This window comes from Chiloscyllium plagiosum, unplaced genomic scaffold (genome assembly GCF_037043375.1).
Source record: "Chiloscyllium plagiosum isolate Xiang-an unplaced genomic scaffold, Cpla_swu_hap1 HiC_scaffold_5, whole genome shotgun sequence".
Classification (NCBI taxonomy): Eukaryota; Metazoa; Chordata; class Chondrichthyes; order Orectolobiformes; family Hemiscylliidae; genus Chiloscyllium; species Chiloscyllium plagiosum.
The window spans coordinates 58,307,154-58,752,686 of NW_028270143.1; the positions used below are offsets into that span (position 1 = coordinate 58,307,154).

At 41.2% G+C, this 445,533-nt stretch overlaps 1 protein-coding gene and 1 long non-coding RNA gene across 12 annotated transcripts; one reads left to right on the forward strand and one right to left on the reverse strand.

The window, feature by feature from the left end:
• The first annotated feature begins 26,545 nt into the window (after window positions 1-26,545).
• LOC148149940 (uncharacterized) lies at window positions 26,546-91,783 on the forward strand. The gene is made up of 3 exons (XR_015757198.1): window positions 26,546-26,682; window positions 26,849-26,880; window positions 91,647-91,783. It is a non-coding gene; the product is annotated as an uncharacterized LOC148149940 (long non-coding RNA).
• cobl (cordon-bleu WH2 repeat protein) lies at window positions 26,654-400,692 on the reverse strand. 11 transcript variants are annotated; one of them, XM_043690114.2, is made up of 16 exons: window positions 400,396-400,692; window positions 399,995-400,120; window positions 281,424-281,618; window positions 247,626-247,836; window positions 246,868-247,096; window positions 237,075-237,169; window positions 201,572-201,760; window positions 151,429-151,540; window positions 146,985-147,200; window positions 78,778-79,135; window positions 74,368-74,456; window positions 68,551-70,559; window positions 68,313-68,432; window positions 44,876-45,091; window positions 38,858-38,949; window positions 26,654-29,963 (listed from the first exon to the last, which is right to left on the reverse strand). In XM_043690114.2, exons 2-16 carry the CDS (start codon window positions 400,021-400,023, stop codon window positions 29,855-29,857), a joined length of 4,269 nt encoding a protein of 1,422 aa, XP_043546049.2. In that variant the 5' UTR covers window positions 400,024-400,120; window positions 400,396-400,692; the 3' UTR covers window positions 26,654-29,854. The 11 variants fall into 11 exon arrangements, with proteins under 11 accessions (XP_043546049.2, XP_043546050.2, XP_043546051.2 ...); XM_043690115.2 differs by lacking the exon at window positions 400,396-400,692 and having other exon boundaries at window positions 68,551-70,556; window positions 399,995-400,357; XM_043690116.2 differs by lacking the exon at window positions 400,396-400,692 and having other exon boundaries at window positions 281,424-281,615; window positions 399,995-400,356.
• Window positions 400,693-445,533: the final 44,841 nt, after the last annotated feature.

Below are 445,533 nucleotides of genomic sequence, written 5' to 3' on the forward strand. Positions count from 1 at the left end.
CAGAACGAAATAATTTAAACTTTGTTTTAAAATGTTATAATGACGAATTTGGAACTTGGTGTTTCAAAGACAATTAACTTATGTACTAATAAAGTTTATGTTATGAACAGAGGACCGGGTGACAACAACCAGAAATGAGAAATGTTCTTGTTGAAAAATTATTATTGTGTAAGTTCTTTTTAAAACTACTTTGTGGACAAAAATTAAACTGTATCATGAAAGCAGCTCCATTTATTCTTTAAATCCCATTCCTTAAAGTAAAATGGGTGCCTTATTTGGAGAATCTTGAGGGGCATAGATATGATGAATAGCAAGGGTCCTTTCCTGAGGTTGGGGGAATTCAAAACTAGAGGGCACAGTGTTAAGGTGAGAGGAGAAAGTTTTAAAAAGAACTTGCGGGGCAACGCTTTGTAAGCAGAGAGTGATTCATGTGTGGAATGAACTGCCAAAGGAAGCGGTAGGTGCAGGTACAGTTACAACATTTAAATGACGTTTGGATAAGTACATGAATACAAAAGGTTTTGAGGACCATGGGCAAATGCAGGCAAGTGGGGCCAGTTTAGTTTGGCCTAGGCTACTTGGACCGAAGGATCTCTTTCCATGCTGTATGATTCTGTGATGTCTGATGTAAGAAAAATAATTTGAAGCACACAAGCAGCAATTCTTAAAGTTTATTAGAAGTGCCAAAAATCTTAATTATTTCTCAGTAATATTGTTATTTAACCCATTCTAGCCCCATGGAAATAAATATCAATAATTTAATTCTATACATTTATTACCAAATGTAAAAAGTTAAAAATCACACATTACCAGGTTATAGTCCAACACGTTTATTTGGAAGCACTAGCTTTTGGAGTGCTGCTCCTTCATCAGGTGGTTGTGGATAATAAGATTGTAAGACACTTATTCTCTACAACCACCCGCTGAAGGAGCAGCGCTCCGAAAGCTACTGCTTCCAAATAAACCTGTTGGTCTACAACCTGGTGTTGTGTGATTTTTAATTTTGTACATCTCAATCCAACACTGGCGTCTCCAAATCATGACCAATGTAAAATACTCATAAAGGATTTCACCCATTTCCAGCATCTGGCCAATTTCTTTTATTTCTTTACTACAGTTCTCCAGAGAAGTCAGCACACAATGAGAGAGAAGACTTATTTAGTGGACTCCCCTCATTGTCTCTTTTTCCACACCAAATAGACAGCTAGCTTCTGAATTCCTTTGAGAAGATCTTTGAAAAAATTGCATTGTGGGAGTTCAGTAGGATGCCTAATACCAACTTCAGATCTGTACTATCGATCTGCTGTGGTGGCCTATAGACTACACCAAGTAATGTAACTGAATGTGTTTTATTCCTCATCTCTAGTCAAACAAGATTCTATCTATGACACCTCTGAGACATTCTCTCTCCAATATTCTGTAATGTTTTCTTTAATCAATATTGCCTCCTTTGTTTTCTTATCTTTCTTGAACATCTTGTATTCAGCAATATTTAATACCCAGTCCTGCTGTTCCTTGATCCTCACCATAACATCATATTTCCATGTTGCAATCTGTGTATTCAATTCTTCCATTTTATTTACCACTCACTATATATGGACTGTGACTCCATGACTTTATTATTTATCCTTTTAAGTTGAATCCACCAAATAGCTTACTATTTCTTGTTCTTTTACTATCTACCTCTCCCAATATTTTTTGCAGATTGGCATTCTTCTCTAGTGTTACCTCCTGGTTCTGACACTTCTGTCAAAATTGTTTTTCTCTCCCCAATAACATAAGCAAATCTTCCTGAAAGGAACCTTTTCACCTGTGCATGTCCCATCTCCCCCCAAGACTGATCCCAATGTCCCAAGAGTCTTAAGCCCTTCAGCCTCTCCCGTCAGCACTATTGTAAAGTTAGATTCAAGGTGGTGGTGGCAGCAGGTAGAGAATGTTCAGGCTTCTGAGTCCATCCACTCCGAACACCAGGCTGGCTACATCCTTTTCTTTATTTCTCCATTATTGTTTTATATCAAACTTTATCTTTCTGCAGCTATGGTGGATGAAGGGAACAAAAGATGAACTTTGTCTTAGTTACTTATTTATGATATTTTCTGTAATTAAAGTATCTCCAGATATGGCGATTTAAATAATTTTCACTGTATTTTTCTAAATACAAATGACGATAAATTACTGTTATCTCTCGCGCAACACATTGATAGAGTCATAGAGATGTACAGCATGGAAACAGACCCTTCGGTCCAATTCGTGCATGCTGACCAGATATCCTAAATTAATTCAGTCCAATTTGTCAGCACTTGGCTGTATCCCTCTGAACCCCTCCTATTCATATACTCATCCAGATGCCTTTTTAAAGTTGTAATTGTACCAGCTTCCTCGAGCAGCTCATTCCATACACACACATCCTCTGCATGAAACATTTGCCCCTTAGGTCCCTTTTAAATCTTTCCTTCTCACCTTAAACCTATGTCCTCTAGTTTTGGAATCCCCTATTCTGGGGAGAAGACCTTGGCTATTCACCCTTTCTGTGACCCTCATGACTTTATAAACTTATATAAGATTATCCCTCAGCCTTTAATGTTCCAGGGAAACTAGCCCCAGCCTATTCAGCTTCTCCCTCTAGGTCAAACCTTCCAATCCTGGCAACATCCTTGTAAATCTTTTCTGACCCCTTTCAAGTTTCACAACATCTTTTGGGTGTGTCCAGCCATGATTTTGTCTGCATTATCCTCCCATTTCTCCATTCACCTACATGTAGTAGCCGAAGTTGTATAGAAGTTGCTACTTTGGAGGTGTTGCTTGCTAATTTCCTACATAGATCCCTAAATTCTAACAGCAAGGCATTTTAGATTCTTCCTATGTCATCAGTATTAACCTTGGCCACAACTGCTAGTTGTTCAGTCTTCCCCAGAAGGATGCACTGCAGCCATCCAATGACAAGCTTGACACTGCTACTGTCCTGGATTTGTGCGAGTGGCCACAGAAACACTTAACAGTTCTGCCAACTGTTGCATTTCCTATCACTGTTGCTCCACTGGTCTTCTTTACACCTCCAATGTCATACTGCTGAGGCTACCATGAACTTGGCACTGAGTGCACTATTGAGATTGACCATTCATTTGTATTCAGAATGGAATACTGGTTGGAGAGTGAGATGCATTCAGGGAACTGTTGCACTATCTGCCTATTTCTTCTTAACTAGTGGTTACTGATTCCTCCTTCTCGGCGCACTCATAAGCAGCAGGGTAACCACACCTATAAATGTGCTATCCATAAATTTCTCAATTGAATGGACGTACTGTAGTGATGCCAGATGCTGCTAAAGTTATGGAGCTTGACCTGCTACAATTGATGACATTCCCTGCACTTATGATTATCCAACTCTTAGAAAATATCCTGAAGTTCCCACATGAACCAGGATGTCTCCTTCTGGAGTTGAAACTTTCTGTCGTCATTCCTCTATATATTTGGTAATAAAACTTACTATTTAAAAATATAAGAGCTCACCATTTGTTTACTTTTTTTCCTATGTCACCTAAATAGATGGAGGCTAATTAAATGCTCTGTTTAACCCTAATTACAAAAAATCAATATTTAATTTTCCAGATCCTTCATCTAACTTCTTCGATGAAAAGGAAAAATGTAGTAGAGTGAACAATCAACTCATCATCTTCCTATGATGAGTTTGATTTTTATTTTCTTTCTCTAACTTGAGTGATTCTATTCAGCTCTCACATGACACACTTAACACTTCGCATTCATTCCAGTCTGCCTCAACGATTGTGACTTCCTCCTGGTCTACTTCACAGCCTCTCACAGTTTTACTTTCCATGCTTTACAGTGATTCTGACTGCTGTACACACATCCTGGTCAGCTTCATAGTAATTCTGATTCATATGCCACACTCCTGGGCAAGCTGCATCAAAACAGATATAACATTTACATATACCTGCCAATATGAAAAATGGTCCAGGTGTGTCCTGCCCACAATAAGCAGATCAAATCCAACCTGGTCAGTTAAAACCCCCGTTGATCATTGAGGTTAAAGGGCTTAAGACTCTTGGGACATCGGATTCTTGGCCATCAGCAAATTGTTTGAAGGTGTCAAATGCTGTTAAGTGTCACTTTGCGTTGCTACAATGTAAATATTGATGCATAGGTTAGGATGTGCTTGGATCACTCACCCCGCTCCCTAAATCTGTCCAGATCTATAAGGCCAAAGTCAGGAGTGTGATGCAAGAATCCCCACTTACTTACATGAATATGAGTCCAACATCATTCAAGAGGCTGACCACCATCCAAAGGACAAAACAACGTGCTTAGCCAGCACCTTGTACACTAGCTCAAACATTCAGTCCTCTCACCACGAGGACAAAGTGACAGAACAGTGTACACATATAAGACGACCTGGAGCGGCTCAATGTCTTCTTGTCAACATCTTCCAAGCTTGCAATCTTTACCACCTAAGAGGACAAAGATAGCAGCCAATCCAAATCATCACCTACAAGTTCTCCTACCATCCCAATTTGAAACAATATTGCTGTTCCTTCCAAAGAACTGGGAACTGCCTCCTGGACAGCACTGCAGTGAATAAACTGCAACAGTTGAAGAAAATCTCATCTTCACCTTCTCTAAGGCAATTAGTATATACAACAATGCTGCCCTCGTCAGTTACGCATCATTCCATGAAAGAATAATAGAAATGATGACAGCTTGCATGATATGATCTCAAATAGACTATTTAAAGGGCCAAATGCCTGGATGTTGTGCATGTACTGCTGCCTGTGGACTCAGATTATGGATTCAGTTTCTGAGTCAGAATTGTACTGAACATTGCACAGTCAAGAGAAAGTTTTCGCACATAATCATAAAGTACAGAAGGGGTCCTCAGCTCATTGAATCTGCATTGACATAAGCTACTCAGAATGTACACTTTGCAGCACTTGGCCCATAGCCTTTAATGTTATGACATTTCAAGTGCTCATCCAAGTCCTTTTTAAAGGTTGTGGGGTTTCCTGCCTCAACCACCCTCTCACAACCTTCTGGGTTAAAAACAAATGTCCTCAAATCCCCTCTAAACCTCCAGCCTTTCACGTTAAAATTATCCCCTGTTGTTATTGACCTTTCAATGAAGAACAACAGTTGCTTTCTATCCACCCTTTCCATGCCCCTCATAATTTTATACATCTCAGTCAGGTTCCCTGCTTTCTCTGCTGTAAAGAAAATAACTCAAGCTTATCCAGACTCTCTTCATAAGTAAACCGCTCCATCCCAAGCAAATCCTGGTGAATCTCCTCTGTACCTCCTCCAGTACAATTGCATCTTTCCTATAGTGCAGTGACAAAAACTATGCACAGTACTCAGCTTGGCCTCACCAAAGTTTTATACAGCTCCAATTTCACTTCCTTACTCTTGATAATCTGTGCCATGACTCATAATGACAAGTGTCCTGTATGTCTTCTTAACTACCTTATTAGCCAGTCCTGCTGATTCGGCAATTTCTGGACAACATCTATTCTTCTGAGCTTCTTTGTCCTGCCATTCAATGAGTACCCCCTTGTCTTGTTACTTCTTCCAAAAGGCATCCCCTCACATTTATCTGTTAAATTCTGTCTTCCAGTGATTTACCCATCTGACCAATACGTTTATATCCTCCTGTAACTTAAGACCTTCCTCCTCACTGTCAACCACCTGACCGTCTTTGTGTTATCCACGAATTTAATTATTCCCATCACCCACCTCATAATTTTCTTCTTTATTTTATAAATGAGACCCAAAGCTGATCCCTGTGATATGCAATACAAACCAGCCTCCAATCATACAAGCAGCCTTTTTTTTCAACACCCTCTGTCTCCTGCCACTAATTTGTCAAGTTACCCCAAATCCATTTTTTTTCTTCTTTAATAGTCTCCCTCTACCTCTGACCTTATACATGAAAGAGGTGATAATTGATGAAGCAGTTGAAGATAGTTTGGCCAGGATCACTATGCGAAGAAACTCCAAATACCACACAAAACAAAGCAGTCTACCTGTTTGGCACTTCATTCACAGCCTTCACACAATGGCAGCACTGTGTTCTACATGCATGATGCATTTCAGTAACACAAAAAAGCTGCTTTGAAGCAATGATGTCCTGGGACTAAGATGATCAACTTAAAACAACTACATTATCTTTCATTGTGCTAGGTATGACACCAACCAGTGGCTAAATACTGGAAAGGCTATTGCGCCCAACAACAGAGTTTATTTTCCATAATTCATGTTGAATCCAGTTTTGCTCAGGAGCCTTGATGTCACTGTCAATTAAATACTGCCATGGTGTCATTGGCAATCACTCTAACGACCTTTGGAGTTAATAGTCTTAACCAGGTTCAAGGAGGAGAAAGTGAGGTCTGCAGATGCTGGAGATCAGAGATGGAAATGTGTTGCTGGAAAAGCACAGCAGGTCAGGCAGCATCTAGGGAACAGGAGAATCGACGTTTCGGGCATTAGCCCTTCTTCAGGAATGAGGAAAGTTGGTCCAGCAGGCTAAGATAAAAGATAGGGAGGAGGGACTTGGGGGAGGGGCGTCGGAAATGTGATAGGTGGAAAGAGGTCAAGGTGAGGGTGATAGGTCAGACTGGGGTGGGGGCGGAGAGGTCGGGAAGAAGATTGCAGGTTAGGAAGGCAGTGCTGAATTTGATGGATTTGACTGAGACAGGCTGGGGGGAGGGGAAATGAGGAAACTGGTGAAATCCGAGTTCATCCCTTGTGGTTGGAGGGTTCCTAGCCGGAAGATGAGGCGTTCTTCCTCCAACCGTCGTTTCGCTGTGGTCTGACGATGGAGGAGTCCAAAGACCTGCATATCCTTGGTGGAGTGTGAGGGGGAATTGAAATGTTGAGCTACAGGGTGGTTGGGTTGGTCGGTCTGGGTGTCCCAGAGGTGTTCTCTGAAACGCTCCGCAAGTAGGCGGCCTGTCTCCCCAATATAGAGGAGGCCACATCGGGTGCAAAGAATGCAATAGATGATATGTGTGGAGGTACAGGTGAATCTGTGGCGGATATGGAAGTTTCCTTTGGGGCCTTGGAGGGAGGTGAGGGGGGAGGTGTGGGCACAAGTCTTGCACCTCCTGTGGTTGCAGGGGAAGGTGCCGGGAGTGGAGGTTCAAACCAAAGTTGTAATGAAATCAGGAGCTGATTGGCCCTAGTGGAACATAAATTGAGTATCAGCGCGCAGGTTATTGCTGAGCAAGTGCTGCTAGATAGTACTGTTAGAACTGTCAACAACATCTTCCATCGCTTTCCTAACGATCAATAGTAGACTGATGAGGCAGTAATTGCCCAGATTATAATTATAATTATTCTACTATTGCAGACAAGATGCAGCTGGGACATTTTCCACATTGTCAGGCAAATCTTACTATCATGCTGCACTGGAACAGTTTGTTGAGAGGCATAATTCAAGAGTCACAGGGATGTACACCACGGAAACAGGCGCTTTGGTCCAACCCGTCCATGGTGACCAGATATCCTAAATTAATCTAGTTCCATTTGCCAACATTTGGCCCATATCCTTCTAAACACTTCCTATTTATGTATCCATCCACATGCTTTTAAATGTTATAATTGTACCAGCCTCCACCACTTCATCTGACAGTTTATTCCATATACGTGCCATCCTCTGTGTGAAGAAGTTGCCCCTTAGGTCCCTTTTAAGTCTTTCCTCTCTCACCTTAAACCTATGCCTGTAGTTTTAGACTCCCCTACCCTGGAGAAAATACCTTGACCATTCATCCTATCCATGCACCTCCTGATTTTATAAATTTCGATAACGTCACCAACTCAGTCTACAATGCTCCAGGGAAAATAGTTCCAACCTATTCAACCTTTCCCTATAGCTCAAATCCTCCAATCCTGGTAACATCCATATAAATCTTTTCTGAACTCTTTCAAGTTTCACAACATTCTTCCCCTAGCAGGGAGACCAGAATTGAATGCAGTGTTCTAAAAGTGGCCTAACCAATGTCCTGTACAGCTGCAACATGATCTCCCAACTTCTATACTCAAAGCACTGACCAGTAAAGACAAGCATGCCAAATGCCTTTTTCACTAATCTATGTATCTACAACTCCCATTTTCAAGGAACTATAAACCTGCACTCCAAAGTCTATTTGTTTGGCAACACTCCCAGGACCTTACCATTAAGTGTATAAGTCCTGTTCTGATTTGCTCTATGAATATGTAACACCTCAATTTATCTAGACCAACTTTCATCTGTCACTCCTTGGCCCATCGGCCCATATGATCAAGGTCCCATTGTACTCAGATGTAACCTTCTTCACTGTCCATTACATCACCAATTTTGGTGTCATCTGCAAACTTACTAACAATACCTCCTATTTTCACATCCAAATTATTTATATAAATGACAAAAAGCAGTGGACCCAGCACCGATCTTTGCAACACACCACAGGTCACAGACCCACAAGTTTTCAGTATTACTACCGGAATGTTATCCAGGCCCATTGTCTTTGCACAATCTAGTGCCTTTAGCTATTTATTGATGTAATGTTAAACCAAGGAACTCATTATTGACTTTTGGCAGGATGTTACTCATGCCTCCCCACGCACCCACCCACACATGCACGCACACACACACAGATAACACACGCATAAAAGCGCAGAGGTAGAACGAGTGCAAGTGTCAAGCTCCTGGGAATGGTCATCCACAACAAGCTTTCTTGGACTCTTCATGTGGACGCACTGGTTACAAAGGCCCAACAATGTCTCTTCTGGCTCAGACAGCTGAGGAAATTTAGCGTGACGGCGAATACCCTTGCCAACTTTTATAGGTGCGCCATCGAGAGCATTCTGTCTGGATGTATCACTACCTGCTATGGCAACTGTACCATTCAAGATCAAAGACAATTACAGAGAGTGGTGAACTCGGCCCGGACAATCACAAAGGCCAACTTCCTATCTATAGAATCCATCTACCAGGCCCGCTTCAAGGAAAGGCCACCAGTATTCTCAAAGATCCATCCCACCCTGGCAATGCTTATCTTCAATCTCTACCATCAGGGATAGGTCTGAACACATGCCCCAGTCGGTTTTGTAACAGTTTCTACCCTACTGTTGTTAGAATACTGAATGGACTCACAAACTCTGAACATTTGCTTGTACCTGTGTTTTTGTTTTTGCTGCTGTTTACCTATTATTTACTTATCTATACTACTTAACTATGTAATCTGCCTGTATTGCTCGCAAGAAAAAGCTTTTCACTGTGCCTCGATACACGTGACAATAAATTCAATTCAATTCAAATGAACTGAATTACCTGAAGACTGGATCTGTGATGGTGGGTACCTCAGAAGATGGTTGAGGTGGATTAACTGCTTCACACTTAAGGTTTCAGGCCAAAGATAGTTGCAATGGCTTCAGCCATGTCTTTTGCAATGATATGCTGGGCTCCCCATCATTGAGGATGGGAATATTTATAGATTGACCTCCCCTAGCGAACTACTTAATTGTCTTTCACCATTCAAAATTGGATGGAGCAGGATTGCAGAGTTTCAATATCGTGTATCAATTCTGGGATCGCTTTGCTCTATTTCATGCTACTTCTGCTGTTTGGTGTGCAAGTAGTCCTGTTTTGTACCTCCACCGGGTTGACACTTCATTTTTAGGTATATTTTGTGCTGTTCCTGGTATGCTCTCCTGAACTCTTTATTGAACCATGGTTGATCCTTGGCTTGGTGGTAATGGTAGAACGGGGAATATGCTGGGCCATGAAATTATAGATTATGGTTGAATAAAATTCTGCTGATGCTGAGCCCCACAGCATTTCCTGGCTGTCAAATTGAAAGCTGTTAGATTTGTTCAAAATCAATCCCATTTACCATGGTGGAGTGACTCAATGCTGTAGAAGGTATCCTCAATGTCAAGATTGGGCTGTCTCGTGACTAAGATTTTGATTTGATGACTTTTACCAATACTTTCATGGACATTTGCATTGGTGACAGGTTGGTGACGACAAGTATATTGGTTCCCTCACCTACTGCAGATCCAGTCTGGCAGCAACATCTTTTGGATTCCACTAAATGATTATTTAGCAGGTGATATCAAGTTGATGGACCTTGGTGATGGACTTTGAAGCCCCTACTCAGAATATATTACTTGTCCTTGCCACCTTCCATGCTTCTGTTTAGTGGCATTTAACATGGAATAAAACTATTTCATCAGCTGAGGAGGGGAAAGTAATATAGTAATCAGCAAGAGGTTTCTGAGTCTACATTTGACCTGGTGTCCTTAGATATCATGGGATTTGAGACCTTCTACAGCAACTCCCATCTGACTGTACATGACTGCACTGCCATCTTAGAATAGAATCACAAATCTTACAGTACAGAAGGAGGCTATTCGACCCACCATAATTGTATTGGCTCCTGAAAAAGCTACCCAGCTCATCCCATTCTCTATCCCTATCTCTATTACCCTGTAAATTCATCTCTTTCAAATAAATAACCAGCTCTATTTCAATATTGATGGAATCTGCTTCCATCACTCTCCCAGGCAGTGTATTTCAAATCCTAACAACTGGAGTAACAGAGTCATAGAGATGTAAACCTCGAAAACAGACCCTTCAGTCCAACTCCTCCATGCCAATCAGATATCCTAGATTAATCTGACCCCATTTGCCTGCACATGGCCAATATCCATCCAAACCCATTCATATACCCATTCAGATGCCCTTTAAATGTTGCAATTGTACTAGTCTCCACTATTTCCTCTGGCAGTCCATTCCATACATGCACCACTCTTTGCATGAAAATGTTGCTCCTTAGGTCTCTTTTAAATCTTTCCCCTCTCACTGTAAACCCATTTCCTTTAGTTCTGAACTCCCCACCCCAGGGAAAAGACATTGTCTATTTATCCTATCCATGCCCCTCATGATTTTATAAATCTCTTTCAGGTTACCCCTCAGCATCTGATACTCCAGGGAAAACAGGCCCAGCTTATTCAGCCTCTCCCTGTAGCTAACACCTTCCAACCCTGGCAACATACTTGTAATGCTTTCTGAACCTTTTCAAGTTTAACAACATCCTTCCCCGAGGAGGGAGACCAGAACTGCACACAATATTCCAAAAGTGGCCTAACCAATGTCCTGTATAGCCACAAAATGACCTCCCAACTTCTATACTTAATCAAGTTAGTGAGACATAATTTCCCATGCACAGAGCCATGTTGACTATCTCTAATCAGTCCTTGCCTTTCTAAATACATCTAAATCCTGTCCCTCAGGATTCCCTCAACAACTTACCCACCACTGATGTCAGGTTCACCGGTCTATAGTTCCCTGATTTTTCCTGACCACCTTTCTTAATTAGTGACACCACATTAGCCAACCTACAGTCTTCCAGCACTTCATCTGTAACTATTTATGACCCAAACATCTCAGCAAGGGGCCCAGTAATCACTTCCTTAGCTTCCCTCGGAGTTCTAGGATACACCTGATCTGGTCCTGGGGATTTACCCACCTTTATATATTTTGAGACATCCAGTACCTCCTCCTCTGTAATATGGACATTTTTAAGGATGTCACCATCTATTTCCCCACATTCTATATCTTCTCTACAGTAGACACTAATGCAAAATACCTGTTTAGTATCTCTAGCATCTCCTGTGATTCCATACATAGGCTGCCTTGCTGATATTTGAGGGATCCTATTCTCTCCCAAGTTACCCTTTTGTCCTTAATGTATTTATAAAATCCCTTTGGATTCTCTTTAACCCTATTTGCCTTCTCTAGGTAGGGAAATTCCTCTTCATTTCATTCCTAGCTCTCTTGCTGCCAACTTTCAAATTGTGACCCCTAATTACTAACTAGTTTAACTAGTGGAAATAGGATATCCTTTTTTAAACCCTGTCAAAATATTGCAAGGAGAATAAGCCTAATTTCTTGAATTTGAACTTTGAAATTCATCCAGGTGTTTGCCCATTTGGCCAACATATCACTGTTTTTCTAAAGTTGCTCAGCATCATCATCACAATTCACCATTGTCCCTAGCTTGGTATCATCTGCAAATTTAGAGATTTTGCCCTCAACATCTATCTCCAAATCATTTATATAAATCAGAAAGAAAAAGGGTCCCAACACTGATCCCTAGAGGACACCATTTTCAATGCCCATCTAAGAAATGCCCATCTATAGTAACACTGTTTCCTATCTTTTAGTCAACTTCTAATCCATGTTGCCTAGGACCCATCAATCCCAAACATTTCTAATTTGCAAACCAACCTACCATGTGGCACTGTATCAAATGCTTTCTGAAAGTCTAAATATACAACATCCACAGCACTCTCCTTATCCATTGTCTGTGCCACCTTGTCAAGGAACTCAATTAAATGTGACAGGCATGATATGCCCTTGACAAAGCCATGTTGGCCTTCCAGTAGTAACTTATTTTTCTTAGATGTATATCTTATCTGTATTATGGCCTCCATCAGTTTTCCCACTATTGATGTCAAACTGACAAGTCAGTAGTTTCATGGGCTATCCTTTGCCCCTTTCTTGAACAACTATGTCACACTTGTAATCCTTCACTCCCCTGGAATTATTCCTGTGTTCATAGAAGCCTGTAAAATCATGCTCAGCAGTCTAGGATAAAATCCATCCTGAGCTGAAAAATGTGTTGCTGGACAAGCGCAGCAGGTCAGGCTGAAGAAGGGCTTATGCCCGAAATGTCGATTCCCCTGCTCCTTGGATGCTGTCTGACCTGCTGCGCTTTTCCAGCAACACATTTTTCACTCTGATCTTCAGCATCTGCAGTCCTCACTTTCTCATGAAATCCATCCTGACTTGGCGACTTCTCTATTTGGGATGCTGACAGTCTTATTTTTCGATCACTATACTCTTCAATTGCTCAATACCCACATTTTCAATGAGGTCATTGCCACTATTTACTAATTGGGTAAAGACAGAAGCAAGTTATCGATTTAGTACCTCTACCATATCCTTTGCTTCAGTGAGCAACTTCCTCTGCTTGTTTCTTATGGGCTCCACTCAGTACTTGCCTCATTTTTTTCAAATTATTGTTTTAGGAACAGTTTACTGCTCGACTTAGTGCAGCCTACCATCCTTTCCTCATGCATCCTTTTAACTTATTCCAGTCTTAGTCTCTCTCCTGCATTTGAGATACACTTCCTGAATTCTATTACTATTACTATTCCGGTATCTATCATATCACTCCTTTCTCTTCTTTATTTTCTAATCAATATCCTTAGTCATCTCGTACTATATTTTTGGATACCCTGTATTTATTTCTCATGGGTATTTACCTCACTTTGCATTCTAATCACATCTCTTTTGAATGACTCCCATTTTTCATCCATTGTTTTATCCACCAAAACGCATTTCAGATCAACCTGCTCCAGTTCAACTATTTGACCCCTAAAATCTGCCCTTTTCCAGTCTGGGACGTTAATCTTTAACTGATTTTTCTCCTTTCAAACTTAATATTGAAACTTATATTTTGATGGATATTTCCAAAATGGTCCCTCATTCTGATGTTCTTCACTTGATCTGCTTCATTTCCAAGGACCAGATCCAGCACAGCTTCCTCCCTGGAAGCATTGAAAATGTACTATTCCAGAAAGTTCTGCTTCATGCATTGAAGGAACTTCTCTCCTTTTGTGCCCCATACTTTGCCTTTTCCCAGTCTATCCCAGGGTAATTGAAATCACAAACTATCACAACCCTACTTGTCCTGCTGGTTTCCATAATCTGCCTGCAAATGCTCTCTTCTACTTCCTCCCCACTATTTGGAAGTCTATAATACATACGCAACAAAGGCAATGCTCTCTTCTTCACCTCCAACCGTGTAGATTCTCATTCAGGAACTGCATTATTATCTTTGACCAAGACTGCTATGCCTCCTTTTTTTTTAACCACCCTATTTCTACTAAAAAAAAACCCTTATAACCTGAGATGTTAAATATCCAGTCCTGTTCTGGCTTAAGCCATGTTCCTGTCAATAACCCTCTGGAGCAATTTCAACTTCCAGATTCCCAATTTTATTCATGATACTCTGCAAATGTACATGCATGCAATTTAACCCAGCCCTTATCTGTTACTGTCCTTTGAGAAATGATCATTTCTTTGTTCATTGTCAAACTCAAGCCTTTACTCACCTTCTTATCCACATTCCCCATCTTCTTTCTTCTGTCTTCACTGGCACTTTCAAAACTAGGAGAAAGTGAGGACTGCAGATGCTGGAGAGTCAGAGTTGAAAAGTGTGGTGCTGGAAAAAGCACAGCAGGTCAGGCAGCATCCGAGGAGCAGGAGAATCAATGTTTTGGGCACAAGCTCTTCATCAGTCATCACAACTAGGTCCATCAATCAACACCCCAATGCCTTACAAGTTTACATCCATCTCCACTAGACTATTTACTGTCTATGCCAGAAAAGTATTTCTACGGAGTGGATCTGTTTTGCCATTTGGGTGGGATATGTAGAGAGATGTTGAGGATTGTATCAGAGACATTGTAAGAAATGATTCTGTGATTATGTCAGGAGGTTGCTTGCCTCACCTGTGGGCCAGCCATCACAACCTCCCATGATTTTGCAGGATTGACATTAATGGTAGGTGGTCTATCCAGTTGCATTCCTTTCCTTCCACATTGAAATAGTTATGCACAGCTAACTAACTTGCCAGTCCATTCAGAATCAGAGAATTCCTACAGTCTGGAAACAAGCCCTTCAGCCCAAGTCCACATCGACCCTCCGAAGAGTAACCCATTCCCTTACTACTTTACATTTACCGCAGACTAATGCTCCTAACCTACACATCCCTATGTGCAATTCACCTAACCTGCACATCTTTGGATTATGGGAGGAAACCCACACAGAAATGGGGAGAATGTGCAAGCTCCACACAATCAGTCGCCCGAGGCTGGAATCGAACGTGGGTCCCTGGTGCTGTGAGGCAACAGTGCTAACCACTGAGCCACTGTGCCGCCCCATACCAAAGGCATTTAAGAGTCAAGCACATCGCTATGGGTCTGGAATCACATGTCGACCAGACCAGGGAATAATTGCAGCTTCTTTAGAAGGGAATTAGCGAATCCATTTTTTTTATAATAATAGTTTTGTGCTCATAGTTTAACTCCAGCTTTATTGATCAAATTCAAATTCCTAATTTTGCTGTATTGGGAAAGAGGTCATGTAAATAATCTGCATTGCTTTCAATAGGAGATGAAAATGGAAGATGTGTAATGATTGACTGATACTCACGTCGTTTTATTTTGTCGATGACAGAACTATGAAAAGCCAATTATAGTGGTTGTCAAGATTATTATTCATGTTGAGTTTTGACTTCCAGGGCTTCACATTTTGAGCAATAATCTGCATGCATGACAACATTTCCTCAGAAAACCTCATTCTTCTCAGGATGTAACATCATAACAGATATAGTCATGCAGTAGTTCAATATTTGAACTTTGGTGGTCTGGTTATAGAGTTTGTTGGGCGATCACCAAGTGATTCACAATCCTCAAATCAGAACTACATAGGTGCTGGTGGCACAAAGCTGTGGAGATCTTGCAATTGATGGAGGCTATCTCTCTGTTCTGCTCAACTGTTCATAGCTGCTGAACACCAGGTGTTTTTTTAAAGTGCTACAGCAGTAAAATTGCAAGATGCAATTGCAGAGAGACTGGAAGAGTTGAACCACGACAGCAATGGATTATTGTCATTGATAATTACACAAATTATGACCATGGAAAGAATGACTACCTGGTTGTTTTTAAGCATGGCACTCCAATGAGTCTTTGCGGACCATGACCACAGTCTTTCATGTATCTGTTGCCATAATCAGAATGACATATTTCTTATCAGTGACCTTATTATATGTCAGTCAGCTTCATTAAGCTGCTCCCCTGTTGAGCCATCATAGTGATGAGAGAGAGGTGAGTGAAGATGCTGAAAGAGGCATGGAAATGGAATCTCCACGCAAAAGGGGACAATTGAAGGAATGTACAATGGTAGGCAACAAGGCCTATTAAATTACTTAATTAGGAAAGAAATTAAATTTAAATTTCCTGATAGCAGGTTGAAGTGCAGAGATAAAGTCAACAGCATGTTTGCAATGTGTTGAGTGTTACAACTATTTGTGCCTTGTAGACTTAAAGATTTCAATGAACCTGTTCAGACATGTTCTGACATTGGAACATGTGGGACTTAATACCCAGCCTTATTGACCCAAAAGGAGAGATCATACTTATAATGAACTTGTGTGCAATGAAATCTCATCAATATGAAATAATTTTTAGTAAAGTCCTACTTTCAAGATAAGGCCAATGGTGCACAGGAATCTCATGGCAAAAGTTTTCCAATTTTTAAAAATTCATTTGTGGGACATGACCATTGCTGGCTGGCCAGCATTTTTAAATTTCTTGTCCCTTGTTGCCTTTGAGATGGTAGCGGTGAGCTGCCTTAGAGTCATCGAGATGTACAGCATCATCCCTCTTGAATCTCTGCAGTCCGTACACTGCAGGTTTACCCATAATGCCCAGGGAGGGAATTTCAGGATTTTGACCCAGTGACACTGAAAAACAATGATATATTTTTACACCAGGATGGTGAAAAACTATTGTTTAAAGGGGGAATGCAATAGCTGGCTCTGTGCAGTTGTTTTATTTGTTTAACTCGAGGGCACAAGGAAGTAGAGCAGGAGTATGACTTTCATGACACTTGGGACTGGCAAGGGTCAGTCACCACCTCAAGAGTGGTGAGAAGGGATTGCAATAGGTACTTGCAGCCCTTCTTTACTGCTGTCGTGCCTTGCATTTCTCCATTATTCCTCTCTTTCTCTAATTGGCTTAAGTACGAACATATTTCCACAGAGAATTGCCCCACCTAGCATGCTGCTCCGAAAATATATGGTATAAACTAATTTATCAAAAGTCCTTTTCAACTGTGAACTGGTAAAAACACCTAAAAATGTCAAAAGACTATTCAAAGGTTTCTAGGAAATTTCCCAACACTACTTTAAATTGCTTAGTAAGATGGAGTTTATCTAAATTAGCAAAATTTTGAAATGTGCAATTTGTTCAGGAAAATGTAGAAAGCCAACATGAAAAACATATAATTTTAAGGTGAGGGATGCAAGGAAAGTGAAACCTGGAGTTCATGCGCAAATCTTTGAACTTGTCAGGACAAGTCAATCTAATTGTTGAAAATGGTACACTTGATTTTTAGCATTATCAAACAAATAATGCTATGATGTTATATCCGTCTAGAGCAACTTCTGCTTCTCAATCCCGAACTTTATTCATGATGTTCTGCACATTTGCATGCATGCAATTCAACCCAGCCATATCTCTTACTGTCCATTGGGAAATGACCATTTCTTTGTTCACTGTCAAACCCAAGCCTTTACTTACCTTCTTATCCACATGCCCCATCTTCTTTCTTTTGCTTTCACTGGCACTTTCAAAACTAGGACAAAGTGAGGACTGCAGATCCTGGAGATTCAGGAGAGTTGAAAAGTGTGGCACTGGAAAAAGCACATAGGTCAGGCAGTATCCAAGGAGCAGGAGAGTTGACTTTTCAGGCATAAGCCCTTCATCAATCATCAAAACTAGACCTATCAGTCACAACCCCATGGCTTACAAGTTTAAATCCATCCCCTTTCTATGGAGTTAGATTAAAATGGCGATTAGAATTAATCACCAACATAAAAGGTGACACAGTGTCAGAGTATGGCTGAAAATAAGGAATATGACATTAATTGATGACACATATCGCCATATTTAGGACCACACGTATTGCCATCCTTCATTCAAAGCTGACATTTCTCCCATGTGCCCCAGTTTTCACATTCTAATTGCGAGGGACTGTCCTCAAGCATTATGTGTAGTGGCCTCCCACTGATGGTATTTCTTCCCATTGTCTAATCAAGGAGACTTTTATTTAAAGGCACGTGTAAGTGTTTTGAGATAGATGCAATTCAATTGGTCACACTACTAGGCTTTAAGCAAAACACTTTATTCTTACACCTCAGTTTAAAGCACCATCAACAACAAAAAATTGTTCAAGCAGAATAGTCAGCTTTCCGTCAAGGAGAGTTCAGGAGAACTGTTCTCGTCTTGTCTTGGAGTGATAGAGCTGCCAACATACCTGGTTCCCTGACATCTCACTTTACCATTGTCCGGCAGGAGATAGCCCCACATCCAAATCCCCACTATGATTGTGAACATAACTTTTGCAACAACTCCAGACACAGCCCCAAAACTGAAATTCCTGAGCCACGCAGCTTTCTGACTTTCCTGTCAGCCATTGCCCAAATACCACAGGACAGACAGAAATTGCTGCACGATCCACTCTTCTACCACTGCAGAGACAGTTCCCTTCCCTTGCCCTTAGCTGCTTTTGGCAGACACAGCCACTCTCCTTCCCCTTAGTTGCATTTGCTCCACTGTGCCCCTCTGGATACAGACATTTTCCTGTCCCTAAGCAATTTTAACTCCACCTTGCCCTGTAATGACAGGAACCCTCCTTCTTCTGAGCCATTTTCATTTAATTCTGCCCTGTGGACAAAGGGACTCTCCTCTCCTTAGATGTGCAAATTGTACTTGGAGATTTTATACCACTACTCGATGCAAGTCATTTAATGCTATATTGTTACGATATGTGCATTTAAGAGGGATTTGTTCTGTCCTGTTTCTCTTGAAGAAGGGTGTTGTAGACCTGTTGCCTAGGTGAGTGCTCCAAGAAAACTTTTTTTTCAAGGTAGACAAAAGAAGCATGTGTGTGGAGTCAGGCTCACACAGACCCAGGATTTTAGTTTTGCTTTCAGTTGTTGAAATTTACATTTTGGAGTGAAGCTGCTTGACAAAGCCCTTTCTCTGATGCTAGACTCATTCTTTATTTTTCTCTTTCTCCTGGACTGAAGACAGCACATCAGCAAATCTGTTTTGCTGAATTTGCGTTTGCCAAAGGGTATGTATACGATTTGCTGCAATTTTGAACAGTTAACGAGTAGTAGTTCAGTAATATATTGTTTTGCTAAATATTTTGATAGAGTTAAAGTCGTGTCAATTTTTTGTTGTTGGTGGTGCTTTAAACTGAGGTGTAAGAATAAAGTGTTTTGCTTAAAGTTGAGTAGTGTGACCAATTGAATTGCATCTATCTCAAAACACTTACACGTGCCTTTAAATAAAAGTCTCCTTGATATATTTTGAGGGGATTTGGTCTGGTCAAGAACAAACTGTGGCTGTTATCAGGATTAAAGTCTTGAATTCCAGGTTGGGTTTAGAATTATTGAACTCAACAACAGTGAGTAGTCTCTTTTCAAATCTTGCATTTGGTTGGGTTAAATAGGGTGTGCCTTGTGTAGTAATGGCTCTTTCAGAGGCTAAGCATTTCCTGGGTGTGGAAGATGTCAGTTCAGGTGGTTTACAGAAGTTGAGTAAGGCAAAGCTTTAGGAATTGGCAGACAAGCTGAGTTGAGATTGTCTGGGCCCATGCGGAAAGGGGAGGTGATTGCAACAATAGTTCAGCATTTATAATTGCCAGGAAATATTTAAAATGAATCAGCTTGAATTAGAGGAGAAAGAAAAAGAAAGAGAGGCAAAAGCAAAACAGCGATAATTGCAGTGGACCAAAGAGCAAAGGAATTAAAATACGTTGAATCTGAAAAAGAAGTGAAACAGTTTGAATCATGATTGAAAGCAGAAGAAAGAGAAAAAAAAGAGAACTTATGAACTTTGGAAGTTGAAATGAAAATGTTAATCCAACATGAAATGGTAGAGATAAAGGTAAACATTGGGAGTAGTGACAACCACAGTGCTGAAGAGCAAACCCATTGTAGTCAAAAGCCTGGTGGGGATCTGTTTAAATATATCCAAACTTTACGTAGGTTCGTCAAGAAGGACATTGAAACTGTTTTCATTTCATTTGTAAAAGTGTCTAAACAAATGAAAAGGCCTGCGGCCATATGGGTATTGTTGATTTCAACAAAACTGGTTGGTATAGATTTTGAGGTGTTTATATCACTATCAGATGAGGTATCTAGGGAGAATGATAAAGTGAAAAAAGCCATTTTAAATGTTTATGAACGAATGCCAGAAGCCTACAGATAATGTTTCAGGAGTCTAAGGCATGAACTGGTCAACATAGAGTTTGAAAGAATCAAACAAAGCAACTTTGGTAGATGGATAAGGGCATTGAAAATAGATTAGACATATGATGCTCTTTGAGACTTATTTTGGAGGAAATTAAAAATTCACTTCCTGAAGTAGTGAAAACTATGGAAGAGCAGAGCGTTAAAACTACAAGATTAGCAGCTGAAATGGCAGATTGTATAAATTGGTTCAAGTTTGGCTTCTGACACCAATTTCAATATGAGGGATAGAAATTGAGGAATAGAGAAATCCTCAGATGGGAAGGGAAAAGAAGCTCTCATTGAAGATGGTAATTTACCACAAGTAAAAAGAAACCTATGCGGGGTGGGGGAGAGGGGGCTGGAGTTGTAAAACACCTCAGGTGTTTCTCTAGGACACATGAAGTCACAGTGTTGGCGGTTTTAAAAAAAAAGCACTGGAAGACAGATTTCGGAAAACAGGATAAACCAGCAGGTTTTTGAAAACTGGTAAAAGAAAGCACGAAGAAATGGACAGCCTGGTCAGGGATTGGTTGAAAGTGCCAGATCTCTTCAATGAATTTGATTGTGTGGATAAAATTTACCTCTGTGTACCAGGAGGAGCAGGTAAAGAAATTGAGAGTTTAAAAGATACAGGAGCAAATCAATCTTTTGTTGGTGAGAAATGAGACATGCAGTCCATAAGAATGATTTCCAGAAAAGGTGGTAATATGCGGAATTTATGGTGTGAAGAATAGTTTTCCGTTATACAAAGTGAGACTGGAGAATCTGGTGAAAAATGGTGAATTGGTGATTGGAGTAATAGAAGAATTCTTGGTTCCAGTAATATAGTTTATCCTCAGTAATGAAAAAGCTGAATCACAAGTGGGAGTAATGCTTACTATAGTTGGAAGACCAGTGGAAAATCAAGCAACAGTGGTGTTACTGGGTGTATATCTTGGGACTTTTCCCAACTGTGTGGTCACAAGGTTACAAAGACAAAGGTTGACATAGGAGGAGCAATCAGAGAGTAAAGATAAGAAAGTTGAAGTTCAATTATCAGAAACTATGTTTGATCAAATGATTGAGAACAGACGAGAACAGGCGGAGGACAAAGTGGATATTTGAGTTCAGAAATGTTGGCTGAACTACAACAGAAAGGTGAAAAAACTGTATCAAAAAGAATACACAGAAGAATCGGACTGTATTGCAGAATGTTACTATCTCGAAAATGAAGTCTTGATGAGGAAATAGAGATCATGTTGTCAAGCGGATGAAAAATGGGCAGAATTACATCAAGTCGTACTACTGGTGGGTTTTAGAAAGGGGATTTTGAGGGTAACATATGAGGTACCAGCAGGAGGTCATTTGGGAGTAAGGACAACTCAAAACAAAACACAAAAACATTTTTATTGGCTTGGACTGCATAAAAATGTGGTTGAAATTTGCCAGATTATATCACATGTAATAGGAAAACCTCAAGCAGTGATAAACCAGCACCTTAATACTCATTCTGAAGAGACAATTGATTGTGTAGAACCACTCCCTGAAACAAAAGTTGGACATCAGTATTTGTTGACCGTAATGGGTATGTCTACTAGATTTCCAGAAGCCATTCCAATACACAGTATCACAGCTAAAAGGGTTGTGGAAGTTACTCAATTTTTCTTTAATAGATATGGACTACTCACAGAGATACAATCGGGTCCAGGATCAAATTTTACATCAAAGTTAATCAAGGAAATATGGATAGCTCAGGAATATTACATTCAAATCTATTGCATATCATCCAGAATTTCAGGAAGCATTAGAACCATGGCATCAAACTTTAAAGACCAAGTTGAGGGCCAAGAGTCAAGACTATCCAGAGGATTGGGAAAAAGAAATTCCATTTGTACGTTTTGCTGAATTCAGTCCATTTGAATTAGTTTTTGAGCATGAGGTGAGAGGATACTGAAATTAATTAAGGAGAAATTGGTAAGTCAGAGTTCAGAGACTACATATTTGGACTATGTGTCAAATTTTAGGAAGATGCTAGACTACATTTAAAAGTTGTACAGTATGTGATATAACAGGAAACAGACAAGATATCATAAAGTCATAGAGATGTACAGCACGGAAACAGACCCTTCGGTCCAACCTGTCCACCCAATCTAGTCCCACCTGCCAGCACCTGGCCCATATCCCTCCAAACCATTCCTATTCATATACCCATCCAAATGTCTTTTAAATGTTGCAATTGTACCAGCCTCCACCACATCCTCTGGCAGCTCATTCCATACATGTACCACCCTCTGTGTGAAAAAGTTGCCTCTTAGGTCTCTTTTATATTTTTCCCCTCTCACCCTAAACCTATGCCCTCTAGTTCTGGACTCCCCAATTCCATGAAAATACTTTTGTCTATTTATCCTATCCATGCCCCTCATAATTTTGTAAACGTCTATACAGTCACCCCTCAGCCTCCGACGCTCTAGAGAAAACAGCCCCAGCCTATTCAGCCTCTCCCTATAGCTCAAATCCTCCAACCCTGGCAACATCCTTGTAAATCTTTTCTGAACCCTTTCAAGTTTCACAACATCTTTCTGATAGAATTGCACGCAAGATTCCAACAGTGGCCTAACCAATGTCCTGTACAGCTGCAACTTGACCTGTACTCAATACTCAATACTCCTGTACTCAATACTCTGACCAATAAAGGAAAACATATCAAACGCCTTCTTCACTATCCTATCTACCTGCGACTCCACTTTCAAGGAGCTATGAACCTGTGCTCCAAGGTCTCTTTGTTCAGCAACACTCCCTAGGATCTGACCATTAAGTGTATAAGCCCTTCTAAGATTTGCTTTCCCAAAATTCAGTACCTCACATTTATCTGAATTAAACTCCATCTGCCACTTCTCAGCCCATTAGCTGATCTGGTCCAGATCATGTTATAATCTGAGGTAACCCTCTTCGCTGTCCATTACACCTCCAATTTTGGTGTCATCTGCAAACTTACTAACTGTACCTCTTATGCTCACATCCAAATCATCTATGTAAATGACAAAAAGTAGAGGACCCAGCACCAATCCTTGTGGCACTCCACTGATCACAGGCCTCCAGTCTGAAAAACAACCCTCCACCACCACCCTCTGTCTTCTACCTTTGAGCCAGTTCTGTTTCCAAATTGCTAGTTCTCCCTGTTCCATGAGATCTAACCTTGCTAACCAGTCTCCCATGGGAACCTTGTCAAACGCCTTACTGAAGTCCATATGGATCACATCTACTGCTCTGCCCTCATCAATCTTCTTTGTTACTTCTTCAAAAAACTCAATCAAGTTTGTGAGACATGATTTCCCACACACAAAGCCACGTTGATTATCCCGAATCAGTCCTTGTCTTTCCAAATACATGTTCATCCTGTCCGTCAGGATTCTCTCCAACAACTTGCCCACCACTGAGGTCAGGCTCACCGGTCTATAGTTCCCTGGTTTGTCTTTACTGCCCTTCTTAAACAGTGGCACCATGTTTGCCAATCAAAAATGCATAACTTTGCTAGTGGAGATAAAGTGTTAGTGTTGCTATCAGTGGTAGGTGAACTTTACAGGCAGGTTTTAGTGGGCCTTATCAAATCAAAAGGAAATTGAATGACGTGAATTATTTGATATGAATGCCAGCTGGAAGGAAACCTCACTGAGTGTGTCAAAGTGACCATGCTCAAACGTCAATTGATAGGGAAGAAAAACAAAAGAATGTATTGTTAGTTACAACATGGAATGAAGAACCATATCCAGATGATTCTGAACTTGACATTCCTCAAGTTAAGTTGGACACTAACAGAAATCTCAAAAATTAGAATAAATTATTGAGTTACCTTCCAGAAGAAAATCAAAATGACCTGAAAGTGTTCACACAATTAGTTGGACACACATGTGGCAATAAGCTGGGAAGTACTAAACTGACTATCCATGATGTAAATATATGAAATGCTGTTCCAATTAAGCAACATCCGTATAGCCTTAACTCTCTAAAAAGAGATTGAAAGCATGCTCAGAGACAAAGCTGAAGTGAGTTTCAGCAAATGAAGCTCACCCATAGTAATAGTGCCAATACCAGATGAATGGAACAGAATCCCTGTAGTATGGGGATTTGGCCTAATATGTCCACACTAACCCTCCAAAAAGCATCACATCTAATTAACCGCGCACTCCCATCCCATGACTAAGCCACTTAATCTACACATCCCCTGGATATTATGGAACAATTTAGCCAATCCACCCAATCTGCACATCTTTGGACTGTGGGAGGAAGCCAAAGCATCTGGAGGAAACCCATGCAGACACAGGGAGAATGTGCAAATTCCACACAGTCACCTGAGTCTGGAAACAAATCAGATTCCTGGCGCTGTGAGGCAGCAGTGCTAGCCACTGAGCCGCTGTGCTGCCTCAACAATACTGTGTGAACTATCGTAAAGTCAATGCAGTTCCAAAATCCAAATCATATCCTATTCATTGTTTGGAAGACTACATTGAAAAGTTGGGACAAGCAACTTATATTTCTAAGACAGACTTACTCAGAGGATACCGGCACATACCTTTAGCTGAAACAGCAAAGGAAATTTCGGCTGTCATGACACTGAATGGACTTTACCAGTTTAAAGTCATGTCATTTGGTGTGAAGAATGTGTCAGCCACATTTCAAAGAAATTAACAATAAAGTAATTTCGGGATTACCCAATTGTGTAGTGTACATTGACGATCTGGTGGTTTTTAGTCATACATAGAAGGAACAATGAACATCGAGCAAAATAGTTCAATCGACTTCAGGAAGCAGGCTTGGTGATAAACCTGGCTAACAGTGAGTTCACAAAAGCCCAAATCAAGTTCCTAGGCTTTAACATTGGACATGGTCAGTTGGTCCCATGGAATGCAAAAGCAAAGGTTATAGAACATAGAACAATACAGTGCAGAACAGGCCCTTCGGCCCTTGATGTTGTGCCGACCTGTGAACTATTCTCAGCTCGTCCCCCTACTCTATTCCAGCATCATTCATGTGCTTATCCAAGGATTGTTTAAATCTCCCTAATGTGGTTGAGTTGACTACATTGGCAGGTAGGGCATTCCATGCCCATACCAATCTCTGAGTAAAGAACCTAACTTATTGGGGAAATTCCCATACTACCAACTAAGAGGGAAGTACTACAATTCCTGGGAGTAAGTTTTTTTTATTGAAAATATGTATCGAGTTTCAGCAATGTGATTGCTCCACTGACAGATCTATTGGAGAAGTGCAGAAAATTTCAATGTATGGCAGAAATGTCAGAAGGCATTTGACAGCTTTAAAGTGTTAACAAAAACTAATTTCAAAGGTCTTCAAGGTGATGCAAGTGATATGGGTGTCAGTACTGTATTCCACAAGATGATGAGCAGACATAAGGTCCAATTGGGTATTTCTCCTTAAAACTGAATATTCATCAAAAGATATATCCCATCATTAAGAAAGAGGTCATGAGTTTGGTGATGGTGTTGCAACATTTCAGTATTTGTTGCTCATAATGTATCTGAGACAATTGTGTACATGGATCATAACCCCTTAACACTCTGGAAAAAAAAGGATAAAAATATCAGATTGTTCAGATGGAGTTTATTTTTACAGTCATTCAATTTGATAAGTATACATGGCAGGACAAGAGAACATAGTTGCTGACATGTTTTTGTGACTATGACGAAGGAAAACAGAAGTGTTTGTTGGCAAGAAAAAGACAAAATGGACTTCAGTATTGCTTAGGTTTGCATATATATATATAAAAAAAATCTAACATACTAATAAATGATACTAAACTCTTTGAAAATGAAGCCATCTTTGTATATTGATTTTTTTAAGGGGAAAGTATGATGAAATGTGCCTTTAAGAAGGAACTGTACTTGTTTCTCCTGAAGGTATGTAATTCTGGTGCAGAGTTGTCTGCTCCATGGAAAGCTGAGTAATGAGCTTAGTGTTTTTTTTAAAATGTAGTCAAAAGAAGCATGAATGTGTGGAGTCAAGCTCACACAAACCCAGTGTTTTAATTTTGCTTTCAATTGTCGAAATTGGAGTTTTGGAGTGAAGTTGCTAGATGCAGCGTTCTCTCTGATGATTGACTCATTCTTTTGTTTTTTTCTTCTCTTTCTCCTAGACTGAAGACAGCACATCAACAAATCTGTTTGCTGATTTGCCTTTGACAAGAGTGTGTTTATGGTTTGTTGCAATATTGGAACAATTGCAATATTGTGCCAGTTTTTTTGGTTTGTTTGAACTGCAGTGTAATAACAAAGTGTATTTTGCTTAAAACCTAGTAATGTGACCAATTGAATTGCATCTGGTATGCAGCGTCTCACACTTGCCTTTAAATAAGATAAAAGTTATGGGTCTAGGTTATCTCCTCGATAGATTTTTTTCAAAGGGTTTGGTCTGTACCCTAACAATATTGCAATAAGGACAAAGCAGCTGGTACCTAATCCTACACACCTCTCTTATGCAGTCATGTGTCTGAAGGAGTTGATTTGTCGATTAAGGAAATGGAAGCAAGCACTGGATTATGGTGAGGTGTAATTTTTTTGAAGAGTTGCAAACACATTCTCAATAGCTATCGCTAATAATGTTCACCTGTCTTTTAAGATCAAGTGCTTATCCTGCCAGCAATTATTTAATGTTTGACTCATATCCAATTCAAATCACCCACTCACCACTCTTCTCATCTCTTCCAGGACTGGAAGATTCTACCCTTGGACTTTCACAAGTAAGTTCGAAGCATTTGCAAAATATGATGTTTAAGTGGAGAGTTATGTGTATGGACAAACTGACACAACAATACTGAAAGCCATTCAGCTGAGAAGAGTGAAAGGAATATGACAGTGATAGTGATCGAGAACAGTGTGGCAAAGGAAACAGTTAACATTCTCTGCAGCCACAACCAGTAGATCGAAGGTTGTGTTGTTTGATCATTGTCATAGCTGAAGAGATTTCCTTGCAGCTGCAGATGGGGATGGGGAAAATTCAGTTCTTGTGGTCCACATAGGTAGGAATCAATTACGTCACAAAACTAGAAATGATGTTCTGCTGAGATAGTTTGAAGAGTTAGAGTTCAAATTATATTGCAGAATTTCAAAATATAATCTCTGACTTGTTATCTGAACTATTATCATAGCACGGAGTCACTGGATTAGAAGTTGTATACGTGTTACTCAAAGGGTGGCATGGGAAGTACTGGTTTTTATTCATAGGACACAGCCAACAATACTGCTGACTTGTCTACAATTGCTGCTGGCGTAATACTTTTTCTCATTCTTGTATTTAAATTCATCCATTTCCTCTTCATGTCCAAATTTTTGTAACATTGTAGAATTCTACAGTATTCCAGGAATTCTACATTCTTCCATTTCTGGCATCTTGTACATCACAATTTTCTTTATTCCACCTTTGCCTGATGTGCCTTCAGTTGCCTGGTCGTAATTTTAGAATTTCCTCATTAAACTTATACACCTACCTTTTCTCCTTTAATATTATCTTTAAACCTATTTATTCTAATATCTTAGGTGGCTCAATATCAAGTTTTATCAGGCAATCCTGCTGTGAAGAGCCTTGTGAAGTCACTACGTCACAGGCACTTTTCAACCATAATCATCATTGAGTATCAATGTCTGATTATCTGGGAAAAAGAGAATGGTTGTGAACAATGTGCAATCTGTTAACTTCCACACCTGACTTTTATATGGAAAGAGGTAGGTGATGAAAGAAGATATTTGGGTTTAGGATGATATTTTCAGCAACTCCTGAAACAATGTCTGGGTTTGATTTGCCTCTAGCAACTGTGTCCAAAGAATGAAATAAAGAAAACGTACACTCAATATGGCAGGCTTGTGAACCTGCTTAGCTATGTCTGTAACCTACTGCTTTCACTGTTAAAAATACAGATTTAGAACAGAGAACAGTTCAGCACAATACAGGCCCTTCAGCCCATGATGTGCCAAGTATTTATCTAAATCTAAGATCTACGTAACCGACACAGCCCTCAATTTACTGCTGTCCATGTGCCTGTCCAGCAGTACTTAAATGTCCCTCATATTTCTGACTCTGTTCAACCGCTGGCAGTGCATTCCACACACCCACCTCTCTCTGCATAAAGAATCTACCTCTGACATCTCCCCCATAACTTCCTCCAATCACCTTAAAATTATGACCCCTCGTGACAGCCATTTCTGCCCTGGAGAAAAGTCTTTGGCAATCTACTCTAACTATGCCTCTCATTACGGTGTACTCCTCCAGCAAGTCACCTCTCTTCCTTCTTCTCTCCAGTGTGAAAAATCCAAGCTCACTCAATCTCTCTTCATAAGACAAGCCCTCCAATCCAGGCAGCATCCTGGTAAATCTCCTCTGTATCCTCTCTAAAGCATCTACATCCTTCCTATAATGAGGCAAGCAGAACTGGACACAATATTCCAAGTGTAGTCTAACCAGGGTTTTATACAACTGCAGCAAAACCTTGGGGCTCTTAAACTCAATCCCCCATTAATGAAAACCAATATGCCAAATGCCTTGTTAACAACCCTATCAACTTGGGTGGCAACTTTGAGGAATTTGTTATGTCATCTTATTTACAAGTATTGATGGTCTGCCACCACATGTTCTTTTACTTTCATTGAGATTTTAGCAATTGACTGGATGCTGATGGAGAAGTAAAAGAAATATTTGATCATGAATCAGCAGATTACTGTAGTAAAAGGTTTTCCTTCTACTGATGCCTCATATGTCTCAAGGATTAACACTTTTGAACTAGCATCGCACTTGGGACAGTAATACTGCTACATAACACAATAGAGGATGTATCTACTGTTAACTTATGAGTGTTAATGTATGGCTAAGATTTTATTTTGTGTATTTAAAATTTTCAATGTCTTACTGCAACAAAAGCATATGTAATAAAACAAAAATTCTGTACTGTCATTTAAGACAATGGTCTTGTTACTAATCATACAAATTTTAGCTATGGCACAAATTACATTTAGTAATAATTATGTAAACATTAAATAGAATCAGTTACATCTTTTCCTCTTCAGAGACAGTTAAGTCATATCTATTATTTCTTAGGTTACCAGCAAGTAATCATATATACCATTCATAGAAAATAGCTCAAATGTAAACTTATAGGACAAGTTTTCAATCTCATTTTGTCAAAAGAAAAAAAATTCAGTGAGCCTAGATAAATACAAATTAAGATTACAACATATAATCTAAATTAACAAATGCAAGTTATAGTTTACATTAGATACTTGGTAAGTACTGGCAATGCAAATACTTTAATTAAATTCCAATGAAATTTGAATTCAATGAAAAGACTGCAATTGCAAAAGCTAAAAGAGAACATAGTTTTTGGCAGAATTAGCACAGATTGATGCCCAGAACTACCATTCAATAATATTTTATCAGCTTATGTTTTGAGATCACTGCAATTGGTGAAAATTTATTGCAGAATATTCACTATGTATGAATTAAGCAAGAGGTCCAGGTACTTACAATGGAAGTATCCATAATATAATCAATATATTGGTAAAGATCAAGTAGATGTTTAGCTTTATTGAGTTCTACTTAAAATAGATCATTTGCACAAAAAATTACATAATGCAGAACTGTGATCTATCGCTACATATTTGTTTCTATCACTTCTTCTGTATTCTTGAAAGTATTCTGAATGACATTTTAAGGCCATTGAGCGATTACTTCCAACATTGTTGTTCATTAGGAAATGTATGGGCTTGAGCAGCTTGATTTTTGTACAGAACGTGTCCTTCCACTGATTTGCACTGTATTTCTTGGGATGGAGACCTAAATGGAAATAAGCTTTAAGTAACATTCCAGTAAAACAATATTTTTGTGAATATGCACAACAGGTATGCTCATTGAAATAATAATTTATATTTTTATGATGTATTTAGTGTAAACAATGTTTCACAAACAGGCCTAAGGAAAATAAATGTCGAGCAAGGACATAAGATGAAGAAATTTTCATAAACTTTGGTTGAAAAGAGATGAGTCTTGACAAGGTTTTCAAAGATGCTGGGGCAAAGGAGAATGATCAAAACACTGAGCTGAGTTTTATAATCCTTTGGCTAACTGTAATTTTTGTCCAGTTTCATAGAGGATTTCTCTCCATGCAGCCGAGCAAGACTTTTCATGCTATTGTCCCAAGCTCACCTTATTAACTACCTACCCTGAACATATAGTGCCCCCTTGTCCGATTCTAGCCAAATTCTACCACATGCCGCATCCTGAAGAGTATGCCATTGCCCAGATATCTTTAAGTACCTGGTATTCTTTAAAAGGCCATTGCATACCAAGGCAATACTGTCAGTCTGAAGCTACCCTGCATGGTTTATGACATTTATCTGAACATGGCAGACAAGAGGAAATTGGTGACCCACATTATGGACAAAGACCTAGAGGTCCTGGTGGGTGGGTGTTGCAGAGGACAGACATTCTCTTCCTCCAGGATTGGTAGATGAGGTCATGACAGCAGAACTTGCCAGCTGGTCTGAGGTTGCCCATCCAAGTCAGTGAGGTCTCAGCTGTCTGGAGAAATGCCCAGCAGTGTCGGAGGAAGGCAAATGACCTTCTGTGTTCCACCAGGTTAAGTGCCACCATCTGCTCTCTGATACCTCACCTTTAATAAATCTCTGCTACTACACCCAGCTCCCAATAAGGGTCATATTCTATCACTCTCACTACTGCATGCACCATCTTCTCTCACTCACATTCAACCATTCAATGTACCCCACACTATTAACTCTGCAGTATCTCTTTACTGCCTAGTCAATTGATCGGGATACCTCACCAATTTTCTTTCACCTGAACCAGAATTAAAAGCTGCGCTATCCTTCGTCATCACCCTTTCTCTCAATCCAGCAGAAAACACAACAGGGCAAAAAGAGCCAAGACAAGACATGGGCTGGGTGAAATTCGGCTCCTCACTCCTTATAAGGACACGATTCTGATCCTGACTTTTCCAAGCAGCTGACTGACTGTAACCAGGCCCATAGTTCAGGGCACTGGATATTTAACAAACTGATATCAATATTTTGAAATAGGCAGCAAAAGATTGTCAAAGATTTGCAAGCACTTTAATGTAAATCTGCAGTTTAGCACAAATATCAATTTCTACCTTTCACTTCTGGATCCCTTCCTCATTCGGAAGCCAACCCCTTACTGGTGAAGAACCAAGCTCTATTTTGTTTGTTTAAAACAAAAACAGCTCTTCCTTATCATTTAAAAAAAAAATCCACCATCAAATTATCCAAATAATTATTTATCAAAGAATGAATAACAAGCACTACCAATCATGGGAATCATAAAAAATCAAACAGTTCTTACATGTGATGACACACCTCTACAGCAGGTGGGACCTTGAATCTAGAACTCCTGGCTCAAAGGTAAGGACACTATTATTGCACCATGGTAGGACTCTGGGAGCACTGAGGATCAGAAGAACCTTGATGGGCATGTCACTAGTCCCTTAAAATATCAGAACAGATGGATGAAGTAGCTAAGAAGGCATATAGTAAACTTGCCTTTAATAGCCAAGGCATAGAGTTTAAGAGCAAGGAGGATATGGGTCCGAACTATATGAAACATTGATTAGCTACACTAGAGTACTGCATGCAGTTCTGAAATCTACATTATAGGAGGTATGAGATTGCACTGGAGAGGGTACAGAGAAGATTTACCAGGATGTTGCCTGAGCTGGAGAGTTTTAATTCTGAAGAGATATTGGATAGATTGGGATTGTTTACATTAGACCACAGGAGGTTGAGAGGGGACATGAATGAAATGTATAAAATTATGAGGGGCATAAATAGAAGAGACAGGAAGAAACTCTTCCCCCTTACGGAGGGATTAATGATCAGGGGGAATAGATTTAAGAGGAAGAGGCAGAAAGTTTAGAGGATATGTATGTAAAAACATTTTGCTCCTCTGCTGGAGATCATTCTGGATTTCAGAATCCAGCAGCGCAATCCTAGGAAAGACAAGTGAACTTCCATGACATGAACAGTTATTAAAAGGGTTTACATCAGAAAAGCCAGACCTTTGAGAGTGATGAATTGTAATCTCTTGCAGCAGATACATAATCTCAATAAGATGTGGTGAGCCACAATATCAAGAGCATTAGAGTAATGGGGATAGTTTCTGAGAAAACTGTGAAATCTGTCTTGACCACATTACTATTTGATGTGTTGTCTGGGGTTTTTGACCAGTTTGCTTCTTACCCATATTTACCTCATGTGAATTCTAGCTGTTTTTGTACAAGTTATTTATATATTGCAGATTGTATGAGCATCCTGACTTTGTACAGAAATGCAAATTTGTTCACAACTGTGGAATATTATGGCTCTTCTCTTACTAAGTACCTGGGATCTCAAATGTTGCACCAAACAAATTGCTGCTCCTGAGCCAGATTACAACATAAATTTGGCTGGTTCAGATTATCACAGTTTAATAAATTAGTTGTTAACTAACTTCCAGGTGAGAAAGACTCAGCTGAGTAAACAATTCCCAGTCAAAAAAGTGATTCTGTTGTATATTAATTGGAATTGTTGGAGATATTCTTTGGAGGAGTTTTTGAATGTAATTAGTCTTTATTAAGTACTAGAAAATATTAAAGTACAGAAGGAACACTTATGTTCCGAATGCAAGTCTGTTGCCAGCAGGGCCTTGTTTTAAGAAATTATTCCAGAAGATAGAAGCCCTGCATATTGGTCTAGCATCTACTATCAGAAGAACTCCACTCCAAAATAGAGGTTAAAAGTAATTATGACCTATTTTCAGCTCAGTTTTCATCATCTTGCCTTGCCCTTCAAGCTTTTTGATCAATGAAAGGCACTGGTGCACGTCCTTACGGTCAATTTTTTTGTGTCCACATGTATTTGGAAATTAAGGTCAGAAGGCCAGGAATGTCTCAACTTTTCTCATTTAAATTTGTCATACAAATCATATGTGGACACACCATGGTAGTGTTTGATAATCAACCATTAGGACTGATCAGAGATAGTGGAGGGAACTTGTGCCTGGAGTCGGAGGAGGTAGAGAGGTCCTTAATGAATACTTAGCTTCAGTATTCACTACTGAGAGAGACCTTGTCATTTGTGAGGACAACGTGGAGTAGGTTGATATGCTCGATCAAGTTAATGTTAAGAAGGAGGATGTGCTGAAAATTTTGAAAAACATAAGGATAGGTATGGGCCAGACAGGATATACCAAAAGTTACTACAGGAAGCAAGGGAAGAGACTACTACACCTTTGGCAATGATCCTTGTGTCCTCACTGTCCACTGGGAGTAGTGCCAGATGATTGGAGGGTAGCAAATATTCTTCCCTTGTTCAAGAAAGGGATAGGGATAATCCTGGGAATTATAGACTAGTCAGTCTTACGTTTTCATGGGCAAATTATTGGAAAGGATTTGAGAGACGGGATTTATGATTACTTGGAAAACCATAATTTGATTAGAGATAATCAGCGTGACTTTGTGAGGAGCAGGTCATGTCTCACAAGCCATATTGAATTCTTTGAGGATGTGACAAAACACACTAATGAAGGTAGAGCAGTGGAGGTGGCATACATGGATTTTAGAAAGGTTTAGAAAGATTTAGATAAGGTTTCCCAAAGGAGGCTCATTCAGAAAATAAGGAGGCATGGGATACAGAGAAATTCGGCTGTCTGGATATAAAATTGGTTGGTCCATAGAAGACAGAGTGTGGTAGTAGATGGAAACTACTCAGCCTGGAGTTTGGTGACCAGTGGTGTTCCATAGGGACCTCTGCTCTTTGTGATTTTTATAAATGACTTGGATGAGAAAGTGGAAGGGTGGGTTAGTAAGTTTGCTGATGACATCAAGGTCAGTGGAATGGTGGATAGTGTGAAGGGCTGTTGTAGGTTTCAACAGGACATTGACAAGGCAGAGCTGAGCTGAGAAGTGGCAGATGGATTTCAACCTGGAAAAGTGTGAAGTGATTCATTTTGAAAGATTGAATTTGAATGGAGAATACAGGGTTAAAGGCAGGATTCTTGGCAATATGGAGGAACAGAGGGGTCCATGTTCATAGGTCCCTCAAAGTTGCCACCCAGGTTGATAGGGTTGTTAAGAAGGCATATGGTGTGTTGGCTTTCATTAACAGGGGATCGAGTTTAAGAGCCGCAGGGTTATGCTGCAGCTCCACAGAGCCCTGGTTCGACAAAACTTGGAATATTGTGTTCATTTCTGGTCGCCTCATTATAGGAAGGATGTGGAAGCTTTAGAGAGGGTGCACAGACGAATTGCCAGGATACCACCTGGACTTGAGGGCATGTCTTATGAAGATAGGTTGAGGAAGCTAAGGCTTTTCTCATTGGAGCGAAGAAGGGTGAGAGGTGAATTGACAGAGGTGTACAAGATGATGAGCAGCATAAATACAGTGATTAGTCAGCGAGCTTTTCCAAGAGCAGAAAATGCCTATCACAAGAGGGTATAATTTTAAGGTGATAGGAGGAAGGTTTAGGGAACATGTCAGAGATCGGTTCTTCACACAGAAAGTGATGGGTGTGTGGAATGCACTGCCAGCGGTGTTAGTAGAGGGACATTAGTTAGGGACATTTAAGCGACTTTTGGATAGGCACATGGATGATAGTAAAATGAAGGGTATGTAGGTTAGTTTGATCTAAGAGTAGGATAAAAGGGTGGCACAACATCAAGGGCTGAAGGGTCTGTACTGTGTTATACTGTTCTATGTTTAACATCTGATCTTTTAATGTAAGGTCAGATGTTAATTTTCAGATTGTTCTGCATCATTCACAACTCTTCAGATACTGAGGTAGTCCATATGTGCATGTGGCAAGACCTGAACAACATTCAGCATTAGACTTTCCATTCTCCACCATCTATTTTAAAACTGTAAAATTGATCCTCAGCCTTTTGTCATTCATACATTTTGTTGAGTTATCCCATATAAATTATCAATGTAGCACTAAATGGGTATTGCAGCTGAACCCCTTCTTAGAATTTCTTACAACACTTTAGTTCAAAATTATATTTCACCAAGAGGGAGAGTCTCTATAGCTAAGGTGCTTTTTTAAAATCACTCTTTTGATTGTTTCAGTTTCCCAAGGTAAAGGACAACATTTCCCTCTCTTGCCCCCCAAGAAAAATTATAAACACTCCCATTGTTAATTGCTCTATTGTTAATTTTTTCAATGTTTTGTTTGCCTGGGGAATTTTTACACTTATACTGAACTCTAATACTTCAAAATTGGCCTCTTGCCTTGGTTGGATGCCTAGCAAATTCAGCTGTCCAGCTTTACTTCTTAATTCCTCTATTTAATTTTTACAAGATGCTTTTTATGAAGCCTACTTTGACGATTGGCATTTTCAAAATAGAATTGCTAATGCAAAGTGACACTTCACTAATTCTGCCTGATTTCCAATCCTGTATACTTAAAAGTGCCAAAAGCCTAACTTCCAATTTTTAATTCTGCTTCAAGCTCATGTTCCAAGATAATGTTTTCAAATTCACTGCTCCCACCCACGAAAAATCATTCACATGCATAATAAATTTGCCCTAATAATGTCAATAAAAGATGGCAAGATCTGCTTTCAACTGAAGACAACTCAATTTTAATGAAAAGACCTTAATAAGAAATAATAAAATCTAGATGCATCAATATACACATTTATTTAACATCCAGAAGTGTTCCCATTACATTTAGTGATATTTTGGATAATGAAGAAGCATTCCCGCTTAAGCTAATCTTCCTGCAGAAAATAAGCTTTAATATCAATTCATCTATGCTCATAAGCATTTAGAACATAGAACAGTATAGCACAGGAATGGGCCCTTTGGCCCATGATGTTGTGCTGAACATGAGGCCAAATTAAACTAATCCTTTCTGCCTGCCCTTGGTCCATATCCCTCCATTCCTTGCATATTCATGTGCTATCTAAACTTCTCTTAAACGCACCTATTGTATCTGCCTCCACCGCCACTCCGAGCAGCGTGTTCCACACTCCTACTAACTCGTGTGTAAAAAACTTGCTCCTCACATCTCCTTTGAACTTTGTCCCTCTCACCTTAAATGCGTGCCCCTAATTTTAGACATTTCAACTCTGGGAAAATGATTCTGACCATCAAACCTCTCTATGCCACTCATAATTTTATTGGCTTTTATCAAGTCTTCCCTCAGACTCTATTACTCCAGAGAAAACAACCTGAGTTTTTCTAGCCTCTCCTTATTGTTCATACCGTCGAATCCAAGTAACGTCCTGGTAAATCTCTTTGCACCTTCTCCGAAGCCTCCACATCCTTCCTGTAATGTGGCGACCAGAACTGAACGCAGTACTAAGTGTGGCCTAACCAAAGTCTTCTAAAACTGCAACATGACATCCTGACTCTTGTACTCAGTTCCCCAACCAATAAAGGCAAACACGCCATACATTTTCTTTACCACCCTATCTACTTGTGTGGCCACTTTCAGGGAGCTATGGACTTGAACCTCAAGATCCCTCTGTACATCAGTTCTGTTCAGGGTTCGGCCAATAATTGTGTAATTTTCCTTAACATTTGATCTCCCAAAGTATAGCACCTCACACTGACACGGATTAAAATCCTTCTGCCATTTCTCTGTCCATATCTGCAACTGATCTATATCCCGCTGTATTTTGTGATAAGTATTTCATCCAAGTCATTTATATATATCACATACAGCAGAGGTCACAGTATGGATTCCTGTGGAACACCACTAATCATGTACCTCCGGGCTGAAAATCAATCTTCCACTACTACCCTCTGCCTTACATGGCCAAGCCAATTCTGAATCCACGCTGCCAAGTCACTGTGGATGCCATACATTTTAATCTTCCAGATGAGCCTACCATGAGGGACTTTGTTGAAAGCCTTACTAAAATTCAATTGACAACATCTATCTACCCTCATTTATCATCTTTGTCACCTCCTCAAAAAATTTACTACTAACAAAGCCAAAACAATTTTCAAAATTCTTTTTCTTGTCGTCAGTGAATGTACTCTTATTTCTTGATCTCCAGTTTTTCTTCTAAATCTCAAGCCTCTAGCCTTGCTGTAGCTTTACAAGTCTCATCATGAGACCCTTTTCTGTGTATGTCGACTTATGTAACAGGAATGGTTGTCCACTATTTCTTTCCAGTTTTGTGTTCTTGTTGGTTTCATTAACTTGCCTTCTGATTTGTTCAAGGCCACTAAGGCTTCCAATCACAATGGCATGTGCTCCTGGTGATGTTCCTGGTTTGTATTATATTTCTCATCTTTGTTTTACTGTGCTTTTTATCTCTTTCTGGACAGCTATCATTTGACTTTTCTCTTCTATGATTATGAGTTCTTTCAATGTGATCTTTTTCTGGGAGTAAGTTTGCTCTTGAACACACTGTTTGAATTTACACTTTTTTTTGCCTTCAACATTCCTGATACATTGTAACCTCCCTGTACATTCAATCATCCTGTACATTCATTCAGCTTTTATACTTTTCAGTGGTCTTCTCTGCTGCACTTATAATAGTCATTTTTTTTTCTATTGACTAGCTTCGTCTGGCAAATATTTGTCATTGGTATTGATTTTTGGAAGTTGTCCAATATAGTCTCATATTGACCATCAGAACTGTTCTATCCATCATCAGGCAAACTGTAGATTCTGGCACAAAAACAGAACTTGGTTAAGGAGATCTGTAGATCTGGCAGCACCTATGGAGAGAAAACGGAGTTAACGTTTTCAGTTTTGAGGAAGGGTTACTGAACTCGAAACGTTAACTCTGCTTTCTCTCACAGGTGCTGCCAGATCTCCAGAGCTGCTTGAACAATTTCTGTTTCAGGTCCTCAGCATCTGTAGCTCTTTGTTTTACTGTAGATAATGGCAGTTCAGTCATTGCTGTGCAACTGTTGAGTATGATAAGTACCTGGCTCCTTACCATTTTCGATAACTCATCTGAATTTGCAAATTTCAAGGCCATATCAATCATTCTTGGTGTATCCGAACAGTCTGATTCCCTGAGTGAATACTTATTTTCCCATCTTTACCAATAACCTTCCCTAGACCTCTCCATTATTTACATCCCTTTCTTAAAATGAACCATATCCACTACCATATATCTTAAAGTTCACCAAATTCTTTCTGAGATTTCAGCTTTAATGAAAGCTTTGCTGCTAGCATGCAGCATATTCAAATTCTCTTAAAAACCACAACTTTTAGTAGCCCCTTCACAGGGGCTTCACAGCTGGATCACTTATTACTGATACAACATTAAGGTTTCTACCAAAATCTAACTGATGTGGACCATGTCCTCCCACCATTTGCAACAAATTCTTACCATGTACAGCCCCAGTACTGCAAGTGATAACTTACAGATTGGCTGATCTGCCAAAATTTTTATGAAACATTTCAACTACTATTACATGATTCCATTTGCATATCCCATTTGTAAAAAGACATTCTATTTTGTTTATATCTGCAAACATATTTCTGAATTCATTATTGGCAAACCTCCCTTTATGCTCAGTGAGAGAATTTGGTGGCAGTCCATGTCTTGTCCATACCCATTATAAATTATTTTTGACTGTAAAAATTTGATTGTAATGCAAAATGTAAAATGCAAATATTTTTCTTTCTTGATCTCATACTTTTAAATGCATGTCCATTACCTTCCTGAAATCCATTAGTAAAGGCAGACTTACAGTAGGCTGTGATGGTGCCCTTCGACATTTCTTACAAACATCACTTTTCTCTTTATGAGTTTATTGCACTCCTTGTCCTTTATTCCTGTAGCCTTTGTGAGAAGATTTACATTTTTAGAAAATAGAAGACCAAATTGCTGGTGTTATTTTAACACAATTGACTTTTTGCCTTCTAAATTTCCACCTCCTAATGTCAATACTGTTCTTTAATTTTAGAGGAGAGTAATGTTTTAGTAAGGGAATACAAGTGTTCAAAGTGTGTAAATTGCAAATCCACAATTTTTACAAAGACATTAGCTTTGTTGTTTTTCCATATCCTGTTTCACCTATAAGCAAGACTCCAGGAAGGTGTGTTGCCAGGGTCAAGGGATGTCTCTTAGCGGGCATAGGACATTTTGAAAGGGGAGGGCGAGCAGTTCAAGGTCGTGTTCTATATTGGTACAAGCAATAAAAATAGGAAAAGAGATGAGATCCTGCGAACGGAATTTAGGAAGTGAGGTACGAAGTTGAAAAGAATGGCATCTCAGCTTGTAATCTTGGATTATTCCCTGTGCCACATGCTAATGAGGCCAGAAATAGGAAGATAATATAGATGAATGTGTGGCTAAAAAGCTGGTGTAGGGCTTCAGATATCTGGAACTTGGCATCATTTATAAAATAAGACGGGCCACTACAAGAAAGATAGGTTGCACCAATAGTGGAGGCACACCAATATCCTTGCGGGGGGGTTTGGTAGTGCCACACAGGAAGGTTTAAACTAATGTCTTGGGTAGAAGCCATATAGGCGGAACTCAGGAATAAGAAAGATGCTATCACTATGATTGGTTACAGTATAGGCCTTCTAACAGCCAGCAGGAGATAGAGAGTCAGATATGTAGGCTGATTATGGAAAAATATGACAGGGTAATTGTAGTTAGCGATTTTTACTTCTCTAATATTAACTGGGACTCTCAGTGCCAGGATCATGGATGAAGCTTAGAATTTGTTAGGTGCGTCCAGAGAGGTTTTTTGAAACAATATGTAGAAAGTCCAACTTGGGAAGGGGCCCTACTAGACCTTGTACTAGGGAAAGACCCTAGCCATGTGACTGAAGTTTCAATGGGGGAGCATTTTGGGACCAGTGATAATTCTGTAATTTTCAAGAGATTTATGGATGAGGATAAGACAGGTCCTCTGGTGAAAGTTCTAAACTGGGGGAAGGCTAATTACAACAGAATTAGGCTGGACCTGGAGAAATTAGATTTGGAATGGTTGTTTGAGGGTAAATCCACATCTGACATGTGGGAGTTTTTTAAAGGCCAGTTGATTACAGTTCAGCACCAGCATGTTCCTGTGAGGAAGATAAGGATGGCAAGATTCAGGAACCCTGGATGACAAAAAATGTTGCATGTTTAGTCAAAATGAGAAAAGAAGCATATGCAAGATTTAGGAAACGGAAATCAGGCAAGGCTCTTGAGGAATGTAAAGAAAGTAATAAAGAACTTAAAAAAGGAATTAGGAGTGGATAAAAGGGCCATGAAATGTTCTTGGCAAGCAAAATTAAGGAAATATATATATTGAAAGGAAGAAGATAGTTACGGAAAGACTAGGTCCAATTAAGGACAAAGGAGGGAACTTATGTGTGTTGCCAGTTGGAATGTTGGGTGGAGAAACGTCAGATGGAAGTTAGTCTGGACAAGTGTGAGGTGATGCATTTTGTGAGGTCAAAGTATCAGAGGAAACTACTTTGCATCAATATTGACCAAGGAGAAGGACATGGATGAGAGTAAATTTAGGGACGGGTATATTGATATAATAGGGCATGCCAATATGAAGAAGGAAGAGGTGTAAGGTGTCTTGAAAAACAGTGATGCAGATAAGTCACCAGGACTTGATGGGATCTATCCCAGGATACCAAGGGATGGAAGGTAAGAGATTGCTGGGGCCTTGACAGAGAACGTTGTAACCTCTTTAGCCACAGGCTATGTTCCAGAAGACTAGAAAATAGTCAACATTGTTCCTTTGTTTAAGAAGAGCAATAGGGGTCATCCAGCAAATTACAGGCCGATGAGCCTTACATTAATGATAGGAAAATTAGTGGAGAGGATTCTTAGGGACAGGATTTATTTGCATTTGGATGAGAAAATGGATCTATTAGGGATGGTCAGCATGGCTTTGTATAGGGGAGATTATGTCTCCAAAATTTGACTGAGCTTTGCAAGGAAATGACGCAGATGATTGACGTGAGTAGGGAAGTGGATGTAGTGTGCATGGACTTTATTAAACCATTTGATAAGGTCCCTCATGATAGGCTGGTCCAGAATATTAAGTCACGTGGGATCCATGGTGAATTGGTAAGTTGGATAAAAAATTGGCTTGATCAAAGAACACACAGGATAGATGTGGAGGGCTTTTTTTTCTGACAGGAGGTCCATGAACAATAGTGTTCTACAACGATCAATGCTGGGACCTCTGTTGTTTGTAATACATATGTACCTATAAATGATTGGCATAAAAATGTAGGTGGTCTGATTAGTAAGTTTGCAGATGACATGGAAATTGGTGGAGTTGTGAATTGTGAGGAAGGTTGCCAAAAGATACAGCAGGATACAAATCAGTTGGAAAGTTGGGTGGAGAAAGGCCAGATAGAGTTTAATCTGGACAAATGCGAGGTGACACGTTTTGCAGGGTCAAAGTATCAGAGGAAACTATCTAGTAAATAGCAGGACCTTTCAGTGCTTTGAGATAAAGAGGGATCTGGGGGGGATGCAAGTACATAGCTCCCTGACAGTGGCAACATAAGTGGATAGGGTGGGAAAGGAGGCATACACATGCTTGACTTTATCAGTTGGGGCAGTGAATATAAAAGCTGTCAAATCATGTCACAGCTGAATAAAACTTTAGTTAGGCCACATTTGGAGTCTTCTGTGCAGTTTTGGTTACCACACAAAGGAAGGAGGTGGAGGCTTTGTAGAGGGTGCAAAGCAAGTTATCAGGATGTTGCCTGGATTGGAGTATAATAGCTATAAAGAGACATTGAACAAACTTGAATTGTTTTCATTGGAGCGTTATAGGCTGAAGGGTGACCTTATAGAACGATGTCAAATTTATGAGAAGCATGGTTAAGTTGGATAGTCGAGAGTCCCACAGACAGTGACTCCACACCTGTCCTGAGCACAGCAGCCCCACCTCGTCCTGAGCACAGCAACCCCACCCCGTCCTGAGCACAGTGACTCCACCACTGTCCCAAGCACAGTGACCTTACCCTTGACACGAGCTCATTGGGTCTACCCCCACTGCAACCCCGGCCCCACACAGAGTCCAGCGGCCCCACTCCCTGTTTGAGGCACAGCAAGCCCCTAAAACTCTAAGCTCTGCCAGTTGGTCAAATTCAATTACAGCACTTTTTAAAAAATACTCCAGAAATATCCTGCATGATATGACAATTGCATTCCAAGAATGCTACAGCAAAGGGAAGATGGCTCATTTCATCCTAACTTTGGAATTGGAAACCAGGAATGAAAATTCTGCTGAACACTTCACCTCAGCATTCAGCAGCAAATATTATCAATTGTTCTCCAGCAATATACAGCTCAAAAGCTTTATATGTTCATTTGTGAGCATTGCAGACTTCAATTATATCCTAACACCTCCAAAGAACAATGAAAAACAATGAATATCAGTAGTGCAGTTGCCTTTTTAAATGTTGAAACAATGATCCAAAATGAACACATTCAGTATTTTTGCTATTGTTGCACAGTATAAATAATACAGTTGATCACATTTGAACAAAGGGAAAAGTAGCTATGCATCTTGATGTGCCAGCTTAAAAAAAACACAGGGAGAATGTAACTATGTTTAACCTGGCTATGAAATCCCTTGAGTCATGGTCATGAGGATTTAAACCTAATACTGAATGCCATTTGCCTAAAATCTTGTGAGGGTTTACGGGATCAGTAGGTCACATGTGTCATACCAACTGATGGATGAAAGCATGGCTTTCAGCATATCACATTACCTACTTGCACATGTGAGCAAAATGCTGCATAGAGGTTTTCCCATAGTATCCTGTCCCTGGTCAGGGTCCTATCAGCCTCAGAACAAGCAAGCTGACTTGTCAAAAGTTTGCACCCTGTGCTGCTTGTTCTAGGGCACTTCCACAAGCTCATGTGAAAACCTGTATTCTTGCATACACTCAAGATACATGCAGCAAATGCTAAATTAAGTTCCTTTTCGGCCCCAAGTAACTTGCAATTCATGGAGTAACTAAAAAAAGTTGCTGGAAAAGCTCACCAGTTTGGCAGCATCTGTGAAGAGAAATCAAAGTTACTGTTTCAGGTCCAGTGACCCTTCCTCAGAACTCAGATCTTTCATGGAATGACTACTGTTACTGGTCCCACTCCCTGGCTGGGTTTTTACATTGGGAAGAATTGGTCAGAGCAAGGAGAAAACTTGTTAGGCTGGATATACTTTATTTTCATTGCATTTTCATTGCTCTTAGGGAAAATACAAAACAGTATTTCAAGTAACCTTGGATAATGAATTACAAAATAACCCCCAGATTATTTTTCTATTTAAGAATTTAGCTCTGCACATTTTTCCTTGAATGACCAAAAGTTAGGAATAAATAGGCTATTGTCTGCAGCTCTGAGTTGGCCAATGGGAATTAGCTGAAAGGAAAATTAGGCATGCCAAGTCTTGTTGATATTCCCAAGCTATTTACTCCTTTCTTGGGACCCACCTAACCATCAGACTGTAAGCAGTTAACCATAAGCATAAAACTTTAATTGGTGGGATAAGACAGAACAAGTTATGAACTTATAATCTAACATAAACTAAAGTTCCAATAAGCATCAGAACAGATTCTGAATGGTAATCATATCAAAAAATGCCCACTGACTTTTCTTTCCTAAGTCTGGTTGCTTGCTGATGTTTCCATGGTAGCCTCCTGCCTAGACCTTGACACAATGCAGGGGAAGTTAAGTTATGCACCCCCCCACCACCCCAAAAAAAAATGCCAAAGGATCTGAGAATGTGCCACAAGGGTAACAGCAAATACCATCAAGATTAACATTAAAACATAATTGAACATCTATTAGTAGCTTTTCATTATTTTTTTCTGTTCCTTTAAACTTTTAATGCTGTTTTTATTGATTAATAGTGAGTATTTTTTATTCATTTATGGAACTTGGGCATCACTGGCTGGTCAACATTGATAGCCCATCCTTATTTGACCTTGAAAAGGCAGTGGTGAGCTGCCTTCTTGAATCGCTGCAGTCCACTTGGTATGGGTTGATCCACAATGCTGGTAGGAAGGGAATTTTGACCCAACAACTGTGAAGGAATGGTGGCATACTTCCAACTCAGGATGGCGAGTGGCGTGGAGAGAGATTTGCAGGTGGTGGTGTTCCCAAGTACCTGCTGCCTTTGTCCTTCTCGGTGGAAGTGGTCATGGGTTTGGAAGGTGCTGTCTAAGAATCTTTGGTGAATTTCTACAGTGCATCTTGTAAATAGTACAAGTTTAATGATTTTTAAATTTCTTTCAAAGACTTAATTTTATTGCTATTTCATAATTCCAAGTGGAATTATTTCTTCTCATTAATTTAAATGTTTAATGTTTTTTAAATGATTTTGAGGGAAAGATTGTAAACCAGGGCTTAGAACAGGAGTGTCATGTCTGATCAGTAGAGAGTCAGGGGGCGGTCAGGTGTCCAAGAAGAGTTAGTTGGAAGGTGTCAATGATGACTTGGGTGGGAGATAGTTCAATAGTTATCCGGCAGTCACTGTAGGTTTTAGTTACACTAAATTTTCTAATGTAACTATTGAGCTACACCAATCAGAACGAACTGAAGCCTAACTTGGAGGCTGGGACTTTTTTGGAGGTTTCCAAACACGAGATAATTGTCCATCAGAAGTTTAAACATCCTTTGCAATTCTTATGGAGCCAGGTGCATGAGGTTTCAATGCACAACTTGTATCTCCAACAACTATCCTCCTAGTGGAAGATTCTGGCTTGTATGACTGTGAAAAAACTCATACCTTTCTTAAGCGAGCTGCACCAGTGCCAGATTGAATTGCTTCTAATAATGCAGTTCGTGCCTCTTCTAAATTCATAACAGATTTGGTGTTGAACTTCTCAGTTTTTGGAAAATCTGGAGGAGGAGCAGAAGGAGGAGCACAAGATGCAGTTGCTGGTTGTCTTGTTTGAGAATATTCCCTTATGTCCTGTAACTCTTTTGATACTGTAGAAGTTGTCTGTCAAAATATTAAATAATTGTTGATATGAAAAGTGAGTAGCAACTTACATAGTAATTACCAATGAACAAAACAGAAAGTTGCAGCAATCTATAGCAAGTAATCTGTGAATAAAATTGGTGTATTTCAAAAAGTTATACCTGACATCAAAAACCCAATCATTTAAACCTTTTCAATATGACGTATATTAATTTTAAAGTGTGGTGTGAATTTTTGAGCATTTCTATATTAAGTAAGTTATTTTGAAACTTCGGTACACACTTACTGAAAGTCAATGCTGCAAAAATGTTATTGTTTTGCTCAGTACAACATAACATTTGCAAGACAAAGTCTTTCAGAGGTGGGTGTGACAAATAGAAATGTGGTTCTATTGTATTTGGCAAAGAACCACATATGTCCTAGAAACCACTACAGGTTATTAATTTGCTTATGTACCAAATTGAATTTGTGGCCATTATAAATAGGGCATCTGAGCATCTTACACTTAGAAATATGGCTCTACTGCTCAATGTGTAATGATGCCAGCATACCTGGACTTGTGTAACATCAGATCTCTCATGATCTGAGCTGAACAATGTGTTTTTTGTATGTGCCCATGTGTTCTTCTTACTTTTTGGGGGTGGATTAAGCCACCTGGGTATGTAAATTATAGATACAAATGATAAAGCAGTTTTATTTCAGACAGCAAATGATCACACAGAGCAGTCAAAGCAAATTCTACTTACTTCACAAAGCCTTACTTCATTCCTCAAACTGCAGGAAAACATTAACTTCAGCTCTGACCTTTTGCAAGGAGACCTTTGGATTGACCTTTCTCTCTAATTAACTGTTAGTTTAATTTTCAACTCCAGCACATGAGCTCTGATTCATAGTCCTTTGTTCAGAAACTAACTGCTCCTCAAACATGGATTTGTGTGCTTTGATAGTTCATGGGTTCTGTAGTCACGCCACATAATGGTGCTGAGCATCAGAGGCTCTAACTCCACAAACATCTATATTCCTGTGATGTCAGAATCAAGCAAATCAATATAAAAGACAAAAGATCAAAGAAGTGCTTAGCCAGAAGCTTTGAGTGGATGATCCACATTGGCTTCTTCTAGAGTTCAATACCATCACAGATACCAGTCCTCACCCAATTTTATTCACTTCACATGATATCAAGAAATCAGTGAAGCCATTGATACAATAAGAAGGGTTGTGACAACTTCCTGTTGTAATATGGAAGACATTTGTCCTGGAACTCACCATGTCCTTAGCCTAGCTTCTCCAGTACAGCTAATTGGTGTCCATTTACGACCCATCTTCTAAAAGTTGGAAAAATCCAATCTGGCCAGTTAGCATCACATCAGTGCACTCTCAATCATTGGCATTGTGTTGGAAGGTATAATTGACAATGTTTTTGCAGCACTTACTCAGCAACAACCTGCTCACTGGTGCTTAGTTTGGGTATTGCAAGGATTTCTCCCAGTTTCAGATTTGATTATATATGAACAAATGAGCTGAGCTGAGAGATATCAAGGAAGCATTTAACCAATGGTGGCACGAATTGACTCTCATTAAATTTGCCAGTGGAAACTGGAGAAACACTGCATTGGTTGGATTTCTTTCCAGGACAAAGAAACATGGCTGTGATTGTTTGAGGGAAATCATCACAGCCCCAAGACATATGAATTAAATATTTCCTTATTCTGGACAAACCAATTATGTGGTTTTCCGTTCACTCTTTATTGAATGTTTGGTTTCTGATCAATAGTAGGTAAGCATTCCGATGTTCTGGATAGTGTTCCATACTTAAACCTGACACCACACTGTGCTATTCATGGATCTAAGCATTCCAAAGATCTGGATTATGTCCTCATTCATAAAATGAGATAAACTCTATTAATCTGTTCTCATGCTTCATAATTTAAAATCCTTTGCTACCCAAAATCACTTATTGTCTAATATTTTCCAAATGTAGTTTCAATGGTGATCTCATTAGCTTAGAATAACTTCTGATCAAACTCCCTTCGATTTGTCTGTTGACACATCACAATTGGAGACTTACGAATGATCAAAAACCGCACCTGCATTTCACTTTTCTCTTCCTCAACATTACTATTAGAAACATTTGTGTATACATTAGCTAGTTAGCATTCTATTAAACATGATTTTATATCTTAACACATTTCTCATTCAAATATTCCTGACTCCATCTGCTTAACTGATTCATATAACTTTGAATATTGTTTATTTTCTTTGTACTTCACATTCAGTCACATTATTTGCTATAATTTCTGCCAAGTTATTTATAGTGTGAACAAGGGAATCAAAGCAAAGCATTGCAAAATTTCATTATTCACTGCAAACACTTTTTTTACATTTATAATTCTTGCGGTTCCTATCATCAAAAGATATTTTCAAACCTGTACAGTAATTTTTCATTCATTCCACAAGCCATAATCTCAAGACAGATTCTCACATATATAACATTATCATTCATGCCACACAAGTGCTAGGCTATGACTGACTCTAATGTTACAATCTGGCTTTGTTAAGTAGACAAAGTGTGAAATTCAGAGGAACAGAATAAAGCCACAGGATTCTACAGTTTTTAACAAGCAAAACTAAACTTTATGACTCAATGTTAGAATAGTAATACAATCTACAATATATGAACAACTTAAGTTCTCACACATCAATTTAACGTATGATTTATTTGGATAATAGTCTGTAGTTGTGATAGCCATCAGATCACATCAAAAACCAAACACAATCAAGAAGAAACCCATGGATTTCTCAGTAACTTCACTTTTGCAGATCTGATCTTGAAGCTTCCTCTCAAAAGCTGATTCAATATGAACTGCTTCAACGAATGCTATTATACTTATCAATCACCCTCCTTTCCTGGGTCTACACTCCTCTGGACTCTGAGACTACAGTTCAGTTACTCATTCATAAGCATAACTCTAGTTCGTCACTGATAGCTGGTTCACTGTTTCCCTCTGGATTTTTCCTTGAGCTTCAATTGTGCATAGTTGCATGAAGCAAATACTGCTTGCAAATTTTTCAATCTTACTCTCAGCAGCATTGAAATATTAAGGTATTCAGGCTTCTTGCCGCCACTCATGGTTTCAATGAACATAGAGTCATCGGCCTTCCCACTTTCTTAGCTCCCCAAGACTTCTTCTTTGTTCTGACTCCATCATTTAATTGTCTATTAATTCTTATAACAACCTCCTACAATTGAACAACAGAGTCAACCGGCTGCTGTTGAATCTTCACTGAGGACAGCAAACAAAATTTGTGTTATTCAGTTGCCTTCCCCCACCGACACCTTCACCCCCACCTTCATCTATCCATTGCACCCTCAGCTATCTTCCCCCCAGCCCCACCCACCCCCTCCCATTTATCACTCAGCCCCCTTGGCCCACAAGACTGATTCCTGATGAAGGGCTTATGCCCGAAAAGTCAATTCTCCTTCTCCCCAGATGCTGCCTGACTGGCTGTGCTTTTCTAGCACCATGCTCTCAACTGTGATATCCAGCATCTGCAGTCCTCACTTTTTCCCAGTGGTACAGCTAATTCCAGTGCTTCTAACATGAAATCTATATTTTTCTCTCACTCTCATACACACACTGGCTTTGTCCACTACTTGTAATCTTTAATCTGCTGTTCTGTGATTCCCAAATTATTCTGGATGACCTATTTTAAAACTTGGAATAAGCTTTCTCCATACTGCTCCACAGAACTGCGTATTCTAACATTTTAGAACAGTCAAATGGAGCATCCTTGGAACTGAGTACATCTTGAAAGTTACATTCTCATATAATGCTGAAAATAGATTTCACCACAAGGATCAATCAGAAAAGCTATTGTGAGAATTTCTTTGTATCTTGCTCAAGGAACAGAACAGCCTGCTTGGAAGCAGCCATATATCTTATTTAGTTAGACTTTCCAAAGACTTAAACTCATCAGGCCACTATTGTTAACAGACTTGTTAAACTCAGCATTTAGGCTGGCAGTTAACAGACTCAGCAATTAACATACTTAATTGGCAGACAGAAACTTGGTGCAAATATGACACCTCAAAGAATTAAAGAATACCTTAGAATGAGGATAAGATGTGTTGGTACAGGTAAAATCTCAAACATCTTGAGGCTTTATCTTGGAGTTGTTGTCAAAGGACTTTTAAAAATAGAAAATATATGAAGGCTAACATAAAGAAAAGTGATGGACTGATGTTTGAGCCATTGAATTCATGAGCTAGGGTGCAGAAGATGGGATTTTCACAGACTTGAAAAGAATTGAAGAATTGAACATGATTTAATTATACGTTGAAGAATACTGAAAGGTAAAATAAGTCGAACATGTATTTTACTGGATGAGTAAACCTGGAAACCACACAAAAATTCCAGAAAACACAACTTAAATTCTGAATATACTAGCATGAAAACTTTAATTCAGTTTAAAATATCTTCATTAATAAAGTGGCCATAAGTTTGTCAAAAATCCCCACTCGTTCATCTTTGCTCTTCAGCAATGGAAACCTACCAACCCCATTCTAGTGTGACTCAAGTCTCACAACAATATGTTGACTGACACTTTACAGTAATGAAAGAAACAATTCATTTTAAATGGATAGAAACTATTGTGGAGCTCAAAGACCTAAAAGACCCCATTCCTAATATGTATTTTGAGTAGGAGACATCATGCATTTATAAATTTCCTCATTATAGTCTTATGTTAACAATTTCTTCTGCACCACTATAAGCTTACATTTTGCAAATCAACCTGTATGGACATGTGTAATTACAATTACCCTGAATGCAATTAACAATTTAATCTGTTCTGATTTAAGAAATACATTTCCTACTGACTGTTTTGCATATATCTGGCCTTCTTGCTGTGTTGTATTTTTCAATTTTATAACTATCTTTTGTTTAATAAGACCATAACGCCATAAGACATAAGACACAGGAGTGGAAGTAAGGCCATTCAGCTCATCGAGTCCACTCCGCCATTTAATCATGGCTGATGGGCATTTAAACTCAACTTACACACACTCTCTCCATAGCCCTTAATTCCTTGCGAGGTCAAGAATTTATGAATCTCTGCCTTGAAGACATTTAATGTCCCAGTATCCACTGCGTTCCATGGCAATTAATTCCACAGGCCCACCACTCTTTGGCTGAAGAAATGTCTCCCCATTTCTGTTCTAAATTAACCCCCTCTAACTCTCAGGCTGTGCCCACAAGTCCTAGTCTCCTCACCCAACAGAAACAAATTCCCAGCACCCATGCATTATCTTGGAAGTTTCTACTAGATCTCCCCTCAACCTTCTAAACTCTAATTAATACAATCCCAGGATTCTCAGCCGTTCATCGTATGTTAGGCAAATAAGCTTTATTCAATGCCACATCCTATTTTGTGTAACACACTTGGGCAGCAAATTAAGCAAGATAATTTCTTTCATGTAACAACACTTACTTTTGCAACATCTTCTCACATGCAAGACACAGTAACTTTGAAGTCCTGACACGAGTTAGTTGAAGACTAATCACTACTATGAGATGACATTATATTTATGTTTTAACATTTATATTCTGGTTTATAAATGTTTCTAAATATTTCAATGAAAAAGGTGAAATATATCATTGTTTTTAAGCTTATTTCAGAGTTGCTGAATCTATTGTTTGTACATCTGTTGTTGTTCCCTATCATTACCCTGCCACATTTGAGCAAAGTTTTAGCAGTGACGTATTTTGAAACATGATATGTATTTCAGTACAGCACTAGATTCTTTCAATTCCATCTCGTACAGCAGGAAAGAGAATGTGCTCTGAAAACAAGTTCTTTTCTGGGTCGATCATATTTTGACAAAAATTACATTCTCATGTCTTTAAATCTTAAACTAGTTTTTATCTCAAAGCATTTTTTTCCTTTACTCTTATGACAGTAGATGAAACACATTCAAACTGTCAGCAAAATGACTTAACATTCAGAATGTTGAAAATATTTCCACGTAATTTTCGTCAGGTATTTTTCTCTTGTTGAGATACTACTAATTAGGCAGTGCTGGGAAATTAAGGCTGAATTTCACCATTTTGAATTAAGTGTTTTATTGAGTGAGGTCTATGGCACCAGGCCACTGTGGTTTATGAATCTTACACTCTTCAGCTCATTAATTATAAACTACAGCACCTTTCTCATAGAGATAGTGTTTTCACCATTGTTACTAGTGTCAAGTGCAATCATCTTCTTTGTGCTACTGCACACTCATTGGCCCCAAGTAACCAACAAAGACTCAAGTTTACAGCTTTCTCAATTGCATGTACCATGTCCACTTTTCAAACTATCAAATACTCCTGCCCTCTGTACTTACTACTCACCCAATGGAGATACCTTACCACTTCTCCTGCCCATTGTACTTCATAATCACTGTAAAGGGATACCTCACATGTCTCCTGCTCTGGCATCAATACCAGCTTCCCTTCCATCTACATGCATCATACTCAATACCTCCCTTTGTCCCATTGCAGGAAAAATTGGTTCACAACTAGGTCAAGAGGACCAAGATCAGTGTTGGAGTGGATGGCATAAGGTTCTTCACTCTATATTAGAATATTCTTGAATTGGTTGGAAAAGAGTACGGCCATTTAGTTAGGGAGCGGGATACCTCAATGTCCAAATAACTTAATTGTGCTATGTTGCACTCCATCAACACCAGAGGGTGGACGCTAGGAAATTGTTTCCGTTAGGTGAGGAGACTAGGACCCGTGGACACAGCCTTAGAATTAGAGGGGGTAAATTCAGAACAGAAATGCGGAGACATTTCTTCAGCCAGAGAGTGGTGGGCCTGTGGAATTCATTGCCACAGAGTGCAGTGGAGGCTGGGACGCTAAATGTTTTCAAGGCAAAAATTGATAAATTCTTGATGTCACAAGGAATTAAGGGCTACGGAGAGAATGTGGGTAAGTGGAGTTGAAATGCTCATCAGCCATGATTGAATGGCGGAGTGGACTCAATGGGCCGAATGGCCTTACTTCCGCTCCTATGTCTTATGGTCTTAATTCAACCTGAACCTGCACAAGCTGTTCTCCCTCTTACATATTTAATTCCTTCTCCTCTCTAGTACAGGTGAACAGAACGCAGCTGAGGGGGATGAACTTGTCTCTGGGCAGGTCACTGTCAATGGGGCAGAGCCTTCTAGGCCCAACCACGACCCCTGGACAACTACCCAAGTCTTCCACCATCTCAGCTGAGATTGTCAGGACTACATTTAGATGTGATGGGAGGAAAGTAAGAAAATAAACTTATTTTGAGCACGTAAGTGGCATGGATGACAGACAATTGTAAATAAACTTGCACTCTTAAAATAACTGTTAAAGTGTCTAACAAAAATGTTAGAGATGAGCTGCCTCTTCAGATATTCTAAAAATGAAATAAGATGTAAGAACCAACTATTGCTTATCTCTCTCAAACAGCCAACTGTTGACTGATGATAGATTCAGACCAGGGAATCCTTGAATTATGCAAATTAGGTCTGCAGCTAAGATTTTGTGCTTTAATGTGAACAACACTGAGCTAAATGCAATGTGCCAGAGTTGTGCTAGGTTCTAGCCTGCAAACATCATTCTACACTCACACCCACCTTGTAATTGAGAGTGATGACTCCACGCATTTCTGCAGGGAAAGGTTCATTTATTTACCAGCTTTTTCAAGGGAGCATACCACTGTTCAAAGCTCCATTCTCCCTCATAATGCAAGGGATTGCCAAGATGGATGCAGAACATACTCTCACATGTTAAACATTGTCTTATCATATGCTCAAACATGTCAAGACGGTTTAGCAGTCTACAAGCGCTCTCAAAGATTCAAAGTCTCCCCAACAATGGAAGGGTCAAAAGGGGAGGTCTCAGGATTCCTGTCAACTTATTGAATAGCATGAATGATCACAGTGCAGAACATATGCATGGTGTATGCTGACTGAAGTCTTAAAGGCCACCTAATCTTAACATCGCATCTGTCAGTGCTCTGTCTCACTGACTTCTGTTTTTTCCCAAAGAGTCAGTAGGACATGTAATGTACAGGTATTTTAAAGTGGGATCACCTAGGAAGATATTAATAGTACAATCAAGTGGATAACAAAACATTTACTCAGTAACAGAAAATGTTAGGGACTGTTACAAAAACAAGGTTCTTATTTACTTAGCACTAAGCATGGGCTGCTTGCCATATAATCAACAGAATGTTAAACAATTAGTGGAAATTCAAATCCAGCTAATTCATCCTGGCAGGTTTCAATCCAGTTCTATATGGCTTCTCGCACACAATGAAGCATTGCTCTGTCATGCTGTCTTGGATGTTCCTCCTGGTCAGTGACCTGATCCTCATTCTCAACATTGTCCTCAGTAGATTGCTATCAATCTCTCATTTCCTTTGCATCCAGAACATCTCCCCTTTGTCAGCTCCAGCTGTGAAGGGCACACTATACCTCAAATGATGTGGCATATTCTTATTTTTGCTGTAACTCGTTGGAGTGGTCTCGGAACGGAAACATCCTCAAGGAGGCCTGTTCCACAATGGTCCAGGTTAGGTATGAGAAGCATTGTAGCTTTGTTCTGTATTAGTGTGAAGGTTTCATAAAGGTGGCATGAGAAGCATTGTAACTTGTTCTATGTTAGTGTGAAGGTTTCTTAAAGGTAGCATGAGAAGCATTGTATCTTTGTTTTATATTAGTGCGAAGGTTTCATAAAGGAGTCATTAGCCATGTTTGCAGCAAATAGATATTGTCTAATAGTAGCTATCTCTGTCTGGCGCAAAGACCTGGGAAAACGCTGGGAACCTGAGAGTATTTAAGAGTCATAGCAGCTTCAAGGATATGTAGCACAAACGCCAAGCTGCATTCTCTTTATAAGTTGAAGATAACACTTCTGCTTCTATATTCAAACCCCCTTGTTTCAGCAGAGTACAATGCTTCCAGCTGGACCTACCTGCTCTGTCTGTTCTTCTTTTCTTCTCTTTTCTTCCTCTTAGTGCTTCGTGATTTGGAAACGCCGGTGTTGAAACTGAGGTGTACAAAGTTAAAAATCACACAACACCAGGATATAGCCCAACAGGTTTATTTGGAAGCACTAGCTTTCAGAGTGCTGCTCCTTTATCAGGTGGTTGTGGAGAGTGAGATGGAGAGTAATCTCACTCTCCACAATCACCTGATGAAGGAGCAGCGCTCCAAAAGCTAGTGCTTCCAAATAAACCTGTTGGACTATAACCTGGTGTTATGTGATTTTTAACTTAGTGCTTTATTTTCTTCTTCCCATTGATGATTCCCAGACCCTGGTGAAGATTCCCAACCTTAGGCTTGCAACAATTCCTGATATTTGATGATGATTCCTGGCCTCCAGTGAGCAACAATTCCTGGCCATCCAGCAATGACTCCAGCCTCCGGCAATGACTCCTGGCCGGGCACAGTGGCCTCCAGGCTTGCTGTGGTGACCGCCCAGCTTGGCGCAGTGGCCTCCTCGCATGGCGATCTAACAGCCTGGCATAACAGCCTCCTAGCATGGCGTGGTGATCTCTTGGCCGATGGCAGTCTGATGGTGTGTCGTTGTCTGCCCAGTGTGTTGGTCTGAAACAATCTCTCAACTGCATGATCCTCAAGGTGATGCCTGGCTTGGTCTTGAGGCTGGTGCAGACTGGAAGCTACTTGCTAGCCGTGGTCTGTTATTCAGAACTTTGATCTCTGCAATGCTGGACATTTTATTTCTCTATTGTCGAAAAACCTTGTAACTAAAGAAGCTGTACCTAGGTACCTTGTACCTGTCGGTGCTGTAGATGGCGATGTATTAACCTTTCGCTATACTCATTGACACTAAAGACTAATTCTCAACTCTAATTCTAAATTCTAGTAACAGTCAAATTCAAGTGCTTATTTAATTGCTTGTTTTAACCACATGTTAGTATTTAGTGACACATAATCATAGAAGCACACAATTTCTTCTGCAGTTCAACATCATCAAGCCTCTTAAATAAAAAAATCTAAAACTGGACGATCTCAGTTCATTACACATTGGATTCAAATAGTCAATATTTTGCCCACTGCCTTAGCATCTCCAAATCTCCTTCAAGTGCTTTTGAAAATTTCTTTAAACTCATAAACCCCCTAGTTTTGTCATCTGCAAACTTGGATATATTACATTTAATACTAGATCCAAATTATTGATATGGATTATGAATAGCTGGAGCCCAAGCACTGATTCTTGTGGCTCCACTTGTCACAGCCTTTCAACCTGAAAACATTTGTATATTTTTTCTGATTCATTTTTTCTTGGCTGTTCACCAGTTCTCAATTCATGCCAGTATATTCCTCTCCAATATTTTGTGCTTTGGTTTTGCTTAATAATCTCTGAAGGATGACCTGATAGGGTTTATAAAATCATGAGGGGCATGAGTAGGGTAAATAGACAAGGTCTTCTCCCTGGGGTAGGGGAGTCCAGAATTTGATGACAGAGGTTAAGGGTGAGAGGAGAAAGGTTTAAAAGGTACCCAAAGGGCAAACTTTTCACACCAAATGTGGTGTGTGTATGGAATGAGCTGCCAGTGGAAGTGGTGGAGGTTGGTTCTATTACAACATTTTAAAAGTATCTGAATGGGTATATGAATAGGAAGGGTTGAGAGGGATATGGGCCAAGTGCTGGCAAATGGGACTAGATTAATTTAGGATATTTGGTGGGCATATAAAGATACATAAAGGGCTCAAGAGAGGCAAAAGTGAACATTTGGCCACTGGAAAATGACACTAGATGAGTAATGGGGAACAAGATTTACTTTGCGTCAGTCTTTACAGTGGAAGAAACGAGTCATATCTCAAAAATTCAAATGAGTCGGAGAGGTGGAAATTGGGCAGAGCTGAATATGGTGATCATCACTAAGGAGAGGGTGCTAGAAAAACTGAAAGGTTTGAAGGTAGATAAACCACCTGGAACAGATGGATTACACCCCAGAGTTTAGATTCCCTACTATTTTTATGGAAACAGGCCCTTCAGCCCAACAAGTCCACACCAACCCTCTGAAGAGTAACCCACACAGACCAATTCCTCTAGCCTATAATTACCCTGACTAATGCACCTAACACTATGGACTATTTAGCATGACCAATTCACCTGACCTGTACATCTTTGGATTGTGGGATGAAACTGGAGCAGCCAGAGGAAACAGACACAGGGAGAACGTGCAAACTCCACACAGTCACCCAAGGTGGGAATCGAACCCGGGTCCCTGGCGCTGTGAGGCAGCAGTGTTAACCACTGAGCCACTGAGCCACCCCTTCTGCAGGACATAGCTAGGAGATAGCTGAAGAGATAGTGGAGGTGTTGGTGGTGATCTTCCAGGAGTCACTAGAGTCAAGGAAAGTCTCAGAGAACTGGAAAATCGTTAATGCAATACCCCTGTTTAAAAAGGGAGTGAGGCAAAGGACAGGAAATTACAGCCGATTAGCCTGACCTCGGTTGTTGGCAAGATTTTGGAGTCCATTGTGAAGGATAAGATTTCTTAATACTTGGAAGTGTATGATAAAATAAGGCAAAGTTAGCATGGTTTCATCAAGGGGAGGTCATGCATGACTAATCTGTTAAATTCTTAGAGGAGATAACGAGCAGGTTAGACCAAGGAGAGCCAATGGATGCTAGCTACTTGGACTTCCAAAAGTCTTTGACAAAGTGCCACACAGGAGGCTGCTGAGTAAGATAAGGGGCCACGGTGTTAGAGGCAAGGTACTAGCATGGACAGAAGATTGGCTCTTTGGCAAAAAGCAGAGGGTGGGGATAAAAGGGTCCTTCTCAGGATGGCAGTCAGTGACTAGTGGTGTTCTGCAAAGGTCAGTGTTGGGACAACTTTTTATTTTATACATTAATGATCTGGATGAAGGAACTAAGGGCATTTTTACTAAGTCTGCAGATGATACAAAGATAGGTGGAGGGACAGGTAGTATTGAGGAGGTGGGGAGACTGCAGAAGGATATAGAGAGGCGAGTAGAGTGGGCAAAAAAGTGGCAGATGAAATACAACGTGGGAAGATGTGAGCTCATGCACTTTGGTAGGAAGAATAGAGGCATAGACTATTTCCAAATGGAGAGAAAATTCAGAAATCTGATATGCAAAGGGACTTGGGAGTCCTAGTCCAGGTTTCTCTCAAGGTCAATGTATAGGTTGAGTAGGTAGTGAAGAAGGCGAATACAACATTGGCATTTATTTTGAGAGGACTTGAACATAAAAGCAGGGATACACTTCTGAGGCTTTATAAGGCTCTCAACAAACCACATTTAGCGTATTGTAAGCAATGTTGGGCCACATACTACAGGAAGCATGCACTGGCTCTGGAGCAGGCCCGAGGAGGTTCACAAAAATGATCCAATGAATGAAAGGTTTAACATATGAGGATCATTTGAGAACTCTGGGTCAATATGCAATGGAATTTAGAAGGATGAAGGGGGGGGGAATCTAATTGAAACTTACAGAATACTGAACAGCCTAGATAGAGTGGATGTTGGGAAGATGTTTCCAGATGTAGGTTTGCTCGCTGAGCTGGAAGATTCATTTCCAGACGTTTCATCACACTACTAAGTAACATCTTCAGTGGACCTCATGTGAAGCGTGGTACATGATTCCTGCTTTCTATTTATATGTTTGGGTTTCTTTGGATTGGTGATGTTATTTCCCTTGGTGATGTCATTTCCTGTGGTTTTTTTTCCTCAGGGGTGGTAGATGGGGTCTAACTCAATGCGTTTGTTGATAGAGTTCTGGTTGGAATGCCATGCTTCTAGGAATTCTTGTGTGTCTCTGTTTGGCTTGTCCTAAAATGGACGTATTGTCCCAGTCGAAGTGGTGTCCTTCCTTACCTGAATATATGGATACTAGTGAGAGAGGGTCAAGTTGTTTTGTGGCTCGTTGATGTTCATGTATCCTGGTGGCTAGTTTTTTGCCTGTTTATCCAATGTAGTGTTTGCTACCGTTCTCGCACGGTATTTTGTAAATGACATTAGTTTTGCTTGGTGTTTATATAAGGTCTTTCAAGTTCATTAGTTGCTGTTTTAGTGTGTTGCTGGGTTTGTGGACAGGAAATGACATCACCACAGTGAATGACATCACCATAGGAAATGACATCACCAACCCAAAGAAACCCAAACATATAAATAGAAAGCAGGAAACATGTACAGTGTGTCACCTGAGGCCTACTGAAGATGTTACCTAGTAGGGCGACGAAACGTCTGGAAATGAACCTTGCAGCTCAGTGAGCAAACCTACATCCAGAACCTCAACCTGAGCTACAAATCTTCTCAAAACTTGCAAAGATGTTTCCATTAGTAAGAAAGAGTGGGACCCGAGGGCACAGCTTTAGAGTAAGAAGGGAAGACTCTTTACAACAGAGATAAGGAGAAACTTTTTCAGCCAGAGTGGTGAATCTATGGAATTCATTGGCACAGAAGGCTGTGGAGGCAACATCATATTTATGACAGAGATAATTAGGTTCTTGTTTGTCAAGTGGATTGAAGATTACAGGGAGAAAGTGGTAGAAAGTGGTTGAGAAATTTATCAGCCGTGACTGAAGGTGAAGCAGACTTAACGAGTGGAATGGCCTAATTTCTGCTCCTATGTCTTAAAATCTTATGATTTTATTTATTTGTTTGGCTAGTTACATCCTCTAAAAATTTCAACTCGTTTTGTCATGAATTATTTTCTTTTCATAAATCTATATAGGAGGTAAAATACTGCACATATTCATTTTAGATACTTTTTAGTAATTTCTTACATTAGCAGAGCTATTGTCTTATTTAAATCAAAATATATTAATGCCTCCAATATGTATTGCATGTTGTAATTTCAAGGTGACAACTACAATATCATAGTTCTAACAAGTCACAATTATTCTTATCAATATTTGCCAGTTCTAATGTGTATATTCAAAAGTACAGACTACGGCACAATTTTGAGAAGATTTCCAGGAAACTACAAGCTGTATTTGAGCATTGGATTCCCTTAGATGGATGTTAACTGTAGTTGAAAACAGTTTAATCGCAATTCTGGATTAAGGTTTGTGGCGTTACTGTGGGATAAATGCAACAATTGTAATTATATTAGTATGTAACAGAGTTTCTAATGTTAATTTTGAATACAACTTTTCTAGGAAAGTAGTTAGTTGTTTTCCACTCTGCTCAGCCCAACCTTCTTAATAATTTAAAGACATTATGTAAAAGATGAGAATCATCTTAGATCATCTTAGTTAATTTCAACAGCTTTATAGTTTATAGCAAGTCTGCTGGGTAAAATAATAGTCACAGATCAAGGATTAGTAATTGTTGTTACTTTAAAGAAAATGTGAAATAAAGATAGCTGATTTGGCCATTTGGTAATTTCTGTGCAAAACATGATAAAATTCAGATTCCATTATCACTGTTTGCGATTGTTATTTAATTATAGCGATAGTGAGATTGATGAAAATTGTGTGAGGCTTGGCTGTTGGTAAACAATACCTTTGATTGAACATGATCTGAGTGCTGAGTGCCCAATTAAATTTTGCCTGTTCTGGTTAATGTATCCCCTAAGGTTGAAGTACGCATCTAATGTTTTTATAACCCCTTCATATACAGCAATTTCTTCATTAATCCTCTGTCTGACAGAATTCATTTGCAAAACTACCTATGACCTTGACAAGCAGACTGATTGGTTTCTTGCTAGATTTTTCTGTTAGTGCCAATGCAGGTCAGTATCTCTTAAATCTACAATGCCAATTCAGTGGCTTTGTAGCCTGATTCAGGCCTGCTATGTGCCTGAAGCACATTGGTAAAGTCAAGATTTTCTCCATTGCTTCCCTTCACTCTAGCCGCACTCCACATGGTAATTTCTTCTCTGTTATTGCCATTTCTTCCAGTGTCCTCTCGCTTGCCACCTTTTCATGAACTGAACTTTCACTTAATGTCTTTGTGCCTGTTGCCATCATCTGTTATCACCAGTTGTGATAGTTGTTTCATTACTTTCGCCTCATCGTAGTCCTAAACGGCTTACCTTGCATCTTTAAGTTATGATCATTGGTTCTGTAATCTACTGCTTATGTTTATAACATACTATATATTATATACATAAGACTAACACTCTACACTACAACTTTCCCAAGTCTCTGACTTTATTCATTATTTTGTTTATATTATTCTAAAGTATGAGCCCAATTTTCTGATCAGTAATAAGGAGAATTGAACCAACATGTGACATGAGTATACCTCATTTGATTTGTTAGAGGAAGTGTCATGCTAAATTTTGGGATCAAAGGCCAACCTGAACTGGGGTATTGCACACGGGAAAGACGTGATAACATGGAAAACCACTCGCTGCCAGGTATGAAAACTGCCCATTCAGTAGCAACATAGAAGGATTTTTCTGTAGAAGTGTTGCAGGAAGTAGACTCCAATTTGTACTGAGGTAATTTGTTCTTCTCCATTAAAGATGGAGCACAGGATTTGATGCTTCAATAGAGGGGAGGAAGCCAGAATAGGAACAATATATGAGGTTTCTCCAGCACTTTAACTGCAATTGAAGGTGCAGGTAAATATTTTCCCACAACTCAGTACTGCTAAAGGCCAGTTTGTCAATTTGAAAATGGTCTTTCTCGCAGACTTTGGTTGAGGTTGTATTATGAGGAGGACACAAAGACTCTGCAATGTGAAAGGCAGATTAGGTGAGTTTAGCAGATGGAGCATAATCTGGGAAATGTGAGATAATTCACTTTTTCAGAAGAATATAAAAGCAAAATATTAATTTAATCGAAACAGGCTACAGAATGTTAGAGTACAGAGACATCTAGGTGCCCTTGTACAGAAATCATAAAAATGAACAAGTAGGTATAACAAGTAAATAGAAAGGCAAATGAAATGTTGGCCTTTACTGCAATAGGAAAAGTTAGGAAGTCAAGTTACAACTGGAAATGGTACAAGGAATTGATAATACACATCTATAGTATTAGGTACAAATTTGGTCTCCTTATACAAAGACAAATATACTGCTCTACAGGCACTTCACAGAAGGTTCACTATGAAAGGTTAAACAGGTTGTTGAGGAGGGTTTGTCTACTCAGTATGGGTGGAAGTCAGTAACAGGAAAGGTGCAGTCATTTATTTCGTGTTTTCCATAGACACCCCATTAGCAGCAGAGAGATAGGAGAACAGATTGGATAGCAGATGTAACAGAGTTGTTATTATGGGTGACTTCAATTTCCCCAATATTGACTTGAACCTTCTTAGTGCAGATGGTCTGGATGAAGCTGATTTTGTCAGGTGTGTCCAGGAAGGATTCCTGACTCAATATGTAGATAGGCGGACTACAGGGGAGGCCATATTGGATTTGGTGCTAGACAACGAGCCAGGCCAGGTGTCAGATCTCTCGGTGGGAGAGCATTTCGGTGACAGTGACCACAACTGCCTCACCTTTACCATAGCCATGGAGAGGGATAGGAACAGACAGGATAAAAACAATGACTGCAGATGCTGGAAACCAGAGTCCAGATTAGAGTGGTGCTGGAAAAGCACAGCAGTTCAGGCAGCATTCGAGGAGCAGTAAAATTGACGTTTCGGGCAAAAACCCTTCATCAGGAATAAAGGCAGAGAGCCTGAAGGGTGGAGAGATAAATGAGAGGAGGGTGGGGGTGGGGAGAAAGTAGCATAGAGTACAATAGGTGATTGGGGGAGGGAATGAAGGTGATAGGTCAGGAGGGAAGGATGGAGTGCTTAGGTGGAAAAGAAGATAGGCAGGTAGGACAGGTCATGGGGACGGTGCTGAGCTGGAAGTTTGGAATTGGAGTGAGGTGGGGGAAGGGGAAATGAGGAAACTGTTGAAGTCCACATTGATGCCCTGGGGTTGAAGTGTTCCGAGGCGGAAGATGAGGCGTTCTTCCTCCAGGCGTCTGGTGGTGAGGGAGCGGCAGTGAAGGAGGCCCAGGACCTCCATGTCCTCGGCAGAGTGGGAGGGGGAGTTGAAATGTTGGGCCACATGGCGGTGTGGTTGATTGGTGCGGGTGTCCCAGAGATGTTCCCTAAAGCGCTCAGGTAGGAAGCGCCCAGTCTCCCCAATGTAGAGGAGACCGCATCAGGAGCAACGGATACAATAAGTGATATTGGTGGATGTGCAGTGCAGGTAAACCTTTAGGGCCTTGGATGGAGGTGAGGGAGGAGGTGTGGGCGCAGGTTTTGCAATTCATGCGGTGGCAGGGGAAGGTGCTAGGATGGGAGGGTAGGTTGTAGGGGGGCGTGGACCTGACCAGGTAGTCATGGAGGGAATGGTCTTTGCAGAAGGCGGAAAGGGGTGGGGAGGGAAATATATCCCTGGTGGTGGGGTCCGTTTGGAGGTGGCGAAAATGTCGGCAGATGATTTGGTTTATGCGAAGGTTGGTAGGGTGGAAGGTGAGCACCGGGGCGTTCTGTCCTTGTTACGGTTGGAGGGGTGGGGTCTGAGGGCAGAGGTGTGGGATATGGACGAGATGCGTTGGAGGCCATCTTTAACCACTTGGAAAGGGAAATTGCGGTCTCTAAAGAAGGAGGCCATCTGGTGTGTTCTGTGGTGGAACTAGTCCTCCTGGGAGCAGATACGGCGGAGGCGGAGGAATTGGGAATACGGGATGGCATTTTTGCAGGAGGTAGGGTGGGAAGAGGTGTAATCCAGGTAGCTGTAGGAGTTGGTGGGTTTGTAAAAAATGTTGGTGTCAAGTTGGTCGTCATTAATGTAAAAAATGTCGGTGTCAAGTCGGTCGTCATTAACAGTATGGGAAAGTATTTTATTGGGGAAGGGGAAATTATACTGCTGTTAGACAGGAGCTATGGAAAAAAATTAGGAACAATTGTTCTATGGGAAATGCACAACAGGAAGATGGAGGCTGTGTATGGAGCACTTGTCCTACTGAGACAGGAAGGAATGGTAAGGTGAAGGGGCCTTAGATGACAAGAGAAGAGGAGCTTCTTGTTCAGAGAAAGAAGGAAGCTTACTTAAGGTTGAGGAAGCAAGGATCTGGCACAGCTTCAAGGATTACAGGGTAGTTAGGAAAGAACTCAAAAATGGACTGAGGAGAGCTAAAAGGGGCATGAAAAAAGCCTTGGCGGGAAAGGCCTAAGGCATTCTACACTTGCGTGAGGAATAAGCGAATGATCAGACACAGGGTCGGACCGATCAGGGATAGTGGAGGGAACTGTTGCCTGGAGCCGGAAGAGGTAGGGGACGCCCTAAATGAGTTTTTTGCTTCAATATTCACGAGAGAGGGATCTCGTTGATAGTGAGAACACTGTAGACCAGGTTAATAGGCTTGAACAGATTGATATTATGAAAGGCTTGCACTCAGAAGGACTGACAATGGTAGCCTGGCAAACATCAAGAACACAGCTGCCCTGGAGTTTTATGCCAGTAGCTTATTTCCAGATCAAAACTGGAAACCTGTGTGCTATCTCTCAATCCTTAAGCAATCAATATCTCTCAATCCTTAAGCAATCAATTAACCTGGAATGCTATTGTTGCCAGTTTCTCCAGAGAACAGCTTTTAATATCCTTCTTTCATGATAAAGAGAATTATCTAGTTTAGGCAGTGCAGTTCTCCATCATCACTACTTTCCCTAGGTGCAAGGCACTATAGACTGCTTTGAGAACACCCTACCACCTGAAGAAGTCCTTGATCCATCAATTATTAAATTATATGTGCTCATTGATGCCAAGATAAGGAGCCTGCACCAAAATGCCTGAGAACTGCCATGGCTTTTACACGTTATAAAATTCACCAGTTCCTATATCCTTCCAAGGTCCTCAAACTAGATAGGAATGCCTGCTGGGAGACAAGAGTTACTTCCTCCAAACATGGTCATGATACCTTTACAAAACCCTCAGACCAACAGGGAAGAAGTTACAACATTGTTCACTTTCCAGGGCCACAATGGAACAGACAATATGACACCTTAAAATAAGAATTCAATACCTGGACCACTTCAGTTTTGCAATATTGCCCAGAAAGATATTACTGGCATACTGTGCCCTTCACAATCATAGAGGAGAAGAAATGGATGCTGACAAAATGGGGGAATTATAACAATCTTCTGATGAGGAAGATAAAGTTGAGGATCAGGACATTAGCCAAGAGGGCTGTCCAAGAAAGCAGGACAGAACAAAGCATCCACAAGGCCAGAGATGATCTAACTGAAACCTGCTTCTAGGATAAATGAACTGGATTTGAACTTCTGTTTAATGGTACAACATTCTTTTGATAAAATGGCAAGCAGGCCCAGAGTGGTGTAAAAAACATGCGGACCTTATTATTTTTGCAGTCTTTGACCTTTTATAGTGCCAAATAAATGTCTTATTATCCTTCTGATTCAACGCGTGACATATTACTTTCCTACTGATACTACTTCCAATTATCTCCCTTTGGAACGCCTACTGACCATTGGGGATTAAAACAGAAGTCAGTGAGACAGTAGATTAATATTGCACATTGCTAAGATTAGATAACTATCAAATACTTGTCAGGATATCATACCAAAGTGTTGTGCCCCAAAATCTCTCATGATAGAAAGCAAGTTGGGCAGAATCCTGAAGAATCTTCTTTTGACCCCCTCCATCACAGGTCAGTCTTTAATCTTTCAAAATGCACATGAACTGCTATACTGTCCTGAAGTTCTTAGACATTTAAGCTGAAAGAGGTAGTGGTTTGTGTAGCTTTTCTTGGCAGACCATTGCATTATATAGTAGAGTGGGCATGTGAGCTCCCATTGTATACCTCCAAGCTTTGAATGGCAGTATGTTTCCTTGAAAAGCTGACATACAGAATTAACCTTTCTTTGCAGAAGTATGTGGAATCGTCACTGAATCCATAAGTGTGAAATTAAATGTGCCGACCATGGTCTAACATATTCCCTGCATAATTTTAGCCTGCATCTGGACAGAAGATTCTCAGCAAACCAAAGGCTTCAAGGGACACCCGCATACACTCTCCAAACCAACAGGACTACGACAGAACGTTTTTAGCCTTCGTGCTGTTTACATTGAAATGCATTGCCTTGGTTCAACATCATGGTTCAAAGTTCCCTGAGGTCATACGCAGTCAAGGAACTGGTTGCTAGTGAGAAATGAGCAATGCTTGGCAATTACAATTCTTTCATCCTTGGAATGGTCTGAACAGGCTGCTCATCTCTCACATGGATTTAACTTAACCAGCATAATAGTGAAAATTACATAACCACAGACATTTTAACAGTGCAAATATGTTGACAAAAATGAAAGATTATTGACAATTAAGTTGCACCCATGCCACCTATGTGCCCTCAGCATGTTTTCTTCTTATCAGCTGCCATTAGTGGGTGACAAGGTGGCACAGTGGTTAACACTGCTGCCTCACAGCGCCAGAGACCTGGGTTCAATTCCCGCCTCAGGCGACTGACTGTGTGGAGTTTGCACATTCTCCCCATGTCTGCGTGGGTTTCCGCCGGGTGCTCCGGTTTCCTCCCACAGTCCAAAAATGTGCAGGTTAGGTGAATTGGCCATACTAAATTGCCTGCAGTGTTAGGTGAAGGAGTAAATGTAGGGGAATGGGTCTGGGTGGATTGCGCTTCGGCAGGTCGATGTGGACTTGTTGGGCCGAAGGGCCTATTTCCACACTGTAAGTAATCTAATCTAATCTAATCTAATCTATATTATATCTAAGTGCAATTGTGATGTCCGCAGCTGGAGTGGAGAAAGCCTACTGTGTCTTGGTGCTAAACAAAAAAAACCAAGAACCACAAAATCAGAAACAAAACCAGAAATTGCTGCAAAAAATAGCAGATCTGGCAGAATCTGTGCAGAGATGGCAGAGTTAACATTTCGAGTCCAGTGACTCTTCTTCAGAACTGGCAATTTTGCCAGTCCTAACTATTCAATTCAAGGACAGTTAGGATTCAGCACTAAATGTCCACATCCTATTAAATAATTTAAAAATTTAAGTTTCACCTTTCATCCCTCCTCAGTAAAAATGTCCCAGTAGCAAAGACGAGCATGGAATGCCAGCTGGGTATTTTCACCACTCTAACCCACATCTATATCTAGTTTCAAAAAAATCTAAAAATTCAGTCCAGTGTTTGTATTCATAAATCTTCATCTGACTTTTTCCTTTTTATATTTTCGTAGGTCTTATGTGCATTTTCAGCAACTTTTGTTTTCATTTCTTGGTAAACTTTATTTTTTAGGACAGTCCTTCCAAACACTCCTGATCTATCGATATTTTTACATAAATAGAGTTTGTCAGTGTTGGTTCTGTGGAGGACTCACAGCTCTGAGTCAAACGATTGTGGTTAAATACCACTCTAGACTGAAGTGCATTAGTAAACATTGCTGTGATATTGGGGGTCTGAGAAATACTGCACTGCAGAAGGTTCTGACTTTCAGCTGTGATATTTGAGGCCTCCTGTAGCCTCTCAGGTGGACATAAAATAAACATTACAAGTGGGAGAAGCAGAGCCACAAGCAGAAGCTATAATCATCAAATGAGAATTTTGGTTGCATGCTCAACTAAATTTGCCTGCCACCTTTCTTAATGCTTATTGGTGCGAGCTCTACAAGTGTGGCTTCTAATTGATGGAGACCATTGTTGATTTCTGACATCATTCAGCTGATTTCCTCTTGCCAGTGAGAAGGATTTCTGCTTCTGCAGGAGCCTCGCAGCACACTGCTTAACAGTTGGTAAGTGGGTGGCATTCCAATTGCCAGACAGCAGCAAAAGATGATTTTTCTAAACTGATAGTAAGTGAAATGTGAGGGTCAGGACTTAAGACATAGAGAGTATATAGGGAAATGCTGATTCTATATGAAAGCCAGGAAAGTTGAAGGTCTGAACATTCAAGCAATTTGAATAAAACTGTGACTGGGACATATAATGCAAAACTGAATAAAAATACATCTCATCACCACAGCTAAGGAGAAGGGAAGCATGCGAAACCTGATCAAGTAAAGAGGGTCATCATAACTGAGAATGTAGCAAACTTTAATGATACCTGACTGTAAACTGGATTTATTTACATTTGCTTGTTTGAAATTTTTATTTCAATTAGAATGGATAAAATATTGCTAGACCTATTAAAGTCACCCCAGCTTTCAGTAACAGTCATTGCTTTGTAACTGTGCAGTAGCAGTTCAATATTGTCCATACCAGACCTCAACCCAAAAAATAAAACAATCTGATTCCTTCCACCAATGTCAATGTGAAACAATTTCCTAACTAGGGTCAGCAAAGAGCTAATTATTTTGGTGCAAAAAAGGAAGTACTCTCTGTACTTTTATCTGGTATTCTTACTTCATAAAGATAACTTGCCTCCAATGGAGTATTTTCAGATGGAAGCAGCATCTCTTTCTGATATTTAAATTTCATTCCTGATGGATAAAGCACAATTTCCATTTGGCAAAAAATGTAATTGTATTTTGTTTAAAAAAAAAAGCCGTCTGTAGCTTCTCCCAAGAGATAGGAGGATTTTGGCTTAAAAATAATCCATCTGTACTAGATATAGATTTGTTTTAGCATTTTCAGACTTCTGGAGCTTCATGTAGGCCTTTCAAATTCCACTACAAAATAAAGAAGGGCAACTATACTAGATACAGGTAAGTACAATACTGAAGAGTATGTTCTAATTAATAGAGGTTTATAAAATCATGACGGGCATGGATAGGACAAATAGACAAGGTCTTTTCCCTGGGGTGGGGGAGTCTAGAACGAGAGGGCATAGGTTTAGGGTGAGATATAAAAGGGATTTAAGGGGCAACTTTTTCACACAGAGAGTGGAATGGAATGAGCTGCCAGAGGAAGTGATGAAGACCGGTACAATTACAACATTTAAAAGGCATCTGAATGGGGATATGAATAGGAAGGGTTTCAAGAGACATGGGCCAAGTGCTGGCAAATAGGACTAGATTAGGTTAGGATATCTGGTAGGCATGGATGAGTTGGACTGAAGCTTTCCGTGATGTACATCTCTATGATTCTAAGAGAATCATTTTTACATTCTGCAATAAAATGTTAAATAGTTGAAATGTCAACTTTCAATTTTAACTGCAGTAATTAAACAAGTTTTATTGTAATTCAATAATTTAAAAATAAAATGCTAATGTTTGCAACAAATGCTTAAACATTCAACTGTAAGAAAAGCCAATAAAGTTGTCGCAGTAAGAACAATATACATCACTGACACTCTTCCTACCTTTTTCAGTTTTGTAATTCCACTGTGTGCTCTAATTGATGCCAAAAGTGCAGAGTGTTCATTCTCTGGTGCAATAAGTGAATCTTTTTTAAGGTTACTGTTTATCACTGTATCAGAAATCTGGCAAAAATAAGGCACAGAAATAGCACATTTGTCAGAAATGACATTTTGAAACAGCTGGAATTCTCATGAAAAAAAATCTTTGAATCAGAACTAAACAACCAAATGATATTTCTACCTTTCTAAGCCGTTCTTTGTTTTGCCCTGATTGGATAGCTTCCATTAGAGAACTGTGTAAGCACTCATCTTTCTGTACAGGCTTCTGAACGATGGGTTTGAATTTCTTGACAGGCCCAAACATGTTGGTACTGGGTTTGATATTGAAACCATTTGTGTGAAAGGAAGGTGAAGGTTCTGACTGCATCACAAATACTGTTTCAGTTCCTGAAGAGGCGACAGTAGATATTGCAGGCAAATCCGAGGCGCATGAATCACCTTGTTTTATAGCAGTATCATGACTTTTAATAGAATCTGAAAATAAAGTTGAAATTGGATTGATTGCAAAGGTCACAGATGCTCTAAATGACTGATTAATTGGAACAGTGGAAGTCACGACTTCTTTCACAAAAGGTGAATGCACTTCACTTTGTGGAATCTGTTTATTTGCAGTGGGACATTGCTGGTCAGCAGAAAAGGCATTCTTTATGAGTAACTGGGAAGATTGTGATTGTGATGTAACTTTGTTGAGGGAGTCTGTTTGATTTGACACATCTTTAATAATTGAATTCTGATATGGAACAGCTTTAGCTTCCTTATGTTCTGTCATTTTTTCAACATTTTCTGCGTTGGAATGGAGTGCAAACCCTGTCTTCTGTTGGTTTTCCATGAAACCTTTTTTTAAGAGATTCACAGAAGACTTCTCCTCAGCAGGTCTAAACTTATGTTTATCCTCAGATTTACTGTCAAGTCCACTGTTACTCTGAACATTAGATTCATTTCCAGCTCCAGTTTTTGTTAACTGCATGCCTGTGTAGCGGCAAATTGCTGAGGCAACATACTGACTTGATGTTCTTCTGCAGGGCTTGATAAAATTACTCTCTGCTCTAGGATGGGTACTTTCCAGTACACTTGCCATTTTTTGATTCAATGGCATAACTGACAAAAATGGTTTTTCTTCATTGGAATGCAAGCAGGTTTTAAGTGACTTTTTACTGGCAGCTGTACTCTGTGCAGTAACTGCGTTAGATTTGGGGGATATATTTGTCAACTTTTTTGCTGTCTCTTGCAGTTGAAAATTACCAGCTGTGCAGCCAGTTGCATTTATTGCCATAGTTGTACTTGGGTTAGCACAATACAGATTATCCTTATCCAAACATTTTGCATTCCAGAACATTTTTGCTTGTTCTAAACGTGATTCCTTGTCACTGGCTGCTGTTGTAGTATTTTTGTCTTTTTTTTCTCTGATTTCAACAAGTATTAAATTGCCTTGATCATCAATCTTCATTGCGTTTGTGGCTAATGACAAGCTTACTCTTCCCTTGGGATTTACAATTGGCTGTGGCGGAATAACTGTGAATGTTCTCATACCTGCTTTTGGAATACATTCATTGGTAAATTTATTGGCAGTATTTAACCACCTGGCTGATGTATGCTTGTGTTCTGGAGCATAATTTGCTGGTGAACAATCCTGACCCTGAATCAGATGTTCTGCATGGATTTTCTTCGTTATTTCAGCTTCTAAGGTTATTGGGTCAACCAACACTGGTGGAATGTTGTGCACATCTTTCTTACCATTTCCTCCAACCTGCATATCATACTTCAGTTCAGTTGCAGGCACAATCATTTTAAATTTATTTTCTCCTGATATTATCTCATCATGGATGTCATTCATCTTTTCCTGTGAACTTTCCATTGTTTTTTTAATGGGCTCTTGTCTGATGTCTGGACAACTGAGAAAATTTACAGGATAGAATGTGTCAAATGAAACATCAGGTAATGACTGTTCTTGAATACTGATTACTGAAGTTTCAGTCATTGTTTCTGAGTGTGTTTGCTGATTTCTATCTGTATCGTGAACTTTTACTTCTGTAGATTCCAGTACTTCTTCCTGTAATATTTTCTCTTCAATTTCCTCCTGGCAAGTCCATGATATTTCATCAATGATTGTCACTGGGACAGATTCTTGTTCATCAGTGATTACGTTAGACAAAGTGGAAGATTTTTTTATAGCCGATTCTTGCACAGCTGCTAAATAAATAACCAAAGGTTGCTTGTGAGTCTCAAAAGATGTTCCTGTCTTATCACACACTTATCACCTATGTATCATCACTAGTTGTGAACTTCTCCCCGTTCAATAAATAGTGTTATTGCTGCATTTTTATCATTTCAGTGATTTTAAACCTCTATTATTAACAAGTACTTTGACATCACTGACACTTTGGTCAGTGAGCGAATCATGTTTAAAAAGTTAATCTAGGGATTTACAGTATGGGTTGAGACATATAGAACTAGCCATGAGATACTTTAAACTCATATTCAATCTGAGGCTTATCACTGTCAAACCTTGCATGATGTTCAATAAAATCTGAAGTCAAATTACAAACATAAAAGCAGGCCTGCAATTACCAAAAATATTACATAAGTGATGCTGTAAATATGAAATAGAAACCTAAAATGCTGGAAATAATCAACACATCAATATGTGGAGAGAGTAAAACAGAGTAACTGCTCAAATTTAGTGTTTGTGCACAGAATGTTGGTAAGGCAACTGCAGGGGTGATAGACTTCCAGTTCCCACTAGCAAGAAAGCCCGTCGGATCAAGCACCAATTAGGTACTTAACTGCTGTCTGGAAAGCTTTGCATCCGATCAAGATCATCAGCACTGAAGTCCGACCCAAACTGAGGTTGCCAGTCAATCAGACGTTGGCAGCACTGGTGAATTGAACAGCATCACTGGAATCCCTCCCTGCTGCATAGCTCTGGAGAGCTGTGCCCATGACCTTTTTTTTGGAAGGGATGGATCCCACGATGGGATCTTTGGTAATTCTTCCTGTAATATTTTTGCTTCAGTTTCTTCCTCGCAAGTCTATAACACTCTAAGGAAAATGGTGTGTCGGAGGCAATGGCAGGGGGTATGCTTTCAGCTGCCACCATCTTGCCACCCATATCTTATTCTGACTGCTCCCAGAATGGGACAAATGGAGACTAACCCCTAGCTCCAGAAGACAAATCACATTGTTTTCCATGTTGGGAAAGAAATTTTCTCACCTCCCAGATGGTAGGTAATTGGGAAGGTGGTTAGTTTAGGCCATTAACTGGCCACTAATTGATCAATTAGAATACTCATGCAGAACGAGTCGAGAAGGTTACCAATGGACCTTCTCACAAAAACTTTACTTGCTGAAATGGTGGGAATGGGGTGAGAATCTCCCAGAGACCCACATACTCAGTTATTTGCCCGTCCTGCATCATTCCTTGCCACGCCAGGGCAGAGAAAATTTATGTCCAATATTTCATCTGGTGAAAGGTTATTGACCCACATGTTAACTCTGTTTCTCTTCACAGATACTGCCTGACTTTTTTTGTATTTCCAGCATTTATTTCTTTTACTTCTAGCATGCATTATTTGTGCATCCAGTGAAAGTTAATCTCATTTATTAATGTGCACTGGCGTTCCTATATTTTGATAAGGTCCACAAGCAGTACTGTTTCCTCAATGGAGGATCTTTAACTTGAAAAGCTCACCAATAATTGCTGTAAGTGCAAGATCATAGCTTTATACTAGTCAAATTCTAGGCAATAATAATTCATTACTGTGCCATTTTAAATACATTGTTGAAATAATCATTTATTTTTTACATGAAATTTATTTAATTATTTTCAAAGCATGTTAAATTTTGGGCAAATTAAGTATGTTGCCTTCAACTGACTTGGTCAGTCCTACTACCCAACAGCTCTGTCAATAAGAGTTATGGACTCATACAGTGTGGAAACAGTCCAAACAGTCCACGGCAATCTAATCCCAATATAAACGAGTCCCACCTGCCTGTGCTTTGCCCATATCCCTCCAAACATTTCTTATTCATGAACTAATCTGAATGTCTTTTAAAATAATTAAAAATGAATCAAAATAACAATCTTCGACTACTGAAATGTAGTAACAGGAAGGAACCTGGAAGTAAATCTAAAAATAAGTCTGAATCTCAGGAGCAGCGACAAGATCCATGCTATTCTCAGTCCAACGTTTTAGAATTTTAGAGTTACAAAGAATGAGAGGTAGTCTCACTGGAATATATATCTGAAGGGGCTTGACATTGAGGACTGGACCTCTGTGTAGGAAGGAGTGCCAAGGTCCTTTAAAATGGCAGATGGAATTTGAACCTCAAAGGCTCTCCACCAAATCCAGTATGTACCATTTTCATGGGTGGGGAAAGCAAGGTGCACTGCGAAGTGTACAGGTGCAGCTTATGAATCAACTAGCTAATTTAAGTTTGGTGCACAGGACAAACAGGCCCAATTTTCACTCCAGGAATAACTTCAACCCATGGTGTATGTCCTGTGACTTCATGGTGATGACGTAACTGTTTGCTCAAGGTAGATGTAGAACTATTAGTTGTCACATTACTGAAATCTCTTGGCTTTTACATTTTGAAAACAACTGTTAGTCTATACAGTATATCTGAGTGTGACAAAATAGTTTAGGAATGACAAAAAAAATGTTTCTTAACATAACTCAAGGGCAGCTAGGGACAGGCCATAAATGCTGGCCAGCCAGCGATCCCCCCCATCCAACAAATGAGTTTTAAAAATTAAAGCTATGGTTATCGCATTATAGTTATTTGACTGCTTCCAGAACCTATCATTATTGGGAAGAATAGCTGTAAATTTACATCTTAACAACTTCAAGAGATAGCTATCTTTGATGTGGTGTTACAAATATGTTTGGGGTCATGGATACAATTGTTTTTAAGAAGTAATTCAACTCTTGGAGGGATTTAAAGGCATTTTATCGCTACAAGTTGCTTTTGTTGAGAACTCTGCAACAGATTCGTAAAGCTTTAATATCTTTCATGATAGCATGGCTCCTAAGATATGCCTCTGGTGCAAACTGGGTACACTGCCATGGAGGGTGTAAGGACAAAGTATGGTGGGTGTGGACATAATTCGGCATACATTAGCAATAAGTTGGCATAGCAACAACAAGGGACCATGGGGGTGAGTGGGCATGTATTCATTCAAAAGAATGTGAATCTTTGGAACTATCCACCCTATAAGCTTGTGATGATAATCCAATGTTGAACACATTTAAGTCTGAAACAGAGTTTTGGTCTCTCAAAGCATCAAAAGAGATGTAAAATGGACAAGAAAGTGGAATTGATAACCCATGATAATAAAAAATGATGAATTAAGCTTGGTGAGTTATATGGTCTACTCTTATTCCATTTTCTAATGCTCTTCAGTTCCAAAGGCCCAGTTCTTTGTCAATGTGGTCACTCCTCATGTGTGATCCAAAATAATATTGGCAGCCTACTACATTATAGGAGATATGATACCATGCTGTCAGTCCTTTTGGATTTGATGTCAAAAATCTCACAGTTTACACTTACACTTTCCTACAGGACTCAGGCAGAATAAGATATATGGCTGATGATACAACCCTTGCCCTCAGCGCTCTAGGGAAGGATAATTGATTCAAAATCTTGTGTTTTTCACACTTCCTTCATCACTGACATTACAGAATTTCTTATGCAGCTAAAACAGTTGATTGAAAACAAACAGGAAGGGTGTTTCTGTGACTTAGAATACCAATACTATGCTCCACAGTGTTGCTGCAACTAAAATGAAATCTTTAATCTTGAAGATGCAAGCAAATAAAAGTTGCACCAAGTGCATGATCAACAAAACATTAATTACAAATGTAATGCATCAATGTAACAGTATAATTTAAAATATAAGTCCAAATATATATAGTAGAGATTTCAATGGAGAGTATTACTTGAAGAACTCTTTTTTTGGTTATTATTTCATTTAAAAGCTCAACAGAATTGTTCTTACCGGCTAATTCTGCATCTAATCCTGCTAAGGTTAGATATGCCTGGTCTGTAATGGAGATCTTAGCTTCTTCATTCCAGTTAGGTCCAGAGCTTGTATGAATTTCAAAATGAAGTTACACAGGTAAGAATTAGAAACACAAATGGAACTTTATTAAGTGTACAATTTGCTCCATCAGAGCAGTCTGCTTTTTAATGGTGGCTGTAACATAGTCGGCCACTCATATGGCCAGTTGACAGACTGTTTGCCTTTTTTTTTTAAACCTCATCATTATAATTCCTTTCGGCCTTGCAACTATTTGTCATTTAATTTATCTTGGGGGGTTATGGCAGTCAATTTGCATGCAAAGGGAGTTCTATATCCAGCCAGAAGACTCCATGGGAAGCTCAAAGAAGCCAAGACTTATGGTCATATTATCTTACCCATCAACTCTTCTTCTTTCAAGCTGTGTATTTCTAGCATTGTCTGCTTTTATTTTATGAAAAAAATGCTTATTCAAATACATTGTCCTAATTCTAATATTTGCAAGTCTTCCTTAAATCCAGTCCCAGTTCTTTCATAGCCCTTCATTCTTTTAAGTCTAGTTGTGGAAATGTTTTGCCCGATAAAAATGAGAAGGGCAGTAGATAGTACAGAAGGTTACCTCAGAGTTCAACAGGTATTTGATCAGATAAGCCATTGGGCCAATGAGTGGCAGGTGGAGTTTACCCAATAAAAACTGGAGGTGTAATGGACAGAGAAGAAGGTTACCTCAGAGTACAACGGGATCTTGATCAGATGGGCCAATGGGCCGAGGAGTGACAGATGTGATTAGATAAATGTGAGGTGCTGTAGTTTGGAAAGGCAAATCAGGGCAGAACTTATACACTTAATGGTAAAGTCCTGGAAAGTGTTGCTGAAGAAAGAGACCATGGAGTGCAGATTCATAGTTCCTTGAAAGTGGAGTCACAGGTAAATAGGATAGTGAAGAAAGTGTTTGGTATGCTTTCCTTTATTGGTCAGAGCATCAAGTAAAGGAGTTAGGAGGTCATGCGGCTGGAAAGGACATTGGTTAGCGTACTTTTGGAATATGGTGTGCAGTTCTAGTCTCCCTCCTCTTGGAAAGATGTTGCGAAACTTGAAAGGATTCACAAAAGATTTAGAAGGATATTGCCAGGGTTGGAGGGTTTGAGCTGAATAGGCTGGGAGTGTTTTTCCTGGAGAGTCGGAGGCTGACGGGTGACCTTGCAGACATTTATAAAATCAAGAGGGACATGAAAACAGTATATATACAAGGTCTTTTCCTTGTGTAAGGGAGTCCAGAACAAGAGGGCATAGGTTTAGGATAAAAGGGGAAAAAATTTAAAAGGGACCTAAACAGCAAGTGTTTCATGCAAAGGGTGGTGCATGCATGGAATGAACTGCCAGGGCAAGTGGTGGATTGGTACAATTACAACATTTAAAAGGTACCTGAATGGGTATATGAATAGGAAGAGTTCAGTGGGATATGGACCAAGTGCTAGCAAATGGGACTAGATTAGTTAAGGATATCTGGTCAGCATGGACGAGTTGGACTGAAAGGTCTGTTTCCATGCTGTACATCTCTATGACTCTATCTCATAAATAACATTAAACAGAATAACAAAATCTGTAAACGTGATAAGAGATTCCTACCAACTGTATCTAAATAGTCACTGAACAAGTAACTCACACAGACTTGTAATTTAAATACACATTTGATAAAAGTTACTGAAATCTACAAATTAAAATTAAAAACAGCGACATTTAACTAGTGAGAATAACACAAAATCTCAGAGATTATTAGCAACAGATATTACCACTGCAAAATTGCCTTTCATGCTTTAAATTCTTTGTGTCAAGAATTGACTGCAAAATATAAGCAAAATAATAGTGATTCTTCCTTGATGAAATGTCTAATTGCTAAAAAAGATGTATTTTGTCAAGATGTTTTGCCTTGCAGTCATCAGGAATATTCACAACATATACCAATAAAGAGAGAATGGCCAGAATGCTGATTGGTTGGCACATGGATTCTGATTGATAAAGGTGTTGTCATGGAGAACTTTATAGCTAATGATGTTTGACAGTTAACTCTGAAGCTTGATCTTAGACCATGCAGGTTGAATCTGGTTGCCTTGAGAAGTTGACTGGTCAAATGGCTGTCAGCTATTTCACTGATCAACTACAACCACAGTGCATGCACATGTTCTTTCTATTTGCAAAGAACAAGCCCCTGTGTATTAATAAATATAGCTTTCAATACACACAAATTTGCCAGATAATGCATCCAACTGACAATCTTAAATTTTTTGTCAGTGGAAATTTTCACACATTCCAGATTGTCAGTAAATGTCCAAATGTAGAATCACATTTTGCAAGCACAGGCTAACAGTCAGTACCTTGCTTTCTACAAACAAAGACATATGCTGTTTGATATGATCCATCAAACTTGAGGTCAAATGACCTACGTTCTTGGTGTCATGCCAGCACTGAATTTCTTACACAATATCACTCAAATATTGCAACAAACAAGGTACTGACCATAATCATACACAAATCTAGACTAAGCCTGGCAGTTAACAGTCAATCATCATTAACTGCAGCATTCACCATGGCAACACACCTCTATCAAAAAGAAACCATCATTCTTACCTCAAATCATATAAATGTTGATTTTCCCTATTACTGGTATATTTTTTAAATTGTCCTTAGAATATTTTAACCTTCATAGGATATGGGTGTTGTTGGTTAGGTCAACATTTATACGACCATCCCTAGTTAGAGTCATAGAGTAATATACCATGGAAACAGACCCTTCAGTCTGACTTGTCCACACCGACCAAACATTCCAATCTGACCTAGTCCCATACGCCAGCATTTGGCCCATATCCCTCTAAATTCTTCCTGTTCATATACCCATCCAGATGTCTTTTAAATGTTGTAATTGTATCCGCTCCCCTGGAAGCTCGTTCCATACACACATCACCTTTTGCATGAAAAAGTTACCTCTCAGATTCTTTTTAATTCTTTCCCCTCTCACCCTAAACCTATGCCCTCTAGTTTGGGTTTCCCACCCAAAATGACCTTGGTCATTCACCTTATTCATGCCTCTCATGATTTTTTATTCTTAAACTCTCCTGATTTGTGCCTTGTAGATGGTGGACAGGTTCTGGCGGAGCCAGGAGCATTACTTGCTGCAAGATTTCTAGCTTCTGACCTGCCTTTGCAGCCATATAAAACAAAAATCTTGGGAAAAAAGTCTTTCTTCAACTTAAGTTTATAGGACTTCTTGGTTTGCGTATATTTAAAAAAACTTGGATTTATAGCAGCTTTCATCACCACTAGATATTTCAAGTTCTTAATGGCTAATTAAGTACTTAAAAAATATAGCTGTTATGTAATGTAGGAAACCCAAGAACTAAACAGCCAATTCCCACAAACAATATGATAATGGACAGATAATCTGCTTGTGTAAATATTGGCTAAGTTAGCAAGAATAATTATCCAATCTTTTTCAAAATAGTGCCATTAGAAGTTCTCTATCCACCTGAGAGAACTGCTTTGGTTTACTGCACTTCCTGCAGAACAGTATTGAACTTCTGTGTCTGCCTTGAGTTTTGAGGTCAAGCCAGAAGTGAAACTTTCACCTACAACTTTGTGACTTGAAAATAAAAATGCTATCAACCGAGGACAGTAGACACTAGTTAGATATGTTTCAGGAGATACTTTTTATTTTTCAAATAAAAGACAAAGAAAAACCAAGTTAATTTACTAGAGCAAAGTATTCAAATAGATAAATTCTGAAATTCTAATTCTAATTGTAAATACAATTAGAATTTGACAGGATATGTTTTGATTTGGTGGGTTAGTTTTTCAAAATTGGGTCTGTTGCATTCATTTTGAAAAGGCCCCTTATTTTATAGGGACAGACATGCATTGATTCCTATCTAACAATTTAAAATATTTACTATGGTTTTAATAAGTATAAAAAAAGTATTTAATTATCACATGTCCAAACTACAGATGCATTTGACTATTCAGTCTTTAAAAAGCACTTCCCTTGTTAATCTACAATTGCTTCAAATGCTGCATTATATTAATATTATACAAATATTACAAATAATAAATTACAATTGGTAAAATATTTGTGAGCCTAGGAATAGCTGTTGATGTATAACTGAGAATTTAACCAAGTGTAACAAAGAAATCCAATTAACATATGATTGTAATCATACATGAAATGGAAAGTAAGTTTTGTTCTCCTGATTTTAGTCAGTGAAATCTAGATTTAATCGATTACTAAATAAAGCTATTAGGAAATATTGTTGCTTGACTTGCAGGGTGTATTTATACTAGACCAAGTTGTATTACAGTATGTATTAGAGTTGTAGTTATTGACATCAAAATTCATACCTGATATTGTAGTTCCCAGCAGAATTTGATTCTTCTTCAGAAGACTGATCACGACACCATGTTGAATATTCTTCTGTGCCACTTACCTTACTTGAGGCACTTGGGATCTCATTAGTATCTATTTTGTTGTTCAAACTGAGGCTGCCAGTGAGAGAAACTGAGAAGGATACAGCAAATTGAGTGTTTACAGTCCCAGAGTCATCAGCATTCAATAGTTCATCCTCTGATGTTGGAGTGTGTTCTGAGAAACTTTGGTGGCAACTGTCACTACTCCTTACTGATGCGGTTTCTTCCCTATCTTCAGGTTCTATTTCCGTATCATCACCAACTGCACTATCTTGTTCTGATCCCAGTCCCGCTGATAGAGAATCCAGAACAGAAAATAAGGAAAACAAATCACATGATTAAAATAATTCAGTTAGAAAGTGCCATTTAATGTCCATATTTACCATAACTACCGAATTTACACTTCAATAGATTATTAATATGAATACAGGGCAAAAACACGTAATGCAGCATCAGTTTATTGATGATACAATGACAACATAATTATGGCATCTTCTGAGTAAATTACTGGTGTTTAGAGATACTGTGCAAACTAGTTCCAGAACGTATTACATTTATTTTATTTTGCAATATTGCCAAAATAAACATGAACATTTTGATATAAGATTACTTACAGTGTGGAAACAGGCCCTCTGGCCCAACAAGTCGCCACTGACCCACCGAAGCGCAACCCACCCAAACCCATTCCCCCACACTCTGCCCCTTCACCTAACACTATGGGCAATTTAGCATGGCCAATCCACCTGACCTGCACATTTTTTAGACTGTGGGAGAAAACCAGAGCACCCGGAGGAAACCCATGCAGACTCGGGGAGAATGTGCAAACTCCACACAGTCAGTCACCTGAGGCAGGAAATGAACCCAGGTCTCTGGCACTGTGAGGCAGCAGTGCTAACCACTGTGCCACCGTGCCGCCCATTAAAATAAATATCACATAGAAATGTAAATTTTAAATCTTAAAAGACATTCAATTATGGAAGGGCAAAATTTTGCTTCACTTACTGCATTGAAATAGGCAATAATTATTTAAGCAAGTTAATACGTGTGGTAATTTCATTATAATTTGCAGAGTGCAGAAAGTGGCTCAGTAATGCCAGAAACTGTTTTGGAACACAGAACATGGAACAATACAGCGCAGAACAGGCCCTTCGGCCCTCGATGTTGCGCCGACTTTTTAACTAATCTAAGCTAAGTTTTTTTTACTTACAGCATGGAAACAGGCCCTTCAGCCCAACAAGTCCACACCGACCCGCCGAAGCGCAACCCACCCAGACCCATTCTGCTACATTTATCCCTTCACCTAACACTACAGGCAATTTAGCATGGCCAATTCACCTAACCTGCACATTTTTGGATTGTGGGAGGAAACCGGAGCACCCAGAGGAAACCCACCCAGGCACGGGGAGAATGTGCAAACTCCACACAGAGAGTCGCCTGAGGTGGGAAATGAACCCTGGTCTCTGGTGCTGCGAGGCAGCAGTGCTAACCAATGTGCCACTGTGCCGCCCACCAGTTTTATACTTTAAAATTTAGTTAGGAGAAATAATTTACCAAAATATCCATTGTTTTGTCCCTATGTTATCAGTGCAAGTGTTTTGGTGCATTTTCTTTTAACTGATTAACAACAATCAAAACAACTTGCTAACAAATGCTAACATGTCCTTGATTGGATATTAGCTGGTGATTAGAGAAGAGCAGGAGAAGAAAGTTGTTGAATATTCAGCAAAACCTTGCTTAATGTGGGATCATAAATAATATAACAGTACAAATTATTTAGTAATTGATCACAGAAGTTTGTTTCTGTCTTATAAGAAATCACTTAAATGTATTCATCAATGAAGTGCAGCTGCCTACTTAGTGAAGCTGACCAACTAAAGTGGATAACATGAATACTTTTATATACCCAAATGTTTGAGACCAATAATTCAGACAAAAGGTCAAGGATTGAATTTATTAAGTAATATTTTCAAATTTAAATGTGTGCTAGATTTGGGCCCACACAGAATCTTATACATGGACTGTCTATCTTGGTGAGTCCACAGATTGGTCAGTTGCCCAAGCCTGACATTATAATATAGCTGGACCTGGCTATAGCATGGATGGTTGTGCCATGGCCAGGTCCAGTCTGGTGCAGTCAGACAGGTTGAGCTGTTTAGTTCTGAACCTTCTGATATAGCAAAATGAGATTAGCAGATTGTTTAGTCACACCTCCTTGGTTCAGTTGTGTCTTTTTGCGAATGCTGTGGCTTGGATTGTCCACAAAGGCGATGTTAGCATTTCAAGCATCTCTCATCAGCTGATAAACACAAGGGAATTTCCTACCTGTCGACTTTATGTGCTGATTGTGTGAAAGAATCTGGAGTAAATGGGCAGGGGACCAGGGAAGCCAATGGGATAGAGCATTGAACGTCTAAAGTCGACTTATTTGTGTCTGGTGTATGAAAACGTATTAAATTTTAAGCCAAAAATCATGGATCAACAGTTACATGAGGTTAACTTCTACACGTGTATAAAAACTAACAAAGCAGAAATATAGACTTTTTCAATAATGAGTGACAAAAATAGAAATTGCTGGCTAAGCTCAGGAGGTTTGGCAGTATCTGTGGAGAGAAATCATAATTAATGTTTCAGGTCAAGTTCTGAGGAAGGGTCACTCGACCCAAAACATTTCTCTCCACAGATGCTGCCAGACCCGCTGAATTTATTCAGCAATTTCTACTTGTGTTTCTGATTCACAGTATGCACAGTTCTTTCAGTTTTTACTTTTTCAATGATGTTGTATTAGAAATATCTGAGGAGAACTTGAACATGCTCAGAAGCTAAATATTCCAGGTTGCTTAATCTTTAGAAAGGATAAGCACCAATAATGATAGGAGATAGAATGCAAAATTGCAAAGCCCCTGAAAATAAGATATGGGAATCATGATGCTTGACAGAGCTTTATCTGTTTCATGAAGCTGGCGGTAAGCCAATGTTGAAAAGTGTGGTGCTGGAAAAGCGCAGCAGGCCAGGTAGCATCCGAGGAGCAGGAGAATCGACGTTTTGGACATAAGCCCTTCTTCAGGAATGAGGCCGGTGTGCCAAGCGGGCTGAGATAAAAGGTAGAGGGGGGGGAATTTGGGGGAGGAGCGCTGGGAATACGATAGGTGGAAGGAGGTGAGGGTGATAGGCTGGAGAGGCGGTGGGGCGGAGAGGTCGGGAAGAAGATTGCAGGTCAAGAGGGTGGTGCTGAATCCGGGGGTTGGGACTGAGATAAGGTAGGGGGAAGGGAATGAGGAAGCTGGAGAAATCTACATTCATCCCGTGTGGTTGGAGGGTTCCTAGGCGGAAGATGAGGCGCTCTTCCTCCAGGCGTCGTGTGGCCAGGGTCTGGTGATGGAGGAGGCCAAGGACCTGCATGTCCTTGGTGGAGTGGGAGGGGGAGTTAAAGTGTTCAGCCACGGGGCGGTTGGATTGGTTGGTGCGGGTGTCCCAGAGGTGTTCCCTGAAACGTTCCGCAAGTAGGTGGCCTATATCCCCAATGTAGAGGAGACCACATCGGGTGCAGCGGATACTGTAAATGATGTGTGTGGAGGTGCAGGTGAATTTGCAACAGATATGGAAGAGTCCATTGGGGCCTTGGAGGGAGATGAGGGGGGAGGTGCGGGGAGTGGAGGTTGGGTTGGTGGGAGGTGTGGACCTGACGAGGGAGTCGCAGAGGGAGTGGTCTCTCCGGAATGCTGATAGGGGTGGGGAGGGAAATATATCCCTGGTGGTGGGGTCTGTTTGGAGGTGGCGGAAATGATGGAGGATGATATGATGTATCCGGAGGTTGGTGGGATGGAAGGTGAGGACTAGTGGGGTTCTGTCCTGGTGGCGACTGGAAGGGCGGGGTTCAAGGGCGGAGGTGCGGGAAGTGGAGGAGATGCAGTGGAGAGCATTGTCAACCACGTCTGAGGGGAAATTGCGGTCTTTGAAGAAGGAGGCCATTTGGGCTGTTCGGGTATTGCAATTGGTCCTCCTTTGAGCAGATGCGGCGGAGGTGAAGGAATTGGGAATATGGGATGGCGTTTTTACAGGGGGCAATGTTGCTGTGCTTGCTAATTATAATAGTTATGATGTATACTGCATTGAATGCATTGTTGAATGACTGTACACTTTAGAAGGGAATCCAAGATGTATTGCGTTCTGGCTGCACAAGGGCAAGAACTGGTTAGGAAAGACTGAAGACTGGAAAGAACCTACAAAAGCCATGCACAAACCTCAGAACATCTTTCACATTTCTTAAAAGTTGTGCAGAAAGCCTTGATGTAGGGTATAAAGGAGGGAGGTCCCGTTTTCTAAGGGGAGCAGAAGGCTCTCCAGTCACATACTGAGAAAGCAGTGGGAGTAGATATCTGTTGTGATTGGTGCCAACAGTCTAGGATCTGGATATAATGCATGAAAAATTTTAATGACCTCACATAAGTGATCAATGTCAGTGGATACATCTTCATATGTCATACACCCGTCAGCTGCACAATTGGCGTCACACATCATTCCATTGGCGAAGTGAATAGTTTCAAACACAAGGAACACGTCAGAGAAATAGTCAGAAATTCTATTTCAGGAACGGCAGGTAATGGCAAAACCATAAGTATATTGATTAAACCAGACGAAAGAAATAATAATCAGGTATATAAAGCACAATGCTGAGGGACAGGTTAGAATGTATGGCCTGAATAAGAGTTTTATATATAAATGGAGTGTAAGGAACAAGTTAAATGAGTTACAGGAAAAAAATCAAATTGGAAGTTGTGATATCGCAGCCATTACTGAGTAATTGTGATATTGCAGCCTTACTGATTTAAAAGAAAATTACATCAATGGATTGGGAACTGAACACACCAGCTTATAAACTTTACAGAAAAGAGAAGGGGTGGAGTAGCCTTACTGATTTGAAACAAAATTACATCAATGATGAGAAAGGACATAATGAAGGCAAAACATCCAAACAAGACCTTATAGGTGGGACTGAGGTACTGTAAAGGGTATAAACAGGCCACCTTCCCCTGCAACTGCAGGAGGTGCAAGACTTGCGCCCACACCTCCCCCCTCACTTCCCTCCAAGGCCCCAAAGGAAACTTCCATATCCGCCACAAATTCACCTGCACCTCCACACACATCATCTGTTGCATCCGCTGCACCCGATGTGGCCTCCTCTATATTGGGGAGACAGACCACCTACTTGCTGAGCGTTTCAGAGAACACCTCTGGGACACCCGGACCAACCAACCAACCCAACCACCCTATGGCTCAACACTTCAATTCCCCCTCCCACTCCACCAAGGATATGCAGGTCTTTGGACTCCTCTATCGCCAGACCACAACAACACGACGGTTGGAGGAAGAGCGCCTCATCTTCCGCCTAGGAACCCTCCAACCACAAGGGACGAACTCGGATTTCACCAGTTTCCTCATTTCCCCTCCCCCTACCTTGTCTCAGTCAAATCCCTCGAACTCAGCACCACCTTCCTAACTTGCAATCTTCTTCCTGACCTCTCTGCCCCCACCCCACTCTGACCTATCACCCTCACCTTGACCTCTTTCCACCTATCGCATTTCCAACGCCCCTCCCCCAAGTCCCTCCTCCCTACCTTTTATCTTAGCCTGCTGGACACACTTTCCTCATTCCTGAAGAAGGGCTTATGCCCGAAACGTCGATTCTCCTGTTTCCTGGATGCTGCCTGACCTGCTGCGCTGTTCCAGCAACACATTTTCAGCTCAGTATAAACTGTAACACCTGGTAGCAGCTCTGAAGTGTTAGATTGCCTAATTTATACTATGTGAACCAAAGGCAGACTAGTATTAGTGGGAGATTATAACTTTAACACAGTTTGGGAGGGGCAGATGTGCACCTGTCAAAAAGATGGTGAATTTCTAGACTGTGTCTAGGATGATTTCCCAGAGCAATGTGTCCTAGGTGAAACAAGGTGGCAAGCAATACTGGATTTAGTATTGAGGAATGAACCACATTTAATGCGTAACCCAAAAAAGTGTGAACATTTATCAAAAAGTGATCATACATGATCAGTTCAATGCGGTGATGAGTTCAATGTAGCAGTTTGAAGCAAGAAGCACAAATCAGCTGTTAGAATTTTAGATTTAACCATGACAAACTTTAATGAGCCAAGATAGAAACCACCCACAATAAACTGGAAAAATCTGCTAATGAGTAAAACAACTGAAGAACAATGGAAAATGTTTAAAGAAATATTTGACACAATAAAGAACCAGTATATTGCCAAGAGAGAAAAAAGCCATGCACAACTGAAGAAATAAGGGACAGCATAAAACTAAAAGAAAGAGTTTACAAAAATGCAAAAAGTAGCTGAGATCCTGTTAAGTAGGAAAGATACAAAGACCAGCAAACCAGTTTATGTGAGCTACTAACAGGGATTATAAAAGGAAAATTGTCAGGGTCATCATAAGGAGAAACTTTATAGTTACATAAAGGGCAAGTGAGTGGTCAGGAACAACTGAAACAGAGGATATTGTCAGAGACTGTGGGGAATGTTGAATAGCATTACATGAGCTTTCATGAATATTTTTTGGATCAATTTAAAGGTCTGTCCACCTGAACCTCCAAACATCCTTGGACACAATAGCAGAAATGTTGAATAATTATTTTGCCTCAGTATTTACACTAGGAAAGGAGAACAACTTGCTGGATGTCCCAAGGAAATTAACAGTGGATTGGGGAAAAGGAATGACTAAAACTAATGTAAGTGAAGCATTGATAATGAGAGAATTAATGAACTAGAGTGACAAATGTTCAGGTGGTTTCCATCTGAGGGTGTTAAAGGAAATAGTGGAGCACACTGTAGGTGCCTTAATGATTATCTTTCAGAGTTCCCTCGGTACAGGAGTCATCCATCTAGGTTGGAAAATTGCACATGTCACTCTGCCCTTTAAGAAGAGTGAAAAAGGAAAACCAGGGAATACAGTCCAGTTAGCCTGGCATTTGTGTAGGGGAAATTGTTGGAGTCTATAATCAGGGATGGGTTAAGTGAATATCTCAAATTTTAAGCTAATCAGTGACAGCCAACATAGATTCATGACAGGTGGGCATGCCTGACAAGCCGCACTGAATTTCTTGAAGAGGTGACTGAAATAGCAGACAGGGGAATGTACATGGATGTTGATTATATAAACTTCTAGAAGGTATTTGATATAGTTTGACATAAGAGGCTGTCAACTAAGGGAGAAACCCATGGAACTGAGGACAAATTACTGACATGGCTGGTAAACTGAGTGACTAGCTGGCAACAGAATTTAGGGATAATGGATAGGTATTCAAATTGCCTGAATGTAACCAGTGGTGTCCCACAAGAATCTGGATGAGGCCATAAATTATTCACATTATTTATTAATGAGTGAGATAATGACATAGAAAATCTTACATCCAGTTGTTTGATAACACAAAGTTACGCAGTGTGAAAACAATGCAGATGATAACATACAATTAAGAAGAAATATTGATAGACTAAGTGAATGGGCAAAACTATAGTAGATGGAGTTCAATGTAGTCATGTGTGAGGTTATCCATTATGATCCAAGAAAGGATAGATTAGGATACTTTCTGAATGCTATTAAGCTAAATATAGAGAATGTCCAAGGATATTTGGAGGTTCAGGTGCACAGACCTTTAAATTGGTGCACAAAATAATCATGAAAGCTCATGTAATGCTGGTTTATATATTTGGAGTACTGGAAATGATGAAGAAGCTATACTGGAGTTATACAAAACCCTGGTTAGAGTTGAGAGTGCTTTGCTGGAAAAGGACAGCAGGTCAGGCAGTATCTGAGGAGCAGGAAAATCGATGTTTCACGCTGGAGCCCTTCATCAGGAATTGTGCTTTTCCAACAACACACTCTCAACTCTGATCTCCAGCATCTGCAGACCTCACTGTCTTCTAGTTGATTAAAACCCTGGTGAGACCCTACTTGGAATACTGTGAGCAGATCTTGGCTCCACACTAAATGGAAGGATATACTGGCATTGGAGGGAGTACAATGTAGGATAACAAGGATAATACCTCGACTTAAAGGTTGAGTTCTGCAGAGAGATTATACAAATTGGACCTGTTTTCTCTAGAATTTAGAAAGTTAAGGGATGATCTGATCGAAGACTTCAAGACATTAACAGGAAAAGACAGGGTGGTGAAATATAAATGATTCCCAAGCGTTGAAGATTCTAGAACTGCAGCGTGGTCTAAAAATTAGGTCCAGTCTGTTCAGGAGAGGTGTCAGGGTGTACTTTGACACAGAAAGAGTGGTACAGGCTTGAAACTCTCTTCCACAAACAGCAGTTGATGTTAGATCAGTTGTTAATTTTAAATCGGAGATAAGATAAAATCTTGTTAAGCAAAGGTATTGAGGGACAAGGGGCAATAAATACAATAACAGGCTCAAGAGGCTGAATAGCTTATGGTGGTCCAATCTTCATTCACAATACTTCCTTCACTTGTTTGTATGCAATAGATGTTAATCATGACTGAACCTGAGATCACAGCCTCATCTCAAACTCACACAAATCACATTGCTGTAAGCTGCACACCAACGTAATGCACTATCATGTATTCAAATTAGGCAGGTACATCTATTAAGCACATTGTATCACAGTAATGCTTCTCTGTATCTTGCAGAACAAGATAACATAATAAACTACATCCGGTGCTAATTGGCAGTGATAGGCATAGCTGTATGCGCTCATTGATATGGAGGTGACAATGTTGGCAGTTGTTACAGCTGCAATTATTGAAGCAGTGCTGAGTGACAGGCCTGAAATCATCAAGGATGACATTTCTGCATAATCCACCATTTTACAATCTACTTAACATTACATCACAATAATACATACGTTTTGCTTTCCCATCCTTGCCTAACTCCAACCCTGACTTTATGCTTTCAGATAATAAGGAAGAGCTGGTTAGTGAGCAAGTTTTACAGAAGGTTCTGGCTTTAGATGCACAACAGACTGATGAGTGAAAAAAAATCATCACTTGATCTCACTCACCACTACCACCTCAGATACTGACACAGCAAATAATTCCAGGGTAACAGAAAGTACATGGTGGGTCACCAGGGAAGGAGAAAGGATCAGTCATTGGTCAGCTCCCTACGGATATGCTACTGGAGCAGCGCTAGCTTCATAAACTAGAAAACTATTGACCTCTTTCAGGATTATAGCATTCGTCCTCCCACCACTGCCCCTCTTGCTGTTTGCTGTCAGTCAACCAGCATTCGAGACAGCTGCGTCCATGCTGAAGTGTGTAAAAGATACTGAGAAGAATTCAAGAGGACATTAATCGACTGATGGAATGTGCAGACAGGTGATAGATGAAATTTATTGTGAGAAAATGTAAAGTGATACACTTGATTTGAGAGTTTTCCAGGATGGCAAAAGACTGCTATGATTGAAACTAAACTCAAATCTCTGAACCATTAATCTCAGTCTTTGGTTTTTGAATTCAGTAACACTGATACAATGCTATTGATTCCCTGGTTTAAGCTGAACTTAAGTCAGTAAACAATCCCTTAATACTCGCCACAGCACTCATTGTAGACTTTTGTAACACGAACTAGTGAGAGAAAACCACAAAGAGAATCATAGCAGGAATCAGAAAAAAAAACTCGCAGCAACTAACCTGCAAGTTTTTAATGTTCTGTTTAACTATTGTTGATTTGCGACCTCATTCTTACTACTGGAACTGTGTGACATTCTGACAGAATGTAGCTTGAGTGCTGAGCCGCAAAATTACAAAACTAGCATCAAATCAGAAACAATAATAGAAAAACTCAGCAGGTCTGGCAGCATCTGTGAAGAGAAATCAAAGGTAATGTTTCTGGTCCAGTGACTCTTCCTCAGTTCTGAGGAAGAGTCACAGGACCTGAAACATTAACTTTGATTTCTCTCCACGGATGCTGCCAGACCTTATATGCTTTTCTAGCATCTTCTGTTATTGTTTCTGACTTACAGAATCCACAGTTCTTTCATTTTTTTTATTTAGCATCAAATCAACACTGCACACTGAATGATGTCATGATTGTTTCACAATACATATTTTTGAGTTGCTCTGGGAATTGTGCTGCCATGTCTTGGGGCAGGGAGGAAGCAATTCCACTGCTCTTAACCCAAAAGCAGTTTCTCCCCAAAGCTATTTCTCACCACCCTGGAGCTGCTGGATTTCCCATAGTTTGGGTTACACATGTAAAATGGATTAAATATGAGGCGCCCAGTCTCATAATAATATATTCCTGAAAGGCACATTTCCCAGGAGTGGATTGGCTATACATCCCGTGTCCTGTCACTCAAAATCAGAAGTGAATATATTACTGTCAGACTGGAGTGAGTTTTAACATTTTAAATTTTTTACAATGGACTCAACCTCAGCCCATGTTACTTAAATACACCAACAAAATTTTTGCAGCTGGGAAAATTAACCACTTCAAGTAGTGCTAAATGTTTCCAGAACTATCTGGAAGTTACCATTACCCCAACAACTTCTCATTGCTGTCCTTTCAGCTCCTCCTTTCCTCCAAACTAGAGCCTCAAACATTGTTTACTAATGAAATAGCAATTGGCTTGTACTTCTAAAATGTACTTACTTCTGGATTCATTTTCCTACAATGCAATTTCCTCTATACTGGGGACAGAAATTCAGACTGGGTGGTCACTTTGCTGGATACTTCAGTTCACAAGTATAACTGTGAGTTTCTAGACACTAACCACTTTAATTCCTTATTCCATTCCCAATCTAAACTCCGAGTTCACGGCATTCTTTACTTTTCAAAGGAAACTCAATGTAGCTTAAGGGATAGCATTTCAGCTTTCATTTAGGCACTTCACAGGCCTCCAAATTCAGCAGCCAGTTTGGCATTATCAGAATGTAATCTCTGTCTCTATGTCTTATAGTTTTCCTTTAGCATGGAAATTGATGAAAATAATTCTGCACTCCTCATTTACATCTCCTTTCGATTCAACTGTTGTTTCTTTACTTGTCCCTTTAACCTTTACTTTTGTCTTGCGCTTTTCTTACTTAATCAATCCAGCCTTGACTCCCTCATAGACTTTTCCTTTTGCTTTTCCACTCTTCTCCCTCATCCTGCCTTTGGACTTGCTTAAAATATCTGCAACATATGGCAGTTGCGATGAAGATCAAACCATAGCTAATTTGCTCATATAGTTTTTAAAAGGAAATTTGACATCCAGTCTAGCCTACCTGTGAGATCCAAAGCAATTTTGTTGACTCAACTGCGCTCTGAAATGGTCTAGCAAATCACTCAGTTTAAGGGTCATTTAACAATGCTGGCCTTTCCAGTGATGCCATATCTCAGGAAAGAATTTTTTAAAATCCATAACTCCCAAAATGGGCAGAAATATAGCATATAGAGCTGAATAATGATTCAGTGGTGCAATGTGCTCCTGCAAGGACTAATACATAGTGAGAATATACTACAAATGAAAAGTGCAAATGAACCAAAAAACTCTGATGTCCACTTACTCAAATCCTTAAAGTAGTACTGCAAGTTAATAAAACAGTTATTGTTGTGTATTTCAGTCTCAATCACTATCAATCTTGTGGTTGGTGTAGTTTGCTACCATCATGCTCTTAACTGAATCTAAGACGCTGATTAGTTTAGAATGGTAGAAGAAAACTACGAGAGTCCTATTGAAAAGAGGCTCTTGTCGAAAACAGGATGTGGTTTATAGATAGGTCAAGAAAAAGAAGGAAGCATATGTCAGCTGTAGGCAGCAGGGATTGAGTGAATCCCGGGAAGAGTACAAGGGCAGTAGGAGCATATAAGAGGGAAATCAGTAGGGCAAAAAAAGGACATGAGATAGTTTTGCAAATAGGTTTAAGGAGAATTGAAGGAGTTTCTACCAATACATTAAGAATAAAAGAGTAACTAGGGAAAGAATAGAGCCCCCTAATGATCAGCAAGGCCGCCTATGTGTGGAACCACAGGAGATGGGTGAGATACTAAACAAGAATTTTGCATCAATGTTTATTGTTGGGAAGTGTCTGGAAGTTAGGGGAAATAAATAGCGATATTGTAAAAAGTATCTATTACAGAGGAGGAGGGCTAGAGATCATAAAACACATAATGGTGGATAAATCACTGGGATCGGATCAGGTATACCCAGAACTTTGTGGGAAGCTATGGAAGTGATTACTGGGCCTTTGCTGAGATACTTGTATCATCGATAGTCATAAGTGAGGTGCTAGTAGACTGGAGGTTGGCTAACAGGGTACCATTATTTCAGAAAGGTGGTAAGGAAAAGCCAGGGAACTCTGGACAGGTGAGCCTGACTAGGCAAACGTGAGGACTGCAGATGCTGGAAACCAGAGTTTAGATCAGAGTGGTGCTGAAAAAGCAGAGCAGGTCAGGCAGCATCCGAGGAGCAGGAAAATCGACGTTTCGGGCAAAAGCCCTTCATTAGGACATCAGTGATAAGCAAGTTGTTGGAGGGGATTCAGAGGGACAGGATTTACATGTACAGGTAGTTCTCCTCTAACACTGTAGTTACGTTCCAGCAAAACCTTGCTTAATGGAAAATCGCTTAATAGGAATAATGGGGCCTATGGGAAAAGTGAGGTTGGGACAAACCAGTATAAAATATCATCACAATCGCTCAAAACTCACTCAAAAGTCTAACACAAAGTATGGCACAGCCTGAATGAAGGTTGAAGTCATAATTATTAACAAAACAAAAGTAAATTTAACACAGTACCTTTAAAATTTTAAGAAAGGGGCTCTCTGTACAATACCTTTCACAGAAAACTACTCAATCAGCAGCTGACAACAGTGTATGCGCAGAATGGCGCAAAGACCAGCGCTGGAAAGCATGTGTGGACACTGGTGCAAGTATAGCACGCCGTGAAGATTTCGGCGCACACATTGGCGCATGTGCAGAATGAAGCGTGCGAACCAATCCTCACTGGAATCGCACTATTGCCAGCAGAGGTAAGCGTTCTCCAAAATACTGTTCCCTAATTCTTCAGTGACATTGCATTGCTGAAATGTGCGTTATTCCAGAACTACCTGTATTTGAAAAGGCAACGACTGATTAGGGATAGATAACATGGCTTTGTGTGTGGGAAATCATATCTTACTGACTTAATTGTGTTTTTTGAAGAAGTGATGAAGAGGATTGATGAAGGCAGTGCAGTGGATGCTGTCTATATTGACTTTGGTAAGACATTTGACAAGAAGCCGCATGGTAGACTGGTTAACAAGGTTAGATCACATGAAGTACAGAGAAAAAGAGCCAGTTGGGTACAAAATTGACCAGAAGTTAGAAGACAAAGGGTGGTGGTGTAGGCTTGCTTTTCGGACTGGAGGCTTGTGACCAGTGACGTGTCACAGGGATCGGTGCTGGGTGAACTGTTTCTTGTCATTTATGTAAATGATTTGGAAGTGAACATAGGAGGTACAGTTAGTAAGTTTGTAGATGACACCAAAACTGGTTGTGCAATGGACAGTGAAGAAGGTTGTCACATAGTACAATGGAACTTGATCAGATGGGCTGGTAGGCTGAGGAGTGACAGATGGAGTTTAATATAGATAAATGTGAGGTGCTACATTTTGGTAGAGCAAATCAAAACAGTTTTTAAACATTTAATGGTATGTTCTTGGGGAGTGGGACCAAACAAAGAGACCTTGGAGTGCAGGTTCATAGTTCCTTAAAAGTGAAGTCGCAGGTAGACAGAGTAGTCAAGAAGGCACTTGGTACATTTGCCTTTATTGGTCAGTGCATTGAATATAGCAATTGGGAGATCATGGTGCAGCTGAACAGGACACTGATGAGGCTATTTCGGAATATTGCATTCAGTTCAGGTTTCCTTGCTTTAGGAAAGATGTTGTTAAAATTGAAAGGGTTCAAGAAAAGATTTACATGGATGTTGCCAGGGCTGGAGAGTTTGAGCTATTCAGAAAGGCTGAATGGGCTGGGGCTATTTTCCCTGGAGCATCAGAGGCTGAAAGGTGACCTTATAGATATTTATAAGATCGTAAGGGGTATGGATTATGTAAACAGACAAAGTCTTTACCCTGGGGGATAGGGGAATCCAAATCTAGAGGGCATAGGTTTAAAGTGAGAGGGGAAAAATTTAAAAGGGACCGAAGGGCAACTTTTTCTCGCAGAAGGTGATGCATGTGTGAAATGCCAGAAGAAGTGGCGGAGGCTGGTACAATTACAATGTTTAAAAGGCACCTGGATGGGTATATTAATGGAAAGAGTTGACGGAGATATGGCCCAATGCTGGCAATTGGGACTAGATTAATTTAGGATATCTGGTGGGCATGGACAAGTTGGACTGAAGGGCTTGTTTCCATGTTATAAATCTCTATGTCTCTAAATCATTAATGAATATACCTACAGACACTCTTGGATATTGAACTCTTCATAAAATCTTGCTTTTTCAAGAATTGTAATTGTTCTCAGAGTAAAGTAATTGTCAAAGCTTGTGGAATCAACTAAAATATCATTAGCTCTGCATCTTAGTGAATGCTAAAGTATGTTCATTTGTTCAGCTTGTGACTTAGTGTCTTTCTTGGAAGCTGTTCTGTATCCAAGGACGGTTTTTGCCAAAATGTTTAATCCTGTGTTCAACTTGGCCCATCTCTGAAAATAATTCTGCAGACTGATATTATTCATCTTGCCATTTCTTTCTAATGTGATTTCTGCCTTGCTTAAACGATTTAAATTCTGCAATTCTCAATGCTGCTTTAATCTTTCTGCTAAATAGATTTACACTGCTTTACTATAACAATGTTGTTAGATTTTCCTTGCCTTAAAGGCATTTAATCGCAGTAATGTAGCAATTATGTAGACGAACAGGGTTTCTCTCATGTTTTAACAGTTAAAATGGAGATTTCCCACCATATATGACAAAAACGAAGGCTTCTCACCTATTCACATAAAATGCAAGATTCTTAAACTGTTGAAGGGAAAATGAGCAATTCCTGCCATTCATGGCCTAATACCAATCCTTTTCCAAATAAAGGCTGGACTGAAGCTTTAATGCTGCTTTTCTACTTGAATCATGCTTTAAATTAGACATCATCCACCCTTATTGTGGCCTCAAATGTTTTAGAAATGTAGAAACCTGGAAGATAGGAACAGGAGGCCATTCAGCCCTTCAAGCCTGCTCCAACATTCATCACAAACATGGCTCACCACTCTTTAGGTGAAGAAATGTTCCCTGATTTCCGTCCTAAATGGTCTGCTCTGAATCCTCAGACAGTGACCCTGGTTCTGGACACACACACCATCAGGAACATTCTCGCTCCATCTATCCTGTCTATTCCTGTTAGAATTATACAAGTCTCTGTGAGATCCCCCTTCATCCATCTGAACTCCAGCTAAAACAATTCTAACCTAGTCAATCTCTCCTCAAACTTCAGTCCTGCCATCCCCAGAATCAGCCTGGTAAACCTTCACTGCACTCCTTTGAGAGCAAGAGTATCCTTCCTAAGAAAAGGAGACTAAAATTGCACACAATATTCTAGATATAGCCTCACTAAGGCCCTGTATAACTGCAACAACACATCCCTGGCCCATTCTTGAAATCTCTTGCAATGAAGACCAACATACCATTTGCCTTCTTTATCACTGCTGCATCTGCATGCTTACCTTTTATGGATAACGAAAATGAGTATAACATGACCTTATGGTTTAAGAATTACTTTGATAGACAATTTGTAGCTGCAGCAGCTGAACTGTCAAAAGACAAATTCCTGGAAAGATCAACAAAGAAGAAACAACACTTCAGACCTGGCAAGATTAGAAGCAAATACGAGTTAAAAGTTAGTCAAGACCAGTAGACCAGTAGTGTGCCACAAGGATCAGCGCTGCGTCATTTATGTAAATGACTTGGATGTAGACATTGGAAGTATGGTTAGTAATTTTGCAGATGACACCAAATTTGGTGGTGTTGTGGACAGAGAAGAATGTTATTCATAGTAAATCGCGACCTTGATGAGGTTGACCAATGGGCTGAGGAGTGGACATTAGACTTTAATTCAGATAAATGTGAGGTGCTGCATTTTGGAAAAGTAAATCAGGGCAGGACTTACAAACTTAATGATAATGTCCTGGGAAAGTTGTAAATAAAGAGACCTTGGAGTGCAGGTTCATAGTTACTTGAAAGTAGAGTGCCAGGTAGACAGGATAGTGAAGAAGGCATGTGGTATTAGATTAGATTAGATTACTTACAGTGTGGAAACAGGCCCTTCGGCCCAACAAGTCCACATCAGCCCGTCGAAGCGCAACCCACCCACACCCATTCCTCTACATTTACCCCATCATCTAACACTACGGGCAATTTAGCATGGCCAATTCACCTAACCTGCACATTTTTGGACTATGGGAGGAAACCGGAGCACCCGGAGGAAACCCACGCAGACATGGGGAGAATGTGCAAACTCCACACAGACAGTCGCCTGAGGCAGGAATTGAACCCGGGATTCTGGCGCTGTGGGGCAGCAGTGCTAACCAATGTGCCACCGTGCCGCCCATATTTGCCTTCATTGGTCGGTACATTGAATATCGGAGTTGGGAGTCATGTTGCGGTGTACAGGAAATTGGTTAAGCCACTTTTGGAATAATAAATTCAGTTCTAATCACCTTGCTATAGGAAGGATGTTGTGAAACTTGAATGGGTTCAGAAAAGATTTGCAAGGACGTTGCCAGAGTGTGAGGATTTGAGCTAAAGGGAGGACCAGAATATGCTGGGGCTCTTTGCCCGGAACATCAGAGGCTCAGTTATAGAAGGACTTATAGATATTTTTACAGCATGAGGGGCATCGATAGGGTGAATAGATAGGATAGCTAAGGTCTTTTCCCTGGGGTGGGGGAATCCAAAACTAGGTTTGTTGAGCATAGGTTTAAGGTGAGAGGGGAAAGATTTAAAAGGACCTCAGGGGCAACTTTTTAATGCAGAAGGTGATGCATCTATGAAATGAACTGCCAGCAGAAGTGATGGAAGCTGGTATAATTACAATATTTAAAAGGCATCTAGATGGATACACAAATTTACCAAGGTTTAGAGGTATATCGGCCAAATGCTGGGAAATGGGATTAGGTGAATTTAGGATATCTAGTTGACATGGATGAGTTGGACCCAAGGATCTGATTCCATGCTGTACAACCTCTGAGTATGACCTGAAAGATTCCATGAGAAAAGAAAGATTTGTAGGAGTAGTCTCAATCAGAGATTCAGACGGTGAATAAACAGGCATTGGAGCTCCATGAATAATGTTAAAAATCCTTGTTGAAAAGGAGAAAGTTTTAAATTAATGGCACAGAATGAGTTGAGAAGGCTAGAAGCCATAAAGAAGTATTTACTGCTCACAACAAGTATTGTCACTGTAGTGAACGGATTCTAGGAGGCATGGCTACAATTGGGAAGTGGCCCTTAGAAGTAATTTAAACCGATGTAACAGCACCATAAAGTCACAAAGGTAGAATTAGGGTGACAATGGGTAAACTTTAATACCTACAAGACAGCATCTAACAGAAAACTTACAAAGGAAATTAGAGATAGTATCCAATCCAAGGAAGAAGTGTGCAGATTGGCCTAGAAAAATAATAGGTCTGAGGCTTGGGAGCAGCTTAGAATTTAACGAAAAAGAACCAAGGGATTGATTAAGAAGGGGAAAATACAGTACGAAAATAAGCTTGCAGGGAACATAAAGACTTGACATTAATAGTTTCAATAGGTACGTGAAGAGAAAGAGATTGGTGAAGACAAATGTAGATCCCCTACAGACAGAAACAGGGAAATGTATAAGAAAAATGGCAGAGCAACTGAATACATACTTTGGTTCTGTCTTTATAAAAGAGGACACAAATCAGATACCAGATATGTTGGAGAATGCAAGATTTCATGAAAGGGAAGAACTGAGGGAAATCAATATTAGTCCAAAAATGCTGCTGGGAAAATTGATGGGATTGAAAGCGGATAAATCCCTAGAGCCTGGTAATCTATATCCCAGAGCACTTAAGATAGTGGCTCTATAAATAATGGATGCATTGGTCATTTTCCAGGATTCTGTAGACTCTGGAACAGTCCCTGCAGATTGGAGGGTATCTAATATCACTCCAATATTCAAAAGAGGAGGTGGAGAGAAAACAGGGAATTACAAATCAATGAGCCTAACATTGAGAGTGAGGAAAATTATCGAATCCATTATCACAGGCTTTATAGCAGAGCATTTAGAAAGCAGTGGCAGGATCAGACAGAGTCAGCATGGATTTATGAAGGGGAAATCATGTGAGACAAATCTGTTGGAATTCTAAGCAGATGTAACTAGTAGAGTTGACAAAGGGGACCCAGACGATGTAGTATATTTGGACTTTCAGAAAACATTTGACAAAGTACCGCATAAGAGATTATTATGCAAGGTTAAAGCGCATGGGATTGGAGGAAGTGTTTTGAGATGGATGGAAAACTGTTTGGCAAGAGGAAACAAAGCATAGGAAATGATGGGTCCTTTTCAAATTGCAGGCAGTAACTAGTGGGGTGCCACAGGGATAGGTGCTGGGACCCCAGCTATTCACAATATATATTAATGATTTGGATGAGGGAACAAAATGTAACATTTCAAAGATTGCAGATGATACCAAGTTAGGTGGAGGGCGAACTGTGACAAGAATGTAGAGATGTTTCAGCATGATCTGGACAGTTTGGGTGAGTGGGCAAATCAATGGCAGATTTAATATAATTTGGATAAATATGAGATTATTCACTTTGGAAGTAAAAACAAGAAGGTAGATTACTACCTGATTGACTCTAAATTGGGAGAGGGGAATGTTCAGTGATATCTAACTAGCCTTGTGCAGCGGCTGGTAAATTTCTGCACACAAGAACTTCTACCCATCCCCTGCACAAACACTATTTAATTTAAAGTACTTTCTAAAGTCCAACTTCTTCAGTTTATCAGAATTTCAGTACTACCATTGTTCAAGTCAATCTCATTCCAATGTTATTCAACCAATGGTGCAGAAATGTCACACTATTAAGCATGCAGCCTTGTGGGACAATCTCTCCTGCCCAAGTATCTTGCAGTTCCCGGGACAATCATTTTCCTTATTCATACAGGCATAAAGGTTTCACTAGCTGGGCTAGCATTTACTGGCTACCCATAATTACCCTTGGGAAGATGGTGGTGAACTACCTTCCTGAATTACTGTAGTCCATGATGTGGAGGTGCCAGTGTTGGACTGGGTTGGACAAAGTTAAAAATCAGCAGGAGAAAGTGAGGACTGCAGATGCTGGAGATCAGAGTCAAGAGTGTTGTGCTGGAAAAACACAGCAAGTCAGGCAGCATCTGGGGAGCAGCAGTATCGACGTTTCGGGCATAAGCCCCTCGTCAAGGATCAGGAAAGTTAAAAAACACAACATCGGGTTATAGTTAACGGGTTTATTTGGAAGTATTATCTTTCAGAGTGCTGCTCCTTCATCAGGTAACTAGTGGGGCAGGATGTCTTACGATCCTGCCCCACTAGTTAATTGATGAAGGAGGAGTGCTCTGAAAGCTAGTACTTCCAAATAAACTTGTTGGACTATAATCTGGTGTTGTGAGTTTTAACTATTGTAGTCCATTTAGTGTAGATACACCTACAATGCTGTTAGGAAGCAGTTTCTCGGACCTGGCCTCAACAACAATGAAGGAACGGAAATTAGATGTTGGCTGGCTTGGAGAGGAACAGGTGGAATGTTCCCATGTATCTGCTGCATCCTTTGAGAAACTACTGCTATTTCAACAGCCTCTATCATTTACAATAGTGTGCCAGTACTAGAGAGTTGCTGACCTTTGACTGGTTTTCAACTCTTGGAGGCAGAAGATTCCCCTTACAACTCCCAGAAACCCCACAACTAGGGATTCTTGAGTGTCAAAGGGATCAAGGGTTATGGGGAGAAAGTGGGAGAATGGGGTTGATAAACCGATCAGTCATGATTGAATGGCAGAGCAGACTTGATTGTCTGACTGGCCTAACGTCTGCTCCTATGTCTTATGGTCTAACTAACAGCAGAGTACCTGACTAGGATTTAATCCCAATGGGCGTCTCAGAACTGACCCTGGTGGAATTGCCACTGGCTCTCCAGACAATAGTCTGACCTATCACTCCCAATGACAGCATTCAATTCTGCCCAACATCAGCAAATTCTGTGCTTTTCGATTTTGGTTGTGAGTTGGACGCAACTATGGAACTTGTGAAGTTTTAAAATGGCAACTGACACATCAACACATAGTAATGACGTTTGTGTGTGCATGAGCGAGCAAAACATAACTTTTTCATTTTACAATAGTGCTGAGGCAAACCTCCCACCAAGTTTCATGATATAGACTGGACAGAGTAATAACATACACAGACACATATAATATTGCGATTTTTATCATTTGTAAATGAATATCATTTACAAAATACCATGCAAGGACTGTAACAAACATTATATCGGACAGACAGGCAGAAAACTAGCCACCAAAAGACATGATCCACTATCACTACTATCCTTACATACAGACGTAGAAAGACACCACTTCAACTAGGACAACACATCCATCCTAGGACAGGCTAAACAGAGACACACACGGGAATTCCTGGAGGCCTAGCATTCAAACCAGAACTCCATCAATAAACACATCAATTTGGAACTCATTTACTAATCTCTGAGAAAAAGAACCAGAAATGATATCACCCACCTGAACAGACTAAGACACATAAATAGAATGCGGGACACAACACTAACACTTCACTGGAGGCTCACTGATGATGTTATCGAGCATGGTGATGAAATGTCTGAAAACAAACCTGCCAGCTCAGCGAGCAAACTTACAACCTAAACATATAATATTCCCTCACTAAGGAAACATCTGTTATATTTAAATAAGTATAAATATTCAAATCTTATACTAGAAATTTCGTAAAACTGAAATAAATAAAGAATTGCTATAATACATAAGAATATTCTGCATTCTGCAAGTGGCATCTGCCCAGACTGTTCAAAGATTAATTAATTAATACTTCATAGATAATGAAATGTTCTTTTCTGAAATATTTATTTACACATCTTTTAAAAAATGAATTTACTTGTAATTTTATGACTTGGACTCTGTGTGAAATTGGCACTGCATGTATTAATAATGAGATGGCATCTCAGAAAAAGTATTGTAAAATATTCAATTCAGGACAAAGAGAGGAAATGTACAATTTACATACTGAGGGATATCAAGTGCTGCGTGAAAACAAACCTGTTGACTTTAAATGGGTAAAAGGAATAATATGAGGTGAAATAACTGGTAAACAAATTATTGCAGTCAATACAGAAACCTTCAAGGTAAAAACAATGACTGCAGATGCTGGAAACCAGATCTTCAAGGCAGAAAGGAATTACAAAAGACCTAAACATAAGTAGACCACAGAAGACTTACACCTAATGCAAAAAGCGACAGAGGTTAAAAATGTCAAAAATTTGTTAACTGACTACTTCTTTGTAAAGTGATTTCTTTATGGTTACAGTTGTAATATGTCTGATAAGAAAGGGATATCCTATAGATCAATCCTGCAATTTCTCTTGTTTTTGGATATTTTTATTCAACCTGTTCAGATATGCTATGACACATCTCTGCAGCAGGTATGACTGAAACCTCGACATCCTGGTTCAGGGTTAGGGATACCACGATTGCACCACAAAAGCCATTCCTCTTCCTTAACTTATTCAATTAATTATCAATAATCTGGCATTCAAGTAGGAATTAATGTGTGTCGGGAGCACAGTTGCACACCCATGATTTTAAGACGTAATCCTGAGGTGCCATTCCTCCTTGTCATGTATTAAAAAGAGTACATGAAGCTACTGTCCTAAGTTAAAATGAAGTAGAACTCTAAAGTTTGCAGATGAAAACCAGTTGTGAGACTGCAAATTTACCAGAGACTGATGTAATTTCAGCATTAATTAGAGTTATTTTTGGAGTGAAAAACAAATAACATCAACGACTAATAAAATGAACAAATAGTATCAGTAAAAATGAGAGCTTCTACAAGACTAATGATATCTGCAGGTAAAGTTATAAACAATTCAGTCTTGGACAATACAATGATCAGCTGGATACTCCTGAAGCATGACTATTTTTGAGTAACTGAATTGAAAAGGAACAAGGTGAACTTTTCATGAAACCTACATCATTTATTTGAAGGGAATGTGGTGGTGCAATGGTAAGGTCACTGTATTAATAATCCAGAGGTCCAAGCTAATGTTCAGTGGATAGGAGCTCAAATCCTACCACACAGAAGATGGAATTTAAATTCAATTGTTGAAACTGGGATTAAATATTCACATTGGTGATGGTTAATTGTCATAAAAACCCTATCTGATTTACTAATGCCCTTTAGGGAAGGGATTCTGCCATCTTCTCCTGGTTTAGTCTATATGCAACTCCAGAACCACAGCAGTGTGGTTAACTCTTAACTGTCCTCTGAAATGGTTTCTTAAGTCACTCAACTGTAGCAAACCACTGCAAAGGCAAAAAGGAACTAAACTAAATGCACCACCTGGCGTCAACCCTTGCATCAAAAATGACAACAGGTTACCCAGCCGTAAACTCCTCCTTATCAGCATTTGGGGACTTGTGTCAAGATTGGGAGAGCTGTTTTACAGACTTGTCAAGCATCAGTCTGACACAGTTATGCTCACTGAATCATAACTTAAAATTCACCAAAAACCCTAATGTTTTGGTCTTTAGACTGTCCGCGTATTGTCATTTGGTTAGGAACACTTGTATTGACGTACATGGAAATTATCTCAGAAATTTCAACATAAGATGGACGAATCTTCTGTTCCCAAGTCAATCATTCAAACTCAGTTTGAGAAAAGATATCAGGGAAGGTCTGTTGTACTTACCTAAATAATTATCCAGGAAATGTTGGACAGAAAGTTCCTAGTATAACTGCTAGGTAAATTCACAACTGAGACTCTTTGCCTCAATTAAATTCAATGCACCATTAAAAGCATACTGTCTGGGTACATAACAGCCTGGTATGGCAACTGCTCTGACCAGGACAGTAAGTGGGCGGCACGGTGGCACAGTGGTTATCACTGCTGCCTCACAGCGCCAGAGACCCGGGTTCAATTCCCGCCTCAGGCGACTGACTGTGTGGAATTTGCACATTCTCCCCGTGTCTGCGTGGGTTTCCTCTGGGTGCTCCGGTTTCCTCCCACAGTCCAAAAATGTGCAGGGTAGGTGAATTGACAATGCTAAATTGCCCGTAGTGTTAAGTGCAGGGGTAAATGTAGGGGAATGGGTCTGGGTGGGTGCGCTTCGGCGGGTTGGTGTGGACTTGTTGGGCCGAAGGGCCTGTAAACTACAGAAGACTGTGTGCACAGCCCAAACCATCATGGAAGCCAACCTTCCATTCGTGGACTCCATTTACATCTCTTGTTACCATGGAAAGGTTGCCAACATCATCAAAGACCCATCCCATCCCAGCCCACCCCAGTAATACTCTCCTACTACTGGTTCTGTCAGAGAGAAGATACAGAAGCTTGAACACAAGCACCAGCTGGTTCAAGAATAGCTTCTTTCAGTCATTATTCGACTAACGAATGGATTCTCTAACTTCAAATAATGCTGATCTTGCTAACGTTGATCTTGTCTCGTGCATGCCCTGTGCAATATAACTTGTATTTCTCACTCTGCTCAAGTTTTTGCACCATTTGATCTCTATGTCTTTGTTTACTATGATCTGTCTGTACGGCCTGCAAACAAATCTTTTCACTGTTCTTCGGTACACATGACAATAAATCAAAGTAAAATCGCACAGACTGAAAACACGTGAAGCCTCATCTGGACAACTACATTCCTGACACCACAGCGACACATGGAACTACTAATTTCCAAGCATCTGATCATCCTTTAGATCTAACTACCACCTCATTAACTCACCCACTCAAACTTACCAACTCACCCACGTGTCACTCTATAAATCGAAAACCTTATCTACTTGCCACCTGATGTGCCTGCCACCTAACTCACTTACCACCTCAACTCACCCAGCATACTGAAATAGCCACTTACACATCCAGCTACCCTTCATACAACCTACTCAATCACTCATTCATCCATTCTCCCATTCACATTACCCTATAACTAACATTCAAACTGGATCTGAAAACGTGCTATACTGCAGTTAGCATTAAAACAGAGGGTGTGTTCCATCAAATGCACCACTTCATATCCATGGAACTCTCTGAGGGATCCTGTGCTCTGCTTATCTGGTGAAAATGGGCTTGGATAGAATTATGAAATAGGATCAATGTGGGGGAAGTTCAAGGGATGCAGTAATCTGAAAATAATTGCAACCTCGCAGAAGATTTGAACTAATGTCAATAACTCAGCAGCTAGTGATATTGGGAATGACTGCAGAGATATGATTGGAAGAATAGAGATGGCAATGAGAGACAGAGTCTGTCACTTCCATTTTGCCTGCTTAAGCTCCTCCACTCACAGGATTGCTGCTCTCCCAGAGACAGAATCTATGATTTAAGGCGCAGTAAGGGCAAAAAAGAGAAAAACTGTGATTGGAGGAATTGGAGCTGATTCTGGATGCATGTCTGACCTATTCAGCAATATCAACATTCACAATGAAGTGGGGAGAAGACCCTGGAATAAGAAAGGAGAGAGGCAAAAGGGAGTGCAAAATCCAAAGAGGGTGATACTGTGAAGGTGTGTACTAGTACCAGGACCAGGTTAGAGATTTGCTGTGTATAATATAAACTGTGCTAAAATGAACAGATTTTGAATTGGTCTAGAAACTCAAAAACTAGGAATTCAAGAGATGTTGAGCTATCAGGAAGCATTTGCAGAACTATACCCAGCCACAATCTTACATAGCCTGGCATTTAAAACTCTACCATTACTATCAAGTTGGGTAATCAACATTCAAGAAGAGTGCAGGAGGGCATGCACCAGTTATCTATAAAAATTAGGTGTCAACCTGATGAAGTTACAACACTGGATTATTTACATGGCCAGCAGTGGAAGTAACAAGAGATATGCAAAGTTAAGCAATCCCACAAACAGTGGATCAGATCTAAGACATCAAGTAAGATAGATAGATAGAATCCATAATCTGTAAAAGCAGGCCATTCAGCCCATTGTGTCCATATTGACGCTCTGAAGAGCATCCTACCCACTACCCTATCTGTGAACCCTATATTTTCCATGACTAATCCACCTACCCTACACATCCCTGAAAACCATGGGTAATTTAGAACACCAAATTCACTGAACCTGCAGATCATTGGACTATGGGGGGAAACTGGAGCACCCAGAGGAAACCCATGCAGACACGGGGAGAATGTACAAACTCCATACAGCCAGTCGCCTGAGGCTGGAATTGAACCCGGGTTGCTGGCGCTGTGAGTCCACTGTGCAATCGTGCTGCCCAGTCGTGAATGGTGGTAGACAAGTCATGAATGGTGGCAAGTAGCTTCTAAAATATCCTGAATGATAAAGAATCCAAGAAGATAAGTGCAAAAGAAATGCTGAAATGTGTTAAAACATCATCAGCCCAAAGTGCCAAGTAATGATCCATCTCAGCCTACTCCTGAGGGCAGTAATATCACAGATACTATTTGATTACTGGGTTGACACAATGTGAAGAAATCAAGAAAGAGCTGAAGGTAATGGATACTGCAAACTTTATGGGCTTGAAAATCTTCTGGCAGTAGTACTGGAGATTTGTGCTCAAGATCTGAAAATGCCCTTAGCCAAGTTACTGCAGTACAGCTATAATACTGGTATCTACCTGGAATATGGAAATATTCCTATTGTGATTTGTCCCCAAAATATCAGCCAATTATTAACCCATCAGTTCGCTGTCAAAAATCAGCAAAGTGGCAGAAAGGAACTATCAACATTAACAAATCAACATTGGGAAATAAGGCAGAGCAGGTGACTGAGGTGTCAGTGGGGAAGCACTTTGGAGCCAGCGACCATAATTCTATTAATTTTAAAATAGTGATGGAAAAGGATAGACCAGATATAAAAGTTGAAGTTTTAAATTGGAGAAAGGCCAATTTTGACGGTATTAGACAAGAACTTTCAAAAACTGATTGGGGGCAGGTAAATGGATGGCTGGAAAATGGGAACCCTTCAAAAATGAGATAACGAGCATCCAGAGACAGTATATTCCTGTCAGGGTGAAAGGAAGGGCTGGTAAGTATAGAGAATGCTGAATGACAAAATAAATTGAGGGTTTAGTTAAGAAAATGAAGGAAGCATATGTCAGGTATAGACAGGATAGATCCGAGTGAATCCTTAGAAGAGGATAAAGGCAGGAGGAGGACACTGAAGAGGGAAATCAGGAGGGCAAAAAGGGGGCATGAGATAGCTATGGCAAATAGTGTTAAGGAGAATCCAAAGGGTTTTTACAAATACATTAAGGAAAAAAGGGTAACAAGGGACAGAATAGGGTCCCTCAAAGATCAGCACAGTGGCCTTTGTGTGAAGCCGCAGGAGATGGGGGAGATACTAAATGAGTATTTTGCATCAGTGTTTACTGGAGAAAAGAATATGAAAGATACAGAATGCAGGGAAATAGATGGTGACATCTTGAAAAATGTCCATATTACATAGGAAGAAGTGCTGGATGTCTTGAAATGCATAAAAGTGGATAAATCCCCAGGACCAGATCAGGTGTACCCTAGAACTCTGTGGGAAGCTAGGGAAGTGATTGCTGGGTCTCTTGCTGAGATATTTGTATCATTGATAGTCATAGGTGAGGTCAACTAGGAGAAAGTGAGGACTGCAGATGCTGGAGATCAGAGTTGAAAAATGTGTTGCTGCTTCTGCTCCTTGGATGCTGCCTGACCGGCTGCACTTTTCCAGCAACACATTTTTCAGCTCATAGGTGAGGTGCCTAACGTGGACGTTGGCTAATGTGGTGCCATTATTTAAGAAAGGTAGCAAGGACAAGCCAGGGAACTATAGACCAGTGAGCCTGACGTCGGCCATTTTATGCGTGGGAAATCATGTCTCACAAAGTTTTTTGAAGAAATAACAAAGAGAATTGATGAGAGCAGAGTGGTAGACATGATTTATATGGACTTCGGTAAGGTGTTCGACAAGATTCCCCATGGGAGACTGGTTAGCAAGGATAGATCTAATGGAATACAGAGAGAACTAGCCATATGCAGAACTGGCTCAAAGGTAGAAGACAGAGGGTGGTAGTGGAGGGTTGTTTTTCAGACTGGAGGCCTGTGACCAGTGGAGTGTCACAGAAATCGGTGCTGGCTTCACTATGTTTCAACGTTTATATGAATGATTTGGATGAAAGCATAAGAGGGAGAGTTAGTAAGTTTGCAGATGACACCAAACTTGGAGGTGTAGTGGACAGTGAAGAAGGTTACCTCAGATTACAACAGGATCTTGATCAGATGGGCCAATGGGCTGAGAAGTGGCAGATGGAGTTTAACTCAGATAAATGTGAGGTGCTGCATTTTGGGAAAGTAAATCTTAGCAGGTCTTATACACTTAATGGTCAGGTCCTAGGGAGTGTTGCTGAACAGAGATCTTGGAGTGCAGGTTTATAGTTCCTTGAAAGTAGAATTGCAAGTAGTTAGGATAGTGAAGAAGGCATTTGGTATGCTTTCCTTTATCGGTCAGAGTATTGAGTACAGGAATTGGGAAGTCATGTTGCGTCTGTACAGGACACAGGTTAGGCCACTTTTGGAATATTGTGTGCAATTCTGGTCTCCTTCCTATCGGAAGGATGTTTTGAAATTTGAAAGAGTTCAGAAAAGATTTATAAGAATGTTGCCAGGGTTGGATGATTTGAGCTATAGAGAGAGGTTGAATAGGCTAGGGCTGTTTTTCCTGGAGCGTCGGAGTCTAAGGGGTGACCTTATAGAGGTTTATAAAATCATGAGGGGAATGGATAGGATAAATAGACAAGGTCCTTTCCCTGGGGTGGGGGAGTTCAGAACTAGACAGCCTAGCTTTAGGGTGAGAGGGGAAAGATATAAAAGAGACCTAAGGGGCAACTTTTTCATCAGTGGGTGGTGCATGTGTGAAAATAGGCTGCCAGAGGAAATGGTGGAGACTAGTAGAATTGCAACATTTAAAAGGCATCTGGATGGGTACATGAAGAGGAAGGATTTGGAGGGATATGGGCCAAGTGCTGGCAAATGAGGCTAGATGAGGTTGGGATATATAATCAGCATGGACAAGTTGGACTGAAGCTGTTTCCATGCTGTACGTCTCTATGATTCTAACCCTTGAACGATCACAATGATCTTCCTTGTGCTAGTAGAACCGCAACAAGGGAAGAGCTTTCTTCTGATTATCACTGATGAGAACTGAATTGGAGGAACGGCTGGGAATTCTATATTGATGATCTCACCTCCTGACTCCCCAGAGCCATCTACAAAGCACAAGTCAGTAATGTGATCGAATATTCTCCACTTGACGAGGTAAGTGAAGCTCCAACAACTCACAAACCTTGATAGCATCTGGGACAAAGCAACTGCTTAACTGGCATCCCATCACCAAGCTATCCTTTCACTCCACCCTACCACCAATTATTAACAGCAGAAATGTTCACCCTAGTTCAGCGACTTATCAAGGCTCCTTGAACAGCATCTTTCAAGTCAGCAACCTTGGAGAACAAAAGTAGAAAATGCATGGAAATACTACAATCTCTCCCAAGCCACTCACCACCTTACACCACCTTCATTGTCACTGGATGAAAATCCTGGAACTCCCTCCCTAACAGAATGGTGGCTGTACCTACAGAAAATGAATGGCAGTGATTCATGGAGGCATTTCACCACCACCTTCTTAAAGGCAATCAGGCAAAGCCAACAAATGCCGACCTAACTAGTAACATCTACAACTTGTGACAGAGTTTCTAAAATAAATTTAATTAAATTATTACCAATAAAGGACTTCACCACAAGATGAATTTATCATAATTTTCATAACCATGTGAATGAGAGACCGAGCACAAAACAGTAGGATACGTGCTGCATGATAATTTTAAAGAAACTCGCCAACTTTAACTCACTTTAATTAATGACTAAAAATACGTGTAATGCAAAAATGCAGTGTTCCTGTGAAAAACACAGTAAGTACAGAATGCTCTCCCAGCAAATTTTTCAACAGAATGAGGAGCACTGCTAAATCACTCCTTTAATCCTGTTAATTCCTTGAATGTAACACAGTGTTAATTGTACAGATGTTCAATGACATATAACAAGTCATCAAATCCCATTGCAGACATTTCATTATTCTCAAAATGGTAGCAAATACCAACACAAGATAATGAACTTCAAAAGAGAGGCTAATGCTCTCATCTCCCAGATTACTGTTTATTTTAAAATTGATGTTTGGAATTAAAATTTAGTCACAGTGGATACCTATCCAGTGTGTGAATCTTGGGCATCCCTACACTGTCATCAAGGTATAAAATCATGAAATAAACCATTTGAAAGCAGACTAACCTTATTTAAGATTGTGCTAAGAAGCAGACTTTTTCAAAATATACTTGACATCAGCTGGCAACTAACTTGACCCATTATCCAACTCACAATTTGACAAATGAGTTGACATTACCAGATTCAAATAAGTCAGTTCATTATCTTCAAATGAATACGAGGTTTTCTAGCATGTAGTGAGTGAAATGAATAAAATAAAACAGGGTCTTATAATTTGTAAAGCATTATAACTTAGTTACGCCCTTTGAGTGCAATGACCAGCAGCTATGGTACGTTAGCAGTGGGCAGTCATGGAACTATCCACTCTAATAATGATAATTTGATTGATCTGCTGCAAGAAGTACTACAGAAGATGACAGCCATATCTGAGGTTTGGCATTGACTTGGCGACCATGCCACACAGTGCTGGTATTACCAACACAACTTGGTGACAGCATTTGCATGGACGTGGGAGTCATCTGCCTGGAGTTTGTGGAGGAAACAAAATACAATTAATGTCAAGCAGTATGAAATCCTGATTTGACGTTAAAGCTGCCATTGTGGAGTTCAATTCACCAGCTTCCACTATCTCTTAAACAAATATAGCTACACACGTACACCAAGAGGAAAGAACCTATAAGAGCTTTTTAAAGGACTACCAACTGCTTTAACTGTAACTATATGACTTAAAAACATTCTCAATGTCACATGTAATTTAATGTTAAAATGTTAAATCTGAAACCACTGTGTCAACCATTTACAGAGAGTTAAATGTCAGTTGAACATTAATGTACAACTCTGCACTTCCAAATGGTAAAAGTTTATATTTTAAACAGTCTTTAAAATAAATTTCCTTGCTGGCTTCTAACAAAGATGCACTCATTTTATTTCCCATCTTGGAACAGTGATTTAATCTTACTGGGTTAATCACTGCTTGATTTTAACCATTTAAATTTTATGCTTTATGTCATCAGTAAAGAATTTAAATGGAAAGTTTAATATATTCATAGGACAAAGACCTGATTGAAGGTGAAGAAATATTCTTTTGTAATAGGGCAAATTAAGTTGATTTTTCACTACACTCAAATATTTTGAAATAGAGAAAGGCAGCATATAAAAGGGTACTATGATAAACCAAACACTGGGTCAGATTAATTAGTTTATATAGAATAGCTAATAAAATCGAATGTAAAGTCGAGAAATGTATAATTTATTTAAAGTCACAATGCTCATTAATTATTAACCTTAGGAAAAGCAAAGATCTGAGCAGACTATCAATTGTTCTTTAAAACTCCTTTCGATGTTTAATATTTTTGCCAGTGACTTTGCAAACACAGACATGAATGGCACAAAAGTCAGATGCTTAATACCTTTTTTTGACTTATTTATTCATTTGGACAACCTTGACAAGGTCAACATTTGTTACCTTTTTCTATTACCCTTGAACTGAGTGGTTTGCTGAGACATTCCAGAGGCAGTTAACAATCAACCATAGGAAAAGAAAGCAGATTTCTTTCCCCAAAGGATATGTGTGAAGCAGATGGGTTTTTACATTCATCATGAATGTCTTAAAATCAGGCTTTAATTTGAGATTTTTTTACTAATGAATTTAAGTTCAACACGAATAGCCATGGTTGAATTTCGATGGGCTGCTTTGCTAATCCGTGACATTCCCATTATGCCAACACTTTCCTTCCAACTGATGGGAGAGATCTCAAAGGAGTTGCAGAAATGATTTGAGTGAGTACGAGCCAAAACAGCTCTTTAATGCAGACGAATTTGGCCTGGTCTGGAAGAAAATGCCAAATGGGACTTACGTTTCCAAATGGTTAAATACTTGGTGTTAACGGAGCAAAGGACAGGCTAGCACTCTTACTGTGCACCAATGTGGCTGGTTTTAAATTTATTAGTGGTGCTTTATAGTTGAGAAAACCTTTGAGCCTTTAATAGGAGAAAATAAGTTAAAAAATACACATCTTTGGAAGGCTAGCAACTGTGTCTGGGTTTCAGCAGTAGCACTGTTCATTCCAAAATTCCCTGGATGCAAGAAAGATTCCAGGGAATTGGAAAAATGCAAATATGACATGTTTCTTCAAAAAGGCAGGGGTCTAGAAAGTAGGAAACTACAGATCAGTTAGTATCTGGTGTGGGAAAATTGCTAGTCTCCATTATTAAAGAAGTAATAAGAGGACATCTGGAAAATCAAAATACAATCCATCAGATTAGCATGGTTTTATGAGGGGTAAATCACGTTTGACTAATTTGCTAGAGTTCTTCAAAGATGTAACAAACAATGCAAATAATGAGGATCCTGCAGGTGTAGTATACCTAGACTTCCAGATGTCATTTGAAAGGTGCCACAGAAAAGGGTAATACACAAGCGGCACGGTGGCACAGTGGTTAGCACTGCTGCCTCACAGCGCCAGAGACCTGGGTTCAATTCCCGACTCAGGCGACTGACTGTGTGGAGTTTGCACATTCTCCCCGTGTCTGCGTGGGTTTCCTCCAGGTGCTCCGGTTTCCTCCCACAGTCCAAAGATATGCGGGTCAGGTGAATTGGCCATGCTAAATTGCCCGTAGTGTTAGGTTAAAGGGGTAATTGTAGGGGTATGGGTGGGTTATGCTTCGGCCGGTCGGTGTGGACTTGTCGGGCCGAAGGGCCTGTTTCCACACTGTAAGTAATCTAATCTAATCTAAAGACAAGCTAAGATCACATGAGGTTAGAGAGAGAATTAGCCAGCCAACAGAAAGCAGAGAGAATATTTTTATTGTGGTTGGCAAGATATCACTAGTGAGCTGCCACACGGTTCGGTCCTTGAGCCGAAAAATCTATATTAATGACTTGGATGTGGGAAAAGAGAGGACTATAGGCAAATTTGCAAATGATGCTAAAATAGGTCGGAAAATAGTTGCAAGGAAGAAATAAAAAATTATAAATGGACATGGATTGTTTAGGTGAACAAACCAAAATCCGACAGATCAAGTTTAACATTGCATGGGTTTCCTCCGGGTTCTCAGATTTCCTCGCACAATTCAAAGATGGCAGATTAGGTGAATTGGCCAAGCTAAATTACCCATAGTGTTCAGGGATGTGTAGGTTAGGTGCATTAGTCAGGGAAAATGGAGAGTCATAGGGTAGGGTAATGGGTCTTGGTGGGATACTCTTTGGAGGGTCGGTGTGGATTTGTTGGGCTGAAGGGCCTGTTCCCACACCGTAGGAATTCTAATTGTTAATTGAGATTATCCACCTTGGTTGGAAGAACATAAAGGTAACTTATTCTCTGAAGGGAGAGAAACTACAGAGTACTTTGGTGGACAACATTTCCTCATGCATGAATTGCAGAAAACTAATATGCAGGTCCAGCAGATAATAAGGAAGGCAAATAGAATTTTTGCACTTATTGCGAAAGAAATAGAGTATAAAATGTAACTTTACAATGTATTAGTGAGATTGTACCTGGAGTACTGCATACAATTTGGGATCCCCCTAAATTTGAGGAGGCATATTAGAGACAATTCAGAGGAGATTCACTAGATTAATTTCAGGGATGAGGGATTTGTCTTATGAAGAGAGATTGAACAGTTTAGGTCTTTTCTCTCTGGAGGTTAGAAGAGAAGATCTACTGAAGTGTATAAGATTCTACAGAGGATTGACAAAGTAGACAGAAAGGATGTTTCCTCATTTTGGGTAATCGAACCTGAGAGGTCATAGGTCTAGGATAAGGGATAGCAGATTTAAAATAGGGATGTGGAGAAATTACATCTCTCAAAGGGCTAGTGTAGTGGGGATGCTGGAACATTGAGTAAATTTGAGGAGATGGACAGATTTTTAATTAACAGTGGGTATACTTGTTATGGAGAGAGGGCAGGAAAGTGGCATTGAGGCTGAGGAAGATTAGCTATGATTGGATTAAATGGTGGAACAGGCACGAGGAGCTGAATTGCCTACTCCAGATCCTAGTTTTTATGTTTGTTGAGAATTGCTTTTCATAGAATCTCTACAGTGTGGAAGCAGGCCATTTCACCCATTGAGTTCACACTGACCCTCTGAAGAGTATCTCACCCACTCACACCCCATCCCTGTAACCCTGCATTTCCCATGGTTAATCCATCTAGCCCACACCTCCCTGGACACTATGGGCAATTTAGCATGGGCAATCCACCTAACCTGTACATCTTTAGACTGCGGTGGAAACCGGAGCACCCGGAGGAAACCCATGCAGACAGTCACCTGAGGGTTGAATTGAACCCAGGTCTGAGTCATTACTTATTTGAGGAGAGTGAATTTCATCTTTAAGTAGACAAGTATATAAGTTGTTAAAACAAGTTGGAGAGGGGCATTTGGTTACTTTGTCACAGATGTGAACAAGAGAATTGATGGAATGGGATGTTACAATTAGCTTCAGAGGTTTAAACTGGTATCGACAGTGGTGCATTTGCTCCTACAAGTGACATCATATTGATGAATGCAGTATCGAATGTGCTGTAAGTGCCCACTGCAAATATGCATGAAAAGAAGTCGAGTGACTTTGGAGTTTAGCACTTCAGCTAATAACTCTCTTAACCATGCATGGATCAACAAGGATTCAGTAGCAGGAAGGAACCATCAAGGGTGCCATTTAAAGGTATCATTACTTCCTTTGGTCTAGTTGTTGATTGATATCTATTGCCAAGATTATACAAATCTACAGTGATTGGAAAGCTTGTTAAGTTGTTAAAAGTCTGCAGGGAGTGGTGTGCCATGAAGGATAATATATTCACATCAAGGCAGAGCAAGCTTGAACAGGCAAATGGCTTACTCCTGCTGCTATTTTCTGTGTTTCTGCATAAACCTGTTGCTTTCAGACACAAATGCAGGAGCAGACATTCCCCTTAATATCCGGACGGCAAAGGTCCTATCAACTTGGACCTACCATACATCACTTACTCTCCAAGCCACTGGGCAACATGGATCAATTCTCATACATTGGGAGTTATGTCTCAAAGAGGGCACACACTGACAATCAGGTTCACCATTTCCAATGTGCAAGCACAGTCTTTAGCAGTTTGAGGATCAGATTGTTTGATGACAAAGTTGTCAAAGTCATTGCTAAGTTCATGGCCTACAGGGCAGCAGAGTTACAAGCCTTTCTGCTGGAAATGTACAGCACACATACCAAATCACTAGCAATGCCTCCACCAAATTCTGCAAACATAATGCAGGATAGGGGCTCGATTATGAGTGTCCTCTCTCAGGCCAACATCCTCAGCACTGAAGTACTGTTTATAGTCAGGCAGTTACAATATGCAGGCCACATTCTCCACAAGTCTGACATAAGACTTCCAAAACAAACTACCTCATTCAAGCTTAACTACAGTAAGTAGTTACTTGTAAGACAGAAGAAATACTTTAATGATGTCCCTAAAATATTCATGAATAGATGCAATGTCCCTTGCTTGAATCTGGAGATGGAGAAAGTGAGGTCTGCAGATGCTGGAGATCAAAGTTGAAACTTTATTGCTGGAACAGCACAGCAGGTCAGGCAGCATCTAGGGAACAGGAGATTCGATGTTTCGGGCACAGGCCCTTCTTCAGGAATGAGCAGAGAGTGTTCAGCAGGAGAAGATAAAAGGTAGGGAGGAGGGACTTGGAGGAGGGGCGTTGGAAATGTGATAGGTGGAAAGAGGTCAAGGTGAGGGTGATAGGTCGGAGTAGGATGGAGGCGGAGAGGTCAAGAAGAAGACTGCAGGTCAGGAAGGCGGTGCCGGGCTGGAGGGATTCGGCTGAGACAAGGTGGGGGGAGGGGGGATGAAGAAACTGGTGAAGTCCAAGTTCATCCCCTGTGGTTGGAGGGTTCCCAGTCGGAAGATAAGACGCTCCTCCTCCGACCGTCGCGTTGTTGTGGTTTGGCGGTGGATGAGTCCAATGACCTGCATATCCTCGGTGGAGTGGGAGGGGGAGTTGAAATGCTGTGCTACAGGGTGGTTGGGTTGGTTCGTCCGGGTGGCCCAGAGGTGAATCGCTCTCTGAATCGCTCCGCAAGTAGGCGGCCTGTCTCCCCAATATAGAGGAGGCCACACCGGCTGCAGCGGATGCAGTAGATGATGTGGGTGGAGGTGCAGGTGAATCTGTGGCGGATATGGAAGTTTCCTTTGGGGCCTTGTGTGGCGGATATGGAAGTTTCCTTTGGGGCCCTCCAACCACAGGGGATGAACTTGGACTTCACCAGTTTCTTCATCCCCCCTCCCCCCACCTTGTCTCAGCCGAATCCCTCCAGCCCGGCACCGCCTTCCTGACCTGCAGTCTTCTTCTTGACCTCTCCGCCTCCATCCTACTCCGACCTATCACCCTCACCTTGACCTCTTTCCACCTATCACATTTCCAACGCCCCTCCTCCAAGTCCCTCCTCCCTACCTTTTATCTTCTCCTGCTGAACACTCTCTGCTCATTCCTGAAGAAGGGCCTGTGCCCGAAACGTCGAATCTCCTGTTCCCTAGATGCTGCCTGACCTGCTGTGCTGAATCTGGAGATGATTGAACCAACCACTTCAAGCAGCTCTGACAGGCCCAGGCAGAGGTCAAACAAAGAAAGGAAGGAGCATCCAAAGACCCAGGCATCCCGTCTATCCATATCACCAAATACCACTTGCCCTGTAGTGACTGCAGCAAGGTCAGCCAACTGGCCATTATAGAATATGAGTTTTCTGGTTGGGGCTGTTAATCTGACCCAATCAGGAAGCTCCGGCTGACACATAAAAAGGAAAGTGTCAGGGATATTGACTCTCTAGTGTTGTATTCTGCATACAGCTGTACTATAGTTAAGAACTGTTAATTTGGAAATAAAGGATACTGGCCTCTGTTGAGTTATTTCATGCCCCATTTGTGGAAGATCTTTGGTATCCAGCGTTGGACTGTTTAGTTACTGTTTAGAGCCGGATGAAGGAAGCCCACAAGCAGTATTTTCTTTGCATTTAAGCTTGGAACATAGAGGAATTCAGCAGCCGCTTTGTGAAGCTTGTTGCAAGATAAAAGATGAAATTGTTCTGCTAATTAGAAACTTGGGAGCAGTCTCAAGAGTCCTCTGGGAACTTAGAGATTGAACTATCAATTCATGAACTGTCATCATCAGAGAGACTTTAGGTTTGACTATAAGAAACCAGATTATGCAGAGTGAAGAATTGAAATCCTTTGCAAAGGAAACAGAGTTTTAATCCTTTTGGAGATGCCGGTGTTGGACTGGAGAGGACAAGGTTAAAAATCACACAACACCAGATTACAGTCCAACAGGTTTAATAGGAAGCACACTAGCTTTCGGAGTATCACTCCTTCATCAGTTGGTGCACGAGTGGAGCTCCAAAAGCTAGTGTGCTTCCAATTAAACCTGTTGGACTGTAACCTGGTGTTGTGAGAGTTTTAATGCAATTTGGTAACGCATAGTATCAATAATGTCTGGGTGGAACCTGTTTTGATTGCATTGACCATCTAACATGTAGTCCACAGACTACAGTTTGCCTGTTCCTCATAAGTGTCTCATAGTAAGTCTGGATGTCAGATTATAAATTGATTAGATTAGATTACTTACAGTGTGGAAACAGGCCCTTCAGACCAATAAGTCCACACCGACCATCCGAAGAGCAACCCACCCAGACCAATTCCCCTACATTTACCCCTTCACCTAACACTACGAGCAATTTAGCATGGCCAATTCACCTAACCTGCACAGTTTTGGACTATGGGAGGAAACCGGAGCACTCAGAGGAAACCCACACAGACACGGGGAGATTGTGCAAACTCCACACAGACACTTGCCTGAGGCAGGAATTGAACCCGGGTCTCTGGCGCTGTGAGGCTGCAGTGCTAACCAATGTGCTACCATGCCGCCCATTTGTATATCATATTTATAAAGTACAGTGAAGTCTGTTTTGTTTGTTAAAACTGTGGATTTGTGGACTTGTCTTAATTTTTTTTATTAGTCGTTCATTTTTGGGATGTGAATGTCATTGGCGAGACCAGGATTTATTGCCCATTGCTAATTGCCCACAGGACAATTCAAAGTCAGCCATGTTGTTGTGGAACCTGAGTGACACATAGGACAGACCATGTAAGGATGGCAGATTTCCTTCCCTAAAGGACATTTGTGAACCAGATGGATTTTTCCTGACAACTAACAATGATATAACGATCATCATTTCAAGGATGTCTCAGAGAGGGTGCACAATGTTCTCATGGGGGAGAGGGGCCAGCAGGACGTCATTGTCCACATTGGAACCAACGACATTTGAAGGGAAAAGGTTAAAATTCTGAAGGGAGATTACAGAGAGTTATGCAGAAATTTAAAAAGGAGGTCCTCAAGGGTAGTAATATCTGGATTATTCCCAGTGCCACGAGCTAGTGAGGGCAGCAATAGGAGAATAGAGCAGGTGAATGCAAGGTGGAGGAGCTGGTGTATGGGAGAAGGATTCATATTTTTGGATCATTGGAATCTCTTTTGGGGTAGAAGTGACCTTTACAAGAAGGACGGATTGCACCTAAATTGGAAGGGGAAATTTGCTAGAACTGCTTGGGAGGATTTAAACTAGTAAGGTGGGGGGGTGGGATCCAGGGAGATAGTGAGGAAAGAGAGCGGTCTGAGATGGGTAGAGCTGAGAACAGAAGTGAGTCAAACAGTCAGGGCAGGCAGGAACAAGGTAGGATTAATAAATTAAACTGCATTTATTTCAATGCAAGGGGCCTAACAGGGAAGGCAGATGAACTCAGGGCATGGTTAGGAACATGGGACTAGGATATCATAACAATTACGGAAACGTGGCTCAGGGATGGGCAGGACTGGCAGCTTAATGTTCCAGGATACAAATGCTACAGGAAGGATAGAAAGGGAGGCAAGAGAGGAGGGGGAGTGGCATTTTTGATAAGGGATAGCATTACAGCTGTGCTGAGGGAGGACATTCCCAGAAATACATCCAGGGAAGTTATTTGGGTGGAACTGAGAAATAAGAAAGGGATGATCACATTATTGGGATTGTATTATAGACCCCCCATAGTCAGAAGGAAATTGAGAAACAAACTTGTAAGGAGATCTTAGCTATCTGTAAGAATAATCGGATGGTTATGGTAGGGGATTTTAACTTTCCAAACATCGACTGGGACTGACATAGTGTTAAAGGTTTAGATGGGGAAGAATTTCTTAATTGTGTACAAGACAATTTTCTGATTCAGTATGTGGATGTACCTACGAGAGAAGGTGCAAAACTTGACCTACTCGTGGGAAATAAGGCAGGACAGGTGACTGAGGTGTCAATAGGGGAGCACTTTGGGGCCAGCGACTATAATTCTATTCATTTTAAAATAGTGATGGAAAAGGATAGACCAGATCTAAAAGTTGAAGTTCTAAATTCGAGAAAGGCCAATTTTGACAGTAATAGGCAAGAACTTTCGAAAGCTGATTGGAGGCAGATGTTTGCAGGTAAAAGGACGGCTGGAAAATGGGAAGCCTTCAGAAATGAGATAACAAGAATCCAGAGAAAGTATATTCCTGTCAGGGTGAAAGGGAAGGCTGGTAGGTATAGGGAATGCTAAATGACTAAAGAAATTGAGGGTTTGGTTAAGAAAAAGAAGGAAGCATATGTCAGGTATCGACAGGATAGATCGAGTGAATCCTTAGAAGAGTATAAAGGAAGTAGGAGTATACTTAAGAGGGAAATCAGGAGGGCAAAACGGAGACATGAGATAGCTTTGGCAAATAGAATTAAGGAGAATCAAAAGGGTTTTTACAAATATATTAAGGACAAAAGGCGACCTTTGTGTGGAGCCACAAAAAATGGGGGAGATACTAAATGAATATTTTGCATCAGTATTTACTGTGGAAAAGAATATGGAAGACATAGACTGTAGGGAAATAGATGGTGACATCTTGCAAAATGTCCAGATTACAGAGGAAGAAGCGTTGGATGTCTTGAAACGGTTAAAGGTGGATAAATCCCCAGGACCTGATCAGGTGTACCCGAGAACTCTGTGGGAAGCTCGAGAAGTGATTGCTGGGCCTCTTGCTGAGATATTTGTATCATCGATAGTCACAGGTGAGGTGCCGGAAGACTGGAGGTTGGCAAACGTGGTGCCACTGTTTAAGAAGGGCAGAAAAGACAAGCCAGAGAACTATAGACCGGTGAGCCTGACCTCGGTGGTGGGCAAGTTGTTGAAGGGAATCCTGAGGGACAGGATGTACATGTATTTGGAAAGGCAAGAGCTGATTCGGGATAGTCAACATGGCTTTGTGCGTAGGAAATCATGTCTCACAAACTTGATTGAGTTCTTTGAAGAAGTAACAAAGAAGATTGATGAGGGCAGAGCAGTAGATGTGATCTATATGGACTTCAGTAAGGCGTTTGACAAGGTTCCCATTGGAGACTGATTAGCAAGGTTAGATCTCATGGAATACATGGAGAACTAACCATTTGGATACAGAACTGGCTCAAAGGTAGAAGACAGAGGGTGGTGGTGGAGGGTTGTTTTTCAGACTGGAGGCCTGTCACCAGTGGAGTGCCACAAGGATTGGTGCTGGGCCCTCTACTTTTTGCCATTTACATAAATGATTTGGATGCGAGCATAAGAGGTACAGTTAGTATGTTTGCAGCTGACACCAAAATTGGAGGTATGGTGGACAGCGAAGAGAGTTACCTCAGATTACAACAGGATCTGGACCAGATGGGCCAATGGGCTGAGATGTGGCAGATGGAGTTTAATTCAGTTAAATGCGAGGTGCTGCATTTTGGGAAGCAAATCTTAGCAGGACTTATACACTTAATGGTAAGGTCCTAGGGAGTGTTGCTGAACAAAGAGACCTTGGAGTGCAGGTTCATGGCTCCTTGAAAGTGGAGTCGCAGGTAGATAGGATAGTGAAGAAGGCGTTTGGTATGCTTTCCTTTATTGGTCAGAGTATTGAGTACAGGAGTTGGGAGGTCATGTTGCGGCTGTACAGGACATTGGTTCGGCCACTGTTGGAATATTGCGTGCAATTCTGGTCTCCTTCCTATCGGAAAGATGTTGTGAAACTTGAAAGGGTTCAGAAAAGATTTACAAGGATGTTGTCAGGGTTGGAATATCTGAGCTATAGGGAGAGGCTGAACAGGCTGGGATTGTTTTCTCTGGAGTGTCGGAGGCTGAGGAGTGACCTTATAGAGGTTTACAAAATTATGAGGGGCATGGATAGGATAAAAAGGCAAAGTCTTTTCCCTGGAGTCGGGGAGTCCAGAACTAGAGGGCATAGGTTTAGGGTGAGAGGGGAAAGATATAAAAGAGACGTAAGGGGCAACTTTTTCACGCAGAGGGTGGTACGTGTATGGAATGAGCTGCCAGAGGATGTGATGGAGACTGGTACAATTGCAACATTTAAGAGGCATTTGGATGGGTATATGAATAGGAAGGGAGTTTGGAGGGATATGGGCCGGCTGCTGGTAGGTGGGACTAGATTGGGTTGGGATATCTGGTCGGCATGGACGGGTTGGACCGAAGGGTCTGTTTCCATGCTGTACATCTCTATGACTCTATTAAACTCTTAGTTTAAGATTTTTATTTTATTCAAATTTTACCATCTGCAGGATTGAAATCCTGGTCTCTGGAATATTACTTGGATCTCTGGATTAATAGTCTAATGATAATAAAACAAGACCATCAATTCTTCTTAATAAATGCTTGGAATCTCAAGCTTTGCCAACATCATATAAAAAATTGCTACTGATCCCTGATCAGATCGCAACATAATTTGGCATTCTAATCAAGGATGATAACACTACACACAATATTATCTTGCAAATAAAACATGCTCTAGTTGATTTATATACAGGAATACTACTGATGAAGGTTACAGACTAAATGTAAGAGTTCACCATTTAGCTGCAGCTCCAACTTTCAACAACACATTACATTGCACAGAATGCAACTCTTTAAATGGCACAAGTCCGGCCTTGTTTTCTGAGGCATGAAGTTAAATCCAAAAAATGCACCTACAACTAAATGCAAATTATTAAAAAAATGTGATTTTCCAGAAAGACAAACTGTCAGTTAATCCAGTTGCCCTTCAGAAATTTGTCAATTTGTCTCTAAATGCAAAGCACTGTTGCATTAAAACAATATTTCAATAAAAATGAACTGCTCAGCCAATTTCTTTGAGAAAAAAAGCCAATAAATTCTCTTCCAAATGTAACACTCCTTATGAGTTAAGGATTTCAATTAATGACTACTTCATTTCATATCACACTATTAACTGACCTATTACTTGCATGTCATCTTATCTCAGATCTGTTACATCAACATTTTATTAATGTTCTCTTTAAAACCCTTACATCTAACTTCAATTTGACCAGTTAGCTAACATGTTATGTTCTGATTTAATGTAAACTATTCCAAGCTATTAGTTTTGTTGCATTAATACAAAGATTGGAACTTTTAGAAAGTTTTTTTTCCTGATAGACAGATTGCAGCTTCAAGGATTACTGACATCATGACTAACTATCACACACTGCTTTCCAAAATTAGATAAAATTCATCGTATGTCAACTACACTGCAAACATATTCCTCTACTTCCACTGCTATTATAATAGCTACACAGACACAAAAGTTATCTAAGCAAGTTTTGATAATATTTGTAGCTCAGGTTAAGGTTCTGGATGTAAGTTTGCTCGTTCAGCTGGAAGGTTCATTTTCAGACACTTCATAACATACTGGGTAACATCATTAGTGAGCCTCCAGTGAAGTGCTGGTGTTATGTCCTGCTTTCTATTTGTGTGTTGAGGTTTCCTTAGGTTGGTGATGTCATTTTCTGTGTTGGTGATGTCATTTCCTGTTATTTTTCTCACAGGGTGGTCGATGGGGTCCAAATTGATGTGTTTGTTGATAGAGTTCCAGGTGAAATGCCATGCTTGTAGGAACTCTCATGTGTGTCTCTGTTTGGTTTGTCCCAGTCAAAGTAGTGTCCTTCCTCATCTATATGCAAGGATACTAGTGATAGTGGGTCATGTCTTTTTGTGGCTAGTTGACGTTTATGTATCCTGGTGGCTAAGTTTCTGCCTGTTTGTCCAATGTAGTGTTTGTTACATTTCTTGCAAGGTATTTTGCAAATGACATTCATTTTGCTTGTTGTCTGTACAGAGTCTTTTAAGTTCATTAGCTGCATCAGAACATTATTTCAACGAGCCATCACACACTGCAGCACAGAGGAACTATGAAGAGCAGAGAAAAATTACTTATACAGTGTATTCAAAAAGAACGGGTACCCAATGAACACAGTCCACCAAATTCTCAGCAACAAACCCAAACAAGGAAACAAAATGTGCCCAGAAACCCTGGGCACTCTCACCTACATCAAAGACATCTCGGAAAAGACTGCCAGACTACTCAGACCTTTGGGCATCATGGTAGCCCACAAACCCACCAACATACTAAAACAGCAGCTAATGAACTTAAAAGACCCGATACAGACAACAAGCAAACTAATTTACAAAATACCTTGCAAGAACTGTAATAAAAACTACATTGGACAAACAGGCATAAAACTAGCCACCAGGATACATGAACATCAACTAGACACAAAAAGCCATCACTAGTATACCTTACACACAGATGAGGAAGGACACCACTTTGACTGGGACAACACACCCATCTTAGGACAAGCCAAACAGAGACAAGCACAAGAATTCCTAGAATTATGACATACCAACTGGAACTCTTTCAACAAGCACCTTGATTGGACCCCATCAACACTCTCTGAGAAAAAGAACTGGAAATGATATCACCAACCAGGAAATGACATCGCCAACCCAAGGAAACCGAAACACATAAATAGAAAGCAGGACCTAAAAGCAGTGCTTCACCAGAGGCTCACTAATGCTGTTACCTAGTATGGTGACAGAACATTTGAAAATGAACCTTTCAGCTCAGCGAGCAAACTTACATCCACAAACATTATCTTCCGTAAACACATACCTACACAGAAATTAAAATTGAACATTTGATTTAAATCTTTCTCTCTTATCCAAACCAAAACTTTGTTTTGGATTTCTTCCAAAATTTGAATGATTATTAGTAGTTATCAATGCCCATTAGTTACAAATTAGTTTCAACTTTACAAATAGGCATACAAATAGTGAGCAGCTTGAAACATGGAAAACCTCCCAGTTGATAACTACATATCTATCAATGTCACCACAATCAGCACATTTGCAATGTGGGATGTAAGCAAATTGCAAACTAATGGACCAGAATAAAAGAGAATAACACTAGTACAAATATTTACAAAAAAAAACACATTAAAATATTCATGAAGCATCCAAATTTAAATTCAACTCTATCTTCATACCATGTTATTGAAAAGTATTTGCAACTCAATTACTGTGATATTAAAATAATAGGCATATAATGTTAAAATAGATAACTAATAGCAATTCATTACAAAGGAAAATATTAAGTACAGTACTGCATAACTTCAGGAACAATTTTACAAATTTGAATTCTTGGTGCATAGCTGTGGCTGTTCAAAGAATATTGAAAACTTGTGCATGAAGATGACTTAATCCTCAGGATTTTTCACCCATTAATAAATAAGAAGTACACACAGCCTGCTGAGTTCCTGCTCAAATTCCCTTTGCACTTCAAGCAGGTCAAGTTCCATACCAGGAATAATAATTTGTAAAATTTACCCTGCATATATTTAATGAACTGACCATATAAAGTATATAAAATGCAAGATATTGAGAGAAAAAACAAACATGCTAATTTACAAAAATTAAAAGTGTCCAACCTTTGGCATTAGTGTGACATGCATGTGTCCCTCAAATGCCGACAATATAGCCCTTGATGCCAGCCAATTCTGTTTGATTTTGTGTTTACACACCTGAAATTTCTTTACCTGCTTGAATTACATAACTCTTGAAATTTGAAAAAAGACAGTTTTTATCATCACTGCCTCATTGGTGCACAAATCCTGAACTGAATAACATGATTCTTAAGTATTAACTAAATCAAAGAGGAAATTTAAAAGACCATGGTTTTTAATTTTACTCCATAGTATTTGCCTATGCAGCCTACATGGCAAAAGATTGGACACCCCTGTATTAAACCATTTTAACACAGGATATTATTCATTCAGAATCCTTTCACTGAACAGGCTATACATAAAACAATAAATAGGTGATCACACTTCAAATTATAAGAATATATAAATAAGAAATCAGCCCGAAGTCTTTGTAGGTGAAACGAGGCCTTTCGAAAGGAAAGTATGGTCAAAGTTCAGATGGTGACAAGACAGAAGTCACTGCTGGAGGAGTTCAGAGGTAGAAGTAAAGGTTGTCAGAGACGATTGACCCGCATAGAAACAGGTGCACAACAGGTGACTAGAAAAGAATCAGAGGACAGTAAAAGTAGAGTTAAAACAAACATTTACAAGTAAATGAAAACAAAAGTTCCACGATTAACAGAAATTAGACCGCAAAATACATTACTAACGCATGTTTCCAATGAATGACATAAAAAAACTTTGGCTGCTAAATAGAATAGAATTCAGATGTCCTAAAACCTACTCCGGGAAGTAACCTCAAGTCTACCTAGCCCCAGACAAAATCTTCAGTTTTCAAGATTACCTCTGTGTTGTGTGATCCAGCATTTTAGGAGCAAAACTTATCTTAACTTGCTTGCCTTATCAATTGCTGACAGCCCATAAACAAAGGTTAAAAGTGAAAAAACTTTATGGCTTTATGGCTGCAGAAATCGATTATTCACCCTTTCCCTCAAACCAGTGGCATGGTTTAGCAATTTGGTGCTTTTCCAGGACAGAAGGATAAGTGAGCAAGAGTTAAGAAGGAGAAAGGAACACTTTTTTAAAAAACTGCTTACACACCAGCAAATAAAAGAAAATTCAAATTTATCTTCACTGAAGAACACAACTAAAACATTTCTGGTCTACACAGGGAATACACAAGGAAGAAGAAGAGGTTGATTCTGGTCTGAATTTTATCCACCAGCACACTACCTGACTCCAGTCTGGGGCAGGAAGGCTCGAAAACAACTTTGATGTTAGTTAATATTAATTAAGCCCTTTAAGTGGTCCTTAAGTAAGGAGTGATGAGAGGAGCCATGAAAGGAAACCTGACAGTAGGTTTCCAGGCAGTTGGTAGTCCATCAATCAAAGGCACTCAATTCCTGTCTGAAGGACCCAGCATTAAGAAGGGGGTTTGCCCACAGAAGTCACACCACCACCCGACACAGCAGTTTCTTTCGCAAGACCCCCACCCTACTGTTAACCTGATGGCTCCGAGTGATTCTCGGCCTCTGGTGAGTGCATAAGCAGCAGCAGCCACCACTGTTGGTGACACTGGCAGGCAAGGGAAAGATGCCAGCCTCTTATTAGTTGACAGCTCTTGGGTCTGATTTCTTAAATTCAATGGGAGGCCCAATGTTTATTTCTGGTGTGTCTTTCCCAGTGAAGGGTTATCACTGACTCTGCAAATCTATCAACATCATATTCTGCTCTCTGAATCATTTGTGAAATTGTTCTACTAGCAGTGTATGACTAAAAACTTCTAGGAGAAAGTGAGGACTGCAGAAGCTGGAGATCAGAGCTGAAAATGTGTTGCTGGAAAAGATTCTCCTGCTCCTTGGATGCGGTCTGACCTGCTGCGCTTTTCCAGCAACACATTTTCAGCTATGACTAAAAACTAACAAGTGTTATGAAGCAATTTTTACTGAAAAATTTGGTAAACTACAAATGTAACTAATAAATGAAAACTGTGCATACTTCCAACAGTAAATTGTATTGGTACAGAATATTTTTCCAGCGTGCACAGAAATTACTGCAATGAATTCATACAACAGAAAATGTTTTATTATACTATGATAAACATAGCATGTTCATCTTCCCCAAGGTGGCTCACTGGTTAGCACCTCTGCCTTACAATGCCAGGGATCTGGGTTCGATTCCAGCCTCGGGCAACTGACTGTGTGGAGTTTGCACATTCTCCCTGTGTCTGCGCAGATTTCCTCCAGGTGCTCCAGTTTTCTCCAACAGTCTAAAGATGTGCAGTTTAGGTGGATTGGCTATGCGAAATTTCCCATAGTGTCCAGGATGTGTAGATTAGATGGATTAGGCATGGGAAATGTAGGGTTTCTCTGGGTGGGATGCTCTTCGGAGAGTTGTTGTGGATTTATTGGGCCAAACGCCTGTTTCATACTGTAGGATTCTATTCTACATAGCACATCCATCACATCACTAGTTAAATAACTGTTCAAATCTTCATTCCAACAAATCATAATATTTCTGGCATCACAGTGTAAACTACACAAGGCATGTCAAAGCATGCGTTCTTTGAATTCACTTCAAAGTATAAAAACTGCTATACTTCATTTTAACTAATTGTATTCTATGAAGAGAAAATGAAATAGAAAACTTTTGCTTCCTGAAATTGATCTTCATCGAAATATTGTGTCCAAAATGTTCAAGAAGCTAAACGGTTAAAAAATCTTCTCAAACCCATCAGAAAAATGCATACTTCATTAATTAACACAAGACATCTAAAGCAGTTTGGTCAATTATGTGATGGTGCCTAAATTACCACCAAATACAGTTACCAAAATGAAAACCATACAGGTTCTTTGTCATCCCCACAATCCACCACTACTCCTATACTAAATCTGACCACATACCATTTCTGAGTCAGGGCAGAAAGTGTTGTCCATGTTATTCTGAAGCATGAGGGATTGCAGTTTCCACTACATTATATGAAATAAGTGCTCCACAATCTCTAACAGCAGTTTAAGAAAAGCTACCAATCTTTAATCAGCCAGTACTTGTTAGGAAAAGTGGTTTCCTGTGGACCATAGCCCATTTGAGCACGAGCTGCCATCCACAGTGTCAAGATGTAATGAATTCAAGAAAAAGGTAGTTCTGGCAGCCTGGCACTCTCTTGTGTACATTTGGATGGCCATCAAGAGAAATCACATGGTGCCCTCTGGTAGGTTCGAAGCTCACGATCAATGGACACAAAAAGATGTAATCAGAGTTCTACTTTCTGGACAATTTGTTTAGAGATTGTTTTAGTTTTCTTTGCTTAATTCCTGCTGCCTTCTTCTTTGATCAACATCATCTTTTCTGTTTTCATTAAGGTAGTTCTGTCTTAATCCTCAGCAACTTGATGAGCAAGTAATTTAAACAGTAAAATGTTTCAACATGTGGTTGAATTTATTCTGGATCCTAAAGTTAACAGTCTCTCCAATTGGTGGCAACAATGCATGCAAAGTGCCCAGGGGAGCAGAAAGTGGCCCTTAAATGGATCAATTAGCAGCCCAGTAGTGGCCAAGCAACTGCAGTGCCCACAACTGGCATCTGTCATAGTGATGGCGAGATGTCCAGGTATCTCCTACGCATTCAGAGAACCAGTCATCCAGATTTTCAGGTCAATTCCAATCAGCCCAGAAAAATTCTGCCCAAACTTCCATTAATTTGGGTATTCACACTACTAGTTTGTGCTTTTGAAGATTGTTTTTAGTCTTGAAACTGTTAGAAAACAATCACGGTACCTTTTGTCATATTGCTAAAATGTTGGGATTGTGCAACTTCCAGTAAAAATTGTTGTGAGCCACTGGTAAGAAAGTTTGAAGGTCCAGAGGACGAACAGATGGAAGTGCAATCAACACTTACACTTTATCTGACATTTGCAACCACCATGTCAAATATTGGTATTGTATGAATTTTAGAGAGGAACATTAAGGCAGAATCGTTATGTGGTGATACCCGAGGCATAAGTGGGCTGCATCAGATGAGATCACAAATGTCCATTTCCCAGAATACAATGTCACACATGATTTATGCTGCAGAGGATTTTACTTGAGTCATATAGTGGATAAAATTGATGGACATATACAATGAATTGCTTGATGCTCTGGCAGGACTTTCAGAGAGATCCTGTCAGTTCAATGACAGCTTGATCCAATTCTTTGCATTGTGCTTGAAGCCCATCTTTTCCAGAGTGGAAGTGACAGTGAACTTCATGAAATCTGTGCTGAAAATGTGTTGCTGGAAAACATCATCTATTGCATCCTCTGCACCCGATGTGGCCTCCTCTATATTGGAGAGACAGGCCGCCTACTTGCGGAGCGTTTCAGAGAACACCTCTGGGACACCCGGACCAACCAACCCAACCACCCTGTGGCTCAACACTTCAACTCCCCCTCCCACTCCACCAAGGATATGCAGGTCTTTGGACTCCTCTATCGCCAGACCACAACAACACGATGGTTGGAGGAAGAGAGCCTCATCTTCCGCCTAGGAACCCTCCAACCACAAGGGATGAACTCGGATTTCACCAGTTTAATTTCCCCTCCCCCCACCTTGTCTCAGTCAAATCCATCGAATTCAACACCGCCTTCCTAACCTGCAATCTTCTTCCTGACCTCTCCGCCCCCACCCCAGTCTGACCTATCACCCTCACCTTGACCTCTTTCCACCTATCACATGTCCGACGCCCCTCCCCCAAGTCCCTCCTCCCTACCTTTTATCTTAGCCTGCTGGACAAACTTTCCTCATTCCTGAAGAAGGGCTTATGCCCGAAACGTCGATTCTCCTGTTCCCTGGATGCTGCCTGATCTGCTGCGCTTTTCCAGCAACACATTTTCAGCTCTGATCTCCAGCATCTGCAGACCTCACTTTCTCCTCAACTTCATGAAATCACTTGGTGAACACAACCAAAATGCTCAGTCTGATGGTTGAGATCTCAGTTTCATTATAACACAAAAAGAAGCAACTAAACATCTGAATGTTGCAATTGAAGTTCAAACTGAAGTCACAAAGTCATTTGATGCCAGGCAAACACATCTTGCTTTACTCGGCAGTTCCAGAACCAGAGGAATCAGTGTCAGGATATTTTGTGAGGTTAGGGCAATTGGCAGAGGCATGTGACTTTGGTTTAACCCTTTTATGAAGTGCTGAGAGGCCATTTAGATGGTTGAATGAATGACGTAACCATGCAAAAGTGCCAATAAGCTGAAGTGTAACTGGACTTGAAACAGGCACTACTACTGGCTTTGTCATTAGAAAACCTGGCAAGTGGAGATATGAATTACAAGTTATGCCGATAGAAGTGGACACTCTCTTGAGGCTGACTGAGCTTGGGGTAACCACTTGGGCGAAGGCAATTGCATACTCAGGTCATACCCGAAACAGAGGTACTTAACGTCAGCCCACAGCAAAACCCTAAAACAAAACCAAACCTAAGGAAACAGTTAAAATTTTCTTCAGGGTCCATGCTGGCAAACCACTGTAGTTGCTGCCAGTGTAAGGACCCGAGGGAGCGAACCAGTTCCACTGGATCTAACTTCAGTATCCAGGGTAGTCACACCCTGTAAAGTGCACCTATATCTGGATTGCAACAGTTAAATTGCTTCGGAACATTCAGATCCGAACCAATCAAAATAAACATCTAGTTGAATGGTCATTTGGTTCTCATGGAGGTTAATACCAGTGTGACTGTATCAGTGATTGCAGATCCAGTCTTTAACAAAATTCACTCTGGACTTCAACCCTTAAGTTTGTGTAAGATCTTGGCTAGACTGACTACCTATACCAGAGAACCTTTACAGTTATGGGTACAATTTCTGGTCTCGTTTGAGAAGCAGCTGGTTCAGTTATCATTGATTGTAGTAAAAGGCTCAGGCCCAAAGTTGAGCTAACAAAATGAGAAAGATTCACCTTGATTGGCTCAACATTTTTCAATTAGAAAATGGTTGCCTGAGTGAAGTCCTAATTAAATATCTGGAGGCTTTTCAAGAAGGTCAAGAGGAAAGGCCACGTTATATGTTGACCAGGAAGTAATTCTACAAATCTGTGGGGCCTGTCTCGTGCCATTTGCCTTAAATGCAAAAGTAGAGGCAGAAATCAGGAGGTTGGAAGGAATCATCAAACCAGCCCAGTTTACAGAATGAGCAAAACTGCTTGGACCAACAGTAAAGCCTGACAATTTGGTTTGCCTTTGTAGGAATTTTAAACAAATGTTAAACCGCTTTTCACAGTTAGATAAATGCTCAATCCCTTGTATAGAGGAATTATTTGCAAAGCTGGTGGAAGGGGTTGGGGACTGTCCTTCATGAAACCAGACATGAAGGACACAGAGAACAGTTGCCTGCAACTGCGGTTAGATGCTACAAATGTATGCAACAATTAATATCCATAAGGATTTGTACCAACTTACGACTGCCATATGGAGTATTATCAGCCTGTGCAATTTTATCCAAGGTTGCCATTTATCTGGAAGACGTGCTGTCTCTAGTGCAAGATGGCGGCAGAGTAAGACCCTCCAGCTTGAGCTCCTCTGTTCTGCCTTTTTTTTCTTTTACTTTTACTATTTTCCTCCTTCCTGCTTTTTGTTCAACTGATGACTTCAACTCACCTGGAGGAGAATGGAGGAGCTGGCAAGCCCTGGAAGCGGATCCCAGAGCCACAGGGAAGCAGTCCCAGAGCGGAGGCCAGTGAGGGGAAGCGGTCCTGGAGCGGAGGCCAGCGAGGGAATGGAGTCCCAGAGTGGAGGCCAGCGAGGGGATGGAGTCCCAGAGCGGAGGCCAGTGAGGGGATGGAGTCCCAGAGCGGAGGCCAGTGAGGGGATGGAGTCCCAGAGCGGAGGCCAGCGAGGGGAAGCAGTCCCAGAGCGGAGGCCAGTGAGGGGATGGAGTCCCAGAGCGGAGGCCAGTGAGGGGATAGAGTCCCAGAGCGGAGGCCAGTGAGGGGATAGAGTCCCAGAGCGGAGGCCAGCGAGGGGAAGCAGTCCCAGAGCGGAGGCCAGCGAGGGGAAGCAGTCCCAGAGCGGAGGCCAGCGAGGGGAAGGAGTCCCAGAATGGAGGCCAGCGAGGGGAAGCGGTCCCAGAGCAGAGGCCAGCGAGGGGAAGCGGTCCCAGAGCAGAGGCCAGCGAGGGGAAGCGGTCCCAGAGCGGAGGCCAGTGAGGGGAAGCGGTCCCAGAGCGGAGGCCAGCGAGGTGAAGCAGTCCTGGACTGGAGGGAAGTGAGGGGAAGCAGGGACGGTTGTTGGACTGAGGTCTGACGATAGTAGTCAGACCATATAAGGAAACTAACTAGGAGAAAGTGAGATCTGCAGATGCTGGAGATCAGAGTCGAGAATGCGTTGCTGGAAAAGCACAGCAGGTCAGGCAGCATCCGAGGAGCAGGTGAATTGACGTTTCAGGCCAGAGTCTGATTCCTTATGAAGGACTCTGGCCCAAAACGACGATTCTCCTGCTCCTCGGATGCTGCCTGACCTGTTGTGTTTCTCCAGCAATACATTCTCAACACATATGGAAGTCCCTGAACTCAACTACTGCAATGTAATGTTTATGTGTAATTTGTTTATATGACTGTACAGGTAATCCTCCTCTAATGTGCATTTATTAAATGTGATTTGGCTATAATGCAATTAGTGAATTGTGGACCTTTTTTTTATAAAGCACTGTTACATGATTTCATCCCCAGCACTTACCTGAACTGCGAAACACAGCCTCAGGACCTTCTGTCTGCAAAATGTAAATTCAATGTGTTTAGCTAAAACAGGAATGCAATCAGCTGTGCAAGCCTTGAAACTTTGCTTGTAGTCCACATTTATTAGGAACTTTATTTCAAACAGGGGAAGAACGTTTGGGAGAACTGACTTCCATGTCGGCATCACATGGTCAGTTGATTCACGTGTTTTCTGGTGAAGAGCTTTGTGAAAAGTCCAGTACTGTAGTCAGTGATTTTAGCGTTGAAGTGTTAAATTTACTGTATTATTTCATTAAACTATATGATTGAAAGATGTACTTAAACTGTGCTATCATTTTTGTGTTAGGCTAACTACTAATTTTGATTTGGAGATGCCGGTGTTGGACTGGGGTGTACAAAGTTAAAAATCACACAACACCAGGTTATAGTCCAACAGGTTTAATTGGAAGCACTAGTTTTCGGACTGACGCTCCTTCATCAGGTAGTAGGAGCATTGCTCCGAAAGCTAGTGTGCTTCCAATTAAACCTGTTGGACTATAACGTGGTGTTGTGTGATTTTTAACTTTATTAATTTTGTTTTGATTTTTACTGATACTTCTGGCAGTTCGCCCCTAACCTTGTTTCTCCCAAAGGGCCCATTATTTATATTGCGTGATTTTCTTTAACACTGTTACACAGGAACGCAACTATCACGTTATAGGAGAACTACCCGTATTGACTATTCTTTTAACTGTGTCTCATTTCTGTTAAGTAATAAAATTACTTTTCACATTTATACCTCTTTTCATATCGCATATTTGTACCAAGGTACTTGTACCTAAGATGGTGCAATAAAAGGCGACATTGTAAAACTTTTTACTGTATTCCCGTACATCTGTACTTGAGTGCATATGACAATAAAGGATATTCTGTTCTATTCTAATAACAGGGAAGACCAAAAATGATCACTTCGAGAACTTGGACATTCTCCTTAGATGTTTCTACAAGGCGGGCATATACCTTGGAAGGGAAAGATGTGTGTTCTACGCACTCCAAGTGACCTACCTGGGCTACAGAGTCAACAAGACTGATTGGTGAAGGTGAACAAAGGTGCCCTGGCTCACACATCTGTACCAGAGATTAGGCCCTTTCTTGAATTGGTGAAGTATTATGGAAAATTCATAAGTAACTTGACCTCCAACCGGTACCGTTACATACAGCTGTCATTGTCTAAGGTCTGCTCTGATCCCAAGCGAGATCTGGTCCTGACATGCGATGCCTCCCCATACAGTATCAGAGTAGTGCTGGCTCACAGATGGCTCAATGGAGAGGAATGCCCAATAATGTATGTTTCCCGGACTATGGCCGATGCAAAGCGCAAATACGCTTAGATAGAGAAGGAAGATTTGGTGGTCATGCTGTGACAAAGTTCTACCAATATATTTGTAATAATTTGTAATAATAACAGAACAAGTCCCAGTTGGGCTACTCCAAGAGGACAAGGCTGTGATGCCAATTGCCTCTGGTTGAATTCAGCATTTGGCACTCATTCAAAGAGCATTCAATTACAAGTTGGAACACAATCTTGAAGGCCAGGTAGCAAATGCGGGTACATTGAGCCACCTCCTTTGCCAGATACACCACCAGTGGGGCCGCCACTTAAACAGTCTGTTCTGGTTCTAAATTTTATGACACCTTTTCAGACACTGCTGATAATATCAGACTGTGGACACAAAACAATCAATCCTGGCAAAACTAAAACAGCTGGTGGTGATGGGGGAAACAGAAGGACCATCACAACCAGAATCGAAATCTCTCTGGATCTGACAAGATCAGATCACTGTACAAGATGGCATTTTGTTATAGGGAGCAAGAGTGATTGAGCAGAGCCAAGATTGCTTCCAGATACTGGCAAAACTTTACCAGGGTCATCCAGTGGTTTCCGGGAGGAGGGGTGAAACAGCAGCAGGAATGCCATTGCTGGACTCAAGACTCCTCTAAGCAAGAGAGACAGTTTACTTTGGAGGATGAAGTTTGGTGCCAAAGCCATGAAAATGGCCCTGCACGGGTAAGAGGCATTGTCGACACAAGGTCAAGTCTTGTGAGATACAAGGTTTGGTTCGGTGAGGCAGTCCTGAACAAGCACATGGACCACATGAAAGCGACAAAACTCACAACTTGGGCAGCAGCCTCAGAACAGCCAGAAAGGCAGTCGGAACCTGTTAATTCTCCCACTTCATCTAACATTGAAGAAACCTCGGAGTCTGAGTTAGATACAATGGATGTCTCAGCCTCGACACCTTTAACACCTTAAGAAGAGGATGAATTTCTTCCGAGAACCACCGGGTGCAAGGTGGGCCACAGTCTAAGACACGCTGCCAGTATCTGACATTGATTCGGAGGAACTGGACTTTATACGAAAATGCCATGGGAGAGGCTACAGAAAAAAGAACGGGTCTACATCTCCAGACTTAGAAGGGGAAGGATGTAGCAGTTGTAATGAAGTCAGCCAGGTGGACCTCATAGAAGAAAGTGAGGACTGCAGATGCTGGAGATCAGAGCTGAAAATGTGTTTCTGGAAAAGCGCAGCAGGTCAGGCAGCATCCAAGGAGCAGGAGAATTGACATTTCGGGCATGAGCCCTTCTTCATAGAATATGAGTTCCCTGGTTGGGGCTGTTGACCTGGTCCAATCAGGGAGCTCTGCCTGACAGATATAAACAGGAGTGTCAGAGGTTCTGTTCACTCTGTGAGCTGGCTCTGATGAAGCCAGACCAGTGACAAATACTTTACACATGTAAATAACGGATGACTTGGTAACAAAATACTGGCCTCTGTGGCATTATTCCAGTGTGGATTGGTTAAACAATAAGGATTTGATATTACATTCAAAGGAACTTGAGTTGGATAACTACTCATAGACAATTTGGCTGGAAGGTGTATTTATTGGCTTTATCCTCACCTGTTCCTCCTCCTTGTTCTTATGCCCTTAAGATAATATTGACTATGAAAAATGCAGCAAACTACTTAGAATACAGACACCTGCTCTGCCAGGAGTAAACAGAGTGCAAGAGTTAGTGACAGTGGAGATTCTTTGGCAAATAGTTCTCAAACTGAAATTTACTTTAACACCTGAATTCCAATGAGAAATTTAAAACTGTGAAAGAAACTGAAATTAGCTGACAGAAATCCCTACTGTGGCAGTTATCTGTCAATGTGCTATGATTTTCTGAATAAAAACTTTATTACTGAGTGCAGGAATGTGAGTGTGCAATTGTAACATGGGTGTGGCTCAAAAACATGTACAAAGATATTAGCTGACATACAAGTATTTAAAGAAATACAGCATCATAACAGAGTGGAAGAGTTCTGAATTTGGTGACATTGGGTGCCAAGGTGTTGCTTTTTGACCTTAGTATTTATGTTTCCTGTAATGATTTAGTCAAGAATTTACAGTTTTTGTTGAGTATCTTAGTCCTTATTGCAAATTAATGTGTGGAAAAAGTAAATAAGTCAAATGAAAATGTGATATTCTACATTATTTATAATACGTATAAGATGTGGTAAATCAGGTAGTGTCTGGACTGTTGTATACTTTCTAGGAGTTCTTCAGAAGTGAGACTAGTCCAGTTAAATTAATCTTCATCTCAAACAGCAGTGTGAATTGAAAACACTCTGAAAAAAAAACAGTAGTAGTATCTGGACAACTGACTCCAGATTTTGATTACACCTCATAGTCTGGAACAGGATCAGAATGGGGGTTGGTGTGACACCACTGTGCAGATAGATAGCCCAAGTCAGATTGACAATGAGATTTTGCAGAAACCAATCTTATTTTATCAAACATCCGCAGTGTATTTCCTACCTGAGAATAAGGGTAAAGTCTGGTAGGAGCCAGAACGTGAACAATGCCAATTTGAAGCAGAAGGCTCTCATAAACAGGCAAGAGGAGTAAGAGTGCAAGCTATGGTGGTAATAGTAATAATTACCCACCTGTAACACAGTTAGTTAGTATCCAGTGTAAAAATAAAGCTCACATATCATATGGTGCCCACCTGGTTGCCAAGATGAAGGAAATTTGATGTGAGGTCAGAGTGACTGCCCTTTACACCGAGGCAGTAGTTGACAGACTGTGACATCAAGGAGCCCTAGAAAATTTGAAGTGAGTTGGGGAGAAACCCTCCACTGCTCAAAGTTATATCTTGGACAAAGAAAGCTGACTGCGGTTGTTGGAGACCAATCATTCCAGCCCAAGAAATTTATTAGGTAGTCTTGTAAGACTGGCAGTCTTCAGCTATTTTATCAATTACACCATTCCATCATTTTGCCGGAAGTGAGAATGGTTGCGGATGATTTCAGAGTGTTGTTTGGAATTCTCTATCCCAGAAGACTGTGAAAGTTCTGATTTGGTTATGTTTAAAGTAGAGATTGATAGATTTCTAATTATCAAGGTGCAAAAAGTTATAGAAATAGGGTGGGTATAAGGCACTGAAGTGCTTGATCAACTACGATCATTTTAAATGGCAGAGCAGATTCAAAGGGCTGGATGGCATACTTTTGTTCCGATGTTCCCATATTACTCTGTTCAGATACTGTAGCAGTTCATGTACAAATGAAATAAACTTTGGACAGCATTCAGGTTGGCTGATCAACCAGTAGCTAAACAGCTCCCCACAACATTCGATTGGAATATCATCATGGGAGTTACAATTGGCCAGATACTGAAGTATGGCAGATACTGAAGTGAAGTGTAGCCTGTAACCTGCTCTTTTAACCACAGTTTTCATGGCTCATCCAGTTTCTGGCCAATTGTAACCCATAGTGGGGCATTCATCAAAGGTAATATCTCTGAACGTCAAAGAGAGATAGTTGGATTCACTCTTGTCAGAGATAATCATTGTTTGGCAAATGTGTAGCATGCACGTTACTTGTTATTCATCAGCTCAAATATGGATCTTATACAGGTCTTGCTGCATTCAGACATGGACAGCCTCTGTTCAAATATACATGCCATATACATACATGTGGTCAAGGTAGCATTATTTGTGGAAATACATGGAGTACAAGAAACAAACTGAAAGAACAGAACAAGAAAATTGGACTCAGAGAGTACACAACAGCAACCATTCCTGAGACATAACTGCAAGATGGTTAGGACTGGGAAATAAATATACCAGATTGGTAAGATTAACAGCAAACATCGGGAAATTGACAGAGGGGAGAAAACCTTTGTGATTAAGAAATCACGCTACTAACAGGGTAACAAGAAAAAGTTAGTAAAGTTGAGTAGAATTTTGAAATAGAAAGGGATTTAAGATTGTTGTGACAGTTGTGTATAGAAGCGATGACAGCAGATGGATGGCAACTTGTGTATATATACCACTATTAGACAAGCATGTAGCAAAGACTAAGTGGTGTTATTCGAGGGTTAGGATAAGCAGGCAAACACACGTCACAATGGTAGTGAATTTCTTGTGTGCAGGATCATTTTTTGCAACAATATGTCCTAGACCTGACGAAGGGAAATGCCATATTTGATTTCATAAAGAGTAATGAGCTAGTTAATGGCCTATAATGCATGTCATTCAGGAGGCTGAAAGAACACAGCAAGCGAGGCAGCATCAGAAGGTGGAGGAGAATGCATGGCATGGCATGGTGGCTCAGTGGTAAGCACTGCTGCCTCATAAATCAGGGACGTGGGTTTGATTCTACCCTTGAGTAACCTTGTGAAATCTGCATGTTCTCCCCTGGTCTGCATGGGTTTCTGCCAGGTGGTCCAGATTTCTCCCACACTCTGGAGATGTGCAAGTTAGGTGAATTGACCATGTTAAATTTCCCATAGTGTCCAGGGATATGTACGTTTGGTGCATTAGCTATGGGAAATGCAGGGTTACAGGGATAGGTCTGGATGGGATGCTCAGCGGGTCGGTGCAGACTCATGGGGCTGAATAGCCTGTTTCCACACTGCAGGGATTCTATTCTATTTATCCAGTGTGATCATTATATGATTGAGTTGAACCCAATGTTAAAAAAGAAAACTGGATTCAGGGACTTTCATTCTAGATTTAGGTAAGAATGCCTTCAGTGCAACAAAGCAGAGACTGTCCACAGGAAACTAAGCATATCTGTTAATGTGTAAAATGATAAAATATCAGTGGGAGCCAGGAACCATTCTGAAAATAAATTAATATGACACAGAACCACGTTCTAGGTCTGAGGGATTAAAGCTCCGCTTGCAAAAAATAAGCTATTTATAACTGAAAAGACACAAATCTAAAAGGGAAAATATTCAAAAAGATGAACCATTTCACAACTCAGGGGAAATAGAAAACATATAAAGAAAAGCAGGACAAAATAGGTAAGAGTTTCAAAAAGGGCATACAAAAATAAAAACTGCAGGAGAAGTCACTTAACACAAAAAAAATGAGGGATAAGAGGATGATAGTCAAGTAAAATCTGAGTCTGCTACGAATAGATAATAACGATATTGTCAATGAAAGGAAGGAAATGACTCACATGTTAAATAATTATTTTGCATCAGTATTCACAGTTAAGGAAAAGATCTGCACACCAGACATCCGAAGGAAACTAACATTGACTCAAGGACAGAGGGTTATCAAAAGTCACAATCAGAACAACAAATGAAGAAAATAATAGCCCCAAGGAGTGGCAAATGCATTGAGCCAGATGATTTCTATCTCAGGATTTTAACGGAAGTCAGTAGGCACGTTTCAGATAACTATTTAAAAATTCTACAGTTCACTCTACTATTTAAGAACGGTGACAGAGGAAAATCAGGGAATTATAGCCCAGTTTACCATTCATCTGTTGTGAGGAAATTATGATAGTTGATAATTAAGGATAATGGGACATATCATCTTGAAAATTTTCAGTTGGTCAATACAGATTTGTAAAGGGTGGTTCATGTCTACATGGTGATTCATATTTTTGAAGAGGTGATTGAAATAATGCACAGCAGAATGTCTAAAGATATTATTTCCATGGACTTCCAGAGACCTTTGAAGTTGCTCAGAATATATGTTGAAGTAAAAGTTGAAATTTAACAAGAAGTTGGAAACTTATTGAGTTGCTGAGAAAATTGGCTGAGTAGAAAGAGAGATAGACACTAGGGATAAATGGAAGTTAGGAGAAAGTGAGGACTGCAGATGCTGCATATCAGAGCTGAAAAATGTGTTGCTGGAAAAGCGCAGCAGGTCAGGCAGCATTCAAGGAGCAGGAGAATCGATGTTTCGGGCATAAGCCCTTCTTCAGGAATGAGGAAGGAGTGCCAAGCAGGCTAAGATAAAAGATAGGGAGGAGGGACTTGGGGGAGGGGCGTTGGGAATGTGATAGATGGAAGGAGGTTAAGGTGAGGGTGATAGGCCGGAGAGGGGGTGGGGGTGGAGAAGTCGGGAAGAAGATTGCAGGTCAAGAAGGTGGTGCTGAGTCCGAGGGTTGGGACTGAAATAAGATGGGGGGATGGATATGAGGAAGCTGGAGAAATCTGCATTCATCCCTTGTGGTTGGAGGGTTCCTAGGTGGAACATGAGGCGCTCTTCCTCCAGGCGTCATGTTGCAATGGTCTGGCGATGGAGGAGGCCAAGGACCTGCATGTTCTTGGCGGAGTGGGAGAGGGAGTTTAAAGTGTTCCGCCACGGGGCGGTTGGTGCGGGTGTCCCAGAGGTGTTCTCTGAAACGTTCCGCAAGTAGGCAGCCTGTCTCCCCAATGTAGAGGAGGCCAGATCGGGTGCAGCGGATGCAGTAAACGATGTGTGTGTAGATGCAGGTGAATTTGTGACGGATATGGAAGGATCCCTTGTGGCCTTGGAGGGAAGTGAGGGGAGAGGTGTGGGCGCAAGTTTTGCATTTCTTGCGGTTGCAGAAGAAGGTGCCGGGAGTGGAGGTTGGGTTGGTGCGGGATGTGGACCTGACGAGGGAGTGGCGGAGGGAGTGGTCTTTCCAGAATGCTGATAGGGGAGGGGAGGGGAGGGAAATATATCCTTGGTGGTGGGGTCTGTTTGGAGGTGGCAGAAATGACGAAGGATTATATGATGTATCTGGAGGTTGGTAGGGTGGTAGGTGAGGACCAGTGGGGCTCTGTCCTGGTGGCAATTGGAGGGACGGGTTCAAGAGCGGAGGAACGGGAAGTGGAGGAGATGCAGTGGAGGGCATCATCAACCACGTCGGACAGGAAATTGCGGTCTTTGAAGAAGGAGGCCATCTGGATTATACGGTATTGGAATTGATCCTCCTGGGAGCAGATGCGGCGGAGGCGAAGGAATTGGGAATATGGGATGAAGTTTTTACAGGAGGGCAGGGTGGGAGGAGGTGTAATCTAGGTAGCTGTGGGAGTCAGTCGGTTTATAGTGAATGTCCGTGTTGAGTCGGTCGCCCGAGATAGAAATGGAGAGGTCTAGGAAGGGGAGGGAGGAGTCTGAGACGGTCCAGGTAAATTTGAGGTCGGGGTGGAAGGTGTTAGTAAAGTGGATGAACTGTTCAACCTCCTCATGGGAGCACGAGGTAGCGCCGATACAGTCATCGATGTAGCAGAGGAAAAGGTGGGGGGTGATGCCAGTGTAGCTGCGGAAGATGGACTGTTGCACATATCCGACGAAGAGGCAGGCATTGCTGGGGATCTCCCATCCACCGCCTCCAACCTCATAGTCCCACAACCCGGCACGCCCGTTTCTACCTCCTGCCCAAAATCCATAAACCTGACTGCCCCGGCTGACCCATTATCTCAGCCTGCTCCTGCCCCACCGAACTCATCTCTGCATATCTCGACACGGTCCTGTCCCCCTTAGTCCAAGAACTCCCCACCTACGTTCGGGACACCACCCACGCCCTCCACCTCCTCCATGATATTCGCTTCCCCAGCCCCCAACGCCTTATCTTCACCATGGACATCCAGTCCCTGTACACCTCCATTCCTCATCACGAAGGCCCAAAGCCCTCCGCTTCTTCTTTTCCCGCCGACCCAACCAGTACCCTTCCACTGACACCCTCCTTCGACTGACTGAACTGGTCCTCACTCTGAACAACTTCTCTTTCCAATCCTCCCACTTCCTCCAAACCAATGAAGTAGCCATGGGCACCCGCATGGGGCCCCAGCTATGCCTGCCTCTTCGTCGGATATGTGCAACAGTCCATCTTCCGCAGCTACACTGGCACCACCCCCCACCTTTTCCTCTGCTACATCGATGACTATATCGGCGCTACCTCGTGCGCCCATGAGGAGGTTGAACTGTTCATCCACTTTACTAACACCTTCCATCCCGACCTCAAATTTACCTGGACCGTCTCAGACTCCTCCCTCCCCTTCCTAGACCTCTCCATTTCTATCTCGGGCGACCGACTCAACATGGACATTTACTACAAACCGACCAACTCCCACAGCTACCTAGATTACACCTCCTCCCACCCTGCCACCCTGTAAAAACGGCATGCCATATTCCCAATTCCTTCGCCTCCGCTTCATCTGCTCCCAGGAGGATCAATTCCAATACTGAACAACCCAGATGGCCTCCTTCTTCAAAGACCGCAATTTCCTCTCCGACGTGGTTGACGATGCTCTCCACCGCATCTCCTCCACTTCCCACACCTCCGCCCTTGAACCCGCCCCTCCAATCGCCACCAGGACAGAGCCCCACTGGTCCTCACCTACCATCCCACCAACCTCCAGATACATCGTATCATCCTTCATCATTTCTGCCACCTTCAAACAGACCCCACCACCAAGGTTATATTTCCATCCCCTCCCCTATCAGCATTCCGGAAAGACCACTCCCTCCGTGACTCCCTTGTCAGGTCCACACCCCCCACCAATCCAACTTCCACTCCCGGCACCTTCTCCTGCAACCGCAAGAAATGCAAAACTTGCACCCATACCTCCCCCTCACTTCCCTCCAAGGCCCCAAGGGATCCTTCCATATCCATCACAAATTCACCTGCACCTCCACACACATCATTTACTGCATCCGCTGCACCCGATGTGGCCTCCTCTACATTGGGGAGACAGGCCGCCTACTTACGGAACATTTCAGAGAACACCTCTGGGACACCCGCACCAACCAACCCAACCGCTCCGTGGCGGAACACTTTAACTCCCCCTCCCACTCCGCCAAGGACATGCAGGTCCTAGGCCTCCTCCATCAGCAGACCATGGCAACACGACACCTGGAGAAAGATCGCCTCATCTTCCGCCTAGGAACCCTCCAACCACAAGGGATGAATGAAGATTTCTCCAGCTTCCTCATTTCCCCTCCCCCCCATCTTATCTCAGTCCCAACCCTCGGACTCAGCACCGCCTTCTTGACCTGCAATCTTCATCCCGACCTCTCCGCCCCCACCCCTTCTCCGGCCTATCACCCTCACCTTAACCTCCTTCCACCTATCGCATTCCTAATGCCCCTCCCTCAAGTCCCTCCTCCCTACCTTTTATCTTAGCCTGCATAAATGGAAGTTACACTATTTGGTAGGATGTGACCAGTGGGTGACTAATGCCCTCCCCTTTGGCATGTTTGGCAGTGAAGGCAATGTAATTGCGTGGGAAGTTGGCAGTTGCCACTGCCATAATTAATTCAAAATGTGAAGGCTCATTAATGTGAAGGCTCCCCCTTCAATCACAGCCTTTAAAGTAGTATTTAATTCCTGTTTTGGGACTGATCCCACTGCTGCTGGTAAGAGATCACGGAGTGGGGGGGTTGGGGGGATGTTGTCCTTACTGTCGGCCACATAGTATTTGATTGAAGTAGTAGACACCAGGAAAGGACAGCTGACAACCACCCCCTCCCTTGCTGCCGACATCCTTCGATCACATCCTTAATTCTGGAATCCTATCAGCTGCAGATTTTCTAGACCTCAGAAAGGTGTTATACTGGTAGCAGGCACTGCCTTTCTATTGGGACCGCTAAGTTTCTGGCCTCTGATTGGCAGATGGGACTTACATCCATGTTGGCTTTAATTATTCAGAAGGCCACTGCCAATGATTAGCAGTTAATATAGTGAGCCTTCCCCAAAAACAAAGGGTTTTTTCTGGCTCACAGGTGGAAAGGCAACACCCCCCTTTCGTTCATTAAAGCCACCCTTGATGACCTACAAGCAACTGTACTGGGCCTCAACCATTCGGTGCAATAATCACCAACTTAGATAATGGATTAGATACTCACTTTTTTCCAAATCTGCTGCACACTTTAAGATGAAGCAATGTCTCCCACTGGTACCATAAAGTGTCATGAATCCTTATGCATGGTCATGATAATATATGTGGTAGTTGCATTCTGAGTGACCATAAGGTAGATTTGGTGCCACTATCCTGATTTTAGGTTGGGATTGACAAGGCCTTCTCTGTCAAATATGATAAGGGGAAAAACACTTGGTATTCTAAGGAGGACAGCTTATGTCTGAAATAAGATTTAATTTACTGCATGGTAGCAATCTGGTACAAATTATATGAGCATACTAGATACTGTTATTAAGGTTATGAGAAGGTCTAATGTTAGGTTGATTTCCTCTGAGAGCTTTAGCTGTTCTGTACTCAAGATCATCATATTGGTTAGAGTTTATGCACTCATCTGCATTAACATTTTCAGAACCTAATCCAATACTGACACCACCAAAGTGGAAAGCATTTTAAACAGCATAGATGGAGACAAAAATCACAAAAAAAATGCTAGATGATGTGAAGACATAGAACTGTGGCAAATGTATTTCAGTACAAATAAATATGTGTGAGGACACCAACTGTGGATCTCGCAGGATAGAACCAGTTCCTTTATAAGTGGTGAAAAGCTAGAGACAGTGAAGGTCCAAACACAGGTGGGTACATAGACAATTAAAATGTCTTGAAAAGGTCAGGAAAATAATCATAAAAGCCAATGGAATGCTGGCCTTGATATCTTCTTAAGAATACAAATAAGTAGATACTATTCTTCAGATATATAAAGCACTAATCAAACCTCATCAGGAGTACTGTGAGCACCACAACTTATGAAGGAAATAGAGAGTTTGGATGCAGTGCAGTGTAGATTCACCAGAATCGTTCCTCAACTCTACGGTTTAGATTATTAGAAAGATTGTACGGACAAGGGTTGTATTTTCTGGATTTCAGAAGTTTATGAATTTGATCAAAGTGTTATGACTTTTAAGGACATTAAATAGAGGAATAGAGAGAAAGAAAAGTTCTATTGATTAAGGAGTCTACATCTTGCAGACATTACCTGAAAATTAGAGCTAGGAATATCAAGATATAAATTAGGAATATACTCCTATACTCAAAGGGTGATAGAAATTTGGAACTCCCTTCTGCAAATGATAATGGATGCCAAATCAGATGTTAATTTTAAAACTAAGATTGATAGTCTGTTGTTAAGCAAAGATATCAAAACAATATGGGGAAAAGGTGCGTACATGGAATTAGGTCACAAATTAGTTATTATCTCAATGAATGGCAGATCACTCTGGAGGAGCTAAATTGAATAATCCTGTATCCGAGTTCCTACATTCCAGTGCAAGTGGAAAATCGCAATTATTGTCCTGTAGTGCTTTTCAGTGTTACGTTGTGTAATGCAGCAGGGGGAACAGACCCAGTCCAAACTCATGTTATTTTTTGTCTTTTTGGCATTCAGAAAGAAATCTTCCCAATAAAGGATGGCCTCAACTCAGACTTTACTGAGGAAAGCACAATGGTCAAATTCATAGCATTATCAATGCAAGTAACCCTTTGCCTTCTTTTAAACATTATTAATCTAATGCATGAATCATGTAATATTTATGAGTTGAAACATTACAGCAAACAGGATCAAGAAAATACTTACCACACCATTTAGACTATAAAGTCATTAGACAAAGGAGCAGAATGAGGCCATTTGGCCCCTTGAATCTGATCTGCCATTTGATCTGATATGTTTCTCAACCACATTTTCCTGCTTTGCACCAAAACATTTGTTTCCCTTACCAATGAAGAACCTATCTATCTCTATGTTAAATACATTCAACAGCTTGGCCTCCACAATCCTCTGTGGCAGTGAGTTCCACAGAAACACCACCAAGACATTCCTCATCATCTTAGTACTAAAGGGTTGTCCCTTCACTCTGTTGCTTTGTCCTCAGGTCGTAGTCTCTCCTACTAGTGGAAACATCTTCTCCACATCCACTCTATCCAGACCTCTTAGTATTGTGTAAGTTTCAATAAGATCCCTTCTCATTGTTCTAAACTCCTTTGAGTATAGACCCAAAGTCCTCAACTGATCTTCAAGTGACAAGCCCAACATCCCTGAGATCATTCTTACCAACCTCCAACACCAGCACATCTTTCCTTCGATATGGGGCCCAAATCTGCTCACAATATTCTAAATACCATCTGATCAGAGTCTTAAACAGCCTCAGCAGTTCATTTATGTTCTTGTATTACAGTCCTCTTGAAATTTATGCTAACATTGAATTTGCCTTCATGACTGCCAACTTAACCTGCATGTTATCTTTAAAAGAATCCTGAGAAAGGAATTCTATGTCCCGTTGTGTTTCATATTTCCGAAAGCTTTCCCCATTTAGAAAATATTCCATACCTCTATTCTTCCTAAAAAATGCATAACCTCACACCTTCTCACATTCTAAATAATCTACCACCTCTTTGCTCACTCTTCCATCCTGTTCAGCCTCCCCACTTCCTCAACACTATCTGTTCCTCCATTTATCTTTGTGTCATCTGCAAACTTTGCAACAATTCCCTCAGTTCCTTTGTCCACATCATTAGTGCATAATGCGAATAGTTGTGGTTCCAACACAGACCCTGCAGAATTCCACTAGTCACTGGCTACCATTCTGCGAACAATCTCTTTATCCCCATTCTCGGTCTTCGGCCAGTCAGTCAATCCTCTATCCATGCCAGTACCCTGTCCTTGACATTATAGACTCTGAGCTGAAAATGTGTTGCTGGAACAGCGCAGCAGGTCAGGCAGCATCCAGGGAACAGGAGAATCGACGTTTCGGGCATAAGCCCTTCTTCAGGAATGAGGAAAGTGTGTCCAGCAGGCTAAGATAAAAGGTAGGGAGGAGGGACTTGGGGGAGGGGCGTTGGAAATGCGATAGGTGGAAAGAGATCAAGGTGAGGGTGATAGGTCAGACTGGGGTGGGGGCGGAGAGGTCAGGAAGAAGATTGCAGGTTAGGAAGGCGGTGCTGAGTTCGACAGATTATCCCCTCCAACCACAAGGGATGAACTCGGATTTCACCAGTTTCCTCATTTCCCCTCTCCCCACCTTGTCTCAGTCAAATCCATCGAACTCAGCACCGCCTTCCTAACCTGCAATCTTCTTCCTGACCTCTCTGCCCCCACCCCAGTCTGACCTATCACCCTCACCTTGACCTCTTTCCACCTATCGCATTTCCAACGCCTCTCCCCCAAGTCCCTCCTCCCTACCTTTTATCTTAGCCTGCTGAACACACTTTCCTCATTCCTGAAGAAGGGCTTATGCCCGAAACGTCGATTCTCCTGTTCCCTGGATGCTGCCGACCTGCTGCACTGTTCCAGCAACACATTTTCAGCTCTGATCTCCAGCATCTGCAGACCTCACTTTCTCATCATAGACTCTCACCTAATTTAGCAGCCTCATGTGTGACATATTGTCAAGTCCTTCTTGAAATCACAATAAATCACGTCCTTCGTCTAACTTGAATTCGAACTGATTTATCTGGCATGGCTTCCCCTGCATGAAGCCACGTTGAGTCAACTCTATTTTACCATGAGGAAGTGAGGACTTCAGATGCTGGAGATCAGAGCTGAAAAATGTGTTGCTGGAAAAGCGCAGCAGGTCAGACAGCATCCAAGGAGCAGGAGAATCGACGTTTTGGGCATAAGCCATGAAGAAGGGCTCATGCCCGAAACGTCGATTCTCCTGCTCCTTGGATGCTGCCTGACCTGCTGCGCTTTTCCAGCAACACATTTTTCAGCTCTATTTTACCATGCACTGCCAAGTACTCCACAATTTCATCCTTCATAATGGACTGTAAAATCTTATCAATGACTGAGGTCAGGTTAATTGGCCTATGGTTTCCTGTCGTCTGCCTCCCTCCCTTCTGAAATAGAGGTGTTATCTTAGCCATTTTCCAGGTCTCTGGGATGCTGCTTAATTCCAGTGATTCCTGAATGATCACAACCAATGCCTCTGCAATCTCCTTCAGAACTCTGGGATAAGTCCATCCAATCCAGTGATTTGATCACCTTCAGACCTTTTTGCTTTCTCAGCATCTTCTCCATAAGTGATGGTCATTACATTCACATTTGGCCCTGACTCTCTCGAACTTCTGGTGTGGTGCTGGTGTCTTTCGCTATGGAAACTGATGCAAAGTAGTTGGTCAGTTTCTCTACCTTTTTTTTGTTCCCCATTACTACTTCTCCAGCCTTATTTTCAAACAATCTAATGTCCACTTTTGCCTCTCTTATCTTTTAGATATCTAAAACAAAATCTTGCAATCTTCTTTTATATTATGAGATTGCTTATTCTCAGATTTCATCTTCTCCCCCATTATTATCTTTTTATTTGTCCTCTCCTGGTTTTTAAAGGTTTCCTAATTCTCTTGTTTCCCACTAATCTTCACCACAATGTATGCTTTTCTTTTGCTTTTACACGTGTACCTGACTTCCCTTGTTGGCCATAGTTGCCTCACCATTCTATTGTATGTTTCTTCTTCCTTGGAATAATTTTTGCTCTGCTTCCTGAATCACCCCCAGAAACATGTACCGTTGCTGTTCCACTGTCATCCCTGCTGGAATCCCCTTCCAATAAACTCCAGCCAGCTCCTCCCTCATGTCTTTGTATTTACCCTGACACAACTGCAATACTATTACATCTGATTCCAGCTTTTCCCTCACAAACTCCAGGGTGACTTCTATCTTATCACGGTCACTGTCCCTTAGCGGTTCCTTCACCTTCGGCTTTCTAAGTCTGTATCAATATACATCATAATGTTTTATAATTTTCTTTCTAATTCTTAATAATATTTCATCAAATGAACAAACAACCAAACTGTAAATGATATAAAAAACACAAGTTCCAAAGTTTGATATTTGTTGAAAGAAAGTTGGAAACGGCTGACGAAAATCAAGAAATACTCAATGTGAACAAACGATTGCCTTGTTAAGATTACAGAAGACAGAATATACTTTTCAGAGGACCTACATTCAGGCTTCGATTCACCATGTTCAGTAATTTCAGGCACCATGTTAGTGAAATCATACTCTGGTGACATTCCTGGCTGGTTGACAATCTCACTGTCTGCAGAAGGTGGGTATGGTGGGGGAGGAGGAATCGTTAACTGGGGTGGACTACGTAGTTTGTCTGACACTGGCGATGCACCTCTTGGAGGCTTAAATGGCACCTGACGTCCAGTAATACCTAGATAGGGGATCAAGTAGGGTAATAAGTATGTCTGGGACATAAAACTGAAAGCCATATTATCTGATAAGTACTTTAACACAAACAGATGAAAAGCTAAAACAGCAAAAATTAAAAATATCGCACATCTGAAGCTCTCAGCAACACTGAAAGTTAGCAATAATATAGGTATAGTATCATAACAATGATTTCATTGCAACTAAGTTATACTCAAGTCATGCTATGTACTATTGTTTCAAGAAAAATCCAGTCTGTCATGACTTTAGTTATTGATTAAATAGGAACTAGAAAGATATGTTAGCTACAGCCTTGAGTTTAATCCCTCATTTCAGTATGCTTTCATGATGAATTGCATAACTTGTCCCTCTTTGACTGTTTTGCTGGTAGCAACTTTCACTGTTCCAGTTAATCTCATAATAAACTTGAAAAAAAACACAATGTTGTGTTAGTTCCCCTGCAACCTTTTGAACTCAACATCAATTTAATAATTTCAGATCATAAACTCCACCTTCACTTTTTTACATTGTAACATCAATAATGATTCTGCGTTTTTCCATTTCTGAAACTATAGAATCATCCTCTGTTATTGTTTTGCTTGTTCTATGAAGATCACATTTGACCAGCACCATCATCCTGTACGTCAACTAATCCTTCCTGCCTTCCACCTTATCAAAAACATCTCCTTTTGTCCTTCCCTCATCTCTCCTCTTTTCCTGCCTTTACACTTCTTAAACATATAAAATATCTTAGGCAAATTCTGCAAGATCTGAAACCTTAACATTGAGCCGAATCTTACTTTTTTTGGCTAAGTGTCAGTTTTGTTGAGTTTCACCAAAGGTTTGTCTCCAAGAGGCCTTTTGAGATCTCATATTTCATATCTCCAAATGTGTCTCATTAACTACCTACTCTACACACTTCCAGGCCCATTATCCACTCACCATTCCCAGAACAACTTGCCACTCACCAGATACCTGTTTGAAAGACCAGCATCCCTTAAACCTGTGACATCTTTAAAGATGCCGTGCACCCAGACAAGTGTTGGCATTTTGTATTGCCCTGCACTGACAATGCAATGGCACAGCAGGCACAAAGCCACGGTAATCAAGGCACATAACCATCAGGGCTGACACTCCCTCACATTTTAAACTCCATTCTCTCATCCCATCCCAAATGAACCGAGGACTGGCCCCATGTACCTTTCAACACTATTATTTAGTTGCATTCACCAAACAATGTGTTTGCCACACTGACAGCTAGCACATGTTATAGCTTCTGTAAGGGAGTGAGTTCTACAACTGACTTAGTGACAGTAAAGGAACAGCAATGTACTTCCAAGTCAGGGTAATGTGTAGCTTGGAGAGGAAATCTGCAGATGGTGGTGATTCCATGCATCTGCTGCCTGGGTCCTTCGAGGTAATAGTGGCCATAGGTTCAGAAGGTGCTGAAGCCATGCTAATTACTCCGGTCGGGAATTAAGTTCTCACCGAAGAATTCCCAGCATCTTATCTGCCCCTGCAGACATAGTATTTATACAGCTGGTACAAGTCAATTTCTTGTCAATGGTAACCTCCATGATCTTGATATTGGATATTCATTGATAGTGATACCATTTAAAATGAAAGGATGATGGTTTGATCTAATCGTTGTCTGGCAGTTGTGGGGTGTGAATTTTAGTTGGCACTTATCAGCCCAAGCCTCGATGTTGTCCAGTTCTTGCAGCATATCTTCAACATCAGCTCCTTTATTAGGAGAACTACAGATGCTGGAGATTAAGAGTCGAGAGTGTAGTGCTGGAAAAGCACAGCAGGTCAGGCAGTATCCAAGGAACAGGAAAATCAACGTTGCAAGCAAAAGCCCTTCATCAGGAATGAGGCTCTGATGAAGGGCTTTTGCCCAAATCGTCAATTCGCCTGCTATTCGGATGCTGCCTGACCTGCTGTGCTTTTCCAGCACTACATTCTCAACCCATGTGGTCCTTTATTGCATAAGGAATCATGAATGTTGCTGAACATTACTAATATTTGCACAATGTTCAGCAACATTCATGATTCCTTATGCAATAAAGGACCACGTGGGTTGAGAGTGTAGTGCTGGAAAAGCACAGCAGGTCAGGCAGCATCCGAATAGCAGGCGAATTGACAATTTGGGCAAAAGCCCTTCATCAGAGCCTCATTCCTGATGAAGGGCTTTTGCTTGCAACATTGATTTTCCTGTTCCTTGGATGCTGCCTGACCTGCTGTGCTTTTCCAGCACTACACTCTCAACCCACATGGTCCTTTATTGCATAAGGAATCATGAATGTTGCTGAACATTGTGCAAATATTAGTAAACATTCCACTGCTGACCTTATGATGGAAGGAAGCAGCTGGATATTACTGGATCTTGGATATTGCCTTGAAGAATTCCTACAGTGATATTCTGAGATGGAGATGACGCCTCCTACAATTAAAACCATTTTCATTTGTGCTATGTATGGCTAATTGAATTATCCACCCTGATACCTCTTTATCTAAGAAGCAAGGAGCTAGGATTCCCTGATGCAACATTAAATCAAATCCTGCCATGATATGTCAACTCACCTCTGAAGTTCAGATCTTTTGTCCATGTTTGGACAAAGGTTGTAATTAGGTCTGGAGCTGAGTAGCTGGCAGAACTCGAACTGAGTGTCAGTGAGAAGGTTATTGCTGACTAAGAGCTGCTTGATGGTACTGTTGACAACCACTTCTATCATTTTGCTGATGATTGCAGTTCAACTTGTCTGGTTTTAAATGGCTAGAATGTATTTGTCCCACTTTTTGTGAACAGACAAACATGGGCAATTTTCCACATTGTCAGATTTATGCCAGAATTATAGCTGTACTGGAAGTTTGGCGAAGGATGTGGTTAGTTCTAGAGTATCAGTGACATAATGTTGTCGGGGTTTTCACACTAACCAGTACCCTCAGTCATTTCTTGATAACTGTAATACTGGGAGCCAGGAGTAGGTCAAGATGATCATCCACTCAGCACTTCTGGGTGAAGATATATGCAAATGTACCAGTCTTGTCTTTTACATTTATGTGCTTGGTTACCCCAATTTTGAGGAATAGTGATAGTTCTAGAGTTTCCTAATCCTGTTAAGTGTTGAATTGTCCACCGCCAACCAGGACTGAATGAGGCAGGACTGTGGAGGCACCAAGGTGGTAAGTAATAATCAGGTTGCGGGGGCTTCCTTCTACATTTTGCTGATGCCATGAGATTCATGGGATCAAGGGTCAATATAAGCACTCCAAAGGCAAATCCTCCATGACTGTAAATTATTGTACAATACATCTGGTGAGTTGCTTTGCTGGTGGGACATTCCAGGGATGTTGATAGTTGTGTGTAGGACAAAACCTCAGAATCATATCTTTAAGATAATTTCAGATAGTTGCTTCACTAACCTGCAGGACAGATCTCAAAATTTTAGCACAAGCCACATATGTTGAGAAAGAGAACTTTGCAGAGTCAATATGGAGTCTGCTGTGGAAATTTCCATTCCCTAGGTCAGTGCCAGGCAATCTCTTTCAGCATCAAATGGTCAACGTCAAGTGGTCAAGACGTTTCCTTCCTTGCTTTAGAACTTTTAGAAGCTTTTCACATAATTGTGTGACCTGTTGGGCCATTCAGAGTGTTGTGAATATAGGCCAGACCAGGTAAAGACGGGTGATTTCCTTTCACAAACTGGTATTTCTGTGCGTCAAAAATGACTGCATGCTCCTCTTTAGGCTAGCATTTTAATTGCAGACATTTAAAATGTTATTCAAATTTGTGCATCTATCATGGTGACATTCAAATCCTATGCCCCCAGAGCAATTATCCTGCAGTTTTGGATTTATAATTCAGTAATAACACTACAATGCCACTGTCTCCCATGTCAGTGACTTGATCACCAAATATGCAGCTTTTGTGAACCACATTCCAAAATTTCAGACACTGCAAAATAACTGGTTTATTATTCATGTTAATGGTTGATGTATTAGTTAAAAGTAGAGGTATGCACAATAAGTCACAAAGAATTTTACTTCAGTGAAAGGTCTTGGTTCTTTCAGAAATTAAAACAAGCTGACCAATTTCCTTTTTAGATCTTATGTGCTAATAATTCTCTATCTAATACCTTTGTCTTTCTGTCCCAGTAACTAGAGTTAAACCATGTACTGAAAAAAAGTGTTCAAAATCCAAACCGAATGAAGGAATCATTGCCACCTACCAAAAGTATTGCTCCTTTCAAATTCTGTTCCGTCTAATTTATTTGGTATACGAGATGGTGGGGCTGGAGCACGTCGTTTCTTCTGCATAGAATTTTGGGTTTCAGCACCAGGCTACACATAAAGAAAAAGTAACATTAGATATTCTTACGTGTGTTTGAGCCAGTTTTCAATTCATATATGCAATTTTATTCCTACTCTCAACTTGATAATATCAGTGAAGTTTTTTTATAAAAACAGAACAGGCTTGATATTTATAATTCACTGAGTAATAAATTTTATCTAGCAGTTATAATTTTTTTTCACCTGAAAAGATGTAGAGTGAAAATATAATGTAGTTATATAGCAGTTGTCTTAGCAGTTGTCTTAATCAAGTAGTAATCCCATCGCCCAGAGTAACACACCAGTGACAAGAATTTAATTCCCACTTTGGTAGCTGACAGAAGTAAAATTCAATTGACGAGAAAGTCTGGAATTAAGAAGTTATTTGCAAAAATGATGACTACGGCTTGTTGGAAAAATCTACCATCCTGACTTGATTATTTTAATTCAGACCTGCTGCAATTTAGTTGATTCTTAACTACCTTCTCAAAAGGCCTGGCAAGCCAATCAGTTTCATCAAACAGCTGCAGCATAGTTGAGTATGAACAAAAGAGGATGAACCACCCAGCTTGACAAAAGAACTACAATGAATAAAGTCACATTTTAACCAGCTGACCAACCAACATCTGGAGACTTGTGCCAAAATTTGGAACTGTCTCCTTGCTGAGCCAAACAATAGCCTGACATAAAGATACACTTTATAGCCAATGTCCCAGGTTCCACACCACCTTTCTTGGATGTATCTATTAGGGTGACAGATCAGTGGAATAGGACAGCAAGGGCTGCAGCAATTAAAAAGCAGCCTACAATCACCCTGTCCAAGCTAATTAAACATTAGCCTAGCCAGTGACACCCACATACCAAGACAGAACTAAGAGAAACATTCAAGATAGCTCAGCCACACCATAGGTGTTCGAGATGCACAATGAGCCCATAGCAAGTGGACTGCCTTGGTCCAAATATAAACAAAAGAGGTGAGTGACAATGTCTGCTCTTGACATCAAGACATTTAAGAACATATACATAAACATTCAAATAAGGAGTAGGAGTGAGTCATTTAGCCTTTCAAGCCTACTTTGCCATTCAATGAGATAATGGTTTATCAGACTCTAAACTCAAATCAGTATTGCTGCCTTCCTTGACTAATTTTAAACACTTTGTATGACAAGAATCTACCTCTGACTTAAAAATATTTGAAGGACTCTGCTTCCACCACCTTTTCAGAGCGTAAGCTATAAAGAGAGTTGTGAGAGAAAATAATTTGCCTAATTTCTGTTATAAATTAGTGACCATGATTTTTAAACAGTGACGAGTTCTGGATTCTCCCATGAAAAGAAACACTGCCTTTTACATCTACCCTGTCAAGATTTTTCAGGACTTTATATGTTTCAATCAATTGTCTCATGCTCTGTGATGGCAGGACTGATGTATGAAGAAACACTAGATTGGTTGGGCCTGTATTTACTGGAGTTTAAAAGAATGTGAGGTAATCTCATAGACATCTATAAAATTCTAACAGGACTAGACAGGTTAAATGCAGAAAGAACATTCCCAATAACCAGGGAATCCAGAAACAGAGCTCATTTATTAAAGATAGACAGTAGGCCATTTAAGAATGAGATGAGGAGGAATTTCTTCACCCGGAGTGGTGAGTTTGTAGAATTCTCTGTTACAGAAAGTGGTTGTGGTCAAAACAATGAGTATTCTCAGGAGAAGTCAGGGGTAAGGGGATCAAAGGATATAGGGAGAAAGTGGGAACGGGGTACTGAGTTGGATGATCAGCAATGATCATACTGAATGGCAGAGCAGGCTCTAACAGCTAATTGGCCTAATCCAGCTCCTATTTTTGATGTTTCCATGTTTCTTTTCAACACCAGTGAATAAACGCCTAATCTCTCCTCAGCGTATAATCTCTCCTCAGAAAGCAATCTGCTCATTATTAGTTTAGTAAGAAATGGAGCCTTGAGAATGCAGAGAAATAAACTTTCATGTTTAAAACCAGTCCTAATTACAGATGAGAAAGTTCTGGGTGTCTCAGGGAATATAAAGGTGGATAAATCTCCAGGACCTGATTTAAACTTGGGGGAAGTATGGGCAAAAATTGCAAGACTCCTTGCAGAAATATTTGCATAATCTATAACTACAGGTGAGCTGCCTGATGGCTGGAGGGTGGCTAAGGCCATACCTGTTTAAGAAAGGTTGTAAGGAGAAACCAGGGAACTATAGACCTGTATGCCATTCATTGGTTGTAGGTAAATTGTTGGATTTGATTATAAAAGATGATACTTATGTATGTTTAGAGGGGCAGAAATTGATTAGGGACAGTCAGCAATGGTTTTGTGTGAGGAAAATCATGTCTCGCGAACTTGATTGAGTTTTTTGAGCAAGTTACCGAAAGCATTGATGATGACAGAGAACAGCAGACATTGATTATTTGGATTTTAGTAAAACCTTGGACAAGGTTCTGCATGATAGACTAATTAATAAAGTAAGATCACATAGGATTCAAGGTGAGCTTACCAATTGAATACATAATTGGCTTTATGGCTGGAAACAGAGCAGTGGAGGTTTGCTTTTTGGACTGGAGGCCTGTCACCAGCGGTGTTCCACACAGATTGATTCCGGGTTTTCCGTTGTTTGTCATTTGAATAAATGATTTGGAGGAGAGGAAAAAAGGCATATTTAGTAGGTTTGTGGACGACATGAAAATTGGTGGCAAAGTAGACAGTGAAGGAGCTTTTCTAAGATTACAAAGGGATTTCAACCAATGGGTCAATGGGCTGAAAAATGGCAGGTAGAGATCAATCTGGATAAATGTGGGATATTGCATTTTGATACAACAAACAAGATTAGGGCTTATACAATTAATAGTAGGGCCTCAGGTAGTGTTGTAGAACAGAGAGACCTAAGAATACACGTACGTAATTTTTTAAAGTTTGCATCACATATAGACAGGGTTGTTAAAAATATGTTTGGCTTGCCTTCATTGTTCAGTCCTTTGAGTCTAAGAGTTGGGAAGTCATGTTGAGGTTGGGCAGGACAATCCTGTTGAAGGATTTATGCCCAAAACATCAACTCTCCTGCTCCTCGGATAATGCCTGGCCTGCTGTGCTTTTCCAGCACCACACTTTTTGACTCAGGAAATTGTTGAGGCCTCTTCTGGAATACTACGTCCAGTTCTGGTGGTCTAGTTATTGGAAGGCTATTATTAAGCTGGAGAGGGTTCAGGAAAGATTTACCAGAATGTTACCAGGTATGAAAGGTGTGAGTTATAAAGAAAGGCTGAATAGGCTAGAACGTTTTTCACTGGAATGAAGGAGATTGAGAGGCAACCTAATAGAAGTTTATAAAATAATGAGGTGTATAGGTAGAGTTAATGGTAGTTGTTTTTTCCCTAGGATGGGGGTTTTCAAGACAAGGGGGCAAATTTTTAAGGTGAGAGGAGAGATTTAAAAACGAAATGAGGGGAAACTTTTTTAATGCAGAGTGATTCACGTATGGAATGAACTTCCTGAGGAAGTGATGGATGTGGGTATGATTACTTCATTTAAAAGACCTTTAGATAGGTACACGAATAGGAAAGGTTTGGAGGGATATGGGCCAGGAGCAGGCAGGTGGGACTAGTTTAGTTTGGTATTATGTTTGGCATTGACTGATTGGACCAAAGGGTCTGCTTCCATTGTATGACTCGAGGTCTCTGAATGATGTCCAATGCAATTAAGTGACCTTGTAAAGGTCCCTTATTAAGACAATCAATGTAGTGAACGGAATGCCAGATTCAATCTCACCAACGCTTTGTCTAACTAAAGCATAAAATCTGTATTTTTGTACTAAATTTCACCTTGTGATAAACAATAACATTCTATTAGCTTTTGCTAATTACTTGCTGTACCTGCATAATAACTATTGCGATTCATTCAGGAGAGCTTCCAGATCCCTCTGCATTTCAGGGCTCTACAATCTCTCACCAATTAGATGCATACTTGCTTTTTAATTCTTTCCACCAAAATTGACAATTTCACATTTTCCCACATTAGGCTCCATTTGCCAGATTTTTGCCAACTCACTTAACTTGTCAATATCATTTTGTAAACTCATGCCCTCTTCACAACCTATTTCCCTACCTACCTTTAAGTCATAACAAACTTGGCAACTATTGTTTCCATCCCCTTGTCTAAGTAATTTGTATAAGTTGATGTCCCAGTACCAATCTGTGTGGCACAGCATTTATTGCATCTTTCTAACCTGTTAAAACCCACTTACATTTATTCTCTGCCACCCAATTTTCTATCCATACCATATGCTTCCTGCTTTTATTTTCCATGATAACTTGTCAGGGAGGCAATGGCCCAGTGGTATTATCATTGGATTGTTAATCCAGATACCAAGGTAACATTTGGTATTTGAATCTCACCACGGCAGATGGTGGAATTTGAATTCAATAAATATCTGGAGTTAAGGATCAAATGATAACCATGAATCTGTTGCCAATTACCTGGTCTGGCTTCCACATGACTCCAGACCCACAACAATGCGGCTGACTCTTAACTGCTCTCTGGGCAATTAGCATTAGGCAATAAACGCTGCCTAGCCCTCATCCTGTAAATGAATAAAGGAAATAAAAACTTTTGATGTGGAAGCTTATCAAATGCATTCTTCAGATCTAAGTACAGTACATCTCCTAGTTTTCCTTTATCTATAGCAAGCATTATCTTCTCAAAGATGATCGATAGACTGGTCAAACATAATTTTCCATTCGCAAAACTAAGCTGGCTTTGCCTGATTTATCTTGAATTTTCCAAATGTTCTGTTATAACTTATTTAATAATAGCTTCTCATTTTCCTCCATGTTAGATATTAAGTTGCCTGGTCTCTAGGTGCTTGTTTTCTTTCTTGCTCTCTTTTTTAATGCAACAGTTAGATTCACTATCTTCTAACATAATGAGATCATCCTCAATCAAGTGAGGTTTAGTAAATTAGAAACAATGCATCAAGAATCTCACTACCAACTTTCTTTAAGGCTCTAGGATGAAGTCCAACAAGACCTAGGCACGTGTCAGCCCACAACTCTTCTCTTCCTCAAATATCTGTAGAAGCCTTTTCACTCATTATTAATTCTTTGCAGTTTTTTATATTCTGTCCAGTCTTCTGACGTGCACCTGTCTTTGCACAATTATAGATACTTTTTCTGTTTGATACAATTTTTAAAAAGGTAAAAACAATGACTGTAGATGCTGGAAACCAGATTCTGGATCAATGGTGCTGGAAGAGCACAGCAATTCAGGCAGCATCGAGGAGCTTCAGCAAAATCGATGTTTCGGGCAAAAGCCCTTCATCAGGAATAAAGGCAGAGAGCCTGAAGCGTGGAGAGATAAGCTAGGGGAGGGTGGGGGTGGGGAGAAAGTAGCATAGAGAACAATAGGTGAGTGGGGGAGGAGATGAAGGTGATAGGTCAGGGAGGAGAGGGTGGAGTGGATAGGTGGAAAAGGAGCTAGGCAGGTCAGCTCCTTTTCCACCTATCCACTCCACCCTCTCCTCCCTGACCTATCACCTTCATCTCCTCCCCCACTCACCCATTGTACTCTATGCTACTCTCTCCCCACCCCCACCCTCCCCTAGCTTATCTCTCCACGCTTCAGGCTCTCTGCCTTTATTCCTGATGAAGGGCTTTTGCCCGAAACGTCAATTTTGCTGAAGCTCCTCGATGCTGCCTGAATTGCTGTGCTCTTCCAGCACCATTGATCCAGAACAATTTTTAAAAAGTCTATTTGTCCATGGTTTGGGGAACTGTCCCTTGGAAATGATCTCATTCATTGGGAAAAAAAATATATTCTGTATGTTATGAAATATCCTCTTAAATATCTGCCACAGCATCTGTATTGACTTTTTTTTAAATGCAATTTGGCAATTTATTTTAATGAGCTTTGCTTTCATGCCCTCACAATTAACTTTACTAAAATTTTAAAATACTTTCAGAGTCACTCATTTCCCCAAACTGAATGTAAATATCAATATTATGACTGTTGCTACACAGGGTACCTTCAGATAAGATCACTTCATTAAACCTATCTCATTGCACAATACCAGATCTCACATAGCCTGCTATCCAGTCAGCTCCAGAACTTGCTATTCTGAGAAGTTATCTTCTAAACAATAATAGACTCCTCATCTAGGCTACCTGTGCCTATATGACTTCTCCAACTGATTTGTAGAATAAAATCTCCTGTGATTATTTCTAAATGTCCTGTACACCTCAAAATTCAGGTTCCAATCCATTTCATGCTACAGCCATGTCTCTGTAATGGCTACCAGATCCAACTTCTTTATTTCTATTTGCACTTTCAGTCCATGCTTTTTGTGTTGAATGCTCTATGCATTCAGATATAGAGCCTTAATGTTATCCTTTTATTCTCTTGGTAAACATTAATCTTATCTGCTGGTTGACACTTACTCATACTCTCTATTTCTCCCTATCACGATACATTTATTATTTCTCATGTTAGTAACTTTCTTTTTAGAGTCAAAGAGTCATAGAGATGTACAGCATGGAAACAGACCTTTCGGTCCAACCATTCCACCGACCAGATATCCCAACCCAATCTAGTCCCACCTGCCAGCACCCAGCCCATATCCCTTCAAACCCTTCCTATTCATATACCCATCCAAATGCCTCTTAAATGTTGCAATTGTACCAGCCTCCACAACTTCCTTTGGCAGCTCATTCCATACACGTACCAACCACTGCGTGAAAAAGTTGCCCCTTAGGTCTCTTTAATATCTTTCCCCTCTCACCCTAAACCTATGCCCTCTAGTTCTGGACTCCCCCACCCCAGGGAAAAGACTTTGCCTATTTACCCTATCCGTGTCCCTCATAATTTTGTAAACCTCTATAAGGTCATCCCTCAGCCTCCAACGCTTCAGGGAAAACAGCCCCAGCCTGTTCAGCCTCTCCCTATAGCTCAAATCCTCCAACCCTGGCAACATCCTTATAAATCTTTTCTGAACCCTTTCAAGTTTCACAACATCTTTCCGATAGGAAGGAGACCAGAACTGCACGCAATATTCCAACAGTGGCCTAACCAATGTCCTGTACAACTGCAACATGACCTCCCAACTCCTGTACTCAAAACTCTGACCAATAAAGAAGATCATACCAAACGCCTTCTTCACTATCCTATCTACCTGCGACTCCACTTTCAATGAGATATGAACCTGCACTCCAAGGTCTCTTTGTTCAGCAACACTCTCTAGGATCTTCCCTTTAAGTGTATAAGTCCTGCTGAGATTTGCTTTCCCAAAATGCAGCACCTTGCATTTATCTGAATTAAACACCATCTGCGACTTCTCAGCCCATTGGCCCATCTAGTCCAGATCTTGTTGTAATCTGAGGTAACCCTCTTCGCAGTCCACTACACCTCCAATTTTGGTGTCATCTGTAAACTTACTAACTGTACCTCTTATGCTCGCATCCAAATCATTTATGTAAATGACAAAAAGTAGAGGACCCAGCACCAATCCTTGTGGCACTCCACTGGTCACAGACCTCCAATCTGAAAAACAACCCTCCATCACCACCACCACCCTATGTCTTCTACCTTTGAGCCAGTTCTGTATCCAAATGGCTAGTTCTCCCTGTATTCCGTGAGATCTAACCTTGCTGATCAGTCTCCCATGGGGAACCTTGTCGTATGCTTTACTGAAGTCCATATAGATTACATCTACCGCTCTGCCCTCATCAATCCTCTTTGTTCCTTCATCAACTTTGACTTTATCTGATTTGCCAGATTTCACCATGTTTGATGTCTTGCTCCTACGATTCAGTATAAAATGCTCTCTATTTCCCTAATTATCATAGAATCAGAGCTGAAAATGTGTTGCTGGAAAAGCACAGCAGGTCAGGCAGCATCCAAGGAACAGGAGAATCAACGTTTCGGGCATAAGCCCTTCTTCAGGATTGATTCCTGAAGAAGGGCTTATGCCCGAAACGTCGATTCACCTGTTCCTTGGATGCTGCCTGACCTGCTGCACTTTTCCAGCAACACATTTTCAGCTCTGATCTCCAGCATCTGCAGTCCTCACTTTCTCCTATCATAGAATCACCCCAATTTCCCACGCCAGGCCTATAGACTTGAATGTTATGACATTTCAAATGCTCATCCAAGACCTTTTTCAAGGTTGTGAGGTTTCCTGCCTCAACTACTCTCCCAGGTAGTACATTCCAAATGCCCACCACTCTCTGGGTAAAATGTTTTGCCTTAAATTCCCTCTAAAATTTCTTACCTTTTGCTTTTAAATTATACCACCTTGTTAACTACTCTTCAACTAAGAGAAACCACTACTTTCCATTTACCCTGGGTCCATGCCCCTCTTGATCTTATACATCTCTGTTAAGTCCCGCACCCAAATTTCTCTGCTGAAAAGAAAATCACCTGAGTTTATCCAACCTCTCCTTACAGCTGAAATGCTTTGTTCCAGGCAACACCCTGGTGAATTTCCTTTGCACTTCCTTTAGAACAAATACATCCTTCCTACAATGTGGTGATCAGACCTGCATACTGTACTGTCGTCTAAACAAAGTTCTGCACAGCACAACCACCTGATGAAGGAGCACACTCCAAAAGCTAGTGCTTCCAAATAAACCTATTGGACTATAACCTGGTGTTGTGTGATTTTTAACTTTGCACACCCCAGTCCAACACCAGCACCTCCAAATCATGATTGTACAGCTCCAACTTTGCTCTTATATTCTATGCTACAAGTGACAAAGGACAGTGTCAATATGCCTTCTTAAACTACCCCATTAACCTGCTCTGCCACTTTCAGAGGTCGGTGGATTAGCACTCCTTGATCCATTCATTGAGTACTCCTTTGTCTTGCTCCTTCTTCAGAAGTGCACCACCTCACATTCATCAAGGTTAAATTCCATTTGTCCATCTAACCAATCTGTTTACACTCTCTGTAACCTAACACTGTCCTTCTCACTATCAACCACCTGGTCAATCTTTGTGTCATCCACAAAATAACTTATTATCTCCCTCACATTTTCATCTATGTCATTTATCAATATCACAAACAATAAGGTACTCAGTACTGATCCCTGTGGAATGAGTCCTCACTTTCTCCTTGCCTCCAGTCTCACAAACAGGTTTAAACCACCACTCTCTGTCACTAAGCCAATTTTAGATCCAACTTGCCAGCTTATCAAGTTATCCTGGATCCCATACGCTTTTACCTTCTTTTATAAGTTTCCCATCTGGCACCTCGTCAAAGGCCTTGCTGAAATCCATGTAAATTACAACTGCCTCACACTCATCACTTGGTCACCTCCTTGAAAACTTCCATCAGAAAAATTCCATCACATGATCTCCCTCTGACAAAGCCTTGCTGACAATCCCTGATCAAATTTGGCTCTCTAAATGGAGATTAATTTTCTCCTTCACTGTTTTGTCTAATAGAGTCATAATCATAGAGTCATAGAGTTATACAGTTATACAGCATAGAAACAGACCTTTCACTCCAACTCGATTCTGCCAACCAGATATCCTGAACTGATCAGGTCCCATTTGCCAGCATTTGGTCGATTCTTCTAAACCTTTCCTGTTCATACACTTATCGAAATGTCTTTTAAATTTTGTAATTGCATGCACCTCCTCTGGCAGCTCATTCCATACATGTACTACCCTATGCATGAAAAAATTACCCCTCATGTACATTTTAAATCTTTCTCCTCTCACCTTAAACCTATGCCCTCTAGCTTTGGACTCCCCATGACCCTCGGAAAAATACAGTGGTTATTCAAACTATTCCCCCTCATGATTTTATAATCCTCTATAACGTCACCTCTCAGCTTCTAATGTTCCAGGGCAAAAAGCCTCAACCTATTCAGTCCTACCCTGTACCTCAAATCCTCCAATACCAGCAGCATCCTTGTAAATTTTTTCTGAACCCTTTCAAGTTTCATAACATCTTTCCTATAACAGGGAGTATATTATATGCATAATTCCAAATGTGGCCTGACCAGTGTCCTATACAGCTGCTACATAACATCCCAATTCCTATACTCAGTGCACTGACCAATGAAGACAAGCATGCCAAATACCTTCTTCACCACTGTGTCTACCTATGACTCGACTTTCAAGGGACTACACACCTGCACCCCTAAGTCTCATTGTTTGGCAACACTTCCCAGGGCTCTACCATTAACCGTGTAAGTCCTGCCCTGGTTTGGTTAACCAAAATGCAACACCTCATATTTATCTATGTTAAACTCCAGTTACCACTCCTCGGTCCACTGGCCGATCTGATCACGGTCCTGTTGTACTCTGAGATAATCTTCACTGTCCAATATACCACAATTTTGGTGTCACCTCCAAACGTTATAACCATACCGCCTATATTCACATCCAAATCATTTATATAAATGACAAAAAAAATTGGACCCAGCACTGATGTGGCACACCGCTAGTCACAAGTTTCAAGTCCAAAAGACAACTCTCTACCATCACCCTCTGTCTCCTACCTTCACGCCAAATTGCATCCAATTGGCTAGCTCCCTTTGGATTCCATGTGATCTAACCTTATTAACCAGACTACCATACAGAACCTTGATAAACGTCTTGCTGGAGTTCATATGGACAATGTCTACAACTCTGCCTTGCCTTCATCAATCTTCTTCGGCACCTACACAAAAATTCAAGTCAGTGAGACAGGATTTTCCATGCACAAAGCTATGTTGACTATCCCTCATCAGTCCTTGCCTTTCCAAATGCATGTAAATCTGGTCCCTCAGAATCCCCTCCAACAATTTAGATTAGATTAGATTACTTACAGTATGGAAACAGGCCCTTCGGCCCAACAAGTCCACACTGACCCTCTGAAGAGCAACCCACCCAGACCCATTCCCCTACATTTACCCTGCACCTAACACTACGGGCAATTTAGCAGGCCAATTCATCTAATTTGCACATTTTTGGACTGTGGGAGGAAACCGGAGCACCCAGAGGAAACCCACGCAGACATGGGGAGAATGTGCAAACTCCACACAGACAGTTACCTGAGGCGGGAATTGAACTGGGTCTCTGGCACTGTGAGGCAGCAGTGCTACCCACTGAGCCACCGTGCCGCCCTAATTTATCCAGCACTGACGTCAAGCTCACCAGTCTATAGATCCCTGGCTTTTGCTTACTTCCCTTCTTAAATAATGTCTTCCAGTCTTCCAGTACCTCAATTGTGGCTGTCGATGACACAAGTATCTCAGCAATGGGCCCAGCAATAGGTTCCCTAGGTTCCCTCAGAATTCTGGAATATACCTGATCAGATCCCTGGGATTATTGTTTCCCTACCATATAGCTAGCAAGAATACCAGCCCTCGCACAGTTCAGATAGAGGCCATTCCATCTGTACAGACCCCACCTTAGGAGAAAGTGAGGACTACAGATGCTGGAGACCAGAGTTGAAAAATACTGGAAAAACACAGCAGGCCAGGCAGCATCCAAGGAGCAGGAGAATTGACGTTTCAGGCATAAGACCTTCTTCAGGAATGAAGACCCCACTTTACCCAATACTGGTGCCAATGCCCATGAACCGAAATTCACTTCTCTCATTCCAGTCTTTGAGCCACAAACTCATCTATCAAATCTGATAAATCTGTCCTATGCCAATTTTCACATGCCTCAGTTAATAATGCAGAGATTATAACATTTCAGGTTCAGATTCTTAATTTGGCCCCTAGCTCTTCATACAAATTATGCAAAAACTTGCCCACTGGCATTGTGAACTGGAAGTCAAGCTGCACTATTCCTGGTATTGTCACAAAAGTTAAAGAGTGGATCAAATTATATAGAATTTTTCAATTCACATATCCTGTTGGACCCAAGTACGGATGGACCAACTTTCTGTACCTAACAATTTATAACAAATCAACAGATTTCAGATACGGAAAAGCAGTTATGAACTGCTGACATATAACTTTACTAGTTCAATTCTAACACTTGTAAGTATTATAACACTTCTCCCACAAACTTTCTGACAATCACAGACAGACAAAAACAAAATGGTGTTGTGGTGGAGGGAAACTCAAATAGCAGCTCAACGGCTCCTGTCCACAGGGTTCACTGAGATGATCTTTTTAGCTTGACAGGCCTTGCTGCTCCTCGATCTTTCTTCTCCAGGTTCTAACACTTGCTTGCATGAGGCACAGAGCAATTTTTGGAAAGGGGGGGTCACAAATTATAAGTCTCCAACTTATTGGTTAAAAACTACCTTACAGCAAATGCCAGGGGAAAATAAACTAGTTTTCTTCAGGTTTTAGGTATTTTTTACTGCAGACAGAAAGGCATTAACTCCCTTTCCAGAGTTCCAAAGATTTCTGGCTATACCATTCTCACCTACAAGTTGTTCAACTACATGGGATCCAATCATATAATTGCTGGCAGGCAGAAGGTCTTTGTTCAAAATTGGTCACCACTCAACAGACCAATCAGCTACTTGATGCCAGCTGAATTTCACTTTGTCCACACTCCTTGGTGCCATTTCATCTACAGTAACCTCCCACCTGCGTGAACAAACAGTACTGTAAATAGCATTTAAAATATATGTGGGTGACTTACTTTTAAAAAGTCCATTAACCCTTACCTTAATATTTATTTTTTAAAACAGTCCTTTTCCAATTTCTGTCCAAGATCAAAAATACCGAAAAACAGAAACACAGTCCTTAGGCTTTGTCTTGCGCATGCAATTGGTACAGTACCTAAATGAATACTGAACAGATGTCTGAACTCTAGCACTGCACAGTGAAAACAGCCATCTGGCCTCATGTTCTTTGTTGCAGGGAACAATATCAAATCACTTTACTACACTGTCCCCTCCTACCATTACATTCCTTTATACACCCTTTTCTTGAATGGCCTCCTGTACCACAGTGCCATGGGCAGTTAGCTCATTCACCTACAGTCCTCAATCTCACCCAGACAAGCTTAAAACACCTCAAACCTGTTGGATAATTGCAAAGGATGAAGTTCTATGGTCTTGCCCAATGCATCTCCTTACCTGTCCCAGTCACAGTCACACTTTTCTGCTCCTAAACACTGACCAAATCAGACAACCCAACTGTAACTATGTCCTTGTACAAAGAATTCAGTTGGCTTTCCCCTCCCTGACGTTTTTCAGTGTCAGTAGTTCAGCTTCCAGCTCATGAAGTCGAGATAAAGCTGCTCAAACTTAAATACTTGTTGCAGATGTATTTGTTCTGGACCAATCCAGTAAAGTCCCACATGTTGCAACTGTGACACATCACATGTCTTGCCATCTTTAATATGTTCTAAGAGGCTACTTAAGTATTGTCTTCATCTTTATGTTGAATTCTGTTTGCTGTATATGCCATGGAGGAGCCCATGCATAATTGAATCAGGAAGAATGCTCTCCACTGACTGGAGTGAAATCAAGCACCAAGGAAGATGGTTGTAATTGTTGCAGACTAATTATCTCAGCCTCAAAACATTGTTCCTGGAATCTATCAGGGTCATGCTCACAGTCTATACACTGACAACTGTTTCCTCAATGATCTGTCCTCCCTCATAAGGCCAGATGTTGGGATGCTTACTGATGGTCGCATACCATTCAGAACCATTCGGGACTCTGGGATACTGAAGTAGTCTTACACTGATGGGCAGTAAGACCTCATTAACCTTCAGATGTGGACTAATGAGTGGTTAGTAACATTCATGCCACAAAAGTGCCAGATGATGACCATCTTCTGCAAGACAGAATCAAACTCCACTTGATATTGAACAGCATTATCATCACTGAATTACCCATTATCACATTGGGGTTCAGCACAGAGCAAAAACATAGCAGGGGTAACCAAATAACTGCAGTTTCAGAAAGGGGCTGAGAATTCTGAGGCAAGTAACACACCACATACCTCTCCAAAGTTTGTCCAGTTTCCTAGTTTAAGTCAGGAGTATGGTGGAACACTCTTTAGTTACCTGAACGAGAGTGCATCAACAACAATCAAGAAGCTCAATGCCATGCAAAACAAAGCAGCCCAGATGATAGACACTTCAGTCACAACCTTAAACATTTACTCCCACTATCACAGGCAAACTATTGCAAGAGTGTGTACTATTTACATGATAAGCTGCAGCAGCCCATCAACCTCCATGATATCAACTTCTAAACCCAGGACCTTTACCAACCAGATAGACAAGGGCAGCAGAACCATGGGAGCTCCACCACCTACAAGGTTCCCTCTGATTTGGAGTTACATTGCCATCCCTTTTCAATCACACAATCAAAATTCTGAAAGTGCTTTCTCAACAGTACCTGCATGTACAAACACAAACTGGACTGCAGTGATTCAAGAAAGCAGCTTACCAACATTTTCTGAAGAACAATTATGGATGGACAACAAATACTGGCCTTGCCAGCAATGCTCACATCCCATGGACAATTGGAAAAAAATCTACTTTAATAACAACATCATGATTCTTAGTGAAAATACTTTGTTTTTGTCTATAATGTAATAACTTTTGACAGATCAAACTAAGGTCGGTACAGCACCACAGCACACAATAAGCATTTTGTTCCAAAAGAAGAGAGTTAATCAGACCTTCAATCAAAATTAATCCAAACCACCCATAAAGAGGTCACATCACATGGTACTGAACACCCTGAGAACTTGGACAGGCATTAAAAAAAATCATTAAAAAACTCAACTGTGGTTTATTGTCAAAGTGAAAGAGAATGATGTCATGCACAACAAATTTAACAAGTTGTTTTCAAGACAGTGGCCTGTATCAGCAGAGTGTAAGGCACCTACTTTCCAACCAGATGACTAAACATCTAAGTCTCTGGTCTGCAAGTTCCTGCTGACAATGCACTTCATCAGTCCTTGACCAAAGTGCTAAAAGAACATCTCAATGAGAGAGTGTCTGATAAAGGTTAAAACAAAATCATACTGTAGCTTGCCTCACTGTAAGTGCACCCCAAGTTTGAGTGCCATCCATGGCAGACTTGATAGTCTTCCAACTTTGGATAAAATTTTTTTAAAAATTGCACATGCTGTTTCTAAACTTTTTCGTTCTAAAAGAAATTTGAGTTTCATTCTTGTTGGATAGAGTTCAACTGTTTTGATCAGTTGTCTGTTAGATCAATTAGAGTAGCACTCTTTGTAAGTTCTAACAAGATTACAAAAATTGGTTCGTCGTGTAGACTTGAAAAAAACAAGTGATTTTTGTTTTATGAGCAAGCTATTTGCTTGCCAAAGAAGCAGGAAGCCAAAATCTAACAAAATAATACATCTTTCATTTGAACTTTTGTGTATCAAAACAATAGTCGTGGAAGTCATTTGTTATGGCTTACTGCTTCCTTTATGGGAAATTCAGTTCTTAACAATCTTATCTGAAGTAATTCCTCTACCAAACTTTAATACCACAATATCCATTGAGCAGTTCAATTGGAATGTCTCAATTATTTATGTTCATGCTTTCAAGCACTGCTCGTAAAATTAATCTTTATATTTTCAGCATTTTTGGTTAATTAAAAGTCGTCCTGAAACTGGAAAAATTTCATCCCCAAATGAATTTTCACAAAGCATAAGTCAATTACACTCTTCATAACATTACCGCATGACCTACTTCTGACAGTTCAGGATTAATAACTACAGAATAAAAAGAAATTCTTTATTGATCCCGTAATGAAAATAAAATGACCCACTTGTCTTTGTAAAGGAAATTCAATAGTGATTTGAATGTTATGGACAAATGTATTTAATGTGCTACGTTACAAAACATAATGATATTTGATTGATAATAGCAGGAATAGATGATGGAATCGACCCCAGCAGGGAACAGATATGGAAAGCTCAAGGCTGAGTTGATGAGCTTTTTGCAAAATATCCAGTAGCCACAGAGTGGAGTGATTAAGGCTGAAGTCTAATGATTTCAGTAGCAAATCTGATTATGACTAAAAAACCAGGAGGATCCTTTCTTCTCTACATCTGAGCATGAATGTCAAAAATCCATTAACGTTCTCTCACTCTACTACTATACTTTCAACAAGTCAGTGGGACCCAAGGAGAACAATCCTACAGTTATTATTCTGGTCTTCTATTGGATATCTGTCAGTCTCTCACCAAAGTTAGAACAGGTTAAGGAATTCTGCAGAATTTAGATCATAATAATTATCAAGCTCGAAGTATAGGCAAAATTATACACAGCAAGCAGAGGATATCCAATAATCTACGTGAGCTATCAAATCCAACAAAAGAATTGAAAGAAAATAAGAGGGGCAACAATGGAAAATGTAGAATTTAATCAAACGTCATCGCAAAAAATAACATTAAAACAATTAAAAGAAAGAAAGTGATAAAGCAGAGCATGGAACAATTAAAGACAGGTGAAAGCAATATTATAATGAACAATAAGGAAATTGCAGTCTTGTTAAATATATGCTTTGTATTCATTTTCATTGTGGAGGAAGAGGACAGAATTCCAACAATACAAGGGAACCAAAAAAGAAGCTCACACAAGAAACTTATTGGATTTAACAAAAATGCAGAGAAAAAGATATTGGGGAAAATATTTACACTGAGGTTCAAGAAATTGCAAGGGTTTCAGCCAGAAAAATTCTGAGAAATTGCAATACATTAGCAGTGAGTTAAACAAACTTTCTAAATTCAGAAGTGAAGCTTTGAATTGAAAGGTTATAATATCTCTCCACATCTATTATCAGGTTGAGTTTGACTGCGCAATTGGAAATGTATAAGTCTCTGGCAGCCAGACCTCACCTACTCCAACACTTTAGATGTGCTCTCCTACTGATGCCACCTTCACAATTAATTCAGCTGAAAGTACTGACCACCAGCAGAGGCAATGTTGAGATTGCCTGTCTTCTGATTGGGCCAGTAGTTCTTGGAGTGAGCTGTCACTCTTAATGGGATATAGTAGTAGGATCTCCTGTGGTTAACAAGATGTCATCGCAGGGTTCCCACTTGTGCAACCTCAGCACCATCAACAAAATTCAACTCTTCATTTCCATTCCTTCTACACTAATTCTCCTCTCATGATACTCATCATAATTAGTCACTTCAAACTCATTTTCAAGACCTGATTCTACCCTAGTGATCTCCAAATACCTAGAGTTGAAAACTTTCAAAGTGTCATATCCTCACTCCCAAGTCCACAATTATTGTCCACTCCCACCTTACCAGCCCCTTACTATGTTTTTAAACGCCATTATGTTTTCATATAGCTTAGATACTAATAGACTGGGGATGTGGTGGCCTGGTGGTATTATCCCTGGACCATTAATCCAAAGAGCCAGGTGGTGAAATTTGAATTTAAATCTGGAATGAAGAGTGTAATGACTACCACAATTCAATTGTCAGAAAAACCCATCTGGTTCACTAATGTTCTTAAGGGAAGGAAACTGCTACCCTTATCTGGCTTAGCCTTCATGTGACTGTAGACCCACAGCAACGGGACACCCACACCAACCAACCCCACCGTACCATGGCCTAACACTTCAATTCCCCCTCCCACTCCACCAAGGACATGGAGGTCCTGGCCCTCCTCCATCACCACTCCCTAACCACCCGACACCTGGAGGAAGAACACATCGTCTTCTGCCTCGGGTCTCTCCAACTCTACGACATCAACGGGGAATGCACCAGTTTCCTCATTTCCCCTCCCCCTACCTTATCCCAGTTCCAATCTTCCAACTCGGCACTGCCAATATGACCTGTCCTACCTGTCCATCTTCCTTCCCAACTATCCATTCCACCCTCCTCTCCGACCTATCACCATTACCCCCACCTCCATCTACCTTTCGCACTCTCAGCTACCTTCCCCCAGCCCCAGACCCCCTTCCCATTTATCTCTACCCCCTTGGCTCAGAGCCTCATTCCTGATGAAGGGCTTTTGCTCGAAATGTCAATTTTCCTGCTCCTCAGATGCTGCCTGACCTGCTGTGCTTTTCCAGCACCACACTCTCGACCCACAGCAATGTGGTTGACCCTTAACGGCCCGCTGAGCAATTAGGGATAGGCAACAAATGCGGGCCTAGCCAGCTACACCAACATCCCATGAAAGAGTTTTAAAAAGTACCTTTTCATTCCTGAACTGTGTTGGTCCCTTCTATTTTGAATATATCACAGTAAACACATTTCAAGTTCTCCATCTCAGTTATATTTCTCTCACCTGTTTTATTTACTTATAGTATTTTTCCTAATGCTCATTTATGGTTTTATTTGCTTTTGATCTTGGTCATTCCATTTTGATTTAGTTTTTATATGTTCCCATTTTAAAAATGTCTATTTCATTGGAACACTCATACTTAGTCTGGGCTGTTGTAGGTACTCTCTGTCATTTATGATCCACTGATTTTTCTTTCAATTCATCTTCATTTTAATCCTTTAACTTAATTGGTTATGATAGATTGGGGAACATTATTGAAAAGGTGGAAAAATAATAACAAACATTATAAAAAATGTATGGATGAATGGCAACAATCATTCATTTCTGTCTGATGCATACACAAAATGAGAAAGGTGGCTAAACCAAGGCTTACAAAAGAAATTAGATATCATATCAAATCCAAGGAAAGCATCTACAAATTAGCCAGAAAAAAAAGACCCGAGGTATTGGAGCAGTTTAAAGTGTCCTCGGCAAATGAGGACAAAGGGATTAATGAAAAAAGGGAAACTAGATTATGAGGATAAACTTGGGGGGGGGAACATAAAAACTAAGTTTCTAAAGTTAACTTTCCATTCTATAGAAATGGGAAATATAATGGGTGACAAAAATGGCTGACCAACTAAACACATACTAAACACATAGTGTATTCACAAATGAACACACAAATAACATATCAGAAATAGGTTTTGTGAGAGATCGGTACTAAGGAAATTAATATTAGTAGGCAAATACTGTTGAGGAAATTCATAGGATTTAATGCTAATAAAATCCCAGGCCCTGATAATCTACATCCTAGAGTATTTAAAGAAGTGGCCATAGAAATGCTGGCTTTTGGTCATCTTCCAAGGTTCTACAAACGCTGGCACAGTTCCTACATATTTGGGAGTAGTTAATATAACCCCTCAATTCAAGAAGGAAGGCACAAATAAAATGGCAATTATAGACCAGTCAGCCTGATGTCATTAATGGGAAAAATGTTAGAGTCCATGATATAAGGATTAATAGGAGAGCATTTAGAAAAGTGGCAAGAACAGGCAGAGTCAGCATGGATTTAGGAGAGGGAAATCATGCTCGACAAATCTGCTGGGATTCTTCAAGGATGCGACATATTGAATTAGTGAAGGGAGCCAGTGGATGTGGTTTATCTGCACTTTCAGAAGCCCTTCATAAAAGATTAAACATAAAATTAAAGCGAAGGGTTTGGAATTCGTGTATTGAGATGGACAGAAAACTGGCTAGCAGAGAGAAAACAAAGAATAGGAACAAACAGTTCATTTTCTGAATGGCAGGCACTGAATAATAGGAATACCACAAGGATTAGTGTGAGGAGACCACCTATTCACAATATATATGAAAGACTTAGATGAGGGAAGTGGGTATTGTATTTCCAAAATTGTGAATGACACAAAGCTGGGTGGGAGGATGAGCTGTGAGAAGAATGCAGAGATGCTTCAGTGTAATTTTACAAGTGGACTGAGTTAGCAAATGCATGGCAGATGTAGTATGAAGTTATGAAAACAAAAATGATATTATCTGTTTTCATAGCAAAAACAGAAAGGCAGGTTATGATCGATTTTAGATAATAGAGGAGAATGTGCAAAAGAACTGGGTGTTCTTGTACACCAAGCAGTGAAGATAAGCATGCTGGTACAGCAGGTGATCTAGCAAGCAAATGGTACGTTAGCCTTCTTAACAAGAGGATTTGAGTACAGGAGCCGGGATGGATTGCTGCAATAATTCAAGGCCTTGGTGAGACCACACCTGGGATACTATTGTGCAGTTTTGGTCTCCTTATTTGAGGAAGGATTTTCTTGCTATATCGGGAATGCAGTGAAGATTACCAAACTGATTTCGGGATGGCAGGAATGGCATATGCGGAGAGATTAAATTGATTAGGATTATATTCACAGGAGTTCAGAATAGCGGGGGGGGGGGGTAGAATCTCATAGAAACATATAAAATTCTAACAGGACTGGACAGGTAAATGCAGGAAGGATTTTCTCAATAGCAGGGGAAATACAGAACCGGGGTCACAGTCTAAGGATGAATTAGGATAAGGAACAGACTTCTTACGCAGTGGTGAAATTCGCTGATCCGGAAAACAGTCAAGGGGAAAACATTGTGTGAGTTCAAAATAGAGTTGGATGTAACATTTGGAGCTACAGGGATCAAAGGATATGAGGGAAAAGCAGAAACAGACTACTAAGTTGGACAAGAAGCCAATGATCATAATGACTTGTGGAGCAGGTTCAAAGGGCTGAATGGCCCACTCTTGCTCCTATTTTCTATGTTTTTATGCAACTTCTCAAGTGTTCTTTTTTTAAAGTGATGCCTTTCAATGCTTCTGCTAAATAAAATTCTGAGAGTTTATAATCAGTATGCTAAATTTTTCTTTACTGCTGTAATATGGGATTCAAAGATTGCTGAAGACTTTGAAAAACTGAGTCCTCATTGTGCCTTCCCATTGTCTACTTGAGCACTGGTATATTATTATGAAGGTAGTTTTTCTCTATATTCTGTTCAATCTTAATTTGTCTGTGAATTTCCTTTCCCTTCTCTTATATATCATAAGCTTTTAGGATAGCTGGTCATAATGCAGCAGGATTTCAGGATTTTCTTGAATTGTAGCGATCTTACTATACCTTATTGATTATAACACAATATTGCCTGGTCTCAGCAGAATCTGCAATCTTTTAATTGCACTTCTGAAAGTATTTTAAATTATTTGACTGTACAGTCTAATGTTTACTTATACTTCTGAAAATTCTGGGAGCTTTCTGGAGCAGTTGCTAGGTAAAGAGGGACCAGAAGCACTCAAGTTGGAAAATGTGATTATCCATTCCTATTTAGCGACTTAAAGAACTAAGATTTTTGTTATATTCTCACTCACAAATCTATTTTAATTTCATATTAGACTCTTCTAGATTTTTGTTCTCTTCTGTTTCCATGCAATTTTCTCAGACTTCATATCTTTAACAATATAGCCCTTATTCAATGGTTCTCAATTATTATTTGAATGACATATTCTCCAATTTCTAATTCTATTTATGCTTCCTCTCTGAAAATACTTATTGGCAGATACAGAAAAACAACCAATTAGATGTGGAGACTTGCTGATTACCATATACTGTCCTTCCCTGGCTGATGAATCAGTATTCCTCTAAGTTGAGCAACAATTGGAGGAAGCACCGATGATGGCAAGGACATAAAATGTACTGTATTTTGGGGGGGCATTTCAATGTGCACCACCAAGAGTGGCTCAGCAGCAACACTACTGATCGAGCTGGTTGGGTCCTGAAGGTCACAGCTGCTAGACTGGGTCTGGTGAGGGGACCAATAGAGGGAAAAACATACTTGACTTCAAACTTACCAATCTGCTGGTTGCAGATGCATCTGTCCATGACAGTATCAGTATGAGTGACCACCACATGGTCCTTGTGGAGACAAAGTACTGCCACCTTCACATTGAGAATACCCTCCCTCATGTTATGTGACATTATCACTGTGCTAAATGGGTCAGACTTCAAACAGATCTAACAACTCAAGACTGGGCATTCATGAGTCTATCAAAGCAGCAGAATTGGATTCCAGCAACCACATGCCCCAACATATCATCCACTCAACTATTACTATCGAGGCAAAGGATCAACCCTGGTTCAGTGAAGACTGCAAAGAGGTCATGTCAGGAGCAGCACCAGGCATACTTGAAAATTTCCCCATTATCAACATATTTTGTGTTATCATTGACCACATCTCAGCTGGACTCACCACATAAAGACAGTGGAGCAGGTCAGGGGCTCAGAATATTGCGACAAGCTCAACCTCCTGACTCCCCACAGCCCATCACCATCAACAAGGCACAAGTGAGGAGTGTGATGGAAAACCCTCCACTTGTCTGATAGTGCAACTCCAGTAACAATCAAGATGCTTGACATCATCCAGGGCAAAACAGCCTGCTGGATTGGCACCATATCTACAAGTATCCAATCCCTCCACCATTGACACTTAATAGCAGCTGTGTGTATTATGTACAAGACGGACTGCAGAAATTCACCAAAGATCCCTAGGCAGCACTTTCCAAACACACGACCACTTCCATTTAGAAGCATGTGGGCAACAGATACATTGGAGCATCACTACAGCAAGATCTCACCCCTCCCAAGCCACTCACTCTACTGTCTTGGAAATACATTGCAATTCCTTCACTGTCGCTGTGTCAAAGTCCTGGAATTCCCTCACTAAGGGAAAGTCAAATTACAGCATGTAGATTGAAGCGGTTCAAGGCAGCTGCTCACCACCACCTCTCAAGGGTATCTCGGAATGGGCAATAAAATGCTGGCCAGCCAGTGACATCCACGTCCCACGACTAAATTAAAACAAAAAACTGCACTCTTCTGACGTTCCTGCTTTTTCAAGTTTTTTTTGTATTTTAATTCAGATTTCAATCAATTGCAGGGTTTTGATTTGTCCTTGCACAACTGCCTGTTAAAAGTACAGTGTGTTTTTATTGTTCTGAAAAATTATTGGCAATGGATGCTAAATTCATTGCTTCAAAAACATTGATTATTCTACCAAGGACAAAATAGCGATTGTACTCTTTACTGAGGAAGTACGAATACAGCAGTTACTCTTGAATATAGACAAAGTTTGATAAAACAGGATTTCTGTGCCAATATTAATGATAATAATATGACTGATAATCACATCCTAAAAACATCCTCTCAATCACTGTGTTTATCTTATAACTGGTGAAGAAAATGGAATTAGTGTTATACTTGATTATGTTTGCGTGTTTAAATATATAAGCCAATTGGCTTTACAAGCCTGTTCGCAACTCACAGATTCAGAGGTCATGGACAGCCAAAGTAAAGTGTCTTGAAATTATGCTGCAACCCACAAATTACTCCAACAGACATGTTATTTAGATCACAAAGAAAGGATTTGGCACCTCTTACTTGGAGGTAGTTATATGGTTAGTTATCCAGCTGGAGAAATAAAATCACCAAGACATTTTATAGATGACAGCAGTTTTACATCAGAGAATAAGGAAGAGAAGGGGCTTTAAAAAGTTCAAGTTCCTCACGTAGCTACAAGAAAGAAAAGGTGAACTACTAAGAAACTCAAAGTTACAATGCAAACTACATATACTCTGATTTATTCATTCAGATTAATCAGCCTTTCATTAACATTATATATTAAGAATAAAGAAAAATAAAGACAAACAGGTAATAAAGTAGCTAATACCATAAACTTAACAAATCAGGACCAGAAATAAAACTAATAAATATTATAAATTTTTCTTGCATTATTTCCCTTATGCCAGTATTGTCATTAAAAGGATTCAAATCACCTTTTGATATTTCAACATTGCTTTGTTTCAGGGTAAGACAGGAAACTTCCCCTAAATATCCAAGTCATTTAAATTTCAAAAATAGCTGTGATTTCCTCTCTATACTGGATTCCATTATTACTTAACATTTCCAGAGGAAGTTTTGCTGTAACACCAAATATTTTCACATGAATTGAAACTCTTGGAATATAATGGCCAAAGGATGTTTGTTTTGGTGGAGGAATACACTTCCTCCGTTCTGCAGAGTACAATGTAATTATATCTGCTTTTCAGATGAAAAATAAAACTGGGGAAACATGTTACTGTATATACTGAAAAGTGACCCAGATGGGCACTGAATTTGTAATACTTTAGCAATGTTTGACAATTTTATAAATATTAATTAAAGAAAAGGTTTAGCAGAACCTGTAAAACATCTGCTGAAATTCTTAACAATGAATGAACTTCTCAGATGTTTATTTCATAAAGCAGAATAGTTTAAGGCAAATATGCATAATATCATCACATATTACTGAAAATCCAAGCTCTTTTGTTTTCCTTTCCTGAACCACACACACAAACACCAACAGACAACCCAATACACACACACGTAAGCACATTCACTCACTCACTCACTCACTCATTTACTGAAGATTGTATAGCATTGCTGGTCACCATTGGGAACATCCCCCTGACTGAGTGCAATTCATTCCCAAGCTTTTACAGAATGTGTGATAACAGTTTATTCAACAAGGGATGAGATAGTGGGTACTGGACTGGGGAGAAAGGTGATGGGGAAGACCTTTAGCCTTCATCTGAAATTCACACATGTGCACTTCCATCACATAGCAAACAGAAGTGAGCTTGTGAGCAGTGAGCAGTCCATTTTCCATAGTCTATTACTCTGGGATACTGAGCATCCCAGGTTGCCAAACACACATCAGGAATCAAACCCAAGATGCTCAGTGCTGCTCAGCTGATCACTGGATAAATTTGCACAGCCATTGACCTGTTAGAACCCATTGCTACATCTTTTATCTTCATTAATGTGGAATTAATGAACTAATCTGACTAAGACTCATTTTGAACTATTATACCACCAGCAGATTGTCAGGTTTTTGCAATCACAGCACAGACAGAAACAAAAATATTTAATGAAATTGAAGGAAAATAATCTTACATTTTCATAAAGTTTCAAAGGTTAGAGATCAAAACTTAATGGTTTAAAACAACTTTACATTAAGTAAAGTAGGCTGCAATTAAAAATACATTAATAATTAATTTGTGTTGATTGGGAAGATGTGCTGTTCAGAGATTCATATAAACATTCCAAGCAAGGCAACACTGAGAATTTACCAAGAAGCACCATATTTCAACATCAGTATTTTCTAATTAAAAGCCTCTCACTGAATCTTATTTTTTTTGGCCTAGTCAGAGTTGCATCAAGCTTTTCAATGATTTTCTCGCCCCTAGGCAGAGCAGGATTTCTCACTCAACTTGATTTTACTCAACTCACCACATGAATTTCTTAACATCACTTCTTGCCTGATTTCTATCCCGTATTACTATTTGACATTCCCAAACCAACTCACTACTTTCTCGATATTTACCAAAACACTGGCTTCTCTGTGCCTGTGCCATTTTCAAAGAGTCATTGTGCAGCTGGGCAAGCATTGACAATCTGATCTTGCTTCTCACCACCAGTGAAATGACACAGCAGGCAGAGAGTCTCGCTGCCCACATTAGTTATCCAACATGGCTGACACTCCCTTGCACATCAAGTCCCATTTCCTCATCTTAATCACCGTTTAACCACTAGCCCATAGCCACATCCCATCTGAACACTGTCTCTAAATCAGTACTACCCTGTCCTGAATATCCATCGTAGACCCATGGAGGGTCATTATCCAGTAGAGGAACATCACATACAGGCAAGCAACTCGACAAATACAAACACAAACATGAGCTTTTATTTACAGAATGCAAAAGGGGTTCAGAAACAATGCCACAGATGCTGATCATTGTCCTAGAGTGCCAACCTGATTTGGCTCTTACAACCCAAAAATGTAATAGTTAATGATTATCTCCAACACTCAACTGTCTTCTGTTGGAAGCAAATGTCAATAAGGTTCTATCTGTTTTGTAGAGCCCATTGCAACTAAGCTCTGCCACAGACAGCAGGTTCCTCCATGACAATATCCTTGTGCTCTTTTGGAGACTGCTCCCATTTTCCAAATTCCTTTCCATCTAACACATTGCTGTGTTGCCTGCTCCAATTGTGTCGAACACAGAATACCAGGATAACGAGTTAGGCTCTGCCTGCACTATAAGAGAGGCTCCCCCCCAAAACTGATCCAAACAACAGAAATGCATGTTCAACAGCTCTATCACCTGCTCCACCTTGGCCTAGATGAAGCATGGGAAGCATTAAAACTGCGTTCCAAATCAGTCAGGGGCTTGATTTGATTTGAATTGATTTGATTTGATTTATTATTGTCACATATTCTAGGATATACTGAAAAGTATTGTTTTGCGTGCAAACCAAACAAATCATACCTTGCATAAGTACATCAGTATAATAGAACAGAATGCAAAATATAGCTACAGGGAAGGTGCAGGGAAAGATCAACTTTAATATTTGAGAACTGTTCATAAGTCTGACAATAGCAGGGAAGACCCTGTTCTTAAATCTGTTGGTATGTGTTTTCACATTTTTGTATCTTCTGCCTGATGGAAGAGGGGGGAAGAGAGTATAACTGGGGTGGGAGATCTTTGATTATGTTGACTGCTTCCCTGAAGCAGCAGAGTCCAAGGTCTCAGAGTTTGGAGATGAGTTTGGTTAGAATTATGGTGGGGAAGACAGAGCTAAAGTCAATAAATTGGAGTCTGACATTTGTGTCGTTGTAATTCAGACTTCGCAGGGATGACTATAGGGCCAGGGAGACAGCGTCTGCAGTGGATTATTGTGACAGTAAGCAAATTGTAGTGGATCAAAGCAATCTGGGAAGCTGAATGATGTGTGCCATTATTAACCTCTTGAAGTACTTCATAACACTGGATGTCAGAGCCACCGGGCGGTAGTCATTAAGGCACATTCCCCATGGGGTCATGAGCCATAGTCGCAGTCAGCATCCCTTGTCCTCCAGTAACCAACCTTGTAAGGCACCTGCATCCTCAAATGCACCAGATAGGTGAGAATGTTCCAAGATGTAACTGCCAGGACAGTGTGCACACTCTCCAGAAAGAGGTACCAGTGATCACAGATCACCTGAACATGAATTAAATGGATGAAATATGCAGTGTTGGATACATCCCTCTCAGAGCCAAATATGTTGATGGCACTGTGTACCTGTGCGAACCAAGTTATATTCCTCAATCTTACTGTCTGTGCTATAACATTGACTTCACCTTTGGGGATCAAAATACAATGGTGACATCCTCCACAGATGGTATCAGTCACTGTCCTATAGGTGCATAACTGAACAATCCCACAGAAGTCACCTGTCACTCCCTGATAAGAACTGGTTGCAGAAAAATTCAGAATCCCCGCCATCTTTACAGCCACAGGGAAAGAACAGCCTCCCACTCCTGTAGCCCTCAGGCCCCACTCCAGCAAGGCTCCATCATCAAATCCCAGGACAAATGGAGTCTGCTTTGGCAAGGCACCTCACTCATGGGCAAGAATGGGAGTCAGGGCCAGAAAACTCTGAGCCTCCTGGAAACTCCATGCATCCTGAGGGGCTCTGTGACTATGACCTCTCAATGAATTGGGAGCTCCTCATCCTCTGTGGCAGTTTCCTACTGCTCCTGGGTTTGTCATTGCCTCTGGGCCTCCTGCATCTGCATTCTTCTTTTTAGATAGACAGCTATGGTGATCAACATGTCACCAGTGCCAGGCCCCACTACACTTGGTGGAATGGACCTAAACTGAACACAGAAGGAGAGAAGGAGTTTCTTGAATCTTAGAACTGTTACTGGCAACTTATCTTCCAGATAAAGGCTAAGTGCATGTTTCCACACAGTGAGGTATGCTGAATGTGGATAACAAGAGACAAGTCTGTATTGGATATCCACATTCCACTTTAACATACTTGCTGAAGATACCACACTGCTGAGTGACCACTACATGTCAGAGAATTTGGGCTGCCTGCAATACAACTCCAAATTCCCAACTGTAGACCCACAGAAAACGCTGATCTGAAACTGCATTCTGCACAGACAATCAGAACAACTGCATGACAGAGGAGGAATCAAACTTATGCGGTTCAGACTGGACCCTTGAAAGTCACACAAATAGTTTCCCTTCAGCCAACTACCTTTTGTACTGTCATTACTGATAGGTTCAACATAATTGAGATGACCAGGTACAAGAGGGTGTTGCTGGAAAAGCACAGCAGGTCAAGCAGCATCCGAGGAGCAGAAGAATCAACATTTCAGGCAAATGCCTTTCATCAGATGACCAGGTACAACAGGCTGGCACCATTGGTAAAAACAATGACTGCAGATGCTGGAAACCAGATTCTGGATTAGTGATGCTGGAAGAGCACAACAGTTCAGGCAGCATCCGAGGAGCAGTAAAATCGACGTTTCGGGCAAAAGCCCTTCATCAGGAATAAAGGCAGAGAGCCTGAAGCATGGAGAGATAAGCTAGAGGAGGGTGGGGGTGGGAAGAAAGTAGCATAGAGTATAATAGGTGAGTGGGGGAGGGGATGAAGGTGATAGGTTGGGGGGAGAAGGTGGAGTGGATAGGTGGAAAAGAAGATAGGCAGGTAGGACAAGTCATGGGGACAGTGCTGAGCTGGAAGTTTGGAACTAGGGTGAGGTGGGGGAAGGGGAAATGAGGAAACTGTTGAAATCCGCAATGATGCCCTTGGGTTGAAGTGTTCTTCCTCCAGGCGTCTGGTGGTGAGGGCACCATTGGTGAGGGCACTGGCTGGCACCATTGGCAAGTAGAAAATCTCCTTTGATCAGCATCTGGCCTTCAAGCATCCTCAATCTGAATCATATGAAATGGGCAATGCAATGCGTGTAAATCCAATATTGCGGCACTTGGCAAGTGGTTGCTTTGTATTTCTATTGGTAAAATGTCATAGCATTCAGCAAACATAAATTCCTGCCTTCAGCATCAAAATGATACATAGAACATAGAAGAATACAGCGCAGTACAGGCCCTTTGGCCCTCGATGTTGCGCCGATCCAAGCCCACCTAACCTATACTAACCCACTATCCTCCATATACCTATCCAATGCCCGCTTAAATGCCCATAAAGAGGGAGAGTCCACCACTGCTACTGGCAGGGCATTCCATGAACTTACGACTCGCTGAGTGAAGAACCTACCCCTAACTTCAGTCCTATATCTACCCCCCCTTAATTTAAAGCTATGCCCCCTTGTAATACCCGACTCCATATGCGGGAAAAGGTTCACACTGTCAACCCTATCTAACCCCCTAATCATCTTGTACACCTCAATCAAATCACCCCTAAACCTTCTTTTCTCTAATGAAAACAGCCCCAAGTGTCTCAGTCTTTCCTCATACGATCTTCCTTCCATACCAGGCAACATCCTGGTAAACCTCCTCTGCACCCGTTCCAGTGCCTCCACATCCTTCCTATAGTATGGCGACCAAAACTACACACAATATTCCAGATGCGGCCGCACCAGAGTCTTATACAACTGCATCATGACCTCAGGACTCCGGAACTCAATTCCTCTACCAATAAAAGCCAGTACGCCATATGCCTTCCTCACCGCACTATTTACCTGGGTGGCAACTTTCAGAGATCTGTGTACATGGACACCAAGATCCCTCTGCTCATCCACACTACCAAGTATCCGACCATTAGCCCAGTACCCCATCTTTTTGTTATTCTTCCCAAAGTGAATCACCTCACACTTAGCTACATTGAATTCCATTTGCCACCTTTCTGCCCAGCTCTGCAGCTTCTCTATATCCTGCTGTAACCTGCCACATCCTCCCTCACTGTCAACAACTCCTCCGACCTTCGTATCATCCGCAAACTTGCTCACCCACCCTTCTAACCCCTCTTCCAGGTCATTTATAAAAAAGACAAACAGCAATGGTCCCAAAACAGATCCTTGCGGAACACCGCTAGTGACGACGCTCCATGAAGAAACTCTGCCATCAACTACTACCCTCTGTCTTCTTCCATCCAGCCAATTCCTAATCCAAACCTCCAACTCACCCTCAATGCCATATCTCCGTATTTTCTGCAGTAGCCTACCATGGGGAACCTTATCAAACGCCTTACTAAAATCCATATATACCACATCTACCGCTTTCCCCTCATCAACCTCCTTCGTCACCTTTTCAAAGAATTCAATAAGGTTTGTGAGGCACGACCTGCCCTTCACAAAACCATGCTGACTATCCTTGATCACATTATTCCTATCCAGATGTGCATAAATCCTATCCCTTACAATTCTCTCTAAGACTTTGCCCACAACAGAAGTGAGACTCACCGGCCTATAGTTACTAGGGTTATCCCTACTCCCCTTTTTGAACAAGGGAACCACATTTGCTATCCTCCAGTCTTCTGGCACTACTCCTGTAGACAAAGAGGACATAAAAATCAAGGCCAATGGCTCTGCAATCTCCTCCCTTGCTTCCCAGAGAATCCTAGGATAAATGCCATCAGGCCCAGGGGACTTATCTATTTTCACCTTTTCCAGGATTTCCAACACCTCTTCTCTACATACCTCAAAGCCATCCATTCTACTTATTTGTGACTCAGTATTCACATCGACGACAATGCCCTGTTCCTGAGTAAATACTGAAGAAAAGTATTCATTCAGTGTCTCCCCAATCTCTTCCGCCTCCACACGCAACTTCCCACTACTATCCTTGACTGGACCTATTCCTACCCTAGTCATTCTTTTATTCCTAACATACCTATAGAAAGCCTTAGGGTTTTCCCTAATCCTACCGACTAAGGACCTTTCATGTCCCCTCCTTGCTGCTCTTAGCTCTCTCTTCAGGTCCTTCCTGGCTACCCTATAACTCTCAATCGCCCCAATTGAACCTTCACGTCTCATCTTGAGATAGGCCGCCCTCTTCCATTTAACAAAGGATTCCAATTCCTTATTAAACCACGGCTCCCTCGCACGACCCTTTCCTCCCTGCCTGACAGGTACATAATTATCAAGGACACTCAATAGTTGCTCCTTGAACAAGCTCCACATATCATTTACACTCTTGCCTTGGAGTCTACTTTTCCAAGCCACACATCCTAAGTCATGCCTCACCGCATCATAATTTCCCTGACCCCAATACTCACATCCTGAGTATTGTTCCAGCCATTTTCTAGAAGCATTTTGTATCCAGGGAAAGGAAAGTAATTGCTGGCAGCACAGATCACACAACACTATCAGAGCCAGGCCCAGCCTGCTTGCCAGGTACAACACCCCACATCACCCAACCTGAAGTGTGCAGCTACCTTGCCCTACTTCAACAATTCACTTTGATCCATCTTCCTGATGTGGATACCCACCATATTAAACTTTGTGTACAAATTAGATTAGATTACATTACAGTGTGGAAACAGGCCCTTCGGCCCAACAAGTCCACACCGACCCGCCGAAGCGCAACCCACCCAGACCCCTACATTTACCCCTTACCTAACACTACGGGCAATTTAGCATGGCCAATTTACCTGACTTGCACATCTTTGGACTGTGGGAGGAAACCGGAGGAAACCCACGCAGACACGGGGAGAACGTGCAAACTCCACACAGTCAGTCGCCTGAGGCGGGAATTGAACCCGGGTCTCTGGCGCTGTGAGGCAGCAGTGCTAAGCACTGTGCCACCGTGCCGTCCCAGCTCCCTGAACTCCAGTACTGCGCCTTGCTGATGCTCCTTCTGTTCTTTTACATGCTGTGTGCAGGCCAGACTAGTAGTCACAGTCAATAACCATCCTCCTATACCCAACCATGCTCTCTGATTCTGTTCAAAATTCCCTCCATCCCACTTAATATTTGACCCCTCACCCACTATCACCATCTTTATCCCCACTTCAACACATGACTCTGCTCTCCTGTCCTTGTCTTAACTCCCAGGCTTTCTCTCATTGATCCCGCTGTTTCAATATTCCCCATCCCCGTTATGACCATCCACTGAAATATTGACAGATAGATTTCCTGGACTGGAATCGCTCCTGACCTGTCTTCAACAATCAGTCCTGAGACATGACTGACCAGATTCCTGACTGCAGGTATCACAACGTCCTGCCTTCTCCTGACTGTTTGTACTCGCCCTACAGAACTGAGCATTGAATACTCCTGTACTGTACTGTGACAGATACCCTGACCTGCCTAGTGAAAATCTCTTTTTAATTACAATTATCTTGAATGTAAGCTATGAGTACAACAATTTTTCACTTGGAATCTAATGTAGCATCATCTTCAAGTTCCACACCTACAAAATCTGATCAAACTTCCTGTTTTCTTTTATAAGGTGAAGGGATCAATATTAATTCCTACTAAACCAAAAATGGAGAAATGAATAGCTGTGGTAGCTACAGTTTGACTCAAATTAGTTTTCTTGCTATGTTGAAATGGTTGTTTAAGCCAAAACATGGTTGGTTAAGCCATTTGTTTAAGCTTAAACAAATGGTTGTTTAAGCTGCCAGAGAGTGTGGACTATGTGGCTACATCTAAAGCAAGCAATTCCATCAAGAACCAAAGGTGCTGACATCTATAACCAGGAGGCAGATGTGGGTTGACAGAATGAATCCATAACAAAAAAAGTGAGGAAACAATATTGAGAAAAAAAATTACTTTGAGGGAATCGAAAAACTTAACTAGGCTTTCGTAAAGGCCTCTTGGATAGAGAGTTTTAATCTCTATGATGCGTGCATATTGCAATGCTTAAAGTACAGAGTCGACTCAGCCAGGAATACAATCTCAGTATGTTCAGATGGTAATTGGCTGTTCATGTTTATTGTTTTTAACTAACCAACAGAATATATTTTGCCTGAAAGGCAAGAAACAAGTCTGTCTGGAAGTTACTCAACTTCACTAGATATCAGATGTGAATTTTATATTATTTAGATGTGACGTGATCACAGTTTGTGCTGGTCTAATTCTCTTGATAGATGGCCATGATGTGGAGTTGCTCATGTTGGACTGGTGTGACCAAGACCAGAAGTACACCAGGTTATAATCCAACAGGTTTATTTGAAATCACAAACTTTCACAGTGCCGTACTTGGTCAGGTGAAATGAAAAGAAGCACAAAGGCACAGAATTTATAGGGAGAGAGATCAAAAGATCGTACAAATGGTGTGAGTGAAGTGTCGGCAAACTGCATAACAAGTCTCTGCAGGCGATCAGAAGTGTCAGATGGTATGAGCAAACTGTCAACAACTGAACAGCAATGAAGGGATGACCTCCGATATGATTAATTAAGGCAGAGAAATAATTACAAACATTTAAAAATAAGATGGAGGTGGAGTCAAATCAAAAGCATTGAAAAACATGATAGGTATACGTCACATGCTGAGGGTCGAACAAAGTAACAAGTAATCCAAAACTATACAAACTAATTAGAGAGGTCACAATAAGTTATCAAGTGATGCTGTCGAAAGAGACTTAGATTAGACTAGATTACTTACAGATTACTTACAGTGTGGAAACAGGCCCTTCGGCCCAACAAGTCCACACCGCCCCGCCGAAGCGCAACCCACCCATACTCCTACATTTACCCCTTACCTAACACTACGGGCAATTTAGCATGGCCAATTCACCTGACCTACACATTTTTGGACTGTGGGAGGAAACCGGAGCACCCGGAGGAAACCCACGCAGACACAGGGAGAACGTGCAAACTCCACACAGTCAGTCGCCTGAGGCGGGAATTGAACCCGAGTCTCTGGCGCTGTGAGGCAGCAGTGCTAACCACTGTGCCACCCATATGCAAACCATTTGTGTGATCTTTCAACCTCTCTGCCTGTAAATTCTATGACTGTGTGAATCTCTTCACTTCACCTGATGAAGGAGCAGCGCTCCAAAAGCTTGCGATTTCAATAAACCTGTTGGACTATAACCTGGTGTTCTGTGATCTCTGACCTTGATAGGTGGAAATTACACTCAAAACTGTGGTTACCGACGCAAGTCTCAAGCTACTTAAATGTTATTTCAAAATTAAGTGCATTTCTATTGATCATTCTGAGAAAATAACATATGTCATATTCTCCACTACCTACATCTGTTTCAGTTACATGGCAATATCCTACAAAAGAACATTTGCATAGGGATTATGTGATATGATTCGCTAATTCAGTTCCAGATACAGTTCTCATGGTGATCTTTATGAACCATGCTGACAATATTTCACAACAAAGCCATCTGCTTATCAATGAATATTAAACTTTTAAAATCAACAGTTGACTGGTCAAGCTATGAAGTAAACAACAAGCACCTTGTTTCAACAGAAAGAGAGAGGGCTGAATAAAGAAGCATAGTTTGCAAAACTAAAGCAAACACTTCAAACTTTACTCTTAAATAACAGTTTAGTCAGTTTAGTTTGGGCCCTTAAATATCACATAAATTCTCCCAATATTTGCAAGTAGCTATGATTGGAGATACTCGAGGACTTGCAGCACAATGGTAATGCCCTCCCTCTGAACCAGGAGGCTGAGGTTCAAGTACCGAGGAGAAAGTGAGAAGTGAAGATGCTAGAGATCAGAGTCAAAAGTGGGGTGCTGATGAAGAGCTTATGCATGAAACGTCGACTCTCCTGTTCCTTTCATGCTGCCTGACCAGCTGTGCTTTTCCAGCACCCCACTTTTGACTCTGATCTCTAGCATCTTCACTTCTCACTTTCTCCTCGGTACTTGAACCCCACGTTTTGACACTGAGGTTGAAGTCCCACCAGGTTCAAGGGTGAGTAATAATATTTCTGAACAGTTTGATTAGAAACTATCAACAAATTAGATCTCCTCTTGCAATGCAGTGGTAGTTTCTACTTCTGAGCCAGGAGACCTTGGTTTAAGACTCACCTCTTCCAGAGGTGTATAATAGTATCTCTGAACAGATTGATTGAGAACCAGCTTAATGGGAGATAGCTGAATCTGCCAAGAAAAGGAACAAATGATCGAAAATGCCATCTTCCTTGGTGTTTTTTGTCAGTACTGTGAAAGTATGAACCACATAATGGTCCTTTGACGAAACTATCTTTGCCCTTTTTGTAGCAGATATTGACTTAAAAAAAAGCTATGTTCAATTGAAAAATGCTGTGGAACCCACTGGTTTCGTCAGTATCATTGAATAAAAATGCTGTTTAGCAATGTACTCGTCTTAACAGGATGGTTGTTCGAAAACATAGAAAATAAGTGCAAGTATAGGCTATTCGATCCTTCAAGCCTGTTCCACCATTTAATAGGTCATGGCTGACCATCCAACTCCTGTTCCCACTTTTGTTCCATACCCTTTGATCCCCTTACCTGATAAACTATATATAACTCCTTCATGAAAACATTAATTGTTTTCGTTTCAACCACATTCTCTGGCAGAGACTTACACAGAGTCACAGAGATATACTGCATGGAAACAGACCCTTCGGTCCAACTCGTCCATGCTGACCAGGAATCCCAAACCCAATCTAGTCCCACCTGCCAGCACCCGGCCCAAATCCCTCCAAATACTTCCTATTCATATACCCATCCAGATTCATTTTAAATGTTATAATTGTACTAGCTTCCACGACTTCCTCTGGCAGCTCATTGTATACCGGTACAACCCTCTGCGTGAAAACATTTACCCTTAAGTCTCTTTTATTTCTTTCCGTCTCACCCTAAACCTATGCCCTCTACTTCTGGACTCCCCCAACCCAGGGAACAGACTTTGTCTATTTATCCTATCCATGCCCCTCACAAATTTAGAAACCTCCATGAGGTCACCCCTCAGTCTCCTACGCTCCAGGGAAAACAGGCCCAACCTATTCAACCTCTCCTCATAACTCAAATCCTCCAACCCTGGCAACATCCTTGTAAGTCTTTTCTGAACCTTTTCAAGTTTCACAACATCTTTCCAATAGGAAGGAGACCAAGAAGGAGACCAGAACCGCACGCAATATTCCAAAACTGGCCTAACTAATGTCCTGTACAGCTGCAACATGAGCTCCCAATGCCTATACTCAATACTCTGACCAATAAAGGAAAGCATACCAAATGCCTTCTTCACTATCCTAACTACCTGTGACTCCACTTTCAAAGAGTTATGAACCTGCACTCCAAGGTCTCTTTGTTCAGCAACACTCCCTCGGACCTTACCATTAAATGTATAACTCCTGCTAAGATTTGCTTTCCCAAAATGCAGCTCCTCACATTTATTTAAATTAAACTCCATCAGCCATTTCTCAGCCTTTTGGCCCATCTGATCAAGATCCCGTTGTAATCTGAGGTAACCTTCTTCGTTGTCCACTACACCTCCAATTTTGGTGTCATCTACAAACTTACTAACTATATCTCTCATGCTCACATCCAAACCATTTATATAAATAATGAAAAGAGTGGACCCAGCACCGATCCTTGTGGCATGCCACTGGTCACAGGCCTCCAATCTGAAAAACAACCCTCTACCACCACCCTCTATCTTCTACCTTTGAGCCAGTTCTGCATCCAAATGGCTAGTTCTCCATGTATTCCATGAGATTTAACCTTGCTAACCAATCTCTCATGGTGAACCTTGTCGAATGCCTTACTGAAGTCCATATAGATCATGTCCACCACTCAGCTCTCATCAATCCTCTTTGATACTTCTTCAAAAAACTCAATCAAGTTTGTGAGACATGATTTCCCACACACAAAGCCAATGACATCAATGTTGCATTTAATTATTGTAAAATGTGTCTAAATACTGTACTTGACTGGGAGGGGCAGAGTGTTCAATGGACAATGTTCTAGGAACCTCCCCCATAATGCATGGTAAAGAGCTCTGAATAAAGATCGAATTGTGCTGACACAGGAAAGAAGATTCCTCTTTGACATCTCTCTCACCTCAAGTTATAGCAATTTCATACTGAGTAAACAATCACTGCTTAACAATGTTTTAAATACAGATTTCTTTTTTATGTACTCTAGCAAAGTGCCCTCAAATTTGAAAACTTCCCCTTAAATTGGTAAAGAGGATGAGAATTCGCAAAGTGGCGAATGGATGGCTCACAGCTCCCCCTCCCAGAAAGTTAGCAGCCAATCTGCAGACCTAAGAAAAGCCTTACATATTGCCATAATGAGCTGATAGCGGTCTAAATCAGTTAGTAGACAGTGGGACTTCCACCTCTCAATGATAGAAGTTTGTTCTGAGCAACTCGCCAATCTATTTAGCTAACAGCTTTCAAGGTGCCGGCAGCACAAGAGCTCAATAATGGATGCTCTCGAGACTGCAAGCATACCCAGGACAAAAGCCCCAATGGATTCCAGACCTAGATAAGGAGTGACATTTGGCAGGATGGATTTGGTTACTACAGGAAGAAACAATACATGAGTGAGTTTTAAAGACTGGGCAGGAAAGAAGGGGTGCTACTACTTTCTGAATGGTGTGCTCTCAAGACACACAGGGAATCCTCTGATAATAGTGCCATCCTTTTATTCCATGATTTAAAAAGTGTTAATAAAAAATGCCGCTCAATTCTCCTTGCCTACCCATATCAATCACATTACTGTTTAAAGGTTGAAATTGTAACTGCCTCCACCACTTTCTTTGGCAACTTTTTCCATATATGCGCCATCTTCTGTGTGAAAATGTTACCTCTCAGGTCCTTTTTAAATCTTTCCCCTCGCACATTAAATCTGCATCCTGTAGCTTTTGACTCCCCCACTCTATGAAAAGGATCTTGCCTAGTCACGCTCTCCATGTCCCTTGTGATTTTGTAAGCATTCGACACTCCAGATAAAGAAGCCTCAGCCTATTTGGTTCTCCCTATAACTAAAATACCTGCACAGAGGCTGGGGCCCATCACCAAGTCACCTTTTATTTGCTAGTGCACAGTACACTGGTTGTGGCCAGCTAGCTCGGAGTCAGTTCTCAATAAAGAGATTCTAATCTCCTGGTTCTATTGGTCAGATTTGGCTTTTCTGTTGGCACAAAGTGACAACCCCAATCAAGAACATCGTAGTTAACGAGGTCAACCTGGCCCCAAATCACAACAAGCTCAAACCCTCCAGTTCCGGCAAAATCCTTGTAAATATTTCCTGCATCCTCTCAAGTTTAACAGCATTCTTCTGATAGAAGGGCAAAAAGAATTATATGCAATATTAAAAGTGGCCTCACCAATGTCCTGTCAAGCTGCAACATGACATCCCAACTCCTATACTCATGTTCTGGCCAATGAAGGCAAGCTTGCCAAATGCCTTATTGTTACGACACAGGGTAACCCATCTGCTAATTTCAACCAGCCACACAGAAAAAGTTCACCCAGTGCAGTAATAGATTGGGAGGTTTTGTCCGCGATTTGAACAGGTTTAGACAGATCCAGCCTGAGATTTGGGCAGATTTGAATAGATTTGGAGTACAAAAAAGCCCAGTTGATTTAAACACTTGTAGGTTAGTGTCCTCGATCTTTAATAAAATGTAGGTGAGACAATTTGTTTAATTTCAGTGACTTGCATTGGGTTAAATTAAAAGAAAGAGAGAGAGAAGAAAGAGGAAGAGAGAGGGGAAAAAGCGAGAGAGAGAAGGTTCTTAGCTGAGCAAAGAGAGAGAGAAGAAAGGATGAGACAGAAACAGAGAGAATTTGAACTTGAGAAGTTGTGATTCAGTCAACAAAATCAAATTTAACAGGATAGAGATTAAAAAGGGTACTGACATATACAAATATGTCAATACTCTGCCACATTTTGATGAGAAAAACATTGAAGCGTTCTTTATTACATATGAAAAGTTGGCTAGGTAAATGGAGTGGTCCAAGGATTTATGGGTAATGCTAGTTTAGACTAAACTGGTCAGCAGACCAAGTGAGGTATTTGCCATGCTTTTAGATGAGGAGTCAAGAGGTTATGAAGAGGTTAAACGGGCTAGATTAAGAGATTATGAATTAGTTCCAGAAGCATATAGACAGTGGTTCAGAAACATATAAACGGAACCAGGTCAGACGTACGTTGAGTTCGAAAGAATTAAGCATAGTCAATTTGATAGATGGGTGCATGCTTTAAAGGTAGACAGGATCTATGAGGCTCTAAGAGAGATGATTCTGCTGGAGGACTTTAAAAACTCACTTCTAGAGATCATAAGAATTCATGTAGAGGAATAGAAAGTTCAGCAGTGAGAAGGCCAGCAGAATTATGCTCACCACTCTGAAATTTCTCTTCATCTTAATCCTAGATAGTCTGCTCAGTATGCTTAGATAGTGACCCGAGTTCTGGACTCACCAGTCACAGGAAACATCCTTCCTGCACTTAATCTGTCTCATCCTGTTAGAATTTTATAGATTTCCATGAGATTCACACCCACACACCCTCAACAACTGCTTCTTCCCCAAAACCGCATCAATTCTTCTAACCTCCAGTGAATGTAGTGCTATCTGATTCAGTCTCTCTCCATAGATTGTTCCTGCCATCTGAGGAATCAGTGTCATAAACAGTCATTGCACTCTCTCCATAGCCAGAAAATCCTTCTCCAGTTAAGGAAACCAAAGCTGTGTACAATACTCTAGGTATGGTCTCACCAAGGCCCTGTATAATTGTAGCAAGACTCCCCTGCTGCCATACTCAGAACTTCTCCAATGGCAAACGACATACCATTTGCCTTTTGTACTGCCTCCTGCATTTGCATGCTTGCTTTCAGTGACTGAGTGTATAAGGACATCCAGGTTGTTGAACCAACTTGTTCCCCAATGTATCATCGTTCGGATAATTTCTTTCCTGTTTTTATTCCCAAAGTGCATACCCTCAAATTTATTCACATTACACTTCATCTGCCATGCATTTGTCCTTTCATTCAACTTGCCCAAATTATACTGAAGCATCTCTACATCCTTCTCTCAGCTCACCTTTCCTCCAGTTTTGTGTCATTTATAAATGTGGATGTATTACATTTAGTTCCCTCATATAAATTATTAATATGTCCTGTGAATAGCAGAAGTCCAAGCGCTAATCCTTGTGATACTCATATAGTCACTGGCTACTACTCAGAAAATATCCCATTTATTTCTATTTTTTGGTTCCTGTCTGCCAACCAGTTCTCTGTTCACCCAACCCCCAATTCTATCTGTTATAATTTTACATGCTAATCTTTTATTTGGCGCCTTTTCAAAAGTCTTCTGAAAGTCAAAGTAAACCACATCCACTGGCCCTCCTTTATCAACTCCATTAGTTACATCTTTTAAAAAATCCTTGATTAATTGAAAATTTTTAAGTGTTAATTTACCTCAGTCATGATTACACAATAAAGAACAGCACAGCACAAGAACAGGCCTTTTGCCCACCATACCTGTGCCTACCAAAATGCCATTCTAAACTAATCCCATCCGCCTGCCCATAGTTCGTATCCCTCTACTCCCTACATGATCATGACTACATGCCTTTTAAACGTAGCTATTGTATTTGCTTCTACCAACCAACTTGGTAGCACATTGTAAGCATCTACCACTCTCTATGTAAAAAGCTTGTTTCGCACATGTCTTATAAACTTCACATGTGTCAGCTTAAACATTATTCCCCCTAGTACTTGACATGTCCACCCTAGGAAAAATACTTCAATTATCCAACTTATCCATGCCTCTCATAATTTTATATACTTCTATCAAGTCACCCATCAGTCTTTGAAATTATAGTGAAAACAAACCATGTTTGGCCAACCTCTCCTGAAAGCTAATATACTTTAATCTAGGAGAAAGTGAGGACTGCAGATGCTGGAGACCAGAGTTGAAAAATGTGGTGCTAGAAAAACACAGCAAGCCAGGCAGCATCCGAGGAGCAGGAGAATCGCCGTTTCGGGCATAAGCCCTTCTTCTGGAATGAGGCTGGTGTGCCAAGCGGGCTGAGATAAAAGGTCGGGGGGAGGGAATTTGGGGACGAGCGCTGGGAATACGATAGGTGAAAGGAGGTGAGGGTGAGGAGGTGATAGGCTGGAGAAGTGGTGGGGGCGGAGAGGTCGGGATGAAGATTGCAGGTCAAGAGGGCGGAGCTGAATCCGGGGGTTGGGACTGAGATAAGGTGGGGGGAGGGGAAATGAGGAAGCTGGAGAAATCTACATTCATCCCGTGTGGTTGGAGGGTTCCTAGGTGGAAGATGAGGCGCTCTTCCACCAGGTGTCGTGTGCCCAGAGTCTGGCGATGGAGGAGGCCAAGGATCTGCATGTCCTTGGCAGAGTGGGAGGGGGAGTTAAAATGTTCAGCCACGAGGTGGTTGGGTTGGTTGGTGCGGGTGTCCCAGAGGTGTTCCCTGAAACGTTCCGCAAGTAGGCGGCCTGTCTCCCCAATGTAGAGGAGACCACATCGGGTGCAGCGGATACAGTAAATGATGTGTGTGGAGGTGCAGGTGAATTTAACGGATATGGAAGGATCCATTGGGGCCTTGGAGGGAGGTGAGGGGGAAGGTGTGAGCGCAAGTTTTGCACTTCTTGCGGTTGCAGGGGAAGGTGCCGGGAGTGGAGGTTGGGTTGGTGGGGGGTGTGGACCTGACGAGGGAGTCGCGGAGGGATTGGTCTCTCTGGAACGCTGATCGGGGTGGGGAGGGAAACATATCCCTGGTGGTGGGGTCTGTTTGGTGGTGGTGGAAATGATGGAGGATGATACGATGTATCCGGAGGTTGGTGGGGTGGAAGGTGAGGACCAGTGGGGTTCTGTCCTGGTGGCGATTGGAGGGGCGAGGTTCAAGGGCGGAGGAGCGGGAAGTGGAGGAGATGCGGTGGAGAACATCTTTGACCACGTCTGAGGGGAAATTGCGGTCTTTGAAGAAGGAGGCCATTCGGGTTGTTCGGTAGTGGAATTGGTCCTCCTGGGAGTAGATGCGGCGGAGGCGAAGGAATTGGGAATATGGGATGGCATTTTTACAGGGGGCAGGGTGGGAGGAGGTGTCATCTAGGTAGCTGTGGGAGTTGGTCGGTTTGTAGTAAATGTCTACGTTGAGTCGGTCGCCTGAGATAGAAATGGAGAGGTCTAGGAAGGGGAGGGAGGAGTCTGAGACGGTCCAGGTAAATATGAGATCGAGGTGGAAGGTGTTCGTAAAGTGGATGAACTGTTCAACCTCCTTGTGGGAGCACGAGGTAGCACCAATACAATCATCGATGTAGCGGAGGAAAAGGTGGGGTGTGGTGCCAGTGTAGCTACCACACTGTCCTGTCCCCCTTAGTCCAAGAACTCCCCACCTACGTTCGTGACACCACCCATGCCCTCCACCTCCTCCATGATTTTCGCTTCCCCAGCCCCCAATGTCTTATCTTCACCACGGACATCCAGTCCCTATACACTTCCATTCCCCATCACGAAGGTCTCCAACTCCTCTGCTTCTTCCTCTCCCACCGACCCAACCAGTACCCTTCCACTGACACCCTCTTTCGACTGACTGAACTGGTCGTCACTCTTAACAACTTCTCCCTCCAATCCTCCCACTACCTCCAAACCAAAGGAGTAGCCATGGGCACCCGCATGGGCCCCAGCTATGCCTGCCTCTTCGTCGGATATGTGGAACAGTCCATCTTCCGCAGCTACACTGGCACCACCCCCCACCTTTTCCTCTGCTACATCGATGATTCTATTGGTGCTACCTCGTGCTCTCACGAGGAGGTTGAACAGTTCATCCACTTTACTAATACCTTCCACCCTGACCTCAAATTTACCTGGACCATCTCAGACTCCTCCCTCCCCTTCCTTGACCTCTCCATTTCTATCTCGGGCGACCAACTCAACACAGATATTTACTACAAACCGACCGGCTCCCACAGCTACCTCGACTACACCACCTCCCACCCTGCCCCCCTGTAAAAACGCCGTCCCATATTCCCAATTCCTTCGCCGCCGCTGCAACTGCTCCCAGGAGGACCAATTCCACTACCGAACAAACCAAATGGCCTCCTTCTTCACAGAACGCGGAGGGAGTGGTCTCTCTGGAACGCTGATAGGGGATATATTTCCCTCCCCACCCCTATCAGCTTTCCAGAGAGACCACTCCCTCCGCGACTCCCTCGTCAGGTCCACACCCCCCACCAACCCAACCTCCACTCCCGGCACCTTCCCCTGCAACCGCAAGAAGTGCAAAACTTGCACCCACACCTCCCCCCTCATCTCCCTCCAAGGCCCCAATCGATCCTTCCATATCCGTCGCAAATTTACCTGCACCTCCACACACATCATTTACTGTATCCGCTGCACCCGATGTGGTCTCCTCGGGTGATAGGCCGCCTACTTGCGGAACGTTTCAGGGAACACCTCTGGGATACCCGCACCAACCAACCCAACCGCCTTGTGGCTAAACACTTTAACTCCCTCTCACACTCCGCTATGGACATGCAGGTCCTTGGCCTCCTCCATCGCCAGACCCTGGCCACATGACGCCTGGAGGAAGAGTGCCTCACCTTCCGCCAGGAACCCTCCAACCACACGGGATGAATGCAGATTTCTCCAGCTTCCTCATTTCCCCTCCCCCCACCTTATCTCAGTCCCAACCCCCGGATTCTCTTGACCTGCAATCTTCTTCCCGACCTCTCCGCCCCTACCGCCTCTCCGGCTTATCACCCTCACCCTCAATTCCTTCCACCTATCGTATTCCCAGCATCCGTCCCCCAAATTCTCTCCCCCCTACCTTTTATCTCAGCCCGCTTGGCACACCAGCCTCATTTCTGAAGAAGGGCTTATGCCCGAAACGTCGATTCTCCTGCTCCTCGGATGTTGCCTGGCCTGCTGTGTTTTTCCAGCACCACATTTTATACTTTAATCTAGGCAACATCTTAATAAACCTATTTCTCAACTTTTCTGAAAGCCTTCATATTACTTTTATAGAACGAGGACCAGAAATGCACGCATGACTCCAAGTGTGGTCTCACTAAAATTTTATATAGCTACAATATGACTTTCAAACTTTTATACTCAATACCCCGACCAATGAAGGCAATTATGCTATATGCCTTCTTTTCCAAATTATCCATTTGTGTTGCCACTTTCAGGGAGCTATGAATGTGGACCCCAAAATCTGTCTGCACTCTTCTGCACTTTCCACAACTCTACCAATTTTCAAATTATCTGCAAATCTACTGATCAGATAAGCTGCTTTTTCATCCAAATCAGAGGTCCCAGCACTGATCCTTGTGGAACATCAGTGGTCATAGACCTCCAGTCAGAAAAACACCCTTCTGCAAATTCTTTCTGCCTTCCATAATCAAGCCAATTTTGCATCCAACTTGCCATCTCACCATGGATACTGTGTGACTTAATCTTCTGGACCAGCCTGCCATGCGGAACCTTGTTTTCGTAAAGTCCATGTATACAACAACCACTGCCCTATCATAATCAATCATATCTGTTACTGACTCAAAAAACTGCACCAACTTTGTGAGACAAGACTACCTCTGCATAAAGCCATGCTGACTATCCCCAGAATGTCTATTCTTCTTCAACAATTTCCCCATACAGATGTTAGGCTAACTGGTATGTAATTCCCTGATTTTCCTCTTTTGCCCTTCTTAAAACGTGGAGTGATATGTACAATTTTCCAATCCAGAGGGACTACTCCTATATATAGGGACCTCTGAAAGATTAATCAGGGCATATACAATGTGCGCCTTTAACTATTTCCTTTAACATTCTTGATGGAAACTATGAGGTCCCATTTTTCGCTCTTTAATTCCAGTAATTTCATTATTCCTGTTGTTTTACTTCGGTTAATTTTGTTCAGTCCCTGTCCCTGATCCACTATTAATTTCCTCGGACTTCTGGCAAGCTATCCTCTTTTCCTACTTTAAATACTGAGACAAAGTAATTATTCAACATATCTGCTAGATCCCTATTGTCATTGACAATACGTCCACTTTCCAATAAAGACTGGTCCAACATTGCTTCTGACCACCCACTTTCCCTTTATGTAACTATAACATTTCTTCTGATTAATTTTGATGTCACTTGCAAGTTGCTTTCATCAGCCTTTTTAATAACTCTTACAAGCTACTTTGTGACCCTTTGCTTGTCTTTGTATCTTTCCCATTTAGGCAGGATCAGGGCTGTTTTTTTACATTCTTGCATGCCTTTTTCTTTTAGTTCTATGCTGTCCCATGTCTGTTTAGTTGGTCATGGTTGGTTTTTCAGTGAAATGGAGCTCTTCTCTCTCAGGGTATAAACTGGTTCGGTGGTATAATTTGTTTTATATTGTGTTAAATGTTTATTTAAACATCTTCCACCATCCTTCCGTTGTTTTATCCATTAGCAGATTTTCTCAGATTACTGTGGACAGTCTGTTTCATCTTATTAAAATTAATGTTACCTCGATCTAAAACTCTAGCAGCTGTTTACTTTCAAATGTGATAATAAACTCGATGACACTGTGGTTACTATTTGATAAATGCTCACAAACAATTAGGTTACAAAATAAATCTGGCTCATTACACTTTACTAAGTCCGATACTGCTTGTCCCCTTGTTGTATCTCAGACATAGTATTGGAGGAAACTATCCTTCCGTGAGAACTATCAAAAGTCTTCTGTAGTCCAAACTATATCCATAGGCATCCCCTTATCAACTCTACAAGTTATATTCTTGAAAAGTTCTGGTAGATTTGTGAAGCGTGGTCAGAAGTAAATCCATGTCAACCAAGCCCAATCCTATCACTGTTTTCAAAATGCTCAGCTATTAAATATTTTATAATGGATTCCAGCATTTTCCTATTCCTGATGTCTTTACTAACTGGTCTAAAATTCCCTATTTTCTCTCTACCTTCTTTTTAAATAGTGGATTACATTAGCACCTCTCCGATCCACAGGAGCTGTTCCAGAGTCTACAGAATCTTGAAAAGTAACCACCAATGCATCCACTATTTCCAGAATCACTTCCTGAAATACACTGAGATGTAGATGATCTGCTCCTGGGTGTTTACTGGCCTTTAATCCCATCAATTTTCCCAAATCCATTTCTCAACTAATACTGATTTCCTTGTTTTTAGTTTTTGTTTAACCATTTTCTAAAATGCTATTTTCTCTATGGGAGAAGTGCAAACAAAATTTAGTGCAAAAAGTCTAAACTTGACTTATTCATGACTGACATAATTTGTATTTTAACCCGAAGATGTAGGAGCAGAAATGGCCATTCAGCCCATCAGGTCTGTTCCACCATTCAATCATGGCAAATAAGTTTCTCAAACCCAATTTTCTGCCTTCTCCCCACAACCTTTGATCACCTTAAGAACCTACCTAATTCTGCCTTAAATACACACTCACTGACTTGGCCTCCATAGCTTTTTGCGGCAATGAGTTCCACAGATTAATCACCCTCTGGTTGAAGAAATCCCTCCTCATTTCAGCTCCGAAGTATCATCCCTTCAGTCTGAGGTTGTGCACTTGACTGCTCATCTCTCCTACTATTGGAATCATGTTCTCCATGTTCACTCTGTCCAGACCTTTCAGTATTCTGTGAGATTCAATCAGAACCCCCCCTTAGGCTTCTAAACTCTTCATATGACAATTCCTTCAACCCAAGGATCATTCTTGTAAACCTTCTCTGGATCCCTCCAACACCAGAACACGCTTCCTGAAACACAGGGTCCAAAACTGCTCACAATTGTGATGGACCAAATCAAACCTTCATTGCATTTCAAGGAGATAGCTTAGACTCTAACTTTTAATTAACGGCAAGTATAAGGCACGGTATTCCAGATGTGATTTCTTTGGCCAAAGTACTTGGCTTTAAACAAAATACAGTTTATTCTTACACCACAGTAACTACAAACAGAATAAAGAAGAATTGGCATAACTTTAACCTTATCGAGACACTTAACAAAATAATATCTCTTTTAACTGCTAATCATCAACTGTTCCAATATAGCAACATCCCACAAACACACCCTTGGTAAATGCAAATTCAGCAAAACAGATCTCCCTCACTTCCGATCTTCTCCAGTTCATAAGGAAAACCTGAAACAATGAATCTTGCAGCAGAGAGACAGTTCAAACTTTTGTAGCAGCTGTATCAATCAGTTTCAACTCCAAAACTCCCAACTTCAACAACTGAAAGTAAAACTAAAACCCTAGGTATTTGTGAGCCCGAATCTACCTATTCATGCTTCTTTTGTCTAATTTAAAAATAATTTTCCATGCAGCAGACATCTCATCATCAGATTTACAACATCCTTCTTTGAAAGAAACAGGATGGAACAGCTTCTTCTGAAAGGCACATCTCATCACACAATATTGCAAATGCAGTCTGATCTGAGACCTATACAGCCTCAGCAGTACATCTCTGCTCTTGTATTCGATCCCGTTTGAAATGACTGCTAATATTGCATTTGCCTTCCTAAGTGCCAAATGAACCTGCACATTTACTTTAATATAATCCTAAACTAGAAGTCCTAACTCCCTTTGCTCTTCAGGTTTCCAAAACCTTTCCCCATTAAGAAAACAGTCTATGCCTCTACTCTTCCTATCAAAGTAGATAACTTCATATTTTCCATACTGTATTCCATCTGTGACTTCTTGCCCACTCTCCTAGCCTGTTCCAATCCTGCTGCAGCCTCCCCACTTCCTCAATACTTCCTGCCCCTCCATCTATCTGTGTGTTACCTGCAAACCTCTCAACAATGCCTTCAATTTCTTCGTCCAATTGTTAATGGAGAATGTGAATAATTGTGGACTCAACACTGACCCCTGTGGAACTTCACTAGTCACCGGCTGCTAACCTGAAAAAAATCCTTTTATCCCTACCCTCTGCCTTCTGCCAATCAATCAGTCTTCTATCTGTGCCAATACCTAGCCCCTAACACCATAGGCTCTAACGTATTTAGCAACCTCCTGTGTGGCACCTTGTCAAAGGCCTTCAGGAAATTCAAATAGATCACATCCACTGGTTCTCCTGTCTAACTTGTTTGTTACTTCCTCAAAGAATGTGAGCAGCCCTATTTGATCAAGTACTTCCAAGTACTCCACAAGCTCATTCTTAATAATGTCTTGAACATAGAAATATTTAAACATTGAATAGTTATAGCACAGAAGAAAGTTACTTGGCAAGTTCTGTCTATGCCCTCTCCAACAAGCTCTAGCCAACAGCAACTTAGTTACTTCCAATCCCCAGTTTTTGCCCAACAACCCTGCAATATTTTTTCTTCAGATAATTATCTATTTTTCTTGAAAGTCATGATTAAATCTAACTCCATCATATTGATAAGCAGTACATTCCAGACCCTATCCACCTTCCTTTGATTGTTTTACAAACTAGCCAAGTAAACTTCTGTTCTTGAATTTTCCACTAATGGAAACAGGTTTCTCCCTCTGCTTACTGGCCAAGCCCCTCATGAGCACTTTTATCAAATCTGTTTTCAACCCTATCTTCTTAAATCTGCTTCTCTAATCAATATACATAACTGAAGTCCATCATCCTTTGAACCATTCTTGTAACCTTTTATGCAACACATGGAATGTCTTCAGGTCCTTTTAAACTCAGATCCCACAACTGGACACAATATTCTATTTAAGGCCTTTTTTTTAATCTAAGTTGGTCATTATTTCCCAGCATTTGTACTCAGTGTCTTTATATTAAAAAAACTCAAGATCCTGTGGACTTTCAACCAATTTCTCAACCTGTCTATTTTGCCACTTCTATGAATTGTGTAAATATAGCCTAAATCTCTCTGCTCATGCACATTTTTTAGAGTCACATCCTATACTTCACATTTTCTCCACTTGGTTTTTGAACCAAAATGTACCATGTATATACCTTGCCACATATCCATCCATTCCTCCAGCTTATGTCCTCTTGAACACTATTACTCTCCTCACAGTATAATCTGCAAAGTTTGAAATTGTGCCTTGCACACCCAAGTCTACATTATTCATATATGTCAAAAATAGCAGTCATCTTCATGCTGATCCCAGGTCTACTACTATCTGACTTGATCCAGTCAGAAAACTGCTCACCATTATTCTCTTATCTGTCATTCAGGCAACCTTGTGTTCATGCATCCGGCACTTTATGAAATACCATCTCGAGGTATATGTACACAACATCAGCTGCATTACATTTATCAACTCTCTTTGAATGTCTTTAAAAAACACAATAAGTTTGTTAATTGCAATTTGTCTTTAACAAATCCAGACAGGTTATCCATTTTTATCCAAGTAGTTCTCAACTTTACACCAGATTATCATTTTAAACTGACTGGCCTGGTGTTGCTGGGCTTACGCTTCGACTTATTTTGAATAAGAGTGTAACATTTGCAATTCCTCAGTCATTTGGAATCAGTCCTGTAAATCACTGTAATTTTTATTTTACAGTTGCCACTCGTGCCAACAATGCAACCATCAATAGAATTACTAAGAAAAGCTATGAACTAAGGAAGGAAATTAATTTCTACTGACGTTCTTCCTTAAAAATATTTATATTTGCCATAAAAATGATAGCTTAGACAATGGTGTGACGTCTTTACTTTTGACCTAAAATTTTACAGTATTTGCATGCCAAATTATGGTAACTACTCATTATAATTATTAGTCAGACTGACTGCAGTCTTATTTGTAGAAAATCCTATAATTTTTAATAACCTGTACTCTTTAGGATCAAAAAAATTTGCTCCCACATCTTCCTGACTCCAGATTGTCAGCAACGCACGTCAGGACTGGCAAAGATCTAGACACATAGGCATATGTGGGAATTGTCCAAGGAGTTTAAACTTCCAATGTGCAACGTCCACTCCGACTCCGCTCACCAGAATTGAGAGACTGAGCTGCAAATTTCTCCTCCAGTTTGTTATTAATGTCACTGCTGAACAGATGATCGAGAGCTTTATTTTGTCTCTCCCTTTTCTTAAATAACCTTCATTTTTTTTAACCTTCCCCTAATGACAATGGTTTGTTGCTTGGATATAATTCCATGGTTACCAGCTATCTTCGAATACCTCGCACAATCGGTCATTACTCGTGTGTGAACTTTTACAGTCTCCAACAACTGTCTGTTCAATCTCAAGAAGTGTCATGGCAGAGGCCATGATCTCACTAACATTTTACATAAGTTTCAGCTAAGGTCAGAAGTTGGATATCTCCTCTTTGTCCTAACTGTCCATTTGACTCCACCTACTTCAGGCATTCCAGCTCCATTTCTGTTCATATTTCTGTCCCATATTCATACATGTATCACTCATTCTCTCTTCCCTCATTTATTTTTAGCCTTTCACACTTTCCCTCATTTCAGTTTTGTTTCCATTCATCTGAACCAAACAAAGGAAAAGAAGGCTCCAGGTTTGTCATCAATTCCCAACCGAATGAGCAGAGATTTTATTTGAACTCACCATATGTTATATCAACATAATTAGTATAGGATATGAATGGAAAAACATGAAATTTTTGTTAGTATCATAGCAGTTGCACTGTCTTGTTACCTCTTGCACACTTGGATTGGCAATCTTTATGCTGCTGTGTTCTGGAGGAACAGTTGGTGGAGGCGGTGCTCTGCGTTTCTTTACATCTGTCATTTGAGCCATTCTCAATATGTTGTTAGTAGAGAGCGTTGGATTCAACATAGTTGATCGTGTGTTAACAGTTGGTGTGGATGGCGCTGTTGAATAACCCTGTAGTTGCAGGGAAAGATTTGATGAACAAACGTCTGCACAAAAATATATAACTAGATAAATTTTAATAATCACTTCACTCTTAAAAGGTCACACCAGCTATCTTTTCTTTTATTCTTTCACGGTATGTGGGCATCACTGGAAAAGCTAGCATTTGTTGCCATTCCTAACTGACCCTGAACTGAATGGTTTGTGAGGCTGTTACAGGGAGCAGTTAAGAGTCAATCACATTACTGTAGATATGCGTGCCAGATCAGATAAGGATGGCATATTTCCCCCTAAAAAGGCAAGTGAACACGAGTGATCATGATGGATTTCTCGGGCAAACAACAATGGTTATAACGACAGAGACTGTTTTTTAATTCCAGATTTTATGAACTGAATTTAAAATCCACAGCTGCCATAATGGGAATTGAACTGGTGTTTCAAGAAGATTAGCCTAGGCTGTTGTGATTTCTGTCAAGTAAGAGTAGTGCTGGAAAAGCACAGGAGGTCAGGCAGCATCCGAGGAGCAGGAAAATAGACATTTCAGGCAAAAGCCCTTCATCAGGAATGAGACTGGGTGCCTCGGGGATGGCTTTTCCAGCACTACTCTAATTTTGACTCTAATCTCCAGCATCTGCAGTACCCATTTTCGCCTGTTATGATTTCTGTGGCAGAGGATAATCATTTTGGGTTAAAAGTGATTTTAACTTAATTCATCAGAGAGCTATATTATCCTCATTTTAAAAAACATAGGTTTTCAGATGAAACTTCAGGTGACTTTTTATGAACAGACATAAATTATGAATATAATCCCTTGATTGAATGCACTTATATATTCTTGGAGGAGTTGTACTTCCATAAAAATACTGCTCATCCTAATCACAGGTGGAATGAAGGAGGACATGGACTCTGCTGAATAATAGAGTCATAGAAATGTACAGCATGGAAACAGACCCTTCGGTCCAACCCTGTTCAGTTGCTGTCGTGCATCCTGCAGGTCCTCCAGCAAGGCAATGAGGGAACAGAGGTTCACAATAGGGGCAGCAATCATGTAAGGTTGATGACATTGGCTTTTATGGCACACTGTTGTAGCTGTATCCAACTAAGCAAGTGGTAAACATTTCATTATGCTCCTGATTTGAGTCTTGTAGATGGTAAGGAAGCCAATTGTCACAGAGTATGTAGCTGCTCTTGTTACTAGCTATTGATATGATGCACCTATTCAGCATTAGGTTAATATTAGCCTCAAATAATTGGTCCTAGAAACATCTAATTTCTACAAGAAACTCTGGGGAATAGTAGACTACTCTTTAAATTAATATTTCCCATGTATTGTTTCATGTACAGTTACACACTTATTCAAATGTGTATAAGAGATAACCAAATGAAAACATATTGTATGAAAATTTCTGTAAAATATATTTGTGGTATGGCACTATCACATTGGGATGTTTGAAACATTTTTCCACAGAAATCAAATGGGAAAGTTGCAGATAAAATTTGTTTGCATGGAGTCCATAAACATGTTTCGTTTTTAAAGATATGTTGGTGCATTGGTGACATTTAAGAGGCTGCTGGATGGTTACATAAATAGGGAGAGAATAGAGGAATAAGGGTAGAAGGTTTGCTTTTCAGTTTAGTTAGGGTATGATGATTAGCACAGACTTGGAGGGTCGAAGGGTCTGTTCTTGTGCTGTACTTCTCTTTTGTTCTTTTTGGATAATAAGTTGTTAAACTAGCGGGTTTTGAGAAGATTTGTAGCTCAGATTGAGGTTTTGGACTTAGGTTTGCTCGCTGAGCTGAAAGATTCATTTCCAGACATTTCATTACCTTACTAGGTAACATCTTCAGTGCTTTCTACTTATATGTTTGGGTCTCTTTGGGTTGGTGATGTCATTTCCGGTGGTGATGTTATTTCCTGTGGTGAAGTCACTTCCTGTTCCTTTTCTCAGTGGGGTGGTAGATGACATCACCAACCCAAAGTAAACCAAACATATAAATAGAAAGCAGGAATTTTCAGCATTGCTTCGTATGAGGTCCACTGAAGATATTACCTAGTAAGGTAACGAAACATCTGGAAATGAACCTTTCAGCTCAGCGAGCAAACCTACGTCCAAAATGTTGTTAAACTTTTTGGTTCACTCACTTAATCTTATATCTGTCTTATTAGTGATTTTGCCTCGATTATTAGGCATGACCTAGTCTGAATAAGGCCATGCTGTCACTCTGTGGCCAACTCCTATTCATTTAAGTTCTTGCTGTAATCCAAGTAAATTCTAATGACTTTTTCACAACTGTCAGGCTTGTTCTTACCATGGGTGAATTTTACACTTTTCAAGATGGGGAGAAGATGGTTGGAGCAGGAGTATGAACCAGAAGTGTATCTTTCAACGAATCCCATACTTACCTCTTAAAGACACTAACCAAAATGTCTTGCATTTAAATTAATGGCCGGCCAACAAGAAACTAGTCAACTAGGTAAGTGAATGTTGGCAAGTGCACCTAATTAGGATATCCGGACAGGTCATCCAGGGAGAGAGGGAACGGGCTGTGAAATGGAAGTCAATCATAGCTGCCCATCTAAACACATTGGGCAAGGACTGGTGGTAGCAACACAGAAATGAATCATCTTGACCCAAATTTTGGACAAAGAATCTTGCAATGAACCACTGGAGTAGCAGCAATTAAGAGCTTGGTTTTAAATTTAGGTGACCATTCAGGGCATTTGCCAGGGAGGAAAGAACATCTGTCCCATTGCCCTTCTGAATAACAAGTATTTTGAAAAAGGTCAAATTCTCCTCTTTAACTCATTATGTCTTTCCACAGAGACCGTAAGGCCACTATATAGCAATCAAACTGTTGAAGGGTCCAGAACAAGGACAACCACACAGTTTGCTCATGATTCCCCATCAGAGCTCCTTCAGGCTGTCAGTGATTGGTGAATGATCCTAATGCCTGCTGACAGCAAAGCAGCCTAGACAGAGGGCAAAGACACAGTGAGTAGCTATGATGTTGTCGACAGGACATGGCTACAATCCTGTAAAAGGATTCCACGACTTCTTACAATTTGCCGGGCTGTACGTACAACCATTTTGCAGATGGATCTACATGGAAGAGTGTTATGTGTGTCAGATGTGACATCATCATGTTGCTTTCCCAGTGCCCAAAGCAGCAACCCATTAGTTAGCAAGGATCTTGAAACATAATAACTGACAACAAAAGATATGTTAGCCACACAACTGAAAGCATAATTTTTCCACAGTACATTCATTAAAATGTCTGTTTTAACTTACAGAACAAAAGAACACCTTAAAGATAACTAGGACAGGAGATGGTCAACCCAACTTGGCAACTTTCAGCCCTCTAGAAGGGTAACTGCTGGAATTAGTAGCAGATCAGAGGAATCACATCACAGGAGGGTGAGGTTGTAGGATAGACCTGGGATGGTCAGAGTCAAGGCTGCATTGCTCTCTCCTTCAAAGATATTGCTGAACTGGGTAGACAGAGGAAATTAGGGAAGATAGCAGGGATGTAGATTTGATGGGTTTGGTCCATCTATAAAAAAAGAGGTGTTAGTGTGTGTCTTCACAAAATGAGTCTGTCTGAAGTCATCTTAAAATGATGATGGTGCCTTTCATTCTCCTTGTATGTTTCATCCGCAGATAAAACAGTACAGGCTGCATCATTAGCCCCAAGGGATTAATGTTAACCTCCAAGGAGAAGGAAATCTCAGAGGATGCAGTATCACATCCTTGCTCCAAACCTACCACCAGCGCAGATACATGCACCTTGGTGAGTGTGTGCGAATCCAGTTGTTGGGGATTACACACTGTTGTAAGCACATTACAGTCACAGGACCAGTGTTGGAAACTAAGATAATGCAGGCCTCTCAGACTTGAAGAAATATTAGAAGTGACCTTTATGCTGAAGGCCAGGTGAAGAGTCTCCAAAGTCATCCACCAAATGGCAGATGCTGGACGTACAGTGCAAGGTGCATGGAGATGTGACAGAGACTCTATAGCAGTGTGCATAGTATCACGGACAGTGGAAGAATCCATGCAGTCCATTAGCAGTGCAATCAATCACCATACAAAATATACTGCATCCTCCAGTGAGATCTGGTGACTGACATTGGACAGCTCACTGGTGGTATACAGCATACGCTTTCTGACCTGCACTCTATCATTCTGTCTCTGATGTCTAGTGTCCAAAACCAGAGCAAGAGGTGTACAAAGAATCAGGCATCACATCCAGATGCTTGCTGCTTTCAATAAAGCAGAGAGGGCCAAATGATCAGTCCCACTGATCTTCAGTAGTTTCCAGGCCCTACCTTTCAGAGTGTAATCCCTTACCTTGTTAGCCTTGTCCAATTGCATTACGTCACACTTTTCCAAGCCGAACTCCATTTTTCATTGCTCTGCCCATCTAACCTATCCATTAATATCCTCCTGCAGTTTACAGCTCTCCCCCAAGATCTCCTCCCTTGCCTGCCGCAATGATTGGGATGCATCTTATCCAGGCCAGCAGATTTATCAACTTTCAGACTGATAATCATGCCAGTATTTCCTCTTTCTCTAACATTTCACAGTCCTCTACCCTGATGTCTATTGCTGCATCATCCGTTATAAAAGTGAAGACTAATCAATATTCATTCTAAACTGCATACAGTGATCAGCATAGCAATGCCATTCACAGTATTGCCTTACAGTTCAGGAACTCACTGCCAAACACAGATTTTGAAGGTTCGTGCTGGAGAGAAAAACATTAGCGAGAATGTTAAGACTGAGGCAAAGCATTCATTCAGGACCATGCCCATGTCTTCTAGTTTCACACACAGATAATTGCAATGGGTCCCCAACAGGTCCTACTATTTCCTAAGTTACTCTGTTGCTCTTTACATATTTAAAAAAAAAACTGCTGAGGCTTTCCTTTATTCCACCTGCCAATGCTTACTCATTGCTTTCTCCTCGCTTTCCTAATTTTATGTCTCGGCTGCCCCCCTGCACTTCTTCTACTCCACTAGGGATTCTGTTATATTGAGCATTTGGTATCTACCATAAACCTTGCTCTTTTTCTTAATCTTCATCTTTATGTTGCTTGACATCAAGGGTTCTCTGTGCTTGGTTTCATCCTTTGTCTTTATGGGAACATACTTAACCAGTACTCTTGCTGTTTCCTCCTCGAATGTCTCTCACTGTTCTGACATAGTTTTATCAACAAGTTGCTGCTCCCAGAAGAATTGGGCTAAATCATCTTTGATCTTGGCAAAATTCATCTTTCCCCAGTTTTGAATTTTTATTCCCAGCTTATCCTTATTGTTCTCCATAATTATCCTAAATGTAGTTGAGTTATAGTCACTATCTCCAATTTTACCCGACTGATACACCTTCCATCTACCTGAGCTCATTTGTGAATTTCTGCCCCTCCCTATTAGGATTTCGACATTAAGGTGAGAAAAGTTCTTCTGGATAGAATTTAAGTATTTTGTTCCTTCCATGCCTTGCACATTAGAACTACTCCAGTCAATATATAGGCAGTTAAAATCTCCTACTATTAGTGCATTATTATTCTTACACTACTCTGAAATTTGAATACATATTTCATCTTCTATCTCTCCCTGAATATTTGGAAACTCATAGAACACACCCAACTGCATGTCTGCTCCTTCATTTTTTTTCCCTAAGCATTTGGCTTCATTTATTGATCCTTCCAGGATATTATCCCACCTGACAGCTACAATTGATTCTTTGATCAATATTGTGACCACACTCTCCCTTTATATTTCCCTCTCCATCTTGTCTGAATATCCTATAACCAGGAATGTTGCACAGCCAATACTTTCCATCTTTCACCCAAGTCTGTCACAGCTATGATACCATGATCCCACATGTCTACGTCTTCAGCTCATCTATCTTCTTCCTCAACGTCCTTCCATTAAAATATATTCCATTTAGCCTTGCTCAACTTACTTCTTACTGATCTGCTTACATTTTCTCTGACTTCCAGCTTAGCCAGTCTGGAGCACAATCCTTTGTTGTATTCATGGTATTTTACCTAAAACGTCAACAGTAGTTGTTTGACTGTAGAAGTGGAACTTTTTCTCTCGAAGGGTAAATAATTGCCCAGCAATTGTATTGTACATTTCATTGTATACTTCTAAATATTATTATCTGTTTACAGTTCAGTCTAGTTCACAACACTCAGAACTCAGAATATTTATTACATCATACCTCCAAATCTACATTTTTATTCTCACCTCAACAGGCTCCTTGCATTGAAATATATACCATTAATCTCCTTTTTTCGTCTGTTCTCTAGCCTTTTTTTGTTTCAACCTCCCACATTTACCTACTAATTTTCTGTCTTCCAGCTTCTCTTCCTGTCCAGGTGTATCCCGCTATCCAAAAGTAGAATGTTCCTATGACGCCATTCGCAAGCCGAAATGGCATAAAGTGAAGAAGCAATTGCCATTCATTTATATGGGAAAAATGTTTGAGCGTTCCCAGACCCAAAAAAACCTACCAAATCATACCAAATAACACATAAAGATAAACTAACACTAACATACAGTAAAAGGCCGTCAGAGGTTGGGGTGGTGGGAGGTACAGGAGACTGGGGTGTAGGACAGAGAGGAAGAGGGTAATCTATTAACATCTCACGGTTGTCTGAAACATCTTGCTAACAGACGCACAAAATACATTGAGATAGAGCACAGATGCTCACAGGCACAGTTCAAAGCTATGGCAGCTTGGTGCTGGGATACTGAGTGTAGTTCCTGGGGAAGGCGCTTGGCGGTGCCATTCTTGCTGTGCACGCTTTTTCGTAAAAGCGAAAATCCTCTTTCAATTAGCGAGAACAGGTACTAAAGTAGGTCTTTCATAAAAGCGAATTGGTGTAAAGCGAACGTTCAAAAAGCGGGGGATACCTGTACCTGAATTTCTCTACAAGTTCTGACTGTGTTCTCCAGATGTTTCTGAGTTCTGAAGAGGGGTCACTAGGCCTGTAACAGACATCTACACAAAAATGTTGATAAATTGCACATGTATATCCTATGACATACAATGTGCAAATTATATTAAGATAATTTATTTTAGAGACTTATTTTGAACCAGTGGCATGTTTATGTGTATATGCACATAAGTATGCCCACTCCAGTCCCACACTGCACCTCCACATCACATGAAAACAGGATAGGTCTCAGCCAATTACTGCCCAATTAGTCTCACTTTAAACTTCAGCAAAGTGATGGCAGGGATCATCAAGTATGCTGTCAAACAACTGTTGCACAACAGTAACCTGCTCACTGACTACTCATTTTGAGTTCTGTTAGGGCCACTCAGCTTCTGACCTTATTGCAGCCTTGGTCTAAACATGGACAAGGAACAGATATGAAAAGGTTAGCAGAGAATGACAGCTCTTAACATTAAGATAACAGTTGATCAATTGTGTCCTCTGGGACCCCTAGTAATGGTGAAGTCGATGGGAATTAGGAGGAAACCTCTACCAACAGTGAGATTCTTTGCTGATGTCTGCACAATGATCAATGCATCAGACACTGAAGCAGTCCATGCATGCAGCAAGATCTGGACAGCATCAAGGTTTGGGCTGATGAATGGCATTACTTGTTCACATCAAACAGTTGCCAGGCAGTGACCACCACTGACAAGAGGGTATCTACGCATCACCTTTTTACATATGTATTATTGCTGAATCCACACTTTCAAAATCTCTGGAGTTACCATTACCCAAAAACTAAACTGGATCAGCCAAGTAAATATTCTGTCTATAACAGCAAGTCAGAAGTTGGGAATGCAAACACAAGTAACTCACCTCCTCACTCCCCAAAGTCTGTCACCATTTACAAGGTACAAATCAGGAGTGTGATGGAACACTCATCATTTGCCTGGATGAGTACAGCTCCAAAACCACTCAAGTAGCTTGACTCCTCTGGATACCAGTTGACAAAGCAAACCTCTTGATTGGCAGTACATCCATCATCTTAAGGTTTTACTCCCTCCGCCACCAAGACACAATAGAAGGAATATGTACCATCTACAAGATATGCTGAAATAATTCACCAAGGCTCTTTTGGTAGCTTCTACCAAACCCTTGCCCCCGATCATACAGAAAGGCAAGGTGAACAAATGCATGAGAATACCATCATCTGAAAATTCCTCTTCAAGCCACACACAATCCTGACTTATAACTATATCGCAATACCTTCACTGTCACTTTGTCAAAACCCTTCTTTATAGATATATTGGAATACCTACACAGCATTGGCTGCAGCAGTTCATGAGATGGTTTGCCACTGTCTTCTCTTGGGCTGAACAACAAATGCTGGCCTAACCAGTAACATGCATATCCTGTGAAATGACAAAAAAGTCCCTTTTTGTGCTTTTCTCCTTTAGATATTAGATATTCCACTGGGAGTGCTGAAGAAGAATGGTTATTCTCAGGAAATCAGGAGGTCCTTCAAAAAACATATTCAGAAGGCAGTGGAAGTGGATGCCACTGCCAGGATTCAAGCCTGGGGAATCTGGATATAATACACAGAAACATAGAAAATAGGAACAGGAGGAGTCATTCGGCTTTTCAAACCATTCAATAAAGTCATTATACACTCAGTACTCTGTTTCTACTTTTGCCTCATACTTATTCCTTTAGCCTCAAGAAATATTTCTAATACCTCGGTGAAAACATTCAATGTTTTGGCCTCAAGTGCTTTCTGCAGAAAAGAATTTGACAGACCCATCACTCTCTGGGCTAAGAAGTTTCTCCTAATTGCAATCCTAAACAGCCTACCAATATGATTAAACTGCGATCCCCTGGTTCTGGACTCCTAGGTCATTGGGAACATCCTTCTTGCATTTACCTTGTCTAGTCCTGTTAGAATTTTATAGGTTTCTGTGAGATACCCCCTTATTATTCAAAACTTCAGTGAATATAGTCCTAACTGACCTAGACTGTCTCCATGCATCAGTCCTGTCATCCAAGGAATCAGTCTAGTAAACCTTTGTTGCATTCACTACAATCTAATTGGTGATGGCAGTGGTGATGAAAGATGCATCACAATATGATTTCATACTCACAATTACTCAGGTACTCTGTCAATGCACAATTTAGAGGGCAGTATAGAACCAGCACCTATGTACAGGGCAACTTTGATTATCCGAACGCCGACTATCCAAATTTTGGATTATCCGAACAAGATTTCAAGGTCCCGATGCTTGGGTAAACTGTTATCTGAACATTCGATTATCCAAACATTCGACTATCTGAACAAAGTACTCCCCGTCCATGTCATTCAGATAATCGAGGTTGTTCTGTACACTGAGACACCAGGCATGAGCAGCCAGCAGCCAGAGCAGGTGGCAAGGATGGCACAGGTGTTAACTTGCAGGAAGGTAAAGGGCACTTTGAATTCTGGTGCAGAGGACTCAAGTAAGGATTTTGATGTCAGTAGCCAACAAAAAAATGCTGATCTGTACGCAGAATTAAATATTTTGTCTTTTTGGGAAGCTTGACAGAATGTCAAGCGGCAAGGCAGAGTCCAGCAGCACTTGATACACAGCATAGAAGTGGCACCTAACCTCACCAGTCCAACTATAACAGATCATCTGATAGCTGATGTCTCAGCTTCCATCGCAGCACAAGCATTTCCAACAGATGTCCCAAGTGTTGCAGTGAAGCTTTGACTAAAGGCAACATTAGGGCTGCCATCATGACCAAAGTACAAATGTCCTATGTCATGAACTCTCCAGCGGTTTTCTCAAACTGTTACTTACAGTTACGTTTCTTCTTGAATGGATGCATTTCGACCATAAGACCGTAAGTAAGGCCATTCGGCCCATCGAGTCCACTCCGCCATTCAATCATGGCTGATGGGCATTTCAACTCCACTTACCCGCATTCTCCCCGTAGCCCTTAATTCCTTGTGACATCAAGAATTTATCAATCTCTGCCTTGAAGACATTTAGCGTCCCAGCCTCCACTGCACTCTGCGGCAATGAATTCCACAGGCCCACCACTCTCTGGCTGAAGAAATGTCTCCGCATTTCTGTTCTGAATTTACCCCCTCTAATTCTAAGGCTGTGTCCAAGGGTCCTAGTCTCCTCGCCTAACGGAAACAATTTCCTAGCGTCCACCCTCTCCAAGCCATGTATTATCTTGTAAGTTTCTATTAGATCTCCCCTTAATCTTCTAAACTCCAATGAATACAATCCCAGGATCCTCAGCCGTTCCTCATATGTTAGACCTACCATTCCAGTGATCATCCGTGTGAATCTCCGCTGGACACGCTCCAGTGCCAGTATGTCCTTCCTGACGTGTGGGGACCAAACTGGAAACAGTACTCCAAAAGGGGCTTAACCAGAGCTTTATAAAGTCTCAGTAGCACAACTGTGCTTTTATATTCCAACCCTCTTGAGGTAATTGACAACATTGCATTCGCTTTCTTAATCATGGACTCAACCTGCATGTTTACCTTTAGAGAATCCTCAACTAGCACTCCCAGATCCCTCTGTACTTTGGCTTTACGAATTTTCTCACCGTTTAGAAAGTAGTCCATGCTTGTATTCTTTTTTCCAAAGTGCAAGACCTCGCATTTGCTCACATTGAATTCCATCAGCCATTTCCTGGACCACTCTTCCAAACTGTCTAGATCCTTCTGCAGCCTCCCCACTTCCTCAGTACTACCTGCCTGTCCACCTAACTTTGTATCATCAGCAAACTTCGCTAGAATGCCCCCAATCCCTTCATCCAGATCATTAATATATAATGTGAACAGCTGCGGCCCCAACACTGAACCCTGCGGGACACCACTTGTCACCGGCTGCCATTCCGAAAAAGAACTTTTTATCTCAACTCTCTGCCTTCTGTCAGACAGCCAATCCTCTATCCATACCAGTAGTTCACCTCAAACACCATGGGCCCTCACCTTGCTCAGCAGCCTCCCGTGTGGCACCTTATCAAAGGCCTTTTGGAAGTCTTGGTAGACCACATCCATTGGGTTTCCCCGGTCTAACCTACTTGTCACCTCTTCAAAGAACTCCAACAGGTTTGTCAGGCACGACCTCCCTTTACTAAATCCATGTTGACTTGTTCTAATCCGACCCTGCTCTTCCAAGAATTTAGAAACCTCATCCTTAATGATGGATTCTAGAATTTTACCAACAACCGAGGTTAGGCTAATTGGCCTATAATTTTCCATCTTTTGTCTTGATCCTTTCTTGAACAAGGGGGTTACAACAGCGATCTTCCAATCATCCGGGACTTTCCCTGACTCCAGTGACTTTTGAAAGATCTCAACCAACGCCTCCGCTATTTCCTCAGCCACCTCCCTCAGAACTCTAGGATGCAGCCCATCGGGGCCAGGAGATTTATCAATTTTAAGACCTTTTAGCTTTTCAAGCACTTTCTCTTTTGTAATGGCAACCATATTCAACTCATCCCCCTGACTCCCTTTAATTGTTGGGATATTACTCATGTCTTCACACAGTCATGTGAAGACTGATGCAAAGTACTTATTAAGTTCTCCTGCTATTTCCTTATCTCCTATCACTAGGCTTCCAGCATCAGTTTGAAGTGGCCCAATGTCTACTTTTGCCTGTCATTTGTTTCTTATGTATTGAAAGAAACTTTTACTATCATTTCTAATATTACTGGCTAGCCTACCTTCATATTTGATCCTCTCCTTCCTTATTTCTCTCTTTGTTATCCTCTGTTTGTTTTTGTAGCCTTCCCAATCTTCTGATTTCCCAGTGCTCTTGGCCACTTTATAGGATCTCTCTTTTTCTTTGATAGATTTCCTGACTTCCTTTGTCAGCCATGGCTGTCTAATCCCTCCCCGGATAATCTTTCTCTTCTTGGGGATGAACCTCTGTACAGTGTCCTCAATTTTACCCACAAACTCCTGCCTTTTTTGCTCTACTGTCTTCCCTGCTAGGCTCTGTTTCCAGTCTATTTTCGTCAGTTCCTCTCTCATGCCCTCGTAATTACCTTTATTTAACTGTAACACCATTACATCCGATTTAGGTCACTGTTTAAAGATGGCTTCATGACCTTGTTTTGAAAATTCCTTCAAAGCATTAACCCACATTCACACGTCTCGCTTCATAAAATAATGTAAGCTTCAAAACTGATAACATAATTTAAATAATTTTTATCTCATATACCAGAAAAGAATACTGGACAGAGGGAAGCCACTAAAGTAGAAAGGGCAGGAAAAACAGCAGATAAATACAAAACTGGCTGAAAGTGCATGATAAGGAGCAGGATATCAAATGCATGGAAGTAAAAATAAGGAAAGCCAGGAAATACAGCATAAATTCAGATTGTGAGCCTAATACTGATGATAGTCCAAAGATAAAATCAGAAATTTGTGCAAGGATGCCTTTTGCAGGATAAACGAACAGATTAAGCAGTAATAATTCAAATAAGAGCAAAGATCAATGAACATGAGGGCACCACAAAACGTAGGAGTCTTTATGATAGAGAAGCTCTAGTGTCTACCAATGAGTTACAAGTTAAATTGGTAAAGGAGGCAAAACAAAAGGAACTTGACATTTGAACAGTGTTTATTATATGTACAGAGGTGCCAGTTAAAGCCAGCAGTGTCCTACAGACAGAGATTTATGGCACAAATAAAGCTAAAACCAGACTTATGGCTTGTGGATTTGAAGAACAATTGAACTATCAGGAAGTGAAAGTAGACTCCCCAGCAGCATTACAAGTAATTTTGAGGATCTATTTGACACTTATAGTAAGACACTCATGGAAATGTAAGCCATTTGATGCCAAATGTCAAAACGATTAAATCTCCAAAGGATGAAAATTATGATGGCTAAGTAAGTGTGTCTACAGGCTAAATGATATATCCAGTATTGGGTATTGTTCAGATAGGTCTGTCCAACTAAATGTTGTTTGTACTCAGTTGAAAGGAGATTCACCACCATTTTATTGGAACTCAGAGTACAAAAACTTAAAAGGCATGTTGTTGATTTTCTGCGGGAAGATCTGAGTCATTTGAAAAACTTTTGAAAGACAAAATTATAAAGGAATTTAAAGTCAGGTTTAAAATATATTTGGTAGCCAGCAGACAGATTAAGTTGGGAATACCGCTGAATCAACAGTTTTACTTGAAGAATGTTCATCGGATCCCAACAAATCAGGTCAGATCTTCAGAAAAGGAAGATTCTGCTACCAGTGAATTGAGAAACTTAATTTGTTAATTAAATTTGTTATGCATATAAAGTCGGCTAAATATATGATGTGATCAATTAGAATTGAGCACCATATTAAAATATACCATCATTAGTGAAGTGCAGAAAGGAAAGACAATATTGAAGAAATTAAGTTTAGAATTGCGTGCACTCATATTTCCAGACCTGGGTGACCTAGAAGGAATGAAGTTAGTCACCTTACATGCTAGTCTTCCCAGTAGTATTTCAAGTACTGTGGGATTTACTATTTTTTAATGGGAATAAATGATAAATACCATTTAATGGTTAAAATCACTTTGGTATGGGAGAGGTGGCAAGAATGGCTATCAAACATTTTAGATTAGATTCTCTACAGTGTGGAAACAAGCCCTGCAGCCCAACCAGTCCACACCGACCCTCCGAAGAGAAACCCACCCAGACCCATTTCCCTCTGACTAATGCACATAACACTATGGGCAATTTAGCATGGCCAATTCACCTGACCTGCACATCTTTGGACTGTGGGAGGAAACCCACACAGATACAGGGAGAATGTGCAAACTCCACACAGACAGTCACCCAAAGCTAGAATCAAACCTGGGACCCAGATGCTGTGAGGCTGCAGTGCTGCAGAAAGGAAAGACAATATTGAAGAAATTAAGTTTAGAATTGCGTGCACTCATATTTCCAGACCTGGGTGACCTAGAAGGAATGAAGTTAGTCACCTTACATGCTAGTCTTCCCAGTAGTATTTCAAGTACTGTGGGATTTACTATTTTTTAATGGGAATAAATGATAAATACCATTTAATGGTTAAAATCACTTTGGTATGGGAGAGGTGGCAAGAATGGCTATCAAACATTTTAGATTAGATTCTCTACAGTGTGGAAACAAGCCCTGCAGCCCAACCAGTCCACACCGACCCTCCGAAGAGAAACCCACCCAGACCCATTTCCCTCTGACTAATGCACATAACACTATGGGCAATTTAGCATGGCCAATTCACCTGACCTGCACATCTTTGGACTGTGGGAGGAAACCCACACAGATACAGGGAGAATGTGCAAACTCCACACAGACAGTCACCCAAAGCTAGAATCAAACCTGGGACCCAGATGCTGTGAGGCTGCAGTGCTAACCACTGAGCCACTGTGCTGCCCATTTTAAAGGAACTCCTACATGTAAGGGGAATTGGGAAAATTGCGCATATAGAATCCCATGCCGATAATCATCTACTCTGAGACAATATCTGCTTCACAAATGTGTCATAGAAAAGAGGTTGAGAGTTGATCTGGTGAATACAAAAGAGATGTTCGGAAGAAAATTTCTCAACTAAAAAGGTGTTGATGTGAGTCATCATCTATTGGATTGCTTAGCATAATCAGTGCTTGTTCTGTTAAGATTGTGCCTTTTTTGTGCTTTTTAAAATTGTGTACTGAAATGAGAAAGAACTGGTTTAAAATCAACATTTAAAGGATTGTTGCATGTTTGTAAAAACATGTAACCTGCCACTTATTGGCAAGCACTGTTTTAACAACTGTTTGGACAAGCAGTAAAAGAAGTGGTTGCAGATGACTTAAAACTGAGGGGTACAAATGCAACTGGGTGGCAACAAGAACTTAACTGATCTATGGACTAGTGACTAGTTATCAATGATAAAAGGTTTTGCCAGCCAATAACCATTCTCAGGTAAGTATGAACTATGTGGGGTTAGGAATAAAATAGAGAGGAGTGTTTTGATCTCCATCAGCACAGGCACTGTTTCTCCATTCTCCGCAGTCAAAACTTATTTTAAAGTTACACAATAAGAGCAGAATGTTTCACAACAAGCACTCAACATACTATAATTCCAAGTATCAAGAGTGGTAACAAACTTTTTAAATTTTATTTCTGTGCACAAGAATTGTATTAATGAAAAACTACTAATGAAAACATAGACACTGGAAGAAATGCACACCTGTGTGAATAAAACCAATCTCACTGAAACAGAGAAAAAGCTCTGCATTAAAACACTGCAGAAAATTATGCATTGTGTAGGTCAGGAGTTACATGTAGGCCAGAACAGGTAAGAATGGCAGTTTCCTTCCCTGAAGAACATGAGTGAACCAGACAGGTTTTTCTGACAATCAGCAATGGTTTCATAGTCATCGTTAGATTCTTAATTCTAGATATTCTTATTGAACTCAAATTCCACCACCTGCCATGGCTGGATTTGAACCCGGATCCCCAGAACATTATCTGGGTCTCTGAATTAACAGTCCAGAGATTATAGCACCAGGTCATCGCCTCCCCTCTTCTGTAATATTGACACTTTTCAAGTTATCACTATTTATTTCCCCAAGTTCGTTAGCTTCCATAGCCTTCTCCACAGAAAATACTGAGACAAAATACTCGTTTGGTACCTCACCCATCTCCTGTGGTTCCACACACAGACAGCCTTGTAAGGGGCCCTATTTTTTTCCCTCATCACTCTTTCTTTCCTTAATGCATTTGTAGAATCTTTGGAGTCTCCGTATCCTATTTGCCAAAGATTCTCATGTCCCATATTTGCCCTCCTGATTTCCCTCTTAAGTATACTCTTACTGCCCTTGTACTCCTCCAGGGATTCACTCAATCTCAGTAATCTATACCTTCCATATACCTCTTCCGTTTTCTTGACCAAAGCCTCAATTTCCCAAGTCATCCAGCATTCCCTACACCTACCAGCCTTGAGCTTCGCACTAACAGCAACGTACTGTCTCTGAACTCTCCACATCTCATTTTTAAAGGCCGCCCACTTTCCAACTGTCTCTTTACCCACAAATAGTCACTCCCAAACAACTTTGAAAGTTCTTGTCAAAATTTGCCTCACTCCAATTTAGAACATTAACTTTTAAATCAAGTGTATCCTTTTCCATAACTAGTTTATAACAAATAGAATTATGATCATTGGCCCCAAACTGTTCCCCCATTGACACCTCAGTCACTTGCCCTGCCTTATTTCCCAAGAAAAGGTCAATTTTGCTCTTTCTCTAGCAGGTACATCCATGTACTGAATAAGAAAATTTTCTTGGACACATTTAATAAATTCCCCTCCATCAAAGCTATGGCAGTCCCTGTCTATGTTTGAAAAGTTAAAATCCCCCATCATTATAACCCTTATTATTCTTACAGATGTCTAAGGTCTCCTTATTCTTTTTAATTTCCGTTGACAATTGGGGGCCTATAGTACAATCCTAATAAGGTGATCATCCTCTTCCTATTTCTCAGTTCCACCCATATAATTTCACTGGACCTTCTCCCAGGAATATCCTAAGTATAGCCATATCGTTCTCCTTAACCAAAAATGCCACTTCTCCTCCTCTCTTACCCCACTCCCCACCCCACCCCCATCCTTTCTATAGCATCTATCATTGAAAAGTGTGATGCTGGAAAAGCACAGCCGGTCAGACAGCATCCAAGGAGTAGGAGAGTCGACGTTTTGAGCATGAGCTCTTCATCAGGAATCTGCCAGTCTGCTTCTCCCTGAGTCACGCTTCCCAACCATGCCCTGAGATCATCTGCCTTACATGTCAGGCCTCTTGCATTAAAATAAATGCAGTTCAATTTATCAGTCTTTCCTCCTTCTCTGCCTTGCTCTTGTCTGCCTTGACTATTCAACTTGCTCCTCTTCTCTACTGTACTAGCCTCAGACTTACTGTTTTCACACTGTGTATTTGGGTAACCCTCACCCCCCCCAACCCAACACCCAACCCAATCCCCCCCAACCACCTCCACACCTTACTGGTTTAAAGTCTCACAAGTAGCACTAGCAAATCTCCCCAACAGGATTTTGGTCCTCTTCCAATTCAGATGCAATTGTCCCTCTTATGCAGCTCACCTCCACCGCAGAAGGGATCTCAAAGATCCAAAATGTGAATCCCTGCTCACTGTACCAACTCCTCAGCCACACATTCATCTGTCCTATCCTCCTATTTCTGCTTTCATTAACATATAGCACCAGGAGGTGAGGTACTGGAAGACTGGAGGTTGGCTAATGTGGTGCCACTATTTAAGAAAGGCGGTAAAGAGAAGCCAGGGAAGGATAGACTGGTGAGCCTGATGTCAGTGGTGTGGAAAAGCAAGGACTGATCGGGGATAATCAACATGGCATTGTGCATGAGAATCCGTGTCTCACTAACTTGCTTGAACTTTCTGAAGGAGTGACAAGATTAATTAAGTCATAATGGTAGACATTATCTATATGAACTTCAGCAAGTAGTTCGACAAGGTTCTGTATGGTCAGCAAGGTCAGATCACATGGAATCCATGGGGAGCAATTTTTGCATGGATACAAAATTGGCTTGTAGGTAAGAAACAGAGGGTGGTGGTAGAGGGAAATATTTTGGAGTGGAGGCCTGTGTGTAATGATGTGCTGCAAGGGTCATCTGGGTCTCTGCTTTTCGTCATGACTTGGATATGAATAAACAAGATATCGTTAATAAGTTTGTGGATGACACCAATATTGGTGGTGTAGTGGACAGTAAAGAAGGTTATCTCAGAGTATAATGGGACATTGATCAGATGGGCCAATGGCCGAGGAATGGCAGATGGAGTTTAATTTAGATAATTGTGAGGTTTTACGTTTTGGTAAGGCAAACCAGGGGCTTAATCAGTTAATGTTAGGGCCAATATGTAACCTTTAGTCAATATTAAAATACACTACCTGGTCATTATGGCATTGCATTTTGTGGTAGTTTGTTGCAACAAAATTAGCTACCACATTTTCTAATTACAATAGCGATGGAATTCAAATTCTGATAAAGTTATTTAAATGTTGACTGGTGAAAGAAGTACTATGCAAATGCCATGTTATTCATGCTTTCATATCATTCAGAACTTTACATTCTTCCTAAACTGCATGAAGTACAAAGCACTGTTGAAGGAACACAAAGTATAGTTTTCTACAGTGTTTTAGTGTAGAGCTTTTGCTTTGTGTGGGATTGGTTTTATCCACAAAGGTGTGCAGTTCTTCCAGCATCTATATTTTCATTAGTAATTTTACATTAATACAATTCTTGTACACAGAAATAAAATTTAAAGTTTGTTTCCACTCTTGATACTTGGAATTACAGCTTGTTGAGTGCTTGTTGTGAAACATTCCACTCTTACTGCTCTTATTAAGTTTAAAATAAGGTTTGACTGCAGGGAAAGTGCCTGTGCTGATGGAGATCAAAACACTCCTCTCTATTGTGTTCCTAACTGCACACTGTTCACAATTATCTGAGAATGATTATTGGCTAGCAAAAGCCTTTCATCATTGATAACTAGTCCCTAGTCCATAGACCAATCAAGTTCTGATTACCACACAGTTGGATTTGTACCCCTCGGTTTTAAGTCATCTGCAACCACTTCAATTACTACTTGTTCAAACAGTAGTTTATACAGTGTTTGCCAATAAGTGGAAGGTTATTTGTTTTTACAAACATGCAACAATCTTCTAAATGCTGGTTTTAAAACAATTCTTTCTCATTTCAGTACACAATTTTAAAAAGCACAAAAAGGACACAACCTTAACAGAACAAACACTAATTTTGCTAAGCAATCCAAAAGATGATGACTTGCATATCGATATTGCTACACTTGAGGACCTCCTACCTAATTTCCTATATTTTCTCTGTAGAACCTCATCCCTTTCTCTTTCCAGGTCACTGGAACTAACGTGTACAATGACCTTACACTTGCCACTCTCCCCTTGAAAATATTCTGCACCTCTCCGAGACATCCCTCCTGGCACCAGGAGGAAGTGCGGTCTACAGACGCTGGAGAGTCAGAGTCGAAAAGTGTGGCAGTGGAAAAACAGAGCAGGTCAGGCAACATCCTCTTCGACCCTGGCACCAGAGCGCCATTCTGATATCTCACTGTTAGCCACAGAAACGTCTGTCTATGCTCCTGACTAGATAGTCCCCTATCACAACCAATCATTGGAAATGACAGACCCCTCATTACAGTTCAGCCAGTCTTGGTACCAGAAACCTGGCTGTCAATGCCCCTGAGAGGCCATCATCTCCAATATTATCCAAAACAATATATCGCTTTGAGATGGGAATAACCACAGGAGACTCCTGCACTACGTGCCTACCTCTCCTACTTTGCCTCGTGATAACCCATCGACCTAACCGTTTTTCTACCTTCATGAAACTGCCATCCATCACACTCTCTGGATCCTGTAAATTCCTCACTGCCTCTAAATGCCACTTCAACCAATTCGTGAGATCCAACATTCACATCCAAACACAGACATAATCATCCAGAACACTGAAATCTCCCTAATTTTTCACATCCTACAAGAACATATCACTGCACTAAAAGCATAAAATGAAAATACATGTTTCAAATCTTCCAAGTACCATTTACCTGTGTTTGGTCCATATCCCTCGAAACTTTTCCTATCAATTAATTGTCCAAATGTCTTTTAAAGGCCTCTACCACTTACACATGTATTCTATCTAACCTATTTCACCCCAAAGGAAGAATCAGTGTATTTTCTACTTTCCCTAAACAAGGGCACGTCAAAATAATGTTAGCTAACATTATACTCTAATTATAATCAATTTCCTCAGGTGCATTAGTTCAGGGAGATTGTATCTTCCAAATCTCGCATATTTCCTGCCTTACTTCACTCACAATTGTTGAATGCCTTCATCTGCAAATTTGACAATGATTTACTCACAAACATTCTGATGCCTACCACTAAGCCGAAAGTTGATTCAAAATTCTACAGTTTGAATAATCTCTTTTGGAACTCTTCTGCCTGCATCACACCCTATGACACTCAAATATCTTGATCAATTCCTGTCATGATGATATCCCAATGACCAGAGACCTCTGCATCGGCTATAACTCCAGTCAGTGAAGATTTCCTTTGTCCTGCGTTGACTTTCTTGGTTCCATACTCAGTCAAATGCAAATTTAACATCGACAGCAGCTGCTCTATTTTCCTCTAAATGTTTGCATTATTTAAAAATAAAAAAGGTGGCACCAACATGGTTAGTAATGTTTAGGCTCGTTGCATTCCAGGCCAGCAGAATGCTTTTCTCTATGTATTTTATGTCTTCTTCTTTTACTTTTCTCTGTTCATCTTCGAGGCCAGAACAGTGTCGGTGAGACGGTAGCTATAGCATTGGCAGTGTAGATCGGGACTCCTAGCAATGGTGGTGGTGCCCAGAGCCTGGATTCTTGGCCACATTAAGCCGAGTACCTGGACTCTTGATGGCAGCAGTGCCTGGAGCAGGGACTCCTGGCTGCAGTAGGCCTGGGGCCTGGACTCTTGGCAGTGTTGGTACCCAGAGCAGAGACTCTGGTGGCAGTAGGTTTGCAGCCTGGACTCTTGGTGGTGTCAGACAGTAGTAGAGTGCATTGGTGTCAGCATTAATGTTCCTGGAGCAGTCTGAAATGCCTTCCAGAGAACTTGCAGAAGTCCTGGAGCCATGTGTGAGGCCCAAGTTGAACAGAAGATGTACTCTTATTTAAGTTATGTATTTTTATTCTTTTTGTGGCTCAAAATGGCACCAGATTGTTGTGACAAAACACTTTTCACTATATCTTCAAGATTTATGTGATAAAAAAAAAAATAATTAATTAATCCATTCATTCATTCAATGTCGAAATTAAGATTGTAAGTCTACTTTTTCTGATGAAACACAATCTAAGCATTGGTGAGTAACTTACTTGTAAATTGTAAATTGGATAACGTCAGTAAAACGACTGGTAAGGTGGTAATTGTTTTACTCAAATTTATTCTGCTCTTTCATGGACAAGACATAGCTAGGTGAGGTTCCATCACATCAGATGAGTGTCAGTGTTACACCTGTACTAGAACAGCCTTGTTAAGAAGTGAGTTAATTCTGTCATAGCACAACAAACGTCCGTTTGAGAAGAGGATAAAATGTCCCAAAATGCTTGAAGCAGTTCCAACTTAAAAATATCCATACCCAGCCATACATAAACTAAAAAGAAGTTGCTAGAAATTTAATGGAGCTGCTTACCAGTATGAACAACAGAGCCCCAATGAATCTCGATGGCTGCTTTCAGGTAATTTGAACTTCATTATGATTCAAGGCTTCAGCATAATTCATTCTACTTTGTTTGTGAGTTTATTGACGATAGCTGGTAGCCTCTACAGATACATCTGTTATCACTTAAAATGGACTAATATTCAGATGTAGCTAGATATTTATCATAATAATTATCATTCTCTGACATCATTGTTCACCTTTCTGAAACAAAAGTAAACTTTGCCAGGACCAAATAAAGAGCTAAACTCCAAAAGAAATAAAAGCATCATGCCACTGATTTGGTAGCACCATGCAAAAGAACACAACATGCATCGTGCCATTGGCAACATGCAACTGCTAACTATAACAAAGGGAACGTCTATGAGACATACCCCTTTTTATTGAAGAAAGTAATAGCCTAATTTCAATTTTCTTTTAGTTCTGAAACAAATGAAATTTCTGCGAACTAGATAACCTCAAGTTGAGCTTCTAGCCCTGAGAGGCCTCTCCTGGGATGTCAATTACAGATAATATTTATAAAGGTACTAAAGCAGTTCCATTTAAAACAGAAGAAGGTACATACGGTACCATGACATCTGTTTCAAAACTTGTTCAAGATACTCCCTGAATAATCTGACTTGAAGTAACTGTACAGCAAGTTTGGTTACTTCGATTTTTAAGGCACCTTGAGATTGCAGGCTGGATATTTCATATTTTTGACAGGGCGGCATATATAATAAGATGGGTGCCAAGTCCATTACCAACTCACACTCAAGCTCACTCATAGATATTTTCTAATCAATCTGTTCAGAGATGTTATTATATATTCTGGAGGAGGTGAGACTTGAACCTGAGCCTCCTGGTAGGAACACAAAGTAGGGTGCTGAAATCGGCAATCCACCCACTGTACAGAAATAAACACTTAAGGGCCAATTGAGCTCCTTAAAAACTCATGCGATGTTACTACCATACCCACATCATCATACAGTTGGCATGGGCAGGCTGGCATGAGTTTTTAATAAGTGGAGCAAGGATGTGTGGTATTATCTTCAAAGCATCCCAATATACTTTGGAGGGACCCCACTTTCCCAGAAGACAGGACCCTCCATTCCTTCCTCCCCACATGGACTTTAAAGTCTATGTCTCCAGATTTTGCTCCCTTCCTCAAGAGCACCAAACACTCCTTGCCCAATGGCATCTCCATCTCTGGGTATGGGGATCCAAAGTGCCTTTGTCTCAAGAATTCCCACTGCTCACAGTGTCCATGGTTGAGTTCTGGTGCTGCTGGACTGCTGGAGCTGCCAGTCGATTAGAACTGGCCAGGAACTAAAGAGGGCATGACAACTGCCGCTGAAAGAGAGAAGTTCCACTCCCGAACAACTTATCCCATGTATAGCACGGACAGGCTTTTTCTCAGCCTGTCAGCTGGCTGCTGATTTTCCTTATGGTGGGGTGAGCTATTTACTCCCAACCAGCCTTGTAAATCTCTGCCATGTATCTCCTTTCCTATTTTCCTTTTGGTATTAAAAGTGATTGAATTATGGGTATTATTATTTACGTGGTATTATTATTTACTTTTCAAAACTACTAATGTTAATTCCTCCTCCAAAATACCCAATCTGAATGACAAATAGAGCTAATCAAGATAACAATGACACCTTCTGTAACTATAATCAAGGCCTCAAAGTCATGGGTAACCTCTATCGCACCATCCTTCTCTGGTAACTCCCTTGGAAGATAGAGAACTCTGACATCCATCCAATTGTGACTATCCTCACTTGGTGTCAGTCTTACTAATCTAAATCACAGAGCATCTCCAATGATAGCTCTGAATCATTATTACGGAATTTCATTAAGAACAATCCATTCGTGCTGACATGAAGTCAACTTCAAATGTACACTGATTTAATAGCTCCAAATGGTATCTGCTACACTTCTCCTAACTCCTCCATTAGCGTTGTGCTATGACTTTTTGTCTAATAACCAGTCTTGCTAAGTCAATTGTTAACTTTAGATCTGAGACTGATTTTTATTATATAATTGTATTAAGAGTTTTGGGGGAAAAGCAGGTACATGGACTTGTATGACAGATCAACTGGAGCTAAACTGATGACAATCAGGGACTTCAACTTTTTTTCTGAATACACACAAGTGTCATGACCTTTCTCTAGCACCTTGGGTTTGTATGAATTTAGTGATGTCCTGTAAAATTGGAAACACTGCCATTTTCGATCATGTGGCAGTGGACTTGGAGGTTGAGATTAAGGGCAACAGAATAGGTTCCTGGCATTGGCGAATGGATCCTTTTATTCTCAAAGACAGTAAGTTTGTTGAGTACTTTCTCCAATTCAGAACTTTAACTTTTAGATCTGGTCTATCCTTTTCCATCACTATTGTAAAACTAATAGAATTATGGTCACTGGCCCCGAAGTGCTCTCCCACTGACACCTCAGTCACCTGCCCTGCCTTATTTCCCAAGAGTAGGTCAAGGTTTGCACCTTCTCTAGTAGGTACATACACAAACTGAATCAGAAAGTTTCTTTGTACACACTTAACAAATTCCTCTTCATCCAAACCCTTAACACTACGGCAATCCCACTCTATGTTTCGAAAGTTAAAATCCCCTATTATAACCACCCTATTATAACTGAGATAACTGAGATCTTCTTACAAATTTGTTTCTCAATTTCCCTGACTAATAGGGCGGTCATAGAGTCATAGAGATGTACAGCATGGAAACAGACCTTTCGGTCCAACCCGTCAATGCCGACCAGATATCCCAACCCAATCTAGTCCCACCTGCCAGCAACCGGCCCATATCCCTCCAAACCCTTCCTATTCATATACCCATCCAAATGCCTCTTAAATGTTAAAATTGTACCAGCCTCCGCCACTTCCTCTGGCAGCTCATTCCATACACGTACCACCCTCTGTCCCTTAGGTTTCTTTATATCTTTCCCCTCTCACCCTAAACCTATGCCCTCTAGTTCTGGACTCCCCCACCCCAGGGAAAATACTTTGCCTATTTATTCTATCCATGCCACTCATAATTTTGTAAACCTCTATAAGGTCACTCCTCAGCCTCCGACGCTCCAGGGAAAACAGCCCCAGCCTGTTCAGCCTCTCCCAGTACCTCAGATCCTCCAACCCTGGCAACATCCTTGTAAATCTTTTCTGAACAATTTCAAGTTTCACAACATCATTCCGATAGGAAGGAGACCAGAATTGCACGCAATATTCCAACAGTGGCCTAACCAATGTCCTGAACAGCCGCAACATGACCTCTCAACTCCTGTACTCAATACCCTGACCAAGAAAGGAAAGCATACCAAACACCTTCTTCACTATCCTATCTACCTGCAACTCCACTTTCAAGGAGCTATGAACCTGCACTCTAAGGTCTCTTTGTTCAGCAACACTCTCTAGGACCTTACCATTAAGTGTATAAGTCCTGCTAAGATTTGCTTTCCCAAAATGCAGCACCTCGCATTGGCACTTCTCAGCACATTGGCCCATCTGGTCCAGATCCTGTTGTAATCTGAGGTAACCCTCTTCACTGTCCACTATACCTCCAATTTTGGTGTCATCTGCAAACTTACTAACTGTACCTCTTATGCTCGCATCCAAATCGTTTAGGTAAATGACAAAACGTAGAGGGCCCAGCACCGATCCTTGTGGCACTCCACTGATGACAGGCCTCCAGTCTGAAAAACAACCCTCCACCATCACTCTCTGTCTTCTACCTTTGAGCCAGTTCTGTATCCAAATGGCTAGTTCTACCTGTATTCCATGAGATCTAACCTTGCTAACCAGTCTCCCATAGGGAACCTTGTCGAATGCCTTACTGAAGTCCATATAGATCTCATCTATTGCTCTACCCTCATCAATCTTCTTTGTTACTTCTTCAAAAAACACAATCAAGTTTGTGAGACATAATTTCCCACGCACAAAGCCATGTTGACTATCCCAAATCAGTCCTTGCCTTTCCAAGTACACGTACATTCTGTCCCTCAGGATTCCCTCCAACAACTTGCCCACCACCAAGGTCAGGCTCACCGGTCTATCGTTCCCTTGTTTGTCTTTACCACCCTTCTTAACCAGTGACACCACGTTTGCCAACCTCCAATCTTCCGGCACCTCACCTGTGACTATTGATGATAGAAATATCTCAGCAAGAGGCCCAGCAATCACTTCTCTAGCTTCCCACAGAGTTCTCTTCCCACAGGGTCTATAACACAATCCCAATAATTCCTATAAGCATGGCATTCCAACCGGAACTATATCAATAAACACATTGAGTTCGACTCCATTTACCACCCCTGAGAAAAAGCATAGAAAATGACATCACCGCCGGAAATGACATCACCAACCCAAAGAAACACAAACATATAAATAGAAAGCAGGTATCATCAACAGTGCTTCGCCCTGAGGCCCAAAAACGAAACATTTGGAAATGAACCTTCCAGCTCAGAGAGCAAACCTACATCTAGAACCTCAACCTGAGCTACAAATCTTCTCAAACCTTGCTAAGACCTATTGGCATAATACGCTAAAAATGGCCCAAAAATGGGAAATGAATGCCATCTGATAGAGTGCCACCTGTGAACAGCTGTACTTCCTGCACAAATGCCTAAGGAAACAGGTACTACCTAAATGTCTTAAATAGAAACCTCCCCTTACACCCCACTAGCCAAACGAATAGCAGAGCAAAACAGCCACAGAATGCTTAGAGAAATGATTAATGATGCCCACAACAGACTCCGAAAATACAACTGGGAAATTTTGCACCAAAAATCTTTACTCACTCGTGCAACAGACCATGAATGAACTGACACAGTACAACAAGACATAGATATTAGACAGCAACAAACACAGAAAATGAAAAAACTAGACCTGCAGAAAAAAACTAGACAAACTTACACAAAGTAACAACACTGACAACACAGAAGCATGGATAAAAAACGTATCCGACTGACCCTTAACAGACACTGAAAAACCCGTCTTTGTAAGAGGATCAAAGTACAACTGCCAGGATGCGGACAAGAAAGATTTCTTAGCAGCATTAGAAACAACACTAAAAGACAACCAACTCATAGAAGAAACCCAGGAAAATATCAGACAGGTAGTCATGCCCAACATTAAGCAGAAAAAAGAAAGGAAATACAATAAATACACAAGAAAGGAAAGCATAGGAAAGACTAAAAGAAAACATTGTTATCCTCCCTGCAGACAAAGGACGCTTGACAGTCAAGTCATTCTAAATTGAAGAGATTACATTGAAAAAGCGAACACACTACTTACAGAAACCAACACTTACCAACAGGTAGCGATAGACCCGGCCCCACAACTAGAGAACCGAATCACAGCCCAACTCAAAAAACTTAAGAAATCCAGAGAAATAAATAACACCGACTTCCAAAAAATAAAACCAGACGGATCCAACACACCACGCTTCTACGGATTACCCAACATTCACAAACCAGGAGCCCCCTTCAGACCTTGCTACCTGGAACACCAACTTACAGACTGGCCAGGGAGCTACACCAAAGACTAAAACACTTAGTAGAAGACTCACGCCACTCCATCCACTCCACCCAAGAATTCCTGAAGACTATCAAAGACACTAAGATAGAAGATGATGAAATAATGGTCTCCTTTGATGTAACAGCCTTGTTAACATCAATCAACATTAACCTGGCCAAGGAAACACTGACTACACTATTAGAAGACCCAAAGACACAAACACCAAACACCACTAACTTCGTCAGCAAGGACAGTATCTTCAAGCTACTGGACCTATGCCTTATCACACACTTAATCTCCAACAACAAAACCTATAGACAAACCAAAGAAACACCAATGGGATCTCTGATATCAGGGTTCTTAGCAGAGGCAGTAATGCAGAGACTCAAACAAACAGCTCCGCCAACCATCCAACCCAAATTTTGGGTCCACTATGTGCATGACACCTTTGCCATCAATAAACGAAACAAGTTAGAGGAAACCTTCAAGACCGTCAATAATACCCTTCCTGGCATAAAATTCACTAAAGAGGAGGAAAACAACAACAAACTGCCATTCCTAGATGTCACAGTAGAGCGAATGGGGAACTTCAAACCAACGTCTACAGGAAAACAACACATACGGACCAAATATTAAACTACAGATGCAATCATCCCAACATCCACAAACGAAGCTACATCAGAACATTATTTCAATGAGCCAACATACACTGCACAGAGGAACTACATAGAGCAAAGGAAAATCACCTTTACCATGTATTCAAAAAGAATGGGTACTCAATGAACACAGTCCACCGATTTCTCAGCGACAAACCCAAACACATCCAGAAACCCTAGTCACTCTCCCCTACAAAGACATCTCGGAAATGACTGCCAGATTACTCAGACCCCTTGGCATCATGGTAGTCCACAAACCCACCAACACACTAAATAGCAGCTAATGAACTTGAAAGACCCTGTACAGACAACAAGTAAAACTAATGTCATTTACAAAATACCATGCAAGAACTGTAACAAACACTTCATTGGACAAACAGGCAGAAATCTAGCCACCAAGATACATGAACATCAACTAGCCACAAAACGACATGACCCTCTCTCACTAGTATCCTTACATACAGATGAGGAAGGACACCACTTCGACTGGGACAACACATCCATCTTAGGACAAGCCAAACAGAGACACGCATGAGAATTCTTCCAAGCATGACATTCCAACCGGAACTCCATCAACAAACACATCCAGTTTGCCCCGATCTACCATCCACTGAGAAAAAGAACAAGAAATGACATCACCACAGGAAAGGACATCACCACAGAAAATAACATCGGTAACCCAAAGAAACCCAAACATATAAGTAGAAAGCAGGAATTATCATTAGTGCTTCGCTGAAGGCCCATTGAAGGATGTTATCTAATAGGGTGACAAAAGGTCTGAAAATGAACCTTCCAGCTCAGCGAGCAAACCTACATTCAGAACCTCAACCTGAGCTACAAATCTTCTCAAAACCTGCTAATCTCAATAAGGTGATCATCCCTTTCTTATTTCTCATTTCCGTGCAAATAACATCCCTGGATGTATTTCCAGGAATATCCTCCCTCAGCACAGCTATAATGCTATCTCTGATCAAAAACGCCACTCCTCCTCCTCTCTTGCCTCCCTTTCTGTCCTTCCTGTAGCATTTGTATCCTGGAACATTAAGCTGCCAGTCCTGTACATCTCTGAGCCATGTTTCTGTAATTGCTATGATATCTCAGTCTCATGTTCCTACACATGCCCTGACTTAATCTGCCTTCCCTGTTCGGTCTACTGCATTGAAATAAATAGTTACATTTATCAGTCCTACCTTGTTCTCTGCATTGTCCCTGTCTGCCTTGACTGTTTGACTCACTTCTGTTCTCAACTGTACCAGTCTCATATTGACCTCTTTCCTCACTATCTCCCTGGGTCCCACCCCCCCAACTTACTAGTGTAAATCCTCCTGAACAGCTCTACCAAATCTCCCTGCCAGTATATTAGTCCCCTTCCAGTTTAGGTGCAATCCGTCCTTCTTGTACAGGTCACTTCTACCCCAAAAGAGATTCCAATGATCCAAAAATGTGAATCCTTCTCCCATACACCAGTTCCTCAGCCATATATTCATCTGCTCTATCCTCCTATTCCTGCCCTCACTAGCTCGTAGCACCGGAAGTAATCCAGATATTACTAAACTCGAGGACCTCTTTTTTAAATTCCTGCCTAACTCTCTGTAATCTCCCTTCAGAATCTCAACCCTTTCCCTTCCTATGTCATTGGTTCCAATGTGTACAATGACCTCCTGCTGGCCCCTCTCCCCCTTGAGAAAATTCTGCACCCTCTCAAGATATCTTTGATCTTGGCACCAGGGAAGCAACACACCATTCTGATTTTTCGTTGCTGGCCACAGAAACATCTGTCTGTGCCTCGGACTCGAGAGTCCCCAAACACAATCGATCACTTGGAATCTGACGTACCTCTCATTACATTAGACCCAGTCTCAATACCAGAAACTTGGCTGTTCATGCTACATTCTCCTGAGAATCCATCACCCCCTACTTTTTCCAATGGGGTTATTTGAAATGGGGATAGCCACGGAAGACTCCTGCACTACCTACCTACCTCTCTTACCTTTCCTGGAGTTAACCCATCTATGTGACTGTATCTGAGACTTTCCCCCCTTTCTATAACTGCCATCCATCACATCCCCTTGCTCTTGTAAATTCCTCAAGGCCTCTAACTGCCTCTGCAACTGATCCATTCAATCTGATATGATTCGCAACCAATGGCATTTGTTGCAGATATTATCCTCAGTAACCCATAAACTCTCCTTAAACTCCCACATCCGACAAGAAGAGCTATCACTCTACTAAGGACCATTTTTGCTTCTTTAAATCTACAGACCTAAAAAATAGCACTGTCTTATTCCTCTCCAAAACCCTGCTCCAGGTTAAATTACTAATTATGGCTTATATTATTAAGTTTAATCAAGAGACATAGCTCAATAAAACATATAGTCAAGAAAGAACCCACTCTACTCACTACTGCAGACTAATTTTAAGGCCACGCTTCAAATCCACTTATCTGCTTTTGTGCTGTGTCCTCTCCCAAACAGGTTCCTCCAAGATCAGTTGCGCATTTCACTGTTTTTTAGTTTTCCCAGACGCACTCCGATGTTCAGCGATACACGAATCCAACAGCAAAGGCAGTAACTGCTAACTCTGTCAATTAGCAATGTGGATTTCTTTCTCTCTCTCTCTCTTGCATTGACCTCACCATTGTTTCCTTTGTCTGCTCTTCTCCCTTTTAAAAGTGCTATTGTTTTGACTTTTTTTTCTCCAACACCTAAAATACCTCAAAAAGGAGCAGCTATTAAAGCCAGACATTTTCCCATCCTCCATCTTGGATTACCCAGAATCCTGTATTAATATAGTTGGCTCTTTCTTTGGGATATAAGATCAATTTTGCAAAGTTAAAGGCTATGTCTGTGAGAAATATGTCTTCAGGGAATATCTGATATCAAAGGTGAATTACGATTCCCCTTTAAATGGTCATGGGGGAGTGTTTTCTTACACTTAGGTATTTTTGTTACACCCACCTTTGATCAATTATTTCAGGCTAACTTTGTTCACTTCCTTGACAAGATTAGAAAAGACCTTCAAAGATGAGAGGCCCTTCCAATCTCTTGGTTAGGTCGAATAACCCTTATCAAAATGAATGTCCTTCCTCGTCTGTTATATCCCATGCAAATGCTGCCCCTGATGTTTCACAGGCAAACATTGCAAAGACTAACTGGTTGGATTAGTTATTTTATTTGACGCCACAGGCGGCCCCTCATTAAGTTTGCCAAATCACAGTTATCCCAAGTGTTGGGGGAGTAGACTTTCTAGATATTAAGAGATACCAACTAAGCTCCCTTCTGTCCTTCGTGAGCAACTGAGCTTGTGAGGACCCAAGATCAAAATGATTGGAGATCGAGGCCTCACAGGCAAAGTGCCCCCTTACTCGTCTGTAGTTTGTGGATAAGATGAGAAACATTATGGAATACTGTAGGAATCCATTATTAATACCGTCAAAGCATGGAGAGCAATGCGACAGAGTGAAGGCAGTTTAACTAAAACCTCCTTTCTTACCCCTATAGTTGGTACGCCAGGATTCCAGCCAGGGATAATGGATCCTGGATTCAAACTGTGGGCAACTAGGAGAATGTCCAGTTTGGAAGACTTGTTTGAGGTGGAGGTCATGATGTCCTTCGACCAAATGAGCCGCAAGTATGTATTGCCCAGCAGAGATCTTTTTTGTTACTTTCAGTTTAGGGACTTGCGCTTTTGACCAACCTATATAGGTCTGACACAAAGAGGAGAGTGCTTTATGCCAGAAGTACTCTCTCAGTTAATACTCTCTACCACTACTGGGGTGCAGAGCCTCGAATGACATTGAGCGACTATGTGAGGTCTGGAAGCAAGAGTTGGGAGTGAAAATCTCCTCAGAGACTTGGAAGGACATCTGTAACAGAACACACGCCATGCAGTTGAAGGTTCTTCATAGGGTTCATTTGGCCCCAGTTTTGCAAAATTCAAAAAGGGAGCATCTCTAATCTTCCCCCCAAGTGCAAATTAAGCATAGGTACCCCCTCATTGTTTGTGGTCATGCCACAAGCTTTGCAAGTACTGGAGCGCTGTGGCAGGAGTAACAGAGAGGTCTTGGGGACTAAAGTGAAGGTAGACCCAGTCTCTCTTCTCTTGTGCTTGCCGAATATTTCTTCCTCAGATGGGAAGAGCTATTTAACATTCTCACTTATTGTCTGAGGAAGAACATATTGATGAGCTGGATATCGGAGAACCCTCCGGGCCTGTTGGGATGGCGTAAGTTAATTGTGGAACACAAACCTTTGGATTTCCTCATAAATATAGTGCACCATAAAACATGACGTTTTTATAAGACATGACAGCCCTTTTTGAATTTCCTCGACGCAGACTTGTCTGCCATTTTAATTAGGGCATTTGTTTAGTGAGCCTTGTGCCCTGGGAGGAAGAATCCCAATTAGATATGGGTGTAATAACTAATGCTCCTGAAAGTTTGGACCTTCAATGTGGTTGCACTGCGTGGCGCTATTTATTTATTTATAGATTTGTGGTGAGTGTAGTTTTGATTTGTTTGTACAGTAGAGTAGTAGTTAGTTCACTGTAATAATTGTTATATTTATGTAATTTTACAATTTTGTAAAGAAAAACACTTTTCAATAAAAATAAATAAAAGTGATGGCGACTGAAAGACAGAGCAATCTTAAGGGAATATATAACTGTTTCCCTTCCTACATTCCCTGTTTCCTTTACAATAATGAAACTCCATTGCTTTGTCACAGATTCTATTCCACTTCTCTGTTAGATTGAAAGACATTCTACATAATCACATCCATCTTGGGCTGAATTTCCAACCTCATTTCCTCACTATCACATAAATTGCTTCTTTCCCTGTCCTCAACTCCGCCTTCTGTCAATCTCTGCTAAAACTTTCATTCCTTCATTTGTGATCTGCAGAGGCAACTCCTTCAGTATTCTACTGACCAGCTGACACATTTCATCATTTGTAAATTTCAGCTCATACAAAATTCTTCTACCCGTATGTTGTTCTTCTCATCCACCACTCTTGTTCATTCTGACATTCATAAGAACACAAGAAACTGCCATTGAGCCTTGTGTGCCATTCAATATCAACATGGCTCATATTCTGTCTCAACTCTGTTTTTCTGCCACACCCTCCAAGTCCCTTGATTCTGAGAGATCAAAAATCTATCAATCTCAGCCTAGAACATATTAACAATGTGGCATCCATAGCTCTCTTTGGAATAGATAGTTCCAATAATTCATAATCCTTTGTGTCGAGAAACTTCTTCTCATTTCAATCCTAAATAATCAATCTCCTAACTTGAAAATGGGTGCTTTATTGTAAGAATTTGTGTCTTGTCCTAGATTCCTATCCAGACAAAATAATCTCTCAGTATCTACCCTGTCAAGTCCCTTCAGCATCCACATATTTCAAATAGATCACCACCTCAACTTTCTAAATACAGAATATAGGCCTAACAGGCTCAACCCCTCAGTTTCTAGTTCTCCAAGTCTGCAAATTTAAGATTCTGAATCTCAAGGTTAAGTCCCTTCATGAACTTTCCACTTGCCATCTCTAAATTTATCATGCATTCCCCTCTCATTGTAGCGGAACATTCTGTTATGCTATTAGCCTATGCAATCAGCCATCTCAATTTGAGAAACCAGAAATCCATGCTCAAGCCACTTTAGCTTTGCAATTCATTAGTGTACTTCAAAAAAACCCACTAAAACCCAATTTCAAAAAAAAATTTGGTTACCCTTCCTATGAACAAATTAACAATATGGTAATGATATTTGTTCTTGTCTGGTTATGTCTCTGTGACTGTTTAAAACGGTTAGGTCTCATGGAATACAGGGAGAACTAACCATTTGGATACAGAACTGGCTCAGAGATAGAAGACAGAGGGTGGTGGTGGAGGATTGTTTTTCAGACTGAGGGCCTGTGACCAATAGTGTGCCATAAGGATCGGTGCTGGGTCCACTACTTTTCATCATTGGATGACAGCATAAGAGATATAGGTAATAAGTTTGCAGATGACACCAAAATTGGATGTGTAGTGAACAGTGAAGAACGTTACTTAGATTACAACAGGATCTTGACCAGATGGGCCAATAGGCTGAGGAGTAGCAGATGGAGTTTAATTTAGATAAATGTGAGGTGCTGCATTTTGGGAAAGCAAATCTTAGCAGGACTTCTCCTCCTACCTTTTATCTTAGCACTTTCCTCATTCCTGAAGAAGGGCTTATGCCCGAAACGTCGATTCTCCTGTTCCTTGGATGCTGCCTGACCTGCTGCGCTTTTCCAGCAACACATTTTCAGCTCGGATCTCCAGCATCTGCAGCCCTCACTTTCTCTCGAAGATTATACACTTAATGGTAAGGTCCGAGTGAGTGTTGCTGAACAAAGAGACCTTGGAGCGCAGGTTCATAGCTCCGTGAAAGTAGAGTCGCAGGTAAATCGGATAGTGAAGAAGGCATTTGGTATACTTTCCTTTATTGATCAGAGTATTGAGTACAGGAGTTGGGAGGTCATGTTGCAGCTGTACAGGACATTGGTTAGACCACTGTTGGAATATTGCATGCAATTCTGGTCTCCTTCCTATCAGAAAGATGTTGTGAAACTTGAAAGGGTTCAGAAACGATTTACAAGGATATTGCCAGGTTTGGAGGATTTGAGCTAATAGGGAGAGGATGAATAGGCTGGGGCTGTTTTCCCCTGGAGCGCCGGAGGCTGAGGGGTGACCTTATAGAGGTTTATAAAATCATGAGGGTCATGGATAGGATAAATAAACAAAGTCCTTTCCTTGGGATAGGAGAGTCCAGAACTAGAGGGCATAGGTTTAGGGTGAGAGGGGAAAGATATAAAAGAGACCTACGGGGCAACTTTTTCACGCAGAGGGCGGTATGTGCATGGAATGAGCTGCCAGAGCAAGTGGTGGAGGCTGGTACAATTGCAACATTTAAAAGGCATCTGGTTGGGTATATGAATAGGAAGGGATATGGGACAGATGCTGGCAGGCAGGACTAGATTGGGTTGGGACATCTGGTCAGCATGGACAAGTTTGGACCGAAGGGTCTGTTTCCGTGCTGTACATTTCTGTGACTCTATGACTGTATAAGTGTATTGACAGAAGACGGTCCTTCTCATTTCAATCTAAATTGGCACCTCTTAATTCTAAGACTATGTCTTCTTGTCCTCAACTCTCCAATGAGGGGAAAAGTTCTCTCAGAATTTACACTGTCAAGCCCCTTAATGATCCTAGATATTTCAATGAGATCATCTCTCATTCTTCTAAATTCCAATGAGTAGAGTGCCTCTGTTTAACCTTTGCTCGTAAGGCAAACCTTCCATACTGGGAAATAGCAACGTGAACTCTCTCCGAATGCCTTCAACAAAATATTTTCTTCAATAAGGTGACCAAAACTGCTCACAGTACTCCAATAGTAGTCTCACCAATATGTTGTAGAATTGTAGTAAGACATCCCTACTCTTATATTCCAACCCCCTTGAAAGATGACCAACACAGACCTGCTTCCACAAATGAGATTGATTGGATATGGGAGAAAAAACAAAGGATGCAGGTTGTGAAGAAAATAAATGTAGGATTACTCCTGGCATCCAATTGAAATTTGAAGTATCTATAACGATTAGATATGTAAGATTGCTTTTGGAACTCTCTTTAAGTGGATAAATTATAGCAGCAATTAGTGTTACTCTGAATAACCTATCATTATCCAATAGTCACCTTGAATACTTCTCAGTATGAATTGCTGTCATTGTATTCTGGTCACTTCAATGCTGACAAGGATCATTTTGTCTGATAAGTAGGAGAACAGTAGCATGGGTTTATTATTGAACAAAATCAAGAATGTATTTTAAATAAATGTTTTCAAGATAGGATAAACAGTTGAAGAACATTTTACAGAGAAACAGAATGGCAGAGTTTAAAAAAGTCATACTTACTTTTGTTTTCTTTTTGCCAATTTTGAAAAAGTCCAATAGCCCTTTTTCTTCCTTTTCATTCATGCCAGTGAGTATTGAAGCACTTTGACTCAACTCTGTAAAAATAAACGTCAATTAAATTCTGCTTTCTATAAATAGTTAAAATGTACTTATGGAGAGAAAAGTTTCCAATTGTCCAGTACCTTATTGCAGTTCTTATACATGCAGTTATGAATAATATTTCACATTCAATCGTCAAACAATGCACAGAAACATTTGAATCTATGCAGGCTTTGATAATTTAAAGTGACATGTTGTGTGAATTGGAAAACAGACTGTAAGCTTTGTTCTTATTTGAAATTTGCTTCTGTTTCAGAAACCCTCATCTAAAATCTATTATAAAAGAAAGAACCAACATTCTCACTAAAGGCTAAATTTACTTATTTAGTACTGGACAAGGAGGAGGCAGGACTGACTGAGAAAACAAGCAATGTCAATCTTTTTCATTCCCTCTGTAACATGGGAATTGAATATGCAGAGGGTCGTAACATTGAGATTCTTTATTCTACTGGCATCAGGTTATTATAAACATGAGAGGAAATTAAGGTTAAACAAGGTGTATTTACAGTATTTACTTGGAATGAAGTCTGTGGTTTATACTATCCATCTGCTCTTTCTTCCCATCAGCACATCTTCTCCTATGGACACCCATGTTTCCACAAAGGGTCCATTTGATTGCTCCAGCTACACTCCCTCACTGTGATCATTTGCTGCTGGAGGTCACCTCACTCGACATCCTCCCTCACCATCACCACCTGCTATTCTGTTACACACGACACAACTAATTTTAGGTGGGAAGCAGAAGGTGATGTTCAAATGGCGCTTTTGTCAATGGAAGCTTCTGTTCACTGGCATATGAAAGAGTTCGGTGCTGATTCCTTGTTGTTTATTATGTACATAATAATCTAGATAGGAATGTGGGAGGTATGATCAGTACATTTGCAGATGCCACGAAAATTGGTGGTATGGTAAATAGCGAGGAGGAAACCCTTAAACCACAGATTGATATGTATGGGTTGAACAGCAACTGGAATTTAGTCCTAAAAAATGTGAAGTAATCCATTTTAGGAGAACTATCAAGGCAAAGGAGTTCACATTGAATGGCAACATCCTAGGAAGTCCACAGGATCAGAGGGACCTTGCTGTGTATGGCATATGGGATACTTACCTTTATTTGTCAAGGCAGTGAATACAAGAGCAAGGTGGTAATGATGGAGCTGTATATAACATTATGTTGGCACAGCTGGAGTACCAAGTGTAGTTATGGTCACCACATTATAAAATGGATCTGATTACATGACAGGGTGCAGAGGAGATTCACCAGGATGTTGCCTGACCGACAGCAATTCAGCTATGAAGAGATAAGATGGTCTAAGATTGTTTTCCTTCAAGCACAGAAGGCTAAGGTGGGATCTGAGTAAGGTATACCAAACTCTAAGGGGCATAGACCAGGTAGTTAGGGAAAAAACTTTCCCCTTATTGGAGGGGTCAACAACCAGCAGCCTTGTTAATATAAAAAGCAGGAGGTTTAGAGGAGATTTGCGAAAACATTTTTCACACAGAGGGTGATGGGTATCTGGAACTTACTACCTAAAAGTGAAGTAGAGGTGGAATCTTCAAGGTATTTAAGAAATATTTAGATGAATGCTTGAAACGCCATAGCTTTCAAGGCTACATGCCAAGTGCTGGAAAATGGCATTAGAATGGATGGATGTTTGAACACTGGCACAGACACAATGGCGGAAGGGTCTCTTTCTGTGCTTTAAAAACTCTATGACCTTTCTCCTTGAAACATGCCATCCCAACAAATACATGAGACACACAGTGACTATTTGCTAAGCACTTACATGTTTACCAGGTTCAATAACACCATGATGGCTAGTATGTTTGAGTCCACAGTAGTGGTAGTGTTCTCTTCTTGTATCGCCTATCTGGATAAATGACAAGGGTTGAGGTGATATCCAGCCTAAGTTTAAGAAAACCTTCTCAGTCTCTTTGGGCTCCAGGAGCCACATTATCAGCTGAAGTTGTTGCTTCAGTTTCCACCTCCAACCCGCCAGGCCTGTGCAGTTTTCCAGGGTAACAGTAGGCCTCCCCACAACGGATCAACCGCTTAGACTCAAAACACAACAGTCACGCTCAGATTTCTTACCACCATACAACTCCACTCACACAAGAAATCACTCACCAACACTTCAGGTTGTACAATGCCCTGAGTAAGCGCTTGTTCTCCTGAACCAGAACCAACTCCTCTCTCTCAGGCTACCCTCTTGCTACCAATTCAACAACATAAGTGTGATCACCAGTGTCCAGAACTTTGGTGACTCCATCATGTTCAGGGTCCAACACATCCTGTATCTTATTTCGACCCCTGATATTCCAATTTTAGAATAATACCCTTGCATTGATTGGAAGGGCAGTCCTATCAAACTTGCAATTGCTCAATGCTTTTCTTCTTACTGCTTCCTTCTCTGTCCTCTTGTATACCAATATGAATGCCTGGATCAGCCAAATGTGATGCTTGGCTATTCACCTATTTTCCTCCTTCAGAAAATGTGGTGAGGTCAAGAAGATGTTCCACAGAATCTTATCCAAGGAGGGGTAGTGTGGAGGAGAGTCCATGAATGAGTTTGAGCTGCTATTATAAGCATAAATCAGCTCTTGAAAGCTCTCAGGCTACTTTTGTTTACTCTTAGAAGGTAAGGTGCGCAGACAGTCATGCAGAGCATGGTTGAATCATTCACACTATCTGTTACCCTCTGGATGATATGGTGATATGGGTGCTGTGGCTCTTAGAAAGGCCAAAGACTTTGTAAAGTTCCTGTAGGATCTAGTTCTTAAAGTTGCACCTCCAATCACTATGAATCTGACATGAACACCAAAATGGACAATTCAATCACTCACTAACCCTTTGGTTATAATTGAGGACTTTTTATCACTGGTGGGAATGGCCTATGTGATCTTGAATATCAAGCCAAAGATGAGTATATCATCCAAATATACAAGAAAGGACAGGAAACTAATTTATTCATCACACATATAAAGGTAGTGGGGCATTAAAGAACCCCAACAGCATTCTTGTGCATTTACAACGTCCCATGGTGCTTGATTGGAATGCCATTTCTTTAGTTTCTTGTTCAATGATGGGTAGCTTATAACCATGGGTTAAATTGAGACTGCATAAATATTTTGTACCTTTGAGAACTTGCAATTCTTCCTCAATCCTAGGTCAAGACTAAGTATAATTATGAGTCTCCACAGTGAGTGCCTGGTAATTGACACAGATCTTCAGTTTTCCATCTTTTGACTACAATGAGGAGGAGTATGGCTCTCGGATGATACCTCACTCCAAAGCTGTATGAGCTGATGAGGGAAGGTCCACCCTTCCTAAGTCCACCCCAAGGTTAATAAGTTCACCATCTTCCAACAACTTCTTAAAACTGGTTCACCCATCACTTCCACACCAAGGTTTTCCAGCTTGCAACCATTTACAAAATCACAATCCAATACAGCTTGCTCCTTCAACGCCCAAATACATACTGGCAGTGGTCACTTCTGGTGCTGCCATTCTCCCAGTACTGGACAGCTGCTGGGTTCTGACTGGCCAACAACTCTCTGAAATAAAAACAAAAAATGCTGGAGAAACTTAGCAGGTTTGCCAGCATCTGTAGAAAAGGAAATAAAGTTAACATTTCAAGACCAATATGATTCTCTTCAGAACTACCTAAGGTGGAAATTATTGTCTTTGAGGCACAGAAGATGCACTTCCATTATATTAAGATCAATTACGGCTAGAATACATTTGTTTCTTTGCCGTGGAAGGCAACCTATTAGAAAGAAGGCTGGGAATACACTGTCCTGTAAATTTCAGCCCTGTGTTCTGTTATTGACACACAATTGTGGTTCACCTAAGTGATTTGTCGGAGTATGGCCACTTAGCTCACAATAATAATCTCTCCCAAAACCAGTCATAAATGAGCCACCCCTCCTCACATCCTCCCTGTACCAAAATACACATGGAGAGCCTCCAGGGTCTCACCAAACACAGCAAGTGCTGATAAATGGCAGAAAGTGGTCTTTAATCAAGCACTTGATTAATATAATTAGCCACCAGGTAGACAGCCACGTTGCTGATGTTCCTGCCCTACGAATATACCATTGCAGTCAGGACACATCAGAATTCCCTCTTCAGTGCTTTCACTTCTATTTTACCTTACAGCTCATCTTTGTAGAGACCTAGTAAAAGTCAGTGCAGATTTTGCAGATATTCTTTGTTTTACCAGTAGGTACACTCCTTGAAGGCTTCGTTTCATCACCTTTCATCGTTAAAAATCCCAAGCTTCTCTATTGTTGCCTTATAGTTCACTTTACAGACAAGAGTCATTAACCTCTTGGCTCACTGGCACTTCCAACCTTTGAAGACTTCTGAATGTAAATGGAAGCAGTCTTGAAGTTGCAAACTGACAATGACTCTGCTCAACTTGAACATTATATCATCTTGCATGTACAAACTGTTCAACTGTACAGTTTAGCTTCCTATTTGTTTAGTACATTGTTGCTGCCCACTGAACTGTTACCATTTCTAGCTTTCTTCAACTTCAACCCTGGTAATTTCAATCATATTAAATGCATGTTGCCAATTTATGTCTCTCAATGTGCACAAAATTTATACCTATACCCCAAAAAAATTAATCTGCGATAGGCTTTTCCACAGATTCATTTTCAGTTGTCTAAGATTCCAATGCACTTCTCCATTCATTCACTTCATGATTTTAACCGGACTGTATCTAGCTCTAAATCTAGGTCATGAATATAAAGTAAAAACAGTAGACTTGTTGACACTGATCACTGGTATAGAATGATGTTCCTAGCACAGACACTACCTACCGCTTCTTTCTGATCAGGCAATCTGTCAATCCATTTTCAGAATCTCCACGGATTCCGAGCAAATGAATTTGTGTTGGAAATCCAGAATTATCACATTGCAAGAGTTCTGGCTCTCTAAAGGTTGAAGATTTATCACACAGGCCAGATCTCTGTTGAGGTTATTTGACCACAATCAACTCACTTACAGTAGACAATTTCAAGATGGCCTCTTCCTCGGGAGCTTCTTACTGAGCATCTGTATCCTTGGCTTCTCTGGATATTGGAATTTTATGACACACCTCCCCTGACTGCAAGGAGACGGCAGGGGTGTATTGTAAAATACAGTCTGGCTTTACCAATTCTTACCTGTTTTTTCTGACTTTCCAAAGGGTTAGTTGATGTGTTGAACAGCCCTTGGACCAACTGAGCCCCTTAAGTGGCCACTTAATGGTCACTTGACTATCTCATGTTACCCCCACTGCTATTTTAACCAAAACAGGAAGAGGTATTTGTAAAATGGTTAACCCAATGGCTTTACCAGATGAGCTAGTGTCAGGAAATGATCCTCACTTGTTGGCCTGTGATCAGAGAGGCTACCTGTCAGTGGTCCTGCAGAGTGCTGAAAAGTTGTAGCCCAGGTTGGAGGGGCCGTCAGGTAGTTGTTAACTGACCAGTTAAGGGACAAGCACAGGCAGTACAGAAAGTTGTGCCATGTGTCTTCCTACCACAAACTTATTAGCACCGAAGTGAAAGAGTATCCAATATCAGTCGCAATGACAGTCCACCTCATTTTCAAGACCTCCCACCTCTTTCTTTGCCTTCAGGGTCTGGAAAATTCCACCCATAATCACTGACATTTTGTTCTCTGTCTTGCATTAAAATATTCCATACAACAGAGGGGAGAGACAGATGACAGACAACCACCAAAGATCAAGAAATGCCACTGAGGATCCATGGCAACTGTCAGCTTTTGATAACCAACCATATGGTGTGGTGTCGAATTGTATTCAATACCATTTCTGTGAAGCACCTTGGGACATTTAACTACTTTGAACATTCCATATAAACAAAAGTTGTTGTTGTTGTTAATCAGGATACATTACAGAGAGGACTGAGATGGAGCACAAGACTGCAACAACAGAGGAGTTCAAGGATTTGTTTGTTTTAGGAGAAAGGTAATGACAGCAGTGTTGCAAGGCAATAGAGGCAATATCAGTGGAGACAGAGTCATTAAGATGTGAGATTAGGGTAAGGACAGTGGGGCATGTTAAATAAAGCTTGGATTACTATAGTTGGAAAAAGAAAGGAAACAGCAGAGGCAGCTGGACAAATGGCCTCAAACTTGATGACAAAGAAGTTCATGAGCTCCTTAATTGTTCAAGGTAGAAGAGACAGGGAAGGTAAGCTGCGAGCTGGAAAAGATCATTTTCAGCACAGTTTTGGTTTAGTGTCATACACCCTTAACAATAGTAAATTATTTTGCATTATCTTGCAAGATTACAAAATCATAAGAATTTAATGTGAGCATTGTATTAAAACTCTTGAGTTAATGTGAGTAAAACTAATGTAAGTTATCATTCCTTTTCACATCCAGTAACAGTCATCAAGTTTTTGATTTTCACAATGGGAGACTTATTCTAGATCTGTGTCATTACGATGAGTCAAAACCCCAAAGGGCTTATGGAGATATTGGGCTTTTAATTTCAGCATGAGTTTTTTTTTAATAAGAGGACAATCTTGCAGAGTGCAGTGTGGGCCCAAGAAATGTCATTCCTGAAGAAGGGCTTATGTCCGAAACGTCGATTCTCCTGTTCCTTTGATGCTACCTGACCTGCTGCGCTTTTCCAGCAACACATTTTTAAGCTCTGATCTCCAGCATCTGCAGTCCTCACTTTCTCCAAGAAATGTCACACCTGTACAGAGTCAGGGAAAACTTCAAACAGAAAGACTCCAAAGGAGGAGATAATGAGAGGCTGACTATTCACCCCTCTATCAGCAGGATGATATACAAAAAAAGGCATAATGACAACACAACTGTTGGTATGTGCATGTTTGAGACCTCTAGAATTTTTACTAATGTGCCGTGAAAGTAAAGATAGTAAAACAGCCATTAGCATCCCTACATTGCAGGTAAAGAAAGGGAAAAGAGTCTTCTTCAATTTGAGTTCCGCCAGTCATCATTTAAAGGAACCAGGAGAAAAGAATTTCAATGATGCGCAAAGACAAGAATCTCAGAATCAACTGTTCAATTATCAATGTCAACACTACTAATATCATCCAGTGTAACGGCCACAATATTCTACCGTCTATTCTTCACAAATGACTCAGACACGCTGATATCAATATTTTTAAGCTTTTCTTTCGGACTCACAGTTTATTCCTGATGTGTGGGTGTATTACGTTTATACTTCTTTAGCCTGGTTTATTTGGTTCCTTTTAAAACAAAGTTAAAAATCACACACCAGGTTACAGCCCAACAGGTTTATTTCAAAGCACTAGCTTCCAAATAAACCTGTTGGACTATAACTTGATGTTGTGTGATTTTTAACTTTGTTCACCCCGGTCCAACACCCCGGCACCTCCAAATCATGACTACCTTTTGAAACAAAAATTCATTTGGTCTTGAAGAAAGGTATCCACAAGGGAAAGAAAGCTTTTAAAATTTATTCTATTGTGACCAGCTGAGGAGACAGATGAATGAAGGAGGGCTGCCTGTTCATCACCTTCACCAGAAGCTTAGTGATTTTGGAGTATTCTGTCTGGAATTGTAACAATCTGCCACAGCAAAACAGCAAATGGAGAAACAGCTCCAAAAGTACATTATATTGTTTTAACTCAGAACTGAAGCCACAGGATGTGTTTGAGACTGCAAAAAAGGCACAGTATTAACAAAAAAAAATAAAAAATTGAATTTATTGAAATCATCAATTGTCTACTTAAGTGAGCTTTAAAGTCACAGATATCTACCATAATCATATAAAACTGCAAAAAAAATTAATCTTGAAAATACTGGCTGTATTTTATATCAACCTATAAGACAATAATTAAATAGAAAATATTCTGGATTACAGAAATTCAAGTTCTTTCTTTCTCAAGGTTCTTGTTTATGTCATAGTATAATTTAGTTATGCACTGGTGGGGCCAGGGGTAAAGTATTAAAAATCATCTACAACCTATTCAGAAATAGATATAATTTGAAATAAGACTGTAAATAATTGAATCCTCAAAAATGTATTTGCTGCATGAAATCTGTTTACATCAATGCAGATAAATGGTTCTTTTCCAAAACGCACATGGAATCTTTTAGGAGGTAATTTGAGAGCAGACTGCAATACAGTACTTAAACAATTGCTGCAAACTTTTGTGTGTGCACAGCTTAATGGGAATATTAAAGTAAACTACATTCAGTGAAAGCAACAGTTCATTTGAATTAAAGATGCAACTATGCTTCTAGTTTTTTTTTAATAAAAATAATCCAGTAGTGAAGAGCTTGTAAAGAGTTTCCAAACTGAATATCTTGGATAAGTGCTCAAAATTCAAAACTCTAGCTGAGTAGTTCTGGCATTGGCTTCTTTTTCCCTCATACATTAAATATGCAGACAAGCAAGTGAATTTTAAGAAACTGAATTGCAGAACTCTAACACACAAATTGTCTTTCACTTCTGAAGTATTTCCGCAAATAGCAAATGTCTTAATAATGCCGTGTCACGTGGCGCGTAGAGTCCAATTCTATAATATTGCATTATATCAGATGTTAGCTACACAATTTTTTTTAACATGCAGTCACAAATTTCTCCAATGGAACAAATCCTGTGGCTTAACAAAGTATATTGTGTCTTTCAAGATAGAAACACCCTGATTTTAATACAATAATAATTAATGTGATGTAAACAGTGATGTATAAATGTAACTTTTAATGTTAGTTGCTGTAAGTTGGATTTTTGGGTTTGAGCTAGTAATTGGTGGGTTTTTCTATGAGTTTGACGTTAATAATTAACTTGTAAGTATTTTTGTAAATATAGTGATTTTAAAAATGTATAGCGTTTGAAGCCTGGCTGTTGAGTGGATGGATTTTGTTGCCTAATGGACTTCTGTTTATTTCAGATTGCTTGTATTCCAACATGGGAAGTAAAAGGACCTCCAAGGATTGTTAAAGAATTCTGGAATCAATTTTATTTGAGTTTGAGAGAGACACCCTTGGCTGTGTGGGAGAAACTTTTAGTTTCACTTTTAAATTTGGGTAATTTTTTAATCTTATGAAGACCTTGGCTGCATAGGGCAGTGCTCTTGAGAAGAGGATATAGTGAGATAGGTCCTTAGAGTGAAGTGTTTGTTTTAGTTTCAGACCAGATTAAATATCTATAAATAATTATTTAAGCTGAATGCAGTGAATCTTAAGTGTATGATAGTTCCAGGAAGAAGCAATTGCAGTTCAAGCTTAAAAATTGAAGTCCCCAGTGACTTCAACCTACTGAAATGTTAGATACAGGGATACTGGTTTGAACAGAATACGAATGGTGTTTTGAGCACTGTACTGCACTAGGAATGTTGTTTTGAGACTGCACCGGTGGTGATTTGGGCACTATACAAAAGCTACTTTGTTTTTTTTTCAATTTATAAAGGAGTGTTTTGAGATTATTGCAATTATACTTCCACGGTGCATTTAAAATCTTTCAATGTGCATTGCAAGTATTTGATTATTATACTTTCTTTTAGTTCCTTTTATAATATACTTCCATGCTGTTCTTATTAAAGCAAAATCTGCAGCATTGTGTGCTTGTCTTTAATGAGAGACAACTTTGTTAAAATCAAAACAAAATCAAGATAGGTTCATGACTGGGATCTGACTTGGCCAGTAACAACATATGCTGTTTCTGGACAAACTCACCTCTGCTCGTATCCAGAGCATACAATTCCCGGGTTTCCAAATCATTTAACGATTTTGAAAGATCTACCTTTTCCCTTCTGATGTTTTCTCTCAGAAGTTCAAGGTGATCTGAACTGAAGTCACATTTCTCACATATAACTGGCAGCAGATCTTGCAAGGGTACAAATGGACTGACGCGTACCACAGTTTTTTGTGTCTTGTGGAAATTCACCACCAACCTCACAGTTTTCTGTAATTGTAAACAAATTAGATTAAGGATAACAACGTGTCCACCAGAATAGATAAATGTTTCATTTAACCACTGGTAATTTTGTAATTTTATTAGCTTTTGACATTCTATCATGAAGACATTTTCAAGAACTTTGCGCATAGAACACAATAAAGTACACATATATTCGTTGTACAATAAATTTAAACCATGTATCAAAATATGTTATCCACCAATCGGATAAATGAAGCAGCATTCATAAATTATAAAAATTCTCAAAATCTATTCAAGCTCATCCATCATCCTTCATTTCTAAGCCCCATCAAATGTGCACAAGTTATTGTTTCCTAACCTTTTGAACCTCCTTCGCCACATTGCTATGCAATTTTGTGAATATTTTGGTAAATAGAGATAAACATTAAAGTGTCTAGCGCAGCAAGTTAATTGAGCATCACATTTTGGGTGCACTGAATCATTCGAATAATGGCACAATTAATATAAAAGGGTTTGTGAAAATTACATACAACAATGCTTCTGATTTTTTACCTACTTCAGGCACTACAGGTGGGGGTCGTCTTGGCTTCTCCTCAATAACTTTCTGCTTTATGAGCACTTTGTCTATATCCAAAACTCCGACTGGAGTATTTGGCTTGAAGCCCAATGGTTTGCACGTCTCTCTGGATTGCAGTTCAAGAGTGTGATGAGTTGGATTTAAATGATATTGGCTGCACAGATCAATCAAGAGATCCATCACTGCTTTACTGTAGTGGAAAAAAATAAAATCAAAAATTATGAATGTATGCAGCCTTTCAAACTGACAAATCATCTGTGCTGAAGACTGTTAAATTAAAAACTAAAGTGTTCCTGAAACATTACATTAATAAATTTATAATTCACTTTTAATTGGTGATTTTATTTAATGTTTAATTTTTAATTGAATGGCACTTCAAACTTGCCATAGATGGCTTCTCAGGTTCCCTTGGTCACCCTTGGTCAATTTGCACATTTTATCTTTATGAGAACTGACTCAGATTAGATTACATTACATTACAGCGTGGAAACAGGCCCTTCGGCCCAACAAGTCCACCGAAGCGCAACCCACCCATACCTCTACATTTACCCCTTACCTAACACTACGGGCAATTTAGCATGGCCAATTCACCTGACCTGCACATCTTTGGACTGTGGAAGGAAACCGGAGCACCCGGAGGAAACCCACGCAGACACGGGGAGAACGTGCAAACTCCACACTGCCAGTCAGTCGCCTGAGGCAGGAATTGAACCCGGGTCTCAGGCGCTGTGAGGCAGCAGTGCTAACCACTGTGCCACCGTGCCGCCCATCTTGCTCTATATCTAAACTCTTGCTCTATATCTAAACTCAAGAAACATTAGAATACTTCTGTGATAAAAATTAAATAACTTGAAACAGAAGGTCCTGAAGAAACTCAGCAGATCTAGCAGCATTAATGGAGAAAGAACCAATGTTCACGTTTCAAATCCAGTATGAATCTTGTATATTCGACGCCATCATTGAATTTGTGTTCACCTGGGTCCTTTTGTTGGACTTTATTTAGTGACTCACATTAACCTGAACAACTGTAGAACTATTCCAAAAGAAGAGTCATATTGGACTTGAAAAGTTAACTTTGTTTCTCTCTCCACAGTTGCTGCCAGATATGCTGAGTTTCTGCAGCATTTTCTGTTTCCACTTCAGATCTCTAACATCCGTAGTACTTTGCTACTATTTGAATAGTTCTGTCATTTTTGCATGTATTTGTTTATTATCTTTATACATGTGATGAACTTTAGCTAGAATGACTTATTCCAAAGTGAAGTGAAATATATAGAGCAGCATGTATGATCAGAGTTGTTCAGTTCAATTGATGCAGTTTTGTTTCATTGTAACAACCTCAAAACAGTGAATGCGTAGGGTTGTCTAACTTGACGAAATCAGACAAGTTCTGAGGGCAGAAGCTCGTCTTTCTAAGGTTTCCTGATTTCCTCAGGGTTTTGTTGTCCAACGCCTTGTCCCTTTGTCCTCACTTCAGATTCTGCTTCAAGTCAAACCTGATTATTCACAACCCCTACTAAGCATGGAGTTCACCAGCCAAACTCAGCAATGACCTCCCCAGAGTTCAAGTGAATAGGGCTGTCACAGCATCTGATGCAAGTAGATGCGAAAATGTCAAATCATATTTTATTGTTGGTGGGATGCTAGTCTACACAACATATTTGAGACTTAAAATATATCTCAACAATCTACTTTCCTGGGAATTTAATTCTTCAAATGCAAACTTTAACTTAAAAATGCTTTTCAGTACAGCCCTCACCTTGAACCTTTCCATGAAAGGATCACAAAATTTAGAAGCATGACATTTTACAGTATCTTTCAACTGTTCACTCATTTTGAAATGGTTTCTAATTCAGTATATATGAAGCATAAAACCATAAATGCACAAAATACAATTCACAAACACAAACATTTCGAGAACTATAGAAGACAATTAAAACTATTTAGTTTGAATCAACTAGACCTCCTGGCCTATATCATTCAAGCTTCACAACTTGAGCATATAAAAGCCTTGGCTGGCACACCAATATAGGAGTCAATGAATCTTTTCGTAAACATAATTTTATTTATTAATGAAAATTAAGAACAGTGAATGAAAACTGGGATTGTATATTAGCAATTGTGTTTGTCAGTATGAGTACCATAGAGTTCCAAATGTGCATCCACAGCACCAATTTGAGTTGCAATGCCACCAGACACCAGTTCAATGAGGCTGTTAGTGTATAAAAGTTTGTGGCGTTGCAAAACTTGGCAAAATTATAAATATTGAGCACGATAATAGAAGACCTCAGTAGACTACAGCAATAGGAAGCTACACGGCACATGCAATTTAATAAAGGGAAAGTGCGAAGGTATTTACAATTTTAGAGAAACAAAATGGAGAGTCAGTATCATATACAGGGTGCTATCTTGAGGAGGTGTCCTGATGAAAGGACATCTGCCTTAAATGTAATGCTTTCATAGAACCTCCACAGTGTGGAAGCAGGCCATGTGGCTTATCAAGTCACTAACTCTCCAAAGACCATCCCATTCAAACCCAAATTCCTACCCTATCCCTTTAACTCTTCATTTCGCAAAGCTAATCCACCTAGGCTATACATCCCTGGAAACTATAGGCAATTTAGAATGGGCAATCCACCTAACCCAGGCATCTTTGGACTGTAGGAGGAAACTGGAGCACCCGGAGGAAACTCATGCAGACACGGGACAATGTGCAAACGCCATACAGACATTGCCTGTAGTTAGAATCAATAGTTCTATGAGGCAGCAGTGCTAACCACTGTGCTGTCCTCAAAATTCTCTCCTCAAGTGGTGCTGGACCTGCTGAGTATTTGCCACTTTTTAAAATTGCAAACTTCTAGCATCTGCATTATTATGCTTTTGGATTAATGTTCAAATCATTGCCATTTCTCATCTAGGAATATCTGCCTTGAAGAAATTTCACTCTTCTTTCCAACGGGACTTCCAATAGTCTCTTCTACCTTGTTCCTCTGCTTTCAATTTGCTTTACTGTTTATCAGATAGCTCAAGAAGACCACTTCAGCAATTGCCTTCAGCTTCAATTTATTCCAACTTGATGGATTCCAACTTAATCTCTACTCTTCTTGTAAGAATCACAGATACATCCAAGATACTCAGACCTCTTCAAAACACTGATCTTACTGCATTACAGATGCATTCTCAATGCATGTTGCACACATGAACAGTCACACTCTGCCCTTTAGGAAACATGAACTCTTTCTATCTCAAAGCTGTCCTGATCCATAATTCATCTTCTGCCTCATTAGGTGGGTCAAAAAAAATCTTTTCATTTCCTTTCAGATGCAAAAAATTGCAAGTTGCACTAACTCACAGGTACAACACCAATCTAGATCTTCTTTCCTTTCTCTTCTCTCTGAACTCATCATTTCCTCAAATCTCACCCTTTACCATTCACTGACAATATCTTGACCTTCCCCTGTCAAACTCTGAACATCCATCTTCAGCAACTATCTCAGATTCTTCCATTTACATGTCCCCCCAATCGTGACCCCGATCAAAACATACACAACATTCAATTTTGAGCTCAGCATGGAACTGAGCTGTTCTTCCATTGTACCTACCTTTGAGCCCACTTCTTTGATTAGGACCAACCAACTTAACAAATTCCTTCACATGTTTCTAATATTCTCTCCCCTCCCTCTAATCTCTTACCTTAACTACATATTTTCATTGAGAACTTGACATCAGCAATCTAAAATTCTCTGCTCCTCTTCTCTGCCATTCTAACCAATTTCTCTCTGAACTTGCTGAAGTCCACTGTGATAGATCCAACCTTAACGTCATCATCCAATGCATCAACACAAATATCACTAGTATTGTATGAATTTCTATCTACCAGCGGCCAAATGCCAACTATCAGCACTTTCTCCTACCTCCCTGTGAACCATGTCATCATTACTGACTATCAGGTCATTATGTCAAAGACTATCACTAACTTTACCATGTCTTCCCTCCATAACCTCTAACTTATAGCACCCCTCCAAACTCAAGAAGCACACTTCTATTCCCCTCCTAACATTAATAAAAAAAGCTTTTGCAGCTTGCTCCCACTTCATTGAACTTATTTCTTTCAGTCAATTCCATTTTTTCTTTCTTGTATACTCTTTATGTATCTTCATCCATGACTCTTCTGTTGTCCTGTGTCACTTCAATATTTTCAAGTTTCCTGGCTCCAACTATTTCCTCTTCACTATAGATCCCCAATCCTTTCAAACCCTATCTCCACTAGAACAGTCTCAGAGCTATCCATTTCTACCTTAAACCAAGGTACAATTTTCATTCTGAATTAGCTTTCCTTCAAACTCCACTCCTTATGCATTCCTGATGAAAGGTCATTGGCCTGAAATGTAACTCTAATTCCCTCTACAAATGTTGTCTGACCTGCTGAGTACTTTGTTGATTTCGTTTTTGTATAAGTGACTCAACTTGCTTCGACATTGCAAGTTTAGTACAGTAAAATATTACAAGGGACTTCAAGGGACCTTACCAAAGAAGATTTTCTACTAAACCACATAAGACATTTTTAGGACTGATCAGGTAGCTTTTAGGAAATATCTTAAATAATGTATAGAGTCCATTTCTTCATTACGTCGCAATTCCAGAGGTCCTTCAACCACAGTACCTACATCTCATGCAGAGTTGTTGCCTTCCTGAATGCTGTAGCTGTCTAATACATCTCTGAACACTGTGTATTAACACTACAAACTTTGATGGTGCTATAGAGTCTAATGTCTTAGCCATAGTGTTACAATATTGTCAAACAAATTAGGGAGAGTCTACATCTAAGAGCAATAACTTGCGTTACTTTATTCAGTATGATTAAATGGAAAGCTTCCCAAATCAATTGCAAATACATTCATCATATACTTTCAACCGTGCTCCACATTTAGGTTTTTTTTGTGGATAACAGTAGCCAATCAACTGTCACGTAAAGCTCAATTTTTCGTTCAACAAAATAACTCCTTTAGGCGCTTGTCATTCAACCTCTTGCAGAGCTCAAAAAGAAGTATTTTTGCAGACATTAAAAGAATTTCATGGGGCATGCTACGGAGAGGGTGCTTTTACAGCTTTTCATTTACAGAGGGAGGCATAAGTAATGACTGCTATTATCACAGTTCTAGGGAGGATCTATTGTACTTGGAAGAGGTATTAATGGCTGGGGTCGTCCAAATAATTATTTATGATTTCTACAAAAAGAATTCAGTGAGGAAACCTGACAGGTGAAAGAAAAACTATCATGTTGTTTGCTTGTCAAGTTTGAGGGGGGAAGTCGCTCTTTAATAGACATCACATGATATGTCAGCAGTCCAAACTTCACAAGAATGAAATGCAAAGATACAAACATGTATGCTCTGTAGCCTTCTCTATAGATTTCGATTCAAAGGAATGTTAGCATTTTCTATGAATCTTCTCAAAAACAAAGATAAAACTGTTTGCACAATGAGCACAGAACATCTACCTTAAAAGTAATTGCTTGCATTTATTTTCCTTAATCAAGTACAAAATTAGATTATTCACCTCATGGCAATTGCTATCTTCAAACTTTTCTTCGCAGCATTACAGTTGAAGCAATAATGAAAGATTTCCAAATTGTTGAATAATCAGTAATTAGATTTATCTGATCAAACAGACAGATAACTCAATCAATTTGTTTGGTAACTTAAGCATGTGGCAGTTTTCTATACTGCTGCCATATATATCTGTCTTCAAACCAAGTTCTTGTCTATTCAAATCCCCAGGTTTCCATCCATGGGTATAAAGGAAGTCGGTGAAAATGTAGCACATAACCCAAACTATAATTTTGCAATGTTTCTCAACGTATGGAAAGTTATTTTGGATTGGAAAATTATGCGTGTCACTCTGCTATTTTAGCAAAATAACCAAAGGAAACCAGGGAATTATAGATAAGGTGGCCAACTGTGATTGAAAAATTGTTAGAATTCCTAATTAAGGATTGGGTAAGCAAATACATTAAGTGGAATTTTCCTTCCCGTGACATTGTGAGAGTGACGAGACATAAAGTGACTAAACAAGGCAAGAATGAAAAAAATCTGAAACTCGACAATGAGAAAAACTCACATAATCTTACCCTTAAGCCTTAAATTGTGACTGAGATTTTGGATAAGATTTGTAGCTCAGGTTATGGATCAGGTTGTAAATTTGCTCTCTGATCTGGTAGAATTGTTCTCAGGCATTTTGCCACCAAGCCAGGTAGCACCATCAGTGAGTCTCCAGTGAAGCACTGGTGTTCTTCCCCACTTGCTATTTATCTGTCTTGGTTTGTTGTGGTAGGTGATAGTCCCAATTTGTTGTGGTAGGTGATATCATTTCCAATTCTGTTTCCGAGAAGTTAGTAAATGGGGTCCAAATCTATATGAAGGGATGATGAAAGGCTTTTGCCCAAAATGTTGATTTGCCTGCTCCTCGGATGCTGCCTGACCTGCTGTACTTTTCCAGCACTACTCTAATCTTGACTCCAAATCTATATGTTTGTTAATGAAGTTCGGGTTAGAATGCCTGGACTCATGGAATTCCTGTTCGTGTCTTTGTTTAGCCTGTCCCAGGATGGATGTATTGTCCCAGTCGACTAGTGTCCCCCTTTGTCTGTGTGTATGGATACCAGTGATAGTTGGTCATGTCTTTTGGTGGCTACTGGTGCTCACGTATCCTGGTGGCAAGTTTCCTGCCTGTCTGTCCAATGTTCCTGTCCTGGCAGGGTATTTTGTATATGATGTTCGTTCTGCTCTTTTTTAGTATGGGGTCCTTTAAATTCATTAGGACCTATTTCAAGGTGATGGCAGGTTTGTGGGCTACCATGATGCCTCGGGGCCACAACAAACTGCAGTACACAGGAACTATGAGAAGCTGAGGAAAAAGATCTATACAACGTATTCATGAATAATGGGGTTGCACAGTGGCTCAGTGGTTAGCACTGCTGCCTCACAGCGCCAGGGACCCAGGTTCGATTCCAGCCTCGGTTGACTGTCTGTGTAGAGTTTGCACATTCTACTCTTGTCTACATGGGTTTCCTCCGAGTGCTCCGGTTTCCTCCCACAATCCAAAGATGTGCAGGTTTTGTAAATTGGCCTTGCTAAATTGCCCATAGTGTTAAGGGATTAGGTGCATTAGTCAGGGGTAAATATCAAATAATAGGGTTGGGGAATGGCTCTATGTGGGATACTGTATGGAGGGTCCGTGTGGACTTATTGGGCCGATGGGCCTTTTTTCACACTGTAGGGATTCTATGATTCTAATGGGTACCCAATAAGCGCAGTCAATCGATTCCTGCACAACTGACCTAAATAAGAAGACAGAAAACACTCAGAGACTCTAGTTACCCTGCCATACATCAAAGACATCTTGGAGATGATGACCAGACTATTCTGGCCCTTAGGCATCATGATAGCCCATAAACGTACACCACATTGAAACAGCTCCTGATGAATTGTAAGGACCCCACACCAACAACAACAGAACAAACATCATATACAAAAGACTGCAACAAACATTACATTGGATGGACAGGCAGGAAGCTAGCCACCAGGATACATAAGGACAAACTAGCCACCAAAAGACATGACCAACTATCACTGGTATCCATACATACAGACGAGGAGAGCCACCAGTTCGACTGGGACAATACATCCATCCTGGGACAGGCTAAACAAAGACACGCATGGGAACTCCAAGAGGCCTGGCATTCAAACCAGAACTCCATTAACAAATATATAGATTTGCACCCCATTCACTAACTTCTCCGAAACAGAGCCGGAAATTATATCACCCATCACAACAAACTGAGACAGACAAATAGCAAGCAGGGCAGAACACCAATGCTTCACTGGAGGCTCACTGATGATGTTACCCAGTATGGTGACAAAATGCCTGAGAACAAATTGACTAGCTCAGCAATCGAATTTACAACATTAAATGGTGACTTCAGAATCTCACCCTTGAATATGCAACAAAAAAAGCAATGACACCAATACAGAGGGTAGTAGCGTTTCACTCAGTGCTAAAGTCAGGTTGCACTAAATAGGCAATATCACCCATACTAAAGCTGGATGCTTCCAGGAAGGCAAAGTCTTTAATTATGGTAAATGACTTATTTCCATGCATTTATATGTCATAAATACCCCAACTTGCCCTGGTCATATCACACTTTCACTTCACTTCACCTCTCCTTCATTAAAAAACCAAGAGATTAAAAAAGCCCAACAGGTAAAACAGCATGGGAACTTTTCGGCTGCAGCTCATTGAATGCTTGTCCCACAATCATGTAACTGTTTTCTCTGCACGACATCCCTGCATGCTTCGTGACCACTATTCTCAACACTTCATCCTCACAATGTGTCACAAAGCACCAGTCTCACAAACTCACATCTGCTCTTGAACCAACTCAGTTACTACTACAAGTCTTGAACACCCTATTCATTCTCACTCAAGTTACTGCATGCAACTCATGCATTTACACAGGATGCTTTTGAGCTGACATAGACAAAGCATCTTGGCATGCCTTGTTCACACTCACTAATTTTAGTACTGACTTGGATCCATCCAGTGAAATACCCAAGGTAATTTTCGAAGTCATGAACTTTCAAGGTAAAGTGGATATATTAATTGTGATGTGAACAGTCTCCTTTCCAGGTTACTGAACATCTTTGTCAAACTGGCATCATGTTCCTATGCCTGAGCCTGTCTCTACAACGTGATGAAGTCATTTATGGCAGAGAACAGGGCACAAATTCAGCCTGGGACGAAGCAGGCTGGCCTCTGCCAGTCCTCTGAGTATCAGAAACCTGGGGGCTTTTTCCTTGAAAAGCTACAGAGAGGTGTCAGTGATGTGCTCAACAATTGTGTCCCCAGGTTTAATTTAAATAGAGCATCTACTGAGGTGAAAGTCTCTACAAATCATGCAGGTTAGCATCCAGTTGATGTTTATTCCAAGGGATCTGTGTCTGCTTCCTTGGAGATGGAGCTGAGGCTCTCCAATACTAGCCTTTTCGCAGAGGTTTCTTAGGTACTAACTTTCTCTCATACCTATGTAATTGCTTTTATTTAAGTTCACATTTCACTTTTGGATTGAGGTTGTCAGACTATAATCCAAAGAGAAATTTTATTATAAACACTCTCACGTAGAACATTGGAATGGGTGAAGAGAGCAGAGAAATTAAAATGGCCAATATCATGTCAACAGTTCTCAACGAATAGATTGGGTGTAGGTAAGAGATCAAGGGGATGGGTCCAGATGGAGGGACAGTATGGAAGATGAGAAAAAGGATCCATAGAGAGTGAGGAGGAGACACCTGGGCATAGAGATAGAAAAAGATTGAACGTCATGTCCTGCCTAAAATTCATTGAGGTAGGGACACAAGAAATAAAGCAAAAAGCAAAATCCTTTGCTGAGCACAGAGCGATCAGCATCAGAATGTGGAAGGTCAGAAGGTACAGTAAACACACAAGAGGTGGGGTTAGAAGATGGGATGGAGTTAGAGGGAAGAGAACGGGAAGAAGGATCCAAAGACAAATCATTCCATGTCAGTTTTCAGAGCTTCTGGTCCTTAACACTTAAAAAGAGAAAAGATTTCTTGTCAAGGAATCAAATGAGAGCAAGAATGAAAGGGAACTGGGGACATGGAGAGCCTTGTGCAGCATGAGGGAGTGCTGATGAGAGAGAGGTCAAGATTGTGCACGTGCTGACGCATCACATTGACCATGGATCTCAGGATGTGATGAGAACAGCAATCTCAGGAGTATTGTATGCTATGCAGATACCTGTAATCATGGATAGATTTAAAACATGAAGGATGGAATTTCAGTCAGAATATGTATGGGCTATGTTGAGGCTTGAGGCAGTCACAGAAGAAAAACATTTTCTTGTGAAAAACAGTCTTGACAACCACTTTATCAAACTCTAGGAAGGAAACAAAAAGCATTGGAGATGCAAAAAGATTGCTTCTTCCTGGTCACTTCCTCTATGTAACTATGTGTGTAGAACAAGTGATGTTAGGTGTATCACCTGATCAAACCTGGAAATATCCTGGTACAATGAAACTTATCAACTTTACAGCCACTGACAGCGCAGTTCTTGCCCTGCACAAGGTCACAGGCCTACTTGTACAAGGCATCAGATTTCAGTGGACACCTCCTGTGTAAAATGGAGCTGATGCACACACTTTTCTGGGCTTAGGCTGAGATCAGGAAATGATCCCAAAATACCCTTGGTGAATTAGATCTCTTGCTTAGAGCACCTCCCCTTTTACTTCTTTCTCTAAACATTTTGCTCTTTTTTCTACTGCCTGTGTTCAGATTCCCTTTCATGACCAAAGGATATGGCAACCACAGCTGCTGTGAGTGGGAGAAAGTGATTTAACCAGAAACCCTGAGGTCGCAATCAAGGCCTTCTCCTAAAGTAGCACTATTCCCTGTTCAGTTACTTGCTTTAAACAACAGTGGGAAAATCATCGCATTTCCACAAAATCATCAGGCTCGTAGAAATTAATGAACAGTTAATTTGCAATTAGTTGATGATTTCTTTAAAAAGCACTGGCTAGGAGTTCTTCCTGTAGCTGAATGCATGTTCTGCTCTGAGTATTGAAGAAAACTGTTAGTTAAAGTGGCAAAGTTGAAAATGGCAGTGCTGAGGTTACATTTGCATTAAAGACTAATTGATATTATAATTATCTATTCTGCATACTTCAGAGCACACTCTTAATATCTGTGCCAACACCTCAGCAAAATAGTACCTATAATACCTCGAAAATGGATGTTTTAGTACTTCTGGGTGAAAATAAACTAAGCCTTAGCCTTGGAACAAAGGGCATCTGTTTTGTGATTTGACGAGTAAAATGTCTATTTCACCATTCCATAAGTTAAGAAAACTGTCCTTTAAATTTCAGACAAGGTGTACAAGCACAATGTAAGCATAATGTTAGAGTCCATGCAAACATTTAGCAAATGTTTTTAAAAACCACAGAAACATGCAATAAATGTGCTAAAAATGTGTATTGAGAAAATTAAAATAATTAACAACATGTAGTTTCCATGTAAGAGCACTCCAAACTGAAAAGGTTATAAATCTCAGCTCACAAAATATAATACTGCATTTTTATCTTAAATGATTTGAGTACTTTAGCCGCAATACAGACATTTCAGAACTTGTCAAAATATTTGCATCCATAAGATGTCAGATTGATGTATGTGAACAAAAAATTCAATAGCATTGCACAGCAACAGATTATCTGGCTGTGGGTTTTTTACACAATGGTTTAATTATGGCTTTGTTTCCATCCCATACAAAAGTGCTGAATAACAGTGCAATTAGTAAGAATAACTACAGTACCACAGAGGCCTATCTAATGATTAACGGTTGCATGCCATGTTGTTTCTGCATGAATGTGTGCATGAGATTGAGTGTTTCCTATTGAGCAGATGTGTAAAAGACTTCAGTTTTGGACTTCATTGCTGGGACATTTGATAGATTTTTCCAGAACTTTTCTCTTAATGCCCAGTGATGTGGCCAGGCCTCAATCGATGAATCACTTAGTGGTTGATAATCAGTTCACATTCAGTTACAGCACAGTTATGGTTTATGACAACTTGCTCACCAGGTATATTTATGGTTTCATTATTTGAAGTGTTTTAAAACTGTGTTGTGAGCACATTTGAGAAGACAGCTTAAAGAATTTATTTTATGAATGCAGTTTCAAGAAGTACTGAGAGAGAGAGAGAAATAGTTATGAACTCTCATTCTTTATCCCAAAAATTCTACCAGTCCAAAGGAAAAGAATGGTCAATCATTGACAAACAGATGGGTGAGTAACGTTGAGGTTGCATTTTGTAAGACAGAATTATCATTATAATTACTAGTTTATGCGTCACTATGCCATTTGCAGATTAGTGAAAAAGCTGGATCACAGCTTCTCAAACATCAAGCATTAGGTAATCTTGCCAGAAACAAGAGAACTAAATTAAAAAGGAGCTCCAGTTTGGAATTTTGAACTAACTTTTGCTCCAAGAACATAAATTGGCACAAGAAACATAAATCAAGGTTATTATTCTCTCAGTTAAATACATTTATAAAGATACAGTAATTAAAATCAAATGCCATTCATCAATGTGGAACACTCAAAGAATGAATCCTCTTCCCCATTCTAACCCCAACATGTTTACATGATCAGTTTGATAATTAAAACATAGTGGCTATTCTCAGAGGCTATTGCTAGATTTAATTTTCCCCAAATTTTGTGTGAAAATATTGCCTGCAAGCTCTCTCGCCTTTTATGGAACTGCTGCGCAGGGAACCTGTGGAAGCTGGAGAAATAGGAAGTGACAATGACGACCGCAATGTACATATATAAAAGTAGTCACCATTTCCTGGCATTCAAGTGCAATTTCTTAATATAAATGCTTGGCTTAAACCAAACAGTTGGATTGTGGCATTCTTTGCCATTGCTCTATTAACATCAACATGCCATGTTAACCTATTATTTTCTTCTTCTTAGGAGGTGCAGGTGCCACAAAAACCAGAGTTCCTTCCTTTCCTTTACCTCTCACCCAAATTCTCCCATTGTGCCATTTTTATTCTTTATACTAGTCATCAATTCAGTGACATCTAATTCAATGTTAATCAGTGCTGGGTTTAAAGCACAAATTGTGAACAGGATGGTGCAGTGAGTGTTAATGTGCCATTGACTAAGTTAATGGGGTGATGGCTTTGCTATTCATGAAGTTTGCTGAAGAGCTTTCTGGTAGTTTTAGGAATAGTTAGTTGTGATGTAAAAAGTATTTAGCAGATTATTAGAAATTTATTCCAAAAATATGAGGGAGTCTAGCACAATTATCATGTCAACTATACAAGTGTATCATATTAAAAACATATTTTAGCCTAACAGATCTGAAGTCTAGGTTAAAGATTGTTTCAATATTCAAGCGGCTCAATATCTTTTCAGATATTGTGTGAAATTTACTAAAGAATTAGTGGATTTACTGCTGTGTTGCGTACAGGAAATTGGGGATCACTGGGAAAAATATTAAAATGATTTCATGTGATACAAGCTTCACTGGCATTTGGTGCTTATCCCTAATTACATTTTAGAAGGTTTTGATGAGTCACCAGAAGAGTGTGACATGGCGATGTTACTGGACTAGTGATTCAGAGACTCAGGATATTGCTCTGTGGACATAAATTCAAATCCCAACATGTCAGCTGGACTTTAAATTAATTATTATTTAATCTGAAATTAAAATCTAGTCTCAGTGGTGTTCTTTGGTGAAAGGTCTGCTCAGAGCAAGTTAAACTGGTTGCCTTCTGATATTAGAGTGGTGCTGGAAAAGCACAGCAGGTCAGGCAGCATTCGAGGTGTAGGAAAATTGACGTTTTAGGCAGAAGCCCTTCATCAGGAATGAGGCTAGGAGCATCCAGGGTGGAGAGATAAATAGGAAGGGAGTGGGGCTGAGGAGAAGGTAGCTAAGAGTGCAACTTGTGGATGGAGGTGGGATGAAGGTGATAGGTCGGAGAGGAGGGTGGAGCGGATAGGTGGGAAGGAAGATTGGCAGGTAGAACAGGTCAAGAGGATGGTGCTGAGCTGGCAGGTTGGAGCTAGGACCTAGCATGTCAGTCAGTTGAATCAGAATTGAACAGCCTCTGAGAAGTGGCACTGAGATTATGCAAAAAGCTTTGCCAACATTATAATTGCATATAGCCTCATTTTAGCACTACTTGGCATGAACCTTTGAAAGATAAGGTGTATTCTTAACCTACGCAGATGCTGGAACTGTTGGGGAAGCAAGGTACAACACAGCAAAAGAACCCACTCTCAGACACAAAACTATGAGCCCTTAGTTCAGGAGGTACACAAGAGGAGTATTTTATTCAAAATAGGCAAGGAGGCCCTCCAGTTCTAAAGCTATATATATGTGGCATATGAAGATTAATTCACCGATTAACGTTTGGTTTAATCCAGACATTTACATTGAGAGATTGCACTCGAATGCCATGAAATGGTGACTTCTTTTATTTATGTACAATTATCAAATCACAGTTGTCATTGTCTTTTGTAAGGTTCATTCAATAAGCAATTATTATAAGCAAAGTTATTATTGTAATAAATGGCAAAACTAGTTCATGAATAAGCTACTATTCAAAGATCTTTCTGTTCCTGCCAGCTTCTTGAGATTTGTTTCCTCAATGGACACCTCAAGGTCTATACTGAAACAGCAACTTTATTTCAGAAGCTTTAGCGAGGCAACTTTCAGAGTACAGGCTCAATCACTTCCAAACTAAGCTTATCAAGCAACTAAAGTCATAAAATGTATTTCTTATCTCTCTTAAAACCTTTGTATGTCTGCTTTCCACCAAGCCATTTGATGCTTTGTCAACAGCATTTGGTTTTCAATGCTCATTAAGCTACTGTCTTAATTTCTAAGGAGTAAATTCCCTTGCTAATCCAAAAGGTCCAAAGAGCTCCATATTCCAATTCCACATCATCCTTCAATATAAATATGAATTCCTAATATTCCCCATTCTCCCCACCAAAATATGCTACTATAAATTGCATCACATCTCTGCATTAAATTTCATCTGGTGGGTATCTGCCCATGCCACCAACCTGTGTCCTTTCGACGTCTTTATTACTATTCTCATCGTAATACACCATACTTCAATGTCATCCACAGATTTTGAAATTGTCATACTGTATACCCAAGTTCATTAGTACATATATAAGTAAAGGCATGGTCCAGTACCAATCTCTGGGACTCGAGAACACATCTTTCTTCAGTACAAAAATAACCAGTCTCCACTTCACTCTGTTTCCTGTCATTCAGTTGACTGTTCATCTGTGCTGACACTTTCTTTTTTATTCCATGGACTTCAAACTTGGAATTAAGTTAGTTACGTGGCACTTCATCAAACACTTCTTGAGAGTCCACTCAGACTACATTCATGATATTACTGTCTTAATTAAATGTTACCTCATTAAAAAAACTCACATGAATTTATTTAAACACAATTTGCTTTAAAAAAATCCGTTAGCAATCCTTAATTAATCCACATTTGTTAAATCATCTATTAAGTTTGTCCCTAGATTACAATTTCTAACAATTTCCCATCACAAAGATGAAACTGCTCTATAGTAGCTGGGTTTATCCTTATGTTCATTTTTGAACACAGGTGTAAAAATTGGAGTGCTTCAGTTCTCTAGCACCACTCATGTATCAAAGAAGGATTAAAATAATTTCACTACTATCCCCACAATTTACACCCTTGCTTTGCTCAGCATGCTCACATGTACCCCATCTGTCCTAGTGACTTAGAGTGATAGAATCATAGAGATGTATAGCACGGAAACAAACCTTTGGTCAAACTCATCCATGCCGACCAGATATCCAAACCTGATCTAGTCCCATTTGCCAGCATTTGGCCCATATCCCTCCGAACCCTTCCTATTCATATATCCATCCAGATGCCTTTTAAATGTTATAGTTGTATCAGCCTCCATTATTTCCGATGGCAGCTCATTCCTACATACACAACCCTCTGCATGAAAAAGTTGCCTCTTAGGTCCCTTTTATACCTTTCCCCTCTCACCCTAAACCTATGCCCTCTCATTCAGGACTCCCTCAAACCAGGGAAAAGACCTTGTTTATTTACTCTAACCATGCCCCTTTATATTGTAAAATGCCTTGCACTGTTTGTTATTTCATTCAATTGAAATACCGTCAGCCTTTTTCGAGATGTTTATCACTTTTTAGCTCATCCAATATTTTAACCAACTTTTACATTAAGTTATATTATTCTTATTTGTATATCCATAGACGACATTGGATTCCTATTTCAATGCAATTCTCATATTCACTTTTAACCTTTCATATTTCCTTGTTCCTTTCCCCTGTTAGCTGTGTATATTTATCCTGGTTCTTACCAGTCAATCTAGCCTCTGCCATATTTCTGCTTTCTCTCTCAATCTATATATTGAATTATTCAAGCTAATACCTCACTAGAATAAGTCCATTGTTCTTTTTCAGTTCTGTCTGCCAATTTTTTATCTTAATTTACTCAGGACCGATCTGATCTCACTCCCCAGAAAAAGGCTCTCCTTCAATTAAGAACTTCTCTTCTCGATGGCTCCTTTTTCATTTCTATAAATAAGCTAACCTTTATGATACTATGATCACAGTACCGAATTTTGATCCCAATGACCCACTTCATTCCTATAAAGCAGCATCATTTCCATCCTCATCATGTTTGGAGCATACAGAGCAACACGTTTGTTAATACACTTCACAAGCTCTTCTCCCTTCTACTCTTTGCAGTATGACTACCTCAGTCTAAATGAGGTTAATTCAAGTCCCTCACTATCACTATTCTATGGTTCTGTTATCCCTTTGGGATTTCTCTGCAAATTTGCTCCTCCGAATATTTCCCTTTAGACAATGTTCGATAATGTACACCCATTAGAATAATAGTTCCTTTATTGTTTCTTGACTCTAATCAGGCTGGAAGAGTTGTAATAACTTTAACAAAGTAAATAGACTTTGTATTTGTAAACATTGGGACTGAACCCTGCTAAACTAAAAGAGGGGACTTAAGATACTGACGTTGTAATTGTGGTGGTAAAAGCCTGTACAAGGAGACACAGAGGTAAAAATGGATTGGGACTCCACAATTACACTTCATGACCAGAGGTGAAATGCCTCTAATTTCATCAAATTGACATCACGGTAAAAATAAGGATGAGCAAAAAAAAGAAGCCAAAATTGTTCAATGAACTGAGGCATTCAAAGAGCAGATTGAGATATTAGAAGAAAACTGTAATATGCATGTAGCTCAGAGAAGAACGAAAGTCAGCAGGAGGCTATCTGTGAATATAGAATCCCTCCAGTATGGAAGCAGGCCATTTGACCTATCAAGTCCACACTGACCTTTCAAAGATCCATCCACGCACCCCTCCCCTCCACCCCCCAATCCCTGAATTTCCCACGGCTAATACAACCTAGCCGACACATCTTTGAACTGTGGGAGAAAACTCACACAAACACAGGGAGAACTTTTGTGGAGTTTGCATACAGTCACCCAAAGGTGAATCAAACCCAAGTCCCTGGCACTCTGAGGCAATAATGCTAATCACTGAGCCACCATGCCACCCAGAATGACACAAGATAACCTTGTGTCATTCTGGGTGACAGAGGACCTGGCAAGAAAAAGAAGAGGCAAAATTGCAACTTGGTCAATTTCAGTTGAAACTGAGACACGAAAAGGAGCAGGAAATAGATGAATGACTCCAGATTTGAGTCAAATATTACACAAATAGCTTTTACTTGAATTTTTAAAGTTGGTTTGTAGCTTCTAAAAATTCGTATGGAGGTATTTAAAATTAATTTGAAGCTTAGCATCACTTAGCAGTTTACAAATTCGAGAAACTCTTAATTCTCTGCACAGTAGATTTTTCAGGTTGCAACACTACCATCAGGTGGTCAGAGGAATGCAATTACAGCATGACAAAGTGACTCACATGGATGAAACATTAAACTAGTAAGATACTTGGGCTCTTGTGGTACAGTGGAAGCAAAACTACCTCTGAACCAGAAAGTCCAGGTTCAAGTTCCACCACCTCTGAAAGTATGTTGCATCCTATCTAAACATGTTGATTAAAAAAGTAAGATGATAGGAAGTGACAACGAAAAGTCAGCGGATAGGAATTGTACGTGACAAGTAAAACCTTTAATATATTATCAGAGAGTTATAAGCAAAAGATTCTAACAATTACATGACTGAATATATAAAATAATCAGAATCAAGTTTAATCAAGTTTCACGAATGCAAATATCATGAATTACAGAACAGTAAAGAACAGAAGGAGGCTTTTTGGGAGCTTTAGAGTGGAGTAGGATACAGCAGTATTGGAGAGGGTGTGGTTAAGTTAAGATTATGAGTTTGCTCGTTGAACTGATAGGTTTGTTCTCAGACGTTTCGCCACCATGCTAGGTAACATCATGAGTGAGCCTCTGTTGAAGCGCTGGTGTTCTGTCCTGCTTTCTATTTATGTTCTTGGTCTGTACAGGTGGGTGACATAATTTCCGATTCTTTTTCTCAGAGGTTGGTAAATGGGGTCCAAATCAATGTGTTCATTGATGGAGTTCTGATTTGAGTGCTAGGCCTCTAGGAACACTAGCACTTTAACGGAGGCTCACTGATGATCTTAGCCTAGCATGGTGACAAAATGCCTGAGATAAAACATACCAGCTCAGCAAGGAAACTTAAAACCTGAGCCTGAACGTGAGCTACAAATCTTCTCAAAAGAAATCGGTGTAGTTAAGTATTACAAGTGTTATGAAGTTGAAGGCGTGTACTGTACCTTGAAGAGAGAGTGAAAGTTGAAAAGCTAGCAAGTACCTGTCATGTGACTGATTGCAGGCTCAAAGTTTACTGGACAATTTGAAGATGTAACATTTGAGCTGTAACGCAGATATTGAGTTGCTTTCACAACAATTCAAATTCAACCAGTTTAAATTATGCGCCAAGATACTAAAACCAATCAAATTTGAATTTTACTGTCTTGACAACATCAAACCAATGAGACAATCCAATGTTTTGGTTCTAAAAAGCAGGCGTTTTGGACAGTTAACCAGAGACAAAGAGCACCTACTACCATTGACCGACTGCCCGCAGAGCTTCTCTCTGAAAGGCACCTTTTTCATATGAAACATCTTTGCAGCAGAAGACCGAAGACGACCCAGGGGAATCTACAAACAGAGGAAGTTCGACACCCAAAGATGACAACTGTTTTGAAAATTGATTTGCTGTAAATTTAATAGGCGCTTTATCGGATCAGTATATTGTTATAGAGTGGGAGGTAAATACATATTTTTAAGAGAAATGAGGCTTACAGATGTAGATAGTTGTTGTTTAATGTTCTCTTTTAGAGTTAAAGAATAAAATTGTTATTTTTTTCTTTAAATAGTGGAATTTGGGTAGTTTTCTGTCGCTCATACTTGAACAAATTATGAGACGGGGATGACCTTTTCTGTGTGTTTGGTTTAATTAGCAGAAGGGTTTACCCCATGTCATAACACAAGAAACTGGCATATATGGATGTTCCTATCAGTCAAGTATCAGTTGAAAAATAAGGACCAAGGTGCAGTGTGATGTGGATCTAAAGACACTGTTTGTTCCTGTGGGGAACAGCATAACTGGAAGCCATGAAAATATGTTTGTCACAAAACCATCCAATTGGGAATACAGTACAAACGCCTTCATCCACAAGTAGGGAGAATGTGGAACTTGCAACCATACAGAGTGGTATACACATAAAGTGGAAGCTAGCCAAGCATATGAGGGAGAATGGAATAGACGGCTACACCGGTGGAGTTAGCTTAGAAGGCATTGAATGAGGCCTGATTGGAGAATGAGAAATGGCAGGAAGAAGAGTAATTAGATTGGAAAATTTGACTCTTTCCTTCTCCACAGGTGCTGCCAGACTTGCTGGGTGTCTCCAGCACTATCTTATTTTTAATTGCAGATCTTCAACATCGACAATATTTTGTTTTTAATTACCACATGAACTTATTATGTCAAAATGCCTGTATCTCTGTCATTCATCCTATGTAATCCTAAATTATGTGGGACTCAGAGCAGCGACAGCAAGTGTAGAGAGGTCCCAGATGCAGACTGGTAGTGGACCTGTGTGGACTTGGGATTAGCAGTATTGAAGTTAAGAACAACAGAGAGACCCAGAAGCGAACAGTGTGGGACTCAGGAACAGCTACAATAAGGTTAAAAGAGCAGCAAGAATAGAGAGGTTCAAGAGACAGACGAGCAGTGAACCTTTGTGGCACTCATGAGTGGCAAAAGGTAGGTTAAAAAATCAGCAATAATGGAGGGGTCCAAGAGGCAAACAGACAGGTAAGAGACTTGGGAGTGGCAACTATGAGGTTTAAAGGAGCAGTGAATGTGGAGAGATCCCAGAAGCAAACAGCACTTAGGTAACTGGTGAGCATTTCTCTCCTGTGATTGGAAAATGATTTACGTTAAATGTTAAGTTATATGTGCAGCTTACAATCTTTAGATACCTCATTAATCTTTTAAATCTTCAAAACTAAAACTCTTTGCTTGATAGAGTAAAGCAGCTCTGGTTGTTTGTCTGACAAAAAGATCAATATTTTTCTACACTTAAATAGGAATATGGGTAAAATAAAACCAGGGATCTATACTCCGGGTAAAATAAAACCAGGGATCTACATTCTGACATAACTGGAAAACCACGTGTGGGATTTGCACATCATATACCACATGGAAAATGCAAGATGCTCTGCAGGTATTATGTATAAATGACCATGTGTGCAGGAGATCTCTCTGGCTAAGGCAGCATCTACAGTGCATTTGTGAAGCCAAGAGGTTTATGGACAGCACGTTTCATATCGCAGTCAGCACACATCTTGAGGAAATGCACGTGGAAACAGAAGAGAGAGGCCAAAGTTAACATAGTTGAAACTTTATTGCTGGAACAGCACAGCAGGTCAGGCAGCATCCAGGGAACAGGAGATTCGACGTTTCGGGCACAGGCCCTTCTTCAGGAATGAGCAGAGAGTGTTCAGCAGGAGAAGATAAAAGGTAGGGAGGAGGGACTTGGAGGAGGGGCGTTGGAAATGTGATAGGTGGAAAGAGGTCAAGGTGAGGGTGATAGGTCGGAGTAGGATGGAGGCGGAGAGGTCAAGAAGAAGACTGCAGGTCAGGAAGGCGGTGCCGGGCTGGAGGGATTCGGCTGAGACAAGGTGGGGGGAGGGGGGATGAAGAAACTGGTGAAGTCCAAGTTCATCCCCTGTGGTTGGAGGGTTCCCAGTGGAGGGTTCCCCTGTGGTTGGAGGGCAAAGTTAACATAGGCTCTTTAGAGAATGAGTCTGGGGAAATAACAATGGGGAACCAGGAGTTGGCAGAGGCGTTGAATAAATACTTTATGTTATTCATCATGGTGAAAATACAAATAGCATTCCAAAATTACAAAATAATCAATGGTCAAAAGGAGGAGAGGAAATAAATACAATTACTAATTGCTAAGGAAACTAATAGTACTAAAGGTAGTCAGTCCATTGGACCTGATGGGATGCATCTTAGAATATTGAAAGAAACAGCTACAGAGATAGTGGATGCATTAATATTAATTTTGTCTTTTCAAATTAGTTTAAATCCACCCTCACAGCTTGTCTTAAAAGAACATCAGGTTGTATGAAGCTTTTGCCCGAAACGTCGATTTCGCTGCTCCTTGGATGCTGCCTGAACTGCTGTGCTCTTCCATCACCACTAATCCAGAATCTGGTTTCCAGCATCTACAGTCATTGTTTTTACCTCCTTAAACGAACATCAGTCCCAGTTCTGAAAATATTAAACTATACCTCCTTGAAAAGGTTTGGTCTGCACCAAACTGGCCCTAACATTCCAGGAAATTGAACTCCACCCTCCTGGATCATGATTCTAATCACTCATTGACATATTTTATCTGACTTTTCCTTTCCTCTCTAGTTCTGGAAGTAATTAGGAGATTTCTTTTACTTCCTTTTAAGTTCTAGAGACTCGGGCAGCAAAACCTAAATCATTTTCTTTTTTAAGTTATCGGTTGCTACAAGGACCATGAATTCTGGCTGGTGTTCATTCTTCTCATCATTTTGCATACCCTCTCAGAGATATCCTTTGCCCTAAGATAAGGGAGGTAAGATACTGGACCCGTATAGAAATACCATCGAGAACCTTATCAAATTCTCTGAGACAACTGCATTTCTACATCAGTGTTTTCCCCATTGTCCCATGCTGCTACATATGTGCTCTTGACTGTATTTCTGTGAGTTGCCTTTATTAATATTCAGAGCTGAAAGCCATTTTGGGAGTCTCACTCTCCTGCACTGCCCAGCTCTTCCTTCAGGGTGATCACTTATTTACTAGTCTCCTGAGTTCTCTATAGCTGCAGGGCAAACGAGATCTGAAATGTGCATGCCATAAATTCTCAGCCTTGTAAGCATCCTCCCAATGACTCTCGCCACTTTAGTTCAGAAACCCCTCAGGAATATCAAATATTGTTGGCTAGGAAATCCTCTGTTCAACAAAATTGCAGTCAACAAGTTTCAAATGCCCCATGATTTTTCTTAAAAGTCTATTTGCTTACATTATCACATATTGGTGGAATCTTCCCAGCCCCTGAACAACATTGGCAAGCCAGTTAAAAAAAAAATGAGATCAGTAGATATAAGAGTCTTGTGAATGATGAGAGTGGCAGAGAAACAAGATATCGACAGTTCCAAACATGAAAGTCATCGCAGGTATCTGGTGATACTAGTTTACTGCATGCAGCTCTGGGCCTTTATCTTGTACAGCAGTCCTCAACAATTCAGGGTATGCTCCATGGGAAACAACCACCCGCAACTCCCCAAACTCTGAGATTGGCATCAACTGTGTACCAGTGTCACTGCACCCTAATGGCACTTCTCCAACCCACTCACAGTTCAATGTCACATTTTAGAGTACACCGGCACCTTTCATTATAATCCTGTTGCCTGTACTAAGCATGAAGGGACAAACACCCATTTCAAAGGTTGGACCAGGGAGCACCACAGGGCTCATCATTTGGTCTCTCAGTGCTCAATTACTTTATGCCTACTTGGATGCTCACAATATCTCTGCTGTGCCTTATTTTGTCTGATTGTGTTTTGTCCCCTCAGCCAGAACTTAAAGGCTCATTATACAGGGGCTTGAACGTGGTCAATCAACCACTTGAGCAATCAGGGTAAGGGTCTCTATCACTATTGTCCAAGGAGTGGTCACAGTTAGTCTTGCAAGTCCAGTGCAAGCAGTCCAGGAAGTTGCAATAAGTCAGTCAGGAAGCTGCACAGATATCAGTCAGTGACCTGGTCAGTCATCAGTCTGGGCTGTTCATCCAAGTTGATCAGGGACTGGAAATGTACAGTCCTGGGGGTCAACTCACTGAAAGTCAGGGGGCATTACCCAAGGCCACTGCTGTGATTGGAAAATTATAGGGATTGGCAGTTGTATGATAAGCTACAAATGGGGCAATATTTCTGAAGCGGGGGGATAGCGGGGGTTGGGGAATCTCTCAACATATAAAGGGTAGGATGGGGAGAAAAACCCAAGGCCCAGAGGGTAATGCTGAAATATCCAGATCTGAGGGGGTAATGCTATTGAATCATAATTCAAAGTGATGAATGAAAACATATGGAAGTCATTTTTCATGGCTTTGACAGAAGAAAGGAACATGGAGGCACAGGGTAGCCTCTACATTACCAGGCTGACCGTGTGACTCACTGAGCCAAGGACAACATGCATTCCCTTCCATAATTATGCAAATCATAAACATGGACTGGAATTGGAAAGTGGCTACAGATGCCCATGGTGGGTTGAGTATTTATTTTCTGTCTAATGCACAGGCTCTACTTACAAAAAAATTGGGGCCCTTTAGGGCCACTTGCATTCATCAGGCATTTTCACAAAACAGGTTGAAATTAGCTGCAATCATTGTACCTGCATGTGAAACTCATGCAATATCTAACTGTGTGAGATACAAATCCTGGGTCACAATCAATATTGGCCACGTCAAATGTCACTGAAAGATTGAAGATCATCATATCTGCGAAGCATAGAAGACCTTAAAAGTGGAACCTGCATGGCACAGTTCACAAAGATAATCTGAGATATTGCACAAGGGCACAAAACTGATTTCCTCTTAAAGAGAGCAGTACTTACCAACTTGATCTTACATGCAATGCCGCCTCTTGAAAGTTGCAACAGGAAAATATACCATAATCATGCAACACTTACAATCTCTTACTGTATTTGCATGACACAGCTTGTTTGTGATACATTCATTGGGATGAGGTCCCTATGTCAAGGTCCATGTAGAATCATTCCATGATTCTCCTTGTCAAACTTCTCCATATCCTCCACGTGAATGCAAGAGTTTGCAAACCCATCAGGCCAGGTGTCTTACAAGGATACTTACTGGGAGACAAGGACTATTAGGAACTGGAGTAAGGTTACTGGGAGACAAGGACTGTTAAGAACTGGAGTAAGTTATTCAGCTCCCTTAAGTCTGTTCCCCTATTCAATGAGATCAGGGCTGATTTGTGGCTAACTTTGTACACATCCTTTAATACCTTTCCATTGCTAAAATGTATTTATCACAAACCTAAACTAATAACTGATGCAGCATCAACTGCCATTTGTGGAAGCGAGTTTCAACATATATTTACCATCCTTTGTGTGTCAAAATACACTCGCCTTTATTAGTCAGTGCACTGAGTATCACAGAATCATAGAATCCCTACAGTGGAGTTGGGAGGTCATGTTGCAGCTGTACAGGACATTGGTTAGGCTAATTTTGGAATACTGTGTTCAATTCTGGTCTCCTTCCTATAGGAAGGATGTTGTTGACTTGAAAGGGTTCAGAAAAGATTTACAATGATGTTGCCAGAGTTGGAGCACTTGAGCTATAGGGAGAGGCTGAATAGGCTGGAGCTATTTTCTCTGGAGCGGCGGAGGTTGAAGGGTGACCTTATAGGCGTTTTGTCCATTCACCTAGTGTATCAATATCTCTTTGTATTTTTATGCTATTATCTACACTGTCTACACGCCACCTAACTTCATGTCATCAGCAAATTTGGATATGCGACATGCAATGCCATTATCTAAGTCATTAATAAATAATGTAAAAAGTTAAAGGCCTAACACAGATCCTTGTAGAACACCACTGGCCACACCTTCTCAACCTGACCATTATCCCCATTTTCTCTCATCTGCCACTCAATCACTTTCCCAGCCATATCCATTATTTGCCATCAATTCCATGTGCTTCTACCTTGGTTAGCAGTCTCTTATGTGGGATTTTACCAAATGCTTAGAAACAACATCCACTAAAATGGGATGATGATAAGGATGGAAAACCTGCACAGCTTGGTTCTTAAGAGCAATACATATATGAATGTGAACTTACATTTGCAATGAAATATCAGCCAATGCCATGAGAGTGCAAATTTTTGGTTCTCTTCTACTATCTGTGCAGAAAACATGTTTGATAGTGCTGGGTGGGTGCACGGGTGGGCTTGAAAAATAGCAGCAGTGCCTGGAAGAGGGAAGGTACGAGAAGCAGAACATCATAGAGATGTAGTGCGTAGCTAATGAAATTAGCTGTGAAAACAGTGTGAGAAAACTCTCTCAGGTTCACAGATAGAAACCTGCCATGAAACTCACCAAAATTGACACTTAGCCGAATTCTGGTAAAATTCAGTTCATCATATCTTTGATTTGATTTATTATTGTCACATGTCCCAAGATACAGTGAAAAATATTGTTGTGCATGCTATCTAGTCAAATCATACATAAACCTATATAAATACATCAGGCTAACAGTATAAAATGCAGAATATAGTATTACAGCTAAAGTGCAGAGAAAGATCAACTCTAATATATGAGAGGTCCATTCATAAGTCTGGTAACAGCAGGGAAGAAGTTGATCTTCTGCTGGTGTTTTCAAAACTTTGTATCCTTCGCCTGATGGAAGAGGGTGGCAAATAATATTCTGGTATAACCGGGATGGAGGGGTCTTTGATTATGTTGGCTGCTTTCCTGAGGCAGTGGGAAGTGTCGATGGAGTCAGTGAGAGGAAGGCTGCTTTGCATGATGGACTGAGCTGCATTCACAACTCTCTGTAATTTCTTGTGCTCTTGGGGAGGACAGTTGTGATGCATCTAGATAGAATGCTTTTCTTATTAAGGGTCCAATACATATCAGAGTTTTACTTAATGTAATTCAAAAAAATCTTTAAGTTACTACCCTATTATCTAGTTAATTTTGATGTCACCCCCTATGTTTAATCCATCACTTGGATGATTTATACATTTGCTGCTGCCTTTTGATTAAAAAAATGCATAATTCTATTAACTAATAATTTGATTTAAAATATTTAACAAAACTTCCAGATCTGCACCAAATTCCCACTCACCATGTTCTCATTGCTATTTAATTAAACAGTTCTACCAAAGTCTGTGCAAAGACCTACATATCCTTTATAAATATCATTTTACAAGCATATAATCTGGGCTTTGATGTTATTAAAAGCTAAGACCCTAAGGCAACAGACTGAGGTCCAAGATGTTCTAACAATACAATACTGCAGCACAAGAATTGTGCCACTACAAGCCACGGTTGCTAGATTTCCTTCAGTTACAGAAAATGGACAAACATTTATCATACAATTTCCACAAATTTGAATGTGGTCAAGTATTTTCAGCAGAATCTGACCTCATATCTGTGGAATTTTCATAAATACTTTGGTAACATTGAAATAAGTAAAGAGAGAGAGTCAGAGACCTACATGAAAAGATGAGAACAAAAGATGATGTATGCCAAAAGTGAATTAAATTTTGATTCTTCACATGCAAATAACACTGACAGGTGGGACTAGATTGGGTTGGGATATCTGGTCAGTGTGGACATGCTAGACAGAAAGGTCTGTTTCCATGCTGTACATCTCTATGACTCTATGTCTCCATTCAGGGTGGAAGTCACACATTGTTTTGTCTTGCCTTCTTAACATCATGGTGATAGCAACTCAAGAGTCTGTAAAATTTAATTCTGAGAACACAAACATTAAAGTGCCACATAAAAACAAAGCATAAAACATAACTTCCATACTGAATAACTAGGGATAATTTATTTGGGAATACATCAGACTAAAGAACATCAGAGAACAATAAAATGCTTTAAAAGATGAATAGTCAAACTCTTTAACAATGATATTTAGCAGTTTCATGTGGTTATTTTGAACAAGTCAGTTGTATTTACCTCTCTATTCTTTCACATACTATGATATTTTACTAATGCATTACATTTTTTATGTTGCAAATTTGGTAGGGAGCACATTGAAGTATGAACTGTGGCTGAAACTTACATATCCGTGAACTGAGTTGAAAGTATCATAGAATGATTAAACAAAAACATTTTAAAGATTCAAAGAAAAATAAACTTGAAGTAGTAAATTTGGAATCTGAGAAGGTCCTTTTTGGGAACATTTTTACATATGCAAAGCTATATAAATATAGATCGTTTACAATGGACTAAGGGAGAAATAGTGGCAGTACATATGCACCTTGGTTCATTGAAACAGTAAATTCCCAGTACACAGCAACCACTGAACTTACTGTGCAGACTCCAGCCTACGAAATGCAACCTTCTTTCATCCTATCTTCCAGCTCTAGTCTGATACCCCATGGGGAAGTGCTTATTAACATCATCTTCAAACTCTCAAAGTGAGATGGTGTCTGCCAGGTGCCATGCTTTGAGTGTCCCAGGATGTCTCAGTGAGTTAAGGCTGGAGCCAGAGGTCTTCAGGCAGAAAGGATAAACGTTACTTTGAAAGGATGGCAGCAGGGGGTTTGGGATCACTTGATCTCAAGTTCTGATTTCTCTCCTACTTCTGTCACTTCTTTACAGCAGAGTTTATGTAGTCAGTATCTGACATGTTCCAGCTTGTGGGGGCACCTTATCCAATACGTCGTGACTCGTGGCAAGTTTCTCTACAGTAATGTTAAATTATCACTTTTCAATCAGACCTTTAATAGGTCCATATAATATTTTGTATGCTCTCATTGAGACTCAGAACAAGTATTAAGTTGTGAAAAGAAGATCTGTTTCAGAAACCAATTTAATTGACATGCGGATGCACTATCCAGACCAATGGAGATGATTTCACATGATCATCTTTGCAAATCTGAACAGATTGACTTCAGTCAGGATGTTACATTAGATCATTTGTCTTCCCACTTGCCTTTGATCAGCTGCTGAGATCCCAAAGTATAAATCTGAACATGCAGGTTCGAGGTGACCAAACCTCACTGTCATATAGAAGGATACTGACAATAACTGCATTGTAAATGAAAATCTTATCCTCTTGTAGAGAAGGTGTTATCATTCGATTTTTGAAAGGGTCCACTTGTACAGTTGATTCTGTGTTGGATCTCTATTTTAATGGTAACCTTTACAGAAAGGTAGCTGCTGTGACATGGAAAATGTCCAAGAACTTCTAAAAATTCTTGATCGACAATAAAAGCCGAAGATGTAGAATTTTGTAGGGATGGCCAGAGGAGAGTTTTGATCTTGTTGATGTTGTAGGAGAAACCAAAGCTTTACTATGTAGAGTTGAAAATTCAAGAATGATCTGAATGTTGCTTGTGGTTTGGTACGGGTGCTTAGTAGTCCCCAGTTGTCAGTCTTGGATGTGCTTGAGAAACACTTTAGTCTTGGATCTCAATCTGTTGAGTTTTGAAAAGTTTCTGTTGAGTCAATATTATCATGCAACAGTAGCAGGATGAGTATCTCTGGAAGGCTTTCCAAAGGACTTAATGGTTGATGAAGTCCAAGGCATTTGGCACACTGTAAAGTCATGCTGACCTCCTTGCACTGACACAATACACTTTTCTGGGATTTGTTAAGCTCATGGATGACTGGTGGTATGCCTTCACAGATGGGTAGGAAACAGTCCAGAAGGATTCATATGAGAAGTGAACAGAAGAGAACTGTCTCTATAATTACCACAAACTGACTTGTACAGCTGAGAGAGATCTATCTCATTGAAGCTTTCATTTTGCAGTCATCATGACAATTGCAAGAGTGACACATTTCAAACAGGATTGGTTAACAAGCTGACTCTGATTAGCTAAGGCACTGTTATACAGAAAACAATGGGAACAATAGGCTCCTCATGCTTCTGGGTAATTCAATAAAGGTATAAAGCTTAAACATTTTTTTTGTTTGCATAGGACTAGATTGTATTTTTCTTCTAGCAAACATATGGAAAATTTCAGACTGTTTGGCCAAAAATAGGGGGGTTTACTTTTATATCAGATCGACTATTACTCAAGTATACCCAGTGACATATTCCAATTGAGAATTTTGGACAGTTTTAAATCATTCTCATCAAAAGAGTTTAGTGCTGAAAGATCGAAACCCTAGAACCTGTGAGTATACTATTAAATCACAGACTTAAACTTGTCACAAAGCACTCTGACACTGGTATTATTGGATTTTGAGAGAGAAACTCAGGAAGAATGGTGTACCTAGAGAATGTGTTAAATGAGCATCTTGTTAATGAGAATCAATATTACTCCTCAAATCCTCATTAATCTTTCCTTCACATTTTTAAAATACCTGTTCCCTGGTTATTGGCCATTTCCTAAGTGAAACAGGGAGTCCTTATCTACTCCATCTAGGCACCATCATAATTTCTGGATTAGTGGTGCTGGAAGAGCACAGCAGTTCAGGCAGCATCCACCTTAATGAAGTTGGCATTGTTTTCCTTCAAGAAAAATGGAGATTTGATGGAAATTTTCAAAATCATGACAGGTCTGGACAGATTACAAAGGAAACTCAATTATCCGAATACCAATTATCCAAAAATCTGATAATCCAAAGGAGATCTCAAGGTCCCGATGGAAACATTACATCAAAGACATGTTTTCAACAGTGATCGCGTCTTTTGTTTACAGTGATTAAACAGGCACCATCTCCAAATGACTGTCTTCCCACACTTTCCCTGGAGTTCTAAAGAGGGGTGTACCTTAACCCCCCCCACCCTTCCCCACATAATCTCTCCAACATTGTCCTGTATAGGGCAAAGGTGGAACCTGTCAAAAAGTGTTAGTAAAAAATTGTATGTGTGGCGGCTGTGGTAAGGTGTGTGTGTGTTATTTGGAGACTTACCCCACAAAGGCAGCTGCAGTAGTATGGCTGTTGGGAGTCCAATCCAGGTGCCCCAGAGAGGGGGCGGATGTCTACGGGGTTGGGGTGCGGGTGGGGGGCGGTGCTGGATGGAGTTGGGGGCAGGGGGTGTTGCACAGGGTCGGGAGCAGACGGGATGTTGGGGGTGGGGGCAGTGTTGGACGGGGTTGGGAGGGGGTAGCATGGGGTTGGGGGCGGGTCAGTTGGACAGGGTTGGGGGCAAGGGGAAGTGTTGGACGGGGTTGTTGGGGGCGGGGGGACAGTGTTGCATGGAGTTGGGGATGAGGGAATGTTGGGAGCGGAGACGGTGTTGGACATGGTTGTGGTTGTGGGGGGTGTTGGGGGCGGTGTTGCACGGGAGCAGGGGCCGTGGTCGATGTTGGGGGCGGGGGGGGCAGTGTTGCATGGGAGTGGGAGGCAGGGGGCTGTGTTGCACGGGATTGGGAGCGAGGGGTGTTGGGGGCAGGGTTGTGGGCGGGAGCCCGTGTTGGGGACAGGGACGGTGTTGAACGGAGTTGGGGGCAGGGCTCGCATGCTGTGTGCTGCTGCAGTCTCCTAAACGGGGAGCAGACTTTAAAAGCTCCAAGTCCCAGAGGAAAGGCATTTGATCAATTAACCGAATGATCAATTATCCAAACGAAATAGTGCCCGCTCATCAAGTTCGGATAATCAAGGTTCCCCTGTAGATAGGGAGAAATTGTTCCTACTCATAAAGAAACAGAGAGCACAGGTGTGATGTGTTTTGCAAAAGAACTAAATCCTGTTGAGCAAAATATTTTTTCACACAACATGTGGTCCAGGTTTGGAAAACGCTGCGTGGAAGTGTGGTGGAGGTAGGATCAAGTGAGGCACTCACTTTGGCATTGCATGTTTCTAGTCAAATAATCAAAGTAGAGTTATGGAGAGAAGCATGGGGATAACACTAAGTCAAAATGTCCAAGCGAATGCAGGCATGATAGATCAAATGGCCTCCTCCTGTACCATAATAAATCTGTGATTCTATATTAAGGTGTAACCCATTCAGCATGTACAGGTCCTGCCTGCCCCAGAACAAGTCCCAATGTTCAGCAATCTAAATTCCCTTTGTCCTGTATCACTTTTCCAGCCACTCAAATATCTGCTTTATGTTTCTGTTTCTGTACTCATAGTGAGTGGCATTGCGTTATCCAGCCGTTCCTACCTTTTGAGGTTCTGCCCTATTTACTCCCTTTACAGTCCTCTGCAATTGTTCCATGACATTCTTTGGCCCAATATCAGGAAAGCAATACACCATCCAGGAATCATCCCTGTGGCTTGAAAAATACCTTTCTATTCACTGAAAATATTTTTTTTAAATCTCATCACTGAAATATTGTCTTGCCTATGTCCAAGATTAAAGAGAAAACAAAGAAAATAGGGTGAATTCACTTGCAGTTCCTTGTTGCATGCATAATTTCACAGTGTTAAAGAGAAAAGGGCATGAAGCTAGGTCATAGCAGCTGTATAAAAAGGAAAGTATACATTGGAACAAAGGAAGTTAAGAAGCCAGAAGAAGAAGTAGACAGTATGGCATTGAAGCCTGTAACACCACTCAGTGTGTGTAATAATATCTCTGAATAGGTCAATTAGAGAAACAGGTTAAATTTTAAAACTGCATAATTATGGCTGACCTTATGCCTCAAATTCACTGTCCATATCCCTTGACTCCAAGAGATTAAACATCTGTCTAACTCAGTTTTGAACATACACAGAGATGAAGCATCTACAACACTGCAATGATAAATGCATGAGACTCACAACACTATCTGTGAAAAACTTGTAACTCCCCTCAGTTCTAAGTGATTGTCCTCTAAGCCTGAGCGTGCCCTCATATTCTAGATTCCTCAACCAGTCAAAAGGACAAAACCTTGAAGCTCAACAACATCCAGGACAAACCAGCCGACTTTATTGGCATCCCTTCCATCACTTTCAAAATTCAGTCCTCTCACACTGACACAATATGGCTTCAACGTTTACCACCTACAAGTTGTGCTGTCATTATTCACCAAGGCTGCTTCAACTTCACCTTTTAAACTCGTGAACTCCACAACCCAAAAAGGTTTTTCATCACGAGTGGCAATAATGTGGTTTCTTGGCAACAAAGAGATCAGCCAGCTGGCAATCTGACAACAGCCTGAACTGCATTTTGACATATATATGACTTAGGAGCAAGTATCTTGTTTATATTCCTGTAGTAAAAATAATTGTATGAACTTACAGCACATGATGCAGGAAATAGACAAGAGTAAAAGAATGGATGTAACCACCTTGTAAGAAAATGCAGCTTTAAAGCTCTAGATATCACACATCTTGGTCTTTTCCCTGGGGTGGGGGGAGTTCAGAACTGGATGGCATAAGTTTAAGGTGAGAAGGGAAAGATTTAAAAGGGACCTAAGGTGCAGCTTTTTCACACAGAGGGTAGTGCATTATGGAATGAGCTGCCAAAGGAAGTGGTGGAGGCTGGCACAATTACAATATTTAAAAGGCACCTAGAAAGGTACATGAATAGAAAGAGTTTAGGGTGATATGGGCCAATTGCTGGCAAAGGGACTAGATTAATTTAGGATATCTTATCAGCATGGACGAGTTGGACCGAAGAGCCTGTTTCTGTGCTGTTCATTTCTATGTACCGATGATCTCTGACTGCAAAGACAACCCATTATCACTGAACTAATCTGAAGGCCTAATCAGAATCATCCATAGATTAAATAGTAAATTATAAATCACAAATGTTAGCTTGGTCGCAATGTCGCACTTCTGAATGCATGACTGGATGCTGCTCAGATTTTAGTACAAGCAAACAGTGAAATGACTTTTCATTTGGGTCATCATGACCCAAACTAAATACAATACAGGCAAGGCTTTGCTCTTCAGGTGAAGCATTCAACTCTCTCCTGCAATTATTTTGTTTGAGAAGAAGGCCAGTCACCATAGTTAGGATCATGATTAAAATTCTTGTTTAATACTGTTTAGCCATTTGCAGGAGGTCTTGTGGTGCAGTGATAGTGTGCCTAACTCCAGCTTAGAAGCTCTAAGTTCAAGTCCTACCTCAGGACTTGCTGGCCACAGTTGTGTAAAAACATAGCCAAGCAGGCTAATTACCAATCTGTAAATCTTTCCATTTAGGGTCAGTGTTAAGAGCAAGAGAGATTCCTGAACAGCCAAAGTATGGTTCCCAGCCCTGAATAGGTGGGAGATGTTAGTGGGAGGAAGGTCATCAGGCTACAAGACTAGCTGGCAAATCTAAAAAATTATGGTGGACACCAAGATAATCATCCAGCATTGTGGTAACCCCATATAATGTAGGAAAGGCTGAAAGGGGTTTAAAAAAACTATTTAATTCAACTTTTAATTTTTGTATACATTATTTAAAATGCCAGTTATTTGATTTCTTCATGTTTAGCCTAAAGAAAGAGTTCACTTCAATTATTACTCTACCTGTATTTTTCAGCTGAATATTCATCTGCTGCAGATTTCTGTTATTACTGTTTTTATTTTGTCCTTTAACTACTGCAAATAGTTTGTTCAAATTAGGTTAACAAAGCACATCGCAGACAATGAGCTTTGAATCTTAAAAACCATGTAAATTTATTTGTCAGAATTCCAATATGTTGCAGCACAAGTCGTACTGCACAAAGAGTAACTTACAACCCTCTCAAATTTTCCAAATAGTTCAAACCTCCAAACTGCTATAAACAATTTCCAACGTGTCTTTACCAATAATACATGTTGAACAGCCTTTGCGAAACAGAGAATTTATGCAATTTGAAGAATTGAAGCTCAAATGATTTAATGACCTACATTTATCCTTTAGCTAGCCAAACACTATACTCAGCAAAATGAAGATTTATTTCCACATGAATGCAAAAGCCGTGTTTTAATTATAATTTTATTTACAAAGTTTGCAACCCCAATGACTGAAGTGATTCTTGTCCATTACTTACCTCCCATTCACTTCAACCGTTTTTTCTGCACCATTTGGTAAGAAAACCAACAAGTCCACTGTTCCAGGCAAAACATTTTCTTTCATCTCTCCAGGATTCTGATCTTTGTGTTTAACTTTACAATTTTGAGTAGCAGTGAGGATCTTGCGTGGAGCTGGCTGAGGCGGTGGTAGTGGAGCATGACCTTTCATCCTGCTGAAAAAGCAATTAATTTATAAATCCAAATAATCAAAGGTACAATTAAATTCCAAAAGAGTAATATGTGTGTGTACTTTTGCTTGACAAGCAATGAACCAAGTCTGTACACAACAAACAGTTTTTCAACCACCTGATTGCCAGCAACAGTCAATGGCAGCATGCCATGCATATCAGCTTGTGATAGTTGGGCTGCTTTTCTTTGCCCAATCCTGTTGCAAATGGAACTTCAAAACATTTTACAACATTTGATATTTATTACCAATTATATGGATACTTTGCCTGAAACTAATACAAAATCCCAGTCTATGCAAGGAAGGTCCAAACTTCAAGCCCCTTTGGGATTCTGAACTGTGATTGTTTGCAGCCTGCACTGCTATAACCACTTTGCTCTGGCTCAAGAATCTTAGGAAAAGTTGAAGATGCCACTCAAGCAGCTCAAAGCTAGGCATCCATGATGTGCTGTAAGCCATTGATTGACCGCTACAGAATTACAGTACAACCTCGGTTATCCAAACATCAATTATCTGAATTTCAGATTATCCGAATAAGACCTCAAGGTCCCATAAAAATGTTATTAAATTTAAATGAAAGCACAGCAAGAGCAGGCAGCCTGGGCTGGCAGTGGGACCAGGAATAGGGTCACCACGGGACCCTGTTCCTGCTATTGCCACCACCATGGGAATCCTGGTCCTGCTATTGCCATCACCAAGGGACCCTGTTCCTACTATTGCCATCGCCAAGGGACCCTGTTCCTGCTATTGCCACTGCCACGGGAACCCTATTCCTACTATTGCCAGTGCCACGGGAACCCTGTTCCTTCTATTGCCATCGCCAAGGGACCCTGTTCCTGCTATTGCCATCGCCAAGGGACCCTGTTCCTTCTATTGCCACCACAGGACGTTGTTCTAGCTATTGCCACCACCACAGGAACCCTGTTCCTGCTATTGCCGCCACCACGGGACCCTGTTCCTGTTATTGCCACAACCACGGGAACCTTGTTCCTGTTATTGCCACAACCACAGGAACTCTGTTCCTGTTATTGCCACCACCACAGGAACTCTGTTCCTGTTATTGCCACAACCACGGGAACTCTGTTCCTGTTATTGCCACCACCGCGGGACCCTGTTCTTGTAATTGCCGCCACCATGGGATCCTGTTCCTGCTATTGCCACCACCAAGGGACTCTGTTTCTGCTATAGTCGCCGCCATGGGACCCTGTTCCTGATATTGCCACCACTACGGGACCCAATTCCTGTAATTGCCACCACCACGGGAACTCTGTTCCTGTTATTGCCACAACCATGGGAACTCTGTTCCTGTTATTGCCACCACCGCGGGACCCTGTTCTTGTAATTGCCGCCACCACGGGATCCTGTTCCTGCTGTTGCCATCGCGAAGGTACCCTGTTCCTGCTATTGCCATCGCCAATGGACCCTGTGCCTGCTATTGCCACCGCCACGGGAACCCTGTTCCTGCTATAGCCGCCGCCATGGGACCCTGTTCCTGTAATTGCCGCCACCACGGGAACTCTGTTCTAGCTATTGCCATCGCTAAGGTACCCTGTTCCTGCTATTGCCATCGCCAATGGACTCTGTGCCTGCTATTGCCACCGCCACGGGAACCCTGTTCCTGCTATTGCCATCGCCAAGGGACCCTGTTCCTGCTATTGCCATCGCCAAGGGACCCTGTTCCTGCTATTGCCGCCGCCACAGGAACCCTGTTCCTGCTATTGCCACAACCACGAGAACTCTGTTCCTGTTATTGCCACAACCACAGGATCCTGTTATTGCCACAACCACGGGAACTCTGTTCCTGTTATTGCCACAACCATGGGAACTCTATTCCTGTTATTGCCACCACCACGGGACCCTGTTCCTGATATTGTCACCGCTATGTGACCCTGTTCCTGCTATTGCCACCACCACGGGACCCTGTTCCTGCTACAGCCGCCAGCACGAGACTCTGTTCCTGTAATTGCTGCAACCACGGGACCCTGTTCCTACTATTGCCACCACGGGACCCTGTTCCTGCTATAGCCGCCGCCACGGGACCCTGTTCCTGCTATTGCCGCCACGGGACCCTGTTCCTGCTATTGCCTCCACCATGGGACCTAGTTCCTACTATTGTCACTACGGGACCCTGTTCCTACTATTGCCGCCACCACTGCGACCCAGTTCCTGCTATTGCCACCCTGGGACCCAGTTCCTGCTATTGTAGCCACCACGGGAACCCTGAGCAGTTATCCAAACCATCAGTTACCCAAACAAAATACTCCCCACCCATCTCATTCGGATGATCGAGGTTCTTCTGTATATTCAATCATGTCAAGACCTGGCATATACCTCACTCTACCATCACCATCAAGCTAGGGGATCAACCCTGGCTCAATGAAGATTGCAGGAATGGATGTCAGGAGCTGCACTGTGTATACTTAAAAACGAGTCACTAGCCTGGTCAATCTACAACACAGGATACTTGTATGCCATTCAGTAGAGGCAGCATGCAATTGTCAGAGTTAAATAACTCCATAACCAAAAGATCAGATCTAAGCTCTGTAGACTTGTTACAGCCAGTTGTAAATGATGGAAAATTCAACAATTAACAGGAGTGGACTCTACAATCTATATACTCTATTCTTAATGATGAGGGAACCCTGGCACATCAGTGCAAAAGACAAAGTGAAGTATCTGCAACTATTTTTAGCCAAAAGTGTCAAGTGGATGATTCATCCAAATGTCTTCCTGAGACTCCTGAGCTCCCCAATAGTCTTCAACAAATTCAATTCATTTCAAATGCCAGTGGTAGCACAGTGGTTAGCACTGCTGCCTCACAGCGCCAGAGACCTGGGTTCAATTCCCGCCTCAGGCGACTGACTGTGTGGAGTTTGCGCATTCTCCCCGTGTCTGCGTGGGTTTCCTCCGGGTGCTCCGGTTTCCTCCCACAGTCCAAAGATGTGCAGGTCAGGTGAATTGGCCATGCTAAATTGCCTGTAGTGTTAGGTAAGGGGTAAATGTAGGGGTATGGGTGGGTTGCGCTTCGGCGGGGCGGTGTGGACTTGTTGGGCCGAAGGGCCTGTTTCCACACTGTAAGTAATCTAATCTAATCAAATAACATCAAGAAATGGCTGATGTTTCTGGATACAGTAAAGGTTATGAGTCGTGACAACATCTTGGCTTCAGTATTGAAGCCTTGTACTTCAAAACCAGCCACAACCTCTAGCTAAGCTGTTGCAGTACAGCTACAAAATTGGCATGTAGCTAGCAAAAAGTGGAACATTTTCCACATAGATTGTGTCCACAAAAACAGGAAAAATTCAAACCAGCCAATTACTTTCCCTGTCTAATCACAATCATCAACAAACTGTCCTATCAGTAGAAATTTTGTTTTGAGGTAGGAACAGCTGAAAGAATGTGTTATTTGACTCATCAGGCCAAACAATGAGAAATATGGCCTATATGCCCAGCATCTCACCAACACTGAAATTTATTGACAATATTGCTCAATTGCATGATAGGCAGGATGTGTTTCTAGGCCACTGGCGGCATCCTATTAATGGAAAATACCACTTGAATAGACATTACATAGTAGAAGCGTGAAACAGCTTGCTAAAGCAGTTGTTCAACTTTTTTGTGATGCAATGCCTTTACAGGGTAATTTGAGTCAGACTGGAAAATTTTCAGATTTGAAAATTTGTGAGTTTGCATGACACACACATGATCTGATAATGATAGCCACTGCCCTGCAGGTTAGCTTTGATGCCCTTTATTTCCACACCAAGTTTGCAAATGGCAATGTGGCTGATAAGGACAATCCTACAGAGTGTAAATCTGTATGAATCCTAACGTGTATATCGCTGGGTGAAAGTAAGCTTGCAATAGATGGAAATGTAAAACCCATCTGCAATTTTTTTCAACTAAGACTTCAAGAAAAGACAACACCTGTTTTGAATGAACCCTCAAAAGGGGATCTGTGGTAGTTGACGATATCAAGTTAGCCAAGCTCTTCAATCAAACAGAATGAAAAAATCTTCCGAAGACAATTAAGGATAAAACAGGAAATATAAATTAGATCAAAAACAAAAAGTGCTAGTGAAACTCAATAGGTTTGGCAGGATCTGTAGAAACATAAACAGAGTTAACATTTCAAGTCCAGTGACCCTTCATCAGAACTCTGAGACATATCAGGGTCACTGGTGCAGAAGAACCATGAAAACACTGATTTACAAAATTTAACTGCTGTCTCAACATGTAGAAAATGGAATTATAACTTCTTCTGTACTTCTGTACGGTTCACATAATATCAATATTTGATGAAGGCTGTAAATATTTAATTTTACCATGTTGTTTTACCATGTAGAACTATGCCAAAAAAAACAGAGATTTTTGCATTATCATAATAGTTGAACATCAAGTCCCAGTTAAAGCAGCTGTACTAATTGCAAAGTTAATGTTAAAAATTCAATCGAAGAAACAGAATGTAATTCCTTAGAAAGAAATTTACTAATATATGGAGGACTTGAGACATCCTTCTGGTGCATATATTTGTTTGAACGGAATATTTCATTTTGCATGTATTATTTAAATAAAACAATGCCCAAAGAAAATGCAGCATTTTAAACATCAAGTGACTTGAGCATTTTTATGTAGTTCTGAATAATTTAAAATAGATGGCTTCATTTACTGACACCCAGGAGACTGTGCACTTGCAGCAAAATCTCTTAAATACATTTAATCAAAGAGAAATATATCTAAAATGAAATAGTACATTGCTTAAGACAAGTAGTCTTAAACAAAGTAGATTTTTATTTTTTTTTAAGTTGGCTTTAATTGTGCACTCGCAGTCTAATTGAAAATGAACATATGCAGTTGGCAGTCTGCACCAGAGCACTGTTGTCAGCATACATCAAAAATAGACATCTCCTTCCTCACAAATAGCACTGCAATTATTCTTCAACTGAGTGCAACTAACAATCCATTTCAAGGATGTTTTTTTTTTGCCTGTCACTAGGTGGTGGGCAAGAGTAGCTCTGAAATGTACATTGATGTTCCATATCCACTTGTGAGTTAATTGACCTACTATTTCTTAATTAGGTTATCTTACGTATTGTTTGTGTCTCTCCCATTTCTTACTTAAGTCACTATGCATCATTGTTTGTGTATGTTTTGGCACTGTAGCTGCTGATCCTGTCTACCACTCTAAAATAATTCCAAATTTTGCACCTTCACCTCTTTGGTTCTAGTGTAAAGGGCATCACAGAATGCCTGAAGGACATTATTCTGAGGCAGGACAAAAGCCAGAACATATGGTTCACACTGGAATCAATTACATAGGTAGGAAGGGGAATGTGATCGTACAATCAGAATTTCAGGAGCTAGGTAGAAAATAAGCAAAAATCTCAAAAAGTAGTAATCTCTGCATTACTCCCAGTATAATAAGTAAGTGAGTACAGAAATAGAATATTTCGGGCTGACGAGTATTAGGAAAGATGATGCAGGAGATTCATCGGACATGGAATTGACTCAGGGAGGAAGATGGCACCAGTATAAGCCAGACAGGTTACACCTGAACAGAGCAGAGGAAGATGGCACCAGTATAAGCCTGACAGGTTACACCTGAACAGAGCAGGGACTGAATTTCTTGCAGGGAATTTTACTAATGCTGTTGGGGAGGGTTAAAATCAACTCAGTAGAGTGTAGGAAGCAGGAGATGGTACTATCAGAAAGTAATAAGTGAACAAAAAATTCTGGGAGAAGCAACCTAGGATAGAGAATAGTAATTTCGTAGATGTAGTCAGAGAAAGGAAGAAAATAATGAAGTCTAAATAAGGGTTATGCCAAATGCATATGCTTGGTGTATAGTTAATAAAATTGCCAAACTACAGGCATGGTTTGCCAAACTGAAATATGATATACTGATAACGGAGACCATTTTGATATTGGGATGGAATACTCCTCACTTGCCTGGATGGGTGCAACTCCAACAACTCTCAAGAAGCTTGACACCATCCATGACAAATCCATGACAAAGCAGTCTGCTTGACTGGCAGTAGCATCCATTCCCTCCTCCACCGATACTCAGTAGCAGCAGTGTGTACAATCTACAAGATGCACTGCATAAATTCATCAAAGATCCTTAAACAAAACCTTCCAATCCCACAACCACTTCCATTGAGAAGGGCAACGGCATGAGGTACATCATGGGAATACGACCACCAGCATGTTCCCCACTAAGTCACTCACCATCATGAAGTGGAAATATATCACCGCTCCCTAACCATTGTTGGGTCAAAATCGTGGAATTTCTTCCCTAAGGGCATTGTGGGTCAACCTACACCATGTGGACTACAGTGATTTAAGAAGGCAACTCACCACCATCTTCTCAAGGGTAACTAAGTACAGGCAACAAATGCTGGCCAGCCAGCGATACTCACATCCCACAAATAAATTGACCATATAAAATAAATACAAGTTCAAGGAAGGGCAGGTCTGGATGTTGAATATTTATGGTGACATAGTGTTCAGAAGAAGTTGTGTTTTTCATTAAGGAAAGCATTGCAGTACTGGAGGAAGATAAAGTTTCAGATGGTCCAAGAAGAAAATTGATCTGGTCAGAACTAAGAAATAAGAAGGGTGAAATTATATTGTTTGATATAATTTACAGATCACCAACCAGTGGGAAAAACATAAAGGAACAAATCTGCAAGAAAATTACAGACAGGTTTAAACATCATAGAATAATTATAAAAATGGGACTTTACAACCTGCATGCAGACAGAATTAGTAATGAAGGGTCTATGTCCGAAACATTAACTCTCCTGCTCCTTGGATGCTGCCTGACCTGCAGTGCTTCTTCAGCGCCACACTTTTCGACTCTGACTCTCTAGCTTCTGCAATCCAGAGACTGCACTAGTGGTTGTGTAAGGGGCAGCAAGCATTCAAAAATTGTGTTAGAAGTATTTCCTACAAGAATATGAATCCAGTCCTACAAATATGTTTGGAGTGTAGGCTAGTTCCATCACAGTTGTGCTCCACCAGCCATTCTGAGTCAATCCAAAGGCTGCAGCATCACTAAAAGACACAACCTGACAACCTTTGTGGGGCATTATTGACATCCCTAGCTCCTCTAATTATGAGATCAGGTATGCAGCAAGGTTAGTGATGGAAGCTACTCTTCTATTCGTGCAGCAGGCTTTGGATATGTCCCCAGCAGCATCTCCTTAACATGGACGACGGCCATGTGCATCTCAGCTATAACCAAAGACAAGCCAGTAGGCTGCATCAAACTCTTCCAAGGCCACAAGGTGAACACTTCAGAAAAAATGGCTGACAATGGAAACACTGTATTACTCAGAGAGCTGAGTAGTTCACTGAAGTTTGCTTTATTTGTTAATGTTCACCTTGTAACATTGGAAGACATCATAAATATTAACACATGATGCCATCTGTGCAAGTTTTCATTCTTTAATGGTGAGACTGAAAAAAAAATCGATATGGTGATGGAAAAGATGCAATCAGCCTACAAGAGGCTATTCAGCCTTTCAAGCCTTTTCAGAATCAGTCTATATGCTGTATTTATATATGAAGGCACCTGGTAAATGTTTGAAATCATTTAAGAACTCATACAATGAACTGAATGGTTCAAATTTCTTTCTGTTCTTTAACCTGATGGGAAATTAAATCATGCTGTCTATAAAAATTCACTACATCCTCTGTACAGGTGAGAGGAGTTAACCAATACAATTTAATATACAATTCAAGCCCTCAAGGAGCAAAGCAAATTTGCTTCAATACAACAGAATCAAAATAGCATAGAGCTTCCAGGATATCAGCACACAGATACGCACAACCCAGCTTAAAACAATTATGCTCAGATGCATTCCAATAGGATTCACACCAAATGTGTACACATTTTGACACTGGATGGACAGGTTAATTTTGGATTTAAATTTCAAATTGTACTTGTGAATTATGTTCAGTTTACTTGCCCACTGAAAACTGATGAAGGATAGACAAACAAAAACCTGTTCCACTGAATTGAACAACCGGAACCTTGAGTTCATGTCACACTACAATTGACCCCATTGCATTACACACACACCCACACAGATGGATAGACACCTACACCTACACACTCACGCAGACCTCCTCTCATACACTCACACATACACTCCCACACACACCCTCTCATAGACTTATATCCCTTTATACTCACATACACACATGTTCTCACAGACACTCGTAACCACCGCCCCCCCCCCTGCCCACACACATACACGCACACACACATACATACACACATACGCATATACGTTTGTGGGATGAATTTGTACTTGCAGAATTACATTTTACTTTGCTCAAAAACTGCACAAATCCATGTAAGATTCGGTAAATCCGTTTTTTAGATTAGAATCAGTCTGACCGTTGTGGGACAGACAGCCTCACAGGGAAGCTCACACCTTCAATACATTATCTGGGCCAACATGACACCCATTGTTAAAGTTCACTTGAGAATGTGACCTTTTTAAAAAAGTTTTGCGATTTACATATGAAAGAACTGAAACCAACACAATCATTCTAAAAGATGAGAGACTTAACAAACAATCCAGGTCTTTTTCAATATATAATTTCATTTACATCACACTGGAAACTTTTGCTATAAATTCTGTGTCTTACGATCTTATATTCCACAACGACCTGATGAAGGAACAGCGCCCCGAAAGCTAGTGCTTCAAAATAAACCTGTTGGACGATAACCTGGACGTGGTGTGATTTTTAACTTTGTACACCCCAGACAATACCAGCATCTTCTAATCATGACTCTTGTCTCAGATCAACTTCCTAAGTAAAAGCATTTATAAATGTTTGTAAGTTTTGAAGTTCAGCAACAAATAAGAAAATAGCAATTTACTCGCTGCCTAGAATTCAAGCCACTCTTAAAATAAAACAAACTAAAACACAAATTGATCAGTCATTAAAATATTATTTTGGAGGTATTCAGGGAAAGGTTAAAGGGAGGAGATGTTTGGCAGAATCAGACAAGAAGTCTGGAAGGACCTATAGAGACACTGGGGACAACTCATGGCACTTTTTAAATTTTCACTGAGCAAATGGCAAGTTGTCAATTAGCCAACTGGCTGCTTATTAAGCACTTTATTAATGGCCCAACTCACCTCACTAATATTCAGCTTTCTATCTATCAAACACGCTGAACAAGCTAGATATTGAGAATTTTTGACGTGGAAGTCAGAGCGGGTACCTGCCGACTTTAGTTCACCGTTGGCTGTTTGGAGCCTCGATGTTGTTCGGCACTAAACAGTACCTCAGGGCATGATCCATGGACACCAGCCACAGGCACCCTTTATCCACAAACATATGACTTTTACAAAGCCCTCACAACCATCATGGCACCTCACTGATCCACTTACATGTTGTTCAGGAAGCACAGGCTTGCATTGTAAGATGCAAAGGCAATCACCATTGAGAGACTGCTGCAAGGACATTGTGCACAGACAGGCACTTAGATCACAGATTGGACCAAGCTGCATCTCAGTTAATTTGCTTTCTTCACTCACGTAGCGCTGCCATGGATATTCTGAGTCTCCCTACCCTGTCTTACAATGCCAATTAACACAATCACAAGCTTGCCTTGCTGGTCAGCAGTCCTCACAATTGCACCACGTGCTAGCAGTTTACATTGCAAACACACTTCAAGTGCAGCAAGCAAACAGCCATGTCTCAAAGTCTTCAGAGATTAGACCTCACTGAGGTCCACAAAGGCATCAACAGTCAGGGGGTCCCGGCACAGTAAGCCAAGGGCAGCCTTCCACACAAGTCCAAGGGATTGGTCATGGTCAAGCATCTGTGATTCTATAGGCTGGGGGATGTCCCATGGTTTCACAGTGACCAGTCAAGGAGATAGGACTAATAGGGTCAGGCATCACTAAGAGATCTCGGCACTGCTCATCCAGGGCTATCAAGTGGGTCAGGCAGAAAGCAAATTAACTGTCACTGAAGAGGTTATTGCTTTGCAAACGCCACTTGATTGCACTGTCGATGACACCTATCATTTTGCTAACACTCAAAAGTGGACTAATAGGGTAGCAACTGGCCAGGTTCTATGTGTCCTGCTTTTGTTAGGAGGACAAATCTAGGCAACTTTTCATGCTGTCAGGTAGATACCAGTGCTGTAACAGTATTGGAACAATTTGCCAAAGCGCATAATCATTTCTGGAGCACAAGTTTTCAGTACAATTGCCAGAATGTTGTCAGGAGGAAGTGAGGACTGCAAATGCTGGAGAGTCAGAGTCAAAAAGAGTTGCATTGGAAAAGCACAGCAGTTAAAACAGCGTCCAAGGAGCAGGAGAGTCAACGTTTCAGGCATAGGGAATGCGGAGGAGGGGTATGACAGATGAATAGGGGGGTGGGGGGAGTGTACACAACTATACCTCCGCCCAACCCCCTGTAAAAATGTGATCCCTTACTCCCAGTTCCTCCAGCTGTATCTGCCCCCAGGAGGAGCAATTCCATCCAGGACATCCCAGGTGTCTTCCTATTTCAGTGAACACAATTTCCTCTCCCACATAATCAACAATGCTCTCCTACGCATCTCCCCCATTTCCCACACCTCCGTCCTAGAAACCACCCCTCCATCCACTCCCAATAAGGATAGAACCCCCAATCCTCACCTTCCACCCCACTTTTCTCTGGATACAGCGCATTATCCTCCGCCAATTCTGCCACCGACAGTCAGACCCCACCACCAAGGATATATTTCCCTCCCTACCCTTATCTGCATTCCACAGAGACAATTCCCTCCATGACACCCTTGTTAGGTCCACACCTCCCACCAAACCACCCTCCACAACCAGCATCTTCCCTTGTCGTCTCAGGAGGTGTAAATCCTGCACCCTCTCCTCCTCCCTCACCTCCACCCAAAGCCCGAAAGGATCTTTTCACATCCAGCAGAGATTTTCTTGCAGATTCACCCACCTCATCTACTGCATCTGTTGATCTTGATATGGTTTCTTCTACATCTGGTACACAGGACACCAACTCGCAGAGCATTTCAGGGAACATCTCTGGGAACACACACCAAACAACCCTGTGGCTGACCACTTCAACTACCCCTCCCACTTCCCCAAGGACATACAAGTCCTGGGCCTCCTCCACTGGCAAATCAAAGCCACCTGCCAACTGGAGGGAAAATGTTGTCAGGGCCCATTTGCAGAATGTCATGCATTTGGCTATTTCCAGCTATCACATGGGTTGAATCAAATTAGTTGAAGGCTGGCAACTGTGATACTGGGGACCTCATGGAGGAGGCCAAGATGAATCATCCAATTGACATTTTTAGTTGAAGATGAATACTACTCATAGTAATAACTTTCTTACACCCATTGAGTCTGCACCAACCTATCTACATTATTCCCACTTTCCAGTAACTGACCTATAGCTTTGAATAAAAATCGAAAACACCGTGGATGCTAAAAAACAAAAACAGAAATTATAAATTATTGGAAAAGCTCAGCAGGTCTGGTAGCATCTGTGAAGAAAATAAGAGTTAATATTTCGGGTCTGCTGGCCCTTCCCCAGAATGTCATAACTTTGAATGTTATGTCAAGTGCTCATTCAAGTATTTTTTAAAGGTTGTGAGATTTCCTGCCTCTATTACCCAGGCAATGCTTCCAGATTCCCACCACTTGCTGGGTTAAAAAATGAGTTCGTCAACCTTGCTAAATCTCCTGCCTTTCGCTTGAAAATTACTCCCCTCCTGTTACTGACTAATCAATGAAGGGGAATAGTTGCTTCCTATCCATTCTGCCCAAACCCCTCAACATGTTTCCCCTCAGTCTTGTCTGCTCTTAAGAAAACAACCTACACTTATCTCACCTCTCTTTGTAGCTAAAATACTCTATCAGGCAACATCCCAATTAATCTCCTCTGAACTCCCTTCAATGCAATCTTATCCTTCCTATTGTACAGTGACCAGAAGTATGCACAGTATTCCAGCTCTGGCCTACCCAAAGTTTTGCATTTTCTACATAATCTCCCTGCATTTATAATCAATAGCAAGTAAGTAGCAAGTGTCCCATGTGCTGCCCTGAGTGATTTGTGGACAAGCATCCCAAAATCCTTCTATTACACTGAGTCTCCCAGTGTTCTGCCATTCATTGAGTACTCCCTTGTCTTGTTACTTCTTCCAAACATCACACTTTTCACTGTTCAATAAAATTTGCCACTGAACTGGCCATCTGATCAATCTATCCATATATTCTTGTGACATTAGACCATCTTCCTTATTATTAATCACCTGGCCAATTTTTCCATCATCCACAAACTTACTTATCATCCCCCACAATATTTGTACATATATCATTTATGTGTATCACAAAGAATAAGAGAGCCAGCACTGATATCTTCAATACACTAATTTCCTCTCAGGAAGGAAACTGCCATCTTTACTTGGACAGGCTTGCACGTGACTCCAGACCCACAGCATTGTGGTTGACTCTTAACTACCCTTTGGGATGGGCAATAAATGCTCGCGCAGCCAGCGACGCCCTCATCCCATGAATGAATAAATACAAAAAAGAATCACTGGACATTGGCTTCCAGTCGTACAAACAACCTTGTACCACCAACGTCAATCTTTCACCACAAAACCAATCTTGGATCCATCTTGCCAAGTACCTTGGATTCTATGTGCTTTCAGAAGAAAGTGAGGACTGCAGATACTGGAGTACCAGAGTTGAAAAATGTCGTGCTGGAAAAACACAGCAGGCCAGGCAGCATCCGTGGAGCAGGTGAATCGACCTATCGGGCAATTTTCCTGAAGAAGTGCTTATGCCCGAAACGTCGATTCTCCTGCTCCTCGGATGCTGCCTGGCCTGCTGTGTTTTTCCAGCATGACATTATTCTATGTGCTTTTACCTAGTTTGTTTGTCTCCCATGTGAGATCTTGTCAATAATGCCTTTTTATGTAACACCCATATAAACTATGCAAACTGCACTGCGCCAGGCCTTCCTCTCACAAAGCCATGCTGACCATCCCTGATGAAACTTTGCCTCTCCAAGTTGTGATTAATTCTTGCTTTTAGACTTTTCTCCAATAGCTTTCTGACTACCGATAAGAGATTCACTGGTTTATAATCCCTGGTTTAACTCTATCACCCTTCTTGAAAAGCAACATCAGCTGTCCTCCAGTCTCCTGATACGAGCCCTGCAGCCAGTAAGGAATTAAAATGTTGGGTCACAGCCCGTATAATTTCCTCCCTTGCCTCTCATAGCAAGCTGGAATACAACTCATCTGGACCTGGAGATTTGTCCATTCTTAAACCCACCAAAATCTCCTCACTCCCTATGTCATCCTGCTCAAGAATCTCACAGTGCTTCTTTCCGAATTCTGTACCTGAATCTCAAAACGTACTCCTACATCAATAACAAATTGGATCCAACAATGATCAACATTATTCACAATTCAGTTTTACGTATAAAGGTGAAATAAGGACTCTCTAACTGTGCTACATGGATAAAGAAGACAATGGGTTCAATTTTTGATTTGCAATAAATTAATTTAATCGGAGCAAAGACAAGAGCTCTACACTTGCCTTAAAGATTAGGTGGCTGTGCACTCAACTGTATGATTTACTTTGCAAATTCCAAATTCATTTCAGATAAACACTATTAGATTACATCCTTTGCAGAAGCAACATCAACCTTTGAAACAGGAAAGGAGATTTCAATAAATAGGTCAATTTAATCATGTCAGCGATGAGGCAGAAACAAATTATCAATAAAAATAAAATTCACGCTAATATACAAGACTACAGAAAAAAAAGGATAGTTGGCAAATAGTTGTGATGCAGAACACAAAAGATCTGTCAATCTTTTAAAACTTGTTCGTTGGATGTGGGTTTTACTCGCATTTATTGCCCATCCCTAATTACTTTTGAGAAGTTGGTGGTGAGTTGCCTTCTTGAACTGCTCAAGAACCTTGGGGTGCAGAAATACCCAACAACAGCTGTTTCATTACAGTTCTGGAATCTATATTATAGGAGGGAAATGATTGCATCAGAAAGGTTGCCGAGGAGATTTATCAGGACGATGCCTGGACTGGAGAGTTTTAGTTATGAAGCGAGATTGGATAAACTGAGGTTATTTTCTCTGGTGAAGACTAAAGGGGGATATGACTGAGATGTATAAAATAAGTTAAAAGAGGCACAGACAGGCTGGTCAGGAAGTAGCTTTCTCCTTGGTGAAGGGATTAACAACCAACGGGCATAGATTTAAGGGAAGGCATAGGAGATTTAAAGGCGGTGGGAGGAAAATGTTTTTCACCCAGAAGGTGGTAGGAATCTGGCACTCGCTGCCTACAAGGACATTAGAGGCTGAAACACTCATAGCATCTAGATATACACCTGTGGTGTTGTGTCAAGCCATACAATACTATGGGTCAAATGCTGGAAATAGGATTAGAATAATTCGGTGGTTGTATTTGGCCACCTTAGACTCAATGGACTTGAGGGCCTTTTCAGTGCTGTAGACCTCTATCATCTAAGGAAGTTGCAGGATTTTCACTCAGCAGTAGTAAAGAAATGAAAATATGGCTTAGAGGAGAAAAGGCAGTTGATGGTGTTCCTATATATTTGACAACCCCACTCTGTTGGTCGTAAAGATCAAAGGTTTTGAAGCTCCTGTGGAAGAAGTATTCGCAAGTAATTGCAGTGCATCTTATTAGTGTTTACCCTGCTAACACTGGGCATCAATGGTGAAGGGAGCAAATGTTAAACCAGATGGTGGAGTTTCAGTCGAGTAGGATTATGTCAAGCTTCTTGAGTGGCATTGCAGCCACATAAATCCAAGCAAGTGAGGAGTATTCTATTATACTCCTCATCTATGCCATGTAGATGGTGGACAGAAAGAGGGGAAAAGGTGAATTAAGCATTTCATGTATGACATTACAAAATAAGCACAGCTCTCTGTATTTAAGTTCATTTGAAATCTAGGTCACTGCGCTGATAATGGCACAGCATTGGCAGCTGGATTGTACAAGCTGCTTCTATTGTTCAAAGCAGCTCCAATTACAAAATTAGGTCACTGCCAAGAAATGCTTCCTCAAACATTTCTAATTTGTTCTCTATGTAGTCACTCATCGCCCTGAGCAAAGCAATATATCGAAATAATTTGAACATTTACTGTTCGCTGAATGTTTGCAACAAAGGCAAGGTAAAATGTATAAAGATAAACCGAGCAACAAAAACACATTTAGTACATCTAAGGATCTGTTTGAAAGTTACTACCATCATGCTTTATGTTGAATAATGTACTGTATTAACCATCAACAAATTCTACTTTAAAATACCTGTATTCTGACTCTTGACTTCTGACTCACTTTTGTTAGAATACAATGAACAATAAAAGCTTTTATATCCTAGTGTTAAGTTTATGCAAGACAAATTTTCTCCCCATCTCCTGATACTCATTTAGGGTTTTGGTTCGGTGCCGATTGTTCTCTCACACCTCACTGCAATGTCCCTCCTTCATTCAGGAGCCTGGGCAGTGACCGCAAGAAGGCGATTTGACAATGGGAGCTTCACAGTTAATCATGCTCTTACCTAATATTCAAATACAAACTTGCAAACCTTATCGCTATACAAATGACAGCAGCACAAGTCCTGATTGACTTCCTTCATCTCTGGCTCCATTTCCAGGGATAGGCAGTCTACTAATATTCATTATAAATCTATGACTACCATACTTAGGCCAGCTCCCACGTGTTACACCAGTTACACTACTTTACAAGCTGCTTCCAGGAAGGACTCCATTTCACTCTGTTTCTCCATCTCAGTCATATCTGCACTAATGATGTTATATAACGATACTTCAATATGTCTTGCTCTTATTTCAACCAAGAGTATTGTCTACAGCCATATCCAAACTATTTCCAACAATTCTGCCCTCACCCATTCCCTTCCCTCCCAGGGATCATCCTTTGCCATTTCTGACACCTCCAGCTTGATGGCATTTCTAAACACATCTTCCTCTCCTCTTCTCTGACAACAATCCAAAGAGACCATTCTCTCTGCAACACTCTGGGTCACTCATCCATGACCCTCAACACTTAATCCCACTTCCACAGCACTTTTCCATGCAATCACAGGAATGTATACTGCTTGCCCTTTTAAATCCTTCTTCCTCACTGCTCAAGGCCCTGAACATGACTTCCAAGTGAAACAGTGTCTTATTTATATTTCATTCAACATTATAATTTGTATTCACTGCTTACAACGCAGTCTACTCTGCAGGTGGAGACTAAATACAGACTGGCTAATTATTTTTTGGAACAGTATCACAGATAACAGAATTCTTACAGTACAGGATGAAACAGTTCAGTCCATTCAGACATCTAGCAAGATGGTGGCAAAGTAGGTTGCTTCAACCAGAGCATGTTCATCTGTCCATTTCATTTTCTTTTCTCTTTTTATTCTCTCTTTGTTATTTTTTCTTCTTTTCTTCTCATGGCCTCAGCGCGGACCTGGCAAGGCATCCTCTCGGCCCAATGAGGCGTCCTCCCAACACAGCATGGGAGTCTTTCAGCAACCCACGGCGGTCTCTTGGTGACCTAAAGCAATCTCTCAGCTCAGAGTGGGAGGTTCTCAGCTGTGCACAATGGTGTCTCAGTGCCCATGTGAGTATCGCAGCCCAGGATTTGAGGCAGCAGTGGTGATAGTGGTGCCCAGCAAATACCCGGCAATCGAAGACTGTAAGCAGGTCCTGCCCGGACCTGCTCTGGAGACAGCAGGAGATTGGAAGCGGTAGCTTCAGTGGCACTATCAGTGGCTATGGCACCATGGTTCATCATGGGAAGAGCAAGCAATGAGGGAGCAGTGGCAAGAACAGGCACTGAGATCTCCTGGAGATTGAGCTAAACTGAGGAGATTAAGGCCCCAGCAAGCACTCAAATACTGATGAACTTTTAGCTTTATTCCTTTTTTTTTGTTTGTACAAAGAAGAACTTTCATGTTAACTGTTACCTTATTTCTTTATCTTTCTACTTACTCTGTGAAGGTCTGTGATACTTAACTTTTTAGCTTTGTTTCTTTTACTATTTTGTACCTGAGTTTTTTGTATCTAGGTGCCTTTGTTCTTAAGGTGGAGGTGTGTGTGGCAACATTAGACACTTTTCACTGTACTCTTGTACTTCTGTACTTGAGTACATGTGATAATAAAATCTAAATCCAAATCTAAATTGTGTTTACAATGGCTCTGAGTGCTTTGACTTTGTGCCAAGTTCCTGCCTTTTCCCCATAACTCTGCATATTGTGTATATGTGAATAAACACCTTATGACCTCATGTATGCCTCAACTGAACTTCCACCATACTTAGAAGAATTTGTTCCTCACATTTGGTTCTTTTTCCAAAATACATTAAAATTGTGTGCCTTTGGTTCTCAATCCATTTACAAGTGGGAATAGTTTCTGTCCAGATCGCCTCAGGATTTTGAAAACTTCTATCAAATCTCCCCTCAGCATTCACTACCTTGAAGTAAAAAAAGTTTAAACTTCTCCAATCTATTATGATCGGTATAGTTTCTATCCATGGAACCATTATTGTAAACCTCTTACAATTTTTCAAATGCATTTATATCCTTCCAAAGTGTGACACCCAGAACTTTACAGAATACTCCAGCTGAGATCAAACCAGTGTTCTATATAGGTTCAGCATAACCTTCCTGTTTTTATTCCATGTCCTTATTAATGAAGCCTGGAATATTCTCTAGCTGTCCTGCTAGCTTAAATGACTTATGCACAGATACACTCAGTCCAAACATGCTTTTGAATACTAGCCTTTATTTTGCATCGTCTCTCCATGCTCTTTGTACCAAATTGAACTTCATCTTCCACCTATCTGTCAACATCACCAGCATGTCCATGTCCTTTTGAAGATCTACAACTGTCCTCTCCACATTTCATAGTTCCTACAAATTTTGAGACATCTGCAAACTTTGAAATTACTTCCCGGACACCAAAACCTAGATCACTTAGATATATCAGAAAAAGCAACAGTCTCAACACAGAACCATGGAGAATTCTATATTCAAACCTTCTTCCTTCCTCAAAAATGCCCATAAACCATTGCTGTCTGTTTCCCATCACTTATGCAATTTTGTATCCAGATTGCTCCTGTCCATTTTATTCTGTGCCAATAATTTTTCTCAGAAATCTGTTGTGTGCCTTTGTGTAAATTGCCTTGGCCTCATCAAGAGTCTCTGTCACATCCTCAAAAATACTCCAGCAAGTTAGTTCTGTGTGATTTTCCCATAATAAATCCATGCTCAGTCCTTCGAATTAACTCTCATTTTTCCATATTACTGCTAATTCTATCCTGAAGAATTATTTCTAGAGGTTACTCCACATCCAAAGTTAAACTGACTTGTCTATAATTGCTGGGCTTGTATGAAAAAAATCTTTTTCGAACAAGTGCGTAATGTTTGAAATTCTCCAATCCTCCAGCATCATGCCTGATTTCAGGGAAGACTGAAAGATTATTGCCAATGCTTCTGTAAATTCCACCCTTACAACCCTCAATAAGTTTCGATGCATCTCATCCCACTGTTGATGTGCTTATAGAGAGCTATGGAATTTTTTTTCTGCTTTTTTTTCTCTATTCATTCACAGGATGTGGGTGTCACTGGTTGGCCAGCATTTATTGCCTCTCACTAGATGCCCCTGAGAAGATGGTTGTGAGCTTCCTTCTTGAACGACTGCAGTCCACATGTTGTAGGTTGACCCACAATGCCCTTTACGAAGCGAATTCCAGAATTTTGACCCAGTGACAATGAAAGAACGGCGATATATTTCCAAGTCATGATGATGAGTGGCTTGCAGGGGAACTTACAGGTCGTCATGTTCCCATGTACCTTCTGCCCTTCTCCTTTTAGATGGAAGTGGTTGTGGGTTTGGAGTATGCTGTCTGATGATCTTTGGTGCATTTCTGCAGTGCATCTTGTAGATTGTGCACAATGCTGCTGTCTGTCCTGAAGGGACAGGGGCGTCCATTGACAGGGATGTGGTGCCAATCAAATGGGTTTCTTTGCCCTGGATGGTTTCAAGCATCTTGAGATTTTTTGGAGCTGCACCATTCGGGAAGTGGCGAATATTCCATCACAATCCTGATTTGCGCTTTTTAGCTGGGGGACATGTTTCAGACAGTCAGGTGGTGAGTTACTCACTGCAGTGTTCCAAGCCTCTGACCTGTTGTTGTAACCACTGCAATATGTGTAGCGGCTCCAGTTGAGTTTCTGGTCAATGGTAACCCCAAAAATGTTGATAAGAGAAGATTCAGTGATGATAATATCATTGAATTCAAGGGATGGTGGTTATATTGTCTTTTATTGGATATGGTTATAATCTAGCATTTGCCTGGTGTGAATGTTACTTTCCACATGTCAGCCCAAGCCTGGATATTATCCACATCTTACTGCATTTGAACATGATTTGCTTCATCATCTGATGAGTCGTGAATGCTGCTGAAAAGAGTGCAATAATTAGTAAACAACCCCACCTCTGACTTTATGATGAAGGGAAGGTCATTAATGAAGCAGCTGAAGATGGTTGGGCCTCGGACATTACCCTGAGGAACTCCTGCAGAGATGCCCTGGAGCTGAGATGACTGAGCTCCAACAACCACAATCATCTTCCTATGTGCCTGGTATGACTCCAGCCAGCAGAGATTTTGTTCGTCATATTCATTGATTCCAGTTTTGCAAGGGCTTCTTGAGCCACACTTGACCAAATGCAGCCTTGATGTCAAGAGCTGTCACTCTCACCTCACTTCTGGAATTCAGCTCTTTTGTCCATGTTTGAACCAAGGCTGTAATGATGGTGGGAGATCAGTGGCCCTGGTGGAAACTAAACTGGGCATCACCGAGCAGATTATTGGTGAGTAGGTGCTGCTTGATAGCGTTGTTGATGACGGCTTCCATCACTTTACTCAGTATTGAGAGTAGGCTGATGAAATAGTAATTGGCTAGGTTGGATTGTCCAACCTTTTGTGTATAAGACATAATTGAGCAATTTTCCACGTAGTCCATTGATGCCAATCTTGTAAGTGTACTGTAACAGCTTGCTTAGGGGAGAAACAAGGTCTGGAGCACAAGCCTTCAGTGCTATTGCCAGAATGTTGTCATAGCCTTTGCACTATCCAGTGCCTCCAATCATTTTATATCCTGTGCAGTAAATCAAATTGGTTGAAAACTGTTATCTGTGATGTTGGTTACCACTGGAAGCTGAAATGGATAATTCATTTGGCATTTCTAGCTGAAGATTGTGGTGAATGCTTTTGCTCTGATGTGATAGGCTCTTCCACCATTGAGGATGGGGATATTTATGGAGCCTTCTCCTCCAGTGAGTTGTCCAAAACCATTTGCAACTGAATATGGAAGAATTGCTGAGTTGTGGGATTGTTTAGCTCTGTCTATCACTGCTTATTCTGGTTGGTATGCAAGTGGTCCTGCTTGGTGGCTTCACAGGTTGACACTTCATTTTTTTAGTTATCCCTGGTGCTGCTCTGGCATACACTCCTCCACTCTCCATTAAACCAGGGTTGATCATCTGGTTTATGATAATGGTTGAGTGGGATATATGGCAAGGGAGACTCCCAGGGCAACTCTCTCCCGACTATATTCCACTGTGTCACCACCACTGCTGGGTCTGTTCTGCCAGATGGACAGGACATATCCAGGGATTGTGATAGTGGTGGCTGGAACATAGTCACATTCACAGAATCATACGTGACAATGTCATGCTCATACTTGACTAACCAGGTGGTCTGTGTGATTTAAATTCTTTGCTGAGACTTTGTGGCAGTTGATACAACTGAATAGTTTGCTAGGCCATTCCAAAGAACAGTCAGGAGTAAATCACATTGCTACACCTCCGGAGTCACATGTAGGCAGACCAGGTGATTTCTTTCCCTGAAGGACATTAGTGAACCAGATGGGATTTACTAACAATCAATAATGGTTTCACGGTCATTGGTAGATTCTTAATTCCAGATTTCTTTTATTGAATTCAAATTCCACCATCTGCCATAGTGAGATTCGAAAATTCGGATCTCCAGAACATCAGCTGAGTTTCTGGATTAATAGTCTGGCAATAATATCAGTAGGACATCACCTCCCCAAGTTGCGAGCCTCTTTTTGCAATAGTCCCTTTTTGCTTCTCTTATTTGCTTTTGCAGTTCACTTCTGAATCTTCTGAATTCAGTTGGATAGAGCTCTTATGGATAGTGGCATCAAGGGTTATGGGGATAAGACAGGAACAGGATACTGATTGAGGATGATCAGCCATGATCATAATGAATGGTGATGCTGACTCGAAGGGCAGAATGGCCTACTCCTGCACCTATTGTCTATTGTCTATTCTCAACCCTATTCACAACCTGACACGTGTCATAACCATATCTATTCTTCTTTAAATTACATTCTATCTGCTTTGTCAGGCAGAGAGTTCTAAATATGCTTTCTCCATTTTTCCCTTTTAAAGGCATATTCCTTGACTGTTCCCAAACCACTGTCTTTGAAAGTTCCCTATTGTTCAGCTCCTGTCTATCCACCCAACTCCGGTTTAGATTTCATTGCTTTCACCCCTACCCAACTCCGGTTCTGGTCTGTCCAGCCCTTTTCTATTTTGCCCCATTGAAGTCAATTCTCTGCACATAAATATTCTTGGAAGGATATGGGCTAAACGCAGACATGTGGGACTAGTTTGGTTTGGGAATATGATCGGTGTGGACTTATTGGACTGAAGGGTCTGTTTTCATGCTGTATGACTCTATGGATTGATCAATGTCATTCTGTACTATCATTATAAACTTTATGATACATTGATCACTATCTCCTGAGTTTTTCGCGAGTATCGTTTCATATTCTTGTCCCATTTCATTCCCAAGAACGATGTCAAGCAGTGCCTTTTTTGCTTGACAAGACATCACAATCTAGGGATGCTTGTCCCTCCCTGCCCTACACGATAATTATTCAATCAACATTTGTGCAATTGAGGTCTATCATTATAACTACACTCCTCCAATTCCTTGCAGATGTATTCCTTTGTATACTTATCAATAGTCGGTAACTTATAGATAACTGCACCCTTTTTGTTCCTCAGCTCTAGAAAAACTGATTGTCTTTGAACCATCTGAAACATTGTTCCATTACTGCTTTTCTGAACTGAAATCATCACTTCTCCTGCTTTTTTGAAACCGTTTTCTATCTTCTCTGAAAACCTTGTAACTAGGAATATTTACCATTCAGATCTGCCTTCCTTGAGCCAGGTCTTTATAATCACCACATAAAAATTCCCCAGTCTTATTAACTATATTCTGTGCATTCACATTAATGCAGAGTAACCCTCATTTAGATTTCATTGCTTTCACCCCGACTCTAACTCCATCTATTAACTAATATTGTTCTCTATTCTGGTACTATTTACCTCATTGGGTTTGTGCAATGTGGTGTTACTTTGTAATATTCCCTCCTGGTTCCCACACCCCTGCTGAGTTAGTTTAAACCATCCCCAAAAGCACTAGGAAAACACCTTGTAAGGAACTCAGTCTCAGCACTGGTCAGATGCATTCCCTTCAAGCCTGAACTGGTGCCATCATCCCCACACAACCAGTTCCAGCCACTCAGGAATAGACAATTTTTCTAGCTATGCATTTAATTGTTTTATCTCCCTGTTTCTGGATTCGCTTGGGAGTATTATTACTGAGAGTAACCTGGAGATTACTGCTTTTAAGATCCTGCTAACTAATTTTCTTTCGAAGCTCCCTCAATTCCAAATGCAGAAGAATGATATGTTATGGACTTCTTTCGATGGTAGTGACTTTGTGACTGGGCTCATACCCCAGACATCTGGATTAATAATCCAACTCTAACAATCTGCAAATTTGATTTTCTTATGTACATTAGAAAGCTGCCACTCATAAAAGTTAATGAAGTCAATCATGAAGACCCAGTTATTTTTGAAGTGTCCTTTTTAGTGAAAGAAGCATACCAGAAAGAACATAGAACATTACAGCGCAGTACAGGCCCTTCGGCCCTCAATGTTGTGCCGCCCTGTCATACTAATCTGAAGCCCATCCCACCTACGCTATTCCATGTACGTCCATATGCCTGTCCAATGACGACTTAAATACACTTAAACTTGGCGAATCTACTACTGTTGCAGGCAAAGCATTCCATACCCTTACTACTCTCTGAGTAAAGAAACTACCTCTGACATCTGTCTTATACCTATCTCCCATCTCTTTAAAGTTGTGTCCCCTCATGTTTGCCGTCCCCATTCTTGGAAAAAGGCTCTCCCTGTCCACCCTATCTAACCCTCTGATTTATCTTGTATGTCTCTATTAAGTCACCTCTCAACCTTTTCTTTAACGAGAACGGCCTCAAAGACCTCAGCCTTTCCTCGTAAGACATTCCTTCCATACCAGGCAACATCCTAGTAAATCTCCTCTACACACTTTCCAAAGCTTCCACATCCTTCTTATAATGCGGTGACCAGAATTGTACACAATACTCCAAGTGTGGCAGTACCAGAGTTTTGTACAGCTGCAGTATAACCTCCTGGTTCCGGAACTCAATCCCTCTATTAATAAAAGCTAAAACACTGTATGCCTTCTAACAACTCTGTCAACCTGAGTGGCAACTTTCAGGGATCTGTGTACATGGACACCGAGATCTCTCTGCTCATCTGCACTCCCAAGAATCTTACCATTAACCCAGTACTTTGCATTCTGATTACTCCGTCCAAAGTGTATCTCCTCACACTTGTCCACATTAAACTCCATTTGCCACCTCTCAGCCCAGCTCTGCATCCTATCTATGTCTCTGCAACCTACTACATCCGTCGTCACTATCCACAACTCCACCAACCTTAGTGTCATCTGCGAATTTACTAACCCACCCTTCTAAGCCCTCATCCAGGTCATTTATAAAAATGACGAACAGCAGTGGACCCAACACCGACCCTTGCGGTACGCCGCTAGTAACTGGACACCAAGATGAACATGTTCCATCAACTACAACCCTCTGTTTTCTTTCAGCAAGCCAATTATTGATCCAAACTGCTATGTCTCCCACAATCCCATTCCTCCGCATTTTGTAGAATAGCTTACTGTGGGGAACCTTTTTGAATGCCTTGCTGAAATCCATATACACCACATCAACCGGTTTACTCTCATCTACCTCTTTGGTCACTTTGTCAAAAAACTCAATAAGATTCGTCAGGCACAACCTACCCTTCACAAAACCGTGCTGACTGTCCCTGATCAGATTATTCTTTTCTAGATAGTTATAAATCCTATCTCTTATAACCTTTTCCAACACTTTACCAACAACTGAAGTGAGACTCATTGGTCTGTAATTATCAGGGTTGTCTCTACTACCCTTTTTGAACAAGGGAACCACATTTGCTATCCTCCAGTCCTCAGGCACTATTCCTGTAGACAATGATGATTTGAAGATCAATGCCAAAGGCTCGGCAATCTCTTCCCTTGCTTCCCAGAGGATCCTAGGATAGGTCCCATCCGGCCCAAGGGACTTGTCTATTTTCACACTCTGCAGTATTTCTAATACCTCTTCCTTGTGAACCTCAATCTCTTCTCGTCTAGATGCAAGTATCTCTGTATCTTTCTTGTCAACATTTTCATTTTCTATAGTGAACACTGTCGAAAAATATTTATTTAGTGCTTCCCCATCTCCTCTGACTCCACACTCAGCTTCCCACTATTATCCTTGATTGGCCCTAATTTAACTCTCATCATTCTTTTATTCCTGACATATCTATGGAAAGCCTTAGGGTTAACCCTGATCCTATCCACCAACAACTTCTCATGTATCCTCCTGGCTCTTCTGAGCTCTCTATTTAGGTCTTTCCTGACTTCCTTGTAACCCTCAAGCGCCCTGAGTTTTCACATTTTGTCCTAACATAAGTCTTCTTCTTCTTCTTCTTGACCAGGGATTCCACTTCCTTAGTAAACCACGGCTCTCGCATTCTATATCTTCCTCCCTGCCTGACAGGTACATACTTATCTAGGACACACAGGAGCTTTTCCTTGAATATGCTCCACATTTTTAATGTGCTCATCCCCTGCAGTTTCCTTCCCCATTCTACGCTTCCTAAATCTTTCCTAATTGCATCGTAATTTCCCTTCCCCCAGCTGTAACTCTTGCTCGGTGGAGTACACCTATCCCTTTCCATCACTAAAGTAAACCTGACAGAATTGTGATCGCTGTCTCCAAAGTGCTCACCTACTTCCAAATCTGACACCTGGCCAGGCTCATTACCCAGTACTAAATCTAAAGTGGCTTCGCCCCTTGTAGGCCTGTCTACATACTGAACAAAAAATGACCCATCTAAAGTACTCGTTCTGTAGTGATCCCAGTCAATATTTGGATAGGTGAAGTCCCTCATGACAACTACCCTGCCTCTCTCACTCCTATCGAAAATAATCTTTGCTATCCTTTCCTCTACATCTCTGGGACTATTCGGAGGCCTACAGAAAACTCCCAGCATGGTGACTTCTCCTTTCCTGTTTCTAACCTCAGCCATTACTACATCAGTTAACGAGTCCCCAAACATCCTTTCTACAACTGTAATATTGTCCCTGATCAACAATGCCACACCTCCCCCTCTTTTACCATCTTCTCTGTTCTTACTGAAACATCTGAATCCCAGACCCTGCAACAGCCATTCCTGCCCCTGCTCTATCCATATGTCCGTAATGGCCACAACATCGAAGTCCCAGGTACCAACCCATGCTGCCAGTTCACCCACTTTATTTTGGATGCTCTTCGCGTTGAAGTACACACACTTCAAATCAGGTTCCCGCTTGCAAGTGTCAGATACTTGATTTTGGAACTCTCTACTCTCATTTTCTTCTGTACCTGTCCTACAATTTTGGTTTCCATCCCCCTGCTGTATTAGTTTAAATCCCCCCTAATAGCTTTAGCGAATTTCCCACCCAGGATATTGGTACCCCTCTGGTTTAGATGAAGACCATCCTGCTTGTAAAGGTCCCACCTACCCTAGAAAGAGCTCCAATTATCCAAAAACCCGAAACCCTCCCTCCTGCACCATCCCTGTAGCAACGTGTTCAACTCCTTTCTCTCCCTATTCCTCACCTCACTAGCACGTGGCACGGGCAGCAAACCAGAGGAATCAACTCTGTTTAACCTAGCTCTAAGCTTCCATCCTAGCTCCCTGAATTTCTGCCTCAAGTCCCCATCTTTCTTCCGACCTATGTTGTTGGTGCCAATGTGGACCACGACTTGGGGCTGCTCTCCCTCCCCCCGAAGGATCCCAAAAACACGATCAGAGACATCACGGACCCTGGCACCCGGGAGGCAACACACCAACCGTGAGTCTCTCTCGTCTTCCTATCTGTCCCCCAACTATCGAGTCACCAATGACTACTGCTCTGCTCCTCTTCCCCCTTCCCTTCTGAGCAGCAGGTGCCCCACTGCTTTCCCATGGTAAGTCATTCCCCCCCCAACAGTATCCAAAATGGTATACTTATTGTTGAGGGGAATGGCCACAGGGGATCCCTGCACTGCCTGCCAGTTCCCTTTCTGTCCCCTAACTGTCACCCATCTGCCTTTTTCTTTTATCTGGGGAGTGACTACCTCTCTGTAAGTCCTGTCAATAACCCCTTCTGCCTCCCGAATGATCCGAAGTTCATTCAACTCCAGCTCCAGTTCCCTAATGCGGTTTTCAAGGAGCTAGTGCTGGGTGCACTTCCCACAGATGTAGTCAGCAGGGACACTAGTGGTGACCCTTACTTTCAACATTCTGCAGGAGGAACATTCCACTGCCCTAAACTCCATTCCCACTGTTCTAACTCCCGAAGTCTACTAAAAAAAAATTAGGAAATAAACTAGTTACCTTACATTGTCAATCTGGCTCCCACAACTTTTTTTTAGATTAGAGGAGGAGGATGGGTGGGAGACACTGGTAATGCAACCACGCAAATATAATTAAGTCATGACACCCAGTATGATTAGTACTGATGTGAACTTTGACCTCTAGCAGTTCACTCCACTCCATAGGAATGTCCTGCAGCTGTTCGGTGAGATCTTTGACTCTTACCCAGAGAGGCAATATATCATTCTGGAGTCACACTAATAGCCACAGGAATGTCTGTTTCAGTAAAGTATCCATTATCAATACTGTCCTTTCATTTTTCTTCCTCCCTCCTGTACAGCTGGGCTACCTGTGATGTCATGGCCTTGGCTCTTGCTGCACTCCAAGGATCCACTGCCCTCACTAATATCCAGAACAGAAAACTGATTAGTGAGTGGGATCTCTGGGGTCTCATTACCTGCAAGAATGACTTCAACCTTCGAGTCACTTGCCATTTCATTACACCATATTGCTTTCACTTCTTGGATTCCTGAAGTGTTCCACTGAAGCTCAATGCAAGCTGAAGGAACAGAATCTAATGTTCTATTTAGGCAATTTATCATCTTCCTTTCTCAATAGTGAGTTCAACAACTTCAGATCATGAACTCTGTCCTCCATTTGTTTACCTATTTTCCCCAGGGTCTGGTTTTCATGGTTTTGCTTTCAACACAACTGACCTAAAATTCTGCTATTAACCCCTACTATTAACATCTACACTTAATCTATTCTCAGTCCCTTATCTACACCTATTACTACTGTCTTTGATCGTAACTTTTCTTTGCCCTCTAACCTTTCCCTGACCTTCCCTTATGTTTCATTGCTTCACCCACACTTTTCAACATCATAAAATCCATTGCTTTTCCACCTCCTATCATTTTCATAGAAGCATCATGTTGAACTCGAAATGCTAACTCTGTTTCTCATTCCAAAAACGCTGCTAGACCTGCTGAGTTTCTCCAGCACTCAATGTTGTTATTCTTGGAATTTGCCATGAATCCATTCAGTTAAAACTGCCAGGCTTCCTGGGTAAAATGCCCTGACAGTGACTGAGATCGAAGGGCTCCTCAAGTCCATTTAATTGCAGTGAAGGTATGGATGGTGCCCAGCTGGAAAGCATGGCACCTGCTAGATTTTATGTGTCCCCACAATCTTAAAACCCAGTGTCATATGTAGATGAGCACAATAAAACAAAAACTGTATCAACTTTGCTCAAATATCCCTGTTCTGTTATCATCAAATTTGTCTAAAATGTGATTTTGGTTTTATAGTCAGGACATGAAAATGGTACTAATTTCAAAAAATATATACTAAACATTTTTTCTAAAGGCAAGTATCAAAACAAATCATCCAGTAGACTGAAACCGGTGTGATTACTATTTTAATCTCCACTGCCATTTCAAATCATCACCCAAATGGAAATGGCAGAGAACTCTGTTAAATGAACAGGTTTTGAATGAGTTTAAACCTTGCCCATAATTAAGGTTACATGATTTTGAATCAGCCTCATTATTTAATTTTAGTGGAAAGTGATAATCTAATACATGCACACAATGGAAGTACTGCAAATGCTTTGTACATATTATCACCTACCATCATTCAGTGACTGAGGAAGTAAAACATTTAGTGATCAAGAACAGACTCTGCTTTTCTTTTTAGCATTTTCCCAAGAAGCACAAAAGAAGGTTGAAGTACAAAATGTACAAATAATGCAAAGTAGAGATCACCTGGCCAACTGCATCTATTAAATAATGACAAGCAGAAATGCAATTATTCACAATGGCTGCCAATTATGCACTCAGCTGGGCGCCAATATATTAATGGATACCAGTATAAAATACAAAACCAATCTAAATTGGAAATCAAACAAACTACAAAATATTGGATCATCAACTTAGCTCCTCCCATTTCACTTAGCATTCCTAAATCACCAATGGAGAGATTTTCACTGTAACCATGCTGATTCAAAATAATTTAACTATTATATTCCATTTAAGCACCCAATAGAGGTTGGTGAGGGTGTGCATGTGCGTTTGTGCTTTTCTCAGTTATGTTATTAAATAGATGGAGGTCTGTAATATTTCCCTGTAGTAAAGATTGTTATGATCCCATATTCTAGTAATACTGGACAGGTCTGATTTCAGATTGAAAACTGATTTGACAGACCATGGGTTTTAATTTTTTTTTATTATGGAGGTCAGTCACTAAACGTACAGATTGTCCCCAATTTACAAACGTTCATACTTACGAACACGATCCCATACAGGGGTGGATTAACAATTAACTTTAAAGATCTGACATATGAACATTTCCTGTACTTAGAAATAGCTGTTTTATATTGCCCTATTCGTGTTCGAACTTGCATGCAGATGAACATGCAGACTTACAAATGCAGGGGAGAAGATGCCCTTATAACATCATCATTAGAATGTTAATCCAGAGACCCAGATAGTGTTCTGCACACCCGGGTTTGAATGACACTCAACCCTCAGTGAAAAGTCACCCCTATCTCCATGTTAAAGCTTCTTGTTCAGCTGGCACAGTTGAAATAGGTTCCTTTTTGGCAACCGCAACATGTTCACTCAGTGCTTTTTTTTCCAGTTAATATCTATCCCTGAGACCCTTAGAACTGCTAACTTAGCTCTCTTGTTACTTAACATTGGTTCCCGAAACTCAGTTCTTCAACAGCATTGTAGGATGTCTTCCACCTTGACAAGTCCACATTCTTCTGTCTGGAATTTTTTCTCACTGACATCTAAGAAACTCAGAACTTCGTCCTGGCTTTGACTGCTTAGAAACTGCTTCTAACTGCATCTTTAATGCTACACTCCTTTGCTTTCTGCATGAACCAACTTCCAACCCCCTCTCTTCTTCTCTCTTTAGAGATCAGAAAATTAATGTTAGCAAACATCTGGGCAATTATATCCTCAGGTACTTTTCTGCTCTTTCAGCTGAAATCACGTGACTTCTAGTATATAATGTTTGAAATTAATGTTCTAAATGACTTTCTGACCTGAAACCAAACCAAGTCAGACCTGAAAACTAATATTCTTTTTCCCTACACCTGAGAACCAAGGTTCTCAAATGTTAATATATTGTGAACCTTTATAACAAGATGAATCCACACTTGAAGCACTGCCCTTGAATTTTAAGTAAGATTGTCAAAGGATATGGAGTGAAGGTGAATAATAAGATTAAGGTGTAGATCAGTCGAATTCTCAAAGAATTTGATGGAATTCATTCAAGGATCTGAAAGTCTACTCTTTACCTACCCATTTTGTTTTCATTCCCTTGTGAACATGAATGTTTTCCTCAACAATATAATCAGCTCAGCATTTGAATACTTTGTTTTTTACATAAATATGACAGATTAATTACTAAGTGCAATCCTGACATCTACTGGAAAAAGGGAAAAACTGTCTCGTCCATGAATTGGAAATTGTTTTCTTTGGATTGTTAATCTAGGCCTCTGGGCTACAAGCCCAGCCAAAGTCACAACACAGTACAAACAAAAGAAGTTACACCCATTTGCATTTAATAAATGCATTAAATTATACAACAAAGAAAGACTTCATGCACTACACTGTACATGTCCAACTACTCCACCCAAATAGTCCCACACATCTAACCTTACTTCAAAAATCTCTCCTTTTCATGAATATACAAAATGGCCTCCACAAAGTTATCATGAAATGTATTTTTAACCATCCTATCAGGTAGCGCATTCCTGATCAAAAACAGTCACCATGTAAAAAAAATCATTTGCCAACTGGATTTTTTTTTGCCAATTTCTGTAGAGGGAGAAATAAAACACTCCACACCCCGCGGTAAACACCTCTCCCTGAAAACCTTGAGGGACAGCTGGGCCCAAACGTAACAGCAGAAGAGGGGCAGGCAATCAGCGATATGGCGAAACTTGCCAGGCCCAGGAGCAGACCCACAAGGAGATCCTCTGACCTGCCCTCCCGCCCTCCGCACCGGGTGCCCAAAGATCAGGAGCGTGGGGCTAAAGTGCAACCAAAAACATAAAAGAAGATCCTAAACAAAACAAAAATGGAGTGCAGACACCCCCATCCCATATATTAATGGTCTATGGACTCCACAGCACCTCTCCTGTTTTTTTTTGCACAGTACGATGGCTGTGGCCAGCCAGTTCAGAGTCAGTCCTCAACTGAGGAGATTCTTATCTTCTGGTTATATTTTTTTTCTTGGCTTTACAAGGTACTGAATCTCCTGTTTATGCTTTTTTGAAAATTTTTACCCACACACTAACGCCGAACAGCAGTAGTGCTTATGTTTCCCCAGCATTCATGTCGTGTGTGTAGGTATAGGACACAGTGAAGAATGAGGGCAGAAATCTTTATTCATACTCTAGCACGGGGAAGAAACACCCAAGTGGCCAGTGATAAGCAGTGCCCTCCTCATCGAGGGGCAATGCCCAAGTGACTCTCCTGGGTTTTTTTTTAATGGTTTACGCCCACACTACCGCCTAACTGCGGTAGTGCTTATATTTTCCCCAGCACCCATGTTATGTGTGTGCAGGTATAGGACACAGTGAAGAACAGCAGGTGTTTAAATCTTTATTTGTATTCCACTACCAGGAAGAAAGAAAGCACCCCAGTGGCCAGTGACAAGCAGTGCCCTCCTCATCGAGGGGCAGTGCCTAAATGACTTTCATGGTTATATTTTCTTTCTTTCTTCTTTTTCTTTTCTTAATTTTACCCCCAAACTACTGTGGTAGTTCGTATCTCCTAGTTATTTTAATCAACCAGAACTTTCCTGATTGTCCCAGGTTAACAACCCCAGTCAATGACCTCATAGTCCACAAGGTTAACCTGGTTCCAATCACTATAACCTCAGTCCACAACTTTTCATTCCCAATTAATCTCTTGTGCATTCCTCCCCAGTTGTCTAGACCCTTTAATGCATTTTCACTTCTTAAAGCTTTGATGAAGCTTATTATCATGGACCAAACTTACAACCCTTCTAAGACAAGCAGGTGACTAATTAAATCAGAAAGTCACAACTTCACAGAGTTTTACATATGCACACACTATCAGAACTACTAAGACAGTCTGCACCATGACAACAGTTAGTTCAGATAAATTTTACAATTTTAAATACTTGTTCCTGACTCCACTAACTGCAGTAATTCCCAATGCCACTTCATCCAATCCCCCTTCCTAACTTGCAGTCTTATACTGTACATCTCAAGAACATTCTAAGGACTTTAAACTACATTCTTTTCACCCTCCATTTGTACTAAACAATATTCTTTTTTACCTTTGTATTTATGAGTAAATATACTTGACATCACATCTTAATAATTTTTTCCAGGATTAGAAGACAGTAAAGTTAATTTTTCTTTCACAACAGTAAACCCTGAAATTGGCTCCTTATTGAGAACAGTAACATCGACATTGTCCCCGAGGATTACAGGACTGCTCCTCAATTAGAGGACACTGGTGGTGGTTTAACCTGCCTCAGGTGAGGTTGAGAATCTTTACAGTGACCTAAGTAGTGTGGGAATTAAACCTGTGCAAGTGGCATCATCCCGCAGCATAAACCAATTTTCCAGCCAACTGCGTTAATACCCTACAGTCAGCTCAGTTGGCTGAATGGCTAGTTTGTGCTGCCAAAATCGTGGTTTCAATTCTTGCACAGGTTATCATAAAGGTCTAACTTCTCAACCTCTTCCCTTGTTGAATCACCACCAGTTGTCTTCCTCTAATGAGAGAGCAACTCTTTGGGTCTACAGTAAATTTAGCTATAATCTTCCTGCCATGGCATTCCAATATTCAATAGGTTAATATGAAGCAGAATTCTGAAGATGGCTTTGCCTAGTTTTTGCACCTATCAGACGTGGGATTCTAGCGCTTGGTGCTAAGTGTTGACAATACAACTGTCCTTGTTACTGGTAGTACAGTTAATGCCTTGTTAATGCTGCAGTGTTTTCTCTTTGATCATGGAAAGGTGTGATCCCTCTATATTTTTCAATTGTGTGAAAAATCATTTCACTTTTGTTTCTCAGCTTTGTTTCCTGAACAATTCCACGAACAAGATACTGGTTCACTCGCAGTTGGAATACTGTTCCATACTGAGCACCATAATTTTGGAGGGATATGAAAGCAATGGCAAGGCTTGAAAAGAGATTTACAAGAGAAGTACCAGGGGTGAGGAACTTCAGCAATGAAGATATATTCGAAAAGTTACGCCTGATTTCCTAGAAAACAGAAGGTTGAGATTACATGTTTTGGAAGTATTCAAAATCATGAGGAGCCTGGACAGAGTAAACAGGAAGAAACTGTTCCAAACCATGAATGGATCAAGAACAAGAGAAGTATGCTTTCCTTTCCTTTATTGGTCAGAGTATTGAGTACAAGAGTTGGGAGGTCATGTTGCGGCTGTACAGGATATTGGTTAGGCCACTGTTGGAATATTGCGTGCAATTCTGGTCTCCTTCCTATCGGAAAGATGTTGTAAAACTTGAAAGGGTTCAGAAAGGATTTACAATGATGTTGCCAGGGTTGGCTGTGCTCTTCCAGCACCACTAATCCAGAATGGAGGATTTGAGCTATAGGGAGAGGTTGAATAGGCTGGGGTTGTTTTCACTGGAGCGTTAGAGGCTGAGGGGTGACTTTATAGAGGTTTATGAAATGATGAGGGGCATGGATAGATAAATGGACAATTTTTTTTTCCCTGAGGTGGGGAGTCCAGAACTAGAGAGCATAGGTTTAGGGTGAGAGAGGAAAGATATAAAAGAGACCTAAGGGGAAGCGTTTTCACGCTGAGGGTGGTACATGTATTGAATGAGCTGCCAGAGGAAGTGGTGGAGGAAAGGCATCTGGATGGGTACATGAATAGAAAGGATTTGGAGGGAATTGGGCCAGGTACTGCCAGGTGGGACTAGATTGGGTTGGGATATCTGGTCGGCATGGACAAGTTGGACTGAAGGGTCTGTTTCCGTGCTGTACATCTCTATGACTCTGAGAGAGGAAAGATTTAAAGTAATTAGTCAAAGGATTAAAAGCATTGTGAGTAAAAGATTTTTGGTACAGTGTATAGTCAGGGTCTGGAATGCACTAGCTGTAAGTATGATCAAGGCAGGTTCAATGCATGCATTTAAAAAAGGAATTAGACTATTATTTGAAAAGGAAGAATGTGCTGGATTACAGCTGGAAGGCAGTAGAATGCTTATTTGGAACGTTTATGCAAACATGTTAGGTAGAATGGCCTCCTTCTTTGCTGTAATAATTCTGTGATGCTGTAAGTCTCACTGCCACAGCAAGATTTCATACTCCCACACATTAGCCTCCACAGCTCTTTAGCAGCAGTAGGCACCGGGAGATGCAAATGAGGTGCACAAGTTAAAACCTCATTGGCCTCACACCCCAGGGGAACTGACAGGTCACAGCTCACTTTGGTCTTGTAAACCCGCTTTCAACCAGAGTTAAAACTGATGCTGAAGACTGTCAAATACCATTTCAGGAAAGTCATTGAAGTAAACACTGCATCAGATACTTAAGACATAAGATAAAGGAGCAGAATCAGGCCTTCAAACATGGCTGATACGTTTTTCAACCCCACTCTCCTGCTGTTCCTCGTAACCCTTGATCCCCTTACCAATCAAGAAACTATTTATCTCTGTCTTAAATACACACAATGACTTGACTGCCTCAGCCCTCTATGGCAATGACTTCCACAGATTACCCACCCTCTTGCTGAATTAATTCTTCCTCATATCAGTTTGAAAGGGTCATCCCTTCACTCTGAGGCTGTGCCCTCGGGTCCTAATCTCTCCTACTAGTAGAAACATCTTTTCCACATCAATTTTATCCAGACCTCTCAGTATCCTGCAAGTTTCAATCAGAACCTCCCAGACCCTTCTAAACCCCATCGAGTACAGACCCATGGTCCACAACCAGTCCTCATATGACAAGATCTTCATCCCCGAGACCATTCTTGTTAACCTCTTCTGAATTGCCTTTAACTCTAGCACACCTTCCTTAGATACAGGACACAAAACTACTCATAATATTCCAAATGCCGTCTGACCAGAGCCTTCTATAGCCTCAGCAGTACTTTTCTGCTCTTGTTTTCTAGCCCCCTTGAAATGAATGCCAACACTGCATTGCCTTCCTAACTGCTAATTGAACATGCATATTAACCTTGAGAGAGTACTGAATGAGGACTCCCAATCCCTTTGTGTGTCAAATATTGAAATATTTCCCCATTTAGAAAATAGTCTCCTCTGTTCTTCCTACCAATATGTTTAGCCTTACACTTTGCCATGTTGTATTCCACCTGCCATTCTTTGCCCTCTATCCTATCATGTCCAAGTCCTTCTGCAGTCTCCATGCTTCCTCAACACTACATGGCCCTCCATCTATCTTTTTTGTGTCATCTGCAAACTTAGCAACAATGCCCTCATTTATAATGTGAATAGTTCTGGTCCCAACACTGGCCCCATCCTGAAAAAGGCCCCTACTCTCTGCCCTCTATTCGTCAGCCAATCCTCTATCCATGCCTGCCCCGAGCACCATGAGCTCTTATCTTATTTAGCAGCCTCCTATGTGTCACCTTGTCAAGGCCTTCTGGAAATCACAGTAAATCACATCCTTCATCGACTTTGCTCATTACCTTCTCAAAGAATTCGAACAGAATTGTCAGGCATGATTTCCCTTGATGAAGCAGTGCTTACACCACCCAATTTTACAATGCACTTTCAAGGACTCCACACTCTTTTTATCCTTAATGACAAACTCTAAAATCTTACCAAATACAAAGGTCAGGCTAACCATCCTATCATAATCTGTCTTCTGCCTCCCTCCCGTCTTACTTATACAGGGGTGTCACATTCGCCATTTCCGAACCTCTGGCATCCTCCCTAATTTCAGTAATTCCTGAAAGATCACCATCCATGCCTCTACAATCTCATTTACCATCTTCTGGACTCTGCCATGGTGATTTACCCCCCCTTCAGACTTTTCAGTTTCCTTAGCACCATCGCCATAGTGATGGCCACTATACTTACCTCTGCCCCTGATTCTCTTGAAGTTCTGTAATGTTGCAGGAATCAGCCATTGCAAAAACTGATGCAAGGTATCTATTCAGTTCCTCCACCATTTCTTTGTTCCCTAGCACTATTTCTCCAGCCTCATTTTCTAGCGGTCCTCTGTCCACTCTTACCTCTCTCTTATGTTTTAGATATCTCAAAAAAACTTTTTTAGTTATCCTCTATTGGTTTATAAAGGCTTCTGAATCCTATATTTTCCCATTAATCTTCACCACATTTTATGCTTTTTCTTTTGTTTTTATGCTGTCCTGACTTCTCTTGTCAGCCATGGTTGCCTTATCCTCCCCTTAATATGCTTCCACTTCCTTGAGATGAATTTTTGCTGTGCCTCCTGAATTACCCACAGAAACATAACATTCATAACTAGAATCATATAATGAATGATATAATCATGTAATCATCACAGTGCAGAAAGAGGCCATTCTGTCCATCACAGATATACTTAAGTCATAGAGCCATACAGTCATAGAGATGTACAGCACAGAAACAGACCCTTTGGTCCAACTCATCCATGCCGACCAGATATCCCAACCCAATCTATCCCCCACCTGCCAGCACCCAGCTCATATCACTCCAAACCCTTCCTATTCATATACCCATCAAAATGCCCCTTAAATATTGCAATTGTAACAGCCTCCACTACCTCCTCTGGCAGCTCATTCCATACACGTACCACCCTCTGCGTGAAAAAGTTGCCCCGTGGTCTCTTTTATAGCTTTCCCCTCTCACCCTAAATCTATTCCCTCTAGTTCTGGACTCCCCAACCCCAGGGAAAAGACTTTACCTATTTACCCTATCCATGCCCCTCATAATTTTGTAAACCTCTATAAGGTCACCCCTCAGCTTCTGACGCTCCAGGGAAAACAGCCCCAGCCTGTTCAGCCTCTCCATATAGCTCAAGTCCTCCAACCCTGGCAACGTCCTTGTAAATCTTTCCTGAACCCTTTCCAGTTTCACAACATCTTTCCAATAGGAAGAAGACCAGAATTGCACGCAATATTCCATCAGTGGCCTAACCAATATCCTGTACAGCCGCAACATGACCTCCAAAGGAAAGCATACCAAATGCCACCTGCACTACCCCATCTATCTGCGACTCAACTTTCAAGGAGCTATGAACCTGCACTCCAAGGTCTCTTTGTTCAGCAACACTCCCTAGGACCTTACCATTAAGTGTATAAGTCCTGCTGAGATGTGCTTTCCCAAAATGCAGCACCTCGCATTTATCTGAATTAAATTCCATCTGCCACTTCTCAGCCCATAGGCCCATCTGGTCCAGATCCTGTTGTAATCTGAGGTAACCCTCTTTGCTGTCCACTGCACCTCCAATTTTAGTGTCATCTGCAAACTTACTAACTGTACCTCTTAGGCTCGCATCCAAATCATTTGTGTAAATGACAATAAGTAGCAGACCCAGCACCGATCCTTGTGGCACTCCACTGGTCACAGGCCTCCAGTCTGAAAAAAATCCTCCACCACCACTACCTTTCTACCTTTGAGCCAGTTCCGTATCGAAATGGCTAGTTCTCCCTGTATTCCGTGAGATCTAACCTTGCTAATCAGTCTCCCATGGGGAACCTTGTCGAACGCCTTACTGAAGTCCATATAGATCACATCTACTGCTCTGCCCTCATCAATCCTCTTTGTTACTTCCTCAAAAACCTCAATCAAGTTTGTGAGACATGATTTCCCACGCACAAAGCCATGTTGATTGTCCCTAATCAGTCCTTGCCTTTCCAAATACATGTACATCCTGTCCCTCAGGAGTCTCTCCAACAACTTGCCCACCACATACGTCAGGCTCACTGGTCTATAGTTTCCTGGCTTCTCCTTACCACCCTTCTTAAACAGTGGCACCACATTAGCCAACCTCCAGTCTTCTGGCACCACACCTGTGACTATTGATGATACAAATATCTCAGCAAGAGGCCCAGCAATCACTTCTCTAGCTTCCCACAGAGTTCTAGGGTACACCTGATCAGATCCTGGGGATTTATCCACTTTTATGCATTTCAAGACATCCTGCACTTCCTCCTCTGTAATACGGACATTTTGCAAGATTTCATCATCTATTTCCCTACAGTCTATAACTTCTATATCCTTTTCCACAGTAAATACTGATGCAAAATACTCATTTAGTATCTCCCCCATTTTCTGCAGCTCCACACAAAGGCTGCCTTTCTGATCTTTGAGGGGCCCTATTCTCTCCCAGTTACCCTTTTGTCCTTAATGTATTTGTAAAAACTCTTTGGATTCTCCTTAATTCTATTTGCCAAAGCTATCCCATGTCCCCTTTTTGCCCTCCTGATTTCCCTCTTAAGTATATTCCTACTTCCTTTGTACTCTTCTAAGGATTAATTCGATCTATCCTGTCTATACCTGACATAGGCTTACTTCTTTTTCTTAACCAACCCCTCAATTTCTTTAGGCATCCAGCATTCCCTCTACCTACCAGCCTTTCCTTTCATCCTAACAGGAATATACTTTCTCTGGATTCTGATTTGCGTCATGCCATTTCCTGATATATTTTTCCTTTAAAGATAGTCATCTAATTTCCTTGCCTTTGCCTTATTAAAACTGAGAGAAAGTGAGGACTGCAGATGCTGGAAAATCAGAGTGGAAAAGTGTGGCGTTAGAAAAGTACAGCAGGTCAGGCAGCATCCAAGGAGCAGGACAGTCAACAGGAGACAAGTAATGATAGGTTGGCTAGCCTGACATTAGTCTTTGGTAAGATTTTAGAGTCTGTAATTAAGGATAAAAAGATTTTAGAGTACTTGGAAGTGCATTGTAAAATTGGGTGAAGTCAGTACTGCTTCATCAAGGGGAGATCATGCTTTACATTTCTGTTGGAATAAGCCCTTTATCAGGATTGGCAGGGGTGTGGCCAGTCCTCCCAGTTCAGGTTATTTTCTAGTACGATTTGTTTTAGTGAGTAGTAAAAAACTGCTGTGGACCTCAAGAAGCAGCTACAGTAAAAAGAGGTTCTGTGCTTCAACAGAGGTCTTTCTGATGAAGGGCCTGTACCTGAAATATCGACTGTCCTGCTCCTCAGATGCTGCCTGACCTGCTGTGCTTTTCCAGTGGTACATTCATCGACCTTAATTCAAAAATGCCTTCAACTCACTCTTGGGTCATGGATTTCAGGCACTGTCCATGCACTGCATGAAAATAGTCAAAAATCACAAAACACTGGGTTATAGTCCAACAGGTTTATTTAAAAACACAATCTTTTGGAGCCTCACTCCTTCTCTCCGAAAGCATGTGTTTTCAAATAAACCTGTTGCACGACAGCCTGGTGTAGTCTAATTTTTGACGTTGTCTAATCCAGTCTAACACGGGCACCACCACATCACTGCTTGAAAATGTTTTCCTCATTTCATCATTGCTTTTTGTACATATAGTTTGTGACATTGCTGCCCCTTTAACAAGGTTATGTTGTCTTTGGTTCTTTTTCAGGAGGGATCATAAAGGCAGAGGTGCCGATTTGTCTGGAAATGGTTATTTTCAACAATGACAGGGATGTGACTAGTTCAGGTTATTTTCCAGTTTGGTTTGTTTTTGCAAGCAGTCAAAACTGCTGGGGTCCTAGAGAAGCAGCTACAGTGAAAAGAGGTTCCATGCTTCAACAGATGTCTTACCTGAACTTTCTGTCTAAAAACACTCCTGCCTATAAGAACCTATGTTTGAACTGACCTTTTACCAAGTGGTGTGTTTATATGATGTTGCAGGGATTGGAACAGCTTTGTTATTGTGTTGGTTGGGTGATCAAATAAATTAAGTTATTCTAAATTCTGTTTTATTTTGTTCGTGTTTCATCCGTAAAGTTTAAATAAATTCTGTTTTGTTCAAAGCTGAGTGGTTTGACCAGCTGCATCACTCCTGGGATATCCAAAATACATCTGCCTAAAAAACGTTAGAGTCTGGGCTACCTTCTTTAAAATATTTTGAGGGGGTCTGGCCTCGTCCATAAAAGACTAGGGGTGCATGGTGGGATTTATTCTACAGTTCCAATTTGCGATTAGGGTTGTTGGATCGAAGGTGTTGAGTGGTAGGTGATGGTGTCTTTTGTTCTAGGTGTTGAATTCAGTTGGATTAAGCAGTGCTTGGTGTAATGAAGGCTCTTTCAGTCAACAAGAGTTTTTTTGGGTGGAAGAAGTGACTTTAGGGGCTTTACAACAGGTGAACAAAGCAAAGGTGCTGCAATTAGCAGACAAGCTAGAGTTGGAGTTACCTTCATCTGTGAGAAAAGGAGAGATCATTATAGCAATAGCTCAGCATTTATATTTGCTGAAAATGCCATCAGCATCTTTGGAAATGACTAAAATTCAATTGAAAATGAAGCAGCTTGAGTTAGAGGCAAAAGAAAAAGGAAGAGAAAAAGAAATGAAACATTCTGAATTATGATTAAAAGCAGAGCAAAAACAAAAGGACAGCATCATTTTAGCAGAACAAAAACAAAAGAAAGGGAAAAGAGAGAGAGAAAAGGGAGAAAAAGAGAGCGTTTGAACATTAGAAATTGGCACTGAAACAGGAAAGTTAGCTTAAAAGGATGAAAATGAAGGTAGAAGGTAAGCTTAGTGATGAAGATAGTGAGGATGAGCAAACTCATCACAGCCAAAGACCTGTTTAAAGATATCCAAGCCTAAATTTGATCAGAAAGATGTAGGAGACTTTTCCATCTCATTTGAGAAGGTGGCTAAACAAATGAAGTGGCCAATGACCATGTGGGTTTTGTTGATCCAAACAAAGCTGGTATGTAGAGCGAGTGAGGTACTTGCATCACTACCAGAGGAGGTGGCTGGCAAATATGAGAAAGTGAAGAAAGCCATCTCAGGTGCATATGAACTTGTGCCAGAAGCCTACAGACAATATTTCAGGAACCGAAGGAGGCATCTTAGTCAAACATACATTGAATTTGAAAGGATCAAACAAAGTAATTTTGAATAGGTGGATAAGGGCATTACAAGTAGAACAAACATATAATGCTCTTCTCGAGACGATTATTTTGGAGGTGTTCAAAAATTCACTTCCTGATGCAGTGAGAATTCACGTTGAACAGCAGAGAGTTAAAGCAGCAAGATTAGCAGCTGAAATGGCTGGTGATTATGAGATGGTTCATAAAGCTTGGCTTTCAACATCAATTTCAATCCATGAAGGGTAGAAATTGGGGAAAGGAGAAATCCTCACATGGTGACAGAAAGATTGATCTTGGTGAAGATCATAAAGATAACTTACCATGCGGTAAAAAGGAAACCCTAGAAAGCGAAAGATAGGCATCATTGGTGTTTTCACTGTGATAAAGAAGGCCACATGAAATCACAGCGTTGGTGGGTAAGGAAAAGTGCTGGGAAGATGGAGGTAAAATAACAGGATAAGCCAGTGAATTTTGTTGGAGTGGTAAAGGAAAGCACATTGGAGGCAAAAAAGAATATACAACCTGGTTGGAGACTGGTTAAGGCCAGATCATCTTAAACACTTTATATGCGAAAATAAAGAAGTTACAGTATATGAAGCACAGAGTCATGTAAATCTTTGATGTTGAGAGATGTGGAGATACATAACTCAGAAGGACGATTACCATAAAATGTGCTAGTACGTGGAAGTCATGGTGATACAAGAAGTGCTCAATTATGTAGTGAGGTTAGAGTATCCAGTGAGAAATGGAGAAATGGTAGTAGGAGTACTAGAAGAACTCGCGGCTCCAGAAATACAATTTGTCCTTGCTAACGATATAGCTGGTTCACAGGTAGGAGTGCTGCATATTGTGGTTGAAAAGCCAGTAGTAAATCAGGCAACTGAAGTACGACAGGAAGTATATCCTGGGATTTATTCTGACTACGTGGTAACGAGGTCACAAAGTCACCAGTTGAAACAGGAGGAGAAATCAAAGAATACAGATAAGAAAATTGAAGTCGAATTATCAGAAACCTTATTTGATCAAAAGATTGAGACAAGACAGGAACAGGTGGAGGACAATGTGGATATCTTTAACTCAGAGAAGTTAACTGAGTTACAACAGAAAGATGAAAAACTGAAGCAACTGTATCAAAAAGCATACATGGAAGAAGAATCTGAGTGCATTCCTGAGTGTTACTATCTTAAAAATGATGCCTTAATGAGGATGCCTTAAAGAACCATCACATATTTAGGCAGATGAGAAATGGGTAGAAATTCATCAAATTGCATTATTAGAGGGTTACAGAAAGGAGGTATTGCGAGTAGCTCATGAACTACCAGCAGAATGTCATTTAGGGATAAGAAAAACTCAAGCTGAAATACAAAAACATTTTCACTGGCCCAGACTGCGCAAGAATGTTGTTGAAGTTTCCAGAGGCCATTCCATTATGCAATATCACAGCTAAAATGATTGTAGAAGAGTTATTCAAATGTTTCACTAGATACAGACTTCTCACAGAGATACAATCAGATCAAGGGTCAAGCTTTACATCAAAATTATGCAAGGACATTATGGACAGTTTAGGATTAAAACAATTCAGAACCAATGCATACCATCCAGAATCACAGGGAGCATTAGAAAGGTAGCATAAGACATTAAATACCATGTTAAGGGCTTAAAGTCAAGACTATCCAGCTGATTGGGACAAAGTAATTCTGTTTGTAATTTCTGCCATTAGAGACACACCAAATGAATCAACTAATTTCAACCAAAAGGACTAGCCACACTACCATACATCAGGAGCATCTCGGAACTGACAGCCAGACTACTGCGACCCCTAGGACTCATAACGGCACACAAACCAACAGCCACGCTCAGACAACAACTCACCAGAACGAAGGACCCGATACCCAACATGAGCAAAACTAATGTAGTGTACAAAATACCATGCAAGGACTGCACAAAACACTATATAGGACAAACAGGAAGACAGCTAACAATCCGCATACATGAACATCAACTAGCCACGAAACGACACGACCAGCTATCCTTAGTAGCCACACATGCAGACAACAAGCAACATGAATCCGACTGGGACAACACTACTATCATAGGGCAAGCCAGACAGAGAACAGCCAGGGAATTCCTAGAGGCATGGCATTCATCCACAAACTCCATCAACAAACACATCGACCTGGACCCAATATACCAACCACTACAGCGGACAGCTGAAACTGACAACCGGAAGCGGCAGGGACAGACCACTATAAACACTGGAGGAAACATCAAAGAAGCGCTTCGCAGGAGGGTCCCAAGCACTGATGATGTCGCCTAGCCAGGGGACAAAACATTTGCAACAAAAACTTCCAGCTCGGCGAACAGAACCACAGCAACGAGCACCCGAGCTACAAATCTTCGCACAAACTTTGAATTTCAGTCCATTTAAATTAGTTTTTGGGCATGAAGTGAGAGGACACTAAAATTGATTAAGGAGAAATTGGTGAATCAGAATTCAGAAATCACATATTTGGACTACGTGTCAAACTTTAGGGAACGATTAATTAGAGTGGGGGAATTGGCTAGATGGCATTCAAAAATATCACAGCGTGTGTTAAAACAGGAAGCAGACAAGAAATCAAAAACTCAATTTTGTGAACAAAGATAAAGTGTTAGTTTTACTTCCAGTGATAGGCGAACCTTTAAAAGCAAAGTTTAGTGGACCTTATCAAGTCGAAAGGAGATTGAGTGAAGTGAACTATTTGATAAGAACTCCAGAAAGAAAGAAATCTCAGAATGTGATGTGAATATGTTCAAAAGGTATGTTGATCGGGAAGGAAAACAAAAAGAGAATGTGTTATTGGTTACAACACAGGGATAAAACAAAGTTCAGGGGATTCTAAATTGGACATTCCTCAAATTAAATTGGAAAATGAGGAAGTTGTCAAAAATTGGGATAAGTTATTGAGTTACCTTCCAAAGGAAAATCGGAATGACCTGAAAGAGTTAATGCTATCGCATAGGGAGATATGTGGAAATAAGCCAAACATCACAGTTTCTCTCCAAGGGCTCTCCGCTACACACCAGCAAGTGATGCCTCCACATGGTCTGACTACTGACTGCTGCCACTGTCGGCACTGGACCGCTGGATGCTGGTGTCCCTGCACAGCCTGCTGGCTCTGATGTTCCCACTGCAGACCACTAGTGTCCCTGCTCCAGCTGCTGATTCTGGTGTTCCTGCTATGGGCTGCTGGTGCTCCTGCACCAGCCGCTGGCTTTGCCATTTCGGGCCACTGTTCACCAGAGTACCAGCTCCATCCACCGTAATCTTTGCTTCAGGTTGCCAATTGCCGACTCTGTTTTGGAGGCTGGGGTGAATGTCCGAGGCCAAGAAGAAAAGGAGAAAAGAAAGAAAAAGAACAGGTGGAGCAAAGAAACTCCGGCTGGAGTGTCCTATTCTATCACCATCTGAACAGAACGGGTTGCACATTTGAAGCACATCTTTTTGGGTTTTTCTATTCCTAGCTGAACAGAAACATGGCAACATGTTGTCGAGAGTATGGTGCTGGAAAAGCACAGCAGGTCAGGCAGCATGCGAGAAGCAGGAGAATCGACATTTCGGGCATGACCCTTCATCAGGAATCAACATGGTAACATGTTGCTTCTTTGGATTAAATTAGCTTTTTCATGCACATCTTGATGTGTTGGCAGGTTATTTTTGTTGCTGAACCATATCTTCTGAGTTGATGCTAGTTTTCTTCCTTTGACAACAGGATTTTTTAAGAAGGTTGAAACATTCACCTCATCAAAAAACTCAAAGTTAGTTAAACATAATTTTTCCTGAAAAATATCCATGTGGCTAACCCAAATTCTAACCTTCCCAGATCCTGGCCCAAACTACTTCAAAACTCCAGCCCAGAGTTAATGTTTCAACTCAAATCTGATTTTTCTTCAAATTGGGATCCCAAGAAGAGTTAAACTGAACTTGAACCATAAGTCATTTTCTCTCTTTAAGGTGCAAATAAGCAAACTAAACAGAGCAACAACACAGGGTAAGAAGGGCAGGTTCCAAAGAGCTGCCCATTGGGAATGTCAAAGCAGATGGCTGACAAGAGCTTGCAATTCACCAGTCTTGTGAGCAAAGGCTAAAACCATCATAGTGCAGTTACTACATAATAAACTTACCACACAAACATTGAGACTTTTACTAATGCAGTTAACATTTTGACTTTTTATACATTGACATCCAAACTTGGCTGACTGCTGTTCTTAGATTCTCCCCTCAAATGAAATCAACACTGTCCTGAAATCCCACAGATTGTGACAAGATCAAGCTTAGCAAACTCCTCCATCTTGGAGTTTGGCCATGAGCTTGTGGGTATCAAATAGATAACACCTCATTTCCCTGGAGCAGATGGGCTCAACCATCCTTGGAGCATATCTTTTTGTGCTTTCCGAATCCTTGCTGGACAGAAACATGGCAGGAGGCTGCTTCATTAGATTAAATTATCTTTCTCATGCACACGTTGATGTACTGGCAGATTATTTTTGTTGCGAAAGCATATTTTCTGAGTTGATGTTCATTTTCTTGTTTTTCGTTGAAAACAGGGTTTTTCAGAAAGTGGAAGGGAAAAGCACAGGGAGCAGCATGGTCTCCTACTGATCCTGGAAGTTTCAAAATACATTTTCACTGTATCTGGCATGAAAGTATTTTAACCTTATTGTTGTACACTGAGTGAAGCACAGCATGAGAACATCTACTTCGACATTATTTTGTTGCTAAAACATTCACATTTCTTCCTTTGCTTCTTTAATAGCACTTTAAATAAGATTTCTTCTTATTAAACGTTACAAGGTTGCCAAAGGGAAATAGAGCAGTATTAGAGATTTATAGCTACTGGAATTTAAAAATATAAATCAAATAGTAAAGAAAAGGGAGGATTTGCAGATTAGATGCAACACCAAACATCAATATAATCATTTATGAGAATAGAGTCATAGAGTCATAGAGATGTACAGCATGGAAACAGACCCTTCGGTCTAACTTGTCCATGCCAACCAGATATCCCAACCCAATCTCATCCCACCGGCCCATATCCCTCCAAACCCATTCTATTCATTTACCCATCCAGATGGTCCTTAAATGTTGCAATTGTACCAGCCTCCACCACTTCCTCTGGTAGCTCATACCATACACGTAACACTCTCTGAGTGAAAAAGTTGCCCCTTAGGTCTCTTTTATATCATTCCCCTCTCACCATGAAATTATGCCTTCTAGTTCTAGACTCGCTCACCCCAGGGAAAAGACTTTATCTATTTATCCTATCCATGCCCCTAATGATTTGATAAACCTCTACAAGGTCACCTCTCAGCCTCCGACGCTCCAGGGAAAACAACTCCAGCCTATTCAACCTCTCCCTATAGCTCAAATCCTCCAACCCTCACAACATCCTTATAAATCTTTTCTGAACCTTTTCAAATTTCACAACATTTTTCGGATAGAAAGACCAGAATTGCACACAATATTCCAACAGTGGCCTAACCAATGTTCTGTACAGATGCAATATGACCTCCCAACTCCTGTACTCAATACTCTGACCAATGAAGGAAAGCATACCAAACGCCTTCTTCACTATCCTATCTACCTGCGACTCCACTTTCAAGGAGATATGAACCTGCACTCCAAGGAATCTTTGTTCAGCAACACTCCCTAGGACCTTACCATTAAGTGGATAAGTTCTGCTAAGATTTGCTTTCCCAAAATACAGCACCTCACCTAAATTAAACTCCATCTGCCACTTCTCAGCGCATTGACCCATCTGATCAAGATCCCATTGTAATCTGAGGTAACCTTCTTCGCTGTCCACTACACCTCCAATTTTGGTGTCATCAGCAAACTTACTACTATGCCTCTTATGCTCACATCCAAATCATTTATATAAATGATGAAAAATAGTGGACCCAGCACCGATCCTTGTGGCACTCCACAGGTCACAGGCCTCCAGTCTGAAAAACTACCCTCCACCACCACCTTCTGGCTTCTACCTTTGAGCCAGTTCTGTATCCAAATGGTTAGTTCTCCCTGTATTCCATGAGATCTAACCTTGCTAATCAGTCTCCCATGGGGAACTTTATCGAAAGCCTTACTGAAGTCCATATAGATCACATCTATTGCTCTGCCCTCATCAATCCTCTTTGTTACTTCTTCAAAAAACTCAATCAAGTTTGTGAGACATGATTTCCATGCATAGAGCCATGTTGACTATCCCTAAACAGTCCATGCCTTTCCAAATACATGTACATTCTATCCATCAGGATTCCCTCCAACTACTTGCCCACCATCGACATCAGGCTCACTGATCTATCGTTCCCTGGCTTGTCTTTACCACCTTTCTTAAACTGTGGCACCATGTTAGCTCTCAAATCCTTAAAACAATTTTCTGTACTCACGCAAAACAACCTTATCCCATGATTTAATTTATAGTCCTTGTTTTCAAAAGATTGTTTTTAGTAATTTTTCACAGGGGGCTGAATTTTATCAAAGGTTGACTAAGTGCCAATTTTGGGAGAGTTCCATACAGGGTTCACTCTGAGTTCTCGTGAGTGTTCCTGGGAAATTTTATGGCAATCGCCGCACTAACTATGCACTGATAAAGAGCTTATGCTCAAAACGTCAACTCTCCTGCTCCTTGGATGCTGCCTGACTGGCTGTGCTTTTCCAGCACCACACTTTGTGACTCTGATCTCCAGTCCTCACTTTCTCCTAACTATGCACTATGCCCACCTCACGAGTGCTCTCTGCTGCTGTGACCTGGCAGGTTTCCTGCCATCAACACCATATTTAAAACCCAGCTGGGCACCAGTTCAAAAGGTGCAATACAGGAGTAGCCCTTCATATTTGCAGACAATTAAGAATTGTCCCAGAAATGGCCAATAGAAGCATCATGCTTTGCTGACAGGGGCCGAGAGGTTCTTTTAAATAGGTGGCAAAGAAACTAACATCCTTGTTCCTCAGCGCTGCCAGAGGAGATCAAGGCACCGGACCCTGCCAGCCTGTTGTGAAGTTGCCAACTGCATTTGTGTGGTCGAAGACTCTGGGCCTCCTGCACTTTCTCTACAACATGAGTGGATGTTTTGGTAGAAATTCTGAATTAGGAGGATGCTCCATGTTTGCCAGAGATTGATGCTCATCCTGGTTCGTCCAGATGATGTTTCTCATCAATTCTGTGGATATTCATACTGCAGCAACTACAGAAAGGACAGCAGGTTTTGCGTCTAGATCCCTTGGTGATGGTTCCATAAAGTCCAATAGAAAATGTCAGAAACGAAACAATTCCTCAGTAATATGAATTGGTCAGCAGTGGTAGCACATGCAAAAATGACATTTAACCATAGTCCTCTAAATATTGGGGCATGGAAGCCTCCAACAAGGATGACAATGGTCCACCTTTGGACACATCTGTTACACGGATGATAACTGATTGCTCAGATAACTGATTGTTCGTATAACATTTTTACGGGACCTTGAGATCTTGTTCAGATAATCTGAAATTGGATAATTGATGTTTGGATAACCGAGATTGTTCTGTATATCTGATTCAGATGTATGATTCACAAGCTGTTAGGCACACTAGCAAGTAGAAATTGTGCAGTAGGATGAACGAAAACTTCCACCTCCCATTACTCAATCAAGGCACAGCCCTATATAAGATAATAGTATGAAAAACATTATATTCCAATGTATGAGGTAAGTTGCTCCAGGATCTTATGCAGCCTATGATACCCTGTTCATTTGACATTACTTCTGCTTCATACAGATGACTATGACCAATTTGTAATAATCAATGACCGCTTGCTGCCAGGACATTTTTTTTAATCGACCTATTCAGATGTACCATTAAACACCTCGAGTGCAAGTGGGACTTGAATTTGGGCTGACTAGTCCAAGGTGGGAACGCTGTCACTGAACCACAAGATGCTTCATTGCTGTGACTCTTAGTTTACACAGCAGGTCATCTGTAATTCTATGATTACAGATGCATTTAATCTGCACTACACAAGTATCTGATGAATGCAACTGCCCCTGAAGGATCTCACTTTGCTCACAAGTACAGCCAGTCCTCTAACGCAAGTAAAAAATATAGTTGCTTTCCCTAATCCTGGTGTACAAACAGTGATTTTTCACTTCCAATGCAAATTTGCAATTCGGATGAGGATGAAGATGAAGACAATATAGACACAGCGTAACAGAGTGAGTTGCACATTCAGCCTGTCAATCTAACGAAGATTCTAAAACAGAGGAACAGAATTAGGCCATTCAGTTCATCGAGTCTGCTCCACCATTCAATCATGGTTGACATGTTTCTCAAGCCCATTCTCCTGCTTTCTCCCTATAGTACTTGATCCTCTTACCAATCAAGAACCAATCTATCTCTCTCTTAAATGCACGCAATGACTTGACCTCTACAGCCCTGTGCAGCAATGAGTTCCACAGGTTAACCACTCTCTTTTTGAAGAAATTCCTCCTCATCCCAGTTCATCCCTTCACTCTGAGGCCGTGCCCTCAGATACTACCCTCTCCTGATGGTGGTAACATCTTCTTCACTCCATTCTATCCAGGCCTCTCAGTTCTCTGTAAGTTTAAATCAGATCCCCCTCATTCTTCTAAACTCTATTGAATACAGACCCAGAGCCCTCAACCACTCCTCATGTGCCTTAGCAACAATGTCCTCAGACGTGACCTTCAAACTTTCATATTTCCTTCTGCTTTTCACTCCCTGTCAATCCTACCATGTTTGAGTTAACAAATAATTCCACCCAACCCTTTTGCTTAAGTTGTTATCGACCCATTTTACCCCCGAGTCACAGCCTGAGAACTTAGTTATTCACTATTGCCTCATCAAAGCCAGTGCGGTGCTGCCAGTGATGAGCCCCTTCCAATCATAGTTATCATGCCCTTCCATGCACTATTGTCTCCCATCCTTATTGCTGAGTTGCCTCTCATCATAAATTATTGAAACTGCTCCTTTACACTTTGAGACATTGCCAGTTAGTTAGAGCATTATAAGTATGTGTGCTGCTTAAGCTGCTGGCTCATGGTGCAGATGTGACACTGTGGTCATAATTCAATGCAGCAGCATGTCCAGCCCCTTCACTGATTACTGTTGACAATGTCTGGCTGGCAAGGTCAGGTAAGACAAGGCAGAGATGATGAGAGCATCCAAGTAGACACAAAGTGACTGAGGCTCCAAAAATGCAGATCAATAATCCCAAGATGGAATCTGTTCTGAATTCTGAAATAGGTGCTTGTCCCTGCATGTAAAGCAGCCTGGCATCAACACTGCCAATGCAGGGTGCCAGTGAGCTCCAAAGTGCAGTATTGAAGTGGTGTATAAATAAGTGAGTCGGAGATCAGCCATGATTATGTGGATGAAGTTGGTGTATGTCTGATGCCAACCTCTATGGACAGAAGGTTCAGGGAAATGCTGCCTATGGAGTACAACCTGACATGTTGGGGACTGTTGGCCAAAATGGATGACCAAAGAAGACACCGGCAAGCTGAAGACACCAGCTACCATGTTCTCACTTTCGTGTCAGGAATTGGCACCATCCAGTTTCTCTCCACTGTCTGGAAAAATAGCAAACTATATACACATGAGGCAAGGTTAGGTAGTAATAAGATGTTAGTGCATATAAATAGGTTCCTAACAGCTTACTAGCCAGACTCTCATCTAGCCAATGAAACGCTAAACAGAATATCAGACTTCTTTTTCTCAAAATCAAGAATCTCATTTTACCATTTTTGCAGGAGTTTCCCAACTGTCTCATTATTGCCTATATTGTTCAGGGCCTTACAATATTCTGCCATCTGAATTTCTACCCATAAATGTCACTATTTACAAAGCAGAATCCTGTAATCCATGCTGAAACAGCCAAAACCTCAAGCTGAACTGTTTTTGATTTAAAGTAAGGTAGATAAATTGCCTTCAATCTTGCTGGAAAACGAAATAACACAGACCTAACATCTCAGTCACAAAAAAACCTCACAGAAATTTCTAAGCAGTCTTGATCACTGTCACTTTTGTCTGAATTACTCCTGCTCATCAATGCTACATTTTGTAAACTGTATTAAATGTCACATTCTGAAACCTTATGGTAACCCTTCCCCCAACAAGCTATTAAATTATTTCATCTTCACCTTGTACTACAACCAGGCTAAATAGAAGCTGACTATCAGTGACTGGACAGAATTCAGTACAGTAGTTATAAAGTACACTTGTAACTGTTGGCTTGTTGTGCTTGGCATGTGGTGTGGTATTTAAACGAATCCAGAATTGAATCACAGCCATTTACTTGGGCTCAGCATAGTTTCCTTCAGCTCATCCAGCTTTAGTACAGAGGGGAGTGATGGTATGTTTAAATTTAGCAATTACGTGGGTGGACACTGCTGTGGTTGGTTGCCTAGAAGTTAAAGACCACAATTTTTCATTAGGTAGAAGGCAGAATTTTCCTCTCCTCCACAACATGGAAAGAAAATTACATTAAAAGCTCCTAATTTGAAGATGTCATGTGAAATTTCTGAAGATCACCCTTTAATTAATTGTTAACTTTGAAAACTAAACAGTTGCACAAATTATTCAACAGAGAAAAATATGAATTTAGTCCAGCTTAACTGAAGATGCTATGGCCAAGAGTTTATGCTTTGTGTAAATGGCCAAACTCAGCACAAACTGTGCCAATTGTAAGTAGTTATTTTTGCTCAAATTTCAATTCACTGCTTATCGCTGACTATAAAATCTTCAATGAACCAACGCAACCAGTTAACATCGAGTCATAGAGATGCACAGCACGGAAACAGACCCTTCGGTTCAACTCGTCCATGCCGACCAGATATCCCAACTCAATCTAGTCCCACCTGGTAGCATCTGGCCCATATCCCTCCAAACCCTTCCTATTCATATACCCATCCAGATGTCTTTTAAATATTGCAATCGTACTAGCCTCCACCACTTCCTCTGGCAGCCCATACTACACACACACACCACCCTCTGCATGAAAACGTTGCCCCTTAGGTCTCTTTTATATCTTTCCCCTCTCACCCTAAATTATGCCTTCAAGTGCCGGACTCCCCCATCCCAGGGAAAAGTCCTTGTCGATTTACCCTATCCATGTCCCTCATGATTTTATAAACCTCTATAAGGTCACCCCTCAGACACTCCAAGGAAAACAGCCCCAGTCTATTCAGCCTCTCTCTGTAGCTCAAATCTTCCAATCTTGGCAACATCCTTGTAAATCTTTTCTGAATCCTTTCAAGTTTCACAACATCCTTCCAATAGGAGGGAGACCAGAATTGCACACAATATTCCAAATGTGGCCCAACCAATATCTTGTACAGCTGCAACATGACCTCCCAACTCCTGTACTCAATGCTCTGACCAATAAAGAAAAGCATACCAAAAGCCTTCTTCACTCTCCTATCTACGTGCGACTCTCCTTTCAAGGAGCTATGAACCTGCACTCCAAGGTCTCTTTGTTCAGCAACACTCCCTCGGACCTTATCATTAAAGTCCTGCTAAGATTTGCTTTCCCAAAATGCAGCACCTCACATTCATCTAAATTAAACTCCATCTGCCACTCATCAGCCCATTGGCCCATCTGATCAAGATCCCGACATGTTGTGAAAATAAATTATGAAAAAAAACTGTATTAAAAAGATCTTGTCTAATATTTAGTTTGGAGTGGTAATCTGGTGTAGTTTTAATTTTAAAAATCATCCTTAAAATTTTTCAGCATGTGGTACAGGTTTATTTAATACAGCTGGTAACAGGCACATCAAAAAATATGCATTCTTAATCGATGTCTTGTACATCATCTGTGAACAAATGTATTTTAAGCAGCTTAAACCTATTTCAAAATCTACACAGAATTACTCACGAATTGCTTCAGTTAAGTCAATTTTAGTAAGCTGACAAACGTTTTTAAAAATTTAGTCTATTAGTTTCCTGAAACGTGACGTCATGTGGACAGCTGCTTTGGATGGCCTGCAAACTGGCATGATTGGCAGAAATTCGCCATGGCAATTAAATCAGTCTGGGGCCCAGTCAATCCTGTGAACGCGGCTGGCTTTTAACTAATTTATTTTTACACAAACATCTTAAAGGACTGTAGAAACTTCACTTGCACTGGATGTCAGTTCTCTTTGCATTCCTCCAGGCATGTATTGTAGATGCCTCAAATTGTTAAAATGCTGCAATGTAAACGGTTCACCTGACCTTCACAGAAAATTTCATTTGCTCCTCTTGCAATGAATGACATCATTTAGACTAACTCATATTATGAAATCCAACTATTTATCTTCAAATTGTTGCTGTTATTTTTGTGCAGATAGCAATTTCTGTGATCTGTGCATATACCTAGGTAATATGGTTCCACACACTTTGGGGATATATCTTTAATGTCTTTATACTGGAAGGATTTTATACAGTCTGCAAGAGCAATACAGTAGTTTGCAGGGTAACGGAAAGCTGAAATCTAGAATTCCTGACAGTAAGTTGAGATCATAGTCATTACATCAGCAGTGTGTTTGCAGCACATCAGGCCTCATGACAGCTGGTGAGTTCCATACTTGTATCACATTTGCATCTCAAAGAATCATTTGTGTAAAACTTCTTAAATTTATAGCATACCTTCAAGACAAAGTCAGCAGTACACGTTCATTTCAAAGTGATGTGTATGTCAGCTTTATTCATTTGGGTCTGAGGTCACTACCTTGTTGAATTCCGCAGCACAACAAAGGCGAGCATGGAAATAACATTTGCCATGGAAGCTTGGGACCAGAAAGATGAATCAGTAGTGGGATGGTAGGAGAAGAGGGGTTGGGAGCATACAGAAGCAGAAGAGGGGTATACAGGGGGTGGGTCATGAAGGTGTGGAAGAGGAAAGGGCCTGGCATTCAGGTTGTGATGGGCACAATCTGTCAAGATCAGAAAATGAGCAGTTTAAAGTGTGGTACCAGCACTATCCACATGTGGCTTCAGCTTAGGGTGCTGGTTAGCAAAGTCCTTACATTGTTTTGAGCTCACCTACATTTCAATTATTCCCACTGAGAGTGATCTCAAATAATATTCTTTACAATGCATGCAGGGGAGGACATGCTGAGCCTGCAAGATCAACCATGTTCAACAGAGTGGCATGTATATCAATGGGCACTAATTTGAATATTCAATAAAGAGTGAACACAAATACACATCATTTTTTTCTTCCACAATATAGAAGTGTGCCTTATTCCCTCCATAAGCAGCAACTATGAGAAGTTTCAGTTGAGCTTTCTAAGCCACTGCCAGTCTCAACAAATAATGATAAAGCACACTTGAATAAAATCAAAACAGTGTGATGTAAAATATTTACAACTCAAATCTAAATTTTCAAAACTCCCATGCCACCTCTGTGCTCTCACTAACTCTACAATAGTGCAGTTAGGCATAAAGTTGTTGACATGATGAAGAACCTCCTTGTTTCCCCAAGAGACACTTTTCTAGCCCATTTGTACCTGCAGCATTGTCAGCTAATAACAGGCTCCACCACTGAAAAGCTGCCCCTGTCATTTAATCAATGTCATCACATTCAATTTTAGTTTTAATTGCATGAAAACAGCAAGAAGAAAGATAACAGATGTGGGTTCATTCTTTGTCTGACTGCTGGGTACAGTGCCCTTGAAATTCCACCCACTGTGGGGAAACTACCAAGAATCTAATTAATACATTGGGATATACAAACAAACTTTACTTTTTAAATTCTTTTTTAAAGATACAGATGAATGCTTTCCAAATGTAGGGAGCTTAATGGAGTAGCCCATGAAAATGGCTGCAGAGATCATGATACACAATGATCCCATGTCCCTTGAGTGGAATGCAGGCAGATTGAGTTGGGATATTTGGTTGGCATGGATGGATTGGACCGAAGGGTCTGTTTCCATGCTGTACATCTCTATGACTCTATGACTACTCGGTAATTTAGGCAGCATTAGTGGAGAGAGAAAAAGAGTCAACATTTCAGGTCAATGAACTTTCATGAACAGATGCTACCTAATGTGTTGATGATTTCCAAGATTTTCTATTTTTACTTAAGATTTCCAGCATCCAAAGAATTTTGCATTTCCTCTGGAAAAAAAGGTGCCTTGTGGTTGCTGAGCGGCTCAGATGAGGGGAACAACGCATTGCAGCAAAGAACAGTGACTGACCATTGGGACAGAGGACAACAAGGGTTTCAAATGCAGCACTATAAGTCTTGGCTGAACAAAATGGCCAGATAAGACGTTTTGCACCCTCTTGGAGAGGGTGCTAGAGGCCTTCTGGACATATGCTTGGAAGGCAGTCGCATGAAATACTGGGGCAAGTCAAAGCCTGGAAACATGCCGTACTGGAAGAAGTTTGATGATTTTACACATGGTCATAATCTATGAATTCATCTTCAATTGTTATGTCCAACTGACTACACTACTAGTCTCAGCCATTGCCAATTCATCACACGTCCATCACGAATTCAACCAACCATCACTTTCAATCATGACTCATACCTCACATTCAGAAGCTATTCTACATCACGGCACACCTAACATCACTATCTGCCCAACATTCACATTTCATAGCTTGCAATCATTGTCAGCTATTCAACTATGACAACTACATGGCACAAACTCCTACACAATATACTTCCCTCTCTTTAGCAGGAGAAGGCTACATACAACTAGTGACAACAAGAACTAAGGGGTGCAGAAGTCTGTGCCTATATGATCTAAAAACCCAGGGAGAAGACAGAATTATTCATTACAAGAAAAGTTATTTCTGAAACCACAGAGGATGAGGATATTTGCAGGCATGAATAGTCTTTCTCATTTCAGTAGTCTTTCATCCCACTATTCTTTCTGACAGAAACCATGATGATGGTGTAAGCAGGCACTTTTATTGCTCCAACCTCACCACGTGGATACTCCTGTTCCTTTTTCTCTTCACATCGAACATAAAACATAGAACATTACAGCGCAGTATAGGCCCTTTAGCCCTCAATGTTGCGCCGACCTGTGGAACTAATCTGAAGCCCATCTCACCTACACTATTCCATTCTCATCCATATGACTATCCAATGACCATTTGAATACCCTTAAATTTGGCGAGTCTATTAGTGTTGCAGGCAGTGTGTTCCACGCCCCTACCACTCTCTGAGTAAAGTAACTACTTCTGACATCTGACCTATATCTGTCACCCCTCAGTTTAAAGCTATGTCCCCTCATGCAAGCCATTGCCCTCTGAGGAAAAAGGCTCTCACTGTTCAACCTATCTAACCCTCTGATTATCTTATATGTCTCAATTAAGTTGCCTCTCAACTTTCTTTTAATTAAAACAGCCTCAAGTCCCTCAGCCTTTCCTCATAAGACCTTCCCTCCATACCAGTCAACATCCTAGTAAATCTCCTCTGAACCTTTTCCAAAGCTTCCACATCCTTCCTATAATGCAGTGACCAGAACTGTACGCAATACTCCAAATGTGGCTGCACCAGCGTTTTGTGCAGTTGCATGATCTCATGGCTCCGAAACTCAATCTCTCTACCAATAAAAGCTAACACGCAGTATGCTTTCTTAACAACCCTATCAACTTGGGTGGCAACTTTCAAGGATATGTTCACAAGAACTGCAACCTGCCCAAGCAGTAGAGAAAATACAAGGAAACAGTGAAGATGAAAAAATATAGTTGCATAGTCAACAGCGAAAATGTTGAAACTTTGTGTAAGCTACAGAGTTAGGTTAAGGTGATAACTGCACATGGTGAGATTCCGGACAGATGTCCACTAATACTAGGTCATTGTGAAAAAAGAATAAGCACCAGCTCACTGGAGGACACATTAGATCTGTTGCAGAGAACTCAGATGATGGCTTTGATAGGCTAAGCTAATGTTCTCATTCATAGAATGCATTATCACTGACAAGGCCAGCGTTTGTTGCCTATCTTTCATTGTCCTTGAGAAACATGTGGTTGGGTGCCTCCTGTATTGCTGACATTCAGCAGTGTTGGTACACTCACAGTACTAAGCAAATAAGTTTCAGTGTTTTGACTCAGTGACAAATGAAGAAACGATGATATTGTTCCAAATCAGAATGTTGCATGCTTGGGAGGAAAAGCTTTGAATAGTGGTATTCCCAAGCACCTTCTGCCCTTGTCCTTCTAGATAGTGGAGAGCTTAAGTTTGGATAGTGCAGTCAAAGGAGCTTTACAAGTTGCTGCAGTGCATCTTGCATTTGGTAATCATTGTGTGTTGGTTTAGAGTGACAGAAAGCTGAATGTGGTGAAATGGGGTGCCAATCAATCAGGCTGGCACTGAGCTCTTTGAGTGTTATTCAAAACATTCTCATCCAGGTAAGTGGAGAGCATTCCACACTTAATATAATGACAAACAAAATAAATTGATATTAGTTTAGAAGTCAAATTGGCTTTGGACCATTATTGATATATTATCAGTGTGAGTGACTGAACATGGCATTCTTTTAAAAATTACAAATATTATCTCTCACAAAGGAATTCAACAAAATGTATTTTCTGCCTCGCATTAATAGTCAATTTTCGAATAAGAAGGCCTATTATAACTTGATACAAAATAACAGTTATCTTTTCTGCTTTGGTGCCAATTGTCTTAATTAGCTAGCTATAAGCTCTGGCTGGAGGCAGGCCTCTTTACATTGTACATAATATAGTCTCAGACTCAAACTAAGCTTTTATCAACTTTCCTGCTTATATGGAGGCTCAACCATGGAATAAACTCAATTCCTACATTACAACAGTGTCTCACTGCAGATCAGATGAATATCATTGTCATCAAATAACTTGGCAAATTGATCGGAGATTCAGGAAACAGATCAATGATAATTTGTTTTCACGTGTACACAAAGTGAGTTAACCATATCACCATAAAATATTACAATATTACATACTACAATTCCTACGTTTGATTGTCCAAATGTCCTATGCAATGTACTATTTTCCCAGAATGTACACAGGCATTGTCTGTATTTCATCCAAGACCAATACTATCCTTGCTGAAAGTTTGGGTCCTGCACTCCTATCCTGCCTTTGATTTTATCATTTCTGATAAGATGACTAAAAATAGAATCCTTTACTAACTAAAATTGATCAACCTCTTCATTAACTATAGTTTAAAATGTTCTGGAATATGCACTAACTCTTTAAAAACAGAAATAGCATTTCAGTAAGTATCCAGTTTTAGTACTAATAATTAATTTACATAGTTTTGAGAAATATCTCATTTGGTAGGCAATTTTGTCTCACATTCAGGTATCACATTTGACAGAAGATCAAGGAGAAAAAATAATTCCAAAAATATGTCAACACAGTCAGCCTACGTAGGCAATTTTCACTGTTTCTTCTCCTTCTACTCTCCTTAACCATTAACCTAACAGTAAAGGCTATCTCGTCAGGTGGCAACATGTTGCAGCATGCAGTAAATCACAACAATTTTAAAACATTCTGTGCTGACTCTGCTGTATTGGTCAAGCAATGTTTACACAGCCTCAACGAGCTGCCCTGTAAAATATTGTTTGGCAGCATGGCTAATGTACTGGAATGTCATTCTTTATTACAAGAGGAATCCAACATAAAACTAGGGATGTCATGCTTCGGTTATGCAGGACATTAGCGAGACCACATCTTGAATGCTGTATGCAGTTTTGGTCTCCTGATTTAGAGATGTAAATGCATTGGAAGTGGTTCAAAGGAGGTTTACTAGATTAAGGCACGGAATGAGCAGAATGTTTTACGAGGAAAGATTAGATAAACTTATTTTCAGTAGATTTTAGAAGAGCGATGAGTGACTTGGTTGAAGTGCATAAGATTCTGAATGGCCTTGATAAGACGGGCTTGGAAAGGAAAGTTCTGTTTTTGGTCAGTCCAGAACAAGGGAGCACTGGTTTAACGTTAGGGATAATACTTTCAGGACAGAGATGAGTTTTTTTTTAAGAGGTTCCACAACTTTGGAATTCTCTGCTTCAGAAGGCAGTGAAGGCAGGGTCACTGAATACTTCAAGAATGGGTAGTTTCTTATTAGGTAGGAGAAATCAAGATGGGAATGTCAAATTCAAAACACCAACAGATTAGCCGTGATCTTACTGAATGGTGGACCTGCTTCAAGGGGCTGAATGGCTTTACTTCTGCTCCTTTTTTTTCTGTTTGAATGCTCGTATTTTATTATATGTGTGCTGCTTGCGCATGTTTCATACCAAATTTATCAGTCAAGTCTTTAAGTGTCAAGGCTGAACACGCAGCAGCCATCTTTTGATTTGATGTGGTAACCCAGATACTGACAGCATAGCAGACTGCTGCAAAAGGTACTTATCATGACTGCTGCCAAGATTTTGGGCATTCCAACTTACAAGATTTTATATGGCCACATGGCAGTTCAACAGCAAGGAAGCAGAATCCTTTCATTTACAGCAAAGTCAGCAATATGATGTCAACAAAACAATCTCTTTGCAATCTCAATTGTACTCTGTTCCATTAGAATGCCTGTATTCTGACAAAGCAATGTTTCTCTGCCTTCTTATTTCTGGTGAAAGTAAAATATATTCAAGTCTCCGAGAAAAAAAGCCTCAATGACAGCTCTTGCATAACACAGCATGCCAAACCAAGAGATATTCCAAATATTGCATGTTCCAGCCTGGAGGGAGCAAATATAAAACTTTGTTACTGCTTTCCACCTTTCCAATATGACAATATCCAACAAAGGCTGCAATTTGAGCTGTAGCCGGTGGCAGATGTCAGTGAGCATCCTATCTAAAACAGATATGTCCTCCTGAAATCCAGATAGGTAAATTGTTCCCTGAATAGATGTGACTCCAAGCAACAATTTTTCTGTCCCTCCTACTCCCTTCTCCAGTAGATTGTCTTTCTCAGTGTCACCCTTCCTCATTGTCCCTCTCATGTTGTCGTCCAAGGGAGTCATATGCTACTGAACCCATATCTGGGAGAAAGACATAATCTTTGAAGTGAGGGTGAAATCTTGCAGTCTCTGTCACACCACTAAGCTCCTTATAGGTTTAAACAAACCTAGAAACTACCAAATTCTTTGGCAATCACAACAACAAGCAGAAATATTCAATCAGCAACTAAGCTAAAAGTAGCTGATGATCTCTTTAAATAGCATTGGTGGAGGTTCATTCCTGCTGCTGATTACGTATTGAGCTGTATAATGTTAAGAGTTAATACTGGCTGGATTTTTAAGTTCCAAAATAGGTCCAATATCAAATCTGCATTGTCCTCTGATGACATCATGATCAATCTATACTTCGGGCAGGCATTTTCTACTTTCACAGTCTCGTAATCTGCTGCACACAACACAGCAGCACATACGAGCCATGGATGCCATTTTGGGAGCAACACTGTACTCATAGCACAAAAAACAACTGGCACTAAGAACTCAAATTTTGCAGTCTCGCTTCTCTGGTTTTTGTCGTCGCTCAGTCTCTGCTCATTCCCTAAACCTGACACAATGATCAACTGTTTAATTTTATCCAGTACCTCATGTGGCTTGGTGTCATATTTTGTTTGAAAACACTTCTATGCACTTTGGGACATTCTTACTACTTAAAAAGATAAAAGCAAGTTGTTAATACTCATGTGAAGGAATAACTCAATACATTGCATATTCAAGCCTATTTTCATTCCAACTCAACACATGGTTCAAATACTTTCTCCTTCTATATAGTGCAAGGATCAAAAGAATATTTTCAGGATCTAAATATAGTTTGTACTTGCTGCCTCCCACATCAATCTCTGGATACCACTGTGGTTTCTTATTTCCAAAGTGAAGAATCTTTGGCAGAGATGAAGGACTGAAACAGTGGGAACTGGTGTGTTCTGACTCTTCGCAATTTAAAGAAACCCAACAATAAGATTATTTGTTAGAAATGTAAATCACAAAATTGGACGATGTACCCTCACTGGGAAGGTGGGGATCCTCTGTATGGGATGTGCAGTATATCTGATAACTTCCAAAGCAAGCTGTATGTCACCCAAGTTCAGAAAATTGCAAATGCAGGCATGCCATGAGTGTGTGTAAATTTCCAATGGCTAGATTGTGAGATCGAACACCTTTATTTATGAATAACATACTTGGGTCAAGTACATCTACTCAACATTTTCACTCGTGACTTGTGAAAAAACACTTGTAAAATTGCAAGAGATCCCAGCACTAGCATGATTTAAAGGGCCATGCATCTAACATGCAAAATAATGTTATCGAGACTAAGTTATGTCATTGCAAAAGCTCTGGAATACCGTGTGCTGTAATTTGATGATACAGTATGAAACTCTGGATTTGGCAGGGAGTTATCCCTTCCAAGGCACTCACCATCCAGATATCACCATTCATTCAGCGTTACTGAATCAAAATCTTGCAACTCCTGCTCTAATGGCATCGTGGGTCTACCCACAGCAAATGGACTTCAACAGTTCAAGAAGGCAGTTCACCACCATCTTCTCAAGGGCAACTAGGGATGGGCAATAAACACTGTCCCAGCCAGTGATGTCTATTTCCCATGGATGATTTTTTTTTAAATCTCACAGAGAGCGCATTAAATTTGATGACCTAACAATGCAAAGACTACAACAGATTTTGTGTCTGAGAGTGTGTGTGCGTCACTGCCAGAACTCTGAGTCTGCAACATGGCAAAGATAAAGCGAAGGCTGCAGAGAGGGCAAGCTCTGTGTGATTCTTAATGTCAAATTGGAACCGGCATTCTCCATGTTCCTATTCACTGAATGGAAGTTGTCTGCGCGTGAGCCAATTTCTTAGTGTACATGAATATCAGCAATTCTGTGAATGTAGCTTCATGCAAGTTACCTGCAATAGAGCAACATTTCTACATCAGTCTCTGTTAAGCTGACAATTATCCTCTCCTCTTGGTCAGTCTACAGTCTGCTGACTTTCCAGATACAAATCTCAGTTCTACACTAGTCTCCAGGGGGACATCCAATACCAGCATTTGAGTTGGTCACTACACGGGACAGATCAAGTGGAAGGACTCTTCAGTCAATGCCGCAGTGTTGTTCTCACTTCTACTCAATGTACATGAGCAGATGGGAAATTACACATTCCATAAAACTGAAAATCAGAACAGGAGATTAGGATGAGAGAAAATGGATAGGGGAAAGAGAAAGGGTCATAACTACCCCAACAGTTTGCGTATCATTCAAGAAAGTAGGATGATGAGGAGTAGTGAGTTGAGAAAGCATTCTCAATGTGATTTTGATGCCATGAGCTCTTCCGCAGCCAGCCCCATGATGCAGACAACCATTTCCTGTGTATGGTGCACGAGATGTAGACATCCTTGTCCATATCAAATCTGCCCTGCCCCCAGCAGTTATAGACAACCTTGTACTGGAGGGGAAGAGATAGTGATCAAGTTGCACTGGGTTATGGCCATGTGCCTTCCACAACTAAATAGCTAGAGCTATGTACAAGCCACGCAATAAGGCTAGAATCATTGGAACGTGTATGAAATGCAATATTTGGAAGTTATGTGCGAGTCCCGATTGCCAGGAACCATTGATTAGTAATGAACTTGGCGATGTAACGAATTGCTGAATGGGTGGTATGAATGCCTTTGAAGATACATTCACTAATCCTGACAATCTGCTTGTGGTTATTTAACTTTTTGCAGCATTGCTGTCAGATGGCTCAGTAGCTAGCACTATTGCCTCACAGAGGCAGGGACCCTGGTTCAATTCCTGCCTCAGATGACTGTGAGGCGTTTGTACATTGTGTGGGTTTCCTCTGGGTTCTCTGGTCTCCTCCCACAATCCAAAGATGTGCAGGCCAGATGAATTGGCCATGCTAAATTGTGTTAGGTGCATTAATCAGGGATAAATATAGGGTGGGGGAATGGGTCTGGGTGGGTTACTCTTTGGAGGGTCAGTGGTGGGTTGAAGGGCCTGTTTCAATACTGTAGGGGATCTAATCTAAATCTTTGGAGTTATGATATTGCAATGTTCTCCCGAAACAAATGCTCTGATTCTCTTGTTATGGTAGTTCTTGAGGGTCATCTTGTCCCTCAGAAACCTGGGGTTGAATCTTACAATTGTTGACTAAACCCAAGTTATGTCAGAGTTTTTGGAAGGTTTGCATCATGAAGCTATCTCACCATATCTTACCAAATTCACCACATTTCACCTTTGTTCCTCTCTGAGCCCAGGAGCAGAGAGACCTCAATGTGAATGTGTACAGATCATTGAAGTTGGCATGATAGACGGCAACAGCAGTAAGTAAAGCAAACTGTATCCTCAGCTTTGTTAATAGGGGCACAGATTACAAGTGCAAGGAGATAATTTTGAACTTGAGAAATGTGTTTGACCTTAGCTGGATTACTGTGCCAAGATCTGAGCACCATTTTATAGGAAAGAAATGAATGCATAGTAAAGAGTGTAGAAACTTTTTCCAAGACTGTTACCATGGATGAGAAATTTCAGTTATGAACACAGATTGAACAAGTTGAGAATATTCCCTGTGGATAGAAGAAAGCTAAGAGGAGACCTGGTAGATGTTTTCAAAACATGAGTGGGCTGGATACACTATAATGAGTGAACTGATCCCACTTGTAAAAGGAATAAGATTAAGAGGGCATAGGGTTAATGTGAATAGCAAAAGAAGCAAAGGTGCTAGTGGAGAGAGAAAAAAATCATTCAGCGAGTAAGAAAGTAATAGAATGCACTACCTAGGAGTATGGTGGAAGCAAGTTCAAATGAGGCATTCAAGAGGGCATTGGATGACTATTTGGATAAAGATGATGTGCAAGGATATGGCCGAAAAACAGAAGTTTGCTACCAGGTAATAATGATCATTTGAAGAGCTATTGCAGGCACAATGAGCCAAATGGTCCCCTTCTGCATCATAAGACTCCTGTGATTCTATGAATGACCAATTAAAAACAAGCATTATGCTTCTAAATTACCTCACAGTTAGAGTTTGCATGCAAGATTGATATTCCAAGTAGGCTGACATTTTCCTGAATTCCATGAACTTTCGTACTTAGTTTTATGACATGGTCTTTCAAAGAAACACAATCTTGCAATGTTGCAGATTCAATTTTAATAACAGAACATAAATTTATGTAAAAGACAAGAAGGTAAAACAGAATAAACCAAGCTATTTACATAGAACCACAATTTGGATGATTTCAAAACACACAGTAAAGATACAATCTTATCTATCCTGACACTTCTCTGTCGCACCTATGTTTGTCTTAACTATTTATTTTAATTCCCAGCTGTGAGAGTTTGATATCCTCTTCCTTGATTATTTGCACAACTGAGAAAGACCTTCCAGGCTTTGAATAATCTCTTCAGGGTTCTAAACAGAAACTCTTCAGGCCTAGAACTTTCAATCTAAACCTCTTACACTGAGATAAACTATTTCCTAACTTTTCTCAACCATGACACTAATCTAGCTTCCTCAGAGATATCTAAGTGAACAAAACCTCCTGTTTTTTTCAAATAAAATATCCACATTACCACCTAACAGCAGCAGTGCTTATTTTTCCCCCAGCATACATGCTGTGCATATGCAAGTGTAGGACACAGTGAAGAAGACACTTCTGTTTTTTTTTATTTACAGGCGGAGAGTCATTGACACTGATCCAGCTCCCTCAGAGTCAGCTCTCAGAGTGAACAGGATGCCTGACACACTTGTTATTTTTTCTTTTTTTTTCACACTACCGCCTAACTGCGGTAGTGCTTATTTATTCCCCAGCACCCATATTGTGTGTGTGCAGATGTGAGACACAGTGAAAGACACAAGGTGCACAAATTCTTTATTCAGTTTCCACCACCAGGAAGAAAGGAAACACCTGAGTGGCCAGTGACAAGCAGTGCCCTTCACATGAAAGGGCAATGCCGTGTGATCAAACAGTGAAGGGGAAGGCAGGGATCAAATCAAAATGGAGTTGGAGGGGGAAATAATACACTCCACTCTCTGCGGCGCCCACTTCTCCCTGAACAGCTCCAGGGTGTTGGTGGAGACCGCGTGCTCCTTCTCCAAGGGCACTCGGGCTCAAACTTATGTCTTTTTTTTCTTTTTTTTTTCTTTTTTTTTCCATACTACCTGCCTAACTGCGGTAGTGCTTATTTTTTCCGCAGCACCCATGTTGTGTGTGTGCAGGTGTGAGACACAGTGAAAGACACAAGGTGCACAAATCTTCATTCGACTTTCCACCACCAGGAAGAAAGGAAACACCCGAGTGGCCAGTGACAAGCAGTGCCCTTCACATCAAAGGGCAATGCTGTATGATCACACACTTCTGTTTATATCTGCCAGCCAGGGCTCCTTGATTAGACCAGGTTAACAAGCGCAATCAGGAAGCTCATATTCAATGAAGTCCAGTTGGCTAGCCTTGTTACAATCACGACATCCCTCCCTCACTGAGTCCGAGGATCTCGGCCGGTCTTTTTTTTTGTAGCTCCTCCTGGGACATTTTAGCACTGTCAGTTTCCTGCAACTCTGCCTCTGATATGGGCAACATGTAAAGCTTAGTAGCTTGCCTTTTGCACCTGGAAAGTCTCAGAAGAAATTCATTCTTCTCTTCAGGCGGCAAAGGCATCAAGGCTGCAACCTCCACCGCGTCCATCTCAAATTCTGAGGCCTCTTCATGCTTAACGGAGATGAAGAACCCACAGGTTGGAAAGACAGTCGAGATGCTGGGCATGTTTTGCTTCTGCACCGTCTGCAAGTTTTCAGCTTTCATATGGTCCAAGTGCTTGTTCAGTTGCACCTACCTTAAATTTCGTACATCACTGGATGTGACCTCGCATTGACCAAACCTCCTGCACATGCAGGGCCGTGGTTCCCACAGCAAACTTCATCCCCTGAAGTAACCTCTCTCTCTCGCTTACAGAAGCCTTGTGCCCGGCATTGACATTCTTGATGTCACTTCACCTTCCCTCCAAGGTACGGAAAGATCAGATCTAACCTGGTGTGCAGTCTTCTCATTAGCATCTTTTCTGGAGCTATCCCTGCAGTTGTGAGACGGCTGGTCGAATAATCAAATGAGAACCAGGATAATTTGGTATCAAGTGAAGCTATAGGCTGTTTCTTTAAGCCTGCCTTCAAAGTTTGGACTCCACTTTCTGTCAGACCATTGGACGATGGATGGTATGGAGCTTTCTTTATGTGACTGATACTATTTTACTTCAGGAAGTACTCAAATTCCCTGCTGGTAGACAATCGTTATTTGTGCTGAAAATGTGTTGCTGGAAAAGCGCAGCAGGTCAGGCAGCATCCAAGGTGCAGGAGAATCGACGTTTCGGGCATGAGCCCTTCTTCAGGAATGAGGAAAGTGTGCCAAGCAGGCTAAGATAAAAGGTAGGGAGGAGGGACTTGGGGGAGGGGCGTTGGAAATGCGTTTCCAACGCCCCTCCCCCAAGTCCCTCCTCCCTACAGCATTTCCAACGCCCCTCCCCCAAGTCCCTCCTCCCTACCTGCATTTCTAACGCCCCTCCCCCAAGTCCCTCCTCCTTACCTTTTATCTTAGCCTGCTTGGCACACTTTCCTCATTTCTGAAGGGTTCATGCCCGAAACGTCGATTCTCCTGCTCCTTGGATACTGCCTGACCTGCTGCGCTTTTCCAACAACACATTTTCAGCTCTGATCTCCAGCATCTGCATCCTCACTTTCTCCTAATCGTTATTTGTGACCAACACTTCCAGGGCTTCAGGTATTGCAAAAGGGGCACACAGTTTTTCTATCATTATCCCCGTGTTTGACAAATGAACATTATGCACGTCCAGCCATTTTGAGTGGCATGCACGATTTATGAACATTGAGCCTGTGACAGGATTCTTTCAGTGACAGCACCACCAGTGGTGTATTTGCCACCAGGAGGCAGCTCAATGCATCCATATTTGCTACTTGGCCTCCCGGATGATGTTCCAACTTGTAAATATACCTACTTAGGTAAAAACAAGGACTGCAGATGCTGGAAACCAGAGTCTAGATTAGAGTGGTGCTAGAAAAGCACAGCAGGTCAGGCAGCATCCAAGGAGCAGGAAAATCGATTTTTCGGGCAAAAGCCCTTCATCAGGAATAGAGGCAAGATGCCTGCAGTGGAGAGATAAATGAGAGGGGGTTGGGGGTGGGGAGAAAGTAGCATAGAGTACAATAGGTGAATGTGGGTGGGGATGGAGGTGATAGGTCAGAGAGGAGGGTGGGGGAAGGTAGCAAAGAGTACAATGGATGAATGGGGATGAAGGTCAGAGAGGAGGGTGGAGTGGATAGGTGGAAAGGGAGATAGGCAGGTAGGACAGGTCATGAGGGCGTTGCTGAGCTGGAAGGCTGGAGCTGGGGTGAGGTGGGGAAAGGGGAAATGAGGAAATTGGTGAAATCCACATTGGTGCCCTGGAGTTGAAGTGTTCCGAGGCGGAAGATGAGGCGTTCTTCCTCCAGCCGTCGGGTGGTGAGGGTTGATTGGTGCGGGTGTCCCAGAGATGTTCCCTAAAGTGCTCTGCTAGGAGGCGTCCAGTCTCTCCAATGTAGAGGAGACCACATCGGGAGCAACGGATACAATAAATGATATTGGTGGATGTGCAGGTGAAACTTTGATGGATGTGGAAGGCTCCTTTGGGGCCTTGGATGGAGGTGAGGGAGGAGGTGTAGGCGCATGTTTTTAAATTTCTGCGGTGGCAGGGGAAGGTGCCAGGACGGGAGCGTGGGTTGTAGGGGGGCATGGACCTGACCAGGTAGTCACGGAGGGAACGGTCTTTGCGGAAGGTGGAAATGGGTGGGGAGGGAAATATATCCCTAGTGGTGGGGTCCGTTTGGAGGTGGCGGAAATGTTGTTGAATGATATTGTTTTATGCGAAGGTTAGGGTGAAAGATGAGCACCGGGGGGTTCTGTCCTTGTTACGGTTGGAGGGGTGGGGTTTGAGGGAAGAGGGGTGAGATGTGGATGAGATGTGTTGGAGGCATCTTTAACCACATGGGAAGGGAAAATGTGGTCTCTAAAGAAGGAGGCCATTTGATGTGTTCTGTGGTGGAACTAGTCCTCTTGGGAGCAGATATGGCGAAGACGGAGGAATTGGGAATACAGGATGGCATTTTTGCAGGCGGTAGGATGGGAAGAGGTATAATCCAGGTAGCTGTGGGAGTCGGTGGGTTTGTAAAAAAATGTCAGTGTCAAACTGGTGTCATTAATGGGGATGGAGAGGTCCAGGAAGGGGAGGGAGGTGTCAAAGATGGTCCAAATGAATTTAAGGTCAGGGTAGAATGTGTTGGTGAAGTTGATGAATTGCTCAACCTCCTCGTGGGAGCATGAGGTGGCGCCAATGCAATCATCAACATAGTGGAGGAAGAGGTGGGGTGTGGTGCCAGTGTAACTACGGACGTTGGACTGTTCTACGTAGCCAACAAAGGGATAAACATAGCTGGGCCCCATATGGGTGCCCATGGCTACCCCTTTGGTCTGGAGGAAGTGGGAGGATTCGAAGGAAAAATTGTTAAGGATGAGGACAAGTTCAGCCAAACGAATGAGTGTGTCGGTGGAAGGGTACTGTTGGGGATGTCGGGAGAGGAAGAAAAGGAGGGCTTGGAGGCCCTGGTCATGGCGGTTGGAGGTATAGAGGGACTGGATGTCCATGGTGAAGATGAGGCATTGGGGGCCAGGGAAACGGAAGTCTTGGAGGAGGAGGAGGGAGTGGGTGGTGTCGCGAACGTATCTGGGGAGTTCCTGGACTAGGGGGGATAGGACAGTGTCGAGGTAGGTAGAGATGAGTTCAGTGGGGCAGGAGCATGCTGAGACAATGGGTTGGCCAGGGTGGTCAAGCTTGTGGATCTTGGGAAGGAGGAAGAATCGGGTGGTGCGGGGTTCCCGGACTATGAGGTTAGAAACTGTGGGTGGGAGATCTCCTGAGGTGATGAGGTTCTGTATGGTCTGGGAGATGACGGTTTGGTGATTGGGGGGGGGGTGGGGTCATGGTTGAGGGGGCAGTTGGAGGAGGTGTCTTCGAGTTGGCGTCTGGCTTCAGCGGTGTAGAGGTCAGTGCGCCAAATCACCCCCTTTATCTGCTGGTTTGATGGTGAGGTTGGGATTGGAGCAGAGGGAATGGAGGGCTGCGCGTTGTGAGGGTGAGAGTGGGGGAGCAGGGTAGATAGGTTGAGGCAGTTAATGTCTCAGCGACAGTTGGAAATGAAGAGATCGAGGGCAGGTAATAGGCAAGTGCGGGGTGTTCAGATGGATGGAGTGTGTTGGAGGCGGGCAAAGTGGTCCTCGGAAGTTGGGCGGGAGTCTTGATTGTAAAAGAAAGCACGGAGGCGGTGGAAGAAGTGTTCAACATCACGGTGTGTATTAAATTCATTGATGTGTGGATGGAGGGGGATAAAGGTGAGGCCTTTGCTGAGGACTGATTGTTCGTCCTCAGTGAGGGGGAGGTCTGGAGGGATGGTGAAAGCTCAGCAGAGCAGGGAGCTGGGGCCTGGTGGAGGTGTGGAGCTGGGAGTGGGGGCGGAGCCTGTAACTGGAGTGGGTGTGGTGTTAAAGGGAATTGGGGTGGAGTCATGAGCAGGGGTGGTATTCCCCTCATGGTTCTGGGGGGCAGGGATGGTGACAGTGGGATCTGTGGGGGGCGTGTCAGCAGAATGCAGGTGAGTGGCATTGGTGGGGGCGGAAGTGGTGGTGACCACGGCAGTAGGGATGGGGGACGTCACTGAGCGTGTGACACCAGCGATGATGTGAGGGGTGGAAGTGATGTCACTTGTGGTGCATGAGGAATTGTGAAGGGCGGAAATGGCTGTGGAAGCGGCCATGATGGGGGCGAAGGTGACGTCATTCATCACTGTGGTGATGGTGGCTGCAACAGCTGCATGGCTAATGGTGTCTAAGCAGTTCCAGAGGCCAGAGGAATCTTCTGAAACGTTTGAGGGGTGCTGGTTATGGAGGTGGGAGATAAAAGTTAGTTGTACTTACAGTTTTTGATGTTTGAGATGGTGTTGAAATACTGTTTGTTGAGAGTATGAATTCTCCTGAGAATATAGTACAGAAGGGGTCCTTTGCAGTTCTGAGAGAGTGTGGCCCTCAGCTGAGGCAGGGCTGACTGTAGAGAGGTTAGGTGCCGACGCATTGCTGCAAGTGTGGAGCGAAGGATCTTGAAGGAGAACCGTTGCTGGTGGTTTTGAATCTGTAGTCTGTACTGTTTGTCCTGTTCGGTTCCGAACTCTGCTGGTTTAAAGATGGCCCGGAGTCCGTGTGGGATGAGTTGGTTACGGAGGCAGGCGCTGAGAAAGCAAATGTGGCTGTGGTAGCAAGTCTGTTTCAGGACATGGTTAAAGAGCTTCAGGGCAGAGGAGATGACCTGGGGGTGGTAGTGAGAGAGAGACTCACTGAGATTCTTGTAGAGAGGAGGAAACTTCTTCAAGGCAGGCACCCTTCAGTCTAGCCAACTAAAAGGTTAGAGTCCAGATTGAGGTTAGTTAAAGACTGGTTCTGTGATCACTGAAATGGCCACACCTCCATTAGAACCAGGTGACCATTTAACCAGACGTTTATTTTGATTGGTCCTGCTTTGGATGTTGCTAAAAATTCACAAACCAGATTTAGGTGGACTTTCCAGGCTGTGCACTCTCCTGGGAGGGAGCCTATGAGTTCTCTTACTCAATTTAGGTTGACTGGGACTCTTTTGTTGCCTCAAGGCAGCAACTACAATAGCTTGCCGACCTGGATCCTGAAGAAAACTTTCACCATTTGGCCAAAGTTTAGCTGTGTTTTGAAATTTTGCTATGGCTGACCTCGAGTCCCTCTATTCAGATATGTTCTGAATGAGGGTGTGCAGTTGCCATCACCCAAGTGGTGTCACTCAAGCTCAGCTGGCATTGGGAAGGTGTCCACTTCCATCAAATACCCTGCTACCCACAAGCTCCACTTGCAGCTTTTCCAATTATTATGGGAGTTGTAGTGCTTGTTTGAAGTCCAGTTGGGTTTCAGTTAGTAAGTGCTTTTGCATGGTTACATCATTAATCTCAAATACCAAATGGTCTCTGAGCATCTCAATAAGGGTTAGACCAAAGTCACATGCCTCTGCCAGTCATCTTAATCTCATCAAAAATCCTAACACGGATTGCCCTGGTTCTCAAACTGCCAAGTAAAACCAGAGATGTCTCAGAATTACAGGAAACTTGACGTCATAATATTCCTTAATTAAATCTGTCAACTTTTGAAAGGTTTTCGCATCTGGTGCCTGAAGGAAAGTTAGGCTCATAATAACTGAAAAAGCTGCAGGTCCACAAGCTATCAGGAGAATTACTCATTGCCTTTCATCTGTTCCAATGTCATTTGCCGGAAAAAATAATGTATTCTTTCCACATACAGGGCATAGTCATCAATGGTAGGATCGAATGAGTCATGCTTCTCAAATAACAGCATGATGCCAGAAATGCTTACCTTATCTCAAAGACAGACCTTGCAAGTCAATTTTGTCAGGATTGTGCTTTTCTCTCGTCGCTACTGAAACAGCTTCACAAAAGCCAGCGCCCATCACCATCATCTTTGACACTGAACCAGTTTCCTCAGAGTCAGCTCTCAGAAATGAACTGAACATCTGACATTCCTGTTTAGATCAGTCAACCAGGGCTCCCTGATTGAACCAGATTAACAGCCCCAATCAAGGAACTCACATTCTCTGAGGTCCACCTGGATGACCTTGTTACAATCACTACACCTTCCATCACAATTTATTTGCAGGCTATGATGATTGCTGCAGGCTTTCTCCGGACATCATAGTCAGAGTTCATGCCAGCTTTATGGCAGTGTTGATATTCTGGATTTTGGTTCAATGATTTTTTGGAATTGGGATGACATTTCAAATTTTAAATTCAAGATCGGGTATTCTATTGGGAGTTGCTCAACTACTGTATACCAATGCATCAGTGTCTACAGGATGCAAGTCAGGAGGACAACAAAATAATTCCCAGATGGCTGGATGGGTGTAGCAACAACAACGCTGAAGAAACTTGTCCAGGCTGCACAGAATGACAAAACTGTTTGTACTGTGACTTTATTGAACAGAATGCAAAGTAGATGCCTGCAGTGAGTGCCTCATGACAGAGATCACGTATGTCAAGCCAGGAGGCACCTTACAACAGTATTGTACTTCTACCCTCAACATCCCCCTTTCTATATGACAAAAGCAGGGGGAAAATGTTGCACATATTATCATTTACCCTGTGAGTACGCCAAATTTCCAATCTTCACATCAATTTTCTCATATATTAGCATTTTATCACTCTCAGGCTATGTATGTGCATTGTGCACAAAGGCAGAATTCTACTTGAAAGCAAGCTAATACATTCCAATACTTAATCAATCTTCTTGTAGAACTTTCCCAATGCAAACAAATCCACATTATCACCCTATGAGGTGGTAAGTGTGATGGTCGGCAAGATGACTAAATCATGATAGAGTAAAAAAAAAATTGATTTCAAACTCAGGAAACAAAACTTGTCTAATTATGTCTCTCTTAGAAGACACAGTAGCACTGCATTGCATTTATGTCCCAAACAAAAGCAATTCTTTGAATCATACAATCTCAACAGTGTAGAAAGAGGCAATAAAGCCTACTGTGTATGCCCCAACCCTTGAAAAGCATGCCACTATGACTGAACCCCCACCCTATCCCTGTAACCCTGCATTTACCATGGCTATTCCACCTAACACTACATAGTAATTCAGCATGGTCAATCCTCCTAACCTGCACATCTTTGGACTGTAGGAGGAAACTGGAGCACCTGGCAGAAACCCGCAAAGACATGGAGAGAATGTGCAAACTCCACACACACAGTTACACAAGGCTCGAATTGAATCCAGGTCCCTGGCGCTGTGAGGCAGCAGTGCAAACCACTGTGCCACAGTTCCCACCCTTTTCATCAACATTATCCTAAATATCCACTCTTCCACTACCACCATAGATGTCTGTTATGTCTACAATTTCCAGGATGCACTGTAGCACTACACTATGACATCTTCAGACCCATAAATGTCACCATCCCAAAGTTTAGGAACTGTAGATTATGGTAACTCCATCACTGCTAGCTACCCTGTAAGTCTTACATTATCCTAAACATATACTGTTGTTACTTCATTTTGATGGGTCAAAGCTCTGAAATTCCCTGCATTAATAGCATTGTGGTTTCTCCTTCACTACAAATATTAAAGCAATTAAAGATTAATCCACCATCATTAAACATATCATAATATTGACAGGGCACACTTGCAATTTTTGACTTGCAAGCCTCATAAGATTTCATGCAGGAGAATTAGAAGATATTTATTCTCTCAAGTGCTGATGTAATATCATGGAGATTTAAGGCCCCTAATCTGGTAAGCAACTTTAAATAACTGATTGGTCTTGCAACATGTTAACTGTGTATCTGTGTGTATAGTATACAAGAAAATGAATTAAGCAGCTTCTGTACCCATACAGGTCATGAGTTACCTCAGTCTAGAAATATGATAAAACTTTTTAAAAATCATCTTTATCAGCTAAACACCTTCCTTTGTTGATGTAAAATTGCAAACCAGTATTAAGGAGAATAATCCACAAATTAATAACAGAGGTACTCAGTGTTGATATCTTGAAGGAAACAAATCCTTCCCTGAATTTTAACTATTGAATCAAATCCACATCTTTATAAACATGAGCTAAATTATTTGAGTGGTGACTTATATTACAAGAGAATTGACTCCAGCAAAAGAGGTGGCACATTCATGACACAGCAACTTTTTGGCTTCCCACTATTTAAATATCCTAGCTCAGTTGCCGTGGGGAGAAAACTAAAAAAGCATGCAAAAAGCCTTCAGGCTTTTGCAAAGGTGTTAGCATTCTGCATAAGAAAGGCAACAGAGGGAAACAAGGGAATTTGAAGGGTTGGTCCAACATCTTTTGCTAGACTCTACAATTAAGAATGTAACTGAATGTCTTGAAAATTTTCAGCCAGAAAGAACCGTATGAATTTCTAAAGGGTGTGTCATGTCTGAAGAACCTGACTGAATCTTCTTGAAGAGTTGGCTAAAGTAATGGACAGGGAACGAGCAAAAATGTTATTTGTGTCAATTCCAGAAGGCATTTGATAAGAAAATGACAGTTAAAGTTGAAGTTCATCAATTGAAAGCAAATAATAGGAAATTGGCTGAGCAGAAAGCAGCACTGCATCACTTGAATTTAGAAGATTATGATGATTTGAACAAAATTTTACAATCCCTGCAGAGAACTAAATCTTTTTGATCGAAAGGAAATCCACAAAGCAAAGAAACTGGTACTCAAGATTTCACTTTGGAAAATATTTTCCTGGAACAAACTAACCAAAGGCAACATAATTAAAACAGTAATTAACTGTGAAGGATATTTCAAATAAAAAGATAGGTTTAATTCAAATAGTCAAGACAAAAAGATACCCCTCACAAAGTTACAAACAATTGCATTATTTCCTGCACAAATGTGAGATCACATGCAATCTCAGTCTTTCCAACTCATCCTTCATTTCGTCTTATTTGGTTTCTCATTCCACTTCCTATCATGTTAGCCCAAGAGAAACATTAGTGACAACTCTGTTCCAGCAGGCGTTCTTGAACAAAGTCAACACCAACAAGGTGCAAGTCTGCACTTTCTCTGTCATTTGGATCATGATAATTCTAGATTCTCCATTCTCTGACACCTAAAAAAGGTCTGGTGGGGTCTAGAAAGATTGAAACAGTCTTGTTCAATCTAGAAACTTTGCTCTTCATAGCTTGAGCTCACTGTTCTTTCCAACAGAATAACACAGTTATAGTTTCTGCTCCACTCTTCGACACCTGCTTCAGCCTGAACAATTCACCTCCTGATTTCCCAAAGGCTATCCACCATCTACAAGGCACAAGTCAGGAGTGTACTGTGATACTCCCTACCTGCCTAGCTGAACATAGATCAAAGAACACTCAAAAAGATTGACACCAAAGACAATACAAGTGTTTGGTTAACACTACATCCACAAGCAAACATTCATTCCCACCACCACCAATGCTCAACTACAACAATGTGTACCATCTACAAGATGCCACTGTATAAATTCCTTGGACTCTTCCATCGCCAGACCATGGCAACACGACGGTTGGAGGAGGAGCGCCTCATCTTCCGCCTGGGAACCCTCCAACCACAAGGGATGAACTCAGATTTCTCCAGTTTCCTCATTTCCCCTCCCCCCACCTTGTCTCAGTCAAATCCCTCGAATCCCTCTCTCACTGTATAAATTCATCAAGGCTTCTTGACCAGATCTTCCAAACTGACAACCACATCCATCTAGAAGGGTAAGGTCAGCAGATACATAGGAATACCAACATCTCAAGCTACTCACTGACTTTGGAACATATCACCATTCCTTCACTGTCATTTGGTCAAAACCCCGGAAATTCCTCCCTCACAATACTGTATGTCTAACTACAGCATATGGACTGCAGTGGTTCAAGGCAGTTCCAAACTCTTCTCCAGACACAAGGAGATGCCCCTAACCCTAGAACTGAGCAGGTAACATGGCCTTTCGTATCCCTGCTCTTGACTACAGAGGACAATATCCATCCCCCTAATTAATTATATCAGCTCTACATTTCTATTTCCTCACACACTTGAATATCTCCCTGTACCAAGGCACCATGATCAATTTGCTCATCTTTCCTACAGTCCCCAGTCTCAGCCAAACCCTGCAAAAACTCCTACTGATGGACAATTGCAGGAACCAAGGATCCTTAATTATATGTCACTGGTCCTTAAATCTGCCTCATCTGCAGTCACACCCTCCTGTCCTTAATCACAGACTGATTGGAATTACCTCGTCTGAGGGGTCTGACCGCCCTCTAGAGCTAATTGTCCAGGTAACCTTCCCCTTCCCTGATGCAGCGCAATGTCTGCAACTCAGATCCACAGTTCCTCAAGCTGCAAACACCTATTACAGATGCGTTCACTCTGTCCAGTGGCTTTCACATGTTACAGCAACAACATATCAGCCACCCTGTCATTGCTATCACATTTGAATTAATTATCAAGTTAATTTCTTGAGATTCCTTGTTATTTACACATTACTGTAATGATAGTTTGCTTTGTTTAATGACAAGAAAAAAAGTCTCCAGTATCAATCTATTATTTAAGCAGTTATGTTTTTAATGGAGAAGGAAACACAAAGTGAAGAGTTTCACTTGAACTTGAAAGGCCAGATCTACTCACCAATCAACCTCTTCCCCTGCACACTTTCCCCCAAGCTGCCGATCATGATGGCATTCCACCACTTTCCATGATGAACCTCTAGCCAAGGACCCTAAGTTTCAGGGCCTCCTCTCCAGTGCCTGCGAACAAGAAACCCAGCCTTACATTTGTCCTGGGCTCCTGGCATCAATGATCTGGAGGACTACAGCCTGTGGCATTGCTGGGACTACAGAGATGTTGGCTAATCTCACTGATCTCTGAAGCTGGGCTTGCTTCTCTGCAAAGGGCATAAGTCCCCGTATTAAATGCCTGCATGGCTACCAACATCAAAACGGGATGCATTTCTCATCAACCTTTTGAGTGTTTGAGTGGCCCCCCACCCTCCTCTTGCTTTCTAATAAGGCAGACAAATAATATTTATGACAAATTGCTATTTTTTTTAAAGAATAGTTACTAATTCCCTTTATTTTATGTGAAGACAGGAAATGCGACACCATCCATGCACCCATGAGAGGAAGGGACTGTGACCTTAGATGTTTCACTGAATTCGAATATCCACTGGCAATCACTGTCTAATTGCAAGGGCTCTCGTACGAGTGCAGCCAGACCTCAGCATGAATCACTCCTTGAGGATATCAGAAGCACAAAACAGTGGGAAAGAATTTACCACAGTTATTCAGCTTGCCAAATCCAAAACCACGCTTACCATTTATAAAGGTTAAGATTAATTCATTGCAGTCCTTTCAGAATCTCCCAGGCACATTTCCAAGCAACCACAAACAAGGCTCACATTATACTTATGTAAAAATGAGCAGTCTAGAATAAACAGCAAGGTCCTCCATACCAGAAAAGCTAAATAAAGCTGATGTAACCAGTAATCTTGAACATAAGGTAATTTCTTCACAAATGAAAAATCTGAATTTACATAACCAAAATTAGCAATTAAATTCAATCTGGAACATCAAACAATAATTCTAAACACTAACATTGTACCAATAAAATAAGTTAATCTTAATGAGCTGGTTGGTAGAGTGGTTAAAATTATGTTTTCTCTCCAAATAATTCTGGAATCTAGATTCATTTCTAAACCAGACAGATGAAGTGGAGTTTCCAAAGCAGCCATAATGATTCTAGACATGGGTAAGTCAGCTCTACATTGAATTTTAAAATAACTTACAGGATAAAAATGCCTTTGACTTTGGCATCAAATATAAATCTTATTCAAAAAGATTGGTGATAGTAGTAGTTGCATTTAATGTTGCTTCTATGTGGCAAAATTTTCCCTACTCTGCCTGAATGCTTGTGGTTGTCAAAAGTTGTACTGTCTGTTTTATTATTTCTTCTTAGTTTTCTCTCATACCAAGAATTACACACAAATGGCAGGTGTAGCCATGTGACCCCTGAGCCTTCTTCATCACTCCCATTATCTGTCCCATCAGAGCTTGGCAACCAGGTTAGTGTCCTGTCCTATGTTCTGAGAACTGGACAGAAGTGACAAAAGGTCAATGATATCCCATGTTGGCTGGACAAGTGACATACTCTGTTCACTCCTACTGCATTCACCTCCCCATCTAGGTTTCTGCTCTGACACTCCTACAACATCCCTCCCACCACATCTTCCATCACTCCCCATCCTCCCACACCATTATCCCTTCATATCCTTCACACCTCGGGAAAGCCTCAACAACTTACACCGAAGTGTATCAGCACTCTGTGATACCCAATAAGGAGTTCATGTCCTGCTTAGAGACTGCTGATCACATTCTGAGTTTCCTCATTTCCCCTTTCCCCACCTCTTCCTAGTTTCTAACCTCCAGCAACACGATCCCCTGACTTGTCCGGACTTGTCCGACCTGCCCAGCTCCTTTTCCACCTATCCACTCCACCCTCTCCTCCCTGACCTATCACCTTCATCTCCTTCCCCACTGACCTATTGTACTCTATGCTACTCTATCCCCACCCCCACCCTCCTCTAGCTTATCTCTCCACGCTTCAGGCTCTCTGCCTTTATTCCTGATGAAGGGCTTTTGCCCGAAACGTCGATTTTGCCTGTCCTCGGATGCTGCCTGAATTGCTGTGCTCTTCCAGCACCACTGATCCAGAATCTGGTTTCCAGCATCTGCAGTCATTGTTTTTACCACATTCTGAAGGACGATGAGCTCACTGGAAACAAACTGTGTAAGTGTGGTATTTCCTTGGTATCGTACTGCAATACCACCACAGGTTTGGAGCCGGAATTCTCCACCAGAAGGTTTACCCATTATGTTCTATTGCATTGAACAGGTCAAAAGATGACAGACATTAACTGTGTATCATTCAACAGATGAGCCCAGGAAATGAATCAATTAAAATTACAATTCACTTGATAAGTCACATTGCAGTGGCCGGAAAGTAAGAAGGATAAAAGAAAGCTTATGACCATTTAAGGCAGAGCGAGAGAGAGAGAGAGAGAGAGAGATAAAAAAGTGATAAAAAGAGAGAAAGAGAAGACCAACCCTTCAGAAGATGACCCGAAATTGAGACTTCAAGAGGAGTACTCCTGCATCAGACCTGATCAATATATGTAATACACATATATTCACACACAAGAACAGTTTCTGTATCTAAGATATTTGTTAGCAAATTGCTTTTAGTGCAATAAAGCATTGTGATTATTCAAACGTTAACTTGAGTCTCAGGGTTGTTACTCTATATGATGAGCTCACTGAAAACAAACTGTTTAAATGTGATATTTTCTATTGTTACTCTATATGCATAAGTGTATCCCTAAACACCTCTATCCACCATGACAAAGGCCTCCAAGCCCTCCGTTTTGTCTTCTCCCGGTGTCCCCACCAGTAACTTTCCACTGACACTCTCATTCATTTGGCTGAACTGGTCGCCATCCTCAATACTTTCTCCTTTGAATCCTCCCACTTCCTCTAATCCAAACGGGTAGCCTTGGGCTACCTAGCATGGCCTCCAGCTATGCCTGTCTCTTTAACTCTTCCACATAACCGACAACCTTCCGCAGTTACACTGGCACCATTCCCCACCTTTTCCTCCGCTACATTGATGACTGCATTGGTGCCACCTCGTGCTCCCATAAGGAGATTGAACAACTCATCAACATCAGCAACATGTTTCACCCCGATCTTAAGTTCATCTGGACCATCTCGGACACCTCCCTCCCCTTCCTGGGCAGGTCCTGGGCCACTTCCATCATCCAACCCTAGCCACCCGACACCTGGGGGAAGAATGCCTCATCTTCTGCCTTGGGATCCTCCAACCACACGGGATTAACATGGATTTCACCAGTTTTCTCATTTCAATCCCACCCCCCCACCCTTATCCCAGATCCAACCTTCCAATTCCGCACAGACTTCTTGACCTGTTCTACCTATCCATCTTCCTTCCCAACCATCTGCTCCACCCTCCTCTCTGACCTATCATCATCACCCCCACCTTCATCGACCTATTACACTCTCAGCTACCTTCCCCCTAGCCCCAACCCCCTTCCATTTATCTCTCTTCCGCCTTGGCTCACAAGCCTCATTCCTGATTAAAGGCTTTTGCACGAAACATCGATTCTTCTGCTCCTTGGATGCTGCCTAACCTGCTGCACTTTTCCAGCACCACACTCTTGACGCTAAATTATAATACTGCTGGTGAACACGTAACATTCCTTGTGCAACAACAACACTGCACCAACCAAAAACCATATGAACAGCAGGTAATTTACATTTGAGAGAACAAAAAGAAACTTCATAATCAACATCCCTCAGAACATGGTCTCACAACTATCAGTTATTGTTACCAGGTATGCAACTGCTTAATTCAGCATCAGCTTACCTTATTCGGTTACCTGGTATTGTAATGCAAACCTCACATCATTTAAAAAAAAGGATGTGACACTAAAGTGGCGTCAATAACTGATTCATGTCATTTACCAAGAAAAGGCATGCTGTTCTTTCTCCTGAATGGAATTTTCAAGATACTGATGAGACAAAGGCATTTTAAAAATATGTGAAAGGCGTTGATGCAGTTAATATAACTACAAGTTGTATTTAACTACAAGTTGAAAGTGGTGAAATACACTGGCACACTTTGGAAGCCAGATATTATTTTCCCACTCTCTGATACGAATGTAAATTGTATCTTCAAAAAAAAACAAACACTCCTTTTAATAACTTTGTGGCTAAGCTTCAGGTTACAATGTTAGGACAAAATTAAAAATCACAACACCGGGTTATAGACAAACACCAGCATCTCCAAGTCAATGTTAGGACAAGGAACTTTTCCTTCGTTGGCAACTGACTGGCCACTGTCTTTCAGTGGCCCCAAATTGTTACAATCTCATTAAAGTCTGGCAATTTTTTGATTCAAAAAAAGATCTTCATGACCCTCATGCAAAGACCATCAATAGACATGGTTTTACTTTTATAAACAAAAAAACCTAAAATCAACATAACTCAAAACATTGTTCGATAACTTTCTATTCAGTAAAGATACAGCCGACATAATTACACATACTCACATTACTTCCTGCACAATGCAGGGGCACATGCAATCATACTGTCTTTCACAGAATCATAGAATTGATACAATGCAGAAGGTAGCCATTTTTCTCACCTTGCATTTGCTTCTTCTGCAAACCACTTTAAAACTCAATCCAAATCACTTACAGGTCCACTTCAGGTTTCTCTCCTTCTATGCAAGGTTCCTCACCTCACCGGCTCCTCTCAATAATGCTGACTATATGTCTGGGATCCTCACTTATCCCAACCTTCTCAGTGATACTGAAAGCCTGTCACAGAATCTTCACTTTTCCCATTCTCTCAGTCATGTTGACTACTGCTCATGGGGTGCCCACCTCACCTACTTCGCACTGTGATGCTGACCGAGTGTCTTGGCTTCCTCACATCATCCGTTCCTCTCCAAAGAAATATTGTGCAGCCGATTGTAATCTGCACCTCAGGGAATCCAGCGATGGCCCTGGATCCAATGGCCTTTATAGTTTAATGTCAAGATAAGTACAGATTCACTGTCCCTATTCAACAAGTCTTTACTTTGATGCACCAATACACTGCAGACTGGGAAACACCATACATTTTCACAGTGGATCTACTGGAAGATCCTACAGATTTTCAGAATTATACCACTGACATTGGGTGGCCACCCACTCCCACATGGCTCAGCCCATCCTCTGTCACGCCATACAGTCCAGAGTGGGCCTCCCTGGAGATACACAGACTTCAGAAATAGTGTTGTTTGGACATTTGAAGGCAGCTAGGTCTTTGAATGTGAGGCTTGCACTGGAAGATATCCTCTTCTATCTCTAGAAACTTACCACATGTCTCTCTGCTCCTTCTCCAGAGTTCGCATTTTAGGAAAATCCTCCTACTGGCTCTGATGTTGCTGTTCCCCTACTATCTCTGGGCAGACTACCTTCCCTCTTTGTTCTCCCTCCTATCCAATTGAGATCATTAAGCCTGGATGCATGAAGTCCATGGCAGTTGGCTTCTCCCAGTTACCAAGACCTCTTTTGGAAACACCCTCCCAAGCCTTTGTTTATTTTGCTCAAGTACCAATACCCAGACAGAACTGTGGTGTAAGGCCCACAGAGTTGGCACCTTTCCTCTGCTCCCCCATCCACTTCATTTGCTCATACTCTTGCACTCCATCCTTCCTGGGATGTTACAATGCCTCTCTCAGAAAGCCAGCAATATGTTCCAACTTGCTTTTCAACAGATAAGGCTCTGAAGACCCATGCTTTCCATGTGCCATCTGCAAAATTCATAAAATTGCTCTCAAATATCTAAATGGCTTAATGACCTTACTGTTGTGGGATTAGCACAATTTTTTTAATCCTGTCCAGTCCCAAACGAAACATTGGTGGTTTTGTGAAGACATTGGGTTTCTGTCCTGATGTTTTCCATTCCAATATTCCACCCCTTCCCAGTCTGTTCCCAAAGGACCTGGTAAATTCAGCCACAAAAGTCATTTTCTTTCATTTCCTGGTTGTGGGGACAGAAAATAAACCCTTAAAGTCATTTGGAAATTTTGCTGTCTCGAATTATTTAAACCCAACCTCATGCTCGGCATCAAATAGAGTATTTGAACAATGAACAAATTGCAAGGAAATGGACACACAGAATTTTGTCAAAATATTTTCCTGAAATCGTACTTTAATTATCCTTAGATTGGTGCTCCATTATTGAACAAGCAGTCTCACTTTCATTTCTTCTAAATATAGTTACATCTAATGTGACCAAGAAAGTTGATTTTGTAGCCAGTCAACTGTTCCATATATTCCTTTTATTAACACTAATTAGTTCTTTTTAAAGACAATTACAATTAGAAATGACATTAAATCTCAGTCAGGAGAGCAAAATAAGCACAACCGTTTTTGTGTTGCACATGAAGTATGAAAGATTTTGCCACATTTCCAAAATCATAGTATTTTCCAATTTGAGCAGAAACATGGGTGGGTTGGTTTGTAAGTATTTGTTTAGCATAACTGCACATAAAAATCAGAACCTAATGCTAATTACCAACTTAATCTTGCACCAAAACCATATAATCAGCTCAGAAAAAGGTCAGAATTACTAATTTTTAATGTATGAAACTCAAAATATCAATACACCGGGAAAATTCTGAAAATCTGAAGATTTTGATAAAGCATAGGTTGAATTTTGTCGTGTGCAAGAAAGGACCAGTTTCTATTGTTCAGCTCACATACAGTTGCAAAAAGACAGTCTGCAAGTTATCAGTAGAGTTTTCGAACTTTCAGGCATCTGATCCAGCGCAACAGTATCTACAGGGGATTAGTGGTGCCTATGAGCATGTTTCTCAAACAGGCTGCAAAGCAGAGAGTTTAAAACAGGCCATATAAATTACAACTAAATCACTGAATGCAGGAAGTAAAATAGAAACTGGAATGTATAAATGGGAAAATGACATATAAGAGTGAAAAATAGAGAAGAAAATTGCAAACACCCAAATACCATAATTATTTCGACATTTTATAAAATATTTCTCCAAGTTGCACGAATCCTATCTTTTCTATCTCTGGATGAAATTAGTAAGAACTTACCCAAAGTTAATTGTTACTCTTCGGAGGGTAAGTGTAGGTTGGTTGGGCACACTGATTCCACACTGTAGTGAATCTAATCTAAACGACAGCACTACGAACATGAAACTATTTCTGAAATTGTAACACTAATGAAATATGCTAAAATATTATCCTCCAGTACAGAAAGAACAAAAAAACTCCTCTGATGTTGCTTTTCTTTACAGCAATCGTGAAATGGGACAACAGGAGAAGTCAGTCACATTTACAAGATTCTACAATTTTATTTCAGAATTAGAATCAAGATACATGGGAACTTCAAATATATATTACAAAACAGCAGAATTATACTGCACTCTAAGGATGGATCACCTTGGCAGAGTGCAGTTAATATTTTGAGCCACCAGAAAAAGTTTAACTATTTACTACTTACAGACAAAATTCTTGTTGGGAAAACTTTCTACTCATGCATGTCACATACAGGAAAGGAATTTTGGAAAACAATTAAAAATACTGCTGAGATCCAAGATGGCGGCGCCCCAGCAAATCTGAGTCTGTAGTACTCCACCCAAAACTCAGGCAAAGTGGGCTGCCCGCCTCCATTACACCTTCCAAACCATTCAAAATAGCTTTTACCTAATTTGGTCATTCTGCATCTAGCTTGAGTAGTTTGGTGCAGTGCTAAAATGACTAAAGGAAAGAATGCCCGCAGCTCGCAGCAGGCAGGAACCCCTCCTCCACCCCCTCCCCCTCCAGCAGCAACAGAGACGTCCACGGCCGCCTCGGGGGGCTTACCTACGCTGGCAAGCCTGTTCTCTTTAATTAACAATCTGCAGGAGAAGATCGACGTCTTCATAGAGGAATCCAGGTCCAGGTGGGAATTGTTCTCAGTCGTGCTGCAAAAGCACGACCAAGATTTTTTTAAAAATCAAACATCGCATTGGAGGGGAAGAGCTAAAGGCCGCGACCTCGGAAGCTGCTGCAAAGTCGGCCATGGGCCAGGTCCGGACTCTTGAACAACAAGTCCGGGCCGTAGAAGAACAATCAACGACCTCGAGAATCAGAGTCGCCGAAAAAATATTCGTTTGCTGGGCCTTCCCAAACGGGAAGAGGAGGGCCAGTCTGCAGTCTTCTTGGAGTAGTGGCTCCCTCAGATATTGAAGCTGGAGTCTGGGTCAGGCCAGGTGCGGGTAGAATGGGCCCACCGGATTGCAACATGCAGGACCAGGTCGGACCAGTGCCCGCCCGGTCCTGTTCCGGCTTCAGTGTTGTAGAAAGAAGCAAATGCTTCTGGCAGCCTCCAGAACACGTGAGGATCCCCAAGCCATGACATATAAGGGATTTAGGATTATGCTGTTCCAGGATTTCTCCCCAGCTTTGGTCCGCAAGAGGAGGGCGTTTGATGAAACGAAGAAGCATCTTAGGGACTTAAACATCCAGTATTCCATACATTACACAGCGACACTGCGTTTTAGCCACAAAGGATCGCCAGAGATGGCCAAAGAATTTCTGGACTCTCTTAAATAGACTGAAAGAATGAATCTGTGTGGTCAATGAGGCTGTTTTGCTTCCCCCCCACCCCTGGTCTACCCTTTTTTTCTTCTTATTTCCTTTATTGTTTAATATCGTCTCCGGGGGGGTAGGGAGGGGGGCTTATTTGCTCTCCAGTATGCAATTTCCTCTTTATTTGTATAAGCTGGGCGGCTCAGTTGATTCATGTGGGGGAGGGTGTTTGCTCTGTTCTACCTCATTTCTTTCTTACAGCGGGGTTTTCTTTTTCTGTTATCATACTTAGTTATTACCTGCTGAGACTGTAACTTTCTAGTTTTATATGCTTATACTTGATATTATCTTTACTGAATGTATCTAGGAGTTGGTGTGGGTGGGGGAGCTCACTTTCAACTTTAGCTTTGTCGCACACTGGAATTTCTTTATTTTACTACGTGGTGCCTGGGTTAAGGGTGGGGCGCTGGTTGGGAGAGGATACGATAGGTTTACTGATAGGAAGGGATGCCCCCTGGGAGCAAGGGGGAAAATCTCCTTTTAAATGCGTTTTATATTTTTCTTATTCAGAAATAGTTTTTCACTATATTGGCGTGAGTACATTAAAGATTTTCTATTTTTGTGAATTTTCTACAGTCTATGCTCGGGGAATTTTGGGTGGGGTTCTTCCTGCTGGGGGGTCTCAGACTTGCCTGGATGATCAGGGTTAGTCATTCGATTAAGTGGTGCACCTGGAATGTCAAGGAGAGTAATTCACCAATCAAAAGGAAGAAAATACTATCAAACCTCAAAAAAGAAAGGGTTGTTATAACTCTCTTATAGGAGACCACATTTACTAGATAAAGAGCACTTGAAAGGGAGGATTTGATCAGGCCTTCTTTTCATCTTTTAGTTCAAAAAGTAGGGGAGTAGTCATTCTCATTAGGGAGAACCTTCCTTTCAAAATCTTAAGTCAGATAAAGAATGAATCTGGACGATATATACTGATCAAAGCCCTTATAAATGGAGAGGAGTATGGGATTTTGTCCTCCGGCACATTCTTTCAAATTTATAACAGAAGCATTCTCCAAGCTGGTGGCTTTTGGGGTTTGTTACACAATTATAGGAGGAGATTTTAACTGTATAATTGACCCAGAGGTAGACAGGATACCCAAGAGTACTGCGGGTATATCTCCTAGATCCAGACAATTGGAGGATTTGAATAAGGAGCTAGAATTAGTAGATGTGTGGAGGTGCCTTCACCCGCAAGGCAGAGATTTTTCTTTTTATTCTAATCCATATAAGTGTCACACTAGAATTGATATGTTTTTGCTCCCTCTACTTTTCTGAATTCCACACTATCTTGTAAAATACGTAATATAATAATCTCTGGTCATGCTGCAGTGTACATGGATACCAGGACTAGGGACAATGAAACGACCCCCAGACATTGGTGTATGAATTTTTTTTTAATGAAGGATAATAAATTCGTAAAATATCTTGCTCAAGAATTCAAAACCTCTTTTGGAAATTAACTCCGGTACGGCCAGTAACCCGTTGGTGATGTGGGAGACCATTAAGGCCTATGCGCGGGGTCTGAGTTTTCATACTCGGCGACCCAAAAAAAAACAAAAGGGAGAACAATTGCGTTTACTCGAGGCTCGCTTGAAGGCAGCTGAGTTAGCTTATGTTGATAGACCCTATGTTGCTAAATTACAAAGGATTACAGCCCTTAGGTCAGCTCTGAATACTGCACTTACCCAAACGACAAAGAGAGAAATATTATTTGCAAAGCAAAGATTATATGAATATAGCGATAAACCTGGTAGATACCTAGCGTATCTTGCAAGGAAAAAAAAGTCTCTCAAGCTATCATGTCCATTAGGGAAAGTACTGATACTTTGACTCATGATCATAAAAGGATCAGCACAATCTTCACAGAGTTTTACTCTGATTTGTATAAATCGCAGGACTGTGAAGACAGAGCTAAGAAAATGGAGTCCGTTTTTAAAAGCCTGGCCTTTCAGGACTTAACTTCGGAACAGGTATCAAATTTGAATGCTCCCCTGACAACCCAGAAAGTACTTGATGCAATCAAGCAGCTTCAGAGCGGTAAAGCACCTGGCCCAGATGGATTCCAGGTTGAATTCTACTAAGAGTTTACAGGAATACTAGCTGGTAAAAACAATGACTGCAGATGCTGGAAACCAGATTCTGGATTAGTGGTGCTGGAAGACTACAGCAGTTCAGGCAGCATCCAAGGAGCAGCGAAATCGACATTTCGGGCAAAATCCCTTCATCAGGAATAAGAGAGCCTGAAGCGTGGAGAGAAAAGCTAAAGGAGGATAGGGGTGGGGAGAAAGTAGCATAGGGTACAATAGGTGAGTGGGGGTGGGGATGAAGGTGATAGGTCAGGGAGGAGAGGGTGGAGTGGATAAGTGGAAAAGGAGCTGGGCAGGTAGGACAAGTTCGGACAAGTCATGGGGACAGTGCTGAGCTGGAAGTTTGGAACAAAGGTGAGGTGGGGGAAGGGGAAATGACGAAACTGGTGAAGTCCACATTGATGCTCTGGGGGTGAAGTGCTCCGAGGTGGAAGATGAGGCATTCTTCCTCCAGGCGTCTGGTGGTGAGGGAGCGGCGGTGAAGGCTCCTTTAGGGCCTTGGACAGAGGTGAGGGAGGAGGTGTGGGCACAGGTTTTACAGTTTACTGCAGTGGCAGGGGAAGGTGCCAGGATGGGAGGGTGGGTTGTAGGGGGGGCATGGACCTGACCAGGTAGTCACGGAGGGAATGGTCTTTGCGGAAGGCAGAAAGGGGTGGGGAAGGAAATATATCCCTGGTAGTGGGGTCTTTTTGGAGGTGGCGGAAATGTCAGCGGATGATTTGGTTTATGCGAAAGTTGGTAGGGTGGAAGGTGAGCACCAGGGGCGTTCTGCCCTTGTTACGGTTGGAGGGGTGGGGTCTGAGGGCGGAGATGCAGGATGTGGACGAGATGCGTTGGAGGGCATCTTTAACCACGTGGGAAGGGAAATTGCGGTCTCTAAAGAAGGAGGCCATCTGGTGTGTTCTGTGGTGGAACTGGTCCTCCTGGGCGCAGATACGGTAGAGGCAGAGGAATTGGGAATACGGGATGGCATTTTTGCAAGAGGTATGGTGGGAAGAGATGTAATCCAGGTAGCTGTGGGAGTCGGTGGGTTTGTAAAAAATGTCAGTGTCAAGTCGGTCGTCATTAATGAGATGGAGAGGTCCAGGAAGGGGAGGGAGGTGTCAGAGATGGTTCAGGTAAATTTAAGGTCAGGGTGGAATGTGTTGGTGAAGTTGATGAATTGCTCAACCTCCTCATGGGAGCACGAGGTGGCGCCAATGCAGTCATCAATGTAGCGGAGGAAGAGGTGGGGAGTGGTGCCGGTGTAATTACGGAAGATCAACTGTTCTACGTAGCCAACAAAGAGACAGGCATATCTGGGGCCCATACATGTGCCCATGGCTACCCCTTTGGTCTGGAGGAAGTGGGAGGATTCGAAGGAGAAATTGTTAAGGGTGAGGACCAGTTCGGCCAAACGAATGAGAGTGTCGGTGCAAGGGTACTGTTGGGGACGTCTGGAGAGGAATAAACGGAGGGCTTGGAGGCCCTGGTCATGGTGGATGGAGGTGAAGAGGGATTGGATATCCATGGTGAAGATGAGGCATTGGGGGCCGGGGAAACGGAAGTCTTGGAGAAGGTGGAGGGCGTGGGTGGTGTCGCGAACGTATGTGGGGAGTTCCTGGACTAGGGGGGAGAGGACAGTGTTGAGGTAGGTAGAGATGAGTTCAGTGGGGCAGGAGCATGCTGAGACAATGGGTCAGCCAGGATGGTCAGGCTTGTGGATCTTGGGAAGGAGGTAGAACCGGGCGGTGCGGGGTTCCCAGACTATGAGGTTGGAAGCTGTGGGTGGGAGATCTCCTGAGGTGATGAGGTCCTGTATGGTCTGGGAGATGATGGTTTGGTGATGGGGGGGTGGGGTCATGGTCGAGGGGGCAGTAGGAAGAGGTGTCCTTGAGTTGGCATTTGGCTTCAGCAGTGGAGGTCAGTGCGCCAGACTACCACTGCGCCCCCTTTATCCGCTGGCTTGCTGGTGAGCTTGGGATTGGAGCAGAGGGATTGGAGGGCTGTGCATTGTGAGGGTGAGAGATTGGAGTGGGGGAGTGGGGTAGACAGGTTGAGGCAGTTAATGTCCCGGCGACAGTTGGAAATGAAGAGGTCCAGGGCAGGTAATAGGCCAGCGCGGGGTGTCCAGGTGGATGCAGTGTGTTGGAGGTGGGCGAAGGGGTCCTCGGAAGGTGGGCAGGAATCCTGATTGTGAAAGTAAGCTCGGAGGCGAAGGCGACGGAAGAATTGTTTGACGTCACGGCGTGTATTAAATTCATTGATGCGTGGATGGAGGGGGATGAAGGTGAGTCCTTTGCTGAGGACTGATCGTTCGTCCTCAGTGAGGGGCAGGTCTGGAGGGATGGTGAAAACTCAGCAGGGCTGGGAGCTGGGATCTGGTGTGGGTGTGGAGCTGGGAGTGGGGGCGAAACCTGTAATTGGAGTGGGTGTGGTGGTGGGGGGGAATGGGGGTGGAGTCATGAACAGGGTTAGTGTTCCCCTTGGGGTTCTGGGGGGTGGGGATACTGACAGTGGGGTCTGTGGGGGGCGTGTCAGCAGAATGCAGGTGAGTGGCGCTGGTGGGGGCGGAATTGGTGGTGACCACGGCAGTAGGGGTGGCAGAAGTCACTGAGCGTGTGGCATCAGCAATGATGTGAGGGGCGGAAGTGATGTCACGTGTGATGCATGAGGAATTGTGAGAGGTGGAAGTGGTTGTGGGAGTGGCCATGATGGGGGCGGACGTAACATCATCAAACAGCGTGGGGGTGGCAGCTGCATCAGCCGCATGGTTAATGGTGTCTGAGTAGTTTCCGAGGCCAGGGGAATCTTCTGGAATGTTTGAAGGTGGGTAGATAAAAGTTTGTTGTACTTACAGTTTTTGATGTTTGAAATGGAATTGAAATACTGTTTGTTGAGAGTATGAATTCTCCTGAGGATGTAGTACAGAGTGGGTCCTTTGCAATTCTGAGAGAGTGTGGCCCTCAGCTGAGGCAGGGCTGACTGTAAAGAGGTTAGGTGCCGGCGCATTGCTGCAAGTGTGGAGCAGAGGATCTTGAAGGAGAACCGTTGCTGGTGGTTTTGAATCTGTAGTCTGTACTGTTTGTCCTGTTCGGGTCCGAACTCTGCTGGTTTAAAGGTGGTCCGGAGTCCGTGTGGGATGAGTTGGTTATGGAGGCAGGCACTGAGGAAGCAAATGTGGCTGTGGTAGCAAGTTTGTTTCAGGACATGGTTGAAGAGCTTCAGAGCAGAGGAAATGACCTGGGAGTTGCAGTGGGAGAGGGACTCCCTGAGATTCTTGTAGAGAGAGGAGGAAAACTTCTTCAAGGGAGGCATCCTTGCAAGAGGATTCGCAGTAGGGTTAAAATCAACGGGGTAAAAACAATGACTGCAGATGCTGGAAACCAGATTCTGGATTAGTGGTGCTGGAAGAGCACAGCAGTTCAGGCAGCATCCAAGGAGCAGCGAAATCGACGTTTTGGGCAAAAGCCCTTCATCAGGAATAAAGGCAGAGAGCCTGAAGCGTGGAGAGATAAACTAGAGGAGGGTGGGGGTGGGGAGAACGTAGCATACAGTACAATAGGTGAGTGGGGGAGGAGATGAAGGTGATAGGTCAGGGAGGAGAGGGTGAAGTGGATAGGTGGAAAAGGAGATAGGCAGGTAGGACAAGTCGGGAACTACTAGCTGGTCCACTTCTAGACATGTATAACCACTCATATGGTCAGGTCTGCTTTCCTCTTTCGTTGAGAGGCGAATTTCTCTCTCATTCTCAAAAAAGGAAAGACCCCAGAAGATTGTGCATCATACAGACCAATATATTTATTAAATGTAGATTTTAAAATTGTTTCTAAAACATTAGCATTGAGGTTGGAGAGGGTAGTACCACACATCATAAAAGAGGACCAGACAGGGTTTATCAAGGGCCGTAGATCATCTAATAATATTAGAAGGGTTTTGAATGTGATTCAAGTCTGTCATCCTGGAAAGAATACCGGGAATAGTAGTCTCGTTAGATGCGGAGAAGGCATTTGACCGGGTTGAATGGTCATACCTGTTTTACACACTGGAAAAGTTCTGTGTCAGAAAGGTATTCGCTAAATGGGTCTCAATATTGTATAATGATTCCAAAGCAGCCGTGATTACCAATGGCTTAGGCTCGGATAGCTTCAGTGTGGGTAGGGGCTGCCATCAGGGTTGTCCTGTCTCACTGTTGTTATTAGCGGAAGCTATACGGGCTGATTCTAATATGATAGGTCCAAGGGTTGGTATGGGTAAACATAAAATTACCTTTTATGCAGATGATGTTCTCCTTTTTCTTAGTAATCCTTTGATGTCCGTGCCCCGCCTGATCCAAGTAATTAATTTATTTAATGTGTTTTCAGGTTACAAAATTAATTTCACAAAATTGGAGGCCATGTCGATGGACGGTCTCGCTAGTATGTCCCACTTATCGGACTGATCTCGCTTTCACTTTCAGTGGTCCCTGGGTTTTTTATATTTAGATATTTTTATCACCCCAATATTTGGCCAGTTGTATAAAGCTAATTTTGTACATCTACTGGAGAGGATAAGGCAGGAACATCAACACTGGGGGGTTCTTCCAATATCTTGGTTAGGCAGAATAGCTCTAATTAAAATGAATATTTTGCCCCGTCTTCTATACCCTATGAGAATGCTCCCTGTGATGCTACCAAGGCCGGCATTGCGCATACCATATGGTTGGCTTGGTTCATTCATCTGGAATCATAGACAGCCCCTTATTAAGTTAAGGAAGCTGCAACTTCCACAAGCAAGGGGAGGGCTAGATTTTCCAGACTTTAGGAGGTATAGCTGAGTTCTCTATTAAGCTACATAGCTGATTGCGGGTCACACGAAACCCAATCACTCTGAATGGATATCGAGACCTCTCAAGCAAAGTGCCCCCTTATTAATCTCCTATTTTTAGATAAAATGAAAGCCATCATGGACCATTATAAAAACTCTATTGTATTAAACACAATTAAAGCCTGGAGGATAATGCGGCAAAATGAGGGCAACTCACAAAAAACCTCCCCTTATAGTGTGAGCATGGGGTTTTCAACCGGGGCTCATAGACGCCACACTTAAATCCTGGAGGTCCAGGGGTATTTCTTGCTTAGGGGATTTGTTTGATGGGGAGGTTATGATGTCTTTTGAACAGTTACACCAGAAAGTTGGATTACCAAATGGAGACCTCTTTCGGTACTTCCAAATTCAAGATTACATACAGAAGAAGACTACGTTATTAGATTGCTCTTATAAATCAGATAGGGAACAAAGAGTGCTGTGGCCAGTGGGTTTACCCTCGGTCAGCACTCTTTATCACTCACTACAAAACGTAGTATTGGAAGACATGGAAAGATTGTTTAAAACATGGAATCAGGAATTTGGGTTGGAAATCTCTTCAGAAATGTGGGACGACATTTGGGAAAATGCCAGAAAGATCTCTATAATAGACCCAAGTTACTCAATTAAAGATACTCCATCAGACTCATATAGCACCGGAACGATTGGCAAAATTTTGGGCAGGAGCATCTCCAATGTGTCCTAAACGTAAAATTGAGGTCGGCACTCTCACACACTTATGGACATGTCACAAGATCCGCAAATATTGGGTCAGAGTAGCAAATCTTGGGAGCAGAAATTAGGGTGGATCTAGTATCTCTTCTCCTGGGTTTTTCTAGCCTGCCCTCCCTGGATGTACACGGGAAGAAATTATTCTCCATTCTTTCCTTTTGTGCAAGGAAAAATATCTTAGTAAACAGGGGAGCTGATGGCCCTCCAGGACTTTCGAATTGGTATAGGTTGATCATGGAATGTATTCTCCTTGACTTCCTTACAAACATGGAGCACCAAAAAACTGAATTATTTTATAAAATATGGCAGCCCTTTCTGAACGATATAGATACAGATATCTTGGCCATTTTGTCAATGGCTTTTATCTAGTTGTGGTAACTGTTCTGGCTAGTCCGGGGGCCCCCAGAGGGAGGATGCCCGTACGAATACGGGTTTTATTATGACTTGATGTTAATTCGTTCTGAGCATGTACCTCATTATTCAATTATTATGTTATCCCTTTTTTTCTCATCTTTTTAAGTAATGTAAGATATTTTATTACATGTTCTGTTAGTTATAGGTTAGATTAGTAGTTAGTTGAGCGTTTTTTTTCTTTATCTTTTCTCTTTGTTTGCTACGTTTTGGCCATTATTTATTTAATATCTAATTGTATATTAATGTTTATATTTGTGTGTATTATTTTGTAAGTTTGTAATAATGTTATTAAAAAAAATTTCTTTTTCTTCAATAAAAATATCTATATAAAAAAAATCCTAGAGTTGGCTCATCTATGAACACTGCTCCAGTACTTGTACAGCTCTGATTCAGAAAGTGTGGTGCTGGAAAAGCACAACCAGTCAGGCAGCATCCGAGGAGCAGGAGAGTCGACATTTCAAGCACAAGATCTTCATCGGGAACATTCCTGATTAAGAGCTTCTGCTCGAAACGTTGACTCTCCTGCTCCTCGGTTGCTGCCTGACCGGCCGTGCTTTTCAAAAGCCACACTTTTTGACTCTGATCTCCAGCATCTGAAGTCCTCACTTTCTCCAATTCTGACTGATCCCAATTTCAGAGACAAGATCCTAGATATTGATTGCCAGGAATTAAATGACCAATTTCACTGAATGTTCAGTCCATAGCATAAACCTGATCCTTTTACTAAGCCTTGATACTGTATTAAAGTTGTCATCAAATTACTATTTTCATATGCTGGTACTAATTTATGTTCTCCATGACTAGGTTTCAATACACAAATGAAAAAATAGAAATCTAGAAAGCAATCTACAGTATTAAATAAAATTGTCAATTCTCATTTGCATGCCACGCACGTGCCACCGTTGAAGATTTTGGTGCATTTCTTGTTCAAACTGAAAAATTATAAAATTTCTCAAAAAAGCAGAGTTTGCAAGTATTTTTTCATCATTTAATTCTGTCCTTCTTTGGTGCCTATTAATTATTATCTATTAAATTACACATCAGTGAGGGAGAAAACATTATAATCCCACTACCAAAACACCAATGAATACTTGTGGTGAAAACCTGTTGTTATAACCACATCTGTCCTTATTCAACCATTTTTATTTCACAACACAGTCATATTTAAATTGGGAAAAAGGAGCACAACCACATATGCCTAATACTTGTCCTGCGATCCTCCACAGGATGGAACTAGATCTACAGTGCCATCAGATCACATGAAACTTGAGCCTGGGTCTGTAAGATCCAAGTAATTTGTCTTCCCTTACCACCTTTTATTTCTAGTATGGTCACAAGAATCAGTTGCTCTTCATGCACAAGAGTACAGATTTTCCTTGAAAACAGAGTCACATGTAGACAAGATGACGAAGAAGGCGTTTGGCATGCTTGTCTTCACTGGTCAGAACATGGAGTACAAGAGTTGAGATGTCATGTTGTAGCTGTACAGGTCATGGTGAGCCACTTTTAGAATACTGCTAACAATTCTGGTCGCCCTTCTATCGGAAAGATATTGCTACATTTGACAGGGTGCAGAAAAGATTTACAAGGATTTTGCTGGGACTGGAGAGATTCAGTTATAGGGAGAAGCTGAATAGGCTTTTTTCCTTGGAGAGTCAGAGACTCAGGGTGACCTTATAGTTTTACAAAATTATGAGGAGCATGGACTGGGTGGATAGTCAAGGTCTTTTTCTTAGAATAGGAGAGTGCAAAACGAGAGAGCATAGATTTAAAGTGAGACGGAAAAGTTTTAAAAAGGACCTAAGAGGTAACTTTTTCACATGGAGGATGGTACGTGTATGAAACGAGCTGCAAGAGGAAGTGGTGGAGGTGGGTACAATTACAATATTTAAAAGGCCTCTGGATAGGTATATGAATACGTTGGGTTTAAAAGAATCAAAGCTAAATGCTGGTAAATGGGACTAGGTCAGATTAGGATGTCTGCTTGGCGCAGACAAGTTGGAGCAAAGGATCTGTTTCTGTGCTGTATGACTCTATGACTTTATTACACAAACCACCTCAGCTGATAATTCTGTTACACTGTGATAGCCAAGAACCTCAATTAGGAGTACATCATTTCTTGTGATTCTCTCACTTCTTTCCCTTCAGATAGGTTCCCCTTTGAACACCACATTTGTCAGCGTTGCCAGATCTTCCACCTCTTTTATCATAAAATCCCACAATCAAAAACATGCAAGACGCCCCTCTCACTAACTGCTCAAACAAATCCCCACCATTTTTAAAGTCTCAGCTCTATATGTGAAAACCTATAACTTTTACCTTGGCACATTTCCATGCAAATATGCAAGATGAGATACATGTTCATAAATCTTTTCCCACACCACCATTCACAGCCTAATATTTCGATCTATGAAAGGGATTTGTGCATCTTCTCCCCATTTCTACCTTGTATTATTAACAGTTCAATATCCAGTCTACTTTCAACAAAGAAGGGAAACAAATACTACACAACTCCCCTGCCAAAGGTTTTGGTCTGTGTTGGAGTTACTGTTAATGATCAACTACAAGTGTGGGTTGAGTACAGGTTTTTTGATAGTTTATTCAAGAGTACCTGGCTTCACAGTCCACTCTAGACTATCCAGAATGAAAACTGAGGAACATGGAAAAACACAGTATATTTATACTATTCTTAGCTATACAAGCTACTCATTATCCAGCTTCCGATCTCAGTTCATACACACAAGTCGTTCTAAAGTATAGGTTAATGTCATTCATGTATCTTTTACCGAGTCAAGGATCGATTAGTCTTATCCTAGCCTGGTACTGTTTTGCCAATTTCTTATCAGTGTCAGTCATTTCCCTGCCATTCACTTCTTTCTTACTCTCTGGAATCTCTGGAATGTTTTGTTAACTGATATTGTTGTTACAGAGTTCATGTTCAGATTTCTGTTGACAACAGACCTTAGACTGTATAAGGTTTGTCTTGTTCAAAGCTTGCCTCGGAATACTCACTGCATACGTCAATTCAGAATTTAAAATGTAAAACCTAACTACTTTTAAAAGCTATTTTTCTAATTCACACATGGGATGTGGCGTCGCTATCTGGGTCAGCATTTATTGTCCATCCATAGTTGCTCTCAGGAAGGTGCCTTCTTGAATTATTTCAGTCCATGTGCTATAGGTAGACCCATAATGCTGTTATGGAAGAAATTCCAAGACTTAACCTGATGACGTTGAATGAACGGCGATGTATTTCCCAATCAGAATAGTGAGCAATTTGGAGATGAACTTGCAGATGATGGCGTTCCCATCTATCTGCTCCCTTGTCCTTCTGGATGGAAGTGGTTGTGGATTTGGAAAGAATTTGGATTTGGGCAGCACAGTGGTTAGCACTGCTGCCTCACAGCGCCAGAGACCTGGGTTCAATTCCTGCCTCAGGTGACTGACTGTGTGGAGTTTGCACATTCTCCCTGAGTCTGCTTGGGTTTCCTCCGGGTGCTCTGGTTTTCTCCACAGTCCAAAAAATGTGCAGGTTAGGTGAATTGGCCATGCTAAATTGCCCGTAGTGTTAGGTGAAGGGTAAATGTAGGGGAATGGGTCTGGGTGGGTTGCTCTTCGGCGGGTCGGTGTGGACTTGTTGGGCCAAAGGGCCTGTTTCCACACTAAGTAATCTAGTCAAACCTTGGTTAACTTCTGCAGTGCACCTTGTATATGGTGCACGCTGTTGCTGCTGAACATCAGTGGTGGAGAAAATTGATTTTTGTGGATGTAGTTCAAATTAAGCAGGTTGCTTTGACCTGGATGATGTCAAGCATCTTTGGTCTTTTTGGAGCTTGACTCAACCAGGCAAATGGGGAGTATTCAATCATACCTCTGATATGTGCCTTCGACATTGTGGACAAGCTCTGGGGAATCAGAGTGTGTTATTCGCTGCAAGATTCCGAGCTTCTGAACTGCTCTTGAAGCCACAACACATGCATTTATATGGCTAGTTCAGTTGAGTTTTCAGTGAACGGTAATCTGCCAGGATGGTGATAGTGGGTGATTCAGTGACAGTAATGTCACTGAATGTCAAGGGGCAATGGTTAGATTGTGTCTCATTGGAGATGTTCATTGCCTGGTCTTTGTTACTTGCAATTTTTCAGCCCAAGCCTTGCTGCATTTGGACATAGACTGTTTCAGTAATGGAGGAGCAGCAAATGGTCCTGAACATCAACATTTTTCCAATGATCATCGCCATTTCTAACCTTATGACAGAGGGAAGGTTGTTGATGAAACAGATAAAAATGGTTGGGTCGAGGACACTATACTGAAAAACTCCTACAGAGATATCTGGATTTGAGATGACTGACCTCCAACAACCACAACCATCATGCTCAGATATGACTGCAACCTGGGGAAGGTTCTTCTCAAGATTCCCATTGACTCCAGTTTTACTAAAGTTCTTTGATGCCAAACTTATTCAAATGTGACCTTGATGCCAAGGGCAGTTACCTGCACCTCTGAAAATCAGCTGTTTTGTCCATGTTTGAACAAAAACTATAATGAGATTAGGAGCTGGGTGGTCCTAGCAGAACCCAAACAGAACATCAGTGCGTGGGCTTTTGCTGAGCAGGAGCTGCTCGATATTAATGCAACCTTTTATCATTTTACTAATAATCACGAATAGACGGATAGGCCAGGTTGAATTTGTCCTGCTTTTTGTGTATAGGACATTCCTGAGCATTTTCCACATTGGCAGGTAGATGCAAGTATTATAGCTGCACTGGAATGGCTTGACAAGGGGTATGACAAATTCTGGAACATAAATTTTCAGTACTATAGTCTTTGGACTATCTACTGCCTCCAACCATTTCTCAGAATCACATGAAGAGAATTGAACTGGCCAAAGACTGGTATCTAATGTTTGTGACCTCTGGAGGAGGCAGAGATGGATCATTCACTCAGCATTTCTGGTTGAACACTTCTGCAAATGCTTCAGCTTTATCCTTTGCACTGTTGTTCTGAGCTCCCGCAGCCTTGAGAATGGAGATATTTGTGGAGGCTCCTTTGTGATCCCTGTGCTTCCAGCCACTTGCCATTTCAATTTCCCATTACACTCAAACCTCATTTTTTGACTGTCTGCAAAGTGCTAACAATGCTCAACTAAAACTGGAACCTACAAATTTGCTTTCATAAGATCTGAATATTCATCAGTCATTTTCTATAAAATAATGACTGAGAAACTTTAAACGTACCATTTGCAACTGGTCATTTCTGATAAAGAAAGGTTGACTATCTTAGTTTTCTCATGGAGTTCCTATCCCAATCAATGGGAATTTCAATTAGTACACTGAAAATAAATTTGCTCTCTGATGCTGACAGACTTGCTTCGTAAATTCATGACTCCCTATTTTTAACTCAGATTTCAAGAACATATAAATATTCATTTTTTTATTTCCAGTGCAGGTTACTGAGCTCACAACATTCCTGAAGTCACCTGATTTATGACAATCTAAAATTATAATGCTTCACATCCATTCCTTTACACTAATCTTTCATGAAGTTTTCAGAAAGTGACAAGTGCACAGAAAATAAGTCACAAACTCTACAAGTCGTCTGCCATAACTTCTGAAGAAGATGTCCAAACCCCAGGAGAACTGAGGCACTGTTTCAGCAGGCTTTCCACCAAAATTGTAAGAGATAGAGTCATAGAGATGTACAGCATGGAAACAGACCCTTTGGTCCAACCCGTCCATGCCGACCAGATATCCCAACCCGATCTAGTCCTACCTGCCAACACCCAGCCCATATCCCTTCAAAACTTTCCTATTCATGTACACATCCAAATGCCTCTTAAATGTTGCAATTGTACCAGCCTCCACCACTTCCTCTGGCAGATAATTCCATACACATACCATCCTCTGCATGAAAACATTGCCCCTTAGGTCTCTTTTATATCTTTCCCCTCTCACCCTAAACCTATGCCCTCTAGTTCTGGACACCACCACCCCAGGGAAAAGACTTTGTCTATTTATCCTATCCATGCCCCTCATAATTTTGTAAACCTCTATAAAGTCACCCCTCAGCCTTCGATGCTCCAGGGAAAACAGATCCAGCCTGTTCAGCCTCTCCCCATAGCTCAAAGCCTCCAACCTTGGCATCATCCTTGTAAATCTTTTCTGAACCCTTTCAAGTTTCACAACATCTTTCTGAGAGGAAGGAGACCAGAACTGCACGCAATATTCCAACAGTGGACTAACCAAAGTCCTGTACAGCCGGACCACGACCACTCAACTCCTGTACTCAATACTCTGACCAATAAAAGAAAGCATACCAAATGCCTTCTTCACTATCCTATCTACCTGCGACTCCACCTTCAAGGAGCTATGAACCTACACTCCAAGGTCTCTTTGTTCAGCAATACACCTTAGGACCTTACCATTAAGTGTATAACCTGCTAAGGTTTGCTTTCCCAAAATGCAGCGACTCACATTTATCTAAATTAAACTCCATCTGCCACTTCTCGGCCCATTGGCCCATCTGGTCAAGATCCTGTTGTAATCTGAGGTAACCTTCTTCGCTGTCCACTACACCTCCAATTGTGGTGTCAGCTGCAAACTTACGGCGGCACGGTGGCTCAGTGGTTAGCATGCTGCCTCACAGCGCCAGGGACCCAGGTTCAATTCCTGCCTCGGGCAACTGTCTGTGTGGAGTTTGCACATTCTCCCTGTATCTGCGCGAGTTTCCTCCGGGTCCTCCGGTTTCCTCCCACAATCCAAAGATGTGCAGGTTAGGTGAATTGGCCATGCTAAATTGCCCATAGTGTTAGGTGCATTTGTCAGGGGTAAATGTAGGGGAATGGTTCTGGATGGGTTGACCTTTGGAGGGTCACTGTGGACTTGTTGGGCCAAAGGGCCTGCTTTCACACTGTATGTAATCTAATAACTGTACCTCTTATGCTCGCATCCAAATCATTTATGTGAATGTCAAAAAGTAGAGGACCCAGCCCGAGCCTTGTGGCACTCCACTGGTCACAGGCCTCCAGTCTGAAAAACAACCCTCTTCTACCTTTGAGCCAGTTCTGTATCCAAATAACAAGCTCTCCCTTCATTCCCTGAGATCTAACCTTGCTAACCAGCCTCCCATGGGGAACCTTGTCGAACACCTTACTGAAGTTTACCACTCTGCCCTCACCAATCCTCTTTGTTAGTTCTTCAAAAACCTCAATCAAGTTTGTGAGACATGATTTCCCATATACAAAGCCATGTTGACCATTCCTAATCAGTCCTTGCCTTTCCAAATACATGTACATCCTGTCCCTCAGGATTCCCTTCAACAACTTGCCCACCACCAACATCAGGCTCACTGGTCTTTAGTTCCTTGGCTTGTCCTTACCACCGTCCTTAAACAGTGGCACCACGTTAGCCAACCTCCAGTCTTCTGGCACCTCACCTGTGACTATCGATGTTACAAATATCTCAGCAAGAGGCCCAGCAATCACTTCCCACAGAGTTCTAGGGTACACCTGATCAGGTCCTGGAGATTTATCCACTTTTATGCATTTCAAGACATCCAGTACTTCCTCCTCTGTAATATGGACATTTTGCAAGGTGTCACCATCTATTTCGCTACTTTCTATATCTTCCATGTCCTTTTCCACAGTAAATACTGATGCAAAATACTCATTTAGTATCTCCCCCATTTTCTGTGGCTCCATACAAAGGCTGCCTTGCTGATCTTTGTGGGGCCCTACTCTCTCCCTAGTTATCCTTTAGTCCTTAATGTATTTGTAAAAACCCTTTGGTTAACTATATTTGCCAAAGTTAACTCATGTCCCCTTTTTGCCCTCCTGATTTCCCTCTTAAGTATACTCCTACTGCCTTTATACTCTTCTAAGGATTCATTCGATCTATCCTGTCTATACCTTACATATGCTTCCTTTTTTTTAACCAAACCCTCAATTTCTTTAGTCATCCAGCATTCCCTATACTACCAGCCTTTCCTTTCACCCGGACAGGAATATACTTTCTCTGGATTCTCGTTACCTCATTTCTGAAGGCTTCCCATTTTCCAGCCGTCCCTTTATGGCGAACATCTGCCCCAAATAAGCTTTCGAAAGTTCTTGCCTTATACTGTGGAAATTGGCCTTTCTCCAATTTAGAAATTCAACTTTTAGATCTGGTCTATCCTTTTCCATCACTATTTTAAATCTAATAGAATTATGGTTGCTGGTCCGAAAGCGCTCCCCCACTGACACCTCAATTACCTACCCTGCCTTATTTCCCAAAAGTAGGTCAAGTTTTGCACCTTCTCTACTAGGTACATCCACATACTGAATCAGAAAATTTTCTTGTACACACTTAACAAATTCCTCTCCATCTAAACCCTTAACACCATGGCAGTGTCAGTCTATGTTCGGAAAATTAAAATTCCCTACCATAACCACCCAATTATTCTTACGGATAGCTGAGATCTACTTCCAAGTTTGTTTCTCAATTTCCCTCTGACTATTAGGGAGTCTGTAATACATGTTTAAAATCAGCATTATTTGAAAAGTGAATACAATACGTTAGGATATTTTAATTTGCATAACTACACAATTATCCAAAAGAAAATTGTTCGGAAACCACTCAAAAGCTTTTATTTTAGATTGCCACGTCAAACCAACTTGATTTATCAGTACCCTTGCAATTATTCAGATCCAATTATTCTTACATAAATATATGTATATTAGTCTGCCAGTGAAGGATATTACAAAATAGTGCCTTGATTAAAGTTTCTTTGCCTGAATTTCCCTCTTTCGCAAGAAAGTTTTACTGCTGGGACATATTGGAATAAATGCCAGAAACCTATGACATCACAAAAAGGCCATTTTACTAGAGGCTAGACAATAAGCATAAACAGAATATTCACCCTTGGCCTGATAAAGGAGATAGGCAGTGAAGAGAGAAGAACAAATTTGAGGTCATATATTATGTTGTTGTCAAATGCATGGCAGTCAAGGTGACTGCATGACAAAAAGGAGTGATGACTTGCCAGAGTTTGAACTCCAGGGCAAGGTCTTTATGCAAAACATAAATAAACTATTATTTTGACTGGCATTAGTTAGATCAGCCCACTGTGATTTACGTGGGATAAATACACAAGAATTATTGATGCCACTTAGATACCAATGCAATTACTTCAATCAGCTAAAATTCCTATTGACACGTGGAAACTTTGGTAAAGAGGAATAATATTCAAATTTAACAAGAAACAAGTACTCCTGCATTTCAAATCACGCAAATTTACAAAGTATTCATGTCAATTTTCAAGCAAAGAAGCCATGTTAATAACACTGGTCTCATCTCCTTTACAATCATCTAAAGTCACATCAAAATCCATCGAAAAAACCATTTCACTGAATGAAAAGTGAGAAATTACATTGTGAGAGTCAGGAGACATTCATAAACAAATCTTTGTATTGTTTGGAACTGCTCAAATATATGAGTGAATGTTTGCAATACTGGAAGCTATTCAATGTTTCATGTCTGTGTCTGTCAAGGGCAAATCAAAACTAATCCAATCCACACCACATTTCAGATACTTCCCTTCCCAACCTGACTACTTGGTACCAAAATCAACAAATATTCATTATAAGGCTCAAAGTATAAGCCCATAATGTCTCATAGATACCTGACACTCCACTTCCTGTGAAGATTCCATTTCTTTCTTCCAGTTTCTCTCTTACTGTCCCATCTGATGGTGCAACCTTCCTGACCAACACTTCTGAATTGGCCTTTTTTAACTCAACTAATGATTTTCTTTCCCACCCATATCATGGTTGCAGGGCCCTCAATCATGTCCATCGCATTTCCCAACACTTTCCCCTCTCACTCCTTCCCCTGCTATGATCTAATCCTTCACCGTCCAAGTTCAATGGATTGTTCTCTGTCATTTCCTCCATCTCCATATAATATCAATGCCAAACACATTTAAAAATGACATAAGATGTAAATATTTTACAGAGAGGATGATTCACATATGGAGTGAATTTCCTGAGAAAGTGGTGAATGTGAGTACAATTACAACATTTAAAAGACATTTGTATAGATACATGAATAGGAAAGATATGCGCCAGGAATAGGCAGGTGGGACGAGTTTAGTTTGGGATTATGGTCAGCGTGGACTGGTTGTCTGTTTCCATGCTGTATGACCCTATGACTCTATGACATCCTTTTCTCCCCTCCCCTTTCAGCATAGGATGGTTCCCTCCAAAGTAACGTAATGTACTCCTCAACTGCCCTCCTCCCCTCCAACAACTACACCGATTCCCACAGCACCTTTTCATACAAGTGCAGGAGATCTCGTGCCTATCCTTTCATGTCATCTCTCTTTGTCATCCAACAGTCCTTTCAGGTGATAGAATGATTTACGTGTACTTCTATCAATTTAGTATAAAGTATTAGCTGGTGACTATGGTGTCTGTTTACAGACTAGGGAAACCAAATGGAGACTGGATGACTGCTGTGTGGAACACCTCTGTTCTATCCACATGGATGTTGATGTAATTCTTTGCCTTTTCTTCCACTGAAACACGACTTAAGTTCAAACCTCATCTTTCAATAAAGAACTTGATAGCCTTCAAAGATCAAGTGGGTTTAATAATTTTAAACTACAATCTTTGGCCCATTTTGTTCTGCCTTCTTTGCAGATTTCAGCTTTAGTTTATCTGTTCCTTTGCTTTATGTTCAGACGACAGCTCTTCATCATCCTTCAATTCACATCTCCCCTGGATATCTTTTATTACTTTATTTCTCCATTACCACTCCATTTGGCCCAGCACCATCAACTTTATCATTTAATTTGTCCTGTCACCCCGACACAGACCTTTCCTTTTATTCTTTATCCATCCTCCCCAATTTCACCTACTTAAAACATTCCCAACTGTTCCCAATTCTGATCTAAGTTTGTGCTAGATTTTCAGAGTGATATGAGGTACCTGATTCCAAAAATCCCCCATTCCCAACTAGCCTAATTTTAATCGGTGTGCAATGAATGTGTGGGTAGTAAATGCTGCACACATGATCTGGCTGATTCCAGTGCAAGGGTAGGCATCTCCAAGACCTTCCTCAGTTATCAGCTTTGGGAATTGGGCCGGCATCTCCAGGACATCTGGTTCTTGGTGCCTCAGAGATGTTGTGCACTAAAGTCTGGATTGCGAAACCTTTTAAATAATAGTTTTATAAAGATCTTACCCAAGCTCTCCATGCCCTCTTCATGTTAACCTACTGCCAACTGATGCTATCCCATCTACCTTCCTTGGCCCCTTACAAACCCCATGCCAAATCAATTATAACTCATGTCTCATACACCCTCAATGGCTTTCAATGCCAAGTAATTGCACCTCTGCACCATTCACCAAATTTACACGATATAAAATTCAATGACTCCTAGAGTAAGAATGGCTTGTAAAAAGATCATTTTTAAAAAACTGGCACACCCACAATCATATAAACAAGTATCAATTATTTTTGACAAATAAAGTATTAACAACAGAAACTTTAAATGGTTGACACCTGTTAAAATTTAAGCAGATAAACAATAAGATATTGACAAGAGAAATCACAGAAGGAATAACTTGACTATAACCTCAGGGATGGTAATCAAGCAAAGTCAACTCTTCTCTGTATCCATGTAATGACTCTGGAAGTAAGAGGGCTTCCTTTCTAACATGCAATGAGGTGTAAAAGCAGTTTATCAGTGGACTTCCTTTTGCATACTGGACTCTAATATTGAATACATACGTGCATAATCACAGTTACTGTGGGTTCAAAGTGTAATTTCATGGCTTTCACCATTTTTATTGTCTTTCTTATTAATCTTCAGGGAGATTTAAAGCCGAATATACTTCATAACCATCTCTGTCCAAGAACGATTTAAAAATGTAACTATTAGTAGCTATCCTGATTTGTTACTTAAATCTGTTGCAGTTTCAGAATGTTGTCATTGTGAGTAGAAAAACTGGCAGTTCTGCTTCAAATCACCTTGCTAGTGCCATAAGAAGAAAATCCATAGGCTGTGTCTTCATTGAAAACACTATATATGGCCTGCTTCTTTATTCCTATCTATGGCTTTTTGGTTTTCATCAGCTTTCACCAGTTCTGATTGTCACTGGGTTCTTTTTTGAACAGTTGTACATACAGTTCTTCAACACTCCATCTCAGCTCCACTCTGCACTATGTCACAATCTCACAGGACAAGTTTTGCTTGCACGCTGCCTTGATTGAACTGACTTTAAAATTAATACCTGCAGTGTGTGCCTAATGTAAAGATCTGCTAGGCTACAGAAAACCATCTGTTACTTGTAATTTTTACTGGCTCTTGAAATCCTTATTCTTAGAAGTATTTTCATAAATTCTAGCTGTAACCTTTGACTTCAGCAGAATTATTTCATTTCCGTGGACGACATGGTGGCACAGTGGTCAGCACTGCTGCCTCACAGCGCCAGAGACCCGGGTTCAATTCCCGCCTCAGGCGACTGACTGTGTGGAGTTTGCACATTCTCCCTGTGTCTGCGTGGGTTTTCTCCGGGTGCTCCGGTTTCCTCCCACAGTCACAAGGATGTGCAGGTTAGGTGAATTGGCCATGCTAAATTGCCCGTAGTGTTAGGTGAAGGGGTAAATGTAGGGGAATGGGTCTGGGTGGGTTGCGCTTCGGCAGGTCGATGTGGACTTGTTGTGCCGAAGGGCCTATTTCCACACTGTAAGTAATCTAAAATACATTTGATTTGTTTTAGACTGAGCAAAAGTATTTTGCTACAAAGATATTCACTGTCTTTGACAATAGGTAGCACAGCCTGATAATTTTACACAGATATCTTCAAATTTGTTTTTTTAAACATAAGCATGACAAATTACAATGGAAAATGTCAGCAAAGAAATGAAAGCCAAAAGTACTATTTTGTAGAAAAGAACAGTCCTGCTTTAGGTTCTGAGTTAGTGTTGTCAAGACATCAGGCAATCAAAGACCCAAGGGTTATGAGAAATTGGTTCTTGGCATTATCAATATATTCAATAAAACCTGTTAACATCAATTCACACCCATCCCCCACCCTGACCAAAACAGATTATCCTGATCACAGCAAGCCATTAATTAAAATTTAACTAATGCCATGTTGAATAATTAATTCCATGCAGTTAATATGACAATCCTAAACCACAGTATGCAGCTGGCAAGGCATGCGGAGTTTTCTTTCTCTGTAACCAATGCTTAAGATTGTTTGTCAGATAGCTAGCTACACATTCCATCTGGGTCTTAGTCCAAAGACAAAGTCTTTCTTCCAAATATCACTTCTATGTCAACATTTCCACATTATACATTTTTCATGAGTCACCCTATGTAAGCTAACTAATATAATACAATGTTGACCCATTTTTACAAATAAATAATGCAGAATATTTTTCATTAATAAGTTACATTTTGGATCTTTAAATATTTTCAATACTATTTTTATTAAGGCCATTTTCTGTGCAGGTTATCCATGTGGGAGCTGTCAGAAAATATGACCTTTCATTAAGGGCCTCAGTCTTGCTTGTACATTTTGGTGACAAGTGTCAAATTCTGAGACTTTGCAATGCACTGAGCTTTTCCAGTTACATAAGTTTAATTTTTAAAGCAAGTCTGAGAGGGAAATAGGTAGCAAGGTAATTTTGGAAAAAAGGGGGAAGAGAAAAAAAAGAAACTCTGAAGATTGAGCAAATGGAGGGTTCAGGTGGGTGCAAATTAGGTGGTTCATAAGAGGAAGACATAGATCTAGTAATGGGACTGAGGTGCAATGGGGAAAGAAAAGGAATAATGAGAAACTGTAAGGGATGTAGTGGGAGTGTGGGTAGGAGCAGGGCTGGGGGAAGTTATATGAGTTGGTATGGAAAGAGAAGGGATCCATTGATTGTTATAGCTTGAAAGGGATTAGTTCAGTGGCTTTTCAAGAGAGCTAGGATGGATTTAGGAGGCCAAAAATTCTGTGATTCTAGAACATAAGCATTTATTTGGACAGGCATGGAATTATTGAGACAGTCAAAGTGTGTGGTGCTGAAAAAGCACAGACGGTCAGGCAGCATCCGAGGAGCAGGAGAGTTGACATTTCGACCATAAGCTCTCCATCAGGAATGTGGAGTGTGGCCCAAGGGGGCTGAGAGATAAATGAATAGCAGGTCAGGCAGCATCCAAGGAGCAGTGGAATCAAAGTTTTGAGCATAAGCCCTTTATCCTGATGAAGGGCTTATGCCAGAAAACGTTGATTCTCCTGCTCTTTGGATGTTGCCTGACCTGCTGTGCTTTTCCAGCACCACACTCTTGAAGCCAAATGAATACTGTGGCTATAAGAACTGGTCAGAGTTTAGGAATTCTGCAGTGAGTAACTCGTCTCCTGACTCCTCAAAACCTAACTACCATTTACAAGGCACAATTGTGATGGAACACTTCTCATTTGCATGGTTGATACCAGCTCCAAGTGCACTCCTGTAGTTTGACACCAACCAAGGACCATCTCTCCACCCTGCAGGCACTCTGCCTCTGTTCCTGACGAAGGGCTTTTGCCCGAGACGTCGATTTTCCTGCTTGTCGGATGCTGCCTGAACTGCTGTGCTTTTCCAGCGCCACTCTAATCTAGAATCTGGTTTCCAGCATCTGCAGTCATTGGTTTTACCATCCACGACAATGCAGCCTACCTGTTTGGCACCACAGCCACAAACATTCACTCCCTCTACCACCAATGTTCAGTAGCAGCACCATGCACCATCTCAAGATGTATTGCAGAAATTCACCAATGTGCCTGAGATAGCACCTTTCAAACTCTTGACCAATGACATTTAGAACAATAAGGGCAACAAATACATGGGATGATTACCCATTGCCAGTTCCTTTCCAAGACACAGATCATCCTGACTTAGAAATATATCACTGTTCCTCCATTAGTTCTGGATCAAAATTCAAAAACTCTCTACCTAACAACATTGTGGATATATCTACACCAAATGAAGTGCAATGATCCAAGAACCTAGATTAGAGTGGTTCCGGAAAAGCACAGCAGTTCAGGCAGCATCCGAGGAGCAGGAAAATCAATGTTTCGGGCAAAAGCCCTTCATCAGGAATAGAGGCAGAGTGCCTGCAGGATGGAGAGATAAATGAGAGGAGGGTGGAGGTGGGGAGAAAGTCGCATAGAGTACAATAGGTGAACGGGGGTGGGGATGGAGGTGATAGGTCAGGGAGGAGGGTGGGGGAAGATAGCAAAGAGTACAATGGATGAATGGGGGTGGGGATGAAGGTGTAGGTCAGAGAGGAGAGTGGAGTGGATAGGTGGAAAAGAAGATAGGCAGGTAGGACAAATCATGGGACAGTGCTGAGCTGGAAGTTTGGAATTGGGGTGAGGTGAGGGAAGGGGAAATGAGGAAACTGGTGAAGTCCACATTGATGCCCTGGGGTTGAAGTGTTCCGAGGCGGAAGATGAGGCGTTCTTCCTCCAGGTGTCGGCTGGTGAGGGAGTGGCGGTGAAGGAGGCCCAGGACCTCCAAGTCCTCAGCTGAGTGGGAGGGGGAGTTGAAATGTTGGGCCACAGGGCAGTGGGGTTGATTGGTGCGGGTGTCCCAGAGATGTTCCCTAAAGCGCTCTGCTACGAGGCATCCAGTCTCCCCAATGTAGAGGAGACCGCATCGGGAGCAATGGATACAATAAATGATATTGGTGGATGTGCAGGTAAAACTTTGATGGATGTGGAAGGCTCCTTTGGGGCCTTGGAAGGAGATGAGGGAAGAGGAGCAGATTTTGCAATTCCTGCGGTGGCAGGGGAAGGTGCCAGGACGGGAGGGTGGGTTGTTGGGGGGGGCGTGGACCTGACCAGATAGTCACGGAGGGAATGGTCTTTGCGGAAGGCGGAAAGGGATGGGGAGGGAAATATATCCCCGGTGGTGGGGTCCGTTTGGAGGTGGAGGAAATGTTGTCAGATGCTTTGGTTTATGGAATGTGAGAACCACGGGGCTTCTGTCCTTGTTACGGTTGGAGGAGTGGGGTCTGAGGGCAGACGTGCAGGATGTGGACGAGATGCATTGGAGGGCATCTTTAACCATGTGGAAAGGGAAATTAGAAAGGGAAAAAGAAGGAGGCCATCTGGTGTGTTCTGTGGTGGAACTGGTCCTCCTGGGATACGGTGGAGGCAGAGGAATTGGGAATGATTCAAGAAGGCAACTCATCACCAGCATCTCCAGTGCAGCTGGAGGTGGACAATAAATGCTGGCCCAGCCAGCGAAGTCCATATTTGCTAAATCAAGTAAAATATAATGGCGTACCCAAGGATCAGTTTTGAGTCCATGACTGTTTACAGAACGACCCTCATCTACACATGTGATCACCTCCTTCAAAAATTGTATTGAATTTGTTAGGTATGACCTCGGTCTGACTATCCTTGATCAGAGCTGAAAATGTGTTGCTGGAAATGCGCAGCAGGTCAGGCAGCATCCAGGGAACAGGAGAATCGACGTTTCGGGCATAAGTCCTTCTTCAGGAATGAGGAACGGTTGTCCAGCAGGCTAAGATAAAAGGTAGGGAGGAGGGACTTGGGGGAGGGGCGTCGGAAATGTGATAGGTGGAAAGAGGTCAAGGTGAGGGTGATAGGTCAGACTGGGGTGGGGGCGGAGAGGTCAGGAAGAAGATTGCAGATTAGGAAGGCGATGCTGCTTCTGTGCAGAGGAGATGACCTAGGGGGTGCAGTGAGAGAGGGACTCACTGAAATCTTTGTAGAGGGAGGAAGAGAGCTTCTTCAAGGAAGGCATCCTTGTAAGAGGATTCGCAGTAGGTTGAAATCTTTGAGGAGAAAGTGAGGTCTGCAGATGCTGGAGATCAGAGCTGAAAATGTGTTGCTGGAAAAGCGCAGCAGGTCAGGCAGCATCCAGGGAACAGGAGAATTGACGTTTCGGGCATAAAACCTTCTTCAGGAATGAGGAAAGTCAACCTACTGCGAGATGATGGTGATGTAATTTATGTGGATTTCAGCAAAGTCTCTGACAAGGTCCCAAATGGGAGAATGATAAAGAAGGTACCTTGGCAAGATGGTGTTATGAACTAGACCAAATCCCTTCAAAATATTTAAGATAGTCTAGACTCGAAGAAAATGTAAGGTATGTTTCCAGATGCAATTTGATTGGTCAAACTACCAGAGTTAAAGCAAAACACACTTTACTCATTCCCCAATAGTTAAAATACAACAAAAAAAAATGAATAGGTATAATTAACTTTATTGGAAAACTTAACAGAATAATAGACACATTAGCTATTACTAAATAACTGTTCCCATATAGGAACATCCAGTAAATATACCCTTAGAAAAAAACAAATTCAGAGAACAAATTGTCTCATATGCGACTCCCATAGATCCTACAGAACTCCCAGCTCTTGGCTGGGACCAAGAGAGGGAAAGAATAGCTTTCACTTCTTCAAGACCCCAACAGCAATATCAAACCTAAACTCCCTGGTTCTGTCGGGGCTCAATCACACCCATTTAGAATGTGTCTATTGTTAAAAAAAAACAAGACCTCACAAGCTGCTGCTCGCCATCCCTCGTTCAACCTCATTTAAAAAAAGGGGCAAAATAACCTCTTAAAGCCATAGTATCACTACAATGGATACAAAATTGGTTTGTGAAAGGAGACAGAGTGTGGCGGGAGAAGGCTGTTTGTATGAATGGAGGCCAGTGACCAGTGGCATACCACAAAATCAGTGCTGGGTCCCTTCTTGTTCATGATTTTGATAAGTGATATAGGTGAAAATGTGGTGGGTGGTGCTGGTGGTGGTAAGTAAAACTGTGGATGACACGAAGATTAGTCAGGTGGTTAATAGTGAGGAAGAACTTGTTAGGGTGCAGAAGATGTTGGTCAGATGGATAGATGGATTAACCCTGATAAATGTGAGGTGATTCACTTTGGAAGAAGTAATAAGACAAGGGAGTACTCAATGAATGGCAAGACACTAGGAAGCTCAGTGGAACAGAGTGATCTTGGGCAGCTTGTCCACAGATCCCTGAACACAACAGGATAGGTTAATAGGATAGTTAAAGAAGACACATGGGATGCTTGCTTTTATCAGTCATGGCATACATTATAAGAGCAGGAAGACTGGTTTGAAGCTGTACAAAACTTTAGTTAGGCAGAGCTGAAGTCTGGTCTTTGACTGCACTGGAAGGGGTGCAGAAGAGACTCATCAGGATGTTGCCTGGGATGGAACATTTTAGGTTTGAATAGAGGCTGGATAAGTTTCAGTTGCTGTCTTGAGAGCAGAGAAGGCTGAAATATATAAAATTATGAGGGCCATGGATAGGGTGGATAAGAAGCAGTTATTTATCTTAGTTGAAGAGTCATTAACAAGGGGCATTATTTTGAAGTGAACAGCAGGAGGTTCAGAGGGGACTTGAGGCATCCAGAGGTTGGCGGTAATCTAGAATGCACTGTCTGAGGTGGGGTTAGTACAGGCCAGGAAACGTAACGACCTTTATAAAGTATATGGACTCATAACATTTAAGACTATGGGCCAAGTGCTCGTAACTGAAAGTTGTGTAGCTAAGTTGGCACAGACTCAATGGGTAAAAGGACCACTTCTGAGCTGTATGACTCCAAGTTTTACTTTCTATCAAGAATGACTGACATGTCATAGAGTCATACTCATACAGATGTACAGCACGGAACCAGACCCTTTGGTCCAACTTGTCCATGCCGACCAGATATCCCAACCCAATCTAGTCCCACCTGCCAGCACCTGGCCCATTTCACTCCAAACCCTTCCTATTCATATACCCATTCAGATATCTTTTAAATGTTGCAATTGTACCAGCGTCCACCACTTACTCTGGCAGCTCATTCCATACAGGTACCACCCTCTGCGTGAAAACATTTCCCCTTAGGTCTCTTTTATATCTTTCTCCTCTCACCCTAAACTTATGCCCTCTTGTTCTGGACTCACCAACCCCAGGGAAAAGACTTTGTCAATTTATCCTCGCCTTGCCCCTCAAGATTTTATGAGCCTCTATAGGGTCACCACTCAACCTCCAATGCTCCAGAGAAAACAGCCTTAGCTTATTCAACCCCTCCCTATAACTCAAATCCTCCAACCCTAGCAACATCCTTGTAAATCTTTTCTGAAATATTTCAAGTTTCACAACAACTTTCCGATAGGAAGGCGACCAGAATTGCACGCAATATTCCAACAGTGGCCTAGCCAATGTCCTGTACAGCCGGACCACAACTTCCCAACTCCTGTACTCAATACTCTGACCAATAAAGGAAAGCATACCAAACACCTTCTTCACTATCCTATCTACCTGCGACTCCACCTTCAAGGAGCTATGAACCTGCACTCCAAGATCTCTTTGTTCAGCAATACTCCCCAGGACCTTACCATTAAGTGGAGAAGTCCTGCTAAGGTTTGCTTTCCCAAAATGCAGCACCTCACATTTATCTAAATTAAACTCCATCTGCTACTTCTCAGCCCACTGGCCCATCTGATCAAGATCCCGTTGTAATCTGAGATAACCTTCTTCACTATCCACTATACCTGTAATTTTGGTGTCATCTGCAAACTTACTAACTATACCTCTTATGCTCACTTCCAAATCATTTATGTAAATGATGTAAGTAGTGGACCCAGCACCGATCCTTGTGGCACTCCACTGGTCACAGGCCTCCAGTCTGAAAAACAACCCTCCACCACCTATGTCTTCTATCTTTGAGCCAGTTCTGTATCCAAATGGCTAGTTCTCCCTGTATTCCGTGAGATCTAACCTTGCTAACCAGTCTCCCATGAGGAACTTCGTCGAACACCTTACTGAAGTCCGTGTAGATCACATCTACCACTCTGCCCTCATCAATCCTCTTTGTTACTTCTTCAAAAAACTCAATCAAGTTTGTGAGACATGATTTCCCATGCACAGAGCCATGTTGACTATCCCTAATCGATCCTTGCCTTTCCAAATACATGTACGTCCTGCCCGTCAGGATTCCCTCCAACAACTTGCCCACACCAACATCAGACTCACTAGTCTACAGTCCCCTGGCTTTCCTTACCATCTTTCTTAAATAGTGGCACCACGATGGCAAACCTCCGTCTTCCGACACACTATCGATGATACAAATATCTCAGTAAGAGCCCAGCAATCACTTCCCTAGCTTCCCACAGAGTTCTGGTGTACACCTGATCAGGTCCTGGGGATTTATCTACTTTTATGCATTTCAAGACATCCAGCACTTCTTCCTCTGTAATATGGACATTTTTTAAGATGTCACCATCTATTCCCCTACATTTTATATCTTCCATGTCCTTTTCCACAGAAAATACTGCTGCAAGATACTCGTTTAGTATCTCTCCCATCACCTGCGGCTCCACACAACGGCCACCTTGCTGATCATTGAGGGGCCCTATTCTACCGATAGTTATCCTTTTGTCCTTAATATATTTGTAAAAACCTTTTGGATTCTCCTGAACTCTATGTGCCAAAGCTATCTCATGTCCCCTTTTTGCCCTCCTGATTTCCCTCTTAAGTATACCCCTACTACCTTTATACTCTTCAAAGGCTTCACTCAATCTAACCTGTGTATACCTGACATATGCTTACTTCTTTTTCTTAACCAAAACCACAATTTCTTTAGATTAGATTAGATTACTTACAGTGTGGAAACAGGCCCTTCGGCCCAACAAGTCCACACCGACCCGCCGAAGCGCAACCCACCCATACCCCTACATTTACCCCTTACCTAACACTACGGGCAATTTAGCATGGCCAATTCACCTGACCTGCACATCTTTGGACTCTGGGAGGAAACCAGAGCACCCGGAGGAAACCCATGCAGACACGGATAGAACATGCAAACTCCACACAGTCAGTCGCCTGAGGCGGGAATTGAACCCGGGTCTCTGGCGCTGAGAGGCAGCAGTGCTAACCACTGTGCCACCGTGCTGCCCACGGTCATCCAGCATTCCCTATACCTACCAGCCTTTCCTTTCACCCTAACAGGAATATACTTTCTTTGGACTCTCGTTATCTTATTTCTGAAGGCTTCCCATTTTCCAGCCACCCCTTTACCTGCAAATATCTGCCTCCAATCAGCTTTTGAAAGTTCTTGCCTCAAACTGTGGAAATTGGCCTTTCTCCAATTTAGAACTTCAACTTTTAGATCTGGTCTTTCTTTTTTTCCATCACTATTTTAAAACTAATACAATTATGGTTGTTGGCCCAAAGTGCTCCCCCACTGACACCTCAGTCACCTGCCCTGCCTTATTTCCCAAGAGTAGGTCAAGTTTTGCACCTTTTCTCGTAGGTACATCCACATACTGAATCAGAACGTTTTCTCTCCATCTAAATTCTTAACATTATGGCAGTTCCAGTCTATGTTTGGAAAGTTAAAATCCCCTACCATAACCACCCTATCATTCTTGCAGATAACTGAGATCTCCTTATAAATCTGTTTCTCAATTTCCCTCTGACTATTAGGAGGTCTATAATACAATCCCAATAAGGTGATCATCCCTTTCTTATTTCTCAGTTCCACCCAAATAACTTCCCTGGATGTATTCCCAGGAATATCCTCCCTCAGTAATAGCTCTAATACTATGCCTTATCAAAAACGCCACTCCCCCTCCTCTCTTGCCTCCCTTCCTGTAGCATTCGTATCCTGGAACATTAAGCTGCCAGTCCTGTACATCCCTGAGCCATGTTTCTGTAATTGCTATGACATCCCAGTCCCATGTTCCTAACCATGCCCTGAGTTCATCTGCCTTTCCTGTTAGGCCTGGTGCATTGAAATAAATGCAGATTAATTTATCAGTCCTACCTTGTTCTCTGCTTTGTCCCTGCCTGCCCTGACTGTTTGACTCGTCTTTGTTCTCAACTGAACCAGTCTCAGATTGATCTCTTTCCTCACTATCTCCCTGGGTCCCACCCCATCACCTTACTAGTTTAAATCCTGCCGAGCAGCTCTAGCAAATCTCCCTGCCAGTATATTAGTCCCCTTCCAATTTAGGTGAAATCCATCCTTCTTATGCAGGTCATTTCTACCCCAAAAAGAACTTCCAATGATCCAAAAGTGTGAATCCTTCTCCCATACACCAGCTCCTCAGCCATGAATTCATTTGCTCTATCTTCCTATTGCTGCCCTCACTAGCTCGTAGCACCGGGAGTAATCCAGATATTACTACTCTAGAGGACCTCCTTTTTAAATTCCTGCCTAACTCTAAATCTAAATCTTTTCCCTTTCTGCTGGCCCCTCTACCCCTTGAGAACATTCTACACCCTCTCTGAGACATCCTTGATCCTGGCGCCAGAAAAACAACACATCATTCTGATTTTTCACTGCTGGGCACAGTTTGTCTGTACCTAGGACTTGAGAGTCCCCTAACACAATTGATCTCTTGGAACCCGATGTACCCTTCGTTGCATTAGAGCCAGTCTCAATACCAGAAACGTGGCTGTACGTGCTTTGTTTCCCTGAGAATCCATCACCCCCGACATTTTCCAAAACAACATACTTGTTTGAAATGGGGGTAGCCACAGAAGACTTTTGCACTAACTGCCTACCTCTCTTACCTTTCCTGGAGTTAACCTATCTATGTGACTGTATCTGCAACTTTTCTCCCTTCCTATAACTGCCATCCGTAACATCCACTTGCTCTTGTAAATTCCTCTGTCTCCCCAACTGATCTATTCGATCTGATCGGATTCGTAACCAATGGCATTTATTGCAGGTATAATCCTCAGTAACCCGTAAACTCTCCCTAAACTCCCACATCCGACAAGAGTATATCACTCTACTAAAGGCCATTTTTGCTTCTTTCAATCTACAGATCCATAAAATAGCACTGTCTTATTCCACTAAGAGGTAAAGAACATAATTTCCTTACAATATATTATCAATGCAGGTCAGCCACAGATTCTATCTTAGGCTGATTGACATGAAACTCGGCATCTGAGTGCTTTGCTTTCATAGGAGTTATCAAAAACAATGAATATTTTGAAATTTTTGACAATTTTGCACAGTAATCACTTGTCCAACATTTAAACATTCTGTAATAATTGTATAGTTCCATGAAAATTTCCTGACTTCTGTTACTAATCCATAGCCCTACAAAAATACAACTAGAAAATTGTATAAAAGAACAAAGATCAATGAAAATTTACAGCCCAGGAACAGGGCCTTCGGCCCTCCAAGCCTGTGCCGATCCAAATCCAATGTGTAAACGTATTGCCCAATTCCTGAGGATCTGTATCCCTCTGCTCCCACCTACTCATGCATCTGTCCAGATGCACCTAAAGTGAATCTATCGTGCCTGCCTCTACTGCCTCTGCTGGCAACGCATTCCAGGCACTTATCACACTCTGTGTGAAGTACTTTCTACATGTATCCCCCTTAAACTTTTCACCTCTCACCTTGAATGCGTGACCTCTCATTATTGAATCCCTCACCCTGGGAAAACGCTTATCTCTATCCACCCTGTCTATATATCTTGTAAACCTCAATCAGGTCCCACCCCATCTCCTTTTTTTCTAATGAAAACAATCCTAACCTACTCAACCTCTCTTCGTAGCTTGCACCTTCCATACCAGAAAACATCCTCGTAAACCTTCTCTGCACCCTCTCCAAAGCATCCACATCCTTTTGGTAATGTAGCGACCAGAACTGTACACAATATTCTAAATGCGGCCGAACCAAAGTCTTGTACAATTTTAACATGGCCTGCCAACTCTTATACTCAATACCCCATCTGATGAAGGCAAGCATACCATATGCCTAAGGGCCTGTGCCCGAAACGTCGAATCTCCTGTTCCCTGGATGCTGCCTGACCTGCTGTGCTGTTCCAGCAATAAAGTTTCAACTTTGATCTCCAGCATCTGCAGACCTCACTTTCTCCTCCTTCTTGACCACTCTGTCTACCTGTGCAGCCATCTTCAGGGTACAATGAACCTGAACTCTCAGATCTCTCTGCTCATCAACTTTTCCCAAGACTCTTCCATTTAGAATTTGACCTCCCAAAATGCATCACCTCACATTGTCTGGATTGAACTCCAAGTGAGAAACTACATATTACTCAAGGTCAATGCCTAAACCTGGCCTGACAATGCAATGGCTAAATGTAACTTTAAACCACACACAGCTCAGGTGATTCCATGTTAGATTTTAAACTTAACTAATATCTCGAAAACTGATCTCACATGGAGCAAAATTTGGAAGTTATAAGAGTCTTCAACTCCTCACAATCTGTTAAGACTAGCAAATAATTCTTGGTGACACTTATTTGTGCACAAATACAGGTAGCTGCTTTCTGACCTTTGGCACTCACTTCTATGTACAAGATTAAATTAGAGAAAAGGAGCAAAAACACAAAAAACAGCTGTTTTAAACATTAAGCAGAAAGCAAAAGGAATTCCTTCAACCAAGAAATAGAACAAGGGTTAATAACCTTCCAGTATATATTATCAAAAACTACACTATTAGAAAAACGCAGCTGAAAGAAAATAAACCTTATTTAAAGAGGATGTGTACAACTCCCTGATTATAAAGCATTTGCTTTGCCCTCGAAAATAAACATTTTAAACAACGGAAATAAGTGGCTTCCTTTGGGCAAAACCTTGAATATAAACACACTAACACTGTCTTATCATTCAAAAATAAATATTTTCCCAAAGTAAGAAAGGAAACCAAAAAAAGAAATCGTTTGTGTATTTTGATTGCGATGCAACTTGGTGAGTGTCACTGGTTGGCAAAGTTGTTAATGATTGTAGTTTGTCGTTCATTATGATTTAAAACATTTTAGCAGCGTATGAATCTCAATGTCCAAAGTGCTCAATTGAAAACAATGTTCTAATGAACTACATTAAAATTGCATTCTACCCTCACACTTCAGAAACCTGGTTGTTGGCGTATTCACGTGACAAGATGTGGCAGAAAGTCGCGACCACATGAACATGATCAAGAATCAATAAAACACAAAATGTAAATGTTAAGAATTGTACTCTCATGGAGAAAATAACGAGGAAGTTAGATTAGCTGTTACAGTCGCCGATCTTAAAATACGCAGAACTTATTTCCAGACTACCTCCGGGAGATGTCTGCGGTTTTATGCCAAGGACAAGGCCTGATCGGAGCTTTTAAAATGGATCTTGCTCAAGTTAACAGGTTCCTTTAAAAACAAACCTACTGGAATTAGTGCAGCAGTTCGGCAAAGTCCGGCTTCTATATGTAGAGCAGCTCGCTAGCCCGCCGCCTGCAGCCCCCAGTTTGACCGTTGACAGGTGTCAGCGCCGCCGCCATTACCGGGCTCGCGTTTCCAGGGAAACGGGCAAAGCCTGACCAACCGTTCCCAGGGCCAGAGATTACAGACAGTGTTTATTCAACACCTCCAAACCCCGTGCCCTTCATTCTCGGACTGCCGTATTTACTCAGCCGCCCACAAGTATTTCGCAGCTAAGTCTAGGTGTTTGTTGCACAATGAACTTTTTTTTTGAAACGTTAACATACCCGGCCGGCGCTCGAGCAACTGTCGCCATCCTCGCCGCCTCCCTGGCTCAGATCTCTCACTACTCCTTTTCTTTTTATGTCGTCCACATCCAACCCCGCTCCGGGTCGCCGCCAAGCTACGTTTTTCTAAAGTACAATGGGAACCAAACGATCAGAAATCACTTCTTTTCCCCTAGACTTTATGCGAGGATCTGCGCACGGAAAATGCACTTTGTCGCGTGCTCGCAACTAACGGTTCCAAAAGTCCGGGTCACAAATTTGATCGTCTCTTCTTTCTAATTCTCGTACACACACGCACGACAACTGTCTGCAAATTTTAGACCAGTGAATAAGCAGTAAACTATGTGCAATCACCGCACATCAGTCACTGCCCAGATCCTACTCCAAATAGAGGCACTTACACTGGCAGCAATTTCACACGGCAACTCTTCTCGCCTTCCCTCTCCTCTCATTCGTTCCCTCAGCGTCCTTCTTCATTAATGAATGAAAATAAAGCGACTTCAGTATTAAGGGCGCCCTTCCCTCTCCGCCATCATCTCTGACCCCGTGCATGAAATTAACCGCCTTCCTCGGGAATATACTGTCAATCACCGCTTTGTGCGACCCAGGCTGGTATCGGATGCGGGTCGAAGTTGTGCTGTACATAAGTACTTTGCGGTTATGCAGTATTCAGAATGTTTTCCTCTGATCATGATTTGATTGAAACACATTGACTGCATAGTTTTGGAATGCAAGTTTTAAACGCATTTTTTTTCTGATCTCACACGAAGTGCATCTCTGATCAAATAAAACTGTGATCATTTTAATTATACCATTAACATGCTACTTAATTCATTCTTAAAAAGAACTTTAGGGATCGCCTATATTCATATGTGGATATCAGTTAGATAACATCATTAAGAAATTAACGCATACATAAGGCATAAGTTACAATGGCCACGGTTGACAGCTCGACGACGAGACACTAGGAGTCTTGATTCTGGATTAGTGGTGCTGGAAGAGCGCAGCAGTTCAGGCAGCATCCAAGGAGCTTCGAAATCGACGTTTCGGGCAAAAGCCCTTCATCAGGAATAAGCGCGCCCAACATTCTTTCCATGTTTAATAAACTCATACCAGCAGCAAGGAGGAATGTTATCTTTCTTTTTCTTTCTAGCTTCTCGAACATTCCCGAAACATTCCCGATTTTAATCACTTTGGCATAAGACCATAAGCAATATGAGTGGAAGTTAGGCCATTTGGCCCATTGAGTCCATTTCGCCATTCAATCATGGCTGGGCATTTCAATGCCACAATGCACTATCCCCGTTTCCCTTAATTCCTTGCGAGATTAAAAATTTATCAGTCTCTGCCTTGAAGACATTTAACTTCCACTGCGAAACAAATCTATGATGTCTTGCATCTTTACAATAACAGATATCTGCATTCCCTTGATTCTGGTCATATCAAGAACACAAATTTTAAACGCAAACCGTGGAGTATTTTAGAATTAGAATCCCTTCAGTGTGGAAACAGGCTATTTGACCCAACAAGTCCACACTAAGAGTAACCCACCCAGAGCCATTTCCCTCCACCGATTACTCGAGACTTCCCCTAACTAATGCACTGAGCCTGCATATCCCTGAACACTGCGTAATTTAGCATGCCAAATTCACCTAACCTGCACATCTTTGGATTGTGGGAGGAAATGTGACAGACTGTCACCCGAGGTTGCAATTGAACCCAGGTCCATGGCACTGTGAGGCAGCAGTGCTAACCACTGAGCCACTGTGTCACCCCTGTGTCCTCAGTTATCTCCACCCGAACCTCTAGAATAACTCACTACACTTCTCAAGTTTGCTTTGAGTATTGAATCACCATTAAACCCTTTGTGGTTTGTGATCAGTTAGGAAGTAATTATGTGGATGTGCATCAAATGTTGTTTCTCTACAACAAACAAAGAATGAGGAGAATCTCAGCAAGTCTTGCAGCATCTGTGGAGAGAGAAGCAGTTAATGTTTGGACTTATGACTCCATCAGAACTGAAAATAACTTTTTTTGTTATATACTTTTGACATAGGCAGAGGAGAAGCAAGAGGGCAGATGTTGTATTAGACCCTGAGATATCAGACAGGAACTAGGCCTTCGGCCTATCAGTCCACTTCACCATTTGTTTTTGTCACAACCCCACTCACCTGCCTTCTCCCCTTAAACCTTGATCTCCTTACTAATCAAAATCTATCTATCTCCGTCTTAAACACTCTCAATGACTGCCTCCCCACATCTCTCTGTGGCAATGAGTTCCACATATTAACCACTCTTTGGCTGAAGAAATTCCTCCTCATCTCAGTTCTAAATGGTTGTCCCTTCACTTTGAGGCTGTGCCTTCAGGTCCTTGTCTCTCCTACGAATGGAAACATCTTCATGCCCACTCTACTAGGACTCTTAGTAATTTATAAGTTCAATCAGATCCACCTTCATCTTTCTAATTTCCATTGAGTGCAGACACAGAGTCCTCAAATATTCCTTATGACAAACTCTTCATCCCCCGTGATCATTTTTGTAACCTTCTCTGGACAGCACATACTTCCTTAGATACAGTGTCCGAAACTGCTCACATTATTCCAAATGCTGTCTGACTAAAGCTTTATGCAGCCTCAGTGGTACATCTCTATTCTTTGTGTTGTAGCCCTCTTGAAATCACTGCTAACATTGTATTTGCCTTCCCAATTACCAACTGAACCTGCATGTTAACCGTAATAGAGTCCTGAATTAAGGCTCCCAAATCCATTTGTGCTTAAGGTTTCTGAAATCTTTCCCCATTTAAAAAGTAGTCTATGCCTCTATTAGATTAGATTCCCTACGGTATGGAAACAAGCCCTTTGGCCCAGCAAGTCTACACCAACCCTCCAAAGCGTAGCCCAACTAGATACATTCCCCTACTTTATATTTACACCTGACTAATGCACCTAACACAATGAGCAATTTAGCATGACCTGCACATCTTTGGATTGTGAGAGGAAATGAGAGCACCCAGAGGAAACCCACACAGACACAGGGAGGATTTACATATTCCACACAGACAGTCATCTGAGGCAGGAATCGAACCCACAATCCTGGCATTGTGAGGCAGCAGTGCGAAATATTGAGCCACTGGATTCTTGCTACCAAATTGCAGAACCTCACATTTTCCCACATTGTATTCCTTCTGCTACTTTATTGCCAATTTTCCCAGTCAGATGAATTTCATCATATTATGGTCACTGCCCCGAGGGGATTCTTCACCTTAAGCTCCCTAATGATGTCTGCATTATGACACATGGCCACATCTGGGTCTGTTTGTTCTCTATGGAGTCAACGGTAAGCTTTTCCAATGATCCATCTCTTGGTGTTCCATGCATTATTTTCCTTGGTGTCCATTGCTGTCCTGGTTTTTAGCCTAGCCTATCCCAGCCCTTCCTCCCACCCCAACTGGGCATTGCCCTAGTAACCAAATGGCATCCATTTGGACCGGAAGTGACATACAGTGCTGTGCCAAAATGTTGTTTCCAGCATTGTAATTTTGCTCAGTGTTAGGATAAAGTTTCAAGGGAAGATTCTTAGTTTCGCTACAGTGTGGAAACAGGCCCTTCAGCCCAACAAGTCCACACCAGCTCTCCGAAGAGCAACCCACCCAGACCCATTCCCTTACATTTACTACGCGCAATTTAGCATGGTCAATTCACCTAATCTGCACATCTTTGGATTGTGGGAGGAAACCGGAGCACCCGGAGAAAACCCACGCAGACACGGGAAGAATGTGCAAACTCCACACAGACAGCTGCCCGAGGCCGGAATTGAACACGGGTCCCTGGCGCTGTGAGCCAGCAGTGTTAACCACTGAGCCACCATGTTGATTGATGTCTGTAAAAGTCGATGGTCAAGATCCAGAGTCGATGGTCAGGATTTCCAATGACACTCTGACCTGCCTGTATATTACTGTGTCACCTTGTCATGACTGGTAGGTCTATCCTGCTGGTGAGACAGCAAATACCTATGGATTGAGTTGATGCTGTCTGGGTCATTGTCTCCAATTTGTAATCTCCTAAATATGACTACAGGTAGTTCTCCCATACCGCCATAGTTGCATTCCAGCAAAACCTCACTTAATAGAAAATTGCTTAATATAAATAAAGGGGCCTATGGGAAAAGTTTGGTTAGGCGCAGGCCAGCAAAAAATAACACTCAAAAGTCTAACACAAAGTATAGCACAGCCTGAATGAAGGTATAAATCATACTTATCAATGAAACAAAGGTAAATTTAACACAGTACATTTAAAAAATATTGTTAATGCAGGGACAGAGGATCATCATGGTGCATAAGGTCCCTCATTCCTGTTAAGTGAACTAGATCACATTTTCTCACCTTATGCGAAAAATGCTTTATCATGTTAAGGTCCGAGGGAGTGTTGCTGAACAAAGAGACCTTGGAGTGCAGGTTAATAGCTCTTTGAAAGTGGAATCGCAGGTAGATAGGATAGTGAAGAAGGCATTTGGTATGCTTTCCTTTATTGGTCAGAGTACTGAGTACAGGAGTTGGGAGGGGGTCAGGTTGCGGCTGTACAGGAATTGGTTAGGCCACTGTTGGAATATTGCGTGCAATTCTGGTCTCCTTCCTATCGGAAAGATGTTGTGAAACCTGAAAGGGTTCAGAAAAGATTTACAAGGATGTTGCCAGGGTTGGAGGATCTGAGCTGCAGGGAGAGGCTGAACAGGCTGGGGCTATTTTCCCTGGAGTGTCGGAGGCTAAGGGGTGACCTTATAGAGGTTTACAACATTATGAGGTGCATGGATAGGATAAATAGACAAAGTCTTTTCGGGCAACTTTTTCACGCAGAAGGTGATACGTGTATGGAATGAGCTGCCAGAGGATGTGGTGGACGCTGGTACAATTGCAACATTTAAGAGGCATTTGGATGGGTATATGAATAGGAAGGGTTTGGAGGGATATGGGCCGGGTGCTGGCAGGTGGGACTAGATTGGGTTGGGATATCTGGTCGGCATGGATGGGTTTCCATGCTGTACATCTCTATGACTCTATGACTTTAATATCTAGCTTCTCTTCCAGTCTTTTTTTTGTGTTCACCACCAGCAATTGTATCACCAGGACGCTTCTTTCTAACATCCTTGCCACTATGCCCCTCCATTTTTTCAAAAAAAGAGATAATCTAGGAGTAGTGTATAGGAAGCTGCTCAATTTATCTCTCTCAGAAAGCTGCTTTCTGTATAGTACCTGTCACAGAAAGCTACCCTGACGGCAGCTGACATTGCCGCATGCGTGAACGGCAGAAAGACTGATGCTGACATTGCCACATGCGTGGAACAGCACAGAGACTTTGGTGTGACATTGACACATGCACAGAACAAAGCACAGATCACCACTGAGATTGCACTATTACCAACGGAAGTAAGTGTTCCAGAAACTCCCGCTCCTTAACTCCTCAAACCGCGCTGCCGGAATGTGCGTTATCCCTAAACTACCTGCATAACAGTGAGATAGCTTTTCAATGTTGGCCCAAGCCAGTAGGAGGAATTTGCACAGTTGTCAGGGCTATTGTCAAGGCAGTTTGCCTGTTGACATTTCCGGTGCCTAGGTTGTGCCGAGTGATCCATGTGATTTTATTTCTTTTTCTAGTCTTTTTAGTGGTTTGATGCAGCTGAACAGCTTGCTAGGCCATTTCAGAACACATTGCTATAGATCTGGATCCAAATATAGGTTAAAGACAGCAGATTACTTTTCCTTAGAGATATGAGTGAACCAGATAGGTTTTAGGGCATTTGACCGTATTTTCATGGTCACCATTACAAAACGCACGTGAGCAGCGAGCATTGGAGCAGCACATGGAGAGCGAACCCTGGAGCAGTGTGCAGGCAATGAGCCCCAGAGTAGTGCGTCGAGAAGCAGCCCCGGAGCCATGAGCAGGCAGCAAACTCGAGAGCATTGCATGGTAGCGAGTGTTGAGCAGAGACTGGCATGGGAGAGGTAGTCCTGGAACTTACTTTGGAGTAGCTAAGTGCTGGTACAGAATGAACTGGAGGCTTGAAGTGAAGTGGGGACAGCTGCTAAACTGGGGTCTAGCGCAGGCAGTCAGACCATGTGTGGAGGCTCTGCGCTGAGCTGTTACAATGTCATGTTTACTTGAAAATTTTTACCTGACTGCTATGTCAATCTGTTAATGATGTCTTACTTCTAACTTTTTAGATTAGATTCCCTACAGTGTGGAAACAGGCCCAACCTGTCCACACCAACCCTCCGAAGAGTAACCCACCCAGACCTCTTTCCCTCTGACTGATGCACCTAACACTACGGGCAATTTAGCATGACCAATTCACCTGGCCTGCATATCTTTGTGAGTGGGAGGAAACCGGAGTACCCAGAGGAAACCCATGCAGACATGGGGAGAATGTGCAAACTCCACATAGACAGTTGCCCAAGGGCTGGAATCAAACCTGGGACCCTGGTGCTGTGAGGCAGCACTGCTAACCATTGAGTCACCATGCCACCCTTATTTTTTAAACTCTGTAAAGTAATGCAACTACTTCTTATTCCTCTTTTGTATCCAAGATTTGTACCGATGTACTTGTACCTAAGATGGCGCCATAAGAACCAGAGATGTAAAAGCTTTTCATTATACTTCTACAATGGAGCACAATAAAGGATATTCTATTCTTTTTCTACCTTTTAACTGTCTATTTAGCAATTGCATTCAAATCGCATGAGCTGTTGCAGAGGAATTTGAACGCATGTTCTCAGACCATTAGCCCATGCTTCTGGACAGCAAACCCTCTGTTATTATCACTACACCTCTGCCCCGCAATTAAGTCCATAAACAGATCAGCCAAGATTATATTGAATGGCAGAATAGGTAAGTATAGATGCGCAAAGGGACCTGGGTGTTTTTGTCAATAAGTCCCTGCAAGCTAACAAGGAGGTGTGGTAAGAAATGAGGAAATGCCAGCTTTGTTGCAGGAGGATTTGAGTACAGGATTAGTGTAGTCTTGCTTGAATTATGTAGGGGTTTGGGAAGACTACCTGTGGAATATTTTGGGCAGTTTTGTTTCATTACTCAGGAAAGATTTTATTGCCATACAGGGAGTGAAGTAAAGGTTCACCAGACTTGTTTCGGTAATGGCTGGACTTATCAATGACGAGAGATAAGGCAAACTGGGCCATTATTTTCTAGAGTTTCGAAGGATGAGACATGATCTCATGAACACTGACAAAGCATTTATAGAACACACCAGATGGCCTTCTTCTTTAGAGACCGCAATTTCCCTTCCCACGTGGTTAAAGATGTCCTCCAATGCATCTCATCCACATCCCGCACCTCCGCCCTCAGACCCAACCCCTCCAACCGCAAAAAGGACAGAACGCTCCTGGTGCTCACCTTCCACCCTACCAACCTTCGCATAAACCAAATCATCCGCCGACCTTTCCGCCACCTCCAAACAGACCCCACCACCAGGGATATATTTCCCTCCCCACCCCTCTCCGCCTTCCGCAAAGACCGTTCCCTCTGTGACTACCTGGTCAGGTCCACGCCCCCCTACAACCCACCCTCCCATCCTGGCACTTTCCCCTGCCACCGCAGGAACTGTAAAACCTGTGCCCACACCTCCTCCCTCACCTCCATCCAAGGCCCTAAAGGAGCCTTCCACATCCATCAAAGTTTTATCTGCACATCCACTAATATCATCTATTGTATCCGTTGCTCCCGATGCGGTCTCCTCTACATTGGGGAGACTGGGTGCCTCCTAGCAGAGTGCTTTAGGGAACATCTCAGAGACACCTGCATCAATCAACCAAATCGCCCAGTGGCTCAACATTTCAACTCCCCCTCCCACTCTGCCGAGGATATGGAGGTGCTGGGCCTCCTCCACCGCCGCTCCCTCACCACCAGATGCCTGGAGGAAGAACGCCTCATCTTCCGCCTCGGAACACTTCAACCCCAGGGCATCAATGTGGATTTCAACAGTTTCCTCATTTCCCCTTCCCCCACCTCATCCTAGTTTCTAACCTCCAGCAACTCGACTTGTCCGGACTTGTCCGACCTGCCCAGCTCCTTTTCCACCTATGCAGTCCACCCTCTCTTCCCTGACCTATCACCTTCATCTCCTTCCCCACTGACCTATTGTACTCTATGCTACTCTCTCCCCACCCCCACCCTCCTCTAGCTTATCTCTCCATGCTTCAGGCTCTCTGCCTTTATTCCTGATGAAGGGCTTTTGCCCGAAACGTCGATTTTGCCTGTCCTCGGATGCTGCCTGAATTGCTGTGCTCTTCCAGCACCACTAATCCAGAATCTGGTTTCCAGCATCTGCAGTCATTGTTTTTACCACTTAAAATTACAGTCAGGGTAGATGCAGGCAAGCTGTTTCCCCTGTTCTGAGAGTCTAGACCCCGGGTATACAGTTTAAAAATAAGGATCATGAAGGATCAATCTGAGAAGAAATGTTTTTATTCAGAGGGTTGTGAATCTTTGGAATTCTCTACTCCAGAAAACTGTGAAAGCTCAGTCTTTGAATACATTTTATGTAAAAGTTGATGAGTTCTGATTACAAAGACAGAAAGGATTATGGAGACAATTTTTGTAAAAGACATTGAAGTGTTTAATTAGCCATGATTGTGCTAAATGGTGGAGCAGGCTTAATGGGCTGAATAAAGGTAAAAAGAGGTAAAAACGAGGTACCCACTGAACTCATCTCTACCTACCTCGGCACTGTCCTATCCCCCCTAGTCCAGGAACTCCCCACATACGTTCGAGACACCACCCACGCCCTCCACCTCCTCCAAGACTTCCGTTTCCCCGGCCCCCAACGCCTCATCTTCACCATGGATATCCAATCCCTCTACACCTCCATCCGCCATGACCAGGGCCTCCAAGCCCTCTGTTTTTTCCTCTTCAGACGTTCCCAACAGTAGCCCTCCACCGACACTCTCATTCGTTTGGCCGAACTGGTCCTCACCCTTAACAATTTCTCCTTTGAATCCTCCCACTTCCTCCAGACCAAAGGGGTAGCCATGGGCACACGTATGGGTCCCAGCTATGCCTGTCTCTTTGTTGGCTATGTAGAGCAGTTGATCTTCCGTAATTACACCGGCACCACTCCCCACCTCTTCCTCCGCTACATTGATGACTGCATTGGCGCCACCTCGTGCTCCCTCGAGGAGGTTGAGCAATTCATCAACTTCACCAACACATCCCACCCTGACCTTAAATTTACCTGGACCATCTCTGACACCTCCCTCCCCTTCCTGGACCTCTCCATCTCCATCAGTGACGACCGACTTGACACTGACATTTTCTACAAACCCACCGACTCCCACAGCTACCTGGATTACACCTCTTCCCACCCTACCTCTTGCAAAAATGCCATCCCGTATTCCCAATTCCTCCGCCTCCGCCGTATCTGCTCCCAGGAGGAGCAGTTCCACCATAGAACACACCAGATGGCCTCCTTCTTTAGATACCACAATTTCCCTTCCCACGCGGTTAAAGATGCCCTCCAACGCATCTCGTCCACATCCCGCACCTCCGCCCTCAGACCCCACCCTTCCAACCGTAACAAGAACAGAATGCCCCTGGTGCTCACCTTCCACCCTACCAACCTTCGCATAAACCAAATCATCCGCCGACATTTCCGCCACCGCCAAACAGACCCCACCACCAGGGATATATTTCCCTCCCCACCCCTCTCCGCCTTCCGCAAAGACCGTTCCCTCCGTGACTACCTGGTCAGGTCCACGCCCCCCCTACAACCCACCCTCCCATCCTGGCACTTTCCCCTGCCACCGCAGAAACTGTAAAGCCTGTGCCCACACCTCCTCCCTCACCTCTATCCAAGGCCCGAAAGGAGCCTTCCACATCCATCAAGGTTTTACCTGCACATCCACTAATATCATTTATTCTATCCGTTGCTCCTGATGCGGTCTTCTCTACATTGGGGAGACTGGGCGCCTCCTAGCAGAGCGCTTTAGGGAACATCTCCGGGACACCCGCACCAATCAACCAAACCACCCCGTGGCTCAACATTTCAACTCCCCCTCCCACTCTGCCAAGGATATGGAGGTGCTGGGTCTCCTCCACCACCGCTCCCTCACCACCAGACGCATGGAAGAACGCCTCATCTTCCGCCTCGGAACACTTCAACCCCAGGGCATCAATGTGGACTTCAACAACTTCCTCATTTCCCCTTTCCCCACCTCATCCTAGTTTCTAACCTCCAGCAACACTGTCCCCCTTGACTTGTCCGGACTTGTCCGACCTGCCCAGCTCCTTTTCCACCTATCCACTCCACCCTCTCCTCCCTGACCTATCACCTTCATCTCCTCCCCCATTGACCTATTGTACTCTATGCTACTCTATCCCCACCCCCAACCTCCTCTAGCTTATCTCTCCACGCTTCAGACTCTCTGCCTTTATTCCTGATGAAGGGCTTTTGCCCGAATCGTCGATTTCGAAGCTCCTCGGATGCTGCCTGAATTGCTGTGCTCTTCCAGCACCACTGATCCAGTTAATGGGCTGAATGACTATTCCTATTACAATGTTCCTTTTATACTGAAGTGTTTGCATATATTTTGTGCTCAAGAATTTGGAAGAATTTTGAATACATGAAACACTGAGTTAAGAGGCAAGGACAGCATCTTTGAATCATGCCCCATTTTATCATGGTTGAGAGGAAGGTGTGAGGCAGCATGTTTCAAAATCTTATAAAGAAAGGGAAGGCTGTGAGTCCAAGTCTGCTCCTGAGACTTGAGTAGGTCAAATGTAGTGTGTGGTGTGGAAGTGCACCTCTGCTGAAGGTGCTGCCACTTAGATGAAATAGTGTAGCAGAAGTTGACCATTTATCCCTTGGGCCTGCTCCACCATTCCAGATCATGGCTGATTATCCACTTCAAAGCCATTTCCCACACTCTTCCTACATCTGTCATTATTAACTAGCGGTCTGGTGATCTCTGTTTTGAACATATTCAGTTACTGTGCTTCCACACCCCAGTGGGGTAGACAATTCTATAGATTCACTAACCTCTGAAAATTAAACCAATCTGTCAGTACCAGGAAGCGCATTATTCTACGGCATTATTTTGAGTAAGAGAAAGAGAGTTGTCCCCATTGTTGTACCCAATATGTTTTCTTCCAGCGAAATCACTACAAATGGCACATTGCAGTTTTTAAGACTTGGCCAGCACATATTGGCTGCCACAGCATAGCAATAAATGAGTCACTGTCTTTCACTGTTTGGAGGGATATGGGCCGGGTGCTGGCAGGTGGGACTAGATTGGGTTGGGATATCTGGTCGGCATGGACGGGTTGGACCGTAGAGTCTGTTTCCATGCTGTACATCTCTATGACTCTATAAAAATCAAAGACTGAAGATCAGCCTCGTTGACCATATCTGATCATTATCCAGTGGTCTATCCTGAAAATGTCTGCAAATATTGACATCAGATGAGGAGAGAATCAGGCTGACCTGAATGGTTTACTTCCCTTGGTTTTAAAATTGAATAATTGAATTTATCGGAATCAAAATTTTGAAGAAACAAATAGCTACTTTCTTGGAAATATTCACATTTTGCAACGTGAAAATTAATTTGTGCTACAATGAATAGACTGTAGTGCATGTGTTGTTTGAATTATTTCATATTTTCAAGTGTTGTGAACACAATCTCCAAATTCACAAATGTGCATATTCTAAGACTTACCAGTTTCTGGATTAGTGGTGCTGGAAGAGCACAGCAGTTCAGGCAGAACCCAAGGAGCTTCGAAATCGACATTTCAGGCAAAAGCCCTTCATCAGGAATAAAGGCAGTCAGCCTGGAGCGTGGGGAGATAAGCTAGAGGAGGGTGGGGGTGGGGAGAAAGTAGCATAAAGTACAATGGGTGAGTGGGGGAGGGGATGAAGGTGATAGGTCAGGGAGGAGAGGGTGGGGTGGATAGGTGGAAAAGGAGATAGGCAGGTAGGACAAGCCCGGACAAGTCATGGGGACAGTGCTGAGCTGGAAGTTTGGAACTAGGGTGAGGTGGGGGAAGGGGAAATGAGGAAACTGTTGAAGTCCACATTGATGCCCTGGGGTTGAAGTGTTCCGAGGGAGAAGATGAGGCATTCTTCCTCCAGGCGTCTGGTGGTGAGGGAGCGGCGGTGAAGGAGGCCCAGGACCTCCATGTCCTCGGCAGAGTGGGAGGGGGAGTTGAAATGTTGGGCCACGGGGCGGTGTGGTTGATTGGTGCGGGTGTCCCGGAGATGTTCCCTAAAGCGCTCTGCTAGGAGGCGCCCAGTCTCCCCAATGTAGAGGAGACCGCATCGGGAGCAACGGATCCAATAAATGATATTAGTGAATGTGCAAGTAAAACTTTGATGGATGTGGAAGGCTCCTTTAGGGCCTTGGATAGAGGTGAGGGAGGAGGTGTGGGCGCAGGTAATACAGTTCCTGCGGTGGCAGGGGAAAGTGCCAGGATGGGAGGGTGGGTTGTAGGGGGGCGTGGACCTGACCAGGTAGTCACTGATGAAGGGCTTTTGCCCGAAACGTCGATTTCGAAGCTCCTTGGATGCTGCCTGAACTGCTGTGCTCTTCCAGCACCACTAATCCAGAATCTGGTTTCCAGCATCTGCAGTCATTGTTTTTACCTCTAAGACTTATCAGTGACAAGTTCTACTTTTTCCTTTCTGAAAAAGTGGCCAGTGGCGATGTCGCAATGTGGTGTCAGCTGTTTCAGGTATGGTCCATGTTGTGTATCATGAGAGTGGTTTTTTAAATTAATTTTTACCTTAATTTTTGTAGGAGATAGGAAACTCAGGAGTCATGGTCATCAACTGCCCTGTGATTTGGGGAGGACATCCACTCATGGTTGCAAGTTTCCGCCATGGATGGTTTTATAACTGAAAGGGCCAATTCTCAACTCTCAGATCTTTGGGCACATTAACAGAACACTCTGTGAGATCATGTGATCCTGAGTTTAGGAAATGCTTCCATTTATTTTCCTTCCCTGCCTCATCATTAAGATGTTTGGACTGGAAGATAATGTATTTGATGGATACATTATGTGTTTTGAGCAATTGGTAACATGCTCATCCCATTAATGAATGTCAATGATGTTTTGCTTGAAGGAGAAGTTCAGAGTGCCTTTGCAGCATCAGCTTTGTCCTTCTCTGGAACTCTGGCCTTTTGGAATTGAGGAATCTGTACCTGTCAGGGGAGACACTTTTCAGCCATCCGGTTGCACAATCCAATTAATCATGGTTAATTTTGCAAGTTTTGCCTGAAGGTTTCTGGAACTGGTTTCAAGAAGGATATGAGCATTTGTTTGACTGTCCTCCAATTGGAAACAGAGGATGCAGCAGAGGCATTGCTGGTGTAATTTCTGTGTGTGCTACTGATACACAGTCCAGGTTTCATTGTTGCAAAGGTATCGTAGAGTCATACAGCATGAAAACAGGCCGTTCAGTCCAACTGGTCCATGCTGACCATGTTCCCAAACCAAGCTAATCCCACATGCCTGCTTTTGGCCCAAATCCCTCCAAACTTTTCCTATTCATTTATTTATCCAAATGTCTTTTAAATTTTTGTACCTGCATCCATCACTTCCTCTGGCAGTCCATTCCACATATGAAGTACTCTATGAAAATAATTTGCCTCTCTTGGCCTTTTTAAAATTTTCTCCACTTAAAAATATACCCCCTAGTTTTGAAATCCCCCCACTCTCGAAAAACCGTTGCTATTCACTTTAGCTATGCCCCTCATGCTTTTATAAATCTCTATAAGGCCACAATTCAACTTTCTACATTATAGTGGAAAAAGCCAGTTTGTCCAGCCTATCCTTTTAAATGACACCCTCTAGTCCTGGCACCATCCTGCTAAATCTCTTTGGAACCCTCTCCAGCTTAATAATATCCTTCTTAACAGGGAGACCAGATCCGGACACAGTACCCCAGCAGAGGCTTCATCAATATCCTACACAACCTCAACATGACATCCCAATTCTGTACACAAAGGACTGAGCAATGAAGGCAAACGCACTAAACGCCTTCGTAACCACCCTGTCTACATGTAACGCAAATTTCAAAGAATTATGTATCTGAACCCTTAGGCTTCTCTATTCTAAAACATTACCCAGGCCCTAACATCAATTATCCTAATTAAAACTGTTCTGAACACAAAGGCGTTTTTTGACTTGCAGAGAGGTTGCTTGTCAGATTCTCACTGCCATAGTTTGTAAAAAATGGAGCTGACCCAGTGTTGAATCTCTGCATCTGTAGTGCCCTTTTGATGAGGTGGCTACCATAATATGGGAAGTGCTTAACATATTCCAGGATTTCTCCTTTGCTAGTTGTGGGAGGTTGGTATTTGACTAAACAGGACTTGTTTGTCATTTGTTTTGCAACATTCATAGTCAGGATGAATCTTTTGCATTCAACTTGAAGAGAATTTGTTGGTTCTACAGGAAATGAGTCTGGGAATTGGCAATGGAGGATCAGGAGTTGGCAGATGAGTTGAACAGATATTTCGCATTGATCTTCACCAGAGAGGATGCAAGTGCTTCCCACAAATTGGTGTAAATCAGGAATTGAAAGTGAGGTAGAAACTCAAGAAAATTGCAATTACTGGGAAAGCAGTTTGAAACAAATTGTTGGAATTGCAAGTTGACAAGTCTCTAGGACCTGATGGATTTCATTCATTAAAATAAGTAGCTTGTGAGATAGTTGATGTGTTGGTTTTAATTTTCCAAAACTCAGGGAATGTTCCTTTAGATTGGGAAATAACTCCTTTATTATAAAAGGAAGAGAGGCAGAAATCAGGAAATGACAGGCCAATTAGCTTAACACTGTCATAGGGAAAATGTTAGAAGCTATTATTAAAGAAGTGACAACCAGGCATTTGGATAAGTACAAGGTATTCAAATGTAGCCAACATAGTTTTGTCAAAGGAATATCATGTTTAACTACTTCATTAGAGTTCTTTGAAGAAGTAATTTGTGCTGTAGATAAAGGGGAACCAGTGGTTTATTGTATTTAGATCTCCAGAAGGCATTTGATAAGGTATTATATCAAAAGTTATTACAGAAATTAACAGCTCGTGGTGTAAAGAGAAACATATTGACATGGATAGAAAGTTGACTGACTAATAAGAAGCAGTGTGTAGGAATTCATTTTCCAGGTGAAGCAGCATCTGTAGTCCTCACTTTCTCCTGGCAGGATGACATGAATAGTATACCACAGAGGTCAGTGCTGGTGCCTCAACTCTTCACAATTTATCTATATGATATGGATGAAGGGACCAAAGGTATGGAAGCTGAGTTTGCTGATGAGACAAAGAAGGTATGAAAGTGAGTTGTGAAGATAATGTAAGGAATATAGATAAGTTAAGTGAGTGGGCAAAGATCTTACAAATGGAGTACAATGTAGGAAAGTGTGAAATTGCCCATTTTAGCAGAAAGAATAAAAACCATGTATAGTATCTAAATGGTGAGAGGTATAGAGAAATCTGGGTGTCCAAATGCATGAATTGCACAAAGTTAGCATGTGCATAGAGCATCAAGAAGTAATCAGACAAGCCAATAGAACTATGTTTTATTACTAGGAATAGGGAGTTATGCCTCAGTTATACAGAGCATTGAGAGACCGCACTTGCAGTACTGCGTCTAATACTGGTCACTGTAGTCATGGAAGGATATTAATGCGTTGGAAGCAGTTCAGAGAAGGTTTACAAAATTATACCTGGAATGAATGGATTTTATTAGAAAGAAAGGCTAGTAAGGCTTGGACTGCATTCTCTGAATTCAGAGTTGATTTAGTTGAAAATTATAAGATCCTGAGGGGACTTGACTAGGTGGATGTTGAGAGGATATTCCTTCTTGTTGGAAAATCTGGGTGATAGTTTAAAATAAGGAGTCAGCCATTTAAGACAGAGATGAGGATTTTTTTTCTCTCTTGGATGGTTGAAAATCTTTGGAATTCTCTTCCTCAAAAGGTAGTGGATGCAGAATCTTCAATTATTTTTAAGGCTGAGGTAGATATAGTCTTGATTAATAAGGGAGTGCAAGATTATTGGGGATGTGCAGAATGTAAAGTTGAAGTTAAAATCAGATCAGCCATGATCTTATTGAATGGCAAAGTAGACTTGAAAGACTGAATGCCCTAAACTTGTTCCTTGTTTGTACGTTTATCATAAAATTGTCTTACAAATCTAGTGTAGAGTGGGCAATGACGCTGCAGTTACCTGCAAGCTGTAGATCATGTTTCTGTTTTCACTCATGGGATGCGGGCATTGCCAAGAGGGCCAGCATATGTTTTTAGGCCATTTCAGAGGGCAGCTAAAAGTCAAATACATTATTGTGTGTCTGGAGTCACATGGGGTGACCTTCTGGAGGTTCATAAGATTGAGGGATGAGATATGATGAATAACAAAGTTTTTTTTCCCCCAGGGTTGGGTAGTTCAAAACTAGAAGGCATAATTTTAAGAGGAGAAAGATTTAAAAGGGACTTCGGGCAATTTTTTCAAACAGAGATTGGTTCATAAGTGGAATGAACTGCCAGAGGACGTGATAGATGCAGGTATAACTACAACATTTAATAGCCATTTGGACAGCTACATGAAGAGGAAAGGTTTGGAGGGTTATGGGCTAAATGCAGGCAAATGGAACTAGCTTAGTTTAGGAAACTTGGTCAGCATGGACGAGTTAGATCGAAGGGTTTGTTTCCATGCTGTATGACTCTATGTAGGCCATTCAAGGATAGCAAATTGTATTCCTCTGAAGAAATTTAGTGAATCAGACAATTGATTATTGGGTCATGACTGGGGCTGGGTCAGATTTATTAACTGAAATCAAATTTAATTTGAACTCATGGTCCCAATGATAAGCCTGGGCCTCTACTTGTCCAGTGACATTACCACTATGCTCTCATCACCCTTGATATCAATTTTGCTTAATTCCTTTAATCAAATCAAAATACTGCGAATGCTGGAAATCTGAAACAAACTTAGAGAATGCTGGAGAAACTGCACATCTGGCAGCATTAGTGGAGTGAGAAACAGAGCTAACATGTCAAGTTCAATATGATTCTTCTCTAAGCACTCCTGAAGAAGAGTCATACTGAACTCAGAATGTTAACTCTGTTTCTCTCTCCACAGATGTTGTCAGACCCATTGGGTTGTGCTGGCATTTTCTGTATCACTTATTCCCTTAGATTTTGTTCACTGTGCTTCTGTTTAAAACTTTTAGGGTTCCATATGTATAATTAACAGCTTTACTAACCTATCCTGCCAGCTTCAAAGTTTTATGAGCATATTGTTAAGACTTTTCCTTTCTTTCATGCTATCTTAGTTAGATTTGGTATATTGCAATTCCTAAATTCAACACAAGTCACAAGTAACAAAGCCTATCCTTTGGTCAGGTGACATTGGAAAAGTATAATTGTAGTTATGTTGCCAATTGAATGTGAACCTATCAAGATTAGTCCTGTATTGTGTGTAATTTAATGTATTATCTGTTCAATCACAAAGGCATTTTTTTAATGGGTTTCAGATTGAAGGGGTATCAGCAGAGCGTAATGAAATTTACCTGGAATTAATGTCTGAAAACATACCAAGGTTCTTGAAAACAGCTTAGAGTGCCAAAACTGTAAAAATTAAACTGACAATGAAGAATTGTCCATGAATCACCATTCCTGTAGAACTGGTAAGAGCAGTTGTGCTGGCAGTTTTCATCAAGTGACAAAGTTACTGTTCATTGATTTAATACTATCTAGACTATGGTGAAAACATTATTCCATTCTGCTTTTCTGAGGAATTACTGAGATTGATTCTTTCCTTTTACTTAGTCCATGTATCTCTGTACTTTTCAGGCCATCCTTGCAAGAGGATTCTCAGTAGGGTTAAAATCAACGAGATAAAAACAATGACTGCAGATGCTGGAAACAGCAGTTCAGGCAGCATCCAAGGAGCTTCGAAATCGACGTTTCGGGCAAAAGTCCTTCATCAGGAATGAAGGGCTTTTGCCCGAAACGTCGATTTCAAAGCTCCTTGGATGCTGCCTGTACTGCTGTGCTCTTCCGGCACCACTAATCCACTTTTCAAGTTATGTCTAGCTAAACTCCTCTTGTGGCACTTGTTTTGTGCAAGTAAGTTGGTGCTTTGGATATGTGGATTGGAACTAAGTAAACAAGTTCCTGAAACCACCACATTCACAAGGAAAAAATTGTAGAATCACGAATAGCTGATCTAAAACAAGCAAATAGTTTAAAACAAATTATGCTGAAGATTTGGTTGCCTGGTAAAACATCATTTCATTTCATTTCTTTTATAAGAAAGTTGGTGTTTGTGAGTTGAAATGCTGATTATTAATTAATTAATTGGACAAAATAAGGTTTTAGCAAATAATTCTGCCAGGTATTAATTGAAAGGAGACTTAATAAATGAGTGAATTTATACTATAACACTTCTGATGGAGATAAGAGGGGAAAAAGCAGAGCAAACAAAGAGGAATAGAACATGCTGCCTAAAAGTGAGATAGTAATTATGAACACTTGTATGATAATATTTTGATGAGAGAAATTAAAGGGGAAAATAAGGTTTAAAAAAATTCCAAGTGCAAAAGATCAGAGATTCAGATACAGCAAAAAAAAGTCTGCCCATTAAGAGAAAGCAAAAGCAAACACAGTGGAAGGCACACAAGATTAAAGAAAAAAACTTGGGGGATTTCAGAATTGCAATCACAGGTAAGATGAAAGAAGCATGGGGAGATTTAGTATTATAATCTATGAAACAAGAAAATTTGGATTTATAGAACTTGTGACATTACAAGCAAAGTTTACATTGTTTTATAAAATCTGCAAATAGAATTTTAAAAAAAACACCACTATAGAATTGAAAATGTGTAAATCAAAAGCTTGCTTTCTGCAGTTTGTTTGTATAGCTTATTGTAACTGTCTTCCCTGTTCTTACAGCTGTCCCTTCCCAGCTACAATCACTTTGTTACACATGACATTCCCATTAGCATCTTACCATTGTAGGTCATCTTGCCATCCAAATCATAAGCTTTGGAAAGATTTTGAAAAACCCAGTCTTCCAGATTTTGAAGTAAATGATAATTTTACAATGAGCTTTTAAAAAAATTTTTGTTGATTTTAGAGTCATAGAATCTTAGAGCTGTACAGTCATGGAAACAGATCCTTCAGTCCAACTTATCCATGCCAACCAGATATCCTAAATTAATCTAATCCTGTTTGTCAGCATTTGGCCCATGTTCCTCTAAATCAGTCCTATTCATATAACCAGCCAGATGCCTTTTAAATGTTCTAATTGTACCAGCTTCCACCACTTCCCCTGGCAGCTCATTCTATACACGCACCATCCTCTGTGTGAAAAGGTCACTTTTAAGTCTGTCCCCTCTCACCTTAAACCCATGCCCTCTAGCTTTAGACTCAGCTACCCTGGACAAAGGACCTTGGTTCACCCTATCTATGACCCTCAGGATTTTATAAACTTTTATAAAGTCACCCCTTAAACTCTGATGCTCCAGGGAAAACAGCCCCAGCCTATTCAGCCTCTCTCTATAACTCAAACCTTCCAACCCTGCAACATTCTTGTAATTTTTTTCTGAACCCTTTCAAGTTTCACAACATCTTTCCTGGAGCAGGGAGACCAGAATTGAATGCAGTATACCAAAAGTGGTCTAAGCAATGTCCTGGATACTTGCAATTACTATACCCAATACACGGACAGATTAAAGCAAGTTTATCACTATCCTGTCTATCTGTGATTCTACTTTCAAGGAACTACGAAACAGCAATCCAAGATCTCTTTGTTCAGGAATACTCCTCAGAGTTTCCTCCGGGTGCTCCGGTTTCCTCCCACAGTCCAAAGATGTGCAGGTCAGGTGAATTGGCCATGTTAAATTGTCCACAGTGTTGGGTGTGTTAGTCAGAGGGAAATGGGTTTGGGTGGGTTACTCTTTGGAGGGTCGGTGTGGACTTGTTGGGCTGAAGGGCCTGTTTCACACTGTAGGGAATCTAATCATCTAATCAAAAAATGTTACTGTTAAGTGTATAAGTCTTGCCTTGATTTGCCTTTCCAAAATGCAGCACCTCACATTTATCTAAATTAAACTCCAACTGCCACACCTCGGCCATTGGCCCATCTGATCAAGGTCCCAACCATCTTCACAGTCCTGTACATCACCAATATTGGTATCATCTGCAAACTTACTAACCATACCTCCTATATTCACATCGAAATCATTTATAACAATGACAAACTGTAATGGACTCAGCACCGATCCTTGTGGCACATCATTGGTCACAGTCTTCCAGCCCGAAAAGCAACCCTCTACTACCTCCCTCTGTCTCCTACCTTAAAGCCAGTCCTGTATCCAATTGGCTAGTTCTCCCTTTATTCCATGTGATCTAACCTTACTGACCAATCTACTATGAGGGAACATCCCCGGGACACCCGCACCAATCAACCTCACCACCCCGTGGCCCAACATTTCAACTCCCCTTCCCACTCTGCCAAGGACATGCAAGTCCTGGGCCTCTCCTCCATCACCATTCACTCACCACCTGACGCCTGGAGGAAGAACACCTCATCTTCCACCTCAGAACACTTCAATCCCAGGGTATAAATGTGGACTTCACCAGTTTCCTCATTTCTCCTCCTTACCCCAGTTCCAAACTTCCAGCTCAGCACCATCCTCATGACCTGTCCTACCTGTCAATCTTCCTTCCCACCTATCCGCTCCACTCTCCTCTCTGACATATCACCTTCATCCCCACCACCCATCCATTGTACTCTTTGCTACCTTCTCTCACCCTCCTCTCTGATCTATCACCTTCATCCCTACCCCCATCCACCTATTATACACTTTGCTACCTTCTCCCCAGCCCCAACCCCCATTCCATTTATCTCTCTACCCTGTAAGCTCCCTGCCTTCACTCCAGATGAAGGGCTTTTGCATGAAATGTCGATTTTCCTGCTCCTCGGATGCTGCCTGACCTGCTGTGCTTTGCCAGCACCACTCTAATCTAGACTTTGATTTCCAGCATCTGCAGTCCTCACTTTTGTCTACTATGTGGAAACTTGTCGAAAGCCTTACTGAAGTCCATATGGATCACATCCACTGTTCTGTCTTCATTAATTCTCTTTGTTATTTCTTCAAAAAACTCAATTGAGTTAGCGAAACACATGCAAAGCCATTTTGACTATCTGTGATCAGTCTTTGCCTTTCCAAACAGGTGTAAATCCTATCCCTCAGGATCCCCTTTAACAACTTGCCCACCACTGATGGTCTATAGTTCCCTGGATTTTCCTATCACCTTTCTTATACAGTGGCACCACGTTAGCTAACCTCCAGTCTTCCGGCACCTCACGTGGCTAACGATGATATAATACATCAGCCCAGCAATCATTTCCCTAGCTTCCCACAGAGTTCTAGAGTATACCTGATCAGGTCCCAGGAATGCATCCATTTTTGTGCATTTTAAGATATCCAACACCTCTGGACATTTTTCAAGATTTTTAAATTTATTTCCCCAAGTTTCCATATCCTTCTCCATAGTAAACACTGATGTGAAATATTAATTTAGTATCTCCTCCATCTCCTATTCAAGTTATGGAAATATATTTTTACCACACTTCAGTTTATTTCATTACATAATAAACAATACTTTTGCCAGTGTTAGAATTTGCTTTTATTTAATTACAAGTGGCTAAGTAGATGAGAGCATGAGGAAATTGTTTGCACATCCATCTGAAGATTTGTATTATGCATCTTTGCATGCTTCCTAATTTGCAGCTTTATTCCATTCTGTCTTCCCCTTAACCAAAATCGACATAGTGTTCCTGTTCTAATTATTATTGATATGGTCCCAAACCTCATTGAACTAGCATAGTACCAATCAGAACAAATTAAATTTGAGGAGGTATGAGTATACAGTTCAGCCCTTTAAGCCATTTCCATTATTTTTGGCTAATCTGTACTTCAACCTCATTTACCTGTCTTTAGATGACATGTGTTTGTTTGAACATCTGGAAACCTGATCTTGGACTTTGTATCTTTCCCAGAGCAGTGACTTTTGACTGAAGGTCATTTGAGCATACAATAAGTTAATTGCTTCCCATTAAGCATGAATTTTAGCTTGGTGAATGAGAGAATACTTAATCAGAAACAAAATCACAGGTATTTGGTTGTTTACCAAAAGACACAAAATGGTGAACTTTAAAACTTTAGATAAAATTTACTTATTTCTTTTCAGAGCTGGGTAACTGTTTGCAAGAGTAAGAGACTAGTATATTCCATTAAATGAAAGTATTCAAAGTCATTTTAGATTGATATACAAAACTACTGTTGAAGATGTACTATTGAAAAATGATGATGAATTACAGAAATGCTGCAGAACAATGAAAAATATACTAAAATAAAATATAGACATTAAGAGGAGGATAAGAAAAAATCCCCACTTGTCTCGATGAGTGCAGTTCTGATAACATTAAACAACCTTGACACCATGCAGGATAAAGCAATTGATTGGCACCACATCCACAAATCTAAGTCCATCCACCATTAACTCATGGCAATAGTGTATACAGTTACAGGAATCATTGAGGAGAAAGTGAGGTCTGCAGATGCTGCAGATCAGAGCTGAAAATGTGTTGCTGGAAAAGCGCAGCAGGTCAGGCAGCATCCAGGGAACAGGAGAATCGACGTTTCGGGCATAAGCCCGAAGAAGAAGGGTTTATGCCCGAAACGTCGATTCTCCTGTTCCCTGGATGCTGCCTGACCTGCTGCGCTTTTCCAGCAACACATTTTCAGTACAGGAATCATTGCACAAATTCACAAAACTCTTCAGGCAACACCTTCCAAACCAGCAACCATTATTGTCTCAAAAGATGGAGCAGTAGATACATTGGAAGTCCACCACATGCAAGTTCCTCCCAAGCCACTCACTGTCCTGAGGCGGCACGGTAGCACAGTGGTTAGCACTGCTGCCTCACAGCGCCAGAGACCTGGGTTCAATTCCTGCCTCAGGCGACTGACTGTGTGGAGTTTGCACATTCTCCCCGTGTCTGCGTGGGTTTCCTCCGGGTGCTCCGGTGTCCTCCCACAGTCCAAAAATGTGCAGGTTAGGTGAATTGGCCATGCTAATTTGCCCGTAGTGTTAGGTGCATGGGAATAGGTCTGGGTGGGTGCGCTTCGGCGGGTCGGTGTGGATTTGTTGGGCCGAAGGGCCTGTTTTCACACTGTAAGTAATCTAAAAAAAAATCACCATTATTCTACCGTCACTGTGTCAAAATTCTGGAACTCCATTCGTAGCTGTACTATGGGTGTACTGACACTAAATGGACTGCGTTGGTTCAAAAAAGTAGTTCACCATCACCTTATCCAGGAAAACTAGTCATAAAGTTCCTACATTGTGGAAACAGGTCGTTGAGCTTACCAAATCTACACTGTCCCACTGAAGACCATCCCACCCTGTGCTGATCTCACCCCCTATATTTTACATGGCTAACACACCTAACCCACACACCCCTGGACACAACGGGGCAATTTATCATGGCCAAACCACTTAACTTGCACATCTTTGGACTATGGGAAGAAACCAGAACACCCAAAGAGTGTGCAAACTCCACACAGACAGTCAGCTGAGGATGGAATTGAACTCGGGTCCCTGGTGCTGTCAGGTGGTAGTACTAACCACTGAGCACTGTGTCACTCCCCATGAAGGAATAGGCAGTAAACCCTACCTCAGTCAGCGAAACCCACAGCCCCGAATACATAAAACAAAAGCTAATATGAGGAAAATAAATCAAAAGCATTAATAGGAACCTTGAAGTACTTTACAAGTAGATGCATAAAAAGAGTATTGTTAAAGGTAAAACAGGACCTGTGAAAAGAGATAATTTTTATCTTCTCAATAATGATCAAAAGCTGGCAGATATATTTAATAATCATATCACTTAGCAAGGAAAGTGGTATTGGAATGGATATCAATCATGATGTGATTGAAGGTTAGATTAGTAATGTTATCCTGGATGAAAGGAGAATTGATATAAGTTAGTACGCTAAAGGAAGATGAACCACCAGGAAGACCATAAGACCACAAAACAAAAGATCAGAAGTAGGTCATTCAGTCAACTGAGTCTGCTCTGCCATTGAATGAGGTCATGGCTGATCTGATAATACTTATTCATTGGAATATCTCCAGAAATACTGAGTCAAAATTGAACTGATGTCAAATTAAAATTCATTGTGCTGTTTAGTGTAGTCTGCTGAAGGACTGGAAGGTGGGCAGCACAGTACCCATTTTTAAAAGGTGCCACAACACTAATGAGATTCATGCCTGTGTTTGGGAAATCTTAGTTATTCCTAAGGATAATATTACTTTATATACAGATTAAAGGAAGATAATGAAATGGCATGGATTTCAAGTGGAGCAACTCTGCTTCATTAACTTCATAAGTATTTGAGGTAGTAATAGACAAGCTAAATGGGGGGCAGGTGTCGTGGATCTCGTGAATATAGTTTTTAGGAAACCGTTTGGCAAGACACACAACAAAAGAAGATCATGGGAGAAGATAAGCTTGTGAAGTTAGGAAACAGATCACAATTTGAATTCAGTATTGGGTGGAAGAAAGAGAAATGAGAGTAGAAATTGAGAGCAGACTTTCAGGGCATGTGGAATTGGGTAATGGTATTCCAGACTGTTGGGTCGAGGTGCCATCTGTTAACAATGAATAATAACAGCAAATTGCATTTGGATCATATCTTTAACATACTAAGTCGCCCCCAAGTTGCCCAATAAGAATATTATAAAATAATATATGGCACCAAGCACCATCAATTGTGTGGAGAATCGATTAAAAGCTTGGTTAAGAAGGTGGGTTTTAAGGAGCATCTTTACGGAGGATAGAAAGGTGGGAAGTTTTAGGGAAGGAATTTCAAAAGTATTTTGAACCTTCATGCTGGGTGGCTTTCAGAGAATAAAATCTAAAACTAACTGGAGAGTGCATCATATTCACTCACACATGCTTTAGTTGTTTCCAAAGGCTGTGAAACATACTTCATAATTTCAGTGCTTAATGTAATTGAAGAGAAGTGCTATCTAACATAATTCAAGCTACTGTTTATTTTTTTTAAATGAGCTCATCATTGATTTTAAAGTTTAGTATTTATTTACTAGGACTGGAGATCACAAAGAGTGTTATGAAAAGAATGAAGAATCTTACTAATCATATTGTAAGTTGTATCTTAAAAGCTACATTGATTAAGACTTTTCTCCATTGTTGAATCTATTGCCATTTTAATTGCTAAGGACGGTGTAAATAGCATTCTTGAGGTATTTCATTTTTTTTTGTAAGTACACATGATAAGTAAGGGGTTTGGGATTGGCCATTTAAGACTGAGTTAAGGCAAAATATTTAAATTTGAAATTGCAAATCCTTGGAATTCTTTAAGCCATGGAGCTTGTGTCTCTTGCCATTTAGCACATTAAATAATAAGACTGATAGGATTTGTACATTAAGAGTTTAATGGATGTGGAGATAGGTGAGAAAATGGTTGTGATGTAGAAGTACAAGCAAGATCCTACTGTATGATGGAACATGCTCGATGAGCCATGTGGCCTACACCTACTCACATGTAAGTGCATAGAAATCAGAGTAGATGGAAACTATTTGACTCCTTATGCCTGCTCTGCCTTTCAATGAGAGTGTTAACACCACTTTCCTGCCTACCCAATAGCCTTTTCGTCCTTCTGTACGCAATCAGGTCCCGGAACTTCCCGTGGCTTGCCACTTCAACACACAATCCTGCTTCCATGCCCACATGTCTGTCCTTGGCCTGCTGCAATGTTCCAGTGAAGCTCAATGCAAACTGGAGGAACAGCATCTCATCTTCCAACTAGGCACATTACAGCCTGCCGGTCTCAACATTGAATTCAACAACTTCAGATGATTATCCCATCTCGATCCCTCTGTTTTCATTCTGCTCCGTAATTTTATTTCATTTATTTTATTTATCCCTTTTTAAAATTTCTTTCACTGTTATGTACCTCTTATTTCTTGATTGTCTCTCTTTCTCTTGCTCCCCACTCTCTCATCACCTTTTTCCTCTCCTCTTCACTGGGAGTGTTGATGGTGGCAGTTGAACAAACAAATTTTGAAATGCTTGGTTTTGGGGGCTGATTGAAGTTCCTTAGTCTTGATACCTTTTTTTCAGTTGGTAAGCAGAATTTGGAGTGAGAGACGTTGTGTCTTCAACACAGGGGTAACTTGGAAACAGTTCTTCAACTGTGATTTTACAGCATGCTGTCACTTGAATGCAGTCTTACTAGTTCATACTATTAGAGCTGAATCTTGTTTTTTTTAGCCCCTTTCCTGTGTCCTCTTAAAAGGAAAAAATACAAAATCCATCTGCAGTTGAAATGTAATCCACAAGTGATGGCCTGCTGTTGAACAGGGGATCATCAGCTCTCTCCTATTCTTTTAGTCACACATCACAGTCCAGGTTGTTTGAAGTTTCTCTGGTGAATTACATGTGCAATATTCCATGATCTTAACACAGGACTTTGCCAGACAGTCAGTGAACTTAATCTGCAGTTTTTTTGTTATAGTTTTTTTTTAGAAGTAATACATTTTGGAGTTAAGAGTAAAAACAGCCTTTTGGGGTTCTGATCCATTATCATAACACTATTACATATTCTTATTTGTTTTAAAACTGTTCAACTGTGCAAAATATCAAGATTGTTGTGGATGAAATATAGACAAAAGATGGCAGGCAATAAAATAGCTTGAGCAACAAAAAGTTAAGAGCTGAAAATGTGTTGCTGGAAAAGCGCAGCAGGTCAGGCAGTATCCAAGGAGCAGGAGAATCGACGTTTCGGGGTTGAACAGTTTTAAAACAAATAAGAATATGTAATAGTGTTATGATAATGGGTCAGAACCCCAAAAGGCTGTTTTTACTCTTAACTCCAAAATGTATTGCTTCTAAAAAAACTATAACAAAACAACTGCAGATTAAGTTCACTGACTGTCTGGCAAAGTCCTGTGTTAAGATCATGGAATATTGCACATGTAATTCACCAGAGAAACTTCAAACAACCTGGACTGTGATGTGTGACTAAAAGAATAGGAGAGAGCTGATGATCCCCTGTTCAACAGCAGGCCATCACTTGTGGATTACATTTCAACTGCAGAAGGATTTTGTATTTTTTCCTTTTAAGAGGACACAGGAAAGGGGCTAAAAAAAACAAGATTCAGCTCTTTATTTTTCTGGCTCATGCCCGAAATGTCGATTCTCCTGCTCCTTGGATGCTGCCTGACCTGCTGTGCTTTTCCAGCAACACATTTTCAGCTCTGATCTCCAGCATCTGCAGTCCTCACTTTCTCCCAACAAAATGTTAAGGCAAGTTTATAATGTTGTGGTACAGTTTGTACATCAGTGCTTACATTGTGCACTGTTAGTGCCTACTCAGTTTGTTTGTGCATGTATGAAGTTTTACGTCAGAATTCTGCACTGTTGGGTCGCACCTCTTCCTATTCTGTGTACATGTGCGATGATTTCAGTTATACTTCTCAGATAAAAAAAATGACTTCACTAAGTGGGATGCACTTCAAATCAACTATTTGACTTTTAGCAAGTTCTTCTGGAACAATAGTATTGCTTGATTTTCCATCAGAATCTTTAGATTTATTTCATTCAAACAGTTGTCCCATGGGATTATTTACAGTGAGACTCAGGGCATTCCATTTTGAAAGCATCAGTGTGTAAATTTAGTGCAATTCCACACGAGAATTAATGAAACATTTCTTTTATTAAATGACTGTTGAAAAATTGAAAACTGTTTGCTAGTTGATTGTGTTATGGTGAAAATCACCAGTCTCTGGGTCAGAGTCGGGGTTCAATGACAAAGTTTATTGCACAAGGAAATACCAGAGCTAATGGGAGAGAAAGACACCAACAGCACAGTGGTCAGCTGTGATTCTTTTCTCGACCCGGAGCACATGTCAAGATACTTTTATACATCTTGTGATACAATAAATCAGTGATGAGATTATTGTCTTTGTAACATAGTTTGTTTATGGTAATCATTGCGAATCGTTGATAGTTTCGACACAGTCATTGTCAGGGTGCTAAAGACTGCAGCAGTCATTGTCAGTTCCAGTGCAGCCTTTGTTAATTTCAGCAGGGTTGTTGTTAGTTTCAGTGCAGACATTATTAGTTTCAATGTCTGCGTGAAATTCCAATACTGTAGTAATGAGTGCTAATCGCTCTTCCTGAGAAGGACGATTACTGCAGCCCTGCTATTAGCACTCTGTATTGAGTCTGTATCAAACTGTTAGCATGTCTATAAAAGGTGTCGGCTGGACCCAAACACTTCGGCAGGCAGTGTATATTACTCATTTGTATTCTCTCCCCCACCCACCTTAAACTAATGAAGTAGGTTGTGAGTGCATTGTGCTGGCATTCTGGTAGCCACAGACAGTGTCTGTATTTGGAGAAAGTGAGGACTGCAGATGCTGGAGACCAGAGTTGAAAAATGTGGTGCTAGAAAAACACGCAGGCCAGACAGCATCCGAGGAGCAGGAGAATCGACGTTTCGGGCATAAGCCCTCCTCATTCCTGAAGAAGGGCTTATGCCCGAAATGTTGATTCTCCTGCTCCTCGGATGCTGACAGTGTCTGTAGTTGCTCTGCTGTCTCTCTCCATATTGTAGTCCAGCGGCCATCTTATGTGTCAAACGGCCAACTGATGGCTCAGCGGCCATCTTGTGTGTCCGTTTGCCTAGTGTCATCCTGCCCTGTGCCAGCTCCCACTTCAATTGTCTAAATTTGAGGGGGTTTGAGCATAATATCCTTTTATTAAAGACTCTAACTTCTAATTTTTTAATTGGTAACAACAGCATCCTCAGTTGTGCTTGACCTAACAAGTAACAAATGGCCAGTACTTATGAAACAAGTAGAATTTATTAAGTAAGATTGTATAAACACTTAACAACCAAGCAGTGAAGACAATATGGAAGCTTCTTATCTTTTAAGGCCAAGGATTCCTTAAATGTTGTTAGCAAAGGCTGTGCTTTTCTTTTCCTGTCTCTGAAGTGACATCACATTAAATCAAATCTGAGAAGAATTGTCCCTCAGTCACCCCTCATCCCTAATTCTAAGAGTTTCTTATTTCTAATTTGGAAAAGGTTTGGATAAACTCTTTCCATTGGATTAAGATGAGGGTCATCTAGTGTCATCCTCATCTCTGTAATTTAAGGCAAAACAAATGTTCACCTCTTCGCCTTCAGAATCCAGGAGTTAGGATTTCATTTGGTTTCACATATTTGTAGATATAGAGTAGTTGTATATACAATATTAATTCTTCTATTGATAAAATCAACTGCCATAAACCATTTAACTCAGTGTTCCCAGGATACTAAAGCAATTAAGCTCAAATGTAAATAGCAGATGATCAAAGTGTCCTTTTAAAATATGTTTTGTTCTATTGTTTGGATTTAATTGATCAGGTCAGTTAGTAAACTTATTAAAATACATGATTCTTGCTTAAATATAGGATGAATACTGAACTGAGACTACTAAGTTAAAACTCTTTTAAATACATGATTCTTGCTTAAACATAGGATGAATACTGAACTGAGACTACTAAGTTAAAACTCTTTTATTTATTTTCTTAATATCGACAAACAAGCCTTGAACTGCACCTCATGTTAATTAAAACAGACACAATTGCTTAACCCAAATCCCTTAGGTCATTTAAGCTAGCAAAACCAGTTCCTTGCAAACAGCCGACCTGTTTATTGTTTCAAAAGCAGAAATTCAAACTGAACTGTTTAAAAAGATAGGTTAAAATAAGGACTGCAAATGCTGGGAACCAGAGTCGAGATTAGAGTGGTGCTGGAAAAGCACAGCAGGTCAGGCAGCATCTGAGGAGCAGGAAAATCAATGTTCCGGGTAAAAGCCCTTCATCAGGAATAGAGGCAGGGTGCCTGCAGAGTGGAGAGATAAATGAGAGGGGGATGGGGGTGGGGAGAAAGTAGAGACTCACTGAGATTCTTGTAGAGGGAGGAAAACTTCTTCAAGGCAAGCATCGTTGCAAGAGGATTTGCAGTAGGGTTAAAATCAACTCGGTAAAAACAAGGACTGCAGATGCTGAAAGCCAGAGTCTAGATTAGAGTGGTGCTGGGAAAGCATCGCAGGAGTTGGGGCAAAATCCTAAAATTTTACTCCATGTCAATATAGAACGTATAATTACTAAATCTTAAATTCTAGAACTGTAAACGAGTGATTTATGCAGATGGAATTTATTTAACTAACTATTTATTTATTGTTGCTATTTGTATTAATTTGCTTAATTATTTATTTAGCCCAAAACTATTTGCTAATATTGACCATGTAAGAACATAAGAGTATGCTTTGAGCTGAGACAAATGTTTTGCAGGAATCTGGCAATTTTGAAAAATTGATTTGGAGTTTAGGCTCACAGATGAATTCCTGGTATCTGTTAGTGAGGAGAGTCACGGGCCTCTAGTAGGAGTGTTCCAGGGCAGGTGACAGCATTTTGGAAAGTCATTGTTCACATGGAAATTTATTTATGCAGCTTTCTTGACATTCAAAATCCACAAAAATAGCTCACAAAATCCTCCCTTAGAGCCTCCAAAAAAGCGCTGTTATTAAATACTGTTATTATCTGAGATTCTAGGAGAAAGTGAGGACAGCAGATGCTGGAGATCAGAGCTGAAAATGTGTTGCTGGAAAAGCGCAGCAGGTCAGGCAGCATCCAAGGAGCAGGAGAATCGACGTTTCGGGCATGAGCCCGAAGAAGAAGGCCTCATGCCCGAAACGTCGATTCTCCTGCTCCTTGGATGCTGCCTGACCAGCTGCGCTTTTCCAGCAACACATTTTCAGCTATTATCTGAGATTGAAGAGGACTTGGAAGTGCATAATAAAATCAGGTGGAGTCAGCATGGCTTTGTTAAGGGGAGGTCACACCTGACAAATCTGTTAGAATTATCTTTGAGCAGGTAAAGAGCAAGCTATACAAAGGAATGCCAGTGGACATGATCTATCTGGATTTCCAGAAGGCCTTTGACAAGGTGCAGCACAGGATACTGGTAAGTAAGATGAGTCCATGGTGTTAGGCGCAAGCTATTGGCATCGTTAGAGGATTGGCTGACTGAAAGAAGACTGAAAAAGGGGTCTTTTTCAGTATGGCAGCTGGTAACTACTGGGGTTCCGCAGGGGTCAGTCTTGGAACAACTATTCACGTTATACTTTATTGATCTGGACAAAGGAATTGAGGGAATTGTTCCAAAATTTGCAGCTGACACAAAGATAGGTGGAGAGACAGGTAGTGCTGAGGAAGTATGGAGGCTGCAGAAGGACTTGGATACACTAGACCAGTGGGCAAAGAACTGGCAGATAGAATATAATGTGGGAAAGTATGAGGTTATGCAGTTTGGTAATAATAATAGACGTAGATGATTTTCTAAATGCTGAAAGGTTTCGGACATCTGAAGGGCAAAGCGATTATGGAGTCCTAGTTCAGGATTCTGTTAAGGTTGAATACGTGGATTCAATTGGCAGTTAGTAAGGCAAATGCAACATTGGCATTCATTCCAAAAGGGCTAGAATACAAGAACAGAAATGTAAAGCTGAGGCTGTCTAAAGTTGTGGTCAGACAGCATTTGGAATATTGTGAGCAGTTTTGGACCCCATATCTTAAAGAAGCGAGAACTGCTTTAAATCTGTCAGTAAAGAAATATTCAACTAACTGGGAGCTAGGAAAACTAGAAACCACTGAAGTAATGAATATGGAAGTCAGAAGCTTCTACATAGTGAAGATGTGGTGGGTGAATGCTGTTACTAATAAAATTAAATTTAAATCTGAGATTGAGGTGAAATGCAGTAAAACGGTAAAAATTGCTGATTAAAATATTCCAACTTTGTTTATATGTAATTAAAATTAAATAGTTTTGATTTCACCAGTCTGTTGAAGATGTATTTGGTGTCAGGGCTTTTTGTGTGTAGACATTATTTTGGGTAAAAAAGGTTGCTGTGTTGGTTGTCTTGTGCCAATTTAAATACTGTGATGTCAAAAAAAATAATGTTTTCCTTGACTTTATTGTGGCTTTAAACTTAATGGAGAGTTGCTAATTATTCTCATTCTGCTTCTGTGTGAGTCCCAATATGTGACACAACAAGAGCTGAAAAATGTGTTGCTGGAAAGGCGCAGCAGGTCAGGCAGCATCCAAGGAGCAGGAGAATCGACGTTTCAGGCATAAGCCCTTCTTCAGGAATTCCTTGGATGCTGCCTGACCTGCTGCGCTTTTCCAGCAACACATTTTTCAGCTCTGATCTCCAGCATCTGCAGTCCTCACTTTCTCCATGTGACACAATAATACAAACATAAGGTATAGTGACTGCATCTAACTAAGTATTGTCACAAACTAACTTAATTAGTTTGTTTGTGACAATACTTAGTTAGATGCAGTCACTATACCTTATGTTTGTATTGTTAATTAGTTTGTGACAATAAAGTAGCCCCTGAAAACATAAAGGTAGCCATATCCAAGATTTGTATCAGCCGACTTAATTGTTATTAGTTGGCATGAAATATTTTGAACTTAGCATGAAAATATATGAAACAGAGTATTCATCATTATCTTCTGAATATTGAGGTTCTTAAGGAAGAAACCTACAAAATCTGAAGTATTAAATTTTTATTATACTTTGCAAGTTAATTATTTTAGAATATAATAGAGCTGTTAGCATTCTAAAAGACAGTACCAATTCGTGTAAAATTTAGTATTTTGATTTGTCTGCAAATGTAAATAGGTTCCATCCAATTATTTAGTGTCCTCTTGCATTGCTGCCATTTGATCAGTACTGATACACATTGGTTTAATATAACTCATCTGGTACAGTCGACTAAAAATGACATGACTAGCAGCCTGTGCCAGACTTTGGTCGTGTCATAAATACACTTCTTAAGTTAGAAATTATATTCTTTAAAAATAATTTGAGTTATATCCTGTAAATACATTTTCAGTTTATTTATCTTGTCATGTCAGTGGTAAAACATGGCTGATCAATTTTCAACTCCTACCATCTGATTTTAGTACCTGAGACCTTTCCTGGACTAAATTTGTTTTAAAAAAGAACAAACAGTAACTGAAAATAACTGCCACCATCATCACCTGATCACAGATTGATGCAATTTCAAGAAACTAACGTAGACTAAATAACTAAATCTGAACTGAAATTATAAATTTATCCAAAGACATTGAAACCAGGAAACTGGGTCAGGCATCAAGAAATTGGCATCTCCTATTTCAATTGGCACACGCCTGATACTTGGCACATGTTGGACATGTTGTGTTGCCCGCAAGGTATCCAGTGTGAGAAAAAAAACAACAATGCCAGATAGAGAATGCACAAACGAACTGTATTTGAAACAAAACAAGAGTTAAAGTATAGATTGGTAACAACAAGGAATGGAAGTCTGTCTCTAACCCTATTTCCTCTTCGTACTTATTGAAAACAGTTATCTGATGAAAAAACAAATGGGAGAAATAACCATTCACCAAGAGATGTATAAATATTGCTGATGTTGAGGGTGTCAATCACCAAGTAAATGACAGTGATTTTGAGTTAAAATCCAAAATCTCCAGAACTCTAGGGGCTGTAAACCAATATCTTTTTATTCTTTCTTTCTGGACCAGAAACTTTCTTCTTTAAAAGCTTATACCAGCATTTTTTTTTGTGTATTTGATGTTACATTTTATTAATAGCTACATGCTAAAAATAAATAAAAATATTTGTTGCAACTGACCAAGATGGCTTAAAAACAGCAGAGCAAATTCACCTGGTAATAACAGTCTTGATTAATACAGGGGAATGAAAAAACATTCTCCTTTGGTTAAAAATCCTATTTATGAAATGTGGCATCATTGTTTTGATTGGAATTCAGTCTGTGTTATATTTTGAAGCAAATGAAGTTGCAGTGTAAAAGTAATTTTTAGATTGGACAAAATTGGACTGACTCAGTTTATGTTTGCATATTTATATCTTGTGATTCAATTTGGCCTGCTCATCTTTAGTGGCTGAGTACACTTTGAATATCTGGTATGCAGAAAACTCTGTATCTTCATTGATCGATTAGGATTCATAAAATATCCCCCTTAGAGTAAGTAAATTTCTTCATTCACTCATGAGACATTGGCATCACTGACTGGTTTCCCTTGAGAAGGGAGCGTTGAGCTGTCTTTGTTAACTGCTGCAGTCCATGTTCTGTTGGTAGATCTACAATGCTATGAGATTCCAGTATAAGAACACTTTGATAAGAATACCTGTGCAAATTGAAAACAAATTATGGTAACATTTAAAACTTGTTTGGCAAATTGCCAAATATTTCTGTATACATACAAACAGGAACATGAAGGCCATTCAGCCCCTTGGGCCTGGTCTGCTGTTCAATTAGATCATGGCTGATCATTTATCTTAATACCACTTTCCAATGCTATCTCAATATTCCTTAGTACCATTTCTGTCTTGACCATGTTCATTTGAGCATCCACCGCATACAGTAGAGAATTCCAAAGGGTTGCTACTATGTTGATAAAGAATATTCATCCTCATCTCAATATTAACTGATCCATCCCAATTCTGGGATTATGTTATCTTTCTCTAGACTCTCAAGCTAGGGGAATCATTCTATCTACGTCCATCCTTTCATGCTATGTAAGAGTTTTAAACATTTTAATGATCTCACCTTTCATTCATTGAAACGCTAGAAAATACAGGTTCAGTTTCCTCAATCTCTCATAAGACAACCTCACCATTTCAGGGAATAGTCTGTTGAGCCTACATTGCACTCCCTCTATTGCAAATATGTCCTTCCTTTGATCAGGAGAACAAAATAGTACTCAATACTCTTGGTGCAGAGCTGAAAAATGTGTTGCTGGAAAAGCGCAGCAGGTCAGGCAGCATCCAAGGAGCAGGAGAATCGACGTTTCGGGCATAAGCCTTTCTTCAGGAATGAGGAGGGTGTGCCAAGCAGGCTAAGATCAAAGGTAGGGAGGAGGGACTTGGGGGAGTGGCGTTAGGAATGCGATAGGTGGAAGGAGGTTAAGGTGAGGGTGATAGTCCGGAGAGGGGGTGGGGCAGAGAGGTCGGGAAGAAGATTGCAGGTCAAAAAGGCGGTGCTGAGTCCGAGGGTTGGGACTGAGATAAGGGGTGGGGGGGGTGGTGGGGGGGGGGGGGGGATGAGGAAGCTGGAGAAATCTGCATTCATCCCTTGTGGTTGGAGGGTTCCTAGACGGAAGATGAGGCGCTCTTCCTCCAGGCGTCGTGTTGCCATGGTTTGGCGATGGAGGAGGCCATCCACCTACTTATTACTTTTGCATATGTAAACCAATAGATATGTGTGAGTGTGCAGATAAATGTTCTTTATACGTGAGGGGAGTCTCTCGTTGGGCAATGGTGGAGAGAAACACATTTATGAATTAGCTATTCTCAACATTTGCATTTTCTCTTTTACAATAACTTTACTTGTTTTCTGTTATTCTCTTGACTCACTTTTGTTGATTTTAAATTACTGCAGAACACCAAAACATGGAACACATGGTGAAAAAAATACATGCATTCAGGCTCAGTATTAATACTGAATCATGAAATTCAAATTTTGAATATCTAACAAAGAAGTCGATCACCACAGCTATTGCTATCTGACAAGTTAAATTATCTAAATTGACATGCTGTGATTCTGGACCTTTTGCTGAGTCATAGAGGTCTACAGCAAAGACAAAAGGCATTCAGCCCAATCACACCTGCACCAGTCAAAAGCAACAACTAAACTATTTAAATCCCCATTTTTCAGCACTTGGCCTGTAGTCTTTTTGGCATGCAATGCCTCTTTATTTTACTAGGGGTTTCTGCAGCTAATATCTAAAAGATTAAATCTATACTCATCTGTTGATCTGTCCAATGTCACTGAACGTGGAGCAGTTCCTTTTGCTCTTGATACTATTGTTAGAATTAAGCATTGCACTTCAAGAAATATGCTATTGTCTGTTTTGCTTTAAAGACTGTAACATTGATTTTTAATGTAAGCTTTAGTGTAAGCCTTAAAATTCAACTGATAATGTATGAATTATTAGCTATGGCAGTTGAAGATGCACAACCTGAATCCTACCAAATAAGATAAACATTAAGAGATTCCTTCAGTTTCTTGCTGGACAACAAGTCAACTTGAGCAAAGCTATATGTAGAAAGTTGTTTATATTTTTTTTCCAATTTTTATCTGTTTTGACTAAAATGTTGGATTTTGGATAGAATTTAGAATATAGGAATGGGTCATTCTCAATCAGATGTTATTGCACACCTCTAGAGCAGGTGGGACTTGAACCCGAAGTAGAGATACTCTTGCCATGAGGACCCTCAATAGATCATTCAGTCCATCTATATGGTGCATGAAGACTGGCATAAGAGTGTCCTGATATTCTACATACTTAATCTCACCCATATCTACACTCTAGATTTAAGGCTGAGATAGATTCTTGATAAATTGGCAAAGCAACAGTTATGGGAAAAGGGCAGAGAAGTGATGTGAGGACTTATCAGATCAGTCACAATCCTATTGAATGGTAGAGAAGGCTCAGTGGGGGACTGAATGGTCTATTCCTGTTACTATTTCTTCTGATCTTATGGTCACATTCTCCTGTTCCTTTCTTTCTCATGTACTTAATCTGCCTACCCCGTCATTCAGTTTGTTACTCATCTCAGCCATTCCAGTGAGTTCCATACATTTTGCACTACATAAAAATGTTTCTCCTGATTTTCATAAATTAAATTGAGAATGCATATAATATCAGTTCTTTATGTTGAAGGAATCAGCTGTCACTTAAGGGTTGTTCTTCATCTTCTCAGAGGATAGGAATATATCCCAGATTAGTCATAAAGTTCACAAATCATACACATGAAATTGTATTGCATATAGACGGTGTTGAAACATTTCACTGGGATGGTCCTGGACCTGGTTTTCAGTACCCGTGCCTTTGCACCAGTTAATTTTTCTCCAGGTATTTAAAAGTGCGAACTGAACTTTCAGAAGTGAAGTGGCAAATTACTAACGAAGCCTGTATCTTTGGAGAAAGCAAGCAGAACCACAAACAGTCTAGGACAGTTGTTATTATTCTGCAGGTACTGGTACAAAACTGTACTATCATGGTAGATATACATAAAACTTGGAAGGTGAGCTTGCAGGAAAGAATAATGAATGGAGTATTGGAAATTCAAGACAAAAGATTTGTGTTTGTGAGTGTATGCATATGGTTAGTGTATGATTGTTGTGGATCAGTGGTGCTGGAAGAGCACAGCAATTCAGGCAGCATCCAAGGAGCTTCAAGCTCCCCTTTTATTTCTATGATTGTTGTGTCCCAGTCAGTTGAAAAAATATATGCCATTAGACAGGACAACAATAATATGTATACATTATACACTATGTTCCTTCTGAATGTCTAATACTCCATTTTTTATGACATCTTGCAAGCCAATTTTCCCAGTCATGTCTTTACATTTTAATCATCAAATTTATCCACTCATTTTTTTGACGTCATTTTTTATTTCATGCTCTCTCTCTGATTTTTAATGATCTCATCCTCTATTTTAAAATGTTCTTATTTAATAGGCCTCGATGTGAATGGAAATGTATTCCCACAATCTCCTTAAACTTAATATCTGTGTTTTGTACACTAATTATCTATATTTAGCCTTAATCTCATTTATCTTTCAAAACTGGACACTCATTCTTAAATCCTTACTCAAAGCATCTCTGCTTTCTGTTGTGTAAGTCCATGGAAAATGTATGACTATTTAAAAATTAGGTAAACCTGCCATTAATATGTTCCTCTGCTCTTAAGATTATTCAACAAAACTGCAGTGAAATATTAAGAGTGGCGGTTGACATTTCAACCATGTTCATCTGCAAATGGGAATATGTTATCCTTATGCAACAATTAAAAACTTCAGCCAAAGCAAGGAGCTAATTGCTCTTCTGTAAGTCTGGAGCAATTAAAAACTCATCAAAGTTTTCAAATTAAAATTCTTTTTGATGTTTGCTTTTGTTAACCAATTTGCATGTGACAATTATTTCTGCATTTTACTTGGGGACATGTACTTTTTGTAATCTTCTGATGCAGTGTTTATGTAGCTATGAGGTTCTTTTAATGGAGAAAGTGAGGACTGCAGATGCTGGAGATCAGAGCTGAAAATGTGTTGCTGGAAAAGCGCAGCAGGTCAGGCAGCATCCAAGGAACAGGAGAATCGACGTTTCGGGCATAAGCCCTTCTTCAGGATGCCCGAAACGTCGATTCTCCTGTTCCTTGGATGCTGCCTGACCTGCTGCGCTTTTCCAGCAACACATTTTCGGTTCTTTTAATGGATCAAGTAATCTTTGTAACTCTGAGGCAAGTTTGGGAAGGAAAGATGTTAGCTTGTAATGGGAAATAAAGAATGACAGAGATTTGTTCCATAAATATTTCACAAATAATCAGCATCAAGGCTTTAATCTGAATTCAGAACTTAATAAAATCAGTGTGAATTAGGAAACTGCAGAAATTAATGGGGTAACACCCATAAACATCTTCTTATGATCCAGATTTGGCACAAACCAGAAAAGAGAGTGTCCCTGATTCCCATTGATTCCAATTTTGCGATGGCTCCTACATGAATGTGGCCTTGAGATCAAGAGCTGTCACTCTCACTTCACCTCTGGAATTCAGCTCTTTTGTTCATGTTTGAACCAAGGCTGCAATGAGTTCGGGAGCTGAATGGCTTTGGCAGAACTTAAACTGGATGTCACTGAGCAAGTTATTGCTGAGCAGGTTCTATTTAATAGCACTGTTGATGACACCTTGCATCACTTTACTGATGAACAGGAGTAGACTTATGGGGCAGTAATTGGCTATGCTGGATTTGTTCGACATTTTGTGTACAGAACACATGTGGGCAATTTTCCATATTGTCGTGTGGATGCCAGTGTTGTAACTGTACTGGAACAGCTTGGCAAGGGGAACAGCAAGTTCTGGGGCACAAGTCTTCGGTATTATTGTTAGAACGTTGTCAGGGTCCATAGCCTTTACAGTATTCAGTTCCTCCAACCATTTCTCAGTACCACATGGAGTGAATTGATTTGGATGAAGTCTGACATCTGTTATGCTGGGGACCAACAGAGGAGGCCACATTGGATCATCCGCTCAATGCTTTTGGCTAAAGATTGCTGCGGATGCATTATCTTTTGCACAGATGTGTTGGGCTCTTCCATCATTGAGGAAGAGGACCTTTGTGGAGCCTCCTCTTCCAGTGGGTTGTTTAATTATCCATTCATGGTTGGATGTGGCAGGACTGTAGAGCTTAGATCTGATCCGATGATTGGAATCATTTCATTCTGGCTATCACTTGTTGCTTATGCTGTTTGGCATGCAAGTAGTATTGTTTGGTAGCTTCACCAGGTTGACAACTCATTTTCAGGTATGTCTGGTGCTGCTCCTGGCATGCCTTTCTACATGCTCCATTGAATCAGAGTTGATCAGCGTGCACATGGTTGAGTGGGGAAAATGCCAGACCATGAGATTACAATTCTGCTGCTGTAGATGGCTCACAGTGATGCATGGATGCTCACTCTCAAAGTCTGTCCCATTAGTGTGGTGATAGTGCCACACAAAACAATGGACGTTATTCTCAATGTGAAGGCAGACCTTGTCTTCACACGGACTGTGAGGTGGTCACTCTTACCGATACTGTCATGGATAGATGTACCTGCACTTGCAGGGTTAACAGGGCTGTTTCTGCTGTTGCCTTTCCAGTGCTTAGGTTGATGTCCAGCTCCATTTCTTTGGTGAGACCTCATAGCACTTTGTACAACTGTGTGGCTTGCTCGGCCATTTCTGACAGCAGTTGAGATGGAACCACATTGCTGTGTGTCTGGAGTCAAATGTAGGCTAGACCAGGTGAGGATGGCAAGATTTCCTTTCTTGTTGGATATTAGTGAGACAAATTAGTTTTTCTGACAATTGACAGTGGTCTTATGAGATTATTCATTCTTGATATTTTTAAATTGAATTCAAATGCCACCATCTGCTGTGGTGGGATTTGAACCTGAATCCCCAGAACGGGGGCAGCTCAGTGGTACAGTGGTTAGCACTGCTGCCTCACAGTGCTAGAGACCTGGGTTCAATTCCAAAGAAGTACCTTATGGAATACAATATGGTGAAGTTACCAACTTTGGTGGGAAAACTGAAAAATAATATTTTTTGAATGATGAGAGACAGATTGTATTGAAAAAGACCTGGGTGTCCTTGTGCACAAAAATAAAAAGTAGGTGCAGCAAGCAATTAGAAAGACACATCATCATTTACATTTATTATAAAGGGACTTAAACTAAAGCAACAAAAATGTCTTAGGACATTTAGACTATTGTATATTCGTAAACCTTTTCTGAATTGCTTCTAGTGCAATCCTTCCTGTTGAGACAAAGTGTACAAGCATATTCAAAACAGAGGTTGAGTGATTTTTGTGCACGTAGGGAATTAAGCAATGCAGAGCGTGCATAATATGAATTGAGGTAAGAGGTCAGCCATGACCTCATTGAATAGTCGAGAAGGCTGGAAGGGCCACAAATCCTGTCCATTTCTTATATTCTTGAGGACTGATATGTCTCAAGGACATTCAGTTTAGCACAGACCCTTATCCTCTTTCTGTGAGGACTGCTAATGATCTATCACACTTGCAAAGCAGACCCAGTTACACATTTGTCTCAGCTGAGTAGGAAAAATTACTTCTTGTATATAATGGCAAGTTTTAATTCTCATATGGATAACCTAATTTAAACAAATGAACTAATGCTTGTTTTATTGTATGATTGCACATTTGAAACTTGTTAAATTTAATACATGTATAAATATTTCAATATTACATATTTTCATTACAGATACAGTGACTAACAGGGTTATTAACATTGTTTTACTGCATGAAGATGTGTCTCTTCAGTATTTCATTCCAATCCTTGCTTGAGAAATGTCACATTAACATCTGAAAGTATCATAGATACCTGCAGAAGTACCATCCTTGATTGAAATGAAAGAGCTTTCTGCTTGACAAGTCTACACTGTAACTAACCTTTTAGATATGGTGCCAATAATTGAACTTGACATTGCAATAACCTTTGATTTTAGATCTTGGAAAGATTATTGGTTGATAATTGGTGTCTAATTTTTGATTCAATATAGAATGTTTCAATATTTTTCTACTTTTTCTGATAGACATATCTGATTTCCTACAGTTTTCAATAGCTACTGAAGATGAAACTCTATTTTCTAACTTGTCTCATTAATGTATATGCGGTTTCAGAGCTGAAAAGTGGTAACTTTTAAAAAGAAAATTGAAAAGATCTTCTGTGAAGTTTTGCTTTGCTGCATATTCTTTATTTTTCATATCAAAGCAATCATTGGAGTTTAAAATATAATGATTGCTTTTATAGGAAATATAAAGAAAATGCAGCAAAACAAAACAATGCTGGAAAACAGAATTAAAATTGTTAGATGCTGAGTTTTGACAGGTGCAGACTGCATTGGACAAAGGACTTTTTTCGTGAATTGAATTGAATTGAATTATATTTATTGTCAAGTGTACCGAGGCACAGTGAAAAGTTTTGTCTTGCAAGCAATACAGGCAGATCACAGAGTAAAGTAGCATAGATAAGTAAATAATAGGTAAACAGCGGCAAAAACAAAAACACAGGTACAGGCGAATGTTAAGAGTTTGTGAGTCCATTCAGTATTCTAATAACAGTAAGGTAGAAACAGTTTTGAAACCGGCTAGTGCATGTGTTCAAGCTTTTGTACCTTCTCCCCGATAGTAGAGGTTGTAGAAAACCTTTGCCATGGTGGGATGGATCTTTGAGAATGCTGGCAGCCTTCCCTTGACAGTGGGCCTGGTAGATGGATTCTATAGATGGGAGGTTGGCTTTTGTGATTGTCTGGGGCAAGTTCACCACTCTCTGTCACCGTCTCTGAACTTGAATGGTACAGTTCCCGTACCAGGTAGTGATACATCCAGGCAGAATGCTCTCATTGGTGCACCAATAAAGGTTGGCAAAGGTATTCGTCCTCATGCCAAATTTCCTCAGCTGCCTGAGCCAGAAGAGACATTAGTGGGCCTTTGTAACCAGTGCATCCACATGAAGAGTCCAAGAAAGCTTGTTGTGGATGACCACTCCCTGGAGTTTGACACCCTCCACTCATTCCACCTCTATGTTGTTAATGTGTCGGGGGGCATGAGTAACATCCTGCTGAAAATCAATAATGAGTTCCTTGGTTTTACTGGCATTGAGAGCGAGGTTGTTCTTAGTGCACCATTTTTCCAGGTCTTCCACGTCCCGTCTGTAGTCTGTTTCGTCGCCATCTGAGATTCGACTGACTATGGGGGTGTCATCAGCGAACTTGTAAATGGCATTAGTTTGGTATTTGGCAATGCAGTCATGGGTATACAGTGACTACAGTAGGAGGCTGAGCAGCACCCCTGGCGGGGGGTGGGGGGGGGGGGGGGGGTCCAGTGTTGGGTGTTAGTGAAGATGAAATATTCTGTGCTCCAGGCCTTGACGACTCATATGCATTTTGGATCTCAATCGCTGCAGACATAAGGTTTTGCAACAGGTTGCTATTGGTTCCTTTGTTAATTGTCTTCAATCAATATCCTGATTCTTGATATTGCACCAATGGGAACAGATTTTCCTTCGTTGCTCTGACTCATCCCCTCATTATTTTGAACCCATCAATCATACCTGCTTCCACACAGGTCTTTTCCTGGTGGTGGAAAGGATATATATGTTATATGACAGAATCAAGTCTATTCATGACGTTGCATAAGTCAGATGAAGGCTGCATTCTATTTTGTAAGTGGAAAACTTTGACACTGTTGCAGGAGAGAGAGGTTTCAATCCATTGACTTCCAGCATGTCTGTCACATACTTCAAAAGTACCAGCAGTTACCACTATATTATAATAACATAAGTCAACTTCTGCTGCCCTTTCTAAGTTATTTGTAACCCGATTGCAATTACATTTCCAATGTATTTTCAAAATGTATCACTGAACAAGTGAGTGATTCAAATGCTGCGACAACAGTGCCCCCAGCTGATGAAAAAAAGCAAGTTTCCCAGAATTATTTTCTCAAACTTCTGAATTTATTGTACACTCTTGCATTAGCTGCAGGATTTTGAAAGAATACCAACTTGAGTAATTCACGGCATCTTTAGATCCCTTCATTTATTTTATTTTTAATTCTCCAAGAAATTCTAAGAATTTTTTTCAAAAAATGATGTGACAATATTTAGGTCAAAATATTGAAGACAGTAACATCCTGTTGCCAGCATACTTATGCAGATTGCCATGAACAGCTCTCAGAACTTTAATTTGTGAAATACACTAATCAGATTTTACATGTTGTATGATTGTCTTTGCAAATTGAAGAATTTTCCATTCCACCTGTTGCCAGCTGTTCCTATTGCAAAGTATCTCGGTTTTGCAGCATTGATAGTGTATAGTAATTTGAATGATACATGGAAAATGTAAATGTTGGTGTTGCAGGGAATGGTTTTAAACCTAAATTTAATTTCCGTTTTAATGTTTCTCATTCCCATTAAATGTGACAAAACATATTGTCACAAATATAATAGAGGGACAGAAATACTCTTTCATTTTTATAAGTTATTAAATTTATTGAATTTATTGCGCATACTAGCGTCAGCTGCAGGACTTTGAAGGAATACCAACTCGATTAAATCAAGGAATCTTTAGATCCATTCATGCTAATCAGATTTTGCATGTTGTCAGTGATTGTTCCAGATCCAGATCATGTTTTGAAAATATAAATTCAACAGTAGAAATAACTGAAAGAAACTCAAGATAGATGTGGCTATGGTTTGACAGCATGTTGAGATGATGCTGCTCCTTTAACATGGTTATGCTGTTCTTTTTTTTTGCAGAAGGGTCATAAAGACACAGGTTCCAAAATGTTTGGGTTTATCTATTTGAAGAAGCTTTTATGTTTTAAAAAAGACACTTGTACAATAAAAAGGGAGTGGCCAATTCTCCCAGTTCAGCTTTTTTATGGTTTGGTTTGGTTTGGTTTGGTTTGGTTTTAGCAAGCAGTCAGTCTTTGAGTCTGCTAGGCAAAGAAACAGGTCCATGCTGATTCTCTCTCTCTCTCTCTCTGACATCTCTCCTGTTAGAACCTGTGTTTGATTTTACCTTTTTGGCCAAGGGGAAGTTTATGGGGATGTTGCAAGCATTTGGAACAGCATCATGAAGTTGCGATAGAGTCAACTGGGATTTTTAATACATAAGTTATTCTATATTCTGTTTATGTTTCATTTGGCAATCTTGCAAATAATTTATGTTTATTTAAAACTAAGTGGTTGGGCCAGCTGTATCATTCCTGGAATATCCACCATACACCTACTTAAAACAATTGGCAAAGTTAGGGTCTGGGCTACTTTCTTGAAATATTTTGAGGGGGTCTGGCCTGGTGAATAACAATATTGATTGCTACTGCTAGAAATTCAATTAGTCGAAAATAGGAATTGCACCAAGCATTCCTTTCTCAACAGTGAATTTAAAATTTTGCTTCCTTGTAAAAGTTAGGAAATTCTGCAGTGTTCATTCTGCCTTTCTGCATAAACAAAGGAATATGAATGCAATGACTACATGAATTTAAGTTTAAGGTTTGGCTTTTAGTCTGTTGCTCGCTGATGATATATTCTCTTTCACTCCACTGTGGTGCCACTTAGCAAAATGGTAGTTGCCTGCAAGAATTTCTATTTACAAGTTGGTTATGCTTCTGTATGTTTCTACATTGTCTTGTTTCTTAAAAAACGTATTATACTTCAATCTGTGCTTACCTATTTTCTGCAGATAATTATCCAACAGTAGAAATGACAATGATGATCTTAGCAATTTGTGCAGTTGCCCAAAGAGATTGTGTTGCCATAGGATCCTATCTCAGCCCAGCTATTGCTCACATCTTTTGTCAGGTACCATGGGAGGAATATCTTCAATGGAATAATCACTTGCTTAGTTCTGATTCATGAACAACACGTTTGTGATGTTTTGGTACATTGTAGAATTTCTTTTCACAGCTTAATAACCAATGTATATTAAAATTTAATGCTGAAAAGGAGAAATCAAACAAGCCTCCTTTCTTCGAGGTGTGTGTTGAGAAATGTGCCACATTCACAGGCCAAAATATGTGTTGGGATTCCTACAGTTCGACATCTGACAAGATTAGTATTGTTGGCAATCTTGTGAATAGGGCCCTAGTTATTTGCTTGGTGTATACGTTTGATGCAGAGACAGAGTATACTGAAGCTATCCTGAATCACAATGATGACAATAATCAATTTATCACTCGTATATCTTACAAACTCATGACTGTGCTTATGTCTCCCATTTTTAACCCTGATCAATGCCCAATC

Bases quoted from the DNA above. Each gene is read 5' to 3' on its own strand.
- cobl (XM_043690114.2), bottom strand. From the start codon at position 400,023: ATGGCGACAGTTGCTCGAGCGCCGGCCGG. The intron at 247,837-281,423 runs GTAAGTAATGGA...TTTCCACTACAG, and splicing joins ACGGTTGAAGTGAATGGGAG to TAAAGCAGTGATGGATCTCT. The intron at 247,097-247,625 runs GTAGGTAAAAAA...TTACAATTACAG, and splicing joins CCCCACCTGTAGTGCCTGAA to AAAACTGTGAGGTTGGTGGT.